General features: G+C 44.9%; 5 protein-coding genes and 5 long non-coding RNA genes across 24 annotated transcripts; 5 read left to right on the top strand and 5 right to left on the bottom strand.

The window, feature by feature from the left end:
• Positions 1-117,775: 117,775 nt before the first annotated feature.
• LOC146431530 (contactin-4) lies at positions 117,776-363,841 on the top strand. 5 transcript variants are annotated; one of them, XM_085072261.1, is made up of 24 exons: positions 117,776-117,942; positions 151,430-151,474; positions 250,092-250,228; positions 275,050-275,176; positions 276,444-276,619; positions 287,485-287,580; positions 302,191-302,394; positions 305,916-306,018; positions 306,655-306,839; positions 314,682-314,818; positions 316,517-316,646; positions 319,907-320,057; positions 336,034-336,161; positions 352,303-352,478; positions 353,531-353,648; positions 354,518-354,676; positions 355,697-355,846; positions 356,254-356,324; positions 357,776-358,010; positions 358,569-358,684; positions 359,034-359,220; positions 359,718-359,830; positions 360,991-361,159; positions 362,074-363,841. In XM_085072261.1, exons 3-24 carry the CDS (start codon positions 250,165-250,167, stop codon positions 362,172-362,174), a joined length of 3,096 nt encoding a protein of 1,031 aa, XP_084928387.1. In that variant the 5' UTR covers positions 117,776-117,942; positions 151,430-151,474; positions 250,092-250,164; the 3' UTR covers positions 362,175-363,841. The 5 variants fall into 5 exon arrangements, with proteins under 5 accessions (XP_084928387.1, XP_084928383.1, XP_084928384.1 ...); XM_085072257.1 differs by having other exon boundaries at positions 117,777-117,942; positions 353,528-353,648; XM_085072258.1 differs by lacking the exon at positions 117,776-117,942 and adding an exon at positions 140,152-140,170 and having other exon boundaries at positions 353,528-353,648.
• Positions 363,842-365,608: 1,767 nt separating this feature from the next.
• On the top strand, positions 365,609-366,814 carry LOC146431529 (uncharacterized). The gene is made up of 3 exons (XR_014854679.1): positions 365,609-365,719; positions 365,880-366,605; positions 366,715-366,814. It is a non-coding gene; the product is annotated as an uncharacterized LOC146431529 (long non-coding RNA).
• A 216-nt stretch (positions 366,815-367,030) lies between these two features.
• Positions 367,031-380,773, bottom strand: IL5RA (interleukin 5 receptor subunit alpha). The gene is made up of 11 exons (XM_085072255.1): positions 379,681-380,773; positions 377,195-377,343; positions 375,825-375,970; positions 375,415-375,553; positions 374,734-374,866; positions 374,468-374,658; positions 373,805-373,950; positions 373,235-373,373; positions 372,009-372,105; positions 368,978-369,059; positions 367,031-367,164 (listed from the first exon to the last, which is right to left on the bottom strand). The coding sequence occupies exons 2-11, from the start codon at positions 377,277-377,279 to the stop codon at positions 367,072-367,074; spliced, it is 1,251 nt and encodes a 416-aa protein (XP_084928381.1). The 5' UTR covers positions 377,280-377,343; positions 379,681-380,773; the 3' UTR covers positions 367,031-367,071.
• TRNT1 (tRNA nucleotidyl transferase 1) lies at positions 380,533-386,140 on the top strand. 7 transcript variants are annotated; one of them, XM_085072251.1, is made up of 8 exons: positions 380,533-380,551; positions 381,490-381,593; positions 382,379-382,572; positions 383,095-383,233; positions 383,446-383,572; positions 383,747-383,940; positions 384,100-384,350; positions 385,002-386,140. In XM_085072251.1, the coding sequence occupies exons 1-8, from the start codon at positions 380,544-380,546 to the stop codon at positions 385,248-385,250; spliced, it is 1,266 nt and encodes a 421-aa protein (XP_084928377.1). In that variant the 5' UTR covers positions 380,533-380,543; the 3' UTR covers positions 385,251-386,140. The 7 variants fall into 7 exon arrangements, with proteins under 7 accessions (XP_084928377.1, XP_084928375.1, XP_084928378.1 ...); XM_085072249.1 differs by lacking the exon at positions 380,533-380,551 and adding an exon at positions 381,274-381,369 and having other exon boundaries at positions 381,458-381,593; XM_085072252.1 differs by lacking the exon at positions 380,533-380,551 and adding an exon at positions 381,280-381,369.
• Positions 386,141-386,528: 388 nt separating this feature from the next.
• CRBN (cereblon) lies at positions 386,529-401,281 on the bottom strand. 2 transcript variants are annotated; one of them, XM_085072247.1, is made up of 11 exons: positions 401,161-401,281; positions 397,745-397,854; positions 396,984-397,186; positions 396,024-396,173; positions 394,521-394,683; positions 393,425-393,487; positions 392,906-392,990; positions 392,632-392,747; positions 391,044-391,108; positions 389,805-389,936; positions 386,529-389,617 (listed from the first exon to the last, which is right to left on the bottom strand). In XM_085072247.1, the coding sequence occupies exons 1-11, from the start codon at positions 401,225-401,227 to the stop codon at positions 389,428-389,430; spliced, it is 1,344 nt and encodes a 447-aa protein (XP_084928373.1). In that variant the 5' UTR covers positions 401,228-401,281; the 3' UTR covers positions 386,529-389,427. The 2 variants fall into 2 exon arrangements, with proteins under 2 accessions (XP_084928373.1, XP_084928372.1); XM_085072246.1 differs by having other exon boundaries at positions 397,745-397,857; positions 401,161-401,271.
• Positions 401,282-403,652: 2,371 nt separating this feature from the next.
• Positions 403,653-407,838, top strand: LOC146431525 (uncharacterized). Its single transcript, XR_014854678.1, has 3 exons — positions 403,653-406,166; positions 407,101-407,185; positions 407,378-407,838. It is a non-coding gene; the product is annotated as an uncharacterized LOC146431525 (long non-coding RNA).
• Positions 407,839-413,137: 5,299 nt separating this feature from the next.
• Positions 413,138-422,589, bottom strand: LOC146431524 (uncharacterized). Of its 2 annotated transcripts, XR_014854677.1 has the most exons (4): positions 421,425-422,589; positions 418,728-419,785; positions 418,487-418,619; positions 413,138-413,983 (listed from the first exon to the last, which is right to left on the bottom strand). It is a non-coding gene; the product is annotated as an uncharacterized LOC146431524 (long non-coding RNA). The 2 variants fall into 2 exon arrangements; XR_014854676.1 differs by lacking the exon at positions 421,425-422,589 and having other exon boundaries at positions 418,728-419,917.
• A 10,422-nt stretch (positions 422,590-433,011) lies between these two features.
• On the bottom strand, positions 433,012-440,822 carry LOC146431523 (uncharacterized). Of its 2 annotated transcripts, none has more exons than XR_014854674.1 (6): positions 438,557-440,822; positions 438,123-438,274; positions 437,932-438,016; positions 437,667-437,791; positions 437,009-437,125; positions 433,012-433,048 (listed from the first exon to the last, which is right to left on the bottom strand). It is a non-coding gene; the product is annotated as an uncharacterized LOC146431523 (long non-coding RNA). The 2 variants fall into 2 exon arrangements; XR_014854675.1 differs by having other exon boundaries at positions 437,932-438,045; positions 438,151-438,274.
• A 187-nt stretch (positions 440,823-441,009) lies between these two features.
• LOC146431522 (uncharacterized) lies at positions 441,010-532,579 on the bottom strand. Of its 2 annotated transcripts, XR_014854672.1 has the most exons (8): positions 532,406-532,579; positions 499,780-499,934; positions 472,000-472,061; positions 466,691-467,000; positions 465,573-465,676; positions 457,618-457,756; positions 452,917-453,021; positions 441,010-442,009 (listed from the first exon to the last, which is right to left on the bottom strand). It is a non-coding gene; the product is annotated as an uncharacterized LOC146431522 (long non-coding RNA). The 2 variants fall into 2 exon arrangements; XR_014854673.1 differs by lacking the exons at positions 441,010-442,009; positions 452,917-453,021 and adding an exon at positions 455,336-455,448.
• Positions 532,580-542,078: 9,499 nt separating this feature from the next.
• On the top strand, positions 542,079-559,523 carry LRRN1 (leucine rich repeat neuronal 1). Its single transcript, XM_085072244.1, has 2 exons — positions 542,079-542,321; positions 555,659-559,523. The coding sequence occupies exon 2, from the start codon at positions 555,892-555,894 to the stop codon at positions 558,040-558,042; it is 2,151 nt and encodes a 716-aa protein (XP_084928370.1). The 5' UTR covers positions 542,079-542,321; positions 555,659-555,891; the 3' UTR covers positions 558,043-559,523.
• The last annotated feature ends 17,193 nt before the right edge of the window (positions 559,524-576,716 follow it).

Genomic DNA, 576,716 nt, shown 5'->3' with positions numbered 1-576,716 from the left:
TGCAGTTTAATTTCATAATTCCACGTGGCAGACATGGAGAAGACATCCATCCTTCCCCAACACAAACCCTATTTCCATGTCTCCTTTTGGTTCTCTCCAAACTCCGCCGAGCGTTTCGGTTTTCATCTCTTTCTCTCGAGGTGAGATGTGTCAGATTGTGCAACTTCTTCCAAATGCAATAATTCTCAAGTGGAAATATCATTAGGACAGGAGATCATAACAATAAATCACGAAATTATTTGAACATATTGGCAGTGTTGGGTTAATTGTTGATCATCTCAAAACGCTTTTCCAATGTTAATAGTTCTGTGATTCTGTGATGTTATAAGCCATTGTCACAACTGAGAAAATGTGAAAGGGATCAATTTTTTTTTTTTTTTTCTGTTGTCAGTTACAAGCAGAACTGGAAAAACAGTCACAACAAAGAGTTTGTCAGCTGAAATCTTGTCTTTCATTCTTCACATGAACTGCCCAAAAACCCGACAGTTTTCTCGGCTGGGTTTTCTACTTCATGTTATCGACTGAAAACTTTCAGTTAATATCCCCTGGCTTCCACCTCACTTGCAGGCACTGTTCCCAAGCCTTGGCTGCTCAGGTTTCCAACACCCTCATTGGATAGCTAAGCCAAAGAAAGTTGATCCTACAGATAAGTTGGTGGAGGTGTGAGCATCACTGTAACCCACAGAGAGCCACAGAGTCTTGAGAAATAAGAGCAGAGTTGGACTAAAAACTCAGAGTTTTAAAAGAATAATTAACTGATGAATTAAATCCAAAAATTTGAGTTCTTAAAGCAATACTTTACTACAGTCATGGAATGGTTTAGGTTGGAAGGAACCTCAGTCCTGAGCAAAGAATGGGATTAAAGCTGATACAAGATTCAAGGCGAAGAGCTGATGATTGTCATTCCATGTGATCCCATGAAACGAATCCTGTCAAACAAACAGCCCCGATTTTGTTCCACTGATAACACCACTGATAACACAGCTTCTGTGCCACTCTGACTTTTGTAGGGTAACTGACTCAGCCCTGGGAATATTCTGGTTAAAAATGAGAATCACTCAATAGCAATAAAACAGAGGTTAAATCTATTAAAAATGGGCAAGCTAATGGATCTGAAACGGAGTCATCAGAGGGGAATCATAATTAAGTGCAGTGCTGGGATTCTGCTGGTATCTGCTTACTGCTATTAATCATTTTCAGTAATGATTGGCTGGTAAAAGTTTCAGGTGACACAAAGATTGATGTGAAAGTAAATAATGGTGAGAGCAGAGAAATGATAAAGAGCATTCTGGATCACTCACTCACCCTCTACTATTGGTGCAATAATAATAATATTTAGAAAGATTCCAAACTCCTCTGAACTAAGTCTTTATGAATCAGCATTAATTACTTCAGTGTATTAATTTCACTGTAATTCAGTTACAGCCAACGATTCTGGTCATATTTAAGGGCTCATTGTGTGACCCATGTGCAAACAGAGAGGAAAAACTGGGACTAAGATCCAAAAGCAGTGGAATTTGGGTTTAAAAGTCCCAAAAAGGTCCTTTTTAATTTTCTTCTTCTTATTCAATTTATGGCTCTCAAATGGTGATGTCACCTTTATTATGTAATTATCCATGTTTGTCAATGTTTCTGTACCTGCAATTCCACGTTTTTCATGAATCAGTGCATTTGAATGCATCTACATGTTATATATATACAAATATGAAATATTTACACATATATATATATATCCTAAATGAAACCTGCCAGAAAGCAACTTTTCTTATGACTTCTGTGATGTTTCTCTATTTTCAGCTCTAAATTCTACAGCCATTTTTTACCACAAAAACACATCTGCATTTCCATGTCATTGATTCTGGAGGTTTTTTAGGTTGAAAATATTAGGTAATAAAATCAGATTCAATGAGTTGCTGGTGAAACTCATAAAACTCTTTGCAACTTAATAAATTTTTTTCTTCATCATTGCGTGTAATCAGTCACCTTCTAATCCCCACTAGAGAAGATAATATTTCTCTCTGAAACAAGTGGAGTGAGTGCTCAAAAGATGATTTTTCATGGAAAAAATCAAGTGTTTTGCTAATATCAAAATGTGTCTTTGCACTCTTTCACACTCTAATCTTTTATCTGACATGCAAGTAAATATGAATACTAATTAAAAAACTCAAGCTCATCTAACAAGCTTCTGTATTCATCTGTTTACTTCCCATTGTTCAGGTATTGATAATTAATTAGTCACAGCTTCATCTCATGCTCATGCAGACTTTTAAGAACACTTGACATGAACTTTTAACAACAGAGCAGCCTTGAATTCATTGCTGCCTTGAAGAACAATGACAACTGAGCACGAGATCTGCATTTCTACTCTCATTAACCCAAGGAGTAGCTTTTGCTCACCAAATCCGGCTGAAAAGCTTTGCTGGAACTCCTCACACGAGTGAAAATACACTTGAACAAGAGCCTGCAGCAGCTGCTTGAACTACTTAAATAAAAACAGCTTTTGTGGAGAGCAGGAGCGATTCAGCGTGAATTATGAATGGCAGTGGACTTTCGGAATCTGTTCTCTGTCTGAAAATACAAATATCACTTGTAGGACACACATTTTTTTTCCCCTCTTAGCTACTGTAGCATCAAATCAGTGCTGCTATACGTCTTGATTTACCAGCTAAAGTTAAGTGTCAGATTTTAGGCAAATAAAAATGATTAAAATATGACAGCTGGCAAATTATGCTAACACCTGGTAACAAATCATTCCTGACAGTTCAATAGTGAACTTCTTGAAGCACAGCTATTAATATTATAAACAGTGCAATGCAAAAAAACTGTGGGACTTGGCTAACATGCTCAGTTTATCTTAATGTGAAAAACGTCATGCCTTGTTCCTTAGGATTGAAGAAAATTGGAGCTGAATAATTGCAAACACACAAATACTTCTAAGTAACATCAGTGTAGATGTTCAGAACTGGCTGAATATGAAATTTTCCACATAGGGTGATGTTCAGGCTATTCCTGATGCCATTAATTCCATTAATGTTCTGTTTGTGGGGGGAGATTTCCAAGTGTGTAAATATTTTGGTGGCCTTTGATATGGATGTCATCAAATTGTCTGTGATCTGTTATGAACCAGAATCATTTAGGCTGGAAAGACTTTTAAGATCATGGAGTCCAACCTTTAATGAGTTTATCTCTGGCCAGCATCAAGTCTGGACAACTTGGATAATTTGGAATAAGAGTGACCATTCCACCACACCACACCAGTTTTTGGAAGATCCCACTCCTCATTCACATCCCAAAGGAGTCTTTCCAGGTGGGTCCATAATTTTTAATGAAATTAATCACTTTCAAACCCATTAATTGTCTGATTTGTTTGCTAATGGCACAGCACTGCACTGCTTAAATGAACCTCCAAAGGGTTTCAAACCATGGATTTCATGGGTTTTGGATAATTACTCAACAAGACAATTTAAAGACAATGGAAATGTCTGCTGACATTGAGGTCTATCCTGCAGCTCACAGAGGACTGGAGGAGAGGGAGAAATTAGCTCTATTTTCTCCTCATCCACCTCTCTCTCCAGCCTATTTCCTGGAGTCTTAAGCTGAACTTTAGCTCAGCGTAAAATTCAGCAGAATCACATCTGTCCCAAATGTTATGAAGGATAGATGAGGTTCCATCCATGCATCTATCCCATCCTCTGACATATGAGGGGAATCTTCAGCTGAGTATTAAAATGTGAAAATATATGACCTAGAACCACATAATCTCTCTGCATGATAGAGGAGACTGATTAATGTAACATTAATGTGCTTTCAAAGACGTCATCAGGCAGAAATCTCACAATTTCACAAATGAATTTCATATTATTTTTTTTACTTTTTCATGTTGTCTTTCTGGTTTTATTTCACCAAGTTGCAGTGGAATAATTATTGCTGTATTATACATGTGGCTGTGCACAGTTTGAGGAACTAAAAATAAACTATGGCTTTACTGATACATTTTTTGACTGATACATTTTTTTGACTTTGTCATAGATAATTTATGGAATAATTTTACACTTCTGCAACACCCAGCTCACAATTCACATTCCAATCCATGAGGTGTCATTTGCAATTTGCGATGGATTCTTAATGAAATTCTTTGGATCTTACCTTCTAAATGTTTCATTTTATGCTTGGGCAGAAGAGTGAAAGTGTGTTCATATACATTTATACATTGTAAATGGAAATAAAGCTATGATCTGGCTCATCTTTCTAATCTATTTATCCTCCCAGCTCCCCCAGCGCTACAAGGAATATTATCCTCTGCATTACCCGGGGAGGGAAGGAGGAAACAAGGAGCTGATCTGACTTGTTCAAGGTCACAACATGGGAAATGGGGAGCTGAATCTGCAATTCACGTGGATTCACTGAATCCATGAGTCCACATGGAATCATGGAATATCCTGAGCTAGAAAAGACCCACAGGACCATCAACCCAAGCCCTGGTCCTGCCCAGACAACCCAACGCTCCCACCCTGTCCAAACATTCCTGGAGCTCTGGCAGATTTGGGAATGTCACCATTCCCTGGGGAGCCTGGGCAGTGCCAGCACCCTCTGGGGGAAGAACCTTACCCTGATATCCAAACTAAACTCCCCTGGTGAAAATTCATTCCCACCATCCCGCGGTCCACAGAGAGAGACACAGCCCATCATCTCCATCATCCCATCATCCCATCACCCCATCACACCACCATCCCATCATCCCCATATTCCCATCATCCCATCATCCCATCACCCCATCACCCCCATCATCCCATCATCCCCATCACCCCATCATCCCCATCATCCCCATATTCCCATCATCCCATCATCCCATCACCCCATCACCCCCATCATCCCATCATCCCCATCACCCACATCATCCCCATCATCCCATCATCCCCATCATCCCCATCACCCACATCACCCACATCACCCACATCACCCCATCATTCCCATCACCCCATCATCCCCATCACTCCATCATCCCCATCATCCCCACCATCCCATCACCCCATTATCCCATCACCCCATCACCCCATCATCCCATCACCCCATCATCCCCATCATCCCCTCATCCCCATATTCCCATCATCCCATCACCCCATCATCCCCATCATCCCATCACCCCCATCATCCCATCATCCCATCATCCCTATCCCAGCTCCAGGTATTTTCCAGGTTTAAGCATCACACCCTCAGCTCTGCTGGGCTCCTTCTTCACTTACTCATCCTCCTTCTCCCTCCAGTTTAAATAAACTCATTAACTCCTAGGACATCAATTAATGCTGAAGCTTAGTGGAACTCAGTCACCTGGAGGAGCAGCCACCAAAAAAAAAAAAACCCAAAAAAGCCATGTTGTCATCACAACAGATAAGGGCTGAACATGTGGTCCCTTGGAGACACTACAGCCAGAGCAGATCCTGGGTTCTCCAGACAAAGCAAAAGGAGGAATTTTAATTGCTGACAGATTATTCTACTATTTCAGTGCTGTGTCCCTTTGTGTTGGCTACTGCCCAAGAAAGATGCTGATAAATTGGAATGGGATCAGATATGTACCAGTGAACGATGAAAGGATTGGAAACATGCCCTCGAGTGCAGAGACAGGGAGCTAATTGAGCTGTTGTTTTTTTTTTCCTCTGTAAAGCAAAGATCAAGGGCTAAGCTTAGTCTGGAGAAGGGAAATTCTAAATAACACACTGCCAGTCTAGCCAGAGTGTAACCAGGCAAAATAGCTGGGAGGTCAAGCTAAACATTCAGGATTTACAATTAATTGTTATGACAATTTTCAAGGGATTCTAGTAGGCTCTCCATCCCTGAAAGTTTAGACGTGTCAGATCTCAGTAATAACCTCTGACAAACAGTTTTTCACTCTACAAGTCTTACTTCATTTTGGAACGCGTTGTGTACAGAAGGCAACAAAGAAAATAAATTACAAAATTCGCTGCGTGTCAGAATTATGAATGCAAATTAATGGATTGGAATTTGTTCAATGTAATTACAGAGCAAGTTAATTTTTACTTTTTTTTTTTAACCCCACCTGGGGATGCAAAAAAACAATGACTATGGAAGTGAACATATTTTGCAGGTTTCCTGCCATCTGCATTACAGGTGTCTCCATCCAGCTCCAACAGCTGTTCCAGCATATCCAGTGGGATGTTTTCCAGGTTTCTCCAGGGATTCACCTGCTCAGAGCACGGGGAGCTGTGGGGAGTGGAGGGAATATTTTCACTTCTTATTGATTTTTAGCTCTCATTGGATCCATACAAACCCTCTCTCCATCCAGAATTCGGCTGGTTTTGGATGATTTAATGGCTTCTAACGCAAAGAACAAGGGTTAGATGGGATATTGGGAAGGAATTTTTCCCTGGGAGGGTGAGGAGGGCTGGGATGGAATTCCCAGAGAAGCTGTGCTGCCCCTGGATCCCTGGCAGTGTCCAAGGCCAGGCTGGACAGGGTTTGGAGCAACCTGGGACAGTGGAAGGTGTCCCTGCCATGGCAGGGGTGGCACAGGATGGGATTTAAGGTCTGTTTTTGATGATTCTGTGATCCTGTTTGGTGTGAGTCACTCAAGCTCCTCTCTCACCACAGGCAATGCCTTCCCCAGCACAGAGCTGAGCAGCACTTTATTCAATAAAGAAGCTTTTACCATGAAATCTCTTTCCATGTTGTGCCGATTAAACTTACATTTGTTGACCTTCAGGTCTTGGTTCAAAGCTCAAGCGGATTTTAGCTCCGAGTTAGAGAGTCCTTCATTGTAAAGAGCTGTTGAAGCTCCAAGACTCCTCTGGGGGCTGATTTCTGTCAATTAGTTAACTGAAATATGATGATTTATGATTCCCTCCTATTGTGTTGCTGGATGGGGATGCTTAGCAAGCTGCAAGTGAGAACAGTGCAGCCTCTGTGGGATCACATGGATGGAGAGAATAATGTTCCCTTCCAGATGATCAAAATGGCAGAGAAAATAATCCCTGCTTCGAGATCTGTGTCGTGCATATATAATTATATATCTATATCTCACTGTGCACATCCTGCTTCCCCAAAAACTAGGGAGAAGATTAAATATGGATTTTTAATGGGTGCATGTTTACAGTCAAAGCCATTTCTCCCCATCAAAAGCATCAATGTGCAAATATAATCAAAGAAAGATGCAAAACTCTGTATTTGAGAAAAGAAGGCTTCCATAATATTTTGCATTCCTCAACTTCATGTGTTTTTACTGTAATTCATTTTCCCCCTCAGTTCTGAGCATTCCAGCATTCTGTAGTGTTTTGGTTTTTAAATTTACTGTGACAACTTCCAGTAAATTGTCTGAAGAAGACAATAAAATTGGGCCCTTTGGATTGCTGTGTGAGTGGATCAATGTTCTATTTTCCAGCGTTATGATAATGAGTTAATTTTAAAGATGTATTGAGTGATTTGGCGTTAATTCTGCCATTAAAATTTACCTCATGTCTGGACAACAGTGCACTTTGCTACAGTGCTTAAGATAAAAAGTACAGGATTGTCAATGGGATTTCTGGAGCGGAATTTAGCTCTCCTACTTGTGCCTAAAAATTGGAAATGTTGAGCTGGTGACTCAGCTCTAATCAGCAGAGCTCTTGGGGCTGCCAGGACTGATGTCCCCTGAGACAGGAGGGACACAGGGCAGGGAGGGCTCAGGGTGACCTGTAGGGTTCACAGGGATCATCACCCCAAAACCACCTCTGCTCTGTCCTGCTGGCAGCTCCTCTGCTTGAGATCTGTGAAAAGAAATACAAATTCTCTCTCTGTATGATCTCAGAAATGGAAATAGTGGATGGGACGATGAGGAAATGCTGCTGGAGAACACTGAGGAGCTGCTGCACTCCTTCCTGCTGCCCCAGCGAGTTGGGGACAGGATGGGGCAACCTGGCTGGGGCTGCTGGACTACCTCTGCTTCTCCTCATGTCTGTGAAGAGCAGAGAGATAAAAGATTTCTGGGCAGAGCCCTTGTTTTGTGCACCTAAACAGGGCAGCAATCCTGCCTCCTCAAGGAAGAGCAAGGAGCATTAAAAACTGCAGGAATACTGAAGGTGAATTTCCGTGCTGGGGTTTTGTATTTGAGCTGATTTTTCCCAAGGCAGTTTGGCACAGGAATTGAGCACTAGGGACGGTGATTTTCAGCAGGGAGGAGGTGAGTGAGCTCTAATTGTTGGCACTGCTGTCACACCACACAGGCAGGGAGTGAGGCTGGGACTGGGGAACAGTTTGTCATGAGCTTTCTCACCCTGGCTCCTATTAATTCCTTTCACACCATTTTGATGTCCTTAAATTGTCTCTTTTCACAGCATTTCAAGGTGCCTTTTCCATTTCCTCTCCTCTTTTTGCAAGAACATTTTGCAATGCAGAGCTGCTGCAGACAAAGCAATCACCTGTGCTGCATATTCAGGAGGAACACATGGGTGTAGAGGTCAGGATGTCAGGAAAGGCCATGGATACTCATTCCTGTGAAAACACTGTGTAAACATGGCAAGGAATGAAGTGCAGAGACCAGCCATCTCCACCAGGATGGGAAGAAACATTGCATCCTACTTTTCCTAAGTGAAAAAATCAACTAATTGCACACAGAAGAAGCAAATAGAGGGGGAAAAAATCCAAGTTATCTCTAAAAATCTCTGAGATGTGCACAGTCCTTTCCCAGCACTGCACAGCTGACCCCAAAGATTTGGAGCTGAAGGGTAAGGGTAAGGTGGCAGCAGGGACTTGCCACCATTGTCACCATGATTTCCCCTCCTTGCCCTCCAACAAAAGAACTGTAAGGAATTCCCAATCGATTCTGGGCAGTCGTGGCACTGCAAAAACCTTTCAGTGTGAGGTGTAAGAGTACTTTAAAGCACACAGCAAACAGCCCCAGAGTGCATCCAAGCACTCCCAGCTCCTCTCCCTGCATATGCCAGCACCAAAGGTCACGCAATAAAAACCATTAGGTTTCCAAACTCAGCACAGCCAAAGCAGGAAATCAGGTGAATTACATGCTGACATATCTATCTGACCCTTCCACCACTCATTTTCCCCTTATTACTCCGGGGAGGCAGCGCTGAGAGCAAATGAAAACACGGATTGCAGTTTACACGGAGTGCCCTGCCTTGAATGCCAGGCCAGGGTAATTCCCTCCTGTGAGAGGGGAAGGGAAGCCAGAGGACAGCAGCGACTGGTGTGGAGAACTCTGTCACTGATAACCAGAGGAGATAATGCACTATAAACATTCCCAGTCCTGCTCTCCATGAGCCAAAACAGAGCCCAGACTGCTTCATTGCCCCCCTTCTGCAAGAAATGCAGATTTTCCCCACAGCCTTGGATCCCAATTACTAAGGCAATATCATGCAGGAATATTTCCTTTCTTTCTCTCTTTTTCTGTTTTTTTTTTCCTCCCTGTTTTTCTGAGGTCCTTTTAAAAGAAAGGATTATATTTGACAGAAGGTTTAAATCCCCTTCCTCAGTTAGGGTCAGCAGAGGCAACAATTATACCTGAGGATCTGTTCTAAGTTTTGGACAAGCTGTTTTAATGATTATATTCCCATGCTAATACCCAGCTCTTTCAAGGAGTTGAGAAAATAATCATTAGATTCTCTTAAATATCAGACATTGGGAAAAGAACTGTCTGATATAATTGGGCAATATTAATGGGGTTTGTAATTTATGCTGACATTTCCCTGCCACAGTGGCAAACTCTGATGTGGGGATTATGGACCCTGGAGAGATGTTTAACCTTCTGAGATTGTGTAGGATATTTTTACCCCATTTTCATTTGAACTGTTGAAAACCCAAGATATTGAAATGCCTTACTGGATGTTCTGATTAGCCCAGGATGGAGTTTGATTTTCCTGTTGATGTAAATCTGAGGAAGCCCTTCTGATGTCATCAGGAATAAACCCCAGGAGAACAGAGAGAGAGCAGAATCAGAGCCTTTATACTCTCACCTGGTGAAATCCAAGCAAAGCAGAAGCACATTGGTTTTCCATTGGCTCCGAGGGCAATCAGGATTGCAGCAGGAAAGGTGGTTAAGGGAAAGGTGTCACTGTGATTCATGAATTGCTCCTTTGCCCAAAGCTCCACATGGCAACTCCGTGGCTCTGACTTCTGCCAGGTTTTCCCACCTGAGTCACTCCTTGGTGATGCTTCCAGGTCACACAGGAGGATTTTGTCCTCGGATTGAGTTTTGCAACTGGCCTCCAATACTAATTGCAAAATGTATTTATTATTAACTAGGTATGAATTTTAAATAACTGTTGAACATCCCGATGCACAAAACCTGTATTTTTTTCCCATTCCTGCAGCCAACCCTGTTGTTTATATCAATTTATTCAGCATTTTTGGGTGATTTTCACCCACAGGAGAAGAGGATATGATCATATGCCACTTTACATATTTAGAAGTATATGCATGGATAATTAAAAAGTAAAAACCTACTCAGTGTACTACTTATTGAATTATTTATTATGATTATTGTGATAATACTTTACCGTAACTATTAAACACCAAAATGTTTTCTTTAACCATAGGGTCTGGACTTGCTGGAGTAGAAGGAATACTTTAAATTCCATATATAATTCAGGCTTATCTCTGTCCTTCCTAGCAGTATTGCCCTAGAGAGTATATGGGAATTTGGTGCCAGTTTTAGGGTCTGTTGTGGTTTAACCCCAGTGATTCCCCAGCTCCTTCCCCTCCAGTGGGATCAGGGAGAGAACAGGAAGGGTAAAAAGTGGAAAACTCATGGATTGAGGTGAAATTTAACAGGGAAAGCAAGAGCTGTGCACACAAAGCAAAGCAAAGCAAACCAAGGAATGAATTCCCTATTTCCCATGGCAGGTGTTCAGCAGCTCCAGGAGAGCAGAGCCCATCCATGGAATGGTGCCTTGGGAAGGCAAAACCCATCCCTCCAAATGTCCTCCTTCCTTCTTCCCACGGCTTCATATCCTGAGCATGCTGTCACAAGGTATAAATATCCCCTCAGGTCACCTGGGGTCACCTGTCCTGGCTGTGTCTCCTCCCAAAATCCCAATTCCCTCCTCAGAGTGGCCATGCGAAGAGCAGGAGACCTTGGCTGTGTGCAAACCCAGCAAGAATGAAACATCTCTGAATTATCAACTGTTCCTCACCCAGATCCAGAGCACAGCAAAACATCTCTGAATTATCAACCCTGGTCCTCACACAGATCCAAACACAGCCCCATTCCAGCCCCTGGGAAGAGAATTAACCCCACCCTGGCTGGAAGCAGCACATTTCCCAGCCCCAGGGCACCTGTGGGAGCAAAGGTGTGTCCTGGCAGTGTGCAGGCAGCTCTGGAGCAATCCCAAACCCATGTTTTGGTGCCACTGTGGAATCACTCTGTGGCCAGATGGCTCCTGGTCAGCCCCTGGACAGGCTCCCTGTCCCTTCCCAGCGAGGGTGACAGCCCTGAGGGACACTGCTCTGCTGGGCAACACCCAGTGCCAGCAGGGAATGGCAAATCCTTGCTGGAAACGAGGATGGGGAGAGCAGAAATGCCAGCTTTGAGTGCTTCTCTTTAGAGGTGGCACTTCCAACCGTGCTGGAGCCCAAGGAATCTGTGAGCTAAGCAAAACCCTGTCTGGGATTGCTGTGGCAATGGGAATGTTTCCAGGCTCCAAGGCTGACACTGCATTGAGGCTTTTTATTTTTTTTCCTTCTTTTTTTCTCTCTCACCAAATAAGTGGGAAGCGTTTAAATAAATCTCAATGCCTTTTGTGGAGAAGCTGTTAGCTAAAGGTCAGTGTGGAAAGTCCTTATTCAGAGCACAGAATCACACAATATCCTGAGCTGGAAAGGACCCACAAGGATTCTCCAGTCCAAGCCCTGGTCCTGCCCAGACACCCCAACAATCCCACCCTGTCCACCCACTCCTGGAGCTCTGGCAGATTTGGGAATGTCACCATTCCCTGGGGAGCCTGGGCAGTGCCAGCACCCTCTGGGGGAAGAATCTTTCCCAAAATCCAACCTGACCCTGCCCTGGGACTGATGGGCAAGCTGATGGAGTAAATTCTCTGACCTTAACAGCAGCACAATAAAGCAGCCATAGGTGGAGGGCAGAAGCTGGAGCATCTTTTTGATAGATGAGGTTAAATGAGATTATCTAATAAAAATCAATAAAATCATCAGAGGAGCAGCAGGAACAACTGGGCAGCCACTCTGCCCATCTTTACCCACTGAGCAGAACCTTCGTCAGGGAAAACCAGACACCTTCAGCAGGAGGCAGCTGGCAGCTTTGGCTCTGGTCATGGCAAAAATGACAAATGCATGATTGTTACATATCCTATTCTGATCCACACTAGTGGATCTCAAAGGGAATCAGCAGATCCCTGGTGGGAATCAGAGCTGCTCTGGGTGGAGGGAAGATCTCCCCAACCACAACTCAGTGCTGGATTTAAGAGCCAAGAGCTCCAGGAGGAGCAGTCCATGAGGAAAGCTGTGCAAGTCATGACTAACATCCTTCAAAGTGCTGAAACGGCTTTTTTGGGTGGTTTTTTTATATCACTTTTTGGCAGAACCCACAGCAATTAATAATAGTAAAAGCCCACAGTCCACCTCACTGCCTCCCAGGCAGCAGATGCAGCTTGGCCAATGAGCTAATTAAGCAACTAACAGCAAAAAAAAGGAAACCTCAACAAAACCCCAACATTCCTTAATAGCTTCAGATCAAGTATTAATCACTGGGTTGTCTTAAAACGATAAGTCATGGAGAATTTCAGGGACTCAGCCTCGACTTGCTGGTTTTTAAAAGCTGCACATGGAATCATGGAATTGTCAAAGTTGGAAAAGCTCTCTGGGATCATCAAACCCAAGCATTAACCCAACACTGCCAGCTCCACCCCTAACCCATGGCCCCAAGCACCACATCCATGTGGTTTTGGAATATTTCCAGCCATGGTTATTCCATCACTTCCCAAGGAGTCTGATCCAATTCCTAACCACCCTTTCAGTGAAGAAATTGGTTTTAATGTTCAACCTAAATGTTCTCCCCTGCTGCAATTTGAGGCTGTTTTCCCCTGTTCTTGTTACCAGGGAGAAATGTCCAACCCTCACCTGGTCCAACCTCCTATCAGGGAGTTGAAGAAAAGTCTGGTATTTCTCAGATATTCATCTGGCAATAAAGTCGTTTTAAATGCAGCTTTTACAAAAGGTTTGGAGTGCAGTTTAATTTGGAATTGACATTTACTAAGCGCTTTTTTTTTTTTTTTTTTTTATCAGCAAAACAGGAATGTGCTTCTGTGAGCCCAGAGTCCAACTGAGTTCAGGTCCTATCTGCAGAGCCACAGAAAGCAGAGCCTGGGCACAGCCACTGAGGAATCACAAATGAGATAAATTCAAATATATTTGCATATGGAGACATTCTGCTTTGTTTTGCTCCATCAAAAGTCCTAAAGGTTTGTGCTTGCAGGTGGTATTTGGTATTAGAAATCTTCTGCTGCAGAGCTGCCCCACTTAGCTCTGCTTTTGTTTAGTTTTGCCGGTGGAATGGAGGGAGTTGCAGATCATGGAATTAACACAGAATCACACAATGGTTTGGATTGAAAGAGAACCTGAAAATCATCCCATCCCACCCCTGCCATGGCAGGGACACCTTCCACTGTCCCAGGCTGCTCCAAGCCCTGTCCAGCCTGGCCTTGGACACTGCCAGGGATCCAGGGGCAGCAGAGCTTCTCTGGGAAATCCATCCCAGCCCCTCACCAACCCCACAAGGAACAATTCCCTCCCAATATCCCATCCAGCCCTGCCCTCTGGCAGTTCAAAGCCATTCCCTGCTGTCCTATCTTGTCAAGTGTCCCTCTCCAATACTGGATTCCTTTGAAGCCACAAAGTTCTTTCTGCCCACTGCTGTCCCTGCTCTGGTCAATCCCAGCAGCTCCCTCTTGCCTCCCACACACAGCAAACCCAGCCAAAGCCCAGCAGCAGGGAAATGTTCGTGGAGCAAGACGTGCTGCACAACTGGAGAAGGGCGTTTGAATTTCCTAGGAGCACCTGGTGCCAACACCTTCCTGCGAAATGCCATTTGATTCCTCAGTTTTGATCACTCTGCCTCGCTCACCATTAGCATTCTCTTTAGTGCCAGTCGTTCTTACATGTGTAGCACCTAGTTAGTGCACGTAAATACCTGAAATTATTACCCCATCTGCAGGATCTTTCTGTTTGATCTTTAATGTTTTATTTCTTTTCTCCCTGTGCACACTCTGACAAGTTTTTTTTTTCTAGTTAGCCCAGGAGAGTTTTCCCCAGCACACTCTTGCTTTTTATGCTTTCATCTTTTCTGTTAATCTGGTTTATCTGTATTCCTCTTCCTTTAGCCTTGTTATTTATGTTTCACAGGCTAGATATTTATTTCAGGGATAAGTCATCCCTGGGTTTTTTCTTGGGTTTTTTTGTGGGTTTTTTTTTCCAGAAAACATACTTCTCTTTTATTAAAAAACCCATCCTGTCAAAGGTTGCAATACCATAACTCAGAGAAACCAAATTCCTTCCATTTCCTATAAAGCCTACATTTTAATTAGATGATGTTTTCTTTTTATATTGTCAGAGAATAAAGTTTAAGACAATATTCTTCAATACTTTATGCTTTCAATAAATAATTTATACCGAGGTATATCCTAAGCTACACTGGCTGCTTACTTTTCAAGGGCAAGGACTCTGCAGAAGGAGAACAGTATCCATAAATATTCTAAAAAAGATATTTAAAGGGAACAAATGCAAAGGAAGCTGTTACAAGCAGAACTTTGGGAACCAGATTGCAAAAACTGTATGATAATTTCGATCACTATCAGACATGAAGTGGATATCTGGGTCATGTTTGCAACAGCATTTCCTCTCCGTAGACTCAAGAGTTTTCGGAAAGAAAAATGTAAAAAAATAGATTAAAATGCAAAAAGATGAGGAGTATAAATTTCCCTACCTGGTTTTCCTTGGAGCTGCAAAGTGCACGGGGTGGCCTTGGTTAAAGGAATAGAAAATAATGTGTGTCCAGTCACACCACCCCAAATTTGCCTGCACTCCTCTGAATATTCTAATTTTCAACTGATTTCGAAAGGAAATAGTCAAGAAATAAACAGATATCCTGAACTTCCTAACCTGACCTGTAAAAGCAAAACTATTTAAACTCAAAGTTTAGGCTTAGGACCACTGGAAACAATGATAAAACAATTAGGAAAAAGTAATCAGCTGCAACAGAGTGAACTTGTGTGTCCATGGATTAGCAATTCCCCTCCCTATTTAGAGATGCAACGTTTTTAAACCAACATTTTGACCCAGTTTTTGCACCCTGCTTATGCAACCTCTGATGTCGAATTAAAATCCTTGTGTTTGATGTTTAGTGAATGAGGTTGCACATCCTCTCCTTTACTAGGCACGTTTAATTGGAGGAAAATTCTCTTTATTTTCCATGCCGCCGTAAAAATCCAATATGTAATTACATAGCAGAGGCAATCCTAATCCCACCTCCTATTTGCATTAATAAGTGATGCATTTTTATAAATTAATGTCAGCTTCCAGTCCCTACAACCCCCAACCTTGCTGGAACACCTTCACCCTGCGCTGTGCAACAATTTGTGTATCCTCCTTCTATTTTTTTTTATTTTTTATTTTTTGTCTCCAGGACATTTCTTCAAAGCCTGTGCAGATTTGCTGACTCCACACTGGCTTTGGAGTGGGCTGGTTCCTGGTTTCAATTTCAGATCCAGTGGTTTGCCCTAATCATCTGCAATTAAAAAGAGAATAAATCCTTCAGGCTGGGGAAGGTGACAGATCGGGGAGCTGATTGCAGACCGTGGTGTCATTTGCTTTTGGTTTGTACTACAAATTAAAGGCTGACGTTAATAATCAGTCACTCAAGAAACAGCATTAAAATGAGAGTTTCTCTCAGTCTTTTGCCATCCTGCATCGTTAGGAATCTGCATAGTAAAATGATTAGCTCATGTTGATCACTGATTTCCATCCAAGCAGGAATTCATATATAAATATAATTCCGTGTGCATTTTTGCAAGGGGAACATCCCTTTTTGTGGTAAAATCTTGCTTTTCTTGGTGCACATTTGCTCCCTGACTTCTCTGGGCAGAGGTTTGGGGCATTACCTTCTGTATCCAAATAATGACCAAAATGAAGTGCCTTGGAAATGCTGTGGATTGGCTTTGATTCCTTGGCTCACCTGGTGGGGATGAACCTCACACCTCCAGAAAGGACCCTGAGGAAATCTGTCCTCCCAGGGAGCAGAATCATTCTGTCTGCACTTAGATATCACTTTCCTAGAAATGCAGGAGGTGATGAATGGGAGTTTTCTTAGCTAAAACCAAATCTTCTCCGGTGAGGAGATGGTTTGAATACTGAAACTGTGATATATGCACACTTAGACATCCCGTGAGCCTGCAATCCCATCTCCAGTTAAAATCACTCCCATCTCAGGCTCTGCAAGACCAATTTCAGCCTGAGCAAAATTTACACTGCCCTGATTTTTTTGACTCATTAAAAAGCAAGCCCAACACAACTCCACATACAGAAAAGTTAGCAGAAATAAATCACTGGAGTTTTGCCCACTGCTGAAAACCACGGATCCATTTCCTCAGCTCAATCACATGTCCAAATAGACTTTCACTGCAGTTTGTAGCATGATGTGCAAAGTGATGAAGCCCCATAAAGCAGATGCTTGAGACTCTGGACACAAATATCAGAGAGGAAGATGCTACATTTTTATTTAAGTGCAGCTCTGTATGGCTAAATGGGGGAAGGTACTGAGTGCAATGTAATGAATGATATGGCAAATGCACTGCAGTGCAAATAAACCATTAGGAGTTACACTTCATTTTAATCAGGCACTCAGCTCATATTCCCCTGCACTTTGGAGAGACCCAACAAATAAAAGCGTGGCAGAGTGCTTTGCATGCAGTTCAGGCAGAGCTCAGCACACAGCTCAGCCCCCGTGGATTTTTATGGGAAGTGCATAAGCAGCCTGAAAACCACAGGATATTTATATTGATTGTCACTTGGAAGGGAGAATTTCAAAGTTGCTGCTCAATAGAAAGAGCTGTGGCAATGGAGGTGATCCCTAAAGCAGGGAGCTGACACAAGAGGAGGCACATATGGATCTATACCATCCCACACATGGGTAGTTAGGGGCAGCCTGCTGTCCTAACCTGCAGCCCTTCCAGTCCTTCCTGCTCCAAAGGGCTCTGTCACCTGCAGACTCCTCTGAAAAGTGAATTTATGCTGCTTTCCCAGATGTCTCCTCCTTCAAAATGCTCCTTCCCGTGGCAGGGGGCAGGAACTGGACAATCAGCCTTATCCAACCCAAAATATTCCATCACTCTGTGATTCTGTGGCAACAACACCACATCTCATACCCATGGAGGTGCTTAGATGGCATTAAAAGCTTCACGTGCATCAAAACCAGCTTTTCAGGGAGCAAAAGAAAAATCCTTGGAGGCAATTACACAGGACGCAAACAAAAGCAACAGCTTTGAGTGCAGAACTTTATTTTGCACGATAGTGAGTCCTGATAATTCCCCCAACCACACCAGTCTGGGGCTGGTCTGGTCTTGAATGAGACGCTGAGAAAGCAGAAGATGCAAAATAGCCTCCGTGTACCATCAGCAGACAATGCATTCCCAGGCAGGTTCATGCAGCTGTAACATGATATTTCTATTTAACACTCAGGGATTTTAAATATCCATTGTTAACACACTGCTTGGAAGCAAAGAACCAGGGAGAACACGAGGAGCCTCAGAGCCATCGCTCAGCCTAATGATGGCCCTCGGTGAAGTGGGTGGGAGGTGTTTGTAAGCAATGAGTTAATCAAGTGATCACAGGGAACAATTGCTCATTTTGCTTCCATTGAGAAGCTGGGCTGCTGGAAAGAGATCGGATAAATACATATTCATGCCATTGTTACAGATCTGTGTGTGTTGCAAACATGTAGAATATGATATACACACATTGGATAGATATATAGATAAATGTTTCTGCATCTATTTATGCATCTCAGTTCCATTCACTCAGGCAACAACTGTCCCTGACTCTCATGTGATTGCCTTAAAAACCACATTACACACTTTGCTGTGGTAGGAATCCAGAGTGAATGCAGGAGATTTTGGCTCCTCTCAGTGCTGTCAAACCTCACTGAACCTATGGGCTGAAACCACAGGAATTTACTGAAGGCAAGTGCAGCATCTGCCTTGGCTACCTAAGAAAGAGCAGCTCTGGGCTCTGTCTGACCTGGGGAGCAAGATAGGCAGGAATTTTGGGAATTTTTATGTACCACAGTTATTAGACTGGGAAACGGAGTGTGTGGCACACCCAGCCTTGCTGGAGAGTGAAGATTTGGGAGCAGTGTTTAAAATCCAAATATCACGTGGAAGAGGGAGGCAGTAGTAGAGGTGATGTTGTGTTTTGCAGATTTTCTGCTGTGACTGTGAAAAGCTGATGGAACAGCCTGGGAAGAGGTTGGACCAGAGAGCTCTAACCTTTCCCTCTATTCTTTCTAAACCCAAACCTCCCAAGGTATAAACTCTGATTAATCAAGTAATTCACCTTTCACTGCGGGCCACAGTTTTAGGTTTAAGTTAAGGGAACAGGGAAGATGTGCAGGAATTAGATGTCCAAGGAGAAGTCAAGAGTGATTGCTTCTCCCAGGGCAGAGAAGAGAACTAATCAGTTGGTCAAAGCAAAGAGCCTCCAGCAAATCAAAGACCCAAGAACTGGAACCAGTGAATTTCTATCAACTCTCAATGGAAAAACAAACCTGCTCCCTTCTTGGTCAATCAGGTGTCCAGAGCTCAAAGTATTTAATTCCCTTGATCTAAGATGCTTTCAATCTCACTTTACCATCCCGCTAAAGTTTTCTGCTCTTCTTTCTTGTGATCCCCCCCGTTTTCCAGAACATACTTATAAAAAGTCTGATTTTTCCAAGCCAGGGGGTCAATAGCACCCTTTGGCAGTGAGGAAATGCTGCTGTTTTAATTGGTGCTGATTGCTGTCTGCCGATATTGCTGGAGGGATAGGAGTGGTTTCAGACTCTTTAGCCTGTTAATAGAACTTGATGAGAAATAAATCAGAGAAACAAATTTGGTCTTGTAACAGCTTTATGGACATTTGTGTTTTGTGCTGCTTAACACTTGCAAAGAGCCGCTTTTGTAATTTAGTCCACGTCGTTGTTTTCAACTGATACAACCACAACAGAGCCCTTTTATCACAGTAGGAAACTTCCCTTTCCCCTCAGATTTGGAGCAATAACAATTCTGGGGGGTAATAATTATTCCAGATGCACTGTACCATGTAAATGAATCTTTTGCTTTGGCGGAGCTGCTGCACGAGCAGCGCTGATGGAGTATGCTGAGAATGAGCAAATTAATTAGCCAAACTGCGAAATCAAATAAATCTCACAGCAGTGACCTCTGTGTCACCCAACAAAGGAAGACATTAGGTTGATGTGTAGTTGCTTTTGTTGAAGTAAAAGCAGAACTTAAGAGCTAAATGTTCTCATTACTCTGCCTCCAAGCAGGCGTTGAGGCTGGCAGGGAGGGATGGAGGTTTGGCGTCCATTTTGCTTTTTGGCTGGTTTGGCTGCGAACAGCAAGTGCCACACACCAGAATGGCTCACTGGAAAGCTGTGTCAGGGACAAAAATCAAAGCCTATAGATCCCCTATGGATATCCAGCAGCACAGGACAATATCTGTGCCCTACACGAGCTCACAGCATCCTGCAGCTCATTTGGCTTGTGTACCACTTGGATTCGCAGCTGCTGAACCTGGAAATACCCTTCAGGCTTTATCTCATCCTCTCCGGGGGGCTGAGAGCTTCCAGAAGCTCTGAGGAGCATCCATGACTTTGGATGACAGCAGAGCCCTGTTCTCCTCCCTCCTTCTGCACCCTGGAAAACAAAAGCTGATAGTCACAGCTCCTTTCACAGCGCAGCAAGGAAATTGGAGTGCAGTATCAGGATGGCACAGCAGCTCACGCTCGGCAGGGCTGCAGATGTTATCAGCCATGGTGTTATCAATATATGCTGATGGGACAGGAATTTAGTGATGTTCTGCAAGGAAGTGATTGCAGATAACTCAATCCTGTGAGGTTTTATGCTGTCATCTATCACGGAGGTACTGCAAGGTGAAGAAGTGTTTTTCACCCAAGGGAAAAAAAAAATAATGCAGTTTTTACTGTTTTTCTTTAGAAGAGGTCGGAGTGATGTGTGGAAAAGTTGATTAGGATATTGTAGTCTAAATTTGATGTTTAGCAGTCAGCAAGTGTGTGTGGTTTACTGGGGTGATGTATGTAAGGGGTTAAGGGGTTTTGAGTGGGGCATTGGGAGGAGGAGGAGTCCCTCAGTGGGAAATCCCTCCTGGGAAAGGAGGTTTTATGGGATTCAGTGCCACTGATCACCCAGCAATTCCCCTCAGAGCCAATTGCTTTGTAATGCTTCAGCCTGCAAAGTCAATGAGTTGTTGGAGTTTGCTCTCCTTTCTTGTTGAAACTCTCCACGTCCTAATAGTGATCCAAATCACTGATGCTGGGGATGTTCTGCCCTACAAATTGGGGAGCTGCTGATTCTTTCTCCAGCCCTTATCCTCTGCTGGGCTGCTGCAATGATCCTTCATGCCCCAAAGGCATTTTGACATGTCTAACTCCCACCAGCTGCAGTGGAGGATACGAGCAGCAGTAGGAATTCATCCCCTAAAGTTTGGGACAATCAAAACCTGATCAGGAGTGTTTCACTCAGCTCTGGATGTGTTGGTTTGGGGGATGAAATGATCAGGAGTCACTGCAGTGTCACCAAGGCACAATACCTGTGTGTGGATGATGCTGACAGCGACAAGACAGACATGAGCTGTGTGGGGATTGCAGGATCTCTGTCCAGAGCATTCAGGGACAATTCCTTTGATCAGGAACTATCACAGATTCCATTCCCCCTGGGCTGCTATCTGCGGCGCTGATGGTGAATGTATCTGTCAGTTAATTCTGTCTGCAAAATACATGGATTTCTGTCTGAGGTGAGGTGTGGAATCTCTGCTTCTGGGTGCCCCTAAGCCAGCAGGAAAGTGACTCCTAAAGTAGTTGGTAATAGTTTAGATATAGATAGATATAGATATAGATATAGATGATATAGATATAGATAGATATAGATATATAGATATAGATATAGATGTATAGATATAGATATAGATATAGATATAGATGATATAGATAGATATAGATTAGATATAGATAGATATAGATATAGATAGATATAGATATAGATTATAGATATAGATATAGATAGATATAGATATAGATAGATATAGATATAGATTATAGATATAGATATAGATAGATATAGATATAGATATAGATATAGATATAAATATAAATATAGATGATATAGATATAGATATAGATGATACAGATATAGATATATTCATGAGGTGGGAATGTATTTTGGATATTTTTTCATTTTGCAGCAGGTGATGAACACTGGAAGTGCCCAAAGCCAGGTTGGACAGGGATTTTCCCTTCAGATAAATCTTGTGAGAGAAATCTGTTGCAACTAATAAGTGATATTTCAGTAAAAAAAACATTTGATCCAACTCTTTTAATCATGCTGATGTAAGTTCATGGAACAATTCCTGACATATCAGCATCACTGAAAGGAAAACCCAGCTGGAAGGGTTCATCTGAAATGCAGATGATGGGAGCAGAGTGGAATTAACTGGTTGGAAACTTCCATAGAAAATTATGTGGAAAATAGGCAGGGAAATCCCTCAAAAAAGAACTCAGCCAATTATTTTATTTCACTTATACTGAAACTGGTATTATTTTGAGTGTTATTTTGATAAATCTTAGTGTTTCTGAGTTTGATTTATGCAATATGGTACATACTAATACATTATCCACACCAATATTTTAATATAAATGAATTACAATAAATCTCAACCAAAAAAAAATTGTGCTAAGGATATATTTTGACATTACGAAACCATATCAGGAAATTGTGCATTTCTTGCTTGAAAACCTCCTTTTAAATTCTCCTCTGCCATGGCTACAAAGCTAAATTTCAACTCAAAATTCCTCAAAAACCTGTGGACCAATTGTAATTTTAATATTTCCTATTCAGAATGAAAATAAACTTCAAGTACCACTCTCAGATGAGATAAATATACTATTGTTTACAGTTATGATAACCTTAACATCCTGAAAAAGTCTTTAAAAAAAAGCTAATTACATGCTTTTATTTGCTGCCAGTAAAAACAGGAGAATAACAGCCCAACTCATTTAATCCCTACTGTGATTTCCTCTGGGCTAATTAAAGTGTACTCAACTGGTGTCTCAACTGCTCAGCTCTAGGCAATCAAAATATTTAAAGGGACCAGCGTTGTGCCAGTGCTGCTGGAATGAGCTGTGCTGCTCAGCAGGGCTGGGGGGAATTATGGACTTGGAGGTGGAAATGTCCCAAGGAATTGTCCTGGAGAGGCTGGGCTGGTCTGGCCAGCTCACACTGAGGATTTTCCCTCCTGGAGAGGAGGTTCTGGCAGAGATTCCCAGAGAAGCTGTGCTGCCCCTGGATCCCTGGCAGTGTCCAAGGCCAGGCTGGACAGGGCTTGGAGCAATCTGGGATGGTGGAAGATGTTCCTGTCATGGCAGGAGAGCAGAAACAGATGAACTTTAGCTCCCTTCTGAGAAAGGAGTAATCAATAGGCAACTCAACTACTGAGAGACAGAATATGTGAATTTTAAAACTTAGAAAAACAGGATTCCCCTAACCTTATCAAGATAAGAGGGACAAGAATCTGTTTGAAGCCAGCACAGCAAGCACTGCCGAGAAATGATGTGTATAACCACTCCTACTCTGGGACATGTGATGAATATTTATGAATTTTACCTATAATATTGTGTTGATGGAAGTGCCCAGTGCATGTGTTAGGAGCAGTGAATCCCCCACACCCAGTGCACCAAATAAAGCAAATACCCACTTCTCTGACTTTGTCTCTGAAGTGTCTCTGGGGCGAATTACTCCACCCCAAACTACTCTTTGTTACCAAACGTTCCCTGAAAGAACAGGTCTGCTGCTGTCTAGATCTACCAATATCTGCATTTTAGAGAAAAGAGCCTTAAAAATACCTGTATTCCAAGATCAAAGTAGCTTTTACACACAAACATCCCGTACAGGCATACAGAAGTATTTTAAAGGAAATGGAGATGCCACTGAGGTCAAAAATCACTCTTTTACTCAACAATTCCCAGTGCAAACAGATTTTCATGGCTAGGCGAAGGCTCTGGCATGTGTGGCTAACGCTCTGTGGCGCTGATGAAAGAACGAGCTCTTGAGAAAAGCTTTTCCTTTCCAAGCAGCTGCCGTTGACTTTTCCAGCACTGACATTTGCATTCATAAGCGGCACAAACAGCCCATCCTTCACCTCTAAACGCACATGATCTGCCTGCCCCATCCCTGGCTGCTGATGAGTCTTTAATGCCACCACTCCGCGTGTATTAATTTTTACAGCTGTTGGAGAGACGCTAGAAGGGAAATCTAGAGTTTCCAGCCCTTCCCCATCAGATTAAACCGTGGTGCTGGGAGGCAATAAATAACGGTGATTCATCCCGACGATCTAAAGCTCTCCATTAAAACGCTCAGTGGGGTAAAGGGAGCAGCACGGATCTCCCGTGGTTTTTGTTTTCTTGAAATGGTAATATTTAGCTCATCCTGTTTTCCATCTACTCTAAACAGTGGTGTTCTCTCCTGCCATTCCTGAGGTGGAGATGGGGATGTGGCTCAGGTTTTTGGGCATTCAGCCCACGGGGGATGCCTGGAGGCATTGGCAGGAATGGGATTGTTTGCTTTTATGGCATGAATACTAATTATGGCCTCACTTCCATCTTGGGCTTTTTCTTATTCCTTAGAATTGACTCTTTCTCCTTCCATGTTGAATAATTTTCTTATTCTTTAGAATTGAATCTTTCTCCTTCCCCGTGTGGATTCATTTCCACTATTTTTCCTCAAGATTTTTGTCGCTTCCACTAGTATTGTAGCATGGAATATAAATTTCCAAGAGAGCTTTTTTATATCTCTTCAAGTTGTTTGTAATCCTATGGATTAGCTATTTTTCTTTCTATATCTTTAAAATACATTCCATTATTCTTGTTAGGCCAAACAAGAATTGAAAAGACTTCTTAAAACTGTTTTTGTTTCATTTCAGGCAATGACCTGAAATTGCTGGGGGAAGCAAATGGTCCCATTTTCTGAGTGAAGCTTTCTCCCCTAATGAGATTTAAGTAGTGTATATACAAGATGTGATCCAACATTTCAGTGCTTAACCTGAAACACTTCAATTTCATCATCACCCAAAGCATGTGCAGCAGCTTTATTCAAGCTTTAAGGCAAAATAATTCCTCCTGTCTTTACCAGAAACCCCACTCAGTGCCCAGAATGTCAGTCGAGGTCTGTAAAGTGACCACGAGCAGAGCAAAGAGTCACAGGGTTGTGTTGTGTAATCCCTCCTGAAGGGCATTTTCCCTTTAAAAAAAACCCTAACTGTGGAGGATTATGGCTGTTATTTCTCACACTGAATATAAGAATTCATATCCATTGACACCGACAGGTGACAGAACTTCATTAAACATCAAGAGCTGTATGAGAGTTGGCCTTGAGCTGACCTGGTTTGTGTTTTACAGGTTTGTACTCAAACGGCTCAGAATTTCTGCCGTCATTTGTTTCATCCTTGAATTTCCCACGTCCTTGACCTCCCCACGTTTAGGGAGAGAATGAGACACTCTGCTAATAGGGGAAATGCTCATCCCATCTCCCTGCCCGTGCTGCTAGGAGTGCCCAAGGTAACCTGGCACTTCCCCAGGGAATGCAGCAGGTGTTGAACAGCCAGAGAGCCATGAGATTCATAACAAAAGATTATTTTTGAAGGAGGGAAAAGATGTGTCCTTGGCACGAGGGTTGTGTTTGCTGTGTTCTCTCCAGCTTTAAACCAATGTTAGGAGCACGGGAAGCGCTGAGCTGGAGGGAGGCAGTCTCAAGGACAATTACAATATATTACAATATTCTTAGAAAAACAGGCACAGGGCTGACCCAGAAAAGAATCGAGGATTTAAAATCCTAGGACATAAAATTTGCCAGGAGACCAGGTAAAATAAGTAGTGACAACGCTGAGAAGGGATTATACAGGATCTGCAATGAGAAATGATCATATTTTTGCAGAGATAACTAATTGTGATGGAATGTCAGGGCAAACAAGTTACAAATAACTTTTGTTTATCTCTGTTTCCTTGTGGGCAAAAATGTTTCACCCAAAACACTGAAAATAAAACACAAAATCACCTTTATGATCATGCTCTATGATTTATAAGTTCTTCATTAAAATATAGAAAGAAATCTTTGGGCATTCAGAGAGACACAATGGGAAATTCATGCCCTCCTCACTCTGGTGAAGATTTTCATGACACAGAAAGAACAAATCCTCTCAGCATCCTCCTGAGCCTGAGTTGCAAACTGTGTTCATCGTATTTATGAGCAATTCAGCCCCTCATTTATAAAACTAAAAGCATATTCATGCACGAAACACTCAATTTTCAGAGCAGAACTTGTGTTTTCAAAGCTGATATCACAACTGTTCAGATTCTCCAGGCCAAGTGAAAACACAGGACAAAAAAATAGGAGAAACATTCCCTTAGGTCCAAATTCAACCAACTTGTTAAGAACACTTTAGATATAAACGAATCCCAACAACAAAAATCCCTGCAGAAATGTTGCAGGGAGTTTTTCATCCCAGAACTGACATCCTTTAATCGCTGTGCAAGTGTTGGATGGGTCAGTGGGTGGGTGTGAGTTGAAGCCCTGGGCTCCTGGAGGAGGCAAACAAAGAATGATGAAGCTGTCAGCAAACCCGTGCGGAGTTCTGCGAGTTAATGGAGCTGCACTGGTTTTTACTGGGCTGTAGGAAAGGTCAGAAATGCTTTCAGCTCCCGAGTGATCAAGGGCTGCATCTGCATCTCAACACCTCCTGCAAACCCAAGATTTACACATTTTAGCGACGCTGACAAAACGCTGAGAGAGGAGGAAATCCAACCTGAACCAAACCAGAGCCAAGGCAAACAGCATCTCTTGGCAATTGTCACCAATTTCTGTGTCAATGCTCGGAAAAATCGCTTTAACTCTCAGCAAATCCTGAAGGGTTGGGAAAGTCCAGGTCAAGTTTGACAGGAATGGGCTAAGAATTAGAAAACAAATATAGATGGTAGATTATTTATATTCTAAAACAGGTTCAGAGGCATAAAAATGGAGTAAAATACCCGGAGGAGGCTCCCCTGTTTACAAAAGAGGAGGTGCAGAAGGTTTTGCCCTGCTGAGAGGGACAAAAAAGGTTAATTTTGTAGCCACCATCATCAGAGCTGCTCTTTGGGTCTGTTTCCCCTGATTTAGGGCAAAAATAATGTTCTTTTAATGTGGTCCCAGCACCCTGGGATGTTTCTGCCCTTCCAGGCCATGCTTTCCCTGCTGTAAAATGGAATTTTTCCCACTTCCTCTTTGCCTTTTGGATTTTAAACAGATCCATCTTCTCCAAGAATATGATAAACTAAGCCACTCTTGGAAGGTATTTGAAGGCATCAGGAATTATGCCTTTATTGAAGCTAAATATGAGTGATTTGTCCCTGCTGAATCCAGGATACAACCTGCTAGAGCATTTCTAGGAGCTTATAATTATTATTATTTCCATTCCATATGGATCTTAATTGTAAATCTGCCAATGAATTTACTTTAGCGTTGCACTCACCCGCCTGGATGAGTTTGGAATTTATTATTTCAATTTTATTCCCTGCACTTTTTTTTTTGTAGGAAATATTTGGTGTTCTTTAGTGAAAGAGCTCACGCTGAATTTACAGCCCTTCCCTCATCAATAAATTCCAAAAAATCAAATTATTGTAAGGCATAAAACCCCCAAATACTATATTATTAAAGTACATTTTGAGACAAGGCATCATCTTGGTTTATGAGATGTAGTTCAGTGCTGGAATGGTGTTGAGCCTTGTCTGAGACATTCAGTGATTATTTCTTGGCAAAAAGATTGGTAAGGGACAAAAGTAATTATTAGTGAATATTTTAACTACAAAAATTCAATTTTGCTTGTGTTATTTTCAGGTTTAAATATGGAGTCAGTCTGAAATTACCAAAATTGAGGCATTTAATGTAAAATCTTATAATCTCTGTATGCTAAAATGAACAGCAGGATGGAAATCCAGGGTAGGCTCAACACTCATCCTGTGCTGTGGTTTGAAACTTGTGGTCTGTCACATCCACCCTAGAGCTCCCCAAAATAAACCATCTGTGGCTTAAAATGCAGCTGAATTTTAGGCACAGACTAAACACGATGTAATAAAAAAGGTTTTCCACAGGGCATTGGATGGTTCTGCATCCATTCATTCATTTAGTCACGAGGAGAACCACTGTGGAAAATCCATTTCCTAAAAAACCCCACAAAATCTCAGAGGTCTTATAATTGCCGTAAAATCGAGAAGAAAATCAAATCATTAAAAATTGGAGGTTAAAAAATAATAATAAAAAAAAAAGTTTGGAAAGCAAAGGAATTGTTTATTAACTTGAGCCCTTCTGGATTTTTATCTCTTCAGGAAACTCTGCAAAAGACTCGAGTCCAATATCAATCCTAAGGAGATTAAATACTTAAGCATTATACTGTCCTCTAAATTAAGGAAGTTGTATAAGCTTAATTTCCAGAGGATTCTAAATGTGATTAAACAGGATATGCCGTGATTAAATATCTCGCTGCTATCCATTTCTGGGTGGATTAACTCCCTGAAAATGAACTCTTCCACAATATTTGTTCCAGAGAACTCCCTGGGTGATTTTGTGTGTGTGTGTTTTAGAAGCTTGCCTATATTTTGGTCGTTTTGCACAGAAAATTAAGTGTCTAGAAGCACAGATATTGCAGGAATTCACTGGAAGCTCAGGGGTTCTCCTCAGATTTTTCCAGCCCTCTGGAAAACCCGTTAGGTTATGGGGGAATCTGAATTTCCACCTTTGGAGGTTGCTAACGGTGGATTTTCCATGTCTCACCCAACACCTGTGCAGAAAAAACCTCCCAAAAACCTCCATCCTTCAGTCCCAACTCTCACCAAACTGATTTCCTTTCTTTGTGTCTCACTCTGATAGTTCCAAATGGGCAAAACTGTATTTTTGGAACAACTCAGAGGTAATTTCACCTTGCACCGAGGGCTAAAAGATTTCTGGGTGATTTCTTTGAGTATTTCCCTACACTTTACAAATGTATTAAACCTTAATTTACATGGAGGTAAATACTGGAAATGCTAATTTCATGTAATTCATTGCCATGAGAATGTGAGGGATAACTGAGTCCTCCAGTTCCTAAAATTCCTTCAATAAGTGCATTTCATGGAAGTTTTTCTGGCCACAATGAAGATTTCAGGAGCATGATGTGCTTTTAAAATTGCAAGAGATTGCAGAGTGGAAAATGCTCCCTTTAAATAAGATTTTAAATAACATTTTAAATAACATTTTTAGTTGTTCACTGTTGCCCAAAAGAGGGGCAAGGAGTGCAGCCCTAGTGGGATTGATTCCAACTGCCTGTGGAACTTCCCACTCCACTCCTGCAGGCTGATCTGAGCATTCAGTTCTTTATCTGCCAACTCTTTCTTCAGCTGCAGGTTTTTTCCCCTTGGCAAACCTCACTTTTTCTTCCTCTCACGTTAGATCAGGGATTTGCTGGATGTAAAAAAGGAGGTGAAAAATGCCTTAACCTGCCGCTGGCAGCAGTTAGGAGGAGTATTTCCAGGAGGATGGAGGGAAACCCGGAATAAACGACACACAAACCTAAAAAAACCCCTAAAATCTGCATGGAGAGGGAGCAGCATCCCCGAGCTGCACCAACCTCATGTCTAATTCACCACAAAAATTCAGGAAGGCTCCTGCTGTACTTGCACACGGATCAATAAGGGATAGTGTGTGCTTTTTCCCTACCTCTCCTGTCCCACTGCTCCCGAGGCTGAGACTTGCAGGAACCAAGGAACCATTTACCAATTTCTTTAACCTGCACAGATATTAATGTATGCCGTTTTTATCCCCTCATTATCCATTTATTGCGAGGTGAACCACTCCGAGTTCATTAGGACAAGCCGTCTGAACTATTGCTGAGGTTCTGCTGACGCTTTAATGGCTTTTGTTGAGTTCATCCATTATCCTTGGTGCTTTATAAACACGAGTTGCCTCGGTAAAACTCCCTCCTGCTCTCCCTGGCCCTGCCCTGATGGCTCTGTGTGTGTATTTGGCTGATTTGCCAGCTCTGCTTTCAGCTGGCCTAATGGCTAAATCAGACACACCACCGAGGGGTTGAAGCCACAGTTTTGCTCCTCCATTCGAAGCCAGCTCAATTCAAATAAACATCAAATCTACCTGACTGCGTCTGCTTGTCAAGGAGGTGAACGTCTAAAATCCAGAGTTTTCCATGTATGAATGTCTGCGATTCAAAATCAGCAGTTTGGGCAAAAAAAACTCCCTTTAAAAAACTCCCCTGATGCAAGGGCTGTACAACAGAACTGCGGGGAAAAAAAATAATAATTCCAACACATGAGATGCTATCACACTTTCTAATATCCTTCACTCCCCAAGCCTCTCCCAGCAGGAGCAGATTGCTCACAGAAATGCCATCTCATCGGAGTGAAAGTAAATAATGCTCCCTTCTCCCAGTGTCTTACCCCAAAATGCCAGTGCTCAGGTCACCAGCAGCAAAGTGCCCTCAGCACCTGCTGGCAGTGAGGGACAGCTCTGTCAGCAGCAGAGTTAGCAGTTGCTGATGAGATTTGGGGTGAAGCACTGGCCCCAGCCCCGGGCAGCAGGACCCACTGGAATGGCAGCACTTAGCTCGGTGCAGCAGCACAAGTTGCTCAGCACAGTGCAGAACGAGCCCTGCAGAAAGGCTGTGGCAGCAGCAATCTGTCAGCTATTTACTGAGCCTTTCCCTAATGCCCTCCCTCACTGCTGTCCCCAGCATCTGGCCGTGGAATGTGGATTTGGGCTCTGCTGTGCCCTCTTACAGGGCTTCCCTCCTTTTTTATCCTGTAGAAAGAGATTTTCTCAGCTCTGAGGCTTCCTTTGCATACTGAGGCATCCCCTGATCTCTAAAAGAAACACTGAGAGCAAGCTGGGGGAAAAAAACAAAACAAACCAGCACTAAACCTGTTTATTTCTGGTTCTGTGTAGAAAAAGCTGCTTTTCTGCCCTGGCATTGCAAACCCTGGTGTGCAGTCTGGCTCACCTGAGCACCTTGCTGCTTACACTGGCAATGGCAGGAGCAGGAAGCAGATCCTCAAAATGGCCATTTCATGGTGATTCCGCTGAAGTTAGGAGCTGAAAGTGTTGTTTTTATGTGGAATATGCAGAGTCCTAAATAACCAAAGGAGAGATCGGGCTGATCTGAGTAAACATGATTTTTCAGCCCTTTCCTAAGACAGCTGTCAAATGGCAAAAGGATCTATTGGCAATATGGCCACTGTTGAGTTAGCTACAATATTCCTCTCTCCCTATAATTTCCCTTTTCACCTGCCAAACCTGCCCATTTATATGCTTATATCCTGTTATTATATAAAATCAGGATGACAAATTGTATGTCTGCAGCCCTCTTTGTTCCCATTCTCCAGCCCAGTGAGCATTCCTGGTGTACATCAGTTTTATGTGAATGTAGGATGTTTGGGGTTTGTGAAAAATGTTGCTCTGCATGATTCATTTTACTGCAGCTAATGCCAGGCAAAAAAAAATAAAAATAAAAAAAAAATACACACAACACCTCTATTGAAAATAATAGCCTGCTGCTTGGACTTTGCACATATATTTCTTTTGTCTGCTTGTTCTTTTGTTTAAGCCACTATCCAGGTGGAATAATCAGGTCTGTGCAAGCAGGAACCTATCAGCTCTGGCGTTATAGATCATGGTTTGCAGCATCAGTCACTCGTGTCAGCACAGGGGCTTTGTGCCTTTTTGGGCTCAGATTCCCAGCTCTGGGCACATCCAGGGGCTGCTCTGGAGAGCCCTGAGGAGGAGACAGAGCAGAATCCTTGCAGTTCTTCCCCTCCCAGTGCCAGGGGAGCTGCTGGTGCCCTCAGCCTGTGCTCAGCCAGGAGCAGCAGTAAAAAGCAGAGCTGAAACCTTGGCTCCTCTCTCATCAGGCATAAAACTCTCATTGACTCCGGCGGGGCCAGGATTTTATTCCTGATATGAATTCTCCTCTGCCAGACAACTTAAAGATGCTTTTACGAGGGAAGGAATCTTGCCATCTGAAATAGCATGTTTGCAATTCTGGAAATCTCTGACATATGTTTTAGGAGTGTGTCATATTTCCTACCAGGAGACTTTACGATCCCATAGCTTTGTGGGGAGATACCTTCCCAGGGGCTGTGATAAAGCAGCTGAGACATTCAGGGATGCTGCTGGAGGTCATTTTAAAGTTACAACTTTTTTTAACCGACTTCCTAAACATCATTGCGTTGTTTAAATAGAAAAAAGAAAATAAACAACTTGTAGGTGTTTTACTTTGAGCCTCTTTCATTCAGGTTTGGTGCTATTTCATGAGGTGCTGAGAAAAGATATATTTATCTTTTTCATTTTCACAGAGTTCCAGAATGGTTTGGGTTGGAAAGGGCATTAGAAATCTTGTTCCATGTCCCTGCCATAGGGACACCACCCTCACAGGGAACAATTTCTCCCTGATTTCTTAGTTTTACTTTATTATTTCAATAACACTCAAAAGACCCCATTTCAAAGCAAAAGGTGGATTTTCCTTTGGTTTCAGTAAAGCTGAATGGGGAACTAAAATGAAGAATAAATGTTGGTTTTTGGTTTTAGTTTTTTTTTTCCGAGTACCACAAATACTCACATCCTGCTACATCTTTATCTATAATAGAAAAAAACCCACTTTACCTCAGCTTTGGTTCTTGGCTTATCCCAAGTGGAATTCCAGCAGAATCCCATGAGGATTTAGTGGTTAACAGGACCTGTCTGGTGTCACTGCTCTCGGTGAGTTCAGCACAAAATATAACCTCATTCGAATTACAACACATTTATCACCTCACTCAGTTCAAAGAACTCACGAGCTGCGAAGAATTTAATTAAAACATGATGATTTAATAGGCAGGCTCCATCTATTGTTTACTCAGGAGGTTGAGATTCTGTTTAAAATTAGGTCCCAAATTTAATTTGGGCTCCCACCAACCTTGTCATAGGAATGAGACTCCTGGAGAATGAAGGGAGCTGCAGACAGTGAGAGTTCCTTCCAATTCACAGAATACTTTGGGAACTTGAAGATGGTGGTGTCTGTGTTTATTTCCTATGAAGATCATGAGGAAAAAATATGTTCCTCAGTGCCAAGTGGTTTTTTTACAGGATCATGGAACGGTTTGGGTGGGAAGAGACCATAAATCCCATTTCATTCCACCCCCTGCCACCTTCCACCAGACCAGGTTGCTCCAAGCCCCATCCAACCCATCCTTCTTGCACCCAAATATCCACAAAGATATTTTCCCACCTGCTCACCATCACCACTGGGCTTGGGATAACTCTGCCCACAGTCACATTTCAATAATTTCATTTATCAAGCATGCAAACCAGACAGGACTGGGCAGTCAGACCTGCAGGAGACACGGATTTGAGGAGATCACATCTCATACTCTTTGCAAGGCAAATCTCTCTCAATCCAGACGGGTCTTGGTGTGACTCAAGCAAGACATTACACAAGATTTCTAGAAACAGAAAAAAAAAAATGCACAAATCCTGCTACAAAATGTATGATTTAATGTATATGTAAGAAAAGGCACCGTGCCAGGTTCTCAGTTGCTGTCACAGTTTTAATGAAAAGTGATTTCAGCATTTGAAAAACCTCAAAAGCTGTCCCAGCCAAATGCCATGTTTCTACATATTTCCTCAGCTATACATCTAAATTTGAGTGGGATATTCCTTACATCAATTGATAAAAGACAGCATTTAATAATTCCTTACTATGAAATTAATTCATGTTTATTATAGCCAAAATCTTATTTATTATAGCCATAGCTATATTATAGCTATACAGCAAAACATTTCAGGGAAATTTCCTCTACCTAGCAAAATGATCCATGGGAAAAAAGCTCTTAATTCAGTTTCTCTGCACAAACCCATTATGTACTCCCTGCTAATGCACTGCAATCTTAATTCAGTGGATCCAGCAATCTGCTTGGATAGTCAGGACATGTGTTTTCTCATCAGAGAGCCCAGCTTTAACATCCATACCTTGACTCTTGGCAGAAAATTGAAGCTGAAATGCCTGCTGTGTTTTGCATATCAGTAACCCAGATTATTCAAATTCACGGCTCTGCAGCCACCAGTGCCCATCTGGTTGGGAAAATTGAGGATTCTGCCTCTGCCCTGGGAGCAGGGAAGAGTTCTGGTGCTGCACCCTTGGGCTCTGCCAGCCCCACTCGTGCTGGGGGTGCTGCTGGGGCACTCTGAGCCACATTTTGGGCTATTTTTGGGGTTAAAAGACTCTTTTTCCCCGCTCAAAAAGCACCAATCCCATTTTTGATCATGAGCCTGGCTGGTGACCCCACAGCCAGCAAGCAGCTGGTCCTGAGCTCTGTGTCCTTCCCAGGTATTTCCAACACCCACAGATCTGAAATTCAACATCACCAGTGGGTTTTTACCACTGTCTGAAGGGTTTAATTGGGATTTTAGCAGAACTTAGCCAGGTCCTGCTGCCTCAGCCTTGGTGGGCTCTGCTCTGCTGAGAACTGCAGCCTTTTCCTGCTGAGCAGAGCCATAAATTATTTACGTTGCCTTCATATAGCAACTTATTGACTACAGCATTGTAAAGTACCCTATTAATGTTTTAAGCATTTCACTTTATTTTAATACAAGTAAATTATTTAGGAAATGTTAAAATGCTTTATGCTTTGACTAATGAGAGTGAAAAGTGTACCCAGCATCTTATTTTAATTGGATGTTTACCCTATCCTGTAGAAATCAGGCATTTATTATTTCATCCTTAATTAACTGTGCGTGCAATCCCTGATGGATACACGTTCAGGTTTTTTTTCCACATGATCTAGTCATTAAGAGGCATAAATGTGCAGATTATTTGTATTTGGAAATACAGGATAATTCTGGTTTCCAGGTTCCTTGGCTGCCCTGTAAAGAACTAGTTGCTCCACTCAGTGATGTGGTGTTTGCCTAAATTAATGCAATGCAGGACATTAAATTTGGGATAAAGCAAATTGATTCAAGTGGTGCAGAACCCAGCCAGCCTGAAATGAGGGATGTCTTTGAGCCTCTCTTTTATCTTTGTTAGCACAGCAACAGTCTGCAAGATCATTTCTGTTATGTCATAGTGCATTAGAGTCACTTCTAGGAATATTGCAGGGTTGGGTGTGGATTTCGAGATGTTTGTGGTGTTTCAAAATTCTCCTGCTTGCCTTCTGGATAAGGATGTGGAACATCCACTTCTGTTCTAAACCAGCTACTTACCTGGCAAACAGGACATACAGAGATGGGATAAAAGGTCTAGCAGCAAACTCAATGTTCTTTTATCCCCACCTCACCTGTGGAGCTTTTCCTTTAGAGAAACCAGACTTAAATTGGTGAAAAATACATCAGAATCACAAAAAAATTTCAGCCCCTGCCCTTTTCTGAGGACAAGGCTTGTAGCAAAACTCCCTTTTAGCTCAATCTTGCTGTGATTCCTCTTTCCTCTGTTTTTATTTTGTGCCATAGCTCTGAGAACTCCTGATTAACAGAGATTTAAGCTGATGCCTGATCCTGAGCCACGGCAATTTGGGAGTCAGGAGCTGCTGAAAGCTGAGTGTTTGGTGACAGACAAGGCATGTAATGTGCTGTAATGTTGTACCAGAGGAAAGGGGACTGGGCTGATGACTACAGGAAAAAGGAGCTATAAAAGAGCAGGCAGCAGATTCCTCCTTATGTATATTTGATCAGCCAGCTGCTGTGGCTGAGCTTGCTTGCAATGGTCATGTTTTCTTGGAAAATAAAGCACTTCAGGCTTCAGTTTGAGCAGAGGCAGATCAGAAAGAGGATGTTCCCAGTCAGGGAGGAGACAATTTGGGGGAAGGAAAAGTGCAGACAGCAGGGGAAGGTGTAGGGAGGAGAACTGCTGAGGAAGCCACAGACTGTGAGGATGAGGATGGCAGGCAACTGAAAATCAGAAAATCACAGAAAATCAATGATGGCCCATGCAGTCCTGAGGACCGAGTTGCTGTGGGTTTGTATTTGGATATGACTGGAAGGACCTTAAATCCCATCCAGTGCCACCCCTGCCATGGCAGGGACACCTTCCACTGTCCCAGGCTGCTCCAAGCCCTGTCCAGCCTGGCCTTTGACACTGCCAGGGATTCTCTGGACACTCTGTGCTCGGGCCTCCTTACCCTCACGGGGAACAATTCCTTCCCAATCTCCCATCTAAACCTACTCTTCCCCAGTGGGAAGCCATTCCCTGTGTCCTGTCCCTCCATCCTGTTGGGCTACAGAAATTAGAACAAATCAGTCTTTCCCAGCCTGCAATATCACAGCAATTTCCTTCACACCGTCCTTTTAAAAAGGCTTTCCCAATTACCACACAGGCTCCATGAAACAATTATAAGAGTGCAAACAAACCCCATCGCTGATGAGCTAATTACCCTCCAGGCTCCTGATCTTTTGGGTTGCCTTTGTGGTGCAAAATTGAGGCTTGGAAGTGAATTCCTGCCTCCCTGTGCCGTAGGAAATATCCATTTACTGATAACACCTTTTACTTGTGTGCAAATTGTAAATGCACAACTTCTCCTCTGTAACCAATTCTGTCCCTGCTATAGCTGAGTTTTAGAACTTTTTCCAGATATTTCCAAATATTCTACTTTTTCTTTTCCGTGGAAAAATGCATTTCTTCTCACGAGTAGTTATGAAATATACTATTAGCCCAGATAGCATTGCTGGCAATAAGGCCTCCTGCTGAGCTTTCAGCACGAGTTTGATAGGAAGAAATGCATCCCTGTGATAAAGACTAAAATAAAAAGCTACACGGAGTGTTTAGCTGGGAAAGAGAGCGTGGATATTTCAGTGCTGCCAAACTGGTTATTCCAGAGGTAAAGCTGGAAAAATCCTGCACTAAACGCTGATGGTGTGGGATAAACCTGGCTGCTCGTTTTGTGCTTCCAGCAGGTGATTTCTTGAGACCTGTCCTAGGAGAGGTTGAAGCAAAAATGTTTTTGATTAAATATTAAACTGAAAGAGGGGAAATTTAGGTTGGATGGAAGGAATTGTTCCCTGTGAGGGTGGTGAGGCCATGGGATGGATTTCCCAGAGAAGCTGTGCTGCCCCTGGATCCCTGGCAGTGCCCAAGGTCAGGTTGGACAGGGCTTGGAGCAGCCTGGGACAGTGGAAGGTGTCCCTGCCATGGCACAGGTTGAGTTTTAAGGTCCCTCCCAACTCACACCACTCTGAGATATTTTATAACATTTTTGCTTATTTCATTTGCATTTCAGGACTTTTGATTCCTCCTATTCCCCTGGATTCATTGCTTCCCTGCATCTGCACATTCCCTGCGTAAATTAGCCTGAAAATGCATTAATTGTGCATGAACCCTTCCCGTGGTCCTCCCTCATCCCACTGTTTTCCTGTTGTGCAAGAGGCAGAGAGACATCCAGATTTCAGTACCATTCCTAACTCATTTTTACACCCCTGTAAAGCTGCTGCAGAATAAAGAATCCCAGCTCTGTTGGGCTGCATTAGCCCTTTCCAGGCAGATCCTCCAAGCAGATTTCCATGCTAGAGATATCGTGGAAAAGGTGCCAAGAGGAAAACTGTTCCCTCTTTACAGATGGAAATAAAAGTCAAGCTCAGCTGGGATGAGCTCGTCTCTCCTGTTCTGGTTTTTGGGGGGGTTTTCCCCCAAAATGTGGGTTTATGGTTTGGATTTTGTTCCAAACCTGAGCTCCTTCCCTCCTCATCCACAAAGTGACATCCAGGAGTTCTGTGTGGCCAAAACTTTCCCTGATCTCACCCAGGCAACTTCTCGAAGAGCTTTCCTGTTTGTTTTCAGAAATGTCGAAAAATGGAGACATAAAGAGAAGAACATATTAGCTATTTTTATCACTTAAGCCATTTTGGTCCAAACTGACTTTTAGGAGATGAAAACCCAGCAATCAAGATAGAGATGGATAAGGAAAAAAAAACTATCCCACAGCAATTCTTTATGTCTTGAGATGTCAACAGGTTTATCATCCCTACTGGGGATGAAGTGCTCTGAAATAAGAGGGGAAAAGTGTTTTTCCAAAGAGTCATGGAATTATGGCTGAGACACTTAATCCAGATCACTGCAACTGCAGCCAGTGCAGGCAGAGGGGTCTCAAAAAGCCATTTATTTCCTATCCCAGAGATAGGATTAACCACGTCATCCCCGTCCTTAGGAATTTCCAGTGATGGAGATGCCACAGCTTGAGAATGGAAATATTGTATTGCTTAATGGATTTCCCTGTTACAAAGCCTTTTTTTTTCCCCCCTCATGCTCATCCTTCATCTTCTCCCAGATATTTCTGTGGCAGAGTGAGGAAGTTTTCTTTGAAGTCTGCCACTGCCTTAAGTCTGCTCTTCCTTATTTACACCACAGAAAGACCAGGTTTCTAGTTAGAAATGTCATTTAAAATTGACAAAATTGGGAAAATTCTCCACTGCAGTATTGACATTTTTTCCTGCTTTCTACAGGTTCATATACACATAAAGAAAAAAAAAATGAAGGGGACATATACATATATTTATAGCAACATATACATGCAAAATTTAATTATTTATAATGGTGAAGACACCCAATTCTGCTCATTACAACGTAATTTTCAGGAGCTATTTTTTCCACCAGCCATATGGAGCTGTGACGGATGGCTGAGCTGGCTGCCTCGTTCACAGCTCACCGTGGAAGTGCTGCAGATCCTGCTTTTCACGGGAAAAGGTCCCTCTGGGTGGAGGCTGGGCTGGTGCCCTCCTGGATGCCCTTTTGGGAAGGACACAGAGGGATGGGAGGAAGGCATTCATGGATGGGATGGAGAGAAAAATCCCTGGGAGAAGCATGGATGTGTTGGCAGGAGGGAGGAGGTTGGGTTTTGCAGGATCTCACTTGGATCTGGATTTCCCCAGTGAAAGAATTCCTCACTGCTCTCCGGAAAATAACCCTTTTTTCCCTTCCTGGCCCCTCAGCACCCTGAGCATTTATCAGGAGTCTCCCAGGAGCTGTTCCCCCCTGGAACAGCTGATAAATGTCCCCATTATCCCCTCGTTCCCCTCCCGTGTCCCCCACAAATCACGGCGACACCAGCGAGCCCGGCGCCCTCGCCCTGCTCACCCCGGGGCTCGCCGGCTCGGGATGAGGGATTTGGGTGATCACATGCAAAGAAAACCCTAATCCAGCATCTCCCGAATTACCGTGGGTGATGGATGGGCGTTCGGGAGGGAAATGCTGCCTGCTGTGCCCTCTGAGCTCTTTGCTCCTCTCCTTCCGGAGATCGCCAATACCAGAGAGAGCAGAACAGGGACAATCCTCTGGCTTTGAAAAATGGAGCAGCAAGAAATTAGGGCAGTATTTAGGGTGTGGGATTGTGCAGCATCTCCTTTCCTTCTCCACGACCCGACCAGAGCAATCCCACTGAGCTGTGGATTTCTCCAGTGTAATTCCTCGCTGCTCTCTAGAAAATAACCCTTTTTTCTGTTCTGGGAAAGGATTCGTGTATTGGAACATATCAAGAGTTCTGTTTTGTTGGGATAAAGAAGGGGTTTTGTCTTTCTTTCCAAACACAGCATTTCACATAAATCTAAAGATTCTGGAATGGTATAATTGTGTAGGATTTCAAGCTTAAATCACAGAATATCCCGAGCTGGAAGGGAACCTCAAGGATCAGTCAGGTTTTCCCACCACACCAGGTTTTCCCAGGCAGCAAAGATCACCCCACAGCCTGCTCACCTTGCCTAACTCTGTTTTTAATGTGAAAAAAGGTGCTTCTGGCTGATGAAGCAAGATGTAAGCAATCCCAGCAGGACCCTTACAGAGCACAGATCTTGGTTCCTCAGTGGTTCCTCCATCCCATGTTCCTTGCCCTTGGCTTTTGGGGTTGCTGTGAGTGTCCCCATTGTCGGAAACAAAACTTTGAAATTTTTATTTCGTCTCTCTAGTTAGGTTTGACTTGACTTTGCCTTGGGGAAAGGAATTTTCTTTCGTTTTTTAGGAGATATGGGATCACCCTAAGGAGATGGGATTAACATACCTCAGACTGGGAGTGACCCTGAAGGTAACAAAAAAGATAAAAGCAATCAGCAGAACATCAGCAGACAGCAGTGGCTGTCGACAAACATCTACCTCCAGCAGGGGTGAAGACATCTGGTCCAGAAAGGAATGAAAAGAAAAACTGAAGAATGAAAAATCTATTTAACATCAGAGGTGAGGAGATTTGGATCCAATGGGAAAATGAATATCGGGTTTACTCAGCTCTGGACCAATGAACTTTGAAATGCATCTCTATGGGGTTTTGACTGTATAAAATTTGGGGGAAAATCCTCTAAAAGGATGTTTTCTTGGAATACTTTCCTAGGCACATCCTGGCCAGAAAATAAAGTAATGCCTCATTCTCCATCACTCCAAATATAGTGTAAGAGGGTTTTTATTTTCCTCCCGATTTTTGGTGACACCATGGCTGGAACCAATGCCACCATGGGATGCACCAGGTCCAAGCCATGCCTGAGGCTGCCACACCACACCTTCCCCTCAGAGCAGCCTTTGGGAACTTTAAACTGATTTTAGCAGTGCCTGTGCATCCTTTTTGAAGGAGAAAACGCCTCGGAGCATGTTTTACACAGTGAGCAGAGCCGAGCACAGACACAGCTCCAGACGAGGGAAATGAGTGCTTTGTTTATGACAGATTTCTGTTTTTATTCCCAAGGTTCCCGAGTAAATTACCACCAAAACGCAGGCAGAACCTGCGATGTTTGGCTCCGCATTATTCATCCGGCAATGTGGGAGCTGCAGATCAGTGTGTGAGAGACAGCAGCTAAAATATGGGGCTGCTCCAGCCTCTTCTGCTCCGGTGTAAATCAAGAGTAACTCTCAGCGAAACCAATGGAGCGTAAAATTGGTGTAAGTGAGAATCAGCACCATCTCCTGTACCTGTACGTCAGGGAAACTATTTGTTTAAAGTGTTTATAGACCCCGCCAGCATAAATAGCTTATTTTCTTACACATTAAAAAGATCAAAGGTAGCCGGAGTAATTTTCTAGCACGAGTAAAACAAACATGTATATTTATTGGCACATAACTTGCAGGAGTCGCACTCTCGTTGAATCTGAAGCCAAAAATAGTGATTGATTTTTATTTTTTTTTTCTCTGGGTTTAATAAAAGGCGTCGCAGTGCTCTACGAAAACACGCATTCATTTTGTTTGATTGGCACCTTCAATTTCGGATGGATATTGTGAGTAATGGAATGAATATTGCAACTCGCGAATCAATTATATTTGTTCAGTTGTCAGGTTTGCAAAGTGAGAGCTGTTTAAATTATATATCATCCAGCTGTCTATACATTATGTTGCCCTAACAGACAATGCTATCATCAATACATTTGTTTTAATGAGGAGCTTATCAGCACCCTCAGCTCGTCTCTCATCCACTGCTATTTAGGGAAGCAATGGAGTTTTAGCCTCAAAATAAAACATCCCTCACTTCAACGCCAGGAGAATGCAGCTGATGAAGAAAGATTTGCTGCTGTAATTAACATCACTTATCATTATTGAAATCACTGGTTTACAGTCCTTGCTATTTATATTATTTTCACAGGGTATTTTGCCCTGGATTTTCGGCAATATTCTCAAAATACTCAAGTCTTAACGCTGGGTTAATCGCTAAAATTATTTCAGGATGGACTTAAAGCACCCAAGCAATCATTCTGAGATATGATTCAGCAAAGGAATGGCTCTTTGAGGAATCAGGACTAGGAACAATATTGCAAACTTCTATTTGATGTAATTTTCCCATTTCTTGACCTTCACTATAATTTAGTAATCTGATATTTATTAAGTTTTTAGAAAGAATTATCTGGTGAAACAAGAATTGGCTGCAAAACCCATTAGACAAATACTTAAAAATATTCATGTTTCCTTACAAAAAGAGAAAGATACATCAAATGGGAATTTGTAGGAGTAGTAGCCAATATTTTTATTCATTGTCTAGATGATTGAATATAAAATTTCCGAATTTGTGAATTTGTAAGAACTTAGGAGTACTTTGAAGGATAAAGTTTAATTTCAGATTACCTTGATTTCATACTTGGTAGGGCAGCCTTAATTTTCTGAAACTGCATTATGGCCTGTATGTATTTAATACATTTCCACAATTTTTTTTGCAGATTACATTAGCCATTTGTGCTGTGCAAATCATGAAAATGACCAAAACTTTACCAATCAGTCCAAGAAATATTTTCAAGAATCTGGATAAGTTCTCAATTTTGTAATTTTAATTACTTCAGATTTGGAGAGGTCATGAAGAGCTGAATTTGGCAAAAATAGGATGAATTTTTGTTTGTCCAACCAGTAAGAAAGAGCTTGGGAAGTCTGTTGGGAGTTGGAACTAGATGGTCTGTAAGGTTCCTTCCACCTTGATCCACCTTGATCCCATAGCACCTATTGTTTATAGATCACAGAGCATTAATTGTTCTTAAAAATCAGAAATGGAAAATGAATATTCTCTTAGTGCTCAGGCTGGAGCTGTGCCCCTTCCCTCACTGCCATGTCACCCTCTCTCTATCCCTGTCCCCAAACCCATCCAGAACATTCCATCAGGAGGGTGATAGTGATCTCCACGGCTCTGGGAACAACTGAAAGGATAATTCCAAAAGTTTAAACTTGCCTTCTTCTGGCTGCTAACCAGCATCTCATTCCCAGCAGAAAGGAGGGATATTTCCATGGGAGCACAGAAATTCCATGTCCCCCTATTGGCTGCAGACCCTGGCAGAGCATTTTCCAGGTTTTGTTCTGCTCTCCATCACCAAGAGGACAGGACGGGGGGAGATCAGCCACTCAGTGATTGCTGTCCTCTGAACCAAACCCAGAGTTGTTTTTCCCAGAGGAAAATGTCTGCACTGGGAGCTCAGGGATCCCTTGGCAAGACCCAAATCCTTGGCAAGACCCAAATCCTTGGCAGGATCCAGAGAGTGACACTCCCAGGTGACAGATGGTGACCAAGCTCTGCCCCCATGGCATTGCTCAACTCATCCAGCACCTCACAAACCCAACACCAAACGGAATCTGTGTTCTCCATTCCGCCGACCATCAGCTATTTCCCAGGGATTTCAGGGCAGCAATGTCCGCCGTGCTGAGCCACCAGGCACTCGTTTTAACTCTGCTGGAAGTCTGAGGAAATGTTCTTTTCTGAGGCTCGGGCTGCTGTCTGAACTCAGCCTGCTCCGTGGCCAGGAATGTTAATTCACACGCGTGAGGGAGTTGTGTGACTGATTCAAAGCTCTTCCTAAACCGGCAGGTGCCCAGGAGAACTGAAGTGATGTTTGTGGAGGAGAAAATATGCAGGAATTATACTGGAAATGCCTTTTTTTTGTAACATTGACACTTTTCCACACTGGGTACTCACGAATGGAAGAGGCACATTTATCTGTCTCGAGGTGGAGAGGTTTTTTGGGGTTTTTTTTCACTCATGTGATGTTCTTGACAGTATTCTCAGGGCGCTAATTTGTTACTTTTAATGATAATTCTCTGTCCACATGAGAACAGGCATAGATCACACCCAGACACACACACACACGCTGCTCTCGCCTGCATCAAATATTTATGCATCATTATTGGCATTAGGGATATCTGAAACCCGAATTTGTAGGAGGCAATTTTGTAGAAAATGAAATTATGGAATATTTATTCACCCGGTAAGCTGCCCTGAGCCCGTGTCTCCTGCAGAATTAGGGAGTTATTTATTTATGAGCTGCTCTCCTGCTCCCTCCCTCAAAGAGAACCGGCGGAGCAGGTGGAACAGGATGTTTGTTTACAAATTGGCCAGAGAGAGCATTGTTCTCGGTTTGATTTGCGATGACTAATGAGCAACATAATTTTTAATCACAGCTTTTCCAGCCTGCCACGCTGACAGGCACGTCCTGCCCGCTCTCCACGACTCAGGGATGCTAACGAGGGAACCAAAGCGGTGGGAGAGAGATCAATGTGCCAGGAGAGAACAAGACTTTTCCAGCCAGCCAGCGCAATGGAAGCATTTTTCATCTGAGGTTTCCTGGGCTCTGTTTTTTCCCGTGCGCGGAAAATGCGGCTCCTCAGGTCGGGCTGGGGAAGGAAATCAGTTTGTCTGTGCTAATGAATCAAAGCCTGGCAGTCACCAGGGATAAATAGAGCATGAGATCTCGGGCTCAGGAGTTCTGCAGGACGCCTGCAGAAGACACCCCTGCCTCTGCAGCGGGGAAGGCTGGAAGCAAATTGACGTTGACAAAGCTTTTAAGATTCCTCTCGCCGTGCCCCGCTAGCTCGACGCGACAGATGCTCTTTCCTTGTGCCACCTTGTGCACAAACAGCCCGGCGGTGACCTCTTCTCCTGCATCCCAGGGGATCCCAGGAGCTCCCCTGCCCCAGGGTGATACTGATTTTCTCAGCCTTCCTAAAGCAGTGACCTCCAGGAGCTTCGCAAAATCCAGGTTCCCTCCGCGGGGTTTGGAAAGAGCCAAAATAACTTTGGATCCCAAGCCCAAAAAAGGGGTTTTTGAAAAAGGGGAGAGGACAGGGCAGGACAAGGGTGTCAAAGCACATCCTCAGCAGGTCCGAGGGCCAAGCTGAGCAGTGTTTGCTTCGCCCCTGCCTGGCTCTGCAGGCTCAGAAATCCCCTCTGAGCATCCCTCAGAGCATTATTATCCCCTCAATAACAACATACAGCTATTCATACACCATTATTCCTTGATAAACCTGCGTTTGAGTGATCATTAAGGTGGTTTCTCTAACACCCAGATAACAAAGCCCTTCCAAACGAGCTGTTTTGGCTTGAAAGTGCTTTTTATCCACTTTTTCCTAGTAACAAAGAGCCTCTTTAAAGTGGAGATGACTCTGATAGCACCGGAGATATTAACACATGTTGTTGCCGCAACCCCTTTAACACTTCCAGGAATTTAATTTTAATTAATTACTTTGTAGTGAGAAGGGAGGAAGTGAGAAACGGATCACCTGCTTTTCTGGGGAAGAAAAGCAAAGTTCGAGACTTCTCGAAAGACTCAGCGAAAGGGAAAACAAGACTGCTACATTTTCTGCCGCCGATTTCGGGCTGGAAGATGCTTTGCATTCCATTATCAGCCCATTTTGCATTTTAATCTCCATAAATCCCAGCGGCATGTGCCAAGTGCTGCCAGGAATGTGTTCCTCTGCTGCCACTTCTCTGGCCATGTGTTCCAGGAGATGCTCCCTGTTGTGTCAGCACGGCAGGAATATGGAATAACAACACGGGATTTAGCCAGGAGCCTTTGTAAGTCAAAATTAAAGGTGTGCCAGCTCAACCCTGTGTTTTTCCAGGGACTGGGTGTCCTCGTTTTGGGAGTGCTCGGGCAGCTTTAATGGAGAAGGACTGTAATGGGTTTTGACACGTGCTAATGGTGTGTGTCACGTTCTTTATCTTTTCATAGCGACATGGCTAATTTCTGATGGCACGTGTCACATTGCATATGTTGGTTAAATATAGGTCACAAGCTAAAGATGTGCACAATATTAACAAAATCTATGTGATAACAGTTGCATATATCGCCCTTACCGCAGCAGCTGTGACTGACCTGAAACCCGATTCTGGGAAAGTGTTTTTTCAAGTCCTATCTTAAAAGATGGCAGTGAAAAGTGAGGCTTTGGCAGAGTGGAGATTGAGGAGAAGGAGGAATTGTGTCTCTCTGGAGACACTCCTCGAGATGGTGCCTCTTCCTGGGTAAGAGAGCTGAGAAATGCTGATGTGTTCATGCGCTAGCTGCTGATTTATGCGGTTTGGCAAAGGCTGGGAACAACTCCTGGGGGAGGCAGGGTGATGGCAGAGCCCAGTTTGAGGCTATCCTTGGAAAACAGCCCTGGGCACTGCAGCCCCGACCTTCTGCCACCCCAGGACTCACTGAGATTATCATTATTCCTCTCCAGGGAGGAGCAGCAGGGATAAGGAGCCATTCTCCAGAACCAGAGCTGCTGGAGAGGCAGCAGGTGACTTCCCCTGTGCCTGTTGTCCTCTTCCCAATTCCTTTTTTTCTGCTGTCAAGTGCCTTCAAGTGAGTCTTATGATGTCCTGTCCAGATCCTTCCAACGTTCCAGTTTCACGCTTTGCCTCAGCAGCCCAATCTGACAGGACATCCTCCTGATCCTGAGGCTTTTTTCTTTGAAAAATACTGCCAGAAGCAATAAATGGATCTTAAATAGTCACCAGACAGAGGGAAATTAAGTTATGGGCGCAATGGTGGCCACATGTCTTTTAATAAGACATTAACTTATATTCTCATTAGAGAAAACTCACAGTTATTTCTCTTTTGCCAAGTGGAAAACAAGGTTGTGATGCTTTTCCAGCATTTGAATGCTACTCTAGTCTTCCATAAGTGCTTTTATTGTAATTAAATAAAACTTCTCCAGTAGCTGGCGGGTCAAGCTGTCGGGCTGGTGTGAGCTGAGTGATGCTGTCAGGGTGAGCAGGATGGAAAAGAGAGCACAGCTTGCTTTTCCTGGCTAAGGAGAATGAGATACCCTAATGGACTGAGGAGTGTTACCGAGAAATGAGTATGAAAAATAGATAAAGTCAGCTCTAAAAGCCATGTGATTGAGATATAGAGAGATGTAGATAGAATATGTGCATGTCCAGGGCAGCCAAGCTTTGAATGAAGGAAACATGAGAAGAGATTGAAAGGAAAACCTTTTCATCCCAGTCAGAGCCCATCTAATCCCACTTTAATTTGATGGTCAACAATTGGAAATGAAATGGAGACCTTGCTTCTGTTGCAAACAGCTGAGCTTTCAAAGGGCTTCTGCAACTCTGAGTTCATTCCATCAGAAATGAGCCGTCAGGGGAGAAGGAAAGTTCATCTCAGCCAAGACACTTCCTGAGCTTGGTGATTTTACTCCAAAAGAATTTTTAAGTCATAAACCCTGTAAATCACAGCCCTCCTCATGTCTGGCCTGCTACTGCACCAGCTCAGCTCTGGCTGACACCTCCTGGTTTCCTCCTTCTGATCATTTTTTGGCTATTCCAGGGATCAGGCTTTGCTCTCCCATCCACCAGCTCCACCAGAGATGCTCCAGCGTTCCCTCCCTGCTCCCTTCCCCCCTGCCAGCTCCTCCTGTGGAAAAAACTCATTTTTCCATGAGCATTTGCCAGCCTTTGAGAAGGGAATTTGATGTTCGAGGATTGCTGCACCAAAGGAAATGAGAATCTGCTGCATTTGCATTAAATAGAGTCCATAATCCTACAGAAAATGAAGATGTTCCTAAGAAGAGCCCACGAGGACGCTGAGCCAGAGGAAGCATGACAACAGATAATTTCAAATGCAGCCAAGCTTGAAGGAGGTGAGTTCTCCTCCTTCCCTGAAGTTAAAAAAGAAAGAGATGTTAAACCTCCTCACCTAAATAAACTCTCACTCTGCCCTAGCCTTAGTTTTAAACCACTTAGGAGAGATCATTTTGTTTGTCTTTGGGAGGCAAAAATTATTAACCAACTAATAAAGAAAAGAGAGAAAATATCCACACTATGGACAAACAGAAAGTGTCCACTTCAGTCCTGTTCCTGCAGGAATAACCTTCCAGTGTCACCATGGGAAGAGAAGTAACAAATCTCTGCTGAGAAATCAGAGTCACGTCTTCTAAATTAACTCACTGATGCCATGAAATTCTATTTTAGCTGAAGATATTGACAGCTTTTCCCCTTAAAGGCCAGAGGATTTTAAGAGCAAACTACTGAAGACATTGGGTTTAAATATTTCCTTGGCTTTTGTAGGACTTGGGTGAGTGACATGAAGGATGTTTTGTGTCTGCTGCACGAAGTTATCCATGATCAAGACAAAGATCAAGAATTTGGGAACTTGATTCCATTTCCTCTGCAGTATTTTGGGCACAGAAACAGAGAGCATTGCTTTAAGGAAAAAAAAAAAACAACAACCTCACAACAGCAAATAAGATATAAAAAATGATGCAGACTATATTTTACTACGGAGCTATCAACACAAACAAAAGAAAGAAATTATTTTTAAAAGTTCAGGTACTGAACTCGGGAAGAAAATCAAAAATGCTTTCCCTGCTGCTCTTTTCAACATTCACTTCATGTTTGATTTGGAAGTGAGATTCATCTCCACTCCAAAACGTGCTCCACTTTTATCTTAAGTATTGCTATTTCCAAAGGAACAAAGAATATTTCTTATCGGCGTCTTCCGGCTGGACTTCCTAATGCATTTGATTTCCAGCTATTAACCTGGGAGCTCTATATTTGCAATCACTTTGTGGTTTCCCAGGCCCTACAGGTTTAGAAGCGCAATGGACATTCTAATAAAGATTATGACTTTATTTTGTACTTAGCAGGGTTTGCCAATATCCTCCTGGCTGGCGGATGAGCCCAGCAGGAGTCAGAGCTCTGCACATCCCCTTGCTCTGCTTGCACCTCTGTTTGTGCCCAGTGAGCCCTCAAAACACAGGGTTTGGGTTGTTTTAAGGAAGAAATGAAGACTCTGTTGTCCTCTTATCAGCAGAGATATTCACAAGGAGTTATCAAAACATTCCCATGAATATTAAATCATAAAATCATTAAGGCTGGGAAAGAGCTGGAGGGTCGTTGAGTTCACTCCTGACCCAGCACTGCCATAAAATTGCAAATAATCGCCAGGATTCTCTCAAAGCTTTCTAAAAATTGATTCAGAAGTAAAACCCCTCCTTGAAGATTCTCCTGTCCTGTCTGAAAACTGCTGGAATTGGTGGTGTCATGGTGAGGGTGAGGTGGGAGTGGAGTCAGAGTATAACTAAACACCCTCAGGAAGGAAAATTGGGATGTAAGGAGAGCTGGATTTGGGGACCATAAATCCTGGAGCCAACCCAGAGCTCCCCCTGCTCCCCACAACATCCCCTCAGTGCTTCTGGAAACTTCAGCTCAGACTAGAATATTTCAAGCGAAAGTTGGTAAAGGTTGTTTTTCTCTCACAGGTGAATTAACATCTCATTTCAAACCATTTGCAAAGTTTGTTCCGAACTTTCAAATCACACTGCAGTGTTTTCTCTCAACTGGTAATTCACCAGTTTAACAGAATGGTCTTCCTTTGATTTTTTTAATGAAACTTTAAAATTTCAGGATGGTTTTCCTATTTGAAATCGTAAGGGATTTGCTACCAATTTTCATTGAAAACTATATTCTTTATTCCTGCTACACTTTTTTTATACCTTTCCTCCAAAATGTTATGCTCTGGTGTTAGGATTTATTGCTTGCATTTCTAGCAATAAAAAAGGGAAATATAATTCTATTAATTGCTTTCTTCCACCCCTCAAATCAAACGTGCATGGACTAAAGAAACTTTGTGTCATAGGAAATTAATTTTCTATTAACACATTCTCAGACCAAACACATTTGTGCTTTGAGGGAGTCTCGATTTTTTGGTACATGGGTTTGGATTAAATTTTTGATTGGTTCCTTAAAAATATCTTTGCAGTCCTTTAGTAAAGCCAGGCAAATCATTTAGTAAACTTTGGAATCTTAAAATTGGGCAACAAGTGCCCCCAGACTCACTTCAGAGTCCATCTATTGAAATTGGCACAATCCCAATCAGCTTATTAGTTTTATAGATTTGAATTCTCCAGGCACAATACCAGAAATAACACAAAGTTTCACACCTAGCAGCATTTCTGGCTAGATAGAGTCAATCAAATCATCATTTGCATTTAAAACTGGTATAAAACTCCACGTTTTCCTGTTCCAAATCCCTGCCTCTGTGCATTAGTGCCTTTTCTGCATAACTTGCATGAACTCCCTGTGCACAATCATGTGAAGATTATGTTTAAATCAATGAGGAAAAGATGTGAAACATCTGGAAGCATTCACATTCCCACAAAAATCCTTTATCTGCTCAGCCCATTACGTTGAAACCACGGGAAAAGTAATTTACCTCTCCAGCTATCAAGTCTGTACAGTTCTAAAATCTTATCAAAAGAAAAAGTGCATTGTCTTATCTACAGAAGTCCTCTGAGCAGCCCTTAATTTTTTACCATAATTTGCTGTTATTACCACTTGCAATAGGAAAATAAAGAATATTCTGGGTTAATTACATTATGTCTAATTTACTGTTGCTAAATATAGGCTGGCCAACGATGAATGCTGGACTGTGGGAAGCTGAGATGAAGGAAGAATCCTTTCAGCACATCTGATTTGGGGTTTTCTGATATTCGGAAAAACTTCCTCATGGAAAGGGTTTTCCCAGAGCTCTTTTCCAGCCTGGATGGTTCCACCATTCTGGAACATTTCAGGAGCAGCTCAGCAGGTCCAGATCTGTCAAAGAATCCCTGCACTGGCAGGTCTGGGGCAAAACCCCCTGTTCTGCTTCCCTGATGGGAATTAATGTCCCAACAACATTAATTAATGTCCCATTAATGTCCCATTAACCTCCCATGTGGTTCACTCCTTTTCTACTTCTGTGGCAGATGAAGGACTCCCTGTGCCAAGAGCTGTGCAAGAATCATCTGGAATATCTGGAAAAGTTTTCCACAAAACCTTTACAGATAACCCAAACTCTGTCCTTGGCCAGAATTTATTTGATTCCATGATTTTAAGCTTCTTTCCAGAGCTAGAGGAAACTGCAACTTTGAACAAAAATCTTCTATCCAGACAGAAACCCCCCAAACAACAGGCAGATCCTGCCTGGAAGCACAGGAAGGGCACAGGTGAGTTGGTCAGCAGCACTTGGGATGTCTGATGTGGAATCTTCCCTGTTTTTCTGGAGTGCAAACCCACCAACCAAACTGAATGTCCTCAGTAGCACCAAATGAAGCACACAGAAAAACACTCAGCTAATCCTGCCTCGCCCAGGGTGTGCTGAGAAAGTATTTCTGCCTCTGTTTGGTGCCTTTCTCTTATATTTTTATTCAGTATGGGCTTTTTCCAGGTGTGTGTTTCCTCACAGCAATTCCATCCACACACAAAATCCCTTTCCTGCAGCACAGGAGCTTCAGCAGCAGCAGCAGCAAACTGGAAACTCAAGTTTGTGTGTGTGCTCTGTTCTTGGGAGGAGACACATTTGAAGTGAGGCCAAAATTCGTTCCCCACCATTTTCAGGAGGGAAGAAATCTGCTTTCACCTGTTGGTACAGAAAAATCCCCCAAAAATCCTCCCGGCTGGCTCCTGCTCCTGCTTGGGAACAACTTCAGCACTGCTGCAAACGCTCTCAGCGTGCTGCTGGAAGATTAGTGGCCACTTTACCCAGGCTGTGAACTCCAGATAAATCCCACAACAGCAGCAGGAAGAAAGCGACATAAGCTCCAGCAGAAGGTCTCCGTTTATTGGAAATCCACGCTCTGTGTCTGCTCGAGCAGCTCCAGGGTAACAAACTGCTCTACCTGCCTCTCCAAATATGCAAGATCACAAAAGCAGCTGCTGCCCTGACCTCTCTCTCTCTCCGTTGCATTTGTGCTGCTCTGCTGGTTTGGAGTTGGTTGTGCCCCAATTATATTGCTACATTTATTACTCCTGTTTAATTCTGCATGTTGTTTTAGATGTGTTGCGTCTGGGGAAAAAAAAAAAAGCTGGATGGGGGGATTACAGATTCTGTCATTTTTCACGGTTTCCACTTCATATATTCCCATGCTAGGAAGCTGAAATTTCTGTTTTTAGCGACTCTGCAGGTGCTGTCAGCCAGCTGGAAGCTGCTGCTGGTGCCACTGGTGTCCCCATGCAGCCCCAGGGCAGCCCAGGGAAAGCCACTGGGATTTTGGACACAGCCTGGGCACAGGGCTGGAGCTCTGAGGTGGGAATTGTGTTGGTGAATTTTTAACCAGGAAGGTTTTTGGGCATCCTTGAATCCAGAATTTTGGGGATCCTGGTGGGTCTCTTCCAGCTCAGGATATTTGATGGCTCTGTGAAAACCTAGCCTGGCTGAGGGTGGGTTTTGTCAAGGTTTTTAAGGATAATGTGGATTCCTTGTATTCCCAAAATTCCCTGGATTATCATGAGTAATATAGGCTTGCTTTGACAACTCATCAGATGCTTCTTGCAGGTAAAAAGGTGATTTATGCTCCTCCCTGCCATTTTTGTGGATTGTTTGGAAGTGCAGAGTGGAGCCCAAAGCTTTAAAAATGTTTAACTGTAAAAAAAGACAGGAATTCCTAAAGCTGGAGCCACATTTTAATTGCTCATTTGTAGGGTTTGACTTACAAAATCTATTTCGAGCCAAGACACAATTTGAGATTTACAGATATTCGTGGGCCATGCCTTAAGGAAAAACTCTTTACTAATAGATATGGAAATTAATTGAGGTTTGCATTTTTTTCATTGAAACTCTGCTTTTTTTTTTTTTTTTTTCTCACTATTTTTAGCTCAAGTTGAAACTGGGACTGTTTTCAGCTCAAGTTGGCTGGGAGAAGAAAGGGAGGTGCATAAGCAAGGAAGATTGCTTTGGGAAAGGAGCATTCCATAGAGGACCATCCAAGGAAGATTTGTCAAAGCTTGGGGTCCTGGGAGAAGAAATCAACAAATATATAACCTGAGCAGGAGAAAGAAAAATCATTAAACGTGCAGCATTTGATGGAGAACACCCTGAAAATGAGGAGCACAAGGAGGATTCCTCTTCCAGCTGCCAGGTGAGATTTTTCCGTGCTTCACAACACTACTTCCCAAGATGTCTTAATTGGATTATTATTATTATTTTTAAGCCAGGCTGGGATTGGAGGGAAGAAGCAGGGAGTTGTGGGTTCAGGGAGCTGCCAGGCTGGGAGGTGAGGGTTGGATTTTCAGGGTTAGGGAGGAATGTCTCCTCCTGCACAGCCTGGGCTGATCTCTTTGGGGACATCTGGGGACTGCAGGAATAAAAAGTGCTCCTGCTGCAGCTTTCAGCCACATTTCCAAGAAATTTGGGCTACAGAGGAAGGTTTGATCCATGGCTTATCACTTCCTTCTGATCCTGATAAGAATGCAACCCTGGAAATAGGTAAAGTCTCAACACTGCCCAGTATCTGGAAAGGTTTTCCACAAAAGCTTTATAAATAAGAACCTGAACTCTGTCTGAGGTCAGAATTGATCTGATTCCTTGATTTTAAGCCTCTTTCCCAACACCCAGCCCATCAAAGGCACCCACTCATGACATACCTAAATTACTTCAGCTCAAAACTGTATTTTCAGGAGAGCTTCACAGGATCCCTGATGTTCTGGACAAAAATCCACCTCCACCTCTGCCCTGCTTGAATGGCCATGAGGGGTGAGTTCATGTCAAGCCCATGTCTTGAATCCTAAAATCCCATGAACTCCTAAATACTAAAATTGCATGATTTAACATAATCCGGTTCCACTGTCATGAAAACACACATTCTTTACCAATGTAGGAACAGAGAGAGATTTTTAAAGATATTTATACCCACTTCAGCAATTTTCTTCATTAGAAACGCTACGCATTTTGAATATTTTTATTTTTCTTAGCTGTTCCTTGTGGCAATTCCACTCTGGTTGTAAAGACCCTTTCTTAGGAAAGTGAATGATATCTAAGACACTTGCTGCTCCATCCATGAGGATTTCTTCTTTTAAAGTCATCTTGAAACCAAAACGCTTGAAGCAACCAGTGGCAGAAACCTGCACGGTTTTTCCTGGCCCAGAGTAACTTCCTTTACTCAAAAATTGCAGTAAAAAAAAGGGCTTCACTCTTTGTATAAATGACACAGCTGCTGACATGAGGCTGTGCACAGTCTAAAATTAAATGCTATAAAATTGAAGTAATCAAAATAACACATCAATCACGCTAAGACGTTAATTAGCAGCCGCTGATATTTATCAGCCTCACATTTTTGATGGCTTAAGGAGGGTAAAAGGATCAGCTAACAGGTTTTATATAACACAGTGCCTGAAGTGTGGATTGCAGGTGATTTATGATTTTGTCACATTGAAGAAACTTCGGGAATGATCCATCCATGACAAACACAGGGAGTGTGACTCAGTTGAAAGGGAACAAGTTCAGAGATATCCAAAGTGGCTCATTTCCCCCAGAATTTGCCAATCCTTTCCAAAACACACATTCATGTGGGTCTGTGCTATTTGTTCTATCAGGGCTTTTTTTCAACCCCCTTTGGTTTTTCAACTTCCACAGGGTTATTTTAGATCTCTGATTTTCCAAGACAACTCGTGCAAGAGATAAACATCTTCTGTATTTGTATCTAACATATAATTATACCAGCAAGGGTCTAAGTCTTACAACAAAGCCTTAAAAATGATAACTTGCTTCCCAGGATGTGACTGAGAGATTTAAATCTTCTCTTGAGGGAGACTGGAAAGTACCAGTCCAGATATTTGAAGATGAACAGCATGAAAATACATCAAATGCACTCAGGTAAGGTACAAGGATTGTGCTGTTATTAATTTCCAAACCAGCAATGGGACTCCTATAACGATAAATTCAGGACAAAAGAGGCCAGCTGTCAAACTTCCACAGGTTGGGAAAGCTCTCTTTAGGAGGCTGGGGGAGGATTAGAGATGTGTCTGGGAAAAAAAGCCAGCTGAAGGCTCAGAATGCTTGGAAACATACTTTTATTGTTGTTATTTTCCCCCTGCTATTATTTTTTTCTGTTGCTTTTCCTCATTAATATTTAATGGAGAAGCCTGGAGTTTTGTGCAGAAGAACTGAGGGCTTTTTTCTCAGTTCTTCTGAAATTTTTCTTGTCCTTACAGGAGGGGAGGGAAGGTAAATCCTGTAGGGAGTGTCTCAGTCCACAGTGAGAGTAGAGACAAACATGGGATGAGTCCTGAATCCACTGCTGGGATTGCTCTGCCACTGGGAAGGGATTTGTGCCAGGAAAAAACTGCATCCCACATCTGTGAGGCCAACAAGGACCAAACCCTGCAGCTGGGATCCTTGCCCTGGCATTACACATCCAGTTCTTACCCCATTTGTCTGTAGGATTAAATCTCCACTTAGACTAAGCCAGAAATCTGCAATAACTCCCAAACACATCAATAAATGTCCCCTGCTGCTCTCCCAGAAGCCAGGGAACTTTCTGAGCCCAGTCAAAAATGATTCCATAAAATTGGCTGATGATGGACTTGCTGTTGATCCAGGTCAGCCCATGGGAGCTGCAAGGTCAGGAATTTCCACATCAATTTGTCATGATTGGTTTTCAGTGCTGTTGCACGGGTTTGATGATTTTTGATCTCAATTAAAGAGCAGAACTGTCTCCATGCACATTTTTAGGGGTGACCTCAGAACCTCCAAGCTGACCAGCAGCTGTTGAGGCAGAGCAGATTCAGAAATCACACATGAAGAATCTGTTCTGGTCTTTTTTGGCACAGGAAGTTCATTAACTGGGTGTCGTGCCAGGCTTTTCATCCTGGCCATGCCAACCTTTTCCTTTCCACATGGCTCAGTGTTTGTCCCAATCAATCCACTAATTCAGCCCCGAGATTTGGCACACAGCAGAGATGTGCTTCAGGAGGAATTCAGTTTATAGTGATAAAGTAGTTTTTGTGCATTGCTGGGAAATATCCTATAGTCAAACATATATATATTTGCAATCTCTGTGCTTTAGTAATGCTTTTACATTGGCAAAAAGACACCAAAATGCTTTTAAGCTCCTGTTAATGATGATGGCACAAGGGAGGACATTCCCCTCCCTTCATCTTTCCCTGTAGGAATTCAGATATGAAATAAACAGCATCAACATCGCTGGCAAATTTACCTCTGTATTTTACATGTGTATATATACATATATATAAAAATCAACTTTTCTAGTTATCATCTTAGTTTGAACACACTCTGAAAACAGGAGCTGGAGGCTGAGCTTTTATCTGTTCTTCAGAGATCTCTGGCTTGACTCTTGAACTCCTGCTCACTTCTGTTCAGACAAGGGGCAATATTTCTCCTGACTGCCATGGGAACAGGATTGGGCCATTAACGTGTGTTTGACACAGCAAAGCACACTAATTGAAGTCAAAATGGTTTGAGAGGTCTGGTTGGGTTGATTTTAATGAGGATTTTTAAAGCTGTCATCCTTCTCATGTGGGTTTTTTTTAATTATTTTTTCTGGGAGTTTTTTCCTTAGCAGCAATGCGAGTTATAAAGTATTTAACCAGCCTTTTGTGTTTCTCCAACACCACAGAATCTGTGCAGCTCACCAATTCTAAAAATAAATACCAATGAAAGCCAAACCCTTTCTCTTCCCTTTCTTTAATCACATCCCTCCACGAGCAGGGAGTGCACTCTGCCCAGCTGAATTTCCCTTCCCTCCAAACCCCACGAAAAAAGCAAACAGTGGTGGAGTTGCACCTCCATGGCACAGAGAACTCACTTTGAAATTCAAGTGACTGCACACAGATTTTTTTTTTCAGCTCCCTTTTACAGCAGCAAGGCAGCTTTGAAGTGGCATCAGTGGCAACTGTTCAACAGCTGAAATTACAGTGGCCAAACGCCATTCTGGTAATTGCAGAATTAAGTGGTGTCACTGTTTCAAGAGGGTGTTTCCCCCTGGGAAGAGGGCTGAGCCAGGTATGAGCATCCTGGACCACCTTTCATTTAGCACTATATATTGGTTTGATTAAAGTTAATAAAGCAAGAAGAGATTTAGCAAATGGAACTAATGTTCAGAGATAATTTCGCTCGGACTAAATGAACAAGAGATGTGGAGAAGTAATTACAGGAATTTGCTGAGGACCTCCAGGGTGAAATGCACATGACCACAGCACGCCGTGTGAAGGAACAGAATGAGAAACTAAACACAGTAATGGGATCCTTCAATTACCCAGCAGTAAACTGGGAATAGCCCGAGAATGTGCTGCCACTGTGTTCAGAACACTGAAGAGCATTTCAGAGCTGTAGGTGAATTTGGGGCAAAATCCAGGAGCTGAGTCTCGTCAGGATCACTCTGCTCTTCCCCTGCCCAGTGCACACAGCTGGGGCAGCAAATTTGGTTGTCTGAGGGAGGGAAAACCCAACACCAACCCCCATCCAGCCACAGAATGGAACCCCAGAATCCTTCAAGTGGGAAAACCCTTCCAAGTGCCCAACATTCGACCATCAGAACCTTCAACCAGAACAGAGCCCTGAGCACCACATCCAGCCATGGAGGACTTGCTGCATCTCCTGTAGTTTTATTTCATTTTCTAGGATATTTAACTGATTTAATTTTCCTACAGAGTAGTTCTTAAAAAGAAAAAATTCATGATAAGCAGAAGGGTTTTAAGCCATTAGGCAATTTTTTAACTTGTGCTCCACTTTGGCTGCTCTGGGTCACAGCGGCACTTGTTTACTCTGATGAACTCTGACTTTGAAAGACTCTAACAGGACTTAGCTGCACTCTTTTAATCTAAGAGTACAACCTGTAATCAATAAGCGAGGCTTTTAAAATCATCAATAATTTATTCAAAATTATTCCCCTTCCCAGCCTTCCAGGAACACGGCTTGCGAGTCGACGCAATTCCAGCATAAATAACACGTTAATTTCACCCTTCCCGACGCTAACGCGGCTGCAGCGATACGAATTAATCCTGAAAAGCTACAATTCATTCTGCTGGGCGGAATATTAAAAGCCTGCTGGATGCTGCGTGGTGCTCCTGGTGCTTTGGAGTTTTCTGGGGCAGCTCTGAGCCAGCAGCTCTCAGCACATCCCCCTGGATCCCTGCAGGTTTTGCGGCTCCTGAGCTCTGGAAAATGCTGTTCTCACCTGGGAAGGGGCTGTGGGAAATCGTGGGCGCTGAGGTTGGTGTGAGCTGTGTCTGGACAGATGAGCTCAGTTTGTAATTCAAGGTTGTTTCCTCCACAGCCACACTCAGCAAATTCAGCCTAAAATCAGTGCTTCAGGCTCATTCCTTCCTCCTTTCCTTCCTTCCATCCTTCCTTCCATCCTCATTTCAATCCTCCATTTCACTGCTTTACCTGGAACAACACAGATTCAGGTGCATTTTTACACCTTAAAAAAAAACTTTATGTTTCCAGCAAGAGTTTCTGTGGTTAATTTACAAAGCAAGATCCAGCTGCACCCCCAACAAGGAACCACTTCAAATTCCCTGTGTGCAGGGAAATTCTGTAGATCCAGCATTATTTGAGGGAGATTCATTTGTCTGGCTGACATTTTAAAATAGATGTATAAGCAGATATCATGGGCTACTCTTGTAACAAGCATTAAAAAAATCTATTCTGTACTTAGTAGGAACTTGATAAAAAAATAGAAGGGAATATAACCAGGTGACTGGAGAACTGCTGGTGAACACATGGAACTCATGGAAGGTGATATCCTCAACAAAATTGGAAAAAAGCACAAAATTCCTTAATTTTTTGCTGTGGATGTTGATCTGATAAATCTTGGTCCTGAGGAAGGAGCACAGATGGCTGCCTGTGTTTCCAGCCCTGGGATTGCCCTCATTTGATACCATTTTACCTTGAGGTTGCATTTTCAGCTAAGATAAAAACACAAGGATGGGTCACAGCATTTTGGGACAAACTCAGCGCTCTGCAGGATGTCACCCCTGCTCTGGTGACACTGAACCTCAGCACATTCTGAGGGCTCTGCAGTCCCAGCAAGGACTCAAATCCATCTCCTCTGGGGAGAGCTGAGGCTCCTCTGCCCATCCTGATGGATTTTTAGGAGCCTGAGTTGATTCCTGCCAGCCCTGCCTGGGTGAGCAGCTCACACAGCACCCTCCCTGCATGGCCACTCTGCTTCTGTGCCACCAAATCCTCCCAAGGACAGGGGCAGGAGCCTTTAGCTTTTAAATACCAGACCAAACTGAGAACACAGAAACAATACTAGCAAGTTTGCATTCCCCAGTGGCTCCAAGGAGAACAATGATCTGTGTAAAAGGGAATTTTTTGCGGTTTTAGCTCACCATTGTCTTCTTGATTTGCTTTAACCTCCAAAACTTCTCTCCATTATTCCTTCTCTTGTGTGGATTACACAATTAAGTGACAAAGGCATGTTTTTGACATCTGTCTGATTTCCATGACAACAGATTATGAAACCAGGTGTAGTGAGCATGCGAGACGAAACCTGAGAAAAATGATGAAGCTAAATGAAGATTTAATCAGTGTGAAGAGCAGCAACAAAGGCTGGGAAGGAAAGACATAACAAAGGTATTTCCTTTATAGAAGACACGTATTTTTCTATTTCCTCTATAGAAATAATATATTTTTCTATTTCCTCTCTGCTATCCAAACATTATAGGATATAGGAATAATCTGTAAGCATTTGGGAAAGGCAACAGGAATAGATTTTGAAAGGAAAGGAGCCCTGGGTTAGTTTGTGGCTCTCACTAGGCAGGTCTGGGCTCTTCCTGCAGGAAGGGGAGGATGGTGCTCATATCCCAAATACCAAAAGCTTTTCCTTCTTCCTCTTATGAAAATCAGGAAAGATGGAAAGGACTGGGAGCTATTTTGTCAGGGTGAGTTTCGAAAGCCCAAAAGGTCACTTCTGGGAAGAGGTTAGGCTGCTTTCCTTGCCTGCTGTGGGTTGGACAAAGCAGTGATGAATCCAGATGGAAGAAAGAGATTTTTATGTTTTTAATAAAAATATCTCCATTGAGCTCAGAATGTAATTTCTGGGGGAAAATAAATATGCAAAGGGAATCTGTGGAGTCTCTAAGAGCAGAGCAGAAGAGGTCAGAGAAGCAACTGTCCAGCCTGGGCCAGGGAGAGCTGATCCTCACTGGGAGTGGGAAGAATTCCATGGTTTTCCCAAATCTCTCCAATCCCAATTTTCTGCCACATTCAGCCCACAAACACTGAAAACTCCTCAGCTCTTTACCCCTGATTTCAGCTTCAGCACTTCGCTTGTACCACTGGCTTAAGTTCATAAACTATATCAGAACAGGCTAAGCTGGACATGTTGAAGGACTGCCAGGAAAAGGGCAAGAAAAGAAAATAACTGTAATCCACAGCCCTTTGAAAAGAAGAGGCATAAATAAGTTTTAAAGCCATGAGCACACAGAGCAAGAAATCACAGGCAGAGCCCTGACTGGCTGAGCACAGACCTGGCATTTAGGCTCCCTGTTAGGATTCCAGAGGCAGACAGTGAATAATGAGGGAGAGACTGATGTTGCCTGATTTTCAAGGGATAACTCAGACCCATTTCGGTGGTGTCATTCTGAACACACCTGGATTTCCCTCTGAAATTTCCTTTCTGCAGGTGAGGAGGTGGCTTGGCAGGACTGGGAGCAGCTCTGGGAAGTGTAATTCACTTGGCTTGACTTGCAGTGGGGACTGGGAGAGCGGTCAGGGAGAAATCCATGTGAATTTTGGAGCATTTGTCAACAGTGTTAGGAGTTCAATTTGGCACAGGCAGGGCCATAATAACACTGGAGTTACTTTGGGGCCCTTGCTTGGTGCAGCATAAATCTTCCAGTGGCTCAATTTGTGTTCGTTTTATGGGTGAAACACTAATAGATTTTTAATATAGTGGCACAAGATAAAATGAACTTCAGCGACATCAAAAAGAAAAATTGGCTTTGCGCAATGCAGGGGGAAATACCCTGGTGGTGTTTTACACTGGGCTGGGAAGTGGAGGGAGGGTCAGGGTGGGTGAAACACAGGTTACACAGCCCTGGGGATTTGTTAGATGTAGTAAAGGGTTGTTCAGGGGAGAGGAGACCAACAAGTGCAGGTTTATGTGCAGCTGGCAGCAGCTGAAACACCACAGGGCTTACAAAACCAGCACTGACTGTGTTCATTCTAGCTCTGGAATTTAATCCAAATTAATTCTAAATCTCCCTTTCTCTACACTGTGTTGTTGTTATTGTAACTAACTGGGAAGTTCAAACCACCAGCTGAGTCACTCAGATTGATTTTTAAGGGTCTTAAATCACCCTCAGTGTTGGAGATGGGAAAGAACCTCCTGGAAACTCTTGTAAACTTTGTCCATTGACAGAGTATGGAATTTTGCTCCATAGGGAGAGGTTTGCTTATGGACTGTGAAAATCTATAGGACTTGTGGACAAAATTAAAGGAAAAAATGAACATTGAAGCACAGGATTTGGGCAGTTTCCATTAGCTGGGCTACCAGCTGAGTTCTAGATTTATCTGGATAATAAAAGAGTGATTTCTCTGTATTTCTTCTTCTATCACTACCATCACTTTGCTTATCAATATTTAACTTTTTTTCTTCTGCAAGCTCCACTTCCTTGGTTTCCATATCACCCAACCAACCCTCCATCCCGAGGGGCAACGCTGAAATATTAAAATGCTGAGATTCTCTGCTCTGCCCACTGCCCAGGAGTTGTTCCACAGGAGGAGAAGCCTTGCAGGGCAGCAGGGCCATGGCACGGAGTTACCTCTAGCCTTAGCATTATTTTGGGCGCTTTACATGCAAACCGCGTCGCAAATGTTATGTGGAGATATAAAGTTAATATAAAAAGCAGATGGAGAGAAATTAAAAGAGATAGTCAGGGGAGACGAGATGAGATATAAAAATAGATGGAACTGGTGAAGCATGGAAGTTGCAGAAAAGCTGTTCCAGATGCCAGGAGCTACTCCAGAGAGAAGGTTCATCCCAGCCACAGGGAGTGGTGGGAAGTACACTGAGAAATTCAAGAGATAAAGGAAATGTGCAAAAATCCTTCAATTTTTGCCTTCTGAGTACTGTTTGGAATTCTCACGCCTTGCAAATTATATCACAAACTTAAAGCAGCAGTGCTCAGCCTCACTATCAGCAGTTTGACAAAATTTCACACCTTATTTATTAATATTTTATCTGGAAAATAGGGAAAGATGTTGGTCATTCTAAGCCAGCAAACAAAAGCAGAAGAGTGTATGTGTATAACTTGTGGTGTACATAACATACTTTACTCTGCCCCCCAGAAAATCTTTATATTTGCTTAATTTGTTAAAGGTCTTAGCACATTTATCTCAAAATCCATTTATTTGGTCAGCTCTGGGATGAAATAGTGTGGATTCCATTGCTCCTGCATTGCATCTGCTGAGCAGCTCCTCCTGAGTGAAACACTCTCCCTGCAATACTCCTGGATGGAAAAATAAGGCTCAGTGCTTTCACACAAATATTAATTACATTATAGCTTTCCTCCAAATTTCCAATCCAAGTGGTTAATAAGGGTGGAACAGGAAAATGTGTCATTCTGCTCTAACCTGGTTGATGACACTGATGAATACAACTTTATTAGGAGAAGCAGATGTTGTCTTACACCCTGGAGGTGTCTCTGATAAGGAGCAATGCCTCTCTGAATTTGCTGACAAATATTATCTAATATTTCAATCTCACTCTCGCCCTGCTATTCTCCCTTGCAGACAATGAGTCATTAGCCTGCAGTGCTGCCTGGGAGCTCAGCCTGTCCTTGTCACAGCACGAGCCCAGGCAGCCTCAGCAGCTTCCCAAAGCCTTTTCCATCTGCAGTTTGGGGTTTGTGTCTCACTCAAGGCTTTGCAGCCTCTGAGCAGCACCAGGGGATCAGGGATGGAAATAGGGAATGGCTTGGGTTGGGTTGGAAACAGGGAATTTAAATCCCATCCAGTGCCACCCTGCCATGGCAGGGACACCTCCCACTGTCCCAGGCTGCTCCAAGCCCTGTCCAGCCTGGCCTTGGACACTGCCAGGGATCCAGGGGCAGCACAGCTTCTCTGGGGATTCCATCCCAGCCCCTCCTCACCCTCTCAGGGAACAATTCCTTCCCAGGGAACAATTCCTTCCCAACATCCCATCTAAATTCACCCTTCTCCAGCTCAAAGCCATTCCCCCTTGTTCTATCTCTCGACACCCTTGTGCAACGTCCCTCTCCATCCTTCTTGTAATTCCCATTTCCATACTGGAAGGCAAATATCCTGCCTGGAATGGGCAATTTCCAGGCTGAAAAGTGTTGCATTCCTTGGGAGCCAAATAGCTTCCCAGAAGATTTTTTCGGCTGGAGAGGCTCTGTGGAGCAGTCTGCCCATCAATACCACACTCAGACAAAGTCAGAATGTAGCAATTAGATGACATTTGTGGCCATTACCATCAAAGAACAGTATATTAATGATGTTTTACAGAACCATTTCCCAGTATTTCCTTAGAAACTCTTGTTGGGTCTACCCATAAATGTCTCATAAAAGCTATAAATATTCAAGAAAGGAAGTCAGTTACATATAAAGACCTCTAATAGGCACTATGAATGAATTCTGAACCATATAATAGCCAGGCACCTGTGAAAAATGGCAAGAGGATGTGATCTATACATTATATATGAGGCACTTTGCTACAGCTGCGAAGATTTGGAGTTATTCAGCAGAGCTGGAAAATTAAAACAAGAGAATAGAACAAGAAAGGCATTTGAATTAAGTCTTGTATGGTGCTGCTTCTTACTCAGCGATCATTATAATAATTTGTTTTGCACGAAATAGATTTATAAAAGCTCATAAATTCCAGTTAAATGCAAATTCCAATTTCTGGTATTTATTTAACTTTCTGTGAGTTACTCACAATGGGTTTGTGACCAGAGTAGGTGAATCATTCCCATCAAATGCAACAGGCAGAGCTGGACACTGAGATGTCACTGAGCTCTATTTTGGTTAAATTGTGGATATTTTTAATACACAGCTAATAAAATCATGGTAAAAATTATATTTAAAATTATACCAAACTTTTAGGATGTTTCTCTCTCTCCTCCCTTCATTCTTTTCCTTTTAATGAGCAGCAGCAAAACTTGCTGCAGGTCCTTGGCTGCCATTGACATCAATAAAAATTCGTCATGAGCGCTGAGGAAAGCAATTCCTGGCTGCAAGGAAAGGTCTGGGTTTGGGGGGAGCTGACAGACATAACCTGCAGGTTTACAGGATATTGGGGCAGAGGTGTTGAACCCACAGAGCCTTTTGGGGCTGATGGACCCACAGTAAATGACCTCAAGTGACAATGTGGCACCTTCACTCCTGAGCAGCCTCAGCACAGGATTTGTGTGTGAGGAACAACCTGGAGCAGTTCCTGGCTGGAGCTCACAGCTCAGGGCCTGCAGGGATGATATTCCACCAACAAAGGGCTGAGCTCTCCAGGCAGGATGTTAAAATTTTGGGATGCTGCCTGGTTTTGGGATTTTGGGATGCTCCAGGGATCGGCCATGCCCTGAGACAGCTGTGCATGAACCTGGAGCGATCCCAGCACAGCTCTGTGCTTTGTCCTGCAAAATGTGCCTGGAAAGGGAAAATAAAGGAGGCTGCATTTCCCTCTTTGGTCTCACAGATCTGCCTTAGGGAGGATGAGAAAATTCCTGGTGGCTGGAAAAAGCAGCAATGAGCAATTCTGTTCTCAACTCTGCAACAGCATTCTAGTGCTCAGAGTGAAATTTCACAATGAAACCAGAGAAGCAGATGAAGATTCCTTGTTTCTCTGCTCATTTCTGTTGAAGCCTGACGTGACTCTAGGAGGCTTCAGTCCCTCCTGTGGCTGCCCAGGCTCCAGGAACCTGAGGTGTCTCTGTAGCAGAGGTGAGACCAGAGAGGTTCCTTGTCCCTGCAGCTGCTCCTCAGCTGTGTGACACAAACCCCTCCTGCCCCCCTGGGGACAGCTGCCTCTCTGTTGAAAGCACCATCCCTGGGATTCCTGTGGAAGAAATCCTTGTGCAGCTCTTCCTGATTGACTGGGAGAAAAGCTCCCTCTACACCTGAGCATCCTCAGAATTCCCTTCAGCATCAACGAGAATTCCAGCACTTGCTGCAGAGCCTTCCACCTTTTGGAAACAGCTGGATTGGTCTCTCTCACTCGTGTTTCCAGCCCTCCCCACGGGTGGTTGGGGATGTCTCAGGGATGAGGTGGATCTCACATTGATATGCTTTGGAGGTACCAGGAAATCGTGTAGCAGCACAGGGAAACAAGAGCCAGGAGCAGAGGGCACAGTGATCAGGGTGTGTTTGAACACTGCCTAATGAGTTGCTCCCCTTGCTAAATAAATTATTAATGGATGCATTTGTCGAAGACAAACGCTGTCACGATCTTCAGGCACTGAAGCTGTAAGAGGAGGTGAGCAGAGCGTTGTTAAAAATGTTCTTTAAAATATTTGTGCCACAGGAAGCAACAGCTGCATGCAAACAGCCCTTGGCTCATTGGTAATGAAGAGACTTCCCAAACCATCAGCTTCTTCTCCACCCTTTGGGAATGAAATATTTTCTTTTATTAATGCAGCAATCTGGGGTCTGCATGGTCACAAGTTACCTACAAACACTGCCTCTGACCAGGAAGGAAGTTCTCACTTCCAGTGCACTGGGATAATTTCCACAGTTTGGCTTTTCTGGATGCCTCAGTGACTTGGAGTGACCCCTTGGCTGTTATTCTTCTTTCCTAATAGGTTTTCATCTGCCATCCTCCCAGTCTAAGCAAAACACAAGCTGCAGTTGCCACCAGACCCTTCTCCAGCACAGAAACACAGCATTCCCCAGGGACCATCCCCTCTGGAGACAGGAATAAAACCCAAAACACATGAATATTTATCCCTGCTGCTCTGCAGAATTTCCATCTCTTTTTCTCCTGCTGAAGGAAAAAGGGGCCAAAATTTCCCTTCTCATGATAATGGGAAGAAATTACAGCACTGCAGTAATTGTAGAAGTCCTGAATTCATCCCAAGGTGAAGATCTGGGGAAACCCCTTGTGGATTTTTTGGGGCAACCTGGGGTCAGTCCTCATCCTGAGGAGTTCCCAGCAGTCCAAGCATCAGGCTAAAGCTTTCAAATCAGTCTAAATAAATAAACTCTGACTCCCTGTGATTCTCTCTCCACAATTTGGAGTGAAGCAATGAGAACTCAGGGAGGAACAGAAAGAGAACTGAGCTCATTTCCAGATTTTTGGGAGTCCTTTATCATCCCAGCTCCAATGGAAATGATCTCCTTGAAGATTATCACACTCAGACCACAGCCAAGCATGGCCTGGCTCTTCATCTTTCTCAAAATTGATATAAAATACAGCACAGGAGCTACAATATTAAAAATAAAAAGCTTCATAAGAAGCTCATTCTTAAACATTTTGGCTTTGATGTAGGGAAGATAATTTCTGAGCCAAAAAATCTCCAGTGCTGGGTGTTGGCAGCAGTCTTGAGGGAAGGGATTATTCCATGGATGTTGTTGTTCATCACCTGCTGAAGGGAAGACCAAAGCTCTAATTAGGTCTCTCCCAGTGCCATGGTGTTGGGAATCTTTGGAGAATTGTTGCAGCCCACATGCTTGTCCATATGTTTGCCCATGAAGGATGATTAATTCCCCTCTTCTCCAATACAACATGTGGTTTACGCAGGGAATATATCTTTACGAGCAGCAAAATTCCTGTGTAACAGGAAAATAAAGCTCCTAATCCTGCCATTCCCCCGGGGAAAATCCAGCCCAGCAAAAGGCATGGAGGTCTTAATTTCCAGGAGTTGTTTATGGCGAGAGGAGGAGCCCAGATAAGGCAGGGCTGCCCAAAATCTGCCATCTGTGCAGAGCCCAGGGCTTTGGGAGGTTGAAATAGGCATTGTTTTGGATGCCTGGTTTTCCCCTCATGCATTAATACATCCTGGATAGGGAGAACATCCCCTAATTGCTGGGGATTCTGCTCAGGACTGCACTCAGAGCTGGCTCAGCTCTGCCAGGAACGCCTGAGAATTGGGGATTGTGAAGGTGGGGAAAGAACTCCCACTTTCCTTTAAGTGGGTGAGCACAGGAGCAACCTTTAACTTATTTATGAAGCCCTCCAAAGCTGTGTTTGCCTCTGAGGAATGCACAAAACGCTTGTTTAAAGCCTCAGCCTGGTGGTTCGAGGTGGCAATTCTGTGCACTCCCTGACCAACCCACACCCCCACCTGCCCCAGTGTTTTACCAGCAGGGAAAACAGCTAAAAATTACAGTTATTAGTCACTATTCTCCCCTTCTTCTGAGTTATTAACATCAATTACTAACCACTGCATTGTCAATTAAGACTATCACTTGCTGCTATTCACTGCTAATGTGCTAATTGTCATCAATTTACTGCTTCAATTATGTGGTCATACACTTGCCTCGAGGTATGGGGATGTGATATAAGGATTTGGAGGAGAAACAGCCTCTCTGCGATTTTAATGCAGCAAAAAGAAACCTGGAGTGAGTGTGAACGTGCCGGATGGAGTTGCAGAATTCTCCTGGAGAAAAATTATTCTAACGCACAGATGATGGTAAGGGGAAAAAAACAGTTTAAACAGAATGATTTACAAGACTCCTTTTTTATTCTTGACCCTTCCCCTGAAAAATGTGATGTTATTTCACCTGCAATAGGTTCACGGGTCCTGTTCACTCTGTAATCATGTATATATTTTTTGCCTAATTATATCTGATTGCTTACTGCATGTTGTACTTTCTAATGAGCATTGAATTATTAATCTGCTGCCGAGTCTCTCTCAGCATACAAAAGGGAAAGATGTCTGGTGTCATTGAACACAGCCTATTGTGTTCCCTTCCAGCAGCAGCAAACTTTAGGATTCAGCACTGTGCCAGATTCTTACTACAGACACAGCCGAGCTCCCTCTGACAGGTTTTAAATAATATGTTTTTGGTATGCTTTATCTGACACTAAGCTGCCCTGAAAATAGTAGAGTAAGTCTGCTAGTGAGAATAAAATCAGACAAACTGAAAAAAAAAAAAAAGTAAAAATCCCTTCTGCCTCTCTTTTTCAGTCCTTAGGCAAATAACCTTGTAGGCTGCGTGGAAGGGTTTGATTTCTTTCATGCAGTTGCTCAGCAATCCAAGGAAATAAAGCAGAGATGCTTATCTAGAGCAAGGGTCCAGGGAAAATGATGGATCCTTTTCCCAGCAAGGGAACAGGGATTTTTTCGCCTAAAATTGTGATGGGCACTTGATTTCCATGTGGAATATTTGCTCCTGATGGGGAACTGGGGGTGGAATCCTAATCCAAATCATCCCTGGCCCTGGCACAGGATGTCCAGAGAAGCTGTGCTGCCCCTGGATCCCTGGCAGTGTCCAAGGCCAGGCTGGACAGGGCTTGGAGCAGCCTGGGACAGTGTGAGGTGTCCCTGTCATGGCAGGGGTGGCACTGGATGGGATTTAAGGTGTTTCCAACCCAACCCATTCCATAATTCCAGGATGAACCCACAATTTGATCCCAGTAAAACCTTCCTTTTGCTGTGCTGTGCTGTTGGTGCCTCCCAGCCCCCCAAAAACCGAGGGCACCCATCTGGGGTCAGGCAGGTCTCAGGGAGGCTCTTGGATGGAAGGAAGACACACCCAGTGCAGACTTTGAGCATTTTAAACTCATTTTCCCTGGCGAGCAGAGTCCTCCAGCTGAGGTTTGCTGGCTCTGCTGCTCCTCCCAGGGCACAGAGGGGCTGCAGGCAGTTTGTCCTGAGCCAGGCTCACCTCAGCTCTGCAGAACCTCTGAGCTTCTCTCCCTCCTTGTTTCAGCTCCTCCGGCACACCCTGCCATCCCCCGATGGATTTCAGCTCCATGTGTGCAGAAAACCTTGGAGCATCTCCCTGGCTGTTGGTTGTGTCAGACTGTGCAGCTCCAACCTCCACCCCAGCTGGTGCTTTAATATGTGAGGGGAGGGAATTTTTAAATTATTTGCATTTTAAAAATGTTTTCTTCCCTTCACACCTTGCTTTTGCAGGACAGTAGAAATGGCAGTTTTGGCAGCTGGCATTGCTGCTTTCTGGTGATTTGTTCCAATCTCATGCTAAAGATGGTTTTCATCTTTAAAGAGATTCCAGGCTCAGAGCATTAACTTCGATTTTGACAAAAAGGAGTGAAACCAATGTAAACAGGGAAAAATTTGTCTTTGTTTGTTTAGAAGCTTTTTAAATGACCTTGAGGAAAATCTGGGGAAGAGTCTGAGTTTCAAATTTTCTATAACTGTGGGGTGAAACATTTCTTTGGCTCTGTCACAACTAAAACACAGGCTTCATTTGAACTGAGTGGCATCAATCTTGGTTAATTTTTTTCCACATCTCGATTTTTCTCTTGGTTTTCCTTATTTGTTCTCTTATCTCCATTCTCTGACAAAAAAAAAAAATTATGGAAAAGAACAACCCCATGGAAGCTGCAGATTTGGTACATTTGAACTGCTGCTTGTTGAAATTAAGTTTAATATAATAATTACTTCTTCCTCCAAATCCGCCTTTTATGTGAAGTAATTCAGGAATGCAGTTTTCAAAGGTGAGGAGGAGGAGAAGGAGGAGGAGGAGGAGGAGGAGGAGGGAGGTACTGAATAATGAGGTGGGGATGATGCACGGTGGAGTCACTGGGTGAGAACAGCAATCCCAAATCCTCCCCTGAGCCAAACCCCACAGTGCCAATAACTGCTCATTCCAGGGTGTCCTTGTCCCATCCTGGGACAGCAGAGCTCTGAGCTCCTCTGGAAATGCAGCTTAGGTTGCACTTTCTGGATCTTTAACGAGAATGTAAAGACACATTTTGTTGATGTATAAATATCTCCCAGATTCCCTAAACTGACTGTAAAAATTCATGCCTGTGCTACACATTCTCACTTTCTGGCACTGCTGGGGAGAATCCCAGAATGGCTTGGGTTGGAAGGGAATTTAAATCCCATCCAGTGCCACCCCTGCCATGGCAGGGACACCTTCCACTGTCCCAGGCTGCTCCAAGCTCTGTCCAGCCTGGCCTTGGACATTCCAGGGATCCAGGGGCAGCCACAGCTTCTCTGGGAATTCCATCCCAGCCCTTCCCACCCTCCCAGGGAAGAATTCCTTCCTAATTCTTGCAAATCTTTCATGCCTGGACGCAGGGAATTGCAGCCAGGGAGGTGGTTGGATGTGCTTTGATGTCACAAATCTCCAGACCAATGTTCTCCTCCTGATTTTCATCTCCCAGCTGTGAATTCCTACTCCAGGTGTAAGAGAGCTTTTCCTCTCCATCCTGTATCTTGCAGGACCCCACCTGAATTCCAGTTCAAATGTTGATTTATTTGAATTGTAACAATAAAAGCAGCAACCCTCCTTTATTAATGGCAGGGAAGGGGAAAAATAAACAGCCAATAAATTATACCAGCATCAGCTGCTCAGAGGGGAACTCTGGGTAGATCTCGAAGGACAGAGACAAAAGAGAGGGAAATTCAGGTGTTGTGGTCAGAAAGTAACTGGGAATTATTGCTTAATTCAGGAACATAAATAATAATTGCCAAAGTGCAAGTTGTTTTGTGGGTTTGGTTTGAGGGGTTTTTTTGGAGAGGGCGAGCTTTTCTTCCTCAAACCACCTGCTCCAGACCTAGAAAGTATTTCAAAAAGTTGAATACGTGTCTTTTTCCTCTTGACAACTTCCATCCAGTTTGATTATTTGGGAAGGTAATACCACAAATACAGATGGCATTTACCCTTGCCTTGTTTCCACCCAATCTGTTCTCTTTTCTGGGTTAATACCTTCTCCCACTCTGCTCTCCTATTTCAACGAAGAGTTTAAAAATAAAATGGCAGATTTCTCTTTGCTTTTCCTCTCTGTTTCTTCACATTTATATTTTGACTTTGTTACCTTTGGCTCACCTCATCTGCCTACATAGAAAGCTTTTTTTGTTTGTTTGTCTGCTCCTTCGACACAACTTTTCCTAGAACTCAGAGAAAACTGTGCTTAAAGAGCAACTTTTGTGCCTTTCAACCCAATTCATTTGCTCTTAGTACATTTTATTCTTTATAATTTTAGAATTTATTTACAAATAGAAGTGAGGAGTTAAGGGAGCCAAAAACAGGAGGGTGGGGAGAAGAAATCCTGCATTTTAGTTTTGGTTTCTGCCTAAAAGGATGACACTAGGTCCATTTTTCCCCAGTACAATGGTAGGTATTGAATTTGGAGATTCATGCATGAACGAAAAAATTGGCAGGAAAAAAATCGGTTTAGTGAAATTCAAAGCAAGTTCTTACAATGAAATTGTGTGGGGAGTGGGGGTGTCAGATTGAAATTTAATAGAACTTTTTTCTCTTAGAATTTTTTTTTTTAATGACAGCATTTTATTTAAAAACCCCACAAACATTTCAAGGAGAAAATATTGCTCACAGTGTAAAAGTTCAAACGAAGCACTTTGAAAACAGGAGTGAAACTCTTCTGTCTCCTTCCACACATCATCCTTCACTTTGGAAGTACTCCAAAAGGAATCATCTGAGCCTTTCAAATCAACTTGTTTTACTTTCTTGTTCTAAAGGCATTCTTCAAGCCACACTCTGTTTTGAACACCTTCACTCTCCCTAATAATCATCCCCCTTTGATGGCTTTACCACAACGAGCGTAAAAAAATCAAATTCTCCAGCTGCAATTGTGAGTCTTCCCCTTCCCAATCACACAAAAAAGGCTCCTGCCAGCCCATGCTGTCATTTGCAAACTTTTTGTCACATTTTGTCACAGCAGGGATCAATATTTGCCACGGCGCCAAGGCGGCAGCTCCATATGCCGCCTCTCCTCGCGGAGGGCATGCCAAAAATAGCTCTGTGGCGCTCCTGGAGAGCTGGAGATGGACAAACAGAGCTGCTCTCCTGCTCAAGCATCCATGGCCAGCATCCTGATGGTCAAAAAGGCAAGCAGAGCTCTGCCAGGGCGATTTGGGGCGCGAGGATTTGCCGCGGATTCCAGCGGGGCTGTTTGGGTGTTTAACACCACTCCAGCGTTTCTGCAGGCTGATTAATCCACCAAAAGCTTGTAATTATCCCAGTGTTTCCCTCCGGACTCCTGAGCATGTGTTGGTGTCTGGCTGTCTCTCTGCAGCATATGCTCCCCATTTCCCCAGCCCATCCCAGAGCATTCCCATGGGTTGGGCTGTGCAGCTTCTCCCTGGCTCGGGGTGACCTTTGCCCAGTGGGGGTTCATTGAGTTATGGGGTGGCACTGCCATGGCAACAGGAGGCTGTGGATGCACTGATTAGCAGACACTTGCTAATTACAGCCTCATCTCTCGCTGCTCTCTGAGCACACAGGCAGAGGCAGTGGGTATGGGTTTGTCACTCCAGGAAAGGATGTCGTGTTCTGCTCCTTTCCCACCCTTTCTGAGCCATTTCCTAATTAACTCACCCTTCTAAGGGCCCAAAATGAGGCACAAATGTTTCCCTTGGCCTAAGGGATCTCCTATACCCGTGTGTGTCTAATAAAGGCACCTTTAGGACCAGAGAGGAATTTTTATTTACTCACCAGTTGGCACAAGGTGTTTTCTGAAGGCCATGTCTGGTGGCTGAGGGTGTTGGTTTGATTTCTACCCATTAATTTAAGTGAATAGTGAATTTCCAACTGCAGCTATTTTCTTGTATCAAAGCCTCTTTGGAATCTGAGGTGTTCATGATCTGCTGAAGTTCTTTGGACTCTTTTTCCTGACAAGAAATGAAGGACAGACATTTGTAGGATTCTTCTATTCTTTAGTAGTCTTCCAGTACCTTTTCATTTTTGGAAATTCCCCCACGCACTGCATATTTATAAAATGTCTTTTCTTTCTCTCCTTTCCACAACCTGTGATTCTCAGTTAGGTGTGGTCAGGATTGGCTTCCCAAGCAGCCACATCCAGCCACATGTTCTTGGGAAGGACTTTCTTCTTTGGGTCCTTCATGGTGATCCCTCATGGATCAGGAATTTTCTAGGAGCAGAAGACATGATCTAAATAGGAATTTTCACAAAAATGAGGTGAACACAGTGGCTGGTGAGTTCTGAACACAACTCATCCTGTCTTATCTCTGCAACACCTCCCCTCTGTCATCACACCTTCCTTTTCCCTCTGAAAGAAGATGCCAGACATGCACAAACAGAGCCCAGAGCTGAATGCCTGACCCCAAAACTCCTTGCAGAGCAGGTTGTCCTGGCAGCTGTTCCCTGAGGAATGGGGTTTAGCTCTTCCCAGGCCAAGGAAAGAGCTGATAGTGACTCTCAAACCGAGGACAGGAACTCCCTGAGTCATCATTTTCCCTCTGTGTTTTTGTGCTTCCAACAGTTAATCTTTTTCCTTATAAAGTGCTTTTCACCTTGTATTGTTTTATATCCCATTTAATTGATTTCCACCATAATTACTTACCAGCTTTCCACAAAGCAGTGGTCTGGCAATCTCTGACCTCTGGAAATCCCTTCAGGGGAGATTATTCTGCAGTAGTAACCTGGTCAACCCCGAGCCAAACCCCTCTGTGCACTCAGGGAATTGCATCATCTCTGATGCATTAATGTGATTTGACGCCATCATTTAGGCAACTGGAGATGCAGATGAGGAAGGATACGTGCAGACAGAAAATTAAATTGTATAGATCAGGAGCATCTCAGGGTTGATTAAATGAAACGAGAGTGCATTTCCTCTTTCATACGGAAAGAGGCTTAACATTAAAAAAAAAACCCTAATCTTTTCTAAGATAAAGTTCATTAACACAATGATTATTCATTTGGCTTTTATAATGATACTGCTGCTTAATCACCAGAACATTGCTTCCTGTGCTCTAGGAGAACCAGCAGGAAGCATTTGAAGAGACAGAGCTGTGCTAATGCAGCAGCAGCCAGGATGGGAATCTCAGTGCCTTCAGTTTGAAAAGTGGCAGCAAATTCCTGCTCAGGTTTCTGAAACCCAACCCATCAGACAGCAGGAGCTTTAAACCCAACATCAGATTTATACAGCAATGAAGCCTCAGGTTTCCTGTTTCTACACAGTTAACATCTAAGTTTCCTCCTGGGTCCATTTCCGTTATTTATTATATTATTTGCCTAGAGTAGCACCCCAGAGGAGCATTGTAATCAGGAACTGAGCTTGTGTTGGGAGAAATACAGTGCAGTCACCGCAGAGTTGGTCTGGCCTCTTGAGTTTATAATCCTAATAAACAAGGCAAACAGTAATAGAGATAGATAAACAAATGCTGGAGGTAGTTGTCTGCTTAATGACTTCCTCTCCCTGCAGTTTGCATTCCCACCTTGTGCTCCTGCATGGTTCCAACCATTTCTCCCCCAGCAGTCTGAAACTCCAGGTCCTTCTTCCCACTGCTGAACGTCTTTATTTCACCTTTCATGTAACCTTTGCTCATCATTCATGTTCTTTGTTCTGATCTTCATCTCTCTGTCCTGGCAGCTCCTCAGTGCTGCTGACCAGGCTGGGATTGTCCCTCTGGCTCAGGGTCAGCCTGGTCCCTGCTGTCCCTTCAGTGCCACTGAGCAATGGCACTGCCTCTGCTCCTCCCTGGCAATGTTTGAGAGCAGGAATTGGAATAATTTAACCCTTTTCCCTTTTCCTGGAGTGTTTTTCCTCTAAGAAACAGGGTGGGGAAGGAAGGAAGGAAGGAAGGAAGGAAGGAAGGAAGGAAGGAAGGAAGGAAGGAAGGAAGGCAGGCAATCACAGGGGATTTTAGGACCTGCTGATGTTGTAAATGTGAGCATTTATATATGATCCATTGGATCATCTATAATAGATCTTTTGTAGATCCATTTACAAATAATCATTTCTCCCTAGTGAAAGCAAGTGCCCAGGAGGCAGCACAGGCTCTCACTCAGCAGCAGAAGGGTTCAGAAAATGCTCTGTTCTTCAGGCTGCTGCTCCCATTTTTGTTAGGTCATTCGCTTTTATTTTCACTTCTGCAAGAAAAGGAAGTCCTATGAAGAACATCATTCCTGCTTGCAAACCTTCCACTGGGATAGGGAAACTGGAACACACCTGAGCCTCTGCACCTTGGTGAAAGGGCTGAAATCTAAGGGGCTCAGTGTGAGCCCACCCAGGTTTAAGGATGAGGAGCTCTGAGTGTCCCTGAGCAGGGATCAGGAAAGGGTTTGTTTTGCCTAGAAAATTTCTAAAGCAACTTCCATTCCATTTGTGCCATCAGCTCTTCATTCCCTGGGGACAATCCTGTTGTGCTCAGCAGGGACAGTGAGTCCTTTTCCTTCTCCTACCTGTGCAGTGCAGCAGTGGGGAAGCTGGATAAAAACAATCAGGGAGAAATATAGCAACACTTCTGCTCCAGTAGGAGCTGTTATAACCCAAATTAGCTGATAAAAGCATTCTTGAGAGCGATTTGGTATTGAAGTCCACAAAAAAATTGTTAAAAGGTTAAATCTGAACAGAGAGCTTCTGAGTAGGGATTGTTGCTGCACAAATGCTTTGGAGTATCTGGGAAGATCAGGTGTAACACTGCCTTGTTCTTCCCATTTCCCTCTCAGATCCTTTGGTACCCTTCTAGAATAATCAAAGGAAGGTGACAACATTTTTAACTTAAGATCAGGTGTGCAAACAGCTCTGATCCTTCTGCCTCCACAGCCACACACATAAGAAAAACAAACAAACAAACAAACAAACAAAGCCAAAAACCCCAAAGTGTTTGGTACAGGTCATTGTTTCTGCTTTTAATTTTGTGTTTGCTTGTTTGCTCAGACTCACCAGTCAGGTGCTCTGGGCACTCCTGGCTATTAATTGCCAGCTCAGCATGCCATGCAATTAAGGAAAACAAAACAAGACTGAAAAGCTTCAGAAATAACTGGGAAATAAGGAAAATCACCAGGTCTGTCTACAATAACCACAGAAGTTACCAAAGACCTGTGTTGGCACAGGAGATGAGCTGTGGGAGCAGGATGGGCAGGGAGGACACATTTTCCTCCTGGATTCCACATTTTGGAAATCCTGCCCAATTTCCCTCAGGGCAGGACTTCCAAAAGAGGGGAGCAGGCAGGAGAAAGAGAACCAGAGAGCACCAAAGCACAAATGTTCTTCCAATCCAAACAATCCCCTCTCAACTTCAACGAGACTTTCGCTCACAGGCAACTTTCCCTCCCAAGGCATCTCTTCCACAGTTCTTACAGCATAAATAGCCCCTCATTGTTCAGTTTTAAAGAAAATAAATGATGCTTTCAGCCCAGTCCTTTTCATTGCCTGTGACTGATATCAGCAAAGCACTGGCGCTGGTTATGTCTATGGAGATACAGCCTTGCAGTGCAGATGTGTTATTTAAATTACAATGCTGGGAATACATTTGTGTCAGTAGCTTTCCATCTCCTGCACCAAGCAGCCGAGTTAGGAGGGGAAGAAAGCCCTGGTTTTTTTTTTTTTTCCTGAGCACCACTGTATTTTCCTCTTTTCACAAGTCAGTTTGTTACATCTGAAGAGCTTACTCATGCATCCCCATCCAGTTCATTTTTATTACAGCTATGTGTTTGTTACAGATAAGCTCCAAGGATGCAGCTGAAAGCTGGGCTCTTTCCAGTTTCCATGTAGGTTTTTTTTTTTTTTTCCCTCCCTACCAGGTTTTAATCGTTATATAACATTTGTGTGATGACACAACCTCCCTCTCGCTGAAAGAAAATTGCTAAACTCGGTTTATCGAATGTTTGAAGGGTACAAAGTTCAGATAAGAAAAGTTGAGATAGTAATCAAAAATGTCAGTGAGAATTATAAGTTTCTGGGAGCATAAAAAAGGTGTTCCTTATATTTCTTTCCTCTTTTCCCCCTTTTCCTTGCAGTGTTCTGATTTCCCAAATATTCAATATTCACCTTTTTTCTTCTCCACAGTCATTCTTCCACATCAATCACGTCTTGCTGTCATGGGAGACAATCAGTGTAATCATTTACAGAAAGAATCAGCATAATTCGGAATGTTTCACACCCAGCAAAAAGGGGAGGATGACAAAGTTGTTCTTCTGTCCCAGAATTGAACTGCCAGTCTTGCCAAATCTCACCCATGGGCAATTAAGCATTCATCAAACACTAACATTCCCATTCCTTTGGGGTTTACAGGGAATTAGTAAAATCTGGAAGGCATGATGTCTGTCAGAGGTAGGATGAGGGTTTGTGGGATTTTGGGTTACTCAGAGTGACTTGAGGAGCAGTTCTTCAGCATTTCCCTCGTGTAAATTAATTTGGATGATCCTTGGTGCCACTTTGGGTGATTTTGGGACTGAAATGGTCTCAGGGAATGTTGGAAGCAAAGCTCAGGTGTTCAGAAGGGCTGAAGGAAAGAGGGTTTGTGGGATATTCCCAGCTGAGCTCATCCATTGGGCAAATAACATCCAACAGGTCAGGGAGAAAACACCCTGTGTGCTGAAATCACCATTTCTGGTGAGATGGGAGATTTCTGGCAAATTCTCCAGGAGCAGACTCATTGATTTCATTTTCTCGCTTCACAGGGATCAACCAGATAACAGGAAAACAGGGGAAAACCCACAGGAGTTTCTGGACAGCCCACAGATTCCATCCTTTCACTGAGGAGTTGGAATGCAAATGCTGTGATTCCTTAGACAGTTTTTTATCCCAAATAGCCAATTAGCGTTTCTAATTATTCACAGATATCTGATTTTTACTGGAATCCCACTGTCCATCCAGTAGGGATGAGGGATGGCTAAAATTTTGGGACAGGCTTGGAGCCAGAGAAGGAATTCTCTAAATGTGATTCCCTTGATATTTTAGGCCTCACAAGTCTGATTTTTTTAAGTGTAGCATGGCCAAGGGAAAGGCCAAGAAATGGAAACATCAAATTTTTTATTGTCATGCTCATTTTAGCCAGGACAGCTCTAAATTTTGCCTTTCTTCCTCTCTTCCCAGCTTCTGCTAGGTTTTATTCCTTTTTCACCTCCTCCTTTTCTTTAGAGAGTCTAAGAGGAGGAATAAAAGACAGGTGGAAGGTAGGAAAAGGAGAATTTCCCCAGAATATCAAGATATTCTGCGACTCTGTGGTTTTGATTCCTATTTGCACCATTGTACTCTGCAATCCAGGGGCTGAAACCCAGCTGAAGAATAAAACTCAGGGAGACAATTCCTGTTCTCCTTCTATTATTCATGAATTCCTCGGTGGTAAATGGACTGAAAAAATGGGTAAAACTAATTTGATAATTATAAGTTAATAAAACCTCGACGCTGCTTACCCAGAAGTCAGTAACCATAGATCTGCACTGTTTAAGCAGTTTAAATACATAAAACTGTTAATTACTAATACAAATCCATAATGGAGGAAATGATGGTGCAGTTCCAGCGAGAGAATAAATGTTATATTTTCCCTGCAAACAATTTTTAGTTCCGTAATTTTAAGAAAGTCCAATATTGAGCTGTGCAAAGTCATTATGGGGCTTTTTAGTATCTAGAGTTGAGAGCTGAAAACCAGTTATGTAAAGATTTTTTTTTTTTGGACTGGCAAGGAGGAGTAATTAGAGCTTCAATAAGGATTTTGACAAATCACCTGGAAAACTTCATATATATATATATATATATATATACATATATATATTGTTTTTCAGGTGTTCCTGTGATTTAGGCCTGGATTTGCAATATTTTAGTGGTTGGAGATCCGAGGCAAACATTTGCTCTGTCATAAAAATTGGGGCTGAGATCTCTGCAGACAGGAAAGGGAATTCCTGTTCTCCCTAAATTCTCCCCTAAGCTGGCTCAGATTTCAGGGTGAGATCACAAATCTCCCTCCCAGCCCTCTGTGCCTCCCTGCCTTGCTCTGAGTTTACACACAGCCAAAATTAAAATGTTACAAGAGGATGAAAGAAAGGAAGAAAGTGAACTTCAAGGCCTGAATATTTGATATTCTAAGATTCATTAAGAGGCAGTAATTATCTGATTGCATCTATTAATTCTGGCACATTACATCGCTTCAGTCTTTAAACCCTACATAAATTTTACGCCAATTAATTAAAAGAAAAGGAACTGGGGTTTATACACCTTCTTTATTCTTAATCCTTTGTTCCTCTTACCTGCATTTGTCCCTTTCTAGCAGGAGGCTGTGACTTGTTGGGAATCAGGCACCTCCCCAGTGGGATGAACTCTAGGGAAATGAGACAAAAAAAAAAGAAAAAGGAAAATATTTCACATCTCACTTTCATCTTCAGAGGGGTGATATTAATGTGAGCTCCTGAAAAGAAACACCTGCACCCTGAAATTAAGCATTCAAGGCATCTCTGATAACCCAGTTCACCTATGGCAAGGAAGTGGGAAGGAAAAAGCATCTTGGAGATGATATTGGATGCTGGAGAGCCTTGGGGTTGAGGGTGGATTTTGTCAGTTCATGATTAGTTGTCTTTGAACCATAAAATCCAAAGAAAAGCAAATAAAAGTCAGGGTTTCCCAGGGAAACCACTGCAAATTGGGTTCAGCATTGTGCAAAACCAATATGAAACGTTTAAACCAAAATATTTATAATAATTACATATATATGCGTGTGGATATATATAAATTCCTGCATGAAACGATTCATTCAGACTAATTAGCTCATTTATAAAGATCTGAGCTTTTTGGTCTGAGTTCCCATATGGATTAAATGGGGATAATAATGCTTCTGTGCTAATTGTAACGAGCACTGGAGCAGTGCCATGGAATTGTGAGATGTTATTTATTCTTTTCTAGCAATCTTGGCCATCACTGAGCTGCAGCCACCAAAGGGGTGGAAATGGGGTGGGAAAGCATTTTTTGTCTTCAGCCCTACCTGACCCAACCTTTCAGATAAGGGCAAGTCATCCAAAAAAACCCACTTATTTTCTTGTTAAACCTCAGGGGGAAAAAGAGAGAAGAAAATTGTCAGATCCATGTTTAGCAAGGGCTAAATGTGATTGCAGTGCTTACATATAATTTTTTCATTTATGTCACAACCTACTGGACAAATATATAATTGTAGTTCACATCATCATGGTCACAAATATTTAATCTTCATAGTTTAGCATTTTTGCAAAAAATGTCTCTATATTTTATTAATATATTTTATTTAGACATTACCAGATCAGAAATTGCAGCAATGGCTCAGTGAAAAATCTCTGAAATAAAGATGTAATCTGCACTCTAATATTTATATAAATTCAGGAAATCAGCTTCCCATTCAAAAATACTTTGGATATCATTTTGAACACAGGTGAAGTGATACCCAATGAATTTTACATCCAAGATTTGTGAGCTTTAGTGAACTGGATTCTGTTATTATCCATGGGTACAATCACTGGGTTGGGCTCCAGTTTGGATATCTTGGCAGCAGATATTTTTAATTCATTTGCACTTTGTTCTGCCTGAGAATCCATACAAATATCCCTGTTTACACTGGAATTTAGGACTTACAGAGAAGAAATAATAGCAGCTCTGTTTGCCAGCCAATGGAAACGAATCCTGCCACATCAGAGCTTTTTTTTTTACCTTCTCCTTTTAGCTCCCAACTTGCTGTGTAGCCATTCCAGTGGGAAAGCATCAAATAACCATTTTATGGGAACACTTTTAGGAGTTGCCCATCAAAAAGATGGAGACAAGGGGAGCTGGGTTATAACAAACCTTCCCTGGCACTGAAATACAAACAGAGTTGTAGTTAAGTCAGTCAATAACTTGGAAAGAACGAGAGGAAACCTCCCTGGGAGCAGCATTAATTCCCCTGGAATTTCCACTGTTTCACCATTTATTTTTCAATTTAGAGATTAAACACGAGGACACCCAACTAGATCCAAGTGAGCAGATGGAGGTGAGGATAACAGGGTGATTTCCAGCAGGAGGAGGTGCAGGGCTGTGGGGGGAACATCCAGAGCTCATTCCCTCTTTGTTTGCACGAGTCAATACCTTCCCTCTCCAACAGCACACAAAAGAAAAGTCTCAGTAGCCTTAAATTACTTTTGCAGTCTTTACAGAGCACCTCTCCAAAAGGAAAATAAATGGGATGTGCTGGGCAGCCGAAGGGAAAAGATCACCTCAACACATTTTGTTCTGCTCAAGACAAAACGCTCTGATCCCAACTCAACCCTGAGTCGTTCTGCTCTTGTCTGGCAGATTTAGAGCTGGGAGAGAGGGACTGGGAAGTTCCTGGGGAAGGAGGGCAGGGTGGGGGTTTGGGAAAAGACAGCTTGTGGGAAATGGGAATGTGGGAATGTGGCTTTATTTGCGATGCAGCCCTTGGGTTGGAGTGAATGGAGCTCCTCTCAACTCATGTTGGGAAAAAATTGACCCAAACAGGAATAAGAGCTGGGTGAGCAACAGGGGAGTGCTGTAAGCTCTGCCTTTCCCTTTTTGATTAAAAGTGATTCTTTCATTGTTTGTCAGATCGGTATAGAGCATTAGAGTCAGACTTGTATTAATGCTTTCAATGTAAAACTGCAAAAAAAAAATAAACCGAATGAAAAAACACCCCAAATCCCAACAAAAAAATCCTCACTCTAAACAGCACAATTCTGAATGGATGGACCAGATTCCCAATCCTTTTTATATGGCTATTTTTAAATTATTTTCCTAAAAGGCCAACTAAACCCAGCTGCAGCACCCGCGGACTTCACGTATGGCAACCATAGCAAGAGATCCAAATAATAATTGGTATAACAACTCAGAAGTCTCCAAAAACCATGTTTCTGTGACCTCAAATACACCCTCATCCAAAAATCCCTCTGAGAGACAGTGACAAAGGTGCTCCTTTAAAATTTAAAGCCGTTCTATGATTTCCTGATTCTCAAGTCAAAAGGCAAGTGACCTCATTGCTGCTAACTTTTGCCCGAAGGGTGAAACCACAACTAAATGGTTTCTAGAGGTGTGGCTGGAAGCTCATGAAGGTCAGCTGCCAGGTCAGGAAAGCACAATTTACCTCGGAAAATCAAAATTTTGTGGAGAACTGATGTGCAATGATAAGGACTAGTCCATATAACTAAAAGTAGCGCAGTCAGACAATCCAGGCAGAGCTTGATGAAATAAAGATGAGCTGAGCTGCAGTTACTCATTTTTACTGGAGGCTTCAGAAATAGGACCTCATCTAGTGAGCAAATCAACTTTCTGCATGAATTTTAGATTAAATTTAATCAATTAATGGCGTTCCTTTTTTATTCCTTACTTTTGCCAAGAACCAACTGGCAGAATTCTACATGGAGTCCCCAGGCTGCCTTTTTAATCCTGCAGAAAGAGAGAAAAGCAGGAGACATGGGCTCCTTTTAATTTTTAACTAACACTTTTAAAAGCACAGAAGTGGCTGCATGGGAGGTATTTCATCTCTCCCAAAGTGACCGTGTAATTCCTTATCCCAGGGCTCAAAATCCTTGGCCTGGTCAGCTCAGGAGCAGCCAGGGAGGTGGTGAAGTCACAATAATTGCTTTTTGCTGCAGTTAGGGAGTGAAGCCAGTGGCTGGGAATCTTTGAGTTCCCACTGAAAGCTCAGATGAAACCATTCCTGCTCAGCTCACACTCTGCTCCTCTGATCTGCTCCACTCCAGTGATGGTTTTAGGGCTGGGTGTTTGAGTTCTGGTGTGAGAGGGACAGAAAGTGCCCAGTGCCAGGATAATGAGGTGTGAGAGGACAGAAAGTGCCCAGAGCCAGGATAATGAGGTGTGAGAGGACAGAAAGTGCCCAGAGCCAGGATAATGAGGTGTGAGAGGACAGAAAGTGCCCAGTGCAAAGATAATGAGTCCTCAGGATAACGAGTCCTGGGATGCAGAGATGCCCAGGCTCTGCAGTCAGGGAGGAGGACAGGGTTGGTTCCTCTGCTCCCGTTCTGAGTGATGCCCTTGCTGATCTTTTGTCGCTGTTGAGCCGCTAGCAGAGTAAGAAGAAATCAGGTTCAAAGTGGCATCAAGAAGAAGATTTTATTATTTAATTCCACCTTATATAGACTTTTCAAAGGTCACCCAGATTGGTCAATTCGAAGCCTCCCCCTAGGCCTGACTGGCCAGGCCTGAACTGTCCACATCCCGAGAAACTGTTTTTAATAACATCCAAACTTTATTTATAAAACACAGGAAGAAGAGAGAGAATTATTCTCACGGGAAAGGTCTGTGCTAGCCACAATCTCTCTCCTCTCTCTGTGATCCCCCTGGCAGGAATTCCTGTCACCTTCCTGCTCTGCCCCGCAACCCCAAATCTGCAGTGAGGTGAGGTGAGATTGTGGTTCCCATGTGGGAAAGAATTCCTTGAAAGGCTGGTCTGGGAATAACTGCTGGGCTGGGAATAACTGCTGGGCTGGGCTGAAATCAGGGCAGGGCTTTGCTCCTGGAGTTGCTCTCCTGTTTCAGCACCTGGACAGCAGCTTTGGGACTCAACTCTGATGTGACAACATTCCAAAGCAATCACTTCACAGCATGGCTGTGACTCTCATTTCCACCTGCACAACTCATTTTTTACAGTTTCATGAGGGTTTTTCCCCCCTACACTTAGCTATTTACAGTCTGCTTGCCTAGTTCAGGTATGACATCTCACCAAAATACCACAGAAGTTCAAGGAAAAAAACAATCAGGAATATTTCAACCTGCTCTCCAAAGATCTCTGAATCTTCTCACTTTCCTTGGATTGGATAATCCTGATTTTCACACCAGATGAATTTGGCCTTCACCACGAGGATTAGGTAAAAAGCTGTATTACAAAGGGATTTTTGTTCTGGAAGGAAACACAGAGAATTGTGACAACTGTAAAAGGTCCATGCAGAAAGACAGATGCTTTCAATTCAGCTGCTCTGAATTTTTTATATTCTCCTTGCACTGCTTCAGGTGCCTGGATGGAAGGCGCTTTTCCCCCTGGAGTTTTGGTGCCAATGTGATAAGAACGTGAGGACAGATCATGTACACTTCCCTCATCATTTATTTATAACCACTTAATGAAGTTATTATGGACTCTTCTTTTTCCTTACTGGCAGTGAGGGTGAAATTAATTTTCTTAGCCTTTCCTTCGTAGCCAGGATCTCTGACTTATCATTTCTCTGCTAAAGCTGCTTTGTTTCAAAGGGCATTGCATGAACCACATGAAATTCTGGGATGGCCAGTTCAAAACCCACCCCAGGTAAAGCTGAACCAGTAACAAAGCTTCTCTTTTTTAGTTATATTCAATTCCTCTGGCAATATCCCTGCTGGATTTCCTTGCTGTTTCTGTGTTATGACTGACAGACAAAAAAAAAAACAAAAAAAGAAAAAGCCTCATCATTTGTTTTTACTTTTCTTTCTTGTGTGTTTCTTACCTGTTCTAAGTCTCCCTTTAAGACTGTTTTCTCCCAAGACATTTTTCCTTTAATTATTGCCACTTATGGGTCAAAAAATACAGGGTAAAGCCTCTGACAGAAGGCTGGCACCTCTTTGGCAACAAAAACTGTCTTGGGAATGGCAGAAACCCTTGGATTTGATCCTTTGGACTCTCCTGCCCACGTGGAAAACATCATCCAGCTGCTAAAGATGATACAAAAAAGAAACATCTGAGTTATTAAGAAAACAAACAGCAGAGTTGACGTTCACTACATAACTTTAATGCCTCATTTATTCTGAATAGGACTCCTCAGTCGTTGCCAAGCAAGACTTCCAGGTTTGAGGGCTAATATTTAAAGGTTTTCTCCCTTCTTTAGGCTGTATTTATCTGAAAGGAAAGATTCCCTCTGGGTTTTCCAGATTTCTCCATTCATTTTCTCTCTGTTACATCATCCCCATCCACCCCAGTGCGATTCTGTTTTCATCTCTTGGCCCATCTGGGGTCACACGAAGTCATCCATCAGTTTATGTTCTGTTTGGCAAAACCACCACGCTTCTGAAAATATTTGTTCAATACTGCAGCGAGAGGAGGTTCACAATCCTCTGACCCGCCTTGTGAAATATTAATAACAGAAATCACTTTGTAAGAGGGGAAAGCTTTTTTTTTTACTTTTTTTTTCATTCAACGAGGTCTCCAAAGAACTGCAGAAAAGAGGAAGGAATTTTGTCGCTCCAAACCTGACAAAACGCAGCAACCAGCAGGGACCTTTTTTCCTGCAAAACATTCAGGATTCACCCACCTAGGAGGAAATAAAGTAATAACAAGTGTCTTGCAAATAGAGTGTTTGAACCTTTTGAGTGCATAGGACATAATCCAGTTGCTATTTCCTCATTTGGAAATTCTACCTTGGTTGGAAAGCCAGGATAAAACACCCCAGACTATCAAAAATACCATGCAATCTTATTATTTAATTTCCTGTGATGTCAGGCTGTGTGTATTTAGTTCGTTTTTCCCACAATCTTTTTTATTTTCTCCTTAATCTCAAGTTCATAAATAGATTTTTACCTCTGCACATCTTGTGGATGTTAAATCCCTCAAGGTGATGCCACCATAACTTAATACTTGAGTTTAAAAGTAGGATTGGGCTAAAAACTAATCTTGATTACTGTTTTAATTGAAAATATACAAACATTAATGAAAGACACACTTGATGCAAATATTTAATTTACACTGTAAAATGTTGGGAATGAGAGGTTGCTTAGAGAGCAAATGTCTAAATATATATGTTTTTTAATTCAAATGTGTTTGCACTGAGTTTCTACAAAATATATGTGTGGCTAATAGCTTTCTAAGCAATTTTGGAGTTTTCAGGAAGGCAGTTCAGAATTAGGAGTGCTGAGATTTTCAACAAACCTTCTTGGATAAGCTGCTTTTGCTTCATGATCTCACCCTGGATTTGTGGCACTTGCCCCAGCGGTTCCTTTTGGAATCAGGGAGTTGTTTAGGTTGGACAAAAGCTCCAAGATCATGATTAGCCTTTGGTCTGGAGTGCCACTGATCCCAAAGCCACCAGCAGGGTCCTGGTGCAACTGCAATGGTGAAGCTTTGAAAGATCTCCATGGTCTCAACTTGTTGCCTTCACACTGATCACAATATTAATCCCAAATTTGCCTCCTCTGCTGTCTCCCAGAGCATCCAAACCTCCTCCCCACATGCTGCCAGCTCCCCAGAATGTGGCAACATCCTTCTGCCTCCCCCGGCTGGTGATGGAACCTCATTTGGGGAGATAAACCCAAAAAAAAGATGAGAATTCTCCACAGAGAATTAACAAATGGAAAGGCTGCCTTACAACTCCCTGTGTGCTTTGCAGACTGATTGCCTTAATGGCACTCTCATTACAAGTTCTTGCTGTGAAATGCTGTTTTCCTTCTCTTTTGGAATTCTCTGCATTAATAATTAGCAGCTCCTTTTGGCAGTTATTTATAGGAAGTATTGCTCTTGTGTCACTCCACGCCAGACAAGACAGAAAGTGCTGCACAGGTGTGTGCACAGAGCAGAACTTTTAACATCCTTTACAGAGAAGGAGAATCCCTCCTTTTGCCAGAATTCCCATGTTCCAGCAGTGAAATGAGTGATACCTCAGTGCAGGAAGGGAAATCTCCTCTCAAGGCTTTCAGGGTTTGCCTGGAGAGTGGGAAAAGCTCCCTGTCCTCTCCCCATCCTGCAAAAAAACTTTGTTTTCCAGCACTGTCAGTATGGCCTCTTGCTTTAAATGCATATATATGAACATTAAAATTCAAAATATGACGTTTAGCTTGTTAAGATGGTGGCAGGAAAAGCTCATGGAAAGCAGACAGCAGTGAGTCCCTGAGGAGGGGAGGAAGGAGTGGTGGAGTGCTGGGAGCAGCCTGGGTGGGACTGCCAGGCAATGGAGAGGGGAAAGTTTGACTTGAAATAGAGGGAAAAGAACATGGAATCACTTGGGAAAACAGGGAACTGCCAGAGAATTAAGGCCTGGAGAAAGAGCTGCATGGAGCAGGGCTGGTGATGGGGAGGAGAGTCAGGGGTTCAGCCCCTGCACCTCTCCCTGCATCCTCCCTGCTGGGGTCAGGTGAGAAATGGCTCCTGAACAGCCTTTAAAAAGCCATCATTTAACCCTGGGAAAGCAAGGCATCAATCCTAATTCCTGATTCCCAGACAGAGCATAATATATGTGTATATATACATATATAGCATTGGATATGGTTTGTGAACATAAATACAGCAAAAAACCCCAGTGAAGCTGAGCCACTCCAAATCTTTGCTCCTTTTCCCTTCCCCCTGCAAGCCTGTCCTGGTTATTCCTCATTCCTTTTTCCCCAGGAAACAAATGCTTTTAATTCCACCCTGTAAGAGGCCAAGGTGCTTCCAGGGGAGCAACCTCTGTGCCTCCTCCTGGCCACAGGCACGCAGAACAAAGGGAAGAAAGAGCCCGATAATAATAAGTAATTATAATTATAATTAGCAGATATTTAGCGCTTTTCATTTCCAAGGCACTGTACAAATATTAGCTAATGAATATTTGGTAAGCAAACATTTTGAGCTTCTGGAAGGATTATTATAAACCAAGAAGAAAATACTTTACAGTATTTGGCTGACTTTTTTCTCCCTGCTACATTTGCAAGGTTGTTCTTGGCTACACCTGTAACTTAATCACGGCAAGACATTTTGCATTTGTTTTTTTACGGTATTTAAATACTGCTGCCTTTGATTAGAATTTAAGGGTTTGGGGGGTGTAGAAATAAGCTCTTTAAAGCATTTTTGAAAGAAAACAGTGAGGGAAATGTGGACAAACACTGATTTTATGGGGGAAGATGTTTTGCCCACACTTTTCCCACTTTTTTGAGTGGGAATATGACCAGCTTTGGGTCTGAACTGATCATCCCACATGGTGCTCGTGCTCCCATGTGCAATAACCCAATATCACCAATATCCTGATATTTTCCCCCAAGCTGACACAAGGCTCTCCAGTGTATTCCAGATTTGACAATTTTGGGGATTCCCACTGGCCAGGGATGCTGAGCAAATGGCTGAGCAGCCATTTGGGACATTTGGTTTGGTTAGAAGGCACATCCCACAGTTGGTTTGCTGGGATTCCCAAAAGGTGGAATGGGAACATTCAGAACAGATATTTGTAGAGATATCCCAAATCTTGGGGCAGATGTTTCTCTTTCATCGTGGATGGAATTGTTTGTGCTTCATGGTGTTGGCAAGGAGAGGAAGAGGAGAGGCACAGTGACTGCAGCCAAAGCTCTCAGAAGATCCAATAGCCCTTGAAGTTCAACCACCCAATAATTCACTGAGCCAAACCCCTCAGGTTTAAACATTCTGATCTGGATAGCCAAGCTCTTATAGCTTTCCTTGATGGCTGTGATTGGTCCCATCTTCCCTCGGCTTTGTCCTTGGCTTTGAAGTTTGGGTTCATTAGCTTTGCAAATTCTCTTCTGCATCACGCAATTCCATGCCAGCGATTCCTGTTCCACTTGTATCCATGATTCCTGTTCCATTTGTATCCACAATTCCTGCTCCATTCATATCCACACTTTATGTTCTGTTTGTATCCACAATTTCTGTTCTGTTTGTATTCACAATTCCTCTTCCATTTATATCCACAATTCCTGCTCCATTTGTATCCACAATTCCTGTTCCATTTGTATCCACAATTCCTGCTCCATTTGTATCCACAATTCCTGTTCCATTTGTATCCACAATTTCTGTTCCGTTTATATCCACAATTCCTGCTCTGTTTATATCCACAGCACCTTTTTGAAACTCACACACTCTCACCTCTTCGTAACCAATTCCCTGCTTCCCAAACATCCCCATTTTTGGCACCTGCATCGCCACCTTTCCTCCCATGAAGTGATTCAGGCATTCAGCTCACTCTCTCTCTCCCCTCACCTTGTCTGCTCCACTTTGTGCTCGGAGCAGCAGTTGGCCACTGGATATATCCTGCTCCTTGAATTCTGCACATCATCTGTGATCTCTGGATTAGTTTCTCTTCCAATTGCTTCTGCCTCGCTCTCCCTGCACAATATGCACTCAGCAGCTGCTTCTGCCACTGCCTCTGAAGGCAGAAGTGATTTCTCCTGCCAATTTTCCACTTTCCTCTCCTTTCGAGGCTTGATCTCGTCGTGTGCTTTAAAGTCAGTAATAATGTAGTGCGTGTGACATGTCAGGGAGCTGGGGATGAAACAGGGAACACTGAGAGAGCAGCCGAAATATTTAATAACAAACTGTAATATGCACCAGGTCTGACAGGCCCAGGGAAATCCACACTTCTGGAGATGACACCCAACTCTGCCAAGGGCCAATCCAGGCAGAAAGGACTGATGTGGAATCAGGAACAGAGGTGTATCTGGTTTTGTGACTTTTTTTTCATAATTATTTCTGCTCGACCAGAATTTTAGTTATTTGCAATTACCATTGCACACAATAGTAGTTTTCATATATTTTTAATAGGAAACCTGTTCTAAGTTTTGCAGGGATGTTTTGATATTTTGGCAAATTCACTTCAACGTCTTGGATCTTTGCTTCTCATCTCACAGGGCTTTGACATTTTTGGAGTTTACACTCAAAATATTGTAACTCCTGTTGAGAGTGTAAATGTTTCAGGCTGGGGCAGCCTCTACTCCTCATGGGGAAAAAATCAAAAAATACATTGGAATTTATGTTATTTGGTGGCAATTTTTTGTTATTTGGTAGCACAGGATGAAAACTGATTTTCTCTCTGACCTGACTCCACATATAAGGTTTTCCTAATAGAAAAGTGAGTTTATTCAGTGCCTGGCATAGTCAATCCCCAGTTTGATGCAAAAGCTTTCAGGCTCTACATTGAACAAATAATCTGTCACAAACAGCTGAACGCTTTATTTTCTATAGGGATAGAGCTGAATGCAAACAAAAAAATGCAGCTAACCAAAAATCAAAATAAAAAATCACACCTAAGCAGTGTAGGGGTTTTTGTTGTTGTTTTAACATACAGATTAATATTTCCCAATATTGTCATTTCTCCCCTACTGTTCTAGGCATCACCAATGTCAATAATACAAAAATACATTAAAAAAATCAAGCCTAACTGATGTGGGGGTTTTTGTTGTTGTTTTAACATACAGATTAATATTTCTCAATATTGTCATTTCTCCCCTGCTGTTCTGGACATCACCAACGTCAATAATACAAAATAATACAAAAGAATACAAAAATACATAAAAAATCAAACCTAACTGATGTGGGTGGTTTTGCTGCTGTTTTAACATACAGATTGATATTTCCCCAATATTGTCATTTCTCCTCTACTGTTCTGGACATCACCAATGTCAATAATGCAAAAAAAACCAAAAAAAAAACAAAGTTAAGGAAGGAATCATCCTTGCAGCATTTCCAGCTAATGGGGAATATAAAGCACTGCAAGTGCTTAACCAAACCCGAGTTTTCTGAGCGACTTTTGGAGGTCTTGATGAGCTTTGCAAGTTCCCAGCTCCTGAGAACTCAGTGTCTCCATCTTCACTCCCCACCCACCAGCAGCAGCCCCGGGTGATGACAGTTTGCTGCAGGATCCCTGAGACAAGACAAGGCAACAAAAGGATTTGTGCTCCAAGGTTCGGGAGTGAAAACACAGGGAGAGTCACACATGGCAAACAGATTTCATTCCTTCTGCGAAGAGCCAGGGTCGGGTTCAGCCTGCAGCCTTTCAAAACCTGACAAAAAGGCAAACTGGATTCTTGAACCTGCAGAAAAAGTCCCAAACTGTTTAGATGGTGGGGATCATCAGGCTGCTTCTCAGCAGGGAGCTCTGATTCATCAGCATCAGGGTTCCCCTCAGCTTTCTGCCTACATCTTCTACTTAGCTTGGCAGGGACATTGTCAGAGAATAAAAGGCTTCTTCCTCGTGTCAAAGGGCTGGCATTCATCAAAATGATAATACTTTTTACCTAGAGCACCTTTTAGATGAGGTTCATGAAGCCTGTAAAGATGATGATAAAGAGAAAAATGTTGCAGGATTTTTTATTATATTTTTGGCACTAAAACTGATACTACATGAAATGGAAGATTTTTCTTTTATAAGTTTCTCTTGGCTTTAGCTTTATAAATATGCCTTGGTTAAGTCAGTGGACTGCTTTTCACAGAAAGCCTAATCCAAAGCTTGTTAAGGTCAACAGAAAGCTGCTTATTAATTTCAGCAGACCTTTGAATCAAGCTCCAAGTGCAAAAACTGCTCCCTGAATCAGGCAAAAAGTTTTTGGGACACAAAAGAAAAATTCACACCTTCTAGGATCAAGCACTTCATTATGAGGATAGTTTAAATTCCAGTAAATCTTCTGGGAATGTTTCCTCCGATTGTGGAAGGATGTCGTGTCCAGTCTGAAATACTGAGGGTGTTCTCTGACCAGTGCTGGGCATTTTCACCTTTGGGACAAATGGGAAACTTGTGATACCCTAAAAAGGGGAATTCCCAACCCTCCATGATTAATGAATCGTAATTAATTGTGGAAGAATTGAATTAATCGCAGAAGAACAGAAAGTGATGTTTAGATACAGTTGAACTTGTTCCACTGTCTGGCAGCAGCCACTAGAGATGGTAGAAGAAATCTGGGGTGGTGGTGGCAGCAAGACCCAGCAGTGTTAAACCAAACCCTTGGCCTGTTCTGGAGAGTGGTTTGTTCTGATTCTGAATTTCCCAACAGGAGCAGAGGAGGGTTGGTGGGAAGTTTCCCTGGAAGGTGCAGGAGATGTAGGGTGGGAGGGGCTGAGCTGCACCCCAGGCTCACAGATTTGGGGTCACCTGTGTGACAACAGGACACAAGATTTCCACACAGTGACCTGGTCAGGTGTATTCCAGGCTGATTTAAGGCAAACTGGAGAGCTGCTGGTTGGGCTCGATTACTCACATTGTTCAGTAATGCATGTAAACATTGCTCCAGTGCAAAAATTCGGAGATTTACAGGAGAGCTTTGAGGAAGGGGGAAAAGTGACATGCAGAAAAGACGAATTTTTCCCATATTTTTTTTCTGGTAAAGGTGCTCATTTATCAGCATCAGGGAGAAAGCTGATGGAATATCTCTGCCTCTTGGTTAGCACCAAACAGCCCAGGGCTGATGAATACTCTCCATTGGCGAACAGCAGCTACAGAAAGAAATTGGCTTTCAGTGATTTCTCCCTGAGCTCCCAGATCAGCTATTCCTTGTGCAGCCCAACACTTTGATCCACTCGTTCCTCCTTGCATAGCCAAGATAATGAGAACTTGGACCTTCTAAATGAGCTGAGCTTTCAGGAAGGGTTGAGAGGGCAGCAAAACCTTTCACAGGCAAATGCCTCGTTTGCATTTCCTGAGCTCACCTTGGAACCTTGGCTATCTGCTCTCTGCAGGCACAGAGGAAAACAGGGGTCACTGGATGCCAAAATGCACAGAATGGTCAGTTATCCAACTGAGACACATTTTGGTGACCATGCAAGCCACTGAATCACACTCCCTGGGCTCCCTTTAAATATAATTCCCCATAAAGCTGGTGGTAGAGTTTGTAAACCCCAGGGAGGCTGGAATGAGATAATCTTCAAACTCCCTTCCAACCCAAACCATTCCCTGATTCCCCAGTCCCCACTGTAACTGGGATTCAGCCATGACCCACTCCATTCTAAGTGGCACAACCTTTCAGGGACAATATTAGCAAGCCTGATTTAAACACCTATTAGCTTAAACTTCCTTAAATACAGATCTGTTTACTTTTAATTAGCTCTCTCTGCCTGCCTGCCCAAAGACGCAGAGGGCAGTGTCTGCTAAGGTTTTGAAAAACGGCATGAAAATAAAGAACAAGAGACACAATTACTGCTATTAAAAATGGATCTCTACCCCCAGACCCTGCAGGTGAGCTCCCCAAGCTCTCTCAGACTGGTGTGAGGAAGGAATGTGCCCCAAAATGAGGCTTTCCAGGGAATATTTGCTTACCAGCGGAAGGAATAAGTTCATCCTTCCCAAAGTCAGAAGAATTGCTTCACAGTGGATGATGGAGAACACTGAAGGAACACTAATAAATAACACTAAAGGAACCACAATCTGAGTGTGCAGAGCTCTCTTCCTTAAAAAGCACCTGGGGAATGCAGGAGTTGCTGAGCATAAAGCTGGTCTGTAGTTTATCCTGTAGTTTATCCCCCAAACCTTGTCCTCCAGAGGGAAAAAGCCTGTGATAGAATTACCTGGATGAGCTCCTTGATCTTTCTTGGCTTCCTCCAGCACAGCCTTGCAAACCTTGGCTGAGATTGCCAGGGGAACAGCATAACAGAGGGCTCAGCTTCTCAAAGGGACGGATATCTGCATTTCCCGTGCTTCTTAGTCACTCAGGAAATCCAAATTATCTGCTCTGTCACATATCTCCCAGTCTCCATGAGGAGATATTCACACCAAAAAAATTTTAAAATATTATCTTTCAGACATTTTCTTTAATACAGCTTAGAGCTACAAACATTTATTGCTTCACTCACTCCATTCAGTGCCTGACATTTCCCCTGCAGTTTTTTTTTCTTTTTCTGCCTTCCCTACTTCTCCCAACCCAGCCTGTCACTGGGCAGCCAGTGAAAATCCCAGGATAAAGTGAAATAAAGTGAAATGCAGTGCTGCTGTTTGGGGAAACAAGCCTAAAAGCTTTCCAAACCCAGCAGCCTGGTGCCTGGGTGGATGAACGCTGGCATTTGGCACTTTGTAATGGGCTAGGAGCCTCGAAATTTATTGTAAACTTAATGCAGCTTTACAGCCTATCTTCAAAACATTTACACAGGCAGTAAAAGATGATGGATCTTTTCGGAGCGTTCCTCTTCCCCAGCAGTTTCTGTTGCTGTAACCCTGCACGGGCAGCGGTGATTCGAAATATATTATTGATGTATCTTTGAAGATCTGTTATCTGATCCCTCATGTTTATTGCTGTTATGCAAGAGGCTCCGAAGTGTCCTCTTGTGCAGGCAGGGGTGAGGAGATAGGATCAGGGTGATTGTTATTTGTGGAGGAAGAGGCAGCAGCCCAGCAGGGCTCCATTGATTTAGATCGCAGACAAAGGCTCGGGATAACAGAGGAGCTGCTCGTTACATTTTGCTTTTTAAATAAAACAGGGGAAACAAGAGCAGAAAGAAAGAGATACAGGAGATAAACAAGCAGCAGAGGATGAAGTGTGGGAGAGATAGATGTGTGGCTGCACCTGTAAAGATAATGAGAGCCATACTTTGCATTTAATGGCAGCTCCTCCATTGACTCCTCGGTGATGGAAGGCTGGAGAGGAGAATGAAGAGCGACATAGTTAGACACCAATGCAGAAATCCTGCTTGGCAAGGTGGCCAGAGTTATGGGAAGGTCAACTCTTTTATGACTATTGGATGTTTTGCTACTCCACACCTTCAATCTGATTTCATCCCCGATGTGTTTTATGGATTCTGCAGCTCAGGCATGGCTCCCTTTGCATGCACGCTCTGCCCTTATTTATTCCCTCTAAAGCCAAGAGCTGGATCAAACTTCCAGCGAAAAGCACAATAGATTTCCTGTTGGAGCTGATTTAAGCAGAGGCCCGGGATGTTTCCAGCCCAGCTGGACGTGAGCACGGCGTTCCCTCCACAGGGAATGTCCTGCCAGACCTCACCAGCAGAGTGGGAATGGAACAGCATCTTCTAATCACACAAAGAGCTGGCAGGAGCAGCGAGAAGGAGAACAAACTGAAATGTTTAAAGAGAGCAGCCAGAGGCGAGGCCTTTGGATTGGAGAAGCACTAAATCCTCCTTTAGCGAGGGAGCTCCACGGGAGAGCACAGTGGTTTTATAAAGCCAGCAGGTACAGCTGATCTGTCCTGATTTTCTTACTCATTCCGGAGAGTTCTTCATGTCTCCAAACTCTAACTGTGCTTTCAGCTCCTGACAATTTGCTCAGTGGCTCTCAATTCAGGTTATTTTCAACACGTAGTGCCGATGCAAGAGCAGCTTTGGGCACCCTGGGCTGTTAGAGATGCTCACTGGAGTTCAGCCCTGGCCCAACCTATCAACATCCCAGGGCTGGAAAGGGATAAATTCCTGAAATAGTCAAAGCAGTTCTGTGCCTCATCTGCCCCTGCAGTGCTGCAAATGTGGTGAGAGGGGAAATGCTCAGCAGGGAAATCATTGTTTGGTTTTCCCATCCCTGGCAGTGTCCAAGGTCAGGCTGGACAGATTTGGAGCAGCCTGGGACAGTGGAAGGTGTCCCTGCCATGGCAGGGGTGGCACTGGATGAGCTTCAAGGTCCCTTCCAACCCAAACCAGTCTGGGATTCTAAAACCTTCTTCTGTTGGAAATACCTGTTGTACTTTTGTGTACAAATACTTCATCATGTTTCCCACTGCTCTGTGCAGTGCAGTCCACAATGAGACTCCTTGGAGCTCTCCCTCAGGATTTCCACCCTGGAAATGACAATGCACCCCTTCTGTTCGCTGGAGGTTTCTATTTTTATTAACATTTCAAAGCACGGGCTTTAAAAATCTCAGACATCCCAAAACACTGCTGCAGCCTTTACGTTCCCAGGCATTAATCATACTTATATATAACCTGAATTATATGTGGGTAGGTATATATATAGATATTTATAGGTGTATCTTACAATGCTCTGTGTTAAAATTAAAAAACCCTTTATTTTGTCATTCAAGTTCTTGATGAAGTCTCTTCTCCATCTTCCCTGTAGCTCCCTTTCAAATCCTGGAATGCTGCTATTCCTTCTTTTATTACATTTTGTCATTCCTTCTTTTATTCATTCTCATCTTTAGGACCAACACCAAACATCCCCAATCTCTGGGTATTTTTATTCTATTTACTTCCGGTAGGTGACATTTGAATTTTGGTTTTAAGAGTGGCCAATTCTCCTCCTGGAGCTGTCAGGGTTCCAGGAGAGCTGGGCAGGACACAATGCTCCACCAACACCACAAAATTGTCAGGACCTGAATTTTACAGAAAATCAACTTTCAGACACAGCAATCACATCCTCAAGCTTTGGGACACTTGGAATTTAATTCAGGAAGGGCCACAATCATGTGCCTAATAAATATATTTATGCTGGAGATTATTGCCACAATGTGATGCATTTAAATTATCATCACATAAGAAATTAAGATCCAATATGGTTATGTACATTTGCAGGGTGGAATCTATAAGCTTGTATGCAAATCTGTTTGTGCATAAATTCTGTCCCAAATTAGATCTGATTTGCAGCACATCTTTACCATTCCTGGGCTATTTTTGGCTCTCTGGGTGTTGTAGTAATAGGGATGCATTTAAAATATTATGTTAAAAATGAAATTATGCCTTAGCCACCATCTAAGTTCGTAATTTTTTTTTCTAATTGCTTTGAATTTCTAAAAAATATTTAATGTTCACTGGTGGAGCAGATGGAGCTGTGAGCTGTGAATGCTTTCCTTCACAATAATGCACTTTGGTTCTGGCTGATGCTGGTGCTTTGTTTCTTTGTTAAAGGAAAGATTATTAAATAAATTAAAACTCAGACTGGGAAAATAAGAAGTCATTAAATCAAACTCAGGCTGGAAAAATAAGAACTGCACTATTTCCCAAGAATTTCATGCTCTGAGGTAGACTAAGCACTATTTAGGGACAGGTGTAGAAAAATTATTGCCAATTTGGGATTATTCTGCAGTGCTGTTTCTAAGGAACACCACCTGACATGAGCCATGGGTTTGAAATCCAAAGTCACCTAAAAAGCAGATTTTCCATTTAGTACTACTTTTCCTGTTGGTGAGTGTAGAGAGTTTTGTTAATTTGACATTCAAACTGGAAAATTTTACCCAAAAAAATTGTTAAGTTTACCTACTAACTACTAACTTGACATTAATTTCAAATAACAATGGCTGTGGTTACTACTGGGTCATTTTTAGCCTCTTTTGCAAGTCTGGTAATGCCTATGATATCTATTGTGTCTCTACACATTTGAATACATGAAATTAAAATGGAAAATATTTGTAGGATGCCATAAAATACACCAGAACAGTGTTTGCCACAAGCCACTTATCTATGGCAGAGAACTTTGTGTGTTTATTTAAAAATGAATAGTTATTTATTTTTAGTAATTTAAATTTAGTAACCTAAATAGTTATGTACTTCTGCCACAAATTCCTGCCAGGAATTCTGTGGAGACACGAAACAGAACTCTCCATCTACACCCAGGATGAGTTCCTTCATCCCTTTCCATGGATTTCAGAAATTAGGAAAACATTTCAAAGTGTGAGGTTGACTTTTAGGGATAAAAGCATTTATTATCCACCAGAAGGGTCCTGGTTTGGTTTTACACTGGGAAGAAAACCTGTGGATAAATTTGTTTTTGTTCCTCCCAGTAGAAACTTTGGGCTATTTAATTAAAGGCCTCATTGCCCCATCATTAAATTCAAAGAAGCAGATCTAATGCAGGCACTTAAATGTAATGTCACTTATTAGTCGTTAATGACGAGAAACATCCTTTCTCCAAAGAACAGCTGTAGGAATAGTGCCCATGTCACCCACAAAATTATAGATTATGGAGAGTATTAATGTGCATTTAATGGCTGTAAAAATATTCCTTTCTGGAAAGGGCTGTGTTCTTTCTTGTTCAGCTTCACTCGTGAGGGAGGTTAATTAAAGCCGGGAAATTCTGTAGCACTCCAGGTCATTCATCTGTACCAAAGTGGAACAGGATTCTGCAAAATCTCCCTGACAGGGAGAACACAAAACTGCCTGGGAGAGATCCCTGGGCTTGGGGCTTTGCTCAGGCTGTCAGGATCACACAGCCACCAAATCCCCCATTAAACATGGGATTTATCGACCCCTTTTTCAGATTGTTCTTCTTAAATATGTCTATATTTAATATTTAGATTTTGCTGTGGGGTTGGAGGAAAAGAAAGAACTGCAAAATGGCCAAGTAACCACAATTTTGAGGTTTTTTGAGCACCTCCAGGTATGGGGCAAAACACCCCAAAGTGCTGCAAAGGTCAGGGCTCTGTGAGGGCAGAGAACCAAGGAGGAGCTCAGTTGGCCAAGGGAAGGGGCAAACCAAGGGAAATGCAGCAACTTCCATTTCTGGGTTATTTTTTGAATCAAATGTGACCACAAATTGAAAGCAATTTGTCACTCACCGTGCCTTGGGAAGAGCTTTGAGGTTTGTGAATGGAAAATATTAAATAAAGCTAAATAATACATATTTTAATATGGATATATACTTAGACAATATGGAAATGAGGCGGGAGAGTAGAAGATGTGACAGCTGAGTGGATAAACATGGACTTGTGTTTTCATTTACAAAGACCTGTGGTATATAAATGCTAATTTCTGCCTGCATTATAAGGCTGTGAATTCCAAAGAGAGATTTCAGCGGTTTGATGTATTACACAAGTGTCTGGTGCTGAACCCACTCCTCAATGGGCTGTGTCAAGTGTTTCCAGAGGCAGCTGCACATCCCACAGCTGCCCAGGTCACCTGAGGTGCCAAATGGCATCCATCAGGCAATTCCCAGTTAGCACTGGGCACAGTCCCAGCACACCTCACTTGACAAGCCAGGATTTTTTTATTCCAGGCAAGCAAATCTGCTTCCTTTATGACATCTCCATCAAAATTCAGGATTGCAACCATTCCTGTTTTACTCAGCTCCATAAAAGCTTGCAGACAGCCTGTAAAGCCTGGAGTGTTTCCTAAGCCAGGTGTACCCTACTAAAGCACCACATCAAGGTGTTCCCAAGCTCCCTTTTTTTCACCTGCAACTTGCTTTTTTAACCTGCAATTCTTCTTAAATCAGGCACTGCTGGGCAAGAAAGGCCCTGAGGCAAAAGCTTGAGGGATGGATGGATGGATGGGGGGATGGAGGGATGGATGGATGGACGGACGGACGGACGGAGGGAGGGATGGATGGATGGATGGATGGATGGATGGATGGATGGAGGGATGGAGGGATGGATATGGATGGATATGGATGGATGGATGGATGATGGATGGAGGGATGGAGGGATGGATGGATGGAGGGATGGATGGATTAGGGGTGTAACATTTCCTCTTCTGCCCCTGGATGGTGTGTGATCCTGCTCTCCTCATCCTCACCCTGCTCAGGGAAAACGTTCAGGACACTCAGAGGGGACATTTATGCATCACATAAAATGGGACAGAAGCATTGCAGCTCTTTGGCAATGGAAGATTCTCCTTTCCTTTTTTTCCCCAGTGCTGTCATGACTAAATTTCCACCATCTCTTTTATTTAAATTCAATTTTATTTGCATCTTTGTGTGTCTCACATCTTAAGTGAGCAATGAAAACACAAAGTTGTCAGGCAGAATATGAGATACTGAAATAAATTATTTTCTTAGGGAAAAAAAAACTCCATTGTGCAATGCCAGTCTCCCTGGAATTCCTTCTTCCTTGGGCAGCTGGGATGGACGCAAAGGAATGGATGAAGATCATTATTAGCCTGGTGAATGCTTAACTAAAGTGAAGCACCAAGAGCAGGGGTTTGCTCCTGAATGAAGGAAATCCCCACTTTTCTGGGTGTTTCATTACAATTTGTGCAGAACTGGTGCTTGGCTCTTCCTAGTGATCCCCACCTGGAAACCCCAGGCAGTGATGGCATCATGGATTAGAACAAACCCAGCTGTTCCAAACGGATCCAAACCCTCTCAGTGCTGCTGCTCAGACCCAAAGCTCTCCCTCTGCCCTGCACACTCAGCCCTCAGGTGCTGTGAGGAACCTCAGAGCTGCAACAATTCCACTCATCACCTTTCTCTTCCCAGGGGTTTCACTTCTGTGCTGGAAAATTAAAGGGAACCTTTCAAGATCTGCACACAAAAAGCCCACTGGGTCTGTCCTCTGAAGGAGTGTGACTGAGGCTTATTTTTTCCATCCTGTGATATCTCTCCTTCTCTAAAACCTCCTCTCCCCAATTTCTCATTTTTGTCTCATCCTTACTCTGCTTTGCTCATCTTTAAAATTCATTTTGTATAAGCCTTTCTGCCAGTCCCTGCTCTGTATTTTTGCCTTGTGCCTGATCCCTCAATAACTTTTTGGGTTATGAGAGTTTTCTTTGCTCATCTGTTGGCTTTTAATTGTGGATTCAGAGAGAGTGATAACGAGGTGCTGCCTCTGAGTACCCAGTGGTGAGTTCATAAGCTGCTTTCCTGATGTCCTGGAGGGTATTTGCATTCAGCATTTTCCACGTTGTAAAACTCAAATCTGGTTAATAGGAAAATTGTGTCTTGGGTTGTAGAGCTGCTAATGGAAATGGCATCACTTGCCACGAGATATGCTAATTTATGACTCTCTTTAAAGAACATACTTGCCAATTAGTGTCTTTATTAGAATACTTACTTTTATCATTTGAAAATATGGCTCTTAATTGGGACCAGCTTTGCCTAAGGGAGAAACAATTGTTAATAAATAAATGAATAAACCAACTCTCTCCATCAGTGCCCGTGGAGAGAACCAGCTCATCTCATCTAGACATCCTTATAGATCATATTAGTTGTTATTCCTAAACTCCTTCAATTATCGAGAAAGACAATTTCATCTAACTTTATATTGTCTTTCTGGGAAAAATATAGGCAGGATATTGGAATTTGCTTGTTTATTAAAGCAAGTAGCTCATTAGGCATAATTAAGACCAAAGAAACAAGAGCATTAAATTTTCACAGCACACCATCAGCCCGATAGCTCCAGGAAAGGCAAAAGCACCAGAGTTGTTCTATTAGTAAACTGATCAGGTCAGTGTAATTAAAGTGCCAATTTTGTAAGGATCTGAAGATAAGATGAGGAGTGGTTAGTTGTTTTTGTGGTTTTTTTTAATCTACTAAAGAAACTATTTAAAAAAGAGAATTTAACAGGACTGAAAACCCCACTATTCAGTGAAGGGATAGATCTGAACCAGAATGTGGCTCAGGATGGTAAATGGGGACATCACAATTTCCTGCTCTGAAAAAATGAACAAATGACACTCAACATCTGATTGCACAGGGCGAGAAAAGCTTTGAGGTTGCTTTTGGATTCCATGCAGAAGTGTGAGGAATGACCCTTAGAAAAACAGGGAAGCTGGCAGAAAACTCTTTTCCTCAGCATGGTATCTGTGGGATCTCCCTTCGGTGTTTAATCACAAATATCTGTTTGCCCGACACCTAAAGTGGGCCTGCTTTTAGAAAAATAAATAAATAAAAGAGGGCAAAGTGGGTTAGCAGTGAAATGCATCAAACCAGCAGTGCTATTTCCCGAGCACGAGGCACTGTGCCTCACAAACTCTCTGCAGATCCCACCTGCTCTCCCATCTCCACAGCTCGGCTCTCCTCTCGCCGCAATTGCTCCGCGGAAGAGAGAAACAGATGGGGCTCAGGAAAACCCCGACCAATAAATGGGGTAGAAAGTGTCTCCAGCCTTTCTGAGCAGCTCTTCCCTTCTCGGGGATTTTCCTTTCCCCCGTTTGAAAGCAAACCTGCTGGAAGGCGGGAGGAGCGCGGGTCGGATTCCAGCGAAACACGCACAAAAAATGTGCTTTTGGGCAGAAGCTCAGCTCCCCTCCGTGGGCTTTGCTGCTGCTTTTAATCTGCTAATTGCCTGATCAATAGTGCTATTTGGAGCTCCTATGAAAATGTGGGGAACTTTCAGAGGGCAGGGGATGTATGGATCCTTTTGCTGTACTGCAGGACTCCAGCAGCAGTAATTTCAGTAATTAGGCTGCTTTTCAAATAAAGGCCAGTTCCATGGCTACATGACTAAGATAAATTATTCCCCGGGATAAGCTTATATTTTGCTGCATGCATTTGCCCTTTCTGTGTTCACGTAAGGAAAGCCTGAATAAACATCTTTTCTTCTCCTCCTCCCACCCCTGATACATCTGCGTCCTCTTGAAAGCTCTTCCCTTCCCTTAGCACTCCATATCCTCCATCAGAGGTGACCTTACTTTTGTCCTTTAGAAATTATTCTCTTCTTGTCAATGGGTTTTTTTTTTCTTTTCGTTTGCAGATTAGTTGACAGAATGAAATTGGGCAAAAAAGCAAAGGGAAAAAATCATGATTTTCCAGTGAGTGTAATCCCCCAAAAAGCAAGATAGGAATGAAAGCAAGCAAGATCAAGAAAAGCACGCCCTTGAATTTATTTTTTTTAAGCCTTTTCAGTTATTTTAGATCATCTTATTTAGAGCTTATTCTAATAATTTCTTGTCAATGTCAAGAAAGAGAATATAGAAAAATGAAGCAATTATTTATGATATAATTATGTGGCTATCTCAAAAAAGCACCATTTCTGCCAGAGATATGCAGCTTGTCAGCAGGAATTTGAGCAGAGAAATTGATTTTTTTTTTTTTTCTGGTGGACTTGGGTGCCAGCAGAGCCCATGGCATTGAATTTAGGTTTGTCAGTGCTGTGGCTGAACTTGGGCAATACATTTTTTTGAATACATTTTATTATGGAAGCATGGAAGTTGTCCCAGGATTAGTTGCATGAGAGACACAAGGAGAAGCAGGCAAGGAGCTGAAGCTTTTCCCACTGGGATCTGCCCCTCATCTGGCTGCTGATTTTATTTACTTTATTTTTTTTTTAATTTATTTTCCATAAAATAGCAAATCTCAGAGAGAGAAGAGAGTATTATGAGGGTTTCTGACCACTGTGTATGACCAGAGATGCAGTACAGGTGAATGCACAACAGTCTCAATCTAACGAGTCACACTTCCCAAAGTCCCATTAATTTCAAAACACACCAAATATTTCCTTTTATTGTCTGGATTTGTTTTTTTTTTTTATTTTGTCTTTTAACCCCACGACTTCATGGAATGAGTTTGTTCGAAATAGACCCCAAGAAAATGAGTAAAAGCCAAAAGTGACAAATGATGTTGATCCCTTTCAACTTTAAAGCATTTGAATCAGAAGCTGCCACACAGCTCTGTTCAAGGTCCAGCTGTATTTTTGATAGGAAACGTGTTTTGATTGGGGAATTATTTGTAGGCTTCATTAAAATGTAAATTGCTCCATGAAGAAATCTAAAGCAGATTGAGCCCAAAGATATGTAAATATTCAAATGTAATTGGGGTTCAAGCCCTACATCTCTATTTCTGCCTGAACAATTCAAAAGCAGGAGAAGGTTTTCCATCCTTCTCCATGGAATCCAACAAAATTTCTCATAAAATCCTTGACTGGTTTAGGTTGGACCTTAAAGATCATCCAGTTACAATCCCCCTGGGTTTGCCTCCAAAAGCAGTTCTGAGGCATGAAGTTCAATAAATAATCATTACTTAGCAGGCTTGGAGGGTGAATCCACAAGGCGAAATCCACACAATCCAAACATGAGATGCTTCATCCTGCACAGAGCTGGCTTTCAGTGCTGTCACTTTTATAAAATAAAAGTGTCTGAGTAATTATGAAACATACATTAATTTAGTGACATGTCTTGCTTACAGCCAGCATACTGTTGGGGAACAGACTTTCAAAAATCACTCCTCCTTTTACACACTGCTTTCCCCAGGAATATTATATGAGCTTAATCAGGGCAGGCAGCGAAATGATCACCCTCCATTCATTTTAGAAATATAAAAGATCAATAGGAGAGGCTGTTGTTTGAACTCCCCCAGCAGCTGAGCTCTCCAGATGAGCACAACCTCCTCCCAAGGTGCAGGAATGGCCAAACCAACCCTTCAGGGGAGGCTGAGGAGAAGCAGAGCTGTGCTTGGAGAACACAGTGCCCTGCAGAGCAGGGAGCTGATGTTCCAATGCAGGCAGTGCTGCTGCACCTCTGCAGTGTCCTGAGGGGCACTGAGCTGTCCTGGTGAGGTGGTGACAGCTGTGCCAGGTGCCAGGGCTGAGGGATGCTCCAAGGTCACCCAGCCCTTGGGGGTTTGCTGAGGAAGTGCTGGCCAAGCAAACAGAGGGAGTGTGGAGCAGATTCACCAGATGCACCCATTTATCTTGGAGTTCTGTGCTCTCCCTCCCTGAGCTCTGCAGCTCTGGGGACACCTTGGAGCAGGGAGGATTCCCAGAGAGGTAGGTGCACAGGAGGGGGTGAAGGAGCCTGGGAGAGGCAACTCTGAGAGCACAGTGTGGCTGGATAACCAAAAAAAGGCTGGAGGAGATGGGGATGCTTTCCCTAAACACCCCAGATCGGGGATGTTGTGTGGAGGGGATATGTTATATAGAGAATTATCTATAACATGGGGCTGGATTTGTCAGCAAGGAAATCAGTTAGGGAATTAGAAGGAACCTGAGCACTGTAGGAATAAAGCTGTGGGACAATCAGAGGAGGAGGCACAGTGAGATCCTGCTGGTTTCCAGGTGGGGCTGGATGGAAATTACTGAGGAAATCATGGTGAGGTGGTTCCTGTGGCTGTCAGAGCTGATCAGACTGCAGCAGGGCAGTTCCAAGCTTGGCTGTGCTCCTTTTTCCCCCAAAGCTCAAGAAGAACTGCAGGAAGGTAGAGCCACAGGGGAAGTTAATGAGAAGCCAAGGCAGTGGCTTTCCCAACAAATGTGAAACAGAATTTAAATATTTAGTGGCAGAAGGGAACAGGATTTTGGTTGTCCTGCTGGAGAGTAAAAACAAATGCTGATCTGGAAAATGGTAACAGGGGAAATTCAATGGTCCACTTTCCTTCCTGGTACCTGCAGCTATTGCACAGACTCAAAAAAGTCCCTGTAGGATGAAAAAAAGGCAAAATACCCTAAGTGCCTTCATAGAGGCTTGGACCATCCAGGACTTTTTAAACTTGTTTCTCAATTTTTCAGAAAGTTCTCCCTAATTCCATTCCTAGTTATTCATAGGAGCATTAAAAATAGATATAACTCCATGGGAAGGAGATTCTTCAAGTGAGGTGTCTCTGTCTCCACAGTCCAGGGTGATTCTTTATCAAAACACCTTGATCAAAGCACCACACCCAGCTTGGCCAGGACATTCATGCAGCAATTTCAGCCCTCGGGGTGGCATGAGGAGAACACCAAACCAAAAAAAAAGGATAATCAAGTCTGAAACAGCCAAATGCTGGCAGTTGCTTGTTAATGGCAGCTAATTTAGGGGCATTGTTTGGAAGAGAATCCGAGGCTGTAACTCTGCTGCTGTTAAGTGATGTGTCAGCCCTCCAGAGATACACATTGCCATCATTTTATTAATCACCACCAATAAACCAAACTTCTGTGGAATTTAATTACTGGAGCCATTTGTTTTCTTCATTTGTGTTTGGGGGGCAAGGCTTTGGAGGAGGATGGGAGTTATTTGTTACTCACAGCATATGCTTTTCTTTAAAATCGGAATTGGGCAAATTTCATTAGAGTATTGTTGCAGTATTAATGCCAATCAAGTTTCCACTTTGACTGAATTAAATTGTCATTGTGCAAGTCTTTGGGTTTTATAAAGAAATCGGGTGAAGTTCACTAATTTGATGGAATTTATTTGGAAGACAGTGGGAACGGGAGCAAAAAATTCTGCATAAAATGTAAGGGAGAATCAAAACAAAAGCTTAGCTATGTGTCTTTGATATGTTGACAATTCCCATAGCTCAAGGTAACCTTTCTCTGCAACACTCCAGGGTTTCCCTTTATTACTGTCTTTTTTAATACAAGACCAGTTTTGTGCTTCAAGTGCTTTTTCTGGTGAGCAAAAACACAAAGAGCAAAAGAAAGGAATGTAATGAGCTGGAGAAAGACAAAAAGCAAATCCCCCCAGCACGATGAAGAGCCAGGAAAGGTGTTGGTGGCACTGAAGTCCTGCCTGGGGTTATTCAGGTTGGGATTCCTAGGTGGAAGATGGATAGGAAGGGATCAGCTCTTCCCAAGCAGTTGTATTCTCTGGCTGTGGAAATGTTTCCATGGAGACTCTCAGGCTGCCATTTTGATATTTTAGTCTCTGGATTCCCATTGCTCGACCTTAGAACCAAATCTATATTTTACACCCAAAAATGTCCATTTTAATACATTCTTGATGCACCAAGCAAGTCAGCTGGAAGGCCTAGAGGATTTAATGTGTTGGTTGTCCATCTCTCAAACTAAATGGTGTTTAGTTTTAGTCAGGAAGTGTCCAAGGCCAGGTTGGACAGGGCTGGAGCACCCTGGGATAGGAGAAGAACTCCCTGCCATGGAAGGGAGGATGAGCTTTAAGGTCCTTCCCACCCAAATCCTTCCAGGATTCTCTAAACAGCAAACAGAACCACCATGAGAAGGTTCAAGGACTTGGAACAATGCCATGTGTCCTCTGTTTTCCAGCTTCCCTTGCACTGCATGGGGTGTTGATTGTTCTGACTTTCAGCTGGTTTGCTTTTACAGCCCAAACTCCACACACATTTTTAGGAGGCATTTTGCAGCCAGACTGAGGAACTTGCACAAGCTCTGAGTACAATAAACTGTTCCCAGCCCAGACAGCTCCTCTTGCCACTGCTGACTCCTGACAAGGATGGATTGGTTTCTTGGATTTTAGGAGGCAGGGGGATTTTTGCTCCAGCACAGAGCCAAACCAGGTCTTGAAACGCTTGCCAAACAGGAGTGCTGCCAGCTGAACACCAGAAGAGGTTTTGTTTCTACTGCAGTGACTTTGTAGGGTTTGGCCACACAAGCACAGCTACAGGTGATGGGCAGGTGAGCTGGGAAACCATGCCTGCCTGACCTTTGAGTTTGTTTTTGTGCTATCTCTGGGTTGTTGTCTTTTATTAAAGTGAAAAAAGCCCAGTAGAAATTACCAAGAAAAACAGCAGCAGTTGAAAGGAAAAATATCCTCCCCCAAGTTTTGAGTTCTGACTTTTTATAATTCCTACGCCTGTGCCAATCCAGGTGAAGTGCATTTTGGAAGTGTTGTTCCCAATATCTTGGAGTTTTGGCACACTGTGTCACAGACACAGATAATCCAAAACTCCATGGTCTCCCCTGCAGTAATGGCAGAGTTTGCTGTGCTCACTGACCCTCACAATTTCTTGTTTCTGGCTGATGCTGTGACAGCAGGAAGTGGGTTCAGTGAGCTGAAGGAGACAAGCTGGGAAGGTATTAATTCAGGACCCTAAAAGGTGTCCTAGGAAATTTAAAATAAACAGCAAATAATTCCCAAAGGAATGCAGCCCTCCTGTTTCGATTATATCTCTTCCCTTTACTCCTGTAGGTTCTGCTCAAAGCATAAAGCAGAGCAAACATATGTTGAGAGATGCTGCCTATTTATAAAGTAAACACTGACAACAAGCAGAAAACAAAAGATAAATGAAGAACATGTTTTGCACACTAATCAAGTTGTCTTAGTTGAGAAAGCAGTGAATGTGTGACAGCACGAAGTTTTTAAAGGCCCAGCTGAGGCTTAGGAAGGGAATTCTGTCCCTCAGGTGAGATCCAACCTGCAGAGCTGCCCAGCCCTGGGGAACAACACAGGACAGACCTGGAGCTGCTGGAGAGTGCAGAGGAGGCAGCAGGATGAGCAGAGGATGGAGCAGCTCTGCTGGGAGGAAAGGCTGGCAGAGCTGGGATTGTTCAGCCTGGAGAGGAGAAGCTTTGGGGTGACTGAATTGTGGCCTTGCAGGGCCTGAAAGAGCTGCAGGAAACATGGAGAGTGACTTGGGACAAGGGATGGAGAGACAGGATAGAGGGAATGGCTTCAAACTCCCAGAGGGAAGGGATGGATGGGATATTGGGAGGGAATTGTTCCCTGTGAGGGTGGGCAGGCCCTGGCACAGGGTGCCCAGAGAAGCTGTGGTGCCCCTGGATCCCTGGCAGTGTCCAAGGCCAGGTAGGACAGGGCTTGGAGCAGCCTGGGGCAGTGGAAGGTGTCCCTGCCATGGCACTGGATGAGCTTTAAGGTCACTCCCAACCCAAACCATTCTGTGACTCTGTGATTCAATTGTTGCCCACATTTCAAATATCTCTATATAATTATTCCAGACACACCCTGGGAGGGGACCTGGCACAGCTTTTAATGTTGGTACCTGAACTGAAAAACAAGACTCACATCAGCGGTGATAAGAAAAGGCATTAGCACACATTCCCAGAAAATCTAGTTGAAACTTGAAATAAGTCCTTAATAAAACAAAGCCAGCAGTGCCCATGCACATTTCTGGGGACACCTTAAGCCAGCCCAGAGATTCAGCCCAGCTTGAGCAAAACACTCATTCCTGGAGGTCACCCCAGGCTCAGCTGACGTGTCAGGAAGGTTAGAGATGAAAAGTTTCCTTCATCTGCTTTCTTCGCCGCAATTACAAATATCAGCAATGCTGGAATTCACCTTTGGCTGCACACTTCCCGCTGCCTCGCCGGCGTGGCAGGAGAGTTCACAGGCAGTGTCACCACGGTGGATGTGTGCCATCAGAAATGAAAGCCCCTGAAATACAGCCCTGGCTGAGGTGCTTATTTCAGCGAGATATCCTTCTTCAAATAGGGCTCTCAATAAAAATATTACCGATAGTAGTTTAAATTCCACTGCTATTTGGAGTGTGCGCCGGGCAAAATGACAGAAGAGATCCAAGCTGTTCTGATCTGATTGGGAATATCAGGCTGTAAAAGTCGGCAGATATGAGAGAGTGACATCGTTTTCTTATTTTATTTTGCCTCAGATGAGACAGCTTCACTTTCGCTGGTGGGAGGTTATTGTTGAGGCAAAATAGCAGATTCTGACGGGGGGAAAATCAGACTTTTCCTGGGATTACTGTTCCTTATGTATTCCTGGGGAATCCATGGGGGCAGTAGGAGTGGAGAGGACCCAGGTGAGCCCTGCAGAGCTCCCTCTGTGAGGTCCTTGAGCTCTGCACACAGATGTGAGAGCCAAACCTGGGCAGGAGAATCTCCCAGCATGGAAAAGGAATTCACTTCCAGGGCTGTAAAATCTCCACAGGCTCGAGATGAGGGGGTGGAAGTGAAGATGTACAATATGCTGTCAGCAAGTGGTGTTATTTTTTTCCCAGCCCCTCCTGTCCTGCTCTCTTTTATAAATCCACAATGCTTAAAAATACCAGGGCGAGTAGCTGTCCTGGCTTAAGTGGAGCAGAGCTGAGCTGGGACTGCTCTGAGTGACTTCACTGCCACTAAGGAAGTGGCTTCCACTTAAAAAATAGCTGTTTGGTTTATTTTATTTCATTATTTCTACTGTTCACCACCCATAAGTGTTCAGCTGTTCATAAGTGTTGTACTTCTACAGAACTGTGGAGTCACAGACTGGTTTGAGTTGGAAGAGACCTTAAATCCCATCCAGTGCCACCCCTGCCATGGCACGGACACCTTCCACTGTCCCAGGCTGCTCCAAGCCCTGTCCAGCCTGGCCTTGGACACTGCCAGGGATCCAGGGGCAGCACAGCTTCTCTGGGAATTCCATCCCAACCCCTCCCCACCCTCCCAGGGAACAATGCCTCCCCAATATCCCATTTTAAAGCCAGCTTGGAGACATTTCACTGATTCAAATCCACAGCCTAAAGCTCAAAGTAGGGCAAAAATAGTACATGGTCCTTCTTTGGCTTTTGGACTGGAAATAAATTATTTCCATGGGATGTAATGGAAGTTTTTTACTCATTTATGGTCTCTGCTTGTCTCCATGTGAAACGAAGCCTCAGTGATGTTCTTCCATCACAAAGGTGCATTATTCAAGTGCCCATGTAAGTGGCTGTTGGGAAAGAGTGTAAACAGGTTTTGACACTGATTTCCAACAGATTAACATGCAGGAATAAAAAGGGAAGGGAGAGAGGGAGGAAGGAAAGCCAGGCTGATGTGACAGCCGTAACTGAGCCATAATTGCCTGTAAAATCAGAAGGGAGTTGAGTTTCAAGAAGAATGTCATGAATATTACCAAAGCATTAAAAAAATATCCAGCTGCTCGCCTTGTGTGCAGCCTGACGGTGCTGGGTGTTCATGTGCTCCATGGGACAAGGGTCAGGTGGATGGATGTTCCATGTGGTAGAACTTCTGAGACTCTCAGGAAGTTCAGGAGGATAAGATTGTTCAACATGAGAAAAATTATCCCTGTGCCAAACAGCACTGGACTAATAGTCATGTATAATTTTCACCTCTACATGACTTTTTTACTTGATGGCTGCCCCTGGATCCCTGGCAGTGTCCAAGGCCAGCTTGGTCAGGGCTTGGAGCAGCCTGGGACAGTGGAAGGTGTCCCTGCCATGGCTGGGGTGGCACTGGATGGACTTTGAGGTCCCTTCAACCCAAACCATTCCCTGGCAGCAAATTCATCGTCACTGAATTTATCCACACTGACATCACAGAGTAGCAAAGAATAATTATTAAAGAACCCATAATTGCAGTTGGGGGCTGCAGGCAGCACAGTGCCTGTGTGTAAAAATAAAAATTCAGCATGATCAGGTTACCCAAACAAATGGCAGAGCACCAGCTCCATGTTGGGTGTGGAGCACAAGCCAAGCCCTGCTGCAGCCCCAGCTCTGCCTCCAGCAAAACAAAAGGCAACCTGCAAACGCCTGGGAAAGAGCAACCCCAGTTAGACACAGCTAATTGCTGAACATCCCTCAGATCTAAAAATAATCCAGGGAGGAAGATGCCAGAGAGACAAAGCACAGCGAGCTGCACAGAGCGCACAGCAAAGGAACCTGCAGCAGGCATCAAACATTGCTACATGGCTAAGTCAGCTGGGTGGCTCTGCAGGAGAGGAAAAGCTGGCAGCCTTTGTTCTTCTTTCCCTCTTCTTTCTCTGTATTTAGCAGCTGTGATTTTCAATCCAGGCAAGGAGCAGGTAGCCCAAAAGCAGGGAAGGACACACATCCCTCACCCTCATTGCCTCCTGGCCACAGCACAGAGATCAGTTTTTGCTGTCCTAGTGAGGCACATGTCAGGATGGGGGTGTTTGGGAAGGGAAAGCTCCTTTCTGACAGGGATGGCTTGGATCAGCTCTTTTGTGCCATCTTTTGTCTCCCTGCAGGGGTTCTGCTGAAGGTGCAGAGAACAGGAAACCCTGCTTTGTTCAGGCAGGATTGAACTGGTGTAAAACCCAGCCAGGGCCTTTCTCGTGGGACTGTTTGAGCTCTGAGTGCCACAAGCACCAACTTTCAGACCAGAAAGGTTACGAGCAGCCCCTTGACAATGTCCTTTCTGCTCCCTGGGCTGAGCTGGCCCTGGGTGGCACAGCCTGAGCCCTGCACACTCCCAGCCTCTCCATCTCTTGTGGGAATTCTTCACAGAACTCTTGTGCCATCCTGGCTCTGAGTCCCCTGTGCCTTCCCAAGGCATCAGCTGAGCACACAGCAGCGCTTTGAGGACAGTTTTGGCAGATAATGGCTCTGATGGAAAGGCCATTGGGTGGCACTTGGGGACACTGACTCCTCTGGGAAGAATAAATGTTCAGGGGAGATGGATGTGTAAATCAACCCCAGTGACCATTTCACAATTAAACAGCCAGCCTTGGAGATGTTTCCCCAGAGATCCCTGGATTATCCCATCCTGGATTATCCAGTCCTCTCTGAGAGGATCAGTGATGCCAGCTCCTGATAGGGATGGGGATGGAGAGGAGTTTCCTTGAGTACCTCAGCACAGTGGTTTGATGATCCTGCACTTCCCTCTCTTGGGATGTCTGGGGTTACAAAATGCTCTCTGCCTCCACTGCTGGTCAGATCCAGGCTGCTTCTCACACCTCAGCAGGACCTGGCGTGGTGGGATGAGAGATTTCCTGTTCACTTCAGAAAAACTTGGGTTGTGCATGATAACATCAATCAAACCACTCCCATTTTGGCTTTCCACCCTCTTGTCAAATCCAGGGGAATGCTAGCACATCTCTGATATCACAGAATCACCAAATTATCTAATGGTTTGGGTTGAAAAGGACCTTAAAGCTCATCTTTCTCCAATCCTGTTATGGCACATCCACCATCCCAGGCTATTCCACAGAGCTTCCCCTGGTCCCTGACTCCCTGCCTTGGGCTATCCCTGGAATTCCTTTGCCTCCTGAGCAGCAGATGCTCTAAATCTGTCACTCTGCAGCACAAAAGGGTCTCACTAATGGCACAACCCCTGTGTTTGTGGTGGGCAGTGCTCTCCATCTCCCCTCATCCATGTGCATCAGCTGGGAATCATTTCCATGGGCTGGAGCTCCCACTCTGGGCTTTAAACCTCCTTCCCAGAGGGCTTTCTGCTGCACAGATCACATTTCTATGGCTGCTGGGAGCTCCAGGCTCTCTCCTTGCTCAGCACCGAGCTGCAAGGTGCTTTTGTGTTTTCCATGCTATATTGGTGCGTTTGAATTATTCACTCCATTTCTCAGAAGCAGCATTAAGAATGTAATCTTCTGTTCATAAATCCATTGGAAGACTCTCAGCAATGTAAGCCTGAGTGGAACCTCCCAGCCCTGCAAAGGGAGGAGTGAGATTTTCCTTAGGGTTTCCAATGGCTCCTTCACCTCTCCTGTGACAGAGAGAAACCCAGTCTGTGGAGAGAAACCAGCTCCTAGTTTTGAAATATTTCGAATATTCTCCTCTTCTTCTTCCTTGTAATGAATGATCAACTCCTCTGTCACTGCAGGACCTCCATAAGGACCTCCATGAAACTTACAGAATGCACCAAAGCCAAATTCAGGACAATTTCTGTTCATCATTTAACACTAATGCATGGCCTGTTCTCCATGCAAAGAGGTTTTGCTTCACCAGAGATATTCAAGGACTCTCTGGATAGCACAGGGGTTAATTTTGATGAGATATGTGATTAAAGGGATTATTTTTGCAACTAAAAATTCTTTATAAAATATTGCGATTCCAGCAAATTACTTGAATAAATGTCAGCATTTCAGGTTGTATCTCTCCACCATGAGGCAGCAGAATACTCTGCTCTCATTTGGGTGATATAGCAGCTCCACACCTCTTCCTTTAAATGTGATGATAACTCCCCACAAGTGAAGGAATTGCAGCGTTCTGTGCCAGTTTGGGAGAGATGGAGATGTAGATCAGTAAAATAAAGCTCAGGACCCATGGAATGTCTCATGGACTCAGCACTCTGAACCCTCTACAAGATGTTTACACTGAGCTGACATTTTGCTGGCCTCATCACAAATCTAAAACCTCTCCTGTGTTTACATAAATATCATAAATACATTTGGGCCCAAGCTGTTTGGGTTTGCTTCCTCCCCCAGGATGGATCCAATTCAGGATATTATTCTCAGATAATGACTTAATGGGAATATTCCTGTTCCTCCACTGCTACCTCGACTTCCATAAAAACCTGATCCCTTTCAGGAAATTATGTATGCACAATCAGTGACTGCCATGTAAAGCTGCAACTCCAAAAGTGACAGTTAATAACTTATCTGTCGAATGTACCCAACTGTCCTCAGGAAAAAATAATTGTTTCAATTAAAAAAAAAAAGAGTCAGCTTTGTTTTATTCTTCTAACAGCCATGAAAGTATTTGTCTTTATCTTTATTATTGGCAGGCCACTATTCTTCAAATACAAACGTACCCTATCATTACTGGAATAAACTTTATCTGTTATTCATAAGCTGCAGAGAGATGTTTTCCCTCACTCTTTTTTTTTTTTGCCTCTCTCTGCTGTTTTTAATGGATTTCTATAGAAATCTTTCAAATAAAAATTTGTATTACTTTCTCCTTCCTCGGCACAAATATATTTCCCCCCGTATTTCTGCGCTGAAATTAATACAGTTCTATTTTTGGCCTTCCTTATCTGTACATTAACAATAGGCTGTGTCTTGCTCAGAATTGTCTCCGTGGCTCCCATTCTGGTGGAAATCTTAAAGCCTTTCCTGTTCTCATTACTGGGAAGAGCTGTTCCTATTTTGAAGGGGTTTTCATGAGCTCCCTGTGACTTTAATGCAGTCAGAACCCCACGGGTGGTGTGGGGAAAGATCACATCAAGCCCACGATGCTGTTCCGGAATCAGAGGCTCTGCTGTGGCAGGGGCAGCTCTGCGTGTGTTTGTGGCAGATAAAAGTACAGAAGTGTCATTATAGATCCTGAATTTGGGAGTATGAATACAACAGACACTGCAAAAAAGTTTTCCCTGGGCGGTTATTCCCAAAAGTTCTCCCACTCCTTGGCGTCATCGCGGTGCTGCTGGCGCTTGGATCCGTGGGCGGGAGGTGGGAGGACACAGGAGCACCAAACCTCTGGGTTTTGGATGTCCACCTTCCCCGTGTCCCAGAGGGAGGTGACATTCCTCACTCCTTTCCCTGGAACAAGTCCTGACAACCATGATTTGTGGCAAGATGTAGGATAAGACAGAGCGGCTTTGATTTGATAGTTCCTGTCCTGTGACATTAACTTCTGAGCACCTCGAGTTGGTTTTTCTCTGGATACTTGGAATTTTATCTGGCTTGGAGAGCCTGTCTCCACAGGCTGCCCCGAGAGGGAAAGCTGTCATTTTGTCACTTTGTCCCAGATCACATCCATGGAGGATCATGCAGAGGTTTCTTGGGATCAGTGGAGCTGTCTGAAGCTAGAGGGGCTTTGCTACAGAACCATGGAATTACGGAATGGTTTGGGTGGGAAGAGACCTTAAAGATGTCTCATTCCACCCCTGCCATGGCAGGGACACCTTCCACTGTCCCAGGCTGCTCCAAGCCCTGTCCAGGCTGGCCTTGGACACTGCCAGGGATCCAGGGGCAGCACAGCTTCTCTGGGCAATCCATCCCAACCCCTCCCCACCCTGCCAGGGAACAATTCCTTCCCAATATCCCATCTAACCCTACCCACACTCTTGAAGATCAAAGTGCACATTCCTCCCCCAAAAGCCAACGTTTTCAGTGGAATTTTTACAACAGAAAACACCTGGGAGTGCCTGGGAATCTTGGATACCCTTGGAAGAAGAATCAACCCCATGCTGAGGCTGTTGGTTGAGGTGCCTCCATCCAAAACCCAACTTAGGAAGATCCTGGTTGGACACAACCAAAATTATTGTTCTCAAAATTGCTAACTCCGGGATCTGAGGGAATGTTGGAGCTCTCAGCACTCAGAGCATCTCTTTAAGGGCTCCAAAAGGGAACGGGGAGGGCGTTTTGCTCCATGTTTATCAGGTGATGGATGATTAATAGGTCTGAGCACACAATGAATGTGTATCTCCCTTCACATGCTAATCACATGGCATTTATAAATGTCACCACCTTATCGTGGAGGCACACTCGCAATTCTGGGGGCTTTCAAAGTATTTTTGAATGTTTTTAATGCGTGCATTATTGAGGTTGTGTCATTGGAAAAGTCCCCTTGGCCACGGTGGAGGAATATGGTGAGATTTTATTTGGATTTCGGAGGTAATTGAATTATTGCATTTTAAATCTAGTCCCCCAAAAAAATTCACTGCAAATAATGAAGCTTATCTTGTGTTTCTTTAACAACTAAAACGTGGCAGTGCCTGTCACCTTGGAATTTTAATAACGAAAAAGAAAATTTATAATTATTAGACGGAGAAGCTCCAGGGTTTTCCCATTCTGCTTTTTCTTTGCTTTGTAACCTAAGGCCTTAATTTAGAGTTATAAATTATAGTTTTACCATTGGAGAATTGCATAATTTTCATTAAAAAAAAAATCTGAATTCCACAATTTGGTCATAAAAAATGTGCATTATTATCAACTGTTATTAGGAAGTTTGAGCCTCAAGGACATTTTACAAAGGTTCAGTGAGAGTTTGGGTACAGAAAGTCCAGTGAAAAACATGGAAAGATTCTGGATTCAGTTGCTACTTAATCTCAGATTTTTACACTGTGACTTTCCCAGCTATAATGTTTAGGCAATTTCCTGTGTTCCTTGATTCAAACAGAGCTGTTGCTGTCTTCCAGAGATTTTATGGACCTGAAGAATTTGGAATTAAACTGAAGAAATTAGGATTCCTTTAGGAATCTATGCCTTGAAAGCTGGTTTTTTCTGCCTGGACACTGGATCTGTTGAAGCTACACCTGAAGGCATGAAGTTTGTAGGTTTAGATCTTTGGTTCTCAGATATTTGTCAGTGATAAATATCCATATTTTCAAAATATTCTATTGAAATTAGCACTATCTGGCATCTTTGGCCAAAGATTGATTTAGTTAGGGGCAAACATGGGATGTGTATTTCTGAAACAAGCACTGAGTTATGCTGGCACAACACCAAGGTTTTGCTCCCAAACAGGACATCATCCTCCAAGGCCATTTATCCACCACCTTTCCACTTCAGCCTTGCAGAAAGGATTTATTTCCCTACAAATCCCCACCTGTGTTGTCACACGGCTGTGGCCTCCAGCATATTTACAGATCCCATCACAAATAATTCTCAGCCAGATGCTGATTACTCTTTTCTCACTGCATGCCATTAAAAATTATCAATTTGATGCATTGTCCTGAAATGAAACTCGCACAATGCAAGGCTGGTGGTGATAAAAAAAAAGGCAGATTTCTCCAAAATTCCTTGTGAGCTGCATTGCTCCCTGAGATATCACCAAGGTACAAGCAGGACTTAGACAATCCCTCAGAGGACTTTACAAATAGCCAGCACCATGTAAAGAGAGCCTTGGTATTTTAATTAAAGGTCAGGCAAAACTCCGGCGTAAACCTTGGGGATGTTTTGCAGCAGTCATTTAGAGCAGAGTTGCTTAACAAACTCTCAGTGTATCAGAGCTCAACCCTTTCCTGAGATTTACACAGACTGCAGCCCGAGCGCAGAGCCTGTGCCAAGTTCAGGCTGCGAGTTCAGCACCCATAAATCACAGCGTGCCTGCTCCAGCCCTACACCTGGTTGTAGCAGCGCTGCAGGGCTGTTAGCTCCTCGCTGCAGCCACACCACACACGGGTTGGGTCAGCTTGGGGACACTCGGTGGCACTGTCCCAGGGCAGGGCTGGCCTGCGTGGCTCTGTGCTCACACACACACACAGGTGGCACCTTCCCCAGCATGCCGATGGTGTGTTTGGAGCTAATTAACACGGGCGTGCTAAATGCTGCGGCGCTGCTCCGGCAGCATCTCCCGCTGTCAATCACACGGGGCTGTGCAGCGCGCTCTCTGAAGGTCGCCTGTAAGGCTTGATTCGAAGTGTCAGCTCTGCTGTTACAACCCAGCTTAAAAACCCGCCAGGCACTTCCTCGTGCCAGATTTATGAAGTACTTGAGACTGTTTGTTCAAAAGAATATGTCTGAGTTTGCAACGGGAGTCTTTGATTGCTGACTTTCCTACCTTTGGCCTTATTTGTGGGTTTGTTGGGGATTTAAAAAAAACCCAAAAAGCAGATGACCTGGTTTGCTTGCTCACTCAGGGGTGAGCTAAAGGTGCGCAGGGAAGGTGGCACAAGCAAAAGGCTTTTCAGGGAAGCCATCTGTCTGCTCCCACCGCTCCCCTGCCTTCACCTTTCAGCTCCTATTTGCTGCTGGTCGCCACCCAGCCGAGGGTGGGTGATGTTTTTCCCAACACCACGAGGATGTCGCACGCTCAGCTGGGTTATGATGGTGATGATGTATTCAACCCGTGCTCCCTTTGAAAAATTCGGCAGCGTTTCCAGCGTTGATTTCCCTCAAGAGTTATTACACCCCACGCAGATTGGCAGCGCCGTGCCACGGTGCCAGGATGGATGAGGTGACCTTGGAGACACAGGCGCTCCCAAATCGAAAACACTCGGCGCTCAACTTTATTCTGGATTGCTGAGCAGGCTCCCCTCCTGTATAAATCAGGGGGAGATTACACAAATAATACACAACGTTTATATAACGTTTCATAACACCGGGGGATTCTCTCAGGCACGGCTCAAGGGCAGCACTCCTGCCTGCTCCAGACTTTGATTCACACTTTTGCCCAGCCTTGAACCTTCAGCAGGACTCAGCAAAGGCAGCGCTGGCCCCTCCTGCTCTCCCCAGGAGCAGTGAGCTGTGTTTAGGGCCATCCTCCATCAGCAAGGTTGGACCTGATGGTCTTGGAGGTCATTCCCAGCCGTGATCCCGTGATAAGGGAGCTGAGCATTCCCTGGACACCAGAGGTACTTCAGGACTGCTAAGGATTGAGCCAACTACAGCTGGTCCATCATCCTGGAGATGCTCCAGAGTGTCGTTCCTGCTCCATGAAGTGCACACAGAGCTGGACACTGCATGGGATTCTGCTGGGACAGCCACCCCCTGAGCTGCCCAGGGTGCTTCCCAACGTTCTGGATGGAGCCCTGTGGATCCTTTGGGAGCAGGGAGCTGAGTAAAGAGGCTCTGATAGATGGTGAGCGCAGGCACGTCGAGGAGGAACCTGTGAGCAGCAATAAACGCCAGCCCAACCTGCACTAACGTTAATTGTCATTCAGTTTCTATCGACGTGCAGTTTATTAAACCATAAAGCAAGGCAGCAAGCACAGAGAGCAACTCTAGAGATAATTAAACATAATAAGGGTTTCACTTAATCCCTCAAAACCCAGGGGAGGCACAGTTAAGACTGAATACCCTCTTTGCACTGCAAGGCATGTTTTTTTTTCACAAGCATTTAAGAGCACTTCCCGGGACAGGATTTCGGGACAGGGGGAAAGGTAGGTCCCACCCTCACTTCTGAATAATTTTTTAAAATTTTCTTTGTGCCTTTCCATTGTGCTGCTTATTGAGCTTGAGCTCATGACTTTCAAAGCAGTTTGTGGCTCCCCATTTGCACTGCAGCAACAAGCAGAGACCCTGATGAGGGATGCTGGGGAAGGTTTGGGAGCATCCCTGGGCACAGGGACGGCCGGGAGAGCTGGGGATCAGCAGGGTTGGTACCCAGGTTCATCATCTCCCTGCACAACACACGCGTTCCTCGGATGAGGAGGACTGGGAAGGGGATGAGAAGAAACGGTGGATGCAAAGGGCTGAGCGGGAGGCTGGCAGAGCAGGCGGGTGAGGAGAGAGGCTCCCTTTAAAGAACGAGATAATTACGGCAAATCCGGGATTACAACCGGAGGGCGACGCGCGGAGGGGAACATAAAAAGAAATAAAAAAAGCCGCGAGCGGTAATTTGGGACTCTGTGGTCTCCCCTTAGTGGCACCGGGACTGGTCGGGGATGGGGGAAAAGCGGAGAGTGCGACTGGAACGGGCTCGGGGCTGTCCGGGGTGCGGAGAACGCCGCAGGTGCGGAAAGAGCTGCACCAGGGCTCCGGCAGAGCGAGCCGGGGCAGGGCAGGGGATGCTGTCCGGGGCTGGGTGGGCACCGAGCGGGCTCCGGGCGGGCTCCGGGCGGGGCAGGGAGGGCTAACGGGGCCGGGAAGCGTTGGGACAGCCGGGAAGGGTTACCGCGGCACGGAGGGTTAACACGCCCGCGAAGGGTTAACGCGAGCGAGAAGGGTTAAGGCGGGAGCGAAGGGTTAAGGCGGGCGCGCCGCCGCTCCGCCGCCCGCCCCCCGCGCACGGCGGGGCCGGGGGTGGGGTCTGCGCGGAGCCCGCCCGGCTCCTGCCGCTGCCGCTCAATGCTGCGGCCGCGGGGCTGCGGGAGCCGCGCTCAGCGCGCACCTCGGGGCTGCGGGAGCCGCGCAGGAGCCGCGCAGGAGCAGCGCAGGAGCAGCGCCCGCAGCCGCGGAGCCGAGCCGAGCCGCGCCGGGCATGTCCCTCCCTCCCCGCCCAGGTAAGCGCGGCTCGGCGCGGCCAGGAGGGAGGCAGATTTAAAACGGGGAAAATAGGGATAGAAAAAAAAGGGAATAAATAAGGAAATTAAGAAAGGTTGCGGCGCCGGGGAAGGAGAGCGCGGGCGGGATGCGGAGGCGCCGCAGGGAGATGCGCGGCCAGCGGGAGATGCGCGGCCGGGGAGCGCGGAGCGCGGTGCCCGCAGGGGTCCCTCCGGTGCCCCCGGAGCGCGGGGCTGCCGCGGGGTGCGGGCTGTGCTCCGCGGCCGTGCGGAGCCGTGCGGAGCCGTGCGGAGCCGTGCGGGGGTCGCTGCGGCCCCCCGGACACGGAGCGGGAGCATCCCTGAGCGCAGGAGCATCCCTGCATCCCCACATCCCTGCATCCCTGAGCAGGGCGCGGAGATGCTCCCGCCAGGCTGCTCCAGGCGCACGCAGAACTTTTTGCTGGCTCCAGCCGCCTTCCCGGCTGGAGTTGCAGCTCCTTTGGCTTTCCCCAGGCTGCTGCTGCTCCCGTGTCGTGAGCAACATACCGCAGCGTGTTGTTTTATTTATCCCAGACAGGAATGACTCGCTCTCCGAACTACAAATTAAAGGATGCTGCTTGCATAACAAGTGGCGATAGTTGGTATCTTACATACTAATTACGCGTCACCTTTTGGGCAAAGCCAGAGCGGGGTTGGTTTTTTCCCGAGCAGGGCTCGTTCGATAGAGCAATCTGGTGCCGCGGAGCCGCGAATTCCTCTTCCCTGGCCGGATTAATGTGGGCACAGGATTGAGAGCCAGCATGTTGATGAGGCAGCCGGAGGTGCGGGGAAGCAGGGGGACGTTCGGCTGGAGGGAGAAGTCAGTTCTGGTGGTTGTGCTCGCACATCCTCCCGTTTCCATGGCTCGGCTCAGCACCTGCATCCCAGCGGATAAATCACTGAGGTGGAGAGGGGCTGGCGGGAGCCTCCTGTTCTGACTGTCGCGATGCTCCGGAGCTCCTTCCCGACATGCAGCACCCCCTGCCCCGCGCTCGGGGGGTGGGTGGCGGTGTCGCCGTGCTGGCAGGGAGCCCAGGGGATGCCGTGACCCATCGCAGTGGCATCGTGGCTGTCCGAGCCCCTTCCCTCGTCCCTCTGGCTCCAGCCCAGGTGTGCAGGTGATGCTCCACAGCCAGCCCCGAGCGCGGGGAGCAGCATGATGGGGGCTGCACTTCAGGCGGTCCCTCAGAAGCCTTTTCTGCTGCTTTCCTGGCCAGGAAACTGAATTTTTCTTCTTTTTCTAGACCTGAGGAGCTGCATTTTTACCCTGCGTTTGTAAGTCCCTGAAAACTGCTTAAATGGCTCTTGAATAATCCTTCAAAGTCACCTCCCCTCTTTAATCTAATACCAAAAGGACTTACTCTACATGGCTAATCCCTCTTCTCCTGGCCGTACAGCCTCATTTAGAGGTGTGCACGCTGCTAATGTCCCCAAAGCAGCCTGCTGGAGACAATGGCTTCCACTGGCGTGCAGCAACCTCTCCCTCCCGTGCTGAACTCTGGGCACGGCTCAATCCACCTGGCAACATTTTGGGGGATTTCAGGAAGTGTCCCTTGGCAGGCAGCCACCCCAAACTCGGGCTGTATTTCTCAACACCACTTTTCGGGAGGCTCTGAGTGTCTCCTGCCCCAGACCACCCCAGCCCAGGGGTAGCACTTGGGTGGTGAGAGTGGAGGCAAGCAGGGTGTGCCTGCAGGTAGCTGGAGTTGAATGATCCTGGCAAAACTCCGTGGAATTGGAGATTTTTCCATCTTCCTGCGGTGGAGCTGAGCTCTCTCCTAGCCCGTCTAGCGCTCCCAGAATGTTAAGCTCGTTCTGTTGCACACAATGACAAAAAACGTGTGTTGGGAATGTGAATGCCAGCGGAGGAGCAGCTCACCTGTGCAGCTCATGCTGGAAAAGGGCAGGGAATGATGCAAAGCCTGGCTTTCCTGGGTTAGCAGGGATGTCTGGAGCTGCCCAGTGCCTCACCTGAGCTCTGCAGGGATGGCTGAGGGCAGCTGTGCCCTCGGGGTGCTCTGTGGGGCGGGAGGGGTCAGTGGTGGCATGTCCTCTCCCCTGGGCCACAAGGACACCTCTGGCCATGGGTTGGGTGTCTCTGACACCACAGCCATCCTCCTCCAGGGTGTCCTGGCTTGATTTTCCAGTGTTCATCCCTGCAGTGCTGATTTTTAGCCCTTGGCTGGAGAGCTTTTATTCCAGTGGCAGCCAGCAAGAGCTGCTGAGCCCACCTTGCTTCCCAAACTTGCTCTTCCTCATGCACAAAAGTGTTTCTTGTTGCTATCCAGTCTTGGTTTATTGGGATTAACATGGCTTTGACTTCAAGCTCACTCCTGTGTTACCCCATCAGGGCCAGCAGGAAAACAGGGGTGAAGCTCACATCAAATTTCTCCCAGAGATGCAAAACTTCAAGATAATTTTGTAGATATTCTGGTGCCACGTGATTTATTTATCTTGGTTTAAGGAGCAGGCTCTGTCTGACAGTTCTGTGGAGTTAACTCAATTTAAAAAAAAAGGATGTTTAAAACTCCGAGGTGAAGAGGAGGCAGAGCAAAGGAAGGCTATGACCCACGAGATGGATAGATCAGTGCCTTTTTATTTGCTCTTGTGGTCGTTTAGAATTCTGCTTGGTGAATGCTGGAGGGGCTGCTCCCCATCAGGGCAGGCTGGACAAGCCCTGGCGCCGAGCTGGCAGCTCGGGGGATGCAGACAGAGCAGGAGAAACTGCTGCTGCTTAAAAATACTCTGCTGCCTTTGAAAGTTCATAAATCATCACAGGTTTATTTTTAGCCCTGCTAGAACAGAGCAAGTCTGGGGTTCCTTCCCACACCTCCCCTCTGTGGCCTGGAATGACCTGGTGGAGTCTGTGCAGCAGCAGTTCACTGTGTCCCTTTGATGCTGGCGGTGACCTGGTGCTCAGCCCCCTTGTCACACAGAGCATTCAGCTCTCTTTGAAGAGCCTTTGGTGCAACAGTTGGGAATTTTCCTTCCCATTGGGAGTCTCTGCTGCTTGGTGGGTGAGTGATGTGCAGCCCCTGACAGGAAGGTAATCACAAACACAGAAAAGTGCCATGAATCACAGCAAATCCACCAATGCCAGCTCGGAGCTCTGGGCTAGGCGTGCTGCCAAGGCTGAAACTTGCACACATCTTCACTGTTATCTGCCACAGTGGTTACTCAAGTATAAATATGAATATCATGACAGTAGTGATTCATTCCTTTTATTATTAGCAAAGCAAATACATAATGATGACACCCAGCTGATTTACTGTTTCACGCCAGTGCACACCTCTTCCCTTCCTCCTCCCAGCAGCCACCCAAACTGGGGATACTCAGGCTGAATGTGTCAGATCTGTGTCAAATCTGCTTCTAATCTTAACACAAATGAGCTTCACACTCATTATGAACCCGGAGAGCTGTGTTTTCTGTGCTAAGCAAGGGGCTCTGAATGTGCTGTTTGTTGGGAAATAACTCCATGCCCTGCTATTCCCTGGGTACAGTCATTTTATCACAATCTGCAGGGTAAAAATCTATTCCAGCCCGACACCAAGAAAAAGAAAGCTTTGTTGGGGTGTTTCTCATTGCTGGGTTAGATCAATGGAAGTCAAGCCCTCAGAACCATCAGGTCAAAGTGTTTGGAAAACAATCTGGTGACTGTCACATGTATAGTTCAGCTTTGGGAAGGTGGAGCAGAAGGAGCAAGTTTTGCCTGTGCAACTTAAATCAGGATTTTTGCTTAGGGCTGTAATCACAGCATAGATGTATCAGCATGTGGCCTCCAGTGAGGTAAGTGATGCACTTATTCCACTTCAGAAGGACTCAAAAAAATAATCTGCAACCATTTCATTTTTAAAATGGCAGGGATTTTTTTAAAGTCGTGTTCAAGGTTTCAAAACCAAGGTTCTACCACATTTGTTTCCTCTATTAATTCTTCCCTAAGCTCCCAGTTGTCCAGCTGTTGATGTTGTATTTCTTGAAGACTTGCTGGAGATGTCTCAGATCTGGCCAAACATCTTTATTCATGTTACGATTTCTCCAGTACCAAACTCTCCTAAAATATATTCTACTACAGATAAAAGGACCAGCATGGTTCTTCCCCACCTTTTCTCCTCTTTGATTTTCAGATTCTGTGAGACTCAATCCTCATTAACCCTCTCACTTTTTGGGGATTTGGCTTTCCCCAGTTCTTGTGGAGAGCAGGATGTGCTTGAAAGACCCAACTGTCAGGCTTGGCTTTCTCCAGACTCCCTGGAGCACAGTCAGCCCTGAGCTGCTCCTAACTCCAGCCTGATTGACTCTTCCAGAAGTTCTATCAGTGTTGTATCTCTGTTGGCCTCGGGCGAAATCTGTGTTTATCATTTATTTATATAAATGTTTAGCCGAGGAGGAGATGTGGTGTTTAAACCCAATTTGCATAAAGGTGAACGGGTCATTGCGTTTAATTAGAGCCTGAGAAATGGAACAAAGGCCATCCCGGGTGGCTGGGGTGGAAAAAGCTGTTGTGGAGGGTGATTTAATGTGACCTGTGCTGCACAGCTATAAGCTACCTGTGTTTGTTTAACCCGCCTGAAAACACATTGTTTATTAAACTCCTTTTGTTCAGACCTCAAGGCGTGATTTGGGAAGACTTAGAGACAGCAAAACGCATTTGCATCTCCGTGTTCCCATCGATGGGAGTGTGAGGAGCCAAAAATCCATCAGGGAGAGCCGCAGGGCGGTGGGGCTGCTCAGGGCACAGCTTCCCCTGCTCCTGGCTCCTGTCTGGGATTCCCATCACTCATTTTTACATGAGCTGTGACTGGAAATCCTGGAGCAGAGAGATCTTTGTCCACTTTGATCCATGGCCAGGGTTTGGGTGATCTCTGTGTGGAGCACAGGGGGTTCTCCACTCAAACAAACAGCACTGACAAACTTTCATTAAATCAGATATTCCTTTATTCACTGCTGCCTTGCTCAATGGAGTCAGAACTCTGTCTCCTCTTGCCATGAATGAATGGGTGAATCTTTTGGGGATTCATCTCCCAGTCTTTTGGAAAAAAAAAATAAATAAAAACCCCTCTGAGCAGCACTCAACTCCCAGCTTTTTAGAAAGAGTTACTTAGCATAAGAGCAGAACATTTGCCTAAGAGGGTTTCAGTCCAAGAATGGCTTTTCATATTTAATTGATCTGTATTGTTCAATTAGGGAGATGTATAATGCCCTCTGTTGTGCATGTATAGCTGGAAGCAGAAATGAATGAAATATGAAGTGGAGCAGAAGAGTGATTTCAGTCTGAGTTTGCTCCTGGTGATGCACAAACCTGGATTTCCATCCAGGCCTGGATCTGTGTGAGTAAACAGCGACTGTGAAATCATCAGTTACTCACAAATGAGTGTGAATTGTAACGTTTGCTCTGATTCTGCTCAGACCCTTTTTGTTGTAAATGCTATTTACAAACATCCCGAATGAGCTGTCAGAGGTATCCCAGTGTGCTGTGCTTCCCTGGGAACAGCCGGACTGAGCTTTCTGAGTCCCTCAGCTTCCCAAAGCCGGCTGTGTGCTGAGCATCCCGGCAGTGCCAGGCTGGACAGGAGTGACACGGGTCCCACAGGGTGGCAGCACTCGGCTGAGCCCATGGAGCATCGACAGGGCTGATCCCATGGAACATCCTACAGGGCTGATCCCATGGAGCATCCCACAGTGCTGATCCTATGGAGCATCCTACAGGGCTGATCCCATGGAGCATCCTACAGGGCTGATCCTATGGAGAATCCCACAGCAGTGATGCCACGGAGAAGCCCACAGTGCTGATCCCATGTATCATCCCACAGTGCTGATCCTATGGAGCATCCTATAGCTCTGATCCTATGGAGCATTGCACAGAGCTGATCCCATGGAGCATCTCACAGCTCTGACCCTATGGAGAATCCCACAGTACTGATAACACAGAAAAGCCCATAGTGCTGATCCCATGAAGCATCCCACAGTGTTGATCCTATGGAACATCCCACAGCAGTGACCCCATGGAGCATCCCACACCTCTGATCCCATGGAGCATCCCACAGAGCATCCCATAGCAGTGATCCTATGGAGCATCGACAGTGTTGATCCCACAGAGCATCCCACAGCTCTGATCCCACAGCATTGACCCCATGAAGCATTCCACAGCTCTGATCCCATGGAGCATCCCACAGATCAGTCCAAGTCCCTGACAGAAAGTGCTGATTATCCAGAGGAATGATTTTAACCCTTTCAGGGATGTGTGTGTCCATGAGCAGTGAGCACATAGCTCATCCAGGGAAGCTGTTCTGGGAGTTCTGGGCACAAGGGGATCAGCTCTCTGTGCCATTCTCCTGCCTGGGGACATGCAGAAGGCTTTGATGGGATCAGGCAGGGATGAGGGCTGTGGGCAGGGAGGGTGGGAGGCACTGAACATCCTTCCTTCTCTGCTCCTCAGCACAGCAAAGCCATGGAGCTGCTGGAGCAAATCCAGAGGAGGCCATGGAGCTGCTCCAGGGCTGGAGATTCTCTGGAGCCAGGCTGGGAGAGCTGGGAATGTTCACCTGGAGAGGAGAAGGATCCAGGGAGAGCTCAGAGCTCCTGCCAGTGCCTGAAGGGGCTCCAGGAGAGCTGGAGAGGGACTGGGGACAAGGGATGGAGGGACAGGACACAGGGAATGGCTTCCCACTGCCAGAGGGCAGGGAGAGATGGGAGATTGGGAAGGAATTTCTTCTCTGTCAGGGTGAGGAGGGGCTGGGATGGAATTTCCAGAGAAGCTGTGCTGCCCCTGGATCCCTGGCAGTGTCCAAGGCAAGGACAGGACTTGGAGCAGCCTGGGACAGTGGAAGGTGGAATGGGATAAATTTTAATGTCCCTTCCAACCCAAACCATTCCATGACTCTCTGATGATCTCTGCTGCCACATTTTCCTATTGTTTCCCAGCACTTCATCCTGAATATGAAATGACCAAATCCCAAATTGTTCCCACAGGGAGGCAGGGATGGAAAATCAGGTGTGGAGCAGCACTAAGAGCAAGGCTGGGGCTCTCCAAAAAAAACCCACCAGGAATGTGCTGGTTTGAGCCAGAGAATTCCTCAGGTGAATTCAGTGTTTAATGGGTCTCTTCTAATTGCAGGTTTAGGGAAGAAACTCTGGTCCAATACATCTGAGAAGGGAGAGTGCAGAACACGGCTTGACTCAATATTTTCTCTAGTCAAGTGGAAAAAAGGAAGCCTCGTATGAAAAAGCTGGAAAGGTCAAACTAATTTGTACTTGTGTGATAATGGGTAATACCTCTATTGTTTATGAAGCCTGCGAAACCTTTCCTGTGCTAACCACTGTCATCTATCTGATGGTGATTTGGAGAAATTAAAAATGAAGTAGCAATTGTTCCACCCTCTTCGTGCCTTAATCTGCTTTGGCTGAGGATGGCTTTGAACAGCTCCGTGCTCTTTATAAATGAGTTGAGGTGAAATTTGCTCACTTCTCCTGAGTGCTGCGGCTGAAGGAAGGAGATGGTTTTAAACAAAAAAAAAAAAAAATAGAAAAAAAAAAAAGATTAATACTGAGGTTGAGAAGAGTCAGGCTGAAACCCTGCCTGTGTCTTGCTGCTTAAGCATTCTGCCTGTGCTTCTTTATTTTGCTGCAGTCTTTCCTGTTTATTTGCCAGGCTAAGTGGGAATTTCATATTCCCATCCAGCTCCTGCTATTAAAACTGGGCTTGGTGAGCTCCTGATGCCCCCACGGCTCTGCCTCCCTCATCCAGCTGGATCTGCAGCTCCCTTTAGCAGCCCCTGGAAGTTGTGTGAATTTTCCTGGGATTCTGGCTCCTCTCCAGGCCCTGACAACATTTCCACACTGCAAAATTTCCCATGGAGCAGGAGGGAGCTGTGTGGGGAGTCCCTCCTGCCTCGTCTGCAGCACCAAGCATGAGCAGCAGAGGAATTCATTCGCCAGGCTTATCGCTGAGACATTTAATATGGGGAATGATTTAGTATATCAAATTCTGGAGTTTGGGGCTGGCTGTAGCTGCATCTGTCATTGTTGCAGAACCTTGACAGTGAACAAAAGGTGCTGCAGGGAACCATAACTCAGCCAGCAAATTAATGGGTTCCCAGCCTTGCTTGCTCAGCTAAATGGAGCCTGGGAGCTCTGTGGTCTCACTGGCCGAGGGTTTGCCATGAAAATTGTGTGGGATAGGAGTGGGGTGGGGAGAGCAGAGCTCTCCTGCCTGCTGCCTGGGGTTGGGGCTTTCCACTCGTGGTGGAAGTGGGGAAAAACCCCCTCCAGCCTGGGAGTTCTTGTGGGAACATGATGCAGTTGTTTTTACAGAATTTTTTTAGTGGGAGTCCACAGGAATAAAGGGTTTGATTGAGAAGATTTCATCAGATTTTCTGATGCCACACTGAGATCTGTGAGCACAGGACAGCCAGGGACAATCACAGGTCACCTACCACCTCTGGGATGGAAGGTGCCTTGTGAGGAGATCCTTGATCACCTTCCAATTAGCAGGAGGTGCTGGAACATCCCTGCAGGGATTTAAAAGCTGTGTGGATGTGGCACTTGGGGACATGGGTGAGTGGTGGCCTTGGCATTGCTAGAACAGGTGGACTCTCTGATTTTAGAGGGTTTTTTCAATAGAAATCCCATGACAGCTCATCTCCCTGGCCCTGATTGTGCTCTCATTCCTTTTTTCTGATTCTGCCTCTCTTGCTGATGGATGATCCCAGTTCCTGAGAAGGTTCCAGTCCTCTTTCAGTTGCCAAATTCCTCGGCATGGTGTAGCTGGGAAGTTTGGGATAGGAGAGATGATGCTCTAAGCTGACAAGGCAGTTGGGCTGTGCTTTTGGGGCAGGGAATGGTGACTTTGTTCACAGCCACCAGCAGCTCCTGGAACTCGGATTTTGGGGATTGCTGAGCACTAGAGAGCTGCCTGTCCATCTGGTAATTGGCTTAATCACCCTCCAGGGCTTGGAAATCAAACATAGAGCAGAGATGGAGAGAGTTGGAGCTGTGAGATTTGCACCAAAAAGGCTCAGAAAATGTGCAGAACTGGGGAACTGCTGAGCACCTCCCCTGCAGGGTCTTGGCCACATCAGGCAGCTCTGGAAGCTCTCAACTTGCACTTCTGAAGCTTAAAATGACTCTGCAGCACTTGGCAGATTGAGGGGCAGAGAAATCAGGAAGTTCTGAGGTTTCTGGTGTAAACCTGGAGTTTTTTTGGTGTAAACCTGTAGTTTTCTGGAGCAGGCAGTGCTTCCAGTCATTCCCAGTTCATCCCTGGGCAGCAGGACTGCTCCATAGCCAGCTTGCCATCAGCACTTGCTGTATCTCAGAGCCATTTTATTATTAGGATTATTATTGTATTTTCGAACCATTACCTAAAATATGGAAGCACTGCCCCTAGCAAAGTGGATTATCCTTTCCTCGATAACTAATTTTATTTCACTCAGGAAAATCTGATTCATATTTCTGAAACATTGCCACTAAGCAGCTTTCTAAGCAGAGTTGCAGTGCAGGACCAAATCAAATTTGTGTAGGGAGAAGGGAAATGTTGTTGTTGCAAGTGTCCAAAGGGGTTGGAATGAAAATAATCTTACAGACAAAACTTAAATTGAGTTCAGATATTGCAGAGGGAGCTCAGCTCTGTACCTGGAATATCCCATCTGCCAAAATTCAGCTTTGGGGTCACATTTTAAAATGGTATTTCTAGCCCTGGACCATCCAGCTCCTCTCTCTGGGATGTCAGCCCTGGTGTGGCACAGATCTTCCAAAGGAGTTTAGAATCTGCTCCATAAAAACAACAAAAAATGAATTAAAAAGAAGGTGGAGGAATGCTCTTTGAGGATTTATAAAACCCTTCCCAAGTTGCACCAACCTCAGGTGGCAGATCTTGTCTCTCAGGGACTTCTGAGGAAGTTTGGCCTGAATTTTCTTTGTCCAAACCCAGCATCCCCAGGAGGAAATCCCTTGTGAATTCTGCAGTTTGCAGCAGCAGCAGTTGGAATCAAACTCCAGAGCTGCTTTGGCCCTTCCTGCTGTAGGCTCTGAATGGATTTCACATTTCAGCTCCTGAATTATCCCTGGGGAATCCCCTGGGCTGGTTCTGTGCTGTTCTGGTGGAGATGAAGAACTGAGGTGCACAAGGTGGTCAGAGATACTGAGATATTGAAACACCAGAATTTCTAGAAAGTTCTGACCAAACTCTTTGAATTTTAAGGTACTGAGCAGTTGGAAAAAATAAGTTTATGGCAGAGGAGATATTTCAGCACTGACTTCTTTCCTTATCCCCCATGGATTGCATCATAACTCTGTCTGATGCTTAAAAGATTTAATTATTTTTGCACCTGTGGTTTTGCTTTAGATCAGTCTTTCCCAGCTCCTGGGATTCAGGGTCTCACTGAATGTTGCTTTCAAATAATGAATATCTGGGACTGAAAGTGTTTTTTTTTCTAAATGCAATCAAATATGATTTAGCTGACTAAAACATTATGAATAGACCCAAGCATTCCCACAGAAATACTAGAAAATATCTATACTGAGGTAATGTCATCCATTAGCGTTGTGTGAAATATAAAATATCATCCAATATTTAAATCCAACTGCAGTGAATCCTCTCTAACTTTACTGACAGAACCTAAATTTAGTAACTAATTAAATTCCATGGAACAGAAGAATGCATTTCTCCCCTGCAATCCCCTTCTTGTAAGGACAAAGATTTGGTGTGTTAGCTGTACTTCTATTTTTATATAACTGAGTAGATTTTATATAGATGTAACTCTAATCCTGTGATTTTTTTTGTTAAATTTCTAAGCCTACATTTCAGGATGTGTGCTGAGAATTTCCAGCTCAGACCCCTCTGTGAGGCTGCTGGTGGAGGTGGTTGAGCTCAGGGAGTGGAAGGAATCATCCCTGCCCAGCCAGGTCCTGATCCTCCCACTGTGTGCTCAGAGCATCCAGAATTACTCATTTCACCCTAAAATCCATTCAGAAATTTGCTTTTCCAGCCACTCTCCTGTCCAAGCCTCTGGCTGTGGAAGATTCCAGCTTTGAGGCTGTGGTGAGATTGTGTGGAGCCAGGATTGGGGCCAAACACTGAATAATTGATGGGCAGCTGGGTTTCTGCAGCCTTGCTGAAGTAAACTGAGTTTCAGATGAACAGGAGTTGATTTAGGTGTTTAGTTGGGGGGAAAAAAGCCTTTTGAATTCCACTGATTTCCCACAGGATTGACTCAGGACTAGGAAAAAACAACTTGAGAGTTTCACAGAATGCTTTGGGTTGAAAGGGACCTTAAAGATCATCTGATTTCAGGGACAGAGGGACACTTCCCACCATCCCAGGCTGCTCCAAGCCCTGTCCAGCCTGGCCTTGGGCACTGCCAGGGATCCAGGGGCAGCACAGCTTCTCTGGGAATTCCATCTCAGCCCCTCCTCACCCTCACAGTCAGGAATTCCTTCCCAATATCCCATCTATCCCTGCCCTGGGGCAGTGGGAGCCATTCCCTGTGTCCTGTCACTCCAGACCCTTTTTATTCTGTTCAGGCTTATTGGATTCTTTTGAAGGAAAAAAAAAGAAAAAAAAAAAGAAATCTTCTTAAATGAAATATATAATCGGAGAAGGAGAAGGGAAAGTTGCCATTGCTCTTAGTGAGCTGAAGTTGGCCAAGTATCCCAAGGCTGTTTGGACTTTTGTGTAATTTTTGTACATTTTTACGAGTAAATAACACCAATGGAATAACTGCATTTCCCATAACCCCTGCCAGGGAGTGTGAGACAATGCAAGAGGCAAAGAGCTGGAAGTTACTGACCCAAACAATTGTGCAAGTTGGGAAAAAGGCAAAAGGAGACCAAAGAAGCAAACAGCAGCAGCAGCTAATGAGCATGCAGGGTCTGATTGCTAATGGGGCTGTGGTCTTGCAGGCTGCTCGGGAGGAAGGATGTGATTTGGCCAGCAGGATGTGCAGGGAAGTGGGATTAGCTCTGCAGAAGGAGCAGGAAATGTGTGTGGTGGATGCTCCTCGGTTCCTCTGCTGCCTGTGGCTCCATCCATTAGCTGGAATGAGCCTGGCAGACAGGGCTGGGCTGGGCTGGGCTGGGCTGGGGAGGGACAGGGATGTGCTGCAGCTCACAGGGACTTTCTGCTTTCTGGAAACTTCCCTCGGATCAACTCCTTGCTCTGGTGAGGAATGGCAGTGAAACAGGACACTCCTGAGAATGCATTCAGCAGACTGTTTGTTTTCACTAGTGACACAAGATACCAAATCCTTAAACATTCTCAAAGCTACACAAGTGGTCAGAGCAGCAAATATGCTTTGATCCCAAATGCCTTTTTTTCCTTCTCTCTATTTTTAATAATCCATTGGCTCTTGGGGTCATGTTACATGTTTAAACACTTCCTTATCATTTTTTGAATCTGAACTTGTTTGGAAACCATAAAACTGACTCTGAGGTGACTCTGATGGCTTTTGGAAGGCAGTGGGGTGACGCTGTGGTGGTAAAAAGAGGGATCTGGATCTGGAGGAGCATTTCCAGATCCTTGCTCACAGCTGAGTCCATAAAGCCTCAAATCCTTCCTCATGTTCACAACGCTGCTAACACAAACACAAAAGCACTGCAAGGGTTTTTTTTTTTTTCCAGCCCAATATTCCTGGCTGGAAATGAATTCCTGCTGTTGTCACCTCATTCATTATCCTCTCCGTGAAGAAATAGGTGATTCAGCCTTCTGCTGTGAAGGTCCCTCGGTCTGTTCATCTCCTTAGCCACTGTCACTCATCCCCTTCATCTCTGAACCTGATCGTTTTGTATTCCAGCTGTTGGATTTGATCCATCCATCACCTGTCAGGAACTTGTCAGAGACCCTGGACCTTCCAGATGCATTTTCCTCGCAGGTCCTGCCAGGGGAGAGGAATATTAAGCAGGGAGGGCAGGGTGGATCACACACTGCTCCATTTTCGCTGTGCTTCATCTTCAGATTAGGCTTCTTTCAGCACTTTTCCCCCAAAAGAGAAGCTGAGAATTTGGAATGGATAATTTTGGGTTTGTGAGGAGTTTGTGGGTTTGTTTCTATGGATTGACAAACACTCCAGTCTCACACTTTAAAAAAAAAACACATAAGGGAGAACTCTGCCCTCCATTATCCAAATAAAAAGGAGGCTAAAACTTTGCTGTAAAAAAAATCCTGTTTTTGTTCAGTTGAACTTCAGTTGATCAGGATCAGAGAGAGGTTTCCATGGTGCACGTGGTTTCCTTTTTCCAAGGAAAACTGTTTTTCCTTTGTGTACTTTTGGTGTTGCTTTCTTGGTCACTGCGCTGCAGGTGTAGCACTCACTCCCCACACCTTGGAGCTCGTGAATGCATTTGCATATTTTAAATCAGCATTAGCAGGGAAAAATCCATGATTTGCCCAGGGCTGCTTATGTTTTTTTTATTTTCTAATGCTGAAATGCAGGTTGTGCTGTGGGATCTGGTCTGATCCAGCAGTCAGCTGTGTTATTTGATAACTTTGGCTATTGATTCCTTGCATCACCTGCTCCTCACTCACTTATTAAATTTCATTTCTGTTCCTTCTCCTTTTGTCAAAGAACAAAATGAAAACCTGGTAGCACTTTCTGGCTTTATTCATTTCCCTTCTCCCTGTTGGAGCTTCATGGATTACATTCACTGTCTGTTTACTGAGCACTTTTTCTCTGTCTTTCTTTTGAACAGGAACATTCTGACTTGAAAACATTAAACTTTTAATAGAGATTATATTAATAATAGGATAATATAGGGCCATAGTTGGGGCTAAGCTTTGTCCAGAGGATACCCCTGGATCCCTGGAGTGTCCAAGACCAGGCTGGATGGGGTTTGAAGCACCCTGGGATGGTGGAAGGTGTCCCTGGCATGGCAGGGGTGGCACTGGATGGGATTTTTTGTCTCTTCCACCCCAAACCATTCCATAATTCCATGATTCCCAACCAGCCAGGATGCACCTGAATTTCCAGCATCACCTTCTGCACCCTTCCCATTTCCTTGGCCCCATGAGTGTAACACAGGGACATTGTGCCCAGCCAGGGACATTCCTGACACCCAGCACTCCTTCCCAGCTCAGGCATGGGCAGGACCTGCCAGGATCCATCCCTTCCCAGTCTGACATCTCATTATTCTTTCCATCCCCTCAGGAGGGAACATGTCAGGGTGTCATCCTGAGATTCTGCTCCTCCTCCCTGACTTCTCCAGGCCATTCCTGTGTGGCTGTTGGGAGGCTGAAGCCTCATCCTGCTCCTCCTTGCCTGCTCTCCCTCTCTCCTGCTCGCTGGAATGTCGCCAGCAGTTGCTTCTTGCATTGTTTCATTGCAGCCCCGTGCCCAAATCCTCCTCTCTTGTTCCGTCTGAAGTAATTAATTAGTCCGATTTCCATTTTTAAATCTAACTCGAGCTCGGGGAAAAAAAATTTGCCAGCCTTGCCAAAGTGCTGACATGTGTTTTACCAGAGATTTGTTAGGAAGGTCTTTAAAAATAATTCCCAGATAAAAGTCGAGTGCAGCGAACAAAACGCTCGGAATAGTCTGAAGTGGTCCTGAATATTTAGTTTGTGTTGATGAATAATGGAGAGTGTGTTCTGCAGGGAAACAGGATGCAAGATTATTATTATTATTACTCATTTTCCTCCAACCCTTTGCCAGGCTCTTGGCTTGGGCCTTGCTGCAGGAGATGCACAGAATCCTGCAGAGCTGTGAGCTCTGGAGGTGAGATTTGGGATAAGATCACCAAACACCTCAGCTCCTGGCTGACCTCACACCTCTACAGAGCTGCCACCTCGGGGGATGTCACCTTTTGGGTCACTGACCATCAGCTCAGTGCTTTCACCCAGCTCCATCACCACTTGCTGGGGCTAAATAGAGAAAAAAAAGTGAGAAATCAGAGAGTGAAGGATATTTTCAAGCTCTGTGTTCACTCTGCAGGTGCTCAGGCAGGGCTGCTCCACGGCTGCCCTCGTTAGACTTGTCCCTTTAAATGACTGTCACCGTGCCCTGACAACACTTAAACCATTACCTCGTTAAATATTGCCTGCTTAAAATACATCTCGGGCTGGTTTGACAAATGGCTTTCTTCAGCTGCGTGTGGAAGGGGAGCTAAATGAGTTAGTAAATGTTAATGTGGCCGTGTTCCTCCCAGATAACCGGCTGCCCTTGGGACAGTATCAATAAGTGGCATTTATATGATATTATGGATGTGTTAATTATGTGTAGACAAAATAATGAGTAAGCAAAGGTCAAGGACAAATGCAGTTCCCGCAGAAAGACGCAGCAGAGAGCTTCTAATATTTAAGTCATTACCATTATTAAATATACAATGTCATTTAAATGATGTGCATTTTCCTCATTGCTTATTTTTAGGCTGCAAACTTCGAGGGGCTGAGCAAATGTTTTGTGCCAAAACTCAGCCCAACTCCAGCAGCAAATAGCTGGGCTGGTTTTCTCCATACTCTGGTGAACTGCCAGGTGGAATTTGGGATTGATTTCCTCTTGGAGATGTAACCTTGTGATGCTTTTCGCTCTAAATTCGAAATGAAGGAAATGGAAACGTGGCCGTGCTTGGCTGTTGAGCTGCTGAACCTTGAAACTCGATGCAAATCAAAACAAAATGCTCTGGAGACCGTAAATACCCAACTTTGCCCCAGCTCACTGCGCTGCTCCCTATCAATGTGCTTTTAAAAAGAACAGAGTTCAGCCTTTGCTTTCCTCCCAGCCACGAGGATAAAGCCCTTTTTGGCAGGGAATCCTCTGAAATCCAGTGGGTTTTGTGACACGAGGCCAGGCTGAACTTTGCTGATCAATACGGCCATTAATTAGAATTAAAGGCTCAGCCGTGATTTTTACTTTTACCCATTGACATCTGGCAAAACAGTTAAAAAGTCAATAAGGGTCTGAAAGTTACTATCAGGTTACTCAGTGAGGAGCAGCAGTGAAGTCTCCTCCATCTCCCAGGAACTCCTCACAGGTGTCTGCAAACATCTCCTCCCAACCAAGATGCTGTTCATGTATGAAATATTCATGTTATGACATCAAACCATGCTGCACATTATTTCAGTGCAGCAGGCCAAAATTAGATCCGCATTTTATTTTGCTTATAAATGCCTGTCAGAGCTGCTAAATCAGTTTGTCTTTGCCGTCTTGAAATGGTGTCAGTTTGAATTTCCTTCACGCTGCATATTGTTTTGGGCAAAGGCACATTCCTTCTCCATCCGAGATGGAGTGCCTTGTGCTGTTTAAATAAAGCTGGAAAAGCCGAATAATTAAGATTATTTTTAAAAAAACCTCCCTGGGGTAGCAGCTTGGCCTTTTTGAGGTGATAGAGAAGCTACCAAGTGCTGGTGCATTGTGATATTTGATTTTCCCCTTGTGCAAGTATCACTTTCTGGATTATTTCATGGTTGTAGGGAGCATAACAAGGTGTCCTGGCCTCTGGTGCTGATGGAAGTAGAGATGAGCTTTGAGAAGAAGGTGATGAAGCTGCACTGAGGAAGACTCAGATGAATCAGTGGTTTTGCTGCCCTGGTCCAGGGGGATCTCTGCATCCTTCCCAGTGGGGCTGAGGAGGAATCAGGGCAGATTCCTGGGGCTGGGCTGAGCTGTCTGAAGGCACAAAGCCCAAGCAGAGCAGCACTGAGCTCCCCCAGCCCACAGCCTGCCAGCTGACAGGTCTGTGACCTCGTCCTTTAACTCAGGAGTCAGGGGAATTCACTCCCTGTTAGCTCCTTTGGCGCTGTGATATCTCAGTCATGCATAAGTAATCTCATCATGGTTATCCTGATGCTAAAAAAAAAAAAAAAAAAAGGAAAAGCTGCTGTCCCCAGTCTAGCAGATATTTACATTAGAAATATCCCATCAGAGGAGCTGTGCATGCTTGAAAACATCCATTATCCTCTCCCTCTCTCCTGGGCTGCTGTCTCTGTGCAGCTCCATCCCTCCAGCATCGCTCCCAGCTGTGCCCCTAGCTCCTGGCTCTGCATGGAGACAGCACAGATCTTCTCAAAGCCTCTTGGCTGCATATTTACCCTTTTTTTTATTATTATTTAAAACCAGCTTTTTAAACTTTAACCTTCCTCCTTTTCCCCTCTGCCCTAAGCGTGCTGCTGAAGTTTTTCATGCCGAAGTGTCGCTGCCTCGTGGGGCTTTTTCCCTGTATTTCCCTAGGTTTTGTAGCATAAATCTTTGGAGGTAATACCAGTGGATTTTGTGAAGTAGGAGGATACAGTTTGTGTAAATTAGGGGTAAATAGTTGGTGTAAAGTGGGGGTACAGAGTTTGCTGGTGTTGCTGTGTTCTTACATTGAATATCACGGTATAATTCACAATACAATAGTGTAATTATTTAATGGATTATGATCCAAACAATGGTAGCCAATGGGGTATAAATGCTCGGGATGACCCTCAGCAGGGGCTGTCCAGGGGATGTCCAGCAGGTCTGGAGCAGGGAGCAGAGGCTGGCAGAGTGGGAACTGGAGAGGAGCTGCAGCAGGTCCTCTGCACCCCCTGTGTCCTCCTGAGGTCCCTGCAGTGTCCCTGGGCCTCCCTGATGTGCTCCCAGCTCTTTTCCAGGACTGTTTTTAAGTTAAAATCCCCTGTGCAAAGCTCCCCCAGCCAAACCCCATGCAGCTCTTCCCTCGTGATGAGCTCCTGTATTTTCCATCAGGAGAAACCTTCCAAAAAGAGGTTTTTTCCAATGATTTCTTGATAGCTGGCACTCTCCTGAATGATTTCTTGTGCAGCAATTGCTCTTCAAGGTGTTTTGCTGTGGTGTCAGCAGCCTTGAGGGTGGTTTGTCACCATTCCCAGCCTGACTGTGGCTCTGGCCTGAGGGTTGGTGTTGTATTTCTTGCTCAGGTCACCCCATTTTTTGTGTGCCTCTGTGTCTTCCTCCTCACCTTTGTGGGGTTTTTTTTGGTCTATTCCTCTGGGGTCTGAGAGTCTTTGAGCTTGAGCAATGTGAGTGAGCTGAGGTGTGTTATAATCCAATGATAAATAGTTAATTTTGGAGGTTTAGGTTGACAGCAAAGCCACCTTGGAGTGTCAGGCTGTGAGACTTTGGTTTCCTTCTCTAATCAGATAAGGAGCAGATATTTCCTGTAAATCCTCCCCCAGTGCTCCAGTCCTACCATTAGAGCATTAAGTCAGATACATGACACCCAATTTCACAGCAATTCCTGAGGAAAAAGCACATTATATTTTTTTAATGGGCTTCCCAGGACTGACTTTGTTTCTTCCTGGTGAATATGAATTCCAGTGAGTTCATCTGAATCCTGACCTTCAAATACACAAAGGTCTGGGGGGTTTGAAGCAAGAATATGGTGTTTAAAATTAGGCTCTCTCCACGTGATTGTTGTCTTCTCTTCCCCTGAAATCCTCGTGGAGTGCAGGAATAAAACTGCTTTAAGTGCTCCAAAATCCGTCTGCGCGTTTATTACGAACCACTTACACCTTGCAGAAATGCTATTTGTGTCAACATGACCTGTGCCAACCTTTTCCTCTCCACATGGCTTTGTCTGGATTGTGTGTTGCCTGTAGGATCATCTCCTCCCTTCATCTCCTTTCCTTCTGATTGCCAAGGAACGCCAGGCAGAGCCCAGGAACTTCTGCTAATGTGCTGCACCAGGCCTTGCTGAGCAACGTGGCTGAATAAATATCCATTGAATAATTCTGGGAAGAATGCATTCAGATTCTTTTTATTTTGATTTATGTTCTATCTTCCTACCTGTGCATCTCCGAGAGTAATTGCCAGTTTTCGCCTCCTACGGAGAGATATAATAGAGCTGAAGAATAAGTAAAATGTGCTCTGTTTCTCTCTCTCTCTCTCCCTTTTGTAAGGGAGCCTTTATATTCTCAGCCATGCACACACTCACAATTTGCAAACTGAGAATCAGCACCTCGTTCCCAGCTGGCCTTGCTGGGAGAAGCTCTGTGGATGTTTCCTGTGTCCCTTGTCCTGGTGGCACTGCCAGCACAGGGAGACCTGGACAGTCAGCCACTCCCCTGAGCGACATCTGACACCTTAGGGTTTTAGCTTCTCTATTTTCCATGTGTCTGTAACCCTGTAATTCTTTAGTGCAGAACTCTGGGCTCCATACAGAGTGCTAAGCTGCTGTTCTCTCATTTTTAGACAAAGCAATTCCTCTCTAAGCTCGAACCTCAAAAACACCTCACAGGCTCAGTGAGGAAGATATGGAAACAGCACTGAACTGGGGGGAGCAAACTTGGAGTAATTGGCTTCATTAGCTGAAGCTATAATTGGAGGATTAAACCTCGATATGATAATGGACAAAACTTATAAAGTATGAAAAACTCATGACCTTATAAAAAACTTATAAAGTATGAAAAACCCATGTCCATTTTGGGTGTAGCCCCTAGGTGAGCTGTGAGTGCCCTAAATGCACTTGAAGGCCCTTCAATAAATTTAACTGCTTTTTATTCTCTGAACACTGTCTAGCCTGTTTTGGGTAAGTCCATCAGGCATCCCCAGCACTTGGCTCTCCAGGATCACCACATCGTGTCCCCAGGATGGGTGGCAGATCCTCTGTGTCACCTGGCAGAGCTGCAGGGAGGGGTGGCTGCTGTGGGGACAGCTCTGTGTGCTGCTGCAGTGCAGGGTGAGATCTGAGAGCTCTCCTGTCGCTGCCCTGCAGGGCCCTTGGCTTCATCTCGACAATAATAAGGTCACCGAGGGGCAGCAGAGCTTTCCATCAATTAGTGCAGCCATGCTTCTAACGAGCCACGGCTAATCACACATGTTTAACCCCCAGGTGACACAGCCCAGAGAGCTGGGTGACCTGCAGGTCCCACAGACGCTAATTCTGTGTTTTGTAAGCAAAAAGTGTCACATGAATAGAGATTTCCAGTTGAGCAGCCTCTTGTGCACTGAGGTTCCTCCCTGGGTGTAACAGACTGCACAGGACAGCAGTCCCATGGTATGGGATGGTTTGGGGTGGAAGGACCTTAAATCCCATCCGGTGCCACCCCAGCCATGGCAGGGACACCTCACACTGTCCCATGCTGCTCCAAGCCCTGTCCAGCCTGGCCTTGGTCTTCCCCCTGACCCCTTGAGGCAATGAAGCCTTTTCTTGTCAGCCTTTCCTTTCCCCATCAAGCATAAAACAAGCTCAGGGTGACCTGAGGTGCTGCTCACTGTGGGCTTTTCTCAGATTTCTCCTTCCCTGTGATCACCAACATTGGAATCTCAGCTGGTGGGGACTCTCATCCTCTGTCTGCCTCTGCAGGGTTAGGTCAGGCTTAGTTTAGATTTTGCATTTGATCTCAGTTCAGCTCCCTGCAGCATCGAGGTACAGCCTGACCTGAGCACCTTTGATGACCATTCCAACTCAGGATATTCTGTGAAGATCCCCCTGGTTTGGGCTTGGAGGGGTGTGGTGGTAAAGCTGTGGCAGAGGGGAAAATGCTCACATGCCAGAATTTTCAAAGCTGCTGGAGCATTTGGTTTGGATTTATAAATTGCTGGGAAAAAAAACCCAAAAAGAGTAACACGGTTATAGTTTGAAATAACAACTTTTCTCCCAACAGAATGGCATGTTATGTGAGCCCACGATAATCCTGCATCATTGTGGCTCCCAGCAGGAAAAAAAATAGGCATAAAATTACCATTCTGCTTGAAATTCACTCTCTGAACACCCTGACAATCCTGAAGAGCTCATATAGGGATGAATTCAGTGCTGCTTAAGCAAGAGATTCCTCCAGATTGTCCAGTCTTTAAGCACTTTCCACTGGATCTCTTCATGTTGCAAATCTGTGAAGCATTCCTGTGTCATTGTGGGGTGTAAAAACCTCAGGAACAATTAAGACCTCGGTTTCTAATGACCCTTCAGGCACCATTTTTACCTTTCTTGAGGAAATAATAAAAGATTAGCCATTCAGACTACCAAATTGGCCTCTTTTTGCACGGCAGTTGTAGTTTTAATCAGTACATGCCTTAACAACCCTAGGAGGAATTCATTATTTCTGTAGCCACAGCATGGTGTCCTTTCTCCTTCCACTTGGACTACATTTCTTGCCATTTGCAGGACAAAGTTCGGAAAGTTTAATTACAGAATGAAAAAGAAAGGGTCATAACGCAGAAAGCAAAAAAAAAAAAAAATCCCAAATCTTGTAGATTTATGTTAAAGTTCCTTTAAATGGTTGAGGTTGGCCATGATATTCTGAGAGATTATATGAAAGTACAGGTTGCTATTCTCTTCCTCCATTGTGTTGCCACATAACTGCCTAATTTGTCATTAATTAAGTGTTAAATTATCTGCAGGACTCCTGGCTTTTAGGTCAGGGGCATTTAAACCCAACTGTCCCCTCATCAGTGGTGACAGCAGGGCTAAAACCAAGGCTTGGCTCAGGATTAGTGACCACAGAGCCGAGCCTAGAACTGCTCCACGTCACCCCAAACCAGCCAACCAGCCTCAGAATGAGTAACAAAACCCATCCTCAGTGCGGGAAGGAATAAACATCATTACAAGGTCAGCGCTGCTAAATTGCCATCCTCACTGTATTATCAGAAAGTAATGAGAAACACCTTCAACCTCAAAGAGAAGTCAATAGGAAATCAGCAAACAGCCGCTGCAGACATCCTTTTTTTTCCAGCAGCGAGCAGGGATGAGGTCTGGGATAACACAAACACACCCAGGCACGCACAACCTTTAAGGAAAGGACAAACACATCCCAGTAATCAGCAAAGCCACCCACCGCTGTTATTTTATGAATAGATGGTAGATTTGCCTTCTGCATGTTGGCGAAATAATGAAAAAATCCCGGGATTTTGAAGGCGTAAAATTGCAGACAATTTATGTTTATAGCTGGAGACGGTCACACAAGTGAAAAGTAAATTGAGTGCCGGATGGAGCTAAGAGGAGAGGGAATCAGAAATGCGGGGGGAGATGAGGGTGTGGAAATTTCTCTCTCCAGAGCTAATCAGAACGAAGTGTCCTATTGCCAGCAGCGTGGAGAGCATCCCGGATAACAGACAGCGATGGGAATTACGGGATAATTATGTCGGAAATAACAGCAAAGGAGGCGTGTGCTGACTCAGAGCACTGTCACCTGCCTGCCTTTGTCACCCCGCTGGGTGCCCAGTGCCACCTGTGGTGTCACTTTGTCCCTCTCGATGGATGGAGGAGAAAGTCGGGGATTAACTCAGCCTCGCGCCTAACACCCGATGCAGCATTCCGAATGTAATCGCTCTAATTTGCAATGGTAAACCTCCCGTTATCAATTAATTTACATTGTACAAGGAGCTATCTGATTATCTTGGTGCGGGCGCTGTATTTACGCTGCGATTTAATTGTGAGTAATTAGCACGTAATTGCGGAGGGCTATTTATAGCCGCTAAAGAAAGGGGTGTATTTATGTGGAGTTAAAATAATTGCAATCGAGAGCAAATCTTTTGACTTTCCCTCCTTCTGGATGTGTCTAACAGTCTGTCTGGCCAGAATTGCTGTTGTCGGGGCAAAGCTGGGACTCCTTGGCATGGGTTTTGGTTGGCTTTCCGCAAGATCAGAAGTTTTGATTTTGGCCCGTGTTCCTTTTCCATTTTTAAAATATTTTCTCTGCCTCCTAATCCCACCCTGCCCTGCCTTAAAAAGGGGTTTGTCCCAGGGCTGGGTGTGCAGAGGATAAATCCCGGTGAGCTGGTGACCTCCGTGCCTGGCATGGATGAACGCTCCCTGCAGCGGCTCCAACACAAAATATTACCCTATTACAGTAATTCCTGCTCAGGGTGTGCTTTATGAATGCCATCAAGGGCAATGGTGGCTTTCATGTCCAGCACTCGTGATGATGATTTTATTCCCCTCGCTGCCATCCTCAGCCCTCCATCACCTCTCTCAGACTCTGCTTTACAGCCATTAGAATTTGTCCTTTTAAAAGAAATGCAGTGTTTTCCGAGCACTGGCATTACAGGTGAGCTGGGATTTCTAGCAGAGGGGTTTTGTCCTCCCCAGGTAGAGCAGGCAGCACTGGGAAAGATGGGATGAGGCTGCTGGGAAGGGCTGGGATGGAGAGGGGAGATGGATGGATGGATAGAGAGATAAGTAGAGGGATAGATAGATAGATAGATAGATAGATAGATAGATATAGATAGATAGATAGATAGATAGATGATAGATAGATATAGATAGATAGATAGGTGATAGATAGATAGATAGATAGATAGATAGATATAGATAGATAGATAGATAGATAGATATAGATAGATAGATAGATAGATAGATAGACAGACGATGCCCCATGCTGCTGCTTGCTCAAGGCCACTTCATGAGCGTTTGGGGCTCTCTGATCTGCAGGTCTGGGAGAGAATTTGGGATTCATGAAGGAGCTCTGAGCAGCTCCAAGGAGATCTCGTGGATGGTCTCTGTCTCCTGTTGGGCTGGAGCTGCAAGGCCTGGGTAATGAGGGGCTTTGCTCTGCTTTAGCTGCTGAGACCCCTGAGTTTGAAAGGATTTTAGCTCTGCTCAAAGGAGAGAATCTTTTCCCTGCTCAGTGCTGCTTCTGCATTCAGCAGAAGAGCTCCATGGTCAGATTCCCATTGTCCAGGAATGCAATGCCATGGCAATATCTCCCTGTAGGGCTGATGGAGCAGCTCCAGGAGGTGCCTCTCCTGTCCCACCCAAATCATCAATGGAACCAACTTCCTTTAGACACTTGGGCTGTTTCCCTGTGACTTGATCCATTGCTCAAAGCTCTGGGGATGGCCAGGCAGGAGTTTTTTTCCCCAAAAGAACCCCCTGACACCCTTCACTCCTCCTCTGAGATGGCCCAGAGCAAATCATGAGCTGCTCTGCCTTTGGGGATTGAACATCCTCATTGTTGCACAGATGTGATGGAGTTCACGTGATCAGTGTTTTCATCCAGATGTGCTGATAGTCTGCTGGGGGAAAAAAATTGGGTTTGTTCATCAAAATAAAATGGCACAAAATGGCCACAAAGGCAGGTGAGACTCAGGCTCGTGGCTCTCATTCCCCAATCCCTGAGCATCCCACGGAATGCTGGCTCAGGAGGAGGTTTCTGTGTATTAGGGAGTTTATGACCTGTATAAAAATGTCAAGTCCAACAGCTGCCTGCTAAATAATTCAGCATATTGATAGGATGATGACTTTGAAGATGGAGATGTTGGACTTAACTCTTTGCAGAGGAGCAGGGAGGGGAAGTGGATGTGCTGCACTGGGCTCCAGCTGGGTCCTGGCAGGATCCCTGGTGTTCCACAGCACCTCTGAGCAGGAGACTCGTGTGGAATGAAAAGTGGGAGATAGGATTGATTGGACACTGATGGGGATTTAAAATTAAGGGCATTTTTTAGAAGAACCTCAAAATTTCAGAAAAAAAAAAAAGTTACTCTCTGAATACTCAAACTTTTTCGTTTTGAGAAGGAAAAAATATAACCAAATTTTTTTTTTTTTTTGAGGAAAAACACTTGTCAAAATCAAAACTCTTATAAAACCTTCATTCTCCTGAAGACATTTGTAGAAAAATATTGAGCTGCCCTGATTTTTTTTCTCTTGAGCACTTTCTAGCCAGCTTTGTTGCAGTAATAGAGACTTCAGAGCAAAAGGCAGAGTCTGATTTATTTAGATGTAACAAAACTGCTTGGTGGCTTTCTGCTTTACCTCTGAGCTTCACTTAACCCCAGGCTCTAGTTAAATACATTATTTAAGAGATACCAGGAACAAAGGGGGAAAAAAACCTTGAATTTTTGAAAGTTTCCAGTGTCTGAGTGTTTGTCTTGACAGAGCTGAATGTCTCAGCTTGTTTCATGTGGGATATTTATAAAGATGCACACAATGTATTTATATTTGTGTAATGTGAAAAATAGATTTATGCCACCTCAAAGGGTCCTCATTACTTTGTGAAGCAACATATTTGCTTGAATGCATACTTAGGTAATGTCACACTTTCTGTAGATACCTTGAACAGCAAAGTTCCTATTTCTTTGTAAGAAATAAATTGTGACTTTGTACTGATTTTCCCCCCAAAGCAGAAGTGGTTTTGAAGTTCGGTGGGTTTTGGGGTTTTTTTTTTTGATTTTTGGTTGTTTGTTGTTGTTTTGGGGGGTTTTTTGGTTTTGTTTTTTGGGTTTTTTTGAGATTGCTGGTGCTTTGCCAGTATTGAGAGCTCTGTATGGGAATTTCCACAGCCAGCCTGGATCCCCTAAATATCAGTGGGATCCCAATGGGACTTTGTGCTCTGTCCTGCCCATGGCAGGGGGCTGGGATGAGCTGATTTAGGGTCCTTCCAGCCCCATCCATTTTGAGCTCCTGGAGTTTGGGTTTCTCTTAGAGCAGTTGTTGACCACATAACGTGGTTGGCTGAGTTTCCATCCTGCTTTGTGGACTCAGAGCTGCCAAGTTCCCTTTCTGCCCTTCACATACAGGATTTTGGCTGCTCTCGAGGGGTGATTTGTGATCCTCAAGCAAGTCTGGGATTCCCAACTCTCCTCCTTGCCTGTGATCTCCTTTTCCCACCCCATGGGCTGCAGTGATTTAAGAGCATCACCCCAGGAAAAGGAAGCTGCTGGGAGCCTTGGAAAAGTCTGTCACCCTCAGAGTGTTCTTCCTGCTGAAATTGGTTGAGTTTTAGCTTTGGGTACGAAAGGATCAGGGCAGGAGTGCTTGGTGCTGGGAAGAGAAAAGAGCTGAGCAGCTAAAGATCAAGAAATCCTGGGCTTTCAAACTGGTTTAAAATGGGGCTGGTACTAAAATAATCTGAGAACTTGGGATTGTAGAAATCCTGAGGTGGAAGAAACTCATAGAGATCATCAAATGCAGCTTCTGGCCCTGAAGAGCCCCAGGAATGTCCCTGCCTGATCCATCTGCAGCTTTAGTCCCCATGGAAGATGCTGCCCAAGAAGGGTGCAAACACCCCTGGGCTGCTTCAGACCCCAAATTATCTCTGTCCCCATGGCCAGACTGATGGCTCTGAAGGGGAAACTGGCAATCTGATCTATCTGCAGCATAAATTGTGTTCCAATGAAAGGAAAGGAGAGTAATTTATACGCGTATTAAAAAAGAACAAAAGTATTTTGGCAAATCCTATGCTTATTTATGTTTCCCTTTCTTTTTCTCTAATTTTCCCTGAAAATAATCCTGCTTATTCATGATGTGCTGCAATAATTGAGCTCCTGGAGGGAGAGGAGGGGGGAGAAAAAACTCCCCCTATGACTTACGACTCGAGCCCAGTTCTGTTTTGACAGATGTCAAGGCTGGGGAGCTGAGCTGTTCTGCTGTTGGTTTGAAAAGGCCTCAGAATCACTGGGATGCAGACTAATGCCTTGCTGTGCTCCTCAGTGTGGATAGATTACATTACAACCCAGGTTTTCCTTGATTTTTTTATCCCCCTGGTCATAATCTACTGCCTCTGAGAGAATAAATAGAGGAAATACTCTCTGCTTCTTTTGCAAGGTGTTGCTGCAGGAGTTGGAGCTTGAAGGGAGGTAACTTCCTGCAGGACACAAAATCACTCATGGTCTGTTGGTGTTTTCGTGGAAATTCAGGAAAATATTACTTAAATGAGGAGAAATCTGAAGGAAGTAATTTACTTCTGTCCATTAAGCTCCTCTGATTTTGCAGTTAATATTCAGAGTGCTGGTTGTGGGTGATAAATGCACCTGGCCTTCACTAAAATCTCTTGGTTTTAATGAGAGTTTTGGAAGTATTTTAGACTCATTGTCTATTTTTTTGTCAAATTATGTGATTTGTCCATTAAATAGATGACGCTAAACTAAATAAATGGATTTTCTGGGTTTTCATCTTCATGTGCTGCTTGTGCTTGTCACAGAGAGGGGACAGTCCCTTCTCTGCCACCTTTGTGGTTTATTTCAGATGGGCTGGGGGGAAAAAATGAAGTCAAAACTTCCTTTCTGGGTTTGTTCTCACAGGTTTTTGGCTTGAACTCACCTTTAGTTGCTGCCTGTTGCTCCCAAACACTGAGATTTTGTCACATTGAGAACCTGCAAATCTTTGGGACTTTCTAGCCCAGGGTTGCAAGCTTTGATTTTCTTTTTTTTTTTTTTTGTGTTACCATTGTCATCTCTCTGCTCACCCAACTTTGATCCCCACTGGTGGAGCAGAGCAATACAAAGTCACATCTCCTCCTCATCCTGTTGCTCTTTCACATGAAGGAGAGGGGCTGAGCCCCTGGAAATGTCTGGTTTGTGGCTGATTTTTGTGGCCACATTACACTTCCAACCCCTCTGCAGCCTCCCAGTGCCTCTTCACTGCCTGACCTACTTGTGCAACTTCTCAGCAACTCTTCAAAGAAACCAACTTGGAAAGCAGTAAACCTTGGGGTTTTTTTTTTATTTTTTTGGGGTTTTTTTTTTTTTTTTTTTTGGAGAACATGGTGCTGAGGGAGGATGTGGGCGATCTGAAATGTCTTCGGGTTTGCAAGGACAAGGAACAAATTAAGCAGGAGAAAAACAAACAATTTAATGGTGATGGAGCTGTAGCTCCAGCGAGGAGAGACTGTGGGCGTTGAGATCCATTTTCTCTCGCTGCACAAGATGATTCCTCACCACAGAAGGTCATCAACATCTCACTGCCGAGCGCTCGGAAGATAATTTTTGCAAAAAAGTTGGAAATGTTTTATTAGCAGGAAATATCTGAGGCCTTCGTTTACAGCAATCAGGGGACTGGGTGAATTCCTGCCTTAGCTTGCAAATAAGCACTGAATTGTCAGCTCAGATGAGAACTGAATGGGAAAACCTGGGAAACGAGCTGTCAGGGCTGCTAATTGTTATGTGTTGTGTAGACATTAATTACTCAGAGCCTGATTTGTTTTTTTTTATCAGTGACCTTTCTTGTTTGGTGCTTTGTAATTGGTTGCAGGTGATGAGAGAGATTTCTGATCACTTGTAATTTTTGCTTCTGGCACTTCAATCCCAGTAAGAAAATATTGAATAGCATGGAGTGATGGGAACAGAAATGAGCTGGGTGAGTTCTGCTCAAGCTCTCCTGCCAAGGTGTGACATTGGACAATTCTGCCCTGGGCCATCAGCTCAGACAGCCTTTGGCCAAGCAGGAAGGGCAGAAATACAGAATTTTGAGAGGTTTTTATCAAGCTGTGGTGGGATTTTCTGGCTCATGGGTTTGGGATGGCTTGGGGAGCTCCCACAGCCTCAGCTCCCTGCAGACAAGGAGTGAAGTTGGGTTTTGTGCAGCTGCAGAGCTGCTGCACTGACACCTCAGTAAAAATTAAGATTATAAACCTGCATCTTGTGGGGATGGTGACTCAAATGAGGTTGTTTCCTCAAGAGGAGTTGGTGTAACCCATCCCCTTCTGCTCTTGGAAAATGAAATGAAGATGTTTCATGTCAGTGGCAAAAAGCACAAGCCCAGAGTGTGACTGTCTCAGAGGAGAATTGTCCCTTTGTGTCACCAAAGGCTGACAAGATCAGCTGCAATAACCTTTGGGAAGCTGATGGGCTGGATGCAAATGAGGAGAGGATCTCTTCATCAGCAGTTTGGAGAGGCAGAGGCATCGCTCAGACAATGAGAACCAATTTAATTTGTGTCATTACTCTGCATTTAAAGCAGGAGGGTGATGAACACATCATCCTCTCCCAGTGCAGCCTCCAGGAGTTATCCTGGGAGTTTTCCTGATGCATGGACTCTGCTCCTGGGTCTCTGCAGGAAAACAGCTTTGGGAGAACATCTTTCAAACAGGTGCCTCTTCTCTGTGCAGTCAGAGTTTCTCTGAAGGAGGAGGAAAAGCCATTTAAAGCAGCAGGAGACAATTTTAAGGGTTATGCACCTTACAAGTTCAATTTAGGTATCAGCTGGTGGATCCCTTTGACCTGCATGGCTGCAGAGTGATAATAAATCTACAGAATTTCTACTAGAATTCTTTGGAGAGATTGTCAAAGAAATCTCAGTGTTTTCATTTGTGAAACAAATGACAACAAACAAATGGAATTGTAAAGGCTGAAAATCCAATATAAATTTGTAACGCTCATCCCCACTTGATGAGACCAAATAGCAGCTTGAAATATTTATTTTTTTCACTTTTTTTTTGGTTAGAATAAATCACACAAGATCTCTATTTTGACAGCATTTTGCTTGGAAGTTAAACCCCTCAGTCGCTGGGAGAGCTGTGCTGGGAGTTAGGCTGCTGGAGTTTTTTCTTCAGGAGATAGATAACACTTGCAGAATGATTTTGGCTGACTCACTAAACAGTGCTCAAATGCACAGGAAATGCTTCTGCACGTGGGATTTATATTTCAGCTCCAGAAAACTGTGTCTGTTCCTTTGAGCTCCCATAATCAATCCATTGTGCTGCTAACACTGCTGGGATGGGTGAGCAGGAGGAGAGCCAGGGAGGCTGGGGAAGGGCTGGGCTGTGTCTGGGCTGCAGCTGGGGGATGATGCTGATCCAGGTGGTAACAATCCAGAGTTAACATCCTCTGGCTTTGTTTTTGAGGTGGCAGCAGAACCAGGGTTGGGGCAGAGCTGGGTGGGTGTGGATTTTGCTCTGAGGAGTGAACAGGGATGGATGGGAAGAGCTTCCCTCCTGAAGGCTGCTGGAAATGAAGAGAAGAACAGGTTCAGATCACTTGATTATTTATTAACATTTATTAATAAGTCTGTAGTCCACAGGATTGTGGTTCTTGTGTTCCTTTAGCTTAAGTGAAGAATATTGTATTGATAGGAAGTGAATAATGCTTTTATAGGATTGGAAGGTTTGGAAGTTCATAGAATAGAAAATTCCACAGAAAACAGGAGGAGGAAAAGCTCTTTACAGTGTACAGGAGTTGAGATAAAGACAAATCTGCAGTCTGAGGGCTTCTGGAGTGATTCATTTGAGACTGAAGCAAAGCAGAGATGCAAAATCTCAGAGTTCCTTATTTAATCCAGTTAAAAGCAGTGAATTTGGAACACAGGACAAGTCTATGGTCTGGCAGGCAATGCAGGGCAGTGCCAGAGGAGGCTGAGTCCATAAACCCAAACCCAGAACAGAGCCAGGGACTGTGGAGAGATGAAAATAACCAGAAAATGAGCTGTTGTGTGTTTGAAGTGACCAAGGGAAGATTTTGGGCTGAGCAATCCCAGCCTGCTGCTCAGTGCTGTTCCTGTCCTGGGCCAGGCTTGCTTTGCTCCCCAGGGAAACAGCAATTCCCCTTCCCTGCAGCCTCATCTGCAGCTGCTCCGAGGAAAGGTGCAGCAGGAATGTCAGGATTTGCATATTATGCTAATCAACTTCCAGGTGGGAAATGCACCTCGAGTTTCCCTGGGAATGCTGCTTTCAGCCCAGTCTGCATTAGTTGGTGTCGATATGAACTCGGAGTGTGATGTATGGATTTGTGCTGCCAGAAATGAGGGTTCAGCACTTCTCCAGCCTCCCATCAGTGCTCCCCGCTGCCAGCTCCCAAAGAACTGCCTCCATAAAAAAAAAAAAAAAAAAGCAGAATTTTTCTGGGCAAACACACAGTATTGCTGTGAAATGAATCCTCTCCATTTTTATTTTCTCTCCTTAAGTCATTTTTTTCCCCCCTTGAAGAATGTGCTGTTCCTTTACATGAAATGAGGCTTGCACAAAACAGAGGTTCTTTTTAGGATTTTTTGGAAGTTACAGCTTCAACAACGACTGCAGTGGTGACTGGGGAGCTGCACTAAAAGAGTGTTGTTGCCTTTTCCTTTGGAGACAACTTCCTCTCCGTGTTCTGAAGTTGTTTCATTTTTTCAAAGCCTTCTGTTGACAAGGGATGTAGAGAATCCTGAACCTGCTAAATTCAGTTTTTATGTGCTGTCTCCTGTAGTGTCACCTAAGGGAGGAGCACAGTCTGCTCCCCTCAATAACTATTCCAGGCTGTTTTTCACTGGGTTTAAGGTTTGTGTTTGAATTCATGGCAAGCTCTGGCCAAACCCTCCAGGCTAGGGGAGGTTTCTTTGTTATTTAGCAAAATTGCTTGGGCACTGCGGATGTTTGAGGGGAGTGTGATTTAAATACTGTAGGTTTTCCAGCCTGGAGGTTCAGGTTCAGTGCTGCTGGTGACAATAATATGCAGTTAATTTAATCACAGTCTCCAACACAGAATTGTTAAGGTTGGAAAAGCCCTATAAGAAGAATCCAAACATTAACCCAACTCTGCCCCATCACCACCTGAGCTCCAAACCTGCAGGTTTTATGGTTTTTAGGTTTATGGACAGCAGTGTTCAGCTCCTTGGAATCACTGTGGGATGAAACACTGTGCTGAAAGCAGAATATTCTGAATTTGCCTCCTCCCTGCTTTGAGTCAATCTCTCTCTGCCAAGGCAGAGTGTTGAAAGAAACTGTCCACAGCAGTGTTCCTGTGGTTGGAAGCTGCAGTTCCTGAAGGATTTGAGTAGCTAAATGCTGCTGGCTTGATGTGCCAAGCAGCCAGAAGTCAGAATGTGGAGCTTTTTCAACCACTCCCTCACCTCTTCCTTCTACTCCAAAATGCTGAGGTATCCCAAGTAGTTGATGAGCATATGGGAGATGAGATTTGTGCTTGGGTGACTCTCCAGCCACCGTGAGCTCCAGCAGGAGAGAGCAGCAAGGAGCTTCATAGTAACTGCATTTGCTGGGGGTGTGGGGGAAGAGAGGAATGAAGATTTGCTCCAGAGTCTCCCACGTAGGCTCCAAAAAAAAGCCACCCGCGCTCGGTTCTGCACACAAGCATGACAGGGATGGAAAAACAAAAGCCCCAAGAGCAGCTCTGAGGGTTGTGCATGGCAGGTGTTCTGTGAGACACCTCTTGTGCCTTGGCTCCCAGCCCTGCCTGCCCACGGCAGCTCAGGGGGACTTGGGAGTCAGATGGGCTCCAAAGCTTGTGGTGCTGAGGCAACCAGGCTTTTCAAAGTCAAAAACTGCAGTTTTTTTCCTTTGTTTTCAGCAGCAAGGGTTGGCTTCGTAGGTGTCTAAAAATATGTAGCAACGTCGGTGTTGGAGCTTTGCTTAACTTGGGCGAGTTGTTCTCCCAAACTTTCCCTGACTGAAGTGATAAGCTGAACAGCTACAGTAAATACAGTAATATTTTGATTGGTACAAAACCTTTCGTTTCTTCTTGATGTCTAATTAGCGTAGCTCTGAATGTCAAATATTTCCCCGCTCTCCCTGCGCTGTGCTCACTTCGGTGGGGCTCCATCTGGCTCTGCCTGCCTCCAGGAGAAACTCTCAAGTTCCTCTGTGGAGAAGCTTTCCCAGAACCAGGGCTGCTGCTGGATCCCAGCTGTCCCCTCCAGGTCTCCTGAGCTGGAAGGGAGTTTTCCCTGCAGGAAATCCAGGTGGAAAATAGAGCTGGTCCAGGAGTGGAACTCTCAGGCTGGCAGATGACAGACCAGGTCCTTGCTGCTGGTGGATGGGAGTGGCACATCCATGATGAATGAAGGCAAAATGTCCCTTTGGACTACCAGGGATGCAATTCCTAGTACAAAAGTGGTAAAGCCTTTTGTATCCACAGAATCCCAGATGGTTTGGGTTGGAAGGGATTTTAAAGCTCATCCAGTGCCACCCCTGCCATGGCAGGGACACCTTCCACTGTCCCAGGTTGCTCCAAGCCCTGTCCAGCCTGGCCTTGGACACTGCCAGGGATCCAGGGGCAGCACAGCTTCTCTGGGCACCCTGTGCCAGGGCCTGCCCACCCTCACAGGGAGGAATTTCCTCCCAATATCTAATTTTCAGAGGTTCTCAGTGACTTTAACAACTCCATTACAGGAGCAGGGATGTCCTCCGGTTGTGACTTCTTCATACTGAGTTAGAATCCAAGCTACAACCCAGGAAACGAATGCTGATCTTCAGGCAAAATGTCAGACTTCTTTTGCTGCTTCTGCTATCTGGGATGTGTTGATAGTGCAAAAAAAAGCTTGTATTTCCTTATAACATGTTTTCCAGTGAGCATTTCCGGTGCTCACTGAATTCTAGTTCCATAAACATTTTCTCTATCTGCCATATGTTCTCTGTGTGACCTACACCCAGCTACCAAACATGTGAAATTCTGTGATTAAAGCGTGTATTGAACGAGTTTCCAGGTTTTTTTCCTATTTTTCAGAATTGTATTGGTGTGTGGTTTGGATGATCTGATGGGGAATTGTTCTGCTCCAGCCTTTTCTTTGGGGTTTAGGTTGGTTTGTTGTCAGCCCACAGCTGCACTGAGTTGAGTTATCAGTGAAGGAGTTTCAGCCTTTAGTGAAGTCAGGTGGAGAAAACAAGGTTTGAGTCGTCCCAGGTGGAATGGCTGAGCTGCAGGGTCAGGGGAATGGAGCCAGGCTGGGGGTTTGGAGAAGAGACCTCATGGATTTGGGGGAAACTGAATCCAGCAGTGGAAAAGTTCTCTACAGGATCTGAGCAGGTGATTGCTTTAGTCCTATGGCACTTGGAAAATAACAAATAAAAGTAATGCAAGAAAGCCTCTTGCTATACAAAATAAGTTAACATTAACCAGAATTAAATTAGTGTCTTAAAATATCAGTATAACTGATTTCACCTGTGAATTTCTCCTTTCAGGTATTGGAAATTTGACTGAAGTCTACATATCATGCACTGGAGAAGGTAAGGATTCTTTCATTCTAATCCTGGTGTGTTGATGTTAATTTATCTTTATTCTTAATGCCATTGCATTGGATGTCAGAATCTGCTTTGCATTGTTTGTGCTTTAAAGAATTTGCCCTGGAGTTTCTCTGTGCCCTGACAGTGGGTTTTGATTTCCCCTTTTAAAAGAATGTATAAATCTGCGTTTAAGTTCTTAGGGGTGTATATGTTGCATTTATGCAATTCTGCATTAGAAGGCTTGTGGAAAATGTGGAACAGTTTGCCTTCAGCTGCTATTTTAAATGGGAAATTGTAAATCATTGTTTAAAAGGATGCATGGAAGTTACAGAATGAATCTTTTACAAAAGGATATTGATATCTTGTTATCAATAATGTTCCAGGGTTGGTTGTTTTTTTTTTCTGGTTAGGCTCTTACTGTTCTTGTCAAGAGATTTTCAAAAGCAGTGTTAAATTAATGATTGAATGATTGACTCTGCAGCTGAATTAGTCAAAAAAAAAAACCTGTGGCGTTTCTGAAACTCAAATTTTCTTAATGGCTTCGCAGTTTGAATGTCAATGGGAATCAATATTGTTAGTGGAGAGGTGGGTTTTGTTCTATAGAACCTGAAATTATCCAGAGGGGGTTTTTTCCAACATGCTTTTAAGTATGAATTATGATGCTTCCAAAGGAGCACAAGATGTTTTCAGAGCTTACAATTAAGTGTTTGAAAAATAAGTGTTGTCTTATTTTTAGGCGTTATTACTGTATCTGTTCAGAGAGATTACAGATGGTTTCTGACAAAAATATTTAATTTCTTAATTCTTGGAAATTTCTCCTTAATCCTGGGTGGTGTTCACAATGAAAACTGAAGCTGGAGATCAAGTAAATATTCTTATTCAGCCTGGTTCTGTTGGAATGTGCAGAGCTGTCTTGGTGTGAGGCTTTCAAAGCCATGATAAAGGATGATAAATTCTGGGATAGATCACTCTCTAGTCTTTCTAGTGGCCTGAAAGGAAAAGCTTATTTCTTAATATAAAAGATAACTTTGAATAATGGACTCCTCATCCCTTTGGACAGTACTCCTAAATTAGCCTCAGAGCTCTTTCTCAGGTGAAATCTCATTTTCAGGTTCCCCACAGTAAAAAGGAGATGCTGATCCCCATTCCATTCGGGAAGTGTTTTCAATCTGCTGATGAAAAGTACTTCTGAAGAGTTAGGCAACCTTGATTAATTGAGCCTGAATAAGAAGTGCAGGATCAAATCTCGGGATATTATTTTTAGGCTGCAGCCTTGTGCTCTGCATTCCAACTCCTTAAATGGCAGTTTGATGGGAAGTGTGAAGGAGTGGAGCAGGCAGCTCTGTGCACTCTGGTAATGCCTTGCAAATGCTGACACCACCCTGGACAGGAGGGTGGAAATTGCTTTTTCTTTACAGAGCCACCTAACTGTTGGGTAAACATTTCTCATTAGGGAGGCTGTGACTGGAATTTGGGGTAAATCCTCTGTGTTGATGTGGCACTGGCAGGGCAGGGGTGTTTGAAATGAAAGCTGAGTGTGGGGAAGCTCTCTGAGCTGTTAAAGAGTTGTAGGGTCAGCAGTGCCATGGGGGGTGTTCAGTCTGGGAATGGCACCCCAATTTGGGTTCTTGGGGTGTGTGGGATGTGGGATGTCATCAGCAGGGGTGACTCAGCAGTGTCACCCAAGCTGCTGAGATGTCCTGAGCACTGAACTTGGCCTGTCTGAATTCTGCCCAACCTCGAGGTGCAGCGCTGTGCTTGCAAAGAGCAAAGCACAGCAGGTTTTATAGGCAAAAGTGGTCACACACACTGCTGTACTTGACAAAATGACACCTTTGGGGACTGCAAATTCAGCTTTTATAGGGATTTCATCTCCTGGGAGGGCAGGAGTTTCTAACCCTCACTGCTCAGCAGCATGTGGGCCTTGCTGAGTCAAAGCCAGGCCCTGAGGAAGCCAAGTTTGGGGTTTTGCTGCTGGTTTTGTGACTCCAAACTGGCTGTGGTTGACCAAAGGGACTCAAGAACCAGAGATTTTAAAAGAAACAGTTGTGCACTGTGCTGGTATAATTACAAAATTCTACTTGATTACCTGTCAAGCTAATTAAAACAGTGACAGGCCAACAGTCCTCTTACAGTTTGTAGCATCTGTGCTTTGTATTCCACAACCAGGCTTAGAGTGTAATTGTAATTAGAATTATTACCAGCAGACAATGTACAGTTATAAGGAGAAATGTCCTAACACTGAACTTGCTGGGTAACAGCTCTGGAAAAGGAGATTGTGATGAGCAGAGTGTGAAAAGCAGCTGGTTTCAGGGCATGGTTTGACAAGATTGGCACTGGTTTTGTCCCCTGGCAGTGTCCCCTTTGCCTGGTGTGTGGCTGTTTGTGGCTGGTGGCTCTTGGCTGCTGGCTCTGGAGAGCTGCCACTCACTGCAGGTGGAACAGCTCAGCTGGGAGTGCTGTGGGTCAGTGTGTAAGAGGATTACTGGGATGGACACTCACTACCTCCAATGTGCACTTTGTAGATCACCTCTTCAAAGACAAGGGTGGTTTGTGATCTCCAGGCACCCTTCTGCTTTCCAGAATCCAAAATTTTCCTCCTTCCCAGGCTCCTCACTGTCAGATGTGTCTGCCACCAAACCCTCCTGCTCTTTTCCTAATCCTCTGCAATCTGCCATGTCCTTTCTTTCCTTCTTTGTTATCTGCCACTTCCCTCCCTGATTCCCATCTCCCACTTTTCACCTTCTGAGCCTCTCTGCCATCCCTTTCCTTCTCTCCTCATCACTTGAGTTCCTCGTGCTACCCAAAAACCTTCAAAAATTAAAGCAGAACCAATGTTATATAGTGAGTTGATAAACTGAATCATCCAAACTGCCATTTCCTGGTGGATTAAGTTGTGTTTTTTAGAGGATGAGGAGTCTTTGCTCTCCTGGAATTTGGAGCTGGGAGAGAACATCCTAATTTTGCAGCAGAGTGAAATGACAACTTTGATACATATAACCTGGATTGTAATAAATTATTGCAGAGCCTGCATATTGCTTGAGATTTGGAGTATTTTGGGTTTTTTTTATACTTTGAGTAATATTTAGGATGGAGTCCTCATGACTTGACTTTTCATCATCAGAACATGATGAACACTTGAACAAAATTTAGGATTGAGTTGTGTTCAGTCACAGGTGCCTAGCCAGATCTTCTCCTTGCAGGCAGGTTTTGGAAGAACAGGTAATTACCAGGTAATAGCTCAGGGGATGTGCCTCATTCCAGCATTGCAGAGGATTTTCTTTCAGAATAGGCTGAGATGTGTTGTCTGTGTTCCCCGAGTGGGAACTTGGGGCTGGAATGACTCTGAGGAATGTCTGGTAAGGCAGCACTGCTGTTAGCTCTGAAATCTGACACGAGGAACATTTGGCACAAAGCAAATCTGCCCTTGTGCACTTGTTTGATATTGTAAAAGAGATTATTGTGGCCTTACAAGAAGGTTAAGATGTCGTGAAGTTTAATATACTCTGAAAATAGTCCTGTTAAAGCCACTGCTGCTCGTGATTGATGAGGCAGGTTATGATGGGAGCTCTAAATCTTGTGTTTGTGTGTGCAAATTGCTATTTCCCAGCCTTTTCAAGGTTGCTAACTTTATCTTGTGGTGCAGCCCATATTTAAGGACTTCATGTTGAATTAGCCTTTGATTAAGGGCAAAGGAACTTTGATGATAAAATGCCACTAGCAGTGGTTCTGTGGACTGGCTTGGAATAACTTATCAATCACTCCTCAGGACTGAGAGCACACTGTGGACATGAGGGTCACCCTTTGAGGATTAATTTTGGGAGATAAACAGCTCATGGCTGTTGGATGATTATGGTCAGAAGCAATTATGGTGTTTTTCAACTGTTCATTACTACAACAAAGAGTCACCAGGCTGAGTTTTAAGGCTCTGCTTGAACAGCTGGGTCAGGATGTGTCAGCCTGGATTCCAAGGTGTTCCTGAATGATAGGAGTTGCTGACACTTCTGGCAGAGGTGGGTCCTGGCAGTTTGTTTTCCCTATTTATTTTTGCTATTAAGTGAATTTCTGCACCTTTTGGGTGAGTAACTCCAATAGCCAGCTGGCAGTTTTGTGGAGTCCCCTATAAATAGCTAATATGTATTTTGCAGATATTCTGAAGAACATTTCACAGCTGGATTGGGTTCCTAGGCAGGTGTCACTGTTTGTTTCTGATCCTCTGTGCTTCAGGTTTCCATTTTTCTGTCTCCTTTTTTAATTTCTGTCATCAGCTGAGCTGAGAGATAGAATGGACCAGAACATTGAGAGGGAAAACTCCCGATGCTTCTCATGGCTGCAAAAGTGGCAGAGCCTGGAAGCCAAAGTGTGTCTGAGATGAATTCCTATTTAATAAAAAAGGAGAGCCCCAAACACCCAAGATATGGGGTTGCTGCTGTCACCAGCACTGCCTGAAAGGAATGAGAAACTGTCTTATGGAGGGATTAGCGTAGTGAGGAATAAACTGCTGAATCACTGGGAGCAAGGAAGAAATAGAGAGTCGAGAGGCTCTGGGAAAAAAAAATAAAATGGCTGCTGGAATTCAATTAAAATCACAGTGGGATTTGCTGCTGGAGATGGAGCATCAGTCATCCCGGATCTCGTGGTGGCTGCTGCCTCAAGGGCTACTTCAGTGAGTGTAGAGCTCCTGAGAAATGCTGGAGTGGCAGTTGTGCAGGAGGAGAGTCCCCATCTCCTCCCAGACAGATGTGTTTCCCCAGCACACCTCCGAGTTCGGATTGCTGCTCACTCTTCAGGCATTGACACTTTGCCATGGATTTTCTGAGTAGAGAGTTGGAGTTCATCCTGCAGGCTGGGAGAGGAACACCCTGTGGGAATGCAGCTTGGGCTGTGGGGCTGCAAATCAATTTGGGGGGGTTTGGGATTTATTTTTTTTCTTTAGATTATTTGGATTATTTAGTCATTTTAGTTATTTCAGGATGTGCTCATGAGGGGCTGAGTGGCTTGAAAAAGCCTCTACATGTGCCATCAGTTATATCCATGGTGCAAATCCAAAAAAAGCCTGAAACACCCCTAAAAGCTGCTCTGTGCTCAAGTAAAGAACACAAAACCAGGTTGGAGATGGTTGGGTTTTAGTCAGGTGAAGCTGCAGCAGTTTAGTTGGTTTTCAGTGAGCTTTTCTCGCCTCAGGTGGGACAGCAGGAATGGCCGTGGCTCTGACCATGACTGAAATGGCTTCTTCGCAATCAAATCTTGTGTTAATCATCCCAAATGCCTTCAGTGCGCCCTCAGCGATTGGAAACGGCATCAATTAACATTTAGGAAATTAATTTCCGACTCCTGGAATATTAAACATTTACTTTGCGAATGGAAATGAGGTGCACTGACTGTGCATCCCTCCTGCCCTTTAACCCACAGCCTCATAAGGCAGGAAATGGTAAATTGGCAAACATGAAGGTGTTTTTTGGAATTGCTGGAATTGTGACACGTGGAATTATGGCTGTTTGAATCAGCAGCAGTGTCATTCAGTTATTTTCTCAGGTTCAAGGCCAGGTTGGACAGGCTTGGAGCAGCCTGGGACAGTGGAAGGTGTCCCTGCCATGGCACTGGATGAGTTTTAATGTCCCTCCCAACCCAAATCATGCTGGGATTCTGTGATACTGAGAAATGTGGCTAAAAATTAAGAAATCCCAAACTAAACCACCGTGTGGATGAAACCCCTGATGCTGTCAACCCCTCATGGTTCATTGTGGCACATTTTGATTTTACTGCTCCTTTTTAAAAAGATTTGATACCTAGAAATAAAACAGAAACATAAGTTCTTCAGGAAATCTATAATGAGGATTATTAATCCTTGCTTTGCAGATCGAAATATTTTGTCTAATCTTTGCTAGAACTGATTTTGCCGCCCTTTTTAATATCAATAAAAATATTATAGAGGTGATTCTGCAGAAGGATGTTGCAATGTGAGTTATTCAAGAGGTGTTTCCCAGGTCTCTCTGTCTTTCTGTTGGTCTTGGTTGCATATTTGCATCCTTTGTCCCCCTTAGGGTCAATTTTGAAGTTTTGTTTCTCTTCGAATTTTGAGAGATATTTTAGTTTCTCAAGATCAGTTATCCTTACTGAGAAGGAAAATAAGATGGTTTTGGTTTGTTTAATTCATTCAAACTGCTCATTGTTCCTGTTTGTACCATTTTAAGAACAACATCTTTATCTCCTTACTTGCAAATGCATCTTTTGTTTTGATTTCTCCTAATATTCTTTTTAAATGGTTAATCTTCACATACCATGCTGTGAGTTCTGGTGGTTTTTTGTTGAATTTGGAAGGGATCTGTGGAGGTGATGTCGTGCAACTGCCCTGCTCAAAGTTTTCTAGTAAAATGTTATTTTAGGGCTTATTGAGTGGCAGCTGTCCTCAATACACCATGTGGCACAGAGAAGGAATTGGAATATGACTCACTTTTTGTCTCCAGTCTGTAATTCCTTCTGCTCTTTTCTCATCACTTCAGCTCCCTCGCCACTTCTGAATCTTTCAGGAGTTCTCACTTCAGTCTCACAGCCACTATTTTCATTCCTCTTCACACGAAACAACTCCTGGCCATCAGTTCTTCTCTGTGTTCCTCTTCCTATTGGATCTTATTTTCCTTTGCTCTCCTGACTCATTCCAGAGTTGTGTGGTGCTTCTCCCTCCCTGCAATCCCTGTATTTCAAGAGCTTAACTGCCCACTGTTGGAATTTCCAGAACATGGAGCCACACAGGCAATAATCTGCATTTCATGCACTGCTGAAGTTAATGGGAATTTGGATCAGCTCTGTGATGCCCTACTTCAAAGTAGCTCAAAGATCTCTTATTTCCTCATTTTCCTCTTAATCTTCGTTCCTCTCATTCCACGAGAATTATCACAATTCTACTGTATCACCTGCTTTGATACAGGAGATCTTATCTTCAGCACAGTCCTTGAAGTCTTTTTTCTTCCACAGGAAGCAGACGGGGGGAAGAAAACCTGTTTTCATGCCGAACAGATGTGTCCTGATTTTCTTTGTTTTTATTTAGGTTTTGCCACAGTCTGTTCTCCTAGAATTAAAACACCTCATCAGAGCCTGATGATTAGAGCTACCTCTGGGTTTTTTTCCCCCCTTTAAAATGTCACTAGAGCATCTCTTTCACTTTTTCTTGGTGACTTCTTTGGCAGCACTGAAGCTGCAGGAGGTTGTGCTTTGTTACGCCCATGGAACTCAAGCCCTCGCTATTGACAGTCTCATATTGGTAATTCCTTTTGATACAGCTGCAAGACTATATTGTCCATCATTTCTTTTTTTTTATGCATCAAGATCTTAAATGCTGATCTTCAGCATTCAGGCTTTCCAAATGCCTTGGGTGTTCTTGAAGGGGACCACCTTGCTCCAGTGCCAGTAGATGGAAGATTAGGAAGATTGGTCAATTAGGGAGAAACTCTTCCCTGTGAGTGTGGGGAGGCTCTGGCATGGAGGAGCTGTGGCTATCCCTGGAAATGTCCAAGGCCAGGTTGGACAGGGCTTGGAGCAGCCTGGGACAGTGGAAGGTGTTCCTGCCATGGCACTGGAGAATCTTTAAGGTCCTTCCAGCCCAAACCTTTCAGTAGGTCTTGTACTGATGCTGTTACCTGATTACATTTCACCTGCTGGTTTTCACTCTATTCCCTTAGTGTGAACTCTGTTCCTCAGCAAGGTGTAATTTGGTTTATTTCAGAGCATCTCTGCTCATATTTCTGTTCTGAGATGTGAACCTGAGCTCTCTCTTTGCCCTGCCGAGAGCTCCCAGCAGCTCAGGGAGGTGAGGCAGCATCACCCCAACCTCAGCCAGGAGCTGTGCTGCCTCTGTCTCTGTCAGAGAGCTCTCAGCTCTGGAGGTTGCTGGTTTTGAGCAGAGCTGTGGAGCTGAGCTGAGCCTGGGCTAGCTGTGCTCTGCTGTGTCTGCAGCCCGAGCTCATCGTGTGCAGCTCATGGGCTTTGCTCAGGGAATCTCCCAAGGAGCTCCTGCCATCTCTGCTGCATTTTCATCTCTCTGTCTTTAGTGCTTTCTGCAGCTTGCTGCAAGTCCCAAATCCCATTGTCTTTGCTGGTTGTGCTGGCTCTGGCCAGGGACCTGTATTTGGAGGCTTGGGTTTGCTTTTGATTTTTTGAGACCTTTTTCCCCACCTCCCACCCTGCATTTACCGTCTGCATTTTAGAGATACATTTCAAGTATTTTTATAACCCTTCATACTGTATTTTCAACTTGGTTAATTGCCCTAAAGTTGGCTTTCTGCAGTAACACAAAGTGCTTGCAGTCTTTTTTGTTCTGTTCCAGCCTGTAGCAGAGAAAATCACCACTTTCCAGATGACTTTCATTTTCCTTCCTAAGCCATTTTCGTGTAATTCCGCATTCCGAAGCGCTCTCGGCACTAAAGCTCTTTATGCTGTGGTGTATTTTTAACTAATGATGTGTCACTGTACCAGCTTGGATTTTCTTGTATCTATTCTGTAAACAACTAAAGTTCCTTTTGAGGGGGAGGAGGAGGAGAAGAAACGGTGCCAGAGAGTTACAAGTCGTGTTCGCCTTCATGCAAGCAGAAGAGATCAGACTGGCCTCGGACCAAATTAATTAAATGTTCCATTTAGTGGGAGATGTCAGTGAGGAATAGATAATTCTTCCCATCTGAAGTGCTTGACTGGTGAAGAAGAACAGCTCTGCGTGAGCAAGAGGCCTCTGAATGTTACATAAATGTCAAAGCAGGAGGAGAAGTTCTGAGGCTGAGCCTTTGCTGGGGAATGTTGTCTCCTGGGTGGGTTTTGAGCTCCACTTTGCAATTAAGAGGAGCAGCAGCAGCAGAGTGCTTGGGGATTGCAGGAGGACCATCCTGGCACCAAAGGACACTCAGAGGAATTATTCCTGTTCATGGATTGCAGTGCCTGGTCCAGGAGGAATGGGAAAATGTGTGGATTTAAAGGGTAATAGTGGACAGAGTAGCTGTTATATTTATATTTCATGAACTGCTGATTTGGACAGGCGGTGAGCAGAGAAACTTGAGGAGTTAGGAAAGGGACTTGGTCAAAGTAAAACAATGTATTGACAAGAAGGATTTTTTATTCTTAGCAAAGTGTGGGAGGAGGCTGCCATGCTCTGCTATCTATAATTTTCTGTCATAATTGAATATAGCTGTAGTTTCTGAAACTTTATATATCTATAAAATCAGTTACCTGGAATGTCTTTTAAATTGCAGTGCTGTAATCTCACATGCTGCAGAGCAGGTAACTTTAATAACCATTTCCTGATGTAATACTGCCCTCTGCTTAAAGAATGCCAAACTTCATTGCAGAGTTGTACACCTAAAGCAAAACATACCTGAACAAAAATATGTATGTTTTTTATCCAGGATTTTGCATCATTTTGGTCTGGAAGGCCAAACCCCTGTGTGTTTGTGGGATGCAAAATGGGAGTACTGACTGGATCAGCTCTACTGCTGGTGGATCATTTTACCCATCTGGTGGTATAGGATTTTTATTAGAGCTATAAAAATAATGTGATTTTTTTTTTTTTGTTATTCTGCTCTAAAATATTTATATAATAATTTTAGCTTGTTATAAGAGTCTTGAACAGAGGTTGTTAGGTAAAAGAGTTAAGCTAATTTAGGTACCCATGAAAATCAAAATGGCTCATTTTGATTAATCTGCTTGAAATAAATGCCTGAAAGGTGAAAAATGATTTGCTTGTCATGTGAAGTGACTTAGTGCACTTCATGCTGCCACTGCACATCAGCCATGGTTTTGCTCATAGCCCCTGTGAGCATATTTCACGTGGGACAGCAGTATCTTAAATTACTCTCCTCAGAGAGGATGCAGAGAAGCAATTCCCCATTTCACTTGATTTCTTTATCAGTTTATGGTCCACTTCACAGACAAAAGCTGGTTTACACTGATCTCAGTTATCTGCACAGCGTTGCTGTATGTCAATATTTTGGCTGAGATTTAGCAGTGCAAACCTGAGCACAGTTAAACCTTCCTGGGAGTTGGCCAACTCCATGTGGTCCCTGGTGCTGTCCATGGTGCTTTTGGCACCTGGGGATCCAAAACTTGGCAAAACAAATCCATGGGAGGTGCCTCAAGTAGGTTTTGAGTGCAGAGAGAGGAGATACAAATGGCTGGCAGGGTTTCTGCTCCCCAGTGCGAGTGAGAAACACCAAAGGCACAAATGTCACCACTGGTTTTGGGGATTTTTTTTCTCCCAGTTCACCACATCCCTCTCAGCTCTCTTGATGAAGCCTCAGCTTGTGAGCACTCGGGCATGTCTCAGCCTTAACCAAGGAATTACAGCATCTGGGCTGGGAGAGATTAAAACATTAACAAGAGAATAATCAAGATACTGAGTCCCTGACAGCTGTCTGATATCAAGGCATCACCTCCTGCCTGCAGAGGGGAAGGGGATGCACGATGAGGGTGAGAATCTCCATCAGGTGGGGAGATTCAGATTGGATATTGGGAAGGAATTCTTCCCTTTTAGGCTGGCGAGGCCCTGGCAGAGATTCCCAGAGAAGCTGTGGTGCCCCTGGATCCCTGGCAGTGTCCAAGGCCAGGTTGGACAGGGCTTGGAGCAGCCTGGGACAGTGGAAGGTGTCCCTGCTGAATTCAGAATTCCTCCCTCAAAGTCTGGACTTGGTGACACAAAGTGACAGAGTTAACACTCAGCATTCTATATAAATATTAGATGTGATCTGTTCTGCTTTATTAGGGAAATCTGTTTGGCATTCTGTTACAGGGGAACTAATTGGGTCCATAGTGAGTGCATGAATTAGGGCTGCCTTATGCAGCACCACTAATTTATGCACATCAGGGTTTGAACATGTTCTAGACATCTTGGGAAGAGTTGTGTGGTTTTGGTGAGTTAAAAATGGGCAAAATAATCAAAAAATGTACACTTATTGGAGTCTTCTTCCCAGAGCATTCCATGCAATTGTACTATAAGTAAAATACTGATAAATGTATGAGGTATGTAAGGTCAAGAGTGTTTCAAGCTCCCATCTATCAGACCTGACCAGATAATTCCCAATTTGTAATTACTGGGCTAATTTAGCATGATTTCCATATAATGGGATGTGTGAGGATTAATATCTTATATTTTCAGAAGGAATTGGTGAACATTTGTCTCCATAAAGATCCAAAGGAAAGCGCTGAGACATGAAAAGGTGCATGGGCAAGTGTGACATCCCAGCCTTCCAGATTCCTTTGGAATAGAAATTAATTCCTTTGGAATTAATTCCAAATTCCTTTGGAATCTGGAAAGGATAACATGAAATTTAAGTGAGCTGTGGGGAGTAATGTTAATGGAGATTGGGACCAAAAGGTTGTTCATTTCTTTATTTTTATTTAAGTGATATGAACCAAGTAAGCTGCAAAGGCTGCCAGGTTTGCAGTCTTGGTGGGATTTACTTGGGGTTCCCCAACTTTTCAGCACAGCCATGTTTGAAGCACTTTTTCCACCTGGGAGCAGTGCTGGAGATGGCTTTGGAGGTTCCACACCAAGTCTCAGTGATTCCCTCCAAGGCATGCTGCTCTCTGGACTGATTTTAACTGGGGAATTAAGTGCTTCCATCATCTCTGAGCACTCTTTTTCCCACAAAGATGGTTTCGGCTTACAGAGGTGTTCTCAATATGTAATAATAGCGTGTCTAGAATATACCCTTTAATTAAAACAAAGGAGCTTGAGAGGAGTGAAATAAATCCACCTCGAAAATGAGTAAGTGCTCACAAGGTTTCCATTTAATCAATAGCGGTGTCGGCGGTGATTGCGCAAACTTGAGCGCCGCGTTTTAATCAGGGATGTTTTTCCTGGCACGGGGGCGGAAAACACACTGATTAATTAATTTCTATTCCTGGAACGAGCCAGCCTCCCAGCAGAGCTAACCTGAGCAGCTTGGTGACAGGGCAATATGCGCTGAAAATGTAAAAATGTAAGAGGTCCCTGAGCTGATGTCGTCAGAGCCCCGGCAGCACCCAGGGCCGGAGCTGATTAACGAGTCCGACAGAACAAGTGGCAAAACGTGAGTGCTGGGAGAACCTGGTGCTGCTTTTGATGTCGTGGGTTTATTGAACTTTTTTTTTTTTTCTCCTGCCTGGCTGGGAGCTGTTTTATGACTTTTTTTCGAGGAGTGGTTTTGATGTTGGGGCTATTTTAGACTAAAGAGCTCTGCCGTGTGATTTGCATGGATCCTGGTTTGCTGTGCCCACGGGGATGCAGCCTGGATGAGATGGGAAAGGTAACCAGCTTCCTTCTAGGAGCTATTGATGTACTAGTTGCATATAATTAGGAATGTTAACAAGGGCATTATTGTGCTAATTATTATGCCTAATTACAGGGGGGAAAAAAAAACCTAGACAATTTCATGGCCACTTTCTGCTAGACAGAACTTAGAAGCTTTCCAGAGACTAAATGCATTAATTAATCTACTGGGCTTGTTTAAATAGAAGAATGTACTAAAATATTTTCTGTTTCCTGGGGAAAAAATGGAGAAATCAGAGTAAGTGACCTTTCTGGAGAAGCAACTTATTTAAACAAGTAAAACCAAATAAATATAATCCCATAAAATGTTGGTTTTAGTGATCCACTTGATGAAGTACTTGTTCTCCAATAGGAGAACAGGATATAAACTGGAACATAAATAAATAATATCTATATATAATGTAGATATATAATATATATAAACTGGGGAAGAAGAATGAAGAGCGGGAGAGGAGGCAGAAGTATTTTATATTGGCTTTGGTGGCAAAACTTGGTGATTGTGGAACTCTTGGGTGTAGAAGGGTGGGCATGGCAGGACTCAGAAACCACCCTGTGCCACTTGGAATATCCCATGGAGAAGTTCCTGCAGCACTTTGTGTTGAGGGGTGGTAAATTCCAGAGTGTCAGGGCTAGGAACACTTCAGCAGGAATTTGGATGAGAGAATTTGGATGAAGGACATTTGTGGAGCATCTCCCCAGCTTCAGCCTATGGGATCTGTTAAGAACTTCTGGAGTCTGATCCCAATTTTTCACGTTGTTCCAACTCCACGGGTGTGGATGGGCTGACCCAAAATCCCACTGCTAAAGTGTCTGGAAGCTAATTGTCTTCTAAAATGCCCCTAAACCAGCTGAGTGGTTTATTGATCCAATGAAAATGGTGGTGGCAGTCAGTGCCATGGCTTTGTGTGCCCAGGATTTTGGGTGGTGCACAAATGTAGTGGTTTTCACAATGCTTTTATGGGAGAGTTGCAATTTGCCCTTCGTTCATTAAAATCCAGGGATGGATGTTCTGATCCACTGAGGATGGCAGGAAATGTGAAGATCTTCCTGTGTGGGATGTGGTTATTACCAGCTGTAACTCAGCTTCTCTTTATTGCTGCTCCGGATGTCACCAAGTTCATGACTTCATCATGCTGTGAATCAAGGCAGATTTTAAGAGGACAAGAACTCCTTAATTTCCTTTTCTCCAAGTTTATTTGCACAAGAGGGTAAGAATTCCAGCCCGTCTGTGCTATTTGAAGGAGTTAGAACAGTTGGGTCATTTATCTGATGGGAGCTTTGAGCGGTGTCATTGAAGTAAGAACAATTTGTGCTTCCAGGAGCATCACTGAGCAGTTCAGAGAGCTACTTTGGGTGGAAATTCACCCATTTCCACCCTTTCAGCCTTTCCACAATTGCTGTTTTCCGAGAGATCAGTGCTGTGTATTGCAGGGAAATCATCAAGTCAAGAAGATCTTGTGCACCAAACCACCTCCAAAGCTGAGCACTCCAATCAGTTCACTCAAATATTCATTAGGAGAGCAAACCCCTGCTGATTGTAATGAGAATTTTGTCTGCAGAAAGCTTTTGTGACTCGGGCTCGAGTGGTGCTTTAGACTTCTTAAGAGTCTTTCAGGATCTTGGCTTTGAGATAATCTTTCCTAAAAATAATGCAAATTGCCCTAAAAACCTCATTCCAAATTGGGGGTATTTTTCCAGCCGGTCAAATGGACTTCCAAAGTCAGGAAACTTTATTTTCTAAGTTTTTTTTGTTTTTTTGGTTTTTTTTTAGGATAAATATATTTTTGTGTTCTTGCAGCTGTACTGCATAAATAGTCTTTGAATCACACAGGCTTAATTAGGATGGCCATGTTATGACTAAATTAATTGGATCATCTAAAAATTTACCCCTTTTTTTTGAAAACCATTCCAAAAACATAGAGTTTGCAGAATATTTAATTCAGTCTGGAGGCAAAACGTTACACAGAGGAAGGGAGGCTGCAGTGAGCACTTTCTTGTTTGACTGTCTCAGAAAAGCTGTCACTTAAAAGGCCCAGAAGCTGCCAAGAAAAGTTTGTGGAATCTCTGGTCTCGCTTTTTTGTATCCAAAAAGGCTTTGAATAAACCCTAACTTTTTCTGACAGTGAAATTTTTGTGACTGTGACATTTTCTGGGAGTTCTGGAGTGAATCTCCCCTTCCCTGCTGTCATCACTAAAGCAACGTTTTCCCCAAGGGATGGGTGAGCACCCAGGGAAAAGACCAAATGCTAACGATGCAGATTATAATTAAAGCTAATTAGAGATTGGGACTGCAGATGGAGGGAATGAGGGAAGATAAAAATTTGGGGCTTCCTTTACAGCTCATAATCCCAACAAAGTTAAAGATCTGGAATTGGCAGGAGGGGCTCCTGGGCACTGTGGGGAAATGTTTCTAAAAATAATGAGAAGAATTAAAATAATGGTGCTGCTTTTGATAGGAAGTGTGGGAATGGTGATAATTGTCCATCACAGCAATCTCTATTTTCTTGGAAAAGCAACACTTGGCACTGCCAGGGTGTTTCTGTATCTTCCAAGGTTTCTGAAGGAAGTGGAAGTTTTCAGTCCTGAACGGAGGTTTCGATACTAATAAAATTCTTATTTATGAGAGGTGTTTTACCTACTGAGCAACAGTGTTTGGCTCCCCAGGACTGGATATTTCCCCTGATTGATAATTTTGGGCTGCGTTCATGGACTGGAGTCCTGCTGAAAGAAGCAGAATTTCCAGCTGGCCTCATTTTTAATATTTGCTTTGGTTTGAAAGTTAAAATAGGACATTTTGAGTTTTATTTTGGCTTTGGAAAGCTCAGTGACTGCTAAAACTCGTGGCATTAAGGGCCTGAAATGTTTCTTTGCTAATGTCTTCTAAGACTAATGCCTGGAAATGTCTGTAATTCCCTGATAAGTTTTAAGGGAAATGAAGGTATTAAAAAAAAAAAAAATGGGGAAAGCAATGTCCCTTACTTGTATAATGCAGAAGTGTCAATTAAAAAATGGCAGCTTCTGGAATGAGAACGACACTGCCAAGAATTTTTATAACTTACTGTATTAGCGAGGGCTCAGAAAGCATTTGTCTAAAAAAGATGAGCTGCATGTGAAAGCTTTCTGGGAAACGTGAGGCTTTTCCATTCTATTAAATACCTTTTAGAAGGGATGAGTGCCTCGAAATGTTTGTGCTCTCGGTGCCTAAAAGGCTCAGCACGTCCCAGAAGCTGCTGTGTTTGATGTTATTTGTATCTGTGCATCCCTCTCTCTGCTTTTCCTGAAATTACCTCGATTTGTGTCCATAAATCACTGCTGCACTGGTGCTCTAATGAACAAAAAAACTTCATGCAGTGCTCCGTGAGTTAGAAAAGCCCCTTTTTTTAGTCAATTATCTTAGCAACTGCTCTGTGTGGCTTTTGTTTCTCTATTAGTGACAGAAATGCATTTGAAACGGCTTGAAAATAAAATATTAATCCGTTTTCTTTTAAAGCTGTAGCCCTCCAGTCTGGTGCAGCCAAACGTTCATTACAAAGAATTTGGGTATAAATGGGATTGTACCAGAATTCTGCTCAGAGCACTAATTACAAGTAAAAGCTTTGGTTGCAGTCAGAGTTGGAGCAATTGTTAAAAACAGAGCGTTGCCAATCGCCAGGGAAATTATTAATGCACATTAGAGTTTATTTCAAGGAAGTTCTGACTCAGGGAAAGGTTGAGATGTGGAAAGAGCAATGAAGAGGCTGAACTTGGATTATTCAGAATGAAGAGCAGGAAAAAGAAGCTCAATGTCTGACAGGACTTTTTCAGGGGGGTTTGTTAAAAATGGGGCAAAAAGGACAAAACTTTTTGGGATGAACGTAGGTTTGTAGTTTTTTCTAGAAATGCTTTTATAAGTGTGTATTTTATATTTTTGTATTCTTTCTTTCTCTGTATGCTTAGAATTTTGCTTGAATAGCAGAGAATGTTTGTAAGCCAGCATGTTAAGAGGTGAGGAAAAGCAATAATCCAGTTTTTTGTGTATATATCTGCACACAGACTGAACACTGAACCATCCCGAGCAGTTTATTGACACAGCTGGAAAAAGCCAATAAATAGTTTAAATTTTGTGCCTATTTAGCAAAAAAATCCAAGTCACTCACTGGAAATACTTCATAAAAAAGTGGAAATAGAGACTGTCACTCCCATTAGTGCTTCCAGATTTGTTCCAGCAGCTTTCATGTGTATTTTTCTCATTTAAGGTTATTTTCTCTAATTCAAAACAGAGCCTCTTCCCCCTATTTATCACCATTCCAGAGCAGGCAAATCTTCATCCTGAATTTTTTTTATTTATGGCCTTCATTTTGGTGACTAGCAGGGTGGCATTCCCCAAAAAATCTGCTGCAAAGGATCCTTGGAGGAGCCTTTGTTCTTTCATCTTGGTGGATAAAATTTGAGAGTGGAGATAACTCAGATCCTGTGAAGCTGAGCCTGAACTCTGAATCCAGGGATGGATTTTCACAGGGAAGTGAGATCTGTGTAAATAAGCACTAATTACCCCTCTGACAGGCAGCAAACCCCAAATCTGTATCCATTTAGGACGCCAGGCTCTCTGTAAGCTGTTTTTCTGAATAATCCGTTTTACGCATTTATTAACCTATAAATACATTTTTATAAATCTCAATGACATTTGGGTATTTTATTAACCACAATAAATGCCAGGGAAAATTGAATTAAGAAACCTTGTAATGTGCTTTACTACCAGTTTTAAAATTTTGCTGAGCTGTAAATGGTCCTGCTTTATATCAAGGATAAATCTGTTTGAAGACTGCAGGAATAATTCTTTTTCTTCGTTGCCAGAGGCCCTGACCTTTAGGTTGATGGGTGGTTTTTAACAGCTTCACCTCTGTCTGATTCTCTGTGATTCTGCAGTAATTTGATTATCTGCCTTGAGCAGTGCCCCAGTCTGAGCAGAAGTACCAAATATCTCGTGGTGCTCAGAGGGTGTTGGACAAAGCTGATCCCTGATCCCACAAATATCTTGCAAAACATAAATTTTTCTTTGTATTTGTCCTGATCTTATGATTACAATCTCAAAACAGGTACTCATTTTCCCCAAAATGCCAACTTCTGATGCCAAAAATTGAGTTTCTTCCAGCTGAAAAAACTTCCCCTTCATTTACAAAATAAAGTTGGTAATTTAAATAATTTGCAGTGGATGCACCAAACCAAATTTTTCCGTGTGAAGTTCTGGTTTGCTCTGTGGCTGCTGAAGATGCTGCTCTAGAAGTTCATCCTTTCCTATTTATCCTCCTTTTTTACATCTCCTGCCCAACTCTGAGCTTGTGATATTTGTTTACATGACCCCCATGCTTTTGGCTGCTAGGGATGATGTTCCCTTCCTTAAATGTATCTCTGTTTTCCAAATATTTGTGTATCAGAAAGGAAAAGCTGAAAGGAAAAGACTTAACCCAGTGTGGCTTTTCTTATGAACCCAATTAATTTTTTTCTCAGTTAATGAAGTACAATAACCTCTTTATTTCAGAAAACCACTTAATTTTTAGGGTAGCTGATCCAGTGCCTGAGTTGAAATTGAATTTGGTGGAGCATCTTTCTTTGTGAAGGTTTAACTAATTCTGGATGAACTTTGGGTTTCACAATCATTCCTTGGGTCATGGCTAAAACACCTTTTTTTCTCTGGGTTAGGCTGGGGCACCACAGGCAGCAGCTCCAGTGGTGCAAACCAGAACTCCATGGATCTGAAAGTATTCAGAAATGCTCAACAGCAGGCAGGAGGATGGGAGAGGCAAGGGCTCGGAATAAAAATATCAGTATTTATTTATTTATGTATTTATCTTTGTCTCTGAAGTACAGAAAGGCCACACCATTTGTTTGTGTTGACTTAAAGGTCTCATCTGAGGAGCTGCTGGCCACCTCATTCATTTATAAATCCTTCCTTTTCTGCAATTTCCCACGGATGGGAGAGAAATAATGCATTTAACAGCAGGAGGAGTGGCAGTGACCATCCTGGGAGAGGGAGGTGTTCAAGGCTCCACCGCATAGTTTTGTTGTTTGGGAATAGTGCAAATATAGTTTCTTTGCATTAAATAATTTCCCTGCTATTTATTGGGCCAGGAGGTGGGCCAAGGGGTGAAAATAACTTCCTGCTTTTTATTACAGCAGAATTTAACTCTTGCATGGGTGGCAATGGGGAAATGTGAGATGGTGAAGCCAGGCATGATTTGACCATAAAATGTTGTGTGACATTTTGATGTGTATGCAGAGAAATCTGATGGACAAGGGTTGAGTTTGGAGAAATAAAGATCCCCTTTAGAATGCCCAGAACTCTCAATATTGGTGCCTTTTCCTAGGGAATCTTCCCCACTTCTTCAGAGTATTTGCATGGAAAACTAGAAAATGTAAATTCCTTTCCAAGCCATCTCACAGAGGCACTGCAGCTACAGGCCAATTTTAGGAGTGTTTGGAGTGTTTGAAGAACCTGGGTTATCTCCTTAAAGATCTGAACAATGAGGGATGGCAGCAAACAGCCTGCCTGTGTTTTCTGTCTGTTTTATTTCTGGCTGAGGAGGAGGCTGGCTGGAGACAGACACATCTGTCATCTCGGTTCTGGTGAGCACACATGAACTTCTTAGCCTAAAACGTGGTTTGTCTTGTCTTATTTTATGAGTCTTCGCAGCAGTGTTGTAGGTGTGAGAAGCTTATTTTGGTTGAAGCACTTATGCTTCTCCACAGAGCAGTTCAGCAAAGAAATCACCTTCGTTTCTGGCAGAACGTGGCACGTCCATCACTCAGAATTACTGTGAGTAATGTCCTCTATGATTTAAAATGCTTTTATGGGCACATTTATCTCCAAGAAAGAGCAGGCGTTGACCACTTGCATACTGCATTGCCCCAGAAACCAAACAGCAGCTGAATGTTCTTGTCATGCTTTGTTTTATTGTTTATTTGTGTTTTTAAGAGAAATGACTGGCAAGACCTCCCTAACATTTCCTTTTGTCTTTCTCCTGACTCTGGTGCTGGTTACCCTCACCAGCCTCACTTTGCTGAGCAGCAGCATCTCTTCAGAGCATTTTCATGTGCCAGGATTTATTCAGAGGGAAAATAGAGCAGAGGCAGTGTGAGCAAAGTTTGCTTTATGGATGCACGTGCTAGTCTTGAAATGAGATTGCTCTGGGGGTTTTTAAAAGAGTCCTTTTGGCTCTGAGCCAGACACCCCTTGGGCCAGAATCCTTGGATGGAGCCATGCAGGAGGGAAATCCTCTAAATGCTGCTGCAGGCCAGCGTTCAACAGCATGGTATTTTCAATAGCAGATTTAAAGGGCTTAAGGAAAGAAAAGATCAGCTCCAATTGAAGGTCAGAACAACTGAAATGGAAGTACTTTGAGTGTGATAATCTGCGCTGGTATTTTATGAACTGTAGCTTTGTATCCCTGGGTCACTGTTTTCTATCATTGATCACTGTAATCCGAAATCATTTCCCTTCTATAAAATGGGCTGCTCGTCCAGACTGCCTGGAAGAGAGACACAGGGAGCATGCAGGAGCATCCCCAGCTCTCTCTGAGGGCAGGAATTCCTCCCTGTCCACACTGCACTTTCCCCCTGTGCTCACCAGCTGAGCTCATGGAATATTTCAGCTCCATCAGATACTTGTGATACAAACAAAAACCCTTCTGGGCTAATCCGAAAGACTTTGGTTGGAAATAATTGCTTCCCTGGTAGTTTTTGTAACATTCATCATGCTCTTATTCTATCTTCTTTCTTACTCCCCCGGCCTATAATTATGTTTTGAAACAGAAAATTTGCACCAAGACGAGCACAAGTGTACAGCTGTTCCTTTAGTCCTCAAATCTGTGGAACACCATTGATTGAGCTGCACCCTCATTAGCAGAGCTGCTGGCGTGAGTGCTGCGCCCAGTGCAGACTGGTTCAGCTCCCATTTCACGGGTTTGTTTGGAGCACTGAAAGCAGCAGGAAGTGGTGACAGATTCCAGCAGCCACTTGAGATTTGCAGAAATTATTGACTGAAGCACGGGAGATCTGTGAATGCTTTACAGCTGAGTTTGCTTGGTTTTATATATGTGCAGTGCTTCACATCCCTCTTTGTAAATCACTTGCTGGGTGATGAGTTGCCCAGAGAAGATGTGGCTGCTCTGGAAGTGTCCAAGGCCAGGTTGGACAGGGCTTGGAGCAGCCTGGGACAGTGGAAGGTGTCCCTGCCATGGCAGGGGTGGCACTGGATGGGCTTCAAGGTCCTTTCCAGACCATTTTGTGATGATATGTTAGCAAACATTAAAGTCTGACTGGAATTTTTGAGAGCAAGGAATTTCTCCTACCTCCCACTCCGTGCCCCACACACCCTCTTGTAGCTCAGAGTCACAAGCTGCCTGAAGCCAGAGATAACCCAGGGTTGTGTTAATGAATTGTCTGTTTTGATTTGAAACTCCCTTGCCTTTCTCATCTAAAATCAGCTGCTGAATGTTATTTTTAGGATTTGGTTCATACTGACCAGGGTGCTGTATCTGATGTCTAATTGAAGTATTTGAACATTCTACAGGTTGCTGAGCCTTTGTAATGTGCTAGTTAACTTCCAGGTGCTCTGCTGCTTCCTAACCTGGCCAGCTGCCCCTTATTTACAATGGAGAAATTAATCTTTCCTTTACAATTAAAAAGTCTCATTAGTCAGAAAATACATCTGAAAAATCCTGGCAAAAGAGAGAAACTCGAGAGTCAGTTGTTGGATGAATGTTTGTATTTCAGTTTGGAATTGGGATGCTGTCCCACCCTGAGTGACTCAGGAGGCACTGCAGGGATGGGGATGGCTGAGCTGAAGAGGAGGTTCACTCTGGGCTTGGATGGATGAAGTTGGATGGTTTCTCCTCTGTCTGCTGCCTTGTAAGAGTCAACTAAATGGCAAATCCCTGAGGGATTTGGAGCATCTATTCCCTCAAAAGATACTGTGGTTTGACTCTGGAATTTGCTTTGCTAATGGACTGAGGTCTACCTGGAAATCTGAGTCACCAAGACTGTTCTTGGGCTCATTTTAAGTTGTAGGAATGCAGAAGGTTCATTAAAACCTCCCATTTTCCCTTGGTTTGGAAGAGCTGTGCTGCCCAGCCAGGTTGTGGGATGGCTCTGGAGCTGGGCTCACCCCACCCATCTCCAGAGGACATCACAGCTTTCTCCCCCTGCCTCTGTCAGAGCTCCCAAAAAATCACTGCTTTATTTACTGCTGTTCCACGGAGGAGGGGCTGATAAAATCACACTTACTGGTGGATTTCACACAAATGGAGCCTACAAATGGGTTATTACAAGTTTTATCCCAATGACTCAATTATGTGCTGTTAAAAAAACCTTTTTTAAGTTATCTTTAGTCAAATGCAGGCTGAAGTTGGAAATCTTGATGGAGAAACTATTTACAAAGGCATGTAGTGACAGGACAAGTGGGAATGGCTTCACACTGACAGAGAGTAGATTTAGATGGGATATTGGGGAGAAATTCCTGGCTGTGAGGGTGGGGAGGCCCTGGCACAGGGTGCCCAGAGCAGCTGTGGCTGCCCCTGGATCCCTGGCAGTGTCCAAGGCCAGGCTGGACAGGGCTTGGAGCAGCCTGGGACAGTGGAAGGTGTCCCTGCCATGGCAGGGGTGGCACTGGATGGGATTTAAGGTCCCTTTAACACAATCCATTTGGGATTATTTGATCTCCCATTCTAGGATTCTGGATGCCTGATGTGGGGTATGACCAGATATTTGTTTTTTCATAAAAAGAATGATAAAACCCCTTTGTCTCTTCATCTCTTGCCCACCCAGTAAGCTCAGCACACACGTGGCCTCTGAAGCAGCGGTGGGGCTCATTCTGCTGAGCCTGGGAGAATTCTGTGACGAGTTTAAAATGTTTGAGACATCAATTTGTCCTTTTAATGAAGGCAGAGCAAGATAAATAAGGCATGTATGCAGATGTCACTGGCACTTAGGCATGTGCATGTCAGCGTTGATAAAGCACTGAACTTCCCGGGCTGGGGCTGCATTAGCGCCCGTCTCGTCAGCGGAGCGAGGGGCGCTCATTTAGCACAGCATCATCAATTTTTGTTAGGCCCAGATATTTTTTTTTTTGCCCTTCTTGAAGCTGGTCGGGCTTGAGAATTCATCAAAACAGCAGTGCCCAAAAAAATTCAAGGCATGTGTTTGTTCTGCGTGTGGCACTTGTACTGTGGATGGGGAGACAGGAGGGTTATGTGAGCTGCAGGAATGCTTTGGGCTGAGGGGAAAATTGCTTCTTTTGCCTTTTTTTTTAAGTGCATTATAATGAAATGGACTCTTGTTGCATTTGATCACAAAAGCACTCCTTAACATGATACTCAGGAACATCATTTTCTTCTCCTGGGCAGCCATAGTTCACAGTTGCTTTGGCAGCTACATTCTATTTAATCTGTCAATTTTTCTCACATGGTGTAGCTGCTGTGAAAGAAATTGGAGCTGTTATAGTCTGTGCTTTGATACAGTCTGGGAAACGCAAGGTGGGAGACAGCAAACCAAACACAGCACGCCAGTAATTCCTTGAAAATCGCTGCTGTTCCAGCACGGCGATTTCCCATCCTGGGGAGCTGTCAGCGCTCCTCCTGCAAGGAGATGGTGTTGTTTGTGTCCTGCTTTTTAATTTGTTTTGGTGGTGCCTATTAAATACACTCTGCAGGGCTGGGGAGCTTTTCCCCAGTCTCTTGTTTCTCATGGCTTTGCTCTCTCCATGTTCTGAGAAATGAAGGTGAACAACCTCCTGCTCTGTGAAGGTGTCGCTGTCCATGGTAGTGGTGGGACTGGGAGAGCTGTCCATGGTAGTGGTGGGACTGGAAGAGCTGTCCATGGTTGTGGTGGGACTGGGAGAGCTGTCCATGGTAGTAGCGGGACTGGAGGAGCTTTAAGGTCCTTCCATCCCAAATCATTCCGGGGTTTGTCTGTGGGAGCAAAACTCAAACTCCTCTGTCTGCACGACCTCAAATCCAGCTGTCTTCATGGGTCTTGGAAATATTCCTGATGTCTGGATTGAGCCCTTATGGTATTTCTAAATAACAGCAAATTCACTGTGGCAAGGAGCAGCCTCCTTCTGTGATCCTGAAGGGATTTCATCAAACACATGAGAATATCTCTTAACAGAATATTTATTTCTTGGTCTCATTCTCCAAAAAACCTCAGTGAACCAAAAATGATTTCTCTGTGGAAGTGTGAAGTGACATCAGCAGGGCAATGTAAAGGTCCCTTGTGGCTATGTGATTTCAAAAAGAAATATGCTTTTTAGATGGTGTATTGGGGGACTGGCATATATTTTAAAGAAAATTCAATGATGGAATAATATCTATAATACAGATAGTGTTTTTTATTTAGGAAATACTCGGTTGCTTTTTAGAATAATGAATAAACCCGCTTTACCTTAAATACTCTTCAGTATTGTAATTTTTCTTACGCTTCCAAATCCAAATAAAAGTGACTTTTGCAACAACTCAGTAAAAATGCAGTCAGACCAAGGTGGCAGCAAGCAGTAAATCCTGTGGGTTTATTCAGTGTACATTTCACAGAACTGGTGCCAAATTCAGCATCTCTGGTGGAGCCTGATGCAATTTCCCTGAAGTTAATGGAATTACCCAGGCCAGGATCTCACTTCTGCTCTTTCTCTGTGACCTCTTGGTTGTCTTTGCTCTGAAACTTCCCCTCTGCCCTTTTCAGGTGATTTTTCATGTGTCTGAAACTGGTGTGGATTGAGGGATTTTTGGGTCTCACTGCTGACCTTCACAATATACTTCTGTTGATGTCCTTAAGTTTAGTGGTACTTTAATTTTACACAAATTCTATTTTTAATTTGCAGTATTATTATCTGCCAGCGTCATACTCCTCCTGTAGCACCTACTGGCATAAATTACACCGCAGCAATTATCAGTAGGAACTCAGCTCTGCTGCCACCACGGTGTTTTCAAATTATCAATGCTGCTGCTCAGAACAACTGCAGAAATTGGCGCTTAATTGGCCCTTTTTGTAGGATGTTCTGAGTGTATTTTTATTAAAAAGGCACTGAACATCCCCACTGACTAGATAAGAACATGATCTACCTACTTGTCCAGCATGAACAGGAGGTTCCCCCCGCCCCTCATTAAAGTATTATATGGACACAAAGAAGTATCAAAATAACTTTGATTTACAAAGTTTTTGATTTTTTACGAATTTACAAGATTTTGCAATTTACAGATTTACAAAGCTGGTCAAATCAGAGGTTTTGCCTATTTAAGTTGCAGCATATTTTTGCCATGTAAACCAGCCTTGAATTCTATATTTTGTGTGGATTTGTCACTTGGGATATTCCTCCTGTGCAAGCTCTGGTTGTGTTCAGGTCCTTGCCAGGGTCACTCCAGCTGGCTTTGGAGTTTGAGACCTTGCATTGCTTTATTCTGCTGCTGTCACATTTCACCACCTTTTATTTGTGCCTGGTTTAGAGTGGGAAGAGCAGAGAGGGAAAAAAATGCATTAAGGTCAGAGGGAAGGGTGAGGCTGAAGGCTGGGCTGGAATCAGATTGCAGTGAATCTCCCCATGGCTCACCTCTCGTCCCCTCTGTGGGTCAGGAGTGGTGACACTGCTGCTCCAGGGTGGCAGCCTGAGGAGCAGGAATGCTGCTCCTGGTCAGGGCAGCTCCTGCAGGAGCTCCAGTGCTCCTCAGGAAAAGCAGACTTTCCGTTCGGATTTCACGAGCGCACATCACATGGTGATTATTCCAGCTCAGGCTCTGGAGCTGGGCAGGCTCTGGCAGAGCAGCCCCAGGAGCACTGGCTGAGCCCCAGCTCTGGGTTGGAAGGGGCAGAATGAGCACAGAAGCAAATGCAGAGTGTCTGAATGAGGCTGCAGAGATGCCTCGTTCCCCTGAGGAGTCACTCGGCGTGACTGAGGAGATCTGAAGGGCTCTGTTGCTGTCCACTGCTCCCTGACAGCACTTCCCAACTAATCCACCCGGGTTTTTCCATGGGAGGTCGTGGGAGGATGGCACAAGGCTTCCTCCAGGGATCACTTGATCTGCTGGGACCATGCAGCTCGAGGTTTCCAAGCTGGAAGTGGAGCTCTGGTCCTTGGCTTGGCACAGTGTGGATTAAAGGGAACATTGGGATATGAGCTGCAGCTGTTGAAAGGGAAGTTTAAAGGTCCCCATATGGAAATTTCGTGGTCCCAGTGTGACATGTAATCCTCCTACTCTCCCACGAATTAAATTGTCATCGGGCACGGATTGATCCTGGCTGCTGGGGGTTTAATCTTGGCACTTACATGGAGTTCTTTATGCTGTTTATACCATAATGTCCCCAGATCCTCACCGAGTCCTCCATGGAATGCTGCTCATCATCTCCTGGCATCAGGGGAGCTTTTTGTGCATTCTCCCTGCTAACACAATATTAAGGTCTATACATTCAGGAAATACTGTCTATTCTTCTTCTCTTAAGCCCTTTTTCTAAAGGGAGAGGAGTGATAGCACAGGGCTGCAGGATAAAGGAACTGCTCCTGATGAAATGAATTTTAATTTGTAGCTCCCTGATAATGATCTTGCAAAGAGCTCCTGATATACTTGTGGTAGGATATCTGTAATAAAAGCTCCAAGAAAGAACTCATTTGATGCATATCCAGGCAGCCCTGTTATAATGCTGCAAGTCCCAGGATGTTCCAAATAATAAATAAATAAATAACCTCCAAGATTAATATATTAACCGAAATGAATTCAGCACAGAAGGAGTTGCTGCACATCCTGGGCCTGCTCACTCTGTTACAGCTGTGACATGGCTTCCCAGATGGCACAATTATCTTCCTAAAATATTGTGGAAAACTTCCATTTGTCATTTGGATTAGAGCAGTGAGCTTTCCCTAAACACAGGCAGAGAGCTCTGCCTCTCTGTGTTCTTCATGGCAGTAATTAGCAATAATTCACTCAGAATCAGAAAAACACTTTACAGGAGCAGGGAATGAGCCAACTTCTTCCATTTCCACTTCTGAAATCGCTGTCCTGCACGGCTGTACCTCAAATCTCTGACATCAAACCAGACCTTGACATGGTTTTCTTTTTCTGATGAGTATTTTATGTTCTCCTAATTGGACTGTCAAGGATTTCAGAGGGCGGGTATGTTTTCAGGCTGCAATATTTACAGTAATGCCTTGAGTATGAGATGGAGGATGATTAAAATAGGGCTTCTTATTCTTGTGTCAGTCAGGAAGCTGAAGTAGGTGATGTACCTTCAGTACAGACAGCATCAGACCCCTTCTGTATGTTATTGATGAATTTACAGAAATGTTTAATCATGACTGAAGTATAAATGATGTTCCAATTCTAAAATATAATGCTGTTTACGTTTTTTGTGGGGAAAAAAAAGGAGTGCTGAGGGTAAAGATCTAGGGCTGGCAAGAGATTCCTCTTTGGAAAAGAAAAAGAAATCCAATAGTTTTATTATTTGGTTTGCCAAATGATTTTGTTTGTTTGTTTTATTTTTAGGACTTAATCTGTGCAAGCCTTAATTTGAGTAAAGAAAATTCTATATTAATGGAGCATTGAGTGCTAATCTTGCCAATGATCCTTATAAGACATTTGGGGTCTCCTTAAATTTGCTTGCTACCTGTTGAAAAATCATGTTGCGTTACATGATTGTTGTTGCTCAATTATCATGTCCCCAATTAAAATATCTCCATATTGTGTGGAGTGATGCCTGAACCAACACAAAATGTGTGGGAGAAAATAAGATGTGAATTCAGGAACTTTTATTTAGAGAGACTCTGCTGGTGAATGGAATCTGCTTTGTTTTCCTTCCGTTTTTTTAGGGAAAAAAATGGTTTCCCTGCAGCTAGAGGAGGAATGTCTGGATGATGGGTTTACTATCAGAGGAAGTAAATACCAATAAAATAAAGCACTTGTAACTAAGAGCAAAGCCTCTTTAGTCACAGCAGCTGAGCAGACTGAGCTCTGGGAAGGGAATAACCTCCTCCAGGAGGAGAGGAGAGGAGGGCATTGCTCTGCAGGGAAATTCCTGCCTCTGGAGCACCCCGAGGTAGGAGTCCAAGTGCTTTCAAGTGCTGAGGAGAGAAGATGATGAAGCAGAAGCCTCTTGTGCACATAGACACACTTGACATTTTGCTGAGTGAAATAGAGCTGGTAGGACAAAATAGCACTGACTGTGTCGAAGTTATCCAATCCTTAAATTTGATTTGGAGCCTGGCGAGGAACTGAAGGCACTGAATTAGGTCATTTTATTTCAGTGGTGAGCCTGGAATCAGGAGGGGAGAGAAAAAGCCTGACTGAACACCTTGAGCTATGCATGAATGTCTGGGATTGGGAATTCTTTAGCATTTTCCTTTTTTCATTTAGAAAAATGAATTCATCAAAATGAAATTACTTACACACGTTGTGGTTTTCATTAGGAATAATAGATTTGAAGTGTATTAAAGAGTGGCTGGAGCTGGTGAAAACACCCAGAGACCTTCCAGCCCACCCTGATCAGAGCTGGGGCAGCCAGGGCAGGTTGGCCAGGGCTGTGTCCAGTTGGGATTTGAGCATCTCCAAGGATGGAGAAGCCCCAGTCTGTCTGGGTGAACTATTCCAGTGCTGTCCCAGCCTTGGCCAGGCTCTTTGCTGGACTTGATCCAGAGTTTTCTCATCTCTGTGGTACTGGGAAGCCCAAAATGGGGAGCCCAAAATGGGGCCTGGGGGATGAGAAATCACAGAAATCACATCCTCCATGCAGAGTTTTTTGGGTTAATCGAGAGCAAAAACTGAGGGAATGGCTGTTGTGGAACAGGTGACCTTCATTCACTGGCAGGACATTTCCTGAAGGAGGAGGAGGTTGTCCCAAAGCTGACTGGTTTTATTTTTGGAGCACAGGGTATGCTGGCAGGAGTTGGTTCCTTTTTCAACTGAGCACTGACAGGACAGGAAAACCATTCCACATCCAGGCTTATTTATATCCTTATTGTAGGAGGGTCGAGAAATGACACCCTGGCAAAGACCTCTGGGTCAAATATGGTGATAGAATTTGTGAGGACTTTATTTTTCCTTATCCACGAGACCATCCTATATCCCTATCAGTCTTTTCTTGGTGGATTTTTTTTTTATTTATTTTTGATGGTCTGATACAACTTCATCCATCTCAGGAAGTGGTTCCATCTCCCAGAGCTCATGGGAGGAGGAGGTTAAATGCTGTTCAAGCTCATTTCTCTGGGCAGTTCTAGCTCAGGGGGTCACCTCAGTGTCCAGGTGGTCACCTCAGGAACTCGTGTCACCAACTGCCCCCCTGGAACTGCCACCCACAGCCCTCAGCTGACAATCCCACCTGCAGGAACAACAAACACAGCTTTTCATCCCCGTAATGAGTTTCCTGCAGCGGAGTGAAAACTCCAGGGTTTCTTGTTATCAGCAGATAATCATATTCCAGCAGAGGTTCTTATCTTGCGCGATGAATGTCCTGAGGATGTGATTATCTCCTGATACCTCTCAGCCTGCTCAGCTTTGTTGTTTCCTTACAGCACAGGCAGCATTTGCAGTCCCCGAGGTTGATTTTATCGTGGCAGGGAAGGAATAAAGTGACCATTTGCTTGTTGGGATCAGGCAGCTGCATTAAAGCCCCAAACACCTTCAACAAGGCGTTGAGGAAAAGTGAATGTGTTTAAAAGCTTTCTCCTTCAACTTGTATTTCAATAGCTCCCAGCGTGCAGATGGAATGAGGCGAAGTTAGCAGGAATTCTGCAAACAAACAGACTTGTTTTTATCCAAATAATCTCTCCTTCCTATTGGGAACTTAGGTTAGTTCTTTTAGACCTTTCTGACACCACTGGATTTCCTGAAGCTGCCTGGAATTTAAGGTGACAATACAGATTTAACAACATTAAAAGTTGTGTACTTGAGTAATTAATTGCATTTCCAGATTATCTTGGAGAAAATTTAAGTCTCACTCAGCTGGTTGTGACTAATGACAGTCTGGTAATTACTCTATGATAAACAATATTTTTTTTTTTTAAGGTTAAAGAATTAAGCTCAGTTTAAGGGTGGACAAAGCACAAAAATGCAGTGGTCAGCAGTGTGGAAATTTGGGGATGTGCTGGAGAAGGTCAAAGTTATTTTTAGAGAAAAAGATAGGAAAAAAGTTGTGAAGTTTGTGCAGCAGTTGGTGGTGACAGTAAATGAAATGCAATACATATACATGTATATAGAAATACAGAGCAGCACTGATGTGTTGATGCAATAAATTATTAATACTTTTGAATAGCCATAAATATATTAATGCTGCAGGGGAGTGCATGGTATGCTAAATTCTGTTTATTTTTAGTGGAGCCAGTGACATTTTAGTGCTGAAAGTTTGGGTTTGGGACATTCTTCTGTCTCTGTTTCATGCTCTGTGAATCAATATAAAATGTGTAGAGGCAGCATGAGGTTTAACCTACAGCATGGGTGAGATTTGAGCAACACAAGCACTGAAATGGTGACATTTCAATCCCTTAAAGAACTTTCTTCCAAGGAGAAAAGTGCAGCAATCATTTCATTTTCCTCATTACACTAAATAGAATTTTTACTCATTCCACAAGAAGCATTCTGTGCATGATTTCACTATTTCCCTCAAAATATCACCTTTTAAATGTTATCCTTTTTATTCTCAACGTGAGGTTTGATGTCCAGATCTGGAGACATAAAGGTGTAACCACAATTTTGGTTAAATTATCTGGAAACAGAGGTTAACTCTTCTCTCCAACATTTTTTTTTTGGCTTCTCAGCCCTTTTAGCTGAGGCAGCACATTCCCTGCTGAGTGGCAGATCTCTGATAAGCTCCTGGCCCTCGGGGCTTCCTTGAAGGTCAGCCCAGGAGTGGGAAATGTTGTGCATGGAACCTGCTTGGTTCTGGGGCAGGAAAAGTCACCTGCTCCCTTCGGGGACATTGCCCAGGGATGGGAATTGCTGCTTAAACCCAGATAAATGTTATTGAGCTGCAGGAGGGGAGAATAGGTTTGTGGGATGTAGCAGAAACTTCTCCATGTGTTTTTTGGAAAAGAATTGCTGTGCTGGATCTGGGAGGTGCAGAATGAAAGCACAGCCAGGAAAACTGAGAGGCCCAATACAAGGAAAAGTGGATTTTAGCTTGAAGATCCTCCACACTGGAAGCCTTAATGACAAAAATAGTGCTTATCCATGGAAGATCAAAGTGACCAGGCTTTGTCACCACGAAAAGAAGGTCCTGCATTGGTTACTGAACCAGGGTGACCGAGGGGTGGATGCTCTTTGCAGATAACACATCCCCAGGAGCAGCTCAAACCCGTTTGCCTTCTGATAAAAGACCCAGCTTTGAAAGTGAGATCAGATTCTGTGCACATAGCAAACGGGGTGACAGAGTGCTGTTAAATCTACCCAGGTACTCGGTGTGTAAAAAAAAAAACAGTGAAAAAGAAATCAATAGTTAGAGATGTCTCTCCTTTGGCAGACAGGGGTTCTTATTACCAGAGATATCGTGGATCAGACATCAGCCAGGGCAGGGAGGGGATGAAGAAGATGCTCTGCTGTCAGAGGAGACCTTGTGCTTTTAAGCTTCAATTCTATTATTGATTACAACATCCCTGTAATAAATCAGGTACAAGTTTGCATTTAATTTTCAAAGCCTGCAGATTCCGTTTGTTCTACAACTTCTGAGTGACATAAATCTTTTAATGAATGTTGAAAGAGTTGTTTCTTGGGTAGTAACCACTCGTTCATAATTGCCCAAGGAATTCGCTGGTGTTTAGAATATCTCATGTGTTGGATTAATGGAAATTTCTCTGTTGTCAACATTTTCTTTCTCCCCCCTTGGATTTCTTTCTTTTTTTTTTTTTTTAACCAAGATGTAGAAAAACTGATTCAAAGTTTTATTAAGTACGTATTGGTCATAATGGACACCTTATCCTGGTGGGTTTTTATAGACTGGGGGATTTACAGAACAGTCAGCCTGGATTTCCAAACTGTCTGTCGAGAAGACTTCTCTACTAGCATTTGATAGAAGACAAAACACCTGATTTTCTTCCAACCCCAATGTGCATTTTGATGGATTCTGATTGTATCCCTCTGTGCATTTTGACTGGAGATCCCAAATGATCAAAAGCAATGTGTCCCTCCTGTCCTCTTCCCATAAAACTCTGGGGGAAGACAAAACCATCCTAGGTAGTAAATTCTTGCAGGATCCTTTTGGGGTGGGAACCTGGTGTTTGGATCCAGGGAGCTCAGCTGGGATGTGACAATTCCAGCAGCAGAAGACACAATTCCAGCTGTGTGGGCTGGGAAAGGAGCTCAGAGCCACTCTCACTTTTGCTCAGAGCTGTTGTGTGGTGAAATGGGAACACATTGGGAATGAAGCTCTGTAATTAAACAAGTTTTGCCTAAACATCCCAAGGGAGCTCTGATTGCTCTTGCAGTTATTGCTTAACCTGAGAGGGACTTGTTGCCTTTTGCAACTGCAAAAAAAAAAAAAATCATATTTTAATCTTCCATTTCTACTTTTCTTCATCAGTTTTATACTTTCTTTCCTAGAGCAGGAGCTCTCATGGGGGTCTGCTGAAATACCTCGTAATAGATAAAGGATGGAGCTTTAGATTCCCTTTTCTCATGGAGCTGCTTGGATTACGGGAAGTTAAATGTCCAAACTCTTTAATTAATGCCATCTTTGCCCCACTCTGATTGCTTCAGCTGCACCTTGTTTGTCACTGAGAAAGTCTCACGCCTGGGAAGTGCCTGATGATGTGATGGCAGAGCCTCTTTAATGAACGCCACTTAACGGGGTGAAGCAGTTTGGGCTAGGCATGATTAAGTTTGTGATCAAGAGCTTGACTAGGAATTTGATAGTTGATGTTGATTAAGAATATTGGATGGTAATTAATGCATAACTCCTGTCTTTTACGTGTCTGGAGAATCAAAACAGCGCTGGGGATCAGTGGCACTGCCAGCTCACACGGAGCTGTTAGCAATTTATCCCACTCCAAACCGCTTGTGGACAGCAGCAGCAGAGAGGTCTTCTGCTCAAGTCCATCTCTGTTAATTATCACAGGGACCAGAAATCCCAGGAGGGTGAGGAGACGCAAATGTCTCCAGGATTCAATTTATTTCTCAAATAAATATTATAATGCAGCACTTCAACAAACTCTTCTCTCCGTGATTTCTAGGACTGGCAGAGAAAAGTTTGGGATCACAGTGTGTCTCTTGTCACTTCCAGGTGGCACTTGAGGTGTGCCGTGTAATTAAACTGGAGTTCCTTCAGGGTCTTCATTTAATTTTAGAGAGAGAGGACCATGTCTCTGGGAATGAGTGAAAACAGCCCTTGGAGTTTAGGGGATTTGGATAAGGCATCTTTGGGGTTTTATTTTTGTCTCATCTCTTTTAGTTTGAAACATATCTCACTCTTATTTCCACCACAGAAGAAAAGAAGTAACAGGATGAGACCTACAGCAATATTAAACAGACTTCCAATGACTGCTTGCCTAAATAGTGCAGGTTTAAAATAACATGAATTAAGTATTATATGAAAAAGAAGCAGACTTCCATTGTAAGAGAAATTCTGGCTGTCCAAATTCTTGTTTTTCACATAAATGAAACCAAATATGAAATTACACTTAACAGAGTTCTTCACATGGCTGCAGAACCTTCATATTTTTTTTCCTCCAGATAAATTAAAAATACAAAGCTTTATTATGTGTTGCGCTAAAGAGGAATGAAAACAATATTTTATGCAAATGTAAAGCTGACATAATTGAAACGAAATAACTACAGACATTAATTTTACTCTGTTTTAATTTCACAGAAATCACACTTATCAAAACCGTACGTTTTGAAACAATGAACCTCTTCTATCAAATTAAAAATGAACAGCTTTTACATAGCATTAAGTCACTTGATTTGGCTCCAACACGAGAGTTCAGAGCTGGAGAGAGGAGAAAACAACATGTTTTTTAAAATCAGGAGCTTGTAGACATTTTTATGGGGAGGGGAATGAATGTGTAGTTGGGTTTTTATGGAGAAGGGAATGAATCTGATGTGTTAAAGCAACCTGTGAGCACAGTGCCTGCTGGCTTAGTCCATGTGCAAATAAGTTTGTTCAGCTGAGTTGGGCCAAAAGATCCCAAATCTCATCTAAAATAATACTGGAATGATGTAGTCATTGAATCATGGAATGGTTTGGGTTGGAAAGGACCTTGAAGACCATCTTGTTCCACCCCTATGGGTGAACATCTTCCACTAGACCAATGGGATGATCTGTGGTGTTTGCTGCACAGAGCTTCAGCCAAGGAGGATGGTGCTGCTCTGCCAGCTGGGAGGGAAGCTCCATTCCCTGTGCCATGCCTGCTCACTCCCAGCTGGATATCAGCAGGACTGGGAGCTGGGTGCTCAGAGAGCTCTCCCTCTCCCTGGGGAGCCCAAATCTGTCACCGCTGTATGCAGCAGGAAATGATGGAGAGGAGAGAGATGAGCAGTGAGAGGTGAAGATGAAGCCATGCCCTGGCTGCTCCCGTGGGGCAGGGATGTGGGGTTATTCCCAGCTTTTCTGCTCTTCCCAGGCCCAGCCTGGCTCTCCTGGCACACAGCCTGCCAGTGCCCTGCCCTGGGTCTGTGCTGCTGCCTTCCCCTGCTGCTGCCTGGGGGATGTTAGAGCAGCGTGAGAATTGATGTGGCATCTTGAATGCATAAAGAGCTCTTGAGACGAATCCAAAGATTATTTTCCTGAGACTGCTCTGGGTCTGACTTGGGCTGCTGGCAGAAAAGACATCCCTAGCATGACTTGTGTCGTGCTGGGCTTGGCGTGACTCCTGTGGAAAGGCAGGGAGGGATTTCTGACAAGAGCCTGGAATGACAGGACACAGGGAATGGCTTCCCACTGCCAGAGGGCAGGGAGAGGTGGGATATTGGGAAGGAATTGTTCCCTGGCAGTGCCCAAGGCCAGGCTGGACAGGGCATGGAGCAGCCTGGGACAGTGGAAGGTGTCCCTGCCATGGCAGGGGTGGCACTGGATGGGATTTCAAGTCCCTTCCAACCCAAGCCAGTCTGTGAGGAATCTTTGTTTAATCCCAGACAAGGTAAAAATCGAAGCACCCTTGACTTCTCCACTGCTGAGGTCAAGTCCCTGGACCTTTGACATTGCAGAGGAAACCTCTCTTTATCTTAAATCTTTGTGTCTCTAATTCTGTATTTTTTTTCTTCTGGATGGTAGAGACTGTACAGCTGCCACACAAAACACCTAAAATGCCAGAGCAGTGTTAGCACCTCCCAAGGGCAGCCTTGCTGCTGATCATCCTTGCCGCTGATCATCCTTGCCCTTATTTCGCCATCTTCGTCTCTAACCAGTTTACATATGGAGCCTTTGAAAGAAGATGAGGTCTGAAAACATTGTGCAAGTTGATTGAGGAGAAGCTCAGCTTTCTGAGGCTTTCATACATTCCTGACTGCTCTGAAACATCAAGTGTTGGAAGTACAAGATTGGAGCTTTTGTGGTCTAATCAACAGCTGTGTATTCCCCCTCCCCTTATTTTCCTTTCTCCCTTTAGACTTATGAATTAGTTTTCCCCTTCAGCAGATTGTTTTTTCTTTATCTTTCCTACTTAGATGCTGTAAAAAGTAATTAAGATAATCTTATCAAAGGAACATGAAACAGAAATTTAACTGATTAAATTTCAGACCAATTAGTCATACAGCAGCCTTTGTGCAGACCTTCTGTGGATTTTGCACCGCTTGTACTTTCCATTTCCTATTTTACAGCGGCATGAAGTTAGGAAATTGCATTCCATGGAGATGGTAATTAACTTTGGTAATTAAAATACCACCTTCCTAGCAGATAACCAGTCAGCTTCAGGTCAATGACAAATTTTGATGCGACACATTTAATCTTACGGAAGATTGAAATGTAAGAAATTACAGGAAGAATATTTTTTGGGAGGGAGAAGGAGTTGTTGTGTCTCTTCATGATAAAATACCTTACAACTTCACTGAGATGCTGGAACAGGGGGAAGGGGGTGTTGAATTTCTGAATTTCTGAACGTGTGTATATTAAATAGATACAGAATATTTTATTTATTGTATTACAGGGAACTGGTAAAAAAAAATCTGAGTGAAATAAAATGGCAAAAAGATGGGGAAAAAATCTTCCAGTTCTATGATAGAGAGGATTTTTTGTCAGCAAGCACAGAGGAATGGTGGGGAAGGATGAAGGGTGAACATTAATATCAGAATAGATCTGTAGTTATTTGGAAGTCAAACTAAAACTTTTCATATAAAAATTGCAATTAAATATTTTCACAAATGTCATTATGTTCCACAGATGTCTGCTCACTAACTTTAGAGCCTCCTTTGAAATAAAAGAGAGATTAGTAATGAGATGAAAGTTGACTTTAAAATAAAAGGAAGATTAGTAATGAGATGAAAGCTGGCTTTAACTAAAAAGAAATTAGGCCCTTAAAAGGAGATTATTAATTACAGCTGTCTTCAAATAAGACAGCAACAAGCCTTGAGGAAGCAGATTATCAGTGTTTTTAATAACTGAGCCCAAGGTATGTTCACAAAGCATTCAAAGCCCGGAAAGCCAAGTGTTGGAGGAGCAGGTGGGGGATGCAGCTGGGGAATAATCCTCTTAACCTCATCAGTACTCACCCAGGGCACGAAGGAGGCTTGGGGGGAGAAAAGGCAGAGTTGCTAATGGCAATGGAACCGAAGGAGATCAAAGCCACTGGAGCTGGAAGCTGGAAGTTGGCTGTGCCCAGCGTGAGCAACTCCACTCCTGAAATTTACTGTGAGACTCGCCGGGATCTCTTGATCAGGACAGAATAAGAAATGAGGGGATTATTAAATATTTTAAGGAACAAAATATTTAGACTGTGGTTCAAAGCTTTTTTTTTTATCAGTGGTAAATCAGCAGAGACTTGGAGTTCTGAGTGAGGTTTGTCATGCAGGGAGTGGCTGAGTGTGATTCCATCCCTGCTCTGTGCCTGGGATAGACACCCAGGAAAAGATGGATCAGAAAGAAACTGGATTAAGTCCCTGGTGAAGTGTTATGTCATCATGAGAAGAGCCCTCTGGGGCAGTCTGGGCAGAGCAGCTGATGGTGCTCAGCATGCTGGGGAGCTGTGCTCTCATCCCCCAGTCCTGGCTGGATGCACACTGCAGGCACCACATCCTCATCCCTCTCCTGGGGCTGGCTCAGGCTGGCCAAACAAATTCATTTTCAAACTGATGTCCCTAAATATAGAACACTGCTGGGCTTGGGCCAGTTTCTTCCCTCCAAGCCCAAATAAGTTATTTTTTTTCTAATCTTTACCAGCACATTATTTCAGCTCAAGAAAGAAACACCATTTTCAAGAAAGAAATATCTCCTCCATTGGAGGAGAGCTGTCAATGACACATATTGCCATCTGCTTTTCATCTCCCTTCAAAAGCTTTCGACCTGTTTAAGTGGGACATTTGAATGGAAGAAACTCTGAGCTGGATTTTATTTTAACCTTGGGTTCCTGCTGTGAGGAGCCCTCTCTGGAAGGGGGGTTGCTTGCCCCCAGGTTTTTGGGGAAGGAAGCTTCGGTTTGAAGCTCTGCCTGGTCTGGCAAAAGGAGTCAGACTTCAAAGGCAGCTGCTACTTGATTTATGTTCAGAGCTGAGCTTGCTTTCCCTTGTTGATGCCCCAGAGGAGTTCCTGGCCATCCCTAGAAGGAGGGGAAAATCTCAGACTGGGAAAACCTGGAATGACAGGCCACCAGCTCACCTTTCCCACTTTTGAAGTCGCTTTCTTTGGATGAAAGGCATGGGATTGCCGTTTCACATCTCTTCTCTCCCGAGTTTCTGCTCTGCACAAAAGTTATCTGTTATGAAAAATAGGGAAAGAAATTGCAATTAACGCCAAGATGAATGAGGGATTTGACTCGTGCTTATTACCCTGACAAGGCTCAAGGTAAATGACGTAGCCCAAGACAAGGAGAAAAGTTAGGCTGAATACAAGTCATTGTGACAAAATCAAGAGGTTTTAGAAAATTATTAAACCTTTCTGCGAGTGGAAGTTCAGGGCTGTCACAGTGAATATTAATGTCTCCCATAAAAGAGGTTTTTGTTCATGAAGTCCAAGATCATACAATCAGCAGAAATTCAAAGTTAATCTTTATAGTATGATAAAGGACCAAGGTAAGATAAAAGAAAAAGATGTATCTGAAGGGAAAAGTCAGCCAGGGAAATAAGGCTATCATATAAAAATATTCTAATATCTGTGGCCCTGCCTGAAATCTGCTCTCTGTGTAAGGTAATGTTTTACTTGCCAGGACTGGGGAGTGTATTATTTTTATGTGCTGAATGGGAAATCCATGGAATCCTTAATGATGGTTTCCCTTTTTTCCTTGCATGTGGCCTTGACCCTCAGTAGAGAGTTTGCAGACCTCAAAAGCAATGCAGTGTGATTTGGGGGTACAAAATGTATTTTATACAGATAAATTGGATTAAACAATGAAGGTACTGGGGATGATTTTCAGAGTGAAACTGGAAGGTCCAGAGCCCAAAGACAGCACTGAGTAAGACAAGGAACCTCACAATGGTGTCACCCTGGCTTGGTGCTCTCTCAGCTGTCACCAAGCCACCCTGGCACTTTGCTGGGTGCTTTTACAATCCCTTGTGGGGTCATCTCCCTTGTCAAAAAAACCAGTTTACTGCTAAGTTTTCTGGCTTTGTGCCTAGAAATGGCCATCCAGGTGTCATTCTGTGCCGTCACAGCTTCCTGGTCTGATGGTCCCAGTTGAGGTGTGGAATTCTCACATCCCAGATGAGCTCCAGCATCCTCAGCAGAGAGCAGCTCTGCCTTCATCTCACAGTTTTATTTTCCCAAACCTACCCAGGCTTCTCTGATGGGAAGATGCCCAGAACAATTGGCACCAATAAATATCAGCATAGCAGGGTGAGGTAGATCCTGATGATCAGCATCTCCTGCAAACAGCAAATATATTTGTTCTTATTTCTGTAGTTGAGCTCTCAAGCTGGCTGACACCACAACAGATTCATCCTTTGCAGTGCTGGGTGATCAATCCCTTCCAGCCTGGCCTGACAGGGAGGGGAGGGAGCTGGAGCAGTGGAGTAGAGCTCCCAGAAACAATCCGTTCTGTACCATTTAATTTGGTAATAACCAGTAATTTACAGCTGGGCTCTATTGCCTTAATAGGAATACTAATGAAATGGAGGCTCTTCTGGCTGGCTTTAGGAAGGTCACTGGTGAGAGTTTTGCTATCAAGTGCCTACTGTGTGTTTTTGGCAGGGATACGACGATGCCAATAAACTTAGGATGGGCTTTTTATTAGTCTGGTCCGAAGTTAAAACTAATGGAGGTTATACTTCATATATTGCTTACTAAGCTCCTGGACAAGCCATTCTGCATGGATGTAAAATGTTTTGAATGATGTTGTGATGAAATGAGCCTGGATGAATCCTGGCTGCACACTGCATGGCAATGAAGAACTGAATCTGGCCTGGTGGGTTTATTTTTTCCTGCTTGTTTTCGCTGGCTGAAAATTCTGCCTGAATTAATGTTTTGATGAAACTGAAGCAGAGATTGGTGGTAAGAAACCTCCTTTCACACCATAATGTTTTCATGTTTGAACTTCAGCAATTGATTTTTTTTTTTTCATACTTGGCTGCCTGATTGTTTTTTTATATTTAAACAGTTTTGCTTCCCCACCCACTTGAGCTTAGGGCTCTTCCAAAATCTGTTGGGGTGTTTTGAGGTTTTCAGGAGCAAATGGAGAAGCCTTAGAAATACCTACTTAACCTGTGTATACCTACCTAATGCCTGTAGAGATGAAAACATCAAAACTCTGAAAACAAAGTATTTTTCTTGGTTTGTATTTTGTGGGTAAAACATAGAAAATCAGGAAAAACTCCAATTCTGGAGTGTTGTAGTTGTGTTTCCAATCAAAAGCAAATGGCAGGATGAGGCAGCACTTTGTTCTCCTTGGACAATTTGGGGTTTTTTGAAGTGAGCAGTAGGTGGAGGGAGGATTGTTTACTGGAGCAGTGATAATCCAGCAGGCTGTGGGTTTGATGAAGTGCATTTCTCCCCGTGTGGAGCTGAAGGCTGGTGGGTTCAGCGCGTGTCACAAAGCCCATGTTTGATATGGAATGAGCAGCACAGTCCAGAGGGATGGGATGTTCAGCCAGCCTTTGCTCTCTCCCTGGAAAAGTCTCTGGAGCAGACTCATCATTGAGATGTGCTCATGTCTAATGTAGGGCCAGAGCAGCACACAGCAGCAAAACCACTTTTAGAGCAACTCTGTCTTCCTGGAGATTAAAATCTCAACCCCTGCAGCCAAATTTCTGTGGGGTGGATAAGAACCAAGCCTGCTGGCAACTGAGGACATCTGCATGGCTGTCCTTCTTTGGAGTTTTGTTCAGATCTCTTCAATCTAATATTCCACAATTAACCTTTTTTTGTTAAAGACATGGTGAAAACTCGAGATGCTGGTGTGTGTGAGTGCCAGAGCTGAGCTGTTAATGTGGTTGTTGGTCTTTCCTGAAACAATCACCCTGTGAAAATGAGCACTGAAGGGTCAATGATTAATATAAGAATGATCACATGGATTTCCCTGCATTTTTTAAAGACCTGGAGATCTCATGTCTCTTATACCTTGGCTAGATTTCCAGAAGAATGGTGTGCTGTGGATGTAGGGGGAAAAGCCAAACAATCAATGAGTTTGGGTGACTTTGCAGTGAAAATACCAAGCTCCTGCCCTGGAAACTATGGGAGCTGTGAGCTGAAGTGCCCACCATGGCAGGACTGTCATGTAGGGCAGAGATGGGTAAAGTCCAGATGGTTCAGATGTAAAATCCAGCAAATCCAGCATCAATTTCATGCTGTTTCCTACAGGAGAAATAGCCCAGCTGTTTCTCTTTAGATTTTGCACCAATTTCAGCCATAAACTTGGTCAAAATCCTTCTGAAAAATTAAACACTGGAATAGCCAGTGTGCTGTGAGTGAATGAATGAGTGAGTGCCTCATGGAATTGTTGTTTATTAACATGAAACCAGGGCAGGAATGGTGATAACAAGTCATACATCTGAGTTAGCTGCAGGGAGGCATTGGATAAGTGGTGTGGGAGAGACTCATGCAGCACCTGGAGCTAAATGTGTGACTTTATTTAGATTTTGTGAATTCCTAAGCATCTCCTTCACTGATGAGAGCTGAGGGCTGTTGTCACCTCTCAGGACTGAGTCTTGTGTACTTGTGACTGAGCTCTTCTCTAGCAGATCAGTGAAAGTCCTGCAGACCTGAATATCACAGGTCAGGAGCACAGCAGATGCTGTGATGCTCAGATATGTTCCAATAGAGTCAGCTTTAATGACATTTGAAAGAGATAAGTGGTCTGAGGACACGATGGGGTGGCATATGGCACAGCAGATATGGGTTTACCTCCCACAGCTTGTCTTCTTCTTTGACCTGAGCAGAGTGGAAGGGAACCTGCCTGGTAAGAATATTTGAGTCTGGCTTTTTGCATTTTTATTTCATCTGGGGATAGCATTTTCTTGGAGTGCTGATCCCCGCTGAAAATTAATCATTTTTTTAATGTCATTGGAGCAACAGTGTGGGGAATAAACCTTGAGGTGTGAATAACTCGGTGAGAGGCTCAGCACCAGTCCTTATCTGAAGGTTTGAGCCAAATCTGCTGTACCAGAACACGACAAAGTACAATGGGTTTGAAGGCAAGAAGCACTGCCAGTGTTTCCATTGCTATTTACCCCTAATACAATAAAAAAAAAAATTGAAGTTATGAGGAGGTTTTGTCTTGTATCTTTATTCATATATAGAATCATAGAATGGTTTCTGTTGGAAGAATCAGAGAATCCCAGGATGGTTTGGGTTGGAAGGACCTTAAATTCCATCCCATCCCACCCCTGCCATGGCAGGGACACCTTGCACTGTCCCAGGCTGCTCCAAGCCCTGTCCAGCCTGGTTTTGGATACCTCCAGGGATGGAACATTTAAAGTTCATCTAGCCCAACCTCCAATACTAATGTCATTGTGTAATTATTAACTCATTTTAATGAAGTAATGGAAATTGAAGGTGGTACCTTAGAGATCCTAATTACCCCTGAGTCTCTGCTGAGGAATTTGTGTTGCTCTGTGTGTGGAAGGGGATCACAGGGATTCTGTCTCCTGGTGAAAAGTATCAGGCTGCAGAATGGATCCTGAAGAAAACATAAATTCTGGAGGCTTTTAGTTTCTCAGTGATAACCTGTAAACACGTATGAAAGCTGTGTCTGTGTATACATTTCCAAAATTGGCCTTTCCCCCCCCACATCTCTTTTCATTATAAAAAGCTGTAAAATCCTGATGGAAAAGCTGGATGACAGCAAATAACCAATTCTCAATATCACTTTATGTTGCTGTAACACCCAGACGCCCAAGGAGCTGTATAAACACCTCGGAAAGCACAATCTGTCTCGAACAGCTTACAAGTAAAAGGAGATTTTTTGCAGAGACATAAAAGGTAAATTGGTGTTCTGCTCTTGCTGAAAATCACCGAGCGCCTCGGCTGTTGAAAATCCCACCCAAAGCCCCTCTCGGTTCGTGTGAAACAACTGGAATGTGCAGAAAAAGACCTGACAGCTCCTTTTTCCCGACTGTTTGCTTTGTAAGCCGCTAATCTGCCTTCTTAAAGATTATATGTGATACTGAAAACATATTAGTGGGAGGGTCACAGACCAGAGGACTCGTAAAAAAGAAGGAAAAGGGGAAAAGGCTGCGGCCGGCTGGTTTCCATCTCCTCCCTGGCTGAATTAAGAAAGATGTTTTTCTCCCCACTGCTCCTCTATCTCCCTCCTTTCCATTTTCTGCATTATGTTTCCTCCTCCAGACTGTGGCGGTGGAGCTGAATGCTGATGAGACCATGAGCAGCCTGTCCCCAGACAGAACTTTTTAAGGTCATTTCTCCTGGTTCTCAATTGCTTGACCCGCTCATTTCTCTTCCCCAACCAGGGGAGGCTGCCCAATTACACACTGTTATTTTTATGATACTTGCTTGTCCTTCCCAGCCTTAATCTTCCTTTATTGCCAGGAACACTCACAGTCTCTGTAGTCCAGTTAGAGCTAAAGTTGGTAAGAGAGAGGTTTTAAATTGACAGTTTCAAACGGACAGTCAGGAGCTGGAAGAGGTTTTGTGTGGTGGAAGCGAGTGAGGAGCTGCTCCCTGTGCTGGTGAGCACATCTGGCATGGAGGAATCCTTGGGATGAGAGTGACCTCTGGAAGGGAAGGTTGAACACACCTTCATGTAGCTGTCAGCCTGGGCAGGGCTGTGTTGGGTTTATAATTCTGGAGCTGTGTGTACAAGGAGTATTTTTAAGCATCAGACTCTTGCTTTCTTGTTTTTCATTGCAGAAAAAGTCTGCTGTTTGTTACTGTATTTGTTCACTTTATTCTGAATTCTACAGCCCTGCTGTCTGCAGTCCCTTGCTGAAGAGAATCAATAATTTATTGTCAGGCTGGTCACAGGGTTTGTGCAGTGGTCACTTGGAAGAGGAGGTGGAGGCAGAGATGGCAGCTCTGAGCATTGAAACATGAGCTCTGTTATCCTCTGACGTGGGAGGTCCACGCTCTGAAACAGCATCATAAACTGCCGAAATAAATTCCCTCAGATCAAATTCACTTCCTTGTTCCAGCAAGGACAAGCTCGGCATCAATAAAAGGAAATTGCTCTGAGAGACAATCTGCAAGTTATCCGTGTGGATGTGTGAGTTTGCTGCAGGGTGAGATTGGATGTTAGGAGGAAATTGTTCCCTGGGAGGGTGAGGAGGGGCTGGGATGGAATTCCCAGGGAAGCTGAGCTGCCCCTGGATCCCTGGCAGTGTCCAAGGCCAGGTTGGACATTGGGCTTGGAGCAGCCTGGGACAGTGCAAGGTGTCCCTGCCATGGCAGGGGTGGCACTGGATGGGCTTTAAGGTCCTTCCAACCCAAACTATTCTGTCATTCTGTGAACTTTCCCTCTTCTGGTACAGCAGAGCCACTTCAGCCCCATTAACCATTGCTCATCTCCCAGTCAGCTCCTGCTGGATTTCCCAACCCTTCCAACATGCAGCTAAGGTCCAAATCCCTCAGGACACTGTGGAGGCAGAAGGGATGAAATTCCTCCAAGGCCTGGCTGGCCTGATCCCAGCAGAGCTGCAGGACCAGTGGAATTGGCCTCAGCTCTGGATTTCGAAGCTTTCAGAGTTGCCTGAGCAAACAGCAATGTGAATGAATCAGACTTTAAGTATTTACAATTCTCAAATGCCTGAGAAGCTTTTTAAAGGTCAATCTAATTAAGACAAAGTTTGTTTGTACCAATATAAAGTAGATACTATTATTGGAAATTCATTCCCAGGCAATATATGGCATTTTACTTACAGTTTAATTTTTAGTTTTGTATTCTTAATTTGGAAAGAGCAGAAATGATCTTTTGGTTCCATAATGTCTTACTTAAAATGACATTTTAATCTATAATGATTTTTTTTTTGCTGCAATTAAAAAGAGATTCTTTCTTCCTGATGCAAAATAATTAATCAAAGTTTTTGCATAAGAAGGATTCTTTTGTATTGGAAATAAAATCGCCCAGACTCATAGCAGCCACATTATTTAGTGGGTCTGGTTTTGATTGCCACCTTATGGGAACAAAAGGCTTTTTTCTATAATTTAAGGATGCATTTAAATTCAGTTTGAAAGACCGAATTTCATGATGTGTTGCCCTCAAAGGCTATAAAAGTTGAGATCTATTTGTGCGTCTCCATAAGAATATCAAAGGGAGAAGTAAATCAGTTTTTCTTCGAGTTTCTTTTCATATTTGAATAGTTCTGCCCTTGTGTCTCCTTCAGACAATCCTGCTGTCCCAAACTTTGTCCAAATGAGAGAAATTTAGACCTTACAGTCCTTAGTAACCTAAACTTCATTATTTTTAGAAGATAATAAATTGAGGGAAGGGGCTAGAGAGGAGAGAATCAGTATTATTCCATCAACTGCTTCCTTTTCAATGGTTGTCTTGTAATCCAAAAGCTCAGAGCCAAGTGTTCAAAACACAAGTGGATGTTGCACTTTGTGCTCTGGTTTAGTGGGCAGAGGGGATTTGGTCAAAGTTTGCACTTGGTGATCTTGGAAGTTTGTGTAAATCTGGCTGTTTCCAGCACAGGAAAATGTCTCACTGCTGCTGTCCTACACAGGAGGAGCTGCTGCCTCCCATAAATCACAGAACATCATGGAATGGCCCAGGCTTGAAAAGGACCTCAAAGGTCCTCCATTTCCAACCTCCAGCTGCCCATTGTTGTTAAGTGCTCTATGCTGAATCTCTGATGTTTGGACTTTATAATTTTACTGCTGTTTGTAAGTTCATATCCCATTATTCTATTCCATCACATAATAACAATAAAAATAATAATCATCATCATCATCTTCTTGGGAATATCCTAAGACTGGGAGGAGATGTCAAATATTCTCCCATGGGTGTTTCATGGTACGAGCTGCAGGCAGAGCTGAAGGAAGTAAAGTAAGAAGTAACTAAAGTAGCCAAAGTAGCAGCAGAAGGCTGGAATTGCAGATCTGCTCAGTGCCAGGGCATCACACGGAGCAGATAGAGATCTCCCTGATAGCTGTGTTATCTGATAGGCACCAAATGGAGCTGCTCCCTCCTTATCAGAGCATCGAGACACCAATACCCTCCTGAGCACAAAGGACACTAATGGGATGCTCAGTGTCTGCTCAAAGGCTGCCTGCTGTGGGTCATGCTCTGCTTGCAAAGGTGTTGGTCTGGGGGTTGAGGAATTTTGAGCAAAATTAAAAAAAACAAAAATTCCACTCCAGGAGTGGCTATTATCCCGTGCAGCTCAGGGAAGTGGGAATTAAACCCACAACTCTTAGCTGAATGAACACCCAGAGTAAAGAGCCCCATGTAAATCTGTTCTTGTGAATGGTGCATAATCAGATACATAAAATAGGTCATAAATAATCATAGGGAAACTCAGCACGCCTTGCCTTTGTTAGCTTCTGTAGCTGCTGAAAGAAAATAAGTGTTGTGTGGATTGTAGTACAAGAGTAAAATGGCTGTTGAAAGGCTCTTTGTAGTTGGTAACTTGTTTGGTGCTAATTTACTTCCTTCAGACACAGCCAGACACGAGGGAGGTTTGTGTGAGGAAATCCCATTTCTGTGTGTCAGCAGGGCTGTTAGGGAGGGCTGGGAGTGGGAAAAGCCCCAGTGTTGGCGTTTGCAGCAGCATTTTTTGTCTCCCTGCTGCTCCCCAGCTTTCTCCTATTTCAGACTGACTCTGACCACAGCACACAACCCAAGGAACCTCTGACATCCCATATTCCCTGTCTTCCTACAGTGGGGGGAACTTTGGGGAGCAGAGCTGTGCTCTCTGTGATGGCTCTGGGGAGGAGGAAGAGGCTTGAGGAGGATCCAGGGAGAGCTCAGAGCACTTGCCAGTGCCTAAAGGAGCTCCAGGAGAGCTGGAGAGGTACTGGGGACAAGGGATGGAGGGACAGGACACAGGGAATGGCTTCCCACTGCCAGAGGGCAGGGATGGATGGGATATTGGGAAGGAATTCCTGGCTGGGATGGAATTCCCAGAGAAGCTGTGCTGCCCCTGGATCCCTGGCAGTGTCCAAGGCCGGGCTGGACAGAGCTTGGAGCAGCCTGGGACAGTGTGAGGTGTCCCTGCCATGGCTGGGGTGGCACTGGATGGGATTTGAGGTCCTTCCATCATTCCGTGATTCTGGTTCGGATGAGCCATTCCTGTCTGAAGCATTTCCAGATAATGACGTTAATTACCCAAACAAATTTCACAAGAACATGAGCTGAAGACCCTTAATGTTTCAAAGGATCGTCAGAAGATGCACAATAATTTCTGTCAGTATCCTGATTTTCTAATCAAGTGCACGGAAAGGAAGGAATTGTTTTCCTGTAGCAGGGCCCTGGTTTCCAAAACACTCTGCAGCAGGGACGATGACAGGAATTGCTTTTGAGTTGTTCTGGTAATAATGACTGCAGATCAAATTATAATAAGGTCAATCTCTCAACCATTTCGCTTTAAAAAAATCAAACTGAAATCCACTTTTCTCTTTGGACATACGTTTCAGCTCTGTGGCATGGCATTTATGTGGAAAATGATACAAGGTAAGACACGGAGTGCTGTTTAGAGGAAACGTTGGAGATTATAAATAGATTAAAGATTCATCTGCCAGAGGAAATTTTCAGTGCGCATTTCAAACTGGATGTGGCTGTTTGCCAGCCTGCCTAATGCTCTCTGAGCAATGGCAGGGTCAACTGACGGACAGCTCTACCTGGATTTTTCGACTGGAGGCTTCTCAGACTTGGAGCAAAGAGAAAACTGGAAGTTAGCAGCAACTTTTAACAATTTTCATGCATGCAAAAAATAGCTGGGTTTGGGCAGAAAAGTTATCCCAGTGCAGCTGTGCCTCTGGCAGACCCTGTGGATGGAAAAGATGTGCCCCTTGTCATGTCCTTACTGTAAAAGAGATGAATTTTATTGAAGCTGGAGGTTTGAGGCAGTTTTGAGCAGCCTGGCCTCGTGGAAGGTGTGTGCAGAAGTTAATGGGCCTTATGGGTTTCCTCCTGTCTTCTGCAGTTTTCTGCACAATTATATTTTCTGAGGGAAAAGACAAAAACCAGATTTAAATGGTTTATGAAATGTCAGCTGTGTTTTGAAATTTGCATCCGTGATTGTTTCCTGTGTTCCCCGTTTTGACTTTGCTTTCACCTTCTTACCAAAACCAAATATTATTGCCCTGGTTTGCTGAGCTGATTTATTTAGCCAATACAAAAGACAATTGTGTTAGAGTGGGATTTTTATTAAGCTTAAATAATGATTCATTTGAGAATGATCAGAAATTTGTCACAGCAGTTGCAGAGAGTACAAAACTCTATTTCCAGAAGTTTCTGATGGTTTTTTAAACTGCAGCTGTGATGGTGTGATTGATGGCAATACCTTTAAGCTAGTGAACTTGTTTTAGGGGACAGGTATTTACATACATTGTATATGTTATTTAGGATGTACTTTTTCATGCTGAGAGTCTCGCTGGTTTTTACTGCTGGCTTTTAGGACTTTGGGATAAATTAAAACCACTGGATGACAGCAGAAATGTTCAGAGGTGCTTCAGCTGAGTGTTGGGTGCTGCCAAGTGATCTTTGGGCTGCTCAAGTGCTTCTTGGGAGCTCACTGGGGCCATAAACAGCTTTGGGAAAATTGTTTTTGTTGTTGAAGTGTTGGTGAACACCCAGCCTGTGTGTGTAGAAAGCTCAGCTTGAGGAGTCTGAATGCTGAAAAAAAGGTCTTTTCACGTGCCTCGTGGGTTAGGGAATCCAAGGCCCAGTTTTTGCACAGGCTGATCAAACTGAAGGTTTCTCAGAGCCTCCTAAACCAGACATGATGTTTGGATGATCTTTCATGCCCTGAGTGGAGCTCAGCGTGGTCACAAAGCTTCTCACACAGGATGGGTGTGAAGCCAGAGCGCTGGGTGTGGGAAATTTGCAGGGAAAACAGGGCAGAAACAAAAATAAAATCAGCAAAAAGAAACACCCTTTGATACAATTCTGCATCCAAATTCCCCTGGATTGGTGTTTGAGGCGCAGGTGGAGGAGGATGTCTGTGATGTGTTGGTGATAGGAACGCGGCTGTTCCCATCCTGCCGCTGCTCTGCTCCAGCTCTCTCTGCAATTAAATGCCCTTTGAGCCTTTCTGGGGCACAAACAAGGGCTCAGATTCCTCAGGAATAATCGTCAGCAGGGCTGATTTTCAGAGTGAGCCGAGGTAAATTAACACTGCCTCAGCAGAGCAGTCACTTACTGGCCAAACACGGTGTCAGGATTTAATTTAGCAGCTTGATTGGAGCTCATGCAGTGCCCCAGGGTGCTCAGTATTGCCGGGTGCTGAGCCTTGTTGACTCCTCTTAGTGTCAACAAACAGTTTCCATTTGAAAAGCACCTTTTGGTAACAAATCAAATGATTTGCTATCAAAATAATAGCTCTGATAGGTAACTCGAGTCTTTGAATGAGGTGCTCACAAAAAGCCTCACTGTTTTTTTGTTTTAACATAGAATATCTATGTACATCCACCTTTTCTTCCGCTCAGTCCCAGTTCCAGGCTATGACACTTTGAGTTTTCATGCCTGTTTTGCTGTTAAAGTCATAAAATAATATTTAAAGTCATAAAATAATATTTAAAAAATGTTGATCAGCTGCTCCAGCTTGCTGTTCCAGGCAGGGCAGTTTGCTCAGATACGTTTCCATTTTGAGTGTTTAGCATCTCCAATAACTCCTCAACCCACTGCAGGATTTTACCATCCACTGTGGAAAATAAAACTGCCTCTGGTAGATCCTTACAGTCGTTTTCCAAAAGTCTGGTAAAGACTTCATTTTGGGGTATTTTGGATCATTTTGCTTTGCAGCAGAACAATTTGTTGTGATACCTTTTAGCTGCTGTTTGCATTGAAGGAAACTCGTGGGTGTAAATATTTCTGTGTAACGTGGCCAACCATGGGCAGCTCCAAAATTCTGTATTATTTGCTGAAATAACTTCCTCTCAGGAGATGTTGGAGCTCAAGGAAGATATAATTAGATAGTGGTAATGAAAAACTGCTAGATTATCATGTGTGATATGGAATGAACAATTTTCAAAGTGACTTAGGCTTTTAGGAAGCTCAGCTTCAAATTAAGACCTAATTATTTCCACAGTTACGAAAATTTTGCCCTTACACATTTTCCTGAAAACCAAAGCAATAAGTTTCTTTCTTCTTGGCACCATTTTTTTTTTTTTCCCAATGTGTTTTATTCTTAAAAAGATTAAACAGTCTAGCTGCATTAATTAGGTTTTCTGAGATTTTTATTTGGGTTATGGAAGAGCCAGGAATTCCACAGCCCCTCTGAATATCAGCATCTCCTCAGCTGGTGTCTTAGGGTAAAATGTTTGAATTAAAAAGTCAATAAAAAGCCACATTAGACAAAAAACTTCTGAAAGCTCCTGGATATTGCTGTAACTGTAGCTCACTCCTCTATTTTGGTTTTTTTGGGCTGTGTCCTTATCCTGTAGAACATTTTTAGGCACTTTTGGAAACGTCAGCTTGGGGTGTGCTCGGTAAATTGAGAAAGAGATTGTTTTCTGAATCATCCTTTTCTTTTTTTTCTCCTGGAAGAAATAAAATAACAGAATTGGATTCCTTTAGTGATCCTTGTCTTTAGGTGGATCTTGTTCTGCACACGGATCAATAAAAATGTCTTTAACAATGAGAGGATAAAGCTACAAGGGGCAGAAAAATGAGTCCATTCATCAAGGACAACACCAAAGGAGGACTGTTGTAAAGATGTTACAGATATTAATGTGTTGTGTTGCACTCCCAGGGCGCTGAAGTCCCATTAGTGATAAATATTTCCAGTTTTAAATATCTCCAACTTTAGTAGCTGCAAAAGCTATTTTTATATCATAAAATGAATGTGTGTTCAGAAATTTTGTCCATGTGCTTGTCTCCAAAGAAGCATTTTTACATCCTGCTCCATCCATCCTTTTCGAGCACAGAACAGTTTAATTTGAAACCTGAAGTGTTAAGTTTTAATTTTTTTCCCTTTGCTCAGTCTCCGACTTAGTCATACATAAATCAGAGGAGTATGAAAGAACTGGTAAAAAAGGCTGTATCCTTCTCGAGCTGTAATTTGGCTCCATGAATTATTAATTAGCAGACCAGGATAGCAACAGCTTTTTTCAGAAGGCAGTATAAATGCACAAGGCTCACCTTATCAGCCGAGATCTAAGCAGTGGCAGTAATGCAACTCTTACCATTTAGCACTTTGTGGTACGTTGAGAAGGAATTGGATATTAGACCATTTAAACTCTCTGAAATACAACGCAAAGCAAGGAAGTGGGTTGGGTTTTTTTTTCTTTTCTTTTTTTTTCTTTCTTTTTCTTTTTTTTTCTTTTATTTTTTTTCCCTCTGAATAATTTCAAAGCAATGAATACACGTGGATTTCTCAGGGGCTTGGGCTGCTGGAGATGGTGAAGCTGCATCACTGTGAGGGAGAGCAGAAATTCAAAGAGCTTGAAAGGGAAAGGCTTTAGCTGTTCCTGTTAGAAGAACAGAAGAAGTCTGTGGTGGCTTGAAATTGAGCTAAAATGGATGCAAGGTAGCATTTGCCAAATACAAAGGAAGCTGCTACTGTAAGTAACATTTTATTTCCTAAATAACAGAGCTCTCCAGGTTAATACTGCAGCATCTCAAACCAGATGTTAATTTATTTGGAGCTGTAGAGAATCCTCATCTTGGCCCATAATTTAACTGCTCTGGTCAAAAAACAACAGGCTATTTTGGTGTCTTGTCTTAAATTTTCATATTTGGTGTAGTCCTAAAGGTTCTTTTCACAACTTCTCCCTTCTCTGATTTAATCTGCCTTTGGCACTTGCAGAGTCGAGGGCGGCAGCTGATTTGATTGAATCCCATCTTGCAAAATTTAAGGGTATGTAATGGAAAGTTGAAATATTTCAGGACTTTTCTGATTCTGAAATTTCGTTGGAACATTTTTAGTATTTCAGCAATACTGTTCCCCATCTCTAAAGATAAGTTATTGAAATAAAGGAGTCTCTGTTGCAATATATCATCATCTATTTTTAAAACTATTTTTAAACTTACAAACAAATGAGCACAGGGTGTGAAGGAACTGATTAGATCTCCTCTTGTATGGAAGTTTTTAGTAACCATTACGCTACAAAATTTATGTAAAGCAATATTTCAGGGGAGAAATCCTAACGACATTCTAATGTGAGCTTTACCTGAGATTGTTTCCCAGCACTGAGATAATCTCGCTGCTGTCACTGGGGTCTGATTTACAGAAGTCATTTTGCTCCCATCTGTTGATGCGCCAGACAAGGAGCAGCTCAGCAACTCCACTTGCAGGAAAGTAATTAGACTAAAAAAAGTCGGATGAAGTGTGGCAATTCCTACCCTGGTTATTTCTTTAGTGCCAAAGGCAGGGAATTTGGTTGGTGACACTGCGCAGCAAAGTTGAAAACCTTCCTTTAATTATTTTATTCCTTTTTGTTGTCGTTTAACCTTTATTTCTGGTACAATATGCATGCAAAGCACCAATTTCCAATGGGAAATTATTAATTATCTCCATGTGTTTGTATGAAGCCGTGAATACACTCTGTTGGCAGTTTTAACAACTTGGTCTGGGGAAGTGCTTGTGAGGACAGAGCTGCCATGAGGAGCTTTCCTATCCCTGTTCCATATTATTTGGTAAAGTGAATTTTCAGAGCTATTTTTTAACATTTAAGGGAAGCTCTGGGCTGGGGGCTGTGGTGGGAATTGTGATTGTGGTGTCCATGGGCACCTCTGTGCTGAGGGTAAAGCGTGATGGGGCAGAGCAAGAGGAGATGCAATGCAGTTTGTTTCATTTGGAATGAGAAGTAGCTTTTCCTTCATTATTAACTGAATGATCATGCTGCTTAATATGTGAAAATAATCCCAGCACCTCCTTCATTTCTGCCTGGTGGAGAGAGGGAACACTAATCCCCCAGCCCTCCCCAGGAGCTGTGCTCACACGCACATCACCCAGGCTAATGTCACAGAGACCACTGAAAATCATCTTTCTGATGAACTTCAGCTCTTTTCCTCTCTCCCACGTTGTCTGTGCTGTGCTGGATGGGATGAGAGCCCAGGCAGGTGGAGAGGGGCAGCTGAGGGCTGGTCCTGTCTGGGTTTGGAGCACGAGGTGGCCCTGGCAGCATCTGATCCTGCTGGGCATCACCAGAGCTGGAGGCTGGAAAAACCCTCTGAAGGGAAGGAGGATAGGGAGGAGATTAAAGATCAATTTCTTGATTGGGAAGCTGTAAAACATGGTATGGCAAAACTGACCCAAAAAGTGCCAAAAGGATATGAATTCCATCACTGAAAGAGTGGTCAAACCCTGGAATGGGCTGCCCAGGGATCACCATCCCTGGAAAACCAGTGGATGTGGCACTTTGCAGGGTGATTCAGTGGGCATGGGGGTATTCAAAGGATGCACTTCATGCTCTTGGAGGTCTTTTCCAGCCTTGTTGAGTCAGATTTTTCTCATGGAGCTCAGCAGTGATGGAGCAAAGCCTCGCTGGATCAGCATGGGTTGGGTAAAAGGTGAAAAGCATGAAAATACTTTTCATGTTGTATCTGATCTTCATCACATCCAGTGTTTGGCACAGTAATAGCTTTGGAACTTTCCTGTAAAATCTGACACCTGAGGGGTTTTATAATAGTCTGGGGTGGAGCAGGGAGGGAGGAGTGAGTGCTTTAGGGTCACCAAGTGCACCTCCAAGTGAAAACACACAAATAATTGTGCTTAGATGTTAAATCCCATCAATCAAACATGCTGGGGAACTCTTGCTGAAGTTCCTACACCGCACAGAAAAACTCTTATTCTGCATTTGGAGCAAGAAGTCCATATTTTAAGCAGCACAAAACATGACAAAACAGTTATTGCCGGGAGTGGAAGTACAACAGGAAATATATGGCCATTATCCAGCTGCAAGTTTCTCCATTTAAATGCAAACAAAACAGGAAAATGAAATGCAATTTTTAGTTTAATCAACTTTCATGAGTCTTCTGGGAAGCCTGGAAGGATCTGAAAGGAGCCGCTGGGACCTGTTGGCTTTAAATATGAATTTTGAAGGCTGCTCAGTAATAAGGGGTTATGCTGGGCTTGGTTTAAAAATTAAGCTTTGCCAGTGACAGCTGGGCCTAAGTGGGGGAAAAACAGTCAAATTAACTTTCATTTCAAAGGGGGATTGAACCATTATTTTGCTAAAAATGTCTCTGACGTAACAGTTCTGCTCGACAAACAGCAAGTTAAAATAACAAATTTATCCACTGTAATTGCACTTGTTCTCTTTATTTTACTACAGGAGAGTTGATAAAAAATACACAACAGGCAGTGCTGGAGAGTTCCCCCACAGGAGACCTTGCAAAAAGTTAAACTATGTGAAAATGCCTCAAGCTATTCTGCCCTTAAAATAATTAAGGGTGGGAGGGATTAATGATTAAGTATGACTTTTAATATCCCAGCATCAAACACCTGATAGAGCTGTTACAGCTACAAGAAAATACAAGAAGTGTGGGTTTTAATAATAAGAAAATCGATGTAAGAACTGAGGGGTGCAAAAGGCTGAGTGAACTGGAATTTTATTTTTTTTTGCCAGTCACTGGGGCATTTCTGCATTGATGTCCTCAGTGCTACATTTCTCTGGAGACCAATTACAAAGGTTCACAAGGTTGTTTTTATTTTCCTTGCTCTTGATGTCTTTTTAATGAGGCCTCCCAGTAAACAGCAAGCATTATGCTTTCCTGTTGTATTCCTGTCTGCCGCCTTGAAACATTTATTACTAATACATGTGGGAAATGATTTATAAATTAAATATTAGGAAAATGTACTTCTGAAAAAAAACAGGAGTACTTGGGGGGGAATATCTTGTAATTGTCATTGGAGGAGTGCGAGAGGAAGTCGTGCCAATATTTTGCTAATGGATGTGGAGTGAGAGGGACTGTTAAAGCATCCTTGTGGTTTTGTGTAATAAATAGAGCTAATAGATGCCTGGAGCTCTCAGTGCTCGTCTCTGGGCTTGTGGGTTGGTGTGAGAGAAGCTGAAGGCATGGGAAAAATGAAAAAAAAAGATTGTTCTGCTCTGCTCCAGCCCTGGCACATCCTGATGCCTGCAGCATCCCAGCAGAGCATTCCTGCCCTGCATCCCTTCTGCTCCACCTCTTCAGCCACTGCATCGTCCAGACTCCAGGGACGCTCACAGAATACTCTCTAATCACCAATGCCAGCTCATCAAGCTTGATAACACAATTACTGTGAGGGACAGAGCCCTGTGTGGAGTCTCCACCATGCTGAAAGCTCTGTGTTGGGACACTGCCTGCTGCAATGTCACTCTTGCTGCCTTACAAACACCAGAGTCAAGAACAAATTCCATAACAGCTTCAAGATGTTGTGTCTCTGAAATTTAGCTGTTTGCTGGCTGCTTAGTTCATCTGTTGGCAGGTGCTGCTTGTTCAGCTCCTGACTTGCTGGGAGACAAGGCTGATTTCAGCAGGGTTTGGAGAGCCTGTCCTGCTCTTCCCTGCACTGCTGCCAGATTGGCAGTGAGGTTTGCGGTGAGCAAATGCAAATCTGTGTTTGGTTTGGGGTTTTTTGGTGCTTGATTGGGTGTTTTGGAGGTTTTTACTTTTTCCTTGACAGAAGTCCTGGCATTTCCTCATCTCCAGGTGGGCTGCTGTGGGTGATCTCTGATGATACCCAGGGGCTCCATCTCACCTGACCTTTCACTGTCCACCTGGCACACCTTCCACATCTGGGGGAGATTTTGTGGGGGGAAAGAGATGAGTACATTGGTAAAGCTCACCTGTATCCCTGTGTGTGCATATGTGTATCAATCCAAAATTGGTTGAGTAAATGATGCATTTCTGGCAGGTTTGTGGTTTGAGCAGGTCTGTCACACTTTTGTCTCTGTTTGCCCTTGTCAGAGTGGAGCTCTTGGAGGTGTCCTGGGCTGTCCTTGCTCTGGTGGCTCAGAGCAGTGCTGGAAGGTGAGCACAGGGAGGCAGCTGTTCAGGGAGAGCCATTTTAATTCTGTGCTTGGATTCCTGTGAAGTTGGCGGTGGTTACTCCAAGGATGGGGTGCAGAAAGCACCTGCTCACTGCATTTCTAGCTGTCTCTGGAGCAGATCTTTGCTGCATTCCTTGAATTTGCATCTGTGATTACAACCACTCCTGTGTGCTGCACATTCAGCTCTGTTCCAGCCTTGGAGTGTCTGCTGAATCCTTGTGTGGGTGAGCCCTGGCACATCCCCTGGAGGCACACAGGGAATTCAGCTGGGAGTTTGCTGTCTCTCAGCTCCATCATCCCTCTGAAAACCCTTTGGAGAGGTGTTGGAGGAGAGGCTCACTTGTCCTTTCCCTCTGCACTGAGAGGTGTTTGCTACCTGGGGATGTCAGGCTGGTGGCACTTCTTCCCCAAAACCTGCCTGTTCTGAGTATGAAATAGAACTTTGATCGCTTTCATCTTTTATCTTTTAAGTAGCTGATTTCTTTCTCGCATGAAAGCAATCTGCTCGGAGAGCTAATCAAGCTGCATAATGATGAAAAGGTCAGAATGAAGCAGGGAACGACCATGATTCACAGCCAAGGCTGGGTTCAGCTCACAGAGCACTGCAGACCATTGTCAGAGCACAAACCCAGTTTGATTTTTCAAAAAGGAGCTTGGTTCTTGCTTTTCCCTGTCCTTTTCACTGTGCAGCCTTGTTGTCACCCATGGATGTTGTCTGGAGAGAAATAAGAGTGAGTAGCTGACATCTCTTGTGAGGAAAAATTACCCTGAGAGCACAGAGGTCCCTAATTATATTGAAGTAAAGCTGCAAGGGGAATGTGCTGCAGAGCAGTTTTCCATTCTCCAGGCAAGGCTGGCAACAGCCTGACCAGAATGTAAACTGTCTTCAAATTCCATGTGTGAGAGGAGTATGGAGTCACATCCGTCTGAGCTCACCGCATCAGGCAGTGATGGAAAGGAAAATGATATTAATTAATCCTTGCTGGATGGTTTATCCTCATCATAGTGATGCTCTTGAGCCAAATTTGGAAGAGCTTTTGTTGTATCTCTGCTCATCTCTGGTGATGATGATGGTGATGATGATGATGATGATGATGATGATGGATGTGGTGTTCCTGCTTGGAACTCGATGGTCTTTAAGGTCCTTTCCAACCCCAAATACTCTGCAATTGCACAAACTCTTCTCCAAGGTGCTGGGCTGGTGCTGGATGAGGTTAAAGCAAGGATTGGGCTGGTGAAGTGGATGCCTCTATAAAAACTTCAGTGTGTAGTGAGAAGCAGCTTGGCTGAGCTGGGATCTTCCCAAATTCTGCAGAGATGTGGGGCTGACATCTCATCCTCAGCCAGGTGCTTAGAGGGACTCATGGTGGCATTTATTTGAAAAGGCATTTGTCTTTCGCTTCTGCTGTGTGGGATTTATTTTTAGTGTAACTAATCAAATGAGTGTAGAATGAACCCTTTCAGGAGCAGAAGTAGCTTGATTTATTAAGTGGAATTGTAATCCAACATGAAGCCTTTGATTACTCCTCGCGCTCGCTAATCCGTTTTTTATGAGATCAATTTGCCCCAAATATCTGTACATGGTATTTTTTTGGCAGCCTTTTTCCTTAAGACCTCGAAATGGTATAAATGATGAGCTCCAGCTGTTTCTCATTGTGTGGTTTAGTTTCTGACACACAAGGTACTGGATTTTAAGCTCCTCAGATTGTTCCCCAGCAAGTATTATTTAATAGCTATTGCTGCATGAACATTGATTTTAATTTTACCAGAATAAGTGCATTAAAATGTTTACAAGTTGTTATTTATTACCAGCTGCTTCACGAGCACTGGAGCTGGTGGTTTTATTTATTTCTGGGTACGGCATAATTAACTCCGTGTGCTTATCTGGAGACTTTCTTGTCAGTTATTCATAGCCTGACTACTTTGTCTGCAATCTTCAAACCATTTACTGGGTGATGGGAAATATTTCAGTGTGTTCTTGCATTAAGATTTAGAATAATGCCTGTTGGTATTTATAGCAGCTGCTGCAGTGGGAGCCACAGCACCTTTTATCCTCAGCCTAGGGAAGATTGGCTTTATCCACCTTGGGGAATCAGTTTAATTCAGCCCTCTGCCATGGTGGTCTTGTAAATGCAACAAAAAGTTGTATATCGTGAATTATGTGTATATTGAAGTGAATTAAGGATGAATTTACCCCGTTTATGGGTGTGTCTGTGTGTGGGTGTCTGCTTGGTGTGACAGAACATGCTCCCTCTCCGTGTTGAGGTTGGTCATGAAAATTCCTTCATAATCAGCTGAAAGTGAAATTAAAATCATTAACAGTCAGCAAAAGACTTTTTTCAACTTGGTTCTTACATGTGATTACAGTTTATAGTTTGAGCATGTGGTAATTACAAACTTTAATCATTTTCTGCACAGATATCAACCAATTAAGATATTTTGGAATTTATCAAAACCACTGTGTATTCATCTTAAAGCATTTCCAACAGGGGAAAAAATAAATACCACAGTTCACAGCTGATTATTTTTTTCTGCTTTTTTTGTTGTTGTTGCCAGTATTTGTCATATATAAAAAAAACAAAGACATGAAATGAAACCCACAGAAATAAGTTTGATTTCTTTTAAAGGCCAGGACTGAACATAATCCTGTTCAGGATTCATCCTTTCCTTCCAAAGCAGCTTCCTCCCTCGGTGCTGTGAAGTATGGACAGAGCTGTGCCTGTCTCACTGCATTCCCACACGTCCCCAAGGAGCTGAATTCCCAAGATTCAAACCCAGAGGGATTTGAGCAGCTTGAGATGAGCCCAGCAGAGCCCCAGGGTTTGTCCATCACCAGCAATCTCTGTCTGTAGCTCTGATCAAGGTAATGAGGTGGAGACAACCGAGGGCTTCCCAGGGCCAACAGGGACTGCAAGGCCTTTGAGAGCTGCCCCAAGAGAAATCTGATTAATAAAATGGACAGCCAGGCTTCAGAAAGGCTGAAAATCACCAATCAAACCTCCTCCCTTCAGCCAGTTTCATTGCAGAGAGGGGGAGATGTTTCCTCCTGCTGTGTCCTCAACACCCCCATGGCAAAACCCTCCTGTTCAATTGCAGTTGTTCTCCCTCTGCTTGAGGATTGCTTCCCAAATCCCAAACATTGTCGAGTTTCTGCGCATTTGTTTGGGTTTTTGCAATTAGAAGCTGTGTTGGGATGTCATGGCAGTTTGAGTCGGTTTTTCATGTAGGAGTAGTGAGAGGAAACTTGTTGGTACATGTTTTGATCTGCTTCGCTTCCTCCCTAAAATGAAACTTGGCAATGTGATATTTGGAGCTGATGGGGAAGAAATTCCTTTTAGTTCTTCTAATCCATTGTGCAGACTGTTAGGAATTTCCTACGTGGGTTTCCTCTTGCTTTTAATCTCATAACAGAGAAAAATGCTACCTGAGAAAACTTGTCATCCCCAAAATCTACCTCAGTGGTAAATTGTATAAAGATACATTAAAACTTTATGGTGTTTTTTTAGAGGACTGGAGGGGCAGGGATCATATATGGAGGGAGGTTGTGGAATAGCCTGAAATGCCTTTGGAGAAGCCCTAAGGAAGGATTTGTCTCTCTCAGACCAATCTTAATGCTTGCATTGAGCTTTCTCTCATGGGTAAGGACACCTCATCCACACATCTGCAATCATTCAGGAAATCATGTCCTGCAAAGCATATCCTGTCCTGAATGCTGTGACTTTCTGGGATGTGATGGGATCCTAGCAGGGATTTTCTGGGATGTGATGGGATCCTGAGCAGAACTTGGGCTTTATCTCCTGTTCTGGAACTGGGTGAGACCTTGGACTGGCTGGTCCAGGTGGGATTCCCATGGGATGCTGTCCCACCAAAGCAATGCCTGGCTCTTCATTTACTTACCTAAACACAGAAATGAGATTTTATATCATATTTCTGATTAATTTGTATGGTAATAAACCCCAGTGGGTGAACTGAGCAATGATTCCAGCTCACACAAGCATTCCCACTTGGAAGAATTTCCTGCCTGGCATTTCTTTCACAACCGTCTTCCAACGCCACCTCACTGAGAAGGTTATTCTGGTAATTTTTTTTCTTTTTTTTTTAAACTATTTTTGAAAAACAGCTCCTTCCTGAGGGCAGCCAAGTGTCAAACACAGAGTTATGGATGGTGTCAGCTGCGTGTGGAAACACACGCTCCATTTATTCATTCCAGCTGTGGGAGCTTCGCTGTGCAAACGCCGAGTGCTGCTTGTGTACCTGTCAGCCCAGAGCTTTTAATGAACATTGATCATGTTCAGCCAGACGTTGATTTGAATCAAGTGGATGGGAAGTCATTTTTAAAAGCACAGTGGGAAGTTTTTTTGTTTTGCAGCGGTGTGGAGTGTTTAGGATGAGCCTGAAAAGAACATTAGCCAGTAAGTCTCCACTTGGAAAAATTATTGCTGGATGAGAGAAGGAACTGCACACTCGATTTGGTCATCTTGGAAGGTTCATTTATAATTTAAAGTAATTTTTCAGCACACTGTGTGTTTATATTTACTTTTATAGAGAGAATTATTAAGGTTGGAAAAGAAAGACCTCCAAGATCGTCAAGTCCAAGGTTGGACTTTTAATTAGTTTCAAAAACCCTGTAGTTTAAAGTCCTCTTTAAATATTCCCTTGTGCTCCCTTTGGGAAAACAACTCTGGTTATTTATGCAGAACTTGGTTACATAATTTGGGGAGATAACCTTTATCTCTTTGCTTGGCTGCACCGTCTGGCCCACCAGATTCCTTCTGCTGTTGTAGGTGATGGGAAAAGTGAACTGTACAAGTGCTGGGCTGCCAAATTCCTCTGCAGATGGATGGGTTGGGAGAGTTGTGCCCTGGAGCTCTGGGAGCAGACAGATGGGACACATTTAATGCCCAGCATGGCTCATCCCCCCGAGAGCTGCTCCCTCCCATGTAGGGCACAGTTGGCTCCTTGTGTCCCATGGGAAGAGCAAAGGGACACCAGGGGTGAGGATGGGGACACAGCAGAGCTTTGGGGAAACCCACAAATGGGTTTTGGGAATCCCAGGGAGAAGATTCTGTTCTGTGGTCTAAAATTGCCACATTTGTTTTAAGTCTCGTTTCAAGTCTCGTTTCATTCCACAGTCAACAAATGGTTTTTGGGAATCCCAGGGAGGAGAATTTTGATGTGTGGTCTAAAACTGCCAAGCTCGTTTTAAGTCTCATTTCATTAAATGTCCATTTCTGCACGGGCTGTGTGGGTGAAAGTACCTCAGATAGAGGTGGTTACAGTGGTTGCTTAAAAACCTTATTTTATGGCAGCTGTAGAGGAGAAAACCCCATAAATGAAATCTTTCTAACCCAATTCAGTGCAAGTTTCCTAATTGAGAGAAACTACTAACTGCAGGAGGAGGAAAATATTGAATATTTTTATTGTAGTCAAAACTTCGCAAGGTTTAGTTTAAAACAAGGACTCAAGTGAAGTCTGCAAGCAAACAAATTGATCTGCAGGCTCTGCATTTGTGGTGACCAGAGTAAAAAGAAAGAAATCCATAAGTCATTTCTGCAAGAATAAAGCTAAAATTAGCCGAGGAGTCACTCTTAAATGTTGTTTACATAATGATCTCGTGAGGTGCTGAGCTTTACAATTTAATTGTGCACTGGAAGGTAGAAACCTTTTAAAATAGGTGTTTCCATTCCTTTAGGGACTAAGAATGCAAGGTAAGAGACTCTAAGCTCATTTCTTTCCCTCTCATTTTCCTTTTCAAATTATTTTAACCAATAACCTTTTGACTCTGGAGTATGCAGAAGACAGGGAATATCAAAGTAGAGCAATCAGGTGATAATCCTACTTAACCAACCTTTGGCTTGCAGCATCTGCTGTATTTTCAGTCTGATAGGACCAGAATTATCATTACCAGTAATTTGATAAGTGTTGTCATTTTCCTTTGAAGAATATTTTAATTTTTTTTTCTCTGAGTGAGTACACCTGCTCCCTTGAGAGTAAACCAGCAAATAATTTATGCACTGAAAACCCTCGCCAGTTTTTAAGTGAGAATAAACATTTCTGAGATCCCTGTGGTTAGAAAACTTGATGATTTGCCCACAGATATTCTCCTCTTTTCAGTGTTGCGCAGTGGTGTCAGTTTGAGATGTGATAGCCAGATCCTTGGGTTTTTTCCAAGGAACCTTTCAAAAAAGTTCATCAAATCAGAGTTCAGCTCTTCCTTAGTTTTGAGCTATTGTTGTGTGGTTTTCTGGGCTTCAATTGGTGATGGAAAAAGCAGGATAAAGTTGCTCTGGTGTTGGGCATGCCAGAGATCTTCCAGTGGGGCTGGAGACATCTTCTCATGGAACATTGTGGGGACGTGTGGAAATCATGTGGAAATTCAAATGTGTGGAAATTCAAAGCCTTTGATTTCCCCCTGGGGATTCATCACAGCAGTTTCTTGTCCAGGTTTCTCTTGGTTCATAGTAATTCCTGAATGCATTCAGCATTCCCTCAAACAAGCCCTGAAAGTCTCTTCTAGTAGCAATGATTATCCACATTTGCTCCATTTGGATGATCAACCAGATCTACACCTTTTCAATTAGGACATAAAAACCTTTGTTTTTTGTCCTTTGTGCTTTGGTTTGTAGCCATGAGAGTGAGCTGCTCTTCCCCTTTGGGGGGCAGATTTATTAAAGGATCTTTTTGGTGATCCACGTAGAACCAATTTTATAAAGGAGAATTTTATTCCTGTGGCGTTTAGTATTAAGGGAGATTTCTTACTTTTCCTTATTTTTTTAATATTCCTTATTCTCTATACTCCTATCCCACTGGTCCATGAGATCTGGTAATGCCTTGATGGATCTCTGTGTCTTTGGAAACAAGGAGCTGCACCCACAACTTCCCTGTGCCTCCCTACCAATGAGAACCTCTCCCTCTGCACTCCCTTCAGCCTCTCTCATCCTGGGATTTCCAAACTGAAATGAGCTTTCAGAACTGTTATTTAACATGGAATTTTCAAGGCACTGCTTAAGGCAGGATCTCCCCGAGTGGGCAGCCAGGAGAGGAGGAGATGGATGGGTTTTGTCTTCTGCACTGGTGGAGCTGATTAAGGGTTTTGTCATCCCAAAAACCCCCTGGGGCTCAGATTGACAGAGCCTGGGCTGGTTGGTATTCTGCTCCTCTGCACTGCTGTGTTCCTCCCTGGTTACACTCAGGGAGAGAGGAGAATATTAAACATCAATAAATGAGTCAGGTCACATGGCTGCTGTTCAACACGCCGAGATTTTTTAGACAAAGCCTTGTTATTGTAGAAAATAAAAGGAAATATTCTGTCCAGCTCTCCAAATTTCCCCACAAGGTTGGAAGGGAGGCAAAGATCAATCATTGATAAAGATGGCCTATGGCAGTGGGTAGATGAGACTGTCAAAGCAACTGAGAAGCAATAAAACACACAAAACTGTTAAAATATTGTGATTCTTGGATGTTTCTTCTTAAAAACCTTTGATTTCTGCACCCTGAGGCTCCCAGTTCCTCTGCAGCCTGGAGAGGTCTCAGACCCTGAGTGGATTTTTGAGTGCCTTGCAGTCTTTTGCAGCAAACAGGTTGGGAAATGAGCCTGTGAAGAGGGAGAACCTTCCCTGCCTTTTCCCTTCCCTTTCCAAACCTGTTGCCAGAGGGGAAAAGTCTTTTAGGAAGATCCTCTGGCAGCAGGTGAATGAAATGATCAGTTAAGATGCAATAAAACACACTCAAATATTTGATATTTGATTCGTGAGGATTGCAATGACATTTTCTTTCCAAATCTCTGCTCAGCTGTTGTGGGTTGGGGTTGCAGAATGCAGGTGTGCTCACCTGGTCTGAATGCCTCAATGCCTTAAAAAAAGAGAAATTCCCATGTTTTGCCTTGCTGGGAATTCTGTTGTTTGATATATTCCATGTTTCACTTCTTACCTGACTAGCAGAGAGCTGAGAAAGTCCTGACAAGCAAATAAGATTTTGGGTGTTGTCCCGGGAACCCCAGATGTTCAGGGCTGCATCCCTGAAATTCATAACCAGGGTTTATTTTCTGGGTTTTTTTTTTCTAAAGGAATTAAACCTAACCCTCCTATAAGGTGAACAGGGAGACACAAGTGCAGGCACCACGTGAAATACAATTTTATATAAATGTTTCCTTCCATCGAGCTGCTGAAGCAATTTATTTGCCTAAGTTGTAAAACAGTGGAAATCCAAATGACAAACTACCAGTACAGCACGGAGAAAATATTGTTTTGGAGACCTCTCCTCTTTCTGCAGTTGATTTATGGGCTCCTTTCTGGCTGCTGGGGTGGCCCATCCTAAAGACAGGAGGAAATGGTGCAAGAAATGGTTTAATTTGTAACAGGAGCATGAGGTTTCTGCTGGCCTTAGTGATCCCCTGCTCCCAACCATCCATCCTCCTCTCCCCTCCACTGAGCCCTGGGAAGCAGGGAAGGAATTTGGAGAGACAAATTTCAAAGCTAAATGATGATTTTACCAACTCCCCGTGTGACGTTTAAGTGGTGCTTCTTGTGCTTGAAAAAAGAAATGGTGCAGCGAGGAGTTGGCTTAGAGAGAAACGATAAATCAAAGCAAATAAAAAATTAAACTTCCTCATGCCTGGCTGTCAAAAGTTTGGAATGAATAAACCAGTTTTAACATTGTTAAGCGAAGTTCGTGGCATCTTCCCTGTGAACTGCTGCTTAAAAACAAACAGTTTTCTCACTGACAGCATAAAAATTGTTTCCCTAACATGCCCAGAGGTGAAATGACTGCCTGGAGGAAATAAAGCTGGCAGATTTTTTTCCTCTCTAAGTGGAGAAAGTCTCGGGGCTGTAAAAGCTGTTGTGTGGTTTAACTAATTTCCTTGAAGCTGACGGGAACAGCAGAGCAGAGGATGTATTTTCCCTGGCGAGCTGATATTTGGGGTTGTTGATGAGCTCCTGAGAATTGTCACTCCAGGAAAGCCAAGCAGGAGAAGGAGATGCAAGGGAGCAGAGATGGGCTGGGTGTGTCAACTGGATTTTACACGGTGCCTAAAAATAGTTGTGAGGCAATGTGGGAAGTGGCATTTTTGCTGGAGCTGAATGAAGTATCCCAGAAAAAAAAAATGCCATCCTTGAGCTCTTTCCTCTTCCCTGCTCTTTGCTCCATCCCTGGGGCATTTTTCCTTCTCCTGGGTGAGGTTCTCATGGTGAAGAAATGGGAGGGAGGGATTTTTATTTCCTCAGGTGCCAGCAGGGATTAGCATTGAAAAGAAGTGAACAATATGAGAACTGTGGTTCTCTCCGAGTTTATTCTGGGTAAAACCATTCTCCAGCCTCTTACCAGTAAATATCCAAATAAGAACCCAGTAAATATCCAGATATCCCAGGAATTGCCCTGTTTGTCCTTACTCTCTCTGAATGGATAAAGTCTGACGTTGAACTCATGTCCAGGAGTGTGAACTTCCTTCAAAAATAAATGGGAATTATTAATTCTTGGATGCAGCATCTGCCCAGGAAACATCACAGTGAGTCCTTCACCCTGGGCTGGATTGGGGGAGGAAAAACAGGGCAGGAAAAGAGAAATTCCCATCCCTCTCCCTTCTTAACTCATGTTTGGAGTCTCCTTTATCACTTCAGGCATAAAATCTGAGCGTTTGGAGGTCATTAAGAGAGGTGACACAACCACAGGACCTTTTCTTGAGCTTTTTCTTGAGCTGCTGATGAATGAAGAAAAAGAAATTGAAGGTCTGATGGTCTCTCTGTACTGTGTATTTCCAAGGAATATTCCAGAGGTGAAGGCTGGAGCTCCAAGTACCAAACAGAATTTGGGTGCTGTGAGAGCCCTGAAATAATCAGTGAGAAGAATCAGCAGTGCTCTGCTCAGAGAATATTCCGGGAGAATGTTTAATTTCAGTAATGGCCACTGAATAATTGATTCACCTAATTTACAAATATTTTCATGGAAAACACTTGAGGCTTTAATCACACACTCTGTAAACAGTTTGTGTGTATCAGGGATGGGAAGTTTAATGACAAGCTGGGTATTTTGGAATGTTTTGTTCACATTTAGGAGCTATTTCCACTCTTTAGGCACTGCTGGTGTTGTTGGGAAAGAAAATGGGAATTTTCCTGCCTGATCCTCCCTTTTCTACATGGAGAGCTTGGAGTTGGATATTTTATCTCATGCAAAATATTCCTTTTCCCCCTTTTATTTAATCACTGTTGAGATGCTGAGTATCTGTACATTGCATAATCACAGGAGGGGCATTTGGATGGTATTTTGGTTCTTAAAATGCATTTCCAAATTTCAAAATGTATTTCCAAATTTCCAAATGCATTTCCAAATGGCTCAATCAAGACAATTTGTCTGCTTTTTTTCCACTTTTTCCCTTCCATAGCATCCTCTTTTTCCTTTTTCTGGTCTTCCCTGCAAGAGAAGAATTGGGTTTGAGATGAGTTGTGCCTGTGTTGTTGCATTCTGGATTTTCATTTAGGTACCTAATAAAATCCCTGTAGGTTGTTCCAGCTCCTTGTCCTTTTCCCTGCTAATAATGGGAGTTGTATTGTGGAGAGGAGGAGAAAATAAACAATTAAGACAAATGAATTAATTCTTGTCTCAATACGATGTATTAAGAAAAGAATTCAGGGGAAAAAAATGTGCATACATTTGAAATTTTGAATAAATATTAATAATAGTTATAGCAACAATAAAGAAAACTGTGGGAGTAAGGGAATTAAAGTGACCTTGAATTCAGGTACATTATTACAGTATAGATACTGTTTGACTTTAATTTTTATTAATGTAGATAATGGCTTACATGAGCCTTATGGCTGCATTACCAGTGCTCTAAAATTTAATTAGATTTTTAGAGCAGCTGTTAATGTCTTCTCTAGGATTATATAATTCAGAGGCAGTGTCAGGAAACTTCAGCCATTTCATTAAGCTCTGAGAAGAAATTGAAACAAAGTATTTTGTCCACAAAACTACCCTGAATTCCTGGGGTTTTTCTCTTAAAAAGCCATTGAAATTGCATTTATTTTATCCTTGCAGTGCAGGGGATGGATAACACATTAAACCATGGAGAGAAAATGCTGTCTGGGAGATATTTAAAAAAAGCTATTTGGAATTTGGAGGTTTGTTTCTCATTCTGGTAGACCAAAGACTCAGAGTCAGTATAATAACATGGAAGAAACCCATTTTTAAGGTGAGCACAGGGCAGGAAGGAATAAATGGTGGAATGTAAATGAAAGTGGTTTATCTTAACTACAAAAAAAAAAAAAAAAGAAGTTTTTATTTTCCTGTCCACCAAAAATTTATTTAAAAAATTAGAAATGCAGCAGGATCTGTATTTTCATAGTTAATTCCAAGAGAACTTTGTGAAGAAGCAGCTGGGATGGCACTGGAGAAAAGGTATTGGAGAGATCCAATCCCAGGAAACAAATTTCAGTGAGAAGGTTTAGAGATGATATTTCAGCCTGATGTGATCCAGATGGAGCAGAGTCAGAATATTTTAAAAACATGTTTAGGGGAAAAGTGTGGATGATAAAAAATTGGGATTATCTGCTGAGCAGGAAAAAGGTGATTTACCCAGGCTGAGCTGCAGTTACAATGCAAACCTCTCTCTGTAAAAGGAGAATTTCTGGAAGGTTTGCAGCTCTTGCCCATTAACATGCACCTGCTAATGAGGAGAATTAAGAAAATGCATTTTTCTGCCTTGGTAAATGCTGGTTTTCGTTATTCAGCATCTCAGGGTGGTGATGGGAAGGGTGGAGATGGGAATGGAGCAAAGGATGAGATATGTGGGGGTTAAAGAAATGAAAATGGTGAATGGCAGTGACCTAATTTCTGAACCAATCCCCTGGGCTCGAGTCATTCACTGATTTGTAATTATGTGATGAACTGGCCAAGAACAAAACCAATCCTGTCAGAACCATCCAGAGCCAGCAGGAACTGCTGCAGCTCTGCTGGGCAGCCTCTCCCATCCCTCCCTGTGCTCCACAGGGAATCCAGGGCTGGAAACCAGGATCCAAACTCAGGTCCATTATTAATTCCAGGGAAGTGTTTCTGGCATGTCAGGAATTGTTTGAAACCTTGAAGGAGAAGGTTTTTGGTGTTTGCTGAAGGGATTCCATATGGAAGTGCCTGTGGAACAGGGATGGGATGGGCTGGGAGGAAGCAGCACCTGAGAGCCCCTGGGGCTGCTCTTGGGCTGCTTTCTGTGCCACAGACACAAAAAAATGGCAATAAATAAGAAAAAGGAGACGTTTCAATCATTAGAAACTTTATTCTTGGTGGAATAGAGCTCTTGAGGAGCTCACAAAAGCTGCAGTGCCTAACTTTGGCTGATCTGGTGTTGCTGTAAAACATCTGGAGAGGAAAGGCAGATGTTTTAGATCCTGAGGAGCAGTGGGAGCATCCCTAAGATGGGCTGTGCTCCAGCAGGACAGCAGCAGAGCTCCCTGGGGGTTGGGATGGACCTGAGGGAGCAGGAAACCCCAGGATGTGTGCAGAACCTTCCCAGGTGGGATCACAGCCAGGCATTCCTGCCACCCTGCTGAGCTCTGGGCTGGGCTGGGAGCTCAGCAAATGCCAGCAGAACTGTTGATCAGCCAGGAAAGATCAGCATTCCATCCCATTCAGCATTATTGATTCAAACAGCACCACAGCCACTTGGTTCACGAGGAGCTCTGCCATCAATCCATGTGGAGGATGACTCTGCCAAGGAATTCCTTTTTTAATCAAACTTCCACCCACCACCTGAGCTACCCAGGGCACTGGGAGAGGTGGGAAATGAAGTGTTTATTTGGAGGTGAATGCAGCAGTGTGGGAGCTGAAATTCCTCACTTAGGGATTGACAGAGAGATCAAATAATTTTTAAAAACAGATCTGCAGTGCTTTGAAAATTGAGAATCTCTTGGATTGCTCAGTCTGTAGCTACTCATGGATTTTTTTTGCTCTATGGGTTCAGCCCCAGCTCAGCCTGAGAAGGTTTGGTGTAAATGGATTAAAGACTTTCTGTTTCTTCAGGGTAGATTCCATCCATAAAGTGATCCAACACCTCTGGGAAGTGTCCCTCATCCCTGAGGGCCTCTCCTGCATTTCAGATGTAAATAAAAATCATTTTTAAGTCACAGAAATCTCTTTCTGTCGTTAGTAGAATTTCCAAACCCACGGTTAATTCTAAAAAGCTTTTCTATTTGATGTTTAATAGAGCCGAGTTAATAATTCATAATTTAATGTATCTGATTAATTTTGCCTCTTTTTCTCGAAATGTCTTCAAAGCACATAACAATTATCTCAAATGTACTTATTCAAAATGACTCAGTGACCTCTCTTTCTAGATCACTTATTCCTGATTCAATTTCTCATAGCAGTGCACAATTCCTATTGGTTATCATTCATTATTGCTCTGCTAATTGAGTAATCACCAATCCAGTTAAAAAAATAAATAAGTAACAACCCTCTGGCAGGAAGAAACACTAAAAATGGATTAAAAATTCCTTTTGTCCAAGGCCTTGATGCCTTGGAAACACCTTCCTCCAGCTGAGGAAGACACAATGTTCATTTAAGGAAAACAAGAGCTGAAATCCTGTTGTCCTGGGAATTTGCAGTGCTTTTTTTAAACCAAGCGATGATCTAACTCTATAAATTGTATAAAGATAATTAACCTGTGCCAGCACATCCAACACTCTTAATATCAAGCAGCAGATTTGCATAATATATTGCTCAGTGCACGTTGGTTTCAATAAAGTTCAGGAATTCCACTGGAATTACACCAGGGCTGAGCTGCCCAGCAGAGCCTTTGCCTCATTACAGGGAGATTTTTCCCCTTTTATTTCGTTCTCCTCTTTATTTTTAAAATCTAAAAAAACGCCCTTAGTAGTCAAATCGAGGCCTTCATGGGATGGATTCATTAAAGCCAAGGATTTTATTTGGCTGTTGTTTTCCCTCCCCTCTCCCTGGCACTCTGAGCTGCTCATTGGTGGTGGTTTTGCCAGCCCAGCAAAGCAGTTTGTTAATGAATTTCCCACAAATTAATTTCCTCCATTCCAACGGCCTTAATAAACACGAGCAGTTCTTTTGTGTGGAGTAGGAATGAAAGAGAGCATAATAACCTACTGGACTTTATTTTGGGGGAATTAGAAGTGCTTTTCTCTCGGCCTTTTTTGTCATTATGGACTCCATGAAATGATTGCAAATAAAGGAATGGGGAAAAGCAGGAATTGCTGGATACAGCTAATTCTGCCCTTACTGCTGATTTACCCTAATTTTATTTCCAGATATCACTGAATTTTGTTGTATTAAACCTATTGATACCTGTAGGTGGCTTTTTTAAATTTCTTTTTCCTGGTTTTTTGTTGTCACATTTCAACAACCTTTATCCTAAAAGAGGCTTTTTGTTTCCAACCAAAGCAACTCAAAGGTATCAACACCAAATCTGATAAATGGATACCCCACGGGTAAGGAAATTACATTGGCTTAATACCTCAGGCAAGTGAGATGCAATCTGCCTAAAAGAATCCACAAGGAGCAGGATTATCATGTGAGGAAAAAGGGATTAACACTTTCCTTGTAACTCTGGGTACAAGGGAATTGTCCTCAGCACCTTCCTACATTTACGGAGGTTCAAAACCCCATATATGAAAATATAGAAATATTTTTATTTATATAAGTTGAGCCGAGCTTTATGAGTTCATGTAGCTATATAAATAAAAATACATAAATATTTTTATTTATATAAATAAAAAACGTAAATATTTTTATTTATATAAGTTGAGCCGAGCTTTATGAGTTCAGGTAGCTTTAGGAGAAAATTTGGATCATAGAATAAGAACAGAATTGTTTGGGTTGGAAAGGACCTTAAAGATAAGGGATTATAAACCTATTTTTACATAAAATCTGACCACAGTAACTTCAGGTGTAATTGGATCGTCTGCTGAAGGACTTTTTGGTATTGTTTTTATTTATTTATTTTAGACAGCCTTCTTTAGGAAGTGCTGCTCACAAAAGGCAGTGGCACCAAATGTTAAACAGCAAATAAATATCCTGCGTTCACCTTGAGGGATTTTGGAAGTTCCAAATTATAAAAAGCCATAATAACTTCCATTTAGAAACCCTCTGACAGGAGGGAAATGAAAAACGAGGAGAGAATGCTTCCGCTGAAAGTTATTCCAACTCATTTTTATAAACAAAACAAAACACCCCAACTGTACAAACCAGAAATAGAATATTTTCTTTGATTGCTTTTTTTCTGAATGCATGTTTTTAAATACTCAGTGCTAAAGCTAACGAAGGACTTGTGGAGATAATATTCTCCAAGAAATTCCAGCAGCCCACACAGCTCCCATCTGCTTGGAGCAGCAGCACAGCCTGCATCAGACATTAATACCAATGTTTTATCTGGGGGGGAGAAATGAGGATATTTTGGGCCACTTTATGGGTTAATTTGGCACTGAGTGTGAATTTGGTTGTTTGGAAATGCTGAAAATTCTGGCTGGCAAAAAAAAACAAATTTTGCTTTGTGGGTTTTTTGGTTTTTTTAATCTAAAGAAATAATTTGTGATGCTTTCCCTCATTTTCAGTAGAGCCAGAGTGAGTGGGATAGAGGGATTTAAAGCAACTAGTATAGGTTTAAGAGGCTAATTACAATAATCCTACTGTAAATTTCCTAATGCTCTTTGGAGGGAGGAGTTTTCTGGCTTTTTGCTGCCAAGTGTGATCATCTGAGAGTCACTCAGTCCATCAGCTCCGATCTTGTTCTGGGCAAGGTCAGGAGCATGCAGTGTGCAGGTAGGTTGTAATTGGCCGTCTGCAGGAAGCAGCAGGGAATTCAATCCATTCCATGCACTTGGATGCACTAAACCAACACCCCACGAAGCCACTGGAGCATGGAAAAGGTTGCTAATCTCTCTGCAGTAATTATTGCAGGTGTGCCATGCTCCTGTCAGGGGGGACATTTGGCACTTGATGAACTTCAAATGTTCCTAATGGGTTTTTTTTTTCCCCTGTTAATAAATCACATTTTGACACGCAGAGACACCGGGGGAAGCAGAGTTCAGGAAAAGCTTGAAAAAGTTATGCTGATAATCAGTGATTTTCCTGGGAGTTTGGGATAATTCCAGCAAAAGTGGCTGGAATGTGTCAGTTTGTGTTCAGGTGAGTTGTGCTCTCAGCATGTCTGAGGAGGAGGAGATAAAGACATGGACACCTGGAATTGCAGAGTTTGAAAATGGTTGGAATTCATGTGGTTTGAAACAAGGACTCACTTTCCCTCTGTTCACAGGAAACAATTGCTCCTGGGAAACTTAGATGCCAGAGAATTCAGATTTTGGTGCATGAGGAAAAGAGGGAAGCCAAGGCACAGAGTTCTCTCTTTCGCCTCTGAGGTTACTTTTTAATCTGACAGTCAGTATTTCCTGGGTCAAACCTCTTCCCTCAAGCCATCATTTATGTATTTTAGAGCACTTTGCATTTGATACTCTGGTAATATCCTTCTTTCCTTCCTATGGATGACACTATCAATTCCATCAAGTTATATTGCATCATTGCAAATTTTCTCCATCCCAGGCATAAATTAATGGCTGTATTTCCTTCATGTAATGGAGCATCAAGAGGAAATCAGCTGTAATCTATTTATGGGATGTAACCTGTGCAGAGGTCTTAGTTTTTTTGGGTTTTTTTGTCAGATAAACCAGTGGTAGATAATCTACCAGTAGGTAGATAAACTGGAATTACTGTCCTGAGATTCTGTCATGTTCACCAGCTTTATTCCCTGAAAAATATCCATTAACTATGACTTTGCATCTTAGAATTCTTCTTTTAGTTTTAAAATCCCAGATAATGAGATCTTTACACACTGCAGCAATAGAGACAAGGAGATGTTTTATGCTTTGTCCCTTCTGTGGAAGCACAGGGTTGTGTTCTGCTGGGAGATGGGTTGATCCCTCAGTTTATCTGAGTTTAGATGTGATTTCCAGATGTTCCAGCTGAGGTGAGCCCAGCCTGCCCTCAGCACCAGGGCCACCATCTCCCTGTCCAGGGCCACCATCTCCCTGTCCAGGGCCACCTCTGAGCCAGGCAGGTGACAGAGGTGACACGGTTTTACCTGAAATGATCTGGTTTCTCAGTGTCTGACATTCAGACATGTCACAAACGATTTGAAATGCTTTGCAGTGTAGCATTAGGATGTGCTAAGTGTGTTTAATGCAGCTCTGCTTGTGTTTGGAGCTAATGGCTTCACTAATAGACTTCATTGTAGGAACTGTGGTTGGGTCACAGCCAGGGACAGGGAAAGATCTAGAACAGCTTTTACAGAGCTTTCTCAGCCTCTGGAAGGGTTAATTCTCCCTGTGCTTTGCACAAGCAGAGAGCATCACTGATTTCAGCTGCTCACCACCACTTCTCTCAGAGCTCCACTGCTTCCCCTGCAGCCCCTGAGGCTCACTTGGCAACCTGCAAAGTGCAGGATGAGCTCTGGAGGGCTGGGAGGTGGGTGGTGGTGCAGGGTGAGAGTAAATGGGGAAAAAAACTGTGAAAATTCTCAGCAGCAGCAGCCTGGAGGTACCAGAAATCCACGGGGAAGCTGTGGAGTTGTGTAGCCAAAGCTGCTGGTCCTGGCTTGGCTCAGAGGTTCCAATCCAGAGTCTGTGTGAGGCTGAAGCTCAAAGCCAGGTGAAGGTTTGTGACATGGATGTGCCACCATTGCATCCCCAGAGAATGATTTTAGTGTCTGACTTTATGTCATCAGGGTTAAAGCACTGATCCTCCCCAGGGAATCAGCTCTGAGAATTTCAGCTTTGCCACTGACACTTGTGGGCAAAGTGACCAAGGCTCAGAATTGTTTCTGTGTCGTTGGCTGCAAACAGAATGAGCAGGTGGGACAAGTGAAAAATCACTGTATTGCATTTGCTATCGAAAGGCACTTGCAGGAAATGTCTGTGAGTGGTGCAGAGTGTGATTTCATGCTTTATGGTGCCTCAATCTGTTCCGTTTACAGGGGAAAAGGTATTTCTCATTCTCCTGAGCTGCCAGCTTTGCCAGTGCTCCATGAGCCCTGAGGCTCCAGCTGGGAGCTTTCTGGCTTCTCCATTTCCAGCAGTAATAAAGAACCCACAGGGCAAATTCTCCTCTTGGTTACACCCTGATCTCCCAGGAATTCACAGGCAGCTCCTTGGACAATCAGCAGGACAAGAGGCATCAGAGGAGAGCTGCAAGCTGGGGAACCACCCGTTTAGCCTGATAAAAAGAGCAGGAGAACTGAGCAGAAAGTGAAAAAATCATCAGGAAAATGTGACAATGAAGGAAGTTTTTTGAGAATGAGATGTGCAGGAGCACAGGGTGTTATCTCAAGGAGGTGGTGACAGGTCCAGTGCTTGAGTATTTTCAGTGAAAGGGTGGAGAGAAGTTACCATTCATCATAGCTGGAGATAATTGAGGCATTTGGGGAACCATGATTTGAGAAGTGGCCATAGATTTACTGTATTTTAAATTCTACTTTTCAAAAAAATAGGATGGTTCCTTGTTCTCCTTTCTTTGATGTTCTCACAAGAAGATATTCCAACATTCCTGCAGCTCATCAGAAGTGCAGGAGAATAAATCCTAAGTTATATCCCTCTATCCCATCCCAGGAATTCAACACAATTTACCTCATATCTTCTCCAGCTCTAATTCCTCCAGTTGTGCATCACCCCATTGGGATAAAATCAGAACTAAGTGTGAACTTGGTAACATTTTCATCTGCCCTGAATGTGTTCCTTCATTATAAAGCTCAGCATTACCATGCAAATTAGCACCATAATTAGTTTTGTTATGTGTGTCTCTGTCTGGCAAACTGAAACGGATCCTGGAAAAATATTTATAAATGGAAATTGTGAGCTGATGTATTTTTTAAATGCTGAAGTTTTTCAAAAGATCATTCAGCATCAGTTTGTGCTCTGGGCGACTAAAGGTTCTTGTCCAGGAAGTCCAGTGATGTATTTTACCAGCAAAATTATATTTATTTATTTTATTTCCTCTCTCCTTAGCCACTGGAGAGGAAAGCTCAGAACTGAGAGAGATGTGCAAACCAGTCTGAGGGATTTCTGCATGGTTCCCTCTCTCTGGGTAAAAGGAGGATTTGTGTTTCACATCTGCCAATCTGACTTATTTCAGGAGCTTTAAATATCTCTAATAACTTCTGGGGATGGGAGATTTGTGAATTTTTATGAGTGCTAGGAGAGAGTTGTCTGAATCAATGACAAAGGCAGCTTCAGCTGCTGTCTGGACTTTTTTCAGGAGCCAAATTCAGTAGTTTTTACTCCAAAGTTGTTGCCAGGTAGGAAAATTTCCAGGTGTGGATGCTCTGCAGGTTCTTGCTTTTCCACACTTCTGGGATTTTCCCTCCCAGAGGAAGGAATGCAGGGCACAGAGGAGGTGACACAAAGCTCAGTGACAATGTTCCTGCAGGAATTCACCTCTGCAGAGCACCCAGGGCTGCAAGGAGCACCCACAGGAGGCAGATTTTCCAGGCCAACTGGAATTTCTCACCAGCAGAGAGGAGCTGTGGGGGCAGGACAGGTGAGGTCTTGGTTTGGAAAATGTCATTTCCTTTTATCCTACTTTGCTCCCTAAGGAATGACCCCAAAACCCTCATGACATGCAATTTTGGAGGCTTCCTTAGCTCAGCAGACCTTCATTTTCATCCTGCCCCTGATCATCCATGGGCTTTGGCAATTAAAAGACCTGAAGCAAATTAAAGTGCCTATAATTATCCACAATCTCACGTCAGCTTGCTGGGCACTCGCCAAACAGCCCATTTAACAATCACTTACACCTCAAACCCTGCAATCAGCAACCAGCTCAGAGGCAGAGGCTGAACAGAGAGGAATCCAGAGCTTTGTTTGCTTGGGAAAGTGAGCAGAAGAGATTCCATAGGATGTTAGTATGGAATTGTAAAGGATCCCCACACAATCCCAACATCAATCCTGACTTTGATCCCAGTGTTCAACAGCAGCTCCATGGTGGTTTTTAGGGACGATGGAAATTACTGTCTGTCACAATATTGCAGGAGTGGAGTGTGGGCACCTGTGGCTAGCACAGGTCTTTCCCATGAGAATTTTTCCCTGTGTTTTATAAACAAAGATAAAGTTTGGATGTTATTAAAAACAGTGTCTCGAGATTTGGACAGTTCAGGCCTGGCCAGTCAGGCCTAGGGGGAGGTTTCTGACTGACCAATCTGAGTGACCTCTGAAAAATCTATATAAGTTGGAATCAAATAATAAAAGTGCTCTTTTTTATGCCACACTGAGAATCCAGGGTTTTTTTTTTTCTCTGCTGGAGGCTCAACAGCGACAGGCACCAAACCTGGGAACTGATGGTTTGGGATTCTTGGATATAAAGGCACAATAAATACCACAAAAGGGACAAATCATTAATTTCAGACTCACTGACTTCCAGGAGATATCCTGGTTGTGCAGCTTTGCCTTTGCACAGATTATTTTTCTGCTCTGAGGCGAAACATTTGCAGCTTGGAAAAACCGTCGCTGTTTGGTTTGGTGGAGTGATGAACCAGTTCTCTTTGGAGTTCAATATTTTGTGAACACCTCAGGAATGTTTTTGGTTGGAGTTTTAATGGCACAGAACTGCAGGCAGCGTTAGGAGGATGAGCTGTGCTGAGTATCACTGCTGTTGATGACTGTGATCCATTTGGGAAGTCAACAAAGATGGAAAAGAGAATAAATTTACCCTTCCAGGACCGTCTTTATACAGTCTAAAATAACACATAGGGTAATTTCCCTTCGTTTTCTGAAGCTAAGTGCTTTTTTGTGGATCTCCAGCCTGAGTTTTTCACTCGTGCAGCACATCCTTGGAGCTGATAGCTCTCATCTTTTACGGCAGAAATTGCTGAAGCTGAGTAATTAAAGTTATTCTTGACTTCTCTTATTTACTGGAAACGACTGAGCTGAATCATAAAAGATTGAGGATTGTACTTTGAATGGTTTCCTGGATACTTTGCTCCTAGCAAGTAATTCCTTAATAGCAAATCCACAACAACAACAACAACAACAACAAAAAATGTTCTGGAAAGGAATTTGGCACTTGACTTGTGTTCTTTATTCCCTGCAGTGATCCCTGGTGGATCTAAGGAAGTGCTGGTTGGCCAGAGTATTGTCCAAGCCTCTCTTGGCTTCCCAAATATTATTTAAAATCTAATATTGCCATTAAAATAGAGGTTTGGCTTCTGTAACTACCTCATCCTCTTTTTTTTTTGTGCATTCCATAACTTCACCTTCCCATTTTTAGAGGATGGAGCAGTGGGAGAGCATCACCTCTAACAGGCAGCACAGTCCTTGCCTGGGGTGGGATGTATGAAATGAAAGTAAATTCACAAATATGGCAGAATAAATTTTTAAAAAACCAGCAAATTTATTTGTCCTGAAGTGTGGTCCCACCAAACTCCCCTCACTTTGAGTTAACTTAGCTTGTGTCCAAGGAGTGAAGGAGCTTGTTATTGCTAAAAAAATTATTATTTTCTCTCCAAACAGTGAACTTTTGTGAAAAATTCTGTGAGCTCAGATGAGGACATGAAGGATGTTCAGCCATAAAAAAAAGCCCTGAGAAGCAGAATCACAAGTTGTGATGCTTGCTGTAGTTTAATCACAAAGGGGTTTTTTCCTCACCTCATTCCTCAATTATTTTTCAGACTCTCGGAAGGGTTTGGGTTGGAAGGGACATTAAAAATCATTTAGCTCCAACTAGATTTACACCAAGTTCCAAATGGGTGTAGTTTATTAATCACAGGATCAGTTTTTCCCCACCTGGATTCCTTAATTATTTTTGTTTTCATTTTCTCACTCTATGACTCTCCAAGAGTTCAGCTCCTTCAGGCAAGGACAGAAAAGTCACTGCAAAGCTGATTTGCTACCCTTGATCACAGAGACAAAAATCCAGAAATACAAGAAGTTTGAAAAACACGACAGCTTTAGCAAATAGGTGCAGGTTTGCTGGGTGTAAAGTTAATTTTAGGGGAGAGTTTTACATTTAGGAAAGGAATTATTTTGCTTTATGCAGGAGGGGTGTGGGAAGGAGCACATCCAGCGTGATGCTGCCCAGAGAAGGAAGCATCTCCAGGAGAGTTGTCCCCAGTTTAGTGGTGTTTGTGTTAATATGAATAATTCCAGTGTTCCACTCAGCCTCCCCAGGCATTGCCACAATATTGGGAACATCCATTGCTTTCCCCAGCCTTTCAAAATAAGGGATTAAAACGTTGTTAGATGAGATTGCTGTGGTTTGCTCAGTGCCTTCAACACTTCCTCTTGAATCCCTTAATGCAGTTTTTTCTCCTTTTCCCCTCTCCTCTCACAGTGTTCTCTACCAGAGGATCCCTCAGCTCCTGCTTTGGTGATGGTTCTGTGCAAATGGAATGGTTTAATGATGAATTCTGCTTTCTCTGCAGTGCTGTGTCTCCTTTCTTGCACTGAGTTCCACCTTAAAGGAATCATTGAGACATCACCCAATTTAGAGTTAGAAGTCTTCCTGCCTTTGCTTGGCTGTTTCCAAGGGGATTCATCCCACCAGGGAGAGACAGAGCTGGAAGGAATCCTGTTTGCTAATTACTGCCACCATTTAGAAACAAATCTGAGTCACAGGGCACCACAGTGAATCCAACCCAAGGAACAATAAAAACTGAGTCTATGTAATTGCTAAGGAAATGAAGACTGAGGAGAACTTAAAGGCAATTAAAGCCTTTATTTCCATTTTATTATGGAATAAATACTCCAGGTTATTTTCATTTGCTTCACTTTTTGTTTGCTCGTGGGGTCTGCTTGTTAATGTGACTGGGATGGATGAGAAGCCCTTAATTAACCTGTTTTTGTGGGCATCTCGTGGTTTCTGTGAAATATGTGTGCTGACAGCTCTCTAACAATGGTACAAATAGAAATGACAGATTTGTAAGCATTGGTCAACTGAAAACTGTTCAAGAAATGCAGTTTTTGAATTATTGGACCAGGCTTCTCTGCAAATTGGAATTCTATTCAGTTAATTGAATTCTCTGGATCTATGGCAATTTGCATAAAGTTATAATAAGAGCCTGGTTATCTTTGTAAAAGCTGCGCTTTCAGAAACTTATATTAAAAATGGAATAATACCATTTTTATTTTGCAATAGCCAAATGCAGAAATATCTAATTGACATGGGAACAAAATTGAAATACGTATTTTGCTCTCACTTACAAAGAAGTTCATCTGGAACAATCCCAACAAACCCCTCGTGGATGCTGTATGGATTGTATGGGAGTGAGATGTAGCTCTGTTTGTCTATCACATCCCAGTCCTTCCTGCATCTTGGATTTATTTTAGTATATATTGCATAAAGTCAATAGAGCTTTTGCTGAAACCCTGGAAGCAATTTCCTTAAAACAGGGATGGTTCATTCCGTCTGTGCTGAGTCTGGGATTTGTGTCCTTGGGCATCCTCTGGCTTGGGCTGAGAGCTGCAGGTTCTTCTTCAGCAAATCTCCTTCCAGACCTTCCTTCCCCATTTCTCCCCACCTGAGCAGCTGTTTGGGTACACCTGTGGGTGTGTAAATTCGATTTCTGCACTCACAGTAGTTGGTGCCATTCCTGCTTTCAGTGAATCCTCCCTGATTCACCAGCAGCCTGGGGAAAGGCTCTGCTTACAAATAAAAGTGGCAATTAAGTGTTTGTTACGTTGACCTTAGGAAGCGATGGATGTGGTGCTTAAATAAAACATGTGGAAAGCAATAAACCTGCAGCTCGTGGAGGAGGAGGAAACATCTGTACAGCTGCCCTCGCTGCAAGGAAATGCTGAGGAGCTGTTTTCTGCTGGGGCCTCGGAAGGGGAGACTTCAACAAGAGTTTGCTCCACAAAGATGAAACAGATGAAGTGGAGGTTTGGGGAGAGGGAAGAGAGGTTGTTCTTCATTTCCATCCCTGCTGCAGCAGAGCCTCAGCACAAGCAGCATCCTGCTAATGACAGGGATGCTCTGATCATGCTTTGTGGAGGCTGTGAGCAGTGTGTGGTGTGTTCTCCCCTGGGTGTCCATGGCTCCCCTCGGCAGGAGGTGCTGGTGCTGCTCCCTCCCACCAGCACCACTCCAGGGATGCAGGGCAGGCAGGAGGCTCCCTGCACATCCCAGCCAAGGCACAGCAGCAGGGACAAGGCAGGGACAAGGCAGGGACAAGGCAGGGACAAGGCAGGGACAAGACAGGGACATGCAGGCTGCAGCTCCTGCATCCCACGTGCAGCAAGACAGGGCTGGAGCACAGAGCATCCCAGATTTTCCTCTCCTGGTGTTCTGTTCTGCCCTTTGCTGCATCGAGCATCCTCTGCTCAGAGCTCAGCAGTTCCTGGGCTTTTATTTTAGAGGCACAGAATTGATTCTTTAAGGAAATTAGCTCTCCTCAAGACCAAAGAGTTCTGCAGAAGTTAAAGATCTCCCCGTGCAGGACGGCACTGCGTCGCCTCCGAGCCAAGCGTCAATAAAACTCTCCAAGAGCAAGCAGGAGCAGGTCAGCCAGGTACAGCAGGGGCAAAAGTAGGACAGATTGTCTGGCAGAAGGAGAATTTCTCTGGCTGTTGCTTTCTCTGGTAGAATATAGAAGTTATCTGTGGCTAGAGCAGCTGATCATTGGAGTGGCTGGATGGAGGGGTGGGACAGTGCAGTGCCTGATGGCTTTCATTGTGCTTTCAGACTTCTCAGCTTTGTGGCTTTCATATTAATTTCTTTCTAAGTAATTATTGAAATGCTAGAAGTGAGTTAAGAGAAGGATATGCTTTGCCCAGAAAGACTTTTCACATTGGCTCCTTGGAGAGTAATGAAAGCAGAAATTAGAGTTGTGAGATAAATGGATGAAACTTCCAGTATTTGCTTTTATTTTTACAAATCCTTTGTAGTGTCCAGATAGCTCTATGCTTATAAAATAAAGCACAAAATTATATATATATTTCTATATATATATAAATAATACAAATATGAGCGTGTATATATATATTTATATATATTGTGAGCAACTTCAGTGCCTTACAAAAGTGCATTAAGCTGCTGCTGTGTTCACAGAAAGAGTTACCACTGCACTTCAGCAGCTCCCCTTCTCCCCTGCTCCACGTGCTGATCCTTCCTGCAGCCTCCTGATCCCATCTGGCCCAGAGCAGCAGTCAATATCTCCAATCCCAACTCCCAGTTTGGGTCCTGCCCTGCTTTTTGCAGAGCCTTGCAGTTCCTGAGTGCTCTCAGTGACATTGAGGATTGATAACCTCGCCTGTCCAGGGCTATGGATTTTTTGGGGACGTTGTGTGGCACTGGGAAATGCCACTCTGCAGTTCCTTGTGCCTGTCAGCACATGGGGTTTGATGCTTTACCTCTGGATTTTGGGTTCAAACCCTCGGAGCTGGGATTGGGCTGACTGGGGAGTTGGAGGAAATCCTGCAGCTGATTTTTCTGCAGATGATTTTTGTCCTAAACAGGCACTGAGTCAAAGGAGAGAAAAACACAGCATGGAAATGTCCCAGGGTGAGGAGAGGGAATATTCTCCTTGGATTTGGCTGGGGAGAACAACCCAGGGAGAGCAGATCAGAGCAGAGCAGCAGTTTCTGGTGATCTTTGGAAGAGTCTGATATTCCAAGGTGATATTCCAAGGAGTCCAAGGGGTGGAATGAGGGAAGTGCACCAGAGATTGAGCAGAAATGATGGAATATCCATGGAATGTTCCACCTGAACCTCGGGAATGAGCATCCTGCCCTGCCAGGCACACTGGGGATGGACTGGGAGCTCTCAGAGTTAAGTCTGTGCCATAACAAGATTTCTTGTTTTCAGCAATTTTTCCCTCATGGAAAGCAGAATTTGCCCTCATTTCAGAATAAAAGGCATCCCCAGTGAGCACCAGTGAAAGGGCTGATAGGAGGATTATGGAAATAATTAATTTTCTTAGGAATGTTGTAATTTCAGCGTTTCTGTAATGATCAGGGCAGTGCTTCAGCACAAACCACATTACAAAACCCAGGGATCTCAGGAAGGCTGCTGCAAATATATGCATTTTTCCTTTAAAAACGATAAATATATGTATATTTAAATACACATATCTATTTCCCTTTAAAATAATAAATAAACTCACACTGAGGTCTTGCTTCTACATTAAGAGGTCCAAAGTTTTTACATTAGGAAGGTTTTTTATCTTGTTCCTGAAACTTGACCCCATTGCCAAACTTTCCTAGCACAACTAGACAAAACTTTACCACCATAATGTGAATTTTCTAAATAATATTTTTTATGCTTGCCACAAGCCAGCCTGGCCCTGAATACTTCCAGGGATCCAGGGACAGCCACAGCTTTTCTGGGCACCCTCAGGGAAGGATTTCTCCCCAAAATCCCATCTAAACCTGAAACCAATCCCCATTTTCTTGTCATTCCATCCTTTGTAAATAGTCTCTCTCCATCTCTCTTCTTTTCCACTGGAAAAAGAGGGAGGTGGGGACAGGAGCCCCCAGCAGGTAGAATAAAATAGGAGATTATCAGCTTTATGCTCACAAAGCTGTAAAAATTATGAAATGAAAGGTTTCTTTAACGATTTCATAAAGAAATCCCTGGTATCCTTAAACCCCTGAGGAACATAGCAGAAAACAGTATTTTCTATATCCTTTAAATGCTTTATTGCACATAATTTGAAGCCCTTTATTGCTGAGAGCAAGAGATACCATCTCAGATTTTCCCTGCTTTACTTTTGGTAATGCCATTTCTGATTAAACTTGGAGGGTGTCGTATATTGAACCATGAAACAGTTAAATTTTTTATGAGCGCGATGAAAATCCTATTGCTTTTGGGTTTCAGAGTATCAATAACTTGAGCTGAACAAGTCAGCCCTCATTACTGGGATACAACAGAGCAGGATCTGCCCTTTTTTGTGGGTTTTTTTTCCCATCTTGGGAATGCACATTCATTTTGAAGGAAAGCATCTTTGCAGCCAGCCAGGCTCTGGGCCGTGGTGGGATCTTGGATTTCTTGAAGCTGTTCATTGCTGAGCTGCAGTTTCACCTCTTGGCTCCAGCAGCATCCCACATTTGGCTGGGAACCAGGGATAAAGCAGGGATAAATCAGGGACTGGGGCTGTTCAGCTCAGGAGTGCTCAGCAGAAGTTCTGTGGCACAGGGGGAAGTCAGCATTTCATCCCAGGTAAGGTTTGCCTGCATTTATTGCCCTGAAGGGCTTTGCTGGAGCTCTGCTTCTGCAATTAAAAGCTCTATATATTCTCAAGGATCCTACAGAGCAGTTTGCTTGCACACCATTACCAGCCTGGATCTGAGTATGGAAAAATGGGGATTTAAATTTAGAGGGAACCATCAGGAGGAGACCAGAGGAATAAAGTGTCTCATGGCAAGATGGAAAATGCAGCAGTGCAGCTTTTAAAAGAGAAGGCAGAATTTCCAGAGCTGTCCCAGGCAGTTGGCAAATGGACTAAAGAAGGCAAATTTAAGGCTTGCCAGGAGGAAACTCAATACCAGGGGATAGGAATTGGAGTGCTCTGCAAAGAAAATGTAAATAAGGCAATCTGGGCCTAGGAGGACTGTGGGCAAATGAAGTGCACAGCAAGAGCTCCGTGCTGAGGATGTGGATGTGCTGGGGGGGGAAATACTGAGTGTAAGACCACTGGGAGGAATTTGGGAACAGCTGCCACATGCACTGGTGAGTTACTGGGGGAAGGATTATGAAACTTGAATGGTTTGTAGGGAGAAGAGATGTTTAAGAGGAAATTAATTGCCTTTAGCCGCTTTTTGGTGCTTAAACATGTTTTGAAGTATCTGTGTAAGCTGAAAAAGAGAAGCAAAAGGAGATTCTCCAGTCTGGTGAGGAGTGGTAAGTGGGATTTGGCTGTGGAGAAGGAAGATCTTGGCTATTTTCTGGGCAGGCTTTGGTAGATATCAGTGAGAAAAAACGATGTACATGAAGTCCACAATGAAATCCTGTGACTATGAGGGATGTGGAGTCCTTTCAGGAGCCAAGGACATGGTGGTGTGAGGGTGATTCCCTCCCAGATTTGGGTCAGTGTGCTCAGGGATCAGACTTGTGCCTCATTTTCTGTGCTGCAGGATCAGAGCCCAAAGATCCCGGGAGCTGCAGGCAGCAAAATGAGTTTAATTCAAGGTTCTTGCTAAGCAAGGTGCCTAATTAGCTGTGGTGTTGATGAAGCCCTGCTGGAGCTGCAGATGTGCTGTTTGTGCAGCTCTGGGGGTGTTTGCTGGGAGCTGTGATGCTCAGGGGATGCTGGGCAGGCATTCTGGGTGCTGATCCCTCAGGGAAACATGCTGTTGTTGTTTCAAGCTTTTTCCAAAGACAGCACCTGCTGTGCCAAGCGGAGACAGCACCAAACCTCTCAAAATAAACACAAATTACAGCTAAAATCGTGCTAGCGAGGGGGAAAGCAAACTGGTATTAAAGTAATGAAAATCCATACGAGCTGCACCTCAACAAACACTCTGAGAGCACGTGTCACCTTGCATTTGGGATCAGAGATGTTGGAGAATTACTCTGCCTCTCTGCAGCTTTCATCTTTATGGATTATGGTGGGAAATGTGTGACAGAACTCCAGCCCCAGCTGAGATTTTCCACAGGAACACAAACTCAGGCAGATATTGCTGTCCTGGGAGTTGTCCACAGAGCAGAAATCATGTCCTGCTAGAGAAAATCCACAGTTCCCAGTAAAACCAGTGAATCCTCTGCCCCAGTAAAAGCAGCAGCTGCAGTTGATAAAAAGCTTGAATTGTCCCACAAATGTCATTTTTGGGATGGCATTGGAGGGAGCAGGAGGGGAGAGATGCTGAGCTGGGCAGAGTCAGCAGCACCACCCTGAAAGTACTGCAGGAACCTCCCGTTTGTCTGGAGGGAAAGAGAGGCACAAAATAAACTCAGACTATAAACCAGGATGGATTAGGCTGCGCTGATAATTCTCAATGTGTTAAAAAGCTGAGTTGAAATCAGTGTGAGCTGTGGCAGTGTGGGAATCCAAACCATATCGTGTCACGTGTGTATTTAAAAATGTGGTTTCACTTACCTTCACAGCCTGACAGGTGCACTGATTTGGGCAGAAAGGTGCTATTTTTAGCTTTAAAAGTCAGGGGATGTGGTTTAATGAATTGCTGTGATGCTTGTCAACGCTGAGGTTATTTTTTTATAGCCCTTAAACAGTGAAGTTCAACATGTGGTCCAGTCTTCCTGAAAATGAAGGAATGGCTTCTAAAAAGATTATTAAATTTTTTTTTTTTCAAAGCTAAATTTTCACAGCTCAAGAGTGTGTTAAAGAGCAAAAGGCTTCACTCTGTGTCAGTTTTGGCAGGGATTGAGCACAGGTTGGGTTCAGGCTCAGTTCCAGTTTCAAACACAACTTGTTTAGAACTTCCTTCAGCTCTCAGCGATTTTTATGAATAATTCCAGGAGGATCTCTAAGTTTTGCAAGTGGGGCATGAGAAGCTAATGAGGTTAGGTGGCTGATGAACTTCCCTGCCTATAAATTATGGATTTGAGGAGAGCTGAGGAAGCTGTGCATCTCTGTGTGTGTGTTGCTCCCAGGAGGGTGACGATGGAAGGTCATTAAACCATAATGGGGTTTAGTGGGGTGGAAGCAGCAGAGACAACCCAGAGACCACATCCCAGATGGAACAGGAGACAATTTCAACCCTCTGCAGAGCTGCAAGGGGTAAAACACCACGGGAAGCAGCACTGCCATCCCCCCAAGCCAAGAATCCTCTAGGAACTTCCTGATTTTTCCAGCCTGATCCTTTTCCAGCCTTGAGAAGGAGTGGAAAACATCCCTGCCCGACCTGTGGGGCTGCACAGGTAGAGAGAGACCCCATAATTCCCAGAAAAAATAAGCTGGAAATAAGCTGTGCTTGGAGGAAAACAGCTGGGGGCCACAGAAATGAGGGATATTGTGGTGACAACATAAAAGTAATTTCTCATTTGAGTCCTTCCAACTCCCTCTGGATGAGCCAGAAACCCAGGGAGGGCAGGGAGAAATCCCCAGCTGGGTTATGAAAGCTGGGATTGCAGCCTGGAGAGTTGGACATGAAAATGCACTGTCTGGGTGGTTCTTAGCAGGTTAAAACCTCCTGATTCGATTTTAAATATCTCCTTCCCCACTCCTTTAAGTATCAAATGGAGGCAGCATTTTCGAGTTAAAGACCAACACAGGAGGGTTAACAAGGTTTTTGCATTTTCCAGACATGCTAACACTGCTGCAGCATTAAATGTCAATTGATTTAGAATATCTTTTAACCTTCTGTCAATACTGGGGTTTAGCGTAATTTTCCCACAAGAAATCTCCAGGGGGAATCTCTGTGCTTGCTGTTAGAGTTTACTTTGAGCCTGTTATTGCCTTAAATGCTGTTTTTCCCCCATTTTGCCCTGGTGTTACACGTGTAAAGTTGTGTAAGCACCATCCCTGTCGGTTTGCATTACCAGCTGATTTGTAGCATCACTCAGAGCAGCTGCCAGGACTTGAGCAAACATCCAGCAAGGCTTTTTCCTCTGGCACTACAACCAAGAACTTGTCTTTGCTACCTTTTTACACCGAATTACACTGCTCTGTCCCCAGGCTGAGGCTGGTGGTTATAACTGAGCGTTGTGACAGATTTTTGTGGGCTGCTCTGTGCCCTGAAAATCTGAAACCTCTGAAAATCAGACTTTTGGGGAAGCATATCAGGGCAAATTCTCAGAATGATTGCATTGGGTTCCTTTCTGTTTGAAGCATGTTTGGGGTTCAGGTCTGTGCTGAGCACTGGAGGCAAATCCAGCTCTGGAGAGCCTTGGAGCTGCTGGAGAGTCCAGGGGAGAGAAGGGAGCTGCTCCCTGTACTCTGGGACAGGCTGGGAGAGCTGGAGATGTTCACCTGGAGAGGAGAAGGATCCAGGGAGGAAAACAGCTGGGGGCTCACAGAAATGTGGAATATTGGGGTGACACTGTAAAAGTAATTTCTGATTTGAGTCCTTCCAACTCCCTCTGGATGAGCAAAAAACAAAGGAAGGGCAGGGAGAAATCCCCCAGAGCCTCTGCCAGTGCCTGAAGGAGCTCCAGGAGAGCTGGAGAGGGGACAAGGGATGGAGGGACAGGACACAGGGAATGGCTTCCCACTGCCAGAGGGCAGGGATGGATGGGATATTGGGAAGGAATTCCTGGCTGGGATAGAATTCCCAGAGAAGCTGTGGTGCCCCTGGATCCCTGGCAGTGCCCAAGGCCAGGCTGGACAGGGCTTGGAGCAACCTGGGACAGTGTGAGGTGTCCCTGCCAGGGCAGGGGTGGGACAAGAAGAGCTTTAAGGTCCTTTCCACCCCATTCCATCATTCCAAGATGATTTCCCTGCTCTGGAGAAATGTCAGCTCCCCCAGTCCTGCCTCTCCCAGAGCTGCAGCCACGAGCAGAGCTGCTCACACCAACCCCCTGTGCTCCTCATCCCTTCCTCCCACACTGTGCCACAGCTGCAGTGCTGCTTCCAGGCAAAAGGAAATCTTCTTGATGAAGTTTCTGCAATAAATGTGAAATGTAGGTCAGGATTCGTGGAAGTCGCCTGAGTTTTTAGCGGCATTGAAATTAACCCCTGTGTGGTTTTTAATAGTTTCTCTGAACTTCCTGGTTAGCTGGACGGAGATTTCTCTGAAGGAAAATGTGGAAACGACCAGTGGCCAATGTCTTCGTCAGGATAAAAGGAAATCGTTTCACAGACGGGTTTAAAGGCAGACTGAACTTTCTAAAAGTAATTGATCTTTGTATAAAGTTTAATATCCTCACCAACCACACAGTCTGAGGGCTGCTGGGCTTGAGGAGTTGTGCAGAAGGGAGCAGACAGAAGGAACAGACAGATAAACGAAGGGAAATGTAAAGGGAGCAACTTTGCAGGCTGAAATTAAATATTTTTTATATCTCCCAACTCAAAACAATTCCATTTTGTCATTAGCACCCAACAGCAGTGCCTGCTGAGCCTTTACTGTGGTTTTCTTTCTCATGTAGGGATCTAAAAAGATCCCTAAATAAAGAGGGAGAAATAATTCTCTTGATTGAAATACTTGTTTTTTCCTTTTTTATCCATAACTTCTTGCTTTCTTTGGGTATTTTATGGAGTTCCCCTTGATAAAGTGATAGTCATAAAATACAGGAGAATGTAATGGTTGTGTTTTAATTAAAAGAAAATTAAATAAGAGCTTCTGGTTAAATGTTGGCTAAGGTTTATAATGTGTGTAGCTCTTTTTCAATGGGTATCCTATACCAACAATTGATTGAACTGATGAATTTGATGATGCAGGTATCGATCACTTATTTTTTCTTCCATCTGGTGACTTTTCTATTATTTCCAGTATGGTTTTATCCAAAGCCCCTTGGGACTAATAGAGGCCATAAAGTGGGTGATTTCTGCTCCCTGGTTTTAGCTCCCAGTCTTTGCTTCAACTCTCCAACCAGGAGATAAATTAACACACTACTGCTGTCTCTTCAGTCGTACAATTGAAGTTTTACTGCATGCAGTAAATTCTTATCTAGACAGTCAAAAATTCCCTTTAATTACGAGGCAGGGGAGATCCCAGCCAGGATTTGGGGTTGTTCTCCTGTTCCCAGCTGGAATCCCAATCCACCCTCTGGGGCTTTTTGAGTCTCCTGGCAGCTGCAGGGTGGCTTTGCCTGCTCACACTCCTCTTTCCCACCCCAAACTCTTCAGATTTTGGGATCTGGTTTCTTCCCTGCTCCCAGGTTTCTCTCCTGCTGGATTGTGTCATCCTCATCTCCTCATTCCTGTTTCCATCAGGGCTTTCCTTGGGAGAGATTCCCTCCTAATTCCCCAGCTGCCCCTGCTGTGTTGGAGTTTCTTTCCTCCCCTGCTGTGGAAATAACCTGATTTCTTATCCAGCTTTGAGCCCTGGCTTTGTGGTAATCATTGAGAAAAGGCTAAACAGGAAAAGCCTCCAACAGCTGGTGGGAATCCATGTCTTCCTTAGAAGATATTATAGGAAATGAAGAAGATGACAATTCCAGCATGATTAGATTCCAATTTTCAAACCCATGGTGACATTTTTACTCGTTCTTTTCTCAGCCTTAATGTTCTGATTCCACACTCTGTTTCCTGCTTTTGAACTCTATTTTATCTTCAATTCAAGATGTTACAATTTCTTTTTTAGAAAAAGAAATTGTCCCAGAATCACCCAGACAGCACGAAGAAATTTTGCCAAATATTGGATGTATTAAATTTGAGTTGACAGCTCCATCTATGCAGAAGGAAAAGTGGAAATTACTGACTATGGCTGGAAATTAGTTGGCACCTAAAGTTAAGATGCAGATAAAGGTCGAAAAGTTGGCAATTAGCATTTTAAGAGGTATTAAAATTGGGGTTTAATGGGCTGGTTTGACTAGAACTTGTGGCTTTTATGGGGTCCAGCTGGTAGCTGTGCCTCTCTGCAGCCCAGATGGGGATGAATTCCCAAAATTATGGAATGGTTTAGGTCGGAAGAGACCTTAAAGCTCAGCTCCTTGCTGCTCTCCTGCCATGGCTCCTTTCACCTGGTTGTTCCAAGCCTCATCCAGCCTTGAACACCTCCAGGGATGGAGAATCCACAGCTTCTCTGGGCAGCCTGTGCCAGAGCTCCCCACCCTGAGAGCAAAGAACTCCTGCTGCCCCTTTGGACAGCAGAATGGATTTGCTGTGGACTCCTCTCTTTGTTCCTACAACTCCATCCATGCAGGTGGGAGGAGAATCTGCTGTTCAGGGAAGAGCTTAGAGCAGAGAAAGCCTTAAAATCCTCAGGTGGCTTCGGTGTCAGAGCAGTGTGTTCATCCAGACCCAACCTCAGCTCCCCCCTGGCTCCTCTCCTCTCCTCTGTGCCTTTTGAGGAGCTCTTGGCAGCTCCTCCTGGCCCTGTGCAGGGAGATTTCCTTCCCAGAGGCAGCAGGAGCAGGCTGTGCTCATCCCAGCCCCATCCAGGGACAGGGAGAGCCCCGAGCAAGGGATAACAGGAACACATTTCTGTTCGCGCCTTCTGAAGCTGCTGCACACAAATCAATGCCTCAGCCGAGTTTGCCAGCCTTGTTTCCTTTTATCTGCTGCCTGTGACAAGGAAACCAAGGGCTTAATGTGATCTCTCAATAAATCCTCGTGCTGCCATCCAGCCCTTCCCGAAACGCCGCGGCGCTCGGCTCGTTTGACATCGTTATCTGCCGCCGAGATGATCCTGGTTTCGCCTGGCCACGGGGCTGGTTCCTTCAATAATTGATATTCCAGATTGAAAACAAAGCTGTGTGCAGTGCCCCTTCCTTGGCTACCTCTGCCAGCTGCTCAGCACATTCCAGCTTGAGAGCCTCTGGCAACGAGGGAGCTCACAGGAGCCTTATTTATTTTTATTTTTTTTTCTATGCTTAGTGCAAGGATGTCTTTAAAAAAATACACTCGTTCCATAAAAAAATAGCAGAGGCAGAAAAAAAGGCAGTAATTTCATGTAATCTGCATAGTCAATGCAGGGAGATGGCAGAGTGTTTGCAGCCCTCTAATAGGGATCGTAAACAGGCAGTTTATGGTGCTCTGCTGCAGAACAGCTCCCATAAATTACACCCAGTGCAATTTCTTTGTTTTCATTCTGGAGTTTATTTCCTTTTATGTTTAGTAATTAAATCGGAGCGAGAGGATTGTGTTGGGGGTTCCAAACAGCAGCAGGGGTGGCGTGGAGGTGTCACCAGAGCTGCTCTGCTCTGCTCTGCTGCAGGGCTGGTCTGTCAGCCGCAGGTCACAGCACTGGGGTGGCTCAGGAGCTCTGCCCTCCCCTTACCTCAGGGGTTCAGCCACAGCTTTGAAATAATTTTCCAGAGATTGATTGTCCAAGGAGTTCCTGGGTGCAGAGGCCACATGGCCACGGGCAGGTGTCTCTCGCTGGCCAAACCTGTGGCCACACCAGGCAAGCACTCCCTGCTGTCCCCATGGCACTTCCCATCTGCAGTTGGGAGGGTTTGGAGCTGCTAACAAAGTCCCTGTGCACTGAGATATCAATATGTGTTCTGTTAGAGGCTATTTATTCCCTGAATTCCACCCTGGAACAACCTCAGATCCCATCATGGCCTGAGCAGCAGTTCTGCCTCTCTTTCTGCACCAAACCCCACAGGATGTGCTGCTCTGCCTGAGCTGCACTCAGTGAGCAGATGCCTTCAGTGCTCTCCATTGGCTGCTTGGCTTGATTCTGGAGGATTTGCTCTCCCAGGAGGAGGGAAAACTCTGTGTTCAGGGCACACTGAAGAACTGAGCTGTTCAGGGCTAAACCAGCCTGTTCTGGAGGGTCATTGGCAAGGCTAGACCTCCACATCCCTGTTGCTTCCCTATTCATGTTCCTGGGGACAAGCTCAAGTTTTCATCAAAAGAACAAATTTAAGTGCAAACCCAGCCTATTCCATAGCAAAATATCACCAACTGGCTCTTGTCTCAGCTGTGTCTTGAGGTTTGCAAGGAAACAGTGCCATTACCATTTGTGCAGCCAGAAAAACCCCAGAGGATGCTCAGGAGTTGTGCTGTGCCTTCACTTGATATCCTGGGAGTGACCCTGACCTCACTGCTGGAAATAATCCCCAGATAAGGGGAGGAAAAGCAGGCTGGCAGTGTGTAAATTCTCAGCTTGGCTGTGCTGTCTCCTCGAGTGGGTTCTGTAGTGTCACAGCAGCAGCTGAGCACTTTGGCTTTGCACCATGAGCTGCTCCAGCTCGGGATGGAAGTGGTGAGGAAAGGAGCACTGGGAGCAGGCTGAGAGCAGCAGGGCTGGGGGCTTCCAACCCACACAAAAATGGGATTTAATGCTGTAAAGAGGATGGCAGGCAAGCTGGAGGAGTGGCTGTGAGGGAGCTGTGTGGTTTGAGTTTTCCTGGGCAGGAAGAGCCTGCGGAGCAGGGAATGTTTTCTGACACCTCCCATCAAACTTCACTCAGGGCTCATTTGTAGCACAGCCCTCAGAGCTCCCCAGGATGGGTTGTGTCGCTCAAAAAAATTAATTACCAGCTAGAGGCAGCCCCAGTGTGGTCCCAGTGCTCACAGAAATCACCCCAGCATGATGTGGCTCTGGTGAACCCATGGGCTGGTGGAATGTGGGGTTGGACTGGTGGAATGTGGGGTTGGATTGATGGAATACAGGGTTGGACTGGTGGAAAGTGGGTTGGACTTGTGGAAGGTGGGGTTGAACTGGTGGAAAGTGGGGTTGGACTGGTGGAAAGTGGGGTTGGACTGGTGGAAGTTGGGGTTGGACTGATGGAACACAGGGTTGGACTGGTGGAACACAGGGTTGGACTGGTGGAAGGTGGGGTTGGATTGGCACCATCCTGGAATGTGCAGCCCAGCACCCCCAGCTCCAGCCTGGCCCCTCTGGGAAACACCTTCCAGCTCCAGGACAGCCTAGGAGCTCAGATATGCAGCTTTTCCTCATTTTTATATAAAACATTCCAAGCCTGGAGGTGTTTTCTCTTTATTCTCTGCACAGGTCTGCTCTCCCTGATCTGAGCTCTCAGATCTCCCCAGAGCCTTCTCTCCTCCACACTTAACACCCCCAGCTCTCTCAGTTCCAGATAATCTTTAAAATAAAATAAAACACTAAATAATCATGTAGCAGGGATATCAAAATGATTGGTGAGGGTTTCTTTTTCCCCTTCCCTAGATGATTTTTGAATTTAGCAAAGCAGTTAAAAACATTCGAGGTCCAAGCCTCTCAATTATCTGGGTTGGAAGCCTTTTGCCTGTAATAGGTGATGAGGGAATTGTTGTTTTGATAGTCTCTGTTCCAGGAATACTCAGAATACTGCCTTCTCACCAGCTTTTCAAAGTTAATAAACTTGCTGGTTGTTTTTCTTTTCCGAATTCCATTTTATACTCTTCAGAAACCTCCAGTTTGTACCTCTGAAGGAAAGCAAAGCATTCCTCAGACTCAGTGTGTCCAACAGGCTGGAATCTCCCTGAGGAACTCCTGTGGGGAAAACTCTCCTTTTGTCTGTGAAATCAAAGGGGTTATTTTGTAAGCTCCAGGAGTGAAAAGCAAAATGTCATTAAGATGCTGATTTTGGAGATGATACGGAATTATCCTCAATATTTTCACACAATTTTTTGTCTCCCATACAAGATGATGCTGTGTGATAATGTGGATTTTGGGAATGGACCTATTCCAAAGGGAATGATAACTTTGAATGTTGCTTATCTACATTTGCTCAGAGAGTGAAACTGCCTTGATTCCTTATCTTAAAGCAGTGATTTAGGGATAACAGGAACTTCCTTGGCAGCAGAGCCCTGGGAGCCTTGTCTTGTTGGTGCAGCATTGTCAAAGTGGGACAGCAATGAACCAACCCTGATTTCTTCAGGGAATTTATGATCAAAAGTCAGCTGGAGTTTAATATTCCGCTTTGTCTGACAACTTATTTTTGCATCAAGGGGTTTGCCAGCGTGGCTGTGTTTTCTGGTGGGAAGAGGCTGCTTGGAGACCAGGATGGGCTGGGCTGGCTGGGCTCTCATTCAGGTCTATCACTGAGATGTTTGCTATCAGAAAAAAAAAAAGAACAAAAAAGCAAAATTGGATATCTAATGGTCCTCACAGGCCATTTCCACTGATGATGGACTGGTGATACAGTTAGGAGAGAAGTGGACTTAGGGAATACCAACTCAAATATCTTTCGCTCTTGGAGTTATTTTACTATCCCTGAAGCTGGCATTTTTGGATGTTTATAATTTATTGCTTGGCTACATGGAATAGCCACTGCTGTAATCCACCAAAACACTGCACTGAAAGTGGCACTCAGCGTGCAGTTGGAAATTGGCTTTAAATTGGTGAGTTTTAAGGTAACTGCTCCAGACAATCTTTAGTAAAACTCTCTCTAAAAGAAGATAAATTCTCATTTGTAGCAAATGCCAGAGTAGGAAGGTTCACTGCTTGTAGCTTTTTATTCTGACAGTGTTACTCCTTGTTGGAGCAAAGTGCCTCAGAATTTGTGGGCTGTGGGTGTGTGGATTTTCTCTGAGCTCTGCTGCCTCAGGTGAGCATTTCCCAATACATCCCTTAATGGAAAAGGTAGAACAATCAGGAGTGAGCCCTAATTAACACCCATAGCCTTAATTCAGACTTGCCTCCAGCCAGCTGGCTCTCCTTGCATGGAGATGATTGATCCTCACACATTATCCAGGTTTTCCAGGGCAATTCTGAATTTCCTGAGGGCAAGAGGCAGAGAATGAGGGGTGTGATGGTGTAGTTAGTGTGTGTTACTGGCTGGTGATTAAAAAACTTTAATTAGTCCTTTTTTTCTTCAGTGGAAATCTCCTCTGATGCACAGGTTCAGAAGGGGAAGGGACTTGTGACTCAGCTGGGAATATCCGTGTTTGGGATGGATTGTTGCTGCCATGGAGCTTTTAGAGGTGGCCCAGGTTTTAATTGAGGTTTTAATATTGAGGTTTTAGGCTGTGGCTTTGGGTTCCACATAAAGCCAAAGTGGGAATGTTGCTTCTAGGCTGAGTCAGAGAGGATGGTGTTGGTGAGAGTAATTTCCATCTGAATTCCACCAGCAGAACCTCTCCCTGTCTGCCCCACTGCTGGCACAGCTGGCCCACAGCTGGGCTGTTGGGAATTATGACATGAGCATAAACCAGGGAGCACTTAGCCCAAAATCTCACACGGAATGAGCAGTATTTAAACTGCAGAGGTTGTAATTCATGGCTGTGGGCCTTTCCTGAGTGGTTCCATCAGGAATCTTTGCTCCTGCTGCTGGAGTTGCATTGATTGTGTGGATGGGGTGGATGCAGTGGGTGTGAGGACAGAGCAGTGACAGGAGTGTGACAGGCAGGACGTGGCTGGGGCACAGCTCACCACGGGCTGACAAACACAAATGACTGAGGTGAGCTGGGAAATTCCAGCTGCTGTAACTTCCCAGGTCCAGGGAAATGAGATCTCTATCCAGTGAGGGGGAATGAGAGCCCAAAGGGGAAACACAATGTGAAACATGACATTGTGTTTGCAGACAATTAATTTTTGGGACGACCCAGACTGGATTTTGCCTGGAATGCAGAATGGGGGAAAGTCCAGAATGGATTTTGCCATTTGGACAGGAGGGGATTGTTGGGGACATGATGATCCTTGTGGGTCTCTTCCAGCTCAGGATACTCTGTGATTCTGTGATTCCCATTTATCACAGGCACATCCCAGAATGTGTCATTGTTTTATCAGGCACAACGTGCCTGTATGTATCTCATAACGTGGGAATTGTGTGTAAGAACAGCTCCAGAAGGGATAATTGCACCAAAGAGGCTCGGGCTAGATGAGGATCTGACAGCCATGCTGTGAGAGTGAGGAGAGCTCGGTGGGAGATGCCACAGGCGTGTTGTGCCCACTGCCCTTCATCTCCCTAGCCTGCTTTGCAAATTTTTTTTTGTCCTTACACAAAAAGAAAGGCTACTATTTATCTGAGGACTTACAACACCAGCAAAAAAAAAAAAAACCCTCCCACAGCAAAAAAACAAAACAAAAAAACAAACAACAACCCTCCCAAAAAAAAACCCCAAAAAAAACCCAAAAAAACAAAAAACCCCAAACCTTGGTTTTGAGGGCTGAAAAAAATCAATGTGTACACGTCAGGAAAGTATTGCTGTACAGATTTGCACTTTTGGGGACACTTCTTTCAGGCCCCTTCTATTTTTGGCTGTTCAGCTGTGCAGGTCACTGACTGCAGCTGCTCAAGAGAGCCTGAGCCTCTCCTGACCCACAGCCCTGGTTCTGAGCTGGCTCTGGGTGAGAAGGCTGGATGTGGCACTTGGTGAGTGCTCAGAGGTTGGACTCGATTTTCCTGGAGGTCATTTCCAAGCCCATGGTGTGATTTGGTGCCCCCAGCCCCACACTGTGTGTGACCAGAGAGCAGCCAGGTCACCCCAAACTCTGCTCTCCTGAGCTCTCTGCTCTCCAAGCCTGGAGATCACCTCTATGATTGCCCACTCCTGTTTACAAAGCTGGGTCACCCCTGGGAGGTGTTGGCAGCACGAATTAATGTCAGAGATGAGGACAGCACTGAATTCCCCCCCGAATTTGCTGCTGCTGCCCTGGGGTCACAGCTGGGGCAGCCCAGGCTTGGCACACCTTCCCCCCAGCGAGTCCCCATTAGTGCTGAGTGCTCTGTGCCCAGCTCCGGTGATTAGAGGATGCCTGTTGCTGTCTGTCGGTGCAGCACGCTTCATTAGCAGTGATTTATTCGGGAGCTGAGCAGAGCTGGCACTCTGCAGCACGCCGTGGGCAGCAGCAAGGTGTGAGCTGATTGCTAAGGCTTGCTCCTTGCTGCTGCTGCTGCACTGCTCCAGGGGTCCTGGGTGTGCTCTGCACATTTTCCCTCTGAATAGCCACTGAGCTGAGAGGTTATGTACTGCAAATTTATCTAAAATAGTATTTTTCACGTTCTCAATGCATCCATATATACCTATATATCTATACCTATATCTATACCTATATTCTATACCTATATTTATATTTATCTCTATATCTTTATCTATATCTGTCTATCTATCTATATCTGTATCTCTATCTCTGTCTATATCATCAATATCTAAGTCTATGTCTATATCTATACCTATATTTATATTTATATCTATAACTTTATCTATATCTATAGCTATAGCTATAACTATATCTATATCTATCTATATCTATATAATCTATATCTATATCTATACCTATATCTATCTATATCTATCTCTATACCTTTACCTATATCTATATCTATATATCTATATCTATATCTATATCTATATCTATATCTATATCTAATCTATATCTATATCTACATCTAATCTATATCATGTCAGCCTTAGTTTTTCCAATTTTATTTCGTTTTTACAGAAGCACTAATCACGAAACATCCCAATGAAATTACTCACACAGCCATGCCCACCAGCTCTGAAAAATTCACCACAAATATTTCCACTCCACACTTTTTTTTTTTCCTCCCTCCTACCTGCCTGCAGTCAGAGCTCTTAGATTCAAGTTTCTTTGCCAGAATCCAATTAGGAGCAAAGGTGCCTTTCAAAAGAATTTGCAATGGCTGCATTGCCAGGAGTAAAGTTAAAGAGACATCTGCACACGTGTGTTGGTGCTGGGGTTTCTGATGGGCTGCACCTCCAGGCTGAAGCTCAACAATCTCATTTTCATCTCAAAAAAAAATAACTTGTGTAGTGCTGGAACTACCTCTGCTTCCTCCTGGAAATAAAATATTAAACTTTGCAAGTTTCCAGGCCTCTTACATCCTCCTTCAGCAGCAGCAGAAGCTCCCCTGGGATTTTACAGTCAGAAAACATTTAGGAAGGGGAAGGATCTTTTCAATTATCAGTTTTTTGCTCATGCACAAATGTTGCCTTTCCTAAAGTCGTCGCCATAAAAAGTCAATGTGTTTGAAGAGTTCTTGCAGAGCTCTGAACAAAGGCCCTGCTGATGTGAGCAGCAGAGATGTTTACAGGGAAACAGTTGGAGCATTGGACTCATTCACATGTGAAACTGGGAACGATCATGAGAAATGGAACTGCAGCCAGGGCTTGAGAACCACCCCTTTTTAACCTTAGGAAAATATTTTTGGTGGTAATCATTTCATTTGCTTCCCAGTGCTTTTCATACCAAGACAGGCATGGTTTCTCTTTGGGGAAGATTTCTGTCGTGTGTTACCCTGTGTCAGACACCAGGAAATTCAGCTCTGGAGCACAGCAGAGCCCCCTGAGCCTGTTGGTTCTCTGGAGCAACTGCTGAAGAACTGAGTTACAGGGAAGACTTTCAGCTTTTTTTCTGGATTTAATGTGCTAAGTACTGAAAATACATTAATATATTTGTTGTGCAGAGAAGCTGTGGCTGCCCCTGGATCCCTGGCAGTGTCCAAGGCCAGGCTGGACAGGGTTTGGAGCAGCCTGGGACAGTGGAAGGTGTCCCTGCCATGGCAGGGGTGGCACTGGATGAGCTTCAAGGTTCCTCCCAACCCAAACCATTCCGCAATTTGATATTTTTAGCATAACTTTTATTTTTGGCTGAAGTTGAGATCCAGTGATTGTGTCAAAACTTGATGGAAGGAAAGAAAGAGCTTGCTACTTTAATTTAATTAATTTACTTTAATTTGACCTTACTTTAATATCTTTGTAAGGTGGAAACTAATTTCCATTTGTAACTTTGAGATGCTTCGTATTAGTGTTTAAAATGCTGAGAGAAGAATTATTTACTGAGTAGAAAAAACCAAAAATTTAGTTTGCAAAACCACCCAGTAGGCAGAATTTTCCCCGAATGGATGGTGAGTCAGGGCAGCTGTGGCAAGAGCTGAAGTTGTAATGGGGAAGAGCAATAAATTCAAGGAATTATTTGCAGGAATTTATTCTATCCAGGAATTTTCTTGCATTTATGAAAAAGCAAGGAATGGATTTTGGTGAGTTCCCAGTCCAGGGGAAGCTCAAATTTCACTTGAATTGCAGTAAAACCAAGAGTGACTTTCTCTAGCAGAAATCTCTTGTGTAGCTGCTGTTCAACAGAACTTGGCACTTGAAGGAAAAGTAATATTTTTCCACAGATCAAGACTATTTAGGATAAAAAAAAAATAACATTTCTTGAGTTCACCATGAACACAGAGTGCAACTGCTTCACTATGTCAATCAATATAGAGGTCTGTGACATTTTCCTTCCGAAATTAATAATTAATACCTTAATCATTGCCTTAAATAGTTATTAGCATTCACTGATTAGTCATTCCTGCTCCCCCCCAGCAAGCCTCATCAGCCTGTGTGAGAATAGATGAATATATGCAATTAATCTCCCCCTCCTTCAAAGCTGCATCTCCAGATCAGAGGGTAAAGATTCCCAGTGCGTTGAACCCGAGTTTATTGGGAGAATCTTGCCAGTCTGACCTCACAAAAGCAGGCAGAGACCTCTGCTAATATCATTTCACTTGTTATTAGTCATGCAGTTTGTCTTGGAAGCACGGAAGCCCCTGAACTTCCAGTCTTCACTGAGATGAATAAATTATAGGAATGTGTGCCTGGTTTGATTGATTTATTTTTAATATTTGAATGCCTGCTCTGGAGTGGTTCCTTTCATAAATGAAGGTGTTTTTTCCCCCTCTTGGGTTGTTTGGAGTGGGATGGTGGAATTTGCAGGGATCAGCTGAGAAAGTCTCAAAAAATTCTAATTATTTACAGGTCGTCATAGATTGCAAGGGAAAGATCAGCTTTTACCTGGAGATGATTTTTTTTAAAAAGAATTTTAGAGCAGTGAGGATGGAGTGAAATGGGAAAACTTCCCCCTCATTGAGCAGTGTGGGAATATTTCCTACAAAGTGCTGCCTTGCAGAGTTGATGTCCTTCACGTGCTGGATGATGTTTGTGGAGAAAAGTGACAGTAATTCTCACAGAGTTAGGGAATTGCTCCAATTCTCCTCTTAATGGTGATCTACAGAGCTCACTAAGTACCCCAGCTCACCCCAGAGAGGCAGGGAGTGAATCTCCTGAGGGCTAAAGTAAGAAACAGAAGAAATTTCCCAACTCCAGAGTGAAGGTGGAGATACAGGTTACAATTCTTAATCCTAATCTGACACCCAGAGACAACTGAAATGGTCACAAATCACTGCTGAGAGAGATTTTTAATTCAATATTTATAAAAGTTTCTCTGTTTCTCTTCAGATACAACTTTCCAGGGAAGGAAGAACAAACTGAGAGGAAACAGAAAGAGCACCAACCCTAAACCTCCCTGCAATATTTTTATTGTTTTGCAGATTAAAGGCTGCCTGAGGTTTCGTGGGAGCCCATTGTGTGATCAGTGTAATTCTGGGCTCTGCTGTGCCCCTGATGCTGAAGATGAGGCTGCTCTGGGAGCTGCTGGTGCTGCAGTCAGTGCTGGTGTGCCTGGCAGGTAAGGCTCTTTGAACTCCTTAATTTTGGAATTCACAAATCCACAAGTCCAACACACAGCAGTGCAGTGCCTGCATGATGCCAGAGTGTGCTGAGGTTGATGTGCCAGGGATAAAATGCCCAAATAAATCCCTGTTCCGTGGCCATTGTGGATGGATGGATGGAGAGATGGATGGATGGATGGATGGATGGATGGATGGATGGAGGGAGGGATGGATGGATAATGGATGGATGGAGGGATGGATGGATGGATGGATGGATGTAGGGATGGATGGATGGATGGATGGATGTAGGGATGGATGATGGATGGATGGAGGAATGCTACTTTTCCTGCTGGGCAGTGTCTCCCAGCCCAAGCTCAGCTCCCCAAAGCTCTGCTCTGCCCCTTTCCACTGCAAAGTTGATGGAAGTTGTTTTCCCACATTCTGAGTTAAACCTTTCCCTGCTCAATTAAACCTGCGTGGAGTGGAGCTTTAAATCCCATTAAATTGCTGTTGTGTTACAGCTGAGCCCTCGCTCCATTTAACAAATAATTACAATAACATATTTCAGCAGCACAGCCATCTCCTGCCAGTGCCCTTGGTTAACCTCTTCAGCCCTGAAAGTTGTGGAGTTCAGAGCATTCCCAGGGAAATTCCCTGATTTTTGTGCCTTTTTCCTGGAGCTGAAGCAGCTCTTGGGGAACATTTTGGGTTTGCAGAGGGTCAGAAAAGTTAGTTCCAAAGCCCTGCTGGGCTTGTCCTGGGTGAGGAGCTGGCTGTGGGAGCAGGTTGGTGTCACCCCACCTGCTCTGGAGCCACCAAGGCTGTTCTGAGCCTTTCTTTTTGCCATATCCTGCATTAATTCCTCTTTAAACTGCCCCTGGTACTCTCTAATGGGTTTTGTTCTGAGGGAGGGTGTCAGGCTTTAATTAATGCTTATGGTCAGGATTGCTCTAATTCACCTGCTGCTCCCTCAGACTGTTTTACTGCTTTATTTATTAACTTCTGATTTCTCCCCTTTTATTTGTGTTCGCTGTCAGGTTACTTTCCCAGCATTTTAGAGAACAGCAAAGTCCTTAGAGAAGTGTTTCCTTGTTTCTGCTTAGCTCTACTGAACACAAAGGGACTTTTATTCCGGTACTTAGGGGTACCTATTTTGGAAATTCGGTTCCGACTCTTTCTAAATGCACTGTGACAGTTTCTGAGCTGGCAGAAAATTGGATGCAGGGAGGTTCTGCAATGCAGAGACCCCACGTGTTTGGGGAATTGCAACCCTGGGGAAGTTGGGCTGCAGGAACACATCAAGTTCCTGCTTTTATTGCAAGCAAATAAATAAAAGAGAGGGAAAACAAAAGCATGGGAAAGATTTTTGCTGTGATTTCTGTATTGGAAATGTCTATTGCAAACTGCTTGAGGTAAGCAAAAGAAAGTTTGGGGAGGATGTGTGTGTTTGGGGAGGTTTGCCCTTGTCAAAAGGTGTGTTTGATGAAAATGCATCATTTCATGTTGATCAAACCATTTTCCACCCTCCTGAAAAAAATATTAATAACTGAATTATAAAAAGGAAAAAAAGAGTAAAAATAGTATGCAGGAAGTTGTCTAGCAATCCTCCACAGTACCTTGTGGACTCTTAATGACTGGGAAAGTTAAGAATTGAGTTACCTGAGATAATAAGATTAAACCTCCACCACCCAGGCTGGGACATTTCCACCTTTTCCAGACTGTTTTTCACTCTGGTTTTGAGGTTGCGCTGATCAAAACCTACTGATGCTTTCAGTGTGTCTCAGCTCCAGGTTTCTGGTTATGATTTCAGGAGTTTTCAGGTCTGGGAAGCAGTAGCTGCACGAGAATTCTTTGGTGCCAAACAGCTCTGGTTTGTTCAGAGCTCTGGTTTGTTCAGCCTCTCACATCCCTTAAATATCAGCTTGGTGCTGATAACTGGGAGGTTTTGCAGAGTGGGCTGAGAGGCAAACAGGCTGTGGAAAGTTGCACCAAGCTCTTCACCTTGAAAAAGGTTCACAATTCCCAAAAAGCCATTTCTGCCCAACCAGGGAGGATTGGGAACACAAGGCATTGCATGGGATGAGGCAAAGCACCGAGGGAGATGTGACAAATGATTATAACAATATATTTCAGCAACAAAATCATCTTCTGCAAGTGCCCTTGGTGAACCTTTTCAGCCCTTAAAGGTGCAGCATTCAGAGCAATCCCAGAGAAATTCCCAGAGATTTTTGTAAAGCACTGGCCAAGGCAGAAAGGGAATTTTCTGTGTTCCCATGACTTCTGTGCCATCCTTTGCCTCATTACCCTCCTGGAGCACTGAAGTTCTCTGCTCAAGTCGTATTTGCATGTTAATGAGCTGCAGTGGCACAGACACATTAATGGCTGAGGGTGCAGATGCAGATTTTATAGGGGAATAAATGTGGAATTTAACCCTTCACCTTCTGGCAGGGCTGGGGTTTGAGCTCAGCTTGCTCAGCTCCCTCCACCCCAGGGCAGTGGGGAGGAGAAGCTAAAGTGAAGCTTGCAGGTTGAGATAAATACAATTGGATCATTGAAATAAAGAAAAATGTAACAATAGCAAATAATAATATAAAGGAAAAAAATAAATATAAAGGAAATATAGGAAAGGAAATAAGAGGAAATAAAAGGAAAAAGTAAATATGAAGGAAAAAAAAGAATAAAAAAATAAAATTGTTCATCACCCACCAACCCATGGCAGGTTCCTGAACTGCAAGCATCACATAAATACAGGAGCTTCACTAAATTGATTTGTCCTTTAGCTCTTGGGGTTTTTTTAGTGGTTTGGGGTTGCTTTTTTTTTTTTTTGTGATGGGTTAGGTTTTTTCCCCCAAACTTTTTTAACAGGAGAATATCCTTAGCAATGCCTGTCCAGGCACTCTTTCTCCTTCCATCACACACTGTCACAGCACAGCAGCAGCCCAGCAGTGCTTCACACCAGAATATTTCAACCATGGCTGTGTAACCCATGGGAGGCAAAATGCAATATATAGTCCAGTGTTCTCCATGGTGAGGCAAAAGTTCCCATAATTTATATCAACACATCCCGAGGAAATCAGACATCCAACTCTGTTAAAAATCAAACTTCAAAACTCCCAGAGATGAGGATTCACAGGCCTGTTGGAATTCCTGCTGCTCTCCAAGCAGCTGCAGGTTAAATACCAGAGAAATTCAGCTAATGTCATGTCAGAATATAACTAATCAAAGCTGGAAGCCCTGCTGTACATATTCGGTGATGCTCTCTTCTAAACGAGCCCACAGTTCAATTTGTTCAGCTTTTTTAATTTTTTTCCTGGTGCTGTGTACTTCCCTCCACCCTTTGATGTGAGCAGGAAGCTGAAAAATGATGAATCTGGTGCAGCCCCATAATTAATGAATTTATTTTTCAGTCAGTCCTGCAGCACTTTGCATTTCTGTTCCCTGCCTAATGAATGTTTGCAGAGCAGAGGAGGCAGAAATGACTCCTGGTACTCCAGTCAAACACCACCCAGCTCTGGGCATCACTGCAGAAGAGTTTGCAGATGAGATCTGCCTCACCCTTAATACTTTGGGGGTTTTTTTTCTGATTATTTAGGGGTTTTTTATGCTCATTTCCAATTCCTGTATTTTGAAATCCCTTGGGAAGAGGTGTGACCCTCCAGCCCTCTTTTCTCCCCCCAGCAGCTCCTGGATCCACCTCTCCTCACTAAAATAAGAATATTTAAACCTCAACTGGACCAAAAGTCCTTTAAACTGAAGCCAGCAGACATTGAGCTGCCAAAGTTGGGTTCTACAGCATCACTCAGAGGTGGGAAGGAAGGAGAGAAAATGTAATTTATGCTTCTTTAGGGATTAGGAGGCAAGTTTTCCTGTGATTGCAGAGGATTTCAGTCAGCCTCACATGAAGTCTGTCCTGATCTGTCAGCAGCAAAGCCCTTGCTGGATGTGACCTGATGGATTTAGGCCATAATTCCCCAAATTTTGAAATTAGAGACCACATCAGTGCCATTTTCTCATTTCTCTCTCCTATTCAGATGATCAGGTGTATGATGTTTTTCTCTGTTTAACTCACAAGTCCATCAGGGCAAGTTTAATTACCTCTTCCTCAAAAGTTATGAAGGTGAGCTGGTGCACTTTGAATAAAACTGGGACTACACAGACATTTTTATAAGCAGATGTTCCAACTATCTGGCTGTGTATGGATCCCCTGTGTGTTTTATCTGATGCCTTCTTTCAATTTAGCTCCTCTGCATTTGAATTAGTGTGCAGGTATTGAAATTAAATCTCCTTTAGGGACTTACAGAAATACCTGCTGTTCCACGCATGTATCAAATTAGGGAGGATATGGACCCAAACTACTTATTTATTGCCAGTAAAAGTGGGTTTTATGGCAGAATTTGAGGTGATTAGGCTGGTGTTTTATAGGTAAAATACTGCATGATTCTTAGGAAAATCTAAATATTATTGGAAAGGGAGTTAATTTTGTGATGCTTGAGGAGAACAAGGGGTGAGAGAAGTGGGGAAACTGCTGGGTTGGGTTTGTTGTTTGCTGCTGGGCAAAGCCTGGCTTAACAAGACTAAAAGCTGGAATAACAGGAAATTCAGACACATCTAAGTTTCATGCTGTTCCCAACACACACTGGACAAACTCAAACAATTTTTTTTTCCTTATTTCCTTTTCAGCTGTGCAAAACAGCCCTGGGGAGCTTCATAAATGACAATATCCCTTAAAACAGATGCAATCTTCAGGCATTTAAACCCAGAAAATTCTCTTGGCATTGCCCTGCCTGGGGGAAAACCCTCTGCTCCTTTTCTCCAGCTTTGCTGGGGATTTTCATCCTTCACAGCAGCTCAGGAGCCACGGGGCAACCAGCAGCTCCCCCTCAGCCTTTTGGGGTCAAATCCTTACATTTTGCTGCTGCCCTTGGAGCAGGAAGGGGCTGGAAATGCTGTTGGCATCATGATCACCTGGGAAAGGAATCTCAGCTCAGCAGCACTGAGGGGAGATCATCCCGACGGAATAAAATCAATGCAGCTGGACCATGGAAAGGCTGGGAATGTGGGAATTTCTGACAGCTCTGGCTGGTGGTGTCCACAGTGAGCTCCTCAGCACCCCTGAGGGGTTTTGGAGGCTTTCTCCCAAAAATTCCTGTTCCCTCCTGTCACAAGGGCTCCAGTTTTGACAGGATTTGGGCCATTAAATAGACCAGATGCTGATGGATTTCTGCAGTTGGTCTGTGGCACATCAGTGGCTGCTCCCAACAAGTTCTTCTTTAATGAACAGAGCACAGAACTCTGCAGTTCATCTGGGCATTGTTTAATGCTGCCTCATTGAGGCATTTGTCAAATGCTGTGACAGGCTGGGCTCTGAAATTAGGAATATGCTCCTGACAGGCTGCACTGACTCATTATTGCAAGTTTTAGGAAGAATTTCCTGTGTATTATTACAATGGAAAAGCAAAATTTGCCTGTTATCCCTTCAGTGCTTCGGTTTGGTTTTCCTGATGTGTTTGGATCTTTTATTTTGCAGTAAAATATGTCGCTGTTGAGCCGCTAGCAGAGGAAAAAGGTGCAGGTTCCAAGTGTGGCATCAAGAAGAAGGTTTTATTATTTAATTCCAACTTATATAGACTTTTCAAAGGTCACCCAGATTGGTCAGTTCAAAGCCTCCCCCTAGGCCTGATTGACCAGGCCTGAACTGTCCATGTCTTGAGAAACTGTTTTTAATAACATCCAAACTTTATCTTTGTTTGTAAAAACACAGGAAGAAGAGAGAGAAAGAATTCTCACAGGAAAGGTCTGTGCTAGCCACAAAAACACACATATTCAGCTTCATAAATCCAGCTAAGACACGACTGTTAAATAGTCTCTATCATATTAATTACGCTGTGAAGCGAGGCAAGCATCACACCCATTTATAACCGACTACTGGAGAAGCTGCTAATCAATGAGACAGGCAACTAATTAGCCAGCCAGCAGTCAGCATCTCCAGCTGAAGCTGGTGACTTTAAACTTCATTAAACTTTCCAGGTGTCAGGGAAAGTATGAAAAATACAGCTCTCTTAATAGGTTGATGTGTCTTAATTCCAGTTTTCTGGGTTTAAATGCCTGAAGATTGCATCTGTTTTAAGGGATATTGTCATTTATGAAGCTCCCCATGGCTGTTTTGCACAGCTGAAAAGGAAATAAGGAAAAAAAATCTGTTTGAGTTTGTCCAGTGTGTGTTGGGAACAGCATGAAACTTAGATGTTGTCTGAAATTCCTCTTATTCCAGCTTTTAACTCCTGCCTTCTGAGCTTTCAAATCTGCCAAACAGAATTCAGAATATGATCACTGTTTTTACTTGGGAAATAGGGAAATAATGCAATGGGTGTTCAGCTGACAAAAGCAACAGCATTGGTGTATTTTTGAGTTTTACAGCTGAAGTCCAAGTCAGGGTGATTTGGCAATAACTGGAACCATTGTTTTCTTTTATCTCTGCCCTGATTTTGTGATCCCTTTGGATGCCTAACACAGATTTAATACCCATACTGTGTGTCCAACCTGCATCCAGGTCTCTAACCTGCTTTTTGGTTGGCTTGTGATGAAAAACTCTTAGGAATTCAATACAGACAACTCTGACACCCTAAACATTATTGAAAGGGATGATCCTTCCTGCCAATTAAAGTTTAAAAAGCAGGAAGAAAAGAGAGAGAAGATTTGGTCTTGTGCTTTTCACTTTGGGAAGAGGCAGAGATGTGGGAGAAGAGCTCAGGCAGAGGAGTTTTACATCTGCCAGCGTGGAAATGCTGACTAACATCCCAGGGCTTTAAAAATAGTGGAAAGAGACTCCCAAAAAATCTCTTCTGGACCTCAAAATGGGAAGAGTTGGGGTGGGGAGAGCCTGAGAGAGCCTTGAAGGACAGCAGGAGAGATAAGCAGGATGAGAGAGATCTGGAAGGTGCTTTTGCCACTGATTGTGTTTGGTTCCTTCAGCCCCTGAGGGTTGTTGGGAACACTGAAGCACTTAGGGAGAGAAAACAAGTAGGAAAGGCAGAGCAGCTCATCATCAGACTGCTCCTGAAATGTATTCCTCAACTGGAGTGAGAACACTCTCCAAGGCAATCTCCTGGTGCCTCTTCTGAGCTGGGAAGCCCAGCTGTGATCCTCCAGTGAAGTGGCCAAGAGCTGCTATCAGCAATGGCTGCATCTCATTTGGTAAATTGGGAAAACTGTGCTGATTCTCAGGTTTTTCACAGATGAGAGTGAGCAGAGGCTGTGGGTGGAGTGGTTCCTCAGGATGGGCTGGATTCCCCCTTCCCAGAGAGGCAGGGCAGCCACTGGGTCCTCATGAACCTCACAAAAGTGAGCTGCTCGTTTCAAAATATGAATTTCCAGCATATGTAATGTGCAGCTGCCAGGCACTTCCTTTTCCTGCTCACAAATGGCATGGTGTGCACTCCAAAGCCTGTGTCCTCTTTTTCCTCCTTGAACAGCAGAGCTCCCCTGAGTATTTTCCCACTTGTCATAAAATCACACTCCACGAACAACTCACCGCTAAATAATCTGCATAGAATTTCCCAATATTTATCCATGCTGACTTTGCTTTATTAAGTTTAACAGTCCCATTTCTTGATCTCTGCTGCATTCCTGCACCAACTTGAGCGCTCTCTTTTCTTTTTTTGGGAATTTGTTGGCATATTAGGACAGAATATGGAAGTTTTTCCCTAATGAAAGGCGAGGGAGAGATGCCATCAGTCAGTGGGAGGAGAGAGAACCCAGTGCTTTCCCATGTAAATTATGTGAGTTCTGGAAGGGAGCCAGGCATTCATTTTGTTAAAATGGGGTTTGATAATTGAAACTAATTTAACATCGACCCCATTAAGTTGCATTTTATTGCTCATTTAATATGCCTGTCTCACGAGCTCCCAGCACTGGGAAGCGGCTTTGGGATGAGAGTTTTTAATTGATCAAAGCTGCAGCCTGGCCAGGTGAGGGTTGGGATCAGCAGCAGGGTGGGCAGCAGCTCCTGTGGCTGTGGGGACAGAGGTGTGTTTGGGGTCAGCATTGGGGTGTTTGGGGTCAGCATTGGGGTTTCTGAAGGGTTTCAGTGAGCAGTTTTGGGCAGGTTTGCTGGGAAAAGGAGCCCCAGGGATGTACCATGCTCGCTGCTGTGGCTGGCAGAGCCTTTCCCTGCAGGTTCCTGCATCCCTGGGCTGCTTGGAAAGGTTTGGCACACTGCACAACCTCAGGGCTCCACCAGTGCAGCTCAGAATCCCACAATGGTTTGGGTTGGAAGGACCTCAAAAATCCCATCCAGTGCCACCCCTGCCATGGTGGGACATCTTCCACTGTCCCAGGCTGCTCCAAGCCCTGTCCAGCCTGGCCTTGGACACTTCAGGGATCCAGGGGCACCACAGCTTCTCTGGGCACCCTGGTTTTGAGCACATCTATTGATTTCTGTCAAAGGTCCCCATTTAAATCAGGGGAGAAACTGGATCCATGTGTTTAATTCCATGGGATTTCCATCTTCTCCTGTCCTGCTCCTGCTTTCCTCCATCTCATTGTTCTCTCCCAGGATCTCTCAGTTTCACCCTCCCTGCAGCTTCTGACTCATTAAACAATCCCCTAATTGGCTCTGAGCCTTTGGGTGCTGATGGCAGGAGGCTCTGGGTGATTTTATCCAACACACAGCTGCAGTTATCCAAACACCACGGAGCAAAGGAAGGTCCAAGGACAGGGAAACGCAGCAGTGATGGATGTTTGTTTGCAAACCTGTTCCCCTGGGGCTGCTGCTGGGAATGATGGATTGCTGGAGCCTCTCAGGGGAGGTGGCAGCAGGAGAGGAGCTGTAAGAGTGTTCCTGGCTTGCATCAGGGCCCTGGGGACAGGAGCAGCAGGAAATTTCCATTTCCTGCCCATGGAAATGCTGCAATCCCCAGCAGAGCAGCTGGAAATGCAGGGCAGGTAAAAGGTGCAGCTCAAACCACTCCAGGAGTGCAACTCCAGCCAGGTGGGAATGTGCAGAACCACTTCAAATTAAATCCATGGGTGAAAAGCACTGGAAGAGTCCAACAGGAGCTGGAATTCAATGATCCTTGTGGGTCTCTTCCCATTCAGGATTGATTCTGCTCTGCTCTAGCTGCTGATCCATGATCAAACCACATTTAAAGCACATGGGTAATGTCTCCATTTTTTAATGTACACATATGGACATGAAGAGAACTAACAGCAAATGAGTTCTTCCAAATCCAGTTCTCACCCATCGTGAAATAGCAGCATTTCAGGTGTTGCTCCACACTGAACCTAGAAATTAAAATTTAAAATTCAAACAGGAAAGGGCGACCCTTGGATTTTATACTGGTGAAGGATTCACAGCTCCTTTGTGCCATCAAAATGCTTTTGGGGCAGGAGTTAGCACAGAGAATGGACTGAATTTTGGTGCTGGGTTGCTGAGTCTCCTCACCACCCCATTCCCATCCCCTCCATGGACAATCCCACCAGAGCAGGCTGCTCAGAGGGTGTTGCAGCACAGTTTGGACACTTTGGAAAGGTCAGGAAGTGCCAAACCAAGCTGAATAAAAGCACAGGGGATGGGAATGTGACCTGGGACTTGAGCAAAAGAAACCTTCACTTCAACCTTTGGGTTCTGCTGGTTATTCCTGGAATGAGGATGCTCCTGGAATAACCATGTCACTGCAGGCAAGCATGGTCTGATTGCTGTGTTTCCCCTTGTTTTTTTGAATAACGTTAAATCAACATCTAAAATGTGGCTAGCACAGACCTTTCCTGTGAGAATCCTTCTCTCTCTTCTTCCTGTGTTTTATAAACAAAGATAAAGTTTGGATGTTATTAAAAACAGTTTCTCGGGATGTGGACAGTTCAGGCCTGGCCAGTCAGGCCTAGGGGGAGGCTTCAAACTGACCAATCTGGGTGACCTTTGAAAAGTCTATATAAGATGGAATTAAATAATAAAACCTTCTTCTTGATGCCACACTTTGAACCTGGATCTTCTTACTCTGCTAGAGGCTCAACAGTGACACTAAAATTTTACTGAAAGTCGCAATTTCAGTTCGTTGTGACGCAGAAACTCAGCGCTGAAGCTCAGGTGTGGCTGGGCTGGTTGGGAAAGTGCTTGCAGGGTGGAAAATGTGCTTAGGGAGTGGGTTTTTCTGGGGGGTGCAGCGAAATGCTCCTGTCAGAGCTCTGCAGGGTTGATTTGTGCAAGGCTGTCACCCTGTGAGCTCTCACACCTCGCCGTCAGCACTGCCATCCACACCTCCTGCTAAATGCTGCTCAAAACCACAGCAAGGCTTCCAACACCTCTTTATTGTGACTTTCTTTAATGTGATATCTAAATACTGGGAAAACTTAGCCACCCCTGCTTATTTTTAAGTGTAGGCATTCTCTGGCATTTTGCTGCTTTCTTTTCAAAGTATTTAGGGGGTGCATGGAAATACAGCAGTTAGCAAGGATTTTGTCATTGAAGAGGTATCATAATGTACAGGGTTTTTTTTTTTTTTTAAAGCCCATTTTTAAGGTGTGTCAGCTGGCAAAATGTGTCAGTCCACACCAGTGACAGGAGGGTTGACACAAGGCCAAATTCCCAGCTAGAAAAAACCTTTCTCTTGCACTGGTTTGCTCACCTGAGAGCTGCCCTGGCAGTGGAAAAGTGGCAAAATTTAGAGAAAACAACACAAAATTTCCCACCACTTGCTCAATGGTGCTGGAGGACACCAAGGACAGCCTGCTGACGTTCTCTGCAGGATTTGTCCCTTCCCATGCTCAGTTATTGACAAAGCAGGAGTTAAAAAAACTATTTGAGTTGTTGCTGAAGCCTTCAGCTCTCATGTAAATTCATGAGTTACCGTGCAGCCCACAGAGCATTTAAAGAAAAAAGGAAAATGTATCAGTTTGGCTCTACAAATGTATTGGCAGCCAGGCTGGGCTGAAAGGAAAAACAGCTTTGCTGAACCATATGGATTTGTCAGCAGTGGCTCTGGGAATGGTTAGTTCTTGTCCTGAGCTATCCTGCATGGGTAATGCAGTCTGAAATGCACAATAAAGGCTGCAAACAAACTCTGGGAATGGAGTGTAAGGGATGAAAAACCTTCTCTGCATTCACCAAATTTCTGCATTTCTTTTCAATTTATATTGCAATATGCACAGTGCAAGGGCAATGCACCCCTTTGTAATATAATCTAAAATAGACAATAATTGGCTGCAAAAAACCTTTCATATACAGAGTGTAAATGACAGCAAACCTCCTCTGCATTCACCAAATTTCTGCATTTCTTTTCAATTTATATTTCAATAGGTATAGTGCAAGGGCAATGCACCCCTTTCTTTATTAATATAATCTAAAATAGACAATAAAAGCCACAAAAACCCCTTCAAACTTAAACTTCACAGAGTTTAAGTGATGAAAAACCTCCTCTCTGTTCACTGAATTTCCACCTCCAGTGCCCATTTAATTTTTTTAACAACTCTTTGATGTTTTGCAGGTTTTTTCATGTAGGTCAAATTTAGTTTTCTGCAATAGCAACACCTTGTTCTCTGTAAGGTGACCTCAATATTTGCTTGCTGTACCACTGTAAACATCATATTCCTTTTCTTTGGAACACATTTTTCATGCTCTTTACTCTGGATTATTTTAGATGCCCTGCGTGAATCAAGGAGCCAGATTTAGCCAAAATTCAATGTACAGTCAGCGAAAATGACTGATTGGGATCCTTTAGCAGGGATGGCACAGGGACACTAATTATGGTCCCAGCTATTCTGTATCTTAATCAATCCCAGTGATCTTGTTTATAATTTTTGCTCTTCCTGACAAGTAGCTATTCAAAGAAATAAATTGGCTCTCAGTGTAATTTGCTTTGTGGACACAAAAGGCTCCCAAATTAACAAGGCTTTTTCCCCCTGGAGAAATCTCCTTCACCCACCGTGGGGCTCTGTGATGATTCCTGAATCCCTTTTTGTTTTCTAGAAGCTCAGGCAGAATCTCCCAGTGCCAGCCCAGCCTGCAGAGTGCTCAGGCAGGAAAATCAGCCTCAAAAAAATCAGGATTTGTGACCAGAATCACCTCAAATTTCCAAGCTCAGCCTGTTCTGTCTGTTCCCGGGATAAAACCAGAGGCAGTGGTTTGGGATGTGATTAAAAACAAATAATGGAGTGTTGGCAATCAGAGAGCAGAGCAGGGTGCTGATGGCAAAGGGATTTGATAAGATCTTCAGAACACCTTGTTGGATTAGTGCTGAAATAAACACCTTTCACTTCCAGCCTTTCCCCTTTGTTGTGCTACAGGTGGTTTGGAAAACAATTTACAAAGAGCCTTTTTTTGTCTTTTTCATGCTGTTAAAGCAAATTGGTATGTAATTAGATTTATATAGTGAATAATCTTATTTGCATATCCAATTAATTCTTCGTGTTTTAATTTGCTAGGGTTGGATTCACTTTGGTAGTAAAAAAATAACACTGAAATTATCAAGCATTCAAATTTTCTTTTGCTATAATTTGTTCAAGGTCTCCCATTAAAATTTGGTCCTGGGCATCCTCTGCCTTTTAAAAGCTTTTAAATAACATGGGAAAAAGGCCATAAAAAAACCCCAAAAAACAATCTGCATGACTTGTGTTGTAATAACAATCAAGGTCTCTTCAAGCTGATCAAAGTAAATGCAGTGTGAATTTAGATTTTTCAAGCACCTTTTTATCCTGGGATGGTTTGGGTGAGAAGGGACAATAAAGATGACCCAGTGCCACCCCTGCCATGGGCAGGGACACCTCCCACCATCCCAGGGTGCTCCCTGAAATCTGCTGGATTTCAGAAATGTTAAATTTGGTACTCTAAATCCCACCCAGCCCAACCCAGCAGAGAGGTGTTCAGCACAGATGGAAACAACTCCTCTTTGTCAGGGACTGAAGTTTGTTATTTCAGCAGCTCCCAGCCCCTGTCTGCAGCTTCATTACCTACAAACAGGGGCTGTTTTTTGCAGACACAACCCCAGAAAAATCCTGTTTTTTCCCCCTGAATCAGGAAATCCTTTGGCACAATCCCTGCTTTGAAAATCTCTGAGCATCTTTGGTCATCCCTGCCAGTCTGAATATTTCCATCAGTGCCTCTGCTCCTCCTTCACCCTCCCAGCCTTCAGACTCCACTCTGAGCTGGCTGGGGAGCTGCTGGGCTGTGGCAGTGCTTGGGAGAGATCAGCAGGGCTGAAAAGCCAGCAGGGTACATTTATTAATTTATTTAAATGTGCTGGAGCCAGTTTGTTCCCAGCATGTGTGAGACACACATTTTTACAGGGACTGAATGGTTAATTGAAGAAGCTTTAACAGAAATTATGTCAGGGAAAGGGAGATGGAGTGAAAACTGATATTCTCATGTAGTCCATGGAGCTCAGAGTGAGCAGGGGACACTGAGGAGTTAGAGGTTAAGAACTGAAAAGGAAAACAAAAATGTATTTTAAAAGATTTCATAAACGAGGCAAATGTGTTGCATAATTGTGTTGTGACGATTTGAAACAGGTCCTGAGGAAAATTGCTGTGAATCCTAATTAGCAGCTAATGGTTATTAGCTAAATCTGGCGCCAGGGAAGAAATAAATAGGTACAAAGTGCTTACCTATATCTTCCACCTCCAAACACCACATCTGTTGTCCCAATTTTGGGCTATTTTTACCCAAAAGGTGAAGTGACTGCAGCAAAGCAAGGCAGTCAGCATTCAGGTCCTGGGGAACACCTGGGCTGTGCTGCCAGGATGAAATATAATTGAGATGAAATATAATTGAGATGAAATACAAATGAGATGAAATACAAATGAGATGAAATATAATTGAGATGAAATACAAATGAGGCGAAATACAGATGAGATGATGAAATACAGATGAGATGATGAAATACAGATGAGATGATGAAATACAAGTGAGATGATGAAATACAAATGGGGTGAGGATTGGTGGCAAAACAATTTCTGTGAACATTATTTCTCTAGTGAGGAGCAACTCCACTCTTGTGTTTAGTCAGAAAAATAAGCTGTGCTGGGTCCTGTGGCTGTGAGGTATGAATTGGTGTTCAGGTAATGTATTCCCAATTTTTTTCTCTCAGATTCATCCATCTGCCTGCTTTGTAAACTGTTCTCTACTGAGCTCCAAACTGCTTTGAGCTTCTCAGGGCAGGAAAAGACACTGTGTGTCAGAAAACTCCAGGAAAATGACCTCCAGCTCCCAGGCACTTATTGCAAACCTATTTTAAATTGAATACACAAGCCCAGATAATACAGGCTGTTTGATAAGAAACATTAGAGAAATCCATAACACGAGGCTTTTTATTATGGGTTTATTACATCAATCTCTCCAGTGGGTAATGGAACTTGTAAATATACTCTTATGTAGGAGTCTCCTTGCGGGCTTTTTATTCATGCTGAAGTAAGCACAGCAAACTTATTTGCTGTCAGGGTACATTGAATTTAAGATTAGTATTTATTTTGGTTCCAAAGAGGTTCTGCTTTTGTGAATCGGAAGTTGGCGCAGCAGCTGTGGCAGAGGAGGTGGGAGCTGCAGGGGGGTTTGGGGGGAAAAAATGAGTTTTCCAGGCAAACTGCTGGTGCCTGTATGGGATAGAGGGAATGTGCATATTATGGGCTGTGGGTCGTGTGCTCAGGAGGGAAAAGTTGCTTTGTGTAAGCAGGGGCTTGCTGTGCTTTCATTGACTGAACCCAGCAAGATGGAAAATTATCCGTGGGATTAGAGGAATATTTCAGGGATGTATTCCCTGCGTTACTGCGCAGTGCAAACATGGGCACAGTGCAGTGTGCTTTGTAAACATTTGTTCTTTGCTGGTGAAATGGTTTAAATTCTTTTTCTGGAGGTAAACAAAGTGATGCTGCTGCAGCAGGAGCCCAGCAGGATTTTGCTTACTGGGGAGAAGCCAAGGGGAGGTTTGTGCTGAGTAAAGAGTCGAGGAAAAGTTTACATAAAAGTTCAAAAAGAAGTTAAAATTGTAGCAATAAGAACAGAAAACAAGGGCAGCTTACAGGTTTTTAAATAGATTTGTTGGAGGATGTAGTAGTTAATTGACAGTTGACTTAATACAGGGAAAACAATCCTTAATTAAAGGATGATAATTGGACAGACAGACCAGAAACCTGCTGAGGTGTCAGCAAAGTCAGCATTAAGGCATGATTTTAACAGGTTTTTTTTTGTTTTCCCCATCCGTGGCAGTGTCCAAGGCCAGGCTGGACAGGGCTTGGAGCAGCCTGGGACAGTGGAAGGTGTCCCTGCCATGGCAGGGGTGGCACTGGATGGGATTTAAGTTCCTTTCCCACCCAAACCCATCATTCCTTAACTCAGTAGGCAGGGATACTTTATACTGCTACAGAATAATCACAACCAGGCTGGAGTGATATTCTGCCTCTCCAACACTGACAAAGATATTCTTTGCTACACGAAGCAGTTTATGAGTGAAGAATGAAGGATTTGTGTGTTTAAGCTGGAAGGATAGCAAATTTGCTTGAGCCACAAAACCACATCTGTGTCAAACCCCCCAGAAAGAAATCACCTGGCTGGGCACTTCTGTGCTCTTGCTGCTCCTCAAGGGCATCAGCAGACAGCCCAGCACTCATTTTGATATCTATTCCCCCTGTATTAATTATACATTATCATTTCCACCTCTTGCCTATTTAAAAAGAAATTAGTTTTTAAGGAAGATGGTTGATTCCATGTCTTTATGTCTGGTTCCATATTTTTACATTTGTTTTCATGTCTTTGAGCTGCTTTTGGCCACTTGCTCAGTGCTCTTACAAACTCCCCACAGCCACAGGGCTGAGAGGGATGAAATCCTCTCAGCTGTGATGGTTTGAGCAGCAAATGGGTCAAGAGGAACATCCTCGTGGCTTGGAATTCTTGCTGCCCAGACAGCAGAGTGCTCCACAAAGAGTTGTTCCCTGTTTAATCACTGGGTCTGCACATTTGTGGTTATGGAATGTGGTGCTGTGCTTACTGGAGAAGTTAAAACTCAATCTCCCTGTCCCAGATAAAAGGCTGCTTGCAGAATTTCTTATTTGTCTTCAAGGCTTCTGAAAAAAAAAAAGGAAAATCAGGGGTTTTGTAGTGTGTTCTCAATCCGGCATAATCCTTAATTTTCAAGACACAGAAAGCCATTATTTTTTTGCAATTGTAATGAAAAAATTGCTGAAGCAGTGCACATTATTTCGATTCCCCATTAAGCCTTCTCTGCTCCAGAATGAAATTACATGATTCCTGTTAATTTTCTTGCTTTTAACTTCTGACTTGTAATTTAGCAAAAGAGAAAAACAAACCACTACAGCTCTGCTTGTGTCCCAACTGCCACAGCCAGACACTCACAGCTTCAGAGGAACAACGCAAGTCAGCTGCTATTTTGGCATCTTCCTGATATTTTGGGGGTTTTATATTAAAACACAGACAGGAATAAGATTTTAGCTCTAATCTATGACTTCTGTAAGGCTTCAGCTTTATATTGGCTTGGCATAAATGGACTTTGCATAGTGACTGATTGATTTCCCTTGATTTCATTTGGTGTTGATGTGATCAGCACAGTAAACCATCATTTCTTGTTAGACAATAAGCTAAATTTGGGGTTTAATTGTAAAGTAATGGGCTCACAGCTCACTGGATCAGTGCTCTCTGTGTGAGGAACCAATGTCTTCATAAGCAACGAAGCAATAAGCAATGAAAAATTAGATTTTACCCTTGGAAAGGCTCTTACTCCTGTGTGAGGCTCTGTAATTGAGGCTCTTTGATATCATCGGATCATGGAGTAGTTGAGGTTGGAAAAACCCTCTAAGATCATTGAGTCCAACCATTCCCCAGCGCTGCCAAACCCACCCCTCTCCTGTGTCCCCAAATGTCACACCCACACCCTCTGACCCTTCCAGGGATGGTGATTCCCCCCTCCCTGCACAGCCTGTTCAATCTGACCACCCTTGCAGTGAAAAAATTTTCCCTAATATCCAATCTAAACCAGCCCTGGCATAATTTAAATCCATTTCCTTACATTGCATCACTCTGTCTCTGAGAGCAATTTTCTCCTATTATCGAAACACCATAAAAAAAGAGCTTTTCCTCCCAGAGCTGTGCTGGGCAGGGGAGTTTGAAATGGCCCACTGGAGGTGAACTCTGTCTCTGGGGCATCCCCAGCACGCTGCTCTTTGGAGGTGAGAGAGGAGCGTTTGAAAGCTTAACCTGCTCGTGTGACACCAGAGGGAAGAAAGGCTCTCCTCACAAATGCCATCAATCTGAGCAGGTTTGGAGAGTGCTAAATTGCAGTGTAAGAAGTCATAAGTCAGGGTTTTGACAGCTATTACTGATATCTTTTCCCTGCTGTGTTAACTTGAAAGTTCATAACATTTAAAAAAAAAAAAAATTAAAGGCATACATGTTATCCGTGGGCAGATTGTACAAATTGTACTCCTGGCTGCTCCTTTGATGTTTTCATGATTGAACTCGGAGAACTTTATTTAAGCCTCCCTCAGTTTGGCATTTAGTGGTGTTAATTTTCAGGCTGGGTTTGTGAGGCTCTGCTGTTTGTTTGCATGGAGGCTCTGGGACCTCTGCAGGGATGAAAAATGGGGATAAGGGGTGATTTTGAGGGTTGGGGGTCCCTGTGGTGGGGTGGCCCAGATTCCAGAGCCCTCTGTGTTTGTCTGTGTAGGGAATTCCCCACTGGAGATCAGGATTGGCTCTTATTCCTGCTCTGCTGAGAGCTGCAGAAACATCCTGAAAAATAACAGTGGAAAAACTGCAGGGCAGCTCCTCAGAAGTGCCCTGAATTGGAGCAATTCCAGCAATTCCAGCCACTCCAATGAAGTTATGGGGACTGAGAGCAGCTGAGCTGCCAGCCTGGTGTGCCCAGAGCAGACTTCAACTGCCTTAAATCCATTTATGTAACACAACCACCTGGAGATTACAGCCTGGGATCCTGTCTGCAGCATTAAACACTTCCTTGCTTCAGCAGCACTGAAAGGAGAGAGTGAGGTTTGCCTGTCCAGGGTCAGGATGTGCATGGCTCAGGAGGGCACTCACTTATTATATTGAAATATTGTCCTTTCTTCTTCAGGCAAGGGCTGAACAACTTAGAAGCAGTTAAGAAAATTGCAGAGTGTAATATTTGTAATGAGTCAGACATTTATAATTTGCCTGTGCCAGTGTTCTGTGACAGGAAGGAATGTGTTTGCAGTTTCATTCTACTTGTTTTTTTCCAAAACAGGGAGGAAACAAACCTCCATCAGGTGGAGATGGTGGAACCTTGTCACTGGTGTCCTATTGCAGTGCTGTCCCAGGGATCTGGAAATGTTCCAGAATTGCCAAAACCAAACAGCCAAGGAGAAATGTGCACTCTGTGTCCTGAGTTAACTAATAGGTGTTTTATTCTGTGCTTTGCTGATGGTTTAAAAGTCCTGAGCCTGTTGGATGGAACCCCTGATGGACTCCCTTGTGCACACACTGTGTTCCTCGCCCTGATTGCAGATTATGTGCTCCTGACCCAGAACAGGCAGATTTCAGTGCCCCACTGGCAGCCTGAACCACCCCACGTGCATTTTCTGCCCAGTGCCATGGTGCAAATTAATTTACAGGTGTTTAGCTCTGAGTGTGCCAGGCTGATAATTCCTTCCTCCTCCCAGCGAGCTCACGAGGCCCCAGTAATTCCATCTGCTTATTCACAATATTTGAGAAGGGAATCCGTGGCCTAAACCCCTCTGTAAATAGCTGGATGAAAAGTTGGCAGGAATCAGCTTTCCTCCTGACAGTGGCTAATGTACTTAAACCTGGGAAGAGAAAAGAGGCTTCACCTTGAAGCAAAGAGCCAGAGAGCTCCTTTCACCTTGAAGCTTTCTGCAGAGTTTGGCTCCTCAATCAATCCAGAGCCTGGACACATTGCCAGAGTTTTCTTTGTTTTTCCAGCAATAGATGAGACAGAGATTATAGGTTATTGCCCCAGGGATTTGTCTTTTCTGAGGCTTCGGGGTTTTAAAGGGAAGAGGCTTTTTCACCACGAGTGTTTCACAGCTCTGCCTGTGTGCTGCTGGGGTGGGGAGGATGGCATTTGTTAGCTTGGCCTTTACACTCCTTCCTCATTACAGGAAAGATTAAAATCAATCCAAGTCCAGGGAGGTATTGTGGAAAGGAAATACTTTAAAATATGCACATGTAACCAGCTACTTGTTCTTTTTTTATATATCCACTTTATAGTCCCTGTCACACTCAGGACAGCTGAAAGTTTTACAATAATGAAATGTGTTCTTGGCAGACAGCAATTATATCAGCACCTCACATTTTACTAATAAATCAATAAATAATTAGTACAGGCTTTTGAAACATTTCTATTCCCAAACAGCTCTGTGCAAGAACACCCAGCCCTGGTAGTAGCACCATTACTGTTGTATTAATCTGATTATTACTATTGTTTTGTATTTACTCACAGCTCTGTCGTGGGCTGATATTGTCCTCAACAGAGCACTGAGAGTTCCTCTGTTTGTTTTCCTGCTGTTGGCTGTGATGACTCAGGGAAGAAGCTGAGTAGTGAAGAAATTTGTGATTTTCTGCAGTGTTTTTGTGGGGTACTGAAGGGAACATCTGTGATGATAATCAGGCTGTTGACTTGCTAAGAGAACACAAATTACATCCTGTTAAATCAGGTTTTTGTTGTAGGACAAGTCACTCGTTGTGCTGAGCTGCGAGTTGCCTCTCCCTGCTGTCTAGACCCAGGATTGGGGGCACAGGGAATGTCCATGTTTGTGTGTGTGACCAGGCAGCAACATTTGATTTGAAACCTGCTGATCTGATGGCATTTGCTGTAATTCATCCTGTAAATAGTTGGGGTATGGCTGTGGCACAGCCAGGCTGAGGGAGAGACCCTGCATCACCAAAGAGGCAGAGCTACGAGGCCTTTCCCTGAAAAACAACACTTCACACACTTTTAAAATAGCTTTTTTTTTTCTTTGAAGGGGAAGCACCTCTAATGGGTTTTGTTCACTGGGATTAGCTGTAGCAGGACTGTGTGGTGTAAGAAATTCTTGGTTTTAATTCCAAAGCCATTAGCGCCATTTGCGGTTGATGTGAATAGAAGTGATGGTGAAAAATCAGGATTGAGCCATGCAATGGAGAACATTCCTGCTGAGGAGGATGGAGTGCAGCTTCTCACCTTGAGGAGCAGCCTGGAGTGGTAATCAGCCATGCCCTTGAGCTGTCCTATCCATCCTACCCATCCCACTTCCCACTTTGCCGAAGAGTTGCTCTTCCCAAGGTGCAGCTTTGTCTCGAAGAAATACTGACTTGTAGCACTGAATGAAAACACCTCAGCACACTGAGCAGGAAGCAATTCCCTCGGCAGCAAACAAGGAAAGGATTTTTCTCATTTATTCTGGATATACTCCAAGAATTCTCTGTTCAGTTTAGTTATTATCTTTCCCCACGGTGTGGAATATTCAATTAAACTTTCTCTCAAATTGGCCATAACTTTCAATGGAAATTAAAGCAGCTCTATTTAGGTAACAGTATCTGTCACCAGGCTTAATGTTCAGAGAGAATAGGAATGGTTCCACCTGTTTGGTGTGAATTAACCTCGGCTGACATTCCCCATGTTTCAATTCCTCAAAAGCACGGGGAGATGACAAGCATTTAGCATCCAACTGCCTCTGCTGGCTCTCAGCTTTGGGGTACTGGAGGGACACAGCAAATATACTCTTCATTTGGAATGCATTCCAATTAATCTGGCTTTTTTTTAATGGGTTTTGTGATTCACTAGGGGAAAAAAATATATATATCGAGCAGAATGTTCTCCTAAATGATCTATCACATTCCATCCAACGCCATATGGGCACACACCTCCTTCTGTGGTTGAAATGCTTCTTTGATTGTGAAATCCACTGAAATTTCCTACATCCTGCCTCATACCGAAAGAAATACACTTCTGTCAGAGGAGGCAGACCCAGAGCAGGAGTACATTTGTTTTATCTGACAAGGAGGGGGAAAAAAGGCTTTTTTTCTTGTTTGCAGGTTGTCTTAAGCTGAGGGCGGCTCATGTTCCTTCTGGGTGAACTCATTTTGGTCTCTTCAAAAGAAATGTAACTCAGAAAATCTGTCCTGGGAGTGTCTCACCACTTAACTTGTCTGGGAAGGTTATTTAGCTCGTTGTCCTGGGACAGTAGGAAATGTGTAAGGAGTGGCAGCAGCAGTGGAATGGTGTAAAGGGAATGTGGGCTAAAATCACTGAGCATTTTCAGGTTTTTATACACAGACATGCACTGCTTCCTTCTTATTTTTGGCTGGAATGACCCAAAGAGAGTCTATTAAACACAGTCTGATGGGAAAGGTGAGGCAAAGAGCCTCCTCCTTGCCTCGGTGGTTCCTGTGGATTGAGCTGCTGGTGGTGTTCACCAGTGATAAGCCAAAAAAGTGTTATCACCCTTGGAGTGCAAGGCCCTGAACAATAGTGCAACAGAAATAAAGTTACCACTTTTAATTTATCATAAAAACGGTAAAATTCATCTATTTCAGAGTGATCCAAAAAAGCAAAACTTTTCCCCAGCGAAAGCAGACACTTCAGCAGAGCAATGCTGTGCTGGCAATAAACATCTGAGCAACACAACTTAGTCAAAAATCGCTGTTCCTCTTGCAGGCACTTGTAGTTTTCTGCCTGGGAGAATCTAGATGGCAGCTTGTTTTATTTATTAGTAACTCTTTAGTGCTCTGTGAACCAAATCCTGCTCCTCTGTCAGGTTCTGTGGCTCAGCCCTTATCACACAGGGTTGGGATCTGGGCTGCAGTGATTTCCATCACACATTAAGGCTGTAGCAAAGCAACTCTACAGGCTGAAGATTAAATAGTTTGGACTTGCTTATCTTGGTGATATACAGGCAGCAATAAGAGGAAGAAGAAAGGCACTCAAAATAATTTTATCTACTCAGTGGGGCAAGGTTTTTGCTGTTCTTCTGTTCCCCTGACAGGCTGCAGAGCTCGCAGAGTTCTGCCTGCCTTGCCCAGTGCTGTTTGTCTGAAATTCGCACCAGGATTTTTCCTCTTGCTGGCTAACAGGAATTTTTTTATGCCATATAGAAGCTGAACATTCCACAGTGCCAGCAGCAGGTGGAATATTTGGAAGTGGTTCCATTTGATCTTTCATGAGGTTTTCATTTAGCTTAGGTAAATTGAGTTATTTAGTAGACAAGTCACTGTGCAGTGTTTTCACCTATTTGGTGACTATTTCTACCTTTAGCTCTCTTTGCACAAGTGAAAAGTTGCACAAATTCACAAATTGCAATTTGCTCACTAATTAATTGCACAGAGAGGTTGTGATGGTTCTTTCTCACGTAACTCCCATGGTGTGGAGCAGTTTCTTCATCCCTGGAAGAGCAGTGCCTCACCCTGGGCTGCTGCACCCCAACCTCTGCTCCTGCAGCCAGGACATGTCCTGGACATGTGGGGACACTCTGGGACCCTTAGATGTGCTCCTGTTGCCCACCTCGAGCAGATAAACTGTTTATTTTTAATTCAAGGTGTGCTCTCCTGCAATGGGAGGAGGAGCAGAGTCTGACCTTTTGTGTGATGTGATAGAAATTGGCATTCTCTAATTGAAATAACAGCAAATGACAGCAGAGAGAAGGGTGTGAGGCAGGTGACAGAGGCAATACAACACATCCCTGAGTCAGCAGCCCCTAACTGGATTATCTGGGATGCTCAGCCTTGTGCCACAACCAGCCTCTGTGTCCCTGGTGTTTGAAGCAACTCTTACACAGGACTCGAGCACCAGGTCAGCTTCTGCATTTTCCAAGGAGAAAATGGGATGAATTCAAATATATATTAAATCTCTTGCTTTCAAACCCACTCATACAGTACTCAGAGCTATAATCTTTATGGGCCAGACTGTAAAACCCTTCCTGAGGGTGGCTGAGGCTGCTCAGGGAGGGAAGCAGCCCTGGGTCTCAGAACAAGTCTGGATGCCATAATCCAGTCCCATATGCTTTATGGCTATTATTATCTTTTCCCACCAGCACCAGTGAGTTGCACACAGGTGGAATTTAATGCTGGAGATGATGTGAGGTGTGTTTTGAATAACAGATGAGTTGCAGTCAGGTATCGTTAACGTGTAATTAAAAATAAAGATAAATACGAGTGACTGTGTGCTCAGTGCAGCCTCTGCTGTGGTGAGGCCTGAGGGAGGAGACACAAGGGAGAGGTGCTTTCTTTATGACCTTCCTGGCAGAGTCTCTCTGAAATACTTCCGTGGAGATGGCAGAATTTGCTCTCCCTGGAGTGAAAGGCTGTTGTTCTGTCCCTGTAAATCCAGCTGATTTCCAGCAAAGGCTATTCCCATTCATTCTCACCCTCCTTCCATATGGAAGATCCATTGTCTTCTGTTCATTCCTTTTTTTTCCCATATTTTTTGTACATCCCATCATCTTTCTATTTTATTAATTCATTTAGCCTCCCATACCCACAAATTTCCTGTTGCCCATCCAGTTGGGCTTCCAGCAGCCTGGATAAAGTGAATTCCATGCTCACATCCCTGCCAGTCCCTGCACACTCAAAGAATGGACTCTGCTGTAAAGACAGGGCAGGAAAAGATGGGAAAACTATCTAAAAATGTTCAATCAAGGTTCCTTCCATCCAGCTGAAGGACTCTCTGACTGTGAGCACTTCCACTGTGTCCTCACTTGCACTAAACTTGGAGGAGCAGCCAGACAGTGACAATGATGAGAGGAAAAGTCTCCATGAAATCAAGATAGCTGATCTTCTCAGGGAAGAAAAGTTGGTTTCTTTTGTGCTCTGAACAGCCACTGTGGAGATAAAGCTGTCTGATACAAACAGGATGGAGAGCAGTGAATTTCCACTGGATCTTTCTCTGGGTGTTTGGAGCAGTATCAGTGAATTCCCTGAAATTCTGTGCTTGCTGCAGTGCTGGGCAGAGAGAAGCTGCTCTGAGCCAGGAGAAAACCATAAGGTGAAAACAGAAAGTGGCTGAGGAGAGAGGAAAGGAGATGGGAAGGAGTTAACAGCTCAAAACATCCAAGTGTATTTTAAAATGAGGAACCAAAGTCAGCACGAGGGAGTATCCTTGAGTAATCCCAGCCTCAGCCTGCTGGATTGCTGTGAAATGGTTCCTGAGCTCTATGAAGGTCGTGTCAGGTTGCTTTGGAAAAGTATTTTCACTCTTCTACCTATATTTAGTGTGAGTTTTTAACCCTCTGAAGGGCACAGGTGTGGAATGTCCTTGTCAGTGCTGGTCACACAGCAGCTCTCAGGTCCCTCATTCCTGGGAGATGTGGGGTTGGTGCCAGGAGATTGCTGAGGTGTCAGAGCCTGGAGAGGGCAGGGGGCAAAGGGATTTCCATCCTTAGTGCTGGGGTGATGCTCAGTTACACCCCATGGCTGCAGGAAGCTTTCAGCCAGGGGTGGCAGAACCTGTTGTGCTGGGGATCCTCTGGCTGATTTTATTACTGTGTTTGTTATTGTGGGTTTTATTACTATTTTATTATGGTGTTTGACAGTGTGGGGTTTTCATTTGCAAAGAAAATATTTCCATTTTTAAAGGTGAAGCTAAGGATTCTGAGCTGAATTGAGCTTTGCTATGAGAGCAGTGCTTGTTCCCATTGTTTGAACTTTGGGTAAGGTTTCATTCTGTCTGTTTAGTGTAGGACATTCTCATTACTCCACGTGAGGTTCAGTGCCTTTTGGGAAAAAAAAATCTGTTCTAAACCAAATAAAACATCATCAGATCTCCTCCAAGGTGAATGATACACATCCTCTTGCTGCTATGACTATTTTATATTTTAAGTGTGGGCAGATGGAGACCCACGACTGACCTGTCCCTTTCCCTGTTCCATGCAGATGACAACACCCTGCACGGGCCAGTGTTCCTGCAGGAGCCCAACAGTGTCATCTTCCCCCTGGACTCTGAGGAGAAGAAAGTGAAGCTGAGCTGTGAAGTGAAAGGGAATCCCAGACCAACCATCGGGTTTGTTCAGTCTTTAATTGTTCTTTGTCCTCTGGGTGTCACTCGGTGATGCCCCTGGAGCTACCAAAGCGCTGATCCCAAAAAATCCCAACCAAACTCCAGCCAGGCTGCAGCTCCTCCTGAGGGACAGGGACTGGCTGGAGCTGTGCCAGGGAGGGTCAGGCTGGATTTTGGGAAAGGTTCTTCCCCCCAGAGGATGCTGGCACTGCCCAGGCTCCCCAGGAATGGTGACATTCCCAAATCTGCCAGAGCTCCAGGAGTGTTTGCACAGCACTGCCAGGGATGCACAGAGTGGGGTTTTTGGGGTGTCCTGGTCAGGAGCTGGACTTTGATGATCCTTGTGGATTCCTTCCAGTTGAGGATATTATGGGATTTCAGGAACTGAGGGAATGCACATCAGGAAATCTGCAGGTATTGCAACTCAATCACAAAATCTGGACAGGAGTTCAAAAGGGTTACAACATACCTGTGAATAGTCCTGGCAGTCAGATTAACCATTCTTTTCCATGAACATGGACAAAGCTCTTGATTTGCAGCTCTAGTAGCTGCTTTGGGATCCTTGGAGGGAGGTGCTGTGCTGCTGCAGGGATGTTGTGCTGTAAACCACTGCTGCTGCTGTTCTCCTTCCTTTGGTGCCTCTCTTGCTCTGCTCTCCAGCAAACACCACTCTGAACCCACTCAGAGTCACCAGAGCTCAGTCTCCATGCTGTGGGTGACACAGCCAGGGGTTTAATGCCATAAAATCCACGGATTCCTGGCGTAAAACACATTTCCATGGTTTCTCTGCACACTCAGGAGATGGGAGGTGCTGTGTCCTCTCCTCACCCCATCCAGGAGTGTGGGGAGTGAGGAATTCCTCACTGCCCCAGTTTGGGACAACATCTGGCAGGGAATTGTCCTAAATCTATAAAAAAGCAACCAGCAAGTTGGGAGAGGGGAAAAAAATCCTCCATGGACTTGAATGGGTCAGAGATCCTGTTTCAGGGACTTCCCCTTGCCAAATGATTAATTCCAAAGAGCAGCAGCACCAGCAACTCCAGAAGCATTAATCATTTCAGAGACTGAAATATATGTCAAGGATATTGCTCTCTCAGTTAAATACCGGAATATTTCAATACTGCTGAGGAAATTTGCATTTTGTGCCTTTTTTTTTTTATTTTTAATAAGTAGTCAGAGCCGTTCTAAATCTTTCTTTTTTTACACCATGCTGTGTTTTCAAATACCCAAGAGCATCAGCAGAGTTTAACTTCAGCATTGTGTGCTCCAGGTGGAAGTTAAATGGCAGCAGCATTGACGTGGGCATGGATTATCGCTACAGCCTGGTGGAAGGCAGCCTGCTGATCAATAATCCCAATAAAACCCTGGACTCTGGAACATACCAGTGTGTGGCAACAAACCCCTTCGGAACGATTGTCAGCAGAGAAGCAAAGCTGCAGTTTGCCTGTGAGTAAGAGGAGGGAGCCTCTGCTCCCACTGGGAAAACTGGGGAAACTGGGAAAACTGGGGAAACTGGGAAAACTGGGTCTCCTTTCCCAGCCTTTCCTGGTGGATTGCAGTGTTCTCTGAATTGCTCACAGAGTGAGAAAGAGGGGAAATGGGAATAAGGAATATATATCCTGATTTATCATTATTTAGCTAATATTATGTGGAGTATACTGGGTAAAACATCTTAATTTTTTGAGGAGGAGGTTACCTCCTCTGCTCATTTGCTCTGGCAAATGGGATCTCACCATTGATTTTTTTTTTTTTTTTTGCCTTTCATTGGAGAATTGAAGCTTCAAAATGTTCAAAAGGAGCATAATCTCCCCAAAGGATGACTGGATAGTTCTGGATTTCACCTTTCCCATATTTCAGTGGTGCAGCAGGTGTGGGCACTGAGTGTAAAAGGGAAAATGGGCAGCTCAGTGTTTATTTTGGGTTAAAGCAGAGCTGCAGCTTCTTGTCGAAAGCTAAGGATAAGAAATTATGAAATTTCATTATATGAAATTGTGGAAAGCCATTTTCCCTCCCTTTAAGAGTTAAGTTGTGGATCTTTGGGCATCAGTAATGTGTGTTGTTCTTCAAGGGCTGCGTTATTCTTCTGTAGCCTTTTCAGGGAAGATTAAACTGCGACTGAGCTATTCAGCCTCCTCTGGAGGGCAGGCAGGGTCAGTGATTTCATCCTTGAAATATGTATTTAGGTTACAAACTCATTATGATAAAAGTGCTAATATTTTCCCCTAATACTTGCTTTTTGAAATGTCATTTTCATTTCAGATTTGTCCTTTTTTCTCTCTTCCTCCTCCCTTTTTTTCCCCCCTTTCTCTTCCCCCCTCTTTTCTTATTTTTCCATGCTAGTTGTCTCTGAAATTGAACATATTTTCACAGAGGGAGGAATCTGCTGTGCCACAGTAACAGAATATGGATTAATGATACCCTAAGCCCTGTGCTTATAGCAACACAGCCTTTCAGAAAATAAAAAAGCTTTAAACTCTTGAGTATGGATCTAATAATGGCTTTTCCACAAAGATCTACGCAAACACAGCTGAACTAGATTAAATGATGTGCTTTTTATTTTAAGGGGCTGGGGCTTAGCTCGACGATTTTATTCACTGTGCTGTGGTTTCTGTTGGGAAATAACCCCGGAATCAATGAGGAGTTATGGCTGGGAAGCAGCACAGCTCTGAGGCAGCACTTTGGGGATGAAGCCACCCCTCCAGACATGTGATTGAAGTTGTTTGCTGTGGATGCTGCATCCGTTTAGGACGGAGATAAAGCTGCCATTGATTTTCAGTGGCACCAGGGTTGGCCCCCAGCCCTCCCCAAGGGATGAGTTTGCAGCTTGTTCAGCCTGCTCAGCTCCCCTTCCTTTGGCAGGGCAGGGGGGATCAGCTGCCAGGGGTGTCCTTGCCAAATTATTCCCACTGACCATGGAATTTTGGACAGAATGGAGCATCTCTGTGCTGGGAGCTGCTCAGGCACTCTGCAGGAGGTGGTGGCAGGGTGGGTTTGTCTCTGCTCTGAGGGAACAGGGGACAGGACAAGAGGAAACAGCCTCGGGTTGTGCCAGGGGAGGATATCAGGGGAAGTTCCTGCACTGCAGGGTGGTTAAGCTTAAGGAAAGGCTGCCCTGGGCATGGTGGAGTCACCATGCCTGGAATTGCTCAGCCAATCAGTAGATGTGGCACTTGGTGCTGTGGTTTGGTGGCCCTGGTGTTTTCCCAAAGCTTGGGCTTGATTTAGGGGTCATTTCTGACCTTAATGTCTCTGATTGATCCCCACATCTCCACAGTCATCAAATCACCAGGCAGAGTTCTTCCCCAAACCACCTCTGGAGAACTGAGGAGCTGCTCTGTTCCTAAACCACCCCTGGCACATCTCCTCAGCCTGTCCTGCCCAGCAGACCTTCTCAGGGCTGTATTTGGGGTCTGTGTGTTCACATTTACTTTGTGGTGGTCTCTGGCTGTGCTGACCTTCCAGCCTGTCCAGGATGGCAGCCCTGATGGCAGAGGGTCCAGAGGAACCAGGACAGTGCCAGGTTTTCCCTCTGTAACTCTGCTGAGGGATGTGCAGGTCCTTCATGATCCCAGAGGGGTGAGCAAGGCAGGGCAGTTCCTCCTGATTTCCAAACACCAATAGGGGAACATCTCTCATTAGAGAGAACTTAGGATTTATTTCACCTTGCAGAGGCTGCAGGTGGTTTTTCACTGCCAGAGCTTTGCAAGCAGACATTTTTCCACATCTCCAGGAGGGGAGCAGGGAGTCACCCCAGTGTCCCCCAGCCCAGGGCTCTCCAGGCTGTGTCTGCTCCATCACCACCTCCCCAGGACAGGAGCAAGCCTTTCCCCACAGATGACCCCTCTCTTCCCCCACGGAGCCATCCCCAGTGCTCCTAGATGAAATATTCTTTCCCTGCCATGATAACACTCAATTTGGCCCTAAACTCCTCAGCAGGGTTTGCAGCTTCACCTGCAAATTCACAAAGCTGCTGCAAGCTGCAGGATGCTGCTTTGGAAATGAACCCTCTGGGAGTGGGAGAAGAGCTGGGCAGGAGCTGTTGCCTTTCTCATCAGCACTGCTGTTTGTCCCATGCTGTTGATTTAGAAATGGGTATCCAGAGAGGAAAATCGAGTTTGAATCAGAGCTGCTTTTCAGTCATCTCATTGTTTTGCCCCCTGTTGTTACAAAAGTGCCTCAAAGTGGTGTCTGAAACAGGAGCTGTTAGAGAAATGGGATCTACTGTTCAGGGGTTTTCACTGTTTCCCGTGAGGGGAGCATGGCTGCTGTCCTTCCCTCTGCTCTGTGCTCACTGAAATCACCACAGCTTAGACCAAGGACCCCCAAATCTGCTTTAAATCATTTCATTTTCTTAGTTTTCCTTGCATCTTCAGGAACTGATTTTCTTGCCATGACCCAATTTCCCCTACATCCCCCACAATCTCTCTCTTTTCCCACTGAAGCCTTTCCAGCCCTCTGTGCCTCCAGGCCCTTTGAAGGGTTTTGCTGTGGTGCCCAGGAGCTGCTGTGGGGCAACAACCTGAAATTCTGCTAATAAATGTCATTTTGGGGCTGGAATGTCCAGTTCTGCCCACTGCAGAGATCCCATTTCGCCAGGTTTCCCCATTCCCACTGGGATTGCCATCCCTGTTTTCCTCCATGCCTTGTCCTGTTGTGAGAGCAGAGCTCAGCCTGACTGGGATGTCCTCAGCTCTGCAAAGATTCAGATCTTTAAACTGTGTGGTTCCTGCCAAATGTCAAATCCCCAATTCCTCCTCCAGTGCCTTTTCAAGGAGAAATGCCATTTATATCAACCCCAGGTCCTCTGCTCTTATCCAAAATCAGCCCCTCCACCTGCTTGTCCCTCAAGACTGGGGTTGGTGTGATCTTAACATGGGGAAAAGCACATTTCTTTGAATTTTTCCATACATTCCCATATCCTAGTGTTTCTCCTGTGCTGAAATCCTGACTGAGGCAAGCACAGGGCAGACTTCAGCTCCCAACCTCTGCTCCTTCCCACAGTCCCTGATGGGTGGAAAACTAGGCTAAGCCTCATGTAAGCTCCTCTTTTTTCCTTTTCTTTTCCCTTTTTTTTTCCTTTTTTTTTTTTTTTCTGATGAATAGGACCACCAGGGAGTTTGCAGCAGAGGATAGATCTATAACCTACTTTACTTTCATCTGGGGTAGAAGGACCCTTAACTCAGAGCAGAAATGGAGGATTTTTCACCTGCTTTGTTTCCCCCCCAGGGTTATAAATAAGCTGAATATATTATTACCTAAAGCCATGGCACTTGGAAATAATCAGTGCTCATTGTCCTAAAGCTGGGAATCTCCTAAGCTTGTGCTGTTTTTTGGGAAGTGAATTTGGGTTTCTCTCTGGAGAGGGCAGGGAGGGGTTGGAGCCAGCTGAGGATCACAGGTCAGTCACACCACCACAGTGCTTCTTCTGCTTTAGAAATTTAGGGGAAAGCAAGGAACAGCTTTGACTTTTTTTTTTCCCCATCTCTCTCCGTATTTGTTCATTTTGCCTTTACGATGTAAAACAAAATGTATTCAAAATGCCTCTTTTTTATTATATCTTGGGGCTGTATTTTTGAAAACTAAATGCAGATGTGAGTTTTTATAAAATGAACACCCAAACATCTTGCAAAAGCTGATTTTAGAGTAGTGAATATCTGAAGAGCCATGGGGTTATGTTGCCATGGCACATCCTAATCATTTTTGCTGGTTTGTGTGTCCAGTGGATGGAGAGCAGGACAAGTCAGGAGCTCTGTGTTATCTGCTCAGTTATTAGGATGTTTCTTGTAGCAACTCCCTTTTTCCTGTGAATGAACTAATGTTTACCTAGTTAAAGAAATAATTCTTGTCCCTTGGATGATCCTTAGTGATTCTGTATCAATGCAAATCAATATTTTCTCTGAATGTGTGGAAATTACATCTCCAGAATCCCCAGTCAGGCACAGCCTTGGCAAAGACCAGAGGTGACACTGTGAGAAAGTTTCTGTTCCTCTTGCTGGGATGCAAGACCAGTGCAGAACAACTTTATCCCAGTGGCTGCTTTATGTTGGTTTTGTTTTTTCTTTCCTGTTTTCCCTCTGGAAAGCAAAGCCAGCAGTCAGGGTTGGCATGCAGAGGATGAGGAGCTCTGATGTGTTCCTGCAGAGCTGTCCTGTGCTGGTTTTCCATCTGCAGCAAACATCACTGGCATTTCATTATTCATTGGGCATCAGGGAGGAGCAGAATGGAGAAATATCAACACTGCAGGAGACAGTGCTGAGCATCAAAATGTGCATTTCCACGGGGAGGCTGAGCCACCAGACACCCTCTGAGGACCAGGATCTCCAAGGGGTGGGTTTGGTTTGGGTTTTTATCAAATAAAGGGAAATTTCCCTTTGAAACTTCCTCCTGAGAGAGCTTGTGCTGTGTTATCCAGAGAAGCTCTGGCTGCCTCTGGATCCCTGGAAGGTTCCAGTGCCAGGTTGGATGGGTTTGGAGGAGAATGGGACAGTGGAAGTTGTCCCTGCCGTGGGACTGGGTGAGCTTTAATGAATTCTATGAGTCAATTATTCTATTTTACGTTATTTTGGGTCTGAATTCACATTGCTGTCCCTGCAGAGCAGGAAGATGCAGCAGAGCCTTTTGGGAACTGGTGAGGCTCTGCAGTGCTAATGCTCAGACATGACCCAAAGAGAGGAGCAGCATCCCCTGTGCCCCTGGCACTTCTGCCCTCTGCCCACTACAAAATCCTCTGTGCTGCAGGAAAGTGCAAACAGAGCTTTTTTTTTTGTCTAGGAAAAGATAAAAAACTTCTGCCAGTGAAATAACCCCATTCGAGTCAACCCAAGGGGAAATGTCTGCCCAGATTTTCTAGATTAAAGTAATAAAATTTTCAGAGTCCTCAGCATTTTGTCTCAAGCAGAGGAGCTGCTTCAAAATAAATGTTTGAAATATTTCCTGTAGATAGAAGGCAAACAGGCAGCTTTTATGAAGTGGAACATGAAGACAAGGAGGATTTTTTTTTTTCCATAATATCACAGAGAAGAGTGGTTTGATTTTGGAGAAGAAAAATGGGTGCCTTGCAGGAATTTCTAAGAGCTCCTGTTAGATATAAGATGGGTGGTGTGAAGGAAGGCAAAACAGCTCTGGGGCTGCCTTGCTGCCTGTTGGAAAGCAAAGATCAAATCCCAGAGGTGGAATTTTAGCCATGTGGGTGCAGAAAGTCAGTCTGTATTTAACAGATGGTGGTCAGAAAGACTTGAGAAAATTAAGAGTCTCAACAGAATAGGGATGTCCAAGTTCAAGTTGATACAGAGATGAGGTGTGAGTGGTAAAAATGCCCAAGCAGTGTCTTATTCATGCCCACAGTAATAAAGTCCAAGGGAAAATATCCACAGGGAGGCAGGGTGGGGGAATGGTGAGCTATTTACCTCTAAAACTTCTTTTTCTCTTCTTTTCTCCCTGGTGAAGTAGAAATCCCAGTGAAATTTCTGCTCTAAAGGTCAAATTAGAAAGCTTTCATCCCCAGACTTGTAAACTATTTCTCAAATCAGTGGCTCTCAAAATTATTCATTAGAACACCAGCTCTTAAACTAAAATTCTATTAAGCTCTGCATCAAAGGGGTTTTATTCCAACCCACACAGTTTCTGTGGAGTCCTGACACAGCAGCAAGGACACAGCCTGGAGAACTTAATCTGTGGGTGTTGGTGGAAGGGATGATGACACAAACCCAGCTTTAAAAGTCAGGTGTAGGTTTATGGAGAGAGTTTTTGGAGATGTTGGGGCCATAAATACCAGCAGGAAAATCCTGCTGAGGGTTCTGGGTGGCAGGTAAGGAGCTTTCCTTCCTAGGAGTTCCTCCAACCTGTGTTAATTACATCTTATCTTAATCATATATCCTTATTTCCTATTGTATGGGTGCTAATATTAAATGAACTTTAAAGTTCATTTAATATTAGTAAAGCTGGTGATTTGTCCACTACAGAATACCCCAAATTGCCACTAAATATGCCTTGAACTTTCTAATTTATCAGTTCCTAAATTATCAGATTCCTATTTAACTGCTGAATTTTCCTGTGCTCAAAGCACAACCAAGCCTCAAAGGTGCAATACCAACCACAAACCCCCATAAAATATAAATTGACTAAAAGAACTCCTCAAATGCTGATCCAAGGATTTGTTGCTCATCTCAGTGATGCCCTGACCACAAACTTGTTTTTAGTACAGCTGGAATGATGACCAGCCTGGAGTGTCCAGTGCTAATTCCCAAAAATTCCCATTTGATGCCCAGATGTGTGGATATCACCCTCCCTCCTCCTTGCCTGTGCTGCTCCTGGGCAGAGCCTGTGTGTTCCTCTGTCAGGGTTCACTGGGGATCTCCCTCTGCAGGAATCATGACCCACATGGATGCAGATCCTGGGTTTGGAGGCTCCTTGCTGCTCACACCAACTCAGCTGAGCCTGGCACTGATATGTCATCAAATTTGCTTTACAGAACTCTCCAGAGACTGACTTTGAAGCAAGACAGCAGCCTAAAATCCACTAACATTTTTATTTTTCTGAGCCTTTTAGTCCCGTTTTTCTTCGGCAATTAAAATCCAGTGATGTGTGAAGCAGTGATTGATGTGTGTGTGGTTCTGCTGGAATACAGCAGAGGCAGCAACAGTTTCATAGCAGTTCAGCAAGAATAATAGGTGAAAACAGCAGCCACACTGCTTTTCTAATCACTAGCAAAAAAAAGCCCTGAAATGTAATGACAAAGGGCTCACTAATGGTGAGTTTTTGACAGCGTGTCATTCAAGGCACTGCACAGCAGAGTTCCTCCTACGAGGTACAGTCACAGAAATTGGCTTTCTAAAGGACATGCAGACACCTGCCACCACCAATTTGCATCAGCTGCTCTTCAGCTAATTTTCTGTAATATTTTTTGGGGTGGTTTTTAATAGCTCCTGCACAGAGGGGTCTCTCCTAATTGCAGAACCAGCATAATTACGAAGCATTTTGTGTTCTAAAAATAGGCACGTGTGGGGAAAAAAGGAAAGCAAACCATGGCAAGGCTCCTCGGGCAAACAGAGGCCAGCAAAACAGAGCTGAGCTTTCACAAAAAATAGGGATCTCTGTCAAGCCTGCAGTGCCCTGAGAGCAGCAGGCTGCTGAGGGAAGTCTGGGTGTTGCAGTCAGGCTGCCAGGGCATGCTGAGCTCAGGAATTCTGGAATTTCCCTGGTGCAGCCGATAATGGGAGCCAGGGGGGTTGTGTGGCTGCTCTGCTGGGGTGGAAGTCTCAGCACTGCAGCAATCAGAGGAGCTCTGAAGTGGTGAGGGATGTAAATACAGGAATCTGAGGGCAGATCTTACCCTGTGAGAGCTGATGGGACCTTGGTTGTTTGCCCACAACTCGGTGCCATCTGTGAAATATTTCCTAAAAACTTTGATTGCCGTGCTTGCCTAGGAGTCACTTAGAAAAAGAGTTACCAAACTTCATGAAGCACAAACCCAAGCAGGTCCTAAGAAAGGATAAAAGACTACAGTGCTTTCGTTTTGCCTCTAATTGAATCTTCTTTGCTATAAAGACTGATTTTTGTCGGCAAAATTTGGGGGAAACTTTTCATTCCTCTGGACAACTTGGGGAATTCTCACTGTGCAAAGCCACGTGGCTTTGATTAAAGTTTCCAAATGCCACTTACTGAGACTAACTTCCCAATCTTGAGGGGCTTTGGATTTTTTCAGATTGCTCAAGCTTTTACTAAACCCCACCTGAGGTTTGGCAAGGAGGTTATTCTGTGCAGTAATTCCCTGCCCAGTGAGGAGCTGGTGGGCTGCCAGCTGCTGCCAGCATCTCCTGGGGTTTGGAGCATTTTTGGGGGAATGGGATCTGTGTCAGGCTGGCATCACTCCCCAGAACCTGCCCAAGCTGTAGCCCTGAACACTGAGTTTTAACAGATAAATCTCATTATGCCCAAAAAGCCCTTCAAGCCCCCATCCAGGGCTGTTTGGTGGTGTGTGCATTGCACTCCAGTACCTCCAGCAGCAGATGTCAGGGCTCTGTGCAAATATTAGCTCATCAAGCCTCTTCTGGGAGGCACAGCTGAAGTCCTTGTCCTCAGAGATGAGCAAACTTTGTCACCAAGAGCTGGAGTGACTTTCCCAAAGTCACACAGCTGCTTTTAAAGACATCCGACTGGAATTAAATAATAATTCATGCAGCTTTCTGCTTCTGTGGGTCTGTTCAGCTTGGTTTGGAATTGATACTGTTGAGAAGGTGTTTGAAGGCATCCTCAGTCATTTATTAAATGGTGTAACTCACAATAACCTGTCTGCATTCCTGCTGCACCACCCTGTTGGGTTCTCCTCTTGAAATCATTACTAATTGCTAATTATTAATCCTTCTCTAATGCTGGGGTTGCTGAGCTTACACAGTATTTTCCTGTGGTCATTGGAGTCCTTGGTTTGGTGCTGTGAGCTCCCAAGAATTGCTGGCAGCACACTGACCTCTGGAATTGCAAGTGTTAATATTTTCTTCCTCAGTTTTTTTCCTTTTAATCTGATGGCTTTGTGGGTTTGCTGGGTGGTTTTGTTCTCCTGTTGGCAAATAAAACCAAAAATCCTCCTCTGCTCCCCAGGGGATTTTGGGTTTGAGGATGAATTGGAACTCCATGGTGTTTTCAGGGCAGAAACCCAGAGCTGAACCATCCACTCTGCAATTCCAAGGTGGTCTCTAAACAAACCTTCTCCCTAATAAAACCTGAATGATATTATTGTTCATCCCGATTGAGGTGTTGCAGAAATAAATCCGTGGGCTTCAGAAAGCACCAGCATAATCAGCCTGATGGCTTTGATGAGGCATTAGCCTTTCTTATAATTATCTTAATCTTGTTATTTTGCTCAGAGCCAGATTTGAAGCACTTGCAGAGGCTTTTCAGAGCTTTCCCAACGCCTGATGGTTTGCAGTAAAAGCACCAGTGATGAATGCTCTGCTTTATTTGCTGCCTCCAGTTGATTTTGACCATTCTTCCAGCATTTCCTAGATGTTCATCCAAGCACAGTGTGCTTTTCCTGGTAGCAATCCTTTTCTTGTCAATGCTGATGTGAAAAATAGCACATTTATTGCTGCAGGCACTATTTGGGCTTTAGGCTATTGCTCGTCCTGCAGCTGTCCTCAGAGAGGATGGGATCCACTCCTGAGCCCATGTGCAGTCAGAATATATCAAAATCTGTGCACTGGCAGGTGGCCACAGGAAAGTTGTAGTGATTCCTGTAAAATTGAAAAAAAACCTTACAAATGTTATAGAATTAGGAATGAAAAAATGTATCTCTCTAATTGATTTTTTTTCTTCTGTTTGTCCTAAGCCAGAAAAGAAAGAGAGAAAAGCCCATAAAGGTTTCTTTCCTAAAAAGGGAAATGAAGCAGTCACAACTTTGGATTTTATTTTCTTTTTTTTTTGAAGTATGTGTGCAGAAAACATTTTTTAAGAGGGGATAAAACTCAAGGCTCAGTTTGCCATCCTTGTAACCTTATAATGATGTTCCTACCAGTTCCTGCTGATAAATATTTATCACCTCTGTGTTTTCTCTTGTTCCCACCTGCACTGACAACAGGTTTGTAATTGCCAAACCAAGGCTCAGCTACGCTGGAAACAAGGGAAAAAAAACCCCAAAAAATTGGAATGCAGGAGGTTTTTAAAGATCAGAGGCTGCCAAAGTGATTCCATGTCTTGGTGCTCCCACAAAGCAGCTGCAGGTGACAATCCAGGTGTCACTGCTCAGCTCAGTCACCTCCTCACCTCATTGCAAGTCCCTTGAATCCAGTGTGCAAGGAGGGCAGAGGGAGTTGTGTTTTTGCAGTGCACGGGCCCTGAGGAGAGGAAAAAGAGAGAGGTGGAAGGAGGAATTTAATTTAATTAAAGCCTCTGTGGCTTACCATGCAGCTGGTGCAGGAGACTTCCTTGAGGGAAGGGAGGAAGGGTCTGGAGAGCATCAGCAGTGAGGGTTCTGGAGGGAAACAGGCTGGGGGAGGTGGAATTGGTGATTTAGGGCAGTAATTCTCCCTAAATCCACACAACAAAACTCCCCCAGCATTACAGGTGCTGAGGTTTCCTCCAGGTGTGTTTTCTGCTGTGGGTAAAGCATCACCTCCTCCCCTTTCCACCTGGGGAAAGCATTTCCCAATCCTTTATTGATCCCCTCAGCCTCCTGCTGCCCCACACTGCCCAGGCACCACCAGCCCACCCTCCCAGCTGATGTTTGCCTCATTTCCCCATCCTGAGGAAGCTTTGTGCTTTGCTCCAGAAGCCTTTGCTCACCTTTAACTGAGCTCTCTCTCTCTCTCTCTCGGCAGACCTGGAGAACTTCAAGACGCGGACGCGGAGCACGGTGTCGGTGCGCCAGGGCCAGGGCATGGTGCTGCTCTGCGGGCCGCCGCCCCACGCTGGAGGTAAGGAGCTGTCCTTCCCTTCATTTCAGCGTTTGGCAACGAGCTGGGAGGGTTTCATTCTCAGGGAATTGCCAGGATTTTTGGGAAGTGTGAGGAGCTCACCTGTGGCAGTGCCAGCCTGACTGGGTGGCTCATGTTGGTCCTGGTGACTGGGGAAGCTCCAGTTGGGGGTAAATTCAGAGAAAAAGCATTTTACTACAGCTTAGTATAAACTTCAGAGATGAACTGATGGAAACTAAAGCAATGGGTTCATACACAGAAGACATGGCCAAAATCTTTACAACCATTATGTTTTGTGGCCTGGGTGTGTCTTCTGCTAAAAAGTTGAAGATTGCTGACAGAGCCACCTCTGTGCATCATCTTTTCACTATTATTTATTCTTTTCAAACACTGCTGGCACTATATTTTGTCTCCTGGGTACTCAGGATGTGCCCAGATCTCACAGGGCGCTGTTTGCTTCAAAGAGGATGCTGTGAACGTTTAGAAAATACCAAACAATTCTTTCAGCTTAGCACAGATTTATTTTAAACGTGCCAGTTTGTGACTTCCTGAGTTGTGCGTTGCAGTGTTATATTTAACTTGCGTTGGAGGGGAGTGTTTCTGTCAGGAATTGCTGCTGGATGCCCTGTGTGTGCCTGACAAGCTCCATGTGCTGTCCCTCCCCACCAGGATCCACAACCAGCCCTGCAGCTGGCTCCTCCATCAAAACAAGAGCTCATTTCCCTCAGAGCTGAGTCCCTCTTAAAGAAATTTGCAGCCCTGCTTTGAAATCTGTCTGGCCTCATCAGCTGGATGTTCAATTGCCCTGTGGAGCGTTTGCTGCTGGGCTGAGCTCAGTGCTCAGACAGGAGATGGGCTGGAGGAGCTCCTTGGCTCCCATCTGCCCACCTGACAGGGCTGTCCATGGAAAGTGTCCCCCTGGGGTCCAGCAGGACTGACCCCATGGCACTGCCCAGTCCTGGAGGCACGGGAGATTGCAGCAATTGTGCACATCTGCCTCCTCAGCAAAGCCCCTCTCTGCAGTTTTTGGGAGTTTCCTGTTTTGCTGTAAGAAATCCTGGCAGGGTGAGCACCGTGTGGATATAGGGAGTGCTGGGAGAGCAGTGAGCAGGGATTGCTGCTCAGGGGGTTCAGGAGAAGGTTGTGGTCTGGGTTTATTTACTAAGGACACAAAAAGCTCAATTCCCAGAAGGTGCTGATGTTGTTTCCAACTTGGGCTCAGTAGGAGGGAAAGAGCCTCATGGTCTGAGCAGGACTGAGAACATCTCTGGTGCCCAGAGGGGAATCATTTCCCTCAGTCATTTGGGTGGGGGATGACTTCCCCCATGACCACCACCCATGACCTGCTCTATTGCAGCTAAAAAATTATCTTAATTGCAGCCAGAGCCACAGTTAGTGTACACTGACACCATTTCAGCTCTGTAACTGAGCTGGGCTGGTGTTACTGGGCTTCTTGTTTTCTGGCTTGCACAGAACATATTTACAGGAAACCCAAAACAGGTTAATTCAGACCCCTTGTTCTGCAGGAATTAATCTGCTCTGTAGCAACATTTCCTTTTACTTTTCCTTCCTCCCAAGCTTATAAGAAATAAGGTGAGTTTTAAAACTCCCAACTGCAAATTAATGGTTTTTTGGCAATTATCATGTTTCCATCAGCCAGCTGCACACATCCCTGTGCTGTGACCAGAGCTGCCACTGCAGGATCCCAGAGCCATCCCTGCTCAGCCCTGGGCACAGGGAGGTTCAGCAGGAATATCAGGTGTCAGTGGGAAGCTGCTGCTCCTCGCAATGCTGTGTTCATGGGCAGCTCCATCCCCAGGGCCCAGCAGTGTTGGCAAAGCAGAGCTGTAGAGATCAGCTCCTCAGGGTAGCATTGCAAGGATTTAACATTGTGGTGCAACAGGAAAAATCTGTTCGGCTTGGGAGTGAAAAATAATCCAGCTCATTGGAAGTGTGAGTGGCATTAAGACAGAGAAAATGCAATTAGTTATTTTAGAATCTGATTAGGGCAGCGAACCCAACTTCATCATCCTTGCAAAAAGTGCCTGATGACATTAATGACCAGTGCTGAAATATAGGACTAACTGTGGGAAAAAATACACTTTTATATTGTATTATTTTTTTATAACTTTAGCTGCATATGTGCATTGAAAATGAAATATGAAAAAAATAGTTTAAAAAAGAAAAACTATTCAATCTGAGATTTGCTGTTGCTTTGCTGATGAGGGTATTCACTGGAATAGTAGGAGCCTGAAAAAAACCATCCTGGCCAGGTGCTGAGATTTGGGAAAAGAAAAATAGCAAATTAGAAGGGAATTATTTCCTGTCATCCATTTGTGTCACTGGTTGTCTTGGGCTTAAAAATTGTGACTTTATTAAAAAGATTCTGATCAGCATCCAGACCATTAACCTTTCAGCTGTAGTTCATTCTGATACTTTGCCACTTGGAAATATCCATTTTTGAGGAGCTGTCAGCTAAAAGTGGAGTTATGTTGGCCTACATCCATTAGTTGTTGAGGCTTCCTTTTCATTTTTTTCTCCTTAATGATGCCCAATAAAGAGCTCCCTACTGTTCAAATGTTACAGGAAACTCGTCCCGAAAATGAGTCCGAATGACCAACAAGCATTTTCAGCATCAACAAACATTCTGTTGTGCATCTCGTGCAGAACAATTCGGGCATTGTCCCAATTTTTGGGTTGAAATGAGCTGGAAATTCAGCCCGTGGATCTCAGCTCCCCCCCAGACCCTGAATGGAAATGGGCTGCTGTTTGTCAGGTCACTGCCTGGTGCTGGTGCATTTTGTTAAGCAGCATAATGGTGTGCTGGCCTCCTCTGATGGAGTGCCTGCTGAGCGCTGGAGGTTCGCAGAATGAATGTTCATCTGCGGCTCGGGAAGCGGCTGGGCTGGAAAGCGGAATAAATGCAAATCAAACATTTGCTTCTGCCGCATTTTGCGCTCCTGCAGCAGCAGATTCCCAAACCCCTGAGGCCATCCTGCCGTACTGATGACCCCTTTGTCTGTCAGAAGTTCCAGTTCTTTTCCTTTCCTTTTTTTTTTTTTCTTGCCTTCTCCATTTGTTCCTAACAGATTGGTGGAAACCTGCCTGGGTTGTTAGGATTTTTCTGAGATAATTACCCTGCGTATGAAGGGTGTTCCCTCGTTATTTTTTCATCTTCTTTAATCAAAAGCCCAAGGTTGTGTGTTGACCGTTCTGTCCTGAAATTGCACAGAAGAAATCCTTTAAGAGCAAACCTTGGTCTGGGAATGTGGCACTGGGGTCTGTGGAGCAGCACAAGGAATTGCTGTAGGTGTTTAGGTGGACAAGAGAAAACAGTCAGAATTCCTAAAAGTTGGTGTGTAGCTGAAATTTGGCTTTGCTTTTGGCACAGAACACAAGAGGCTTCATTGTGACCTCAGCATGAGCTGGGCAGTGCCCAGTGATGGAGTCACCAAAATGAGTCACAAAAAAGAGTTTCCATGACTTTTTTTTGTTCAGGTTTAATAAGGTATCTCAGTCTGTCTTAGGACGAGCTCTAAAATTTGGATAGCAGAAAACAAAGCTCTCCTGGGCTTCATTTTCAAAAGTCCTGTGAGATCAACCATTGAGTCACAGAATGGTTTGGGTTGGAAGGACCTTAAAGCCCATCCAGTGAGATGAGGGCAGAGAGAGCCCAAGAGCAGAGGGGGAAAATCCCCTCCTTCAGCATCTGCAGCATTTTGAGCTAAAACAGGAAAAATGTAACCAAAACAGGCTTTGTGTATTCATCTGTGTTTCATTCTGTTGTACTTTTAAGCCATTTAGGAACCATAAACCATTTCAAAGTGTACCATAGGATTCAATTTAAGCTCTTGGTGGAAATGTTTTCCTTCTGAGGAGCTTTGCAGGGGGAAAAAAGTTACCTTTTCTTGTTTGCTTTTTTCGGTGGTGTTAATCAAATTTGGCAAGATACATTTCTCGTCGAGATAAACTCAGTTGAAACAAACAAACAAAAAGCTCCAAAATCCAAAGCAAACACTTGCTTGTGTTTCTCAGGGCTCTGAATCTAAGTTGTGCTCTAAAGGGGATATGCCTGGGAAGTATTTGGAGGTCACTGTCCTTTTAACTTGATCTCCAGATTTTAAGATAAAATATTCTTTTGTGCCAAATAGTTCCTTTCATTTAAGTTTGTGGGAGCTGAGTCGTTTAGCTGCCACTTTTATTAGATTTATTAGATAGTCAGGGCAGGGTTAGTTAATATTTTAACAACTGCAGTTTTCAAATTCCTCCTAACATCCCTGGCATTTCGTTGTGAGTCCAGAGCTGAAAAAAAATACAGTTCTGGGAAGTATTTTCTACTTGACAGGCTGGTAGCACACCCATCCTCATGCAGAGCAAACGGATCTGTAAATCCTTCCCCTCCCTTCTTTGGGAAGACAAATGAACTTGTCTTTAGGATTTCTCTCCCTCCCCCTCCCGCGAGCTCCTGGTGGTTCATCTTTAGAAAGATCTATAGCCACGTTCTCATGACATTTGCCTTGCAGCCCTCGTGGGAAAACCCCGTGGAGATGGAGCTTTCCAAGCGCTGTGAGAAATGCTGGATGTGCACAGAGGGCTGCTGAAAATGATCTCTCAGTTCCTCGATTATTTAAATCCCCTGTTCCCCTCGCATTCCCCAGAGGTGTGTCCTGCTCTCAGACCTCTCTGTCCTCTGCTCATTCCACCACTCAGCACAGCTGGAGCACATTTTTTCTCACTCCTAATCTATCCTCATAATCTGGGCAAGAAATAAATCAAGAAATAAATCAAGCAATAATAAATGATGGCTCTTTTTAGATAACAAACTGCTCAGACAGGCAGATGGGAACCACTGAGGTTTCTACAGGATGTGTCTCCTGCCACTTGCTAAGGGCCTCAGAGTTCCTGCTGACCCTGGAACTGAGCCTCCCACCATGATTTCCATCCCTGACCCTCAGCTCCCCAGAGCCCTCATCCCTCTGCTCCTTTCTGACCTTGCTGGGTGTCTGGGGGTTGTGTCTCCTTGGGAGAAAAAAGACAGCATTGCAAGGAAAACAAGTTTCCTCAACGCGCTTGGAAAATTCCATCTTCCCGACGAGGAGGAGATGATTAAAGCTCAGTTGTTCCCATAATTCTTTCTTATCTGATGCCATCACTGCTGATGGAAACAAAGATCTCATCCATGTCTGGGAGCTGAGATGCTGACAGAGAATTATTCCCACATCTTTTCACAGATTGGAAGCATTCAGCTTTTCTCATTCTCTCCTGCCTTTTTTTTTTTTCCCCTCCTGGCATCCAGGAGAACTTTTAGTTCTGTTGCACAGCTTAATCAAGTAGAACTAACTAAATTTTAGCATTTGACAGAGGAGATGGCAATTCTGATTCCATCTCAATCTCAGCCTTTCATGCTGTACGGTTGGTAGTGAAGTGTGGACACCAAACATGTTTGCAGAAAGCATTTTGCTGATTACAGAGCTGCTGGAACCACTTCTGGGCACAGAAATCATTAGTGCTGCTCACTTGTCTGCTCACTTTTTCACTCCTTTTATTATTTTCTTTTTTAAAGGGGTGATGGGGACTTCATGGGCTGGGAGCAGTGGAGATGTTTTGGCTTTCAGGGTGTCTGGTGGCCTCTGGTGGGATGAATGCTTGGAGGGGTTTGTCCTGTAAATAATCTGTGCCACAAATTGTGTCTCACATTCCCTCATGTTTATACAGTGCAGGAGGAAGGGGAGGAAACGTGGGGAAAATCACAACAGTGCAGGAGGAAAAAGGGAATTATCAGGATTTTTATACCATGAAAGGATTGGGGCATAGCAGGAATCCTGGAGCATTTTATGTCCTCACTCCACTACAGTAACCTTAATATTCAGCCTTTCTTTTGCTGTTTCTATCAGCGAGGGATGCCCAGAGCTTTTGAGAAATGTGAATTTTACCCAACCTGTTTTCCCAGGATGGGCAATTCCCCCTTGCCAGGCAGGTTGCCAAAGGGCTGAGCTAGCCCTGGTACTCCTTAGTTAGGGATTGATGGTTTCTCCTTTTCCTCTCCTCTCTTAATGCCTCTGGAAGCCTTTGCTGCTTGGTCAGATTTGGTTCCAATTAGTGAGAAGCTAATTTAGAGAGGAGCCTCACACACATGGGTGGGCAGGGTGGCTGTAAAAGTTCCATTTCTCCAGGAAACCAAGCAAAAAATCTGCTAAGCTGGTCGGAAGTTGGTTCAACTATTTGTCAGAGTGCTGCAGGGTCACTGGGCAGCTTGTCATGGATCATTCCCAAGGCTGGAGGCAAAATGTGAACAGGTAAACTCTCCCCTGGGGCTGGGAAAAGCAGAGAAAAAAGAGACAGGAAATAGTTTTGGTTAGGGAGCAGTCAGGGATGGGTTTGACATGTCTGACTGTGGTGTTGGGAGACCTGGAGCATCAGGAGGTGGTGCAAAGCTCCCTGGATTGCCTGAAAACCCAAATAAAACCCTGGGTTGTGGGGCAGCTGTTGGACCTTGCTGTCCATGGATGGTTCTGGGCAGGGCAGAGGGGAGGCTCAGTTTCCAAACTAACGGGGAAATCTCCCAGCAAGGTGTTGTGGCTCGTCAGCTCACAGATGACATTCCTGGAAGGGGAACACATGAAATTCCAGCAGGATTTCCTAGGTGTTCCAGGGAGGGGAATGGACTGGAGATGTGTGGGAGGTGGAGAAGACCATGAGGAGAGCACAGGGTGCAGCATCAAAAATATCTCAATCTGTTGTCAGTTTTATTTCCTAATAGCCACTGCCACTCCCATGTTCCCAAACAGCAGGAAAATTCCCAAGTCCAAAGTGCCAACATCTTAAGTTTTCCAGAGCATGCACAGTTGACCTCAAAAAGCCTCTGAGTGATTTATTTCAGCCCAAGATCCAGGAAAACAACTTCCCAAAGCTTCCAATTCCTACAGTGTGTCTCCAAGGCAAGCTCCCAGCTCCTGAAAGGTGGATCTGAGCAGCCTGGCAGCATTTCTGCCAGAAAAATTCTCTCCAAATTCAGCCCAAAATTCACTCCAGGTGTCTCTCCCCATAGCAGCATCACAGGGAGTAGGTGAGTCACACGTGGGGTTTCTGTAATTCGTCTGTGTCTGCTTCCATGGGATGGAGATTATTACAGTTCAGCAAAAATGGGGTTCATTAAACTTAAAATCAGGCATATGAAAGCCTCATTTAAATAAAAAGTGATTGAGGATTGTAACGTCCATTTAAAGTGCATCTCCCATCATTTATTTTTTATGCTCTGCCACAGTCACCGTTTAAATTATTAAAAGCCAGTAGTAAAAAGCTTCTCAGGAGATAGAAATGGATTAGATTAAAATTAATCTGACATAATCCTTTCTCTAAAACTGCTGATTCAGTTTGTGCACAAGTTTATCAACAGACTCGAGGATCAGGGATAAGGATAAATTCTCCTCTAATTTGGGAGGGCTTTGGCTTGATGTTTCTGACAGCCCAGGGAACTTGCAGCTCTCCTTTAATTGAGAGATTTATGAAATTACAAATATTTCCAGCAGCACAAATGCCAAGCCCGTTATGGATTTACACTCATTTAAGCACCTGAGTTGGTGAGTTTGATCTGCTGGGGTGGATTTTGAGGTGCACAATGGGGACAGAGTCAAGAACAGATTTTGGCCACAGGAGTTTAGAGCCAGATTTTTGGCTGGCACGTGTCACTTGTCACCTGCAGAGCCAGCACCCCTGCCAGCTCCCATCCAGCCCCCCAAAATTCCCTGTTTGAGCCCCATGAGGATGGCATGGGGGATGTCTGGGCTCTGTAACACACCAAACTGGAGGGGAAGAGGCTCAGCCCTCCAGTAAAGACCTTGGAAATAGCCAAATAATGAGGAACAAGGCGTTAATGGATTTTTTATTTATCAGTGACAGCTCGTGACATCTTTAAAAAGAAATCATCTGCGAGCCAGTCATGTGGTTTATTCCCTGTTTGGTTGCAGTCAGCACTAAATGAAGATTGAAATGGGATTGAGAAGGGGTAGAGCCGGCAGGGCTTGGCTAAAGATGAGTGAAATCTGTCGTCTGACAGAGCCCAGTCAATAGCATTCATAGGGACTTGTAACATCTTGTGATGTCTTTATGAAATAAATTAGAGATCAGAGTCCTGCTCCCGGGCTCTGCTAACCCTTTCCTTGCAAACCCAGCTCTGCTGGCCTCTGCAGAGCCCTGGGAAGCAGCCAGGGATGCAGAACACGTGTAGTTGACCAAAACACAGCATTGGTGTGTCAAATTTGGGGTTCCATATCCCTGGATGCTCATTCAAGTCAATAGCTCTGGCTGTGGGATCCCCCAGGCCTGTGGGGCTGATCTTCTGTGGTTGAAAAATAAATGGGGTATTATTTGGGGCATTTTCTGTTACCTCAGAAATGCCTACATTTGCAGCCACGATCTTGTTGAAATGATCTGATCAATGTGCAGCCATGACGATGTTTTCAGCTGGTAGATATCAAAGGACTTCATCTATCAAAACACTGTTTATCTATCAAATTTGTGAGGAGGATGTTTTTTTTCCTGTGTACTACAGGCAAGTGCCCTGCAGGCCATCCTCCCTCCCCCAGGCTGTTTGGGAAGATATTTCAGCCTTGCAGTTGATCATAATATTAATTCGTTGCAGGAAGAAAATTCTCTGCAACCAAGTGGGTGGTTTGGTTTTTTTTTTTTTTAGAGGTTTGATCTAATCTCTTACAGCTACAGTAAGAGGCTGATCAAAGGTAGTGGAAGCTGGTATTAAAGGATTAGCTAGGTCACATTGAAATATGTTTTAAAACAAGCCCAGGGACCTTTAGCTTTTCTGAAGCAAGTGCACACAGAAAAAAAAAGGATTTTTAGGCTAACTCCCTGTGACTTTAAACAGAAAACAAACTGATGGATTAAATCTGTGAGTCATTCCTTCAGGTGATGTGTGTAGCACTTTATGTAACACAAGCCTGGGGAATATCAGCAGCCACTGAGTCTCTCCCAGCACAGCTCCAGAGCAGAATTTAAATGCAGTGTTGGCATCACTTGTGCACATGCCCAGCTGCCTGTGTTTTCATTCTCTTTTGATGATTGCTTATGGGTAATTAGCAGCTTCAGCCCAGCCTCCTTTTCTCTTTTCCTCTGGCTGCTGTCTGCTGTCTCTCCAGTTTCCCTTTGCTGCTGGCAGTTCCTGTCACAGGGTGCTTTAGCTCTGGCTGGCAGGTGAAGATGAGTGTTTTTTGGACAGATGTTGATGCCACTCTCTGGACCTTATCAAGCTAATATTCCTTTTTTGATCACTGGAATTTCCTCACTGGGATGAACTTAGAGAGAGAGAATCACCCAGCTGATCACTGCTGGGGTGAGCCTGACTCCAAAAACTTCAGTTTAGATGAGAAGTGCTTGACAGTGACATCAAATCCAGTCCTGGGTGAGGCTCACCATTTCCAGGAAACACAAACCTGCTTTGGGAAGTGTCTGAAGCTCTTAGGATAAACACAGCTTGGGCTGGTTGTGAGTTTTCTTTCCAGGCCACACTGGCCTGAGCTGTGAACACCTGTAAGTCAACTTTTAAAGTTTTTCAGACAAAAAAACATCAAGTTTCTCCCCAGAGCTGCCAGGCTGTGCTGATGGGAGGATCTCTGTGCCCATCAGACGATGTTGCAATAGGTTTGGGTGTTTACCATTTTCTCTTCAGCACAGATAAACCCTGCTGTTGATTTCTCAAATTCCTGATGGCACAGGGCAATCATCCCCAGTGCTCTCCAGCCATCGACTGGGGCTGCAGGCTGCTGGCAGAGATAAGGCAGGCCAGCTGTGTGCAGCCAGCAAATATTGCACTGTTTCAGAGCTCCACAGGCTGGAGATGCAGCAGATAAAGGTGATTATTGATTAGGCTGCAGGTAATGAAGACCTCTTGGCTTTTTAATTACCCAGACCTGAAGCTTTACATCCTGGGCAAGCGTGGGGTGGAGGGGCTGGGGGGCAATGCAGCACTGAAAATTGCTGTGAGAAAGAATCAAACACAGAAATGCGTTCATTTGTACATTTTTGTCATTCCCACAAACTTCTGACAGCACATTTCTCTGTTGGTTAAATGCTGGGTAACTGTGTTCTCAGATTTAGCATAGCTGAGGGTTCATCCAAACCTCTTTTATTAACCTTAGATTAATCTCGTTCATTTTTTATCATTCCTTTTATTAAAACCTGCATCTGAGGCCCAGAGCTGTGGTGTGCTGTGGGATGGAGCCAGCAGAGCTCAGAGTCAGGGGGAGACTTAGCGGGTGGTGCTTTTGTCCAGCTTGATTTCCTTAAATTGTTCTGCAATTATTTAAGAGTGGAAGATAAAAAGTCGATCCAGTGTGCTGGCAGGGCAATGAAATGGTCTGTGGGCTCACAAAAAGTGTACAGTGCATAATTCATGGAGCTTTAACATTAAAATAAAACTGTGAAAGGGGAAAAATGGTCCAAAATTCCAGGAAGTGCAGAGAATTGGTGTGGAGAGGAGCCTCGTAGGATTCCTTAATAAATTACTTTTTAAATTATTATTTTATTTTTCTATTTTATTATTCATTTATTTATTAAGGAATTTTATAATTCCTTAATGAATTCCTTGCCAGGAATTTATCTTTCCTGGATAATCTCCTTTTCCCTTTCCCAGGGCACTCTGGCAGGGTGTTGTGGCACTGTGAGTCTCCTTTCCTGCTCCCATTTTGTGATTCAGGGGGGTTATGGGTGTTGATTGCTCAATCAAATCAGGCTGAAATTTGTCATGATGACATTTGAATTATGAATGTGTCCTACAAGCAGTTGGCAGATTTTAATAAGCAAGTTGGGAATACAAAACGAGTTCACAGGACACTCATCAGATAATCAGTGGAGCTTCAGCATTGCCCAAATTTGCTGTAACCTTCAAAACACCCTGTTAGTGCCACTTAAGAGAAATTTGAACACCAAGGAATGGAAGCAATCAGAGCCAAAAACAGGAGAAATCTGCAAATTATCCACCAAAAATCAGTTTTCTGTGACGTTTATGCAACAACAATGGGTATGGTTGTGGGTTTGTACTACAAAACACTATTATATTTATATATTATACAACAAAATGTTATTATGTTTTCTTGGCACCCCCAGAGCCAAGAAAAACGTACTTTTATTCTGCTCTCATCTGTGCTAAAGCAGCAAAAAGCAAAGTGCTAAATCCTCTGCCCATCAGCTGCTCTGCACTGGCTGAGGAAACTTCTCTCCAGGAAAAACTTCACTGTTGGCTCTGTCTGGAAATGGCAGGGAAAGCAGGGAGTAAAACAGACAGGAAAACTTCAGCACTCCCCATTCTGCAGAAAAAAATACTGAATTTTGAAAAAAATTCAGAAGAGAAGTCATAATTTTACAGGAGTGCATGAGCAAGGAAAGTGCCAACCAAACCCTCACTGATCTGGATTTGAATTATTTGTGACACACTGGGATGATCTCCTCTCAAAATGTCTCCAAATTATTTCCTGGTGCTGTCATAGTTTGGGTTGCTTGGGAAGTTTAAAGGGAGGATTTCTTAATTTCCTTAATTTCATGTTTTTCTCTTGCCGTGTGCAATGGAACCTGATTTTTGTGCATCACAATTTACAGGAAAATGAGTTCCCACCTGTCCAGCTTGAGAATGACAGAGTAGGTGATAACACAGGAATTACAGCAATCATTAGAGGTTGGATTAATCTCTGTAACTTTCAGTAAAGCCTATAAAAAATAATAGTGTCTTGTACCCACACTGTTCTTATTCAAAATGATAAATGACCCCCATTTTTTGGGGGCTAATACTAATTCCAAAATTTCATTCTTCTGCTCAGCTTTATGGTCACCATAATCTTGATATTTTAATAGCTTTTCCCATAATAGCCACAGAGACCTTTTTAAGTGGCAGCCCTGACTTTATGGAAGAAACTTTAGGAAAAAAAAAAATCAAGAAGAGTTTCTTGTACTTAAAGGCAAAGACAAAATATGTGCATGTTGCAAGATAGGCAACCAGAGAATGTTATTTTGGTGAACCACTTGGCCTAATTTTAATAATTACTGAGAATTTCTGTGCAGCTGTCAGTATAGAGTAGATAATGGAAATAAAGGAAAATAAGGATACAGCATGTCCTGGGTCTGTGCAGTGGATGAACAGGCAGTGTCAGTGACTGGGCTGGGATTGCACCTCCTGGGGTTTCTCCTTTCCTCATAAAATACCAAATACTGGTCAGAAACTGAGTAATATTCTGGGTTTGAGGGACCTACTTGAGTCTGCTTTAAAGGGGAAATGAAAAGCATGGTAAACAAGGCAAAAATGACATGAAAAGGACCCCAAATGAGAAAGGAGAAGTTTATAAGGAATTCCTCAAGGACTTAGAGCCTAATATGTGATTAGAAACCCATGGATTGCCTGTTGCTGCTGCTCCTTCGTGCTCCAAGCCTCGGTGTTGGTGACTTTGGGAAACATTGCCATCAGCAGAGCCACCTCAGGCTGTGTTTTAAGTGTCTCTTTGCTCAGGAGTTACAAACTGCCTGTGGGATGTGAGCTGCCTATCACTTCCAGAGCAATTAGAAAGGGAGACCTTATCAAAAGGGATCCGTCAGGTTTGAAAAGCCATAAATATTGCACCAGGATCTCTCAGGAAATCAAAGGCAGCTGGAGAGAGCATTTATTTACATGTTGCTACACCAGCAGATGCACTCAGAGCTGCTCCACTCCGTGCTGTTCCCTGGGCTCTGTATTCCATTAGTCCCACGGTGGCTGACAGAGAGAATTACTCAGTTTGAAATATTAAATAGCAATAATGGGCTGTTCTGGTGTCTGATTGTGCCATTTGGGCAGCTGGACCTTGCTGGACATAGATAGGAAGGCAGAGCTGTAGCTTCACATCTTCACTGTGTTCCTCAGATTGTGCATTAATTGGGTTTGAGGATGGTTTTGGGGAGGTTTTGGGGTTTTGCCCTCTAGGATGGGTGTCCTTTAGTGCCTCTCTGCTGGGTTCCTGTGTCTGGAGGGATCCCAGCTCATCACCACTGGGTTCTCCCTTGGATCAGAGCTGTTCCTCTCACACATCCCTTGCTCCCTGTGCCCTGCTCACCCAGCAGCTCTCAGCTCCACTGACATCATCATTCCAGACTTTTTGACAAAGGCAGAGCCCAGGAAAAGCTCCTCCAACGAGGATGGGGCTGGAAAGGCTGTCTTGGAAAGAGCAGCACAAGGGCTCTCGATGGCTCTCACCAGCAAAGAGATGAGAACTCCTCAAGCCAAAGGGATCATTAGCCCACAAGCACAGAACTAGAGGCTGCAGTGAAAATATTGAACCTGGAAATTAAGGGTTCTTAGCAATGAAATAATGCTGGCTCGCAGGGAAAAGCAAGAGGCAACACCCTGCTGTTCCTGGGGCGTGATTATACCTGTGAGACCTCCTGGGAGAGGATGGGATGGACAGGGACTGATCCAGAAATTCCCTCCCCACTCTGTTTTTCTGTGCTCCATTCACCATTCCACAGGCAGTGCAGAATGGCAGAGCTCAGGGGGCTCTGGTGGAAACCTTGTGTGACAAGAGTCACTCCAATATCAACCCCTGTGCATCCCAGGGCAGAAATGTTTATTTCCTGCTGCTGGCTGCTTCTGGAGGAGCAAGATAATTGTTCACCAAGAGTAAATTAAAAAAAAAACAAAACAAACAAAAAACCACAAACTTAGCTACTTGCAGGAAATAATAAGCTGGCTGAGAAGTGGTACCTTGTTTGCTCTGAGTATCCTCTTGACATCAGCGTGAGGTTCCTTATAATGAGATGCACATGTGTAAATATGATGATTAGATATTCCCTCATAAACACAATTATCATAGCTCCCTAAAAGTCTAAGCAGGCATTTTAGAGTTGTGTTGTTAAAATTAAAAAAATAAAGGCCAACAGTCTGCATTCAGCCTCTCCTGGCTGTAAACAGTGGGACATGAGGGCAGAATATATTTTCCAAAGTACCTAATGGTGGTTGAGGTCAATTACTGCTACGACTCATTAGAGTATTAAAATAAGAATATGATTTTTAGTATAATTAGTGCTCCCTTGGAAAACTGCAGCAGCCTTGTATCCACTTCAGGCTCGTTCAGTGTGTTTGGGTGTTTGGCTCAGGCAGACATAATAGGGTTAGACTGCATTAACCTCACTCACAGCCTCTGCAGCCGCTTGCAGCATCTCTCACTGCATTTTTATTGCTCAAATAACTTCCAAAGACGCCTTATGAAACACAGAGCGCTGTCTAATTAGTCATAGAGAAGATTACAGCTGCTTAATTTAGTGTTCAGCTTTTTGCTGATTCAGAAATTCCCGAGGAATAAAGCATCCAGTGGGTGATAACACGACTCGGCAGATCCTCCTCACAGCTGGCTTTAAAGGGGGGAAAAAAATTAATTAGGAAGGATGAAAGCAAAGCCGTGAGTCAGGCTGGAACGTTCATGAGAAAAAAGGTGAGATTCCTGTAAAGTACATTTTATTCTGGATGAGGCTGAAGGAGTAGCAGGTTTGGGAAGTGTCACAGCTGGCAGTTGGTGGCGATCGTTCCGCGGGCTGTGCTGTGTCAGATTTCCCTGCCCAGCGCTTCCCCTGTGCTTGCAGAGCTCACCTACGCGTGGATCTTCAACGAGTACCCCACCTTCGTGCACCAGGACAGCCGGCGCTTCGTGTCCCAGGAGACTGGCAACCTCTACATCGCCAAGGTGGAGAGCTCGGACGTGGGCAACTACACCTGCGTGGTGACCAACACGGTGACCAACAGCCGTGTCCTGGGGCCGCCAACGCCCCTCGTGCTCAGGAACGACGGTAGGACCCTCCTGGTTCAGCATGTGCTTCTTACCATCCCCACGATCCTTGTCATCTGTTTTTCTCACATTCTTTTGCCTCTTAGGGAACTTCCTCCTCCTTTCTGGCTCAAATGGCAGGAGAAAGAGAAAGGCCAAACTAGTGATAACGAGCTTGAAAAACTTTTCAAGTGATAAGAAACGCAAATGAATATTTGGCTTCGAGAGTAAATTAGGCACCTTTAACACCATAAAAAGGGATGTGTTTTTACACAGAATGCATCAGCTAACAGCAGAAGTCATGTGTTTCTTATGAGATTTATTGAAGTGAAAATCATAGAACTGTAGAATGGTTTAGGTTGGAAGGGACCTTAAAGATCATCTTGTTCCAATTTGATGGCTTTGTGTGATGTTAAACACACGATATCCACTGTGGTGGGCAAATACATTTTATTGCAAAAATCCAGGGTCCCTGAACTGTTAGTTTGTTCTGAGTTTCCATACTTGTGATGCACAAATGTGCTTAACCAACACCACAGAGCAGATAGGAACATCAGGTGTGACCAACCACAGCCCCACTGTGAGCACTGATTGTTCTAATAATTGTTTTACAATTATGGAACTTGTTTGTCACCTCTAGTTCAGCTGAGTCATTCCCAGAATGCTTTTCCAGTTAGCCAAAGTAACACAAGTGAGCAAGGATTTCCCAAGGGCAGCAAAGACCTCACTTTGCAAGGCTTTTCTGCTCCACAACTTTGTGGTGTTTTCTGTGGCTGGATGTCACCCAGAAATTCAGAAACGCCCTGCAATGTTTCTGGTGGAGCAAAGGGAGAGGTTTCTCCCCTCACAGAGGTTGGAGCTGTGGTTCAAACCCACGGATGGCTGAAGTTGCTCTTTCACTGCTGGAGTGACTCCCAGAGTCAGGCAATCATTACAAAAGAAAAACCTCACGGGAGTTGGCCAAAGACAGGAAACAAAATAGATTTTAGAGTCTGGATATACCAGTTTTTCTCATTTTCTGCAGCCCAGAACTGAACAAAAGCACTTTGTTGTTTTGGTAACTGTTAGCTCAGCCTGTATTTCCCAGCAGAATTAGTGCTATTTTTAGTGCTCTGTGGAATAATACAAAAAAGGGAGAAGAAAGCAAAAGAGGATTTCTAAATTTATACAGACAATTGATCTGTATCGTCGTCATTTTTGAGCAGATAAGAAAAATACATTTGCATGTTAATTTACAATTAAAATTAATTAAAATGTCTCTGTTTAAAGGATAACAGTTGGGACATTTGTGCCAAAAATAGAAATGCTTTGTTAGCAACTTCTCCTGGAAGAAGATCCACTGTCACCTCGTGGTGTTTGACAGAAATTCCTTGCTTGGAAAATAGGGATCATTGCTGGAGCCTCCTGCCCATCCCTGTCCCAGTTCCTTCAGATTGTCCCAATCCCTGGGGATGGGGAGTGGGAAAGGCTGTTGGGGATGAGGAATTGTCACAGCTGGGCTGGCAGGGGTGGAGGTGCTGATTTTCCAGCTCTGCTCCATATCTGCCCTCCTTTACAGGGAATGCTGTGTTCCTGCAAACAGCAGCAAATCTGTGCCTCTGAGACCACAGGGAGTCATGGCAGGGGTGAAAGACAAACAGGAATGGTTAAATTTGCTTTGTGGTAGCAATTACAGTGTTGAAATAGTATTTTAAATACCTCGATAACAGGACTTTTCTGCAAACCCTGCTGGCAGAGCTGGAGAGGGATTTTACACAAGGGTGTGCAGGGATAGAACGAGGGGTGATGGCTCTAAACTGGTGAGGTGGGGCTGTACTGGGAAGGAATTCCTCCCTGTGAGGTGGGGAGGCCCTGGAAAAGGTTCCCAGAGGAGCTGGGCTGCCCCATCCCACCCCAAAGCCAGCTGGGAACATCCAGGTGTTGGGAGCTGCTGCTGCTGCAGTGCTTCTCTGCTCCTCTTCAAAAGGTTCTTGGGATTTTCACCATCAGGATAGAAACAGGAGCAGCAGGGAAGGACTGAAATAGTCCTGGAATGAAATTGCCACCAGCAGCAGCTGCATGGGCCAATTAAACTGTGCCATTTCACAGGTGTTGTCAGGAAATGCATATCATCTCCTCAGACAAATTAGCCTCCCTCTGAATTCCTGGGGCTTTCATCCCAGAGCCCGTTTGTAAGCCTTGGAATGGGAAGAAAGGTACAAAAGCCTCTGAAATGCAAACACATGGAGCATCTGATGTGCCATGGCACTGGAAGTGTTCTCCAAGCTACAAACCTGGGCTCTATTTTAGTCCTTTATTTCCTCCTCCATCCCTGCCACCTGCACAGCTAAGTCAGATGTTCAATCACCCAGGAGCAGCAGAAAAAATGAGGATTTTCTGCATGGAAAGGATCTTGGATTCAGGATGGAGATGTCTCAACTGCTGTGATGTTGCTCCTATAAAGAGGAGACAGCAGGACTCACCTCATAACCTATAAATATATATGTAGACAGATAGGTTACCATTGCAGCAGGAGCCTGGGGACTTTTCCAGGTACAAATCCTGGTTTTTAGGTGTTTGGAGTTTGCAGAGAGGCTGGGAGAGGCCAGAACAGGGAACATTCAAGTAAAGATAGGTTTGGTGTAAGCCTCACACTGAGCATATTCAGCTTTATCACTGAAAAATTGAAGGAAAAAACAAGAGTTTCTTGCACCCTGTGTGAAAAGCAAGAGGCCAGAGAGCAGCATAACCACAGACCAACATCAGCAGCTCTGATGTGCCTCGGTGTCACTGCAGGCTCCTGCTGGCTCCTTTCTGCATTGCTGGATTCATTCATTCTGCATTTCTGGGATCCAGCAGCTCTGACCCAACTCCACTCCTCCCTTGGCCACCGTCCAGGAAGCACCACACTGTTGAGATTTAAACTGCAATCATCAATTAGCTGATAATCACTATTGGTGAAATTATGTGTGCTGGGTTTAAGACAGTACAGTGAGTGGAAACGTAGCCATTTGTCAGGAGCATAATGGCCTTTTTATGTGCACAAATTTTTAAACACAATTCCATAAAGAGGCTGCCACGCTCCGTGATTTACTGGGGCAGTAAAAAATAAAGAAATTACTCGAGGAGTAGATGATCTCTGTGCATTGAAATCCTGGAAGTTAATAGAAACCTCTTTGTACTCCAGGGCTTTTAAAACTTTTTTCCTAATAGCTGTTTGTTCCGCATTTCATTTCCAGGAGATGCTGAACCTCCCTGGTTATTGCTTCCCTTGTTTCACAAGTTACCTGCAAAAATCCTGCATATTCAAAAGCAGAAAGTAACAGAGCCATGAAGAGATTTTAATCTTTGGCAGATGGTGTGGAGAGTTGGTTCAGCTTCTCCTCTGGCAGTAAATGGGAAAAGAGCCCACACTCCACGGCTGTTAGGAACAGGCCATGTTTAAAATGAATGGATTAATTGGGCAAGTAATGATGTATGGAACAGCTCTGTGCTAGCACGGGAACACTTGTGAATTTACTGCTGAAATCCAACCAAGCCTTAGCATCTCTTTTACGTTCACAGGGGTGATGGGAGAGTATGAGCCCAAAATAGAAGTGCAGTTCCCAGAAACAGTTCCATCTGCGAAAGGAACAACGGTGAAACTGGAGTGCTTTGCCTTGGGGAAGTGAGTTTGGCTCCATTACTATTACTAATTATTATTATTGTTGTTATTATTAATTCCTTCTCACATTCACGGCTCTGTGTTGTGGAGTTTGCAGCAGTTCTGATGATCCATTTCCCTCAGGAGGAGTTACTTGTGGCCAGTTTTCAGAGGGCTTGGGGACTCTGTGTTCTGGAGAAAACCCCGGCAACACGTCCAGAATGTTGGGAGTGGTTGGAAAATCACCACAGAATGATGGAATGCTTTGGGTTGGAGGGAATTTAAATCCCATCCAGTGCCACCCTGCCATGGCAGGGACACCTTCCACTGTCCCAGGCTGCTCCAAGCCCTGTCCAGCCTGGCCTTGGACACTGCCAGGGATGCAGGGACACCACAGCTTCTCTAGGCACTCTGTGCCAGGACCTGCCCACCCTAAAATGGATGTGTTGTCACAGCAGAACCCCAAATTCAACTGGGTCAAAACAGCATTTTAATATTAAAATGTCTCCTACTTACCCACCATGGTAAATATATGTATATTTCTATTATACATCACTCACCCATAATAAAATCCCTCTGCATCCTGTGCCAGACCCTTCACCCTGACTACACCCATGGCTCTCCCTGCAAGCCTCCCTTTGCTTTATCTCCCTACTCCAGCCCAGTCCCCACCATCAGCTGGAGGAGAGCAGACGGGAAGCAGATCCCCAGGAAAGCCTGGCGGCACCGATCCAGCGGGCTCCTGGAAATCCCCAATTTCCAGCAGGAGGATGCTGGGCTCTATGAATGTGTGGCTGAAAACGTGAGGGGGAAGAACGTGGCACGAGGACAACTGACGTTTTATGGTAAGCAGGCTGCCTGCTCTCGGGGCTTTATTGCAGCCACTGCAATCTGCAGTAAATATTTTGTGAGGATGTCATTTGGCGAGGATCTTTGTTAAAATGGCTTTCTTTTCCAATGGCACATCTCAAGAAGGGTGTAATTCGAAATAAAACCTGGCTGAATGGTGCATATGAATGGAGAATCAGAGCAGCTGGGACAGAAAAACCTCCCTGGAAGGACTTTGGCATGGAAACGTGCTGGAAACACTTGGAAAGGGTTCGTTTGCCTCCTCAGGGCTGGGAGGGGGAGGCAGGAAATCTGGGGGAGCATCCTGGTGCTTACAGCTTGGCATTCATCATCGATGGGTTGCCCCAGCTTTCGTGGGGAAATGTTAATTGCTGATAACAAATTAAGAGCTGCTTTCAGGAGGATCAGTGATTGCACAATGTGGAGAGTTGGGATTTGGCACAGCCAGGGCAGAGTCCTCTCCTCTCCAAGGCTTTCTGCCCCTGCTGTTCCCTCCCTGAGATCAGAGCCCTTGAGCCAGGCACTGTGGAATGTCACATTTGGGCTGCACAGGTCTCCTCTGTTAGGCAGAAGATGCATTAATGCCTCTGATCCTGGTGCAGGTGTCTTCCTGTTCCCGAATTTCTGCTGGAAACAGCTCCACAAAGTACCTAAAAGTGTGGATTTCCCTGCGCAGAGGTTGCAGGGAGGAGGTTTGGGAGCACCAGGGGCTCTGGGTTTGGTGCCAAGATTCTGTCTGAGATATTTTGGAGAGGAGGAGCTGCAGGTTCCACATCCCCACAGGTGTGCAGAGACCTCCACAGCATCCAAAAAATCCTGGGGTTTTTTGTCCACTATTCCCATCTCCAGGAGCACAAGGGTTGTTCTTTGTAGAAAATATGGACAGAAATTCAGGATTTTCTCCCCCAAATGCTCCAGAGGGCTCAGCTCTGTCAGCAGGGAAGATGGGGCTGAACTCCAGAGATAAGGATGGTTTTTGATTTGTAGTCATTTTGCCACAGAAAAAGAGTTTGGGAGCTAACCCTCCTGGCAAAACTGAATTGAATTTGGTGTGTAATGTAACCTTTTTTTTTTTTTTTAAGAAAGTAGGGATGTTTTCAAATTGGAAATATTTCTGAAAGACATTTCATTTAGGAATCAGAACTTTGGGGGCTTCCATTTCAAATGGACATTTCTCCTTTTTAAAGCTGAGTGAACTACAAAATGAGAAAACATTAAAAAGGAGTGAAAGAGCCAAGAACAAAGTGAAATCTTTCCTGTCGAGGAAGGAATCTGGGGTTGATTCGAATGGGTTTTAATTTTTTTTAATTAGATGATTTAAAGATTCCTTTTTTCTGTTCATCAAACGCTGTGTGTTTTTCCTGATTTTTCCCATGTGGAGAGTAAATTAAAAGACTCATCAGCTGTACAGTTTTGCTCTACCCACGGCCAAAGCTGCCTTCCTTGGAAAGAAGTAAATGGAGCCTTTGGAATACTCCCACCATAGCATATATTAAGTTATAATCTCATTACTGTAATGAATTTCCCACTCTGGATCCTACACAAAAGCTGTGGGCTCGTGCTGCTTTTCACACCCATCATGGCATTTCGGTGGAGAAGCTGGAGATTTTTTTGGGAAGAAGAGTGTCCTGCTCTCAGTCTGTCACGCTGGGGAGTTTTTCCATCTCTTCCTTGGCAGTGGAGGAGTTCCTGATGGAGAGGTGTCAGCCAGACACCTCTCCTGGTGCAGGTTTTGAAGAGAGTTCACTAAAATCTCCTCCTTGTTGTCTTGAGGATGATGATTTTCCAGTGCAGTACTTGGTTTTTAGGGATAACTTGTGTTAGGCAGCCAGTACTGAAAATAGATATCTTATAAAAAAACCCCAACTTCCATTCTGGGCTCTGGAGTTTCACGTGGCAGCAAAATTTTTGAGGGGAAAGTAACTTACTGGAAGATTTTACACAAATACAGTTGAAGAAAGTTGAGGATCATTTTCCTTAATAATTGGGGTTTTTAAAGCTGAGAAGTGCTAGTTCATTATTGAAACAGAGCTGTAATGGTGGCAGAGCCTTCGAGTCATTTTTGGAAGGTCAGGGATGGTGCCCAGAGAGGGCAATGCTCTGGAGATGCTGGAAGGTGCTGGTTTGGATGGATTTTAGGGAGAAATGTTTTATCATGAGGGTGGGGAGGCACAGGGTGCCCAGAGAAGCTGTGGCTGCCCCTGGATCCCTGGAAATGTCCAAGGCCAGGCTGGACAGGGCTTGGAGCAGCCTGGGACAGTGGAAGGTGTCCCTGCCATGGCAGGGGTGGCACTGGATGGGCTTTAAGGTCCCTGCAGCCCAAATCATTCTGGGATTCAGGGTGATCTGGGTTATCAGATGTGCTGCCCACATCACTGATGTGCTCTGCAGGGCACAGAGTGGCTCCAACAGCACCACTCCTTCAAACCCAGTTATCAGCCTCTGGGCATGGCATAATGTAAGAAAACAGAAAAAACAGAAACTCAAATTTGCCTGCTGACTGTAGATAACCCAGCGTTGTCAGCTTCTCTCTGAGGTTGTCAGGGAAGGTTGACTTTTGCTGTGTTTCATTCTTGTATCAGTGTTTATTTTCTCCTCCATTAGCATATCAGTGACACTGAAGTTGTTTGACATCCTTGTTGCAGCAGAAAAGGTTAATTAAACGTGCAAGATCTGTTCTGGCTGCATTTTCTGTGCTTCCAGCCCCTGCAGCAGGCTGGGCTTTCCTGCTCTCCACAAGCATTTCTTCCCAGGGCTGAGTCCCACTTGATGGATAGACCTTCCACAGAAACATGTTCATGTTAATGCAATTACAGTGATTTACTCCTGGTTCCCTCACTGATGGAGCTCTGAATGACACATTTGCTCGCTGTGTCTCTTGTTCTCCCTGCTGTTCTGCCTCGGGTTTGATTCCTGGGAAAAGCACACGCTGGGATTCCTTGTCCCAGGCAGGGCCAGTAGTTGCATTTGATCCTTGTGGGTTTAATCCAGCTCAGGATATTCCAGTTCTGAATTAACAAATTAGGCTGCACAGCCTCTTCTTTTCCACCTTTTAGCAGCCATAGCTGCTGCTGCTGCCTGCCTGAGCTGGCAGCTTGTTCCCTGTGCCAGCTGAACCCTGTGACCAAGTCCCTGTGACAGGTGAGGTCCTGTCACTGTCACAACACTGCCTCTTCTCCCAGTTTGTCCCAGTTTGTCCCAGTTTGTCCCAGTTTCTCCCCTGAACCCTGCACTGAGGGCCCTCCAGCCCCTCAGCTGTGTGTTTTGGGATGCACTCCCATTGACCTGATTGTACTTTTAATCTGGCTGCTCATAAATTTTACATTTGAGAATCCTCCGCAGGGCTAAGATTTATATCCCGAGCAAACAGCAATGCCAACAATTATTTTCTTTCCTGGCAGAAGTACAGTAAACAGATTACCTTAACCAGCTCATTTAAAAAGAAATTGCCTTTTTGTTCACAAAGCCAGCATCAAGGAGATGCTTATTTATTATTGATGTTTAATTCTTGGTAAGTTTAGATGCTGTTTCAGCCTGGTCTTGTTTTGTGGACATTTGTGTCCCAAAGGCTCTTCCTCCCTGGGTTTGAGCTCCTGGGGCTCTGCTTCCCTGTATTGACTCTAATGAGTCAATGCAACTTCTTGAGATCCTTCCCAACAAAATATTTAGTCTGAATAATAGGAAAAAAACCAATAAAAATAGCTGCTGCTTGAGGTGATCCACTGAGAATATTTGCCAGAATTTTGACACAAACACAGGATTTGTCCCTGTCAGATCAACACTGGGAAATATCTAAGCTCCAAACCAGCTCAGTTCAGCTGACTCAGCATCTCCTGTGTTGCTCAGGGGTTCTCCAGCATCTCCCATCCACTCCCTCTCTGGCAAGCCAAGGAAAAGAGGGAAAAATTGCAGCTCAGATGTTTTCCAAAGGTGTTGTCACAGCACCACCCACACTAGCAGACAGACAGATTTATTTGTCACTAATTGCAGTTCTTTGCAGCATTTTGTGAGATTGGCTTGGTAGAGGTTTGCACACCTCGGAGTTGTAGAGATTGCAAATAGTCCTTAACTGGCAGGAGAGGTCAGGAGAAGGGATTAGGAGGAGGAAAAGAAGAGAGAAGAAAAGGGGTAACTTGAGGTCTGGTTTTACATTGCTGTGATCTTTGGGAAGGAATGAAATCAGGGATCTGAGGGGTTTGTGCACAAGATTTGGATCCCCATTTGGGGCAGGCTGAGTGTGCACTTGCCTGCACTCTTTATTTTCAATTACTTCTGTATTTTTCCCATCTGGTTTTTGTTTTGTTTATTACTTCTTACACTTGGCTTTCAGGTCTTTAGACTGTTCTGATCCTGGGCTCAGTCTCAATCTCCTCAGAATAGAGATAGTAATGGACAAGTCATTCAGCCTTTCATCTGCCATTAATGATGAATTACACAGCCTGCACCAGGTCATCAGCTGCTAGAAATTGGCTTAGGAACACTGAAATCAATATACACCAGCCGAGAATTGGATCCTGGATATGTATTAGCAGCTCATTTGCTTGAGTCTTTTTGGTTGTTTTGAACTCACAGATCATTGCAGTGTCCTACAGGTTTATTTCTGGTTTATTTCTCATATTTCTCCCTTTCTTCTGTGGGTTTGTTACTCGTTTCTGAGGTGATGCATCATCACCTGCATCACATTATTTCATTTTCAGATGTCTTTTAGGACACGATTTCCAGTTCCTGCTTTTGCCTTTCAATTTATTACAGTGAAGGACAGACTGCCTCTGGAATTTTTTTTTTTTTTTGTCTTAGAGAAGTAAGAATATATTTGAGCATATTTTCCTATTCACCTGGTTTTAACTGTCCCACTTTGTTTTAGTGAAGACTGAAAGGTGATCAAAGGTAAACAGGGTTTTTTCTCACTATTTCCATCACTTTTCTTCTGTCCCCCTGAGTACAAATTCCAGACAGCTCTCATCTCCTTGGAGGGAAGATTTTTCTTTAAAGCAATCCTTATGTAAGAGTCGTACTTATATCTCTGAGCTTTTTCTTTCACTTTATAGATTTAGCATATGAATTTTGCTTGAAACTCAGATGAATTCTTAATCAGCTCGCAGGTTTTTCCTCCAGCATGTTTCCAAGGCCAGCACCATCTTAAGTGCTCCAAGTAGGGCCAAAATATTCCCAGACCCATCCTGTAAAAGAATTCCTCTTTGGTCAGCACCACTGAAATCATCCAAAGCACTTTTTGTAGACCAGTCACGAATTAAAACCTTGATATCATCTCAGGGAGTGTCACTATACCAGAAAATATTGCAGAGAGGAGCTGGTTTCATCTCCTCATTTGAATTATTTTAATTATCATGCCTGAAATCTCGTGCCTTTGTCTGATCCCCAATGGGCAGCTGTCACATTTCATTAGGCTGTGGCGACTCTCCTTTGGTGGCTCCAACACGCTTCCTGCGTGAGCCAAGCCCTGAGAATTCCCCAAGATGAAGTCAAGAGCTTCTCTCTGCGCTGAACTGCTGAAAGGAGAGCTTGACCTAATTAGAAAAAAAGCTCCCAAAGAGCAGCAGAGAACAAACTCCTGTGAAACAAAGGACTCCAGGCTTCTCACTGAGATTGTTTTGTGACCTGTGCTGCTTGCTCTGGAGTTGTCTGCATCCTGAATGGCTCTGGGATGGAAAATTGAACCAATTTGAGTAGCTGGAGGGGTGAAGGATGGCAGAGGGTGGAGGCTGTGGCTCATGGGTGCTGCAGCAAAGGGTGGCAGGAATTTGGGGATGGCAGCTTCCAGCACTGCACGTTTCAATCTCAGCACTCAGGGCAGGAGTTGGGATGAACAACCCACAAACTACCCCAAAAAATGGGTAGTTCTCTTCTTTGGAAGAGAATTCCCCTTATTTGGGGAATCTGTATAAAATGAGGATGAATTCTGAATTTTTATCCACCTCTCCACAGGAGTTATCTTTGTTTTTACACAACACACACTTATGCTATAGAGCACAGCTCACCATTCATGGCTTTTCTTGATTTGCAGATTATTTCCACTTGTTTTGTCTGGGTTGGGGGTTTTTTTTGTTTTGTTTTCATGTGGGAAATCTGTAAAACAGCACTGCAAGAATAAAAAAGGCAAATGGATCTTGTGTGGGTTTTATAGAGCTCCTTTCATGGGATCATAAAATTCCCTTCAAAATGATGAGTTAGATGCTGTTAGAATAGTAAATATGTAAATTCCTGAGTAATTTGCAAATGTCCTTGAGCCACTGAAGCCATTGCAGTTGCTGAGCTCGATGGAATTGTTCAAGCTCTTACTCCAGCTGACAGAACTGACTTTCATCTTCCCCCATTTAAAGGCTTTCCCTTTCATAGCTCTTTAGACACAGACAATAAACAGGCTTAAAATATTACAGGGGCAGGAGGGGCAGCCAGAGAAATAAACACTGCTCGCTTTTCCTTTTCCCTCTGCACTGTCAGGATGCTCAGTTCACCTATTTTTTTGTGGAAATCCCTTGGAGCTGAGATGCTGTGGAAGACTCTGCAGCTTTCTCTGGGCTTTGTAGGCACATGCAGGGTGCCAGGGGTGAGGTTAAACATAACCTAAGATCTCTAAATATGTATTTCCAGCATCAAATCAGCACAAATTTACCACTCTTTGGGGTATAATCATACCAATTTGCCATTTTGATATGTTATTTTATAATTTGTCCTTTCAAACCCATCCCTGTCCCTATGCAAAGGAGATCAGTAAACTTGTTACCTGTCTTTGAGGAATCTTAATTTTTTTTCTTTTATCTGATTACACAGGGAAAAGTATTAATCAGGTTCTTGGAGACCTCTGCTGGTAATATCATCCTGCTAAGTCAGATGTTCTTATGTCAAAATAGGGCAAGTGCCCCTTAAAAAGACCTGAATTCACTCTATTTTTAATGGGAATTTCTGAAAAGTATTGTGGATATTATAATATAATGCATTAAGATATTCATAACGAGATATTGCATAGATATTATTGTATATTATAGATATACAATATCTATCTTTACAGAAGGTAAATCTTAAGAAAGTCTGAGGTTTTGCATGGTCTTCAAAAATGTGGCAATTTTAGTGGAATTTGGTTGGCATGTGGAGTCTGGCTAAACTTAAACGCTATTTAAAATTTAAAAAAAGGCAACAAACTGATTAAAAAATAGGTGAAACACAATTAAAACTATAATCTCACAAGTGTCTGAAAACTGCCAGTGCCAGTTTTCACCAAATTCTACCAAAATGTCTCTCCAATATCTGCTTTTGGACTTTCTAGGTTTATTCAGTGCAATAAATGCAATTATTGGGTCCAAAGGGTTTTCGTTCTGTGGCAATACATGGAAATATGACCATGATCTTAGAGAAGACTGAACTTGGGCCTGAAATAGTGCCTACAGCCATGCAGAGTTACTGAAACAACCTTAATTCCAGTGCAGAAGTAGCTCTAAATTACAAGTTTTGAAGTCAGCAGCTGAATTTTAGAGCTTTGAAACTCAAGTCATACAAACCCCGAGGAGGGAAATGTCTCTGTTTGAAGGACCAGGGGTGCAACTATTGCCTTGTTTTTGTAGGATGAGCAAGCTTTCTGAAGCTGCTCTTTTCCTTCAAGGGTTTTTACTAAAAACAAAATAAAAGCAGATCTTGCCCTGTGCCACCTTCAGAGAGGAGCACTGGACTCGAGGAAGAACAACGATGTTTAGCAGTTATTAATTGGGTTAAACTCAAAATTAATTGGGTTAAACTCAAAATTAATTGAGTTACTCATGAGATGGAGGAAACAGCCATTTGGCTGGTGGCTTCAGTCCTTGTCTCCCTTGTTTGCCCTGCAGCCCAGCCCAGCTGGATCCAGCGGATCAGCGATGTTCACGTGGCCGTCGAGGAGCGCGTCGCCTGGGAGTGCCGCGCCAGCGGCCGCCCCAAACCCTCCTACCGCTGGCTCAAGGACGGGGAGCCTCTGCTGCCCCAGGTAGGCTCTGCTGGAACCCCCTGGGCTCTGGGGGTGTTGTGGTGCTCTGCCAGCTCTCTGAGCTCTGCGGGGGTTGATTTTGGGATGGGCAGGGGGGTGAGGCTCTGAAAACTTGGAATCGCGGAACGGTTTGGGTTGGAAGGGACCTTCAAGATCATCTTGTTCCACCTCTCCCAGGTTGCTCCAAGCCCCATCCAAGCTGCCCTTGGGCATTTCCAGGGATCCAGGGGCAGCCACAGCTTCTCTGGGCCTCCCCAGCCTCTCAGTAAATCCCCCCATTCCTTCCCACGCCTCCCTAGGGCTCCAGGGACAAGCGGGACACACAACAGCTCTGCCTCCCAAAATGAAGGATCCACAATAGGAACAGAGAAGAAGGAATGGCTGAATGGGGTTTTGGACACTGTCACCAGAGAATGATCACCCCGGATTAATTATTTTAATTTATGATGTTCTGGTGAACTTCAAGTGATGACGACACCCTGGGGTTGCTGCTGGTCTTGAGGGGTGTTCCTGAGCTGTGTCCCTGTGCAGGTGACCAGGAGCTGTGGGATCACATCCCTCCCAGCACCACAGCCTCTCCTGGAGGTCATCACCACTCCATGACTCCCCCCTGTCACCACAAACTCAACCCAGCTTTGGTTTCAGAGTCGCCAGCACTTTTTCCCCTTCACTTACTGTGAAAGAGCATGGCAGCCAGATTTGATCAAACCCTAATAAAAATTGCACAAACATTAAATTTCCGCCCTAAGGCCAAGTTGAAAACCAATAGCTCTTTATTTTAGGATTTTTTTTTTTAAATGTCAGACTCCCAGGGAGGGAGGGAACACTTTGCTGTACTTATTAGAATTGATAACACAAGCTCCATATCCTGAGGCTGACAAATGACAGCCTGGTCTCTCCTTCCACACTCTAATTCTGGTTGCTTCACGCTGGTCACTGGCAGATGGTCTTGTTCTTAAATCACGTTAGTGGCTGATATGAAGTAAAGGATCATTAAATTATTAGCATCTACATTGTTTTCAGTAAACTGCAGAGGATTTTAAGTGTTTCTGTCTGTGCTGGCTTTGCCATATGTACTCAAAATGGCCTCAGGCTGTGCCAGGGGAGGCTCAGGTTGGACATCAGGAGGAATTTCTCCATGGAAAGGGTGGTCAGGCATTGGAACTGCCCAGGGAGGTTTGGAGTTCTCATCCCTGAAGTGTCCAAGAAACACTGGATGTGCTAGGGTTCGGTTGGCATGGTGGTGTTTGGTCAAAGGTTGGGCTCAATAATCCTGGAGGTCTTTTCCAACATTAATGACTCTGTGATTCCATGGAAATACCATTGTTTGAAATGTTTTTGAGGACGGGCTTGGCTGTGATGTGCCACTGTGGAACAAAATGCATTTCTTGCTTCTAGCTTATCTGCTTGAAAGGGATATTAATCTGAATGCTTTGGGTATTAAATCAATGAGGGGTCAGGGGAAAGTCCTCCAATTTAAATTGCATTCACCAACTCCTCTATTGGTTTTACCATTCAGTCTCTAACCTGACATAAATTTGGCTGGCAGACAAATAAATTGGAGCATGCAAATTGCTCCTTTTACTGCTACTTTGTTTTGCCCACCTTGCTATAAAATACATCACAACAACCTCGGGGTTTGCATTCCGAGGAGGCAATTCCTGGTTTATTTGGGAGTTTGTTGTGCTGTTCCTGCAGGGCAGAGTGCAGCTGGAGCAGGGATCTCTCACCATTCCCAACGTGAGTCTCTCAGATGCTGGGATGTACCAGTGTGTGGCAGAGAACAGGCATGGGGTCATCTTTGCCAGCGCCGAGCTCAGTGTCATAGGTGAGTTCCCTTCCCTGAGCACTGCAGGTCTTCCAAATTCACAGCAATCCTTGCCTTACCTTCCCAATTCCACAGCAATCCTTGCCCTACCTTCCCAAATTCACAGCAATCCTCACCCTGCTTTTGCCAAGCTGCAGCATCTGAAGCAGAGGTGCTGCTGGGGATCTGTGGCAATTTGCTGTTTTTACAGAAGGTGTGAAATGAGGACTTGAGGAAGGGGGTAGCAGAGAACAGATGTTTTTTACTTCACCCCAAATTCCCACATTCCTTCAGGTGGCTGAGCATGGAGAGCTGGAAAGTGCATTCACTCTCCTGCTGATTAGAGCTGTTTGTGGAGAAACCTGAGCATTGCCATTCAGAACATCCAGGACCATAAAGTCCCAGTCCTGGGCTGCAGATGTGACTCTGCAGAGGACATGGTGACAAACCTCCTGTCTGAAGAGACTTTCACCAACCCACTGACAGCCAGAACACTCCAATCCCAAAGAAAATCAGCTTCTGCCCCCCGTTCTGTGCCCACCTGCTCTGCTCCTCCCAGTTAATCCCAGTTTAATTTATGTGAATCCAAGTGGGGAAATACCTGAGGGGAAGGAGCAGAGATTCCAGAGCCAGGATCCTCTCAGAGGTGCCAGTGGCAGGGCAAGAGGCAACAGCCACCAACTGAAACCCAGGAAATGCCACTTCAAATAAGAAAAACCTCACTGTGAGGTTGGTTGGACACCAGAACAGCTTGTGCAGAGACACTGTGGCATCCCTGTCCTTGGAGATACTCAACATCCAACTGGCCATGGGCAACCTCCTGGAGCTGCTCCTGCTGGAACAGAGTGGGGTTGGACCATCCCAAGCTCTCTGCCAGGCTGTCATCAATCCCAAACCATGTTCCTGTAGGAATTGCAGGCCTGGAGAATCCTGGAGCACAGCAAAGGGTTAAACAACTCCTGATTGCAAAACTGTGGTTTGGTTGTTCTCAAACCAAATGCTCAATAGCACCATTCCCTGATTCATCCCGAAGAACAAAGCACAAGGGTTTTTCCCAGCTATGGGATTTTCAATTATTGGTCATTTTTTATCATCAGTGATAGATGCCTGCATAGAAAAAAAATTCATTTGAAGGATTGTCTGTGTTGCTGCTTGAGAAAGGTACAATAATGCTCAATAAATTAGACTTCACAATGCTGAGATTTATTGGACATGAAAGAAATCGAAATAAACCCACTGATGCTTTTCCTGTCTATTCAAAACCTGGTAAAAATGGACTTTTAAGAAGAAGGGAGATGTTTTCAGAAGAGAGAGGTTTAGTCCTTGCTGGTGGGAACTCCCAGTGTGTCTTTGTGCTCAGCAATTCCTCGTGTCCACACAAAAAACAAGGATTTTGGAGAGTCTGGTCTGAAAAACCTGTCAGGGAGCATTTATTTGGCCAACTTCTCACTGGGATTCTGCAGCCCTGTTTGTGTCTGTCCCAGGAAAAGCACCCAAAAGGTCCTGCAGAGAAATTCCTGTGCATCTGTGATTTAACCTGGCACATTCTGAAGGGAAAGCAGCAGGTTTGCCTTTTGACTGGAGTTTCAAAGGAGGGCAACATTGTGAGCCCTCCCTGGGAAATTCGAGCTTTTTAACCAGATCTGAGTGTAAAAATGGTTGTTTTAAAAGGGCCTGAAGTTAAGCACTTGCTACTCGAGGTGTTTAATCATCTCAAGTGAGACTTACAGCAAAATTAAGTGAAAGGGAGAAATGGAAAATTACAGACTGAGCTTTTCTCAGAGTGATTCTTCTCAATTATTGTTGCCAATTATCTTGCCTGGAGTCTTTAAATTAAAGCAGAATCCTGTGGTGCTGGACACTGTAAAATCCATATTTCGAGATGCAGTCTTGTCTTACAGAATTTTCAGGTTAAATGATGAAAAAAGAAAATAAGAAAAATGAAGGGTGGGCCTAGAGTGGGAAAAAAAGGTCATTAAAATCCCCATTTGACAAACAAAAGTTGTGAATAAATTAAATTCATTACTCCTGAAGGGGCACAGGGAAGTTGTGGCAGTGCTGAGAAATGAGCTCAGAGCTCCTAAATGTCAAATGACAATGTTTTGAACGTCACAGAATAAAACCCACTGTGAGCAACTCCTCTGTCTCACCCAGGAGCGAGAAAAAGTAGCAAATGACTCACAAAAAGCCAGTCTAAACTGCTCATTACGGAGATGGAAGTAACAGGATTATTCAAAAAAATCTCTTTTGCTCACAAATTTAGGACAATCTTTGGAGAAATTTATTTCAGAAGTGATGACGTATTAATAATGATATAAATAATGCATTTGGTTCTGAGTGCATTGGTTGGAGGTGTCCTCAGGATGTCTCCTTGGAGTGTTTTACAAAGCCAGTGCTGGTTTCAGGGCTCTTTTATAGACTTAAATATCCACCTGTGGTTCTGCCTGTGATTAGTCATGGCAAACAGGACAGCTCAGAGATCCCTGAACTCTGACTCAGCACCTTGGATCACTCTTGGGTCACAAAGCCATCCCATTTCCAGGGGGGAATTGTGCTTTATTCATAATATTCATTTATTGGCAGCAGGAATGATATCCAAAAGAACTGAGGCAGATGAGGTGCTCTGAGGAGAAGGAGTTTGCTGGGTTTTGTCTCCCAGCTGCTGCAGGTGAGCTCTGGATGCTGCCAGGGAGCACTGAGGAGAGGCAGAGCATGGAGAGCTCAACTCTCATCTCACAGGGGCAGCAATAAATCAGGGATAGTGCTGAGAGCTGGAGAGATCCAAGGATGGAGCTGGAGGATCCAAGGATAGAGCAGAAATTCAGAAATTAAAATAAATAACTCAGTTTACGCAACAATTATGAATAGACAGCATTAAAACGTCAACCTCTCTGGAGAGAATAACATTTCTGGGTAATTATATGGGTGCTGTGTTTGTGACAGTTTGTGACATCATCATGAAATGATGATGATCAGGACACAGAAAAAGGAAATAATTTATACACCTCATGCAGGAGTGGTTCCTAGGGCTGCTGCCCCAGTAGCATGGACATGGTGGGTCACTGCTTTCTCAGGTTTTTTACTGAACACACATTTTTAAACAAATCAAGAGCTGAAGCACTCAGCTGTCTGTTTGCCCCATCCACACATGTAGTTCATAAAGTTAAATCATCTAGGAACTGTAAGTGGAATTCCAACAACCCTGGAATTTTGCAGTGTTCAAAAGAGTCTGACTTTTCCAGAGGGAATTCTGATCTGGTTTGTGTTGACTTTGCTTTCAGCCATCGGTCCAGACTTTTCCAAAACTCTCCTGAAGAAGATAACTCTTGTGAAAGTGGGTGGTGAAGTCATCATTGAGTGCAAGCCCAAAGCTTCCCCCAGACCTACTTATTCGTGGAAGAAAGGAAAAGACATCCTGAGAGAGAACGAGAGGTAATGTCTTAAACCATTTCTTTCATTAACTAACCCAGGGATTTTCAGCAACCAAAGCTAAATTTGTCATTAACAGCTGCACAAAATTGACTTGCAAATACATGGGGAAACAGCCTCTGTTCAATCCCAAGGAACTGGGGGTGAAATTCCTATTTCCACTGTGGGATGTGCCCATCCCACCTCTGAGTGCTCTTAAAGCATCCCTGACAAGGAGCTGATAAAAAGCACTCCAAAAAATCCCAAATATTTTGCCTCTGCAGTGCTCTAAATAACCATTGTTTTCAATAAAAAATAAATTCCCAGGAGATAAAAGCCTCCACTGCAAATTGCCCAGTTCTGGTGCATTACTCAGTGTCCTGCAAACTGGAGTTATTTGGGGTCAAGAATTAATTTGGCAGTTCTAACACCTGACTTGGAGGTAGCTTTCTCAGACTGGTCAAGCAATTTTTTTTTCTGGTTTTTTTTTTTTTTTAATTCCAAAGCCAATCTTTCAAATGCTCGTGTGTGGTGTTGATTGGTTGTTGGCTCTGTAGAGGTGGGGTTGTGTCACCTGCACAGCCCCTGAGAGCAGGACGTGGAAATCTGTCCTTGACACTCCTCCGAAGGACATTGTGGCACTAGGGGATTGATGGGGAGAATCTTGTCCTATTAGTGAAGGTCAAAAAGCCACAAATTGCAGGAAATTGTCATCTTTAAAAGCTTTAATCTGTTGGAGCTGTTCTTTCATCTTGGAAAGTCTAACCTTGCTCCACCCAGTCTGTAAAATCCATTGAAGCAGATGCTGTGCTGGTGCATCTGAGCATGCAGAAAGCCCCAGTTCATTGAGAGGCAGATAATTAAAATATTGAACTCCCAGTTTCTGGCTTCTTTAGCTCCTTCCCCTGATCTTTCCAAAGCTGTTTTCTGTGGGCTGTCTGAGTTCAGCCCCTGGGATGCAGAGTTGGGTGGTCAATGGCACAAAGCTTCCTTCAGCAGGCAGAGCACAGAGCTGTCCAGGTCACAGTTAGCACAGATCAAGGTAGATTGATTCTGAAAACTGAAATAACCTGGTTTTCTGGTGAAAGGGTGCAGAGGATGGGAGGTGCTCAGTGCTGGGAGCTTTGGCGTGTCAGCCCCATGAGGTTCCATCTGTCTCCCCATCCTCACTGGTGCCTCCTGTGGCTCAGTGTGCTGTTTGGGGTGTTCCTCTGGGCACAGCACAGCTCCTGCTCCTCATTTTCATCCAGGATTTGTGGCAGTGGTGGTATATTGATTTTGAAAACTGAAATAACCTGGTTTTTTGGTGAAGAGGTACAGAGGATGGGAGGTGTTTGGTGCTGGGAGCTTTGGCATGTCAAACCCATGAGGTCCCATCTGTCCCTCTGTCCTCAGGCACAGTCCATGGCTCAATGTGCTGTTTGGGGTGTTCCCCTTGGCACAGCACAGCTCCTGCTCCTCATTTTCATTTAGGATTTGTGGCAGTGGTGGCAGCAGGGTGGTGGCACAGCCCTGAACTCAGGGCAAACCCAGCCAGGCTGCTCTGAGGCTCTGCCAGGCTGTCTCCTCCTGCTCAGCCAGCACCAGGAGCCTCCCACCTGGGCAGCCAGCCCAGGATGGCAAACCAACCATGAAATGTGCCCAAGCAGGTGTGAAATGTTGAGCTCCTTCAGCCCAGGGGTTTTCCAGCAGATCATCCAGCAGGGATTGCCTGGCAGGGTTGGAGTGAGCAGCACTCAGTGCCTCAGCCCTGGACCTGCTGGGCTCTGGTTTGTCTCCTGTGGGCATCAGGGTGTTGGATCCTCACCACTGCCTTTACTAGCCACCCCAGCCCTGCAGCCTGGGCTGTGTGAAATGCACAGTTAGGGAATTGCATTGTCTCTGTGCTCGTGGCTGCTCATCAGCACTGCCTGCCTTCACGGGCAGGAGAGGCCAAGCTGTGTGTGCCTGTGCTCTGCTGAGTGCTGCTGCATGGCTGCTTTCTGTGCTGCTGCATGGCTGCTTTCTGTGCTGCTGAGATGTCATCTCCCTGCTGTCCCAGGGGACAGCAGCAATCACTGCAGTCCAATATTTCCCTAAACCCACAATGGTGCATGAAATCCAAACAAGAATTTTCTTGGCTGCTGGAAAAAAACAGTTGAAATCTAGGAAGAAAGATGCCAGGAGAAGCTGTTGCTGCAATCTCTTCATCTAGGACAGGAAACAGAACTTTCAGGCAGGCATGGGAGAAGAAACTTTAATGAAATCTCTGCTTAAACTGACGTTAAAAGCTCCTCTGAGCACCAGAGAGGCAGCAGAACATCTGGATCCTTCTCCAGCCTGAAGGTTGATCACGTGAAGGTTAATCAATATAGATGATCCTTCCAATCCCAGGTGGAGTTAAGAGCAGCATTCCTGTGTCAGTGCTTGCTGAGAATGCTGATGTTCAGCCTGACTGCTGCCATGGCAATGCTGGAGAGTTTCTCCTGGGGCTTTTGTGGCTTTTCAGCTGCTGTGTGATGTTCAATTCCTTGCTGGGGACACTGCATGGGTTTTGCTGCTGGGACTCTGGCTCTGGAGGCTCCTGCTGTCCAGGAGGCAAAACAAAGTGTGTTGTTCAATGTTTGAACATTGAACAACAGAGAGCAAAGACTGCTATGGTGGGAAAAAAAAAAAAAAAAGAGTTTTATCGGTTTAGGTTTCATATTCTTCTCTGGAGGCTGAGGTAGTGTGTACTGCACCTCTAATGAATACCATGGCCTGAGGGCATCTCTTACTGGTGGTTGAGAACTGTGCAATTGTGTTATTAGAAATTCTGCCCTGGGGTACAATTATATTATTGCAGCCATTAAAGGCACTTCATCTCCATAATAATGGAAATCCTGCCTCAGAGGCCTAGCTGAGTCAAAGTGATGATGGGAGCCTGACTCCAGAAGGTAAATTTTCTATAGGAACAGCTCTAGCACAGATACAGATGCAAGTGCTGTTTGGAAACAAAGACTATTTCTGCATGGGGAAAGTACAGAGATCATTTTCCATCCTTGATCTTCCCTTCACATTCTGGTGCAGAATGAGTGTTACACTCTGTGGGAAAATTCTTCAGTCCTGTTAATGTTGCTCACAGGGCCACTGGGAGAGAAAGAGAAACGTGATTAAAATGCATCTATTCCCAGGAAAACTTCACCCAGGACCAGGGGATGCCTTTCTGGCCCCTTTGCTCCCCAACAGCAGAAAGAGTGCAGGAAAACCGAGATAACTTTTATTTAAAATATGTGCACAGCAGTCTTAATTCCCAATATTCTCAGAAAGCTAGTGGAAGTTATATTTACACTGCTGCCACACACCTACTCAGGCTGGGACAGAAAAATAATTGCACTTTTAAGCCCCAAAACAAATTGCTTTCCTCTCATTCTTCTTCATGTAAAGCCCCTACATCATTAGAGCTGTTTCTTTGCCACCAATATACAGTGCCTGCATTGTTTACACAGTTTAATTGTAAGGAAAGAAATGCATAAAAAAAAACCCCAGATGATGTTCTGTGCTGGTAGCAAAGAATATGAAAGTGTCCAATTAAACAGCCATTCCCCATGACTTGTGTAATAGCAACATCTGTTATCTTAATTAAACAAGTTTCTGCATAAAGGGACCCTCTTTGTGCAGGATCTGACCTAGATACTCCAGGCACGCTCAGGGTCTGCGTGGAAATGTTCCCAGTTGGTCCCATTATCTGGCAGTGCTGACAGGCTCTGTGATGTGTGAGCTGCACACAGTGCTTACAGCAGGAACAGTGCTGTTTGTTGTCACTGAAAGCCACCCAAGGCACAGGGAAGGAGCACACTGTGGCATCTTCCCAGCCAGTTCAGGGTTTGGAAGGGTGAGGAGTGCCTGGCTGACTCAGTCCTTGTCAAAGGGGAGGAGACAGAGCTGCACTTGCAGATGGTGCTCCTGATTTGGTACCAGACTGTCTTACCTGCTCTGAAATGGCAGTCATTTGGGTCCAGATTTTCCCAGGAGTTTCACTGTTCTATCCTCCACAGCCCAGAGCCAGGGACAGTCTAGGAGGGTAAATTGGGATTCCAAAGTCCTGAATGGTTTGGGTTGGAAGGGACCTTAAACATCATCCCATTCCCCATGGCAGGGACACCTTCCACTGTCCCAGGCTGCTCCAAGCCCTGGCCTTGGACACTCCAGGGATCCAGGGGAAGCCACAAGTGGTGTCCTGATAGCTCCTGAAAAGAAGGTGAGGGCTTGAGGCTGGGAAGGAGCAGTGGGAATGTGCCAGGGCTCGGGGCTGCTCACCCCTCCCTCAACAAAAACCCAACCAGAGCTCCCCGAAATCCCAAACTCCTCACAAGGAAGGACACCAGGCAGCTGCAGCTGGGAAGCCTCTTGGATATGTTAATACACAGCTGTGCCTCCAGGCTTATTAATTTGGCAGGAATGTTAATTTGTCCATAAAGGAGAACATGGTGCAACACAGGCACTGCAGCTGCTCTGGAGAGGAGCTGAGGTCACCAGCTCACCAGGGGACACTGAGCTGCCACCTCCTGTCCTTGCTCCCCTGGCTGGCACAAAGCCACTGGGAATCCCTGAAAGCTGCTGAATCCCTTCTCCAGGAGCTGGAGAGGTTCTGGACAAGGAAAAGCAGAGATCTCTCACCTATTTTTTTTTGTTGTCTTCTGCATTTCAAAACTCTTCAGGAAGTCTTGTCTTCCTGAAAGAGTTTAGCTGTGGTTTTCTCAAGAGTTCACATCCCAAGGAGCTCCTCACAAAGGTTTGTCCATTTATGGACCACCTCACTTAGATATTATTTTTATAGCAGGAATTTTAATGTACCCATGTTGATGCTGCATCATTTTGAGGAGGAGAAATGGTAAAATTGAACAAGAAAATTTTTTCTCCCATTCTTCCAGAATGCCTTGAGTTTAAAAAGTTGTATAAATTCCAGCGCTTTTTATTTGTTGCCTCAAACTTCCTAATTAGTGCTTAATTACTTTAAACAGCCAGAAAGAAAATGGCAAGAGGACAGACAGCACATCTTTCCCAGGCTGGTGCCAGGGTACAAACCATGATATTTTTATCCTGATTGCTTGAGAGCTGAATTGCCAGGAGTGTCTTTTGGCCACACAGTCTAGTGACACTTCAGCAGAAAAGAAAACCTCAAAGGATGCTTCCCATCATTGCTTGGCATTAATTGTGTTGACTCTTTGTATTTTTTTTTTACATAAAGCACCTGTGCAATTTCTTGAAAGCAGACAGGTAACCAAAGCATCAATAACTTGTCGGGCTTTCATTACATCCTGCCCAGGCAAAATGAAAAATGACACCCTGCAAATGGCTTTGTGAGGTTTGAGTTGACAGTGCAGCATTCATCTTACTTTGCAAAGACAGTGGCAGAAGATGGCTCTACTTCATTGCAACATCTCAAATCACTGACTTGTTCACTTACTTGAGCCATTTGGCTGCAGAAAGGGAATAAAATTAATCAGGACACCACAGGATTTGGTGGTCAGGAGCCTTGGAAAGCTGTTGTCCTTGATGGCCTCCTGTTCATAGGCTGTTTCCCAGCAGAAGCTGAATTTAGCTCTGTGTTGTTCTGGAAGACCAAGGCTGGATGGGGGATTGGAGCAGCCTGGGATAGCTGGAGGTGTCTCTGCCCATGGCAGGGGGTGGGATTGGATGAGCTTTAGGGTTCCTCCCAACCCCAACCATTCTGGGATTCTCTGATCACACCATGTTTTAGAACTGAAAGAGCTGTCCAGCCCTGGCACAGGGCAGTGGTGGAGTCCCCATCCCTGGAGGATTAAAAAGAGGTGACACTTGGGGACATGGGTCAGTGGTGGCCTTGGCAGCACTGGGTTAACAGTTGGACTCAATGTTCTCAGAGGGTTTTACCAGCCAAAATGATTTTATGATTCTGGAAACGTTTCCAGCTACATGTTACCTGAGAAGGGTGAGAGATTTGTGTAGAATCCACGTTCAGTGCTGGTTTCTTTTGTATGCATCAATAATCAGGCTGATCCCTAAAATTCCCATTTCTTTCACCTGCTCCTGCAGAAGCAGGAAATGCTTTGCTGTTTCCAGCCACAAACCATTGCTGAATGCACTGAGGAGTGCAATCCCAGCCTCTGCCAAGCTTCAGCTGACTCTCCTGGAATGAGTCTCTCCCTCACACCGACACACAGCCTCCTGTAACATCAGCAATCTGTTCTGCTCCCCAGCAGATCCCTGCAGTGTGGGGCTGCTGTAGAGCTCAGTGATACACGTGTAGGACAGCATTTCTGCTGTGCTGCTGCTGCTGGACCTGCCTCAGAACCACAGCTCTGACCAAACCCAGGGGCTCAAGAGAAATCTTTCATTTCACCTTGCTTGGGTGTTCATTTTAAAAGCAGAGCTCTGCTTGCAGAGGTGGAGAGGCTGAAGGATGCAGAGCTCTGTCCCAGAGGCATCCAACCTCTGGAGCACAGAGAGATGTGGCTGTGCTGACATCCTTCAAAGGATGAAGACATCCTTAAAAGAAAGGTGTGACTTGCTGCCTTCCCTGCTCGAGGTCTCTGGTGCTTTTCTGATTATTGAATTCACCTCTAGCTGGACACACAGCTGCAGATTATTTCTCCCTCTGTGTGAAGCTGCCCCAGGAAGGAGCAGATCTCTCCCTGCAGGCAGCAGGATGGGGTTTGCTTTGTGATGAGCACATCCTGCAGCCACTGCTTTCCAAAGAAATCCCTCTGACCAGGTTCCTAAATGCACTTTGGAATTGGTGGGTACTTCCTGCTTGTCCTCTAGCTGAAGAAAACAGTTATAATGATTTTAGTAAGTCTGTAGCATTTTGAAGGAAAAAATTATTATCAAATATTTCTTCACTTGGGTGTTTTTATGATTAAGAGCAAGGAGGTAATGATTTTACAGTGAAAACCATACTTTGAGATGCACTTTTAGAATCCAAGGAAATCATTACATGTCTAAAGGGGGAAAAGGATTCCTAATGAACATTTTAGACTTGGTGATGCTTTTGATGGTTATTCAAATATCGTTTTTAAGTGATGTAAATATATCCTTGGATCTCACAAACCTGTTAATGTCCATTACTAGCAGAGTGGGTAATTTCTCTTTATACTATGGGCATTTTTTGTTGCAACCAGAGGGAAAGATGTGTTATCTTTGAAAGACTGTGCCTTTGGGCTTGAATTGGGGTGGTATCAGCTGGAACAAATAAGCTGAGAATGCATTTGCTGCCTCTGCTGTGATCTCACCAACGCTCCCAGAAATGCTTTGTGTCAGCAGCTGAGGCACTGAAAATCTTGCATGTTTTTTTTTTCCTCATGAGAGAATAGTTTTGATGTGCTCCAGAGGAGTTCCCTTTGATTGCTGTGCTCTACAAAGCTGCACAGTGTTGGCTGTAGGTGGAAGGTGGTGGTTTGTCCTTGTCGGGAGGGAGTTGTTGGCACAGGTTGGATGCTGCTCTCCAAACACAATTCCTTAGATTTCCAGTCCCTCTGCACAGACGAGAAGTCATTTAATTTCCATGCCTTGGGCTACAGTCAGTGCCCTGGAAGAGTGAGCAGAGCAAACATCTCACTGAACATTGGATGGAGTGAAATCAGGAGTGGCTCCACAGCACCTGCTGCTCCTGCACAGCATTCTCCTCACTTCGGAGCACAGAAGGATGCATGTGGAGAGCTCTGTCTCTGGTGGCTAAATTGTGCACAAAGGGAGGTTTAGCCCTTCAGGAGGTGGTGTTCAGTGTGCTTTGTCCCTTCACTGCCACCAGCAAGAGCTGTCCAGGTCCTGAGTGTACTTTTTGGAGTGTGGAGCATCCCTGTCCCTCACGGTGCCATCACAGCGTTCATGGTTTATAGAAACAGCCAACTTGGTCTATAAAATAATCTGCCAGGGTGAAGGGCTGTTTTCCGTGGGGGATGGTCTTCATTCCCCACCAAAATCAACAGAAAATTGGCTCTTTACACCAACAGGCCCTTCCAGACCTGCAGAACTTTCCCCTAATAAATTGTCACTGCCTCACGTCTCATGAATGAAAACACAAAGCTTTCCTTTGCTTTGCTCAAATCTGCTTCCTCAAATATTTATTTTCATGACATGGGCTTTCTGACTGTATTTATTTTAATTTTGTGTGTAGCAAAAAGAGAGTGGTTTTGGAGAGAAGGCAAAAAAGGTTTCTATTATTTGAAATTCACCACAGCCCCCTCACTCCCTTCAGGGTCCCTGGCGGTGCTTGTGTTTGCTTTTCATTTGTTCCCTCCCGTTATCAGCATCCCTTAAGAAAGATATTTTCTTTCAGAGAACAGAGAACTGTTCTTCTCAGATAACCTAGGGATATTTTTGTATTTGAATTATAACTCCAGGCATCTCTGAGCAGTCTACATGGAGTCTCTAATAGCTGTAAATGCTCCCTTCCTCTCCTCCTGCCTCCCTGCTCCATCAGGATGAGGTTCTGTCACTTCCAGACTCGTCTTAAAAATGCACAGAGCAGAGGGAGGATGATGACAGAGCACAGCTTTTGTGTTTATGGATATTAATAATGGCTGGATGCAGCATTGTGCTTTGGACTGCTCCGTCACTGCACATAAATAATGGGTGGGAAAAGAAAATTGTGGGAAAACTGAGGATGCCAGATCCATGAGTGGTTTAATCTGATGCTGAATTCAGTGGTGTTGTGCTGTTTGATGTTTCCAAAGGGGCCACTAATAGATTCTCAAAAATGGTAATCTGAGCAAAATATGTTATATTTTTTTCTTTCTCTTTAGAATATTATTTACAGGTTTTTATGGTAAGTCAGTAGTAAAAGAGGGAGAGACAGTTTTTCCATGGACAGGTAGTGCCAGGAGGAGGGGGAATGGCTTCCCACTGCCAGAGGACAGCTCTGGATGGGATAGTGGGAAATGGGAGAAGTTCTGCTAAACCCAACACAACAGGATTTTACCTCACTTTATTTCCAGCAAATATAGTTCTTACCTGAAAATTAATTACGGGGTGTTTGCTGTTAAGAGGCCTGTCAGTTGTCATGGATAAGGCAGGACTTATCTGCTGCTGCCTTCACCCAGAGAGAGATGTGCACTAAATTAAATGGGCTCTGACGGAGCCTCTGAATTATCCCAGGCTTTTCTGTGAACCGTGAAAAGACAAATAAACACTGGGGCAGCTCAGGGGGCTGTGTGGAGCACAGCTAGCAGGGCAGGGAGCTGCAGGTGTGCAGGAGAGTGTGTGAGCAGCAGGAATGGCCATGAAGCTGGGAGTTGGGGTGGATGATCAGATGGAAAACTCAGTTCTGCAGCACAAAGGATCGTCCTGCCTTTCCCTGGGATTCATCCTGACAGCTGTAGAATGGACCCAACTTGTCCCATCCTTGGTTGGTGTTGGGAGCTCTCAGGCTGTGCTGATGTCCCACACTGGGGGTGGAGATGACACCATCCCTTTCTCCCCCATTTTCAGAAACATCTGGAGTGGCAGGATGAGGGAGAAACCCCTGCCTGGAAAGCCCTGCCTGCTCAGGGCTTGGGCTGGTTTTGGTGAAGGATGGGCAATCCCAGTGCCATCACAGGGGGCTGGGTGGGGTTTAGGGTCAGGGCTCTCTCCTCCCTGGGCACCAGCAGTGTGCAGTGAAGCCCCAGGACTGTGGCTTTGACCTCGGTGTATTTTAGTGGAGATGAATGTTGTGGAGCAGAAAGCTCTGCCCTGACTGTTCTTTATGCAGCACAAAGTGTCACACCTGGGGACAGCACCCCAGGGCCACAGCAGTCATTGCCTGTGCACTATATCCCAAACATGCCCAATCTCCAAGTGATGAGCAGATACTCATGAGCAAACACTCATGAGCAAATGCCTGATTTGGGGGATTTGTGCTCTGAGCAGTAAAACCTGGCAGGATTTATAAATTCCCTGTTTACCCAGAGCATGGCCAGCACCACATCCATGAGATCATTGCAATAACCCAGCCTCTGCCTCATTGCATGGCAAGCATTATTTAAAAGGCAATAAACTGCTACAAAGACACGCGATAGAAATAGAAATAATTTGATAAATTATGCTATTGCCCGGAGTTGTGGCGTGAGGCAAAGTTGCTGTTGGGCTAAAAATTGCTCTAGATATTCCTGCTGAGGAACTCTGGGAAAAAGAGGGAACAAATACACTGCTGAGCCTGCAGTCAGGGCTGCCTGGTGCTTCTGCTTTCTTCTCTGCTTCCAGCCCCAGCACAGCAGCCAGGGTGAACAATAGGCCATTCATCATGTCGGCTGAAATACACTGTTTTTCACAGGTACATTTAACCTAAATCCTCTCTCAGAAGACAGATTATCTCTTGGAAGAACTCTGGCACCAGTGTCTCTTTTCAATAGCCACGTCAACACTGCCACAAAGGCTGTACATGAAGGGATCAATGGTAGTTTTATCTCAAATTGCACTCAGTGTGTGTTTCTTCCAGCTGACATTCATTTAAATGCTTGCTCTAAGACATCTTTTCTCCCTGTAATAGAAAAAGGATCGGACATCCTAAGCATTGTTTCGTGGGGGAAAAAAATATTTAAAATATTCACTTGGCTAAGCATGAAATATTTCAGCGGCGTGTGTTTAATCAAGAGTGAAAGCAAGGGTAGTTGTGCTTGTATTCCATAAATTAAAATGCTAAAATGATTAGATAAGGAAACAAAATACCTTATTTCATTGCAGCAGTGCTAATGAAACCATTTGAGAGGAGGGGGGAAAAAAGTCACTTTGTAATTCTGAGCACTTTTGCTCCGAAGAAACGTTGGGCTGTAATCTGCAGTGCTGGAGCTGTGCTGTGTCCCTGGGGAGGAGCAAACACACACCCTGCCATATGCACTGCATTTGTACTCCATTCGTATTCCAGCCAGATCCCACCTGTTCCCACCTGCTGAACAGGAAAACAGAGGGCAAGCTGAGAGGAATGCATTGCAGGATACCTGCTGTGCCACCTGGCTGCAGCTGGGTGTGCTCAGGGAATTGGGGAATAATTCCCACTGGAAGGTCAGTGCATGGCTCTGCTCCTCACCTGGGTGAGCCCCAACCTGCAAGGTGCAGGGGAGCTCCAGCCACCCCTGCCTCTGCTACTGGCTCTGCTTCCTGCAGCCACATCGATTTTCTTGGAATTAAACACCAGAGCAAGATGTTCCCGGAGATACTGCGGGTTTGGGATTTTAGGGAAATGCTCTGTCCAAGCACGAGGCCAAAGCTGAGCAGCAGGCATGTTTGGGGAGATGCAGGGATGCAGCCAGACACCCAGAGGCCAGATTTCCATGGAGCTGGGCTGCAGGTAGTCACTGACACTCGGGTTAGGATGTGCTCTGGGAATTTTGCAGTGTTCCATTTCTATTCCAGGTTAGAGCTTGATCTCATTTTCACAAAGTCAGTGATAAAACTCGTACTGAGCTCGACAGGACAATTTCTATCTCTAAATGCATATGTTCCTGGCTGAGGAATATTTGTATCTCCTGGGAATGCTGCCCAGCAGTGGGAATGGGAATGCTGCCATGGACTCTGTGAATCAGAGCTGCCCTGATCCACTTAGGGCTGGAGGTGACACAGCTGCTGCTGGGGGATTCACAGATCTGGCAGCTGGATCAGGAGCTGGGAATGATCCCCAACAGATCCCACCCCAGTGATGGTGCCCTGCTGGCTTTCCTTGCCCTGCTCCAGCTCTGCCTGAGCTCCTCATCCATCTCCAGCTGCTCCTGGGGCGAGCGAGGGCTGCTGTTGGAGCCAGAGGGCTGTGATCCCTCTGGGATGGAAATCCCATTCATCCCATTTGGGATCCCATTTATCCCATTTGGGATCCCATTTATCCCCTTTGGGATCCCATTCATCCCATTCGGGATCCCATTCATCCCATTCGGGATCCCATTTGGGATCCCATTCATCCCATTTGGGATCCCATTCATCCCATTTGGGATCCCTTTTATCCCATTTGGGATCCCATTCATCCCATTTGGGATCCCATTTATCCCATTTGGGATCCCATTCATCCCATTTGGGATCCCTTTTATCCCATTTGGGATCCCATTCATCCCATTTGGGATCCCATTCATCCCATTTGGGATCCCATTTATCCCATTTGGGATCCCATTTATCCCATTCGGGATCCCATTCATCCCATTTAGGATCCCATTTATCCCATTTGGGATCCCATTTATCCCATTTAGGATCCCATTCCCCTGGGCTGTCACTGCCTGCCCTTGCCACAGGAGCTGCTCTGGAGCTCTGTTGGCTTCTTCATGGTGCTGCAAAGTGCTCAGCAGCAGCAAAGTGAAAATGGCTGAGGAAGGCTGGGGAGAGAGATGTTTGCAGCATTTTAAAGGTCCTTTTTCCCCAGAAGAGTTTTGATCAAAACACTGACAAGGTCAGCTCTTCCTGCAGTAGAACCCAACGCTTCAGTTTAGGAAACAAGTGATGCTTTTATCTCCTAATTTCAGACCTGTCTTAGCTCTCTCTGGACCTGAGATCTCCAGCTGACAACACAGCCCCCCAGATTCTCTCTCACAAATGCTGTGTTTAAAATAGATGACCTTTCCTTCTGTGAGGATGCTAAACTATCTTAAATTGTCTTTTTTTCTTTTTCCTCCAAATGGGTATTGTTATCTTCCTTGATTTTTCTCTGATGTTGGCAGTGACCATGAGCCAAGTTAGCAGCAGAGCAGTTCATTAACCTGTGCAAGAGGATATTTATATTTTTATTTATTGTTACCACTGCTGTTAGTAGAGTCAGGGAGCTCAGAACATTTAATAGCAAGTCAGTAGCTCCTTTTTTTGACTTCACAGTGGTTTAAAGAGGTGCACACTCAGCAACCAGCGCTTTGTTCTGATGTCTGTTTATGGGAAATGTGGTTTATTTTTATGTCTTCCCAGGCATCTGGCTAGAAAACATTTGGAGGGTGTATTTCAGAGGAGAAAGCACACTGAGCAGTGCTTCACTCAATTTGAACTTTGTGTCTTGGTAGAACTTTTTCACCCAAACTGCTGAAAGTTGTGGCTGAAGGGTTGTTTGCTTTCCAGCCAATTAGCAGTTTGAGAACCTCAGTGGCCCGAAATGAGCCTCTGCTCTCCTTTCATGCAGACAAGTCTGCAAGGAAAATTCGGGAATTAGCAATATCAGTGAGAGGCCTTCCTGCTTTCTCAACTCACTGTAACGAGTTTCCAAGTGTTCAAATAATTATTTGTTAACTTTTAACACATTGGATTCAGATTAGAGGGCAAAACATTCGCTGTAGAAAAAGCGACTTCAGCAAAAAGAGCCACATAACCATAAGGCCTCCTAATCAATGAGTCACAGAGAGGTTTTAATGGTCTGATTTATTTGGAAAAAATCAGTTCACTTGTAGAGTTCTTTGTCACTTTTAATGCTGGTCGTTTACAGGAGTTCCTGAGAGAGCAGATGGGAATTACCTGTGCCTGGAGGCTCCGTGGGGAAGGGTTTGGGGAATTCAGGGCAGATCTCTGCTGAGCTCTGTGCAAGATATTCCTGGGGTTAAAGGATGTCTGTGGCTCAGGTTAGAAAGCCAAGGGCCTCAGTCTCAGCTTAGGAAGGGGAGGAAATAAAGCTCAAGGTGCCTGAGATGTGCCAAAGCTGGTGGGGATTGAGTGTCCTGATCCAAACGATGCTCCAGGGCAATCCAAGCCACATTAACTGCAAACACTGGGAATAAAGACAACTTAGAAGGGAGCCAATAGCATGAGAAAGAGACAGAAAAGGCATTAGAATTTAAAATTAAATCTGGCTTCATCAACAGGCACAATTAAAATGATCCATGGAAGAGATTAGCCAGCAAATAGCTTTCAACCATATGGCTGAAAAGAAAGCGTAAATAACTAAAAATAAAATCTCAACTGTACAGAAATAATCTAAAAACTTCACTTTTTCTGGGTTTCCTGGGGTGGCAGAAGTGGAAAGGGAGGGAGAGCAGAGCCAGTGGGGCAGTGCTGGAGCACCTTGAGCTGGAGCACAATGCTGAGCTCGTCCTGTCCTTTATATTGAATCTTAATGCCTGCCAAGGGCACCTCCAGCTTCCAGAAAAGCCCTGTTTGTGAAGACCTGGAGTTGATAAGAGCAGCAAATAATTCCTGGGAGCTGCTGGTGCTGCCCAGCTCCTGCTGGAGCACAATGTGGCAGCTCTGGCACAGGTTGGTTGCAGCACGAGCACTGATCTGTCTGTGCCCATGGAGAGCTGAGGATGAGCCAAGCAGCTCTGCCCTGCTCCCTTCCCACTCCTGAGCTGCAGCAGCTGCCACAGGAGCAAATCTGTGGCACTGGAGTCCTGCAGAAACAAATGACAGCAGTGAGCATTAGTGACTGCAGCAATTTGGAGACCATGAGCCACTTGAGAAGCTCCTATTAATATCACTGCTGCTGATGGGGGAAGTGTCACCTCTGTCCTGCTCTCTGCCAGCTGGCCTGTGGCTTTGGGCTGCTGCAGGAGCAGGTCAGGGAGAGGTGAGCCAGGGCAGAGATGGTGACTGCTGCCAGAGCATCCTGTGCCACCTTCCTCCTCCTCCTCGCTTGGCACAGCCACTCCGACTGTGCCATTTTGGGAGCAGGGCTGTGCCTGGGGGCTGAGCAGCTCGGGGGTGCTCACCAGCAGCCTGTGGGGTGGCAAAAGGCACCCCAGGTGACTCCTGAGGGTCACTGCAGGCCATGCTCAGGGCTGTGGCTGCAGGAGGAGCCAGGGGAGCCTCAGGGTGACCTTGGTGCTCATGTCTGTGCCTTGTTCAGGCTGGTGCTGTGTGCAGCTGTCCCAGGGCTGTCCCAGAGCTGTCACAGGGCTATCCCAGGGCTGTCCCTGGGCTGTCCCAGAGCTGTCACAGGGCTATCCCAGGGCTGTCCCTGGGCTGTCCCAAGGCTGTCCCAAGGCTCCAGGTGATTCCTGTTCCCTAAAACCCCCTCAGAGTGGAGAACCCCCTGAGCCCTCCTGCCACTGCTGCTGCTGCTGCTGAGGTTCTTTCCTCCCAGTTTCTCAGTCCACTTGTGCAGAGCTTCCTTAAGGATGCAGGAAGGCTTCTTCATTTTAGTGAAATGGGGAAATAATTGAGCAGGACAAGGCAGGAATTGATACAAGATTTTCTGTGCAGGTCTGAAAGTGGCTGAAGGGGAGAAAGCAGATTGTGCTGCAGGACGTGAGACTGAGGAGGCAAAAATGTTGCTAAAGGAGGTGATTTTAGGCTGGGAGAAAGGTTTTCCTGGAGTCACCTTGGGTGATGCCTCCACAGGGCAAAGCCATTCATGTTTTGATGGGATTTACTGGGTAAAATCAGGTTTTCTGTGTTCACTGACTTACAGCAGAGCAGGAAAAAAGACATAACAAGAGGCAAAGCTCACTGAGAGAGCAAGGGGAGCCTGAAGTGCTCTTGTGCAAGAGGAGAGACTGGGGATCACTGAGGAATTCCATTCCATCCTCAGCTGCCTCCTGCCCTCCAGAACCCGCAGAGAACAGCCCTGCTCAGGTGGGGAGTGTGCAGGTGAGCAGAGGATGGGAGCAAAATGGGATCATGGTCTCTGTAACCTGCGAGCTCCACTGCAGACAAACCCCCTGGGCTGAGTGCTGCACAGGCAGAGAGGTGGAGAGAGATCTTGGCAGCCTTGTGCCCTCAGTGCAAAGCCATCATCCTGCTGGAAAAACCTCGGGCTGAAACACCAGCTGCAGTGCATCTGCTCGGCAGCAGCTCCGCGCGGCGAGGCAGCGAGCGCTGGGGCTTTGCACAGACAGCACCACGTGCTGAGGGGTTGTCATGGAGAGGCTGAATATCAAAGCACAGAGCCTGCAAAACCTACACGAGCTGCTGATGTGTAAATGAAAGTTGCCCTCGAGTAAAGACATGGGAAACTCATGTAAATGATGCATTCAGTATTTATGAACTGCGTCCGGAGAGACTGCCGGCAGCTCGGCTCAGCTCAGGGCAGGGCTGTCTGCTGCTCACACCATCCATAATTAATGCACACTCTGAGGGTTTCATGTTGGCTTTACAAACCCCAGAACCTGTGTGTGTGCTGTCTTTGCAGGATCACAGTTCTGGACGACGGGAGCCTGCGGATCGTCAATGTCACCAAGGCGGATGCAGGCAGCTACACCTGTGTGGCCACCAACCACTTCGGGACAGCCAGCAGCACGGGCAGCCTGCTGGTCAAAGGTGACTAAAACAGCTTTTATTGGGCGTGTCTGAGGCACAAACTCTTGTTTATTTTCATCATTCCTCATCCAGGCCTGGATTTCAGCCTTTCGGGAATTCCGAGTTTTTATTCCCATGTGTTCATGTTCTGTCAAATGTTGTTTTCAACAGCAAAAGCTATAATTTGACAAAGGTATTTAAAGGCATAATGTGCCAACAAATGATATTTAAAGGAATCATTTGACAAACAACGAGAGACACTGACAAATGTGTTGAATTAATTTTTGGCCTGCTGATGAGTAGCCCAGTGTCTGATGGATTATAATAGGCAATGAACATATAGGTTATTACCCTTGCAATCACTCTCTATCTCCTTCTTATTTGGGGAAAAACCTATATTGGATAACAAATCAGGAAACAGTGATTACAAAGTGATAAATCAATCAGAAAGCTCTAAGGCTGTCAGTTTTAATTCTCCCACACCCTGGCAGTGATGGATCATATCCAGTTAGAGCCTCTCCTTGTCAACTATTTCCGTCCTACATAGGAAATACTTCAAACGTTTCAATGCAGGTTTGAATCCATGGTTTTTAGAGCTGGAACACATCATGAGGTTCTGTTATTCCAGAGTCATGGTTTTGTAGCTCCTGGCTTATCCTTCCTTCCTCCCAGTGCCCCAGGAATCCCTGGGCAGTTGTTGTACCTGATCTCTGATTCCCCTGCTCCACAAATCACTTTGCTCCACGCTGAGGTGATAAAGGATTAGTGAGGGCTTTTTTCCCCCTCACTGCTCTGTTTTCACTCCATTCCATTTGCATTAATGGCAGCGACACATGTGCATGAAGCAGAGAATAAACTCTTAAGCCCGAGATGTGGATATTAACGGCGAACTCCGAAATGCAATTTCCAAGTCTGGCCCATAAAAAGTATAAAAGAGCAGAAACTATTCTGAACTCCAAATGAACTGTGGAAAATACTTTATTATAGAGTGAAATGCTTGAGTTTCTCCGCCCTAAGTAAAACACATGTGAGGTTGGACAGAAATATGAGTGAATTCCTTATTTTAACTCAGTTTTGTGTTGTAGAAAAAGACTAATTTAACAGCTGATGTGGTTTTTGACCTTAAGATATGCTTGCATTCTTTTCTGACTCACCTTATGTCATTGAGTAAAAAGCTGTGAAGGTCAAGATGTTTTTCCTAACCTTCCAGGGTTCTTCCATTAATATTGCAGGTTATCCTTATTATTTTTAAATTTCCTTTCTCAGGGAGAGATGCCGACAGTGTCAAAGACAAGGATGGGAGGAGGAGGGGAATATGTTACACCAGAACCAAGGAGCTTAAAATAACTCTCTGGCAAACAACCAGAGAGGGATGAATAAATATTCATTTTCTGCATGAGTAGACAGTTTAAAAAATATCAAATTCTGACAGGTGCCCATAGGGCTGTGTGTTAACATTCTGTTGTCAGGCTGGGTGAACCCCAGTGGTTTTCTGAGCCACTGCAGCTGTGCTTTGGGTTTGTTCTGTTGGCTGCTGCTAAGTGAGAACCTCTTGGCCTCCAAGACCTGAAATCTTAGAAACTTGCATGTACAGCTTGACCTTTAAATTAAAAAGCAGGATTGAGTTTGTAAGGCTGGAGGATCCCAGGCAGCGTTCAGAGCTCTGTAAAACATGGTGTGTGTTTCCATGTTTTATATAAATATTAATTTTCCATCTTGTTCCCTTGTTTTCTCCCGTACTTGAGGCTAAATGTTCAATTCTTCCAACACACAGAAAGATTAGAGGCTCTCTGAGTACCGAGGGATTAAATGACAAATAGAGTAAACAGGCAGAGCCTGTACAATATGAGTTTATTTGTATTTAATGCAGTGATATCAACTGGCTGATGCAGCAGGAGGCTGAGAGAGGAATCCAATTGCAAGGCTTTGCAGTGAAAGCTGTGGGAAGCAGCAGGAGAAGCTCCTGGGCTGAGGGGAGAGCAGTGATCAGTGTGTCCCCAGGATGAGAGAGTCCTTGTCATGCAGGATTTGTTCCCAGCAGACACATTGAACAGCTTTGATTTCAGCTCTGGCCAGCTTTGCTTTGGGGGCATGGGAGGTGAATGGATTGTGGTCCCACCATTGACACCCAGGGCTGCTTCCCAAAAATCTGCTGCTTCCCAAAAATCTGCTTCCCAAAAATCTACTTCCCTCCGGACTGTGGGCTCAGCTCTAAATCCACCTCAATAGCTAAACACATATCTTTAGCTACATTTTTATTGAAATTCCTGTATAAATCTACCTCCAAATGCTTGCTGGAGTTGGTGCCTGTGTGCTCCCATGGGGATGTGCAGCAATTCTGCTCACGTTGGAGCATCCCTGACAAGGGCAAGTTCCAATGGCTTTATTTGCCTGTTTAATTATGATGCACCTTTAACATTTTCCTACTGCTGCGAGCTCCTCTCATTTGGGCTGTCACGGGAGGGCTCAAGGCAGTGAAAGCAGGAGAACTTTTGCTGGCTGGAATCTGTATCACTTTAGCAGAAAAAGAGCACAAAGATAATGTCAGGAGGTTATTTTTTCCTCACGCTTGAATAGACTGATAGTCTTGATTTTGTCCAGCACAGTGATTCAAATTATTTCCTATAAAATAGCACATTTTTCATTCCGAGCCTATTCCTCTGTGTGAACGTTGAAGTGCTGCATTGCAGTTTAAATGGATTAAATACTGTAAATTCTGGCCCATTATTGAGTCACTTTTAGACTTCAGATGTTGCTGCCTTTAAACCTGGGATTCTTGCTGGGCTGTTCCAGTCCTGCAGGACAGAGCATTTCCCTTCTGCAGAAAGTCTCAGTGGGAGCTGCTGGTGTCCCTGGCCCCTCTTGTCACCTGGGGTTGTCTTTGGTTCAACATCACTTGGTCAAATTGAAACCTCATTGTTTGGGATTTGTGTTGTGCTCGCCTCAAACCCCTGGGGTTTGGTTTAGGTTTTTGGGGTTTTTTTTAATCAGTGAATGCCAATAAGTGAATTTCACCAGCTGTTCTCAACTCTGTGGAGTTTGAAGTGACTTTGGAGTAAGTGGATATCAACTCCTTGGAGTGAGGTTAAACTTTTTCCCCAAGAGGAAGAGTTAGCCATACATTAAGAAGCTGAGAGGGTTTTTTAACATAGTTATGCTTCAGCCCTTAAAAAAGGACCTGGTTGAGTGACACCTGGTGTTGAAAGCACCAAATATAATTTAAAAAAGAGAGGCAGAGTTTAAAGTAATAATCCCAGAGCAGCACTTGAGGGTTGTCCATATTTTATGGGCTTTTTTGTAATTATCCTGGATAGCACACGAGGTCTGTGTTCAGCCAAAGCAAAGACTCTCAGCACTGAAATCATCAAAAGAAGTTTCATTATTCTTAAATTTTGTTTTAGCAGAACACAGTTTTTATACGTAGTCTAGACATGAACAAATGTTCCTTATCAGGTCTAATACATTTTTTTTTAAATTTCACGGAGGAAAGGTTAATTTAGAGCATAAACTTGTTCTCTAGAATCTCTAAATCAGGGATTTGTGGGCAAAAAAAGCTCAGAGAGTGCCATGGAGTTATGCAGGCTCTGATTTATTCATGAGAACATGTTATGGATTCTCATGTTTAGGAAATAAAACTTATTTCTAAGTTTGGAAAAACCTTTCTTGACTTCTGAGTCACCAGCAGCAGCAAAGGCTTGATGTTCACAATTGACAAGGAAAGCCATAATCTCTGGCCGTGAAATTGCAAAGGAAAATATTCTGCTCTAATTGGACTATTTCCACTGACACCAATTATTTCTAGGACACAATTAAGGCTCTTTTGCTAGGTTTAAGTAAAATTATGACCCAAAGCACTGCATGAAAGGCACAATTATAAATGAGAGAGCTGTGCATCCACCACATCTGCTCCTCCTCCCTCGACTCTGGCAGCCCCAGTGCACTTTGCTAGATCTCCTCAAGAGAAAAATCTCTTTTTCTTGAGGTGGGAAATCTCCAGGCAGCAGCTGATGGTGGGGCTGGAATGCAGCAGCTCCTCAGGGTCCTTGCAGCCTGCCAGAGCTCTTCTCCATATGGCACTCAGAACTCGAGCTTTAATCAAGTATTTTGTAGTTTCAGGCAAGCTCCCTGTTTATTGCAGCTGCCAGGCAGCCCAGGCTGCTGTGTGATGCTGATCCACATCTCCCTGTGCAGCTGGGAGGAGCTCAGCTCTGAATTTCAGCTCTGGCATGAGCATTTCCCCCCTGAGCATTTCCCACCTGAGACTGGCACAAGGCTGGTTTGCCTCCAAGATCTGCTCAGGTGAGGAGCTGAGGTCAGCAGGAAAATCAGCTCAGCCCCAGAGCAGCCCAAGGAAGAGGAAATAGCTGTGTATCCTGCCAACATCCCTGTTTTTCTGACAGCTAACTGAGGTAAAATGGTTTTAATTATTCTGAGGGTACAGAATAAGAAGCAGAGGCCTCGTGTGCTGCTGAGCTTTCCCCAAATCCTCCCTCCCTGGGCTGTCAGAGGCACCTCTGGCTTCTGGTTTTCTGAATGGGAACTTGTCAAACACAACTGATCCCTGGGACAGGGACAGGGACAGGGAATGGCTGGAGCTGTGCCAGGGAGGGTCAGGTTGGATTTTGGGAAAGGTTCTTGGGCACTGGCCAGGCTCCCCAGGGAATGGTGACATTCCCAAATCTGCCAGAGCTCCAGGAGGGTTTGGACAGAGTAGGATTGTTGGGGTGTCTGTGGAGGGACAGGGCATGGATTTCATGATCCTTTTGGGTCCTTTCCAGCTCAGGATATTCCATGAATCCAAAACTGGTGTGATCCATGAGCAGGGGAAGCTCAGTGACACCAGAGGAGGAGGATGGTGAGGGTCCCAGTGAGCAGCCATGGCTCCTCTGGGGACATTCCTAACACAAGTTTTGGCCAAACACTGGAGCAGGACTTGAACCCCAAAACTGTGACTGAACAGAGAAACACTCATTTTCTTACTGAGAAGGGGAAAATCCTGGTGAGCTGCTAAGGCCAAAACCAGTAAATGGCAGAGAGACATGAGAATGAAATCAAACCCCAATAATAAAATCAGACACCAGTAGGTTGCTCTTAGGGCTGCCTGAATGAAGTAAGTTGGGAGTTCCTTTTTTTCTTGTAAAGCACTTACTGATCATAACAAACAAAACTTGTAAACATAACACAAGTGCTAAGCTTCATTAAATTTGCAGCAGACAATTAATTTTTTTTTTTTCCAGGCAATTCAGAGGTTCTTCTGTAGCACTGATTTCGTTTAATTGAACATATTACCACAAGCAGACAATAAGAAATATATTGAAGATATCCATCTGGCTCCCACTGCAAACCTTGTGTGTCGTTTGCTGAGGCTGTCACAGGCCTTACTAATTGCCTCATTTTGGCTCTTTTACAATCAGTGTGATTTAGCCATTAACATGATAAAAGTCGTCTTGGTGAAGAGCTTGATATTAAAAAGCATAGATCTCCTGCCTTGCGCTCGTGCCAGCTCTGGACTAATCTCCAGCGTTATTGGAGTGATATTTTTTAAAGCAGAAATACAAATATATTGACTCCCACCGAGCAGCTTCTGCAGGTACTGGTGTGGTGGTGATGGAGGGGCTGCCAGCTGGTGGGAAATGTTGCCTCTGGATGGTGGGAAATGCTGTGGGTTCTTCCCCCAGTTCCCTCCCACCACCTTCTCCTTTCTCCCCGCTGTCCCTTCAAGCCTCAGCCAACCTCCAGGCACATCAAGGGTGTTAAAAATTATAATTATTCGGGTAAATAATGAAATCAGCACTAGAGCGAGGGGCTGATGCTTGGAGATACACCTGATGCAGCACATAATGTGGGGAAAAATATGTATTTTTAGAAAAATTCAACCATTACGTTAGAATAACCTGTGGAGGGGTAAAAAACTTGGTTTTGCTCTGTATTTTTATCTAAAACCCACAATGTACTGCAGGGTCAGCATTATTGCAGCCTCTCCTGCCATAGGGAAGAAAAAAAAATCAGAATAACCTCTTTGAAAGCTCAGCACTTTTGTTTTAGGAATTTTCCTGACCTCTCCCCAAAAAAGCCAAAGGTGCAGGAGTTCTCCATCATCAATAAAAGATTGGGTTGTTCAGCTCATCACTGAAGATCAGATCCATACATCAGCTGAAAGAGCAGACGACCTATAGGTTAAGCACCAACTCTTAATGAGCCAAAAGCAGGTTAATTAACAGTTTTCATCAACTTGCTTCAATTTATTTTAACACAGTGCATTTCAGAAAGGTTAAAATATTTTTCAGTTTTTGAATACAAATGAAAACCCAGCACGGTTAAAACGCAGCCATGGATCACATTTAAATCCCAGTAATGCAGTGTTTGTGAGTGTGTTTGTTTGGGATTGGATATAAAACATAATTAATGAATTATTTTGCAGGGATTTCCTGGCACAGAGTGCCCAGAGAGGCTGTGGCTGCCCCTGGAAGTGTCCAAGGCCAGGCTGGAGGGGGTTTGGAGCACTCTGGGATGGTGGAAGGTTATTCTTATCACCTATATTCACTATATCCTATATATCCTATATTCACTCAGGATATTCTCTCCATGCCCAGTCTGGCCCTGGACAGTTCCTGCTGCTGGTTCCACACCTGGGCTGGGGGATCAGAGCCACATCTCAGCTCTGGGGGTCTCTGCAGTGGAGTCTCCAGGAATTTCAGGCAGTTCAAGCTCTGTCTCCTTGAGCTTTTCATTCCATGGAACTCTTCTGGTTCCCAGAAAATGAAACATGACAGTTGCACTTAACATTTGAAGTCGTGCTTAACATTACATGGGCTGCAATCCCTCCTTGCTGAAGGAGATCCTGCATGCTGAGGCTGCTGCCATTGTGAGTTAAGTGCACTATTGTCATGAATTTGGTTTTTATCCCAGAGGAGAGCACAGAGAGCTGGTCCTTTTCTCCAAGCATGCAATGGGATGAACCTCCAGGCACGAGTTCCATGGGAATTCCACAAACACTGGCTAAATTAGAAAAGAAAAAACAATAAAACAGGAAAATGAGGTGGTTGTAGCCCAGGTGCTGCTGTGGCAGTGAGGGAAAGGTGTCCCTAGAGCCACTTGTCCCCATCCCAGAGGAATTCAGTGGGACTGGACAGGGATGGGGAGATGAGGATCCAAACATGGACTGACTGCAGGTCTCTGCTCAGGCAAGGATGAAGGAATCACTGTGGGAGAATAAAGGGGAGAGTGAACTTTATATCCTTGAAATCAGTGACTCAGAGCAGACTGGCCTGAGGGTGATGTTTGTAACATCAGAGAGACAGAGGAAGTGTTTAGAGAGAACACATTTTCTGGAGGAGGAGGAAGAAGTGTGAGAGTGCTGAAGACAAGGATCTGGGACAGGGTTTGGGGAAATCCCAGTGCTTTTGTGCATTTTCTGAGGCACTTTTGGAAGCAGCTTAGCGGATTTGAGCTGATGGGAGTTTCTCTCCCTGAGCCTGGATTGCCAACAGGTTACCCAGAGTTCTTCAGCTGATAATAAATCCAGGTGGCACCTGGATAAAGCCTGGGATTGACATATCAGGGCTTGTCACAGCACTGCTGAATGAGGCAGAGCTGCTGCTTCAAGATTAGGGACTCCTGCAACCTGATTTTCCCTTTTTTTAGGGCAAGATTAGGAGCAATCCCGTCTGAGATCATATGCAGGCTAGAGTTTCTTGTCTTTATCCCAAAATCAGGAGGGCAGAAAGAACATAAATTGAATAACTCACATTCTAGGTGTCCTGGCTCACTGTGCTCCAGGCAGGCATTTGGGAATATGACAGAAATACAAATGTTCCTCACCCCAAAGCAGGTTGACTCTGAAATACAAGGAATTTTGTCACTGAACTGACTTGCCGTGGATTAGGGTGGTTGTTTCTCTCTCCTTCTGACACACACACTTGGAGTAGGAATTTTGCTTTCATTTGAAGCTTTGAAGTATTTTCATTTTTAAGTTTTTACTGCCATGAAGAACCAGTGATCAATGGCAGGGTTCAGTACTGTGTTTTCTTCCAGTTGCATTGTGAATATATCTGAATATGGAGTTTATTTAGAAATCAGCAGTATTTCACCAGTGAAAATTTCCTTTCCTCTGCACAGTAGAAACTCTCTGTAAAAATCCATTAGTCCTGGTAACTTAGCTGTGTGGTGCAGCTGGCAATGAACATCATTCCCTGCAGGAAAGAGCCACGAGTGGAAATATCTGGGAGAAACCTCCAGACCATGACTGACCCCAGGAAAGCTTTGTGCTCATGGCCAAACTCTCCCAGCACTGAAAGCAGGCTGGAAGGAGAGCTGGAGCTCTTCTCCTCCACTTCCCTGTGCATATCTTTGCAAGCTGGATCTTGATCCTGACCTTGGAATTATTTACATAAGAAAAACTCGTGGCTGATTTGCAGTAAAATGCCACGGAACGGGAGAAATGTCAGGGACACTTTTTAATGATGCTCTGTGAGCAAGATTTATTTAGTGAAAGAAGAGCTGGGGATTTTGAGGAAGTACTAATGAGGGATGGTCCTGGGGGTTATTTTCATTTCCCCTGTGCTGCTACCTCCATCCTGCCCCTGCCCAGAACATCAGAACCCCTCAGAATGTGAGCTTTGTCTTCTCTGTGTGCCACTAATTAATGGGAATGAGTCACTCCCTTGTGAGAGCACAGGGCGTTGTGAGACAATCTCACCTTCTCCAGGAAACAAATGAGACCTTTTCGGCCCAGGAAATTTTGTTTCAGTGTTTGTTTGCTTGGCTCTGCTCCCCCTGTCACCGCATTTGTTCAGTAATAGGTGTTTGGGCGTCAGACTTGCTCTCGCTGGCGCGGAGGTCTCAATGGGGATGCAAGGAAAAGTTCATCTTAAATAAAAATATCTGCTGTGCACAGTGGTACAGGGAGACAAAACAGCTTCTAATGAAGGTCTGATCCATTTTATAGGCTGGGCAAATAAGGCAGCAGAGACTTTTAATGACTTGCTCAAGGTCAGGCAGAAAGTGAGGAGGAGAACTCATTTCATTCCCAATTACTTCAAGTCTATGCCCACGCTGGAGCAACCTTCCTCTTCATTTCGCACTCTTCCTCCTCTTTTGCTTCTGTAATTCTCTTTCTGATGGAATTGTTGAGCTTAATTGCTCACATTTGGCTGTGATTCAAAGTCTAAATGTTCAGAGTGGTGTTTGGGTCCCTGCTGTGCTCCCCTGGCAGGAGCCATGGGCAGCTTGGCTAAATCCCTGTGAGAACAGAGCTCAAATCACTCCCTGCTTCTGCCTCCCATCTCTCCCTGGTGCCTAACTCAGTTCTTTGGCAAATCCTGAGGTTTGCAGCTGTTGTGCTTTCTTGACTTAAACTCGCAGGGTTTTTTTAATCACGAGTTATATCTTGATATATATTTTGATAAAAAATTGTACCTTTGCAGCAAGTTAAAGGGAACAGTAAAAAGGAAGTAAAAGAAAAATAGTAAAAAATTAGTAAAAAATTTGTCCTGGTTTTAGAGCTATCCATAGGTGTTCCCCTCCAGCTCCTTTTCCTGATGCAAATGGTGCATGGAAAGATGAATGTCTTGGGCTGCCTGATAAATGTCCTGGACACCAAGCCTGGCTGATCCCAAGGCTTGGGTGACACCAGCAAGCCTTGATCTGCAGGACATTAAGGATGGTTAAGCTGTGGATCATTCCCTGGGAAGCTGGAAAGTCCAGCCAGGGATTTGCTGGCTGTTTCCTCAGTTTGACAGCTCAAGAGGCATTCCCTCCTAATGACTCTTAATTTGGGATTTATCCTTGCATAGCAGCTAATTCCCGGCGTCTCGGTGCTGATGAGGAGGGTGGGAAATAGGCATAGAATCCGTGTGGGAAAGGCCTAAAATACACACTTGTACCTTAAAAATGCAAAGACTCTGCCAGCCACTCCATGACTTTGCACTTGGAGTGGCTGGATGTTGCATTTTAGCTGCTCTGCTGCTTTCTGGAGTTTTTGCTTGATGGCCATTACCATTCAAAGCCTGGAAAAGCACCACAAATGAACCATCCCTGCAGGAGGAACTGTTCCAACTGCTGCTGGGCACTGTGTCCATGGGCTCCACAGGATGACATCTGCACAATTCCCTGTGCTCTGAGCTCCAAGGAGAGCAGTGATTGATCCCTGAGCGCCTGGCAATCTATCACAGATTAGATATGATTTCCCCTGTATCTGATTAACCTTCTCCAGGAGATGGCCATCATTTCTGCAATGACACTAGATTATTCCGTGCTTGAAAAGACGGATATCAGCTCGTTGCAATCAATAGCCCACAAAAGGTGACACCTTGAATTCCCTGGGTTATCCACAGAGATTGTCACCAGCGCTGGGATCGTTTGTCAAACACCGAGATTTCATTTGAGGCACCTCTGGACTGAAGTGGGTTTTATTTTTTATTTATTTTATCCTGCAGTGCAGTGCTGGAGGAGGATGTTTGGGGTTCCTGGTGTAATCAGGCGCTGTTGCATCCTGCTGCAAAGAGCAGGAACAAATTTCCCTGAGTGACAGATTTGATTGTCATCTCCAGAGCCCATTACATGTGATTTCCTTTGTGACAATTGTACGGAGAGAGCTTGATTTGATCAGATTGCACTGCACTGGGTAAAATGGAGGTTAAAGTGGAGTATTGGGTCCTCTCCTCACTCTCTGCACTCTCCCTGGAGTGGATATATTTTCATATATTTTGTCTTGGAATTTGCTCTAATGGCACCCCCCTCCCCAGCATCCTTCCGTGCAATTCCGTTCCTAATGTGTTTTCAGATTTAAATGAACCTCCGTTTATTATTCAGCCCCACGAGGGATGCAGATTGGAGTGTGCAGAAATGCAATCCCCTGATGCACTGCCCGCTCCCCATCCAGGCAGTGGAGACAGCAATTCCTGGGAGGGAGATTTGCCATCGAGTTTGGAGAGTTCTCAGTGTGTGGGAAGCTCTTTGGTGAAGCTGAGGAGGAACCTGCTGTTCTTGGAGGGCAGCAGCTGCATGGACAAACCACAGGGAGCTCCATCCAACCTCTCCTCTTCCAATAACCTTGCTCACCCTCACAGGAAATTCCTCAGAGCAGGGGCTCAGGCTCCCAGCTGGAGTAATCCCACATCCCCACACTGCTGGGGTGAGATTTAAGCCAAACGAGTGGGGAGATAAGGATCCTCCTGCAGCAAAGCAATTTTAGCACATCCTGAATGGCCAGCTCAGCCCTGTGTGCTGCTGAATTGGGGTTTGTGCTCTCCCAGGAAAGGGCAGATGTTCCTCCCTCCCTCCCTAATCCCTGCTCTGCACCAGGCTGGGCCTCACTGCCTCCAGATGACATGGAAAGCTCTAATCACTAATCACAAACATTTCTAAAATCAGACCTAAGTGATTTTAGTCCCAGGCCTAAAGTCCTTTTTCTAAACTGATAGTGTCTCTTTTTAATAGGATTATATTTTATTAGGCTGAACTACCATAGTACACACCAGAGGGTGGAAATGCTGCAGAATGTTCTGTTAAGAATGTGTGTAAAATAGCTGATTGTAGGGAAAAATAGAGATATATTGGCATCAGAGCCAAGTGCCTGTTCCTGAAAGCATCCATGTGACTCTGCACAGCTCACAGGTGGGATATTCTAAAGGCCAAATACTGTAAATACTTAACCTTTTCCCCATTTCTTTTTAATCTCAATTTTGGCCATGCCCCATGAAGTGCTCAGTCTATTCAGGTGTAATTTGCTCTGCTAATTCCTGCTATGTGTTCAGTCATTCACTGGGGTTTAATCTCTTTAATTCAGAGTTGTATTTTCCTTTCTCCTGCACATCTCAGTGTCTGATGACAAAGCACTCAGAGCTCCCAGAAGTTTCACCAGTCAGGTCTCAGAGGCTTTTGACTTTATGGTCCTGGATAAATGTTTCGTTCACAAAAAGAAAAAAAAATATTAGAGCACATTGGAGTATTTTCATGTATTGGACTTTGATTCTTTGGTTGCTCCTAGAAACCAGATCCTCCAAGATTGATTTTTATTATCTCCAAACATGATTTGCCTTGGAATCAATACAATAATGTAAAATGTCATTGCAAATAGAGGACATTGATCTGAGATGCATTTATTAACTCCCGCTGATAAAAGCCAAAATGGAATTGGTAAACATGCTGCTATTCAAAAAAAAAAAAAAAAAGAAAGTATTAGTCACAAATGCTCAAGTTAGAGTTCATCTACAAGAAAAACACATCTTAAAATCATGTACAGGAAATGGTTTATGCAGATAAGGAAAAATATATCTGGATCTTTCATGCTGTAACACTAATCTAAGAGAATTAGGTAATTAGCTGGTTAATCAAACCGGAAATTTCTGCTTATCATCTCAGGTCCTCATAAGGAATATCAGCAGTCAGGAGTATTTCCAAGAGACCTTCCCTGCTTAGGCAAAGGAGGGAAGGGGTGAGGGAGGAGAGGGACAAGTACTGCAGGCCCAAAAATAGGTTGAAGTTTGGACTTAATGATCTTGGAGTCTTTTACAACCTTAATTATTCCACAATTCTGTATTCCAGTATGCTGTAATACTGTAGTATTCAGTATTCTTTGACAACATTCCCATTAGCTTCCCAGCAGCATGGAAGTGAAAACTTGAATGAAGTGAAGGCAGGGCTGGGAGAAGAAAGGAAGGAATGAGTCTTTGGAATTTTCCTTCAAAGTAGGATAGTCTGAAAGGACTGCTAGTTTGGGGGCTGTGGGGGACAGTTCTGATTTCTTCAGGGTTTTTATGCTGGAAAAATACATCAAAACCTGAGTATTCCCTTCTGTTGCCTCTCCTCTGACCTCCCTGTGTGCTGGGACAGATGGTGAAATAACCCTTCAGGTACTAGCTGCACCCAGCCTGGGAGGAGCTGACATGATCCCTTCTTTTCTTAATCGGAATGCTCAGTTGCACTGATTCGAGGCCAAAGCAGGAGCTACATCCTGAGCGAGTTCCAGGTCAGTTTTTGGTTGCAGTCACTGTGTGCTCCTCCAGCAGCCAGGCTGGCAGAGCAGATCCCACTGTTTGCTCAGGACTTGGACACCCTTAACCTCAAGGAACGAAATGGATTCACCCCTGGAGTGCTTCCCGGAGCTCGGCCAGGCTGGAGAGGGGAGGCTGGATGTGGTGGATGAGTCCATCCAACCCCGGCAGGTCTGGAAAAGCCCCTCTGGTCAGTGGGAATTTCGCTGACAAACCCCGACATCGCTTCTGGCTCTCCCCGCGCCTCCCCATCACTCACAGGCTGCTCTGCCCTGACCTGTTTTTTTAAGGAGAGAAAAGCATTAGCCGTGAGTGTCACCGTGCTGAGGTTCGTGTCACCGTGCTGAGGTTCGTGTCACTGTGCTGAGGTTCGTGTCACCGTGCCGTGTCCCGCGGTGTCACAGCGTGCAGATCGGTGTGACACAGCACTGCCCGGCGGGCGCGCCTCTGCCGAGCTGCTCTGTCACCGACACTGCGGGGGAAACAAAAACCCTCCAACGCTGTGTTTAAAACAAATCATCCCTCCTGCTGGACACGCGGAGACCCGGCTGGGGTGGGATCCTTGTAGGTTGGCTCCTCGTGACCCTCGGGGAGGTTCTCGGGGATGATCAGCCTGCGGGATGCGCTGGGAAATGCATCCCGGGAGGAGCGGCAGATGCAGGGGATGCAGAGAAGGGAAGCAATTCCAGCCTCCCCACGGACGGAGGTGCTGCTCAGCTCCCGTTCCTCTCAGGGAGCAAGAAAACTTTGTTCAAACCTCCTGTAGGATGAGCTAAATCCGTGCAATCGGCCAGGAGGAGCCCAAGGTGTGCTGGAGGAGAGCTGAGGGAGGTGAGGCAGGAAACTGGGATGTGAGACAGGAGGGAAAATTGGGATTTGGGGCAGGAGGAAAAATTGGGATGAGGCAGGAGGGAAAATCGGGATGCGGGGCAGGACTGAAGGAGGTGAGACAAGCCCGGCTGAGCCCAGTGCAGCCCAGCAGGGAGGCTGGGGGAGGATTGCACACCCAGAGCTGTGCTGTGGGGTTTGCTCCGGCTGGGCATCATCCCCGGCAGCCTTCGGGCGGGCAGGGAAAACCAGGGAAAAGCATGGAAAACCAGAGAAAACCTGGGAAAACCAAGGAAAAGCATGGAAAAGTGGGAAGTGCCGCCTCTGTCACACGAGCAGCGCTCTCCTGAGAGCGAGGGAAGCAGGCTGGGAAGGAGCTGAGCTGCTTTTCGAGCTGTCAGTGACACCTACAGACTGTCCCTGCCCGGGCACAGGGCTCAGCCAGCTCCGGAGCTGCTCTGCCGCCAGCAAACACCCATTTATTTATGTCCTTTACATGGAAAATAAATCCTAGAATTCTATTATATCTCATGTTCTATACATTTCTGTAAAGCTATAATATTTAACTGTTTTCTAGAATATAAGTATTCTATAAAGAATAGGAATCTAGAATATCAGTATTCTATAAAGAATAGGAATATGTATCCTGCAACATAATTTCCATAATATGTTCTGCAATATAACTGTATAGAATTCTAGAATACAGATTATATCCTGGAATTCTATTCTAGACTCTATTCTCTATTCTAAAGTTCTATGCAATTATATATTCTATTCTATAGACTGTTTATAGTCTTCATATTCTTCATTCTTTGCATGTTTATAAACTCCTGAGAAATATTAAATGAATGAATAATTTAATTAATTCTCATAACACTTACTGTGGTTTTTCTAAGAGTTCCTCAGTTGGGTCAAAAGTGAACACAAAATAGAGATGAATTAAATTGGTCCAAGATAAAACAGCAAAGCCCCTGAGGACTCAATCTGAAATCTCTATAGACAGCAACAAAATCTTTTTCACCACCTCCTGTACACTTCTGAAAAAGCTGAAAATCCGAGAACAGCTCTGCATCCCCTGGATTTTGGTGAGCAGCTCTGCCCAGTCCATATCTGTGTTGCTGTATCTTTATTATTTTAGCAGAGAATCAAGCAGTTGGGCAATAGGCTCTGGAAGGAGTAGTTCAGATTTTGGTGTCATGTCCCAGAGATTGAATAATGCTGGTGTTCTTTTAGCATGACAGCTGCGCAGAGTAGATTTTTGGAATAAGCAAAAATATCTATCTCTATATGATTTTCAGACTTTTGGTCTCATTGTTAAGCAATATTTTCTCTCCTTTTCATTTCCTCTGAGGCCCTGTGGAAAAAATTGCCACGTTTTTGTCAACAGAAATGGAAGAGAAATGTTAACTTTGGAGGCAGAGGGAATTCACAGGCACAGACGAGGAGCTGCAGTCTGCATAATGTGGTGTGGCTCATCTTTCTGTGCCATTCTGCTCGTGCTGGAGTGAAAAATAGCCAATGAAAGCAGTGTGAAGGAGCTGTGGAGCTGCAGCTGGGAGCAGGGGGTTAGTGCTGAGGCCAAGGGTGGAGCTGCTGCCTGTTGAACAGACAGAATCTGCCAGGTCAGAGCCAGGGCTGGGAGCTTCCCTTTGGAAATGTCCTCTTCAGGACCTTTTCTTCTGCTTGAGCTCCTGAAAATGTCTGTGTGACACACAGCAGGGCTTTGGGTTCTGTGGGGGGAAAGGTTCTGTTGGTATCACATCATCTGTATTTATTGTTCCTGGTGCCTCTCCTTGCACAAAGATTTGAAATGTGAAACCATCAGAGAGCATGGCCAGTTCTCAATAACATCATAATAATCTCAGCCCAATCTTTCCCTTTCCAGGTACGACCAGATTAAAAACTCCTGGTTTTAATACACCCTTTTCATTCCAGTCTTGGAGATTTTACATTTCATTTAAAAACAACAGAATGGTTTTTTGATAGTCATGAGCAACGTATGACTGTGAAACAAATCTTTGAGATGACAAGATTCAAATAGGAGAATCTCTGATAAAAAGTTGGAATCAAGCCTTTCAGATCTGCTGCACTCTTTTCCAGCCTTTTCTTTAGTCCATTTTCAAGAGGATGGTGGCTGGAAGAGGATTCTGGAGGGTTTATTAGCAGTGTTTCAATCCAACCACTAGAGAAAGAATGAAAACAAAGCAGGGACACTTCACTTGCTGCTTTAAGGACCTTCCTAAGTGATCACTGCTTGGGATCTCTCACAGCTCTACAGTCTCTGTTCCTCAGGAGAACAAAAATAATCCTCTTTTTCCCCCTTTCCTTGTGGTTTGCAGATCCCACCCGGGTGATGGTGTCCCCTTTCAGCATGGATGTCACTGTTGGAGAGAGCATTGTCCTGCCCTGCCAGGTGTCCCACGACCACTCCCTGGACATCATGTTCACCTGGTCCTTCAATGGGCACCTGATAGACTTTGAGAAGGATGGGGATCACTTCGAGAGGGTTGGAGGGGTAAGTATCAAATCTGACCAAGGTGGTCACGTGGAAAAGGTTAAGCAAGAAAAAGGAGGAAAGAAATGGAAGATTTTCAGCAGAGGTGGAAAACTGGGAAGGGTTTTGCATGTTGCTCTGAGGGAGGTTTTGGAGCCACAGGTCTCAGGCATAGTGACAGTTCATGTTTATATTTGTCAGGAGTGAAATGTAATGCTGGAAGGAAAGGGAGATACAATTTCCAAGCCTTGCTGTTATCCCTGAAAAAAAACTATCATTAAAAGAGGAACTCACAGACTGATGCTCAGGGCTCACAGCAGCAGCAATGGCTTTTTGGGGTGATTGCTCCTGTTTTGGCCCAAAAAAGCCAAAATTACAAACTTGATTAATATTCCTCAGTCCAAAAGCCACAACCATGAGGTTACCCTGAGATTTCCAATGTATCGAATGCTTTGTGTCTGGAGAGAAATTCAGAGAGGTTTTCAGCATCCAATACATCCAGAAACCTAATTAGTTCTATTCAACAGTTAATCAGACATGCACTTGGCGTTTGGAAAACAAATTACTGCTGTTGTGTGATGCAAGATTTCCTCAGAGAGTGCTGTTCTCATGATCTTTAGCACAAAAAGGCTGGGCAATCAAAATGCTGGCTGGGACACAAAGCTGTGAAACTGCTGCAGAAACCTCCAAATTCAGGCTGGGTTTCCCTTGTGAAACAGATGGAGACACAACCTGGGCCTCTGGATGCCAGAGAGGGTAAAAATTGGGTATTGAGAGAGAGGAAGGAGGAATCAGAGCGAACCTGTCCTACATGATCACACTGATTTAATGGGGAAGGTGTTAAACAGCCCCAAACCTGCTCCCCTGCCCCTTGGAGCAAACAGAGTTTTAGGGATGCTCCTCTCTCACCTTCAGGCAGATTCCATCATTTTACCAGGCCAGGGCTTGCATTCCTGATGTTTTCATCAGCCAGCATAGAGCAAATCCATTAGTCACAGTGTCCTTCATGTGATAATGATGTTTAGGGCTCATTAAAAAGTAATTGTAACCACTTTTCCCTACTTTATCAGCAGGATTCAGCTGGTGATTTGATGATCAGGAGCATCCAGCTGAAGCATGCAGGGAAATACGTCTGCATGGTGCAAACAAGTGTGGACAAGCTATCAGCTGCTGCAGACCTGATTGTAAGAGGTATTTGAATTTTGTTACTGCTGTTGGTGTTGTTGCTGTAAAATTTCTTTTTTTTTTTTTTTCCCCTACCTTCTGGAATTCCTGGGCTCAGAGACAGCTCAGCATCTTGTAATTAATCTGAGAAAAAAGCTCTGAGTACACGCTGGTGTTCCCAGCATCAGCCAGAGCATGTAAAGGATTTCAGATGTTCAGAGCAGACACAGCCCACTCACACCCCTGGCTCCTGGTCCTGTCCTGAGCACCAGCCCTGCACCCACTGAGCTCATTTCTGTCTGAACTCTGCAGCATCCAGCTCTTGGCAGCATTTCTGCCAAGCAATGTTATTCTTTTTTACAATAAAAATGATTTAGTGACTGCACTGATATATCAAGATCTATTCATTACCACGCACAGGTGATGTGTAAGTATGACTATAACCAAGCTGTAATTAATTACCCTGACTCTGGATCCTTATGAGAAATCTGATTTATATTTTCCCACTCGTTAACTTTGGGGAGAGCAAACCTGAGTGCTGCTCTGTCCAGGGTTCTCATAAACAGGAGGAACATTAAATTCTCACAAGGCAATGACCCTTGATGGTGATAAAAGTACTGATCTTGTCACTCCCTAAAAACATCACGGGTGGGTGGCACAGGGTGCCCAGAGAAGCTGTGCTGCCCCTGGATCCCTGGAATGTCCAAGGCCAGGCTGGAATGGTCTTGGAGCAGCCTGGGATAGTGGAAGGTGTTCCTGCCAGGGCAGGGATGGAACTGCATGGGATTTAACATTAAGATTTAAGATTTAAGATCTCTTCCACCCCCAAGCACTCTGTGTCCCAGGTGTGCAGACTGCTCCTTCCTCAAGCCCCTCTGATTCTCTGCACCCCCCAGGTCCCCCGGGGCCCCCCGAGGCTGTGACCATCGATGAGGTGACAGACACCACAGCCCAGCTGTCCTGGAGGCCAGGGGCAGACAACCACAGCCCCATCACCATGTACGTGGTGCAGGCAAGGACTCCCTTCTCGGTGGGCTGGCAGGCAGTGAGCACAGGTAAGACCTCACCTGCCCCCCTGGAGACCCAAAAATGGAAAACACATCCATCAGGAGCCCCACAGGGCAGCTTGGACCTGCTCTGTCCCCTGATGGGAAAAGCAATTTCCCTGGCTGCAGAGCACTGCTCTTATTAACTCGTTTCAGGTTTGGCAAGCCAAAGATTTAGGGTGCAGGCAGTGCCATCACTCACCCATTTTTCTCATGAATGTTTAAGGGAAAACAGAATGAATTCCTATCTTTTGTTGCCGTGCTGGAGATATACAACAGTAATTGTGGCCTATAAAGACATCCCTCAGGGACAGAGAGTGTCATCCAGCCTATCTTTAAGGAGAATTATTTGCCTGATAGAGGGAAAAATCCCGTGATGTAATTGCTCATTCCGTCAGAGGTTAATTTTGTTCCTGTAACCATTAAATAGAGACAATGGCGTGTTTGAAAAAGAGAAAAATTAAAAACTCTCCAAACCTGTTGTCTTGACGCTTTGCTTTCAAACAGCAGCAATTTAGAAGGAACTCTTTAATTGCAGGAATTTCTGGGCTGAAAGCACAGAGGTTTAATGCTGCCTCTTTGACTTCTTTGAAGTGAGTAAAATGTTACAAAGATGAGAGGAAGTTAATCAGAGTTTACCAGTCCTTATTTGTATTTCTGTTAAATAGAAAAGGAGGAAAAGGAACCTTTAAGGAAAAGAGAGTTCCCTGTGCCATTTTCCTGTCGCTGTTGAGCCACTAGCAGAGAAAAAGACCTGGATTCTCAGCGTGGCATAAAAAAGAGCTTTTATTATTTAATTCCAACTTATATAGACTTTTCAGAGGTCACCCAGATTGGCCAGTCAGAAACCTCCCCCTAGGCCTGACTGGCCAGGCCTGAACTGTCCAAACCTCGAGACACTGTTTTAACAACATCCAAACTTTATATTTGTTTATAAAACACAGGAAAAAATTCTCACGGGAAAGACCTGTGCTAGCCACATTTTCCCATCAGTTTTTAACATTCCCGTGGGTTTCCTTGCCCTCGCAGTCCCAGAGGTGATCGATGGCAGGACGTTCACAGCCACGGTGGTGGGGCTGAACCCCTGGGTGGAGTACGAGTTCCGAGTGGTGGCTGCCAACCTGATCGGCATCGGGGAGCCCAGCAGGCCTTCCGAGAAGAGGAGAACTGAAGAGGCTCGTGAGTAGTGCTGGGCAGAGGAGTTAAGGGTTGAATCTCTGTGGAATGAATGCTGAGAGATCCCTCAGCTGTGGGGAGCCCCTGGCAGGTTCTGTTCTGTTGGAGCTCATAACGGAGCTGGATATGAAACAGGGAAATAAATAAAAGTCCTTTTTTATGGAGGACAAATGTTTAAGCTAAACAATTAGAGACTGAATACACAAGTTAATTGACATACTTTTCATACACTACTATTGACATACTTTTAATGTGCTGTTTGCCATGGCAAATTAGCCATTTTTACAGTTCCTGGCACCAGCAGGGGAAGGCCAGCAGTGCCCTGTTGCTGCACAGCTCTGTTCCATCTCCACGAGGTTTTTTGGGTTTCAGAGCTGTCACATCCATCTTCTGCATCTCTATTTTCGCAGTCCCTGAGGTGACCCCAGCTAATGTCAGCGGAGGTGGAGGCAGCAAGTCAGAGCTGGTCATCACCTGGGAGGTGAGTGAACCTGCCGAGCAGTTCAAATGGTTGGCAGTAAAAAAGCCCAGACTGTGTGACAAAACCAGCCCAGCTGTTCAGATGGAGCTCAGGGGTGTCCCCACGCCAGTCCCTGGGCAGGGACCACAGGGATTGGGATGGCCTTGGTGCTTTGGCACAAGCTCAGCTCCCCCTGACTCCCAGCACATCCATGTGGCAAAACAGGGATGGCCTGGAGGGATAAAACAGGCTTGGAACATCCTGGCCTGCTGGAGAATTGTGCTGCTCCCAGCTTCATCCCCACCCTCTCTGGGAAATAAGGCAGCAAACAGTTAAGAGCCAGCACAGGGCATGCTGGCTTCCACTGCTGCTGATGGCAGCCAGCAAGAGGAGATGCAGAGATGAGAAATGTTTAATATTCCTTAAGGCAGACGGGGTTAGAACTTTAGTCATTTGTCTGCTCATATTTTCATGTTGTGATGCGATGCAGCTGGCATATTTCTCCTAATAATGAACTCCACTAGACATGCTAACACTTCCATTTAGCACTGCTTCTGACCAAGCTGGCAGAATGAATCGCCAGAGATATTTTTAAGGTTATTAAAAACCTATAAATGGGTTTTTGTCCTCACCACACAGCTCAATGTGCTAAATTTCCTCCTCTGTTGGACTAATTAGTTACGCCGTGTCTCCTAAAGATACTGCAATATGTTTCAGAAACACACATGGCCAGAACATCAGCCATTGGTTTGAGATGTAATTTGCAGAAAATACAATTTGTATTTAGATAGAAGAGTGGTTTTACTCTTTTAAATCTCCAGAGGCCTTTTCTTTATGATGTACTCTGAGCCTTGCCATACAGAGTAGGAAGCTGTCACCAACAGTAACCTGTGCTGAAGCTCCATGGACATCAGTGGGAGATGGCCCATAATTATGGATTATTTTAATTATTTTAATACTTGAATCTTTGTATTTAATGCATCTTTTCAGGGGGCTGCCAGCCTGAGAGTAGGAAGTGTCAGTGTGTCCAGGATGTGTTCTTTGGGGCTTCCCATGTGATTCCAAAGGCATGTGTTGGGAGAGCAGGAACTCTGTCCTTGCTTCACCCCAGCAAACCTCAGGCTCTTCACAAAGCCTGAAATTACTCAGCAGTGGAGGCCCCATCTAGTCACGGAGGGAAGGGAAATAAGCCTTGGGAGAAGTGTCTTCTGGAAATGCTGCTTCCTCTTTCCCAGAGCAGAAAGGCTCTGGTGCAGGGAGGGTGGGATGAATTCAGGCTGGATGAGAAGGAGGACCTTGTGCACCTCCATCTCCAGTGCTGGAGATGTTTACAGAATGCCACAATTGACCAGGCTGGAAAAGACCTTTGAGACCATCGAGTCCAGCCTAGGAACAAAGAGGACGCAGAGGAACCTGCAGGGTGCAGCTGGGAGGTCGGTGAGTGCTGAGCTGCAGTTGGTCTCTGCCCACAGACGGTGCCCGAGGAGCTGCAGAACGGGGGTGGCTTTGGCTACGTGGTGGCCTTCCGGCCGCTGGGCACGGTCAGCTGGATGCAGACGGTGGTGGCCTCGCCGGACGCCGCGCGCTACGTGTTCCGCAACGAGAGCCTGCCGCCCTTCTCACCCTACGAGGTCAAGGTTGGGGTCTACAACAACAAGGGGGAAGGATCCTTCAGCCCTGTCACCGTGGTCTACTCGGCAGAGGAAGGTAGAGCAGGAGCCCAGCCCACCTGCCTGCTGGCCCTGAAAGGGTTTGCTCCCCACCCTGGCTCTGAAAGGGTTTGGTCCCCACCCTGGCTCTGAAAGGGTTTGCTCCTCAACCTGGCTCTGAAAGGGTTTGCTCCCCACCTTGACATATCCTTTGATACCTCAGCCTTGCTCTGATTTACAATGAATGGTGAACCGTGATGAATTCTTTTCATAGCCATTAAAATAACATTAATCGTAATGAAATCTTTTGATATTAATGGAAAAGTAATATGTAATCTGGAAAGAATTCCGCGGAGATTTAGCATGAATTAATGTCCACTGATTAGAAAATGTTCCCACTTGTCCTAATTACAGTACATGGTATCCTGGGTTGAGTTTAGTAGTGACATCTTATTATTTCTGAGGGAGAGACCCAGCGCAGCCTGACAGGCCATCGGTTTGAAATGTGGACATTTGTTTGCTCCTCTCCTTGTGCGATGAAGAAAATAAATCCCTTGACATTTAGGACTAATTGAACACAGAATTGAAAAGTCTTACTTTATTTTTAACTACCCAGAGCCAACAAGAGCCCCAACCACCATTCTGGCCAGAAGTCTTTCTGCCTCAGACGTTGAAGTTTCTTGGGCTCCCCCGTGGGAGAACCAGCACAAAGGAAGAATACAGGGATATGAGGTATGGAGAACAAAATGTGGGATCCTTTCAGCAGCTAACCTTGAGGGGCACAGAGGTGTCCTTGTGCTGCTCCTCCTGCCATTGGTGTGCTCCTGGGGTGGATTTGCCTCTCTTTGCCTCCTCAGTGCACAGATTTCTCTCACCTGGTTAAAAATCCCACCTTTCTCTGTGGGATCTGGCTGGGAACAGAGATCTCCCTGAAGGTGCTGCCATGGCCGGGCAGTGGCTCTGTGGGGAGGGAGCCCAGCAGGGACAGGGATGGTGGCAGAGAGCAGGAGCTGTCCCAGGAGCAGCTCAGGGCTGGTGACAGGAGCAGAGGGAGCTGACACTGCCCTGCTCTGCCACCCAGGTGCGGTGCTGGCGGCACGACGAGAAGGAGGAGAACGCCAAAAGGATCCGCACGGTTGGCAACCAAACATCCACCAGAGTCAGCAACCTGAGGGGCAATGCCCTCTACCACCTGGCAGTCAGGGCCTACAACACAGCAGGGACAGGTCCCTCCAGCGCCGCCGTCAACGTCACCACCAAAAAGCCACGTGAGTGCCAGCAGGGAGGCCCTGGAGGCTCCAGCCACTGCTCCCCTGTCTCGTTTCCAAGCTCTCCTGGGTCTGGAGGAGCTGTCAGACTTCCCTTCACCAGGTTTTCATGCAGAAGATTTACCAGGCTCAGCCTTTTTTATTTTATTTTTTCCGTGAGGCTCTTCTCGGTGTTAAGTAAGCAGAGCATGCAAAACCGAAATCACGGCTGTGCAGGCAAATTAAATATTTATCTCAGTGTTCAAGAGGGCTTTTTTCCTCTGGTCTCAGGCATGTTGAGCAAGTGACTGAATCCCTTTTCCATTTAAAGCACTGTGTCGTGTCACACCTGCCGTGACCTTGAGGACACAGATCAGTGAAGCAGCTCGTTAGCTTTCCAGAGGGATGGGAATCCAGCCGGCTCTGTTCTGCTGGTTAAAACCCCATTGGCACTGGGAGGGATCCAGCTGGAAATTGGTTCTCCTCAGTAATGGGATGCTCTGTATATTTTGGTGCAGCACCGAGTCAGCGCCCTGGGAACATCATGTGGAATTCATCCGACTCCAAGATCATCCTGAACTGGGACCAGGTGAAAGCCTTGGACAACGAGTCAGAAGTGAGAGGCTACAAAGTGAGTATTTCCGTGGTATTTTCCTGATTTTCCAGGTTAAACCTGGGGCATTCCTCCGAAACCAGAGGCCATACTTGTGTGGCATGAGCACATTTTTTCCCCTCACCCCTGTGGGGTCTCAGCCCCTGGAGCTTCCCCTGCTCCTTGCTCTGCAATTCCCACCTGCAGGACTTCACTCCTGCCTTCAGTAGAAACTTCCCAAAGGCTGTAGTTGGCTCCTTAATTGCAGATAAATAAAATGCTTTTTTAATAGCTCCCGCTTCCTTCAGAAAGCAAAGCCAAGAGGAAAAGAAGGAGAATCCTCATTAGAAGCAGTTTTAATAGGACATAATTTAACTGGAGTGAAACCTTGGGAAGGATTCAGCTCCATCACCTTCCACCAGGGTTTCATTTAGCCCAAAAAGATGTTGCCCTGGGGGTTGAGTTGTGCAAACATTTCCCACCAGAGCCTGAGGCAGTGCAGGACCTGCCTGCTCTGGGTTCTGTTCCCAGTCTGGAATGCTGCCTGTGCCAGCTCCCCTCAATTCCTGCACTCACTTCTGAGTGTCTCTGGTGCTCTGTATGGCCTTATCAAAAGTAAGGAATTCCTCAGGGTTTTTAGTTCAAGCCTCAGATGAACCTCAGCAATCTGGACCAGCTTTTCACTACATATTTTAGGTCTGAAATGCAAATTAAGCAGTTGGTTAAAAGAGGGAGAGAGAGACTCGTCACCCTGAAAAAGCATCTCGAGGGTTTCTAAACCATTCTCCTTTAACTTACTGTTAGCACAGCACAACCAGATGGATTTATTTCCTGAATCACAGCAAAACGTTGCCTATTTTTCTTCTTTTTGCCCAGAAATCTTGTATTTTATGTCACAATTTATGATATAAATTAGTACAACTCCCACAGCTCAGAAGGTCATTCACAAAAGTCATTTATTCTGGGAAACCATTTGTGGCACTGCATCAAATATCCCAACTCACTTCCCAGAAGCAGCATAATAAGGAGTTTCTGACCTGTATAAAGAACTTTTTACTTATACAGGGGTTTATTTCAGCTTGGCCAAGGTGAGGGTTTCTCTGAGGGGCTCAGAGAAAAGAGCAGCAGCACCTCTGCACACCTTAAGGACAAGAGGAGCTCTGCCCTTTCAGCCTCCTGTTCTCTCTCCTCGGCTGCAGGTTCTGTACAGGTGGAACAGGCAGAGCAGCACGTCGGTGATAGAAACAAACAAAACCTCCGTGGAGCTTTCCCTGCCCTTTGAAGAGGATTATATCATCGAGATCAAACCCTTCAGCGACGGCGGCGACGGCAGCAGCAGCGAGCAGATCCGAATCCCAAAGATTTCGAGTAAGGATGGCAGGGTTGGGCTCTGTGCCACCAGCAGAGATTCCAGCCCCTGGCTCTGATTTCAGCCCAAAATCAAGATTCAGCCATAAGAAACGCTGCCCTAAGTAGTTCTATTTGCATCTAAGGTTTCTACACACTTTCCCCTCTCTCTTCCACGTTCCTATATGCATTGAATATATTGTTTCACTGCAATTCACTATAACCAAATACAGAGTGCAGAGGCTTTTAAATTTATAAGGCTACTGTATAGCCATATCCCATTGTGTGCTGGCTGCATAAATATTTATTTAGGGAAATGAGGTGATGTAGAAGAACAAACACAAAGAGTATTTTATTACACAACATGGCTTTTGCAAAATCTCCATGTCCCATCTTCCATTAATAATGTCCCAGTTTATAAGCTGCATTAAATCAGGAGCCTCTGCAATGCAGGAATATGGCATAAAAATTACAGCAATGTGGAAAAAGCCCTGGGTGAGAGCAGAGTTCTCCCCACTGTGGCTGCATAAACCATGCAGAGGAATTTAATCAGGAGAGGGAAGGGGAGCTGGGACACTCCACTCCCGTTTGGCCCAAGGCTGGCTCACCCAGCAGGGATGTGACTCCTCAGGGATGGGAATTGTGCCAGGCTGGTGCCACAGGGAACAGCTGGAATGTGGTGCAGCTGTGAAAAAATACCAAATCATGATAAGCAGGCAGCGGGTGAAATAATATAAATGTGAGAGGAGCCTCTACACAACGGGGGCAGGAATTGAAATCAGAAATGCAGTTGGAGATATGACCGTGACGAGCAGGGGGCTGTGCATGGGGCTGTGCATGGGGCTGTGCTTTATCTGAGCACAGGGAGTTTAAATTTGGGGTGGAGGGCTAAGGAATTGCTCTTTCCTCACCTGTGGCTCCCTGTCCTCTCTCAGATGCCTACGCCAGAGGCTCAGGCTCGTCGACCTCCAGCGCCTGCACCCTGTCAGCCCTCAGCACAATCATGATCTCCCTCACAGCTCGCTCCAGTTTATGACAACAATGGCATCAAGGACTTCTTCTTTATAATATAAGCAACATTTAGCTAGTTGTTTTGGAGACACCCAGTACTAAGTAATATTGTGGTTTGAGTACATCTTACTACTGGAAAAAAAAAAATGTTTATGCTTCTTTAGGAATGGCATTATACAGTACTTCCTCAAAGCAAATATAGCTTTGTCTGAAGTTTCCTTGGAAACTCTGCAATGCACTGAAAACATCTGTAATATGATGTTACCAAAGCAGTTTACATATGTCCTTATATGCATATTTTTTATTATATATTTAGTGTTTTATAGAATTTTTTAAAGTTAACATATGATGTAGATATTAATTTTTTTCCTCTGCTCTAAAATGCTATGGACGACATTATCACGAAAATATTGTTTGGGATTTTTTCCTTTCCGACGGAGAGTTCCAAGTTGTTCTTGGTCAATTGGCTGGATTTGTACAGTTTTACAAGGCAGAACTGATCCAGACCCGGATTGTAACAGGCTGAATTTTCACTGGCACTTCCAGCAACTCCAAATGCTTCTAACACACCTTTTACCCAGAGCTCTGAGCAGGACGAACTCAAAACACTCCAAACACCAGAATCTTGGAAAACCACATGCTTTTGGGATGGTTGTGGACTGCAGGACACGTAGCCAATATTGTGGCATCGTGCAGCGAGGAGGGGCTGAAGTGAGATTGCTTTGTCTTGCTCATGATTAGCATGAAATGGGGTGGGAATGAAGATCCTGCAGAGCTGTGGTGACACAGTGGGACACTGGAGGAGCCACCTGCTGTCCCACCTTGGCTTCATGCCCAGCTCAGCCCACCTCGGAGATGGAATTCCAAGGAAATTGCGCACCTTTGGGGATTAATTCCAAGGAAATCAGATCACAGCCACTCCGAGACACAGAGCTGCTCTGGGCTCGTTCTTTGGGACACAACTCCTCATCCTTGGCAACTCCACTCTCCAGACAACACTTGGGAATTTCCTCCAGAGCAGGAGCAGTGCTGCCCTGGGAGCTCCAGCTTATCCAGGAAAGTGGGATCTCCCAGGTCTCTGCTGGAAGTTTGCCTTTCCTTACAAACTCTTCCCAGGCGCCTGGCGGCAGAACAGAGTCACAGCAGAAAACGACAATATCCACACTGGAATAATTCTTCTCAAGAGAAGGACTGTTTGTTACTACGGGGAATTTTGTAAGTTCAGATGGGATAACGCTGGCAAAAGGCAACGGAATTTTCTATACGATTTTCAACTTTCAATGCGCTGCAGTGGTATTTTTTTTTTTCTTTTCCTGATAGCTTGAATTTGCCTGTAACTTGTCTTTTTTGCTTAAAAAATAATACAGTTAACTTTTAGACCTTCTAAATATATTTATTCAGTAACTCATAATCAGGATTCCACTTGTGTAAAAGTCAGGGGTGTTGACCAGAGAAATATTGTCAGTATTTCAAGCTGTGTTCCTTTCTTAGTTTGATATGGTTACTATGTAAAAAAAAATAAAATAAGAAAAACAACAACAAAAAAAAATCCACAAAACCAAGAAAAATTTAAAAAAAAAAAAAAGCTTCTGTAGTTTTCTCCCCGGTGTAAATGATATTTATCAGTGATCTAGCAGATGTAATCTTTTTTTAAAGGTATTGGTAATAAATATTCTGTCATTTGTAAAGATACCTGTCTTCCAGGAGCTTTTTTCCTCTGCATTTTGTTCTGCCCAGTGAGAAATTTCACCTCAGCACCTGCTGGGAATGTCACTGATGTGAAGATACAACAGTTGGTTCAAGTCAAAATTTTGTGGAGGCTGAAAAAAAAATCTGTTTATACATCTCTGATCTAATTCTGCTCCCAAAACTGACCAAAAATCTGGGTGGGGGTGAATTTTGGGGTGTATTTTGTAGAGCCATGAGCTGCCCAAGCTGGTGGAGCATCTCTGACCACAGCAAAGCCCCTCAGGGACAGCACTGCCTCTGCTCATCTGGGGATTCCTCAGCATTTGAGGAGCACCACGAAATCTACTTCTAATTCAATCTAAACCACTAAATCTAATTCAAAGGATTTCTAATTCTTTCAGGGGCAGGAGTTGTGAGATGCTCTCTGCATTTCAAAGGAGCAGTGCTGCACTTGGCAGCCAGTGAAGCATAAAAATAAACTGGCCCAGTAGCACAACTCCAGGTACAAAAAGAAATGTAAAATTGCCATTTCCAGAGGCAGGTGAGGAGCAGGGAAGAGCTGGGAAGGAGGAATGCAGGGGGTTGGGAGCTGGGTTTGAAGAGAAAAAAATCAGGAATAAGTATTTCTCTGCTGTGGGGATGGGGATGGAGATGTGGTGTGGTTGTGCCAAAACCTGGCTGGGATGTCCTGGATAAATCCCCTTTTCACTTGTGCTGGCTGGGATGAAGACTTCACTCCAGGGATCATCACTGTAAGGAAGCACTCAGCCAGGAATTGTTCTCCTCCTGCACCCTTGGCTCTCAGCACAGGTGAGATCCCAGCACAGCTCAGGGTGAATGGGCTGGGGAAATGCAGATACTCCTGCTTTACACCACGGTGGTTTCATTTACTAGATATTAGTAAATATATATTATATATTTATCTACTACATATTTAGTCTCCAAGCCATCCAGCCCTGCCTTGTCCCCAAGAGGATTCATCCTGATATACAAAATGTATTTAACTATATTGCCTTAATCTCTGTGATATCTTGCCATTAATGGGAATGGAATTTTATGTAGAAATCTTATTTATTAGGCCACTTGAAGGCATGACATAAAATACATTCCAATAAGTGAATTCTCTTTAGTCTCATTTTTAGGATTTTGCTAATGAAATTCTGATTTTTGATGGTTAAAATTGGGCTCCTCAAATCCATTAAAAGCACATGCAGGAGAGACATTGGAGGCACAAACCTTCTATTAATGAGCTACATTAATTTTGATGGAGCAATGCTGCTTCACCCAGATGAGAACTGGCTCATTTCTTCTAATTATTTTTAGTCTGCAGTACCTGGGAACTCCATTTCTTTAGGCACCTTCCAAAGGACTTATTGGCTGGATCACATCTTTATTTTCATTCTCTGTTAACATGTTTAACCCCTCCTCTGGCCAGCTCCATGGACAGGAGGTTTCTTGGAAGTAGAAGGAACTCCAAAAGACCAGGAGAACTTCATTGGCTACAACCAGGGAGGTCAAAGCCCAAGGTCTGAGGTGGGAGTTTATTTGGGAGGTCCCTCAGTGGATTACAGAAGACAGGTGAAAAAATCAGAACACAGGTGAATAAATCAGAACACAGGTGAAAAAACCAGAACACAGGTGAATAAATCAGAACACAGGTGAATACATCAGAACACAGGTGAATAAATCAAAACACAGGTGAATAAATCAGAACACAGGTGAATACATCAGAATGCAGGTGAATAAATCAGAAGCTCAGGCTGTCTCAAGCCCAGGTCATTTAAGATGGAACAACAGCAAAGAAAACCAGGTTGCAATACTGGGCTTGGATTTCCAGAATGACTGAAGTTGCACACCCAGGAGGAGCCCAGCTCGTTGCAGGTCAGACTCTGGAGAGCACCAGGAAGTCCTTGGCACATTTCTCTAACGCCTCCATTTGAAATCCCTGCCTTCCCAGGCTGGTTTGTTTTGTTGGTGCCTTTGAGAAAGTTTATCTGTTTATGTCATTTTTCTCTTTTTTCTCTTTCCTCCCTCCCTTCAGCTTTAATCTCCCCTGGCAGGAAGCACTAACAATCCCTTGTTGTCCTTCTGCAGATGCTGCCAGCTGATGGCAGAGCCTGCAAAGGAGTCCTGGGCTGGAAATGAGCACCTTGAGTCTCAGAGCCTGCCCAGTGCTGAGGGAGCAGGGGATGCTCCTGCAGAACCAACCCATCCCAGCAGCATTCCCTCCCTCGGGAGAATGAGGACACAGGAAAAGCTGTTTCCTGCTGGAATGTGGCACTGAGTGTGCAGAAGGAGCAGGCAGAGTTAGCTTTGCTCACAGCAGTCAGACCAATGGTACAGCAGGTGCAGAAACAAGCTCACTTCTGTCTTAAATAACCTGCAAAATCCAGAAGTTTGGGAGTTTATAAAGTCCTGCAATGGAGAGAGATCACAGAATATTCTGGGTTGGACAGGACCCACAGGATCACTGAGTCCAGGCCTTTAGGGAGTGATCCACACAGGGATCAAACCACAGCCTTGCTCTGAGCAGCTGAGCTGATCTCAGATGTTTCCCTCCATCCCAGATTGGTGCTGCTTACTTACAAAGTGAGGCTGAGACCCTTGGAGCAGTGCAGAGGACCCTGGCCAAGCACAGGCCCCACACAGGGTGCTCTGGCTGCACAGGTCCCAGACCTACCTGCCCTGATCCAGGAACTGCATTTCCATGGAGGTTTTTCAGGTGGAAATTCAGAGTTTCATTACGAAATGTATCGGCAAAGACCAAGTGAGTGTCCCTGCTCCCATGATGGCCTTGCTGTGCAGCTCTGGGGGTGACAGCTCTGGGAATGACAGCACTGAGGTACTTTGTAACTTTTTTTCTTCTTTTTTCCCAGTGTTTGACCCCTCTTGGTCACTCCCAGGACCACCTTGCTGCATCCACAGGGCCATGCCAACCCCAGTTTGCACTTTGCATCTCCAGTTCCCAGAGTAAGGTAAAACAAATATCCAAAAGAGAAAGTTGCCAACCAGAAAAAGGAATCCATTAGCTCTTTCCCAGACTTTTCCCTCCACAGCCCTTGTGCCATGGCTGTACTTCTATGCTGCTTGCAGAGACTTTTGATTTGGTGACGTTCTCATTGCACAAGGCACTTGTGGGATCAAGTTCTCCTCCCCACGGGGAGCAGGGACACAGAGCAGCTGCCATGGACCCTGTCCAGCGCTGGTGGGTGACACTGGGGACGTGCAGCCTGTCAGAACACAGAGTCCTCGAGGACACTGCAGTGGAGCCCCTCAGCCAGGCTGCTCAGCTCGGTCTCGGTGGAGCTGGTGCAGGTCCGTGCTCTCTGCAAAACAAACAGCCCTGGGAGCTGGGGGAGAGCTCAGGATGTCATGCAAACCCCATGGCTCAAACTGGGGCATTTGGAGAGGGATTCACCCAAAAGAGTTCATGATTTAGGAGCTCAGAAGCATTGGGTTCAACAGGAGGATTGTCACCCTCCTGCTGAAGCTCTCTCAGAGCTGCTCATCCCTCTGTCCCTCAATCCCTGCACCCCCAAATTCCCCATTTGCCATGCTTTGCCACCCCCCTGTAGCCAAGGACAAAGAGCCCCAGGAGGAGCTGGAGGGCACAGAATCATGGAATCATTAGGGCTGGAAAAGACCTCCAAGATCATCAAGCCCCACCTCGGATCAGATTCCCCCACACCCACTAAATCTTATCCCCAAAAGCCACATCCACTCGGGTTTTGAACACTTCCAGGGGTGGTGACTCCACCACTTCCCTGGGGAGCCTTTTCCAGTGCCTGACCTCTCCTCCATGAGGGAGCTTGGCGTGAGGCACGGGGATTTTTCTGAATACACAGCAGCAAAGCCCATTTTTGGGGCCACATCCTGACCCCACGGGCACAGAGTTGCACAAACAAGTGTGCAGGGCTGGTGAGCTGCAGCAAGAAGCAGAAGCAGTGGCTGAGCTGCTGGGAAGCCCTGCAGGGTGGCAGGTGACAGAGGGACGAGCAGGTTCCCACGGGCCACCACCGTGCAGGGCTTTCGTCACCTCACCTCCTGTTTACACTGCCAATTTAGGAACTGAATGTCCCCAGCAAACAGCTTCACTCTGCCTGGTGACCTCAGCAGGCACCTGGGTCATGTCCTCACCTCCTTGCCAGTGCCACCAACCTTGTGGTGCCAGCAGACACCTCTGGCTGGTGTCACCTACCACACCCAGCTCCTTTGGAGTAAAAACACAACTACAAACAAGGCAGTGCTGCTCCTGAGGATGTGAAACTGCCTTTGCAAGCTCACATTTTCTAGCTGCAGAATAATATTTGCTATTTCTCATATTCCTAGTTGTGATGCCCCAAGTCATGGTATTTTGCACCATTTAATTAAAAACAAACATTATATGATAATCTTCTAAGCTTGTTTCCTCAACCAGACCATGGAGGAAGAACAATATCGAAAAAATCAAACCCCTGCTCCAAGGGGACAAAGGAAAATCAAGTTGCTGAGCAGCCCTTCCCTGGAGCACACAATGAGGGGTTTATCTTATCTCTAAGGTAAATGTATTTATCAGAAGTAACAGCAAACGTAATAAGGCTTAAGTCCAGCTTAACAGTAGGAGCAAAAATTGTTAGGTTTAACAAAATCAGCTCCCCAGGAGTTCCCCTCCAGTAGCTGCTCTGCCTGGCTGTGGAGCAGCTGCATTTCCCCACAAAAGGCACCTGTGTCTGAAATTCCATGGATATTAACAAAGAACTCGACAATAGCCTTTAATCCTTTTGTTCATTTTTAGCCCTTCCCAAAACACAACATCTGCAAACAAAGCCAGACCAGAGCTGCAGCAGGCTGGGAAGTGTCCTTGGCACAGGAGGGGCCATGCAGCCAGGTGAGTCCCTACCACAGCAGTGAGGATTGCTGATTCCCAGCCTCAGGAACTCTAAACTCCATGGGTTTAGTGGGCATGGGGTTATTCAGTCAGAGGTTGGACTGCATGGTCTTGGAGGTTTTTTCCAGCTTGAATGATTTTATGACCCTATTTGCTCCCAGCCTTACAGGGAAAAAGCAGCCCACAAACACAAGCATTCCTTCTAGTTTCAAAAACAAAAAACAGAAAAAAAGAAAAGGGGGGGGAAAAAGGCAACTAAAATGTGATTTTACCTCATAGTCAACCGGGAAGGGATCTCGGAATTTGTTGCTGGGCGTTGGAATTGGTGGGAACAGTTTCCTCCAGAGGTGGTTTCTGTAAAACACAGCAGTGCAGGGTGTGAGAGGGTGGCAGCTCCTGATGGATAATGATCCCCACCGGGCTGGGCAGCTGTGCTGCTCCTAGCAGGACACCCCTGGGGACATGTGGGGACAGCAGGAGGTGGCCTGAGGCTGTCCCCAGCAGCCTCTCCCTCTGCAGGTCCCATCCAGTGCTGGAGCTCTCAGACCTGTCTGGGAGAGAAATTCATTGCTCTGCTCTGTGTGTTCACACTCAGCTCGTCCCAAGGGCTCTGCTGTCATGTACCTTGTTTGGACAGGCAAGACAAGCTGCCTCTTGCTCAGGCTTTGGTTTCTGGACACAAACTGCCTCGTGGTGGGAGAGCAACCACAAATAATTGTGTGCCCAGGGAGCTGGGAGTGGGCAGGGAAGGCACCAGGGATGGCTGACATCTGCTTAGTGCTGTAATAACTCATCCTGCTAACACCCTCTGAGACCTTCCTTCCCTGCCTGACGCTCCTGGGCACACAGCACAGGGATTTTTGTGATAGCAGGAGCTGCAGAGGGAGCTTTTCCCTGTCTTGGATACATCCCAGAGCTCAGCCCTCACATCCCAGGCACCAAAAGGCTCTCACTGTCTCCAGCCCTGGATAGCACCATGTCCAAAAGGGTTTTAGTGAGAACTTGGCCTGAGTGAAGACTTTTTAGCCCAGAATTGGGATCCAGGGTCTGTTCTGGATGGAGCACAGAGCAAGGAGTGGGGCTGATCTGCTCCCTCTGCCCCATTTATTTTGTGACAATCCTCTTGGCTGATGTCTGCTTAGTTCAGTGCTTATGTTCTTAGGACTATTCTTCTTCCAAAAGCTTTTTGAGTTCTGTCAACTTTCCCTTTATCCTATTATTATTCTCCTGGTGAGGAGGAATAATATTTTCTGTCTATCAGCTTGGAGCTAAACCTTCCTGGCTGAGCTGCTGCTGCCTTGAAGGTGACATTGATGCTTCACTAATTGCCAGGTGAAGGGAAGAGCCACAGCACTGCTCCCAGCACAGACACCACCAGGCAAGCTGTGGGTTATCTCCCCATTGCTGCCCGTGGGTGAGGCTTTGTGAGGGAATTGTGCAGCCAGAAATGGGAATATGGGGAGGAAAACCAGGCTGTGAGGTGTTCTGGGGGAAAGATTTGCATTTCTTTTGTTGAAAAGCTGGACACAGTGGGTGCAAAGGCTCAGTGAGGCTGTTTGCTGCCCACAGTGGGGTGGGACAGGGAAGTGGGGCAGGATGAGTGCTAATATTATTGCTGCAGCAGCACTGGCATTGTGTCCAATCTTCCCAGCTCCCCTCCTAAGGGTCTTTGTGTCCTTACCCAGGGGAGCTTTGCAAGCACTGCTGCCTTCACAGCTCCCACACTTCACCAGGTCCCCCAAACTTTCCAAAATGCCACATCATTGCACCTGCATCTCATTTCAGCTCTGATTTATGCTCCTGCTGGGCAAAGTACCCAACAAGATTTGCTTCTGTTTGGAATTGGCGTGTTGCTCGTTGGGCTGTTTGCCAGTAAAAGATTTTGATGGAGCCATATCAAAGTTATTTATTGAGTCAGCAAAAAGCATGAGTTACATGTCACTTGTGGAGGGGGAACACTTAAGGAGGAGTGCAGAAATGCCCAAGAGAAACGAGGCAGGAGCACCCTTGTGTCCATGGGGGCTGCTTTGCCCCTCAGCTCTCTGCAGGGAGGCACTGGTGGGGTGATGCCCTCAGAATGGCTCTGCTCTTTTTTGGAGGTTACTGAAAAATTGGAGTTGTGTGATTAAAGATCTTGTCACAAAATCATCCCAGGTAGCTCTGTTTGCCTCTGCACAGGTTAAGGCACAGCCCTTCCATTACCTCTACTTGGACCTCCAGACCCTGGACACACCCCATGGGACCTTCATGCCTGAAATCAGCATTTCAGGGTCTCCAGTTTTCATGCTGTGTCTCTCTGTCTGAAATTTCCACCTTTCCCATAGGCTGTGACATGAAAAGGCCAGAGATAAACAGAGAGAAATAAGCAGAACAAGTTCTTCTTCTCCCCCTTCTAAATGCTACGATGAAATGGAGGAAGTATTTGCTTTAACTCTGTGTCACAGTGCCTGTCCCTGAGTATTTCCTCCCCTGAGATTCCCCAGGGAGTTTTTCCAAAGCTGCCTGGTGTCTGCTGGCTGTGGAGCACAGAACAGGGGAGTACCTGGGATGACCACACCAATTTTGGGGTGTGGAGGGCACTGAGTGCCCTCATGGCACCTAAATGGAACAAGTGACTGACTCCATCCTCCTGTGGGCTCACCTCCAGGAGCAAATGTTATTCCTAGGGAAGTACAGAAGCTGCTCCCTGCTCAAGACAGAGGGCAAACCAGGAAAACATTCAATTGTGGTTTTTATCAAGACCATAACCCCATCCGCCTCTGCAAGTAAGTGAAGGGAAAAGCCTCCCCAAAGAGTCCCTGAGGGCTCCTTTGCCTTGCAGCACTCCTCCCAAATGGTGGTCTTTATCCCTGATGCCTGGAAGTACACAGAAAAATTTATAGACCTCTTTGGTGTAATGAAATTCCTTATAATGGCTGCAAATCGCATGAAATTTGAAACGATTCCGTGGCTTGAATCGCAGAGTGCACTTCATGAATTTTCAAGAGCAGTAAAAACAGAGTACTAATGAAACTGTGATCTAGGGAACCTGCTCGATTTTTCTTTTTTTAATATCTGCAGGTACAACACTGTGTTTCATCTTCTTACACTTCTCCATCCTCCCAGGGCAGGCTGGGGATTAGAGGAGAAGGAGCAAGGAGCAGCAGGGAAGGAAGGGTGGAATAAGGTGAGTAGCTCCATGAAATTCAGTGCAGCAAGGAGGTAAAATTTTCATCACATTGGCAAGGAGAGACATCCCCTCACACTTGCTGAATACCTGGTCCTTAGTTATTTTGTAATAAAAAAGAACATGCTGATACTTACATTCTGCATATTATAGCAACAAGCAGGAATGTGCAGGATGTGGACACACAAAGCAGAGTGAAAATCCAGGCTATGGAACTCTCCAGTTTATTTTGCCCTGAATTTCAAGGGAAAAAAAAGGTAATTAAATCTATTATTCTAGTACAGGTTATTTGAAACAAGCTCTTTCAAAATATTTCCTCATCTGTTTAATGTGTTTGTATTCAGATCACAAATTAACATGAAAATTAACGTGTTAATTTTGCAAATGAACATGCAAAAATACCTGGAATTAGAAATGAAATGCAGAGCTTGAAGAAGAGTTTCCATGGCACTGAATTTCTGATTTCAACAATAAATTTCTTTTATTTTGATGTGAAGAAGAGAACAAGAGGCTGAGAAAATAGCTGAGGCAGGAACCTGTATTGTGCTGATGAACTGCAACAAGCCCCTAAAAGCTCTTTTCCAGAAGAAACACTGAATTAGGTGGTCTTGTCCTTGGATATTGCTGAGATTTAAGTACATTTTTATTATGGAAAAGCAACTATTTTTTGCCATCAGAATGAATTTTCAGTGTTTGCTGTGTGAGCCAGGTGAGGAGGTCTAGGGGATGTGTTGGAGAAAGGAGGCAAAACACTGAAGATTTGAATTCCTGATATAAGAGGGGGACTGTAGTAAACAGGAGAGTGTAAGAGGGTATTTTTTAAGTGCAAAGAAGGAAGTTAAGAAACTCCAAAGATAAGAGCAAAGGAGGATGTCTAAGAACAAACAGTTGATAACGTGCAGTGATAAAGGAACTGTTATTTCCACAACAACTTGTTCAGCACGTAGGAATTGCAGAGCAAAAGGGAGCAAATGATCCTTTCCAAAGATGCTCAAATCATGGCCTGTTTTCCCCCCAGCATTTAAGGTGGGAGATAATTTCTGTAAAGCAATGGTTGACATGATCTCTCACAATAATTTCAAGGGTGAACATGACAATGTTGGCAGGGAAACACCTGTAAAAACTGAAGTGATGCAAGAAAAGGCCTTGAGTTTATAGCAATCTCTGAAAACATTCACAAAGCACTGTCTGAAACCAACCCTCCTCGAAAAGAGCTGTTTGATTTTTAATGGAACAGATTTAAATCCCCTGGGCATTAACAAGACAGGTTTTTCCTTCAAACCCCTGTTTTCCTGTTTCCTATTCAAATTCCCTGATGTTGCCCATTGTCCTGATCAGGCAGTGAAATTATGGTCATCCTTACCAACATAAATAATTGCACTCCAGTCACTCCAGAAGCCTCTGGCACGACAGATGTGGTTGTGGTTGGCTCTGATCTGGATGGAATACCTGCTGGTGACATCGATCCGCAGGCGGAAGCTGTTTGAGGAGATTTTCAGTATCTGTCAGGAAATAACAATTTGTGCTCTTAGGTATTAATTAAGACTTGACCATTCAGAAAATAAACTTTAGCCATGTTTGTCTTTTTTATTGTTTTTATTAACTGTGTGCAGCTGGCCTTGCTTTGGAGGTGAGATCTCTGTTTTTGTAGGTGTAACTTCTCCTAACACACCAATATTTCGGGGCAAATTCCTGAAAAATGCCTCATTTTTCCATTCTTCCTTATGACCCTTAATGCAGGATTTTCACGATGGTAAAAACTGTCCTGAACCAGATGCATAAAGCTGAATAAATCTAATATTCTCCTCCTTTCCCAAGTCTCTTGGGGATGGTTTGTTGCAGACAAAAAAGGCATTGAGGAGAAGAGGAAGGCAAATTCCAGCTGCAGAGGACAGGAATGCTGGATAATCTTGGATGCTGGAGGAGCAATTACCTGCTTGTTACCTGACTTCAAGTTGATGAGGTACAATTCATATTCAAAACACTCCTTATCGAAAGGAGAAATTGGCTTCTCCCATGTGGCCAGGAGATCATTTTGCTCCAGGGATACACTGATATTTCTGGGAACATTCACTTTCTCTGCAAAAAGAAAACTGTGCTGGTGAGTTATTTATAGAGACAAGTTTAAATACTAAAAACTGGAGCATTTTATAACCTGATACTGTTTCCAAGTAGGACCTATAATTCTTGAATTTATTTCACATTTTGGAGTGAAAAGATAAGGATTTAGGAGGAATAACTACATTGCAGGTAATAGTTATGGGAAAATAGTTTGGAAAATGCACTTAAAAGTTTTGGAAAACTAAAACAACTGAAAATTAATATTGGGAATAATGCTTTGACTAACAAACAGAATAACTAATTGTCTTTTCTACCTCTTATTTTTGCCATTCTATAATTTAAAATAGATTATTAAAATCAAATTTAGTTAGAACAATCCAGTTATCTCTTCTAATTTCCTTAAGATGACTGTACAACACCAACACATCCTTTCACCTGCATCAAGGACCACTCAAACCAGCAGAATTTCCTCACAAATCTTTTGACAATCCTGCTAAACATTTTTGATTTTTTTTTTTAATGTATTCCTACTCACCGATGGCATTTTGGTTAAATAACTGCTGAAAAGGCTTGATTGCAGCATGTCTGCTGGAGCCATTAATGTGTATGACAATGAGGTTGTCAATCTCCCCAGGTTTAATTTGAGTACTTGGAAAGCTGCACTCAATATTCCTGTTCCACTTGTCTTTGATGTAATTGTGACATTCCTCGGTGTGTGTTTCATACCTAAATTAAAATGTTGGTGAGACAGGATGCTCTGAAAGAAATTCACTGCTGGCTGCAAAGGGAGAAAACACCAACCTGTAAAACAGAAAGTACTTGGTGTCTTCTGGTGCCCCCTGGCCAGGGAGCCAAGTGCAGTGGAGAGAGACATTGCCAGGGACGGTGATGTGAGTGACACAGGACAAGTTAGTGACAGAGGTCTCTGCAGCACCTGGAGAGGTGAGGAATTACAGAGCAGAATGAAAGCCTGACTGCAAAAATCAGAGCAAGTCCATGTTGCCAAAACAGCTTGATTTCATTATAGCTTTTTCTTTCTTATCACAGGGGTCTGGGGGTTTGGATAGATGGATAGATTGGGATGGGATGGGATGGGATGGGATGGGATGGGATGGGATGGGATGGGATGGACAGATGGATGGATGCAAGGAAGGAGATTCCCAAACAAAGTACATAAACCACACAACACCATGTATTTCATGTGTAACAAGGCAACAATATCCTCAGGTGCACCACAGTAAGCTACCTCAGCCTTAGCAAGGCATTTTTAGAAAATTTTATAGGTGTTATTGACATTTTGCACCTCTAGATTGCACTCCAGGCTCCACTGCAGTAGAGAAAGGCCTGGACTAAATCCTTTTGTAGCAGGTAAAGTGGAAAATGCTTTATTTTTCTTTTAAAACACTAAACCTGTCACCTTTCGCTGTCTCGTCCACAGATGGGCAGAACACAAAACGCAGACCTTGCCTGGGTTTTTCTTACCTGGCAGAGGTGGGAGGTGTCCCTTCACCCAGTCACTGCTCATCTGAAGGTCCTCCTGCAGGAGCAAGGTCCGGACGAGTGCGGAGAAGCCGTTGTGAAGCACTGCTGTTCGGGTGCTGTGAGTCCTCTTGGTGTCATACTTGAAACAAAAAATGTCAAATGAACACCACAGGGGAAGGGAGGCAAAATAAGGGATCTGTACTGGGCTGAATGGGGATCCAGTACTTAAGGTCAGTATCCATCATCCCTCCAGATGAAAACTGCAGGGACTGCAATTCCCAAGGCTTGTCCCAGCAGAGTTGTGCCCACAAGGATGGCTGAAAGGGAATCTCTCCAAAGCGTGTGTTTAGATAAAAGAGAATAGCAGGGATTTAGCCCTCTTAAGATCCTTGATTTGTTTTTTATCTTACCTCTTCAGGCACAGGGCTCAGGATTTTCACATCGTATCTAATGGTGGAGTTGTTTTGTTCTTGAGCAGGGTTTGGTTTCCAGTGTAACAGGACTTGTGCTAAGGCTGACACTGTGAGGGTGAAGTTAACAGGTGGGAAAACCTGAACTGGAAGGGAGAAAATAGAAATATCCATGAATATCCAATCCAGTGAATTGTTTAGAGCAATAGCTGTTTGCAAGCAGCAAGCAATACCAGCAAATAATTTCATTTCAGTATTATATTCTCTCATTATAAAATGTTCCTAATATTTAAAAAGAATAGCTTTAAATAACCAAAGCCCCATCAAATAAGAATTTATTAAAACTTGGCCTAAAAATTAATTTTTACGACAGTTTCAACTTGAAAATTACTATGATATATTACATTTGGCTTGTTAATTAGGTCCAGGTTTTTTGTCTTGGTCCTCATTGTCACACAGACACATAGGGAACAGGGCTGATGGAGTGATCAGCTGCATGAACAATTCTCACCCACATCAGCTTGCAGGAGCAGGTAACGTGAGGGCTTTCAAAGAGAAGTTTGACAGCCACAAGAGGTTGCATGTGAGAGTGGGACCAAAATGATGAACAGAGGAATTAAGCACAAATGGAAGAAAACATAGAAGGATGGGAACGATAATTTAAAATGACAGGGCAAGAAGGATTCCTAGAGCTCCCATGGAAATGAGGAAGATCTCATGCTGGGGGAATGTTTGCATATAAATAGCAGGGCAGTGAAATAATCAATCTACTCCTCTCCAGTTCTTCAGAGCCTGCTCTGTCTTATTTGCCAAATCCAAGGTACTTGAGGGACATCAGCATCCCTGGGAGTGTCCAAGGCCAGGCTGGATGTGGCTCTGAGCAGCCTGGGACAGTGGAAGGTGTCCCTGCCCATGGCAGGGGTGGAACTGGGGGAGCTTTAATGTCCCTTCCAACCCAAACCATTCTGGGATTTTCCATTATCAGCCCCAATTATCCCATGATTCCAGCCTTTGATGCCCAGGAGTTCAGTTTTCAAGCTGTGTGTTTTTCCTACACATTGCTGTAAGAAAACTGCCCCATAAAGGCTCAGAAAACCCCAAGGCTCGCAAAGCACCCAGAACTGCCCAGCCCAGAGGACTTGGCACAAGCTGTGTCTCCATCACTGGAGGTCCTTCCTTCTCAAAGCAAACCAGGCTCGAATTGGGAACAATACAGCTGTCCCAGGGAGCAGGAGAGCACATCCATGGCCATCCTGGGTTCATGGCCTGCCAGACAGTTCTAGCCACGTGCAGAACAGTCACAGCACACAGAGGGACCTTGGGCACCCACTGGTGCTAAAGCTCCACCCTGGCAGCAGGAAACTCCTCACCTCCTGCACCTTGAGACATCTTTGGCTGAGCCAAGTTTGCTGTCCAAAGGAGGATCAGGACAACTTGCACCCCACTGGCCATCATCTTCGGGTGGTGGATGGGCACAGCCAGGCATCAGCACACGTGTCTTGTCACCATTTCACTGGAGCTAAAAATGAACACAATCCCGAGGGTTAAGCACACAAACCATGGAGCATGATCTGCCCACACAGTCAAAGGAGTGAAACTGCCCTGCAGGGATAGGCTCTTCTTTTCTTGAAGGAAAATGCTTCTTGTGGGAGCTAAATTTAATGTCAGTCCCACCAAGCACATTTCATCTTGCTGCCTTTGGCAGACCTCTGTGAGAAGCTGCTGGTTTCAAACCTTCATGTGGATGTTCAGAGCAGCCATGGAATTAGAGCATTTCTCCATGGAAAGGGAGTCAGGTTCAGGTATATTGGCTTTCAGGAGAGTCCCAGTGCCTCCAAGAACAGAAATATCCATATTTTTATCTCCTACTCTATATAAAATAGCTGCTTACTGGGATTTACTTTCTAGTTACTACTCCAATAAAACTCCCTAAAGACACAGTCAGTGCACACCTCAAGGCTAATTCTCCACTCTTAATTATTGGGTGTAAGAGAAACTGTTTTGTTTGTTTCTAATTTAAATGAACAGCTATTTTTAATCTTAAACCCAGCATTTTCCTGTGGATTGCTTCATGAATTACAGGGAGAAAAAAAAATTCTCTGTGTAATCATTCATGTATAACCTAATATAAATATGGGCTTGCAGAACAGCAGCTTTTCAAAATGTTCTTACTGAAGAGAAATGCACCCTCCCAGCCCAATCTCACCACTTCCCTGGGGCACTACAGCAATTGCTCGTATGGAAAACATAATATTTTCCAATGGTAATGAGCAGGAATAACCCAGGGACTGGAAGCACTCCCACTGATCACAGTTGGAATAATTCTGCTGTACAGTAACTATTTTTCAAAAGGCAGTCTGAGTGCTGAGTTCATTAAAATGACACATCATCTACAGTACAGTGTGGTTTTAATGTCCAAGTCCCCTCATTATCTATATTCACATTATGTGCCTCTCTACTTTCCTGACAGCCAAAATGTGCACGAGGCCAGCAGAAACTCGGGAGTTTGCTAATGGGTGATTCCTGGGGAGCCAGGGTTTGATTTTATGTACATTGGGTTATTGAAAGACATCTTGGCCAGGCGTTTCGGTTCCTCCAAAATGTAGCAAATCACAGACAATGGGACAAATGTTCTTTACAGCACACATTTATGCCTGCCCAAATTACTGGCATCAGGCTTTCTTTGCTGCTTCAAGAAACATCATTTCATTTACCTGATGAGACTATTAAATACACTAATAACTTTTTTTCTATTTAGAAGTAAAAATTCATTATCCTCACATCCTTGAAAATAAAAACTAACTTTAGGAAAGAAGCTTCATTAGTTTCACTGCTCAGAGCACTCTTTTTTTTTTTTTTTTTTTTTTTTAGAAAAGCAATGACTTCAGTACATTATTTTTAAAAAATCTTTAAAAACCCTCATGTTTTGCAAGTGCTTAGGATTCACATCTACTTGAATTATGTCAGTGTGCTGGTTTCAGGCATTATCATAACTACAGCAGCTGACTCTCCCTTGGGTTTATTTAAAGTGGGTTTGGATACCTGAGATTTTTTTTTTTAACTTTGTCCTCAAAATGTTAAGGGTTCTGACTCTTCTTTTCCCTATATTTTTACAAAGATCCTAAAAATCTTTTTTCTTTTGCTGCCTAAAAGCTTGCATGTATTAGATCTTATATTTTCTGAGCAGCACATTACTGAATTGAAGCTGGATATAAAATGTTACTGTAACGCAGATGAGTCTTCAATTATTATCCTGTTCTTTTCAGTTTATTTTTTCTTGCTTTGTTTTCCAAAATGCTATTTTTCTTTTTGTCGCTGCCAGACTCAGATTGGAAACACAGCTTTCAGAAGATGTATTTCTGCAGCTGTGTAAGACCACATCCTCTAAGAGCAAATTGCAGCCTGTGATACCCTGTTTCATGGCAGAAATTGCTGAAAAGAGAATCAAAGTAAGTGTGTTCAAGTAAAGATGGTAACTAGAAGTCTACAAGAGGATTATGCTCCTCACAAAAATGGGTATCGTAAGTTTTCTGGACAAATAAAAGTTTTGATTCTACTATGTTTTGGTTATACAGGTAAAAAGCAATAAGCAGAGGGTAAAGGGGATATTCTCTTTGTATAGAGAATATTCTCCTTTTAGAAGGGCAGTAGGGATCCAAAGCACAAAAAACAGCCTCCTCGAGGTAATGATTTTCTCCCTTACAGCTGATGTGTCCCAATACTTCACAGGCACCCAAGAGGCAGCAGATTCCAGATGCTTTTCCCAGGGCAAACTGCCTTTGAAAAGCAGGACCTCTGCAGGCTTCAAAGCAAGCACAAGGCAGACCCAGAGCCCAGCAGACACCCATGAGGTTACCTGTGGGTCTCCAAGTCCCATGAAGAGTCAGCTCTGTTTGTTCCCTGGTCTCTGGGTGCTCTCCCCGTGGGTTTCTTTTATAACTGCTGCCTTTCAAGTACCAACGTGATTGGTACCTCACAAGTGATGGCAGAGGATAAGTGAGATAAGCGCCTTGAAAAAGGGAACTAGGGATTTGACCACAGGGTGGAAAGCTCCACACAAGCATGCTTTAGCCCAGAAATGGGCTCATTTTATTTATTGAGGGTTAATTATATGCAGTGGTCTGGGAGTTCTCTAATGACTTTTCAAGAGCAGGAATGTGCTGAGTGACCACAAAGAAATAACCTACTGTCACACTGCTGACATCCCAATTTGTTCTCGCCCTAGGAAATCAAGCCCAGAATTGCTGGAAAACTGTGCACCCTTTGCCCAGTTTTTTATGCCATTTTGTCCAAAGCTCTTGCCATACAGCCATGCAGACACCAGTAGCATTTTGGGAAGTTACCAGCACCAGAGCAAAACCAGTATTGTGCTAAGAGCTTTGAGCTGTGATCCATAGGGTTGGATAACTTCTCTATTCCGAGAAAAGCTGTGGATGCCTCATCCCTGGAAGTGTTCAGAGCTGGATGGGGCTCATGGAAGGTGTCCTTGGTCATGGCATGGGGTTAGAAAAGGATGATCTTTAAGATTCCTTCCAGCTCAAGCCATTCCATGATTCTATGATGGAAACACAGGGTCACAAACAGGAGAAGGAACAAATCCAACCCCAGGGCCCAGAGAACACCCTGCAGGAAGCGAGGCTGTGTGTGATGGAGTTACGGGAAGGATGAGAAGAAGGCTAATGACTCAGCCTCATTAACAACCTGGAATCCAAGTTATTAATGTGCAGGTGACACAAGCTGGGAAGGGCGAGTGCTTTGGGGCTCAGACTAGAACTGAAAAAGCTCTGCCAGATTGGTGGAAATGGATGTAGCTCAGCGTGGGCAAGACCTCAACTGCAGTTAGACATTATCAGCTGTACAATACCATCTGTAAATAATCATTTGTCACTGATAAGTGTCTGCTCTCGGAACAGGATGGGTTTTGCAGGGCTGTGGGCTGAAGAGGTCAGCGGTGGAGTCCCCATAAAGCCAGGTGGATGTGGCGCTTGGGGACATAGGGCAGTGCTGAACCTGGCAGTGCTGGGGCACAGCTGGGCTTGGATGACCTTAGAGGGCTTTTTCAAAACGATGACTTTGTGATTCACTGATTTAACACTTAAATGCTGCCGAGTTTCCTCTCACCGGGAAGAAGAAACTCATCAATTCCATCCCACTTATTTCGCCGTTACCTCCGCAGTTTTTCCCCTGTTATAACTCGTTTTCCCGCTGTAACTCCTCTTCTCTACACAGAAACGAAGCCACAGTAAATCTACGGGTTTTATTGACGATTTTTGATGCACCATTGCCGCCCGAGGGGACCGGGGGAGGAGCGAGGCCCGAGCCCGGCCCTTCACAGCACCGCCTTCCCTGAGCCCGGCCCTTCACAGCACCGCCTTCCCTGAGCCCTGCCCGGCCCCTCACGGCACCTCCCTCCTCTAGCCCAGCCCTGCCCGGCCCCTCACGGCTCAGCCCGGCCCCTCACGGCCCGGCCCGCCCCTGCCCGGCGCCGCTCTGAGCTCATCGCCCGGCGCCGCCGATCGGAGCTGGGCCCGGCACCCGCGGGTGGGTGAGTGAGTGAGCGAGGGGCGGCGGGGCAGGGCTGGGACGCGGCCGTGCCCGCAGATGTGGGCTGAGCTGTGCCTTGTGCCCCGCAGATGTGGGCTGAGCTGTGCCTTGTGCCCCGCAGGGCCGGGCTCTGGCTGCTGCGGCGGCGGCACGGGAGCTGCACCATGAGGCTGCAGGCGCCGCAGTTCCAGGCGCTCTTCACGCCGGGGCTGCGCAGCGTGGCCGGTGAGTGCGGGGAGAGGTCTGAAAAATGTGAAAAATGTCCCAGAGCGCAGCCCCGGGGTGGTTCGGGTCGGGAGGACCTTACAGCTCATCCCATGCGCTGTCTCAGGCTGCTCCGAGCCCGTGCGGCTGGCCTGGGGATGGAGCAGCCGCAGCTTCTCTGGGGATTCCATTCCAGGCCTCACCACCCTCACAGGGAAGAATTTATTCCCGATATTCAATCTAAACCTACTCTCCTTCACCGTAAGGCCATTCCTCCTAGTCCTGTCACTCCATGTCCTGGTGAAAAATCCCTCCTGAGCATTTTTCTGCCCCAAGGTCTCCCAGAGCCTTCCCTTCTCCAGGCCGAACACCTTCCCAGCGAGTCTCCATCCTTTTCTCCTTTGTAGGCCAATTCCATCCTGCTGTCTTGTTCCTGGAGAAATTTGGGTTCGTGGCTCACTGTGCTCTGTCATCAATAATCTGAATACTTCTCCCTTGTCAGCCCCTGACTGTTCAAAATAATCCCCAGCCCAGAGCCCTCAGTACCAGTTAGACCTGCCAGTATTTAGGGTACCAGAAAAACTGCAGAAAAATAAATCAGAAATTATTTATTTGCCTGTGGGTGCTCAGCTGTGCCACGAATTAGTGCATTTTGCATGAACCTGTGAGGGATTTGCTTCTCCCTGCATATTTGAGTGTTTATTCCCACATCTATGATCTTAACTTTGTGAGCAGGCAGGTTCTGGCTGATGGTGCCATGGTTTTTGTGAGACATTGCTTTTTGGTTTTCTTTTCCTTTTCCCCAGAACTGTTTGAGAAGAAGAACTATGAGCTGAGAATAGCAGGAGGGGCCGTGAGGGATTTACTGAGTGGAGTGACACCACAAGACATCGATTTTGCCACCACAGCCACGCCAGCAGAGATGAAGGAAATGTTCACAGCAGCTGGGGTTCGTCTGATCAATAACAAAGGAGAAAAACATGGAACCATCACTGCCAGGGTGGGTTTGTGATTTCATTTGGATCTTTTCTGTGTGTGAATGTTCAGCATGTCCAGTAGAGAACTGGTAGCATGCTCCTTCTTTGTTAAAGTATCAAAACAGGGGTTTAAATTAGACCATGCTTTAAGGCATGCAGTGATTTTTTTTTGATTATTCATTGTAGAATTCAAGTAATTATCATATTATAATGCTGCTGTGTCATCACCAGAGAAGATAATGTAGGCTGCCCACACATGATCCTAATGTTTCCTGCTCTTGATTTCCTCTCAAGTTCTGTTTCCTCTACCTTGCTCTTAGTCCATCTCTTGTAGGAAGATTTCTGCAGGCTCTGCAGAAAATCAATAATGCAAAGATTAATTTCAGGGGTTCCTATTTTATTAATTATCAGCTCTGCATGAAAACATGGCACATGTTGCTGTGCATGTGTCCACTCACTGTTTACAAACACAGGGCTGAAAAAATGCAGCTTTTTGATGTGATGTCATGGTTGTGTTGAAGTAACGATGTCTGTGGGATTTGCAGCTCCATGAACAGAATTTTGAAATTACCACTCTCCGAATAGATGTTGTCACCGATGGACGGCATGCAGAGGTGGAGTTCACCACTGACTGGCACAAGGATGCTGAGAGGAGGGATCTCACTGTCAACTCCATGTTTCTAGGTAAATTTGAAAAACAGTTCTGTAGATGAAACAGTGAATGTTGAGTTTTGCCAGTGAATTCAGTCTCTGTGTCAAAGGTCTGTACAAATACAGGAGATGAACTGACAGACCAGATCTAATCACACAATTTCTCCAGATTTTCAAATGATAGAGTTTCATTGCGTCAGTCACATTTGTAAATTCATATTCTTCTATTTTTTCATTTTTTCTAGGTTTGGATGGGACGCTGTATGATTTTTTCAATGGCTATGAAGACTTGAAAAGCAAGAAAATCAGATTTGTGGGGAAGGCAGCTGAGAGAATACAAGAGGATTATTTACGAATCCTGAGATATTTCAGGTAACAGATTTTGCCTTCCCTTGAGAAATGAACTGTAGAAGGTTTCAAAAATATGCAGAAAGAGATCAGTGAAGTAAAAAGAGCTGTAGTTGCCATATTTTCCTTCCTAAATGGTTTTGTGATTGTAAGTGGAATAGTTGTTCTCATCTAACATTCAGGGGTTTTATATGGCAGATTTTATGGAAGAATTGCAGAGGAACCTGGAGATCATGAACCTAACACACTGCAAGCAATTAAAGAAAATGCCAAAGGCTTGGCTGGAATATCAGGAGAAAGGATTTGGGTGGAACTGAAGAAAATTCTTCTTGGAAACCATGTGAATCATTTGGTTCAACTTATGTATGAGCTGGATATTGCCCAATACATAGGTAAAGTTTGATTTCCTACTCCTGTATCTTATACAGACAGAATTTTGTGGCAAAGTGAGATCAAACTTGGAATAAAACAAAGAAATAAGTTTTTTTTCCTGGGTTTACATTCACATTTTTATTAACACTTTTTTTTTTGCACTTTTTGTGTGTTTTTAGGGCTACCACTTGATGGGAATTTAGAAGAATTTGCCAGAGTCACTAAAAACATCCAAAATCTGTCTCCAAAACCCATGACTGTGCTGACATCCTTGTTCAAGACAAAGGATGATGTCACAAACCTGGACCTGAGGCTGAAAATCTCCAAGGAAGAAAAAAACCTTGGCCTTTTCTTGGTGAAGCACAGGCAGGAGTTAACCAAAGGCTCAGGGCCAGAACCACTCAGACCATACCAGGACTTCCTGATGGATGTAAGTGCATTTCAGATTGCTTGCTTTGGGGCTTCACAGTGAACTGAATTAACTTTTAAGAGCTTTATGGAAACCAAACCTGCTGTATTTTAGAAGTTCTGAGCACCCTGTGCTCTGTAGCAATTTTGTTCAGACTGATTTAAAATTCAGGCTGAAAAATGTCACATTCCATCATCAGTTTCTTGTGACTTTACTTGGGACTGTTAGTTTGCTCTGCTGTCATACTGAAATAAGAGACAGGAGCTGGACCTCAGGAGAATTTTTTTGGCTTTTTTTGGGTGAAACTCAGCTCTGAATTATGTTGGGGAAAATCAGTGCAGTTCCTGGAACCATATGGTGTTTCACAGGCACCCTGTGAGGTTCTTCCACAGCAAAGTGCACTCATTCCAGGTGAATTCTGCACTGAGACTGAAGGCAAGAGCCATGGCTGCCTCCCACAGAAAAGGTCATGGATAAGGGTTACAGCTATTTCCTGGAATCAAGGGAGTCTCCCAAGGATCTCCCAGAGCCTCCAAGACTCTAACACCAGAAAGGCAGGAGAGATCCTTGTTCATAGTTCAGCTTGTCCAAGACCTTGCCTAACAAGGACTAATGGGAATAGCATTATGTTGTTTCACAGTAAACCCTGTATTTTTTTCCTTTTTTCCCTAGTCTAGGGAAGCTCACACCAACTCCAAGATCTTCGAGCTCCTGAAGTACCAAGGAGAAGAACAACTCTTGAAAGAAATGCAGGAATGGACTGTTCCCTCTTTCCCTGTCAGCGGCCACGACCTGCGGAAGATGGGGGTGTCCTCTGGCAAGGAGATTGGGACAGCACTGCAGCAGCTCAGGGAGGAATGGAAGAAGAGTGGATACCACATGGATAAAGAGGAACTGCTGAGCTGCCTGAAGAAGTTGTGAAGTGAATAATAACAGAACTGTTTGTGCCCTGAGCTGAGTGGAACTGAGCTGCCGGGAAACTGAGCCACTCACAGCCAGTCGAGCATTTGTCACATTTAACATTTTCATTACTAATTCATCATTTCAGCAAGGAGAGGTTTAATATTGTAATTATGTAAAATATTGTTTGCCAAATTCCACCTTCTCTACCTCTCCTTCCTGTATTTAATGATAAATATTTACTACTTTATCATGACTTCAGGGCACGAGAGGTGACATCAAGATTTTTTTCATTCTGACTTTCTATATTCAAAAAAACCCTCCAAAATCCCCCCAAAAAGGTTGTTTACATCCTCTAGATTAAATCAATGAGGGTTTTTATGTGCCTAGGAGGATGTCTGGAAATAATGGGCTCTACCTTAACTCTTTTTGTATTTAAAGCTGGATAAAGATGGAAATACTTACTCCAGCAGTTCTCAAACAGTCTTGCCATGGAAAACCAGGCTGTTTTCTTTTCTAGGACTATTTTAATTTTTCAGAATTCCAGAATCAGTTTTAGGTTAAAAGGATGACTTGGCTGAGTGAGTATCATGAACTTTCAGTAGTTTTTCAATAACTTATCACTAACTAAGCTGGTGAAGGTTCTATGGTGTATTTTCTATTTCAGGTGTCAGACAAACTATTAATGTTAATATTAATAGAGGGGAGATAGCTCCTTGTCTTGGGAATTTGGGGATTTGGAGCAGTGCTATTCCTGGCTGGTCTTTAGGAATGTCTTCTTATCCCTGTTTTGGTTTTGGGTTTTTTGTGTGCTGTTAAACTTCTGAGAGCAGCTCTTGTGTGTATAAATCTTATTGCAGGTGGAAGTTTTCCTACAGAACCATGGCAATGAATAAACTCCTTTGATTTCATTTTCCTTGGATATCATTTGGCAACACTAGATGGCAACATTGGAGCAATGCTGGAAAAAAATCAGTATTTTGGGCTTTCACACAACTTCCCAACTGCCTTTGATTTTCCTGGGATGTAAGGTCCTTTAAATAAATTATCCTGAAGGTACTTGGGAATTTGTGGGAGACAGCAAGGGAAGAGAAGAAGTGCTGTTTGTTAGTAAGGCAAATCTCACAAGAACATGATGGTGCTTAATTTAATGAAGTAATTAAATTGAAGCCTCCTTGGTGCAATTTATGGAACTGCTGGAATCTGGGGAGGGAGAGTGACAAAACTCAAGGCTGTTCTAGAGTCCTTTGAAGAACATTTCCCTTTTCCCCACCCCAACAATCAGCAAAACCAGGTGAGTTTTGAAACAATTTGGATTTTATTCTTTGCAAATGTTTGCAAGCCACAAGATTTCTCAGAGAAGTTGTCCCAAAAGGCAGAGGAAGAGTTAAAGCAGACTGGGCTACCCCTGGAGCAGCTTTACAGAGCAATTCAAGGTGACAGAGAGAGGAACAAATGAACTGCAGCACATCCAAAAAGAGCATGAATAAAAAACAAATGAGGATCTGAACATGTGTCAGATCCAGTGAGCTTCTGTGGTTCTACCAAAGTGTCTGAATGAAACCAAATGAAAACTTGCAATTTTCCAGGCTCTGATGTAGGTGATGCTGTAATGATAGCCTGAAAATGAGGCTGTGCTGGCATCCCTCAGTCCCTGCAGGACACTCCTGTCCCCACAGGATCCCTGTTTGTCCCTCTCCCCCAGCCCAGCCCCATTCCCACATCCCAGGGGACAGGGATGGTGGGAGAGAGGAGGAAAATGATCCCCTAGGGCAGCAGCCTGCAAATCCATGGGATTAATTCCTGCACAAAGCTGCACTCAGCCAATCAATGGGGTAAATGTAGTAAATATTCATAAAATCTGATTTCCTTTGATTAGTGATGTCCATATTTCTCCATATTGATGTTCCAAATTTTCCATAATCCCAACCAATCGTTTTCAAACCAGAGAAAGGCATGGAAAATATGAACCAGTGTGACATGAGCTCCACACCCACCCTGCAGTGCTGTAACTGATCCCTCCCAGGATCCCTGTAATTAATGGATTCACCACAACAGGATTCATCAGCAGCCCTTGTTTTCAACCTGGAAAGTGTCATGGACTTCAAAATAGCAAACACTACACAGGTTAAGCACGTGGAACAGCATCATCAACAATAAAATTTAATTAGTATTAATTTACTCCTGACTTACCTCGATTATATTAGTTTACATTTGACTATAGACACAAAACACCTAAAATATTTTGGATTCAAACATTGCCATTTTTAGTTGAGGCAATCTAAAAGACCCCAAAGAACTGAACCCTTAAGAAGTTCAGTGACAGCTGAGAAAATCCTTTTGAAATTCCCCACCACCAAGCCCCACTGAGGATCACAGGAACAATAGAGGAGGGAATTTGAGGGGAAAAATGACAAAATAACCCAAATGTACAGCCGGATGTGTTGTGTGTGCAGCTGTGTGTAGTGAGGGAAAGCCAGGCCTGCTTCCAGTGCATTTCCAAACAGGATTGAGAGGATTCTCACACCAATGCTTGGCTCTCAAAGCTTATAATGAATCACCATCAAAATCCAGAATGTTTTCCTGAAGGAAATGAGCCACCATTGACCTCTCTTTGCTCCGAGCTAGATCCCAAGTATTGCTTTTCCCAGTTCATTGCCAGCTCAGAGCACTGCCCGTGGCACTGAGCACAGAGTTCAAGATGTCTAACGAGAACAAAAGCAGCACAGAGGTAGAAAGCTTCAAAGAACTAAACCTGAGTTACACAATCATTAATTTCTACATACCTGGCAGGACAAATACCCAGCAGCAAGTCCATGTTTTGGGGTGTTTTTCCAGCTGCAGGTACCACACTGCTCCTGGTGTGCCCAGCTTGGCCCTCAGCTCAAGTGATCTGTCCTTGCTACACCTGCCTGGAGCTGACAGAGAACAAGCAACCACTGGCTCATGTCTTAAACCTCAACTAGTTTTACATCTTTGTGAAGAAATAAAGAGTGAATGATAAAGCCTCACAAAAAAAACAAGTGTTTATGTGCACAAACACTGAAAAAAAATCACCATTTCCATCACCAAAGTGCATTGTGAGAAAAAAAACAACAATAAATCAGTGGCAAAGGCTGCCCCAGTTTGGCACCTGATTTCTGGAGCACAGACAGCCCTTTAGACAAAATAAAAACCAAACCAAACTAAAAATCTAACAAAAAGCAACCTCCCCACAAAAAGCACTGCCTTTATTTCTGTTTTATTTAGAAACATTTCCTCTTTGTAATGTGATAGCGTGAAATTTTACTTTATGACCTGAAAATTAAAACAAATAATAATTAAAGAGATGTTGCCTTCCCCTTGTCACAACAAGTACAATTTAAAACTCACCTCAGTGGGGTGTTTTAGAGTCCTTCCCAAAGCCCTGGACAGGCGAATTAAGCAGGAATAATTTTGGGCAGTAACTGAAGCACACTGAACAGAACATGACAATGCTGTTTTACCTTCTGGGACTAACCTGGGCATTTCTTATCAACAATTTAACATTCAAGACTTCTAAAGTCACAGGGACTAAACAGATGAGACACCTTGTAAGGAACAGACACTTCTCATGGGCTCCATCCTGGGAGGCAGCTGCAATTCCAGCTTTTGCCCATTCCAGCACTGCCACCAGCAGAAACTCTCAGGCTGCTCCTCTCTTCATGGTTATTCAGCAAAGAGCTGAGAAACAGCACAAGCAGCAAACCTGAAGGACTTCACAGAGTTAGAAACAGGGATTCTCAGCAAACCACTTGTAAGTGTATTATGGCAAACACTCCACAGCAGGTAACTGCTATCTACCATCCTGGGAATATTGCAGAAATGTGACTCTGCTTATCGGGATTTTAGTCTGATTTTAGTTTCCATCCTCTTCCTTCACTGCAAGTGGGAATTACACAAGGGTGGAGAAAGTGCAGTCTCAGGTCTGTCCAGGTGGATCAGAGATTTCCCAGTGTCCCACGAGGACCTCACTCACTCCTGGTGGCTCCTGGCACTCCCTCTCCTCAGCTCCCGCAGCAAGGACTCGGCGCTCAGTCCTGGAGCTCCAGCAGCACGGATTCACAGCATTCCAGCCGTGCTTGCCTCCTGCCCTGGGGATGTGAGCGTGCCTGGGGCTCCTGGGGCTGAGGAGGCATCGCAGCAGAGCTGAGCAGACGCACAGCTGAGGGAGGGGAGCTCACAGGCAGAGCAGCGGCGATCGCTCGCGCTCCGAGTCCTCCTCTCCGTCCCCCTCGGGAATGCGGGGCAGCAGCGCCGAGCGCGTCAGCCCCCAGAATTTGGGAGGGGACAGCTCCTTCCTGGTGGCTGTGAACTTCCAGCCCATGTGGCTCCCACAGATCCTGCACTGAGCTATGGTCCAGGCGTACCTGCCGGGGCAAAGCAAAGCCTTGGTGACAACAGCAAAGGAAAAGACATTTTGGAAATTATTCAGTGGGTGAGAATCCCAGACTGGATTTGAGTGAGATTCCCAAGCCAGATTTGCAAGGAATCCTCAGAAATCCAGTCCAAATACCCAATCTGGGTAATTTTCTAGTAAAATGTTGCTGCTCTTACCCAGGGAACCAGCTGTGCTCTGTTGAGGGTCGTCCACTGAGACTCAGGTTGCAGGCTTTATATACAGTGAGGGTTTCATGGATGTATCCATGGGGATTCACATAGGCTGCCATGGGCCCACACAGGGATAAGCTACAGAGGGGGAAAAAAAAGTATATTTAATTATATTATCAAAAATTGAAAGAAAACAGATGCTAATTTAAAATGTCATTGGTCACATTTTCTTAGAATTGCAGAAAAGTACATATTACACTCATCCTGTGTATTATTTTAAATAGATATATTTAAATAGATCTATTCTGTGTATTCATATATCTATAGAAATATTATTTTAAATTTTCTTTTTCCAAGAAAAGCAAGGAAAATCTACATTTAAAAGTAAGCAAAAATGTTCATTTATTGCATCAACTTCTCAGCCCCTTCTGTTAAGGTTCATCATATTGACACAGCAGGAACTGTGGTGTCTGGAATCCATTATTTGATTAGAAGATAAGAAATGCCTTTTAATTACCCCACCAGCTCCTTATCACACTGATAAAGAAAAACTGTGGGGAGTTTTTGTTAACCCAAAGCATTCTTAACCTTCCCATTGTCATAGGGGATGGGCTGATAGGAGTTAATCAAGATTCCAACAGTGACAAGGCTGACAGAAGCAGCAATTATTTGGAAAATGTACAATGTCTAATCATTGTTAAATATGGGAGATATTGTATAGGGCAAACAGAGAATGGGGCCATCCTGTAGTTATTAGGAATAACCTTAAATTCTTAAAAGAAAAAAAATCCCAACACTTAATGACATAAATGGGAACCTTCCTTGCATGCCAACATCCTGGGAGCTCATTTATAGCACCTAATTAGTGCATTTTAATCTGCTGTTGAGGCTTGTTGACACAGAAATGAAATGCTAAGAAATAAAATTTGGGATCTCATACACTTTATTCAGAAATACCAGGACAAAAAAGTCTTTATGTGACACATTTCTATTTCAAGCTCTTCACTGCAAGGTGCAGGGGGTCTGCACAACACTAATTTCTGTTACAACATACCTGGAGATGCTCAGATTCCCTAACTTTTTATTAAAAAAAGCTCATATATAAACTCCTTATAAATATTTACTTAAACTTTATTAGGGCTGTGGCAACCACAGCAATTTTCAGACATAACCCAGCTTAATCTGCTTTGCTGTGCCCATGCTTCTGACCAAGGAGCTCCCCAAGATGGAGAGTAATGAACTCACCTGAATATTTCATTCTTGGTAGTTATTTCTGTGTCTTGGCATTGCTTACAACAGAGAGATGTACACTTGGAAAGAGAAACAAAGAGGATAATTGAATTGATTTCCAGATGTTTGTCAGCAGTGGCAAATGATTAAAATATCTCTCCCTTTCCCCCAGAACAGACTTTGCACCAATTGTTTTGTTTATCTGAGCAGCAGTCACTTCTGTAGGATATTTTTTCTGTGCATTTTACTTATTTAAATATTAATTATTATCTAAAAGGCACAACAATTTTCATATACTCTCCCCACAAAAAGATCCACACACAGAGAATTGGATCTGACTCCACAAAGATAATAAATGAGCCAACCTCTTAAGGTCTCTAAAGGCTAATTTAGAAAAAACAACCTTTGCTCTTCTTCATTACAGCCCAGAAAAGGCAGATGAGACAAATGCAATCATTAAGTCTTTCTAAAATTTGAGGGTATTGTAGATCAATGGGTTTAATTTCCTCACAAAAATAGGTAAAACATATTGATCTCTGTCCTGGAGATTATAACAGATTAATCCATCTTCTCCAGTTTCTACAAAGTAGAACTAAACAATTCATCACTGACACTGCCCAGAACAGAGGCATTTAAATCAGCTCAGTAGAACACTCCCATCAATTTTCAGGAGGTTGCATGACCCGTTTTTAAGGGTAATTCCTGTGAAATGACAGCAGCATTCGAGTATCAGGGCATTTTCAGAGTTTCAACTCAGGAAAGACAAGTGAAGTTTAGTCTGATCACAGCCTTAGGCAAAAATCTGCCCATTCCTGTCTGAGAATTTGAAGAGATTTCTTCTTTTCTCTGAATCTTGCCTTTCAAATTTCTGGTGCATGAACTTGGGGAAGAGGAACACTTAAAATGACACTCAGGTTCACTTTCCCCAGAAATAGGTAAGAATTCAATGACAGTACTTTTCAGGCAAGCAGACAAAATTTTCCTTGTTCTGTATCCATTAGAAAAACATATTATTAAGCAAGTATAAATTATTATAAAGATATATAATATCTTTATAATATTTTGTACAACACAAAAATAGAACATTTAGAGCATTACAAAGCCATGGCAATGGAAAGAAGGGAAAACAAGTTTTTGAAAACTTAACAAGGAATTGCCTAGCAAGTCTTTTACAAAAAAATCTTTTTGGTCCAATCTTTAGATTGATGCTCAATAGTACAAAGATTTTGCTACAAAATCCACAGGTTTCCATGGCCCAATGATACTTGACTGCGGTGTCAGTATGGGGCTGTGATGGTTATTAGCAATTCTGGATTTCTAGCACCATCTCTTGGCTAAAAAAGTGCTGTGCCACACTGAAACACTTCTAACAAAAGCAAATATTATTATATGTTTCTTGCTTGCTGCTAAATATAATTCAGCATTGAGAGATTGTTTTCCTTTTGAGAAAACTTTTGAAGGGGAAGGAAGAATAACAGAACATCCAAATTCACCCTCTGGGAGGATTAGCTGGAAATTCCATACATTTCTGAGGGAGATTGTAACAGTCATCCCTATTTTTTTGGGGGGGTAATTTAATGGCAAATAAAGAAGAGCTACTCACTTTGTTCATGATATCTAACTCACAACGGAGTCTCTGCACAGCACTGCCTATTTTGAGCAACTGGATACGTAAAGCATCATCGATGGGCAGGCAGGCAGCAACTCTGTAAGAAAAATCTAGAAATGAGAAAGCAGCAGGCCTGTTAGAATTAACAGAGAAATAAAACCCAGGACTTCTATTTACTATATAACAGCTAATTATCTAAGCTGGGTTTTCTTAAGAAATTTTAAGAAATCATTTTAAAAAATTAGAGTTCTTAAAATCAATGTCGTACCTATTGGGTTTGTTGGAAGAGATTCATCTTTAAGGTTTTCATCCCACTCATGGAGCTGCCTCTTGACTCTTTCCATCAAGGTTTCCTTTTGTTAGAAGAAAAGCCTAATTTAAATACATAGGTATTGCTGTTTTCTTAGGAAAAAAACAAAAGGGAAGCAAAATGTAGAGTAAGCTCTTTTCCCTAAGTGGACATTAGCTTGTAAGACCTACAGTAATTAAAGAATCACTTTTTACCTACATATTTGAACTATTTTTGCTCTGAGACAACACAGAAGGATCTCTGCTATCCCTCCCAGACATTTGCAGCAGGGAAAATCCACACAGAGGGGGAAGCCCTTCCTGATCTTTTCACACTACACTGAAAACTGTAAACTGCTCTAAAATGTAATTTATAAGCCAGCAAAAATAAAGCTTTCTCGAAAAATAAATATTTCCCTCAAAACATTCTCCCATATTTTGATATTACAACTATAAAACTCACTGTAGGTTACTTGATTTAAGGGTGAACTTAACTTACAGCATCATAGAGAGAGTAGAGCCAGGAGGGCCAAGATGTCAAACTTGCACAGTGGAACTTCCTCTGAAACCAAACCCACAAACATTTATTCTTTAACATTAGCAAGTTTTAGAGACAGTTCTTGTTAGAACAAATAAAACAGGTGAGACAGACCTTAATATTTAAAGAAACTCTCCTCACCAGGACCAGCACTTCAATGGGAAGTTTTCAAACCCATTCTCAAATGCAGTGGGAGCTAAGCCTTCTGAACAGGACAACACATGGATTTTGTCACAAAACCTGTCTCAGCATTAGAGGTATTTCTGATGTTCAGTAATAAGAAATTACGTCTTTCTAAAGAGTATCTATCTGAAAAGGAGACAGTTCAAAAGTGAACTGCTATTAACAGTGCATCTGTTCCTAAGTCTCCACCAGCTGTCCCTGGAACCACCAAATTTCCACCAGTAATGACATTCGATTAATTAACCACTTCTCTCCACTGACTTCAGAACACAGAAATTTAGAGCTTTAGTTAATAAAAGTCTAGAAAGCAGCACACAACATAACTGCACTGCTTTTCAAAGGAGGATCTCATGTTGCACTGCAAAGATGTACAAATTAAATTTTCATTTTCCCCTTGAGGGCAACTCTCCTCATTTACAAATTCCATCAATACAGAGATGGAGGTCAACAGGACACTTACCCTGCTCTGGATCTGCATCCCATGGTTTTCCTGCAGTCAGTTCTACTTTATTTCAGCTTCATCTGACAGAATCAGCCTTGGAAAGGGATTTCTCAACCCCACAGCCCAGTGTTTCTGGGCTCATTAACTCACATGAACTCGGTCAAGAACTCTGAGAATCAAGAGCTCTTCCTTTTCAATGGAGTTTTTTATTTGTTTTTGAGAGTACAAGAGTTCAAAACCATTGAAGAAAAAAGCAAATCCAAACATGAGGAGAGTTACCAGGATTCTGTATTAATTACTGGAGGTAATTGCAAAGATCTCTAGAGAGACAGAAGATTTCAAGGTACCTTCTCTATATCAATGACCAAAAGAGTGGAATAAATAATAAATACAGACACAAACTGGCACAGGTTGCCCAGAAGAACTTCTCACCTTTTGGTACTTCTGCCACCACTGGCGGATGGCTCTGTCCTGCCAGGAGGAGGGTTTGGAAGAGGGAAGGACATGGCACCTGCTGAGAGATTGCAGCTGCACTGCTGACATGGTGGAGGGCAGCACTCGCTCAGGGAGGATCTGCACTTTAGCCTGCTGGATTCTGAAGAAGCAAACAAAAAGATAAGGTGCTCACATATTTTTTTAGTTTTTTTTTAATACATGCATTTAAAAAAGTTATTTTACTGCTTAAGAGAACGCAGGCTGGTGCAATAGATTAATCACAGAATTTAAGCAACAACCCATTCCTCTAGAACTTGTTGTCTTTGTATTTCAGAGCACTACAGACTGGTTGGGATTGTGGCAGACAGAAATACAGACAGATTGGCAGTGGCAACACAGCAGAATGTTCCACCACCTCAGCACCATAGATTTAGATTTTTGTCTCCTCAAGTTACTTTTGGTAGAAGCTAACAGTCAGCTCTGCCATCTCAATGCCTCAGCTTAGCTGAAATGCAGTTTGCTATCTTCAAACCACAAAAGCTTCTGTGCTCAGCTCGAGGTCACAATCAGCAGAAATAGGATAGAAACTCTGCTCAGATTTTAATATCTCAGCATTAACGAGGTCACCTCTTCGAGAAAGACCTCAGCATATGTTATGTGACTACTAAAAATGCTGTCCAGCAGGAAAGACTTCATATTTTATCAGGATATTGCAGCAGAAATCCTGAAATATTGAGGTGTGTGTCACTACAAATTTCTGATTTTCTTACAAGGACAACACTGAACCGGTAACTTACAATGAATTATAAAATGATGTTGTGCCACCAGCACTCAGGAGTCAGAAACACCAAGAATTATGGAAATAATCTTGCTAAGGAGCTCTGGACACTGCTGCTACTGCAGTAGTCCAAGTAGTGCCACCATGTGTCCAAGCAGGGCTTTTCCCAAGCTATAACATTTCCAATCTGTTAATTGTAACCAAATATTAGAGAGAGCAAACAGCACAGGTATTCTTCACTTCCTCAGCTGCAGGTCAGAAAACCACAGAAATGCTGCTTCCAGGCCTCTTTCTAAAGCAATGGCACTATGCTGAACTGCAGGGTAGAGGTCATTAGCTCCAGGTTTACAGACTTGGAGTAATACTTTACAAGCCTTGCAGAAAAGATTACAGAACCTCAAGCAGTTGTGCTAAGAATTGTCACATGCTCCCAGATCAATGCTGGAGCCTGGAGCTCTGGCCAGTGACACTGCCATGGTGCAGAGCATGATGCCAGAACTGGAAAATGAGAGAAGACTCAGCATATCCTTACTGAATGTTCAGGATCTTAAATCACTCTTAGAAATGGAAAAAGGCATTAATTACATAATATGAAAAAAACAATCAGAAGAACTTGTAAACATCACAGGCATCGCACCAGAATGTGGAAAAGAACTAGAAAATAAAAGAATAGTCCTATCAAAGTTGACTTGAGTGTAGAATCAAATGCATTGTTTTCTTACCCATCTGACTGTGTTCTTATTTCAAGCACCTTGAACCTCTGTCTTCCTATTGCTTTCACCTTGACTGTTTCAACTCCATATTCCTGCTCTTCTCTGTAGGCATAGATTTCTGCTGTCGTTCCAAACTGTGCTTCCCTCTCATGTGCATTACTAAAAGCAACAGAATTAAAGATTAATTACATTCATTACTCCCCTCCAAACAGCACAGCTCATTCAGACTCCAGTCTGCCTGTACTGACTGTACATGATTGGTCTGACCAAAAAGGTAATTTTGGTAAAATACCTTTAATTAATCACAATCACTATTTTTCCATTATAAAGCAACTTCTATTGTTTTGTTTGGTTGGGTTTTTTGCCAGTTGACTTGGTTGTATTTTAGAGTCTAGAGATGACATTCTGGGAGGACAGGGATCACCAATGTGCCAGCATTTCAAATGCAGACACTGAAAGTACCAACATTTCCTAGATTGATTTTATAACAGGAACTGTTCCCACCTCCCACACAATTAAACCATAGTAAATTGTGGGGGGAAGAGGAACATTCCCAACTTCTTTTGGCACTGATCAGCCTTTCCCTTTCCCACTTTTCTATCACCAACAGTCTCCCAATTCCACTGTGAAACATTTGCCAGTGCTTGTTAATTCATACACCAAACAAGCAACAATACAGTTCTCAAAACAAGAATGTGACTTTTACATTTCAGGTCAAGGCTTGTTCTTTAACAAGATGGAACAAACAGTCACTGAAATCAAGAGGATGCTCAAACAAGGAAGCAGATCAGCACAAACACAAGATGCTGTCAAGCACCTACATTGCCATTACATATCGGAAGACAGTTTTTGTTAAAAAATGTCAACTTGTTATTCCCCACAGAACTGACGCAACCATCTGCTTTAGCACCCACAGCAACTGCGCTAAGAACATGCTGCACACACCAGCAACCCGCCCGTGGAGTTTACCTGTATGCAAGGACAGCAAAGGTTCTGTCCTTCTGAATTAAATTCCGCACCATGCTAACCTCTTGGGGGCGGAAGAGCTGCAGCGGCAGCGTCTGGCCGGGGATGAGCATCACCATGACCCGGGGCAGCACGGGGATCACCTGGCAGCTGTCATCGTCGTGCACTGTCCTGCCGTGGAACTCCTCCATGTCCGAGCCCAGGTACTGCACGGCAAGGAAGGGACAGTCAGGGAGGACAGGGACACCGAGGGACGGAGCAGCTCTGCCCAAGGAAAGGCTGGGAGAATTGGAATGGCTCAGCCTGGAGAAGGAAGGCTCCAGGGTGATCTAACCTTGGCCTGCTAGTACCTGAAGGAGCTACAGGAAAGATGGGAGATGACTGACAAGGGATGGAAAGGCAGGACACAGGGAATGGCTTCCCACTGCCAGAGGGCAGGAAGAGATGGGGTATTAGGAGGGAATTCCTCCCTGGGAGGGTGGGGAGGCCCTGGCACAGATTCCCAGAGAAGCTGTGGCTGCCCCTGCATCCCTGGCAGTGCCCAAGGCCAGGCTGGGGCCAGCCTGGGATAGTGGAAGGTGTCCTTGCCCAGGGGGTACAACTGGATGCCCTTTAAGGTTTTCCCAACCCAAACCATTCTATGATCTTAGGATTCTGTGAAAATAAAATTAAGTTTGTGGCTTAAGAACATTGCAATAAAACTATGCAAAATCCATTAAAATCCCTTCAGGAAACATTTAAAGGACAACATATAGAACACATACCATATGTGATGTGGGCAAACTGGTATCAAAATTAATGATATTTGGCTTCTCAGCTTCTTTACTATCTGGGTCTTCCACTTCCATTTCATTGTCATCCTCTTCCTCGCTCTCTACTGATAAGGACATACAGAATATTGTGTTGAAATCAATCAGCAAAGACTGAGAAACTGAGAAAAAACACACAATCAGGGAAATGCATTCAATATTCCCAGGCTACAGCCTTGCACAGGGAAATAAACCTGAAGAAAATTATTTTCTTGCTGTTACAGCAAAACCATCACTCTGTAGAAAGGGTCAAAAGCTGGTAATTTATTTTTGAAAGGCTAAAGAACAACTTTCCTTGGAAGAAAATAATAAACAAAGGCTGTCAGTTCAAGTTTTCACTACAGTGGTACTTCCTTATCGCAGTGCTAAAGGTTTCCTGTCTGCACACCAGGATGCCAGATAACTTCATTTCTTGTGGGATGCTGAATAAAGTGCCTGAAGCAGCACAAACCTCAACAATCAAACTGCAAGTGAGTACGAAGCAATGCAAAGCTCTGTTTCCATGCAGAGCCTCTTGCTGGTATTTCAGACAATTTAATTGCTGTCAGCCTCTGCTGTGTGTACACCAAACACAAACCCAGCAAAGGCAACTCCTAAGGAAGCAAATTACAAGACTCCAAGGGATGTCAGATATAAAACAGTATTTAAAAACTCCTACTTCCTTCCCATTTCTCAGTCAATCCTAAAGTAATTTTCAGACAAGAGGACTATTATCAGGCACTGCATTACTTGACACTATTTCTTTGAACACAAACATTATTTATACACCACGTTATAGCTAAACTACACGTTAAACCAATCTGCAGGATTCTTACACCAAGAGCTGCTGGGTAATGGATAATCCCAGTGGTGCTGAAAAATATAATTTAGACCTTGAAAGCTAGACAGAAACAAAGATAGAAAAAAAGCAAGACAAAAAAAATCTTTATCATAGTCTGTCCAGTTGCCTGCCTTTGCAATTAATATCTTCTTAAAAAATAATCCAGAGCTGGAAATTTAAAAGATGGAGGGATTCTCTCATCCTGAAGGGTTCTGTAGGGCACTCTCACAAAAGAAAGATGCTGCAGAAGCAAGGAATTTTCCTTCAGGAATGGGAGCACCACTAATTTTACTGTTTCTGAGAGTGGGAGGACAAGAGAACAGTAAAGAAGACATTAAAAGCTGATTTTGGAGAACCTTTCCCTTCCCTCTTTGGCCTCCAGGCACATTTGTTAAACGCTCTTCACAAAATGTTTAGTCACTGGTCTTATTTCTGCTTCACCTCGCTCATGTTTTTTTTAAACAGTGCAGAGTTTACAGAACCTGCTCCTACAGATCCATCCTATATTGCATTTATCTCAGCAAGAAATGATCCAGCACGACAGGAAAGGAGGTTACAGACTCTCTTCGGTATTGTACCTAATTACAGCCCTTTAAGCAGTGAGACACCATCTGCCTAATGACTGTTAAAAATACACCCCACCTCGATGAAATTTCTTCTATTCAATTAGCAACCCCAACCCTGAACGATTGCACAGCGTTTAAGATGTACAAAACAGCCCTTATTTTGCTCAGTTTGACAGAGGGGAAGGACAGGAAGTTTTTCTTTGGTTCTGGGGGCATCGCTGCAGGATGGGGGAGGGAAAAAATAATATATTCCATTTTTTCCATGCCCTCTCATCCATCATTAGCAGTTTGAACAGGGAGAGGCCGTCCCACTTGTTTTTCTGCAGGCAGAAGGAATCAGCAGCAGTGCATTGGAAAGGCCTGTGCCCTGCAAACTTTTGCTGGCTCTTGCCAAGAGCGCACAGTGGCTCTGTGTGGTGCGGGTGGCTCAGGGACGATGACTCATTTCACTGCAGCAGCACCAGCGAGCCCAAAACACAGAGAGAACCCCGGCGCCTTCCCTCTCCTCCTCCCTCTCAGCTGGCAAAGCAAGCTGCAAGCTTTTACACCCCCAACTATCGGGAATTATATTTTCTTTTTTAATTCTGGGATTAGCAACACCTCCAGCATGGAGGAAAAAGGGAAAAGCAAGCGCTGAAGGCTCCCCTGCATGACTGAAATCACATTTTCCTCACGCTGGTTCACTAATCCAACCCAATCCACTCTCAATGCTCTGGTGCAGAAATGAGGAAATATGAGCCTCATTTGAGGAGCAAGAGCAAGGTTATATACAGGTCATATTAAGGCTGCATTTCCTAAAATATTCAGGAAATAGCTTATATTAAGGCTGCATTTCCTAAAATATTCAGGAAATAGCTTATATTAAGGCTGTATTTCCTAAAATATTCAGGAAGTAGCTTATATTAAGGCTGTATTTCCTAAAATATTCAGGAAAACAGCTTATATTTAAGGTCATGTTAAGGCTGTATTTCCTATAATATTCAGGAAATAGCTTATATTAAGACTATATTTCCTAAAATATTTAGGAAATAATTTTTTTTAAATTTAAAACGTGTGGGCCTCAAGTGCTGCCAGCATTTCCTGCCATGGGAAATGACACCAATTCCTCCCAGGATGTACTGCTCCCTTCTCCCCTGCATTCTTATTCCGAAATAATGCTTTTTCCCAGTTTAGCACAAGCTGCTTCCCAAACCATTCGATTTCCTGTCAGTGTGGAGGCACCGTATGCAGAACAACCCGTTACTATGCAATAATAGTGTGTAATTAATTCCCCGGGTGAGGAATGGCCCTGGTGTGTGACAGACAAGCCGGGCTGTTCCACATGGGATCGAGCCCAGCTCTCCAGCCCCAGCACCTCTGCTTCCCTGTTATTCTCACTGGAGAGCGCTTAAACGGAGCAGAGACTTCCTAAAATAACACAGGTTTTCCTCAGACTTTCGGTTTCACAGCTGTGTCTCTATACAGAGTGCCTGGTTTGCCCAATCTGCTGGAAACCCCACGGCACGTCTGATTAAAAACCCCTCGGCCGCCCGAACAGCCGTGACCGCGTGTGCCTTTCTGCACCGCACACTGATGGCCTCGATGGGACATCTGTGGCCTCGATGGGACATTTAGGGCCTCGATGGGACATTGATGGCCTCGATGGGACACTGAGGGCCTGGATGGCTCTGCAGGAGCCCAGCAGCCGAGGCCGCAGAGCCCGCGGGCCGAGGCTCGTCCTTCACCGCCTTGCACCCTCAGCTCCTCGGCAGCACCGCCGGCCCTCAGCGCCCACCGCTCCCCACGCCGCCCCCGGGCTCTCCCCGCCTCCCCTGCGCTTTCACTTCCCTTCCCTGCCCCTTTTCCTCTCCACCTCCGCTTCTTCCTTTCCTTTCCTCCCCTTTCCCTCCTGCCCTTCCCGTTCCCTTCCCGTCCCGTCCCCGCTCCCGTCCCGTCCCCGCTCCCGTCCCGTCCCCGGGGGTGTCCCGGCCCGGCGCGGCCCTCACCGGGCACCAGCTGGAGGTGGTTCCCCATGTTATCCCGGGGCTCTCCGCCTCGGTCCTCGGCGGCCATCGCTGTTTACCCGGAGAGCAGGCTGGGAAGGCGGCGGGGCGGGGGCAGGAGGCGGGAGGAGGAGGAGCGCAGCGGGGCCGCAGCCGGAGCCTGAGCCGGGCCGGGAGCTTCGGGCTCCGTGGGAGCTTCGGGCTCCGTGCTCTGCCTCGGGGCTTGCAGCGACCTTGGGCGGTGGCTGTGTGCCGGCAGGGACAGCACCGTGTGCCGGCAGGGACAGCGGCTCTCCTCTGCCCGCAGGCACGGCCATGGCTCACCGGGCAGGGCGGCACTGCAGCCCCGGAGCGCTCGGTGCCAGCCCGGCTCGGAGCGTGGCACAGCGGCTGGCTGTGGGTAAAACCCGAGTGGGTCACACCGCAGGGTAAAGGGCTCGAAAAGGAACTGTAAACACAGTGTTAGATAAAATCTCTGAGCACCGGAGAGATGTGGAGCAGAAGGGCAGGGAGGCGCTGGAGCATCTCTGCTGCGAGGGAAGCTGAGAAGATTTTACCCATGCATACGAATTTTACTTACTTAATTATTAAATTTATTAATTACCGTGCCAAGAGGATGGAGCACATACAAACAATTGTCCATAAAAAGGCCCTTTTTTCAGGGGAAAACGTTGCACTTTGTGCTTTTCAGTATCTCCCCTTTCAGTTCAGCAATAATATTCTCCCTGGGTCAGTGGCAGAGGGAACAGTGATTAGCCAGCGAGCAAAACACTCATTTATATATTTTTAAAAATCAGCATTCAAGTGGTTCAGAGAAACACATCTAAAAGACAAATAGCACTCGAATTTCCTTACCATCTTGGGTGGAAAATGCCAAAACAATCATTATCTGCACTGACCCGAGTGTGCCTTTAGAGCAACAATCAATATCACATTTGCCTAATGAGCACAGAGATGCCTGTGATTATACATTAAGCATTTATAAAATACAATAATCACTTAAAGGATTAAGTTATGATTCCATAACTTTTTCTGCATTATCTCAGTGTAATACACATAATTGAAGGGGATTGTATCTGATAATATACCATAATAAAAAAAAAAAATCAAATGTTTTTGTTGTCAGGCTGATCAAGTAAAGTATTAAAAAATTAAGAGCCACTTCTTCTCCAAACAGTGGGATTTTATTAAAAAAATATGCTAAATATTTTTAATTCTTTTGATATGCTAATCTATTTTGATTTCTGTTGGTTTTTTACTAAATTGCTGGGGGTATATTTAAGTCACACCTTTAAGCTTGTTTCTGCAGTCTTGAAGGATAGATCTTATTTTTTAGTGGCTCCTGGGATTCTCCAAAAATCGACGTGACCCCATGCAGTGCTATTTAGAATTTAATTTAGTGTTAATTTATTCCTCATCGTGGGTCACACTCAGGATGGGGAAAGCAAAAAAAAGAAAACACTCAAATGATTGAGTGTTTGTTACCTGATTACAGGTGCAGTTCTCAACACAAGGAGTCTGCAAACAAACAGCAGCCTCCCCCTTGTCAGCCATTCACCAAATAGATTATTGCTTTACCAAAAATAAAACTCTGCCTCCCCAAATATACCATTTGGTCAGTTTGTTATTTAACCACAATGCTTCTCCTCCCATTTTCCCTCTCCTGCATCCACTTCTTGCCTATCCTGAGGAGGAAAACTGTGTGACTGGTAAGAAGGTGAAATAAGACCTAAGAGCAGCTCTGCTGTCAAATCTTCCCTGTGTGAAATTCCAAAGCTCCTCTGCATCCCTCAGCTCCCTCCTCTCTCCACACTGGTTGAGAAAAGAAGTTGTCGATGTATGAGCAGCCAATGCACTCCCCCGTCCCCTTGAATCAAGTGGCAAATTCAATTAATTCCGATATTGCTGAGTGAAAAGGCACTAGATGGTGCTGTAACATCCTCTTTTGCAGGTTTTCTCTGGCAGAATTACTCAGCTGGGCTGCTCTGCGAGCTTTGGGGCTTCCGTTTTTAAGGGATTCTGTGCAAACAATGGAAAAGTTTGATCTCCGACCTTATCCTTTTAAATGAGGGTTTGTGTGTTTCTGCAGCGTGCTGGTTTGATTGGGCTGTTTAAAAAGGAGTCTGGATGGTCTAATTAAACGGGTAAAAGTCCTGTGCACATGTGCCATTGATTGCCCTGCCAATAAATTGGCTCGTTATCCACCCAAACCTGCTATTCCAGGCAGAACAAAGCGATCTCTCCTAGTATTCCAGAATAAAAAGTGATTGCCCACCTTTAGACAATTTATTCAACACTGACAGTAAGAAAGCAACTACAGGACACAAAGAAAATCTGAAATTCAGACGTGAAAAAAGCCAGTTACAAAAAATACATGAAGCCACTTTCTGCCCAACAACCAGGCAGCCCCAACACTGAAGACACTTGTCATGTCCACATGGCCATGGAAGTTCCTGGCTTTTCAAGTGACCAGTTGGACTTGCCACTCCCTTTGTCACACAAATTAGGGAGATGTGTTACCTGCAAACAGGGAAGAATTCCTTCTCTAACTGTAAAAGCAGCCCACTGCTGAGCTGCCAGCTCTGCACACACCATGTTACCAGGTTTGCCATCCCAACACCACAGCATCACCAGAGTTATCCATGTCAATATTAAATATACTCCAAGAGGACACAAACCATGGAGGAAGGTGATTCCTAAAGCATAAAAATCAGTGATGGGCAGAACTGTTCTAGAATCAGAGAGGCTGGACAACTTCTGGGAAGTTAAAGAGCAGCAGAGGAGCAGTTTATCCCAGAAAGCTGCTCCTTGCTTCAGCTGGCATCCTAGTGAGAACAGGGCATATTTACAATTCCTGTTCATATTTGCTGCCTGGGTCAGGCTGGTGACAAAGGAGCAGCTCTGAATATGCAAAAGGCCCCAGACAAAGGGCCCATTAGCCAAACATGCCCATTGCTATGCGGAGAGGCAAAGGCTCCTGCCAGAGAACCCTCGCCAAGGAACAGAACTGTTTGGCAAGTGTGCAAAACCTATATTCCACACAAGTGACAGACAGCATGGCAGGGAAAGCAAATGGGGCTATAAACACAAATTTGGTTCAATAAAGGGAACAAAAAGAATGGAAAACTCTGTAACACTGGCAGGAAGGGGACACCAAGGCCAAGGGACCACAGGTCCTTTGGTGGCCTTGAGGAATATTGCTGTAAATCCAGATCTGCTCCCAGATCACCTGAGTTGTGTCCGTAGCTTTCAGGTGCAGGTTAGCACAGACCTCAGGTATCCATTGCAAAGAAGATTTATCAGAGATAAGGGTTTGATGTTTCCTTAAATTTTTTCTATCACAACATTTTTTGTTGTTTTTGTGTTAATGTGGTCCTAAGATTTTAACCAGCATAAACAAGAGTGACTGTATTGAGTCTTACAAGCTATAACATTGCTTTTCCCTTCTCCATTGTTCCTGCTGGATCTGTTAGCAAGTTCAATAGGTCAATATATATATAGTTTAATGTGTATATCATTCTGTACATTATTTCCAAAGAAGATGCAAGTAGTCCTGTGTGAACAGGAGTTTATGCAGAGCTCACTGCAGTGATCCCTATTCACAGTGTTGGTTTTATCCACGTATTTATTACCCAACAGAGACAAACTGCTCCCATATACTATGTAAAATAATGTAAATGGGTGTATATACATTTAGATGGAGGGAACTTGTTCATAAATCTCACTTCAGTGTAAAACACAGAGCACTGAGTTAAAAGTGCTGTTTTTCTTTCCCAGTGTATTTAGAGCAGGCTCCTTCCATTATCCATGCAGGAAAATCACTCGGAACTCAGGGAGCTCGAGAGAAGTTAATACAGCAACATTTATATCAATATTGTCCTTAATCTTGGGAATTTATCCTGGAACTTTGTCAGCAGTTTTTGAGGGGGGAAGAAGGCCAGAACCTCCACAGATGATGGCAGTGAAAATCTATCATTGAGTCAGGGAGGGCAAAGGATTTCCAAACAAAGGTTTGGAAATCAAGACCTTTTTGGTTTTTTTACATCAAAACATACCAAAATTTAGTAGACACTGAGCACACTGTCTGCAGTCTGCTTAGTTAGGGTTTCTCCCTTTCTTGGGCTGAAAGATATTATTAACATCACTCCCTGACTTTTTTTAGTAGTGGCACAGAGCATTGCATCACTCTGATCCAAAAGTGGGTGCACTGCCAAGATGGGGAAAAAAATAAGCTAAAATGTAATGAACATAAACTGCACATAATGGACATAAATACCAAACTCTGCTGGATTTCTGCCTGGGGGAGCAGAGGAATGGACCCTCTAGATGTGCTCTTGTGCTTTTGCAGTTCTCATTTTCATAGAATCATCAAATGGTTTGGTTGGAAGGAACCTTAAAACTCATCCCATTCCACCCCCTGCCATGGGCAGGAATATCTCCCACCAGTGCTCCCAGCCCTGCCCAGCCTGGCCTGGATGTCCCACATTCCAGCCATGCAGATCCATCACCTTCCCAGTCCTTTCCCAGCAGGAAGCCCTGGAACAGCCCAGTCCTTCTGGGAGGCCAAATTGGAGGAGTTCAGACTCCCCAGCTGCCTCACGTTTCAAATCCACTCAGCTACCAGTTTTGTCTCTGCTGGAAGGAAAAAGGGATCTTGCTGTGAGGGAACCTCTGTCAGATCACCTCTCTCACGTACAAAACTACTCACAGAGCTGTATTTTCTCTTTACCAGCACAACCAGCACATCAAGAGGATTCCCCTACCTGAGAGAACGTCCCAGTGAAACACTGAACTCACTAACAGCTTGAAAGGACTTTGGATAAAGCTACAGTGAAAACCTCCGCTGGGAATGGCAGGGAAATGCACGTTCAGAAACATGGAAATTCTCACTCTGCACAAGATGTTTCGGCTATTTGATTTGCAGTGCCTTCAGAGGACTACCTGAATATTTAACTGGCATCAAATCAGCTCTCAACGGAGAGTTTGCTTGTGCCTGTGCATTCTGAGAGGTAAAAAATAACTCAGTAATCAGATTTTAAGCTGTTATCTAATTGCAGAGAAGGTAGCACTGCAGAAAACCTCCAGCAATTCAGTCCTTAAGAGTTCTCACACCAAGTTTTCACCTTGTTTAAGGGCAGATGTACACGGATTCCAAAAGGAAACAGATGTTTTCATCCCATCCCAGCTCCTTCATGGGGGTAATTGCCTGTAAATAGTGAGGTTATTAATGCTATTAGTTGAATATCACTACCTACCAAGCGTGGCAAATTCATCAAAGTAGAAGTTCTACTACAGAAGTCCCACTTAAAGTTCATTTCCTCCAACGGCTGAGTGTTTAAGGAGATTTTCAGCAATAGATCATATTTTGTGGGCCATTCACCAACCAGGTGATTTCCTACAGTGTTCTGAATCACTGTAAGCTCTCCATTTTACAACACTAATACTGCCCTAAAATTTGTCATTGATTTCACGCCTCACAAGTTTTAAATCCTGGAGAAGCCAACAAACTCTTCCACAAGGAACTGACCTTCATTTAATGACCTGTCATGATCAGTGGAAATGAGAATGGTAACAGCCAAACTGAGATACAGATTTATCTGGGTTTTCCCTTTTTTCATTCACTCTATTTCAGGTAAATCAAATATTGTAGTTTCTTACAGGATTTAAATATATATATTGTGTAAAACATACAGATAGGTATTTTTTCTTCAGAGTGTTTTCTAAATAATGTATTTTGTACATGTAGTTTTTTTTGGCATTTTGTTACACTAGAATGGAGGCCAATTCATTTTGCCTTTGCCTAAATTTCTGAAAATTCAATTAGTCAATCTTTTATTACTAATATGGACATACAAACAATTTACTAATGGTTCTAGAAAATCGTGGCTGGCTGGGGAATTGGATGTATTCTCTCATTTAAAATTTCCTGTTGTGTTGTTGCAGAATCTCACCACCCATTCCATGTTATGGAAGGCAAATCTGAGGCCCAAAAGGCGTGAGACTGCTGGGAATTAATTTCCAAAGTCAGGTAAAATGTCATTCCATTGTTCTTTTGTAAATCATCCCCCCAGCACCTGTAGCATAAGGAAATGAAAAATGGGACAGACTATTAAGCTAAATGGTCTTTTGGAAAGCTGGAGTGAAAGCTTCACAAATGATGTATTGTGGGAGGGCTGCTCAGTGTTTTCTGTGGTTTCTTTCTGGTTTGTTCTTCCCCCAGATAAGCTGGGACTGAAATGAAAAGAGGCCTGACCAGACATGCTTTCCCTGACTCCATCATCAGGGCTTGACACTCCACTGGAAGAGGACCAGCCATTTTATCAAATAAAATGCAGTAATTCCCTTTTAATGCCCTGTTTATTGGGAGCTGAGGAAAGCAGAGCTGGAGAGAAGGAGCCTCTAATTGTGCCCCAGCAGCCAGAGGGCCCAGGATGGAGAGCAGAGTGGATCTCCCTTCCCTGCCCCATTCCAGAGGCTGTGCAGCTTGCAGGAAAAGGCACTTTCTGCAGAAGGAATTGGTGACACAATGGGATTTTCATCCTGGCATGCAGGAATGCTGCTCCAGGGAGTTGGGATGCTCTGAGTGTCCTGTGGCTGATTTACTCCATATCCAGTGCTTCATGTCCAAAAACCCACTGGGACAACTGGTTTGAGCATAAATGGTTCAGTGGTTTCCTACTGCATCCACCTCTTGCTCCTTCCAACCATTTCATTTTTGGGAGCAGTTTTGCAGTAGTTCCGAGTTTGTTTCTCAATAAAGCTTCTAAAAGCAGTGCATTCAGGGATATTTTTAAAGATGAATTCCTTTCATTTGCAAACCTGAGAGACCTCTTTCCATCTTCTTAGAATGGGTCAGAAAGGGACAAATCATATGTGGAACAGCCTTGCTGATCTGAAGGCATCTGGGAGCTAATTTCCAAGGGAAATTCCAGCTGGCAACTGCTGTGACAGTGTGTTCAGACATACAAGGGGGTTAGAAACAAGATGAAAATGGTAGTCCAATGTTATTTAAATTTAGCCAAAATAATGCAGTTCTGTGTTCCAGAATTCAATGTATTCTCTTCACCCCCTGGGCACTTGCTGGGAGCTGAGAAAGAACATGGAACAAACCTGCACTTCCCTGAATAAAAAGGATTCAGCCTAAGGACTCCACACAGGATGACTGCCTTGAGATCCTGAAGCAGAATCAAAGGCAAAGAATCTATTCCATTGACAAAATAATTAAACCATTAATAACTGCATGCATATAACTGGGGGACTGAATGATATCAATTAAATTCAATTAACATCTGCACAATGCTTTGAGGACATAAAATGTCATGTAACGCAAAAGAAATTTTAGGATTAATCCTATTAATCCTATTTTTAGGATTTATTAATCCTAAAATAGTTTTTGCTGCATTAGCACACTGCTAAATGTGAAAATCACTAGAAGCAAAGGCAGGGGTACTCCAAAGATTTAGGATGGTTGGTAATCCCTTTGTGTGGAAAAAGTAAGGGATTTTTTTTCCTGAAATCAAGTTCCACGTGAAACTGGCAGTTACAGGTAAATCAATATTGATGCCATTTTAAAAATAACCATATTCTTTGTATAGCTATTGATTCTAGCAGGAGTGACTAAAGGAAGGATATACATAAATATACCAAAAAAAAAAGAAGAGTTGGATATTAATGTCATCTTTTATCACCGTAGGCATTAACATGGCTGGAGAGTATTGATTACCTTAAAAGCCCCTAATAACTAAAGAACTATTGACTTAATATTTTCTCTAATCCTCCATGAAATTTTACAGTAAGTCCTGATGTATTTTCTGTTAAGAGTTTTAGGGCTGAACTGTATCATGTACTTATCTGAAGTGTCAGCTCTGGGGCTTACAGTGCAGCTGATGAGAGCTCTGCTAAAGGTGAGGAATAACTCCCAAGATTTAAGTCTGGTTTCAGGGATTTTGGAAATAGATACATCTTCTAATGTCTATTATTCTATAGCTTTTGTCTTTTAAATAGTCTTTATAATTAGGGAATAATCTAATATACATTTATTCAGTGGGAACAAGGGTTCTGTTCATAATTACTCAACTACAGCTGTTCTGAAAATTCCCTCATCGTTGTGTAAGTGTCTCAACAGCCTTTTTTATTGTTTCCTATCTTCCTGGCACACTCACAGCCTTTCTAAAATTCCAATGGGTGATACTTATCCAAGTTCAATAAGGGAAGAGTGAATGGAAACACCCAAACACCTGAACTCTTCCTGTCCCTTCAAAATGAAGAGGATCCTCTACTTCCACCCCTGCCATGGCAGGGACACCTTCCAGCATCCCAGGCTGCTCCAAGCCCTGTCCAACCTGGCCTGGGACACTGCCAGGGATCCAGGGGCAGCCACAGCTTCTCTGGGCACCCTGTGCAATCCTTCCCCACCCACAGAGGGAAGGATTTCTTCCATAAATCCAATGGAAATCTTCCCTCTTTGGATTAAAGCCATTCCCCCTTGTCCCACCTAGATCCTGGCCCCTCAGATCTTACACTGTCATGGAGCAAACAGAGAGGTTTTCACTTGGATTCATGCTTGGTTTGAGGTCAAAACAAACAGCCCATAGGGTTTCAGCCTCCATGGATGCTCCTGAAGCCCTTTGCACTGTAGTTCTACTGACCTTTCTCTAATATCCCATTCCTGACCCATCCCAAACTGCCCAGTCCTGCACCCCGACAAACCTCACCTCCCCAGACTGCCAGTGCAGAGAGAAGCTTTGCTCACCTTCAGCCATTCCCCTGAGCCAAATTCTAGCCATTTCAAGCCTGTTTACAGAAATACCTTTAAGATCCTGCTACCCAGCTTTAGAACTGCAAGAACATCTCTGCTATTTCCAGAGAGATTAAAGACTTTTAGATAAGAACTGATGGCAGAAACAGTACTGAAAGAGAAGTGCAGTTCTAGATCTGCTTCTGCCTGACATCCTTCCCATCACCTGAACAGCATCACTGGGTTAACTCATATTTTCTGAGATCTCTTATAAAATGAAGGTGATACACAATGGAATCCAGCAAAACTCAGACTTTTTTCCCTTGCCTCCAATAAAACCAAGGACTTCCCTTGATCCCATGAGTCACATCTAATCCTCAGCGATTGGTTTTGGCTCAATGCTGTAATCACTTATTTATGGAACTCTCTCCATTAGAGGAGCAGCCTCATTAAGACAAATGGGGCAGCTTTTCATGTGCTCCTTGCAGGGCCAGAGCCCCTCAAAGCCATTTAAGCCCCCAAGTCCTGCTTTCCCCTGGGTCTCTCCAGGCCTGGGGAAGCTTCAGCATCGTCCCCATCACAGGCTGAGGAGCTCACAGCCTCCCTGGCCCTGCAGCTCTGTCCTGAGGGCAGGCAGAGCACAGCACTAATTATTTTAATGACTGGAAATGAACTGTGAATTTCTTAAGAGCTATTGAAGCAAAACGTTTTGAGTCAATCTCCCCACATTAATACCAGAGTGCTGGAGATTGCTCATATCTTTGAGATGATGAAGTACATCTGCTAGATTTCCCTAGCTAATCGTAGGCCAAGTGTTAAAATATCAAACTTTCCCTCACGTCCTTCTGATGAAATGAAGGAAAAGGACAAAAAAGAACCCCTCACAGCACTTTTCATGGAGCTGTGCCGAGCTGGAGTGTTTGTGTCCATCAGTGCATCCCCAGGGACAGCTGGCAGGGAAGGAGCAGAGCCACCCTGCTCCTCTGGCAGCACCTGAGTGGCTTTGGGATCCCCAGGCGGCTCAGGATGCTCTGAGGCATGCAGGACGTTCTGAGGCATGCAGGATGCTCTGAGGGATGCAGGAGGCTCTGAGGGATGCAGGATGGTCTAAGGGATGCAGGATGTTCTGAGGGATGCAGGAAGCTGTCAGGGATGCAGGATGATCTGAGGGATGCAGGAAGCTCTGAGGGATGCTCTGAGGGATGCAGGAGGCTCTGAGGGATGCAGGATGCTGTCAGGGATGCAGGAAGCTCTGAGAGATGCTGTGAGGGATGCAGGAGGCTCTGAGGGATGCAGGATGCTCTGAGGGATGCAGGATGCTCTGCTGCACAGGCCCTGTGTGTTTGTGGTTCTGCAGTGTGTCATCTCCAGACCAGCAGCAATTCCTCTACCTCTGTTTGCTTATTCCTGCTCTAACTGTACTGCTCATTGCTGATTTGCTTTTTCTTTGTATATCCAAGGAAATGCAAATACGGAATTTAATCAGGAGGATGAGACACGACAGCCAGTGTTTGCCAAACAGTTTAGTGAGCGTGAGCACCTCCATTAGAGACACAAGTTGCAGAAGCTTTCACAGACAATATTCAGGCAGCTCTGAGCATCCAAGCAGAAAGAAATCACCCCAAATCATGATTCATTTTTTAAAATGCTGCCTGAGCTTGAGTCCCTTAAAAATAAAAACATCATTACTAATTCAGAGAAGTTTTCATTCAGTCACAAATGCTGGCGTGCAAGTGTGGTGCACACAGCCATGGAAAAGCCCTCAGCCCTGGGTTTGGGGTCAGAGGAGTCTCCAGAGTGGCTGGAAGAGCAGCTCTGGACACAGAGACCTCATCCAGGCTGTCCTGGAGGGGCAGAGCCAGCAGTGCCATTAGCTGCTCCTGCTCTGTGTGCAAGCAGCATAATGTGCATCAGATTGCAAATGGAGCTGAGATTAACCACAGCTTTTAATGGCTCTGCAAACACATCTGGGGAAAACATCCGAGCATTCACCACTAAATTAACTCCTCATTTTTGCCAATATGGCCCTGTTTGCATTCCTCTGCAGCCTGGCCTCTGCAGATGCCTTCCGTCAGCTCAGGCAGGGCTGGAGTTCTTTACTTCAGGAATAAATGATCATTTTTGCTGTCAGGCATAAAATGGAGCAGAAGGATTTCCACAGTGCTCAGCCTGATGCTCCTGATCGTGGGTGATGCCAACCAGAACCCTCCATCTCAGAGGTTGGGGTCCACGTGCCCCAGCCTGGCTCCAGGTCAGTAACTAGCAAAGAGTTCAAGGAAACCAGACTTTTTTCTTCCCTGCTCCAGGAATCCTTTGAGAAAAGTGTGTTCCTCAAAGACACTCGTGATAGGAATTGATTTAGCCCATTTCATCTCAAAGGCTCTGCTCTGAAAAGGCCACAGAAGCTGAAATTCCAGACTCAAGTGCCATCAGTTTAGTAAGTGGTTTGGAAAAGGTTGCCAGAGAAGCTGTGCTGCCCCTGGATCCCTGGCAGTGTCCAAGGCCAGGCTGGACAGAGCTTGGAGCAGCCTGGGATGGTGGAAGGTGGGTGGAACTGAATGGGCTTTAGGGTCCCTTCCAACCCCAACCAGTCTGTGCTAAGTGACACCACAGACTTTCTCCTCCCTGATTCCACATCATCTCAAACTCTTCTGGAGAGAATACTCCAAAGGAAAAATCAGGCAGAATGACATTTGCTCAATGTTAATATTCCCTTTCCAGCTCACCCAGCAGCCCTCAGCCATGTCCCCCAGCAGGACCCTGTCCCTGTGAGCACACAGAGCCCTCTGCAGTGACAGCAGCACAATAATTCACTTGTTATAAGGTGCTGCCCACCTAGTCAGCAGTGCCAGCTGTACAAACCTGCCCCTTTCAGTGAGAGCCTCTGTGGGGTCACTGTCCTTCTCTGTACCCTGTGCTGCTGGGACAGCAGGAGCACAACTCTGCCCCTTCAGCCATGTTCCTTCTGTTTTTAAACACTGAATAATTGAACAGTTGTGTTACTGCAGGATTGTTCAGCTCCCATCACTCTGATGACTCTTGTTCCTGGGCTCTCTGCACTGCCCAGGGCTGATGGCAGCACACCGAGTCCTGCAGCCCTGTCCCAGCATCCCAGCTCCCTGCCTTGTGCCTTTGATGGAAATAATCATATTTCATAGTCACTGCTACCTCCCTGCCTCCCCCTCTGGGCTGCTGAGCATCCAGCTGACCCCTGTGGTGCCTTTGCTTAGGCAGCCAAAATCCCACGGCTTGGAACAGGACTGCAATACTTTCTCCTTGGAAATATTGCTGGGAGAGCAGCTCATTCCCTGGCCTTGCCCATCGCTCCCAGGGTGAGCTGAGAAACCAACCCCAAGATGAATTCTCTCCAGTAATTTTCCTTTTGCCCATTACCTTCATGCTCAGGATAGCAGAAGTGCACATTTCTGTGAGGCTCGGAGATAAAGAATTGTTTAGATGTTTATTAAACAACGGAGTTGAATGAAATCAGTCCCATTATGTTGTCTGGAGGATGGAAGTTAATTGGAAGACACAATGATTTACTCCAGTTTGAAATACCAAGTGGGGTTTGGAGTAAGTTAATGACAACGAGGATCTGAATGGAACTGTGGAAAATGGAAATTTTATTTTAATTCCTACCGAAGTAGTTTAGTAAATGAGTTTGCTCTCGCCTCACTGTGAGAGGTCCCTCCCAGCTTGCTTTGCTGTTCCACATTTAAATGTTATCCAAGGGCACGTTAAATACCATTGCTGGACCTTGTACAGCAACTTAATTTTCTAAATAAAACACCAGAGGGGAGCCAGAGTGGCAACTGGGGGGAATCTTCTGGACAAAGAACGTCCAGAAAAACAATTGCTGGGAAGCTGAGGAACAGGGGCACGCCATCCCTCACTCTGCTCCCCAAAACACTCACACAATGGTTTGTATCATGTCAATCCCAAATGTCACCACTGTCGTCTGGGAAAAGCCAGTGTGGATTTCCAGTGTGTTTCCACCTCTCCTGTTGTGGCTGCACTGATTTCTGATGCTGAGGGGGATTTTTTTCAGTAGAAGAGGCACATCTGCAGCAAATGCTGAGCATTGATTCCCTAGAATAAAGACAAATAATAGGAAAGGCTCCAAGTGCTCCCAGCAGCAGTGGAATAACTGCACAACAGCCCACAGAGCCCAGTGAAGATCTCCCAGAGCCAAAGCAGGATTTATGCTGCACATGGCAGAGATGGGAATGGGGCTATTAATGGGAGAGCTCCAGTCAGGGAAAGGAGGGGAAATGGGGATTTTCCCACTGAGATGGTTGGGAGGAGATTGCCAGGAGCCTGGAGTGCCAAAGCCAGGCACCAGCAGATGGTGTGGGGCATCTCCAGGGCACTCCTGGATGGGCAGAGGCTTCCATCAGTTGTTGGGAAATGGTAGGAAAAGAGATGCTGTTTATTTTCAATATCCCGAGAGCATTTCCTGCAGTGTTGGGTAATGACAGGAGAAGGAAAACAATTCCAGGGAGTTGATCCCATGTTGTCCCTCCCATATCTCACTGGGGTGGATGCAAAGCAGGGATGTTCCTCTCACCTTGTCTTCCTCCAAGGACCTTAAAGGCCATGCTTGGGTTATCCCAGTTCCTTTCCATGGGCACAGAACTCCCTCAGCCCCCTGACATATTTTGAGCCAGGATTAAACGGAATTTTGTGCAAAGACACTTTTGTTGCTATCAAGAGATGGTCAAATTCCCCCCTCACATCCTGCCAGGAAATCCAATCATTTCCTCAGCAACTTTCCATCCTCCTCCTCTCCCATGGGAGAATCAACCTCCTCCCTCCCTCCTCTTTCGCCTCCTCCTCCTCCTCCTCCTCTTCCATGAAAGACAAGGCGCCAGCTGGCATTAAGGAAAAAAAGCCCATTTTCTTCTCTCCTCCTCCCCACCATAACATTTATGAGTTACAATTTTACTCGTCTTTTCCAGCAGCAGTTTGGAGCAGCCTCTTGCTGGCCCTGAGTGTGTCACCTGCCCCAGGAGCTGGGGACAGTCCCACTGACCCCTGATGGCACAGAAATTCATTCCCCTGGCACAGGCTGACCACATCCTCTGAGCATTTCATCACAACCTTTTTTCCCCTTTCATTTCTTTTTACATCCCTCTGCCCCTGATCTCCTAATCCCTGCCTTCAGCAGTTTATTGTTTATCTAAGCATCTCCTGCCATTGTCTGCTATTCCCTTCCAGCTCTCCTCAAACATTTGGCTTCTCCTGCCCTTCCTTAGCATCAGCCAGCCCAGAACCAAATCCCACTGCAGTCCTTGCAGTTTAACATCTGCTTGGGTTACTTCAGTTGCTCCTCCACAAAGGATTTCCAAGCAATCTTGTACCTCCAATATTTTACTCCACTAACAAACCTGGAGCTCCCACAGAGCTCTTCTGGAGTTTACCACAGGATTAAAGACCACCTTTCCAGAAGGTGAACTCACACCCCTGGAAATTAAAGCTATTAACGTGGTTTGGATTAGTTTGTCTGCAGGCAAAAGCAGAATGCTGTTGCAAGGGAATTATTGCTGAGATATTGCTCTCTGCTTGTTCTTCCACAAGGACAGAGTTATAAAAAATTATGCAATGCCATAAGCTTAAAATATGTGGAAAAGGGAAAAATAACAAGTCTGCAACATTTGCAAGTGAAAAAATACCATGCAATTCAAATCCCTGTGGAATTTACAAAACAGAGGAGTTGTCAAGTGTCAGTCCAAGTTTCTCCTTACAGTGTGTGTTTGTCACTCCCTCCCCAGCCTCCCCCAAATTCCCAGCTCACACAGCAGTGGGAGCACAGTGAGAATTCCCCTCCAGCAGAGCCAGCTCCTTCCTGGAGTGACAAAAGTGGGGAAGTCACCTCCACATGAAGCCCATCCAGTCCCACCCCTGACACTTTCCACTGTCCCACTATGCTCCAAGCCCCACCCAACCTGGCCTTGGACAATCCAGGGATCCAGGGGCAGCCACAGCTGCTTTGGAAAACCTACTTTCTAGGTTCCTTTTGTACATCAAATATCTCCTGTTTCCTGATTTTCCTAACTGCCCATCACTAACCAGCAAAGATACACAACATTCAAACCCTTTGGCCATCACCTCTGCAAACACCACCTTCTGCTTCAGCACAGAGGAGCAGGGGGTGGCTGGGGCTGAGCTGGGTGACAGTGACAGAGGACAGAGAGCTGGAGACACCAGAGGAGCTGAGGGAGATCTCCAGGCAGAGTTTAGCTGGCACTGAAGGGCATGGAGAGTTGGGTGCTCCAGAAAAGCCCTGTGGGAGGGTGGAGATGCTGGGCAGTGCCTGATGGAGTTGTGGAGCTTGGGGGGAAGCTGCTGGAGGGAATTCCTGATTTCCTGCATGAATGTATTGACCTAGATTTCTACCAATTCCTGGATTGATACCTAGGATATCAAAGATATTGTGCTGCCTTTTCAGAACACACACTGGTGAAATGGTGCTTTCCATGGCAAGCAGGTCCCTCTTCAGTTACAGCCCTTTGAATCCAGCTTAGCAGCAGATCTATGAAACAAACAGCGAGGCAGCCCCAAAGCTCATCCATCCACTGCTGATTAGTTCCACAACGCCTCCCATCACTTCAGGTGGGAAGTTTTGCCTCGCCCTGCCTCCTAAATTCCGCCTGTTTGAAGGAATCCTGAGCGAGGCAGCAGGATGCAGCAGGGTATTTGTCAGCACATCGATCGGGATTTGCACGGCAGGGCACTTTGTGTTCCTCCCCAGCGTTAACCACAGCGGGAATTCCTGGCAAATTTATCGCCCCGTTCCTCCCAACCTGCTCCGTTAAGTCGCTCAGCTCCTGACAGCTCTCAATTCCAAACACGGGCTTGTTCAGCACCAAACAAAAGGGCATCGCTGCCCTGATCAATACACACTCGTGGGAAGCTGCCAAGGGATATTTGTCTCCCAGTGTGGGAATTACAGCAGGAGGTTTTGCCTCTGGAGAGGCTCTGGAGGCAGGAATGCCCGAGGGCAGCAGGGCACCCCACTGCCTGCACCCATCCTTTGGATCTGGGAATTCCAGTGCTGCAATCAGAATTCCAGCCCCAGTACCTGTTATATCAATGGATCCACATCCACTCGAGCCGCCCTAAATAGTGCAGGATATGCAAATATCTTCTTCACATAACTGCATTTTACAGTCTTTTTTCCCCCTCTCATTATTCCGCCCATTTTGCCTGTCGTTAAAGGCAAAAAAACCTCAAGGCTTTGTTTGCCCAGTCCCTGATTTTCAGACAGTGAGACTCCCAAGATGGGAGCAGAGCGACTGCCAAGAGTCCTGTGCCAAAATCCCATCATCCTGCTCAGCCATTTATATGGGGATGGAAGTGGAATTCCAGCCATTTATATGGGGATGGAAGTGGAATTCCAACCATTTCTGTGGGAATTTCAGAATGGCACAGGCTGGATCACCAGGAATGGGTTTGATACAAGCAGAACTCTCAGCCTCACACCTTCCAGCTGCTGAGGGGCACTGGGAGAAGCAGATCCCAAAATCCATCCTGGAAGTGCCAGGATTATGTCATTAATAGGAATAGTCATTAATTACAGAAGACTTGACTTTCCAAAGGGTCCTGGAGGTAAGAGAGGTCTGGTTTGTGTGAATCCTCAGCTGTGGTGCCATAAAAATCTTGTGGTTTTTTGGTTTTTTGTGATTTTTGTTTCCCAATACAGTGGGGCTGTACTGGGATGGAGCAAAACCATCTAAAGAACAGATGGAGCAGGGCAGCTCCAGGCCAAAAATAGACATTTCTTTAAAAATAGATGACAGCAACATTTAATTTAGCTGAAAGGTGGAAATGAACCACTAAGAAATCCAGGCTCGTCTAAATACCTGCTTGTCATTTATATTTAATTGTTTTCATTTCCATTTGGGTTGGGTTCTGCACTTACACAATGGCCACAGCTTGTCCTCAAGTGTCTGAGCATACAGAGGGATTCAAGAGGACTCCTAAAGGGAAAAGGATGAGGAGATTTCTGGGCAAAAATAGATGCCAAAACCACCTAAAAAGCTGTTATGAAGAATTATTAGTCAGTCCCTGATAAAGAGATGCAAAAGCAGGGTTAAGTTGCAGGACAAACCCACATTAGAAATACATCAGCCTGAAAAAACTGCTACTTGAAGACAGTCTGGGAGAACAAATCACCATTTTCCTCCTTTTTCTTCAAACCAGGACAAACCAGTGGAATGTATCGCTCCAAACCACTTCATTAATAACAGATCAGCTGCAAAAGGTATTTTAGAAGCAGCTAATTACCAAACCTCTGATCAACCTGCTGCTGAGTGAAGGTTGTAGTTCTCAGCCTGCAGTTTCCAGACCTCAGCTCCAAATACGTCCTTCAGAGTCCTTGAAAAATTCATTTTCTTCACAACTCCCCTCATTATTTATTAATTACTGTTATTCTGAATGCTGGAGCACCATCAATTCCTCAAGCAGGAGGATAATTTTTCCCTCTCTTATCAAAACAGAGTCAGGAATTCAAGTTTCCTGCCCCTGGGGTTTGAGTGTTCCCCCTTTTCTCCAAGCCAGGAGAAAGCTCTGTTTCCCACATCCAGCACTTACATGGATCCAGAAGGGATTTATGTGAGATCCTCCAAGTCTTCAGTGTTTTCTCTCATGAAATTCCTGCCAAGGGTGTTTGCTTTCAGCTGAGCTACTGAAATTCAAGGAGATCACGACCTGGCAGGAGCTGGCCCTGCAGAGAAGGTGTTTTGTCACTACAAGTGGCACTTTAACCACCAGGACATTCTTTAATTCCAGGACATTTCTCCTGCCCGTCCCCAATTCCAGAGGGATTCTGTACCTGTGCTCCCAGGGCTGCTCCAGCATCTGATGGCTGCAACTCCCTGATCCTCCCAGCAGCTGTGGCCAGAGCTGCTCTGTGCCAACTAGGGCCATGGAAATCCATCCTGCTGAGTGCCTAACTTATGGAAACAAGTTCTTACACAGAGGTGCAACTAATGTGAGCATTAAAAAATGATCTCTTTGCTAAGAGAGAGGACAGATGGTTTTCCCCTCCTGGTGAAGGGTTGGTTTTTCAACACAAGCTGCCTCTCCTCTGGAGAGGAGGGGGGGAATCATCTCTTAATTGCTGCTCCTCTGGCTGAAAGCACATTCGAGGAGCAGAAGGTATTAGATGGAGTTTTCTCACACCCAAGTCAGACAGCAAAAAAGAAATCACAGAACTGTTTTGGTTACAGCGAGGAAAATTTGTATTAAAAACCCCACTAGAGCTGGGGGATTCTTCCCCACTTTACACCACGGTGCAAGGACAACCCAAATCAAGGAGAGTCTGTTTGCTCAGGAGGCACAACACAAACACCCAAAGAATTAAGTGACAATTCCTCCATGTTCCTGAGTTATGGATTGGAAAAATCGTCTCAGCAGTGCTGATCAATGAGAAGTTCAAAGAGAAACACGGCCCATCCATTACAGTGCCTCCCAATTACATCCTTCTGCTGAGAACTGCATTTCACGCGCCTTCCAGCCTTCCAAAAAAGAGGGAGCAGGATTTTAAAAACCCAGAGTTTTACCTTTTTATTGAATTTAAACACCGCGGGACTGGTTAAATTGGGAGTAAATCCTGAACTGCTGGTGCTGGCTGTGGAATGGAAGCAGCATTTCCAAGTGAAAATCAGAAACATCTCAAAGCTGTTGGGTTTTTTCTGGTGATTTTCTTTCCTTTTTGTTAACACACCTTCAATGATTTTTTTCTAAATCCACTAATCATTTTGAGTAAGCTGAAAATAATTTACCTTATTTCGTTGGGTGAACTGTGGGTTATCATCAGGGTATTTAAACCTATTGAACTGCCAGGTCCTGGTTTTGGAGAGGAGTTTGGGATTGTTCTCTTCTTTTCTCCTGGAAAACAAAGAGAAATGTGTCTCCATCCTTCTCCCTCCACCAGCCAACCCGAGGGGTTTGTTAAAGTGGAGAATCACACCTGAAACCAGGAAAACCCAGGAAAACCCAGGAAAACCCAGGAAAACCCAGGAAAACCCAGGAAAACCCAGGAAAACCCAGGAAAACCCAGGAAAACACTGGAAAACAGGGAAAAGAGCAGCAGCATCCCCTGAGTGTTGTGGGTTTTTTACCTCCAGCCCATCAAATGCCCAGCAGCTCCCATCATTCCCATCGTTTCCCTGTTGGAAACAGTGAATTATCCCAAGCTTTTCCTCCCTCTGGAATTCCCCAGGGCTGCTGCTGCACTCAGCCCCCTTGGTGACCATTTCTGCTTTAACTACCAGCAGCTCAGAGTTCAATGATGTGATCTTTAAAGATCATTAAGCAGGCCTTGCTCTCGTTGCAGTGTAGCTGTGGAATCACCCCCGTGGTTACCCAGAATTAGCCAGGCCTTTGGTTTGCAGGGCACAGATAACAACAGATTCCATTCAGGAAATCATGTACCAATTATCTCTGAAATGAGGCTGCACACAGGGGACTGGGGAGCTGGCTGGGAAAAATTGCAATGGTTTTTTTCCCCACTCCCACTCCTCTCCTCCTCCCAGATCACCCCAATCCCTCCCACAGCATTATTTGTTTCTGTTGTATTTTGTTCTCACTCAGCCCCAATACCTAAAGACTTCAAACCCTCCAGAGAAGGCAATTCTTTGCATCCAGGGTTAACAGGTTGTTCTGTGGAAATCAGGAAAAATACCAGTTCCTGTTCCATCCTGCATGGGTGGAGGTTGTTTTTGGGGTTTTTAATGGGAAAATCTGCAGCTCAGCTCTCCCTGTTGGCTGTGCAGTATCAGCAGGGCTGAGCTGGAGCAGGTCCTGACCAGCACTGGACTCAGCCACCTCCCAGGAGACCTTCCAAGCACTGCTTTCCCTGATTCAGCCACTTCTCAGCCCTGAGAAAAGGGCATTTTTCTTCAAAAGACCATTATTTGGGTAAATCAAGCATGGCACTGCAGTGTCAGGGCAGAGCAGGAGGTCCAGGCAGCAGAGGAAGGACAGGCCAGAGGCACTCCAAAGACAAAACACCCACCAGAACCTGAGTTTTGGATCTCCTCTGAGAAGAGGAAGCTGATTTGGGCATTCAGTTATTTACATCCCACCAGCCCAAGTCCTCTTGGGTATTTCTAACTTCACAAAGCATTTTTCTGCTCCTCCCAAAATGCTCTTGCTGTGGAAAGCGCTGCTGAGGCACCAGGGAGGTGTTTGTATCTCAGCAGGTCTGGAGCAGCTCTGCACCATGCAGTCCCTGCCTGGCAGCACCCAGGGAGCAGGGCAGAGCTGCCACAGCCATCCTTTTGGGGTTTGATGGCACAGGAGCCTCTGAGGGTGTTTGGGACTTTGTGACTTTGAAGCTCCAGCTGCAGCTTGTGGCTCCAGGGGCACAAACAGATCCTCAGCACCCAATGTCTGCTCTACAGCAAAATGAGGCAAAGCTCTGCTCTGGAAACACCTGAGCAGCTTTTCTGGGGTGTTCAGGATGGCAGCAGTATCATCTCTTCAGCAGCCAGCCCTGCTCACCCTGGCTGGTTTACACCCTTACCTCAGAGTCTGAAGATGTTCTTTTGTAATCCTCAGCTGGGAAAATCCTCTCTGCCCAGCTCCTGGCTGCTCCCCACATCAGGGGATCCTCATGCCCAGGGGGAGCTTGGTGACATCTCTCTTCAGCTTGGCAGATAAACCTGGCTTAAAGAAATTGGTCTGGGGGCAGTTAGTCTGCAAGGATCATCACTCTGAGTCCTTAGCAAGCAGAAACATTTCAGCGAGTTGAATCCCAGCCCTGTTAGCACCGAGTGTGACCAAGGGCAGAAGGGACCTGCCTGCCCTGTCCCCTGGTGGCTCCCAGAGGACACTGAGGTGGCTGTGGGGTGTGATTTGTGCTGCTTTCTCACTGCTCAGGCACTGCAATTACAGCTCCTCAGGCTGCACACACTGGTTTGTACCTGTGCTTGCCATAACAGCTTCCAGCTTTGGGCATTTTTCTAACAGCAAACCGGGTTGTCAAAGAAATAAATGTTTATGCAGCGAGTTGGATTTATCACTGGACTAAATCAGATGATGTTGGGGGAAAGGTAGGAGTGGAAGTGATCTACAGGCATGGCAACTGGAGAGATCTTTCTTCCCAGAGTGCCTGAGACAGGGAATCTCTCTGGAAGCTCAGCACACTCAGCCCAGAGCCCAGGCTGCTTCCACACCAGTGCCTTTGGTCTTTAATCACTCCAGAGACACAACTCCCACTGAGAGCAGCACAGCTTTTGCATTCTTGTAAAATCAGCCTTTTTTTTTTCCTTTTTTTTTTTCCTTTTTTTTTCCTTTTTTTTCCCCTTTTTTTTGTTTTTCCCCAGCAAAATCACACACAGCTTTAAGGCAAACTGGGTGGCAAAACCCCCAGCCAAGTCTCCTTTTTGACCTGACTCAAAATGAAAAATCTAATAAATAGCCCTCAGCAGAGAGCTAGGGAAATGCTGCATGGCTGCAGAGCAGTGAGTGGGATCCTTCCTTTGGGGACAATGTGGAGGAAAACAGGTGCACATAAATACACTTTCAAAGCATCAAGATTCATGCATGAACTGAAAACAAAGACTTCCTACATGCCCACACTGCAATCCTACACACAGACACGAGGCTTCTGAATTTGGGTTAGAAGCACTGAAGGGGAATTGTTTATATTCCTGCATCTTCTAGGAAACATGTCTTAAAATGAAACAAGAAAGGTGGAGAGGGGTTTTTACAAGGGATAGAGGGACAGGACAAGGGGGAATGGCTTTGAACTGCCAGAGGGCAGGGATGGATGGGATATTGGGAAGGAATTGTTCCCTGGGAGGGTGGGGAGGGGCTGGGATGGAATTCCCAGAGGAGCTGTGCTGCCCCTGGATCCCTGGCAGTGTCCAAGGCCAGGCTGGACAGGGCTTGGAGCAGCCTGGGACAGTGGAAGGTGTCCCTGCCATGGCAGTGGTGGAATGGGATGAACTTTCAGGTCCTTCCAACCCAAACCAGTCTGGAATTCTGTGATTTAAAGCTCTGTTTAAAGTGACCCTGTAGCAGCAGCTCCATGGAGGAGAAGCAGCTCAGTGCCTGCTGGGCAGGATGTGTGTGCTGCTGGCTCAGGCTGGCAGCAGAAGCTGCCTGCTGCTCCTGGGCTCAGCCAGGTTACCTGAGGCAGCAGCACTGCTCTGTCCTCACCCAGCTCTGCAGCAAGTAACGAGCAGCTCGTTAATTAAGGTGCTCAAGCTCCCCTGCACGGCCTGGCTCAGTGCACAGGAGATGTGGCTCTCCAGGTCACTTGGTTTATGGCATCCTCAGGGCATTTTGCTCACATGTCCACAGCCCAATTTCTCCGTTTTTCGGGCAATCCCAAGGTGTGACCTGCAGTGGCCTCAGCGTTGTGCTGTGGGTCACACAGAGCCAGGGGATGCTCTGCAGGGACCCTGCCATCCCCTCCCAGTGCCACCCTGGGGCTCCTCTGCAACTCCAGGCCACCCCAGCAGCTCCACAGGAGAGCAGGAAATTGTTTTCCCCTTCAGTATTTTTGTACTTACTAAGATATAACCTTATTCTTGGAAAAACTTAGTCCATGAGTTATTCCTGTGGGTAGAAAAAAATAATTTTTTTTTTCTAAAAATAAACCAGCCTGACAGAAATTCATGAGTTTATCAAATTTTTGAGGGACTGAAAAACTCTTCAACTTAACTGAGGATCCAGTTTTCCCGCTGCAGTTTCTCAGCTCTGAGAGAAGCTGGAGATACTGGAGATATTGGAACAGAGATATTCCCAAATTTATTGTCAGCCTGACAATGATTATGTAGCCCATTGAGATGGAGTGGTGTGATTGAGTGCTTTGGAGGCATTTGTCAGGGCTGATGAATGCATCTGGTGATTCAGGCAGGGAAATGGGAGATAAAGGATGCTGCCTGATGCACAGGGCTGTGGCAGGGCTAGGGAAAGGGTATAAAATGTTGATTTGTTTCTCATTTAGAGTTTTAGAGGGAGATGGGAAGGAAGATACACTTCAGCTGGCTCTGCACGGTGCAGCTAAAGGGGCTGTGGGGAGAGGGGGTTTGTTAACTCATATTTAGCTTCCTCATGTCCCTGGTTTCTCACCTGTCCTGCACAGAGCATCCAGCTGGTGCACTCAGGGAAGCCTCCTGGGGATCTCCAGGCCACCCCAGCATTCCCAGTTCTGCAGAAAGACACAGAAATACTGATTTTTCTCCTTTGCCTGCTGTAGAGCACACGAAGGTTTGATGCAAAGCCAGCTGGAAATGGGAAATTGACTCTAGATGGGTCCAAAATATGGGCATTTTCTTAGATAAATTGAGTTAAAGGAACTGTTGAAATTCCAGCCACATCCAGGCAATTTATATCTCATTTTGGTTTCAAATTCACAGATGTAAAAAAGTTCTTAGGAGAATAAGGTATTTTGAGGTGTGTTTTACATTGAATTTGTACACAAATCACAGAATCCAGGATGGTTTGGGTTGGAAGGACTTTAAATCCATCCAGTGCCACCCCAGCCATGGCAGGGACACCTTCCACTGTCCCAGGCTGCTCCAAGCCCTGTCCAACCTGACCTTGGACACTGCCAGGGATCCAGGGGCAGCACAGCTTCTCTGTCACCCTGTGCCATAACTGAGTAAGGCAAAGAGAGCTCAGGTCAGAGGCTGTTTAAGGCAAAAAGAAATTGAGGATCCTGTTGCTTCAAGAGCAATGAAGAACAAGCCTGACTTCACTAATGGATATTTCTGAGTGAATTATGGGCCAGTGCTGCTCCGTCTTCCTGGAATATTTTATTCCTTAGCTTTCAGATGAAAATCCTCCCTTTTAACTAGTATATATAACTATATGTATTTTACCTAATGTTATTTAGGGTTTCCAAGGAAAACACATTCCATTCATACTCAGCAAAAGCAAACCCATATTGTGCTTTAGCTGAATATCAAGCTCAGCTCTCACTTAACAAAACCAGCCTGAGCTGTGCTGGAGCATCAATCCATAGAGAAGTACTTAGGAGGAATAAATTGATTTTCTCATTGCTCTACGTTGGCTAAAAATTATTCGATTATGTATTTAGCTGCTAATGGAAACTCATTAGTAGATTTTCATTTCATGCTTGTTTGCACCTGCAATCCATTTTTCCCTGTCCAAAGCACTGTTTCATTTCGGTTCCATGCTATAAATTTCCTTGCACATAAACTGATAAGCGTCAGCCAAAATTCAGTGTACATGGTCTGAAATAGCTCAGGGCCATCGTTTCCACAACAGCATCATTAAAGCTGCAGATCCCTGGTGATTCAGGGCTACTTGTTACTGTGCATATTGATGGCCTGACTTGCCTGGTTGTTTGCTCATTAGCTTTGTTATGCTCGTTAGTGTCAGCTCCTTGACACTGTCCTGTTGGCTCTGCACTCCCTGCAGCCCCCAAGGCTCCTGGGCATCTCTCTGACCCCAAGATGGGACATTCCCAACTTCAGCAGGGCAGCAGTGAGGAGGTTCCTTCAGGGCTCCCTCATTCCCAATCCCTGCTTTTCTGTGGGCTGGAAATTCAATAATGTTCAGTCAACCCTCAGCTCAGTGGCCTCTTGCTCTGATTGGAGGGATGGGTTTTATCTGTGTGGGAATAACACCCAATTCCCAGCCAATTCCAGCAGCACGACGTGCTCAGTTGGAACTTTTCCTCCCATCCTTCCCCAGCTCCCTGCTGGTTTGCCCTTGGCATCCTCAGGAGGTGCAGCTCAGGAGCAATCAGCCTCTCCTTCCCTTCTGCTGCCACCTCCCAGCAGAAATCCTGTCCACTTTACACTCAGCTCTGCCTTCCCTTTCATCTCCCTGGTGGAGACAGAGCCCAGCTGAACCCCAGCCAGACCCCACACCAGGGAAAAGCAGAGCAGTCACCCCATTTCCCATCCAATATCCCCTCAAGCATTCCCAGCTTAGCCCCAGCCCACCCCGAGCTGCAGCCCTGGCTGAGGCTGAAAGGCTCCTGCTGGAAATCAGGAGTGCAGAGATCAGAGTGCAGCAGTGCCAGCTGATCAGAACCTGCTCACCACTGGCTGTTTGATTTTGGAGTAACCCCCAGCCAGGTCAGTGAAGCAGAACCTGATCGTAATAATGATGTCACTGTTTGCATAGAGAGAAATTAATAAGTTGTTCAACTTCGGCAGAATTGCTGTGAATTGATCCAAATATGAGGACTGAGTCTCAGTGCTGTGCACTAGTGTAACTCCCACACAGAAAAATGCATTTGCTGTAAAAATATCTATTTTGTCAGGTAGCTTAACCCTCTGGGGTCTGCCTGCCTTCCCCACCCCAGTAACCAAGAGTAGAACAGGTCTGAATGTGCTTGTTAAGCAGGCCTGATCAATACAAATCTATTTCTCAATTAACTAGGAGATCCTGGTGTATGTGTATTGCCTGCAGGCCAGAGGAGTTCAGAGGAAAACTGGATTCCAGAATACAAAGTTGTGTTGTTTTTGCTCTGTCTTTTAAATGAGCTTTACCAGCATGCAACTGCAATCCTTGTGAACTCTGCAGATTAAATTTCCTTGCAGTAATGACCACTAGGAATTAGTGAAATGTTAATCTTCCCACCTGCTGTGTATGATTATACACGAGTCTAATCAACCTGATTACAAAAGAAAGTAATTTCTGCTTTTACAGGGTTTTTTGGTTGTTGTCTGCTTCAGTTCATCTTGAGGAACTGTGAAATTCCTTACCTCTGTATTCTAAAGCAAAAATAACGATTAAATCAAAACGTGTAAAGGGGAGCAATGGAGGCTGATAGTAATTGCTTTAGCAGGGATACAGTAATTGATGCTCTGAGGATTTATTTCAAAGCATGGAAGTGAATTAGGAACTTGCTTTATCTGGATTTGCGTCGCTCTGATGAAGTCACTGCCTCTTGCTCTTGGTTTTCAGCTAAACTGTTCTTAATGAGAATGCTAATAATTACAGTGGGACTAAATTGTTTTAGGGATACAAGAGGATGAGAGGCACATTTGGATTTCATTTAAAGCCACAGTCACCCTTCTGCTGCCAACCCTGAAATGATGGGAAAAGGAAGAAATGCACCTGAACCATCAGACAGCTCCTTACTGCACTGGAGGGAGATTGGAAAGACAAGCTAAAAAGCTACATCTGATTGTATTTCTTGGGTTAAATCTCTGTTGAGGCTGTGCCCACCCACCTTGGGAGCAGGTACTGCAGTGCAGAGAGGCTTTCCAAGCCAGAAATCCAAGAAAATCAGTGTATAGATACCTGAAAATACAAGGAATGTACAGTAAGCCACAGCAGATGTTACCCTGCTTCATCCAGCAGTCAAACCCACAGTTTTCTGGGCATCCCAGACCCCAGAACACCTGAACTCCACCTCCTGCTTGCACATGGAAACACCTCAAGTAATCCCTGGGCTCAGAATCATCCCATCCAGCCATCTGATCAAGCAGCTGCTGCTTATCCCAAACCATTCCAGGCTCATGAGCATCACTCCCAGAGCAATGAGATGCCAAATGTCCCCTCAGTGTCCCCAGCAGTGCCTGGGAGGAGCCAGCCCTGCTGGGGGATCTCCATGGTGACAGCTTGTGTCACATCCCTGAGCCACCTGAGCGATCATTTCCATCCTTTCATCTCATCCTCACTTTTCATCTTTGCCTCCGAGTGCATTGGGCTCCTAATGGAGAGGAATTGACAAACATCCTCCTGTTCCTCAGAGGAAAAGCAATTTTTTTCTCATCTACACTCCTGCAACTTCATTTGATGTAGGAAGAGCTTTTGAAGGAAGAGCTGCTCATGGAAGTTAGGAATTTGCCTTCTACACACACAGAGCCAGTTTTAAATTGGGCTGGAGAAGGGGTAAGAAATACCTTGCTAAATACATCCCCAAAAACCTCTAAAAAAGCCAATTTCCCCAAACCTGTGCCTGGGGCAGCCCCAGCTCTCCCACATTCCCAGTTCTTCCCAGCCCTGCTTCTCCCAGTGCAGAAATCCCACTGGAGAGCCCACAGTCACCTCTGCTCCTCCTTATTTCTGGTTATGGCACAGAAAACATATCACAAAATGAACGTGGCTGAATCCAGGCCTTTCAGGATTTGTAATCTGGAGAAAACTCCTGCTGAGATGTCTGAGCAATGTGTCCCCCTCTGCTGGATTGGTGGATGCTGATTTTGGAGGTGCCACAGCCACATCAGTGAAGCCACAGTTCCCTGGGCTGGGCTGTGGTTCCTCCCTCTCCCTCCTCCTCATGCTCTCTAACTCTGTGCTTATTGGAAAAGCTGAACATTTTTCAGCTGGGCTCATTAAAATCTTCAATCCCTTAAACAAGCTGGGTTGTACAGGAATATCCTTGGGAGATGAACCCCAAAGCTGTGAAGGGAATTTTGGAGGTGGGAAAACAATAACCCAGCTGGGCCATCCAGCAAGCTCAGCAGTGTGGGAACTTGTAAAGCAGGAATAAAGACAATTAAAATGGGGTTATCAGCTATGAAAATGCTCCTGAGACACTTTCCAAGCCTGGCCTGAGGGCAGAGGGACAGGCTGTGTGACACCAGGGGGACTGATTGCTGTGCACCACCCACCCAGCACCTGCATTTTGGGGTTTAATCCCCTTCTTTAATCTTGGAGAAATAAATACAATGGATCATGAAAGTGCTGTTCCCAGCACTCTGCAGTCCCTCTCCCAGCACAGTCCCTGTTATCTAACACCTGGTAGGGGATTTAAAAGGAACTCTTCATCTCATTTCAGACATTAGCGCTAAGTTTAGCTTCTGTAGGTAACAGTTTCTGTTTGAACTAATAAAGAGGTATGTTTAGAATCTCAGGGGCACACTCTCTGCTCATTTGAAACAAATGAGGATTATATAAGGAGGAACAGGAGCTACAAATAGGATTCATAAAATTAATTGGCTCGAAGGTGCAGCAGAGTGGAGCCATTAAAAGTGACAAGTGGCCACAGCGTGTCATTCCCCTCGGACAGCCCTGGGGACAGCAGGCCAGCCTGGCAGCACTCAGCACTGTGTTCCTGCAGAGCCAGCAGCCCTGGCACCACTGCCACCCTCCCAGAGGCTCTCCAAGAGCTCCACCTTGTCCCCATTTCTGTGGCCCCACAGGAGCTCAGCCTGCCAAAGGGCTCAGGGATGCTGCAGCCAAAGCCTGGAGCAGCAACCTGCAGCTTCTGCACCCTGCAGAGAACCCCACAGGGCTTCTGATGGACCCCAAAACCCCAGCTCTGCCTCGGGGTTCCCAGGGAGTGAAACCCACTGTCTCTCTGGCCACAGCTGGCAGAATTGCTGTGCCCAACCCAGGGCTGCCTGTGCTCTGCTCCAGCTGCTGCTCCAGCCCAGCAAACAGTGGGACATGAATTGATCAGAGCAAACTGCAAAATCCAGCTGAGGAGATGGTGGGATTGCTTGCAGGAGCCTGTCTGAGTCCCTGCTCCTGGGAGACTCTGGGACAGGGACAGGGACAGGCACAGGGACAGGGACAGGGACAGGCAGTGGCTCCCTCACCATCCCCTGCCCTCCTTGCTGCAGGATCACTTCCAGCTGCCACACTCCAATGAGCTACAGCAGAACCTTGGGCTGAACCCCCTAATTGCATTTAAAGCACCTGGATTTTTGTAGGTATAAACCTCCTGAAACAGCTTCCCCATGTTCTCCCATGCCAGAGCTCCCTTTAGTCACAGAGCACTGAGCTAAGTGCACTAAATTCAGTTCCCATCACTAAACCCGACCTGAATTAGGCTCTGACTGTCCCTTTCATTGCAAAGCATTATAAAAACTCACCCTAAGCAGTGATAGATAACTAGAAAATAAGTCCACAATCCACCAGCAATTAAAATAAGCGGCAGTAAAACTTCTCTTACACCTGATGAACAGCAGTAGTAGTGGCAGTAGTGGAAGCTCCTGGTATTCCTGAGGCTGTCCTCCATTCCCATGCAGCCTGTGGTGCTTCACACTGCTTGGAAGAGTCACCAGAAAGCCACCCACTCCTCCTGGGCTCTGTGCTGCTCTTCACACCCAGATTTAGGAGCAGCAGTGATCCCTGAATGCATTTTTCAAAAGAACTGGGCCATGCATGTGTTTTCTAGATTATCCCCCAGCACGAGCTAAGATTAAAATCTCCTCTAGATTTCAGTGTCTGGGAGCCTTGCAGCTCTCCACACACAGCTGCTATTTCAAGCAGTGAAGGCTCTCCCTGTTGATAATGCTCTATTCTCAGGTGTCACCTGCTCCTCGGTGCCACCCCAATGGAGTGACAGAGGGAGCTGCTGGCAGTGCAGGGGATCACAGCTCCTCGTCATTCCCATAGGGACACAGGAGCTGTCACACCCCAGAGTGGCACCCACTGCTGCCAACCACGCTGGCACTGCCACCTCGTGCAGCTCAGGTCATGCTGTCAAAACAGGAGCTCATTTCCATACCTGCTATCAGAAAATCAGCCAAAATCACTTCTTCCCTCGTGGTAAAAATGTTTTCGCGTTGAAGTTTTCCCATTTTTCTAACATTATTTTTGGCAGACATTAGAGAAGAAGGGAATGATGTTGTGATACTTTATACAGTGCCATATCTGGGGGAAAAACCCTGCCTCTGTGTGTGTGTCAGTGTAAACACACAGCATTTAGCACTGAGCTTACACAAACCTTGCAAAATGTCCAACCTTTTCCCTGAAATGTCGAAATCTTGTCACACATCTCACCAATGGCCATCACACTGAGTATTATAGCACCTGATGGACCTTAGGCTTCGAGGAAAATAAATTGAAAAGTAAATTTTTGGAGAGAAAACAGTGGGAGAGTCTTCAAGATGTCACTGGAATATGGCCATCCTTGAGGGGTGTTAACAGGAATCTCAGGCCATCCAACTTGAGACAAAGTGAGATGGGTGACTCACCACAGTGACAGTTTTTGAGGTGGTGTACAGGTGGAAGGGGAAAAATAGGGATATTTTGCAGGCATGGTAGGAAGACAAGTAAATATCCAAGGAAAAAAAACCATTGGAGCTGGGGAAGATGAGTCCCATTGGGAAAAATAGGAAAAGACCTCTGGAACCATCAGGTACAACCATCAGCTCAGCAGCACCACATTCACCACCAAACAACTTCCTCAAGTGCCACATTCACACTTTTTTAACACTGCCAAGATGGAGATTCCACCACTGCCCTGTTCCAATGCTTGACAATCCTTTCCATGAAGAAATTTCCCCCAAAACCCAATCCAAACCTCCCCTGGAAGCACTGAAAGCCTTTTCCTCTTGCCCTGTCCCTTGTTCTGACAGGATCCCAAAGAGTTCATCCCCTGCTGTCCCAAGCCAGGCTCTGATTACCCAGCACAGCCTGATATTCCCACTGGCACCATCCCAGGGTGGAATTGTGCCCAAACTGACAGAGAGCAGCACATGGCACCTTCAGTTCAGCTGAGCACCTTGTGCACTTCCTTACCCAAAGTAGGTGACCCATTTCCCACAGGTTTTATTGGGAGCATTTCATTCTCCAGCCCTTCCTCCTGGAGGGCACAGCCACTGTTTTCCTGCAGAAATGGGTTTGTTCTGCAGCCACGTGCAGCAAAGCCATGGCATTTCCCTTCCTGCCCCCACTGCACAGTCCCTGGGGGTTTGGAGAGCCCAGATCCAGGGCTGCTCCTCCCTCTCCACACACGCAGCACTGTTCAAACACATTTATGGGGTTTTGAATGTGTGTCTTCAGCTGGAACCTCAGAGCCAAGTGCAGGGGGTTTATCTGGTGGTAACAAAAGCCTCGTGGCATTTCTTAGAATGAAACCTGAGTTTAGCAATTATTCATAGCCTTACACACATTCCTGCAGCCAGTCGAGCTGACTTGGCAGACTGCAGCTAATTGGGTTTACAGCAGAATGAAGCTTTGATTGAAGTGCTTGCTTAAAACAAAAATATTCCACATCCCCCCCACACCCCTGCTAACATTACTCTGGAGCAGGTAAAACAACCACCCCACATCTTAGCAAAGGAGAAATGCAGGGATTTGTGTGGCTTTGCCAAGCAAAGACCCACGAGTGAATAATTGGGAGGGTTTGATGTGCTGTATTCTGATCCATAATTCAGCGGCACAACGGCTGACATTTCTGGCTGCTTGTGAAGTTCACCAAACCCCTGCAGTCACCAAGGGGAGGAATCCTGCTCAGGGAGCCAAGGTGGGCATGGAACAAAAGGTGGGAAGAGAAAGGCTCCCAAGGTAATGCACAAAAACCTTGGAGAATGGCAATGAATGTAGCCTCGAGTTTACCGAGTCAATAATTCAAATTCCACCACGGTGATTTATGACAATAAAAAGACATATTTAATGAGCCCAGCAGCAGCAGGTGCCTGTATTTTCACATGTTAAGGGCAAAAATCAAAAGGCAGAAGCTTTTACCTGCTTCATGGTCACAGTTTAAAATAAAATAAAAGCTCTTCCCTGCCCATTAGGGATGTGCTGTGCTCAGCAGTTTTGCTGCTCCAAGGAGGGTCCTGGGGATGTTCCCTGCACCATTCCTGCTGGGGGCTCCAATTTCCACGTGGAGAATCCTTCCAGGCTTTCTGGCCAGGGACACCTCCCACTGTCCCAGGCTGCTCCAAGCCCTGTCCAGCCTGGCCTTGGACACTGCCAGGGATCAGGGGCACCACAGCTTCTCTGGGAATCTGTGCCAGAGCCTCACCACCATCACTATAAAAAAAATTCTTCCTTCTAACTATGCCAAATCTGCCCTTTTTTAGTTCAAAGCCTTGATGAACTCTTATTTGTGTTGTATTTCATGCCCTTTCTGTCTGGAGGGGTTTATGGATAACCAACACCTGCAGAGAATGGCCTGGCTGATGCTGAGCATCATTTCATCCCTCAGGGAGAACCCCTTACCTTCAGCCAGATTTAGGGACAGGCAGCAGATGGCATTGATTAAAACAGGCTGAAGAGAAACCACAGAGAAGGGAACTTCGAGGTGGAAAACCCACTGACCTGAGCAGTGTGGGGAAGGAGCTGTGCCACACTTTCTCCCTGCCTTCAGTTCTTCTGCCTCTCTGTTTTACTCGATGTTTGAGAAGGAAAATTCAGTGTTCAAAACTGCTGCTGTCCCCACGTGCTTCAGCAGTCAGCATCCATGGGGCTGGGCTGTGCCAACATCCCCACCTTCCATCAACTCCCACATGGCTCATTGGGGGAAAACACCTAATTAAGAGGAGAAAATGAGATTTTTAGGAAGCAAACCTGACTTTCTGCGGAGGCAACATGTCCTACATCACAAGAGGAGCTGAGCACAGGCAGAGAGGGGCTTTGAAGGGAAACTGCTGCCTCAGAGTGCCGTGAGCTCTCAGAGGCTGAGACTTCCCAATCCCCCATTTCACACTGTGTACCTCGGCAGCCTGACAGAAGGATTCCCCCGGAGAGGCTGGGGAAGGAGCCCTGCTGTACTCACACAGAGCTCTGTCACATCAAAACATCCAGCAGGCAGTGATGGCACATCAGAGCAGCTGTACAGCTGTGAGCCCAGCCCCTTGTCCCTCTCCAGATGTGAGCTGGGGTAATTCACCCTGCACAGGTTAATGAATGATTCTGCTGCTTCATCACAGCCCCAGGGGGGGCAGGGGGAGGGCTGGGAGTTCACACTGGGGCTCTGAGAATAAACAATCCAAACTCCTCTGAAAACCCACAACTGATCCATCTAAAGATGGGAGTGCAGCCTGTCCAGGGGACCAGGGAGCTCTGAATGCTCTGCACACAAATCCCACAGTGGTTGGGATGGAAATGACCTTAAATCCCATCCAGTGCCACCTCTGCCATGAGCAGGGACACCTTCCACTGTCCCAGGCTGCTCCAAGCCCTGTCCAACCTGACCTTGGACACTTCAGGGATCAGGGGCAGCACAGCTTCTCTGGGAATCTGTGCCAGTGAGGGTTTTGTGTCTGTTTGTGTCTGCTGAACCAAGCCATGACCTTACAGAGTGAAATTATCTCGTGAGGTTATTTAGTGAAAGGACAAGAGAGGTAGGAATGACAATGGAATCAGAGGGCAGGGAGAGCCTTCCCTCAGGTGTGTGAGTGGTGAATCCCACAGTGCTCCACAAGCCCCAGGGAAAGGCACTGAGCTGTTTCCACCAGCTGGAAATTCCCACTCCTCCACATCAATCCACGCAGAGGAAATGCAGCCCTGCAGCTTTTCACATCTCCATCCCCAGAGAGCTCCACCCAGACCTGCTGTGCAGGGGGAGGTGACACCAGGCAGGAGCTCCCAGAGCAGGGGACAGGGACATCCATCACCCTGGGTGCCACCTCCCAGCCCAGCCAGGGATCCACAGCCACCACCACGTGTCACCCACAGATGTTGCCATGGCGATTGGAAATCATTAAAAATAAATAAACTCATTTTTATGACACAACTCCTAGAGCTCCTGGCTTCTGCCAGGAGTTTAAATCTGGCCTGTTTGGTTAATTTGATGGGATGCCATGAATGAAGGCCTGATTGGAAACCACAAGTCATTTTTCTCCTTGGGAGAGTGGATAACTGAGTCTATTAATCCAACAATACATTTAAGCTGAGTTATTGTGACAAGGGACTTCCATTATCCATTTCATCGAGTTGCAAACTGTCAGAATAAATCTCAGGGGGTTCAGGAAAAAAGCTGCCTGCCTTTGTTGGCTGTTTTTATATGCCACAACAGTTTCTTTTGGTTCACTTTAACTCATGATACTGTACAACCATACAGGGGGAGCTCACAGGGAACCTGCTACAGAAAATGGCAACTTTACTGTCATCAAAGTTATTAAAAAAGGAGCCAGGATGGTAAAGTTTGACCACCTGGCAGTACCTTGACCTTGACCTTAACAACTCTTTACATCCTCATGCATTTCTGGTTTTCACCATAATTGGTTCTCCTTTGCAATCAATTAACACCTGCAAATTAAAAAGGGCTTTCTTAAAGCTCTGGTTTTATCTTGCTTGCAAAACTCTTAACCAGTTAAAACTCCTATAACCAGAGATTAGTCAATATAGAGCATAAAACAGAAACAAGAATATCCAGCTTAAGATGTCAAGCTGGAATTCAGAAGGTGGCATTCAATTTTAGGGCTCTACCAGTGACTTAACTGAAAGGCAACCTATTCTCCCACCAGTTCTGCAGATGGTGGGATTTCTTTATTATCCTTTCCTTGCTTGTTTTTGTAATTAAACCTCTTCTAGAAGAATACTATTTATTGATGGAACTGGTCATGAAGTCTGGAGGGCAGAAAGGTTGGAGAAGAGGAGGAGGAGGAGAAGGAGGAGGAGAAGGAGGAGGAGAAGGAGGAGGAGAAGGAGAAGGAGAAGGAGAAGGAGAAGGAGAAGGAGAAGGAGAAGGAGAAGGAGAAGGAGAAGGAGAAGGAGAAGGAGAAGGAGAAGGAGAAGGAGAAGGAGAAGGAGCCAGTGTCACTCACAGCCTGAAAAACAGACCTGGATAATTCCCAGTGAATTCCAAGCCCATGTGCTCACACCCAGCAATGAAGGAGGAGGTGACACCATGCCAAGAGCTGCCTGGGGAGTTTGTTTTTCATCTGTCCCCCCAGCTGCAGCCCTGGCCAGTCCCCCCCGGAATGGCACCTTTGAGGTTTCTCCTGCAGCACTGACACTTTAACCCCAGGGCAGCACTTGGTTGTCAATTATTCTCCTCAAGTTTCATTTCAAAGCCCCTGTGAGCTGCAGGAAGCCCTGAGAGAGGGAGATACATGCACAGCAACACCCCCCACTCTCTAATTACAGCCTTTACAGATAAATATTAGTTTTGAGAAGTGAATTTTCAAGGTTTTTAAGCTGTGCTCAAAGCTGGCTCTGCTCCCATGCAAAACACACACAGAAGTTCAAAACCCAAGTGCACTGGAGGGAAAAAAAAAAGAATAAAATCCAACTCAAGTGTTTGTGGAGGGCAGAGAAAGTTTGGGAGGCAGCAGAGTGGCAGCTCTGGATTGGAGTGCAGGGGACATGGATGGCACTGGGTGAGCTGGGTCAGAGCTGGGGACCAACAGCACCTTCAGGATCCTCATTTCCAGGAGCTGCAGCTCCCTGAGCCAGGGAGCCCAGCTGGATGGACAGACAGAGCTGCAGGCTTGGGAAGGAAAAGGAGCTGTGCTCTGTGCTGGGCTGAAACCAGGATTTTGGCCAACCCTAGTCCATGTAGGAATATATAGAATATCTCAAGCCTTGCACCCAGGGACAAGGACAAAAGGGAAAAAAAGTGTCTTAAAGTCCTTTTACATCTTGGATTGATTCCTTTTAAAAGGATTTGCGCTAAGAAATAAACGTTGTGACTTCAACTGCTTCTAATTCCACCCTCTCAGCACTATTGCTGGGAAACAATGGAAACTCTAATTCCTGCTCTTCCCCAAAGCCATCGTTTGCTCTCAGGAGGTGGTCGGCAGCTCAGCACAAAATGTCAGTGTCACAACTTCACAGCTCCAGCCTGCTTTTGATCAGATCTGGGGAGTGAGAAGAGATGCAAGATGCTCCTTCCCTTACTGTCACTGCAGAGTATTCATTAGCTTTAATTATTTTTTCGGTTCTAGGGGGAACCATTAAAAAAATTAATCACAAATGGAAGGAACAGCAGCCGTATGTGGCCATAAAAAGCCAATAAAGCATTTTAGGATCCACACTTGTTATGATTTACACTCCAAACAGGACTAGGAGTAGCATATGGTGATTGCCAGGAAGTAACATTTATTATAAAAACACAGAGATTTATCTCCCAGCTTGCTCGGATGCAAGAAGTTACATTTACTTTAACAGATATTCAAATTGTTGTAATACCAGAACTGGGTTGGGGATTTTTTTTTGTACCAAGCCAGGTTACTGCAAACCTCAGCTTGTTTTTGCTATAAATATATCCCTTAGCTGACTGATTTTACAGATGCCAGCTGGACATCCCTGGATGCAGGAAGGGTTTAGGCTCAGGTCACCTCCTGCTCTGGGCCACCAGCTGTGTCACCAGCAGGTGCCACCTCTGACTCCAGCACTGAGCTCCACCTGCCCAGCAGGACCCTCCCTTTAGTTCCAGGTTTGCTTTAATCTCAGCATCTCAGAATTAGCAAATATCTAATTAATACCTGTAAGCAAGGTGTTGTTTTTACAGTAAATAAGAAAAATGGTATGTAAAATGATCACCTTAGTTTCTATTTGCTGGCTGAACACAGGGAGGAACATCAGGAAAAGCAGGAATTTACAGCAGAGACACATCTCCAGGAAGGTGATACAAATATTCTGGAGTGTTCCTATTAAAATCTGGAATTCGTGAAATGTTAACATCTATTTTACTGTTTATTTTAACAAATATTTTACATCTATTTTATATAGTTTCTATGGAATATACCTTGAGGAATGGGACAGGATTAGCCATTAGGGGAGGTGACACAGGGCTGGCTGGGCCCAGGGGAGATGGGACATTTCCCCTGGCTGAATTCATGAATCCCACTGGATTTCAATCCCAACACCCACCAGGGAAAAGCCTCTCAGGACACAGCCAAGATCTGCTTTTAGGGGCTGTGGAAGGGAATTTGGAATTCACACTAAGTGAACTGCCTCAATAATGAACCAGAAGTAAAAGAGTGCTGGATGGCAATGACCTCTCCTCCTTTATTTACTGTCCAATTCAATATTTTTAATTCCCCCAATCCAATCCACAGCAACCCACACCAATATCCTGAAATGTCAGCCCAGCCACAATCCCTGCAGGCACAAGGACATTGGGAAGGGCTGGTTTGTTTTAGGGAGGCAAAGCCGAGGCTCAGAGCAGTGACAGGGAGTCAGGACTAAACCATCACACCTTCCTGCTCTAAAAGGAGAAGTTGCAGTGCTGAGGGTTCCTCTGGCAGCCCCACTGCTGCTCCTCCTGGCTCTGCAGCCTCCTCCTTTCCCTCTCCAGTCTCATCGTGTTTGAAGTCTGGGAGACTGAAAGGTCAAAGTTGTAAAATAACTGCTGTAAAATAACTGCCTCCTCCTCCTTGCTTCCCTCCAGCTCCAGGGAATGCAAGGAGTGGGTTTCCAGCTCCTCTGAAGGAAAGGTAATCGTTCTGCCTCATCTGCCTCACCCTTTCCAGAGGCAGGAACCACCTTGCCATCCCCTCTCCTTGTCCTGCACTGGAATTCTCCATGCTCAGCTCTGCTGACACTCACCTGCACACAGAGATATGAAAAAACATCATCTTTAGCCTCTCCTCCAAAAAAACCCCACACAGACAGACAAACCAACAGAACCTTCCTGAGAAATGGTCAGAATTACCCTTAGGAAGAGCTGAAGATGATAACACTTCCACCAGAGCTGCTCCAGTGAGTGCTGAGGAGCTCTGCTTGGTGCCAACAGAGATCCAACACTGGAACACACAGCAGATGCCAGGCTGACAGCAATCCCTGTTTCCAGTGCAATCCCAGTGGCTGTGGAGAGCAGGGAGTGACAGGATTGGGGTATTTATTTCAATTAAGTAGTACAAAGCATCAGATCTAACCAGAGCTGAAGGCGAAGGATTTGGTTATTTAGAATTAGCCTGCATTAGAATTACAGTGGCTCTATAGTTCTATATTGTGCTCAGACATTATATGGAATTAGTCACAACAGGGAGAAAGAATCAATCAGTCCTGGCTAAGGAATTGAGATAATAATGACTCATTTGACGAGATTGCTCTGGAAAATTAATAATGACGGCAGTAATTACTAACCTGGGATGGCTGCAGTGCTCATTATTCTCCTTTTGCTCCATTGAATGTTAAGTATTATGAAGACATTTGTTGGAGAGTTTTGTCTGCAGCTTTTCATCACAGCAAGGGCTCTGAGGTCCAAGATCTGTCCCTCTGTTCCACTGCCTGGGCCACCAGCCCAAAGCAGCTGGAATATTTGATGTGTGGCACAGAAAGCAGCACAGAAATCACTGATAAGGGTTAATTTGATGTCTGACCTGTGGCACCTCTGCAGCCTTTGCTCACCTGCCCCTCACTCCTTTGGGGAGGGAAGTGTTGATTCATCACAAAGATCTCCCTGGTTCATTACCTGCTTTATTACCTCAGTGTTAGGATCCACCTTTATGCTGAAAAAGCTGAAATTGGCACTTTTAGGGTCATCAAACCCTTCCTCTGTCAGGGACACACCTCAGAGCCCAGGGAGCTGCAGCTCCTCCCCAGCAGCCCAGAGATGCCCAGGCCAGAGACACTCCAGCTGAAGAGCTGATCCAGAGCACCTTGGGGACAGAAAATGTTCTTTAATACAACCACGGTGAGAGATGGGCTCTGAAAAGCCCTGAGTGGCAAACAATGAGCCAGCTGTGCTCTCAAACAGCTTCTCCACAGCCCAGAGTGCCCTGCAGGACTGGTTGTGTTTGAAGTGGCTCTGCAGAGGGTTCTCCTTCTGTTGGGGAAGCTCCTGGAACAGGCAGGAGAAGGAAAAGAGTTCCTTATTAATTCTGAATGGAAAGAAATTTCTAATTTTCTGAACAAGGCTGAGGTTTCTCACTCAGAGCAGCAGCAGCTCCCCCCTGGATTGAGGAATTTTGAACCTTTCTTCAGCTTTCCCAATTATTCCCATTTTTATGCCAAATTGTTTTTCCCAAAATTGTTTTTTGGGATTGTGCACCTGGAACAGCCTGGGTAACCAAGGAGTCTGAGCAATACAATTCTACCTTAAAATCCCAGTTTCTCTTCTGCACCTCTTTTCCCCCATTGCCAGAACAGATCCTGGTTCCTGATGAAATCCTGTAGAGGAAGTGGGATTTGGATCTCCCAGGGTTGGTGCCTCATGATCCAGTGGTTCTATTAATTTATTTAATTAACACAGGAGTGCAGCAATACACAAAAGGCTACATTTGCTCTAAGCTCTGCCCACTGCCTGAATATTTAAAAAATAACCATAACTAGAGCTCACCTCTGGCATTTCTCATCAGATTTCACAGTGTTTAAGAGATAAGGTCAACGAAATGAAATGAGATGCATCAACTCAACAGGAAGCCGAGAATTAAAAAGCAGATTTTGCAGCCTTTAACCTCCCAGGACAATGTGAGCAGAGAGCTCTCCCCAGAGCCAGCAGGTCCATCCTGCTGCCCCCATGCCCTGATTGCAGTCCCACAGGGAACCACTGCATTTCCCCAGGGATCCAAGAGCAAACAGAGCTTTCCCAAAGAATTCAGCACACCATCCTGCTGGATGCTGAGCTCTTCTGAGCTTCAGGATGGAGCTGCTTCTCACCAAACACTTCCCATCAGTGCTCCCAGCAGGAAGGGAATTATCTGGGACTCTGACTTCAGCTCCAAGTGCTGAGTGCTGAAGTGGCCTGAGGAGGTGAGGAATCCATGTGTGCCAGGCCAGGGATGCAGAGGCTGCTCTGCAGCACAGAAGTCTCTCCCAGCAGCACAGTAAATCTCAGCTACGACTGAAACAGGCATTGACAGAGTCCCCTCCACCTGGGGATGTCACCGGTGAGCACATCTCGAGAGCCAAGCCAAATTTAGTGCCTTTGCCATCGTGCCTGGCTGCAGCACTGCACATGATCCATGGCTGCTCCTGCACTGCTTTCTCCGGAGTCAACCAAATTCCTGTTCACCAGTGCAGGCAAGCTCCGAGAGTTAATGATTGTAATTACCAATTGAACAGACTCAGAATGCTAATCTATTATAAAGTGGCCTGTTAATTGGTGTTAAACTGCCATTAACCTGCCATTTCCCGTGTCTTCAAGCTGACCTGGAGCACAGCACCGTGGAGAAGCCAATCCATTCCTCATTCCTGACAATCACCGAGTGCAGATTTGGAGAAGAATTAGGAATAAAAAAATCTACATACCTGGAATGGAAGTCTAACGAAGGAAAACCTCATTCTGGTGCTTTAAATTACACTCTTTTGGTAGTGTAGGACTGTGTTTGTCCATGGCTTTCCGTGGAATGCTGTGTGCCTGTGGTTTCTCCTGGAACTGGGCTGTGCCAGGATGGATTGGCATTGCCATGAGGGCTGCAAATCTGCAGCTGGAGCAAATTCCCTGTGGATCTAAGCCCTGGGAGTGTCCATGTCCCACCCAGCCCAGCCTGGTACCAGGGGAGCTCCAGGGCTGGTCCTGCAGAGCATCAGCATCCAAACCCAGCAGGATCAGCACATCACCCCTCAGCAGCCCCTGAACACCTCAAAACCATCCAAAGCCAGCAGGATCAGCACAGCAACTCCTCAGCAGCCCCTGAGCACCTCAAAACCATCCAGAGCTGCCCCCAAGCAGCTCCTGGGAAAAGGGAGCAAATCTCAGTGCCTTCTCCACCTCTGCCTTCAGCCACTCCACTGAGCCACCTCTGCCTGGGCTGTAGTTTGCAGAAGAGTGGACAAAAGGGTGGCTCAGGGACTTTTCAGAGGTCACCTGTAAAATCCAGGTGCCCACCAGGGCAGTGAACTTGCACTTCAATCTGCTGCAAGAGGGAGAGCTGGAATTTCCATTTCAGACAGCCGTCAGGGAAGGCAGCTCTGCTGACTGGTCTCTTCCCAAAAACTGTCACTGAAGTGGCTTGACCTGCCAGAGCCTTTCTCAGGTTATCTCACCCGACTGACAGTTATCTAGACTTGGAGTTCTTTCTTCTCATTTTATATAACCAACTACAAAAGTTCGTGAGAACTTAAAATGACCTTTAGAAAGTCCCAAGATTATTCATTTCCTGAAAATTTCCCCATTACTCACCAGCACATCACCTCCCTCTCCATGTGAGATCCCACTGCACCCACTGCAGCATCCCTCACCAGAGGATGCTGGACAGAACTGCCCAATTTAAAAGATGTGCAGGAGTTTGGAAAGAGTTTGAAGAGAGTGAAGAGTTTGAACAGGGGAGCAGTGAATTTTTAATATGTTAATCCAAACCCCTTGGTGTTCACTTACCTTTAAAATCAGGTCTAGGATATTAGAGAAGGAGAAAAAAAGTGTCAGCTATCCTGAAATCCTGTGGAAACACAGACCTGCCCTGTCCTGAGACTCTTTCCGTGGGGTTTTAGTGATAACTAGGAGAACAAAGCCTTTGTCATTTAGGATTACCTCCAGCTCCTTGTACTCCTTGCAGGGCAGGGCTGTTGTTGCAGCTCATTTATGTCGTTTTTCACTTTCCTTCCAGAATCCTTCCATCACCTGCCTTGGCATGTTGAATTTCTAACCAGATCGTCCTGAAAAGTACAAAAAGCAAAGAAATAAAACCTGCAATGCCATCAATAATAAACATGGGAGCTTCTAGAGGTGGGAATCCATCTCAGTCAATGTCTTCTGCTGTTGATGGTTATTATTCCTCCATTCAGGCTTTTCCAAGACATCTATTTATCACTTTCTCTCCTGGCACTGGCAGCATGCCTAAGTCCACCTGCACGAGCCTCCTGTCTCCTCTTCCTCAAAAAAATGTGCAGATCTGTTTGATACCATTTCCTGCCACTCAGCTGCTCACCCACGGGAAATTCCCATTTGTTTGAGTCTGGAGAGGCTCTGTTCCCCTGATAAACTGATCCCTGTGCAGCCAGCCTTTCCTTTTCCTCGAGAGCAGAGAGGCTAACAGCAGCTCTGGGCAGAAAACATAACCCCAGACCTGCCCAGCAGCAAGGAGCTCTCCGTCAGCACTTCCACCTGAACTGCAAGAGGAGTTAATTCTCAGTCCTGACCCTGATCCTGGCTGTCACCTCCCATCCTGGGGATGATGGTCCTGGAGCAGCTGCTGCACCAAGCTCCTCACACCTGTGTGTGTCACACCTTGCAGGTGACACTCTGCTCTGGAGCAGTGACCAGGTTTTGGCAGGAGCTTGCAGAGCTGTCAGTGGCTGCTCCCTCAGCCAGCCCTATCACACACCCGACTGATTGTTGCTGGGATACTGTCAGCCCTGCACGTTCTGCTTTGCTTATCTTTTACTCTTCAGTGTTACATATTCCGTGGCTTTTCTCTAACTCCCTCATTCCTATTCCAGCCACCACTTACACCTGCACAGTCCCTCCAGTTTCCCTCACGTGCTCTTGCTGCCTTATTTTCTGCCAGTGACTTCCAATTCTGCTTGAGTGCACGATCCTTTCACAGCAAGAAAGGAAAAGAAACCTATCCAGATGGGGAACTGCCTCTTCTGCTCGGGAAAATGAACTCTGCAAGCTTTGCACTACAGGAATTGCCTGGTTGGGCTCAGGGAGGATGGATGAGCATGGTCAGAGAATCCCAGGATGGTTTGGGTTGGAAGGACCTTAAATCCCATCCAGTGCCACCCCTGCCATGGCAGGGACACCTTCCACTGTCCCAGGTGCTCCAAGCCCTGTCCAGCCTGGCCTTGGACACTGCCAGGGATCCAGGGGCACCACAGCTTCTCTGGACACCCTGTGCCAGGGCCTGCCCACCCTCCCAGGGAACAATTCCTACCCAAATCCCATCTAAACCTGCCCTCTGGCAGTTTAAAGCCCTTACCCCTTGTCTATTTTGCTGTCAATGCCCTCACAGGAATCACTCTCCATGCCCCCTGAAAACACAACAAACATGCAGCCTGAGCCTTGGGGCTGCCCTTCCCAAAAGCCTCCCTTCTCCTTCGGCTCCATTTGCTCTCCGTTTGCTCTCCCCAGAGCTCAGCCCTCCCTACAAGCCTTGTGCAGCTCTGTGAGCAGCAGAGGTGCTGCAGGACCTCCCAGGCTGAGCCCTGTGCCCATGGCTGGGCAGCCAAGGGCAGGGCTGAGGAGCTGGGGATGGCCAGGAGTCAATCAGCAGCTCCGCTAATTGCTAAATTCTCTCATTTTCCCACACCACGAGGAGGAAGGAACCCGAGCCAATGGCTGGGGCAGGTTGTGTGTAACCCTTGGCTCAGGGCAGGTCATCAAACTGCAGGTTAGCTTTTCACAACTCCCTGACCTCTCCAATTATTATTTTTTTTTCCCAGGCGGTAATTTCCTAATTAACAATTTCTCCCCTTTGAAGCCTCGAGCTGCATTTTCTCCTTTTCTGACAGCAGCAAAACTGTTTATCCCATTTCCTCACGTAGATTTTCGTTTTGTGTTCTCCTGAACAATGGTGAGAACAGAACAATACAGGGAACTACTCAGAGTCACCCCCTGCCCAGATCAGAGAGAAATTTCTTCTCTTTGACACCTGCTGGCAATTAATCCTCTGCATGCTTGAATTTACAATTAGTAGCCCTGGTGTAAGAGGATTCAGCCCTGGATCCCAGCTGCTCCCTGCCTCCCTGGGAGCTCCAAGGGGCCAAATTCTGCTCTTCTTTTAGAGCATTTAAGGAGGAATTTCTGTCTCTGCTTTAGAGCATCTCAGGAGGAACTTCTCTCCCTCCAACACCCATTAAGGAAACTTGGGAATTCATCAGGCTGGAACCTCTGGGTTTGACATGAAGATGCTTTTTGTGCATGGAAAGACATGAATTTCCCTACAAAACACATTTGGATTTGGGGTTTTGTCAGTCCCTCTGTGCATCTGCAGCAGCCCCACATCAGACATCCCTCAGAATGACAACATCCCTTTCCAGCTGATCCTAATTTGAGTTTGTCCTGGAATCTGGAAGGCCAAGGAACCTTCTGCACCACCAAATTAACTCCTGCCCTACCAAGCGTGCAGTGCAGTTTTTCAGCCCAGGCTTTTGTTGAAATATAACAATACCTTGATTTTGCCCATTTGAAAAATATTTCCATGCTATGTACAGTGAGTCAGCTGTGCAGAGTGCAGAAAACTGAATAGAAATATGGCAAAGAATACTGTTCTTTGAAGTGCTAGTGGCATTAGGAAGCCATTTAGGGCTTTAAAGAACACCATTTTATTAAGTATTTCAAAGGAACTTCGGAGCTATTATTTCTTATTTTGCTGTTTAAACCTGTAAGTTTGAAAATTAATCATTATAGGACCTTTGATGCAAAAATCTATGAATAAAATAAATTCTGAGGGCTACTTTCACTCTAAGTTATATTAAAACACTCCTTCATCTCCCTTATTAATGTAATGCACATCTCAGAAAGTATCTTAAATATTAGCAATAACATTCTACTAAATAACCCAAACCCCCTATGGCTTCTTGAATTTCCTTCCTTTCACATCTAAGATATTTCTCATGGCTTTCCAGTGACCTTTAAATAAACTTTTGGGGTTACTAATTAGCATGAGAAACAATAGATTCCCATTTCATGGGCAATTTCATGGTCAAGCAGCCCACCAGAGCCAGGCTGTGCTCTCTGCAATATCCCAGGGTGAGTTCCTCTTGTCTCTTCTCAATTACACTTCCTTTGGGTTTATCACAGAATTTAATTTCAAGCCGTCGCTTTGCAGATGAGTTAAAGCAATTTTTAATTTTTTTTTTTTTTTTTTTTTTTTAGGTTTCAAGCGAGAGAAGACAAAATGATCTCTGGGATTGAAATTAAAACTGGACCCTAATTAGGTAGGCTTGGGAGATAACCACAGGGGTGCTCAGGTGTTGGAATGGGCTGTGCAGAGAAGCTGTGGATCCCTGGAAGTGTCCAAAGCCAGGCTGGACATTGGGGTTTGGAGCAGCCTGGGACAGTGGAACGTGTCCCTGGTGGCACTGGCTGGGATTTAATGTCCCCTTTAACCCAAACCATTGTGGGATGGAAAGAGGGAGGTTTTATCCCCACAGGTCACAGGGATGGCTGGATGGAGCAGCAGGGATGGAGCAGCAGGCAGGAGGATGAGGGCAGGGTGGGTCAGGGCAATAACCACTTGCTGTCAGGCAAGGAGAGCATTTCCAGGCTCAGCTGTGCCCTGATCTCTGGGGAGGACCTAATTTAGGGACCACAGACAGCATTTCAACAGCAACAATGCCAAAAAAGAGAGAAATCACGAAAGAATGGTCTATTTGGCAAAAAAAAACCCAAGTAGGTAAAATCTGGGGGCACAGGGCAGGTCCCCCCATCCCTGGCTTCACCAGCCAGTTGCCATAGAAACCCATCTCTGCAGAGCTCTGGGGCCCCAACCACTGCAGCATCCACTGATGCCAAGGAAACCCAGCTCTCCTTGCTGCCCTTCCCACTCCAGCCAGGCACAGAGCAGGGATAGCTCAGAGTGCAGCTGCCTGGCTGGTGCTTCTCCTCCTGATTTTTAGTGATTTACAGCCCAGCTCTCACTCGATAGCCATATGCTCACGTGTGAGATAACATTGTGTGCATCATTTTCTGGGAATATACTTACACCACAGCGCACTGCATAAAGTAAATAGGGTATTGATGGGAAAGAAATAACAGAATATTAAAGCAAAATCGATGGATGCCTTCAAATCTCATCTTTCAGCCTTACTTAACTTTGTTTAGGGAGGCAGGGAAGTTCCCAGGAGTCCCTAGAAGAAGGAATGATGTGGATCTGACCATGCTTCCAGCTGGAATGAGGAACAAGAAACCTTGGAGAGACAGCAGCACCTTCCAGGTAGATGGAAAAAAAAAATCCACTGGGGTTTTATAACCCGGAGCAATGTTAATCAGCAATTAGCATTCTGCTGAGCACCTCCAGCCCAACCAACTGCTCCCAGCCATGGCAGGGCTCAGGCTGGAGGGCAGGCAGAGCAACCCCAACCACTGTCCTGATTGTTCTGCTAAAAACCTCAGCTTGTTTCACCTTTTATCAGCTGGAATATTCACTGTCATCTCCATTTTCCAGGAGGGAAGGGCTGAGGGCACACAGGTTCCTGCTGTAGATCCTCATTGGAGGTGCAGAACAAGGTGCTGATGTGCAGCATTTCTATATAGGCCAATTCCCTGCCAAAAGTGGGTCCAGAATTAGGTTAGTAAGTCGGTCTTTCCACACAGGATGATGTGCCCTGCTTTTCCAAAGTGCTGAATACCCAGCTCAGAAGTTCCCTCGTGGGGCTTGAAACTTTATTTTTGGCACCTGGTTTTACAGAAAGCCCATCTGTGACAGCCAGCGCTCGCTGCCACGGAATTAATGCCAAGTTACATAAGCCATTCATGAATAAGCATTATTTTCCATATATTAAGCTTGCAGAGACAGGTTTCAGAACTGAACTGGTATTTAGCAAAGGTGGGCCTCTGAAATTGTCAATTAATGCTCCTTGACATTTTCTAAGTATGTTAATTTATATTAAACCTCTGCAGCCAACTCGGCATGAGATAACTCCGAGCCTCTGCCGTAAACTAAGAAGAAATATGGAGTTGAGGAGCATTATGGCTGCTCTTTATCATCTCCCTGACATAATGCACATTGTGTATGCAATGCAGGGGAGATAAACACATATATAAAGCAGGCAATTACCTCAGTTCACACAGACTATCATATTTATGACCATTTGCAGGGTTGGATGTAATTCATTGACTTGAGGTGTTGGAGTAAATACATCACTCCAACCCCACGAGCCAGGCTAGGAAATGCAGGTATCAACATTTGCTGCCATCTGCTAAACCAGAAAAACCTCCATCCTCCTTCCAAAGGCAGGGCACAGCAAGGGGAGGGTTAAATCGGATAAATCCCCAGATTAAAAGTCTTGTTCCTTTGCAAGGCAGGTTTGTCCTGCTGAGTGGCACTTGGTCACGGCAGGGTCACAGTCTGATCATCCCTGGATAATGGCACAGGTCTAGCAGGGCTGCTTTGAGGTTGGACTCAATGCTCTTAAAGATCTTTTCCAGCCTAAACCACTCCATGATTCTGTGTTTTTGCAAGGGAATGGCCTGGAGTGAGTGCTTTGCTCCCCTCAGGGTCAGACACCCACCAGGGGCTCAAGAGGATGGAGAGGGAAATTCCACATGAACACAGAACACACCGAGAGCAAGGTGCTTCAGCCTGGAGAGGAGAAGCTCCAGAGAGATCTTTGAGCTCCTTGCAGTGCCTAAAGGGGCTCCAGGAGAGCTGGAGAGGGACTGGGGACAAGGGATGGAGGGACAGGACACAGGGAATGGCTTCCCACTGGAAAAGAGTAAGTTTGATTGGGATATCAGGAAGGAATCCTTCCCTGTGATGGTGGGGAGGGACTGGAATAGAACTACCAGAGAAGCTGTGCTGTCCCTGGATCCCTGGCAGTGCCCAAGGCCAGGCTGGACACTGGGGTTTGGAGCAGCCTGGAACAGTGGAAGGTGTCCCTGCCATGGCAGGGGTGGCACTGGATGGGATTTGAGGTCCTTCCAACCCAAACCATCCTGGGATTCTCTGACCATGCTCATCCATCCCCCCTGAGCCCAGCCAAGGGGCAGAGCTTGCAGGGTCCCTGAGCTGCTTGGCCACAGACCCAGCAGGACCTGGACACTCTGGTGTCTCTGTCAGAGCCACTCCAGCCCCACACCAGCCCAGGACACCCACAGGGCTTGGATTCCTCAGCCACTTTGCCCACTGAAATTGCAGCTAATACTGTCCATGGCATCTGCCTAACGAGGGGCAATGAAATCCCAATTCCTGTTTCCCCGTGCTGGCTGCAGTCCCTCAACGAGCCCAGGGCAGGCACACAAATGTGCCTCTTGCATTTGCTGTCATTTCACAGCCGATTTCCTCTGATGCAAAATGGGGAAGGCAGTAAAGAATCAAATCAGAAAAACCATTTAACCTCCCAGATTATGAGAGGATATATCACTCAAAATGCAGCACTTCCCAGATCCTCAGTTAAACTGGAATCAGCCTGGCTGACTTGAATCCCAAAGACAGGCAGGCTGTGGAGGCACAGAGCTGTGACCTGACAGCACAGGGAGCTGGAGATGGATGTTTAGTAAATGTAGTTTTCAATAGATATTCCCAGAAATTGGAAACATTTTGCAGTTATATCTTGGACAATCACTGTCTATTCTATTCCATAACCAATATGAGCGATTACTTGAGGAGATATAACAAATGCAAAATGTTTTCGGAAAAGATTGTGGGGAGTGATAAAAAAATGAATTACACAAACATGGTGAGAAAAGTGAAAAGGGAAGAGCTGCTCTACGAGGAGCACAGCTGATCCCTTCATGTTGTATCACTTTGGGAAAGGAAAAAAGGGGGGATAAATTAAGCACTTCATTCTGTAAGTAAGTTTTAAGGTAATCTGATTACAACAGCTCCCACTAGCACCATTCCCGAGCAGCAAAGGATAAAATCAATAATGAACATCAACATTTCCATTTTGTTTAGTGGCTCTGCAATTCAGCCATGAGAACCTGCCTTTCACTGCTTGGCCAAGGGAGGGTCAGGACTACCCCAGCTGGGATTTCTCCAGCTGATGTATTCAGGAATTGCTCATTTATTGCTGAACAAAGAACAACACAGCTCCACAGGTGAAACTCTGGTGTAATTATTAGGGAGAAAGTATAAAGCTTTTAGGATTTAGGGCTTGATTTGATGCTGCTGGAGATTTTGATAGCATTTGGTATTTAATGGTCATCTAACATCAGGCTGCTGTTGTCTTAATCTATCCTTGAATATTAAAATCTCAAAGCAAACACTAATCCTTGTTCCCAGTGGTTTAAACAGATCAGACAGAGAGGAAGTGGAACTCAAACCATGGCCCTACTCATCAGTGGCACAGGGAATGGACACCAAGCTCCAGGGACATCATCTATTCCTTTTTGCACCCGAATTTTCAGTCTCTGCTATAAAAGAGTTTCTTCCCACTGAAGTCAGAGTGATGCAAAACTTCTCTCAAATCTACACCCAGCACTGCCCTTATCTGCACAGAAATAACCTGTCCCCAGTGATCCATGGCTCCAGTATCCAATATCCAATATCCAATATCCAATATCCAATATCCAATATACAATATCCATATTAAATATGGAATATTCCCATATTTCCATGCCCACACAGCTGCCCACATCTGGGCACTGCCTCCCTGCACTCCTCACCCAGCCGAGGGGCTGCAGGTGCCTCACTGCAACAACACTGTTTCCACACTTCTGAATATTCATCCCAGCCTTGTACAACAAAAATCATACCAGGAGAGAGTGACTGAAAATCTGAGATGTGCTCCTGTTGAGGCAGAGCAGCCTGCCAACAGCAGCACTTTCAAGGAAGCCTCTCTGTAATCCCAGGAATGAACAGAGCCATCCCTGTGTGCCACACCATGAACTGCCTCAGCATCCTTGGGGTTTGCCACATCTCTGTTTTCTGGGGGAAGAACAGAAGGCTTAACAAAACCCTGTTGGGCTTTTTTTTCCAAAGAGAAAATAGCAACTGGTATGTTCACAATAAAGGGAGATTTGTATAGAAAGCCACTAACTCGAGGTGAAGTATTTCCAGTTTTTAGAAAAAGCCCATTTTTCCCAATTCCATGTCTGTATTCCATGGCTCCCATTTTCTCACCCTTTTTACTGCCATTTCCTCCCCCCGAGAAACACTGAGGGAGAAAAAGCACAAAGAAGCAGTTCTGCCCAGCCTTAAAATCACAGTGCATTCAGGAAAGCACTCATTTTTCGAAAGGCAACTTTCCCAGACCATTTTCCTGGAGGGTAGACAGGAATATCTGCTGAAGGTTAAATACTGTTGGTGCTCCCAAGCTCTGTTTTATGGCTGCTTTTTGCTCGCTTCACCTTAGGCAGTTTGTGTTCAAACCCAGACAACTGGGAAATTTGGAAACCAAGGGCTGTTTGGCTCTTTCCAGAGCAAGGACAGCTTGGAGAGAAGGATGTCAACAGGCAACAACTGGCAGAACAAGAGGACACAGTTTTCAATTGCGCAAAGGAAAATGTAGGTTGGGTATTAGGAAAAAGTTTTTTACAGAAAGAGTGATAAAATATTGGAATGGTCTACCCGGGGAGGTGGTGGAATCACCATCCCTGGAGGTGTTTAAAAAGCGATTGGATGTGGCACTCAGGGCCATGGTTTAGTTTAGCTGAGGTGTTGGGACACAGGTTGGACTCGATGGTCTTGAAGGTCTCTTCCAACCTGGTGATTCTGTGATTCTGTGATTCTATGTCTGAGCCCTGCTGGGCTGCCCAGACCCCAGGAAATCCCCCAGGAAATCTTCCAGGGAGAGGAAGGAGCAATGTGGGACAGACTGTGGGCACCCAGCACGCTCTGATGTGCAGCCCTGGAGGTGCTTTGGCTCCCAGCTGTGTCCAGATGTGGATCCATCTCCAGGAGTGTGGATCTCCATGGGATTCTGTCCCGTGGGAGCAGCAGGAAGGGAGGGAAGGGCTGGGGGACAGAGCACAACCAGCAGCAATCTGGAGGCTGTAAAAAGGAACGGGTTGTGTTTCACTGGGTTTGATGTGGTCGTATCATCTGTAAATTATCTACCCAGCCATTTTTCCTGTGAGCCATTATTCTGTCAGGCCGAGGGCTGCCAATTCCAGCCCTCCCAGCCATATGCACGGCTGTAAACCTTGAAAGCAGCTGTCTCCAGAGCATGGCAGTTCGGGAAGAATAGGAAAACAAATTACATAAAAGCAGATTAACTTCTCTTTAACTTCCTTTAAAATATGTCTTCCCCACGGCCTCTGTAATCCCATTTTTTAAGGGAATTTGGTCCCTTTATTTGTTATTCTTATCGGTGTGACTTGAATTTAAAGCTTTATGCTTCATGTTTCTGCCCAGGGACCTGTTGTGATGATAATCCTCAGGCTTTTCCACGGTGGGAATGGCTCTTTGAGCAGTTTTCAGCCCTTTGCACTGATGCTTCCCACGAGACAAAGACAGCCAGGGAACACTTGGTGCCTTCAGTGGAACTCCTTGGTGGAAATCAGCAATTTTTGGACAACCATGGGGGTTTTATTGTCTTCTCTTTTAACTTTGGGCTGTTTGGCTATATGAGACTCACCTGCCCAGGGAAGCTGTGCTGCCCCTGGATCCCTGGCAGTGTCCAAGGCCAGGCTGGACAGGGCTTGGAGCAGCCTGGGACAGTGGAAGGTGTCCCTGCCATGGCAGGGTGACACTAGATGGGATTTGAGATTATTCCAACCCAAACCATTTGGGATTCTGTGATCCCCAGCTCCCAGCTGGGCAGGTGAGGCACCAAAAGGTCCCTGAGGGAGCAGAACCAGCCCTGTGTGTGCCCAAGGACACTGTGACCACCCCAGTGGCTTCTGTGCCAGCCCAGATCCCATGGGAAGGAATCTGCCCAGCTCAGGAGCTCTGAGCAAGGAGCCAGGCACAGACCCAGGGAAAACCGCGTGAGGAGTGGGAGGAGAGACACATCGAGCCCTTGGGGACAGCAAGAGATCAGAGAATTCAAACTGAATGAGCTCCCTGTGCCCTCTGCAATTACAGGGAACTTGAAAGGGTTTCAATTTGGTGATATCATTAATTTCCCCTTCTCCTCCTCGCTCCCACTGCAGCTCAGAAGAGTCCTTCTCCACCAGTTATTGACTCTGTGATGAAAGACTGAGCTGGAGAGACCCAAGAAAAGGAAAGTTGGAAAAGTTCTCAGCCCTTTCATCAGTCCTTTAAACAATGTCCAGAAACAACATGAGAGACAGGCTGTGCTTGAGAGCAATATTGTAATGAAAGCTGCGTGCAGTGGGCTCTGCTGCCCAAATGTGACTTGAATACTCGCAGCCCGCCGGCGTGTGAAGATTTACTTGGCAATTTTGTCACAAACAAGGCTGTTAAGGAACACATTTATACTTCCCCAGATCTTTCCTTCATTTGCTGAGGAAGAAAACGGCTTTGGTGCAGCAGGCAGGTAGGAAATGTGGCATGTAAGGGTTTGAAAATCAATGTGTGTGCACAGAACATGCTATGGCAGGAACCATGGGGTCAGGGGAGCATGGATGGTGTGTGTCAAGCACCTCCAAAATAAAACCTGCTGCACAGCACCCCAAAATCCAGTATTCCGACATATTTCCATCTTGTGTTTCTGCTCCTGTAATTCCTTGCCTTCCTGTCCTGTAGCTGGAGGGGAACTGAGTTTTGCTCACCCCCAGGATGGTCCTGTAGCTGATGGGAGAGCAGAGGGATGGAGTTCCAACCCACAGCACAACTGGTGTAAAATGCCACAAACTGGAATTTCTGCCAAGTCTCATTTTTCATGGAATCAGAGAATGGTTTGGGCTGGGAGGGACCTTGAAGATCACCCAGTTCCAACCTCCTGCCAGGAGCTAAAAGAATGATTGGGATCTGTGGGGCAGGAAGGGTTAACATAGGAATCCAATTAGAAAGAAATCCTAATTATTTCAGCAATCGAAAGCAGTGACTCACCTTCTGAGGGAGCCAACAGATGCCATCAGCACAGACATTTTCCTTGTTTATTTTCTTGTCTTCTCAGACTGGGAGGAGAACGTGGGGGATCCCATTCCTGGCCATCTGGCATTAGTGTGAAAAATACAGTGAGAGATATTCCACACTTGTCTCAGTAACTCTCTTCTGGATGATAAATTTCCATATTCTCATGACAGCTTTGATTTTTTCCAGGCTCTGCCCACCCATGATCCAACCCCAGGAGATCTGTCCATTTACAACCCCAGCCTCAATCAGCTCCTTCTTCAGGTGCCTCATGAAAACTGGGGTCTAGGGAATAATTTTTCCTCCAAAATGAGAACTGAATGCCCTGAAGCCCCAGGTGTGGCTCTGGTGCTGTTCCTGTGCTCCCTGAGCACTGCCCTTGGTGGGATCAGGCACTGGGATAGGATGGGATGGGATGGGATGGGATGGGATGGGATGGGATGGGATGGGATGGGATGGGATGGGATGGGATGGGATGGAATAGGATGGGATGGGATGGGATGTATGCAGGACTGACCACCAGGGACAACCCAAAACTTGCCTCTGGGGCTGGTAATACTATCCTTTTTTTTTTTTTTGCACCTTCCCTAGTGCTACAAATGTGGCCCAAACATGGTGTAACTCCATCATCACCCCACTCTTTGCAGAGAACAAGCCCTGCCTGTCCTGAAAGCTGAGAGCCCAAGGCCAGCCTGAGGTGACATTTCAGCACGATGGCACCTGCAGCTGCCTCACTGTACTCTGCATTTGTCTCAGAAGGACTGGAAAATGAAAATGAGCTGAAAAATGAAAATAAAGCAGTTCCCTTCTCCTTGTGTCACCCAAAGGTGCTCCGTGGATCACCCTCAACACTGCTGCACACCGAGGCAGCTGTGGGAGCCTGGAGAGCTCTGCGAGCTCAGGAATTGTCTCCTAGCAATGAGGAAAATGCAAAAGCCTCAAAATAACTCCTCCTTCCATTTCCTGGCAGTGACTCACGCTGTACAGTGTGGGGTTTGGGGGTTTTGTCAGGATTTTTTCCCTCACGTTCTTACAGCAAATGTGCTTTTTGGGTGAAACGAGGCTCAGCAAAGAGCACTGGTGCTGCTTTGGTTTGAGAGCCCAGAACATCCCAGGTGTCCTCACACCCTGAGTGCAGCTCCCAGCCTGCTGGCACGGCAGGAGAAGCTGGGAGAGCTGGGATGATTTGCAGTTTTGAGGCTTTTTGCACAACCTGAGCAGGGAAACCACTGACTGCTCCCTGTGTCACACCAACGCTCAGGGGGTGCTTTGAAAAGAAGAGAGGAAATTGTTCTGAACTCATCTTGTGTTTGGAAATCAGGAATAACCACATTCAAGGCGATGGAGGGATGCAGTCTGAAATGGGGGTGAGGTGCTGTCTGGCCTGGCAGGGGGTTTAGCAGCAGTGCTGAGTAAAGAAGCAGCAGGTTTCCTGCTCTGCTGTTGGATTTACACCATCCCACAGCCAGGCTGTCGTGAGGGACTGTGGAATTGTCCAGGGCAGAAATAATTATCTAAAACCCAAACACACACAGCTGAATGGTCACATCTCAGCCTCAGAAATACCTAGACACATTTCTTATCCCCCCCTCCCCATTATTTCCTTATCTTTTTCTCTTCCTGAACAATCCTCACCCTCTACTTCTGATTGAAAAATACCTAAAAATAGTTGTGGAGAAGAACTCTAATGAATTATGCAATGGACATATGCTCTCACATCAAATCTTGATGTTTACTTTATCTGATGCCATGCAGAAGATTGAAGGCTGGGACTGTGCTGGGAATGATCCCAGCTCTGCAGCAGATTCTAGGTCACATCCTCCATCTCTGATCAGCCGTGGGAGCACCTGGGACAGCAGATGGCTGGACAATGCAGCCATGGCTGGTGGTTTAATTTTCCTGGATTAAGGAGCAAGTGGCATGCAAGTAGTTTGATTTGCTAAAGATGCAGCAGCAGCCCTGGCACAGGAAAAGCTTCCCGAGCTCTGAGGGTGAGCTGCCTTCTCTCAGAGCTTCTGGTGGCACTGCAGATCTCCAGGCAACTCATTCACCACTCACTTCCCAGTTATTGCCACTTTTATTGCTTATCTCTAAGAAATATCCAGCCAAAAAAGAGACAATTTCAAATCTACCTTCCAGCCACACAAAGCACGAAGCGCTTTATCCTGAAGTGACTGGGAAAAGGGGGAGAACAAAGATCTTTCAGTTGTTTGATAATTCCTCCTGACTGCTTCTCCTTGCCAGGGTGAATCTGCAGATTGCAGAGCTGCTGGCTCCAAACCAAGGCTGCTTGCAGAACATCTTCATCCAGCAGGGCCTGATGCAGGGAATGCAAGGCTGTAGCTCCTGCAGCTCCTGCAGCTCCTGCAGCTCCCTGCCTCAGCAGCTCCTGCCTCCTGCTCTCTGCTCACAAATACACAGCTGGCAGCACTGAGCCCTAAGAACTCCTCATCTTGACAACCATCTCCCATCAGGAGTTTTTGAGGCTGAACCTGGACAAATCTTGTCCTGAACAGCAAGTGAAGAATGAAGTATAGTTCTGGAAAAAGAGCTGCCAACCTTAACAGCTTCAATCTGACAGGAATTAATTAGTCAACAGCAAAAACAATCCCCACTATTTCAGAGATGGATACATGGGGTAAATTGATTCCAATTATGACTCCATTGCCTTCCACTGAAATCCATTAGGAGTAGATTTAGTCCAGCGTGGGTGAACAACATATCACTACCAACTCATCCCTAAAGCACATGGACAGATGTGAAGATTACCACAAGGGGTCTGAGATTTAGAATTCATAAATGAATTTCTTGTTTCTCTACAGAGGGGCATAGCAGGATTATGTGAAGAAAATTACACATTCTCGTATTGAATTTTAGTTAGGAGCAGCTTCGAGATAAAATTAACCAGAGTGGCGAATGGATTGCAATAAAACAACACTGATACTAAAACAAAAAGGGAATTACTCTCTTGCTTTCACACCTATCAAATTTAGAGGAAGAAAAAACCTACAGTAGCACTGTGTGTATTATCAGGACAGTCAATGAGACATGAAACAAGGACGAACTCCATTTGCCTGGGCAAAAAGCCCAGTTTGGAAGTAATTGCTGTAGTGGTGTAGCAGCTGCAGATATAGCCAGATCAAATCCAAAGATCAAACGCTTATTTCATTTTGATAAAAGTCATTAAACCACAAATCAACTCACTCTGGAGTACAGTCAGGAAATAACTCTGTATATACCATCTGCACATAAGTCTCCCCTAATAAATTAAAGCAGCGACAGCAGATTTCTTTTGTGAAATCCTCAAACTTATATTTCATTAAGTATCAACATTTCTCATTTAGATTTGATTCAGCAGCTAAGCCCCTGCACCGTGTTCCAGAGCAGAGCAGAGGATTTCTGGGCTGAGGGGGTGTGCTGGGCCTGCCTGCCTGCCCTGGCAGCTCAGAGCACAGCTCAGCCTTTGGCTCTCGAGGTGACAGAAGGAGCAGCACCAAGGGAGAAACCTCAGAATTCAGGGAGCACTGAGGAAGCTGTGGGAGTGGTCCAAATGGCCCAAATGTCAGCAAGAGCACGAGAGAAGAAACATGGAATGTAGCACTTGCACCAGAGAAATTTAATTATTGAAGTGCACTTTCTTCAAGGCATTAACTTGGCAATGGAAGGAGCCTTTGGAAGTTCCTGGGCATCACTCAAGGGGTGCTCCAAAAACACCACCCAGCCAAGCCCTGAGCATCTCTGGGATGGATGGGATAATGGGATGGGATGGGATGGGATGGGATGGGATGGGATGGGATGGGATAGGATGGGATAATGGGATGGGATGCGATGGGATGGGATGGGATGGCATGGCATGGCATGGGATGGCATGGCATGGCATGATTGGTAGGGATTTCCCTCAGAGGATTCAGGGTGGGAAAAGCATTTCCCAGCAGCAGCACCCCTTGGATTTGAAGCTTGCAGAGCCTTCACCACTTCTATAATTCCAGCACAGCCCATGATGCTCCTGGGGCTTCCCAAGGAGCTGATGGAGGTTGTGCTCAAAATTCACCACAAAGTTCAGAGCCTTCCTGTATTTACTCAGGCCTAAACTCCTGGGGGGTTGTGAGCAATTGAGGACTATTTGATTTAAATCAAAATTATAAGGGGCTCCCCCTTCTTGAATAGTTTTTTGTTCTCCTTTTTAGCTCGTCAGGATTGAAGTGCAGTTTTTGTACACAGTTCTCTGCAGTTGTGCCAGTCTGGCCCAGTTCTCTGGGTCTGCAACCCAAAATTCAGCTTTCCTGCTGTGATTATGGCAATCAATCTCCAACTCTCGCTGCCTATTAATTTAATAGATTGTTCTGGATGTCTGGAGCTGCATTAATGCTCATCAAAACCTTGAGAGATCAAAGATCAGAACTTCACCTTAATAAATTCATCAATTTTTTAGGCCAGGAATCAATTTGTTGATTTACTCCTGATACACCTCCCACAACAAGTAATTCACCTGCACCCTTCAGAAAAATCTCTGTATTACTGACTGGTGGGTATAGAGCTAAAAAGCTCATTATTGAAGTCATGATTAACAAAAAGTTATCAGGATAAGGGATAATTAACAGATACATCATAACATTTTCAATTTTTTTTAATGGTAATTATTTTTTCTATTTTCCTGCTAAGGAAAGAAGGACTCACCTCCTGTTCTGTGTTGATCTCCCACCATTCCTGGGATGGATTCCTGTCTGCAGGATCCTCTTGGGTTGAAGACAGGAAAACTCATTTTTGGCAGTCCTTTGCTGTCCCAGACACATTTTTGAGTGACTCTCCCTTCCACCTGCATCAATGATTGGATTGGTAAAATTTGCCCTATAAATGGGGATTATTTCTAATCCTCGCATTATTAGAATTCTTCACACCTAGAAACCGTTTCTGAGGTTAAAAAAAAAAAAAACAAACTTTTAAATGAGTTTTGAAATATTCTTCAGGAAACTAATATAATAGCACAACTATTGGATTTTTCTAATAAAACCCCATCAATTTGAATTCCTGGATATTAATGGATTCACTGCCTGTGCTAAGCCTTGAAATGCTCTTACCTCAAGCCAAACTTTCCAAATATTGAGCAGGAAGGAAGGGAGTCAATCCACAAGGCACAGTCACCAGGAGACTGAGGCAAAGTCAGGCTGCCCCAGGTGATGATATCAATAATGACATTTATGCTGCAGGAATTTAATTAGACTGGGAAAGAATTCGTAGTAAAGATGTCACAATAACTCAAGACAAAATGAAAATCAGTCCAAAGACATTCGGGCCCTAATTAGTTTGGGAACAGTAGATTAAAGATAAACTTAGAAAAATTGGTGGAGTGACTGGCTATTAGGGGACACTAGAACGGAGGATGTCACCTCAGATTTTTCACTTTTTGATGCTTTTCGAGAAGACCAAGTGCAGAAAAAAAAAAAATCTAAAATCCAGGAGCTGATTTCTTTTCTTTCTTCAAAAGATCAAACGTTTTTTTGCTTTTAACAAACCCAATGACAGCCACAAGCCTCGGTTGTTGACACTGATTTTTTTTTTTTTCCCTGAAATAATGAGCTGCGTGACACCTTGGTTATATATGGAAAACAGCAACTCTGTGTACAGACAACATTCAATTTCTGTGTACTGCTGTTTGAAAAGCAAGGGAAGAAAGGTCTTTCTGATCCTCCACAATAAGTTATTTTCTCGGTGCTGGCTTGTTCCGTGCGAGACAAATGAAAGGAATAACAAAGCAGGATGTTCACAAAAGAGCCTGGAAGATTTTCGAGCTCGGTGATTGATCTGGATGTGTCCACATTTAGGTAGGAAGAAAAGGGAGTTTATGCAAAATATCTTGCAGTCGCCACTAAATGGGTTTTTAGGCTTTGGGATTTTGATGGAGTTTTTCCAGCTGAGCCCTCATGTCCTACCTGGCAGCTTGACGTGGAGGGAGACCTCACCCTGCATCCCTGGTTTAACCTCACCCTGCATCCCTGATTTAACCTCACCCTGCATCCCTGATTTAACCTCACCCTGCATCCCTGATTTAACCTCACCCTGCATCCCTGATTTAACCTCACCCTGCATTCTCTGATTTACCCTCACCCTGCATCCCACAGGACGGATTCAACAGCCTGGTTTGTTAAATCCATCACACAATGCATCTTCTTCTATTTTATGCCAAGTGGAACAGACCCAGCCAGTCAGGGAAACTCAAAATTAGGAAGAAAATACATTTAGTAGAAAAATCTAGCATTACATAGATTGTAAACATCCTAACAGCAGTAAGAGAGGCTATTTTGATTTGTCATTCAACTACATCCCTGCTTTAAATAATTCCTTCAAAAACTACCTAAAGGGAACAAAGGAAAACAGGAGCTATCCAAAATTTGCATCCCAAGTGGTTCATTTGCTGGGTTGTTTTTCCTGTAACCTTCATGCAACCCTATCAATCCCCATTTCCCCTACACAGAAATTCCCATGGCTGCACATCACATCCCCAGGAACACCCTCAGTGCCTCATCCCCACTGTGCTTTGAGTAAAACCCTGCACTCTGGAGCTGCCCACCCTCAGCAATCCCTCTCTCTGACCTTCCTCAAGGGCAGGGCTGCTTCCCCATCTGCAGGGCAGTGGGAAATGCTGCTCTCAGCCCTGCCGTGCATATGGTGCTCCCCATGCCATCCCTGTGCCATCCCTGTGCCATCCCTGTGCCATGGCCCTCGCTGGCCCCAGGCTGTCTGCACAGGTGCAGCACAGGCTGCTGCTCTGCTGCTGATTCCTGCTCGTTACTCACTCTCCCCACTCCTCTCCTTGGCTCCAGTCACGCTGTTTTCTCCTTTGCTGGATCGTTAAACCGAAGTAGGAACAGCATCTTTCAAAATATTCAACCTGTCAGGCTTTCCTTTCGACCTTCTGCAGGGTCATCGAATGGGTTGGGTTGGAAGAAGTCATCTAACCAACCCCCAAACTAGGTCAAAGTGGGTTGAAGGTTTTTTCACTTTTATCTGAACATTTTTCTTTATGGAAGAGGAGTAAATTACGTTACACGTGTGAGCAGGAGGAAAATCTGCTTGAATTTTTGAGTCTAATTCCCACAGCCAGGCAGAAGAGGGATTTTTGTCTCACCAGCACATGAGACAGATGACACTTCCTTTAAATCTCGCTTTGCTGGGTTTCTTGGTTAGAACAGGAGAGATTTGTGAGTGAGGAGTGGGTGGGTGACCTGGGGGAGGTCAGCACTTACACCCACCTGTAAGGGCAGCTCACAGCTCCTCAGCAGCCTCCTGGCAGTGGCACCAGGGGATCAGCCGTGCAGGGAGCTCAGCAGGATGGAGAAAACCACAATTCCAGCACGGTGAGTAGGCAGGGAAGAGGACAACCACGGCAGATGGCAGAGCTGAAGCAGCACCCAGTGGCTCGTGCTGCACGACAAGCTGTCAGCGTCGCTGGGAACAACAACCCTGCAGTTCCCTGCACCCCTCACACCGTGCCTCTCCCTCTCCACAGCCTGCCGAGGGTGACAGCCACACAGACGAGGGTGGCACACCAGCCAGGGGCACTCTGGTGGGGAAGAGGAGCTTGTGCTGTGCTTGGCCAGCCCAGCCCTGCCCCTTCCCCACCTGGCTCAAAGGAAACATCTCCTCTCCTTCAGCACAGCACTGAGAGCATCTCTGCAAGCCCAGCACACAAAGGGTTTCTGTTTTAATGTCAAAGTCCCAGTCAGAGCAGAGAGTTTAGAGTTTACTCTCTTTAACACCTATAAAATTAATTACTGGTGACTTGACAAAAGCAATTGACCCTATAATAAGGTTTCTAAAAATGCAATTGGTGTAATTTGTTAAATTGCATTTGTCCACAGTATCACGTTCTTCCCTGCCTTGCACCTCCCCTAATGCTCTCCTCAGTGAGTATATGGCTGGCAGAATTTAACCTCTAATATATAAGTGGCATGCACTTATTTCCCTGGGGAACTGACCCAATCCAGAGCATTGCCTATTTTTAGCACTTTCAAAAATAAATCATGAGGCAAGAGGGTAGAAAGGCTGTTAGGAAAGGCTATATTTGTTGATAAAACTAGCAAAAAAAAGTAATATAGCTGTGTGTTCCCATCCAAAGTTATCTTCAGTGGGTGCTGAAAATTTTTAACTGCTACTAAAACTGTGCAACTCAGAACTAAAGTGGCAACTGCTCACAATGGGCTCTGCAATCCCAGAATGGTTTGGGTTGGAAGGCACATTAAATCCCACCCAGTGCCACCCCTGCCCTGGTGGGACACGTTCCACTGTCCCAGGCTGCTCCAAGCCCTGTCCAGCCTGGCCTTGGACACTGCCAGGGATTCTCTGGACACCCTGAGCCAGGGCCTCCCATCCTCACAGGGAACAATTCCTTCCCAATATCCATTCCCCTTTGTCCTGTCACTCCACGCCCTTGAAAAAAGCCACATGGGCAGACAAACCTCTCTGCTGGACCCTCACCAGCCCCACCCTGACCAGTTCCTCCCTCTTTGGCCATCAGGATTGGAGGCCACAGGTCAGGACCAGCTCTGAACACCTCGAGGCAATCCTGCAGCAGGGTGGTGACGGCAGGGAAGCCCCAAGACAGCTGAGATGATAGCAGGGATGTTTCCCAGCGCTGAGCTGTGAGACAGCAGGATGAGGAGGGGAACACACCCTGCATCTGTGACAGCAGCCCTGCAGAATTCCCTGCTGGGTGGAGGAAGGAGCTGGCTCACTCCAAGCAGCAGCCAGCACGGACAGGCAGCGAGAGGGAGCAAAGCACCCAGTGAAGCTAGTTGGCAACACAGATGGGCCCTGAGTCATCCCTTGGATCTGTCTCCACACACAGTGTGACAGTCAGAGCTACAGGCAGCTTTTGGAAGAGCCTGGCAAGGAGCAGACAGTGATAAATGTGCCAAATATCCTCTGACCTTCTCACTGTCCCGTTTTCCCATGGCTTTGCCCTGCCTGTTGCTGCATTGCCATCAGCCGAGCTCACAGCAGCCCCAGAAACCATTTCAGCCACAGCTCTGGAGAGGTTTGATTCAAAAAAATCCAAGATACTTGAGGAAAGCTCACTTTAGGCTGACTCACTGAATAATCTTTCAGAATCACATCTGCATTTGGCCTGGAGCAGAGGAAAGATTAGAACTTTCCCATCTCAATTCTCATGAATACAGATTTTTCAGCGTTCATCACCAGCCCAGAGAGTCACCTGCCCGTGGCACTGCCCTCCCTGCCACCCTGCAGCTGGCAAAGCAGGAGGAGCTGATCACAGGGAATGTTTGCCCAAGGGAAGCATCCCAGTGCTGGGAGCTGCTGGAGCATCAGTGGTGGGGGAGGCGTGATGGGGCAGCCAGGAGGGAAGAGACATCCTTTCAAAAAGAACCACAAGCCTTTCATTCTCGCCGTGTTTTGCTGCAGAGCTCTGAGCGTTTGTCTCCTTTCATTCTGCCTGCTAACTTTTATCAGCAGAGAAAACCAGGCAAGAGTGACACTTGAGCAGAGCAGCTTCCCCACGCCGGCAAAGCCAGACTTCCTGTGATGAAATATTGATCCAAAACTCTGTCGCACGAGAAGCAGTTTAAAATTGCTCTGGTTTTTATACACAAATCTTTTATTTCAACTTTTTTTTTTTTTTTACCAGATCACTTTTCTACGTTGCGAAGAAAACTGACTTTTAAAAAAGGGTAAATATACCTTGTGAGGAATTTCAAAATAACTTCCTGTTTTCAATATGAAATTTTTTAAATTCATTGTCATTTTCAGCAGTAGTAAAACAAAAGGTCCGGGAATGTATTTTTGTTATTCTGTAGACATTATAACTTTTCAATCTTCTCTTCTTTATCCTTTGGCAAAAAGGAAAAGGCCACAAAATAAATTGGAAGAAGAATTTTCTTGCAGCAGAGTTACCCAAAACCATGATCAATGTTCTTCGAACAGGAAAATCTGAAGGAATCAAAAGCTTCATGAAACATTCATGGGAACAATATGCTGACAAAATAGTTTCTCAGTCAAAACTTTTCCCTGGCTCTACTTAACGTGGCCTGTGTGAGTTCAAGAACTTGTTTCTGGAGCACCAGAAGGCCAGAGGGGTTTAGCTCATATCGCTGGGGTTTTTTCCAAACTAACTCCACATATCCCTTGAGGTCACTTTCTGGAGCTAAATAAACTCTCTGCTTCTCCTGGATGTGCTGACTCGACTCCCAACCCAGCCATGGAGCTTCCTCAGCTGAAGGATGATGGACACAACCTGCCCAGCCTCCAGGTATCCATGGAAAATCCCTCCATGAGCAGAAATCCCATTTGGAGCCAGCCAGCCCTGTTATCCACACTGCACAGACCTTCCAAGCCTTGGTGATGCAGATTGTTTTGCTCCACATCCACAGGTTTGATGAATTGTGAAAGCTTTGTGTGCTGGTCATTAGAAAAACCTGCTGTAACAAGGTAAAAATGGGGATGAAAGAAATCAAGAGGCATCCCAGGAGGCATCACTAATTATTTGGTACCTAATGAATGACACAATTTGCTTGTTGACCTTGTCAGTCTATGCAGAGTTCTGACTAATTAATAAAAAACTGAAACTACCAAGGGTCTGAGATGTTTTTGGTCAACTTTGACCCAGGGTGGCACCTGGAGCGACCCTGGCACATTGTGGAGAGCTCAGTGACACACAGAGAGGCACCAGAACACAACACGCTGCTCAGATGAGCTTGGCAAGATTCTGGGAGTAAAATCTCATGGCCTGAAGCTGTGCCACCTTGCTGGGATGACATCCAATGTCTCCTGTCAAGCTCCATAAAGCAGGGTGATGAGTGAGGAGCACCTGGCTGGCCCAGGCAGGGCCCTGGCTAGCCAGCAAAGGCTCTGATGTCACCCTGGCCAGGAAGGGACAATGGCCTTGGCAGGAGGGGCAGAACCCAAGGCACAGATTAAATAGGAGAGCTAAAATCATTAGTGGTGCTGCTGTGGAGGTTGTCAGTCATGGCTTTTCACGCTGTGAGGATTGCTCAGAGAATCAAGAGCCCTCTGGGGCTCTTCAGGAATAAATGAAAAGCTGTGAAAGCTTCCGAGGTGTTTCAAGTGAATCAACTTGGGTGTGCAACGACACCCTTGAGCCTGAAATCAAGTGAAGACAGAGGGTGGGCAGAGTGGAAGAGACCTTGCAGGGAGAATGTGCTCACTCCATTCCTTGGGCTCTCTCTTTCTCAATTGCACCTTTTATTGACAGATGCAAAGTAAGACTAATGAACTATTGATAACCCTGGCACAAAGGATTATTAGACAAAGCAATTTCATTTGGGGGACATTGATTTATATGTCACAACCAGAGTGCAAATGGAAATGGTAGTTAGGAAGGATGAAGTTGAATGCTGAACAGGTGGGAATCCTGTTTATTCCTAATTCCTGCCCTAAATGCACTCACAGAGACATTTGCCTGTACCTCTGGATATCCTATGGCTGCAGATTTTCTAGATATTAGTGACACCTGGAGAGAAACCGAAAGCAACCCAAATATCAAAACAGGGCTGATGTTCTGAATGACCTGAACCTAGACAAGACATCAGTTTGAACCAGTGAATCCCAAACACACACACGCAAAATGTCCAGGCAGAGGGGAGCCACAGGTAAAACCAGGGGAAAAGAAGGGGTTTGTCATTGTCTGTGTGACATTTAATGTGATGGCAACTGCTGGGTTCTTGTGAAACCAGGAGTGAGATTTGTCCTCTTTTGGTGAAACCAAAAGGAAATTTCAAGGTCCAAGACACAGAGACCTGATTTTGTGGGTTTTCCACTGGCAAAGAGCAGCCAGCCCACTTTTCTGTCTTTCAAAGCTCTCTGCAGCTCTGCTGGTGAGTAATCAATCACCTCTCCAAAGGCACTCCTTGGCCTCTCCCCCAGCACAATTAATCCCTGCAGACCCCAAGCTCAGATAAAACAATAGAAAAGCACAAGCCCAGGTGATCTGACAGTGCTAAGGCAAAAACAGTCCCCAGGACTTCCAGAAGGCTGCTCCACTTGTGGTTTCAGTCAGGAAAATGGGAAAATAAAACTGCAATTCAATGAAATTTCAGAGGAAAAAGGTTTCTTTTTTTTAAAGAAAGCCACAACAAGAGGACATTGCCCTACCTTAGGCTCTGTTACACATGACACTCAAAACCCATCTCCAAGACTCCAGGGATTAAATTATTTTCTGAAAGCCAACTCATTCCCACCATTATTACTGGAATAAAGCTGTGAGGTTTTTTGCTGCCTCCCTTCTATTTTTTTCCAATGCTAGAAATAGATTGAACTGGCACTTCAGGATGCTGAGCTGCAGTTTCAGTTGAGCTCTGTGCTTCACAGAGATTTATCAAAAATGACAAGATTCAACATCTAGGAGATGTCTTGTAGTGCCCAGGAGCTCAAAGAAGATGCAGCAGTTACAACAGTAACCAGAGAGAATAAGAAAAGTGGTAGAAAAAGAAATATGTGGTCCTTGAAAATAAAAACCAAGACAGGAATGGGCAGCTGTGCTGGTCAGCACTGACCATTAGTGGGCAAAGAATCACTCTCTGCCTCCTTCAAATGGAAAAAACAGGGAAAGCTGCCCTTCATTGCACCCCAGGGGTTATTACAAACTTCCTGGCAGGTACCTGGAGCTGCAGAGGTTCTCTCCTGTTCCACTTGCAAACAGTGTGGAATTGGGTGGAAGTGATGAGTGTCTGTCTGTGGTCATTCCTTCTGAGCTAAACCATCCCTGGAATAAAACATAATATTCTATAATATTCTCTTTTTCACCCACATGCATGTAGAGCAAATTATGATATATGTGAAAAAGGCTAAGGAAAATATGGGAATATCTGGACAGTAAATGCTTATGAACTACAAAATCATCTCCTGGGTATGATCAGCCTTTGCCTGGATAACTCAATAAGCCTAAACACTCATGGCTGAGATCCACCTCCACCCAGACCCCATGATTTCCCCTAAAGGGAATGCAGGCAGGTGGAGGCACTGATGGAGACTCAGTCCCACCATGCAGGAGCAGCAGCATCCCTGCAGTGTCCAGAGCAGGACAAGAGAAAAAACACAGAGATAAAACCCCTGGGCTGTTCCCAAGAGGTGCAGTGAGTCAGGCAGGTCTCTGCAGAGAGGGATCAGAGCTGCAGACAAGGGCAGTGAGGGAAACCTCAGCAAGATATGAGCACACTCAGGTTTCTTCTCATCACTAATGATTGTAACAAACACCTGTAGGAGACACCACCACCAGACAAGAAGTTTGCATTACAAAAAGGGATCTGAGACAGAAACCTCGCAGTGAACAGGTCCTGCACTGAGGGAGGAAGGAGGTTGTGGATCTCCTGATTCCTTCACAGAGGTCAAAGGCAAATTCCTCCATGAAGAACCAACACACCAGCCATGCTCCCCTCCCTCCATGAGCCAGGACCTCCTCCTGCAGAGATCTGGAAACAGCCTCAAGGCTAATCCAGGCAAGAGCAAAATGGAAATAACTCCCACAAGACCTTTGGGAAAACTTAATCCAATCTTCTCTTGTGAACCAGATATTATTCCCTTTTCACTTGCCTACAGTGGTGATAAAGTGCAGACAAAGGAGATAAGGGACTTGCACACCTCACATTTCACCACTCACAGTAAATACACTCCTCGCTTTCGCTTATCTTTCAGCCTGGTATGGATTTCCTTTTAGTAACCTCCTGAATTACAATCAAATTATACTTTCAGGGCCATTAAATTGCATGGCTTGCAATACCTTAATGGGTTCTGTTCTGGCTGCTCAGGAAGCACTTGTAATCCCTGTCCTCTTCTATATTTCAGTGAGCCTTAAGGATGTTTCAGTGCCGTGCAGAGCAGCCAGGCCTTCACTCAGCACAGCAAGTGCCACACAAACACTGCATGGGCAAGTGAAATGTGTCCTGCAGGAAAAATGTGAATAGGAAATGTGTTTTCTTTCGCCTTGCAGCGACAGGCAGGGTTTGGGTGGCACAGTGACTCCAAAACTCCCTCAGACACAAGTTCAATGTGATTTAATGGCGTGGTCGATACACCAGGTGCCGGCTGCTCTGCAAAATATTTGAAAAGAAATGGAAGTTTTAATGCCCAGGAATGGTGGAGAGTGCTGCATTCCTTCTGACAGCTTATCTGTTAGATGGGCTTTTATCCTGCAGTAAAGAAGTTGTTGCTTTGTTAGTTATGGGCTCTGCAGCAAACAAAACTCAGAGTGTGGTCTGGAGCTTTGCTGGGCTGAAATCAATTTTTGAATTAGATAAACATTTAGGTAATTCAAATAAGAGAGAGGAAGAACAAACACAATCTGAAAGTCTAAGAGACCTCTTTTTCAGAGGATGTGGAATGACCTCAGGGATGTAAAATGTCCCTCATGCCTCTGCCAGAGCTGCTCCTCCTGCACCAAAGCATCCCCAGGGAATCCCTCTGGATCACCAATCCAGGAGTGCTCAGAGGGGAACTGGGGACACTCTGGGGGAAGAACATCTGAGGAAAGAACACAGAGACCATGGAAAACAACAAAGCCTGAGGTGTGGAGGTCCCTGCTGTGCCACAGCCCAGGGGACAGCAGGACCTTCCCCGTGCCCTTGGGAAGCCACCAGCCTGTGACACTCACTGCTTTCCAGCCAAACCCCTGCTCAGCAGGTTCCCTGAGAAAAACTGCCCACTGGAGATAATCAGAGCAGGAATTGCCTCTGTCTGCAGCTACTGGGTGGGAGATTAAAACCTCTCTCCTCCCTTTTTTCCACCCCGCTGTTTGTAAAACCTTATCATGTTTTTTCCAATTGTATTCCCAATAAGCCGCCAGGTAAGAAATAGTGTTTGCCAGCCCTGAAGAGAAGTAATCTTTGTTGGCAACATTTCTCAGGGAAAAAAAAAAAAAAACCTGTTCAAATAAGATGTGGGAGGAAATTTCCCCCTCAGACAATTTGAGGGCTGTCGACAGGCAGCAGATGAAAGGAGAGCAGCGCAGGATGCCGCGGGCCAGGCAGGGAGCACAGGCAATGGCTTCAGCAGCTCGGGCTTCACCTGGAAAATTAATTTCTTTCCGAGGGGATCCAAAGTGCTTTTCATGCTGTCCTTTCTTTAAACAGCTGGTGATTTAATTGTGCTGAGTGCAGTTGGGGTGAGAAGCGACTCGGGGAAGGAGGGAGCTCTGCAAACACAGCCTGGGCAGTGCTGAGGCACTGTGGGGTTTTTTGGGGTCACAGTCACCTTCCAACACCCCACACTGCTGGTTTGACCACAATATTCACTGGGTTTGCCCTTCACTTGGAGGGGGAAGCAACCTCTGTGGATGAGGAGTTTATTTAAGGCAGACAGCAGGATTTCTGCTGGCAAATTGGGGTTGGAAGGAGATGATCTCTAAGGTTCCTTCCAGCCCAGCCCAGGCTATCATTCTGTGCTAAATCTTGCACTGCTTTTCCCCAGCATTAATGTTTCTGGTAACCAAACAAACTGTGACAGATGTGCTCTACCTTAAAACAGTCATGCTGCCTTAACAAGAGGAGCAAACTGGATGAATATGAAAATAGGCATCATGAATATTCAGACACACTTGCAAATTAAGAGACTTCAACTGTGTCCTTGTCCTTTGTGCGTTTTCCACAAATATTGAAAGGGGAACTCTCCCGGGAGAAACGTTCATCAGCACAGCAAGTTTTGAAGAAGGAACCCACTCAATCTACAGCAAATACGCACAACATGAATATTGTGTGTATTCACAGGAGAAAGATGGTTCTGGGAACCTCCAATTAGGCAGCAGAAGCTTTTCCTGTGGTCTCAGGAAAGGACTAAAGCAAAAGGCTTATTTTGATAAATTTTTCAGCACGGATTTTTGAAATGGGAAACGCAAACATGAGAAAAAGACAAACTTCAGCCATGAATTATTCCCTCAGAACTGGGATGGGGGGATGCCCCTCGAGCCAGGCTGGGAGCAGCAGCTACTCCAAGCCAAGTGTGTTGTTAACTGTGCAGGCAGAGGCTGAACCTGCGCTGACTCAGGGCCCCCAGCTCAGCAATTTGCCCAGATAATTCCTAATATCCCAAATAATTCCTAATAATCCTCATCTCTGTGTGCAGCCTGGGGTGTGCTCAGACCTGCCATGGTGTCACCACCCCTCCAGGTGCCACCTCTGGCTGAGGGAGCTTCATCCTTACCCCAAAAACAGCCACAGCCATCCCTTCCCTTCCACACCACTGCACAGGATGCTGCTGTTCTGTCAGTGGCTGATAAAACACCCCAAAGCAGCAGCAATAGCCCATATTTACCCTTTTGGTTTAATCATCCCAACGAAGGGACATGAAAACCTCTCCATGTAATTCCACCTGAGGCTTCCTCCCACACTGAACCATTGCACAGTTGTCAATGAGTTTTGTTAGATTTCCCTCAGAAATTCCCAATAACCTCCAAACAAACCCAACCCATAACACCACCAGATGTGCTCATTTAGCTTCTCATGGGAATATGCCACGAGAGGTCTCTGGGTAGGAGGCAACAACCCAAACAAGGACAAATTCTGTTTTGCTGCTTTGAAAGTGGAGCTTTCAATATCCTGGCCTGTCTCTGAGCTTTTATTTAACTTGGGGAATTTTTCAGTTTACAAAATGGCCCGACAAGGATAATTAGAGTAGAAACATGCCTGACAATTCCAAATGCTCCCTGTCAAGCATATGGGCTAACACCTATTTTTATTAATTCCCTGGTTTTCAAGGAGTGATACAGTTGTATTAGAAGCAGTGTGTAGGTGGCTCATTTTTCCCTCCTCACATTCTCTTTGACAGTGGTTTGAAATAACATTCATCAAACAGTATAAAAGAAGTCGAAAGAAATTAATTAAGCAACCTAGAAGGAAAAATAAGATGTCTTTCCAGCAGGATTTGCATTATTCAGGTTGGTAGTGCTGCACAGTGTAATTTTCTGGGAAGAAAAGGCAGGATAATGGTGTAACCCTGCTTGACTATGAAACAGCACATTTGGAGCATCACTGGTGATAAGGAAATTCTGACACAGAAGTAGCTGGGAGTTGCCTGTTGATGATTCCCTCTGAATATCATGCAATATATACATTTATAAATATATATATGCTCTGACCTGAGGGATGGCCACAGCCCTGCCCTTCCTGTGTCCAGATAAATAACAGAGTGGACCTGCCATCCCATCAGTCCTCCAGTTCTAAAGGAATCCTGATGCAGGGAGAAACCACTCACCAAATTAATTTCCAGGCATTCAAATAAAATACCCACTGAAATCCAAAAAACTGGTTATGAAGACATGGATGTGAAGAGCTTGGGATCTCTTTGTGACTGCTGGCAGCCTCCCAGCTCCTTTATTGAGCACAATCCTCAGGTAATTCTTCATTTCATGTTCATATTATCAGCTGCTCAGGGTGAGAGCACAGGAAAGGCAATGGATATAACAGCACTAGGTTCTGCCACTCCCAATGAATTCCCTGGGTACAAAGGAGCCACAGGGAAGGGATTAACTGTGATTCATCCAAGAAACTTCCCAACACATCCTCAGCCTTTCTCATCAGATGCTGGTTTTACCTGAGCGATGACTGGAGCATCTCTTTGTCCTTCCTGGTTAAACCATGATCAGAACAGACACAGAGCTGTCAGAGCAGAGCTCCAGCCTGGCTAAATCCAACCTCCAGGGCACGACTGAGCCCTGGATTCTCCTTTTCTGCCTTCATTCCCTTGGTCAAGTGTCCTAAAGCTGGGTGAGCAGTGGGGCACAGTCCCTGGTGTGCTCCCCAGGGCTGACCAGCAGGACTGACCCTCTCCATGTCCTCCTCCCTCTGGACACACCATGGGAAATCTCCTTCCAAGAGGCTCTGCAAGGCTTAGGCTGTAATTGCTTGTAAACCACTTAAGCAGTAAGTGATACAGAAATCCAAGTGGTAATTGTAGCAGAGGCTTGAGATTAATCTATTTTTGGCTTGTCAGGCTTTCTTATGGACCTGATTCAAGGCAGTCACTAAAAAAGCTGTAAAGTGTCCAAAAAGTGACAGAAAAAAAAAATAGTTTGATTAAAACCATTCCAGAGGCAAATCCAATCTTCAGGACACTCTCTGACACCTGTTGGTGTGGTCTGCAGATGAGGCACTCGTGAACATCTCCTGGGCAGAGGGAGACCTGCAGGGAGCCACAAAAAGCTTTATGCCAAATAGAATCCAAATCAAGTTTTGGATTCCCAAAGCAAAACTGTGCAAAGTCAGCGAGAAAAGGTGACAGGAGTCTGCCAGGAGGGGATAAGGAGCCCAGTGCTAAGCTTGTCCTGCTCCAGCATTCAGGGCTGGGATGACTCAGTTTGATGGTCTTAAACACCTTTTCCAGCTGCAATGATCCCAGGATTCTCTGCACTGCTGCACTGCTTGGTGTGACTGAAGAGCCCCAGAACTCTTGGTTTGTCTCTGGAGCTCCCAGACATGGCTGCACCAGTTCACTGTTTAGAACTAGAAACATCTTTTTTCTCCACACAGCTGCAACTTTTCCAAACTTTCCACCAACTTCCATTTGCCATAGCCTCAGGGTCAAGATTACCCTTTATTATTTTTTCCATCATTTCCTTCCCACTTACTTTGGATTAGTGGATGTTCTGTCAATAAGGAGAAATGAAATTCCAGGCCAATATTAACTCTGTCTGTTCTACGAATGGTTCTTTTTTAATACGGACTTTCTATGAAATAAAAAGTGACTGATGCCACAATATGCTTTAATTATTTTCTTCATAAACTATCAAATTAAATTTTAAGAAGCTGGAGATGTTATCTCTTATTAAACTGAGACTGAACTCCGAGATGTAACTCTTAATGAAACTTCCCACACCAGAAAGCTTCTTTGTAATGTTCATAATTTTCAGCAGCCTGCCATGTACAATACCTTACCAAAGCTTATTATTTTCACATTCCATCCCCTGCCATGGGCAGGGACAATTTCCACTAGCCCAGGTTGCTCCAACTCCATCCAACCTGGCCTCAGACACTTCCAGGCCCTTCTAAGCCTCATCATTATACAAATATTCCAATATTTTCGTTGGGATTTCCTACTCACTGTATCCCGAGGTTGAATCACGAAAAGCAGCACTGAATATCCCAATGATGAGAATGGCACACCTGGAAAACAAAGACTTTGATCAACACCAGCCTCAAGGGAAAAGTGTTTTCACTCATTTAAGCAGCAAGAAAATCCCAAATGATCGAAAACCAGGGAGAAGGTGGTCTGTGAGTAGAATCATGGAATCATTTGGGTTGGGAAAACCTTCTAAGATCATTGAGTCCAACCATTGATCCACCACTAACTCCTGCCCCAAAGAACCACATTTATACTTTTTATTAATACTTCCAGGGATTGGGGCTCAACCACCTCCCTGAGCAGCCTGTTCACTGCCTGAGCACCATTTCAGGGAGGCAATTTTCCCTGATATCCCATCTCAATCTCCCCTGGGGCAACTCGAGGCCATTTCCCCTCATCCTATCACTCGTTACCCAGGAGAACAGACCAACCCCCACCTGGCTGCAACACCCAGTTTGCTTTTGAAACCACCACGAGCAAAATGTGCCACATTCTGGGGCCAAGCAGCAAAATACAAAACTCACACAAGTCACTGGATCGTATTTTTGGATCCTGCCTTAAGGGAAGAAGAACAGAGTGAGAGATGAAAATGCGGCAGCTGGTAAAAAAATCATTAAAAAGAATGAGGCAGAGATGAGGAACTGCTGAAGTTGCCGGGAGAAAAAAGAAAGGAACAAAGACATGGAAAAAAGACTCTCAGCCTACCAAAGTTTGCACAATTTCATAAAATGTACAAATGCAGCAGAGAGCAAGGGGAGAGAGCAAACAAAGCAGCTCCTGGCTGGGCTGGGAGTGCAGCACAGAGGTGATTTCAGCCTCATCCCAGGCTGGGGCTGGTGAGCTCAGCAAACTGTCCTGCCCTGTGCAATTCATTCCAAATGACCAAATTCCCTTCTGCTCACACACTGACACTCCCAAGAGCTTAACATCCATGTCCCCATGTTGGCCAAGAACACCTGAATCCCACCACGAACCACCTGATCCCACCTGAATCCCATCACTCATCCAGTCATGGACAGCAACATTGATTTTCCCAAATGGAAATTTCCCTGTTGTTGGTGGTAAAACACTGCTGTACTTTTTTTTTTTTCCTGTTTAATTTTATTCATGCACTGAAGTGACTTTGGGCAGTCACAAACCAATTTTTCACTGTGTTCTGAACAGATGGTTGTTCCAAGAATACCAGCATCCTGGCAGTGTCAAACAGCCTTGACCTTCCCAAGCAGCGCTGCAGACTTTTTGTTAGAAGGAAAGAAATAAAGAACCACTCACATCGTCCCAGTTTTTTTCTGGATTATTAAACACAGTGGACAATGCAGGCACAAACTGTGCTCAAGGAAAACCTGAAATTCGGTCTCAGAGAGGCAGGAATGGTTTCTGGAGTCACTGGTGGTGCACAGAGAGCTCCAAGGTCACAGCAGACCCCCTTGCTGAGCAGAGGAGCAGAGGGATGTGCTGGGAGCTCCCCACACCATCTCCAGCTCATCCTGACCCAAGGAGAGCTGCACAGCCCAAAAAACCCCACAAAATATCCCAATCCCCCAGTTCAGGCTTTACCCAGCAAGGGTCCAGTTGCAATTTCCCAGTTATAAATAGCTGGAGTAGACTGTGAGCCTGCAGCAACCGTGGGCTGGCACAGCTTTGGGGACCTTTGCCGACAGAGCCTTCAGAGGGAAGGCAGCTCATTTTGTTCTGCTTTTGAATTTTTTTTTTAGAGATATAATCCTATTTTTAAGATCATTTAAATATCATCTGTGCTTAGTTCTCCAGAAGCCACACACACACACAAAAAAGAAAAAAAAAAAAATCCAAGTCAATTTTACTGCAGTTAAATCCCCATGTCCTTAATCTCCAGGAAGAGAGAGGCTGAGTTCCTTCCTGGAGACAATCCTGCTTTTTTAGCACACGTGAATTATTTTGTACCTGATTGGTGTCCATCAAGATATAAAACCTTCTGGGGCAGCACCCAGGGAGCACCTCTTGTCACGAGATCAATACCTCATTATGGATTAAACATAAAAGTTAAGCCGCCCTTAGTTTCCAGTGGACAAAGAGTGGCATAAATTCCACGCTGGCATTTGGGGGATTTTGTGGAAATTACTCCAATGACCTCCTTCTGAGAGCAGGTGAGGAGCTCTCACCCTTCCAGCCAGCACTGCCTCGGAGCTCTGGAGCATCTCAGAGGGATTTGGGAAGGAGTCTGGGGTTAGCCAGAGCAAGGGAACACAATAATCCCAGCTGGGTGGCAGGAGAGGATTCCAAGGCGCATGGAGACAGAGCAAATGCTCTGCTGGGATTTGAAGGCCACCACGTGTGAGGAGTGGTTGGGTTAAACCAGCTGGCAGCTGAAGAACTGCTTTGGAGCAGGAGGCAATCACAGCTGGATAAAGGATGAGCACTTCTGAGCGAAATCCCTTCCATTTGGAGGCGTCTGAAGTGTCGAACGGCTCGGGAAAAGGCAAATCCAGCTCTTCAGAGCAAAGTGTGCTCCTTGATGCTGGCTGCCCTGAGTACTCTCTGCCTTTTAATGCTACTGAGAAGCACTCATTACTGCTCTGACTCAGAGGTTTAACTAATTCCCAGCAAAGCTCTGCAGGCAGGGAGAAGCCAGCTCTGCTCAGAGGGTCAGCGCTGAGCCTCCAGCAGAACGTGGGCAGCAGAACCCACTGGCTGCTCTTTTACATGAGGAACAAAATGGGAAAACCAAAGGCTGAGGGGCCGTGGGAGCACAGGGCTAAAATCCTAGAATTGAGGTTCAGAAATACTGAGCAGACTAAAGAATGGAAGATTCTTGCCCTAAAAACAAGGGGAGTAGGGGAAGGAGGCAAATTTGCCCCCAATCTTGACAGAATTATGGGGCTTTCTGATTCATGCAGCTGCTGACAAGGGACAGAGCCTCAAGGTGTGCTGGATTTCAGGAAAGACAATTCACTGAAAGAGGGTTAAACACTGGGTTGGACTCCCCAGGGAAGTGGTGGAGTCACCATCCCTGGAAGGGCTCAGAAAAACACACCGAGGTGGAACCTGTGATATGGGTTAGGTGACATGATGGTCAAAGATTGCGATTGATGATCTTGGAGCTCTTTTCCAGCCCTGCTGATTCAATGATTTTATGTGCCCAACTTGGAGAGAGAGCTTTGAGACAATACAAATCCAGCCCAACACAGGCAGCACCAACATTCCATCCTACGCCTAAAAATCATCGATTTTCCTGGGCTGGTGTCCCCAGTTTCCCATCACTTCCCACTGCTAATTTCACCTCTTAATTGTTTAATGATTCGTGGAAAATGGGAGGAATGATGAACCTCTCTTCTCTCCCAGCATGTGAGAAAATGAAACCGTCCAAGCAATGATCCAAACTCCGCTAAGTGGAAATTTGGCCCTGGAAATATTCATCCTGAGGTTTCTTTTTCTGCCTTCACCATTTTCCTTCAGCTGTCAGAGCAGCGAGATGAAATAACATCCTATATTCATAGTGCCATCTGCATTCCAAAATCTCCTACTGATCAATGCAAGTGTCCAAAGAACACTTCCAATTTGTCACAATAACCTTCAAAACCTGACAGAAAATCATGCAAGTTATTTCTTTCGGATCTCTGAGTGTCTCGTGATTATTTATCCTTTGCCAATACAATTCTAAACATCTTCCTTTGCATTTCCCGTATTTCTCAGAAGAACTGAGAGCTTAGAGCCTGCAATGGGTTTGTTTTGCTCTCTGTGCTTCTGTTTTGTATTTCTGGACATTTAAGAAACACTGGGATGACTGCACTTGGAGAACGACCAAAAATGTGTTTGAAAAGGCTTCAAACTGACACATCTCAGAATATCAATAATCAGCCTGCTTTGCTCAATTCTACTTGTTCTTTTTTTCTCTGCTGTAACAAATTTTAGACTTTAGCAGGAACAATTGCACTAAAAAACTGCGTTCTAAGCATCAAGTGTGATAACCCCATTTTAAAACTTTCGCTTTAAGCCTTTAAAAATATACCTTTCGAGGAAAAAAACCATGAAATGCCAGAGGTCTGAGTCTCCTGAGCAAGGTGCTCAGTGAATTGAGGAGTCAGGAGAAACTCTTGCAAGGTGGATGTTGTTCTTGGCACTGAGCACTGGTGTGGTGTCACCTCCCCTCCCCAGCACATCTGGCCAGCTGTGAGCATCCCAGCTGTGTGCAGCTGCTCAGGCAGATGCTGCTCCAGCCACTTCCATCCCCTCAGTGAACATCCATCATCAGGAGGTGTTAAATCTCACGGGAGAAATAGATTCCAACCTGAGCACAGCCTCTGCAGCTGGATCCCCCCAGCTCTGGGCAGGAATCTCAGCCTGCTGTGCTGAGATCTGCTGGGATTGGTGACCACAGCCACTGGCTGGGCTCTGGGAGGCTGGAGGAGCTCCCTGAGCCTCCAAAGCAAGGCAATTTGCCTGACACAGAGCATGTTTGAAATGCACTCAGCACTGGGAAATGCAGATTGCAGTGCAGCTCTATAAAAAGCTCAGTTTAAATAACAACTGCAGAGCTTTCCCAGGGACAGTTTTGCAGGAGGCTGGGCAGAGCCCTGGGATGAGCTGCTAAAGGTCGAGCCATAAGCAACTGTCTGAGTGAATTTCATGACTGGGAGCTAATCAACCAAAAGGTGAAGGAAGGAGTCAATAACCATCACCAACCCCAAAAGCAGATCCTGTGCTCTGCAAAAAGAACTCCACAAATCGCTGGTGGTGGCTGTGCTGAGAAACCCATCAGAGAATTCACAGAGCTTGGAGAGCAAATCCTGTGGCTGCTGCTTTAAATTCTGCACTTGCATTAAAAATTCATCTGAGTGTTTATAGCCAAGGTCAAATAAACCACCAAAACCTAGCCCTGGTGGTGGCCTGGGATGGTGGGAGATGTCACTGCCATGGCAGGGGTGGCACTGGATGGACTTTGAGGTCCTTTCCCATCCAAACCATTCTGGGATTGTCTGATCCACATCTCTCACTCCCAGAGAACCTCTGGGAAGCAGAAGGGGAAAATGTCAAATGGAGAAGAGGAACCACCAATTATTCAAAGACAACACACAAAAAAAGAAAGGTGGCACCCAGGCAGGCAGTTTGGAGGCCAAAAATTAACTGTGAGTAAAAGGTGGCCTTTGCTATGACTATCTAATTTCTCATCTATTTACTAAGAGAATTAGAAAGCCCAGAGAGGAGCAGAGCTCTGTGAATTCAGCATCACACTTCCTGAATTTCAGAGTTCTGTTAGCTCTGGTTGACTCCTCCCAGCCCATCCTTACATTTATTCATTTAATTGTTGCTGTAACTGAATGCTATTGCCAACCATTGATAAAAAGAGGTTAAAGCTCAGCCAAACAGTGGGGAAAAAAAATATTCCCAGCTCTGCCCATTGCACAGCAATGCTGTCCTTTGCCTGCAAGGACTGTGAGACTGAAAACTTCAGCTCCTCTAGAGCAAAACTGCACAAAATTATTCCAAATAGAAGAACCCACACATCTCCCCTGCCTGAGCAGAGCTGCACCACAGAAATGCAGCAGAGCAGCTCAATTACCAGCAGTTAGAGCACAGCAGGATGTAGAGGTTTCTAATTGAATACACTAAGTTACAAGCAATAAATAAAATAAAGAGAGCATTTGGAATGAATAAAAACATACCTTTGAATAAAATATATTCTCATTAGGAGAAATGATGACTGCTACAAAAAAAAATCACTGAGCTGCTCCTGTGACAGGCAGTTTTTAATCAAAGACAGTTCTATGCAAATTAAGGAAAGCAAATCTCTAAAGGAATAATAATAGTCTGCCTTAATAGTCCTATCCTTTTTCCTGGATAGGTGCTGTGGATGCTCTGCTCTAATTGGGGCTCTATGGTGTCCTTCAAAGCTCGTTGCATCTTTTCCAAAGCAAGAATGTAAAATGAAAAAAAAGAAAACTTTAAAAAAATAGAAAATTTGAGGCAGTTCACAGAATGACATTCCCATTTTTTTTTTAATATATAATTCTAATTAATGATCAGTGTGGAACACTGTTAATTGACTAAAACTGCAGGCTTCTACATTAAAACATAAAGTTTTAGTGGCTCTGTTGGTCACAATAACCTGCATTCAAACTGCTGCCATCGATAGCAGCTCTTGGCCAAACTCCACTCACCTTTCCCAGCCTGAGCTGAGCATCCCAACAAACCTCTCACTGAGCTGAGCAGGACAGGAATTCCTGACAAGTGACACTCCCTGGGCACATTTGGGGTGACTGAGGTGTCCCAGGACGAGCTGAACACTCCATTTCTGCTCTGTGCTGCTCCACACAGCCTCACATCTCATAATCTATATCATCAACATGGAAATGTATTCTCCAGCTGCCATCAAGCACTCAGGAATTTAGTAACCACCTGGAAATGAAATGTGGATTTCAGGTTGTCTCAGGCTCGGGGAGTTCTCGGGGTGAGGAAGGATTAATCTTTATTTCACAGCTCATTTCAATTATGGTGGCAATTTACTGCTGCCTGGGGGACTTGTGGGGAGCATGGAAAATATTGCAGTGGGGGTTTTGTTCGAGTTCACCTTCAGGTGTTAGGAAATTCCTGATTCTCCTCACTGGGAAGGAATTTGGAATTTGAGGGAAAATATTCCACAGCTCATAAAAAGTTTGGGTTGGGAAAGGAAGATCATCAAGTCCAACCACTGACTTGTGAAAATTGAGATGTTGGGAGCAGAGGGTGTACAACCTGTTCAATAAAAATTAATTTTCATCATTAATAATGGCTGAAGATTTCAAAAAGAGAGATTTTTTTTTTCCTCCTGTTCCAAACAAAGTTTTGCCTGATGAATGGTGTTACCTGGGAGGAGATGACAAGCTTTATTTATTTCATTCCTCAGCTGCCTCCAAAGTGGTGTCACATCTTATCTATTAAATAGCAATCACTCTGGCACAGATGGCTGTTCTTATCAGAACAATGCAAACTGAAAATTATTGCAAACAGATCCAGGAGAACACTTGAGAAAACCCTCAGGGTGTGTTGGGACAGAGAGTTTAAACACCTTGCCTGGGTTTGTCCTCCAATTTACTGGAAAGTTTATTTTCAAGTGAGCCATCTCTTTGGAGTTATGATTCATGGCTTTGAAAAGGCTTTTTTTTCTGTTCCTCCTCCCAACAAAGGATTTAGAATTAATTCCCATCATCCAACCTCTTCCTTAATGGATTTTTAAGGTCCACTGCAAAGAATCAATCAATAGGAGGCTGAGAGCTCTGATGTGTAATTCATCCAGCCAGACCAGAGCAGGGCAGTGATCAGCATCTGCATTAATTGGAATTATTTGCACTTATTAAGAAAAGCAAAATTTGCATTCGCTCAATTCAGGACACAAAGATGTACCAGAAATTGGATTTTTTTGGTATTTAAGGAGTATTTTGTGAATTTTCCCTCAAAAACTTAAATGCTGAGGCACTGAATGTGTTCCTGACAGGGAACATCTCATTTCCAGGGCATTGTTTTCAGGACAAAGTGACATTTGCAGGTTAATTTTGTGCCTTGCATGGCTGCACACAACACTCCTGGAGCTGGCAAGTAGAATAAGGAAATTAAAGCATTTCCATGGATTTTCTCCACTTTTTTTCCTGCTATTGATTCATTTCTTTAATTGATAACAATGAAAGAAATTGAACATTTTTTTTAAACTCAGTTTCACTGGGTTTTTGTCATAAATCAAATGAAAAATTAAAAAACCCCCTGAGCCATGTGTGCACAGAGAAACTGCCACTGACTGAGCTGGAGTGGGGCCAGGGCAGGGATAAAGGATTTTGGGAATGCCACCAGAAAAGGGGTTGGACAAGTTGGAAATGCCTTTTTATAACACCATTCCTTTGGAAATGAGGCCTTTTCCAAACTTCTCAGCAAACAAAAGAAATAACAAGAAATTGTCACGTCAGAGGCACCTAAATAATGAGTTCACTGTCCAGAATTAAACCAGCAAATCTGTAAAAATTTTTTTAAATAATCAGGCTCTACTAGAACAACAATTTGGAGAACTCTTGAGATAAAAAAATATGAATTTCTCCTTTCATTTTGATTTCTGAAAGGAATCCACAGCCTGCTTTCCATGGATTCTAATGCTCCAGGCAATCACAACATCAAGCTGCAAAACTACACATTAAAATTTGAACCACAAAACTCCAAAAGCCTTTTTTTTTCCTCTCTAATTCTCCAAAGAGGTGACAAGAACTCCAAACTTTTTAGTGTCAAAACCCTTTATGGGAAAATTCCTCTTAAAAAATAGCTGTGCTCTGAAAGATACATTGAATTTCTGATCTTGAAAGTCCTAGAGAGGGCAAAGAACAACTGTGCCATGTCCAAGGAATCAAAAAATAGCCTCAGATATTTCATGTGAGCAATATCCAAAATTTATCTCTTGCAGCAACAATAAAATAGGTTGAGATGGGGATGGGATCGAGCGAAAGGTCTGAGCTGAAAAATACAAACCTTTAGGGGACAGCAGGAAAAAATGGAATTATTGCAAGAATTAGTTCCTTCTGGAAACAGAGTCAGCGTGTGCAAAGATGAGTTTCTGCTGTAACATCCTGGAGTTTGTTCCTGTTATTGCTCAAGGACTTTCAGCTGAAATTCAATCAAGGGACAGGCAAATATCTTCTCTCTGCTCAGGAGCACAGAACTCCTGCTTTGAGCTCTGAAAACCACCAGCATTTCCTTCCTGCTCGTGCAACAGCTTGAGAAAGAAGATTTTTGGCCAAAGCTGCCCATTCCTGCAAAGATTTCCAGAGCAGCCACTGATCTCCAAGTATTTACAGCATCTAAATATTCTTTAATTGGCTCCTTTTCCCTGCTGACCTGCATGGTTGCTCACTTGTCAGAATTAATTATCTGTGGAGCACAATTATGGTTTTTTTGAGATGAATGAAACCAAAAAAGGGCTCTTGCTGGGTTATCTGCATTTGCCCTCTGCCCACCCAGGCTGCACCTCCCTCTCTTTTGTCCACAATCCATAAAAACTACACAATTATATACATTTTTTTTGTCCATAATCCACAAAGATCTGCAGGTCAGAAGGCTGCTAAGCAGAATGCAGGTGGGTCATCTATCAGGAGCACAGCAAACTATGAAACCCAAAAGATGCTTATCCAGCAGGACTAATCCTGCAGCTCCACTTCCCATCCATCCAATGCTCCCTTATGGATGCTGCAGCATCAGTCGAAAAGATTTTTTGGTAAATCACAGACCATTTCACAGGGGGGAGATGAGACAAATAATCCTGCGATAAAAATTCATCATGTTTTGCTACCTGGGCTATTCCTCTTTCTCTGACACAACTTTCACCTCCATCCTTCAGCAAATGGAAATCCTCGCAGGAGTTTTCACTGAAAGGACAGTGTGGCATAAAATTCCACTTAAAAATAAGAAATGCTCTATTTTCCTGCTGTTTGTACTTATCTCTGTGGCAGATTATCATTAGAACACCCTGGGATGGGATTTCCCAGGGGGAATTGCCCATGGGCATTCTGGAATGAGCTGGGGAAGGAGTTTGTATGTTTTAACCACCACTCTGGATCCTTTACAGGAGATTAATTGTGTATCATGGTTATGTAAATAGGGGAGCAAAGATTCCCGTGCATCCTTCTCCATAAATTAAAAACAATGCTTTCCTGCAGTTATGGCTGTAAAGGGGAAATAGACCTTGACTGGATGTAATGAGGCATTTGTGTTTGCAGTAACCAGAATTTACTGTTACTGCTCCAAGAGCCATCACTCCTTGTTTAGCCTCTTAAGTGACAATAAGTGTGGCTAAAATAAATTCTAATGAACACTCCTGGGTCACCTTACTGGATTTATGGGGCATAATCCAGCATTATTTGAAATAACTGGTGCTGTGGGGAGCAGTTCCAGGCCCTGATCCCCTCCTGCAGGTCAGGCTCAGGTTCAGACTCAGCAATTCCTGAGGGGTTTGGCTTTGCCAGGGTGACCTCCAGCTGAGCTTTGGCTCCATGGAAAGGCCAGGAAAGGTCATCTGAGTGATGGCAAATGGAGCATGAAGCTGCTGCTGTGTCTGAGGAGATATTGGCAATGCTGGAGCTCAGTGGGGCTGCTGGGCAGGGCAGGGAGGAGGGAGAATTCCAACCCCAATCCCAACCCCAATCCCAAATCCGACCCTAACCCCAACCCCAACTCCAACCCCACTAGAGTCCCCCAAAGGAGTCTCCTTTACCCTCCCAGCAAAGCAGCTTTTGGAAGATCTTCAGTTCAAAAAGTTCTCTCCAAAAACTGAGCTACCACTGCATTTCCTCTTCCAAACAAGTGCTGAGCAGGAATTAATGAGGGCACAGAGTCAGGGATGGGCAAGGAAGGAACAGAACCCCCATGGATCCCAAAACTGAGGAGGGAAACCCAAAGGCTAAGTGAAATAACTCAAGAAATCCTGCTGACCCCAAGGAGGCAAGATCATCTCTGCAGGGAGGTGGTGGCAAACCCTCAGTTCTTCCATGCCCTCGCAATCCATGACGGAAGCAGTTCCCAAAAAAAGTGAGGACGTTTTGCTTTTCAGTTCTAATAATGCAGTTACATAACATTCCTGCTTTTCAGTGCATTGTGCCTGGTGTTCCCTTCAGGAGCTTATCTCTGTGATCCACACTGCTTTATCCACCTTTCTGTCTCATTCCAAGGGAGTTGGACACAATTTCAATGCAGGACCAGGGTGGCTCTTTAGAAAAGCTTCCCAGCCCCATTATGGATCTGAGCAGTGGGTGTGAGGCACAGATCATTGTCATGCTGCCCTCCTTCCTCTTCCTGAAGTGAAAAATAGAAAAATGCTCGAGTTTTTAACCTAGTTTTGAGGAAAATAGAAGCCTGGCCTCTATACAGTGCCTAAAGTCTAAGCTTGAAATAATGAGACTCTCAATTCCTCTGTAGTTAAGGGCCATGGGACATTACACAGGAAATGTACTCATCACATGAGTCTTCATTATGGAATGCACTCTTATGTTTATTAAAAATAATATTAACACTGCTGCCTATTTATTTAATGCTTTTCCTCTTCAGAGGCCTTTTCAGGCATTAGCTAATTAATGTAATGACTTGGGATATTTCAAGTGTGTCTCTCCTCGGCAGAGCTGAGCCAGAGCTCCACTCAGGGCGAGGAAAGAGATGTTATTAGTACTCTGGGGTCTCTCTGGGGCATTTCCACACCTCCAGCTCCTCTGGGCTCCTCAGAGGAGTCAGGCTGAGGTCAGGGCTGGGATTTTGGCCTGGCTGGTGCAGCAGAGGGAAGCAAATGTTGGGAACTTGGTTCATGTTGCAGCAGTTGGATTAAAATTCCTAAGCTCAGAGCTCAGCACAGCACAGACAGTGCAATCATCCCTTGTAAAACCACCTCTACCTGTGCTGCATAAAGGTGACTTTTATGAAACTCATCACCTGTTAACTCCATTATGATTTACTGCAATTCCTCAAACATCAGCTCTGTGATTTATTCACTCACCAAAACCACCTGGTCCTTTATCATGAACTGCACCAGGTCTGGGGACAATTTAAAATTTTAGCTGCAAAGAAAAGGCTTTTTCCAACTTGCCTTAGATGTTAGACAAGGTGAAACTTTGCTTTAAACTGCATCCTAGTTAATAAAGCAAGAACTGGATGTGTTTTAGGAGCTGAATTCAAGTGTCCAATTTGCTGAATATAAAGTTTCCATCTAGGAGAGCCCTTTGAATGGAAATTGGAATTATCCTGAACCTGATCTAATGTCATCCTTGTGCTCTCTGGTGGCTCACAGACCCCAATCTGCACTGACCCCTCCAGTGATGCCCTTTGCTATCTCTGGGGTCACTCTGATTGCAGTCAGTCCCATCAGTGATAACTCACCAGGTCCCCCCAGCCAGGATTTCTGTCACCCCTGGGAAGAGGTGACAGAGCCACCACGGGCTGGGTGTTCCTGTGACATCTCAAACATCTCAGAACTCCCTCTGAGCAGCTCCCTCTTCACCCCAATCAGGCTCCAATTGCAAAATCCATCTCCAGCAGGACCATTTCCATTTCCTTCTCACAGCAGTGATCTGCTGGAAGAGGATCCTGGCTGTTCAGCTGGAATTTCAGTGAGCAAATCCTTCCCTCCCCATGGAAGTGACAGCAGCAGGAGCACCTCAGGGAGCCTTGCTGCTTCCACTCCTCCGAGTTAACCACATGGAAAGATTCCAGCTGGCTTCTGTCCAGGAGGATTCGACTCCTAAACAGACTTACTCCCCTGAAAATATTTTTTTTTCTGAAGGGAAATAAAATAAAATTAGGCACTTCTAGTACTCAACTGCTTAGGATCATCTATTTTCCTTACTGTTCCTGGCTGGAAGCAGCAACCCAAGGGGGAAAGCTGCCTTTCCAAACAGCATCCTGCAACCCTTAAGTGCTCAGAGCATCTCCTGCCTCTCCCCAGCTCCCCTGGGAGCACGTGGGGGAAAAACCCAAGGCATTGCTGTTCCAAATGTGTGTTTCTGGGTTATTTCCACTCTCCAGGTTTTAAAGAGGAACATTTTGATTTCTTGAAAATGTCTTGGTATTGCAATTTGTTTAGGGAATGTTTGGGTTTGTTTTTTTTAATTCTTGCTTCCAGTCTCTTTGTTTTTTCCTTCACTAAAACTTCCCTTGCAGAGCAGGAGGACAAAGACCAGCAGAGCATATTTACATCAAATGTACAAATGTTCTCACCTACATCTGCATAATTCATAAAAACAGAACTTAGGACCAACACTGCAAAATGCACTGACAGACTAACTTCCAATGCTTCTTTTTTTCAGTATTATTTTTTCCCCAAACCTGACTCAGTGCTCTGAAACAAAACCAATGATCTACAGCTCTCCAGAGCAGCACTGCCACCACCACCACCACCCCTTTCCAGCACCATTTCCTCAGAAACTTCTGGCACCTGCACTCTTTTCATCCCACACATCTTCATTTAGACTAATCAGGCCTTCCTGCAGGCTGCTGGAAGATTCACCAAATCATGACAATATAATCACTACATGATCAAAAGCCTCCAACACGAGCCATAGCCTCCAGCTAAGGGAAAGGCAGCTACAAAACCCAGCAGACTCAGAGCCATCCTGCAATTAATTCCTCGTGGCCTCGGCTCTGAAGTCACTAACTGGGAGCAAGATCCCTCTGAACATGAAAGAGATTATTTGGGATTAGCAGGAGAGGCTGCACTGCCCCTTGGCCCCGGTGAATATTAAACATGAGAGCTGCAATGCAGATTAGGAGGTTCATTTTAAAGCAGCCTGGTTTAGGGCTTGCTGGGATGTGGATCTGTTATTCTGCCTGCTTTGGGTTGTTCCTGGTTATTAGTTGTTGTTTCTTCTTTTCCGCTATGGAAATTGCATCAGATGAAAATTCAAGTTATTTCTTTAAACCTGTATCAACACATTTTTGCTATAGGATTTTAGCAGTATGTTCCTGGACTTGGATTATTTTTGGCACCTCCACAATGTCAGCACCACAGAAATCATCATTTTCAGGCTTCTGCCATGATGAGCAACTAGTGCTCTGAAATGACCAACACACCAAAGCAGGGAAAAGCCCCTCAGCTCACCACACATGTCCTGATGCCTACTGCTACCATTTCCATCTAAAATGAAACAAAGCCAGCAATCCAGGGAAAACACCAAGCAGGTGAGGAATTAGAGCATGATGCAAAATTTTCCTTCAATTTGACTTCACGAGCGGCTAATGAGATTCTGTGTGCTCAGAACAGCCATGTCCTGGCACAGCTGAGACCTCAGCTCAGATCTCTCCTCGTTTCCTAGGTTTCAAGGAGGTTTTAACCTCAACAATTCTCTCATTCCCTGGAGATGGAAGCCAGCTGGGATCAGCAGAGCCTGTGGGACCAGGAAGGAAGGGGTTAAGGAGCCCCACCATGTGTCCTACCCCAGTGAGGCTCTGACTGTCCCCATGGGCACAGAGGGGACAGCTGTGGGACACAGATCTCCCCGGGGGATGAACATCTGGAACAGCTGGAGCAGCATTTGCTCTGCAGCTCCTGGCTGGCGTCTCTCCCTAAATCCCAAGGGCATGGATTCCTTGGGAAGGTTCAGAACAGAACTTGGCCTTGGGGAGTTCCAAAGCAGAATCTGCTGAAGGAAGGCTGCAGAATCTGCTGAAGGAAGGCTGCAGCATCCCCCAGAGGGTCAGCAGGATCTTCTCCCAGGAACTGCTGAGCTAACGAATGGCTAATTGCTCCCTGCTCGTTACAGGATGAACACTGAGGACAATCAAACTCCACCATTAAAGCAAGAGGCTGTGGCAGTCAGACCTCCCAGATCCTGGACTGGAACCACAGCTTGGGAAATCCAAGGTGATATTTGCATCCAGAAAGTGTAACAAGCATGTGGAAAGTTTGTTTAATGGATTATAATCCTTCATGCCCCAAAAATATCTTCAGTTCTTGGTCACCAGAATGATGGGTTCACCCAAACTCTTTGGGAATGCTTTGCTCCAGTTACAAAGCTAAGAAATACATGGGGAAAAAAATCTCTACAGTGCCTCCCAAGCAGACAAAAAGAGGAATTCTGCTGCTCCAGAGCTTCCTCCAGGTCTTTTATCCCCACTTGAAGAACATGAGTCAGTTTTTTCCTCTGCAACTCAGCGAGGAATATTCAGCTCCACCCTCCTCCCAGTGTTGATACTGATCTAAAAATATTTAAATTGAAAAATAATATAATTATCCTCCTTTCTTGTTCTCCGTGCTTGTATTCGGAGGCTTTTAGAGGAAATTTTTAGATCTATCAAAGTATCTGGAAATGTACTAATTATTTCAATGATGATACGATCCCAAGTGGCAAAGTAAACATAATTACCCATATTAATAGAAAACAAAATCAGCAACACTTCAGGCTCTGTGGGCTTCAGCTCACAAATATTGTCACAGTCGATCAGCCACCACAAAAGGGCATTTATTATTATTTTTTAGTAAAACTCCACCAATTTAACCAGGAATCTAAATGTCCTTATGTCTCTCAGGAACTGCATTAGTGGGAAAATCTCAGTGTGAATGAAAAGCCCCCAGATTCTCTAGTCAGATTATTTTGACTTGGTTGTGACCAGCTTTGAAAACCCTGCAGCTGTGTTTTGTTTTCTTAACTTTTCAAGCAAGTTCTGGGTGTCAGAAACTTTGGGTATGGTTGTTAAAAAAGCTAAGAAAGCAACTGAAAGGATTTCACTGATTTCACTTTCTGCCGAAAATCCTCCTTTTCAGGGAACTGAAGGGATATCGCTGGATCTTTTGTTACTTTTGTGAGCCTGGAAAGGTTTGCTTTTAGAAATAAAACAAAAAAAACAAAAAAAACAAAAAAAACAAAAAAAAAACCAAAAAAAAACCCCCCAAAAAAAAGAAACAGAAAAAAAGAAAAAGTAATACCAAAATACATGGACTGATGCTTAAACACTTGGCAGCATCACTTATCTACCTTATTCCTGAAGGCAAAATGCAATTAGAAATTTAAATAATAATTAAATGAAAACAGTGTAAATCTTGATTCGTGCATTCCCAATTTTCCCCTTCCCTCCCTGTGCCTCCCTGCTAAGCTGTCTCTGCCACAGCTTCTCCTTTGCAGTCTACTTTGGGTTTAGCATTAGGTGATGAAGCATAAAATGCTATTTAAATACTATAATTTCAAGAGCAAGCAAAGAACATCACATTTATCTTCACTAACCTTGAACATGCCTGTCCCATCTAATGAAAAAAGTGATTGAAGGGACTTATTTCAGCTTCCCATCCCAAGGCCCCCATAAAAGCTGAATGGTAATTTAATTAGTTTCCCTTCTGGTGATTAACTAGGAATTTCTGATCATTTAATCTGAGCGCACTTTGATTCATTAAGTATCTGTTTCCATTCCTTTATGAGGTGATTAAATAGCCCAGCCCAGGTATCACTGCTGCTGGAATTCAGGAGTGCTGTGGGCTTGGGGCAGATAGGAAACGTGCAGGATGGGAGCTGTGATTGCAAACCTTGCTGGGGAGAAACCAGCAGTGAATTCAGTCTGACAGAACTCCCAAACCATGAGTCAGACCTGAGTTGGTGCAGATCTTAGTCTGGGGTGATGAAACCTTCACTTTCCTCATCCCAAGCAGGCAGAGGAGCAACATCTGCACCAAAGCAGGGTTGAGCACTGATGGCAATTTGGGGTCATTAAGGGGGAAATTCTCCTGCTGCTCTCCTGCTCCAGTGCCATTTCTCCTGAAATCCATAAATCAGCAGTGAATTCAGTCTGACAGAAATCCCAAACCATGAGTCAGACCTGAGTTGGTGCAGATCTTAGTCTGGGGTGATGAAACCTTCACTTTCCTCATCCCAAACAGGCAGAGAAGAAGCAACATCTGCACCAAAGCAGGGCTGAGCTCTGATGGCAATTTGGGGTCATTAAGGGGGAAATTCTCCTGCTGCTCTCCTGCTCCAGTGCCATTTCTCCTGGAATCCATAAATCCAGGAGAAATGGATTGAATTCAGTGAATTCAGAATGCAGTGAATTCAGTCTGACAGAACTCCCAAACCATGAGTCAGACGTGAGGAGGGAAGTTGGTGCAGATCTTTGTCTGGTGTGATGAAACCTTCACTTTCTTCATCCCAAACAGGCAGAGGAGAAGCAACATCTGCACCAAAGCAGGGTTGAGCTCTGATGGCAATTTGGGGTCATTAAGGGGGAAATTCTCCCCCTGCCCTCCTGCTCCAGTGCCATTTCTCCTGGAATCCATAAATCAGCAATTCATTCAGTCTGACAGAACTCCCAAACCATGAGTCAGACGTGAGGAGGGAAGTTGGTGCAGATCTTTGTCTGGGGTGATGTTCCCTTCACTTTGAGCTTCATCCTGGGCAGGCAGAGCAGCAACACCTGCACCAAAGCAGGGCTGAGCTCTGTTGGCAATTTGGGGTCATTATCTGCACCAAAGCAGGACAGAGCACTGATGGCAATTTGGGGTCATTCAGGGGGAAATCCTCCCCTTGCCCTCCTGCTCCAGAGCCATTTCTCTGACCACAGCAAGTCGCTCCCCCTGCTGATAAATCACCCCCGTGGTACTAGGGAGTCTCTAAATGCTGGCCTGGCTCATAAAGGATGATTAAATAAATCTATTCTAGTGCTCTGAAGACTGAGAGGGCTATATACTTAACTTTTTATTTAGATTTAAAGCTTATTATAAAGGCTGCACATGCTCTCCAGACACCCATAGCAAAAAGGAAACTCACAATCCGTTAAAATGTTGCTTAGCACCATAATGGGATAAGGGAAGTTAAATTATCAGGCAGCTGATACTGCAGCAAAATTTACTTCATCAACTCCACCCTAAGAGAAAATCTAAGTATGTGGATCAGGCAAAAGATAGCAGAGTGGGTTTCTGAGCACAAATAAACTGTGGTTTATTTTAATCCATTATGCCAGAGCAGTAAGATGGGATTTGATTCCTTGTATGAAAAACAAAAAAAATTAAAAATTCCAGCAACTGGACGGTGTCTCAATTCTATTTTAATTTATTTTGGCTCCCAGCTCAGATGGATATTAGGACACCTGATGATCCTGAATGGATTCCAGGGACACTCTCTACACACAGCCACCCTCAAAACCCAAACAGCAGCACTCTGGGGAGGAAAAAAACCACTAAATCCATCCTCCCACTGTTTCCAACACTTCAAATGCTCCCAGCAACACACGAGTGCCTGCACCAGCTTTCCACCATGCCCTGAAGGTCAACAGCTCATTGCCTGAGCTCTTTGCCTGCCCTAAAGCTGCAGCCAGAACAGGTCAGAGCTTGGCTGCTCTGGGATCCCACAGCTCTGCCCCAGGAGCTGCTCTCCAGCACAGCCTTGAGGGGAGTTTCAGGGCTTTCCTTGAGCTCAGATTCTCGTGCTGTGTGAGTCTGGGCTGTGTAAGAAGTGTCAGACAGGTCAGCAGGAGCACTATTCTGAGAACAGCACCACTATTCTCACTGCTGTTTTACATTACAGCAGCAACTCGGGGCAGTTTTGAGAATAAAGAAAGATTTGTAAGGACTGTAAACAGGAACAGGAAAATCTCAGGTAGTATGGAACCACCTAGAAATGCTGCTTTATTCATTGTAAAGACCTCCTGGACTTGAAGTTGGACCTAAAATTCATTTCACTGTGACATAGAGACAGGAGCTGAAAGCAGCAGCCAAGGCATTGCCCAGCATCACCTGCCAGCTCTAAAGCCAGGCACAGGGCTGCTTCCCTCCCAGCCCTCACAAATTCTGAATTACCTCAATCACAGCCATTTTTACTCCTTTCTGATTAGTTATATTGTCTTTATCTGTCTTTGGGGTTCTGAGCCACCATTTCTTCCTCCCTCAATGACTGCAGGGAGCAGAAACTTGGTTTTCTCTTGCAGTGGAAGGTGGAACACATCACATTTGGTGTGGCACCACATTTTACAGGTCCACAACAACATCTTTCAACTCAGACAGGTCAGGAATCATGCTGGGCTTTGGGACCTGCCTGGTTTCCTTTATCCCAGCCCAGCAGGAGCCACCTCCCTGCACAGGGCACTGTGAGATTACATGGGCTGAATTTGTCCTCCTTAGCAGCACTTAAACCACTTCTCTGCCTGAAATCCTAGCAAGGACAACAGAGTAACTTGAGGAGAAAGGTGACAGCCTCAGCAGATCGTGAGGAGGTGTCATTTTATTGAAACACAGCTTCCTCAATCGAGGTTTCCCTCTCCAGTGCTGGAATCAGACAAATCTGCATGAGGCCCAAAGGAAAAGTGACAACAAATAAGGAATGTGTCCTACTTCTCCAGCCTGATGTACAGCCCAACCTGCCAGCATCATCTGCCTCCAGAATAATTCATCTGTGCCACTGTCACTTGCCAGAATATTGGTATTTCAGAGGAAGTCTGGCTTTTTAATTATATAGAATGCTGTAAAAGGTGTTATAATTCTAACTGTGCATTAAGAGAAGGGTGGTGATAGTAAAGATGTAGCAGGTGATACTCAGGAGAACAATGCCAAGATGGGAGCGTGGAGGAAAAGCTGCAATTATTCCAAGGAAGGTGGGATAGTTAATCATTGTGTTGGACTGCAAGAAGTCTCCTGGTTTGCATTTTAAAACAAGCTCTTGTCTCTCCTTTTGGCAAAGTGTCATTTCGTAGGAAGAGAGCCACAAGTTATTCTCCTGGGCCCTGCAAATGAAGTTGAAATAAAGGACAGATCCAAGCCCATTCCCAGAGCAGGAGCTGGCAGGGCACAGCCAGGTCTGCAAGGACAGTACCAGCAGCTGAGAGGGTTGAACAAGGGGGGAAAGTTCCCAAGTTTAGGAAGTAAATCCTTTTATCCACTTGAGGTAAGTGCAGAACCAGCTGTTCTTACTGACTGACTCAAAAAAACCCCAAACTCAACCTAAAGCAACCCCTGAGCCTCTGTGAACAGGCAATTGGAGTGCAGATTTTGGGCAGGCAGGCACTGGAGGAGAACAAGAAATCAGAAAGGCCAAGATGAGAAGCAGGCAGGCTCCTGTCCTGAGGCTCAGGTGAGTTCTGACCCTGACTGGAGGGAGCAATAACCCAACTGCAGTGGTCAATAATGCAACCTGAAATGCATTTTCCAGTCACACCTGCAGGAAGGTGGCTCAGGACAAAATGATACAGAGGTGACATTGCTACCACTGGGGAATAAAACTGTTGAGAAATTTGATTTCTCCTTAGGATTTGGGTTCTGGTGGCACTGAGACCATGGAGAGCAGGTTGGAGGAACACAAGTTGATCCTAATGGTGCCCTTTGGCCCTCTGAACAAGAATTCAAATAAAATTAAATTATTCCACCAACCTCCTGTTGCCAGAGGGGATTTCTCCAGAGCAGCAGCACAACTGTGTGGCAGAGCAGCCCAGCTGGCAGCACAGGTTAAAGCAGGGCTGGGAAGGGCAGGTTGCATTGGTCCTTCTGCCCTCAGGCACCATTATCTGCCACTCCCTTTGCATTCAGACCCTCCCAGCACCACCCACTCTGCAGGATTCACCCTGGCAGGAGCAGCAGTGCCTCCTGTGAAGCTTCTGCTGAAGCACAGGGCTGGGCTGGAGCTCCAGGAACAGAGCTGCTGGAAATGATGCTTCAGAATGATGCTTCAGAAATGCTCCACCCAGCGTGGAGCTCCGTGAGGATACAGCAGGAGAAGATGAAGATGAGAAAGAAATTACAGCAGGGATGCATTGTTGCACAGCCCATAAATCCCTTCTGGGTCATAGTCCACTTGCTGCTACCGGATGCACATTACTGGAATCCATGTGAGGAAACAAAGGGAAGAGATTAAAATGTTCAATCATCTGCAAAGGCTCCCCAGATGAATAGCAGTGTGTGCTGGAAGAGCAGCTCTGATACAAACACTGCACTGAGCTCAAATCTCGCTGGGAACACAAAATGAATTGCGGGGATGGATGCAGCCTGGGTTTGTCTGGGGAAGGAAGAGCATTGCTGGAGTCAGTGGGTGGGCAGCTGTCCCTGCAGGGTTTGAGTGCCACATGGGGCCTTGGCATGGTCCTGCAGGGCTTGGAGGAACAGCCACAGCACACCTGAGCCACCAGGAACAGCAAAAACACACCTGACCTGCCAGGAACAGCCAAAGCACACCTGAGCCACCAGGAACAGCCAAACCACACCTGAACACACCTGAGTTGTCAGGAACAGCCAAACCACACCTGAACCACCTGATCCACCAAGAACCACCTCCTGCCAACAGCCCACGTGGCCACAGCACATCAGAGATGTCACACACAGAGAACCAAAAGCTACATTAATCAAACAAGAAATAAACATCATCAGCCTTGGATGGAAAGTTTCTTTGGAAAAATTCTGCCCTGAAATCCTTTGGCAGTGCCCAGAGGGAAAAACTTTCACCTATATTAACTCAATCCATGTCCATTGATTTTTGTTGTAGCAGCTGGAATGTAACCATCCCAGCAGCTCCTGACCACCTTCCAAATGATCTCTGAGGGCTGGAAACCTCCCAGGAGAGGTTTGCATTTGCTTTGTTTGTACTTTTACAAAGCAGGGCTGCTTTTCCCTGGGATTTTATTGCTCTGTAAATGAGGATGCAACGCTGAAAGCTGTTTTTATTTTTGCTGGGACAGAGCTGAGTGGGAATAAAGCCAAGAGGAATGCACTTGGCCTTTCTCATTTTCCATGGAGAAACACTTGATAGAGTCTATTTGAAAGCTTTCCTTACTGAAGACTTAATTTATCAGATGATTGTGTTTCCTAATTTCCTGGGATGGGATGTGAAAGGTCTGCAGAAGCCATTCCCTCAAACGATGGAGAAATCACAGCTCACTGCCAAAGCCTCCACTCCAGGGAGCAAACTGGTGAAATCCCATCTGCCTGAAGAGCTGTAAGAGCTGCAGATTTGGAAGTGCCAAACAGGAAAATCAAACAATCTGTGGCCACCAGAAGCCTTTTCCCTTACATGAAGTGTCAGCATAACACTCTGGCATCCAAAAAATTATCAAAGATGGGCAAAACCTCTGCCAATTCATTTCCCCCCCATGCAACAGGTCCCTGCCCTCCATGTGCTTTTCCTTTTTATCCCCAGAGAGAGAGGAGTGGGAGTGGCAAACCGAAAAAACCCTAAATTTAAAACTCTTCAAATGTAAAAAGCAGAACTTTTTGCTGGTGACTGCCAACACCCATCAATCAGTGCTTGTCAGTGCAGCCCAAGAGCACAGCCACAGCCACTTCTTGTCACTGCACTCCATCCTTTTGGGTCCTTCCAGTTATTCCAGGATCCACCACACCAAACTCACCTCACAGCAACTTTCAGAAATCTTCTGGTACTTCCCCATTTTCAGCATTTCCACGGTAAGGGATGCAGCAAATGGAAATGATTTAACCCACATCTGTTTAATCACAGGCAGCTCCTGAGAAGCTTCGTTAACTTGAAATGCCATTGCAGCTTTTGGCTGGTTTTTTCCCACTCTCCCACACACAGTATGCCAGGGAGAACAACATCTTCCCACGCTGGGGAGGGACACAGCACAGCACCTGCCACCCTCCCCTTGCACAGGGATGAGCCTGACAGGTCTGGGCTGAGGTTGTTTGCTGCAAAATGGACTGGAGAGCCCAGAATTGGGGTGATCCCCCAGAGTGTGGCATCCACAGCCCCTCGGGGTTTTATTGAACATCCCCACATTTGGGGATGCTGCTTTCAGAAACGGGATGGATGTGCAAGAAAGAACTTTCTTCTGCTCTTTTATGGAAATGCTTGATTTCTACCCATGAAATCACTTCTCATTAAAACTTCTGGGTGTTTGAAAATAGGAGACTGGGGAAATGTAGCTCCTTTGGAAAGGAGAGCCCCCATGGATTAGGAAAAACAGGGATACTGCAGAGCTTCACCACAGAGGAGGAAGCTGAAACCCTGGAGCCCTCAGCCTGTATTTGCACATCTCTGTCATTTCTCCAATTCCCAGAATGTTTTGGGTTGGAAGGACCTTAAATCCCACCCAGTGGGACCCAGGGAGTCCTTCCACTGTCCCAGGTGCTCCAAACCCTGTCCAGCCTGGCCTTGGACACTGTCAGAACATTAAATCCAGATTCCAGCATCAATAAAACATTCAAGTTTTTAATTTCCAGCACACTCCCCAAGTAGGTGTTTTAGGCCACTGAAGGTTTTCCCATCTTACTCCTTCCTATTAACACTCCCAGGGAGGCACTTGCACCACTGAAATGTCATTTCTAACAAGTTTATATTATATGGGAATCCTAAACGACCTTGATCAGGCGCCTGCCTGATCCCAACCTGCTAAAAAGCTCTTCTGGCACGAGCTGCAGGTTATTCATCTTTTCTCCAGGTGCATGCACACAGCCCTGAGTCATGCACCATGAACAGATGGGAAATATCTTATATTTATGACCTGCCATCTTTTTTTTTTTTTTCCCCCTAGAAATTAATTTTCCATGAAATCACTTTGAAAAATCTTTGAATTAACTGAATAACTTCATTTGAGGAGATAACGTAGAATGGGCAGATTTTAACAAAACTATTTGTGTTTAATTAATTAAGCAAATTGACCCTCTGGATTTTGGACAAAACACCCAGGGCAGGTGTGGAATTATCCCTTCTGGTTCAATCAGTTTGCCTTGTCTCTGGTCCCTTCCATGGGAATTCCTACAGATATAATAACCACGAGTGTTAATTAAAAACAGGTAGAGTTGTCACAGGGAAGGTGTGACAGCAAAAAGGGGACAATCCCAGCAGTGGGACCTGTGCCTCTGCACCCTGAGAGAATTGCAAATTACAGATGATACACAAAGAACAACTTTGTGGGTTTTTTGTCAGATTTACAGGTTTGGTGTGTCTCAGGTGTTTAATTGCAGGGAGAGTGCACTTGATGGGAACTTCAATTGCCTGGGAAGAGCTGGGAGCAGAGCAGGAGCCCCAGAGGTTCACAGCAGAGTGCTGAGAGAAACCCCTTGGATTGTATTGTCACGTGTAGAATAATTACTATAGAATATAAAATATATAAATAAGTGCCACTCCATTTTAACTTCAATTGCTGGGGAAGAGCTGGGAGCAGAGCTGCTCACAACAGAGTGCTGGGAGAAATCCTCCTGCTTTATATTATCATACACTTTATATTATATTTACTAATTAATATATAATATATGCACATACAACTAATGTATAATAATGTGGATAATATTTTTGTTTGGCTTATTGTTTAATCTAGCATTTAAATAAAACAACTTCAAAAGAATCAACTGCAACATGCATTTCTGAAACTCTTAGGAATTAGTTCAAAGGAAATGGGTTTGGCCCAATCCCACCCTGGCATCTGTGGGAATACAGAGTGGTGCCACCATGGGGCTGTGCCACCAGCAGGGCTGTGCCACCATCAGGTTAATGCCACCATCAGGGCTGTGCCACCATCAGGTTAATGCCACCATCAGGGCTGTGCCACCATCACACCACACAACCACAACCCACCACACACCACACAACCACACACCCACCACAAACCACCACACACCACACAACCACCACACACCACACAACCACACACCCACCACAAATGCCACCATCAGGGTGATGCCACCATCATGGCTGTGCCACCATCAGGGTGATGTCGCCATCAGGGCTGTGCCACCATCAGGCTGATGCCACCACCATGGCTGTGCCACCACCATGGCTGTGCCACCATCAGATTGGTGTCACCATCAGGTTAATGCCACCATCATGGCTGTGCCACCATCAGGGCTGGCAGGAGCAGCAGCAGCACCCCCAGCCCTCTCCCAACCCAAGCCCACTCCTGCTGTTCCAAACACCAAACAGAGCTTTCCCAAGCCCTGCAGAAATAACCAGCCCAGCCAAAGCCCTGCTGAAGTCCATTATTTCTACAGCAAAGGCAGGCAAATGAAGAAATGCCCAACCTGAAGTAGCTGTCCCCAGCCGGGCTCAGCAAGGACATCTGAACTGCAGAGCCACCCACAGCTCCTTGCCTCGTCAGCTCTCGGCCAGGGAGGGACAGCAGAGGGACAGTTAGGGACGTGCAGACAACCTGAACGCTGACATTTGCAGAGGCAGTGAGCTGCCCGGGTCAGAACACACTGCATGCACGGTGGGGTGGGTAAAACAGGCACAAATGACACACAGCTGGAGCACATCTGGATTTCCTGGGTACAGGAAAAATCCCAAACTGGGCCTGTGGCAAAACATCTCAGGATGTTTAGCTCCACAGATAGGGGTAGAAGGGGGCCAGAGGAAATAATTTAGCCCTAAATATTTTCCCTGTTGGCTTCCCACCCTCGTGGGAGCTCTGTTATTTATATGCATGAATGATTTATTCCTCTATTACCAGTTACCTCCTTTGATTAAATATATTAGTGCCTTTTAAGTTATTTCAAGGCTACAATCATTTTAAAATTAAATGATCCTTTGAGTACCCTTTGGGAGCTGAATGCTAAACTGACAGTTCCATAATGCAAAAAAAAATGGTGGTTGTGCTCATTTTATTTAATTAAACTGTACTGTTGATCACGCAAACCAAACGGGAGAATATTAACCCTTTTTTTTACATCCAGAAAAGGAGCAAAATAAAAAACTGGAGATTGTTGTCAAAATGGTCAAAAATTGTCTGTATTCAGTTGACAGCTGAAGCTGCTGTGTCAAGCAGCTGGAATTTCATTCAGCTTCTCCAAAGGACCCCAAAAGAACATTTCTGGGTTTTACCCCTGAACTGATCGATTCTGTCCAAGTAGGAAACATTTTAAAAACTTTTCACCCTTCAAGCTTTGCGAAAGATCTGAATTTAAATGGCACTTTTAAGGCTTTTTTGGAGCCCAAGTACAACAGCAGCTCGGCTTTTGAAGAGCACACAAAAATACTTCTGGCCTGAAAGAAAGGCACGCAGTGACAAAAAGAGGAAGATAAAAGCAACTCCAAGTCCCAAACCTACAGAATCCCCTCAGCCTTGGCCTATTCTCTCGAACTAAACCTCATTTTGCAAATCAAAGGACCAGCTGCTAAACTTGCCTTAAAAAAAGAGGTAGTCCTGAATGCAGGGCTGAGAGAGTCCAGGGGACGCCGGCGCTGCCATCAATCAGTCCCTCAGGTCCTCCTCCTGCCACCAGGAGCCTCCCCATCCCTGCAGCCCAAACCCATTGCTGCACTGCCCAGGGATGCTCTCCCATCGCTGGATCAGTGCCCTGAAAATAAACTTTCCATGGGCTTCACCCCTGGGAGGTGGCTCAGCTCTGCAGTCCATCAGACACAGTCAGGGTTACACAAATGTAGCAAAAAAAAAAAAATCACTATTGAAAGACAGAAGTGTTTATCCTCACATATGGAGTTAGGTGTTGTGTGGAAGGGACAAAATGAGGGGGGAAAATTTATCTTCGGACAAAACTTTTCAAAATCCAAAATTTCACTCAGAAGCCTTCAAAGGCGACGAAAAACAATCCTCAAAACATTTCCAGCTTTCACTAGTGCTTAACAACGTGTTCCCCTCTGTGAACAGACACTTCAGCTTGGATTTGCAGTTCTGTCTGGATGTTTTATTTCCCTTTGTGATCTAAGCGATCGCTGCTTTGTAAGATTTATCCTGGGCAATTAATATATCAAGCAGAGAATCACACGAGGGATTTCCCCAAAGAGATTTTGGCAGCTCGGGGTTGCACTGGCAGCTCCTGTAGGTCTCAACCCTCTGGAAGTCATTAAACAGCACAAGGATGTCACAAAATTAAAGCCTCTCAGCTAAAATGAACATGGCACTTTATGCACCCCAAGCCAACGTATGTTACACCTGATAAAAACCTCAGCTTTCCAGCCCCAAACAACAGGTGTTGGGTGACAAAAGTCAAGACAAAAGTGCTAAAGCCTCTCACATACTTTCCCCAATTTCTACAGCAACAGAGCTGTGACAGAGGGCTCCTGACTGCTCAATTTGATGGCCAGGCAGACTTATAAAAGCTGAGTTTCCTAGGGGAAGGCATAATGAAATCAATGCACTCATGAATATGGATGGCTGGCTGGGGCCATCTGTTCGCCACCAACATCTTTTCTTAAAACAAGTTTCAAATATTTCGCCACAGACGTCGTATCTTTATTTCCACAGATAAAATTAGACCTTGGATTTTCACCATCTCCGGTCATTAAGTGCTATTGTTATGGAAATGTGATTTTTTTTTTTTTCCCTCTGCTGATAATCAAAAGATTGAGTGATAAAACAGTTTGACAAAGTTCAGGTGGAGATTTCATCGCGGCTGCGGAGGAGCTTCACAATATTGACAGGCAGGGCACGCCGTGTGTAATGTAAATAGAACTGCTCTGTCCTCCCCCCTGAGGAACAGCAGCCTGGGATGTCCTGCCCTCATTTGTACCCTACATCCATCTGATTTCCTCTCGTTTCCAGAGGAAACATCATAAGGCGTTTTTATTCGGTATTCATGAGGCTGGTGCTGATTGGCATGTGGGGAGCAGGGCAGGGTGGAGGAGCTGCTGTTCCTGGGCTCTGGGTGGAGGTGGGAGAGATCCAGGAGTTCCTGGGGTTTGCCAGGAATGCCAGGTGGATCCTGGGCTGTGTTTGCCTGCATTGCCAGATGCTGCTCCCTCTCCTCATCCAGCCCCAGCTGGGAATCACAGAGCTCCTGAGTGGCAGAAGCCAAGATGAGGGAAGAGAAAACCCAACATCACTGTGGGAATGGAGAACCCAACACCACTGTGGGAATGGAGAACCCAACACCACTGTGGGAATGGAAAACCCAAACCACGGTAAGAATAAACACTCCAAACCTGCAGAAGAGATGCCTGAGAGGGGATCTTCCCATCACACACATATCTCAAGGACAGGTGCCAAGAGGTTGAGCTACTCTCAGTGGTGCCCAGTGACACAACTGGCAATGGGCACAGTCTGAAACGTGGACAGTTCCAGCTGAATATGTGGGGAAAATGCTTTACTTTGTGGCTGACAGAGCCCTGAACAGGTGCCCAGGCTGTGGAGTGTCCTTCCCTGGAGAGGTTCAAACCCACCTGGAGCTGGGATTGGACTGGGTGATGTCCAGAAGTCTCCCAACCCAGCCTGGACTGTGGGAATCACAAACTGAGTGGCAGCAGGAGCAGAGCTGAATCTCTCACAGCAGTGATCTAGCTAAGGCAGGTTGCTATCAATTACTGCCTTCAGTGTTAATTAATAATCAGCTCTTGGTTACTCAGAGCAACGATGAGGCTGAGGCAGCCCAGATGAACAAAATCCCACCTGCTCCCAAAGAAATGAGTCTAGGAAGACACTCACAGGGAAGGAATTGGCTCAGAGCTCTCCTCCTGGGGTCCTTCCAGCCTGGCCAATGTCAGCAGCTGCTCCAGCCCCACGGGCTCCTGCACTCCTACATTTGATGGCACAATTGTTTCCAAAGCACAGCAGATTCAGGAGGTGTCTTGTGGTAAAATCTGAAAAAAAAAAAGATAAAACAGAAAAAAAAAATTAAAAATTACAGTTTGAATGTTTCAGTCTCATAAACTAAAATATTCCTCTCCACATCAGCCTATTGATAGTATTTATATGGCTGGTTTTTTAAAAAAAAAGCATTTCAAAAGAAACCTAAATGAAAATATATAGGAGTAAAAGCATTAAAATTGAATATTATCCAGCTTGTCAGGATTTTCTAAATAAACCTCAGAAAATCAGTACTTGCCCAAACCTTTCATTTCATTGAAGTGAGATTTTGGTCACAAAAGTGCCCCAAGTGCCTGCTGGGATCATCCAGGGACAAAGCCCACCTGGGGGTGGAGAACAGCCTGGGCTCCTGGCTGGGGCTCATTGCCCACATTCATTTCTGCAGCTGATGCTAAGCATGGACAACCTGGGCAGGTTATGCCATAACAGCTTTTCCATTTGCATCCAAATTTCGGGCATTATGCTCAACCTGCTCATCCACTTCCACTCAAAGGTGCAGCTTGCTCAATTTGCATAATAACTATCTCCAGCTAATTATCCCCATTTGTTCATGGAAGCAGCCACTTTCTGTAGGGCTTAAAATTACCATAAACTGTGCATAAGATCAAGAAAACACCGATTTATCTTATTAACAGTGAAGTAGTTTGTGTGTTAATTAGCAGGGGATTACTTTGGAAATGCATTCAAATGTTCCAAGGATCAATTCACCTGACAGGAGCCCTGAGCACCTCTGAGCATCTGCAGCTCAGTGCTGATGCAGAGCAGAATCAGCAGCTCTGAGAGCAATGGGGGAGGCCAAGGAAGCACCCAGGGAGTTCCAATCCTGGGAATTCCTGCTGGAAAACAGCCCCACGCTGTGTGGACACTGCAAAGGTGCAGAAACCTCTGAGAAGGTTATTTAAATGGGATAATAGAAGAAAAGTGAGATAAAACTGCTTGCAGCAGCGTGCAGAGAAAACGGGCAGTAAAATCGGTTTTCTGCATTTTTGGACGGAATTTTGGACAAATTTTTAATAAAGGCAAATAAATTTTAGTAAAATTAAGAATTTTAATCGAGAGCTCCAGTGCCTCAGTGATATTCTCCCTCCTCTGCTTAGTAAGCAGCTGCTCCAGCCTCCCCCTTGCAGCAGCTGTCAGAGCACTTCCCATAATATTCATGGATGCTCCATGTTTTCCAGCAGCAGGTGGTACAATTTCTGTATCTGCAAACGAGCAGCATTCAAATCCAGATTTTTTTCTCCTTAATAGCTACTACACAGCTACAAAGTGTTAGCTTTCCTACACATATTTTTAATACCCCCAGTAAAAGCTAAAGTGAGGACTTGTATTTAAGGAAAAGATGTTCCCATGAAAGTTTAAGTGAGAATTTCACACTGGGAAAAGATTAGAATAATACAGACTCTCAAGTATAGAGCCATTTACTCTCCATTTTTTCCTGTGCCCCAGAAATAGCCTCCTTAATTTTCACTCTGGGGTTCCCACAGGCACCCATGGGGATGCTGGGAATTGGACAAACTCCTCACACAGCTTGGAAACTTCCAGCCAAAGGAGCTCAGAGGATGCAGAGAACAAAAGAAGAGCAGATTGCAGTGAACAGTTTTCCTTTTAAAGACCCCCAAACCCTTTACAAAGAACTGAAATGTGAAACCCAAACCAAAATAATTATTTGTTGATTTTCTATCAAAGCCGACATTAACATTTAATGGGAAGGGGCAGTTTTCAAGCAAACTCTCATGTGCTGCACTGAATTTCCACAGAGAACAGGTCCTCTGTCCATCTCCTTACAAATCCATGGAATTTTAACACAACTCTTTCCCTAGTAAAGCCATAAGACACAGAATTGGTTCCCATTAACTGCATGAAATAAATCTTTATTTCGTGGTGGCATGATGGATTTCATAAGACAATGGATTTAATCATTCCTTTTTGCCAAATAATTCCCTAATTTCTTCCGAAATCCCTTCTGGTTTTAAGGCGTGTCTTAAGGAACTAATTTCCCATAGTGATCCTGAAAAGAGCTGGAGTGTAATTGCCAGGGAATTAATGGAGTCATTGTGCATATTTTTGTTCTTCATTTGGCTAAGAACAATCTGAACCTTCCAGAGAGATAACAAAGAACAGAATACCCAAGGCATCTGTTACATCAGGTGAGGCTCTCATCACACACCAACCCTATGCAGCTAAAAATTCAGTGGAAAAACCTGGATCAGCTGCTCTCCCAAACTGTTCTCCACGTCAATAAGGGAGCAAGTCAGAAATAAATATTACCACAATGGCCAGAGGTGGTCCTGCTTTTCAGCAATCTGCTGGAATTACTGGCCTGGCTCTGTGTGGGAACAACACTGAGGCTTTATTGCTTCCCCACCCATGGCAGGGAGTGGGAACAAGAATCCCAGAGTCATTTAGGCTGGAAAAACCCTCCAAGGACATCCAGTCCAAGCTGTGCCCAATGCCCACCTTGTCCCCAAAGCACTGAGTGCCACAGCCAGGCCTTCCTGGGACACCTGCAGGGATGGGGACTGCAAACCTCCCTGGGCAGCTCCTGCCAATGAAGGAATTCCTGCTGTCCACCCTGACTCTCCCCTGGCACATTTTCTCTCATCCTGTCCCTGTTCCCTGGGAGATCTGATGATCTTTGAGTCCTTTCCAGTCCCACCCTGTGGCTCTGAACACCTCCCACCTCCCTCTCCTTTTATCCGCAGCTTCCTGGAAATGGGATCCTCTCATTTCATCCCTGCAGCACAGACACTGCTGCCACCATCTTCATCATCATCATCATCATCATCAGCCACGATTTTCTGCTGAGGGCTCCCAAAAACACACCTGATAGCACCACACCCCTGCTACCTTCACTACACACCTGCCCAAACAGCCTCACACCAAAAGCTCCTTGGTTCTCATGCGAGAAAATGGCTTTTTAAAATGCCAACCAGGTGTCCATGCCATCCCCCTGGGGCAGAGGGTGTCACAGGGAGAGGTGACACCCAGCCTGGTTTGGGGGTGGCACATCAGCTGATGCAGATTAGAAAATCCAGAACTCTTTTCCACAAATGGCCAAGCACTCCCTGCAAAGAATGTTTTAGGCACAAGGTTGATTTTGATCTTAAAGACTAAAGAAACATCAAAGGGAAATACCTGTGGGTATAGAGCAGTGCTGCTAGAACAAGCACAGGCTCATGAATACCAATTGCTAAATATTCTGTATCAATATTGCAGCTCTGTGCAGGTTGCACTGAGAGCTCACCTGAGCCATGCTGTCCCTGCTGTCCCTGCTGTCCCTGCTGTCCCTGCTGTCCCTGCAGCCCTGGGACTCTCCAGCCTGGGTTTTCAGCAGAGCCAAAGCTGCACCTGAGCTGCACCCAGGGCAGCTCCCATCCCAGAGCTGCTCCCTGTGCCCACCTGGGATTTTGCTGCTGGGCTGGCCTGCAGGTGGGATTTTAGGTGGTGATGGTTTGGAGAGGCAGCCCTGGGGATGTGAAGCTGTGAGGAAAAACAAGATACTCACAGCAAAAATGAAGCCAGGCTGAAACCGAAAGGACAATCATCAAAAATGGCAAATTGCACTTAATTTCTCAGCAAAACAGGCAGCAAAAAGCAAAGCTGAGAGCTGGTTTCAGAGCACAAGGCTTTACACAGCTTCCCAGGAAGGTTTCCCACGGCAGACAAAATTCATTTTGATTTATCTTCTGCACTGTTGTTTTTAGATCCAGCTGAAGAGCAGAGGGGGGTGTATGATTTCATTTAAAACTCTGCTGTTCCAGGCTAGCACTCAGCAGCTCTGAAAAGCTCTTTGCAGTTGCCTTTACAGACCAGCATTATTTCTAATCTCACCCTGAGAAAACACTTTTAAATCTGCTAAATGACTCAAATTTGCAGTTTTCTCCCTCTCGGTTTGCTGGATCGCTGTCTCAGTTTCTCTGCCCAGTCAGATTTTCAAAGCAAGTTTATAAACAGAGCATCTGTTGATAATCTAATAAATCTATAAAGAAAATATTTCTGGTTTACACACAATGCTGGGAAAACCTTGGAACTTGTAAACAAGCAGGGGATGTGACAGCAGCAATTGGTCTCTGTTAACTGCAAAATAGAAAGGAAGGAAAATAGGAGTAGAAAAAGTGTATCTGTGCATATTTAATGTAGTTTTTGCAGCCAGGCGCTTTCAGGAGCTGCAGAAGTTTGACTCAGTGTTGTAATTAAAATGTTCTGTAATGGTGGTAATTACCCCATCAGGTAAGGCACAATGGATGGCAGCACAACCCTACAATATAATAATTATTGCCAAGTTGCATTTTAATTTTTGTGCATTTTAAGCACCTCTCTCCCTTGGGAACAGGGATTTTTACCAGGGTCCAACACGTGACAGCACAGTCCCAGCCCTGAATAGTGGGATTTTTGTTATCTATGCTCTTCCTTCTTGAAAAAACTGCAGCCTTTTGAAGAGAACTAATTCTAATAAATCAAGGGATGAAATTTAATCACATTAACCCCAACCTGGGAACACCTGGATGGTGCAGGGAGGGGTGAGAGTGAGGTGAGAGAGGCACAGGGTTCTCCCAGCCCTCCCCACCCAGAGTATCTCTGCCTTCATGAACACACAAGAAACTCTGGAAACTTCTGCAAACCAACCCAGAACATCCCAAATGTCACAGAAATGACAAAGCCCCTTCCCTTTGCAAACGGCTTGGAGGCACATTGGCCTTTGGGGTGCTCAAATTTCCTTTTTTGGGTGAGGAGTGGGGTGTTCAGCCCTGTATCAAACCAAAGCAACATAAAATATCAGATTATCCCTGCAATTCAGAGAATTCTGGGCTTTGGAGCCTTTGCAAAGCATTTTGAGTGCTGCAGGAAGATGAATTATCTCCCATTTCTTGTATCAAACCCTGATGTCATGTCTGGAAAAACACTAAACCCTGTCAATTATTTCCGTCCTCCCAGCTTCCATCAGTCCCTTGCAAGCTCGTCCAGCAAGAAAATAACCCCTTTCACTTTGGAAAGGGGCAATAAAGATGATGGATGCTTTTTGGAGTTTATTTTTGCTGTGTCCATAAACATTCCCCTAATAGCTCATCACAGCTGACGAGGAGCTCGGCGAAGCCAACTGCTGTTGACTGAAAATATCTGACTTTTATTTTTTTTTCCCCCCCAAGCTTGCTGTACAGAAGGAATTATTTATATTTGAATAGCACTCTCCTGTGATCAGGAAATATGTATATTTGTCACAGTTAATGCAGGGCTCTGCCACACAGGCACTGTTAATGAGCTTTTATTAAGAAATCCTATTTTAGTCCCTTTCACTCCAGTCCCTCCCTTCAGGGGAGCCATGAGAGGCCCAAGATGTTTATCTTTCACTCTTGATTTTCCCTCCACACCAAGATAATTAAATCACTGAACCAAATTCAAGGCAACAGCTGAAGAATCAAACCCCTGATTTGCTTTTTTACCCCCAGGATGCTCCTAAAGGCAAAACAGAATCCCAGAATGGTTTGGGTTGGAAGAACCTTAAAACCCATGCAGCTCCAACACCTTCCACTCTCCCAGGCTGCCCAGCCCTGAATTCCTCCTCTCCTTGCTGAAGATCATTGGAATAATGCCAAATGATTTTAACAATACAATAACAATGTAAAAAAATAATTATCCAAAAGCAGCAAAGATCCTTAAAGAAAATCACACCAAAGAAAATGAGACAGACACAAATTTTCATGTTTGAGAGACACTTTGGAGGGAGAAATAGGTACAGTATTTCAAAATGCCAACATTTATAGAACTATCTGGATTTCTGGGAGTGAAGAAAAGGTGAAAAACATCTTTGAGCAACTTCCACCACAAGCTGTAGATTCAGAGGGAGCAGCCAAGTGCAGGGCCTGATCAAAATGGGATCTCCCAGCTCTGCCCTCTGGAATTTGGGGGAGGACACAGTCAGGGATCCACCACCCTTCCTGCCCAGCTCCCTCGGTGCTCCCTGCCCTTGATGTGGGACAAAATGTGCATTTCTCAGCCATAAGTAAGAATAACGTATTTAATTCTGAGCACTCTCAGTTTCATCTGCCTTTAACTATTCCTTGCCTTGCTTTGGAAGCAGGCTGAGGTAAGGAATGTGCAAGGCAAGCACACTGCAGTCACTTAGCAACCTGAAATGGGGTTTGGAACAAAGATCTTTATTTCTGGAAGCATTTAACAGCAGTGCCTGAGCAGGGCTGAGGTTTGGGCATGGCACAACCCCAGCTCCTCTTGCCGCTGCTGCTCTCCAGAGCATCACTGTCTGCAGCTCTTCACCCTCACCTAAACCTCCAAAACTTCATGGCAAAGAGAAGAAAACCAATAGAAGGAGGACAGTTGGCATTATTTTGTGAGTGTTTCAGCCAATTGACTCCAGTGTGCCCAAAGCCAGCAGAGGGCTAAAGCAGAGCACAGCTCACTTCACAGACAGAGCCCATCAGCTGCTGTGCCTTTGCAGGGTATTTTGGAATCTCTGCAGCTCTGTGCTCCCACAGCAGTGCCCAAGGACAGGGCAGCAGAGCATTGGGATGGAGGAGCTCAAGCCCAGCTGGTACAGGTAGCTCCTGCTCCATCAGCCTTACCCAAACCCCAGGATGGAAACTGGAAATGCTCAACACCAAACCACTGGGAGGTGTGAGTGTCACCTGCCCTGGGGACAGGACAGTTCCATGTCCCAGCTTCCAGGAGCAGCAGGCCTGTGTTGCTCACCAGGTGAGAGATCCCAGAGCCTCTGCTGATTGCACTGGATCTGCCTGCTGCCTGAGCCAGGCTTAATTACTGCCAGCTTTAATTACTGTCCCAGCCTAGCTGTCTCAGATTTCACATCTCATCCCTGCTCCTTCCCTGCAGCAGCTCCCACTCCCCTCTGGGCTGGAGCAGAACTGGGAATTCACATCAAGAGAATGAACCTGGTTGAACTGGGAATCTGGGGGTGCTGCCTGCTCACCACCATGGATGAAAAGTGCTTTAATGGGCAATTTAAAACCAAGCATTCACCAGAAAATTGTCATTTATCATGTGCTAGAAGCAAATGCTGCTGCCCACTGCTCACCCTTCTCTGCTTGCATCCTCCCCATATTCACAAGGTGAACTAATTTAGGTATGTTCCTGGCAAACTAAAATACCTTGGTAAAAAATTGACATAGGCAGGAGAGTGTAAAATATAGAGGGGAAAATGAAAAAGGGAACTACAGCATCCACAGCCATTATAATGCCTAAAAAGCCACATTTGCCCTCTGAATATTCCTCTTCAAGGAAACACTCAGGATGACTTTTACCTCTTAAATCCCATTAACCAAAGTGAACAATTCAAAAAGCAATGAGAGAATGTAAAATAAATGCTATAATGTGGCAGAGCAAACCCTGTGAACACTGCCTCTAATCAAAGCCTGATATTCTAATTCAAACTATTATTATTACTATTATTATTGCTAAGTTTCTCCTGCTGTCTTGGCAAAACCCATTTTTGCTTATGCATCTTTAACAATTTCTGCTAAGGGCACTCAAAGAAATGCCACATGTGATCAATGATTTATAAAAATTAAGCCTGAGTGTGTATTTAAAATCATGTCACTGGGAAGCATCACTTCACTGCATTCTGCCAAGTCACAACCAAGATGAATTTTAAAATGAAGTTTTCCCACACAAATACCCAGATGCACTGCATGGGGAGTGAAAAAATGTATTGTTGGCCTCGTTTTATAATGAAACAGAGTCAGATATGAGCTACCCAAAACACAGAGCTCTGACAGCAATTTACAGGCTTTATATGCAAGCAGAGTTAATCCTCTAAGCAGACTTCCAATTCCTGCAGGAGATGGGAATTAGGTGGCATTTGAGTTCAGATGAGAAGTCTGGAGCTGTCTGGCTTCACTCTGAATGAAGGCAGGGAGGTTTAGGGTGAGACAGCAGCAGTGCATCAACCACTTCCCTGCTAAATCCCACTGAGACACGAGTCCAGCAGCTTGCTGGTGACCAAATCCTGCCAATGCTGTCCTGGGAACAAGAAGGATTTCATCAGCCAGGATGGTCAAACCTGCCTGGTTTCACCTTCACAGTTCCACATCCATTAGTGATCTCCCAAAACCATGAACCAACCCTATGGAGAATGACCCTTCTTGGATGACTGCCACCATGGGCTGCCAAGGTTTTAGCTTTGCCTGCAGTGGGACTGGAAATTGCCCCTGTTAAACTGGGGATTCAGACAGGTTCAGCTTAAAAGCCAAACAGGAAAAAGGTTCTGAGTGAAGTGATTGGATCAGAACCTGGAAAGAGGCACCAGAGCAGGACAATGCAACCACAAACCAAGCCTGGAGCACAACCCAAATGAGCAAAGTTATTGTTAGAAACATTCACAAGCCATGCCCAAATGCCATTTTATTTTTGCAACTGTAGAATTTATTACTGGGGTTTTCCACATCCAATGGGCAGAGGATTGTGTCACCCTCAGTGCTCTGCCACGTGTTCAGGTGACTGAGGGCAAGGAGAGCTTTCCTTGGAATCACCATTGATCACCACGCAGACAGTTTGAAATGCACAGCAGGAAGCTCTTTCCCTTACAGCCACATTAGTCAGGCCATGTGCAAGTTGTCTGCAGTGAAATTTTCCTTAAATAAGATTCAAGCCTTTTGGAAATTGATCTCACCCTTGCAGTGACTTTGGTGGGTGTCACACGAGGCTCGTGCTGCTGCCACACCAAAACAGAGGGACATGGACTCTCATCAAATATACTGCTGACATTAATTTGCCACACCTTAACATGAAGATCTGCAAAGGACTCTACTCCTTCCTGTCCTCTCTAAACCCTGTATGCATTTTCCTCTGTTAAAAAGTGGAAAATGCTTGACAGGCTCAGCCAAATCCCACGCTGGCAACACCCTACAGGTTCACCCAGTGGTCTCCTGGCACCACTGTTCAAAAACTCCCTAAACAGAATGTCTGAAAGAAATCACAGGTCAAAAATCAGACAGCTTACAATTTATCCTTACCTCCTATTCACTTTTGCCCTTCAAAAGAACTCAGCCCTGGGGAGCTGACAAATAAAGATAAATTACCCCTCTGCAGCGTTCTCTCTAACTAAGCCATTGTAGTGATTAAATGAACCTTAGAAGCCAAATTCAGCTTTGATAGCTGAAATTGGGGGGAATTTTTTGCCTTTTTACAAATACAAAGCTCACAGCTTCCTGGAAGGAAAGGCTGAATTCAAGAAATTTCCTGGGTTAGCATTTTGGGGCAGTTCCACGTTCATCTTAAAGGGCTCAGTCACGTGTGGTTGGTGCTGAGATAATTTATGGATCCATCTCTAAATGTCATTGTGTGGAATCATATCTGGAAGTGTCCAAGGCCAGGTTGGACAGGGTTTGGAGCAACCTGGTTGGGTGGAAGGTGATCCAGCCCATGGCAGGGATGGGATTTGGGTCCCTTCCACCCCAAACCATTCTGGGATTCTTTGATCTATAAAAACCCATCAAGGTCTCCCCCTGTTCAAGGCAAACCCTCTCCCAAGGGATGGGACCTGTCACAGCATTAAGGACACCACCACAGCGTGGCACTGATTCCTCTTCCTCATTGCTTGTAAAGAAACCCTAAAGAACAACTGAAAATATAAAAACAAAAAGGGTTGAAAGAGCGACTGAAAAATGCTCGAGGTAGTTCAGCAGGAAAACTGAGAGATGGCTTGATTATATGGGCTTGATTGTGTTTAGGGAAAAAACAGCACTGGAGGGTTCTCCAATCTCCCACTGCAAGTTGCAAGGGGAATAAATGGCTGAACGCTGGAAAATCCAGATGAGAACATCCAGGAGAACTCACTCAGCACAGCCAACACTGAGCTGAGGAGCAGCGACTGCACCATCCCTGGGTGCTTTGGAATTAAGCCTGGATGTCTCCAATTTTGGACCTGTCATTTCTCTACAGGAAATGCATCTCCATGCACAGGTATTTAAAATGAAAGCAAGGGAAGAAAGTATGCAATTGTATACGTCTAATATATGTATTATATACATCTATAATAGTGCATGTATACAGTTGACACTATTAAATATATACACATATTATACACAATATAACATACAGGAAGGAGAATAAAAAGTTTGTACACCTGCATGTTTCATTTAGAGGAAATGCAGTGAGGTTCAGTAAAACAAGGGGGGGTTCTTCTATTCCAGAAAACCAGAATTTTATCCAAGCAGTGAAAAAGATGCTGCACTTGTGGTATGAGGTTTGATAAAAGGCAAGTCTCATTATCCTCCTTTTTTAGCCTGAATTCTGTTGTGCTCAAGAGATCAAGGTGCAGAGAGAAAAATGTATAAAAAAGGAGGATATTAACCCACACACACTTTTGCCCCTTCCAATAACTCTAAGAACTCATTAGGTAAGCTCTGCTGCACTGGTAATTAGGTGCAGAGTTGGTGTCACTGTTGTAATGGGTTATTGATCACTGAAGTTCTCAAAGAACTTCATGGTTCTGGGAGTTTGGAAAAAAAAAACCCTCAAACTCCATGAAATGAGTGCTAGCCTTGCTAAATTTGATTTTCATTACATATTACAAGTCTTGTTACACTTCCCAACCTGAAGCTTTCATTTCTCCCCAGCAACAGTTTTATTTTAAGCCTTCCTTCCCCAGACATCTCTGTTGGCCATTTGGGCTGCGGATTATATTTTTCACCTGTCCCAGGATTATTGGGAAAGGCTATTTTTTTATTTTCTCAGGGTTTTTTAAAAGACAGCACATGCCTGGGGATGTAAAAATAGGCTGTGGGGTGCTGTCAGCTGCCAGAGCCACAGCAGTGGTCTGAACTCTGAGATCACCCTATTTCTGCCATGGCTGTAGAGCTGATCTATAGCTGTGTCCTTATATATCTGGGGGTATATATGGATGGTTATATCTGTCCCCCAAAGCCACATCCACGTGGCTTTTAAATCCCTCCAGGGATGGGGATTCCATTCCATTCCATTCCATTCCATTCCATTTCATTCCAGGAACCTCCTGCAGCAGGACCAGGGCTGTGGCATCTCCCCAGTGCCCATCAATCTCTGCCCACCACAGTGCTCAGCCTTTATTGCAGATTGCACTGGTGCCAAGTGATCACTACATTTAATTACCGTATTAGAAATTGCCAGTTAATTGTTCTGTGCATTTTTCAAGCCACAGCTCTGTCACTGTTGAAACCCTGCGAGGGTTTGATCCAGACATGGAAGAGGGGGAGATGATGCCAACAGTGCCCTGCAGGCCTGGAAGAAGATGCTGCAAGATGCAGTATCAATTAAATGCTGAAGGAAGACTGGGATAATCCTAATTACAGGGAACAAAATTTCAGAGCTGCTCCAGCAGCCTGCAATGGACACCTCACAGCTGGGCTGGAGAGGAGAGTGACAGGAGCTGCTCAGGAAAGGAGAAGTTCCTTCTTGAGGGAAAGGGTTTGGTTTCCCACTGCAACAGCTCCAAACTGCTTTTTTCTGACTGCATTCAACCCCTGAGTGCCAAAGCTGCAGTAAGGATGGAAGGGCAGAGGCACTTTGGTACCAGGAGCTGCCCAGCTGGGCAGTGCCAGCCTGGGCCAGGGGGTAACTGTGCATTAAGCAAATTGGAATTTCTTATTCTGTTCTTTTTTGTCAGCTTAATGGAAAAGCCAAAGGGCTCTTTGCTCCTTAACACTGCCATGGCTACTGCTGTGGTTTGAAATGCTGGGGAATTGTATCAGGAAGCACATTTAATCTCCCAGTTTGAACAGGACCCAGGCTGGTGTCCCAGTGTCCCAGTGTCCCATCCATCCCAAGGGCTCATTCCCTTCTCCCAGGCCTCTTGCAGCAGAAACCACCAGGGCACCACTGGGTTTTGCTGAAATCCTGCAGAAAGCCAAGCTGCAAGAAGACTGAAGGCACATCAGACTTTTCCATGTAGTTGTATGACAGGGAGGAGCAGCTCCATGTGTCACAGGGACAGGCAGCCACTGCCACCCCTGTCCCCTGCTGAGGGAGGACATGGGGTGATCCCTCATCCCAAGGGTTACCCCAGCAGATCTGCATGAGCACAAAACCAGAATATTCCTTTTAAAGGACAGGGTGGTAACAGCCATAAATATCAGGCTGTGCTTTCCTAGCCAGGCCAGAAACAGGCAATAAATCCTTGTCCTGGATTTTCCCTCCATTTTGAACTAAAAAAAGGAGAGTATAAGTTGGATGTTGGGAAGGAATTGTTCCCTGGCAGGGTGGGCAGGCCCTGGCACAGGGTAACAAAGAAGCTGTGGTGCCCCTGGATCCCTGGCAGTGCCCAAAGCCAGGCTGGACAGGGCTTGGAGCAGCCTGGGACAGTGGAAGGTGTCCCTCCCCATGGCAGGGGTGGCACTGGATGAGCTTTAAAGTCATTTCCAACCCAAACCATTCCAAGACTCCACAAATCTTTTATTCCAAACAAAAGAATTTGTACATTTCCTGCGATGCTAAAAGATGCTGAAGTTGTGGATCTTCTCTAGAAACATCGAATTGCAAGAAGTCAGAACTCCCTTCTCTGAAGTTATCTAGGTAAGTGTTTTAGAAGTGAGATTTAAAACACTCATTTACATTTGTTAATTCAGGGTTGTTCAAACTATTATGAAAATTTCAAAGAGGAATAAGAATTGAATAGCTTAAGAGCATCCTTTGAAAACAGAGATATTACTTGCCTGCAGGATTTTCTTCCCCTAATCAGCCCACATAGAAGAGTTGTCATTTCTATCTAGTTCACTAGCAGATATGCTTTCGTTATTAAATATTAAATCAGAGAGAACAGAGATTCAATTCAGAAAAATATAGTTCAATCTGCCAAATTGCTACTTCCATGAATTATATTGTGAACATATTTTGATAAAAAGGGAGTTATTTAAAGATGCAACCAAGTCTGGTGATAAATGAGACCCTGTTTCAGTTCATGTCTGCAAGTTTTAACTCAATAAATATAAATCCACATGGTGCATTTTCCTTTTCTTTTTTAGCTCTTTTTTTGCTTTTATTTTTGCCTTCTAGATAGATGTTTGCAATAAGAAGCAGTGTTTATTGTGCTTAGAAATTTTAATATAAAAACCACAGAGGAAGCAGCTATCTGGATGAACAGAGTAACCCAGAAAAAAAGAAATTATTGTAAATCTGTTACTAACTAGGACTGAGCAAATAACTCATTGTGAATAATTCACTCAAGAAAACAGAGCCTCTTTCTATGCTCACAATCTAATTACAAACAATTTACAAACAAGCTGCGACTTCCTTGTTTTCCTGTCAGTTATTTGACTTAGTCCAATAATTTCATTCTTGTAAAAGCAACAGCTCCAGCAATGGCCTGGGAGAGTCCTCCAAGGAAACCAGCATTTCAGGGTTTAATTTGAGCAGAAAATCTCAGTGTCATTGTTTAAATCTCACCTCTCCTGCTGAGACAGAGAAGCTGTGCTGCCCCTGGATCCCTGGCAGTGTCCAAAACCAGGCTGGACAGGGCTTGGAGCAGCCTGGGACAGTGGAAGGTGTCCCTGCCATGGCAGGGGTGGCACTGGATGGGATTTAAGGTCCTTCCAACCCAAACCATTCTGGATTCTGTGACTCCAAATTCCCAGCCCAACACAAACCACCCAGTCCTTATGCACAGAGCACCTTCCTGGGCTAAAATACAGAATTTGGGGGAGCAGGAGCCCAACAATCCCATGGGATTGGTGCTGACAGAACTGAACACCCCACAGAACACTCACAAGGACTGCCTGGAGAGAAACTGCACCTGCTTTCCTGCAGGATTTTACAATTCTCTCCACAAAACTAATAGCCCTCACCCCAATAAAAGGGCATTTAACTTTTGGTTTTACGGGGGCTTTTTATGTGCATTATTGCAATCCAATTTAATTCACTCCCTGCTAGTTGAACTGGCACTCATTTCGGGCTGAAGTGATAACACATAATAGTCCCTTTCAATAGCCCCTTTCAACTGAATTGCTGAATAAAAGTCCAAATCAGCCCCTGTTAGAGCAGCTTTCCCTCTGGATGGTGCTCCATGGCCAAAGGAGAACATCCCCACTCAGCCCTTGGCAACGTTGTGAAACCTGAAATTGGTGGGTTCATTTCCCCAGTTCATCACCACAATGAAAATGTCCATTTCTCAGAATGTTGTTTAACTGCCACCACCACCCTGTGACTTTCAGCTACACTGAACAGGAAAACTGAAGTTGCAAATGTCTTCTCTTAATTGGCCAGTGCACTGATCATTTAATTTTAATTTCAGGATACCAGTTAAAAAGAGGCATCTCTAATGATTGCAGTTTATGCCAATAAACTGTATCAAAACAGTCTTCTGAGGAAACCCATAAATCTCCAGTATGAGTCCATTTGCTACAATATAAAAATAAATGAAATGTTAACATTAATGGCAAAATGAATTAATTCTGCTTTGATTCCACATTTACCAAAATTCCTGGTTTGCAAAGCTCCAACTCGAGAGCAGCATTAATATTTTGCTTTACAGAAAGAAAGGAATAGAAAAAGTGCTCCAAGAATAAATCCAGTGGGAATGGAAGATGAGAAGTGATCAGGAACTGGCAGAGAGACAGACACAGATCCTGGGAACATGAAGAGGAGCTGCTGACAGATCTGCTCCCAACTGCACAGGAGGTGTGCTCTGCTCTCTGCTCCCTACTCCTACTTTGCTCCTTAGCAATCAGCAACTTACCACTGCCTAAAAAAGAGACACTTCATTAGAAAAAACAAACCTGAAATAATTAGTAATCATTAATCCTATTGCAATGCAATAGTAGCAATGACATATTTCAGTGTCCTTCTACCTCTGAGTCCCCAACCCTTCTCTCCTTCCTCTCCAGCCCTTGGCAGGGCTGCCTGTGCCCCTTTTTAAAGGGAAGTGTTCCCTGTGGGAAGTCCTCAGCTCCAGGGTGACACCTCTGACAGATGTGGATCCATTAACAATCCCTGGAATTACACTTCAGATTCATCTGACAGCTCTCAATAATCCCCAGCTGGGATTGCCTGGGCAGCTGGATCAAGGCACATTAAGCACTCCAGGCCCTTCTCCTGCCTTGGGTATCACAATTCCCATTGCCCTGTGCTCATTTCCATGGAGCAGCTGATCCTCATCCTCACCCACAGCTTCATCCTCCCTAAGGAGCTCAGGGTCTGTCCTCACTCCCTGTCTGGGCAGCAGGGATCAGTGAGGGTTGGGATTGTTCAGTCTGGAGAAGAGAAACTCCAGGGAGACCTCAGAGCCTCTGCCAGTGCCTAAAGGAGCTCCAGGAGAGCTGCAGAGGGACTGGGGACAAGGGATGGGGGGACAGGACACAGGGAATGGCTTCCCACACATGGGATATTGGGGTGCAAAACAGTCCAGCCTGGCTTTCCAATTCAGGTGCAAACATCTCTGGAGAAGACAAGACAGAATATCAAATACAGACATCGAGCACCAGGTAATAAGGGAAAAACCCACCACAGAACCCACTGACAGCACAGGCTGGATCCCTGACCCCACACTGGGGCACAACACAAAGAAAAGGCTCCATCCCATGCCTGAGAGTCCTTCAGCTGCTTCCCTGCCAGACCCAGATGGATGGAAACGTCTCAGCTGCAAAGCTGATGAATAACCCAACTGGTGTGCAGGAAAAGCTGGGAAACTCTTGACTTAACGATGGCACAGGTCAAAAACAAGCACTGCTTAATGGGCCTACTTGGAGACCATTTCTCAGTAAAGCATTAACTTATCACATAAAACCCACGAGCAAAGAGGATTTGCAAAGGTCATAAAATGGAATATTTCTGACCTGAGCCATTATTCGATTTTTCTGTGTTAGTAAGGAGAGCTCCTGAGTGTGCAGCTACAAAAAAAAAAGAGTGGAAGTCAGCAAACAGCCCAGAGCTGCGGAGAAAAAAAAAGAAAAATAGTCAATAAAAATATTCACTGAGGTCACAGGGAATGGTGGAAAAAGCCTCAGAGTGAGCTCCCTGCACCTGTAAGCAGTTTCTTGAGGATGGAGCAGTGCAGGAAGCGCCAGATGGTGGGAATGCAGTCGGGAAAAGCCGGCAGAAGCAAAGCCGAGTAAACACAGTCAGATGCTGGGAGTTCAGCTAAGGTAAGGCAGGCTTAGAGGTCAACCTGGAGGGCACAAATTGGGCTTGTAAATGATGCTGGAGATCACAGGAAGGGGAGATTTAGAGAAGCCTGTGGGAGTTAATCTGCTGCAGATGGCTCGGGTGCTGCAGCTGGGGAGCAGATCCAGAGCTGAGCCCTTGGAGCATCTCTGCAGTTGGATCCTGGTGGGAATTACCTGCAAGCAGCCAGGGCTCCTGTGGGCACCCAGCACCTGAAACAGGGCATGACAAGCCCACAGCCCTGGGGAATTGGGAAAATCCTCTGGTGGCCAAGGAAAATCCACTCCAGCAGCAGCCAGCCTGCCAGGGTGCTGTTGTTCCCTTTACGCTTCTCTGGCTGTTTGCAAATTCACCAGATTGGATCCATTCTTAGCAAATTAAACTTTATTTGCTGTTTTCCGTTCCAGCCTCTCTTCCCTCCCTGCAGCAGGGCCTGGTTCTGCAGAACTGGGATTGCCAAGGGATGGGAATGTCAGCACCAAGACATCCCAGAGCCTCTGCCTGCACAGACCAAAGGATTCCCATTTTTCCCATTCACAGCTGAAAATCATAAGCACATCCAGAAACTTCTACATATTTATCCTGAGCCTCCAATATTCCACCATACAAACAATGCCCACAGCTGCACTGGGCAGCCAAGGGTAAACAGCCAGGTTAAGTACAGATTTTTATTTCAATTTCTTCCCTGTAAGTATTTCAGCTGCATTCCCAGTGCCCAAGATGTAGATCTCCATGAGTATTGACATTAGCTCTTGTTTGGAGAGCTGGTATCAAAGGGCAGCAGCTCTGCCCTGGAAGCACTGGGAGCAGCTCACAGGATCTGAGCACTTACAAGGCAGCAGAAAACGGGAAAAAGATGTAGAAAACATGACTGAGGTATTGGGAATTCAAATAAGTCAGCACAGACTTGGAGAATGTGAAAAGATTTTAAAAAAAAAAATCTTAATGGGAGAAAAATTAAGTAATGGTCACTTAATTCCTTAACATCAACGTTTCCAGCTTTAATTAGGATCCAGGGAAATCAAATGTTAGAAGCCCATCTGCTTCCAGGCTCCAGAAAGATGAAAACCTCCAAAAATGCCATAAATAATAAACTCCCAGGCTGGCAGCCTTTTATGGAGTTCCTCCCCATAGATTTCAGCATATGCCACTATAGCAGGAATAAAACATGTTTGAAAACACTCTTTGCAGGAAGTTGGGTTAACCCATTGAACAATTTAACACATCAGGGAAGTGGGGTGATTTATTAGGAATGGCATTCCCTGCTCTCTGGGATGAGGGACATAGCACAGGGACACCCTGCTGGGGCTGTTTAATCATAGAGTTACCCTAAAACTGAGCATTACTATCCCTGCAAGTGTTCAAAGGCAGGTTGGAGCAGCCTGGGACAGTGGCAGGTGTCCCTGCCCATGGCACTGGACAAGCTTTAAAAGTCCCTTCCAACCCAAACCCTTCTGGGATTCTATAAAAACACACATTTAAAACCTTTTGCAGTGCAAGAAAGAAGTTTCAAAGCACTACCTGGCTATGCCCCAGGGGCTGATCCCCACCTTTCCCTGAAACCAAGTTTAATGAAATTCTAAAATACTGAGACTGAAGTTAATCCTGTGTTTTGTTAAATCCCAAGATGTGATTTTCAAAGGATGCAGAACTGGGAATATTTCTTCCTTTTTTTTATTAATTCTATTTTAATTCATTACTTTCACTTGAAAAGAAGAAGAAAGAGAAACCACCCACTTTCATTCAATATTACACATTATTCTATATTTCACTGTTTAAACACTCCCAGCAACGTGTTGTGATTGAAAAGGAAGCGAAATGTCAGTTTTATCCAATCTGGTGCTCAACCTACCGAAAAGCCTGGCCTTATTTGTGTGAGATGAAAGGCATTAAACACACTTTCTCCATATGGCAAAAAGACTTCATTGCAAAAATCCAGAGTGCTTCAACTGTTAGTTTGCTAGGAGTTTTCATACTTGTGATGCACAAATGTGTTTAACCAACACCACAGAGCAGATAGGAACATCAGGTGTGACCAACCACAGCCCCACTGTGAGCACTGATTGGTTCTAATAATTGTTTTACAATTCTGGAACTTGTTTTTTAATTCTACTTTAGCTGAGTCATTCCCAGAATGCTTTTCCAGTTAGCCAAAGGAACAGAAGTGAGCAAGGATTTCCCAAGGGCAGCAAGGATCTCACTTTGCAAGGCCTTTCAACAAAATCCCACAGCACACAGAAAAAGGAAAGGGTGGCAGCAATGCCCAACTTCCCAGGAGTGCAGCTCCTGCTAACTTTTCTCTCAATATGCTGCACTTGCTGAAAATTCATTGGAATTCGACATTTCCTCCAGAGCAGCCATTCTTCAACCGGCGCTCCAAAATATTACAGGAAAATTTAAGGTGACTTAGAGCTCCAGCATGAGTTATGCTTTCATATTTCCCTTCAGCCACCAGGAAAATCACCTTTCCCAGCTGCTGCAAGACACTGTGCTCAGCAAATATCCTGCTGAGAGAGGCTGGTGCTTCCCAGGGAATTCCCAGGGCCAGGCAGGAATCATCCCAGCTATCCAGGCTGTGCCAGGGCTGAGGCCATCAGAGCAAGGGTGGATCCAGGGCTGTTCAGTTAAACACCACACTTGGATTGGCTGCGGGGAGGATTTGTTAAAAATCAGATCCTTCAGTGCCAACTCCTAAATATTGATGCATTTCCCTAACTGTTCCCTAATAGCCTGAGTTAGTCACACTCCACGGAGCATCCTTGAGGAAACTGCTAAGTTTGAACTTCCTCCTTCCTCATATATCACAGCGAGTTTTTCTCTGTTTTGGTTTGGGTTTTTTTTTTGAACTGGATTTAATTAAATATTGAGTAAAGTGCCACAGCCATCCATCGTGTGCTTTCGAAGGAGAAATTCGGGGATGCACAATTATTTTGTTCGCTGAGACAAGGAAGAGTCAATATTTAATGTGCCATGAAGGATTTATAAAGAATATATCTTGCAGGAGAAATAAACATGAGGAGACATCTTTATCTCCCTGGGTTGATTCAGTGTCCATCTTTGCACATTTCAACTTCTTTAATTATGTAGAGAGAACAGAAAGAGCTGAAGGAATGTCAAGGCTCTGGATGAAAATGTTTTGCCAAGACAAATTCCAAGTGCCTTCAAAACTGTCACAAGGAGCACAAAGGGAGTGAAGGAGTTAAGGCAGAGGAATTGTGAGAAATTTGCTGTGAACCCTGTGGTTAAATGGCAATATCACAGGAGAATCAAGAACGGGAAAGGGAGGGTTGGATTTCTCAGTGCAAGTGAAATTTGATCCACCCAGAACCGTGGCCAGAATGGAGGTTAATAAGTGCTATTTAATTATTTATATTTTTATATATATAAGTGCTTTTATAATAAAACAGAATGAGCAACTGTGTGCTTATATAGGAAATTAGAAGGAATTAAGGTAAATCTGTAACTTGCTCAAATACATCCCAGTTTGGGAGAGGACAAGTCAAAAGATTTCCAGGTGGCTGCAAAGCCTCCTGAGGCAGTTTTGCTGCAGGTTCCCCACTCATCTCTTGTGATTACACAATAAACGCCAATATTAGTGTAGTTCCATGGGTGCTAAGGAAACATGCTCACTTTCAAGTTTCTCCTGATTTTCCCTTCCTTTGAACACAGAATAAACGTAAGGAATTACACTTTTAGCCCATTTCTCAGGGGTTTGGCAGTGCTGGCAATCAGTTCCTGACCAAAAAGTCTTTGTCCATCAAAAAGTTCTCCATGTCCAGCTGAGCAGCTCTGCTCTGGATGGAGAGCAAACAGTTTTCCTCTGATGAGAGAGCTGAATCAGCATCGTTAAACTGTCAGGAGAAATCCTCCATGCTAATAAATGTATGGCAATTGCAAAGCCCTGAGCTGCAGATGAAGTGGTGCCTGATGCCCAAGGGGACACATGGCAGTGGGACAGACTGAAGGTCACAGAGCTGCTCTGCAGGTGACCACGTGCTGGAATAAAGCTGCAGTGTCCTGGAGGAGCAGGCAGCACAGAGCACAGATGGAAAATCATGGAATGGTTGGGGTTGGGAGGGACCTTAAACCCATCCAGTGCCACCCTGCCATGGCAGGGACACCTTCCACTGTCCCAAGGTGTTCTAGCCTGGCCTTGGACATTCCAGGGATCCAGGGGCACCACAGCTTCTCTGGGCACCCTGTGCCAGAGCCTCAAACCCTCCCAGGGAAGAGTCTTTTCCCAATGTCTCACCTAAACCTGAAGCCATTCCCTGTGTCCTGTCCCTCCATCCCTTGTCCCCAGTCCCTCTGCAGCTCTCCTGGAGCCCCTTTAGGCACTGCAAAAGGCTCTAAGGTCTAACCCTAACCCCAAGCCTTCTCTTTTTGAAAACTATTATTGTTTTTGCTGTGAAAAAAGACAAAAAAAAACCCAGCCCAGCTCTGAGCCTTGTCATGGCATGGAAAGGCATTTGCAGGGCATTACCCAGAGGAGCAGAGCTGCATCCCCACGGAGGCAGGAGGGCTGAATTCTGCTCTCCATGCTCATTGTCTATTAAAAAACTGCATTTTTCTTATTTTTTTTGCTGCCTAAGCCTAGAAACACAGAACCTCCAGCATGGAACAATAATAGCTTTGACTCTGTCTTTATATAGGTCAGGTTGGAAGGCAGGCACGCTCCGCTCCGTATGCCAGGAAAAAATAGCACTTTTTGACACACTGCAACAACTTCTGAGGGGAAGAGAGGCAGAGCAGCTCCCCCTCCCTGCTCCCATCAGCCTGAGGCACAGATCCCAGAGCAGCTGTCAGAGGGAAACCCCATTTCTTGAAAGCAACACTTCTTTCTTGTACTATTTCTGGAGGTAACCACCTCCGAAAGGCAGCTCTGTAAAACCTTAACCAAACCCACCAGCTGAGCACTTGCAGCCTACAGAGCAGCCTTGAGCTGCTTTGGATTCCTGCTCTTTTCCCTCAGCCACTCAGAATAATCCAAGTGCCTGCTGCCCACGGGGAGAGGGTCAGGAGGGCATTGCAGGGGTGTGTGATGGAGCCTGGGCTGCTTTGGGAGTGGGAACCCCACCATTTCCCAGGATAGCACATGAGCATTCCCACTAATGACAAGGCAGGACACCCCACAGGGTGCAGTCACACACCCCCAGTGCCCCACTAAATTAGGGATCCTACTTATACACTCCTCACTGAATTTTTAAATGTTCTTTTTTTTCTGCCAAGTAGTTTAAATTCGTTTAAAGGAACCTTTTTTTAAGTGCAGAAATCCAGTGTGATCTGCTGAGTTTGCAGTCACACCAGGAGAAAGCTCTTTCAGGAGACTACACTGAATGCCTAGAGTTCAGATGAACACAACCTCACCCTTCACTTGGTAAAGCCTGGATGAGATAATGAAACCAAGGCTCACAACTAAAGCAAATTGCCCCCAAAATGTTCCAAAGCCCAGCACAGCAGGCAAGTGTTTCACAGCACAGAGCTCAGTACACAACTGCAGTCACCAGAATTACACTTATATATATATTAAAAATTACTCCAACACCTACAGACCAGTCCTGGCTCTGCCATCTCAGCCATTTCAAATGATTTCATGGGACTTTCTGCAGGCAGCTCATGGCTTTTGGGAGGGGAAATTGGGAACAGAGCTGATAGTTGCAGGGATGGGGCAGCCCCAGCTTCTCTGGGAAGCTGTTCCAGTGCCCTGTGCTTCTCCCAGTGTTTCAGCCACACCGTGCTGCAATGACATTTTCAGAGCAGCACAGCACCACAGTGATTTATTGCCCAAGACTTCACTAATGGTTAAACTTCTTATAAGCCATGATGTGGCAGGTCCCGAGTCCCAGGGAAATTATCAGCTCCAAAAGCAATGACTAAGCTTATGAATAATTTAGACAAGGAAAATCAATCAATTCTGCCCCGTGTAATCACACTCAGACCTCAGCTGGCAGCACCAGGACCTGTGCAGTGCTGCTCCAAGTCTCCCATCACTGGAGCCCCAGCAGCCAAAAGCAGTTCATTCGTTTTCCTGGCATTTACTAGACTCTTTCTAAAGCAGACCTGGAGCATGACCACTGGAGAACATTCTTGGACTTCCCAAAAACCACACCAGGTTGGGTTTTTAATGATCCCTTGCCTTGCATTTGGCATGAGGCTGGCTGCAGGATTGCAGGGCCTCTGGCATGCCACAGCCTCTGAGGAGCTCAGCCTGGAAGGTTTTCCCCTTCCCTGTGGTTTTCCAGCACCCAGCTGAGCAGAAAGAACATTTCAGTCTGGGTTGTCACTGGCAGCTGTGCTGTTCAGCCCATCTGGGGAGGGGACATCCATGGGACATCCCTGCTGTCACCAAGGCCTCATCCACATGGAAGAGCCTGTTGGGTTACACATGTAAATACATCCCAAAAAGGGTTTCTGTCCCACTGCATTCCTGGCTGGCATCTCCTGCTGGGCACAGGGGAGGAAGAACACAAAACTCAATGGAAATGCAGTTTATTACTCTGAAACTGTGACATCTGAGCATCCCCTGAGTGCTGCATGGGAAAAGCAGAGCTATCTGAACTACACTGGGCTGTTTGGTTGGGATTCCTCTGCTCCCAGCCTGCATCTCAGCACTGCTGATAAGGGGATCTATTTCCACATCTTGGGAGAATATCAATATCTGTCCTTCACCAAAAAAAAAAAAAAAGTGAATGATAACTCTTTGCCTGATAGCTGCATGATGGATTGGCGACCAAAAAACCCTTCCAGAAGAAGGATTGGCCTCAAGTGGGCCATTAATATCAGAGCATTGCAGCTGTATCAGATGTTACAGTATTTAAATGAATAGAATATCACTTTTCCTACTTAAGCAAAATGATTCTGTACACACAGAGCACGGATGGGGCTGCAGAGGTACACAGAGATTCCACTTTAGGGACAGCCCAGCCAGGCAGGACACAACCCCCCTGCTCCCCAGGGCAGGGAACAGCTACCTGCAACACAGGCCTTTCATCTAAAATTCCACTGGGGATCTTAAAGCCCCTTCAAGGAGTTATTAAACCAGAAAATTGTAATGATCTGACAGCGTTACAGCACAATAAGCCTTCATTTGCATGAAATCCTTGGTAATAATGTACTTATCTTGCAGCATATAAATGCACAGGTCCCTATAAAGTTCTGCATGGCAGCACAAGTTTGATAACACTGGGTTATCTGTGGCTCCTTGACATCCACTGGAGGGAGGGGTGGGAGCTCTCTGCCTGTCTGGAGCACATTATTAATAGCACAACAATTCAGAAGCTGCAAGGAGCACAGCAGATTCCCTGTAGCTATTTTTAATGTCTTTCTAGGCATCCCCCTCGCTGCCAGCAAAAAGACAAACTTGTTTTACTCATTATCAGCAAGATCACGCAGTGAAATCCCAGTGACCTTCAGCCTTACCTGGAGTGCACCATCAGCTCCTGCTCCTGGACAGGCAGCACCTAGAACATCCCAGCAAGGACAGAGGGCTCCATGGTGCCTCTCAAATGCATCAGCACTTGGCCAGAGCCAGCAAATAGTAAAATCAAGCCCTTCCAACAGACAGGTGAAGCTGGATGAAGAATAATTTCTGGGGTTATATCCTCCAGCTGGGTGTTTGCCCTGTCCAGCTGGGAGGGTGCAGGCAGGGCTGTCCCTGGGCAGCTCCCAGGGTTTGCTTCATCCCAGCCAGCTGTGAGAACAGTCCAGCTCAGCCCTCAGATCATTTGGGGTTTCAGGCTAAAAAAAAAAAACCCAGACTGCAATCAGAGCCCCTGGAGGAACCTCACAGGCAGCATCAATGCAGGTGCCAGCAGGAGCAGTTTTAGAAACCACATTTAAACACACCAAGGCTTATCATCATCAAAAAATCAGCTGGGAACAGTCGGGAATAAGTTAATTTTCACAGACACGCAGCCACTGAAAGGCCCTGGGGATCCTGCATGTGTGACTCACTCAGGGATGGCACTGCAGTCCCAGGCTGTCACTGCCACGTCCTGCTGCACCTGAGCTGTTCCCACGTGTGTCCCAAGGAGAGGCAGTGACAGCAAGGTGATGCCACCAGCTCAGCTGAGGGTGCTGACCCTGCAGAGCTGCTCAGAGAATCACACTCATCCCAGAACCAAACCCACAGTCCTTTTTGGCTGCAGGGCCAGCTGCCGGGGTGACATTGCCTACCCAGGGTTTGGGGACAAAAATGGACGGTGTGCAGTGTCACTGACCCCCAGCCTCCCTGCTGGACATGGACATGGGCATCTCACCTGTCCTCTCCCTCATGGTGCAGAAGTGTTCAATGACACGTTACAGATCCACTGCCTGGAAAACTCTGAAGCATCAAATATGCCATTCTGAGCTGCACAGCAAGAGCTATGAGCCTTTATTTATCCTCTGAAATGGAAGGGGTTATGAATGGCCTGGTAATCTTTAAATCCTTTTGTTTAAAGGACAGAATATCAGAGATGTTTTGCTGCCCTCCAATAACCACGGTTATTAACCACCACAGAAAGGACAGTGATATAAAATACATGATTTCCCACGATGTGTTCCTGTGAAGCAGAACTCAGGATATGAACTCAGCTCTGCTCCACCACTGCCAGTGGAGTGTATATTTTAATTAAGTGCATCACTTGATGAAAGGCAGCCTGAAAAGCAACCTTGAGCAAATGTTGCAGTCCTTGGGCAGGCTGGGACACCCTGCTGGGGAGGCCAGAGCACTGCCTGAAGAGTTATTGCAATGCAAGTTTTAGATCCTAAAATAAGAATATACGAAAAGTTGTTGTGGATTAGCCCAGTGGCTCACCCAGCACCATGTCCTGCCTTTGGCAGTGGCAACAGGAGGAGTTATTTGAGGTCAGCACGAGAGCCAGACCTGTCATAGAGAATCCCAAAATCATTGAGGATCAGAAATCCACCCAAGATTGAGTCCAACCATTCCTCACCCCTGTCCCCAAGTGCCACATCCACACAGCTTTTAAATCCTTCCAGGAAGAGAGACTCCACCACCTCCTGACACAAACCAGCTCTCAAGGTCATTAAAACATCAATGCACCCCCAAAAAAAAAACAAAAAATTGTGAGAGAATTTTGCTTTGAATCAAACCAAACCGGCTTGGGATAAAACAAATGAATGAAAGTTAGAGCTTGTGGGTAAAAAATCCCGTTTACTTTAAAAGATGCTTTCAAAGCCTGACCCCCCAGAGCCACCCTGCCTGTGCCACACCCCAGGCACTGTCCCTGTCATGGGTTTCATGGTCGGTTCCATGTGAAAGGGAATGGATATGCCAGATTTGATATTCCTGAAGACATAGATATTCAAGAGGAAATTGTAAAAATGTATTATAACTCAGCAAAGAGATCCAGGGTCAAGGAAGCAACACAAGAATGCAATAAAATAGAGCGAGAATTAAATTACTGAAAGCAATTTCTACATCTCAAGAACTGATGTAATGACAAAATCATAGGCATGCACCAGTATTACACAGAAGTTAAGACTGATAATACATCTTCATCTTTAATTTCTCTTAGATTTACTCAGCTAAATGAGCAAATTCTTGGAAATTGGCCCAGATCAGGATTTCAAGCCAAGAAAACCTCAGGCTGTGGAGATCAGTGGCTCTCAGCTGTGCATTTTGCATCCTGCAGGAGACGTGGAGATTGAAGAAGATGAGAAATCCTCCCCCTGGAATTCCTTCCCGTTTTCATTCTGACTTCTTCCCTTTCCTCTTTGTTCTCCTCTTCCCCATTTCCCACACCCAAGTGGCTCTCCTCAAACCAACACTAAGCCTGGAATGGCTGAGGCACTGAGGATTTGGAGCTGTGGATGCTCCTGGTGGGGATTTGGGATTTGGCTTAGGGCTCCACTCAGAGAGGGACAACAGGGACAGGATTGTCACCCAGGCAGCCAGGCCTCCTGGGCTTGGGATGTCTGCCAGGAGGAGAAAAGTTACAGGGTGAGCTCTAAAGAGAAAACAGACTGAAAATTAGGTTTGGGGTTTCAAGAAGAAGGAGTGGATGAGCTTGTTTTATTGGGTAATATCTGAAAGCCTGCAGGGCTGGAGGGCTAAAATATGTGCTGCTCCTTTCCTTGACAAATGGTTCATATTTCCTTCCGAGTTGAGTTTCTGCCAGCAGTTCCTGTAGCACAGGGTTAAACTTCAAAACAAAGAGCAGGAAAAAATGGGTTTTTGGTGGTTCCTTGAAGACCTATAAAACATGGGCCAAAATCCACCCATGAATCAAGTTCTTGAGCACTTTGTTCCTCTGAAAATTCATCTAATATCTGCACAAACCTGGGCTTGAACACAGCCCAGGGAGCCATGGCTATCATTTGATAACTAATGATAAGCCTTTCATCCCCAGCAGGGATTGAGAGGATCAAGAGTGAAATGGGTTCCTGAGGATGCTGATTTGAACCCTAACCTGATACCTGACCCTGGCTGAGGAGAGCCTGCTGATTTACAGCTCACAACATTCAGGATAAGCCTTTTATCTTTGGAGAGACAGGGTTTAATCTTAGCTGAAGGGTTTTGTCATTGGTCACGAAAAAGTCTCCTAAGCCTGGAGCTGTGATGGTCACATTGTCCCTTGGAGTCACCCCACAGGACTGACAGCCACCAGCAACTGCTGCCTCTCCAGACATTCCCAAATTAATCCCTGTGGCCCCAACACACCATCACCCATGTCTGTGTGATCATTCCTAAATGAAATGCATCCGAATTCACAGAGCTCTCTTCAACAAATGCCTTCCCTGCCTTTGTGGTATTTTTGTAACCTGCATCTCAAGTGCCTTTCTAGTGCATCATCCCATATAGAATGAAGGAATACCAGACACGGATATAACACTGCAACAGATGCTTCTACCACCCAAATGAATAATTTCTACATTAATTCAAAAATCCTTAGAGCAGTCAGGATGCCAACATGCAGAGGATTATCATCCAAGGGAAGAGAAATTTAATGTATGCAGGTGAAGGCAAATTTGTTTTTCATTTCCACACACTAAACTGAGTTCCTATAGGTCAAATCTACAGCAGGTGTTTCTTACAAGAAGAAAGGTGGAGGTTTTATCTCAGACTTACATTTTGATATGCAAAGTTAATTCCTGTAAATGCCATTAGTTTTGGTGCCCTAACCAAATTAATCTGAGTTCACATTCAGTAATCAAAGCTTTTGAATCAGATGCTGGGAGCTAAATTGGTAATCAAGTGTCAGAACTGACTTGACTCAGAGATGTGAACCCATGAAGGATGGAGTCCTTCTGCAGCCAGCCTGGTGCCTGACGGAGGAGCTCCCCTGGCTGTTCCCAAAATCTCTCAGCCAACATGTCTGGGAAGCCCAGCACTGATCCCTTCCAGCAGGCTGCTTCTGCCTCACTCAGATTCCTGAGAAGATTATCACACTCTGATTTCTCTAAAGTCATCCCCCTTTCATTCTCCAGATCAGACAAAAAGCCCAGACAGGGATCCAGGGAATGGATCTGCTGCTTCCAAGGATACAGATTTTCCTCTCCTTATCACCCTTCCCCAGCCAAGTACAAAACGATCATTAACTGCCCATTATTACCCCAGCACAAACTCAGAGAAAGAATTCCTGTCAGGTGCTTCAGAGGGCTCATGTTAGAACCAGGGAGAGAGGATTTCATTCAACCAAAGGGATGGATTTGGGTTTTATCTGTGGTGTCTCAGCCAAGGCTCAGCCCTTCCATTGCCATCCCAGCTGCTTCCCCTCAACACCAGGCAAGTTTCTTCATCCCAGCAAGCTGAGGAATGAGCCAAGCTCCAGGGAAGAGCGTGAGGCACAAGGACAGTCCCTGCCCTTGGGGTTTGATGGGGATCAGAATTGCAAAAGTGCTTTTGAATATTGGCTGCTGTCAATCAACGACAGCCCCAATTATAAGCACAGCAAAGAGAGCACGTGGCCACCAATAAATTTACAAGGATTGATTTTCACATACCAGCACAGCAATAATACAGACTCCTATTCAAGGAGACCTTATTAACCAGCCAGGCTATGCAGCAGTAAAACATGAAATTGCACTGAACAGGAATGTAATCCCCACAGACCTTCTCCTTCCCCACAAAATTCTAGTTCAACATCGATTTTTTATGTTGAACAAACACATCATGAGGCTGAAATGAGATAGATGGATTCATCTTGAGCCTTTTTCTGCTAAAAGAAAAATCTAGGAACAAGGTGAGAGAACCTGTAATTACTGATCTAGGATTCATTTCATTCATTTGCAATGCAGCTCCCTCCTAACCTTCCTCCATCACTGGTGTTCATGGACACACTGCAGGATCAGCTTGGGTTACTCCACCTCCCCTGGGGCAGCAGGTTTCAGGATATTGGTGTGAACTGGAATTTAAGAACCTGCAGGTTTTCTTCCTGGTGTTACCTGGTGTTGCTCAGTGCTCACCTCACCATCATAGCATCACCACAGGGAACAGCTCCTGGTCCAGGGGGAGACAGAGCTGGATGAAGAAAAGAGCCCTGGGAAAATTCCACCCACAAAATCCTGGGCAGAAGCTGGAACAGCACATTTGTCAGCAGTTTGACACCATCCTGCTGCAGCACTGAGGTGGAACCTCCCAGGTGCTGTCAGGGCAGGGAGGATGATCCACCTGGCTGCCTCTCAGGGACAACAAAACCCACTCAGGTCCCACTGACTGCTCAGCTCCTGTCTTGCTTTAAATCTGCCCAAATATCCTAGTGAGGAAGAAGATGGGGAGGCTGAGGCCCAAGGAGTCACCTTCTGCCAGCACTGCAGCTCCAGCTGCTGCACATCTCCCACCATAGGCTGATTGCAGACAGGTTCTGAGGCTTCTGCTATTGTGTTTTATACTCCAGACAGTAAATTCATGAGGAAAAAGCAAAGCAGCAAACCCTAGAAAACAGCAGACATTTCTAACCTGAGTGACAAATGGAACACACCCAGTGACAACAGGGACAAAACACAGACGAGCTGGTGGCCCTGGAGCAGCCTCCATGTCCCTGAAGGGTCATCTTGCTGCATCCCAAATTGGACGGGTTTCAAACCATGTTTACCTAATTCTGCAGTTCCAATTACTGCAAATTCTAGAGCAGGCAAAGCCTTGTTATTATTGCTGCCCAAACACACCCCCAGCTCATGAGACACTGCGCTGCCAGTTGAACCAACAAACCCAGCTGGGGAGGAAGCACTGCCAGGACGTCACTCCCTCTCTCCCAGCCACATCCCCACCCCTGACCAAGGCAGGATTATCCCATCCTACCCAGAACAGCCCCAGCAGAGCCCTGTTCTGCAGGCTCTGGGGTGCTTATGGGCACAGGCAGGGCTTTTTCCTCCTCTCAAGGACCTGCAGAATTCAGCCAGGCCTCAGCAGCACAGCACCCCTCTGTACCAGAATGAACAGGCTTTATTTTAAGTAGAGCAATCCTTTCTTTTGTCACTGAAGTGGAGTTTTAAAATGTCTCTCTTGTAAATGTGCCAAAAATAAGAGCATAATTTATTCATTTCCTCTATGTGCATTTTGTTCCTGGTTATCTTTCCAACTCTTTGACTGCTGTGAAAAGTTGAAAAAGGGAAGAAAAGGGGAAAAGCACCTCTAAAGGTTAAAACTTTGAGCCAATTTCAACTTCAACATACATTAGAGCAGTGTATTTTTCATTCATTCCTCCTGGTGACATTTCAAGCTTTGTTACAAATCAATCAGCATTTCCAAAAGCATTTGGAGAAGCAGGAAACTATAGTGGCTACAAATCCTACAACATCTATTATTCTTGCTATTTCACTCGTTCAGATGAAAAACATTTCAAAGGTTATTTTAAAAGAAGCAAAGATTTGTCTGAAGTTTCAGGACAGACAAAAGATTTCTGTGCAGTGTTTCAACAGCAGAATAAACTTTAGAAATATACACAGAATTTATTTCATTGTGAATTCGGTCAAGCATTCAAAAGGATGGAGCCTGGAAGAGAAGGAAGACATATAAATAATACTGCTGTGTGTGATGTGGACCTACTGGGAAATTTGGGATGTAGCTACCCACTGTGTAGCCACCAAGGCTGCTGGTGGGTGGGCAGAACAAACCCAACAGTCCTGGAGAATGGCCAAAGCCCTCCCCAAATGACACATCTCCTGATTTTCCCCACCTCAAGGCAAGCAGAAGGCAGCTGCAATCCCACTGTGCCCAGCCTGGCCAGCAGAGCACAGGGAGGAGGACAGAGGTGCCACATGATGGATCATCTCCAGCTCGCAGCTTGTCACTCCTGCTTACCGTCATTCCAAAGCAGGAGCAAAATGTGGCCTCTGAGTGACATTCTTGTCTCTCTGGGCTCACACATGGGGTCTGGGGAGCACCACGGGGGAGTCTGAAAAAGCCTTTCCCATGAGTCATGAGCAGCCTTTCCTCATTTCCCATTTGCTGCCACTCTTCCCAAGCAGGCTGGGATGGAGATGGATAAGGAAGCATGAGGTGACATGAGGTCACAGAGCAGTGCTTGGAGCTGGGAAAGGGGAATGCTGTGCTTTACTGCCCAAAGCCTCCCCAGCCCTGCAGCAGCTCCTCAGCCACTGCCCAGGAATGGTTTTCAAACACTCCCTCAGGAGGGAATGCTGATATTCCACTGACATTGCTGTGGAAATCAAAAAGGCCAATTCTGCTTCCAGCATTCTTTAACCTGTCCAAATGGATGCTCCCACATCCCAGCCTGTCTTTTCCTCTTATCCAAACTCAAATGAAAAAGAAATTCCCCTCTGCACCTCATGACTCGACAGGAGGGTCTCCCTGACCCTTTTGGCTCTTCAGGCTCTGTGTGAACGATTTTAAATCAATTCTAACTCCATTTTCCTTTGCAGAATTCATCCGTGCAGTAATGAATGGAGTAAAAGTTGCCATCAAACTTTGCTCAATCACACTGTGACAAATCTAAATTAAATCCCCCTTTGCTAATACCTTTGTCTGTGATTCTTTAAGCCACATAAGTCACTCATCTGTGACACAAGGTATGGGCACAGCTGAACCACCAGCAATGGATAAAATAATAATTCATAGTTAGGAGATAAGCTAGAAATGAATCCCCTTTTAAAAACTCTGCACAGATGCCTCTGGCAGGTTCCTGCTTGTCTTTATGGTTTCATCAGAGCTATTTCTGTTCCAGGATGTTATATTTGTAACATTTTTTTTATTATGTAGGAAACAGCTTATTTGATCAATTTGCCCTATTTTTCTGTTCATGAATTTAGTGGGAGGTTAATCATTTCCCTGGGTTTACTAGAAATTACCTGCCAGATATAATTGCAGTAAATAAAACTCGCTCTGGAGCTCAGGCTTGTGTGTCTCAAAACAAATGCCTGCAATTACTGCGTTTGTGGAGCATGAGCTCAGGAGAGCAGAAACACAAGGAAGGAAATTAGTCTGGGGTCTTAAAAGGCACCTAAGGACTGCAAGTGCGTGTTCCCTGGCAGCTGGTCAGCAAATCCCCAGGGATATTCTGCTCAGTGCTGCCTGGCTGTCCTGGAGAGGCTGTGCTGTGCAGAGGGCAGGGCTCTGCTCCTCCCTGCACATCCCAGGCTCTGCAGAGCAGGGCTGCAACTCCCAGGGCTCCACAAAGTGCTCAGCACTTGCTCACTTGCTCAGTGCCCCTTGATCCTTCCCCCACACTGGAAAGTTCTGCTATTTCCCTTAAATTTACTCTTTTCTGTCACAGCTTGGGCTGCCTTTGACATGTTGTTAAATCAGATGACTTCTCCTGCAGCTGCAGTGCCTTTGCCACCTGTTGACAGCTCTGTCTGGCATGCCTGGAAAATATTCAGGTTGTGCTTAAACCTCGTGTGAGCTGCAGGGAGGGCTGGGGGCTCAGGGCATCCAGAAAGCCAAGGAACAAGCTTGTGTTTGTGCTTCCAGCCTTGGCTGTCCCTCAGGACCCTGAGATCAGCTCTGATGTGTGGGGGCAGGAGTGGATAATAGGGAATTTTTGCTTATTAAGGCAAAGATGTATTTTGGAAACATGCCCTGCATTGCTCTCAACGCTACCCAGTAAAATGCACACACGAGGAGGGAAATTTCCTACAATTCCTGGTCTGCAATTAATAAAAACTCGCCTCTAATGTTATTCCTAATAAATACTGCTTTTAGACGCTGAGCAGAATGACTGGGAAATACTGCATGTTCTTTATTGGCTTCCTAAAGCAAAAGCCTCCAAATGTATCCCCCAGCAAGAGCATCTCTGAGGTTACATATCCCTGCACTCCCATCGCAATAATCCCTTTTACATTAAAAAATAATGAGCTTCATCTCATTTGCAGATTCTTAAAAGCACCGAATCCTGTGGTCACTTGGCAATAGGAACACACATCTCATAAATAGTAAATGAAAACAGAGCTCTCTTACCTTCCCCCAGAAGCAGGGCTGAGAGCTGGGCAGTCCCACAGGGCAGCATTCCTTTCAGGAGGCTTTCATTCCAGAATGGCTGAAATTCCTGCCCAGGGAGGCTTGTTGGGGGGAAGACAGAGGATTCTGCTAGATGTTTAAAATGTTGGCTTCACTGTTCCCATCTTGATAAACCTCTCTATAAACGCAGTTCTTTCTTGTAGTGGAGAAGTGCCAGAGCTCCTGGTAAAACCCAAATCAGTCATTTTTATGGGGAACCTGCACAAATGCCTGTTTCACCAAAGAGGAAATTTGGGAAGCATCTACAGCTAAGCAGAACAGAGCAGCTCGCTGAAATGGGTGCCTAAAGGCAGCTGCAACCAGAGAAATGAGATCTATAATACAAGGCTTTGCCAAAAAAATAGTCTTCTCTGTTTTCCCCCTTTCTTCCTAATATACTTGTGCACTTTCTTTTGTAATAAAACCTCCCCAGAACAGGCAGTCCCTCATTATGGATGTGTGTGTTGTGCCAAAGCTGTGGTCCAGCAGTGAGGTTACTGCAATAATGTGCTCAAGACTTCAAGAATAAACCTTGCTTCTTTTTTTTTTTTTTCTTATAAATCCATAAGTCTAAAGAAAGGCCTTTAAAATTTAGTAGATATGAAACCAATTTTATTTTATAGGAGCAGGGTCTACAGAAGCTGCTCTTGCAGCCATCTTATAATTCCTCAGTGAGGGATAATGCTCTGTTAAGTTCTAGTAAATGTTTTAAAATACACAGGAAGCTCAGCCTTTTCACTGATATTTTATATTCTATTGGGTTTCACCTTGGCCTGTGCTCTGGCATTCCTCATGTACAACCAGGTCTGCTGTTGGCTTCCTGCATGGATTTGCAGGTCAAAAGCAGAGGGGTTTGGTGTAGGATTTTGACAATACCTGCTGTGTGGGCACTCAGTGACCCTCCTGGGATGATGGCAAATCTCCCCCACAGCTCAGCACACAAATACAGAGCTCCTTGCCCAGCAGGAGTTGCCAAGTGGAACCACAGGCAGCAGGTCAGCAGGAGCAGCTCTGCTCAGCCACCCCATGAGCATTAACAGCACGTGGCCACAGTGCCATCCTACACAGAAAAACCCTTCAAATGTATTCTGATGACCATCAGGGTTGGGTGATCAACCAGGCCTGGGCTGGTAATTCAAAATCTTTGAGTTCAGCTCTCAGCCCTGCCACAAAGTGCTAATCTGAAGTTGGCCAAATCCATGCTCTGCTCTGGAGCTGTTTGTTCTCCATAAAGCCCAGAGAAATTGCTCCATTCCTAAAGTGTCCAAGGCCAGCTTGGACAGGGCTTGGAGCAGCCTGGGACAGTGGGAGGTGTCCCTGCCATGGCACAGATGGTTTTGAAGGTTCCTCCCAACCCAAACTATTCCATGATCCAAAATCCCAGCCTCTGCCACTAATGGGGACAGTGCAATGCTGAAATGCCACAACAAAGTCACTGATGGAGTGTAAATTGTCTCTATCTCTTTGAATAAAAAAATAAAAACTTGACTCAGACCCTGAGCAGTGCAGGAGCTGGAGGGGCTGTAGGAAGCCATGCATGGCTGGGGGCAGAGGGGCTGTCAGAGCAGGCAGGAGCTCCAAGGGCTCCTCTGCTCTGGGATTCAGCATCCCAGCTCCCCAGCTCTGCTCTCCGCGTTCATTCCTGGAACATTATCTGAAAGCAGCACATTCTCTTTGATTGACTTTACCTTATGGAAAAACACCTTCTAAGAGTCACAGCTGCTTTTACAGAATACTTGTATTTGTTTAGTAAAATAATTGGAAATCTGCTCGTTGGTTGGGTACAAAGTCATTTCCTAAGGCCCATGTTTTTCAAGTTGGATGAGAACAGCCCCAGAACCTGTCAGTCTCTCACAGTTTCTGCTGTATGTCAGGAACAGCACAAAATGAACCATTGTTTTAAATTATTGTGGCTGAAAGAACCCATATTTTTGTTGTCAAAGTCTTAAATTGACTCTGCCACAACACTCCATATGCTCTCTTGCCCTAGATTAAAAGATCAGATGAATTCTAATTTATCCAGTTGGGGTTGTGTCCCTACAGCTGCCCTTTTGGAAGAGCTGTGCTCCAGCCTGGGAGCTGCTCTGGCAAAGCTGCCAGGACATCACACAGAGGGTTAGCAGGGTGAGAGAGGAAGAGGTGGCTCAGAGGCTTTGAGCTCCATGGTCAATGACACAGGGAAGAGGTTGTGCACATGTTAATTAGCCCAAATTTGCAGCTCTGAACTGTACAAATAGCAGTTTAATAACCCTGGCTGGTGAAAAAGGAGCAGTGAGAGCAGAGGGGATGGACATGGAATGTTGGGATGAGTGTGGAAGGACCAGCCTGTCCTGCTCCAGGTGGGAACCACATGAGCAAAGCTCAGGCCCTGTTACACTTCTATTGCCTGGACAATAAAACCTCTGATTCCAAGAGGAACTGAGTTATGCTCAGCATGTCAGGAGAGCCCATCAATCCAATCCCTGCCCTGGGAGAGCAGGAGAATCACAGAATCATAGAATCCCAGAATGGTTGGATTGGAAGGGACCTCAAAGCCCATCCAGTGCCACCCCTGCCATGGCAGGGACACCTTCCACTGTCCCAGGCTGCTCCAAGCCCTGTCCAGCCTGGCCTTGGACACTGCCAGGGATCCAGGGGCAGCCACAGCTTCTCTGGGAAACCAGAGAGAAACACACCATTTCTGATCTTTATTTTTCAACACTTGATAATCCAAAGGCTTGGGGTGCCCCTCATGCCACCCTAAAGCAGCGAAGAGCAGCTGGATTTTGGGCAGAGGCTCTGTCCTTGCTCAGCTCCAGCCAGGCAGGATGACCTGGAATGGCTGGGATTCCCTTTGGGAGGAAACTGTTGCTGTTGTTGCTCACACAGATCTCTCAGCACTGCACTTACTGCCAAGTGCATCTTCAAACATTCCCTTTCAAAACACACATGGAAGGGAGAGAAGATTCCTCCAAACTGCCCTCTCCCCAAACACGAGGAGCACTGTGGTGTCTCACATTCACTGCTGCTGCCAGGAGCTCTCCTGGAGCTCCTCAGCTCCATCCCTGCAGCCCAAACAGTCCCACCCAGCCCTGCCCAGCCAACTCCAGGCCTCCCAGACCTCCCACCAGACAGGATGGAGCTCAGCTGATTGAATTTGCAGTCAAGCCAGGAGGAGGTTTGATGCAGAGAGCACGGAAGCAATCATGCACCTGAACATTTCTAGCTGCCCTCGGGACATTCCAGCTCCATCCTACTGTCTAAGCAGGTTTTCAGTGTGTTTGAAGGGAAAAAATAATGCAAGGGAAATAAAAAATCAAAGGTGTGAGATCAGGTGTTACACACCTGAACTACACAACTCAGTTTTATATCACCACAAGTGTTCACTGGCTCTTCATTTAAACTACTCCACGTCAACTTTTTTGGGAAATTTTAATTATCATGGAGAATGGTTTGGGTTGGACTTTTCAGATCATCTCATTCCAACCCCCTGCCATAAGCAGGGCCATTTTCCACTGACTAATTAGAAAATTACCCACTGATATCAAGGCACCACATCCAACAAGGGTAGCCCAAAGGTGTGTGATACTCAGCTGAGTATTGATAATTTCTTTGTGTTTATTTAGGCCACGCAGCACTAACATTGACATTTCTAATGTGTTTGGAGCATTACACAAACAGAGGGATTTTTGCCTGCTTAGCATTACATATTATGCATCTGTCCTACACTGTGCCAGCTTTCCCTGCCGCTGGATTTTCACAGTGGTAGGAAATAACAGGGATAAAGGGATTAAAAAGCAATGATTTTCAGTAAAGCCTTATAGGACATGTCTGCTATGATCTCAGCTTACTTGTCTTCTCTACACCAGTAAAACACTCTCATAGTAGACAGATTTATGGCTTAAATGCAGACAAGTGTGTAAAATAAATATTTTGCTTATAGCTTCCACACGCTTTCAGCCATTCCCTGTGATTGTAATGGAATCTGAAGTCTCTTTCCAAAGGGGTGATTTGCAGTTCAGAAGTTAAATTCAGGGCCCTCCTCTGGCCTCGGTGCCAGCTAAAGGTCACGATTGAAGTGTGGTGTTTAGCAATTCCAAATAATTGTATCCAGACTTCAGACATGCCACGCTTTGTCACAGCTGCCACAGAAGGTCAAACTGAATTTAAATTCTGTTTATCTTTGTATTAAGAGAGCTACAGTTCAGGCTAAGCCATGTAAAATACAGTTCTCAGAGCATGTCTGTGCTTCCTGCTGGGAAAAGGACCATGGGGACTGTGGGGACTGAGGGACCACAATCAGACAGGAGAGAGAGGGAAATTCAAACCCTGTGATCCCTCATTTCCCAGAGGAGCAGCAGTTTGACAGCTCAGCCAAGGCCTTGCCCGTGTGTGTAGCTGAATGGTAACTCCAGAGGGAAAAGCCCAGGTGACTCCTGTGCCAGCTCCCTCTGTGTTCATCCCTGCCAGGTACCAGCCCAGGGCTCCTCTGGGCTCCAGGAGCTGTCACCCTCCCTCACATCCAAGGGACAAGCTTGCAGCTAACATCATTTCTATTTAAAATAGAACTATCACTGTACCTGCTACAAGAGTCCTTCCCAGCACACACACACAATTCATTAATACATACAGGTCTCCAAATTCCCGTTGTACCCATTGACCATGAGCACGAGATTTTCGCTGCACATCACTGATTCCTTGAGTAAAATGGATTTCCAGCAGCCTCTGATGCTTCCCCACACGTGGGAAGGACAAAGCAACTGCTTTACCTCCTTCACCTTCACGCTGCTCTTTCCTGAGCACAAACCTTTGACCTTCATGCTGCTCTTTCCTGAGCACAGACCTTTGTCTGTAGATGGAAGGCAATAAAGGATGGGGTTGGTGTGTTTGGCTTTTTAAACATGTCACTATGCAGCAAATGTACAGGCAAGATATTAAATATGTAAGTTTGCATACTGCAGAGGAATTTCATTTATTTTACACCAAATCAGGAAAAAATCCTCAAACCACCATCACTGAGGTGCTATACCCAATGTTAATGCACAGAAATACTGAGTTAAAAAGATCTTAGTTTGTCTAAGGAAGACCTCATTGGGGATTTTTCAGTACAGAGCAGATGTAGAGCTACAGATGGAGCTCACTTCCTTCTCAGGTACAGGAGTTTCCAAGTTAATTTCACACTAAGAAGGTTTCAACAAACCAGACAGAGGAAAAAATACTTAAAAAGAAATATTGAATTCTTTGACATGGTCAAAATATTCACAGTGGAGAGCTTGGGGGTAGAAAAGGGGGCCAGGAGCTGGGTTTTGAGCTGGGCATATGGGAAGCAGCAGCTGAGTGGGTGGGAAGGAAAAATTCTCTGCTGTCCAGAGAAGATTCTTCACATCCTGGTCATGAGGAGTTACAAATTCAGCTCCTTAAGAGCTGAGTTAAGCCCATGCCTGTAAGAGCAGCCCTGTCTGTGCTGCACCTCTGCTCCGGGATGGCTGGGAACAGCAGGGCTTTGAGTGGAGACAGAGCATCACTTCTTGTACCAGGAGATGCAAAGAAATGTTTCCATGGGTGTTCAGCCATTAGCACATGACAGGACTGGAGTGGACAGGAGTTCCATGCCATTTACTCCTGCAATAAATACAAATGATGTGCTTGCAATGAAACTCCTCAATTGTCTTTAAGGAGCTTTAGCTTTCTAAGAAGCTTTGGGGGGTTCCTTGCAAAGTGACAAAATCAGATTAGAGTCCCTCCCTCATGAAACATTCACACAACAGATCATTTGGGGAAAGATACATCAACCAAAAGGAAAAGCTTCCCAATTAATAATACATAAGAGAAGTGAGATGGAATAGCGTGTGAAATGACTGACCTGCTTTAGAAACACTGCTGGGTGTCATTTTAGCTCCTTATCACAGAATTCCCTATATAAAACCATCCAGATGTTCCTCCACATTGTCACTAACAGCAAGGGTGAGCCACAGCAGCCTTTGCTAGTGAAGAGCTGCTTCATTTCTCCTGGAAAACACATGCAATTCCAGGGAGTCAGCCGGGGGGGAGGATCTTCCTGGGACAAAACAAAGCCTGAAATCCTTGTGTGTGGAGCAGCTCTGTGGTGCTGCTGTGGCTGCTGCTCACACCCAGATGTTTGTGCAGTCCATGCACACGTGATCAGCCACACTGCTGCACCTGCAATCACTTACAGCAGTTGTGCATGCAATTATCATAGCCGCATGCATAATTGGGAATGCATTATGCAAATAGCCAGTTATTGAGGTAATTGGTCATTGGCTTACAGAGTTTCTCATGGGTGATTTGCATGTGCTGTGCTGGTACCTTTCCGAAGAAAATCAGCACATTCAGGCAGTTCTGAAAATCAGTGTCCACATCCAAAACCAGAGAGAGGAGAAACCTCACCAGGCTGACAAAAAGTGTCATTTGCACCAAGAAACTGCTGGCACAACACACAAACTCTAATATCTCTTTCTCTGCTAAACTCACACATCAGTCTTCAGCAAGAATCATTCTTCTCCTCCAGAAATTCTGACTCTTGTAAAGTGTGTCCACAGGCTTATTCTGATCTCCCATCCATCAGGACCTGCTGCTGTTAGGACAGAGCAAGATTTTCACCTGCAGCTAGCAAGTGCCTTTTATTTTCAATGATGCCCCTTCTACCTGTCATTGCCACTTGTTATCACTTCCCAGTTTATATTTCTGTAGAGAAAGGCACGTTAGAATCCTATGGCACAGTTCAGGGAAATGGATTATGCACACACTCAGGATGTTAAGCAGCTTAATGGCAGGATGTCTGCTCCAGAGAGAAAAGGCAGGGATGTGCGTGACAGGTCACCCGGGGCTCTATTGTTTTATTATTATCCAACCTTAGACCCTCTTAAAGGTTTAAAGGCCTGGTCCCACAGAAAGGAGGCTCTGGACAGAACCAAAGCAGGTCTCTGTCCCAGAGCTGCCAACGGGTCCAGGGCAGGAACAGGAGTGGGCACAGGAACAGCAGCAAATGTCACACTCCTTTCACAGCACTTTTGGAGATGGAGATGAACCACGAAAGCAGCTGAATGCAAAGACAATGGAGGAATAAGGGGATGAAGCCAGAGGGCACAGGAGGAGAAAAGATGAGAACAAAGAGGCAATCAAAAAGTCCAAAAAGTGGGAAATCTCCTGTTTTCCTGGGATCTTCTCTTTTAAGGCTACTTGAGCAGGAATGTTTTGGAAGAGTACTCAGTTCTGCCTGATGGGAAAGTACTGGCAGGGCTTGTAGCTCATGCAGTTCATGAGAGATGCCAGAGAGAGGAAAATCCACTGCCATTCTGCCTCAGTGCAAACCTTCCCCTCACACCAGGAGGTCCTGCAGCAGCTCCTCCTGAGCTGCTGGCACCTCTCAGCCTGTGAGAGAAACCCTGGCTAAGCCATCAACTCATTTAGCTCTTTCCTGCACTAAGACACTCATTTGCAGCCTGTAGGAATGAAAGATGTTTTAACTTCCACCTCAACATTATTCTCATTCCTGGTGTTTTGATGTTGTGAAAACTGCCAAGAAATGAAGACAGCAGCTTAAGACTGTAAAATTTTAATGCTCGCTGTATTTCTCCTCCTTTTTGTTTGCAGGGAGATTTTAGGTCCATCAGGTTTATGACTTTCGAGGATGGATCTGCTCTGTTGAGAAAGTGAAAATAAATTCCCTGTCCTGAAACAAAGAACTGAAGCCATTCAAAGCACTGTGGGTTTTCCAAGAGGCATCTGCTATTGCATTATTTCCACATCAGGAATAAGTGATAGATGGGAAAGGAACATCCGGACGGATGAGAACAGCCCCTGTGAAAGGAAAACTGTCTCTTTGCACGACGTTGATGAGTTCATTCTGAAAATTCAATTTCCTTATGTATGAAAAACTTCACTTTTACTGTTACCCAAGTGACCTTCTGTGCTCTCAGAAAAAAATTCATGGCCTCAGGAGGAAATCTGAAGCATTAACTGCAAACCGTATTTGCTACGTATTTAACTTGTTGTTAACTCGTATTAAAAATTGTTAAACCAAGCTTTAAAACCATTTCCTAAGAAAGTGGCACTTCAGGACATGCCTGGAGGAGATGATGAGCTCTGCCTGTCACGGGCAGCAGGGCCTTTTCACCCAGGTTGTGCTCAGCAAACTCTGCCCATGGGATTGCAATGCTTTGTGCAGAGCAGGAGAGTGAAGAATATCCCATGTGCTTTTGGGGCATCTATCAATAAAAGTATCACAGGTGCCTGTTGAGAAACACAGGATTCCCATTAGCTTAATAAAGGGCATGAGGCAGCACAGCACCATCCTGCCACTGATTTCCTTTCTGTTGCTGAAGTGAATAATAAAAAAATCAGCAAATAAGGATTTTAAGGTATGAAGAAAAGCCGGTTTTTGTAGCCCTGCCACAACTTCAGCCACAGACTCCTTGTCTAGCACAGACTAAAACTGTACCTAAGTTCCAATGTGAGGATTCAGCCAGGGCACCCTGGGAACCTGGCCAGAGAAGTGGGTGAAGACCAAGGTCATGTGAAGAAAACATGGGGAAATGTGTAAGTCAATAACTCCAAACTAAGATAACTGAAAAGAGAGGCAAGGCAGAAAACCAGGAGAGAAGGGGCAGCCAAACATATCAGAGGGCTTACACAGACACCTTAAAATCCTTGAGTTTCAGGCTCAAACGACTCTTACAGTTCACAGAATCACAGAATCCTGAGTGGGAAGGGATCATCCAGTCCAGCTCCTGGCCCTCCACAGACACCCCAACAATCCCACGCTGTCCAAACCCTCCTGGAGCTCTGGCAGCCTCAGACTGTGCCCACTCTCTGGTGAGCCTGGGCAGTGCCAGCACCCTCTCGGCTCAAGGTTTGCCTTTCTACAGAGCCCAGAAGCCCAAGTGTTTGAATCCTGGCAGGCCACAGTATTTTCTCACTACACCTTTGTGTCACTCTGAATGAAGTCTGAAAAAATTTAGAACCAGGATTCAAAGGGTAGGTGGGAAGTTACCCAGCAGGTCCCTGCTCTGCTTTAGACACAGGCTCTGTATTGGGATGGTGACATTGCTCCTCGTCAGGTCAGCGCCAGTGACCTGCAGGGTGTGTGCCAGGGACGTGCGTGCCACCGGAGGGGCTGTTAATGATGAAACCTAAGGAAGGAAGGGATGTTCACCGTGGATCCGAAGGAGGGGATGGATGTTCACCCTGGATCCGAACGAATGAAGGCATGTTCACCCTGGATCCAAAGGATGGAAAGAAAGGATGTGCACCGTGCATCCGAAGGAAGGGATGGATGTTCACCCTGGACCCGAAGGATGGGAGGCAGGGATGGATGCTCACCCCGCACCCCACGGAAGGCAGGGATGGATGCTCACCCCACACAAGGCAGGGATGGGTGCTCACCCCGGCTCCCACAGGAGGAAGGCAGGGATGGATGCTCACCCCACAGAAGGCAGGGATGGATGCTCACCCCGTACCCGAGCGATGCTCGCATCACCGAGCGCACCCCGAGCCCGGTGGGCGGGGCCCCGAGGGGGCGTGTCCGTGGGCGTGTCCATGTCTCGCCCCGCCCCCCGCAGCCGGTGCGGCCGCGCGGCTCAGCCAATGGCAGCGCGGCCCGTCAGCTGACCCGCGGCGCCTTCCCAGGTGCGCGCCGGCGGCGGCTCAGAGCGGGCGGCTCCGCACCGGCACCAGCACCGGCACCGCGCTGCCGCTCCGCTGGGCTGGGGGCGGGCAGCAGGCACGGAGGGACCGACCCATCCATCCACCCGCCCATCTATCCATCCATCCGTCTGTCCATCCACCCACCGCTCCCCGCATCCCGGCGCGGTGGGACCGCGGCAGCAGCAGCGGATGTGCAGCCCCGGGGGACAGCCGTGGGAGCGCCCGGCCGGCGGTGAGTGCGTCCGCCAGGCTCGGGGGAAGGAGCCGAGGCTGCGGGAGCGCCGCGGGTGCGAGGGCTCCGCTCCGGGCTGCGGGGGTGTGCGGCGCGATGCGGCGATGTGCGGTGCAGCCCGGCGAGAGAGCAAAGTTTGCGGTGGCGGACGTGCCCCCGGTGCCCCCCGGGGCTGGCGGGGCAGTCCCCGCGGGCTGCGGGCTTTCGGCGGCTCCGCACCGCGCCGGGACCGCCCCGGGGCTGCGGCCGCCTAACACCTCCGGGGCTGCGGGCGTTCGGCTGCAGCATCGCTCTCCTCTCCTCCTCCTCCCTGCCGAGCGCCCCGCTGTTCCCGGGCCGGTTTGCGGAGAATCGGGGCTGCGGGGGGGCGATCGCCGGTCCGGGCTGGCGGCGGTGGGCGCGGGGCCGGCGGTGCGGCAGCGCTGCCCGCGTCCCCCATTTGCATGCGAATGGGAGCGGATCCCGGCAGATGTCCTGCCTCATCCATTCACCCGGAGGAATGCGAGGAGACAAGGAGCCTTCAGTGTGACAATGGCCCTTCAGAAAGCGGCATAAAGGCGCAGTGTGAGCGGGGCCGCGCTCCGCCGCCCTCCTCCCGCGGCCGCGGGCTTTGTGCGCGGGGCGCTGCGGGCGCTGGGCACCCGGGGGGCTGCGGGACCGCCGGCGAGAGCGCAGGGCGGGCAGGGATGCTCCGCCGGTCCGTGCTGCAGCGCACCTGCGCTTTGGGCATCTGCTGGGAAGTCGGTCGCTAAAAGGTGCGGGAGAGGCGCGGGGCAGCGGCAGCTCTGTCCTTCCCCCGCGGCTGGGGGTCCCTCGGCCCCGGGCTGGCCGCGCACGGACAAAGGGACCAGCCCCGCTGCCGCCCCTTTGTCGCCCCTGTCAAAGGCCCTTTGAGCGCGGCCCCTGCTCTCTGGAGAGGAGGGACAGCAGCCAGGCGCATTGTGCCGCCGGCTCAGCCCTGCCGGGGCCGCACAACAGATGTTCGCCTGCCATTCTCGCTCTCCCCCAAGTTATTCTCTCCCCCATCGCTGGCTCGGTGCGCATTTCCCACGAGGCGATGGAAGGGAAAGTAACAATTAAACTCACAGTAGGCAATAATGTTGTCCAAAGGCGAGAGATCACGCACAGGGTGCTTCTGTTTCTGTCCTGGAGCTGTGCGATAGCTCCCAAGTAATGACTCCCTTCAATAAAAACTACTTTGGGAACCTTCAAGTCTTTTCCTTATGGACTTAAAGGGTCCTTATAAAAGGAACCTACTATTTCCAGACAAGACCTGTTCTGGCAAAGAGCTCAGATGCACACACAGGGAGGTCACAGAGCTTCGAATGACTGAAGGCACACTCAGCATCAGTCCCACTGTGCTCAAAGGATCCTCCCAAACTGTGTCCCAAAGTCTTGCAAGTCAGAATTAAAATTAACCTAGAAGACACACACGCTGAGAGCGACACAAAGCAATGCACGAAGCTTCCCAGATGGGAGTAGTGAGGAGAGCAGGATGGTTGTGCCCAGAACAATCGGGCAGTGCATGGGCTGTCACCCCTGGGCTGGGGCACAGCCCCTGCTGTCCCTGTCCCTCTGCTCTGCAGCCTCGGGTTGTGCCACTGCTTCGGGACAGGAGCTCCAGTTTAACTTTTACCTCGGCACTTCAAAGTTATCTGCACAACATTTTATGGAGTCCATATAAAATTATCTCTCCCAGTAGGCATTTTGGACTTTAATAGACCAGTTACTGTGATGACTATAAAGCCTTTTCCATTTACTTAGAACAGACATGATAACACTACTGATCATTAAAGGAAATAGGATTTTGCATCAAGTTGTACAATTATAAAAGGATAACAACTTTTTGATGCAAACTGTGAAGGACCTTATTTTACTGCCATAAATAATGCTAAGCATCTCCAAATTCAGGCTGCAAAAAGAAACTTCTGTTCAGTCTGACTGACCAGGGGTCAAACAACCTCAGAGGGAACAGAGCACAGAGTGCCCAGAGAAGCTGTGGTGCCCCTGGATCCCTGGCAGTGTCCCAGGCCAGGCTGGACAGGGTTTGGAGCACCTGGGACAGTGGAAGGTGTCCCTGCCATGGCTGGGGTGGCACTGGATGGGATTTAAGGTCCCTTCCAACCCAAACCAGTGTGCGATTCCGTGATTCTCTGTGTGTATTTATGGTTCCAGCTCGTGGGGCAAATGGGATCATTTCAATGAGCTCGGGTTAAAGCTCTCATCACCATCCCCATCCCCTAACACCCCCGTGCCGGTCGCTCCCAGCCCGGCTGGCTGCCGCGGGCGGAGGAGGAGATGCTGCAGCCTTTGTTTCGCTCCGATACAGTAGCGTGGCACTGCAGAAGGAAGGGAAAACTTTTCCTAATCGGCGTGTTAGATTCCTGCTGCATCCGCCTGGCTGCTGCTGCCAAGGAGGGCGGCAAATCCCTGCTCCGTGGGGTTTGTTTTTTTTTTTTTAGGGACGCTTAAAACACCTTGGATGAATCATAACAGCAGCGGTCATGTATTGCTGCTGCAGCTTGCATAGCTTAATATTCACTGGAAAGGGGATTTATTTGCATTATTGAGTCTGCAGATTTCTTTTTGTTGTTGTTAGGGATGATGTATACTTCAAGTTCATATAGACACTATTTTTAAATCATCTTTTTAAAATTTCTTGACATGAATTTTTTTAAGCTCCTATTTCCGTTAATGATATCAATGAGCAAAAATAGGGTGTTTGTTCCCAAAGCTCTGTGACACATTATTTCTGCCTCGTTTGGAGCTGCTCCTGCCCCAGGTGAGTGACTTGCCTGGTGCCAGGTCAGACTTTGTGTCAGGCTCAGAGAGGGATCAGGCATCAGGAAAAAGACCCCAAACAAACAAAACCCGAGGAAAAGAGTTAAGAGATGTTCACAGAAAAGCTCTGGTTGAACAGTACTTATTTTAGTTGATTTTTCAACCAGCCAAGTAGCAACATGCTGAAAATATTTACAGAGGAGCCAATCTTTTCCAAAATAAAAATCCCTCTGTCTCCCTGTGCACTTTGTCACCACGGAGGTGCCTGTTCTTTGAAGCCCTGATTAATATAGATGAGTTGTAATTTTCTGACCAAGCCATCCTAGTTCACATATATTATTCCATTGGCAGACATGTGGTCCCCACAGCTGTCCCCTCATTTGTGTATGAAATGGAAACACTGGTGGCATTTGTAGGTTACCATAGCTACACGAACAATACACGTGTGAGGCTTCATCCTGCCAAGCTCCAGATTTTTTTTTCCTGGCAGACATTTTGTAGACACAGAACTGAAGAAAAATCTATGTAAAAGTTTTTGGAAGCACATAAATCCAGCCCTCCTCCCCTCTGTTTGTGTAAGGCTAATGGACAGGGCGCCTGCATTTCAGCCTCACCACGGCTGATTCCTGCATCCCCTCCCAGCTGGAACTGCCATCCTGGAGACCCAAGAGGCTCCCAGGAATTGGGAATTCCAGGCTGAGCTCCAGAGCAGTTAAGTCATTAACAGGGTCAGGCTTTAAACACGTCTTTCTCCGAAACAATTTGGGAGTTCTGCACAAAAGGGAACTTTGGAGCTGGGATAGTTTTTCTGCTGTGTTAGGAGGTTTGGTGGTGCCTGGGAGGCTCCTGGGAGAGTGGAGAGGTGGGAAGGAGCCAGATCCCTGTGTCTGCTCCTCCAGCACAGAAACCCAAGAAAGCCTTCTGCAAATATTCCCATACTCTGTTTTGTCTCTGCCATTAATTATCCTCTGTGGGAAGAAAGATGGGCAAGAGCAAAGAAAATCATGGAGCTGGCTTAGGAATTAGTTTTGTTGGTTCGCCATAAAGCAGTAAATAATGGGGTTTCTCTAGGATTTGGAGGGCTGCAGTTCTGCACAGTTTTGATAAGAAACAGCCACTGCAGCTGTGCTTGAGTTACTCAAAGACTTTGCCAGTCTCGTTCTTTTCCTGTACTGAGTAATTAAATCCTTCACTAATGGACTCCATGAGGTCAGGTGCTGAACACACCTCCATGGAGGGCTGAGAGGTCCCCAGGATAAAGTTCTGAACCTCACTCTCTTACTCATTGCTGCTTCAAACCCTGCAACTTTCTTCAAATCTTGTTTTGCTCTTTAAACATCGTCTTTCATTTTTCTACATATGGCAGTGAAGAAAAATACTGGATTGGCCTATTTTGAATTGGCCTAATTCTTCCCCTGGTGAAGGCAGGACAAGTCTGTGGCATCACTGAGGAAGGAATTAGTCTCTGCTCTTACCTTCTCCTGCAAAGTATTTTTATAACTTCACCTTTTGTTTCATAAGACCTGAATTTGGTGATACCTTGACTCTCCACCTGGCTGAATTATTAAAAGAACAGGCTCTGGTTTTTACCTGCAGCACAGTTTCTAAAGATGGAGTATTTGCAGTGCAGTAGTGCCTTTTTCTTCTCTTTTTAACTAACAGAACAAGAAGGCAAAGCAAGTCTAAGTAACAGGCTTGAAATATTTAACAGGGAGCTGTGGTGAGAATGCACAGAAGTTATAAAAGTGCCACGGAGAAACAGCTCTTCCCTGATTTTATTGGGTCCAGCAGCCTTACTACATAATTCTCTCTCTTGAGGTGCTGCCCTTTTGTCCTCAGTGGTCACACAGGGCAGTATTTTCCCTGGCAAATTCCCAACCTGAAGCAGTTTAACACGGAGGCAAACCTTACTTAGGGGTTTTAGTTAGAAATTTTAGAGGTTGTCAGTCAGCATCTCCTTTCCAGGTATTTAATTTAACTAACTCTGGCGATTGCAGCAATTTGGGCATCTGTCAGCTTGAATTAGAGCAGGAGAACCAATGGCTTTTGGAAGGCAAGCCCCCCTGAAGGTAGCTGGCAGGGTTTGCCTGGTTGGCTCCTCAGCATGAGGCAGGATTTGGGGTTGCTGCTCCCACTGGGGAGGTGCAGCCCCTGCCCTGCTCCTGGGAAAGGCTGTTCTGGGCCTGGAAGGGAGCAAAATCCCCAGGGAGGAGCTGGGGGGGTCTCTGCATGCTCCAGGAGCACTCACAGCTTGTTCCTCCCCAGTGGGACAGTGCAGGACCAGAGAGGACATCCTAAAGGGCCCCTGGCTGGGGTGGGCACGTCCCCCTTGTGCCATCAGCTGGGAGGCACTGGCTGCACCCCAAAGGGGTCGGTTTGTGACAAGCAGGAGGTGCCAAAGGCAAGTGTGGGGTGGGAAAGCAGCACAGCTGAACCTGGCCAGGGGGAAGGTGTGGGGTGGGGTGTGGTAGCTGTTTGACCTTCCTTGTCCCTGGGTTGGTATCACCTGCCAGAAACACCAAATTCTGCTTCCACAGACACCTTTCAGTGCCACAGACCGTGCAGGTGAGGCTGAGACCAACACCAGGGTCCCCCATGCTCAACAAACACTTTCCAGGCTGGAAAGCTCCACCTGTGGTGAGGCAGCTAACCCAGAGCTCCAGCCCTGCCACTGCCACCTTCTGCCCTTCCCTGCAGCATTTCCCCTGAGGTCACTGCTCATTTTATCCTGTTTTAAAGAGAACATTCAGGGTCTGGAGAAGCCATGGGGCTGTTTGAGTTCATGGGAGATGCTCCCTGGGTTCCTCCTCCCCACTGCAATCTGACAGATCCCATCCTAAGGAACTTCTACAAAACACCTAGAAGTTATTCAGAGAGAATCCCTGAGCTTGTCCAGAGTTTGGTAAAATAACATTTTACCATGTTTTAATAAAATAGCAAGCAAAGCTTGGATTGTCTTTCTGTAATTGGAAAATGTTTATCATTTATATAATGAATCCTTTATTTTCTGTTATTTCATGCATCATATCATTTATTTGATTAAGCAAGTCCAAAACTATCTAATAAATTCATACCTTGCTAATGTGCTGAATACAATTACTGGGATGCAGATGAGCTACTGATTGGCCTTGTTAAATTTTTAAATTACAAATGATCCATCATTCTAACAGAAATAGAGTAAATATTGATAGTTCCAGAGAGCCACCAGTGACTTGTAAATGCATTGAAAAATAACTTATCTTAGCCATAGGTGAGCAAGCAGTTGCAAAAAGGAAGTTTTTCAATTGCTGCTTGAAAACAGATCTTTGAAATGGGTTCATCATAGTAAAAGGCACCAAATAAAAACAGTTCAGTGTTTTTTCTAAGTTCATTGGCAAATCTATTTTCCTTTCTCTTTCTGCCCCCTTTGAGTGCAAATCTGGTTTACACAAATTCAACATTACTGTGCCCAAATGAATCATTCTAATTAGGTAAAGATTTTATCTATAAAGTATCAGTAACCTAAAATTTTGAGAGGAAAAGAAGTTATTTGCTTTCTGCAAGAGGCAGATTTTCTCTCTTTCTTAATCCCATGAATTTTTCAAAGCAAGACTGTCAGCTGTTCTGTGCATGAAACAGTGTCAGAATTTAGGTGACACTTGAGATAAAGAGAAATGGTTAAATCCAGGCTGTGAACATTTCCACCATTCCCAGCTGGCTGAGCTCTCCTGATCACATGGCAATGCTACCTCAATGATTTTGGAATGAAATAATGATGGGGAACACATTTCATGGAGCAGCAGAAGTGCAGAAAGACTTGTGGGAAGGGGGAGGATCATGGAATATGTCAGTGGAACTGGAGAGAAAAGAGCCTTTTTCTTAGGTCAGAGGAAAGCCTTGGTTCAGAGCAGTTCCAAACCAAATCTGTGGCCACTTAATGGAATTAGTTCTATCCCTTCCCAGCTTGGTTGAGTTCCAGATCTTTGTCTTGGTGCTAACAGCCTTTCTATTAGATCTCAGCACCTCCCATGCTAAATCCATTTATTTTGTTAGTGGTATGCTCACAATCCTTCCTATCAGATCTTCCCATATCAGCCAACTCAATAGATGGGTCTATTCACATTTAAATATATATAGCTCAGAAACAGAGCATTGGATTTTATAAGCATAAAACTCAGGGAAAAAAATCAATAAAAGTCTGTTTCATTCTAAGGGCTGCAGTGTGTGTCAGCACAGTACATGTACAAGTGTGTAGATATAGATCTAAGCTAAGAGTAAAATACAGTTTAATACTTAATCACTAATAATTGAAAAGCTGAAGCATGCTACAGCCACAGGAACCAGAATTACCAAAACAGAGTGTAATGAGGACCAAAAAACAAACTTTCCTCTTGACTGAAGACAAGCAGTTGAAGCTCCATGCACATATAATTTTTAATAACAAGCTTTATGCCTTCCCTCCAGCCAGCAGCATTGTGTTGATTTATAAATACCTCCTGAGCTCCTGACTCATTCTGGTTTGTATTTATCAGGCACTGTTTCAGCACAGGGATTTTTGGCATCCTGTGAGGTAGTAACAACCACGTACACACTGGGGTCTTTCCCAACTGTGGGGGATCCTGAGTGACTCACCAAACTGGAGTTTGATCTAGAACTGTGTAGGAAGCAAAATAATCACACTGCCAGAAGCCAGTCAGCAAAAAGGGAGGAAGAGGATTTTCTGTTACTTCAGGAAAATCATGTGGAGCTCTGGCATCCCTGTTTCTCCTGGTTAAAAATATTCCTTGTGTGCTTCTTCTTTCATTATTATTATTATTATTAACACTTTGCTTCCACTGGCCCAGCTCCTTGGCTCTCAGAGTAGCCACAAACCAGAAGGGAATTCTACTCCAACATCCAACCCAATCTCTTCAATTTGTGCTCCTAACATAAGAACATTCCTGCTGCACAAACACATCTCACCCTTTAGGTTTCAAGGCTGTGAAGTGATTTTATGAGGTTTTTTTCTTTCCTAAAGGAAAAAAACAAACAGGCTCTATAATTGGACAACCCAGTGTTTGGCAAACCCCTGTTATTCCTGATGTTTCTAACACGACTGGTTAATGGTAATCTGGGAGAGATTCTCCATCAGTTGCCAGACGCTGGGTTGCAATTCTCTGGTGGATTGGATGAGCCATCAGTACCCAGTGGCTGCTCCCTGCAGGGGATCCAGCCCTTCTACTCCAGAGCAGTCTATGAATGAAAACCATTTCTCCCTCTCCTGCAAATTTACTTCAGTATTTTAATGAAAAATACTGTATCAGATGCGGGTTTAAAGCAAAAGCCCAAATAAATTACAGATTTCCAAGCTGTAATATGCTGTTTCTGCAGCGCAGACATTATGAATAGGATGCTCTTTGCAGTTCTTTGGTGGAGATAAGAGTAGTATTTTTCAAAGGAACACAGATAAAGCATGCTAAGGTTGTCTTGAGATACAGCAAATCGCTTTCTCACCAGAGCTTTCCCTAAAATTAAACAAAGACTTTATTTTGATGGAATGTGTGTACAGATGAGAAGTAGTAGGCATTATTTGCAGGGAAAAAAAACCCCAAACCTTAAATATTATAAATCCCTGAGGCTGTGTTTTGAGGCTTTATACCATTATTACATGTCCTACAGGCCCTTGTTTCTGTATTTCCTTTTAATACCAAGCTCCCACGTTCAGATTTTTTCAAGCTCTTTCAACTGTCATCATTTTCAGCTCGATTTTTCTGTGTTTTCCACAACTCACACCTGTAAATAGCTTATTTCCTGATGACACTGGAGACTCTAAAAACCTCACTATAAAAGGCTTACTATCAAGTACCATTCCTCAATATTTTCTAAATACACAGGATTGCACTTGTAAGTTGAATTCCTGGGAAAGGAGCCCATTCCGTGGGTTGGCTGTAAAAGTCTTGGTTATTAAACTCCAAGTGCTCTTCCTCTAGGATGTACAAGGTCACTGCTGCTCTCCACTGGAGCAAACCTGACTTTAGTAACCTGGTTTTAGAGCAGGGTTAGTGTTGAGCTTACTGCTGGGATTTCCTGGCTGCTCCTATTTCAGTGCCTCTCCCTCCCAAAGCCTGGCCAGAGGTGATAGCTCACCTGAGCTTGGCACCAGTCCCTGTTTTATCCACAGAAAACATGTGGATACAGACCTGCAAAAGCCCTGTTGAAGGTCAGAGCAGGGCTGGTTTTACACCCAACACACACAAAACCCTTTCCTTCAACCTGTCCTGCTGCCTTAACCAGCAGTGATCCCAGCCTGAGCTCCTTGTGGACTCCTCACCTCCACAGAGCTGCAGCCCAGATCTTTTCCAGCCCAACCTCCAGTGTCCTCTCTCCCAACAGGCTCTTCCTTCCACAGAATCCCAGGATGGGTCAGGCTGGAGGAACCACAGAGGGCATCTGGTGTCACCTCCCTGCTCCAGCAGGGCCATCCCAGAGCACAGGGCTCAGGACTGTGCCCAGATGGCTCTGGAATATCCCCAGGGAGGAGAGTCCACAGCCTCTCTGGACAGTCTGTTCAGGGCTTGGGCACTGCACAGGAAAGTTCTGCCTCATGTTCAGGTGGAACATCATCATCCTGGGCATCAGTTCCTGCCAGTTCCTCTTGTCCCACTGCTGAGGGACACAGCAGAGCCTGGAGCTGCACTGATCCCAGCCTGATTTCCATTTGCCAGTTCTGCTTGGCACTAACCCTGCTCAGATCCCTGGGCAGGGCTGCTGGATCCCAGCTGATCCAGGCTGCACAGGTTTTCCCTGAGTGCTTTCCCCCAGGATGATGATGGGAATGCAGGAAGCTGCACGAGTCATTAGCAGGACATTAGCACAACAGACAGTTTTCCAACACACAGCTCCATACTGAGGCTCAGCCTGGGAAAAGGTTTCTGCAGGGAGAAGGGAGGAACTGGGGATCAGTGGGTGCTTCTGGCTCACAGCAACTGCAGAATAAATTGCTTGTCTTAGCCAGAGGTGATTTCTTCGTGTCTCTGATCCCTCCAACTTCTACCTGGGCACATTCAGTGCAGGTGGCTGCTGACCAAAATCTGGGCTGATGCTATTGCAGTATAAAAGAAATTCTGCAAGAATGAGCCACGTAACTGTGGAGAGGGAAGATTTGCTGTGGCAGCATCACTGTTTCAAAATCACAGAGATCCATGTGCAAACAAGATTGTTTCTCTTTTCAGCGAATTTTAATAGTGACCATTAATACAGTTGTCAGGGAAGTGACACCACTTTGTTTTCCTATTACCAAGCAAAAATGTTTCATATCTTCTCTTTTTAGTTGGCAGGTTAACTGTGAACACTTTTAATGAACAGTTTATTTCATGCTTGTCCCTTCATATTCTCCCCTTACTGCACTGGACACTTAAATGTACTTTTTCTTCTGATCACCCAACCAACCAAAGTCTTCAAGAGCCACCAGCAGGGCCTTGTTTGCAAAGGCACACCTCTTCCCACCCACCCTCATGATTTCTGGGGCCAAATTCTCAATATTAACCAGTTTCCAGAACTTAGGTGGAAAGGGAAGCCTGAGACAAACATCCCTGTGGCATTTCCAGGATGGGAGACAGGAATGATGCTCCTGTTTCTGCCCTCAAGGAACAGGAACAAGCCAACACCTCTGCCAGCTGCTGTGGGTTTGCTGGTGACAGAAATGTGGTTTCTTACTGCACTGGGTACTGAGCAGTGCCATGGAAAATGCATTTAGTTAGCTCAGAGTAAAATAATTCCCTCCATATCTCTCACATAAAATTAGCCATTATTTCTGCTGATATCAAGTTACCAGCTGTTACAACTGCTGTCGTGGGTTGGAACACTAGAAAATATGAATTTAACAAACGAGAGGGAAGGCAGGGGATGCTAAAAGCTTTCCTTCACACCCTCAGTATCTGCAACACCAAACATCACAGCGCTGTGTGGGGCCAGTCCTGTCAGTGCTGGAAGGACTGGAAAGCTGAGACTCCTGGGGCAGAGGGATGGCTTTTGGTGGCTGCTGTGCTCCTGTGCAGCTTTGATCAGAGTTGGATGGGGTTTTACACATCACAAGTAGCTAAAACACATCACAAGTGGCTAAAACCAAAGCCCACAATTGGATTGTCCCTCCTGCTGCAGCCCCTGGGCTGCCACTCACACCAGCACAGCACTGAAATGGGCTGCTCAGAATTCACTTCTTGATTACCCTGGAATTTCATTTCCAGCTTCATTCAAGCTGCCCTGGGCCGGGGGAGGCTGACTGCAGACAGCAGGTTGTTTCTAAAGAACACTTGCAGTTAAAGCAAATTAAATCTGTTCACAGTAGAAAATAGCTACAGAAGAGAACGAGTCACTAGGAACTTGTAAAATCATATATTTACAGTGATCATAAACCCAGAACTGTGGTCAATAAACCCAGAAATGCCTCCTTAGCAAGGATGAACAATAACTGCAACGTGCAAGTAAGAGGATATAAATATTCAACAAAGAAAGGATCGAATTTGGGGTTTTTTGCAACATGTAGACATGCTCCTACATATTTTAAAAAGAACCTCTGAAGTCCTTTTCAGGCAGTTTGGTTTTTAAAGCATTGCATGATTCATGCAGCTACATCAGGGTGAAGTCAGTAGTAAAACATCATTAGGGATCTCAGCTCTGTAAGGCACCAGCTCCCTTCTCTGTGTCCCCTGAGAAGGTGCAGGAGACTCTGAGGGCAGGAATGTCCCTGCTCTGGGCAGTGCAGAGCTGGAGCAGGGACATATCCCAGGTGAGGGGACAGCCCAGAGCACCTCCTGGACCTGCCTGGGGTTGGGACCAGGGGAAGGCACCGCCTGCATTATTAACTGCAGAATGCTGCCATTTGAAAACCTGCAATTAAATCAATTAAACTTCAGATGCCATCAATTTTCCTAGCCCTGCCTGCTTTGGGTCAGCTACAAATGTGCTGCTGTGGAGGGAAGCATCCATCAGAGTCAGCACAGCTCAGCTCTGCCAGCCTCCTCATCACTCCATGCTAACATATTCCCTACTATTACGGTGCCGTTAGGATTTATTTTTTAATGCAGTCTTACTCAGTTCTTCCATCAGTTGGGAGTTATTTGAGAAGGAATGTTAGTTCTACAGTTGGTCTCCCCCCTCCAGCAGAGTCTGCTCAGTTTTCATTCAAATCTCAGCTACCAGAGAGAAAATCTGACTCAACAGGATCAAATGCATTCTGGCTCCCGTGCTTCTTTCCTCTCCTTCAAAGCACAACCACAGAATAACAATGTAAAAATAAATAATAAAATGCTGTTTGCTGTGCTCCACCTACAGCACTACATCATAATCTAAAATAAATATGGTAATTTCGTTATTTAATATGATCAGATTTGGAAGTAAGTGTTGTATAAATGGCATTCCTGACACCTCTCTCCAGAGTATTCTAAACCTATTTTTTAAAGCTGTATTTAGTTTCATTATTTTATGTAGTACCATCTTTTGTGGGCTGTGACTTGGTTGAGGTTTCACTACATTTGAATTGAAAAGATGAGATTTCCTGCTTTCTGCTATTACAGTTTTTCATCACTGTGTTCTCTCAGGTATCACTGAGTGGTTTGGGTTGGAAATGATCTTAAATCCCATCCAGTGCCACCCCTGCCATGGCAGGGACACCTTCCACTGTCCCAGGCTGCTCCAAGCCCTGTCCAGCCTGGCCTTGGACATTCCAGGGATGGGAAGTCCATACAGCACAACCTGATTATTTTAGTTACATAAAAAACCAAACCCTTTTTTTGAGAAGTCTCAACTGCACTCACCAGAGCAATTTTCCAATGAAGTGAGAACGAGAAGGATTTTACTATGAGATTTTCCTGGAATCTGTGTTTAAAGCCCCACGATACACCAGATGTTCTGAGGTTCCTGGACACAGCTGGGTTAATTTAAATCTACTCTTGCATGAAGGACTTCAGGCTAAGCAGATATAAATGTGAAGCTTACACAGCAATTTGGAATTGTGGTGAACGGTTCATACCATCACAATGCAGTACAAACAGCTGAAATAAGGGCAGTACGTTCATTTAATCAAATTTACTGTTATTGTTTGGTGCTGAGCTGGATTAAATCTAAGCTGTTATCTGGAACCGATTTGATTAACTCGGATGAATTTTGGCAAAGTTCATAGGAATTTAGCTACAAACTTCTAAACCAAGAGCTTCCTGAGCCTTAATTGCAGATGCCTGAAACCTGAGCCTTGGGGACAGGGACAGCAGTGACACTGCTCTGAGACCTCACCTGCTCACCAGCACATCCTCCATCCTTAGCATTTCCAAAGACATCCAAACAAATCCTGCAGAGTAAAACTGAAAGGTATCCCAAAGTTTTATTTTTAGATAATTCACTCACAGACATTTCTCATGTAAACCCCAAGTAGGAGAGAGTTCCAAACCCACATAATTTACCTATACCAGATTGGGATTTTTGTGGGAAATTACTGTTAAAATAATGATTGTTTTCAGAATTTTTTTTAAAGGTTGAAGAAACTAAATAATAGATGAACTGTATATGAACTGAGCATAACATATACCCTAATCTGCTTTCAGGACCATCCTCAGGCACTGATTTGCAGAAGATTCTGAAGCACCAAGGAGCAGCAGAGAGTCTCCAGAGCATTTCTTAACTTCTCTAAGCTCAGAAAATCATCTTTCACCTTTCGGATGTCCAAGCCTTTCACCTTAAACGTCAAGCTTTACATTTGCTGTCTGACAGGGGATCACCCTCTCCCTCTGTGGGGATTTTAGGGTGCTGGGGAGCTGAACTCCCTCAGCTGGCCAGCATGGCAAAGGTTAGAGTTGTTTTAACTGTGTGCCAGTTGGTGCTAGAATTGTTAACGAATTCATTAACTGAGTCTTCCATACAGAGCAACGAATGTCCACAGCTTTGTGTCTGTGAAATCAGGCCCTGGTTTACACCACAGTCAACATACAGGGAAGCCACCACAGTTGACTGCAACGACCTCCGGTTAACAAAAATCCCCAGCAACCTCTCCAGCGACACTCAAGTCCTTCTGTTACAAAGCAACAACATTGCAAAGACCACAGACGAACTCCAGCAGCTGTTTAACTTAACAGAATTGGATTTTTCACAAAATAACTTCACAAGTATCAGAGATGTGGGGCTCTCCAATCTCACTCAACTCACCACTTTGCACCTGGAGGAGAACCAGATCACGGAGATGACTGACTACTGCCTGCAAGACCTCTGCAATCTGCAGGAGCTCTACATCAATCACAACCAGATCAGCAGCATTTCTGCAAACGCATTCTCTGGCCTGAAAAATCTCCTGAGGTTACACCTCAACTCCAACAAATTAAAGGTTATTGACAGCCGTTGGTTTGATTCTACTCCCAACTTAGAGATTCTCATGATTGGAGAAAACCCAGTGATTGGAATACTTGATATGAATTTCAAACCACTCTCAAACTTAAGGAGTCTAGTTTTGGCAGGTATGTACCTCACAGACATTCCTGGCAATGCCTTAGTAGGCTTGGATAGTCTTGAAAGTCTTTCCTTTTATGACAACAAGTTGGTAAAAGTTCCTCAGCTTGCACTTGAGAAAGTTCCCAATTTAAAATTCCTGGATCTCAACAAAAATCCAATTCATAAAATTCAAGAAGGGGATTTTAAAAACATGCTCAGATTGAAAGAGCTTGGGATCAACAACATGGGAGAGCTCGTGTCTGTCGATAGGTACGCTCTGGACAACCTGCCTGAACTCACAAAGCTGGAAGCCACCAACAACCCAAAGCTGTCCTACATCCATCGCCTGGCGTTCCGCAACGTCCCCGCCCTGGAGAGCCTCATGCTCAACAACAATGCCCTGAATGCAGTCTACCAAAAGACGGTGGAATCGCTGCCCAACCTGCGTGAGATCAGCATCCACACCAACCCGCTGCGCTGCGACTGCGTCATCCACTGGATCAACTCCAACAAAACCAACATCCGCTTCATGGAGCCTCTCTCCATGTTCTGTGCCATGCCTCCGGAGTACCGGGGGCAGCAGGTGAAGGAGGTGCTGATCCAGGATTCCAACGAGCAATGTCTTCCAATGATCTCTCACGAGACCTTTCCCAATCACCTAAACCTGGACATCGGCATGACGGTGTTTTTAGATTGCCGGGCCATGGCCGAACCTGAGCCAGAAATCTACTGGGTCACCCCTCTGGGCAATAAGGTCACCGTGGAAAGCCTCTCTGACAAATACAAGCTGAGCAGTGAGGGCACCTTGGAAATCTCCAACATCCAGGTGGAAGATTCTGGGAGATACACGTGTGTTGCTCAGAACATAGAAGGGGCTGACACAAGGGTCGCCACCATCCGGGTCAATGGGACACTCCTGGATGGCACCCAGGTCCTGAAAATCTACGTTAAACAAGCCGAGTCCCATTCCATCCTGGTGTCTTGGAAAGTCAATTCCAACGTCATGACTTCCAATTTAAAATGGTCGTCGGCCACGATGAAGATTGACAACCCTCACATCACCTACACCGCCAGGGTCCCGGTGGATGTCCACGAATACAACCTCACGCATTTACAACCCTCTACAGATTATGAAGTGTGTCTGACAGTGTCCAACATCCACCAGCAAACACAGAGGTCCTGTGTCAACGTCACAACCAAAAACGCGGCTTTCGCGCTGGATATTTCCGACCAGGAGACCAGCACGGCCCTGGCGGCGGTGATGGGATCCATGTTTGCTGTCATCAGCCTCGCCTCCGTCTCTGTTTATATTGCAAAAAGGTTTAAGAGAAAAAACTACCACCACTCATTGAAAAAATATATGCAAAAGACCTCTTCAATCCCCCTGAATGAGCTCTACCCTCCACTTATTAATCTCTGGGAAGGTGACAGTGAAAAAGACAAGGATGGCTCTGCAGAGACCAAGCCGACCCAAGTCGACACATCCAGAAGCTATTACATGTGGTAACTCAGAGGATATTTTGCTTCTGGTAGTAAGGAGCACAAAGACTTTTTTGCTTTATTCTGCAAAAACGACGAGTTGAAGACTTTTGTATTTTTGACTTTGCTAGTCTGTGGCAGAGCGGTGAGGACAGGTGGATATTTCAGGATTTTTTAGTATAGCGTATCGCAATGGGTTGACACAAATGGCAGCTTCACCTAGCTTCCAAGTCTCTGTTTATTTTATTATTATTTTCCCTCTCTTTTTTTTTTTAATTTTTTTTTTTTTTTTTAGTTCTTTTGCTAAACTTAACGCTGTCCTAACTCCAGTGCTGAATAAAAAGGAGGAGAGGCTGGGTGAGCCCGAGGTTCTGACAGAGCCTGCCCTGTGCTCCCAAAGCCATCGTGGGGACAGAATGTCACCAAGCTGACCCTCAGTTTTGGACCTGCAGTGAACTAGGTTTGTGACCCTGGGCTGAGGACTCTACCCTGAGAAAAGGAGACCCTGAATGATGTTAGTTGACTGTACTGTAATGTTGTATCAACTGATTTGAATGTTTTTGACTTTCAACAATGAGTTTTCTTTTTTATTATTATTATTATTTTTGTAGTAGTTGAAGGCTTAGGTAAAGCTAACAGGCAATAGGAATGTGTACATCCAATTTTTTAATGTAACAGACTAAATGTTAATTGTTCTCTTATTCTTTTTATTCTATTTAGTAGACACTTTTGAAGAATTACTAGAGTTTTGTTGTGTTTAAATCACCAACACATGGTGTTTAATGAAGGCAGAGCTATAATAAATTTAGTTTTGTTCTGATTTTTTTTTATTTTATAAGCCACAGTAATGTCTTGGGTTTAGATATCACTAGTTTGACTAGTGATCATGTTTTGACATAAAATATACCCAAAATGTTGTATAAAAATATCGTGGGGTTTTTTCTTGATGAAAGGAAGTTCCAGGTTCAGGTTTTTTATGCATTTTTGTTAATAACAGTGTTTTCTCTGCACTAGAGGCAAAATACAGAAAATAATATAATGAGAAAAATGTCTCAGCATGGCTTTTGGACTGAGAGTCACATGCAGAATCAAAACTGTTTGGCATAGGGTACACAACAAAAAGAATTCACAGAATGTGTAACAGGACATTTTCCCTTTTGTTTACTTTTCTGTTTATATTCTGAGCTAAGATAGAAATGAAGCTGACATTTAGCTGTCATTACCATCAGTTAGAACAAAAAAACCAACCCCAACTCAGTGCTACCAAATGGAAATAAACCAGTGAAATCTTGGAATATACGTGAAAAAAAAATAATTGGATTAATGTTCCTTCAAAAGCAGAAATTAAAACTACCAAGACAGTTATGTTTGGTCCAAAACTGCACTGTATTTTTTACAGGCTTAAAATCAATCCATACTCTGAATATTTTCCTGAATTACTGTGGTAAAAGAGAGCAGCAGTGTTCTGTGTGCACTGGGTACAATATAAAGGCATCATTTACAGTCAAACCTCCACAAGTGGTGTCTGTTGTCTTTTCTGAATCCCTGCAAGTTCTACCCACCAGTCCCAAGCAGGGTGGGCTCTGGTGAACACATCACACCAACACCCCACAGCAACAAGCACAGCAGTTTCTACACCTTATCACCATTATCTATGTGCAATTTTTTACATATTTTTACACACCAAGTAAGTTCTTGGTAAGTAAATGTTAAATGTTCAATAATGGGCATGCCTGGGGTTTGGGACTGTGGGAAGTTGTTTAACTCATTGGCTTCTCAAATATATGCAAAAACCCCCCAAAACTTACAGATAAGCTACAAACTTCTTTTTCATTGTGTGAAAGTGAAAAGTTACCACCATAGCTCAACTCATCAGCTGCAAAAACTTGAGTCCATCTCTTGAAGAACCTGCCCTGATGGTCTTGTGTTGCAACACGAGGCTGAGTGAAGGTATTAATTATGCATTTCAATCAAGTATTTATGCTGCTACACACAATCTTCTCTATGTTTGTGAGATCTCATACTTTTTTAATTGTGTGACAATTAGATGTTGGGGTTAGGCAAGTATCTTTTGATCATGGAGAAAAGTAACAGGGTGAAAGCATTTATTCATCACCTTCTCCTGGATTTGTTTTTAATGTTAATGGGACATTTCTTTATGCTGCCTTCTCCAGAAGAGCTTCAGAGCAATAATTATCATCTTGTGTATATTCTGTTCTAACCTTAAAGCTGCAGGCATGATGAATTAAACTGAGATCTCTTCTGCAGCAAAGATTCACTGTGCTTTAGCCAGAGGAAAGGACACTGAGGACAAGGCTGGTCACTGGAGGCTTCCACCTTGCATGACATCACAGCATTGTCTTTGGAAAACACTGAATTGAACAGGTGTCAAAAGGTGCAAAGCAAAGCCTCTTTTCCATCATCTCCTCAGCTTCCTGCAGCACTTTTCCAGGCTCTACTTGAACATACTCCCAAGCTGGTGGAAGAACACATCCCCTTGGGTCCAAGGAGTTGGTTCCTCAGTGACCATATCCTAACCTGTGCATGGTTTGCCCTCCAGAACAGCCATCCTGCTCTTCTCCCTCCATCCCCACCTGCCAGCCTTGATTCCAGACAATCTGGGGCTCCCTGTGCCTTCTGGGCATGCTTGTGTTGAGCAGTCTGTGCTGGTGGACAGACCTCAGCAGCTGCTCTGTGTGGCTGTGGCTGAGTCTGTTGTCACCTGGCTGGCTGCAGATCTGCAGAAGCACAGTCACTGCTGAAAAGGAAGGTGACAGGGACATGTGGCCGTGCAGGAGGACAGAGCCACACTGCACAGTGAGCTCAGCAATCCAACAGCAGCCAGGAGTGCCAGGAAGGAGAGATGTTTAACATGTTCCTTTGCACTGGGGAATAACAGGCCTTGTGTTCCCTGCTCTTTTCTGTCATTTATCATCTTTTAGAGCAATGCTGCTAGAGAACTGCAGGGGAAAATGGCTTGAGAACAGCCACACTTCTCAGGGATGTGCTGATCTGCAGGATTGCAGGGAAGCTGATGCTGCTGGGAATCCTGGAGGGAGATTCAGATCACCTGAGAGCAGCAAGAAGCACCTCGTTAAGGCAGTGTATTCTGCACACACAGCCACCTGTGCTAAGTGTTTTCAGCCTTTTTATCTGACCTTCTAGAATTCTGTAGAGATCCCCATGATATTTAAAATCTTGCTAATAAAAATAAAAAGTGGGGAAGAGATTAATCACATGTGGCATATAATCTTAGTGAATAACCTTCAACCTTGTGCTAGCAGTTTTATTGTGCTTGCAGTTTATTGTGAGCAAAAATAAAAATACTCTAATTGCCTTCAAAATGTATTTGCATCTACTCTTCACTGAAGACAAAAAAAAACACCCCTGGTTTGCTCAGAATCAGGGATTGAGTCTAGCTTGGAAATTGGAAAACAGGAAGGGAAGACCACTGTTAGTTTTCAGTTGGGTAACAGTTCTGAGAGGCTGTGTAAGAGCAGATATTTCATACCCAAGTAAACTTCTGCACTGTTCCTTCTCCTTGGCTACCCAATACTAAAATATTCCAGTCCCCTGAAGAGTAGATAACTCACTCAAGTGTGGGGTGCAGTATTCCAGCTAAACCCACTTCTTATTCCTCACCTAAATCATATTTTATTGGATTGAGAAGGTATTTTCACCCACAAACCAAGACAGACCCAGAACATGGTCTTGCAATGAAGAGCACAAGGCCACCAGCGTGTTCATCCAACCTGTCCTCCAGCCCTGCCCCAGGAGCAAAGTACTCCCTGGGTCACTAAAAGGTGGCTGTGAAAAGACCAGCAGTTTGGGCCACTGGTTTCAAAAAAGGGTGAAAGTGGAAATAGGTCAGGGAATCTGAGATCCAGAGAGAAGGACATAAACATCACCCCTTGCCCCTGACAATCTGGGACATCAGTGATAAAAGAAACATCTTTGAGTTCAAATCAGGCAACCCCTCGTGCTTTGTGCTGGCAACCTTGAAAATAAGGCTGAGGACAAACCACTGCAATGAAATTCCTGAAATTACTGGGATAAGCAGGTGAGAGCTACTCCAGCAACATCTCCAGCACAGCTGAGGTGCCCTGCATGGGGACAGGACAAGTCCCTTGGGTACATCTGTGACCATCTCGCCATCCTGCAGAGCATCACCATGGATGTGCACAACAGGAAAAGCATCCAGGAATGTGGGATTGGAGCTGGAAGGAGCCATTTCACAAACCCCCCAACACACCAGGAGGGGCTGTTTGCTGCAGGGATCCTGTTCCACACCCACCATCACAGCGAACACCAGGAATTTCTGCTGCAACTGGAATTTGCCTTGTCCCACTCCCTGTGCTGCTGGTTCAGAGCCCCACGCCTGGAGGGCAGGGTGAACCTGCTGCCGGTGGAAGTCTTTCCTCAGGAAAAGCCAGAGTGCCTGAGCTGCAGATCCCAGCGCTGCCACACACTGCCTGAACTCAAACAGGCACTGTATCCCTGCAGGAAAAGACACTCCACTAGCCCACCCCAGCCAAGGTTTCTCTGCTGTGTCACACGGAGGGAATGTTTTGTGTTTCTCCTGAACTGTCATCCTGTAATCAGCTCCTTCCAATACTGCAGTGCTTTGTAGCTGAGAACTTTTATCCACCTCTCTCTGCCTTGCTCTGCATCAGCCTCCCCTGGCCTCACTCATCACAGCAGCTGCAGAGCTCACACTGAAGGACTTGATTTGTATTTAACTTCACTGCTGCTTGCTTCCTCCACCAGCCTTTTCCCTTCACCTAATTCTTCCCATTTTTCCCTCTGCAGCCCTCGGTTGCCACTGGCTGTAAGTGACTCAGATCACTCCCCATGCCACCTCCCCACACTCCCCAAACTCCTTCCCACAGCTCCAGTTCTCCACCTGCCCTTATTCCTCAGCACATTGCAGCCCTCTGTGATGTTCCCTATCTGTGTGAAAACAACAAAAGACTAATTTTTCTTTTTAGTGAGATACAGGAGATAACACCGTTAAATTTGTACTGCTGTATAGTTCTGTCAAGTAAACCAAAGGAATGCTGAAGCATAATAAAAGCATCATAACAGTTTTTTTGAAATACATGAAAATAGATACTTTGAAAAATCTGGAATTGATCATTAAGTAAAATATTCAAAAGTGACTAAATTACTTAAGAGCTTACATCTCATTAACTTCAGTGGCGTGACAGGTTCAAAATGAGATTTTTCTTGGGTGCATCTGGAAGCATTAACTATCCTTAAATTCTCAGCAGCTGTGAAACATTTTGTATGAAATTTTATAGCATGGTTTGGTTTTTTTTTTCCCAAAAAAATCACTTGAAACCGTAATTTTTATCCCCATTATGGGAGTAGGGGGCTGGAATTTAAATCATATAATTCTCCATGGAGTCATTGATTTGCAGTGATTAAAGAAGGTAAAAAAAAAAACCCACAAAAACTTTAAAAACTGCAGCTCCAGCTTTCTGCTCTCAACTGGAAAAACAGCTCTTGGCAGGTTTTTTTTTTTACAGTTTTTCCTACTGGGGCATTCCCTGGATGTTCCTGCTGCATTCATGCACAATGACTGATTTTCCAGAGGGCTCCCAGCCCACCCTGGGGACTCCAGGTCACTTCAGGAGCCAATCCCTCAGTGCTGGTGATGCCTGATGGTTTTTTCTCTTTTTCTTTTTATACATTTTTATGTATAGCCATCACTGGGTTCTCTCCATGCTGCTCTGCAGAGCCCCTGAGCCTCACTGGGAGCCATAAATCCCTCTGGTTGGTGTTCCTCCCTGCACACTGTGAAACCACTCTGGACACACAGTGAATTCAGCCTCCAAATGCTACTGCAGGAAGAGGAGAACTATAAAACAATTAAGGTAAAGAGGTTTGGAGCCTAATTTCATTTCTCTGGCCCTCAGTTTTCCAGAGTGTTTTTCACTCAGATGCCATGACACCTCTACATAGCCAGTGAGGAGAAGCCCAGGAGTTGGACTTGGGTGATCCTTGTGGGTTCCTTCCAACTCAGGATATTCTATGATTCTATAATTCATATTTTTCATCATGACCAAGTGTTTCTGACTTGCCTCCTGTTGGTGGAAGCCCAGCATCCATCTGCCTCTGATTTCACAACAGGAAAACCAAAGAGCAGGCGGGGTACAGCTCTACTCCCACTGTGCCTCACCTGGTTCTATCCTCCCAGAATGAATTATGTGCATTCATTCAGTAGATCATGATAGAATCATAACAGAATCAAGTTTTCCAGAGAAGCTGTGCTGCCCCTGGATCCCTGGCAGTGCCCAAGGCCAGGCTGGACAGGGCTTGGAGCAGCCTGGGACAGTGGAAGGTGTCCCTGCCATGGCAGGGATGGCACTGGATGAGCTTTAAGTTCCCTTACAACTCAAACAATTCCGTGATTCTATAATAATCAATTTTACTGTGTCTCTCTCCTTGATTGAAAGGAACTCCTGGCTGTTTTGACATGGCTTTCTGAAAAAAGGCAGCAATAAATGGTACTGACAATACCACCTCCCTGGCTGGATTCATATCAGGCATTTAGCAAAACCTCAGCCAGTTTTTATAGGATAAAGAGCTGAACCCCAGTGCTCCATTCCAGGAGACTGTGCCATAATCTGTGTAAACTGCAGACCAAAGCACAGCCTCATACTCTGCTGGTCAAAATACCCAGAGGAGGAGGGAGATCACAGTAGGAGCATCTGCAGAAGCTCGTGTTTGTCCAACAGTGGCAGAAGGTTTGGTCTGAGAGCACAGCCCAGAGAGCCCCTGGCTGCTCCTGCCCCTACTCCTCTGCTGCTGAAGGAGAAACACAAACATCAGGCACAGCAGCTCCTCAGACTGGCCTGAGCATGGCTTGGAGAACAGTTAGAGGAAGGTGCAGATGTTTAAGTGCATCACTGAACAGCACTCCCAAGGAGATCCTGCAACGGCAACAGCTATTTAAGACCGTTTGCAAGTCCCTAAACAGCAGATTAAAACGGGTTTTGTGGGAAATGATAGCATTAGCAGTTACTGAACTGCTCCCCATCCTCCCCCAGTGGGAAGTTTTGCTGCCACACATCCCTCAGGACTAATGTCAGAGGAGTGGATTCTGTGGTTTCCACATTCTTTCCTGACAAGGCTGGAGCTGATAGTGGAGCTAGAAACCTTCAAGGTTATCAACTGCAATGAACTTTTCCTGAGCTCTTTATCAGAAGAGACTGGGAGAGTTATGCTCCAGCTTCAGTTATATTTTAATGGAATCTGGACACCTAATTTCCTTTTGGCCCAATTTGAAAATCCCATCTCTCAGTTAGTTTGCTTTCCCCAGTGATTCATTCTCCTTCATGTAATTGTATGAATTGAACTCACACACGGGCTCTGATCCTTATCTTCCCAAAGTCAGTAAGAACTGCACTCCTGCTGTTGGTACCAGCTCATTTCCACAGCCTTCTTCAGCTGCCTCACAGTTTGTTTAGGAGACTTGACAGAGACCAGGAGAAAGGCAGCAAAAAAATAAAATAGACCAAAAGAGATGTCACAAACCGTGTACAAGGGCATGTTATTTTATTTCTTTATAGTCCTTTCGTGTTTCTTCCTCCCCTTTTCACATTTTTAACAAAACTTTATTTGCTTTCTTTTTCCTGGGATGAACCCCTGCCAGTTTTCTGATCTGTCAAGAGCTCTACTGACCTTTGGCCCCCAAGTAGAAACAAAAAGCTAAATCCAAACATTATCTATAACCCATTCATACCTATAGACTCCTTTTAAAATGTAATTATAATAAAGAAATCATTCTCTGAGCAAGGAAGTTCTACACACAGCTCTGTCCTCACTGTGCTGAGGTAAGATGGATTGTTCCTGTCTCTATTAAAGATCCACAGCAACACAAACACTCCAGTTATCCCAGCATAAAGAACAGGACCTGTGTCAATACAGGCAAGGAGCTTTTTTCTCCCCTGACACACAGAAAACAGAGCAGCTTCACAATCTCTCACTGGATTCTCCCCTCACATTTATCCACTCAGCAAACACAAGCCTAGCAGCACAAGCTCAAGTGATCAGCACAGATAAAATAGATGCTTCGACTATTTTGCCTGCAGCAAATAATTTAAAAGCCAATTAATTTAATAATTCAAATCATATGCAAAATGAGACTACTGTAGTATTTAGTATCAAGTTTTCATCTCTATAGGGAAGTCTGAATAGAAACCAGCAGTGCTGGGTGGCAGAAGCCACTGAATAAAAGGAATTAAAGGGTTAATAACATTTCAGCTCTTCTCCTCTAAAGAGCCCCAACATTCTCCAACACTATAAGGCAAAAGTTCCTTCTGCTGCATGACCCCAGAGGCCTTATCCTTCTGAAGTTCCTAAATCATGACCATTTACAACTCTCCCAGCACCAGCTGCTCCAGACCCTCAGTCCTTCTGGGAACCACATCCATTCCTCTTCTGAAAGATAGACAAGACCTCTGAGATCTCATCTCCTCAAATAGAAAAGCTCCTTCATTTTCTTATCCCTTAACATTCTGAGTGGGGAAATATAGTTTACACATAAAATCATTAATCTCAATACTTTTCCAATAGTCTGTGGGATTGTTCTAACCTCTGCCATGAGTGAAAGCAAAGCTGTCAAGGAATGAAAGGGCAAATAAATCCTCACCAATTCATCCCACAGATGAAGTCTGGAAAACCTCCAGCCTCTCAATCAGCACATCCATGTCCCTGATTTACTCCAACTACTCGGAGCTAAACAGATTTCTTATCATTTTATTGGAGAGGTAAGTGACTGATGGATGGGGGGCAGGAGTGGTGTCATTAATGATCCCAAGTCCTCCTGTGAGGAGCCATGGATGTCTCAGAACATTCCTCTCTATTCCTACCCCTGCAGCAGGAATAGAGGCTCAGTGGGGATGAAAGAGAGGAGCCAAACTGCTGTTAGGGAGCAAAGCTGCATTTTCTTAGGGAAAAAGTGACAATTTCCAGACAGATAGACCTTGAAAACACTACAGCATTTGAGAGACTGCTACAGAATGATGGGGGTTTGAGACAAGGAACGTGAAGCAGCTCCAGTCACAGTGGTTTTTCAAGTCCACAAGTAATAAATCGTTTTTATAGTGTGAATGTTCCTAAGTCTTTCCATTGTTCAGACTTTTATTAATTATGAATTTGCTGCGATGAACTCTCACTGGAACAGGCTGCACACCTGGATGTGCACAATGCCAACATGTTTGCTACAAATTAACCAAACACCCACCAAAATATAAATTCCTGCTGATGCCAGTCCTCCTGGGACAGCTCCTACCCTAATCTGGCTCCTCGTTAGAATTAGCAACTGTGCAATTAACTCCTCACTCAAACACCATTTGCACTGTGACAAAGGACAGTTTTGCTCAAATAAAGATTTCAGCGTTTGACTTGCAAGTTGTACATGTCATGGAAACATGGCTGGGTGACTGATGAGATTCTTGCTGCTTTAATTGTAATTCTACCCAGGAAAATAGCAATAAATCACACTACATATTCCTGTCATGTGAGGCAGGTGGAAAAGTGCTCTCAGTACAATAATTCTGGTTTGACTTTGCATATATTTCTTTGACTCCTCTCTTTTAGTGCCACTTAAACTGTGACAGAACTGGGGGGGGGGGAAGGAGGAAGTTTGGATCATGGAATATCCTGAGCTGGAAGAACCCACAAGGATCATCAGTCCAACCCTGGCCCTGTACAGACACAACAATCCCACCCTGTCCAAAGGCTCCTGGAGCTCTGGCAGATTTAGGAATGTCACCATTCCCTGGGGAGCCTGGGCAGTGCCAGCACCCTCTGGGGAGGAATTTTCCTGATCTCCAGCCTGACCCTCCCTGGCACAGCTCCAGCCATTGCCTGGGTGCTGTCCCTGGTCACAGAGGGATTTAGATGTTTGTTAACCAGCACTTGTAGAAAGGAGAATGACATCTTAGCCACCAGCAGATACACAAAAATTAGTAACTCTTAATTCCTTCCCATTCACAGACTTGTTCAACCTCTTCTTTTCTACCCACATGACTGAAACCCAAGCAAAGAGGCAAAATGCCATGTTTGCCAGTCCCTAAGCAGTGGTCTGTGCCCTGATGGGGTAACTCTCCTTTCAGATACAGCTGGAAAGGGACAGAATAGTCCAACCAGGTGGGAGCAAAACAGGAAACCAACACCCCAAGGCAAGGTTATATTCAAAGTTACCAAAGAAATCATAAAGCAATTACAATAAATTAGTTGAATTGATTTCTAACCCTGTCCTTTGTGCATATTAAACCACACAGATATGGAGGAGGGAGAAATAACACCATGGGAGAACTGAGTGTCACCAGTGCCTCCCAGCTGCCATGGAGTCCCTGAGCTTCACGTGGAGCCCAAAGCCCTCTGTTCCCAACTCTCCCTGACCCCATGAGGCTGCATGGACCAGAACTCCATTCTCCCACAGCAAAGTCATTTGTTCCCATGAGCTGGGAAGTGATTTAGAACTGCTGAGGACTGCAGTTCTCTGGGAAACCCTGACAGAACCACTTACAGGGGCCCTGTGACATTTTGGAAAGGCATCCACTGACATTATTCACACATCTTCCATAAAATTTCTTTCCTTTTAAACTTCTCTCTAGAAGAAAAAAATACTACCTTTGTCACAGCCTTTTTATCAGCTATCAAGGTCTCTATTTCCAGCTAAATCCATGCAGGAGGGAAGTCTCTCCCCCCAGCCCAGATGTGCTCCTGGTTGTCACCTCCAGTCCCCATTTTATTCCATGTGATTGTGTCATGCACAGGGATTGAGGAGGCTGAGGCAGATTCCCTGCTCAGAGCACTATTTCCTGCAGATCTGGGCAGTGACAAGGAGCAGGACATGATGGAAGTTCAGAGGATACAGCAGGACACAAGAGAGATGATTTACCACATGGATTTTTATAGATGTGCATAGCTTAGCACTATACACACAATATATCTATTTGTACTACACAAATTACAGCATCAGTGTGTAAGAAAAATCACAGGCTGAGAAGAAAAAACTCTTTTTCGTGTCTATATATATTGTCAAATACACAAGGACTGAAAAATATATTGTGCATCTATACAAGCTCTCTACAGTCTTTTTATCAGATTTTTTATTCAGCAACATCTGAAAAACACCCCAAAAAAAAAAAGAATTAACCTTTGTACATTGAGTTGGCATTTAAAAAAAGAGCTAGAACGTGTAAATATCATCAAGCTTCAGTGCTCCAGGTGCAAAATGACTTTTTATGAAAAAAAATCCATTACAATTACACAGAAAAATAGGGAATAGAAATGAGCCAACAGTGGAACTGGGACACATGGACAGAACCTCACTTAAGTGAAAATCCCATCAGTAATTCACAACTCCTGGGGACAAAGGACAGCAAAACCCTGGCTAGAGTGAGTGAGGAAGTTTCCTTACACCACTACAACATGTAGACATTTAACTACACATGGATAGAAAATATTTACAACCTCTTAGACATAAAATGTGCAAAAATTCCTGCTGGAGCCAATATTGAGAGTGCCACCCTTACACACTGGGATTAGCAGAGCTGCACAGCTCTGGAAACATCTGAAACTGGGATTTATAGACAAGCACTGCCTGCAAGATTCTCCAGCTGCCTGGGGTATGACACCAGGACATTGTGACTGTGATGGATCTTCAAGCAAAATTTCCCTGGCAGATTTGCAAACTGCTGGATCTCTCGGATTTATGGAAGTCAGAGAGAAGCCCAGGCTGCTGTCAGTGCTGCTCCCAAAATGCCAGCATGGTCCAAGGGCACCCTGTGCCCAGTGAGCCTGAGCTGGGATGGGTGGAGCTGCCCTGGTGCCACAGCCACATCCTGCACAAACCAGCCTCTGCCAAGGAAATGCCATTCTGGAGACACAGCAAAAGCATTTCCTGGAGGCTGAGAGAATGCCAGAGCAGCCACTGCTGCCTGCAATGGCATTTCATGGAATCACAGCATGGCTGGGCTTGGAAGGGAGCTTGGGATCACCCAGTTCCAGCCCTCTGCCCCTCCACCTTCCATCTGCCCAAAAGCAAAGCAAAGCACTGTTATCCAATGTGGTGGAGCAAATCCACTCAGATCAGCTCAGCTCTCATTTCCTCAGCATTCCTCTCTCCTGCAGCTCCTTCTTCTTCCCTTCACTTCCCACTGACAAAAGAAAAATCATTCTGCTTTTGGCTGCTAAAATACTAAATGAAAGTGTGTTGAAAATGTACCAGATGAAAACAACTCCTAGTCAGTAACAGCAACCAGAATGGAGCAAGCTGCTCTGTGGAAGGGCAAGTCTCTTCCATGGCAGGGGCTGGAGCTGCATGGGCTTTGAGGATCCTTCCAACCCAGATCATTCTGGGATTCTGCATCTGACCTGAGCAGAGCTGGGGGAAAAGGATTGGCTGACTGTTCAATTCAATCCAGTGACAGCCAGGACATTCCTCACTGTCCCATATCCCAGCTCCATGTGCCCACAGAGAGTGGGTCTTGCAGTGATCTCTTCAGTCGCTCCAGATCCCAACTTTTTAAAATCTTTAATTTTTTAATTCCATTTTTGATGAAATGCAGTGCTGCTGTTCAGATATAAAGCAGAAGCTCTCGTTCTGCATGCAAGCCAGAATACCCAGAATTAGTATGCAGCTAGGAGGACATTTAAATTTATCCCCAGTTGATATGGAATCCTCTGACAAACGTCTGTCAGGAGGCGGACAGGACCCAACTTCCATGTGCTTTGGCATATTGCCTTTCTACAGGTTTTAGGTCACTTCAAGACACAAATGGTCATTATCTTTTCAATATAAAATGATATAAAAGTTTCTAGGTGGTTCCAGTATGTCCAATTATCCATCCCCTGGCATCCTCTCCTGGGAAGAGTGTCAGTGAACAAGGATCTGTCATTAGAGCTATCACTAAACCAGAACAGTCACTGTCAGGAGCAGCTCAACAAAACACTTGGTGCTTTTCCATGGTGAACCACCTCCATTTTCTGTATCAATTAGATAAAAAGTATAAAAGATGTGAGGCACTAATTAGCAAAATGCAGTTGCTGCATGCCCTCGTGCAGGAGGAGGGAAGCTGAGGAGCAAAGCAAACACCACTTGCTGTAAAAGCTCCAGAGGAGGATTTTTACCCTTTATCTCCTTTCCCATGGCACTGGGGTCAGCCCAGCTGCCAGCAGGTTGTCATTCCTGCTCCACGGAAGGGGAGATAAAAGCTTTCATCGGTGCCATGAAGCAAGCAGCAGCAAACAGGACACAAACAGCTCAGGTGGTGTGTTACAATACCAGGTGTCCCTGGGTGCAGCAGCAATTCAGTGCAAACCGACCAGGGATTTGTGACAAGCAGAAGCAGGGACACCTTCCACTATGCCAGGCTGCTCCAAGCCCTGTCCAAGCTGGCCTGGAACATTCCAGGGATAACTAGACCTGATTTAAGTGCCATGGTTCTGCTGAGCCCAAGGCTAGGGGTGTACAGCTGTGTCAGCTCAGGGAGCAGTGCATGCAGCACCTCTGGTGACAACACACAACAGCCAAGGCCACTCTGGCCACTGTTCCCAGGAGAAAAACTTATATTCAAGCTCTTTTAATGCTTCTGAGCTTTCAAAGAGAAAAGAAGGGGCAAAGAATGTTCCACTTGCATGCAGTGCTGAGCCCTGCTTTGCTCTGCTGCAACTGCTGAATGCCAGAAAATATTCTCCCCTCTTTGCCTGGGTTACGGAATCCCACCCTGGAGCTGTGGGGACAGGCAAGAGGGAGGATGAATGTTCCTTGGCTCCCCATGGAGCACAACTGGTGCTCCCATGGCCCTCCCCACCTCAGTGTAATGCATCTAACACACATAAAGGGAAATAATTTCCTTCTGGAGACAGGAGCAACCATAATTTGAGGGGCTTTGGGTTCTTTTTTGAACGCAGAGAAAGTGAAACCACAGTGCAATTTCCAGCTCTGCCCCTGAGCTGCTCTTGGGACAGCACAACACAGCCCTGCTCGCTCTGCAGTCACACTGATACACCTTCAATCTCCCCTGAATCATATTTGAACATCTAAATTAAACTTTCTATTGAATATAAATGGGAAATAGCACTTGCTTAGTTCAAATGCATATTTAATCTTGGGGGGTGGCTGGTGTGGGAAAAAAATCATTTCAGGACAATATGAACAGATGAAGCAGAACCCTGAAAACTGAGCTCTTCAAAACTGTCTCCAGACTTCAAACTACTCAAATTATTAATCTGCTTCAAATCAAACCAGATAAGAAAATGGCACAGACCTCCCCTGCTTGCTGTAAATAAGCAGGTAAGAGTCAGCAATTTAGTGATGCTGGGATGAGACACACAAGGGCAAAAATCATAAACACAGAGGCACCTTGACCAATATTATTTGTTCATTCTTCTCCAATTAAACATGCCTTGTGTGATCCTACTTTTATAAAAAAAGCCATGGCAAAATGACATCTGGCTGTGCTTTGTGGCTGCCCTCAGTGTGGGGATCAGATATTTGTGATTTTTATTGGAATGCACTTGACTGAAGGAGAGCCAAGCCAAGGGAATTGCTCTCCCTTCAGGCACTAATTAGCAGAGTCTCCACTGTTCTCCACTCTTTACATCCTCTGACGTTTCATCTCTTCCCTTGATTGGGTGCAACCATCCTAGAAGAGTTTTTGGGGTTTTTTAGCAGTAATTGGGAATAAAACTGACTAGCGTGGATTGTGATCATTTGGAGAATTTACCTTCCAACTGGATAACTGTACAGTTTTTGGATGCCTGATAGACTCCCTTGCTGCCTCTAAAGGTTATTGTGCATTTAATGAGTCTTTGTAGGTTTAAGGTAAGTGAAAATAAATAAAAAAAACAACAGATTTCATAAGAGAATAGCAAGACTTTGCCCAGGATATGCTGATTTATGGGAAAGGATTCTGCAGCCTTCATGAGTGCTAGAGAGATGATCCAAGTGTTAGGGGAGTAGGAGAATCTATGTATTTTGTATTTTAAGGTCCATAATATTATTGTTTTGGGGTTACAACAGGATTATCTCCTTTTCAAGCTCCAATTTAAAAAGAGCAGTAATTAATCTTAGAGAAACTGGAATTTTGGTAAATTACTTTTTAAAAAACCAGTAAATGCAACAGTCAAATCTATCAGGATTTCAATATTTCACCTCCTCCTTCCTTCCCCATCTGTGCCACAGTTATTCTGTACGTTGCTCTTCAAGAAACAAAAGGATTTATAGATATTATTTCCTTAGTCCAGTGAAGCAATAATCCACACAGGGAAAATAGTGCAAATCCCATCACTTGTTAGCCTCCATTTTCCCAGACATTTTAAAGTCAGAAATAATATTGCAGAAATCATCCAGATCTACCCCAGCAAAAGATCATCTGCATAAGAAAAACAGCCCTTTGGAACTGAGGGCTTAATAGATATATTCATAAATAGACAATATTACATTTTTATCATTTCAATGTACAGCTTCACTTCTGTATCAGATTCCTGCAACATTTAACATCCACATTAATAACAAATTCTGACTATTCATCAATTCTATGGAGCCAAACTGAGACATGGTATTTCTTGTAGCCCATATTTTGTGGGGAAAAAAAACTATTCCTAAACATTACTCTTTTGAATAATTAGTTCACTGACATTCCTGTGCTAAAGAAAATATCATTAGTAATTTATAGAAGTTGCATGAAGAGTAAGAGGAGCTCAAAAACCCAGTGTGAGATAAATGAAGCCCACAGGTTCCTCAAAATCATTAAAAAGCAGCTCTAATGAGATGTATGAGAATTATCCTTTAGCCAGGCTGAGCAGGAATCCTGCCACATGTCAGCCCATCCCTATATCAAATATTTGATACTGCAGCCCTGGATAAAACCTCTGCTTTGCTTCTGGAGAGATGCTGGGACTGGTTTAGAGTCTGCTGAACACAGAATAAAACATCTCCAGATTATGGATCCTTCCAATGTCCTTTTTGTCCCTCTGCTCCAAGCCTGCCCATTAACAAAAGCTGACGTTTTCTCTCTCCTTCAGCCTCCAAATCCTTTTGTATTTCAGATCTCTTCCCATTATCTCACACCTCAGAGACACAACCTTGCACCACCGTGCTGTCATTGACTTCATCTGTTTGCTTTCATCACTCCATTTGCACATCCTTATCATATTATTATTATTCCTCACGGAGCTGTGCAGCCAAGAAACGTGTGAGCTCAGGAACACACATGGGAAATTGTTAGGAAATCACACTCCTAAGTCCTGTAAGGAGCAGCTGAGGGATCTGGGGGGCTCAGCCTGGGGGAAAGGAGGTTCAGGGGGACCTTGTGGCTCTGCACAACTCCTGACAGGAGGGGACAGCTGGGGGGTCAGGCTGTGCTCCAGGGAACAGGGACAGGAGGAGAGAGAACAGCCTTAGGGGAGGGCCTGGTTGGACAGCAGCAGGAATTTCTGCATGGAAAGGGTGCTCAGGCCTTGGCAGGAACTGCCCAGGGAGGTTTGCAGTCCCCATCCCTGCAGGTGTCCAAGGAATTCCTGGCTGTGGCACTCAGTGCTCTGGGCTGGGGACAAGGTGAGCATCAGGCACTGCTTGGACTCGATGATCCTGGAGAGCTTTTCCAACCTCAGTCATTCTGGGATTCCGTTCTATGATTCCCAGGAAGAGCTGGGAGTGGCTGATCCAGCTCTCAGTGCCAGGGACTCCTCTGATTGCTGCCATGGGAGATGAGGCACAATTTAGGTATTCTGTAATAACAGATTTATCACCTTCTCTCTAGTTCACGACTTCACAGGATATCAGGACTTTGAGACATCTGTTTTCAGATCAACTGAGATCAAGGGAGAACTATGCTGAAATCAGGTGACTTATAGTGATTAAAGGCCTACAGCAAAAAGAAGGCAGAATTTGGTGTTCACTCCCTGACTCGTGGAGTTTGGGCCTCAGCAGAACAGGTCACAGGAAATGAAGGCAAAGCTTCATTAAACAAGTGGCTTCCTAACGAAGGAGCAACAACCTTTTGTTTGTCTGCTGGATCTGTGCTTTAATAAAACAGCCGATTGGAAATCTGCTCAAAACACTAGAAATCCCCACAGGGAATTCTTGCTAGTCTGAACAGTTCTATAAATAATTCAGTATAATTGACAAGAATCCCATTTTAAAAAACCAGTGAAGTCTTCTTAGACTTTCGGTTGGAATTGAAAGTAAAAATTTCACCTGACCTGATGTGGTCTATAGCAAAGTCACTCCCAATCCACAGCAACCACAGCAGAGGAGAGAAAGGCAGATGAAAACGAGCAGCTGGTGCCTGGGATCAGTGGAGTGTGAAACGAAGCAGTTAAATGTTTACCACGGCACAGGGCTCTGCTCTGAAGTTTTCTGCATTGCCGCCCTGCTCAAGGCTGGCTGGGGCTGTGAGCAAATGAGCTCCAGAGATGGCTGCAAGTCAATCAGCAGCCCAGGTACAGCATTCCCAGCAAGGCACATGGCAGCTTTTCCAGCTCTGCTGCTGCTAATGGAGCTCCTAACGCTGGGAACATCTGGCCATGCTCAAAATGAAAGCCTGGAGAAGGGTCTGTGCAAATGTAATCCTCATTACTAGCAGCTTCGTTTTTCTATTTGACTTCAGAGCTTGTGCGTGATTGTTTCACGGTTTTGCTTTTGAAAGAATCAGATGCATCTAACCCTGGAAAATAAGCAGCCCTCGATGCCCAGCATCCCTGAGCTCACCAACAGCTCCCTGGCCTTGGGGGAATCTGAGCAGCTAATGACTCCCCACTGCTGGGGTGCAGAGCAGTTAATTAACAAACCCAATGTCTTCACAGAAGTGGTTTCTTTGCTCAAGTTAATGGTGCACAGTTTTACAAGGCAGTGCTGCACACCAGCCCCTGGACAAGCCCTGCACTGAATTCCCTGCTGCTCTCTTCCCAGCTCAGCACAGCAACCAATTCCAGGGGCAAAATGCATCCCTTCCTTCTTTTAGCTCTGGGTTGCTCTTCCATCTCTCTCTGGCCTCACATAAAACATTCACTCATTTACCTTTCCTCTGCTGGGTGGAACAGCAACATTTCTATCTTCTAACAATCTTGCACATTTATAATAAGAGTTATCAATGTATTTGATAATACTTAATGTATTCCCACATACAGAAAGTGAACCAGGAAATACCACACATACTTCCATTAGAACATCTCAAACTATTTCATCTATTTGAGCTCTTTTGTTTGATGATGCAGAAATACATTTAACACAGCCAGTTTCCACATCTCTAGCCAGTGAAATCCTGTGGCACACAGGAATCGTTGCAATGGAAAATTTAGAAGAAAGTTAATTAAAGGTCATTGCTTTTTCCTCTTCACCCCCTCCCTTTTTTTTTTTTTTAAATAATTTGAAGGACTTCCACTGTCTATTAGCATGGGGGGAAATAAGACAATTTTGTTAAAGCTGATAGAATTAGCAAGAGATAAGTAAAGGTCAAATGTCAGGATGAGGACTGGAAGCTTAATCTTCCACCACCATAGAGCAGAGCAGCAAAAAGAAGGGAAAAGAGGTATATGTAATCAAAAAGGAGACAAAAAAGAAATTTGCATCAAAAATATTCCCACAAATTAAAACAGAGTGAGATCTTGATCAAAGACTATAAGGTTCCCAGTTAATTAAGATTTATTCAGAGATCAGACTATTTTGCAATGGGTTAA

This window comes from Lichenostomus cassidix, chromosome 12 (genome assembly GCF_008360975.1).
Source record: "Lichenostomus cassidix isolate B80296 chromosome 12, HeHo_3.0, whole genome shotgun sequence".
Classification (NCBI taxonomy): domain Eukaryota; kingdom Metazoa; phylum Chordata; class Aves; order Passeriformes; family Meliphagidae; genus Lichenostomus; species Lichenostomus cassidix.
Note: the sequence above shows the minus strand (reverse complement) of the source record. Positions and strands in the feature narration are given on the sequence as shown.

What these genes read in the sequence shown, in the direction of transcription:
- LOC146431530 (XM_085072257.1), top strand. Translation starts at nt 250,165, where the DNA reads ATGCTGAAGATGAGGCTGCTCTGGGAGCTGCTGGTGCTGCAGTCAGTG. An exon ending in CCTCGTGCTCAGGAACGACG is followed by an intron (nt 302,395 to 305,915) that starts GTAGGACCCTCC and finishes TTACGTTCACAG; the next exon opens with GGGTGATGGGAGAGTATGAG. An exon ending in GGTCTACTCGGCAGAGGAAG is followed by an intron (nt 358,011 to 358,568) that starts GTAGAGCAGGAG and finishes TTAACTACCCAG; the next exon opens with AGCCAACAAGAGCCCCAACC.
- IL5RA (XM_085072255.1), bottom strand. Translation starts at nt 377,279, where the DNA reads ATGATGGCCAGTGGGGTGCAAGTTGTCCTGATCCTCCTTTGGACAGCA. An exon ending in TGAAGTCAGGTAACAAGCAG is followed by an intron (nt 373,374 to 373,804) that starts GTAATTGCTCCT and finishes ATTTCCTGACAG; the next exon opens with ATACTGAAAATCTCCTCAAA. An exon ending in CCTTCCCGGTTGACTATGAG is followed by an intron (nt 367,165 to 368,977) that starts GTAAAATCACAT and finishes TTTGTTTTGCAG; the next exon opens with AGAGCACGGACCTGCACCAG.
- TRNT1 (XM_085072249.1), top strand. Translation starts at nt 381,458, where the DNA reads ATGTGGGCTGAGCTGTGCCTTGTGCCCCGCAGGGCCGGGCTCTGGCTG. An exon ending in ATGGAACCATCACTGCCAGG is followed by an intron (nt 382,573 to 383,094) that starts GTGGGTTTGTGA and finishes TGGGATTTGCAG; the next exon opens with CTCCATGAACAGAATTTTGA. An exon ending in GGATATTGCCCAATACATAG is followed by an intron (nt 383,941 to 384,099) that starts GTAAAGTTTGAT and finishes GTGTGTTTTTAG; the next exon opens with GGCTACCACTTGATGGGAAT.
- CRBN (XM_085072246.1), bottom strand. Translation starts at nt 401,227, where the DNA reads ATGGCCGCCGAGGACCGAGGCGGAGAGCCCCGGGATAACATGGGGAAC. An exon ending in GGTGGCAGAAGTACCAAAAG is followed by an intron (nt 393,488 to 394,520) that starts GTGAGAAGTTCT and finishes GTTTGGTTTCAG; the next exon opens with AGGAAGTTCCACTGTGCAAG. An exon ending in TCTTCCAACAAACCCAATAG is followed by an intron (nt 392,748 to 392,905) that starts GTACGACATTGA and finishes TCTCATTTCTAG; the next exon opens with ATTTTTCTTACAGAGTTGCT.
- LRRN1 (XM_085072244.1), top strand. Translation starts at nt 555,892, where the DNA reads ATGGCAAAGGTTAGAGTTGTTTTAACTGTGTGCCAGTTGGTGCTAGAA.